Genomic DNA, 566,285 nt, shown 5'->3' with positions numbered 1-566,285 from the left:
GTATTTACATGTATGGAATGAGGTTAAATGTAGATCTTGTGACTTTTGATTTGGTACAGGGAATTTGCTTAACCGTATAGATTAAACAGTTGTCAATAAGAAACAAAGATCCATTGTTCAGAAAATGGTGATTAGTTGCTGACTTTTCAGAAATTTGCAAACTCTTATCAGTCTGAGGGAGTTTTCAGATAGGACAGGAGTGTCAAACTTATTTTAGTTCAGGGGCCACGTTCAGCTCAAGTTGATGTGTGAGCTGGACAGCATAACCTATAAATAATAACTCCACATTTTTCCTTTGTTTTTAGTGCAAAGAAAGTAAGTTCTGAAAATGTTCACATTTAAGGAATTATCTTTTTAAAAACATTATGAACAACCCGGAATTTCTTAAGAAAAATAAAGTGAATTTCAGCATTATGCCTCGGTTCAGTTACACATCACAACCTACAGGTCACAGGGTGTCTATAAAGTTACAAAACATTCAGTCACCCGTATCTGGAACTGAATAATGTAATATTTTACTTTATAATCAAAACAACAGAAAGCAGATTAGAGACAAAAGACTAAGACAAAATTACAAAAATGAGACGCAACACAACAAAGAAAATGGACAAGACAAAAAACGAATAAAGCAAAGCAAAATGATAAGACAAATGACAAATACGAGGCACAAAATGACAATAAGCAATCTAGTATTTTGTTTTATGATCAAAACAACTTGTCAAGATCTAAAAATTACTTAAAATTTGGAGTTTTACAAATTTACAGTTTGCAGTTAATATCTTCTTTGTCATTTTTACACGTTGCAAAGTCCCTCAGGCCGGATTGGAAGCTCTGGAGGGCCGGTTTTGGCCCGCGGGCTGCATGTTTGATACTCCTGAAATAGAAGATATAAATAGTCTGATTCCAGTTTCTTGAGGTGAACATTTTCTGTCTTCTTACTTCTTTGACAACAAACAAAACATCTTTGGGGTCTGAATCATTTTTCATCATTTTGTAGACTAAACTAATTTAACTGAGAAAATAGTACAGCTCTTTGACAACAGTTAGTTGCAGCTTTAGTATGTTCAAAATGAATGAAACTAGTCGGTATAGAGGTTTCTGTATCCATGAAAGCGAATACACTAGTTAAATAAGACATGATAAGAAGAAGAAGGAAAACCAAAATATGATAGAACAGCTGTTACAATTTAACAGTTGAAAACAAAAGTTGTCACAGAGGTTGGCTGTTCCTGTCAGGTGAGAACAAACCCGACAACATGGAAGTAAATCAAATCTGATGGAAATTCTAAGTTTTTATTTTCAGCGAATGGTCACATTTCCTTTTAAATAACAGGACATTTGCTGAACTACTTTGCAAAAATTAATTCCCAGCAGCTGCACTTTATAATAAACACTAAAGAACGGCTGAGTGATTTTTTTGGGCTTCACATGAAACAACATCCACCCTTCATATCCAAGGACTGCTAACATGCTGAGATATCGCTCTTGCTGAAAGTTAATGAAATCTGATAAGTCCCCCGTTGTGCGGCTAATTGCTTATTGTCTTGTGACTTGAGGCGACCAAACTTTAAATATTGAAGAGTGTCAACACAGACTGCAGCCAGGCAGGAGGGATTCGTGGACTTCTGTACACAGAGCGCAGCAGGGATTTATTACATTTATTCACTTACTTTTTATCATCCCATCTTTAAAGCAGAAGGTCAAGATAAACTCCTCGAGGAACAATTAGCTTCACAGCCAGCAGCAAATAGAGACGATGATCAGCAATTGGCACACAAAACAGCGCTACATCAAGTTCTTCAGGAGGACAATAGCAGCAGAGACAATTTAGTTTTTCTATTTACTGGTCCTTCATTTTGGCAGATTACATGTACAACCAGCTGTGGAGGAAAAATATTTAATAATATTTAAGCAAATGTACTAATACCACACTGTAAAATACTCTCACAATGAAAATATAAAGTCATGGAAAGACATTTTAAACCACCCTCATTTTCTTCAATTTCTTGTTAATTTCAATGTCTGATACAACTAAAGGTATATTACCTGAAGAATATAATGAACACACACAAAAAATGTGGCTTAATACATAATACCTTAAGTCCTATTTGACATGCGTGAGCTTCATTGTATTCCCAGGGTATATAAGAGGCCATTTCATGTCATAAACAACACTGTGCATGAGAGCATTGGAACCATGCCTTGGCCTGCTCAATCACCAGATCTAAATCTAACTGAAAATCTGTGGAAAATCATCAACCACAAAATGGAGAACCACGAGCTTAAAAACAAAGCAAATTAGTCTGAATCTGTGCAACAGGAATGGGCTGCTGTGAAAGCAGAACAATGTCAGAAGCTGGTGGAGAGCATGCCAAGACGCATGGCTGCAGTCATCAAAAACAATGGTTATACAATCAAATATTAACTCCTGTGTGGATCATGTGACTAAAACAGACAGAACAGAAAACATGGACTGACTAAAAGCTGTTTTTGTCAGAACAATAGTACATACCGTAGCTGTTGATGTAGGAACTGAAGTGATTTTGGTTATTCTAAAGAAAACCATGGAAAATGACTAGATATTAGCTCTAAAAATTTTATGAGCTATTTGTGTTGTTTTCAATATATTTGTCCAAACAAATGTACCTTTAGTTGTACCAGGCATTAAAATGAACAAGAAATTGAAGACAGTTTTTTTCCATGACTGTATACATTTAGCATTGTTGATCCCTCACCATGGAAATTCAAATGTAGCAGCAGCTGGATACAAAAGAAGCATAGTAACAAGAATGTTTGACGAGAAATACAAAATTACATGAAGATAAAAGTATGGATGTAAATGCAATCACAAAAATGTGCAAAAAGTATAAAAGCAGAAGAATGTCTCCTCTGACTGTTACATATCATTACATTATCACTCATGCATTAATGTCAAAGCTGGATTTTGCTGCTGCAGTTGGTTGAAATACAGCTTATTTTGATCTGTTCACTGCAACTAATGATAATTGTCATTATGGATTAATTTTGTTGATTATTTTCTCCATTAATGGATTCAGTGATTGATTTGTAGACAAGCTGAAAATAGTGAGAAACGCCTTCATGATTAACCAAAGAGGCCAAAGTGACAACTTCATTACTGTTGTTCTATCCAACAAACAGTGTAAACCTCAAAATTATTGAAAAAAAATCAAAGGAAAAGCAGCAAATCTTCACATTTACAAAAGTGGAACCATGAAATGTTTTGACTTCAATGATTAGCGAAAAATCTTATATTTCATTTTTAGTTAACTGATTCATCGACTAATTGATTTAGATTTATGTGATAAAATCCATTCAGTCATTTGAATATTGGAAACCATTTTGTCTGTGTCTTCATAGCTGTGGCGGTTATATTTCTGGAGATATTGAAACTTTTTTAAGTGTCAAAGTACAAAAAGTCCCGAACTGGAAAACATACAAAATTCTCAAAATTCTCCCTCAATATTTTACAGAAGTTCAGATTAGATGCCAAATAACTAATAAGTAAAATATAAAAAACGACTGAGATGGTGCAGCAACAAATTTCCCCATATTCTGTCTGATTTGTTACGGACTGACTGAAGGTTAGAACAAACTCAGTGAAACATTCTCAGACGTGTCAACATTAAAACTTATAATGAAAGTACAAGCACTGATGGGACTTTGTGCAAACTGCATCAGTATGTGGTTCAAAGGTCCACTTGGTGTCACTTATTGTCCCCACACACCTCTCATCTCAAGTGTGGCCTTAAATACCTGCAGGATGAATAGAGGGAAGGTTCTTCCTGAAATCATCTTTCATCTCTTTTGTTGGACGTGAAGCACTAGATGGCAGCAACACTTCATGATTCAAGGCCAAACACAGTGACAAGTATTGCATAACCTCTCTTTGTGCATTCAGATAATCTCATATCTCACCAGCCCTTCACCTCGTCTCATCAGGCAGCTACAGAAGCTTAATTTAAGGTCTTACTGGTCGCTTAGCGGGCAGTTAAAGTGAAGTTTGAGGCAGTTTAGAAAAGAGCTAGAAAGAGCGCTGAAAACATTCACATACGTGCTGCTACTTTGATTTTTAGAGCCTAATATGAACCGTTGGTTTTGATTCCCGCCTAGTACTTTGATGATTTATCAGCCAGAGGTTTGAGATTTTAATCAACTTAATCCGAGGCAACAAATAAACCGTGTTCGGCAAAGTCCTGTTCATCGTAAATAACACTTCTCTTTGTGCTCAGCGGGATAAAGATGAAACTTTAATGGTGCCGTTGGGGGAAAAAAAATGAAAGAACACGGCAAACTGAGGACCAATGCAAACATACAAACCTGCAATTTTAGCAGCAGAACGTGCTGTTTGGAAATAACAGGATGAACGAAGTGAAAAAGAAATGAAAATAAACACAAATGGAGCTGCTGCGATACTCTTTATTAGGAGCCTCTGGAAATCCAGTGGAGATGAAAATTGATGGAGTGTTGGAAGAAAAGAAATACTTACAGTGGAAAGAAGTGAAATATGTAACTGTATGAGATGCACCTTTATTATATATGATGTTAGGAGTGAAATATGGATCTATCAGAACCTTTGAATGAAGGCAGGTTGTATTCAGGGCAGCGTGCACGACTCAGATGTGGCGTTAGATGGTGGATGCTGATGCACTGTCTGTCAGATCAGTATGTGCTGTATGTGTTCTATAAGGAGCTACCAACTCATGCATTATAGGAGTGTGTGTGTGCAGGAACTGTCTTTGGATGTGAGGCTGGCAGAGGCTGGGCTGTTTGGACAGAAGGAGCTGAACACACAAGTGCTGCATGTTGCATCACTCCACTGTGGAGGCGGCTGGAAGGTGTTGTCTTTGATGTTCAGCTCTGTTGCATTTCTTTCTTTTTTCTTCTTCCACCGGTGCATTAATGCTCCTGTTACGTTTCCTCCTCAGTACACTGCCGCCGAGACAACCAGGCGATGGGACGCGTTGGAAAGTCTTTCATCTTCCTGAAGACTCTTTAAGCGTCGTCGTGTCTTTGTGTGGTCACAGTTTACAGCTGAAATGTAGTTTGAGAGGTGAAGACAACTCTGGAGTGTCCTAGGAGATCTGATCTGAGGAAAAAAATGTACAGAAGTAAATGGCAAGAGGCAAATAATCTCTCGATCCTGTTTGAACTGCTTGTCACAGTTGGTCGTAAACACAGAAAAGGCTGTTTATTAGATTTTTCTGTGGAGTTGCTCAGTGAGCTACATCTCTCTTTTCAGTGCCTATAAAAGTATACACCCCCTTGGAGGTTTTCCCCTTTTTGTGGCTTTTCAACAATAAATTGTCATCAATTTAATTTGGCTTTTTGGACAAGAATTTACGACAAAAGATTCTGTCACCTTTGTGACTCACCTAATTCAACACGAGCAGCCAACTGGTGCTGGAAGTCAAACAGTTAATGAAATAGAGATTATCCTATGTAGTGAGTGTGTCTCAGTGATTGTAATATAAGACACCGGTATCTGGAAGGTTCTGTCACTGGTGAGTCAGTAGTCTGGTTATAAGGACACAATGAAGACTAAAGAACACTCCAAGCAACTCAGTGAAAAGGTTACGGAAAAGCACAAGTCAGGGGATGATACAAGAACATTTCCAAGTCACTGAATATCCCTTGAAGTGGAGTAAAAAGCATCATTTAGAAATAAAATGAATATGTCAAAATTGTAAACCTGCCTAAAGTAAGTGAGAATGGCAAAGAAAAAGCATCTATTGGAAAAAGCTCGCACCAAATCTGAACTAGAGCTCACCAGAAGGCATGCGGGAGACTCTGAAGCCACCCGGAAGAAGGTTCCTTGGACTGACAAGACCAAAAATAAACATTTATGCCATCAGACTGTATGCTATGCAAAGTATAGAGGAAAACCTGATGCTGTCTGCAAGAGAACTGAGACTGGGGAGAGGATTTGTTTTGCAGCAAAGACAACGACTCAAAGCTTCAGAAATGTTTTATTCATGTATCTATGTATGTACGTACATATGTATGCATGTATGTATGTGTTGCTCTATCTTTCTCGATCTCAGACAGGGCATGATGGGAAACGCCCGACTCCCACATGACCGTAACAGCTGATTGGTTGATACGTCAACAATATGATGTTTGATAGAAAAACGTTATTGTAGTTGCCAGTAGGGGCAAGACCGATTTGTGGCACTGGCAGCTAGCAGTGACACTTTTTGTGGCACCGCCGCCGTGCCACGGTTAATGCCACTGTGCAGTGACACTTTTTGTGGCACCGCCGCCGTGCCACGGTTAATGCCACTGTGCAGTGACACTTTTTGTGGCACCGCCGCCGTGCCACGATTAATGCCACTGTTTGGGCGAGATGCCACTGCCGCAGCGGCATTTCCAGTGGCCTCTGGAGATGCCAGCAGAGGTGCCACGGTTAATGTCACTGTGAGGTGCCACAGTTAATGCCACGGTCTGGTAGAGATGCCACATTTTAAGCCAGTAGGCTACTTTTACCACTGTTTGGACGAGATGCTACGGTTAATGTCACTCTTTTGGGGAGATTCCACTACTACTACTACTATCTGGATGGGGTTATCTGATTCTGTGGTTTGTCCGGTGACCGTATTAACCTGAACGAACTAGTGGTCGTTGCCCCTAGGGGCGCTAAAGACACTAGTTATTTGAGGGAAGAAACTGCTGCCAAATGCTGGCAGACTGGAGTAATGTGAAACAAATTCATCTTCAGTTCTCTTCAAATAGGCTATTTTATTTCCATTTTCATTTAGTTGTTACACATATTGTGTGGATTGTCACCAGAAAATATGTTTACTAAAACTGTTTGAAATAACTTGTCTGTGTGCTTTCTTGATTATTACAGCCTTTACCAGGCGTGGGTTACAACTGCCACAAAGATGCCACAGCTGATGTTGCTTTTTGGGAAAGATGCCAGGGATGTAAACATGATACATGAATAAAAGCATATAAACAATTGTGCTACAATTTTGAGGAACAATTTTACAATTTGTATGTTCTACATATCTAAGTCTACTTCTATAGACTTTGACTTGGTCTGACTGTACCGTTACTGGACTGTCATGTCTTATGCTGTTTATCTTTCAGTTACATCTTTCAATCATGCATTTTGCCTCAGGTTTTGAAAGTAATATGTTGCCAAAATATATTTCTTGTAGAGATCCAGACATGTCATGCTCACAGTGTCAGTACATTAAACCAGTCAGCTTTGAAGCCAGCCTTCTGGTTCTTCTGGTATATTGCACAAAGAAGAAGGTATTTTAGGTGTTAATTAGCCTCGTCTTAACAGGTGATAGAGATCACAACATGCTTGAATTTTCAAACCAGGAAAAAGGATTATAAAATCCAGACTAATAAAACTGTTGCATCTTAAGAATAATACCAGGTCCACACGTTCAAACCAGGGGTGAAAGTAGTTTTAAATTCTTCCGGCTTACTTTCACACCATTCCGTCGATGCTAACCATTGTAAATCCTATTGAAAGTTTTTCAGCCAATCACAAGAACGTGTGGAATTTCACGTGTAATTTATTGCTCGTCCCAGTGCAATAAATCAAGCGCACCTATTTGCTATTGGCTGCGACTGGCCATAACAATCGCTGTGTTACGGAAGTAGACACGCATGCGCACTCACGTACTGCTGAGTGAACTCCGGTCGATATCTATGGATAGCAGGCAGGCCAGGCGGCGTACCGGCGTACCCATAGATACTGGTGGAAGAGCGGCGTACCGCCAGCAGATCTTTTCCTGGAACTGCGTTCCGCCACCAGATCTTTTGCCGGTACGCAGTTCCGGACCGTTCCGGCTTACTTTCACCCCTGGTGGCATCTCCCTCAGACAGCGGAATAAACCATGGCATCTCACCCAAACAGCGGTAAAAGTACTGGCATTAACCATGGCATGTTCCCTAAACAGTGGCATTAACCGTGGCATCTCTGCTGGCATCTCCAGAGGCCACTGGAAATGCCGCTGCGGCAGTGGCATCTCGCCCAAACAGTGGCATTAACCATGGCACGGCAGCGGTGCCACAAAAAGTGTCACTGAACAGTGGCATTAACCGTGGCACCGCAGTGGTGCCACAAAAAGTGTCACTGAACAGTGGCATTAACCGTGGCACCGCAGTGGTGCCACAAAAAGTGTCACTGCCAGTGCCACAAATCGGACCTGCTGTCTCTCGTAGTTGAACTGGAGAGATTTTATCTGTCTGATTTCTAAGGTCTATCCTGTGAACATAATACATGCTGTGAGGCTGAATAAGTTCTCCTGCTGCCTCGAAAATGTGAATTAACTGCACTTTGGTTGACTGATTATTTCAAAGTCATGCTATGGTTTGTGAAAATGTAAAACTAACTGATTTAAATTAACTCAACCTAAAAAGAATTAATTGAATTTAAGATATCAAGGTGAATCAATAAGTCACACAGACAACGGTTATATTTGCTTTACTTTTACATTTTCAAGTGCAGGGAGATTCTTTTCTATTCAACATGTTAAACTTAGAGTCTAGGCTGTTAGAGACATCTTCATCAGTGCAAACACAACCTATCAACACTCACACTGACATCAATTTTAAGTCTTCAGGAGAAGAAAATGAATTCACTACTGACATTTGTCATGGTTATAATTCTTCTAATCACTGTGAAAAGAATCAGAATTGATTTTAGCAAATACTGTATGAAAGGCAAACAGCAACAATTTTGATTTCTCAAATTAGAAAAACAACAAGAATCTCTAGGGACTTTTAACTTTGTTCTTCCTGGAAAGTTTTGCTTCTCATAAAATTAACTTAATGCCTCAAGCTGTGTGAACGTCATATTTAAAACTCTAATGTGGTAGGCAAATAAAAAAAAAAGAGAGACTTAAAGTTAAATTGCCCAGAAATGACCAAAACTCACATATTTGCACGAAGAAAACTAGAAAGGACAAGACGATTTGACAAACTTCCTTTATGGTATCACTATATAATTGAGGGATTTTTGAACTCCAAGGGGGTATATCTTGCATATATTTCTGTTAAAAATAATTTAAAAAAAATTTCATTGTGATCATGTCTTTACAAATTCCATAATTATTTATTATGGAAGCAATCCCTTTTTAATTTAAAAAATGACTGGATATCACTAAAATATCAACTAAACAACCATCCAAATGTAATAACAACCACCTTCTTTGGCAATATATCAAGTTTTAGATAGAAAATAACAAATTGCATCTGAGTCAATCACTTTCAGCTAAGTTACCCATTACAAAAACACCTCTCAAGGAAGTGTGTTAATTCCAGATCACATGACCTGCTCCACATGATGTCATTTCCTCCTGAAGAAAAGACTGACAAGACTCCAAGGCTTTCTGAGTTATTTAATATTGAGTAGTGTGTGAGTCAAGTGTGGATTTATGGCATGTCATGTTTACTGTAATATCTTTATACATACCTTTCAATTTCAATTTTACTCAGTTGCATATATAATATTTAGAAGAATGCCATGTGGTGTTTGTTTATAGGCGGCCATGTTGATTTTAGGCCTGAAAACAGCAAAAATATCAACTATGATACCTGTCAACTATGTTACAAAAAGTCCTGCAATTATATGTTGACCCTTATGATGTTTCACACTCTACAGAACACAGTTCTGACCTGTTGTATATTAATATTGGACTCATTTAGTTATTGAAATGCTTAGCAACACCATAACTTCTGTTAAGCTAAGTGATGTATAGATCCAGACAGAACAGTGTCATGGCCTGAGTTTATTTCCTGTTTTAAGCTGAAATTCCTTTCCTTATAAGTCACATGTGTCTTTACTTCCTCTCTTTGTCTGCTTTTTGATAGCCCTCATGAATTCCACCTGTGATTCCTGTGTCACCTGTGTCTTTTCCTTCCAATCAGCTCTTATTGTAGTCTTTGGTCAGTTTGTTCCATTTGCTTCCCTGCTTGTTGGCTGCTGGATTTGCTCCATGTGCTCACCAGGTGTGTGTACCTTTATGTATTTTGCTCTTCAAATATCACATTTACCAAATAATTAATGTTTTTCTGCATCTCTTGCCACACTTTGTTTGCTCTGCTGTTTAACCTTATTGCACCTTTTAAGTAAGATTATTTAGTAAAGTTCATTTTGTCCTGATACCATCACCTGTCTGCACTTGGACCTTGTTCATCAGTGTTTTCAATTGTGCATATAAACCAAACATGCACATACTTGCATACACAACACCTTTACTCATGCTAGCTACTAGAGTGTTCATAGTGATCATTTAGTTCAACGATTCTGCTGCAAATTGTGACAAACTTTAGTCATTGTCATTCCCAGGCCAGAAATCTGTACCTGGGACCTGACTGAGGCAGTGTGAAGATGAATCGAGGACTGCTGTCATGCAAAAATATGAGGTATGATGTGTTTTTTACCACTTGTTGAAGAAACTGAGGGATTTATAGAGCTGAAGTCTCGTTCTGTAAAGCAGCAACAGAAGGTGGAAGCTGCAGTCAGAGCTCTGGTTTGCAGATGGCTGTTAGTCTTTGTTGGCAGCGTGTTGGATGTCAGCGGCAGCGTGTTGATCAAAGCTCAGTTTATTGTCCGAGGTGAGTTCGAGGTATTTGAAGTGCTCCACTGTCCCAACACTTCCATTATTGATGCAGGGCGGACCAGGGCTGACTGTTTCTTTCGCAGTGTCATGGCCGCTCTTTGTCATTTTGCATATTGTTTGGTTGCCTAACGTCAGGAGTGTGGGTTTGATCTAATGCAGGCCTGTCAGAGGGCAGATGCCGGGAGAGAGAGGGTTGAAACAGGAGGCTGCAGTAAGAATCAGCAGATGAAACTGACTCGCATAGTGCCGCCAAAACCAGGCAAGACAGGAATTAATTTGGATGGAGTTGTCAGCATAAACTGCAGGAAGTAGCCTGGCTAGCGTGGTAACAAAAGCACCTCAAAAAAATGTATGTTTAGTATTTTGTAGCACAACAGCACAAACAGCATCTGCTCTTCTCTGCTGCTTGTACTGTTTTCACATGCAGTCGTCCAAAGGGATACACACAACAAGCGACTATTCCTTCTGCTTGACATTTTGCCTCCAGTTTAACCCTTTAAGCTTCAGTCAATTCCAGCCGTTTTCAGTACAAAAAATCGCTAATATTCTATTTTTAAATAAAAAAAATTACGAAAAATACAGGGAATATTGGACGCACATCGCGAGGTGCATTTCCTTGAAAATGACCGATTCGTGGATTTTATACCGACTTCAGGACATGTTTTGGATAAAATAGTTTACTGGCTTGTGTCATCTGGATGTAAAAGGTTGGATTATGGCCGTTTTTTGTGGAATCTTTTTTTCTGTGTGTAATAATGAACCCGGAAATGTGAGTCGCGCTGTGTGCGTTGAAGCCATGTATAGAGAACGGATGGATGAATATTTGTTTTTGTCGGACAAATGTGTTTTTCTCACCCGCTGTGGTAATCGCATCTGAAAGTGGTTTACCATCGGCGTATAGTGTTTGTATAATCGGGTTTGCAGCCGTCGGACATTCTTGAAATTCCTATGCAAATTAGTAGGTGTACCGCCGGCGGTACACCTACGACGCACTGAAGCGTAAAGGGTTAAGTGACAGGGGACAAAATGGTTCATGTTTTTAGCAGAAATTTGATCTAAACTTACCTGAAGTTAATACTAGGCTTTAGCTGGGTGATTAATTGGACACAATTTTAGGATATCTTTGTGTTGCTGTCCACCATGTAGATGAAAAGGCTGTCTGTGGAAACACAAACTGGGATGTTTTATTGCACGAGCTGTGAATTTTACCTCCTACCACTTACACTGGAAGCCCATTTAGAAAGATTTCTCCTAACTTTATAAAAAAATGGAATTTATGCTTTAAACTTTTAAGCCAAGTGAGTTCACAAAATGCTAATTAAGCCTCATCATGCCTTCAATCAATCAAGGATTGGAGGATGCACAAAGTAAGGTACAAGTTTATCTGTCTCCACTGCCAACGTGTAATCTGGTTCACTTGATGTTTGCCTCCAATTGACTGTGTAGTCATTATTTTTCCTTGCTTTCTGCTATCTGAATTGTACCCTTTCAGAATTCCCTTTATTTCTGACAACATCCTCTGAGCAGCAACCTTCACACTAAAAATGTCAAGTTTCAAAGAGGACTAGGATTGTTCATGCTTGCTCTGACAGTGAATGCTCGTAAAGACTTATAAAGAATGTTTACAACAATTGCAGTCTAACAGGGGCATTCTTCATTAAGTTTTACGTACCTGTTATGGAAAAGGATTAGTTTTCCAAGCTGGTTGACGACACCATTTTGCAGGGACACCATCATTGCATCCTGGGCTCAGCGCTGCCCAATTGATTGAGACTCAAACAATCCAGAGCATTTTTTTGCCCACAGTAGAATGATGAGGTGCAGCTACTCCATTCTCCAGAGCTGAGGATATAGATCTGGGTATAAGACGACCAACGATGCAAAACACTCAGGCTCTTGGTTGCGCCTTCAGGAAATGCATACATACGTGACTTCTCTGTACATGCATTAATATACAGTATGCTGTGCTCACCTGAACAATGTTCTTACTTTTACCTGGAGTAAGGTTTGCATGAGCCTAGCAAGGGGTATTTCATACAGAATTTGGGTGGCATTGTGTCTTCGGAGATGTTTTCCATCATGATTTAACCCATTTCACTTCACAGATGAAATCTTGTTTTTCCAGTTATTTTTACATTTAAAGGTAAAATGAGCTGTCCAAACATGGCACCAAACAATTTTATTGGGGATTCAACATACAGTTACCTTGATTAATTTTGCTAATCAGCTTCCTGAGTAGAACTTTTGCTCTCAAGCCATGTATATCTCTGTCACATGACTACTGCAACCAAGTCCTCGGTTTACGATGTCCTCGGCCTGCAGCGTTTTGTTATGTTGGAGCTGGTTATGGGCAGATCCTGAGTTTACAACATACGGTGTTTCATCGTTATGTCAGAACTGGTTAAGTGGAGCTAGTTGGTTAGCAGAGCGGATGAATACATCACGCTGCGCTAAAAGACGGATTTCTTTCGCCGGTTGTACGCCACCTTGGATTGTGCTACATTCGCTAACCTTTTGCCTTCGTTATGACTCCCAAGCAGTCAGACTCTTCTGATGGCAGTGATTCAAAGAAAAGGACAAACATCGCCATTGAAGTGAAATTGGCTATAATATCAAACACTCAAGTTGTAAAAACAGTGCAACATATTCCGTTATCTTCTTGTAAAATTACTCAAACATGCATGAAAGTCATTGAAAAGTCCTGACTTTTCTGAAGAATTAATCCATATTGTGGTGCACGTAACGGCTTTGTTTACATTTTTCCCAAAGTTCTGACTTGCAGCAAAAAGTGACTTGAGACTTCTGTAGGAACTCCGATGTAAGTTGAGGACCCCCTGTATATTGAAAACGTTCTCAGATTTTGCTTTTTGAACAGTGTGCTGAAAGTCGTAGTGACTCTGAAGGAGAGTTTTGTGTTGAAAAGGAGCAATATTTTCCAAGACATATTGCATTACAACATTTATGCGTCTTTCTAGAGTCAACCTGATCAATGTTGAATGGCTAAAATCTGGCCTAAAGGGTCAAAGGCCATGTAGCTATAAAAAATGTCCTTTTGAATTAAGAGTTATGATTGACCTTATGTATACATTCCCTTCAATAGGGATTGGTAGGCCATATATTTATGCACATTTTTTACATGCTACTAAATATTCTGATAATCAAAAGTGACGCACTGATCAATCCGCTATATCACTGCGTAAGTTGTTATAATTCTGCGAGGTTGGTAGTCTCGGGTCATCTCCAGGCTCTCGTGTGTCTCAGTGACGGCAGCCAATATTGCAAAAGAACCTGCTGATACTCTTCAAATTTACAAAAACAAAAGTTATTCAAACATTTGTTTAAAATGAAACTGGCATTGTTTATCTCTCTTGCAGAGATATTCGGCAGTAAGCGATTTCCCAGGTGAGTTGCTGTCTGCTTAATTTGTGTAAACAAAACCATAAACGAGGAAGAGATTTTATAAGACGTATAATTAAAAACGGAGTTGTCAAGGTTCCCAAAAAATGTATGCAATCGTTGAACATTTGTGGGTGTTGTAGTGACTGAAATTATATATTTGTTTTTTTTATTTCAAAATGAAAGCTAACTTGCAATCCAGTTAAAGAATATGCTTGAAATATTACTAACAACAACAAAAAACGGCATTTTGGGATAGCAGTCCACATTTCTAAGTTGACCAAAGATCCTGTATCGGTGATGCATATCTACCATTTGCAACAGACCAAAAATGTGGATAATTTAGCTAATTTTGATTAGACCTCCTGTCCTGATAGATTCAGGTTCTCTAGAGGACTACAGCGGCCATGTTGCCATGTCACCTGTCATGGACTTTGGATATGTTTGTAGTTCTTAAACTAGAAAGTTGCATTCTTGGTGCTCAAGTATTTTAATCCCTAGTTTTGTGTTTTTACCCTTATTTACTGTCATTTACCTTTTGCTTACTGGCTTCACCTGTGTCTTGTCAGTTAGCCCTTCTCTATAGAAATATATAATCTTGTCTCTCCCTGATTTAGTCGCAAGTTCGCCTTGTTGCTTATATCTTGTTTATCTGTCTGAGTTCTGCAAATGTTCTTTGTCTGCTCCTGGTTTGTGTTTTATATTGTTTTTTTGCTTCAGTTTATTCCCATGCTTTTTGTGTCCTACTGGATTTTTGGTTAAGCTTTTGCTGACAAACTCTTTTTATTTAAGTCATCTGAGGTTTGTACTCCAGGGAGGATTTGAGGTTATTTCAGGTTTAACTCTGAGTTTTCTGTGCTTCAATTGTGGTTCTTTTCTTGGCGTGTTACATGATAATGTGCTGGAGCAGATTGTATCCTTCAAAATTAGCGTCACTATTCATGGAACATCCACTGGAGTTTTGTGTGCAGATAGCAAGAGAGGAAAGTCAGAGTTTTATGGATGCAAGCAATTTCAAAGCTATTTCATTGTGCTATATGCCTTCGGAGAGCAATACTATCCTAAAACAGAAACTGAAGCACTAAAGCTTTATAGCCTAATTGTTGACCTTATAAGATGTGCAGTAAGTCTGCTTATTGCTTTGAAAGATGTTTTTATATTCTTTTATAGTTCTTTACCTACTTCACTTACTGCCAGGGCTGCAGCTGAAAGAATAAAATTGTCTTATATGCCATAAGAATGAGTTTGAATATGAGATTACTGAATTCATCCTCCACATCAACATGAAAACAGTTGAATTTGTGGCATCTCGCTTAGTCTCAGGCGATATATAGTCCAGTCCCCTTTCAACCATCTGCAGGATAAAGCAGGTATAGACTGATGAATGGTTTCATGCCCATCAGTAAATATGTGCACCATAATACCAAAACGGTGAACTAAACAAGGCTAAAATAAATCTGTAAAATCTACATATTACAACCACAGCTTATTGCAAGAAACTCACTTTTGTCCACATATTTGTGCTTCAAATACATGGACCTGACATGGCCATCAAACAGGCTTGGTGGATTTGCATCATGTAATTTCTATATCTGCATGGGATGGCAACAAACATTGATTTAGCATGTTGATCAAAAGGTAGGTGTAAAGCAGGAAGCTTTCTACAAAAAGGATGGGATTTGTGGTCTTGTTCTGGACTTTCTCGGTAGCCAGGGTGTCATTAATGCCACCATGCTTCTGACGCTTCATTGGGTTCTTCAATCATGTTTATCACACTCATCATGGTCTTCACGTCCAGAGCAGTAAAGACGGTGTAGTATTTAAAGCCACCTTCATCAACTACAATCTGATCTTGGGGCTATTACCCTTTGATGAACAACATGGGTCAAAAGTGACCCGTATTCAATGGAATATGGGTATCTTTTGACAAATGTTGTACACCAAATGGTCAAAAAATCCTCCTGATAAACCACACAACACTTGGATGCTTGTGAAAAGTCAATAAACCAGTAGCATATTCCAATAAACCCAGATGAACACCGTATATCTTTTGATTCACTACTAATGCAAACATATCGATTGGTGCAGTTGTACTATATTTAAGTGCAGATCTGTGTTCAGATTTGACTTTGTAGCTGCCGTTATTCATTCCTCCATTTACTGACATGATGAAGCCACTACATCTCAATCACTGTTGCTGTCAGGATGTAGCTGCCACTCTGACAGCAGGAGGTTTGGTGGGAGTCGAGGTACGACATGCACACTCCCATATTATCCCCTAAGTGACAAATGTGATGCAGTGGTGATGTACATGCTGGGAAAATCAATTGTTTGTGGCTCTCGGTGACTCACCTGTGTGTGCATGTCCAGCTGTACATGCATATAAATATATCATGGTGCCACATCTCGACACAGAGTCCCGAATAAAACACAAGTCCGAGCAAATCCGAAGGGAGCCGTTGTGTGATGGTTTGGGACCTCGAGTCTCAGTGCTGCTCTGACTGACTTCCAGCTACACTGCAGAGGTCTCCCATCCATCTCCCAGATTATAGGGGAAAATAAGTGAATTGAAAATGTTGCAGCTCACTGTTGGCATGGAAACATTCCTCTGGGTTTACCTGCTTTTTCAATTGTTAGACCAAGAGACACTTCTCTGCTGTAAGGTTCCTCCAAAGGGCTGCGGGCAAACACACCGCTCATTCATGTTCTGCCTCGGTTTCCACTGAGTGGGATCAGTGTTGACTGAGAAATGGCAAATATGAAAAAAGAAAAAGCGGCAGCCAGAGACGGAAACAGAAAACAGAAAGATTAATTGGAAAAAAAAAGAGCGCGCAAAGGCAGGAGCAGTTTCCTTTTCCCTGTGAAATTATGCAGTGACTAAGAGGCTATGGTGTAAGTAGCTCTAAGTATTGATAATTACCGGATGTTTTTTTCATGATACCCTCATTTTCTTCAGGCAACAGTAACTGGAGAGGTTAAGAAAATCCTCAATAATCCATTTATTCCTTTTTACTAGAAAACTGTGATATCTGTGACCACAAACATCACCAGACTGCTGTGTTTTCGAGGATATTTTCCTGTTTCAGTGTGTTCCCCTGACAGCAGAGCTGTGCACTGCAGTGAGCTTTATTACAGTCCAGTATGGAGCACCTGGCTGACTCAATTGCTCCAGTCAAACAGAGGCTAATTCTCCAGCCACCATGGAATAAGCAATCTCCTGCTGCAAAGCCTCAATTTAGGCTTTGGTGACTTTAGCAAACATTAATTTCTCCATAGATTTCAAGGGAGATTATGGAAAGTGAGAATTGCTTTAGGAATGCATAAAAATCAGACTTTATTTACTTAGAGCTGGACCTCTCTGCAGCCTTTAATGCTGTTTCCCACATAGCTTATCTGAATAGCTGGGCCTAACCGGTGCAGCTCTCTCCTGGTTTCAGTCACATGTCTCCAACTGGAAACAATTTGTCACCATCACTCACTCTGTAACCACCCCAGTCCTGGTCAACCAGGCCATGCCCCAACCCTCTGGGCTTCAACACATCCTTTTTACCATCTACATGCTTCACTGTGGACAGATCATCAGTCACTGCAGCCCCTCCCAGAGCTGTATCTCACCTCAATCGTCTTGGCTTAAACTACTGTACCTTATTTGAAGCCTGCACAATACCAGCTGCCACCTATAGTTGCACAACTGTACCTGTGGAAAACCAGATCTGTAGCTGATTTAAATTTGGCTGTCATTGCCAGAAGAGGTTTGTCTACCTTGAAAGGTGCTTGTACAGCTCCTCATACGTCCCGTTTTGTAACTATGTTAAGCATCATCTGTGATAGCAATGACTCTTGGAATTTCCCTTGAGTTTAATAAAGTATCCATCTATCCATCTAGGCCATATTCCCTCAGCGCTGCAGCCACCTTTTCTGGAACTTTCCTCCACCAGAGATCTTCAACGCCGCCTCTGTTGTGAGTCTTAAAAAACTTAAATCGACCGGCTCACTGTGGCCTTGGCTCTTAGATAATACCGTCTGCCCGAGAAGCATTGCCACTGTTATTTCCTGCTCTTATACAATTTCTTCTGTCTCTCTCCAAACATGTGAAGTGTCCTTGGAATCCCTTGAAAGCAGCAATCTAAATGCCAGCTGTTATTACTATTATTATTATTATTATTATTCCAGTCAACTGAGAGGTCAGTCTACAGAGAAGAGCAGACTGTAATGCTACATAAAGTGATAAAGTGCCATCAGTCAGTCATGAAAGACTCCTCATCAAAGGAAAAACATTTGCTTTGTTCATGGCTGACGTGTCACAGTGGGAAACATACAGGTGTAATTAATATCAGAAAAGATGACTGCTTTCCATTTGGGTGAGAGTTCCAGGATCTAGGTGTGTTTTGGCTGGTTTTTCCTGCTTTACTGGGACATTTAAATGAACAAAGCCACGGTTGGTGCCATCGGTTACACCTTTTCTGTTCCCCGCTATGACAAGTCAAAATGTTTGCTGTGAAAAAGCTCAGTTATTGTGTGTTTTCCAGCCCAGGGGAGGTTAAATTCACTTGGTGTTTACTCCAACTCTGCATGTGCACAGGATCCACATGACACCGTACTAAAAAAAAAAAGCTTTGAAATTGTAATTTTCACTTAGTTTTTTTTTGTTTGTTTTTCACTTTTTGAATTTGGACTAAACTCTTTCCTAATTAGCAGGTGAGCCCACACTCCCCACTGCATTCCTGCTGCCACGCTCACGGCTTAAGTGCAAGAGAACGGAGCAGCCGTTAATGTTATGAGCAACACCTGTGCTTTTACAATGACAACTCAAATGTGTGATGTTGAAAAGGCCTGTTGGCTCCTGCTGGCGGCCATTTGACAGGAATTTGTCAGACTGCAGGTTAAGAAACGAAGGAGGTGATGAGGTACAAATAACACGAAAAATATGGGAAATAATTTAAGCAGAAACGTGATTTTAAAAATCCAATTCTTTCCAAAATATCTGTGGAAAACTGTTTCCAAGCTGTACAATTGAACTTGACAAACAAATTTCCCCGTGATGATGGGAGGAAACTGTTGTGGTTCGGGCTGCACTATACTGGGAAAACCTGACATCGGGATTGTTTTTTTTTTTTTTTTCTGCATCTGTCTGTTGTGATAAAGACTTGATGCCTCTCAGCTTCAAGCAGTTTCTCTCATATCTGCTGAAATTTTCTCCTTTCAAGATCATTCAGAAAAATGCAGCTTGGAAATACCAACTTTTCAGCTCTTGGTCCTTATTCACAACTTGTGTAGGGTGGAGTTTGCTGTAGCTGTGTAATCGTGTTAACATATAATTGCGGTGCTTTTTCTATCATAGTTGACATTTTTGCTGTTTTCAGGCCTAAAATCAACATATATATAACCAAACACCACATGGCATTTTAGAGAAAGATTCTTCTAAATATTATATACAATTGAGTAAAATTGAAAGTTATTTATAAAGATATTGTAGTAAACCTATTGATATGCCATAAAATCACACTTGCACAACTTTTCTTTAGGAGTAAATGACATGTGAAGCAGGTCATATGTAATTTGGAATTAACACACTTCCTTGAGAGGTGCTTTTGTAACTTGGTTGAAAATTATTTATTTTCCATCGAAAATTTGACATATTGCCAAAAAATATCAGTCATGATTATCTCAACTTAATAAAAATAACACAATCCAAACAATTTAATAAGCTCATTTTATTATTGTATAGCTAATTGTTATTGTTATTAAATTCGCCAGTTATTTAGTTGACATTTTAGTGATATCCAATCATTTATTAATAAATGATTGTTTCCATTATAAATAATTATGGAAGCTGTAAAGACATGATCATAAAGAACATGAACTTTTTTTTTTTAACTTGTATGCAAGATGGATCCCATGGACTTCAAAAGTCCCTCAATGATATATTGACAGAATGAATCCAGTTGTGACATTTCTGTTTCAACTTGCGTTTTCATACAGCTCTCGGATGTCAAACCAGGTATATAATGATGCTTGTCAAGTCTTCTATAACAGTCTTTGGAAACTGTATGTCTTTGTCGAGATGAAAAATTATGGCATTCGTGACAACTCTCTGCCCTTTCGTAACTTTCTCATACAGTAGCATTTTCAAAGACATCCAAAATAGTTCTTTATTTGCTTTGGATGGCATTCAGAGCAGATTCTGCACTCCTCATACAGAACTTTGTTGTATTTCTGGGTCTTTATTTGCTTGTCACATTTTTTTAAACTTACTATGGGCTCAGTTTTCATTGCAAAATATTTTCTGGAAGTCTCTGGAAATGGCACAACCTTGGTTAGGAGAAAAAACTCAAATGTCTTCAGTGCAGTAGCACAGTAAAAATGAAGAGAATAAGGTGAAATTCTTGGATTACTTGTACTAAAAGAATAGAGGGGACAAAAACCAAAATGTGGAACCAACATGTACAAGAACTGCCCACAGATGTTACTGGAATTGGAAAAACATGTCTCCACATGCCAGAGCTCAATAATCATTTGCATTTGTAATTTGTTTCTGTGCTTCTTTCTGTTCTGCTTTGTGTACAAACAGTCTGCAGTTAAACCAAAGTATCTCAAAATTTTTGTCACGACTGTTGGTCACAGCTGGAATACTAATATCTTCCTAGCTTTAATCTGAAGTGCAGATTTTTTTTGTTTGTTTTTTACAGCGTCTGGTTACTGCCAAGGGGTTTATTTTGGGTCATTTTTTTTAAGTGAAACCTGTATAATACTGCGATTTTGTTGAAATACCACAATTTTAAGTATTTCAATGGAACAGTGCTGCACGTATGGTTAGTTCAGGGACCTCTGTTAAAGCAAATCCTCCTTTTCAGTGTTTTTTTTTGCTAATTTTGCTTTGCACATATGAACCCTGCATGTCAACAAACTATATTTTAAAGTAAAGGAAAAAAAAAACTAAGTTGGAATAACTGACATTTTACTGCAGATGAGTTGTGGGAAAACCAGGACCTTGCAAGTTTTCTTTTTGTGTCAAGCAGCAATTCATGTTGTAGCGTGATCTGTTTGAATTAATTTGCCTTCACATCGCACTGAAACGACGCATTATGCAGCCCTAGATCTGGCTTCTCAAAGGGGAAAAACAACAAGACGGGGAGTCAGTCCTGGCAAAAATAAATAAATGCAGCTAATTTATGCAGTTGTATTACAAGTTATAGAAAAGGTGAAATGAGAGGGGCTGTGCATCCCAGTTACCTCCCCCGTGTAGCGTGCACATCTTTAGAGTTAACAGAGCAGAGAGCAGCGTATCGACCCATGAAGCTCAGACGGCTGTATTGTATAAACATAAAACTGACACAGTGAATAATAATAGCCGGGACCTGTTGGATGAGAGTCTCGGCTCCTGTCTGCTAAAGTTGGCTGGTTGATCTGCACGTCTGAGTCGCTGTCATTTTCCAGCTGAAGGTACAGAGCCAGAAAAGAAGAATGTGAACTATGAAGAATCCAGAAAGTGGTCCGCAGAGTGCTTGTCGGTATTCAGACTGCACTTTATTGGTTGGCACAAAGCTAAATTTAGTGAATCGCAGTGTACAAGTGGTGAAATCCATCTAACATCAATGAACAGCTGGTCCACTATGAAAGCCTGAGGAGGACCTGCTCTTCTGAGACTCTGGATATAGAGATGGAAAATAATAAATTATGTCAAGTGCAATTTCAAAGCACTTGTATTTTAGTATTTCCATTTTCCTTTATTGTATACTCCCACTCCATTGTGTTTAGCAATGTTGTGATTTAGTTTCATAGGACTGACTATAACCAACAAATAAACTGTCAAGAATTTCACAAGCTGCCCACCAGATAAACTTCATAAACCTTTTTAATCCACCGATGGGTTTGAAAAGCAAGTTTTAATTGAAAAATTTTCCAAAATTACACCATTTATCAGCCAGAAACTGCAAAGAAAACAAAATGGAAACATTAAATTAACTTTTTACAGTTCTTGAACAAATTGTGTGATGTTCGTTCAGGAAAATTAAACAAATGTAAAATTAAGTTGTGATACTGAATCAAAATCTCTACCGCCAGATTTAATAATTTACCCCAAATAAACAGTTTATACCCGATCCTGTGAAAATTAAAGCATATAGTGGTGTGACAAACGTTCAGACAATACTGGGTTGAACTGCAGGCAGTGTTTGCACACAGCAGGGAGGCAACGAGAAGAGACACTAAGCTGACAATTAAACATACTGCATCAATAAAACAAATGCAGCGTAACTGTTAACTTTAGTTTTTCCATGTAGAATTGGAGTCTATGGAGCCAGAGCCTTTTGGAGCCAGCCCCTGGTGGACAGTGTGATATTGCAAGTCTTTGACATTTCCCTGTCGTCTTCATTTTTGGGTCCAGGCACCATGTCCATCTTTTTTATAGTCTATGGATTCTTTCCATGTGTGCCCTGGAAAGAAACCTCATTGAACATTTAATTTAATCAAAGTACAACAAAGTTCTATTTATTTTGAACGCACAAATGAAAAATCTGTGTTTTTCCTACCCACGTGCAGATATTTAATTGTACCATAGCTGTTATGTATATTTTTGCAAAATCCATGTCAAGATGTGGGGAAAAAATCTAAACGGTAATCTCTATTTTCTTTTTTTGACTTTCATCAATAATTAGAACTAATTAGTCAATTAGTTCATTGACTTTTGGTACTTTAGGTATATTCTAATGCTAATACTGAGTAGATTTACTTTAGGATTTTCTTCCACCTTTGACTAAACATGAATCTGTCTTTATGCAGCACTTGATCTCCAATTATTACAAAAATCGCCTCGGTCGAATCCATTGTTTTCTACAAACCAATGAGAATTAACACAGACATCAACAGTAATCCTCACGAGTCAAACTGTGCAGTCAATAAATCAGTGCCTGCTCTCCAGCATCCAGTGCAAAGCTGCTGCAGAGCTCAGATCCACCTGTGAGGGCAGTGTTGGTCCACAGCCGAGCCTGGAGGAGCTATGAGGAGAAGGAGGAAGGTGAGGTGACAGGAGGTGTAGTGCTACTCTCTGGGGAGGAGCTCTCCAGTCACAGTGGAGGGGGGGCAAAAAAAGAGAGGAATGTTTAGAAGCAACCTTGATCAGGCCGTCAGCTCAGGGTTTATCTAACTGAATCCGCCATGCCATTTGAAGTGGAGAGCACGGCTGGAGCCAGAAGACGAGCCGGAGTAGGGCAGGCTCAGCGGGGGAGCTGCCTTCACCAAACAACGAAAAGAAAGAAGACTAATCAAAGAGCGAACACATGCCATGTTCAGAGCGCTTTCATGCGTTCCCCCACTGACTTCATGTATGTGCTATTAGTGGCAGCGTAGCAATGCGAAGAGAGGCTGCAAATCTGCTGTTTGAGGAGGGTGAAGGAGAAAGAGTGAGTGTCCCTTTGTTGCTAAAGTCAACATTTTTTTTGAGCTTCATTTGCAACTTTGAGCGTTAAAACAACAGCGGAGGTCAGCGGCGCTGGACTGTCCCGCCACGTGGAGCTCAGCAGAGCTCAGGGGCAGCGGCAGAAAATATTACTCATAAATGGAAAAGATCAAATAGTGGCATTTAACAATGTGCAGAGAAATGGTGTCACAGAGGACCTCGTCTTTCAGCTCTCCTCGGGCTAAGAGGATGTGATGCTCTGTCACTATTGTAATTTATTTCTCACACAGGTCACAGCTGGGCAATCGCACCATATACTTTATTTTACTGGATGGTCTCTCGCTATAATCCCCCGTTACGGTCACGCACATATATATTCGCCAAGCCAGAGGTATGAATGTGAGGTGTATTGTGATGTTATGCCTCCAAGAGATGAGACATAACCATAACCCCTTTATGCAATATGGAAATATCCGCCTATAACCATGTCTGCCAATCTCCTTTGTACACTAGTTTCGATGCTAACCTTTGAATTCTCAATGCCTGGCCTGAATATGACCCGCGCTAACGTTTTTCATTACCCACATCTATGAATCCCTGCGACAGTCTACATGGAATTGAATATTTAACATGATTTGCATGATCATTACACTGAACGAAAGAAGCCGGATGTGTTCGGTGTGATGCAGTCTCAAGGGGAAGATGACTGGATCGATATGCGATTTCCATTTTTGCAAACATTTGTCACGCCGCAAAGCTGCTGCTTCCTCTGAATTACGGCAGATTCCTGAATTGTTTGATGTGATAAACAGATGTTGAGGATGATGAGTGAACAGCTGCCACCCGCTGATCTTATTAGTAGTCGCTAATTCTTTCCACTGTGCCTCTAGTTGTGAAACGTCTGTGTCTTTGCCATCCAATTGTCACACTCTGGCCTCCGCTCGCACATCAGCGCTAGCACTTCTAATCCAGGAGAGAAAATGAACTGTCATGCATGTTTGATTGTTAAAAGTGGCTGCTGGTTTCCGTGACAACACCTCCACCGGGCTGGGTTTGGAGTAATGGGCAAGCCAGACTTTTTCTTTTCTTTTTTTTGCCATCCAAACCTCTTTCTGTCTCTCTCTTTCTGCACATTTCAGATATTTGAAGGACATAATTCAGATGGAAGACGATTCACTGAGTGACAATGTGACAGATGCAGCTCTATTTTTCAAGATGAATGTAAGAATGACGTAGCCGAGAGGATCACATAGCGCTGCTATAAAAACCCAGCAGCTCGGATGGAGGCGCAGGGAGCAGAGTCACTCCGGTTCCAGCCATTGTTGCTTTTTTTTATTTTTTTATTAACCCCAGTCCTACCATAACCATTACGCCTCTGGCTATTACACACAAGATCTCTGCAGGCCGGCCAACATGTCAGAAAATGACTGGCATTAAATGTGACACACAGTGCTTCTGCCACCATCGCAGAGAGGGCCATTTTCCTCTTGAGTGAAATGGAGGACGGTGCAGAGCGGATATTTTTTGACAAACAGGCCTAATGCAGCGTTTGAGTCATGTAACTTTCACATACTCCCACCGGCACTGTTTCTCAGAAAAACCACAACAAACGGAAGGTTTTCCCAAGAAGCAGACACTCGAGAGGATGAGAGGATGACGCTCATCACCTTGGTCCTGTGGTGGGGCTTTTTTTTTTTTTTTTTTTTGATTGTTGCCTCTCAGAAATACACATCAGCAAATGTTCTGTAGCTGAAAGGGACAAAATGAACAGAACTTTTACGACATTGACAGGAAAGGTAGGGAGTGATGCTGGAAGATTGTCCCCATTGTTGCAACATTGACTCATGGTCATTATAATTTGGCCTTTTTGACATAAATAAAACAAACAAAAAACTTTCATGTCAAAATGACAGCAGGTTTCTATGAAATAATGCCAATTAATTGAAAAATATAAAACAGGAAATTGGTGAAAGCACAAGTATTAACTCTCGTAAAATCAATAATTAGTAGATGCTGCCACCACCATGCTTCATGTCTTGATGCTGCCACCGCCGTGCTTCACGTCATGATGATGCCACCGCCATGCTTCACGTCGTGATGATGCCACCGCCATGCTTCACGTCGTGATGATGCCACCGCCATGCTTCACGTCATGATGATGCCACCGCCATGCTTCACGTCGTGATGATGCTGCTGCCAAGCCTCATGTCTTGATGCTGCCACCGACGTGCTTCGTGTCATGATGATGCCACCGCCATGCTTCACGTCATGATGATGCTGCTGCCAAGCCTCATGTCTTGATGCTGCCACCGCCGTGCTTCATGTCATGATGATGCCACTGCCATGCTTCACGTCATGATGATGCTGCTGCCAAGCCTCATGTCTTGATGCTGCCACCGACGTGCTTCATGTCATGATGATGCCGTCACTGTGTGACTGCTAGTTGACCCCATTGGTAAAACTAGAAATGCCTCATTCCACCAAGTCTTCGTCCTGCTCGGACAGCTCCTTACAGCTGCTTGGATGTCTGACTTTGCTGAACACTGGTTGACATGAGTCTCCTTTTTTCTTTCCAGATCTCTAGGCTTCCATTGCCTCAGTTCAGACTGCAATATCCTTCATAATATCCTGTTCCAACCTTTTTAAGCCTCTCACCAGCACTCACAAACCTCGTAAACTCCCCAACACCTCCCAAAACTGAGCTGAAGCACGCTGCAATGAACTCTGAAGTGAAATGAACAAAAATGATAATTTCGACAAGATTTGGAAGTTGTTCCTAAATTGCTTTTGTTTTTCCAAGTCATGACGCTGAAATTAAATTAGTTTTTTTAAGTTTTTGATTTTGGATTCTTTTGATTTAACAGGCCTTTGTGTATGAGATGAGTTTGTTTGATTATGAATTGAATTGTACGTAGCTCGATTTAAACACTGGGTTTTTATTCTGTCTTGCGAGGAAGTTAAGCTGCAGTATCCAGGCTATTCCTCTACTTTGTTGTGGGATGTTGGCATACCTTGTGCTGCCTCTGCATGAAAAGCCAGTTTGACCTTTCAGAACTTTTTGCTGATGTTTTCTAAAAAGTGAAAGCCTCCTTTATGGATACCTGGACTTCCCAGCAGTCATCCTAATGCAATTTCAATACTAATGACATGTTCTTTTGGAGGGCAGTGCTTAAGATATTAACTTTATCGATGCATTTTTCCATACTTTATAGAGTGCTGCAGATTGTCCACAGCTCCTGTTATCTCAAGAGGCTTAAATCACTCAGTTACCGCTAAACGGCTTCCTTGTCCACAGCAGTGACAAGCGCAGGATGAAGAAGTGCCACAGAAAAGGACAGCATTGTTGTTCTGCGCTGTGTTGCTTCCCTCCCAGAGGATTCGCTGTCGACTCGCTTGCAGCAGCCAACTGTACCGGGATCCCCTCCGGATTTATCGATCCGGGGCCTGTCCGCCTACAACCACAGCATCCGATACCAGTTAACATGATGCAGCGTCCACATATTTAGAGCCCAGAGGCTATCAGCTGACCCGACTCCGATTTGAGTAATTGTGAGTGATAGGGATCAGTTAGAGCCTGGTTACAATTGATTAGATGTGTGTGTATAAACAGACGGAGCGATCGATGCGGACAGGTCAGTGGAAATTATAAGTATTTGACTGGGCGACAGCGAGCGACACCAAGAGTTAAGAGGTGTTATGGATTGATGCAGAGGACTTACTTTAGCACGTGAATAAACAAAGCAGCCCTTCTTCCAGTGAGCAAGAACTTCTGCACACTGCTGTTATTTCTGCCTTTTTAAGGGTAACGCAAAGAATAAGAAAAGTAGAGGACATGTCGACACTTGACAGGATTCTTAAGTTGTCAAATATGGCAGGTCTTTGCAGAGAATAATCCCCCTGATCTGTGAGATCCATTGTTGAAGCTGACTGTGGACTCATGACACCCCCATAACCGGCGGATAAGTCGGTAAAATATGATCCTGAAAAAAAACCAAAGATTTATACAAAGAAAGTTTAACTCAAATATAATTATGTCGCTGAACTTTGTGGTTTTACGCTACAGCTAATAATAAATGAATAGTTCGATAAATCATCATAACAAGGACAAGTGAGCTCATTTTTCATTAGAAATATATTTAATTGTTCCCTCGGGAAAATTACAGCATTAAAAGCACTGACAGTTGAAGTGAATTTATCATCTCATCACAAATCAATGCTCTGCTGCACTCTGAAGACATTCAAAGAATCTGTTCCCACCATTTAAGTAAATGCATAGTTGTAAGATAAATATTCAAACATTTTAAGTTGCAAACATAATTTTGAATAATTAAATCTGCATAGTAACACATACAGCAGAACAAATGTAATATTGTGTGTGAATTAAACTCACATGTCTGCATTAGTTGATTTAAAGCTTTATCAAACTTAGTAAAATTGGTTTGATTACATTTTTCTTCACCATGATGTCAGAGTTCTGTTGCCTCCGTTAAGGTGCGTTATCCCTCATCCTCCCCTCCTCAACAGCACATCTGCAGCTCATAAAACCCAACTGAACTGACCTCAAGTTTTTTCTTGGTTAAGGTTTTTCTTATCAGGATGCTAAACTAAAATTACTTTCTCCCTTGTCTGATTTAAAATTTTAAAGCTCTGACAGTTGAAGTAAATAATATTGATCATCTTGTTACAGATCAATGTCCTGCTGCACTCTGAGAAGTAATTCAAAGGACCTTCTCTCATTCCCACCATTTAGGTAAATTCATGATTGTAAGATAAAAATTCAAAATTGTTGAAGTTGCAGACCTTGTTTTGGTGGGTTGGGTTGATGTAGTAATGTTGCATCAGCTTCATATTTTGTGTTATTTCAACAATATTTTCCATATCAGTTGATTTGAAAGGATTTAAGTCGGGTTAGCTTGATCACAAATTTTTTTCTTCACATTGAGATCAAAATTTCTGTTCTACCTCCCTAACACTGGAGAAACTTTGTATATATGTATTTGCTTCCTACGTGTTTGGTTATTTATTTGCTACTTTAAACATGTTTCTAATCACTTCTAATGATTAAGTAAATACTACTTGGGACAGCTTTTTTTTTTTTTTTAAGTTTATGCTACCAGTCATAGGAAAGTGGTGATTAAGATGCATTTAACTGTGGATAAATTTGATCTTAAACTGCAAAATCAATTTTACATCAACTCCAGGTGTCACAATCGCAAACCAAAGTCTTGATCTGTTTTTATCAGCATGTTTATTTTCTTCGAACGTTGGCACTCTGAATGTGTTTTCTGTTATCTGATAACTCGCCAGAGAAAACTTCAAAAAGTGCATTTTGGGTGAACTTTCAAGGTTCATATTGTTGTGATAGGTGGAGGTGTTTAAAAGCTTGTTTTTCACCTGATAGTGCTTAATTGTTCTATCAGTTTTTCTTGCCCCTTTCTGTCCTGAGATTGTGGAAAAATGATGTCATCTTGGTATCAAACACTTGTCGTCTTTGCATTGCAGGAAAACGATCATGAAAGAATCGTGGTTATTGTAATTCTTTGAGCAAGTTCGAATTGAAGATTTTGCAAGTGTTAGAACCATGATGTTACTGCTCAGCGTAGGTTATAGGAAAAAGCATGCTGAAGGGGGGGAAAAAAGCTCCTGGCTTTAAATTATACCACTTGGAGTGGATGTAAAAATGGATTTGATTGCAACTTCTAGCACAATTCAAATGTAATTTTCAGCCTTGGAAATGTCACGTGGCCATCTGCTGCACTTATGAAGCTATAAGGGCTCAGAAATGATGAAAAAATCTGAATAATGAACCCTGAGTTTTCAGTCCACACTTATGTACTCTCCATGCCTGTATTTGGAAAAATATTCACAGTACGAAGGTGAAATTTTGCATGGACTTAATTAATATACTGAAGTTACTGCACAAAAAATCCCAGGCAATTCTGAAATGACTCTTTACTCTTCTCACTATTTCTAATATGAGTGCACAACTGTTTTATAACTAACTCTACCACCACTTCATCCTTTCATCAATGCCTCTATGCACTATTTCCCCTCCTTGCGCAGAGATCTTTTACAGTAACTAGCCTTTGGATGTGTTTTGATTATTCCAGCCCACACCAGAGATATCTTTATTAGCTAATTTACATCTAACTGGTGTAACGCTGGCATCTCATCACTCATCCTCTCCCTCTATGATAACCCGCTCTACATCATTACACTTGGATTTAGAGTGGTGCTCAATCAAGCCTCAGGATGCTAATAAAATCTGCTGGTTACCGAGATGAGATGAATAATCGGGGGAGTCGGGTTTATAATTTCCAGTCCCGGCGGGTCGAGGCCGCCTACGTCATGCTCTGGGTGGGTTAAGGCCGTGACGCCTGCCCATCAGGGCGGCCGCGATTGGTGGCGATACAGAAGGGGGGGAAGGCTTGGCACGATAAGGTTTCTGCACCGCTGTGGACAGCGCTAGGGGATTGTGGGAGAGTGCTTATCAGTCTGTGTCAGGGTCTATCAGCATCTGTCATGTTTACTCCTCAGGTGTGCTGGCTGCTGGCTCACCGCTCTGCCAAGGCTCCTTCATATCAGCCAGCTGAGAGCTAACCGGGAGCACAAACAGAAAAAAAAAATCCCACCCACCCACTTCTTCTTCTCTATATATAAACCTCTTTCTCAAAGTTTACTCGTTACATTTCCTGCCTCATCCCTGCATGGCTTTTCCTTTCACTCCGTAACCCCTCCACCACACTCTATTCACCTGTCTTGGAGTGGATATAGAGTGAATCATCCCTTAACAGGATATCAACAGACTTGACCAAAAAAGACCCCGGTATATGTTATTTTTTTATACAGTGTAGCAACAGAGCCGAGAGGGAGACTTTACAGTCTAAAAACGTGGCTTCCAAAAAGAGAGATAGAAGTGATAGACGAAGAAAAGGGTGTCATGAACTCAACTGAATGTACATTTTTGAGATTTTATTTAACCGTTACTTGCAGGATGTGTGTTGCAAGTGTAAAAAGAGGCGGATTTTAGGTAAATTTTCAGCATGTGTGATAGGTGGTTGGTCAGAACAAGTTATAGCTATTGAAATGTCTCATTTTTTTTTTTACTTACATTTGACACCAGGACCATCTGCTATACATGATTCATTCTGTGTTAAATGTATTTTCTAATACAGTCATATTTTAACACTCGCAAATGCAGCTTATGACGGTGAAATGGAGTAACATGTTTTGACTGCTTTTGCAGCATAGACGCAATAGAAACAGCAGAAGATGGGACTCAACTGAAAGTACATTTTTGAGATAACTGTAGCGTGCAGGATGTGTGTGTGTGCAAGTGCAAAAAAACGTAAAAAGATACATTTTAGTTAAACTTTCAAGGCTCATATTGGCATATGTGATAGGTGGTTGGTCAACAACAATGTTACAGCAAAGTTCTCATTTTTACCTACATTTTATACCAGGGTCATCAATTTTCATCATCAGTTTTATAATTTCAGTCATTTTCTGACATGTAAATGCAGCTTATGGCTTTGAAATGGAGAAACACCATACACCCCCGGTAAACAAATTGCATTTTGCGCAGTTGGATCTCGCTCCTATTTCTTCTTCTTGCATTTTGAAGCTCTACTGAGAACCTTCTAAAGATCCACCAGTGCAAAATGCAATTTCTTGCAATTTTCCAGCTGGTCTTAAGAATAGTTTTAACAGTCAGAAAATGGGAGAGATAGCAGAGATAGAAAGAGAAAAGGATGGCATGAATTCAGCTGATGGTTGCATGCAGGATGTAAGTCTGCAAGTGTAAAATGGCATTAAAAAAGTGCATTTTGGGTAAATTTTCAAGGCTCATATGGGCATTTGTGACTTGTGGTTGGTCTAAGGACATTATAGGATGTTAAAGTTCTTTTTTTTATACCTACATTTGATACCATTTCTTAACTGTTGCATGCAGGAGGAGTGTGTGCAGGTGTTGGGGGGGGGGGGGGGGAATAAAGTGACATAAGTGCAGAGAAAAGGTGAGAGACGAAGTTCAAGCTAGAGAGAGTGGGAGATTTGAGAGAGATTGTCAAAATGTCGCGGGTGGAAATGTCAGCGGCGAGGTGGAGAGGAGTCAAACTGAGCAGGAGCAGCAGGTCGAAGCATTAATTAGTGTGTGTGAGTCAGTGCAAGTGGCCCGGCGTCCTCTGAATACGATCACACGGGAGCAGCTCCTCCTGACCTCCGGCCTTTCCTCTGGAACATGCTGTTCTATGTGCTGTTTTACCGCTGCAGTCTCCAGACTCCTGTGTTGGCTGTAATGACCTCCTCTCTATTTCTAGGGTCACACTGCTGCCTGCTGTGACTCTGTGTCTTATCTGAGCCGGAGCATGAGCAGCTGCTGCATGACTGACGGTGGAATCAAACCGCTGTAGCAAATAGCGTCTGCCCAACCATCTTGCTGGCAAATCAATGTAACATTGGAGCAAATCAGAGCAACATATGAGAAGTGGCCTCTGCACATTCCTCTTTCTGTGAGGCAGACGAGCGTGGCCTGTTTCATGCTGTTTTCTCTTCACTGTGGTATCACAGGGAGACAGGCAGCCAACCACTGTGAAGGAGTGTGCTTGGGAATGACAAACACCCACTTGATCTCATGAACCTGCATAACAAATGGTTCTCAGAGCCATGGACATGGCCAGTGCCACGAGAGATAGAAAGGTTGAGGAATTCAGACACAAACAACACAGAGCTGAAGCCCACAAAAGTTGTTTTTTCTCCAGACTTCAGAGTTTTCAAAGACAAAGGGATCTGTCTTGGACATGAAAGGAATAAAAAAACAAAAAGAGGATAAAATCATTCAGTTGGAGTAATTAAAACTGTGTGCAGCACTTAATGGCATTCCAGTGTGGAAATTTTACACATGGTTCAGCTGCTATATATTAAATGTGCACACAGCAAAAGCAAATACATTTACAAAATTTCTGTAATTTTTTGAATGCTGTACAGATTGTTTTGTTAAACTAGTAAAATTACAAAAAAGTGTGCATTTACATGTTGACTGTAACTAGAATAGATCAAAACCATAAATATCCACGTCACAAATCTGTATTTTTGCAAATATTAATTTGCTCTTTAACAGTGTTCGACCATAAAGTTATACATAAATATATATCACCTTTTTTCTTTAAAAAACATTTTTTACTGTATTTAAATTGGCAAAATTGTAAAATGATTAACAGAAAATGTATGTATGAGAATTAAAAATGGCAAACAATTCTTTTAATTTTTTTTCCATGTTTTGTGAGATTGAGAGACAATTACATTTGAAAAAAAGCATGAATTTTCAAGGAAGCCCTAAAAACAGACCAACAATGTTTAAACATGAATTGCAGTTTTTACTGTATAGAAATCATGAAATAAAACCTTGTTTTACAAATATTTGCCATAATTTAAAAGAAAACAAATATGCAAAGGATTGAAAAATTCTAAATATCTTTAACTGTTATTTTACATATGCTCTTTAGTTAGATAACAGAGAAAAAGCAGTAAGATAATTTTTAAAACATAAAGTTACATGTTAGCTGTAAAAATTTACTGTAAAATGACACAATTTTTACGGTAATTAAATCTGCATAAAACACTGGATTCCTTTTTATTTATTTATTTTTTACAGCATCCTAACAAAAGTGTTGTTTTTATCTGAAGAATAAAGTTATGGGATATTTTGTTGACCCTCTAGCCCAGGGATGTCAAACTCATTCCACAAAGAAATCAACCGATGTCAGTCTCCAGACAGGTGATTGGTCAGACTGTGCGCTCTAGGCTACAGCATTTAGTTCCAACATATCTACAGCACACAGTCTGACCAATCACCTGTCTGGAGACTGAGATCGGTTGATTAAATGAGTCAGGTCTGGTGTGATGCTGCTTAGTTGGAACAAAAACCTGCAGCCACACCGGCCCTTTGTGGAATGAGTTTGACATCCCTGCTCTAGCCTGTAGCATGATGCAATGAAAGTGTAGTGGAATGGAAGCATAAAGCAAAACATAGAAATACTTCAGTACAATTTTGAGGTGCTTGCGCTTTGCTTAAGTACAGTACTTTGCATTACTGACTGAAATCCTTCATCACTGATGTCTTCTGGGGTCTTCAGGTCTTCCCCTATCAGCCATAGCTGACTTTGGTTTCTCATTCCGCTGCTTGTGTCCAGGTGGCCTCTACTTCTCTGGATTTCTTTCCTAATCCAGTCATCTTCTGGATCTTTCCGCTGCCTCTACAGCCTTCCTGATGGCTCTGCTTCGTACCGCTTCAGTGCCGCTGAAGGCTTTGCAGAGCGTGAATCCTCAGCATCCAGCCTGGATGGGCGTGCATCCTGCCTTCCAGCCCTGCTCCTGGCAGTCAATAAGCACTCTTTCATATTTGGCCGTGTTCCTGTCCTGCCCTTCCTCCATGTGATCCTCCCACGGCGCTGTCAGGATGATGTTCTTGGTGGCCTCTGAGAGCAGGAGGATGTCTGGCCTCGGGGTAAAACGCTGAGAGAACTTTAGGTGGTTCCTTGGCTCTGCAGATAACCGCCAGTAATCCGAACACGTAGAGAACATTTTGTTTATCCCATTAAATGTGTTATCTGAGGAAATGATGCTGCAGCTTGTAATGCTACAGTGACCTTTTTGTTGACATAGATTGCTTCCGACAGGATGCTGCTATAGATTTTTCCTTTCAATTGATTTGTGCATCACTTAGACCGAGGCAATATGTTTTGGTAAATCATTAATTTGAAACAAGCTGCACGCTAAAAACAGATCCAAGGAGCCTGTTGTCACTACTTAGTTAAACAAATGGCTACAAGAACAACCTCATTTACTGCTTTAGATTAACTATTAAAGCTGTAAACATTATTTTGATGAGTTGACTTGACATAATAATGGTGGTGATTGGATCAACTTAATATTTAATGTAATATAAACTCAAATTTCTGTTTTTCTCGATTGAAAACTAATTTTATGTTGAGGTAGCCTAATTAAATTGAATTGAAAGTGTAATTTTTCTTTACTTTGAGCTCAGGATTTCATGTCCCTTCTTTTAAGACACCCGGGTCATTTCAGGCGGTTAAGACTCGTTATTAACAATGTATTTGATTCTAGAGGTTCAGCAAACTCAATTTATTTAGTTGGCTGAATGTAACTTCATCAGAAATTGTCTTAAAATTAAATGATTGCTACAAATATTAGGGCAATTGGCCAAAACTGTAAAAAACATTCATATAAAATATATTTTTACTGTAAAATTAAACTATTTTACCGTATTGAAATTTGCAATACAAAGCATCATTTTAAAGATATTTACAGTTGTTTTAAGTTTGAATGTTACTCTATTCCATCATTTAAATAGAAAGGCGAATGCAAACTGTTGCATTTATTTATTTAGTTAGTTTTTTAGCCCAAATATTTTGTTATTTAGAGTATACTTCTTTCTTGAGGAGTCAGATTTTCCTCCTCATTTATATTTTGAAGAAAACAAAACTCAACATCTACATATTTTCAGTGGCTTTTAATGGTCCGAATATCATATTTATTTATATTTCATTCATTTTACAAGTTGTTTTCCTCTTTTGCCTGTTTTAGTTTTTATGCCATTTAATTTAGTTTCACTAATTGATTTTACAAGTTTTCTATTGTCTTGATGTTTTGCACATTTTCTTTTCTGCCTATCTGATAGCACATTTAGCACTTTCCTCATTGAAGTTGCTTTTAAATGTGCTATAAACATGAATTTCAACTGGTTTAGGAGGAATTCTGCATATAAATTTCCTCTGGATTTCTAAATAGCGACTGAAACTCAGAGTCCCTGACAACCTGTGAAGTCTGGCGGATTTGTAACAGGAAAGCAGATTAGACATGACGGGTTTTTGGTCCTACAGGGGTAATACAATTTCTAAATGAATTCTTTGGCACAGCAAACGAAATGGAAGAAAATCTGGTTTAAATATGGAGGTTTCATTCTGCCATTGTTTGGGACCCACCACACTGGGATCTGCTGATTGTGTTGGTAATGCAGCGTGTTAAACAGACGGGACAAAATGGAGGGAACAGCATGCCGCTTGTGTCTGACCTAGCGATGCATTTCAGCGAGAAAAAGGGGGAAAAAAAAAAGCAGTGAGGGAGCAAAACATACCGACCGGTGCTGAAAATAAGCACAGCTCTCCTGCCTGTCTGCTGTAATTCTCACAGTGTTCAGCCTCTCATGAAATTATTAAGTCTCAAAAATCCTGCAGGGACTCCTCCGCCTCGCCACCGGTCCTTCTCCTGATCAGCGTAGCACAACATGATGTATATAGATGGACTAGCAGCTCATCTGTCATTTAAAGAAGACACTGTCTGATTCCACCTGGCTGGGAAATGCTCACACTGCTGCGCATTCATCTAGTGGCAGCCCTGCCCTATACACACCCACATCAGCAGAAACAAACGGACAAAGCTCACTTTGTGCTTTAAATGAATGTTGCAGCGGAGCGCGGCTGTCACAGCAAATCATGGTAACACTCAGCATGCTTCTGTGGCTCTGCTGAAAGAACAGCAAGAGCTGCCTCCATTTATCCATGTGTACTCTCTGCAACTTGGTGAAATAAAGGGACATTTTTGACTGAATTCACAGTAGTGCGTTTCATTATGTATCTAGCACACGCCATTTAGCGGCCTCATTTGGAGCAGCTGATGTGAGGTTGCTGTGTGCATGCTAGTGTGTGTGTAATGAGACCATGTGTACCTGTGTGTGTTTTGTAAATGCGTGTGAATTAGATCCGCACAGAGGCTTAATGGGTGAATGCACAGTACACAAATGCGCTCTGGACAAACCTACGAATAGACAAGCTGACATTCTGCCGTCTTTTTATTAATTCATAAATGTCAGAAAGGATCACTGTGGGCCAATGACAAAAGGTTCGGGGAATTTCAAAGTCTTATTTAGAAAATGCTATTTAAAGGGAGGCGTCCCATGTAGGGCGCTCCTCTCCTCTGTACGGCTCTTTGATCGTGCCAGTTTGTCCTCGCCTCTTCAGCCTTTCCATATCAATCAATGGCTGATATACAATTCATCAAAGGTGCTTCAGGACAAAAAGCCTCTGCAGAGGCCCAGAGTTTGATTTCTGACATAGATCCAAACCAAAAGGGAGAGTCTTGTGTTCTGGCTTGAAACAATCGGCATTAATCCTCCTCCCTCAGGGAGATATAGCTGAGGTGAGGAGTTCTGTTCCGCTCGCTGACCAAATGCCATTGTATAAAGTGGAAGGCAGCCAGACGGAGGCTTGAAGATGGCAACAAATTAGTTTGGTAGTGAATGTTTAGTTTTATACTCCCAGCCAAGAATGTTGGGTTCATACTGTATTTATGTGACATTCTGCAGTGTAAGAAATGCTGTGTACTGAGTGCTGGAAAAGTGTGTTCATTTATCCATATTGTCCATATTCACTGTGTTTTTTTTATCACTCATATATATCTCTAAGTACGTGTGTGAACTACAAATTATGTACAGGGGGTCCTCGACTTACGTTGGAGTTTTGTTCCTAGTTATCTACATAAGTTGATTTTTGTCGTAAGTCAGAACTCCGACAAAATGTAAACAAAGCCGTTGCATGCATCACTACATCAATCAGCTCTTCAGAAAAGTCATGAATACCAATGACTTTCATGCATGTATGAATCATCTTACAAGCAGACAACACAATATTGTAATGTACTGATATTGTTGTTAATGTTGAGGTTTCAATGTTTATTGTTCAGTTCGAGCTTTATCTAATGTCGGTGAACATGGATGTTCAGTTAGCTCACCTCTGATTGGCTCAGGATCAGCAGTAGTGTGGGTGTGCTGCTAAGTGCCGATGTGTGTCTGGAGCAAGAGAGAGCTGGGAACGGTGGCTAATTCTTCAGCTAAATTATGCATTTTTGGCCCAGAGTAGCCAACGACCAGCGAACGAGATAGTCTCATTCATCAGTCACCACAAAATGTTACAGATTTTACAACTTGACTGATGTTCGTCGGTGTTTCGCCCTGTTCCGATTGTTTTATTATATCTAATTTCACTTCCATGGAGATGGCTTTCCTTTTCTTCGAAGCATTACCTTCTGAAGGGTCTGACTTGGGCTGTGGAGTCATGATGAAAACCAAAAAGTTAGGGAATCTAGCACAATCCAAGGTGGCGTACAAACAGCGAATGTAAACAAAGGCGTCTAATAGCTCGACAACGTATTTGTCACGCTCGCCAACTTGTTCTGCGTAACCAGCTCCGACATAACAAAACGCTGTAGGTCAATGATGTTGTAAACCGAGGACCCCCTGTATATGCAGTTTTTATACATAAACATTTGATATCTTTTCAGTCGACTAAAGTTTGCATTTTGTCTCGTGCACTCTGAGCTTCATGTTGTTGTAACATTTTTCAGAAATTCTGCTTCCACTTTTCTCCTCCTCAGTTTGTCCAAGTATTAAGAAAGAGATAAACTAGAACATCATGTTGTTATTACTGTTGGAAAGGCCAACACTTCCAGCACCAGAGGTTCAGATTTTGCCATGAGCAGTGTCTGAAAAAATGGAACCTGTATCCATCAGATTAACCAATACCCCATATCAGAAGCTTTAGACTAATTCTGATTGGTAAATAAAGACCCTGAAAGATGGTTTAACAATATTATATGAAGTCATATGTTATCAATGCCTTGAGTTTTCAGATTTGTTTTTTTGTGCAATAAGACATCTCACCTCTTGATGTTTTTTTTCTACCCCAGTTGTATTTCACAGACAAAAAAAAAGTAATTATAACTCTACTTCTGCTGTGATATGCTATCCCATAATGCCTTATTTAAAGTCTCCTTTTGTATATAGGTTCCATTATAATCTATACATGCGTGCTGCAGATTTTTCCTTTAGTATGGGTCATTTTTTTAAAAAAAGTTTATTTCTCATTTTGTTCCTCCTAGAATCATCTCAAACTGCTTTTTCTTACGCTGGACAGTATTTTATTTTTTAGTAATAGTATTACTTCACAGTGTAGTGTTTTTGTTATTGTACTTAGCCAATCAGCCACAACATTAAAAACACCTGCCCTTAAAACAGCTCTGAACTGTCGAGGCCTGAACAGGACCTCTGAGGGCTTCCTGTGCTGTCTGGTAACGGATCCTTTCAGTCTTGTGGATTGCAGGGTGGGTCTTTGGTATATCAGGCTTGCCCTGGTGTATCTCACACATATGATTGGATTGGGATCTGGGGAGTTTGGTGTTACTCCAACTGTTCCTCCAGGTTTGGAGGTGCAGCCTGGTGCATCGTCCTGCTGGGGGATGTTGCTGCCATGTGGGGGGTGTATATGGTCTGCAGCAGTTAGCTGTTTTTCACAAGAACCTGCAGGCTGTTTTACAGCGATCTGAACTTGGAAGCGTGTTCTGACTGCAGGAACATCCCTATGGAAAACCTCTCCCAGGGTTGTTTTCAGGGGAGAAAAAAAGTACCTACTCCAGGGTAGGTACTCCTGAGCAGGTAAAACGTGGTTAAACTTCTAGAAGACAAAAAGCTCTTTTTTTTCTGCTCTTGAGGCTTTCATTGAGCTACAGTCCTAAGCAACATAAAATTGACCATGGAGGCTCATAGAATTGGAGTTACATCCCATATGTAGAACTAAACCGCACAGCTGGACCTCTTTCTGTGATTAGTGAACACATCTCACCTCCTCTAAAAGGCTTCTTCAGTTCCAAATAGTGCGTTCAAAAACTGCCTGGGGAGGGATGACTCGACGTTATCTTGAGGCATCTCTCCCAGGCAGTTCCACGACTTTCACACCTTGAAACATGTTCAAGAAAAAGAACTTGCTTTTTACTGAAGCACAATTGATCATGAACTGATTGACTGAGAATCTTCTCAAACATGTAAAAAAAACATTAACACTCAGTGAATTACCTCTTAAGTTATCGCTACATAGCCAGCTTCCTCACCAGAAGGATGGTTCGGGCACTTTCTAGATTCTTCAGTGACTCATTTGAACAATAAATGTCAGAAAATGGTAAAGAAGTGTCAGTCCATGTTTCCCAAAGTCCATCCTCAAATAGTCACTTTCACATCTGTAATAGATCTGAAAGCAACTATTAGCAGGGAGTTTTTTGTGCAACTCTGTCAACTAAAAGCCTGCAAATGGTTTCTTTTGTGCTTTCCGTGATGTTTATCAAAGTGTGTTGGTGACTAAATGTGGGAAAAAAAACTCAAGACTTTGTCCTATGTGCAGAGAGTACCTGTTTAATGTATAGTTTTCATAAAAGTGGGACTTTGAGGCTTTCTATTGTTTGATTTGTTTAAGAATCTGTGCTCATCGACCTGCAGTTGCATCCAGTGCTGGTTGTTGTTTTGTTGCACTCTGAGGTAAAGTCATGGTCGAAGTTGTTGGATCAGAAAGACTGAAACCTGCCATGGAAGACTGCATAATGTTTATGGTGTTGCGTATCACACAGAGTGTTGTGTCAGTTCCTCCACTTTTGTTCAGTGAGCAGTAACTTTTCATTAAAGATCCTTTTATTTTGCCAAATGAAGCTGCCGCCAGTCCACAGTGCCATGTATGCCTTCTTCCTGCTACACCTTTGACTTAAAAGGAACACGGCTACAAATTAGTGCAAAAGAAAGAAGCCTACAAGTGAGAAATGCTTCGGGGCTTCCTTCCTTTGCACTTTTTTGTTTGGTATAAATGCAGGATGATAAAAGAAATTCCTCAGAGGGTCTAGACATGAATTCACTGAGACATTTTCGTGCTTGGAGACGTTTATTCGCATCAGACTTCTCATTGCTAAAAAAGAAATTAAACAAGAGTAAAATGCATATTTAAACCCAGTGTTTTTCCACATCATAAGGATGCAGCTAACTTGAAACTCCCACCAATTAACTAGGTAGGGTAAATATATGTTGTTTCTCATCTACAAAAATTCGGCGACCTTAAGGTTTCCCAGCAGACCACTGCATTGTAATGATGGATGTAATTCACTTAACCTGTCAGTGGTTTTAATGTTGTGGCTGTAATGAACCAACTTAATATACTCTCTATAATGTATTCTGCAAAATAAAAGCGATTACACTCCTCTTGTTGTTGTTCCAGGAGCAGAAATACTCTGAGCCTCTGCTAATGTTCGTCCCGCATCCCAGGAGCCGCTCTGCTAAATGTTTCATTTGGGGTAAGTGCTCACATTATACACACAAGGCAACATACAGTATCTTTAAATACCTCTTTTAGTTCATCATGAATAATTCAGCCGCTCTGGACCTGAGAGGGTTATTTATAATCAAGATTAGGGCGACAACATGGAGTTTATGATTTATGAGTGTTGGGGTCAGGGTCGCGCTGTCGTCGTATTTTGCTCCTCACCTCAGATGTAACGACTTAACTGTGCTTATGACACATGCTAAACACAAGCCGAGGACCCCGCAGCCAGCCTCAATCTTAGGAGAGGTCGCAACTTCATTACGCCGTCCAAGATCAGCGAAGGAGCCCCGCTCAAACAAGCTAGGACCAATTATTTAGATTAATTCGATGCACCCTTCCCAACCCCATTCTGCTCAGAGCATCTGCTTAGGCTCAAGGAAATGATGATGTACGAGGCGCAATTTAGCCTTGAGAGAAGGAAAAACGAGAGAGAAATCACCATCGCTGATTGTGGCCAAATGGAATTCAGATGAACCGGGCTTATTAGGAGGTAAAGGGGATGGAAATGTACAGGTAAGAGGTTTATCAGTGTTAATAAATGCTGCGGTCGTCTCACTCCATGAAGCTCCATCAGTGGGGAGCCGGCGGGGGGTCTCCAGCCGTCCAAATGAACTTCACATCATCTGTGCCTGTGTGAATGAGTTTAGATATTACATCTGCTCATTTCTGGGAGTTAGCGCTGCTTTTTTTTTTTCCTTTATGAGACTATTTCTCAGCTCTGGGTGGGGGAACATGTTGCACAGAGCGCTGGTGTTCTGCAGAATTTGCTTCTGAATAGTCGTCAACGAAGCATCCCTGTTGAGTTTTCCTGGCAAAATTGGGAAGAGGTACGAAACTGTAGCAATGGCACTTCAGATGTCATTATTACTTATGAATTACACCAAAGCTCATTTTAGAGGCTATGAAATCTTAAATGGGGTTATGGGAACATCATCACCACTGTGTATCGCTGAGCTTTATAAAGTAATGGATTTAAATGGAAACTCACTGCTAGCTTTAATGAAGCATGAAAAGCATTCCCAGTTTACACAGAGAAAGAGAGAGGAGGAGGAAAGGATGTCTATTTTCACAGGTTCGTGAAAGGAAGGTCTGTGTTTTTACGTTAACATACATCAGAGGGGTCATTAAGGTGAGAGTTGGTGAGCGGCACTGAGAATGTTGAGTTTGAAAGAGTTTTGTGAATTAGACCAGATTTTTAATTGTTTTTACCTCAATGGACAACAAACCACTCCATGTATTTTCATGCTTTTCACATCCTAAGAGTCCGTGCGTACTATAAATGCGGTTTTGTTCCACATACGCAGATTCTTTTTCTTTCTATTAGCATTTCTTTGGTTGCACGACAACTGCTTTATCTCTCCTCCCATAGAACAAATCCACACCCTCCGAAGAGTTTCACAGCAACTTTTAAGAAATCCTTCCAGGCCTTTTTCATGTTTAAATTAGAAGAGATTTCTACATCTTAGAGTTAAGTTAGATTGAGGTAGGTAAACATGCCGCTGAAGCTACTGACGTTAGAAATCAAGCGTCGGCCTCTGGGGATAATCACTGCTTTTAAAGCCTTTATTTAAATAGATGCACCGTGTTTGCGGCTGTGTTTCTCCTCGGCTATATCTGCGTGTGCTGGAGTCCACTCTGAGCTATAGATTCATGTCTTTGTGGGCGCCGGGATGCAGCCATGTTTTATGCTTGCTAATGAAGGCGAGCCATGAGAAGAAAGAAACCTTGTTTACTCAATGGAGATAACAGCTCAATCACCTGCCTGACCTGAATCCTTAATTGGGATCATTATTAAACTAGGGACAACTAAAAGAAGATAAATTTCCAATTTGCATAGCAGACCAGAGATAACTGACGCCGCGAGTCACCTGTAGACAAGGAGCTTCAATCACCGCCAGCATAGGCCGCGGTTATTGTTGCTTACTTCATAACAGCGAACAGAAGGCCTTTAATCAGATTAGTTTTCTGTAAATAATGGAGAAACACGTGCATAACTCAATGTAATAAAGCGTTTTGTTGCCATATGGTAATGGAACGGTGCATAATCCAGCAGCGAAGGACCATCTGGGAAACTTTGCTGTGCAGGTAAATCCTTGCTTAAAGCTGCCGTAGTGGACACCAGCTAATCTGAACTGATCCATTTATCAGAACGCAGCTGAATCCGTGATATTGCTTCCTGTGACAGGTGCCATCTGATATGTGTGCCTGCATTAGCCGGGCGGCGCGCCGATGAAGCTTAAGTGAAATGTCACTTTTTACAGTGTGCCTGATTGCATCCGCCGCTCTGAGTGACACCGACCCAGCTGGAACTCACTGGAGGCTTCTGCAGGTCCAGATATTAATTTCACTCACATGTGCCCACAGTGGTCCTGAGTGCATGAGTGGATGAATGCATGGCCACACACACACACACACACACACACACACACACACACACACACACACACACACACACACACACACACACACACACACACACACACACACACACACACACACACCTCTACCTCTCGGTTCGAGCCCCTTGCTCCAGATTTCATTATTGCCGTGACTTTATTGCCATTACTGCTCTGCTGGCTGCCAATTTGGGAATGAAATGTCACTTCCCTTATTTGCATGGCGATTACAACATGGGTGTGTCTGTATATCCTGAAAACGCACACAAACACAAAGAGCGGCTACATGCTTGGACCTGACTGCTCTTTGCAGGGGACTTGATGGGGAAAGTCAGGCGGTAGTTATAAAAGTGTGAAATGTGACAGGCAGCCAATTTTACACCCCACTCTGTGATCAGAACATATCCATTTTATGGCCAGTGTGTGTCTATGTGGAGATGACACTTTTCTGGCAGTAACTGTAAATGTGATTCATGAGAAAACCTGTTACCAATATTGTGTAATGTCCCTCAGAGTTTAGCAAACAATCCAACACTAATGGAGATGACTGGGGATAGAGGATCTCAGGAAATGGACAGAATGGTATGAGAAGGATACGAAAGAGTAGACAAAAGTATTTTCCTCATTATCAAACGATCAGTTTAGGGAAATACTCATATCTGTCCTGCTCAGAGGTAGATGAGACCACACATGTAATCTGTACAGTAAAGAGCTTCTCTGAACACATTAGTGAACTTTGGTGCAGTCAGTGGAGGCATTTTGCTTCTTCAGGACACAATGATGGTAGAGTTTTTACCTTGTTTCTAGTCTATATGCCAAACTAAACTAAGCAGATGCTGGCTGTAGCATCAAATAGTATTTCCCTACAGACATACAAATGATTCCTTCTCATCTAACTCTTTACAACAATGCAAACAATCGCAAATGAACCTTCAAAAGTGAACTAAATTGAGCAACCAAGGTATATATGCTATATTACCTGAGAGTTGTGGTGCTACTATCTTCCCTTCGTGTTTTTAATGCAACCTTAGCGAGAAAACTGCCACAGAAAACCCATATATTGATGCTATTTAGAATGTTTTTCAGTTTGTGTTATTAGTTACACTGAAGATCTATTTTCTGTTGTTAAAACAAGTTCAGTACATGTTTGTTTGCTGCTTTAAATGGCCACAGGTTGGTAGATAGTTGACCAGTTTCTTGAACTGGTCTGAACCGTGTCTCAATAAACTTATCGAACCGGAGATTTTCAGTAAAAGGAAATTGGACTTCTTCATTTTTGGTTCTTGAAGGCATTTTGCTTCTCATCGTAGATACTTCCTCAGTTTCTAACTCACTGATGGGGAATCCAGAAGCTTTCACAGCCATTCACACCTTGAATTAATTCAGTCGCTTATTTTCTTGATTTCTTTGAGCTGTTTATGTCAACGTCTGTGTTCCCCAAAGTCTGTCTTCAAATATTCCCTTTTACATCTGTAACAGATGCAAAGTAAATGAGCCAAAACTCAGAGAGAGTGTGCACCTCGCTAAACTCAAGGCATGCAAATTGTGTCTTTTGTGCTGTCTGTGATTATTATAGACCAAAAACCTGATGTTAAGACTTTGACCTGTGTGCAGAAAGTACCTGTTCAATGTATGTATTTCACATAAAAGGGTTGGAAAGCTGTCTGTTGTTCGATGGGAGATTTGTTTGGGCTGCCTAAGATAAGAGGCAAAGCCTGGAAGCAGGTGTCTACTGGCAAGACATTTTTACTAAATGAATCTGAAAACTGACCTCTTTTTTTGCAGTGACTTTAAGAGAATAAAGCTCCCTTTTCTTGCATCCTAAATACATAATGCTTTTCCATGTAATCATTACCTTGGATCCTCTACAGCTGGCGTTTTTATGCAAACCAAAACTCCACCAAAACATATACTGGGCGACTGGATGTTCAGATTTGTTCAGCTATGCTATCATGTTGAGGAATAGCCTACCCAAAAAATTAAAGAGGCCACCTCTGTTATATATACATATATATGTACACAGGGTATAGGCTTGCTTTTGTTGTATTTTCTAACAGTTTTTATCTTTAATGTCAAAGTTACGGATGTCCTAATCAAGTTTTTCTTTATCCCAATCTGATTTGAGGTTTTTGATATTGACGGTCTAAATCCATTATTATTTTCCTTGATAATACACATGTTCCATATTGTAAATTAGCTCTCGTACTTGGGTACATCTCTTACTATTTAATGCTATAACAACCAGAGGGGGTGGACAAATCTGTGTTGGCAAGCAGTGAAAATTGTGCTGGTTTAGTGAGGAAAGGGGCACCATGACAGAATCTCTTAATGACTCCTAATCAGAGCATTTGTTTAAAGTCAAGCTAGGACCAACTAAAATAGTGCTCTTAAATTCCAGTAACATATGCAAAATCTTCTTTTGCAGCCCACATAATGCTGATTATGGTTTAAAAACGGCAATATCAAGATAGGATCAATGTCCAGGGTGCATTTTTTAACATAAATTCAGCACTAATTAATCAATAGTGCTGCATTTATTAAGTTAGTTATTCATATTTATGTTGCTCTTGTGGCAGTGATGTAAACAAAAAGTCATACTTGGGTTGTGCTGATACCAATATTGTTGAAATTACTGATTGGCCTTTTAGTTGCATATGTTGCATGAACGTAGCTATACAAATAATGTATAAACGCTGTTGGCATAATATCAAAGCTATCGCTTCTTCTCATTCTGTTAAGCTTTGTTAATTCCTGAATATTTTATACTGACAAACTCACACATGTCTTTAAGGCTCTCATAAACATGACGTCTCTTGTCGCAATTAAGAAAACCTTAGTTTCTGCTGTGATCACAAACTGCACCATGAAATGACACTTTGTTTTCAAAACCTCGGGTGTAAACAACACGTATATTTTTATTTCTTCATTCATATGCAGGCACTCAAAGCGCCCACTCAGCAGTACCGACTGGAACCAGGGGAAGCCATATAATAGCCATAAATTGGCCCAGATGTGAGTGTCTTTGGAAACTTGGATTCATCGGTTGGGTAGGACAGGCAGGCTGAGGGGGCAGATCTTGGTATTCTTATTGATGTGCTCATTACTGTCAGTTCCAGCAGTCGTGGATGGTTCCAGCCGAACAGGCTCACTCCAGCAACTCCAAATTGGCATGTATGAAACAAGAAAATAGATTTTATCCATTACCTTGCCTCCGCATTTTGCATGTCATTACCTAGCTCCTATGTATCAGGCATCAGAAGCCATTACAGCAGGGAGTGGGAGGATAACTATACTCTCAAACTCTGTCTTTTCTATAGAGTAATTTGAAGCAAAGGTGTTTCAGTCAGTCCTCTGACAGTGGCCCGGAATATTGAAGAGTTTGTCATATTCTTAAGTGCCAAGTATTGTGTGTATATGTCTGTGCGTGTACGTCTACCGCCTGAATACAGATGGTCCATTATGGATATAGAGAGCACTGAATGACAGCACTTGCTATTCCCGCAGTTCAACAGCTATAGCAGGAATATTTACTGCCATACTGACTGAACCAAGATGTCTGGATGTGAACAACGGGCCTTTTCCAAGCAGTTTCCAAAGTATCTGGTGTATAGTTAGTTTAGGAAGGCTGGATTTCAGTGCTTAGCAAGGATAAAATTGATTGATCATTTCACCCAGAGCTCCTCTGCTTAAAGTCCTCGCATGATGACTAATTGGTTGGCGAGTGATCTGAATGCAAACAGTGACAGTTGCTATCGAGTCTGTTCACCAGGGTGCATAATTATTTAACAGCATTAACTTAAATACACTGCTGTTGTCTTCTTGGAAAAGGAAATACTTCAATCATGCCACAGACGCTCTTATTAGTGTTGACTGTGATTCATTGCAGTAAAAAGGATTGTAAACAAACTGTCTAACACACTGAATTCAGATGGTGTTGGGGTTGGAAGTTCTCAGGGTCTAAAGGGGGGAAAACGCGCTTGAAAATTCATAAAATGCTACTGAACGCATAAAGCTGCAAAATTCTATTTGGTAATTTATATATTTTAAGACAAAACAAAATCAGCAGAGATTATGGGATGATTAAAATATTAAGACTTGCATACTGTCCCCAGGAGCATTATTGGTGCCACTATTAAAGTTCCTGCTGAAACAGCAGTATTGGTGATTTATTAAGCACCAGTTAAATCTTATATAGATGTATAACACTCTGCACTGTGCAGGAATCAGGAATCTTTACCAGTATTTCTTTTTTTTTTTTTGCATAATTTTACCAGATTTGGAAATGCGTGCCATCAAACACAATGAATATTATGTACAGTCTTATATAGAGGGCTTATATGAGGAAAAACTAGTTATACCTCTGGAATTTCATTCCAGGCTGCGTTCCTTCAACAAATTTGTGTTTGTAAATGAGAGTCGTGCAGCAGCAGCAACGTCTGTGACACACAGATCATGGAGGCAATTAGGATTCATTAAAGGCTGCAATTTGTGTCAAAGTTTGAGCTCCGTATTGGAGGCAGGGCTCGAATCAAATGTGAACAGACAGACGTTTTTTAGATTCAGTGTAGCTTACACTGCCCGAGGTTATCATCATCTCCACTGGTCATCACCAATAAACGTCTGCAGATCCACATAGAAACCACAGACAGAAAGAGGCTCCTCATAACTCTGGAGTCGGTCTGAGTCATCGCGGTTCTCCCTCGAGGTCGAGCACGATGGTCATTGTTCCGTGATCTATTTATGGACTCCTGGGTGGCTTTTAAATCCAATCTTTGAAAGTTCTTCCACATCCAGGACAGGTAGCTCCAGATGGCAATTTTCTTCTAATTCTGTGCATCTGTTGGCTTCTAAAAAGTCGCTGTTTCTTCTTTATTGTTGGTTTGCCAGAATTTTCAGTCTTTGGCTTTGGTTCCCCAGCTGTTGATGTGAATGTTGGTTTTCTTTGTTTGGCTTTGAATCTCTTCTGTTGCCTGAGTATCATCTCATTTTTAAATTTTCTGCAGTATCAAAGCAATCAAGTGATGAAAGTCTGCGTACTAGTGGACAGGAATACCTGAGTCTACCTTTAGTTCATTTTGATGACTTAAATACAGTTTTTACTTGCAGTTGAGGGATTTTTTTAACAAATTTTTTTGACTAAGTTTAGGCACCAAATTTGCTTTGAGGAAAAGATCATGGTTTGGGTTAAAATTCAGCCTTTCACAACATTAACTGCATGTTTGAGGGCAAACTAAAACATTTTACTGTTTCATCAGTGTTGAAAGAAGCATTCTGGCCTTTTACTTACATAAAAATAGCAACACCACATTGCACAAATACTTGGATGCAAGCAAAAAAAAATCCTATGCTCTAAAGCTTACTCAAGTAAAAGCATGTAAATATTGTCAGGAAAATGTAATTGCAGTTTAAAATGTGCTCAGTGGTCCACTTCTGTATATTCTCCTATTACTGATGCAGTGCAACATGCAAGCAGCCTTTAAATAATTACATATTTTTCCAATTAAATTTTATTTATATAGCGCCAATTACAATTCAAATCGTTCTCAAGATGTTTTAAAGAACCCATATGCCTGAAACCCCAGAGCAAGCCCTAAGGCGACAGTCGCAAGAAAAAAACGCCCTTTGAACGAGAAGAAACCTTGAGTAAAACCTGATTCTTTTACATTGTAAGACCCATCTGCTGCTGGCTGGCAGGTTTAGAGGGACAGAAGAGGGAGAGGGATGGGAGAAGAGGAGGATGGGGGACAAGACAAGGAAACGTATAACACACATTGGGAGACATGCATGATCATAGTAACATGAATGATGCATACAAGTACAAACCAACATTGAAACTGATTCATCAGTTTACTGTTATAGTGCAAAGCTCTGGCATTAAATATACTGTACAAGTAGTTGGTAGTAAGATAGTGTGTAGATGAGCATATCAAGTATAGTAAGGACGATGCAGAGTAGATTGGTGGAAATGGGCAGCTGGAAGCAGTGGGCTGGAGGACGGTCAGCAGCAGCATCCCACAGTGGACATGATGGAGACTAGACCAGTTGGTGGAACAGCAACCACAGATCAGAAGCATCCAGCTCTGGGACCAGAGACACTCAGAGAAAGGACACAGGGAGAAACAGAGTGAATGCAATGCAATAACGGTATATATAGTAAATACATAGGTAATTAGAGAAGGACTCAGTGCATCCAGAGAGGTCCCCTGGCAGCCTAGGCGTATAGCAGCAGAACTATGGACAGAACTAAGGGACGGTGAAGAAGTAGTCAGTTGTGCCCTGTACACGTGGACTCCAGCTGACCCCCTCGGCATCACCAGAGTCAGCCCTAACTCTAAGCTTTGTCAAAAAGGAAGGCTTTAAGCCTGCTCTTAAAAATAGAGAAGGTGTCTGCCTCCCAAACCCAAACTGGGAGCTGGTTCCACAGAAGAGGTGCCTGATAACTGAAGGCTCTGCCTCCCATTTTACTTTTAGAAATTTCTGGAACTACAAATGAGTCTGCAGTCTGAGAGCGAAGAATTCTGCGAGGATGATGGTACTATAAGGTCTTTCAGATATGATGGAGATTGGTCATTAAGAGCTTTGTATGTCAGAAGGATTTTAAATTCTATTACTGGGGTCTGAGCACTAAAAGTGCAAAGATCCTAGTGAAACCTTAGGGTTTCTTAAGGTCTGAGCACTGAATGGTGTGAAGACCTTAGTGAAACCCATGGGTTTCTTTTTCTCCTCCTTTTTTTTAAAGCATTTTTTGAAACTCAAATTTGCTGCCTTAGACATACTTGAAAACGCTTGAAACTCTACACACACATCAGGACTGTCAAAAAATGTTATACTTTAGGGGATTTGCATAGGTGTGAGTCAAAATGGCTCCATAACGCTATTGGCTCTCAGTATGTTTCAGTCTCTATACACTGGCTTCAATATATTTTTGGCCTCCTTTTTAAACACCCATTTGAGCTTTAGTTATTTTTAAGACTTGTCTGTGCCAATGTTCTACGTTTGCACATCGGGGGCGGCGTGGCTCAGTGGGTAGAGTGGCTGTCTTGTAACTGGAAGGTTGCCGGTTCGATCCTTGGCCCGTTGAGCTCATGTCGAGGTGTCCCTGAGCAAGACACCTAACCCCTAATTGCTCCTGGTGGGTAGTGGTTAGCGCCTTGCATGGTAGCTTCCGCCATCAGAATAGGTGAATGTCACATACCATGTAAAGTGCTTTGGATAAAAGCGCTATATAAATACAACCATTTACCACATAATTTCCACAAGTTTTGTCATATAGTCCTTGAAATTAGTCAGCTACGTCTCGACACGTTCATTTTTGTCACAGTCTGACATACGCCACACCTCCACGTGCACCACGTCCCGATGTGCAAGGACTCGTTCAGTGCTGCTTGCAGCTTTAATTAATACTGTGTTCTCTCATTTGAATGAAACAAACTAGTGTAACTAACACTGTAGAAATAAGACCGCTGGATATTTAGAATCAAGACGAAATCATCTTAATTACTGAATATAAATATGTTTTTGTGTTGCTACCAGGGGCGGCGCTGCTCCCTCTGTCTCACATCATGTAGAGTCACAGCCCTTCCTTTAATAAAACGTTTTTAAAATTACATTTACATGTATATCCTATGTTTTTAACAAGCAAAATGGATAATAGAGCCTGTAGAGAGTTACTAAAATGTATAATTTGTAATAAAAAGTCAGATTAGAAACATCCAACGTTGTCTACAATTACTAATAGTGGACATATATCCGGGGCGCACGCATCTTTCCCCATTGACTCTCGTTATAACTTTGACATGCGCATTTCGTTCCCTTCAATACAAGAGATAGGAGACCGCAGGGCGCAGGCTGACCGCGCCCTGCGCTGAACTGTCGCTCATCTTCAGCAACACAGAGTTCAGGAGTTGCAATGGTGCTGTGGCTCTGTACCAGCTCTTCATGAGCAACAATCTTCAGGACACCTTCTCAGAGACTGTATCTCTCCTGAAGATCCTCATCATGACTCCAGTGACGACAGCTGAATCTGAGAGGTGCTTCTCAACACTAAAAAGAATCAAGACCTTCCTCAGGAACACGATGTCGCAGGATCGTCTTAATGCACTTTGGGCTCAAAGCCCAAGATAAGATTCGTCACATGCACAGTTATACATTGTATAATATCTAATGGTTTCAGTATTTTTTTTTCAGGCAAAGTGACATTTTTATTGCTTTGATCTTAAATATGCAGATTTGCTGTTTTCTCATTGTCATGTAAGGTTGTTAATGTAAAAGTTAGCTCACAGAAGCACTGTCTGCTTTAAGCCTTATAGTTAGGTTTTTTTTTTAAACAAAATGTCCAGTGTTTATTGGTTTCACAGGTATGGATTTGTTTTTGTTTATTTGAGTATGTAAATATAAATGTTGTTCCAAAGATTTCGCTGGACAGAAGAAGCACTTGGCACTCTTTGAAGCTGGAAAAATGAATTGTTTTTTTTTTTTTTTAACTTTTGAAGTAAAAAATAGATTTGCATATTTATACATTAATTTAATTATAGAAAAGGAGATTTTAGGGTTTGTGTACCAATTACACCTTATCTGGAGCAAATCATATCAAACACTGGGGAGATAAATTCACATTCACTAGCTGGTAACGTTCACGTACATTTAATTGTCTTTGACTCAGCAGTAGTGCTTAGGTGTATCCTCGTAGTGGTGCATAGTAATGGCACATCAAATGGCTGTGAACATAATTTACATCAATTCTTGTATTCCGGTGTTGCTGACTCTGCTATTTGGTTTGGTAAATTAAGTGCCCCCCCCCCCCCCCCCCAAGAGAAAAATTCACCAGCCGCCACTGGTTGCTATACCTGCATCCGCCAGGTGCAGTGTCCTCTTTCTGAGATGTCGATGTAATAATCGTGGTCAGTGTAATCTCATACAAAAGTATGAGAAGTGTACAGACTTTGAATCTGTGTGATCTGTGTGAGAAGTGTGACTCAACACTGCATAAATCACCCTACTCCAAAGAAAGCACTCCAATCCCTTTCTTTACCAGTGTTAAAAGCTCAGTAGTCTGTACCTAAAATCTACCTTCAAACGGATTGCTATGTGAGCTGCATGATTCTGATTTGCTCGTTCTTTAACACGTTCTAACCACAGTTCTTGTTTTGGTAAATTCCAACATGAATTCGTCAGTAATGGCAAATATTTTTTGTCATTGCAACAGCAGAGTTACTATAACAGACTGCAGTGAGTCAAGACAAGCTATTAGCATCCAAATCCTGTCATGCTGACAAACACATCGACAAGTTAGTTTTAATGTTCTCAGTAGAAGAAATCCACAGCAGACTGATATTGGCAGAATTTCAATTACATTTCATATGTAGTCCTTTGTTATTTCTCAGATTGTGGCCAATATCATCATCATCATGTCATCTTGTGATTAGCTGCACTCGAGGTGTTCGGATTATTGTTTAATAAATGATAATTACAAAAACAGTGGTGCCAAAGCAGCTGTATGAGCCCCTATTACTGTTCTTAGTGCACCTTAATCTGAATTTATGATTATTTGCAGTCCACAGCAATCTAAAACATCCCAGGTATTAATCCTATCAGTCAGTAATCTCTTTGCCATGGCTCTTTGCGCTAACATTTATCAGTTATTACCTTTCACTGGGTCATAGTGCATTCTGAATCATGCTTCAGCTCCTCCCCTCTGGACTATACAAATACAGACTGGTTTTCTGCACTGGTGCTGTACGAAGCAGTTTTCTATCGCCGTGATTTTTCCTGTGTGAAGAAACAATACAGACAGCAGTAAGTAGACCCTTTTCCACTCACACAGTGTGAAAGTAGATTATAATGAATGCAAAAGAAATGTCCAAGGCAACTTTGCAGCTTGGTTGGCTGAGAAGAGATTGTCAAAATGCAGCTGCAGTTTGTACATCACATTTGAACTTGATGTAGTACTTTTTTAGAAAAGTAGTAATACAGTACAAAAAGGCTTTAATGACTTAGTTTGTGGAGCAGCATAATCAATGCAAATTGTATTATTACACTAAAAATGGTGATGCGCAGTTTAAAAGACTAAAGCACTTTTATGTCAAAATAATTGGCTTTCAAGAAAAGCAGCATAACTATTATGGGAAAGGGGAAAAGAACAATTATGGATAATGAGGAAGGTATCATCGTTACCACGTTGTGTTAATTATATTTAAAAACAAACAAAACATTTAAAATAATCACGGTACAGTTACACTATGAATCGACTGTTTGTTTGTTTTTTTCAAAGTCGATACTGATGGCGATCATTTATAATCAACACTGTTGACCAATATTTGGAGTAGATATATCTTAAATGCTATTTATTAAAAGCATTTAATAGAAGGGAATCTGTGACTCATAATTTGGTTACGTCATTACTACTGATTGCTGTGACTGCATACGTACAATAGAAATAGCAGTGATGATGACAGAGCATCATGTGACGTTTAGACGCTCTTCTATTTTCTGTGATACTGACAGACAAAACAGTTTGTCTCCTGCAGTTATGTCTGCTGTTCATCTCTGTTTTGTTAATCATTCACTGTTCTATCACTTTTATTACCCACTTAAATCCAAATCTTATTGCATTGCTTGTTGCTGTTCTCTAACCACGGTTTCAGGGTCATCTGTGGCTGCATCCTAACTTAGCTGTTAGGATTAGCCGCTGTGAAAGTAGCCAGTTCCTTGACTTGTGGTGATGGTTGTGGTTCTTTCTCAGTTTTTGCGACTTGTCTTTGAGCTGTGTCTATCAGTCAGACAAGATTACAAAAGTTAAGCTTACTTTAGAAAGATGTTAAATGTTAGCTGATAGTGTTAGCTGCATGCTAAGAGGCACAGCAATCATCATAGTAATGATCTTAGCAGAGCACTGTTAGCAAAATAAGTTCCAGGTGCACTGACACAAACGAGCACATTGTTTTGGCATTGTTTTGGCATTTTCAGTGTAGCAAGGTAACTGGTTAAGTAGAAGATGTGATGTTTCAGCAACATCTGCTACTTCAGTCTGGAAACACAGCTCCACCACCTCACCAGAGCTGCTCTGCTCAAGATTCAGATTAGTTCCAAAGAACTAATCTGTCCCCCCCTCTCTGTAAACAGTAGCTTTCAGTGTTGATAGCTGTGACTTGTCACTAATAACACAGGGCTGTGGACAAACCTCAGGGTGACTACAGACGGAGAGAAGCAGCTGCATCAGAGTCACAGCAACACTTTTAATTTATTTTGTGACTATTCGATTAATAACAATTACGATACTAATAGTGGGGAAAAATGACAAATATTGGAATAGATAGTCGGCCAGGCTGATCTGTTGATCCCTGAGTTACAATGTGATAACATTTTGCAGTTATTCAACTGATTGCTAATTGTTGTTCTTCCAGATGAGGCTGATCTATTGCTGCAGTGCTTTGCTGCTGCTCATCCTTCTGCCCAGAACCTGTCAAGGTGGCAACATCTTGGTCCTTCCTGCTGAAGGCAGCCACTGGATAAACATGGATATCATTCTTCAAGCTCTGCACTCCAGAGGACACAATATAACTATTATTCGTTCCAGCAAAAGCTGGTACATCAAGGATAACTCCACTCATTACAGCACCTACACAGTTCCCGTAGAGAGGAGCTTAGACAAAGAGATGATCACAAAATTGGTTTCTTACGTTATAGATCTTGAACGGGGAGCCCTTCCCTTGACAAACTTTCTCTATTTTTCTGTTGGCATGCTTGGCACATTTTTTGCAGCACATGAAGCTGTGGTTGAATATGTATCTGCGATTATAGATGACAGACAGTTGATTAGAATGTTGAATGACACCAAGTTTGACCTGGTCCTCACTGACCCCTGCTGGGGAAGTGGCCCCATTTTGGCCAAATATCTGAACCTTCCTGTGGTTTACAATGTTCGCTGGCTCATTCCTGAAGAAGCTCACTTTGGTATTGCCCCTTCACCCATATCTTATATTCCTATAACACAATCTGGCTGCACTGATAAGATGTCCTTTATTCAGAGAGTTAAAAACATGATTTTCTATGTAGTATCCCAAATGCAAGTGCAACTGGTGTCAAAGGTAGTATATCAGAAAACATGTGATAAGTATCTGGGGCCTGACAGGGATTTTTACCAGTTAATGATTGATGCAGACATTTGGCTGATGAGACTGGACTTTGTGTTTGACTATCCACGCCCCACAATGCCTAATGTTGTGTACATGGGAGGGTTCCAGTGTAAACCTGCAAAACCTCTGCCTCAACACTTGGAGGAGTTTGTGCAGAGTTCTGGAGAGCATGGCGTCGTCATCATGTCTCTGGGGACTTTTGTGAGCGAACTACCTGCTGACATGGCAAATAAGATCGCTGCAGCTTTTGCTAAACTTCCTCAGAAAGTCATCTGGAGGTATAAAGGCAGCAGACCAGACACTCTGGGCAACAACACTTTGCTGGTGGACTGGATGCCTCAGAACGACCTTTTAGGACATCCTAAAGTAAAAGTGTTTGTGGCTCATGGAGGAACAAATGGAGTCCAAGAAGCTCTTTATCATGGTGTCCCAGTTGTGGGTCTCCCAGTGTTTTTTGACCAGTACGATAACCTACTCCGACTAGAATACAGAGGAGCAGCTAAGATTCTTAAATTATCTGCAGTGGACAAAGACAATGACTTCCTAAAAGCTATCCAGGAGGTCCTGAACGAACCCTCCTACAGGATGAACATACAGAGACTCTCTAGGCTGCACAGAGATCAGCCAATCGAACCGATGGATAATGCCCTCTTCTGGATCGAATTTGTCATGAGACACAAAGGTGCAGCTCACCTGAAACCAGCGTCGCTTAGAATGTCCTGGTTTTCCTACCACTCTGTAGACGTAGCTCTGTTCCTGGGTGGAGCTGTGCTGCTTGTGGTTCTGTCTACTTTCTTCTTGATTAGGTGTTTGTGTCATGCAATGTGTAAATCTAAAGTGAAACGTGAGTAATGATTGAAAAGATATATGGTACGTTTGGTACAAGACATTTATTTCAAAAATGAAATACCTATAGAAAAATGGATCAGCTTTTCCTGAGATGGCAAGATTTGAGAGCTGATGAAACATATTTACAGTCACTAAGCAATGTCATGATTTTTTTAGAAAAATATTTTACATTTTACCCTCCAGAAAGATCCCCAACCCAGGCTGGAACACAACCGGGGATCTTTGAACTATGGGGCAACGGTACTAACCACTGATTCACTGTGAAGCTCCAAAAACATTCAATATTCTAGTAAATTATTTGGATGAACTAAATGCATTCATTCTCCATCCTCACAACTAACACAACAGAAATAAAACAACTGGACTTAATGTTAGGAATTGCATATCCTGCTGTGGATATTTCAGTCCTGTGCAGTTCTGTGTGTTTGTATTTAGATCTGCATTAACCAGGTGCAGCATCCTCGTTTTGAGAAGCCAATGCAATATAGGAGATCATTTTAATCAGTTCTACGGAGGTCTGTGAAGTGTACCGTTTTTCACTCTGCTCCAGTTGCTTCTACGATTTAAAAATAAAAAAAATGTAGAAGTTGTCAGCTGTAAAAAAAAACTACAATAAATATGACTTGATTCTTTATCTACAGACTTGGCATTTATTGAAAGGAAGAGTCTTTAAAATCTCACAGCAGCAGCATCTTAGTGGAGAATTGCTCACATCAAAAACAAAATGAAACGATTCTAAGTTTGAGTCAAAGGTACGAAAATGAAAGCAGAGCAAATATTACAACAGCCTGGTGACCCATTGCCAGACAGAAATTCAAATAAGAGCATTAGTGAAAGTGTGACATGACTGGAGTCGCATCATGTAAATGACTGATGGATATTAATTTGCTAATTCTGCAACAAATTCTAATCACACTTCATTAGTCGGACAATTGCAAAATTTGTCAGTAATGGCAATTATTTTTTGCTGGAATACCAGACTGTAGTGAATGAAGACAAGAAATAGGCAATTAACATCCAAACAAGAGGCTGGGATTATTGTTGTATAAATGCAAATTATTATTGGTGTTGTATTTATATTATGAAATAAAAAAAGCTGAATTAGGCCAGATTGATTTTAGCCATTTTGTTTTGACTTAAGTCCTGTTTCACTTGCAGTTTAACTGGGTTTTCACTTGGCGCTTGATTAATTTTAGACCCCAAAACCGCTAAATTTTAGAAACCGATAATGGTTTTCAGTTAAAATATACTCTCTCACAACATTAACTGCACATTTTAAGGCAAACTAGAGCATTTGTTTCATCTAATAGTTATCCAAAAAGACATTCAGATCTTTTACTTAAGTAAAAATACAAATAATACATTGTATAAATTCAGTTGAAAGTAAATATCCTACACTCCAAATCTTACTCAAAAGTACGTACGTATTAAATGGACTTGCAGTTTAAAATGTGCTCTGTCAGTGTTCTACTTTTATACATTCTCCTATTACTGATGCATTGCAACATGCAGGCAGCCTTTAAATAATGAAGCTGGCTGAGGCTGGATTGATTTTACTAATTTTTTAAACTCTCAGATGGCTTAAGTTACTGTACCGTGCAGTTTGCTGTATTTTATATCATTCATTATATTCTTTTTCCCTCTGGAATGTAGTGGAATTGCATTAGAAAGTAGCATAACATTAAACGACCCAAGAATTGTATTTATGCACAGTCCTTGAGTAAATTTACCACTTGACCACTGGGTCTCATGATTTCTATTTCTGACATTCAGGGAGTTTTATAGATCTACATGCACTGAAAAATGATGCTAAGGGACACTCAGTGTGTCGAAACAGACCTATGTGACAATTTGGGAGGTGCAATGGTTGTTAAATTAGGTTTAGAATGTTTTACACTTTGGTGCCAACTTCTCTTCATGTATAAGCAGAGTTTCCTTTATTAGTTTTCTTCCACAAACTTGTTTTTGCACTTGAGCTTAACACTGATATTCATCTAAGTGTGCAGCAATTTTCACAGCAGTGCTACAAAATATGTCCTTTGCTGCGAGCGTGTCTCAAAGGACTCCACAGCAAAGTCTCTACCTGGTTTTCCTTGTCAGCATAAAGCAACATGAAGCGATTAGTATGCAGCAACATAAAACAAGAGTACAATAAGCAAAGCAAATTGCAAGATCAAATCCAGGCTGCCATAACCCAGCCCTTACACCGCCCTCCCAAAGGCAGGTTTTCATATCAGTTCTGACTAAATTAAATCCCAAAGTAGGCAGCCTGGAGTTGGTCATATTAGCAAAGTGAGAATGGATGTTTTTCTGATTCCAGACTTGAGGGTTTTGCACTGGAATGTAATTGTAACAGGATTTGGTGGAAGAGATGAGCAACTGGGGAGGAAAATGCTCTGCTGCTTGCAGTTTCTTTTCTTTTTCTTGATTCAGCAAGCTAACAGCACCCTGCAACCACAGGACATGACAGGGTGGATGAAGGATGAAGAGGCTGAGTGATAGAGAAAGGGGGGGGGGGGGGGGAAGAGGTCATTTCATGATTTACAATGCAGCGTGTGTCAACTGAAGCACTTCAAAAAAACAATCTGGCTTAAACTGGAGACAGAAAGGATGTCAAAACGGGTGTAATTTGGTCTGAATTTCTAATAATGGTCTAATTTGTGTGAGATGTCTGAGCAGAAACGGTTCTGAGATCAGCTGGAGAGTAAAGGGAGATGCACAATGAGAAAACAGGGCATTTCAGAAAAGAAACGGGCTTACAATTGTAGTAAAAAATATACTGCTGACTGGCAGCACAGTAAAATTCCTAAAGTTTAGAGTCAAATAATTAAAAAGTCCATTTACAACATTAGAAGAGAAAAATGGACTGAAGGCAATAAGTCAGATAATGCAACAGTGCAATAATTACAATAAAATAAATAACTAGGCTAGGCTACCCAAATGAGCCTCCAGAAGGAATTTAAAAACTTTTAGTCGAACTTTTTTTTGTTTGTTTATGGCCTCGTGGCCGGTTTGACCTTAAAGTGCTGCTGAATCACTGTTTGCTACCATTTCCTCACCAGACCAACTTTTAAAGAGCTAAAAGAAAAAGAGTATCCAAAAAAGAGTCTGAGATAAGGTGCTGCTGTAATGTGCAAAATGAGAAAAACAAATGTGTTTTTTGAATATTAAACAATATAAACGTACTCTAGTAGATCCCAAAAATAAAATATAAACTAGTAAATGGGCCAAATATGGGCTCTTCAAAGAATTTTCATAATGGAGAGTACAGTTTCTTAGAAGCTTGACGGGAGTGTTTTGAACAATCCGGATAAGCTATCGCTATATTGCACTACTGCCAGCGTACATAGGTTGATTTTATATGTTTTAATGTATTTTATTTATACTATATATTTCAATCCTTTTTTTAAAAAAAAAAATGTGTGGCACTAATACGAAGGTGAGAGAGAGAAATACTGTAGGTCAATTATGTCGTAAACCGAGGACCCCCTGTATAGAGAAATTGAAATCTTTTTCTTAATTGAATATTGAGGTGAAAATGGTGCTTTAAAATAGTTATAAAAGGAAAGATGTGAATGACTTTTTCAGTGACTTGAGGGAAAAGGAAGGATCCAATTTTTGCAGCATTTGAGTTACAGGAAATATGATTCTCATGTTTATAAAGTAAAATTTGAGCTTGATGCACACCGGAATTACATGGTAGGATAAAGAAACCAAAGATTTTTCAGTTGTTTTTAAGAATGGGAGATGGAGATATTTGGATGAGTACAGTCACAGCGAATCAACAGCCATGAATAGGATGAAAAGAAGTGCTTCAGGGTATGTGTCCACCAAAGCTTTTTCTGGAGCTGTATTTTGGTTTAGCGTAGTTATTTATTGCTAAGTAATATAATTAACAATGAAAGAAGGCAAAGCTGCAAAGGATAAACAGGGCCTCTGGGTGTTGCGAAATCAATGAAGCAAATACAATCAAAAGCGGGATAACAGTGCTCCATCTTAGTGAGGAAAATATAAAAGAGAAAGCATGAAACTGAAAGACAAAGGCAGCCACAGTTCTGCTTCTACTGTACCTAACAGAAAAAAAATCCTATCTCAGTGTGAACGTGATGGAAAATCTCGACTCCAGTCAAAGAAAAGGCCTCATCACACATATTTAGAAAACTACTAGTGTCCACTGGTCTGCAGCTAAAACTATGTTCTCCCAATGCAGTGCAAAAAATATAAATTAATAACTGTAAAAAAAAAATAAAATACAGATAAGAAATATAGGCTGAGAAAGCAGCACAGTGTAATTGGTATTAGGGAGCATGCTTGTCTAGCGACTGTATAGATTAGTCCGTTTCAGGTTACCATTTAAGATGCTAACATTAAATAGCAGCCACTATGACTGATATTTTAGGTGTACTACTGTTAAAACCAGATGCAGTGATTATTGCCGCTTGTTTGCCACCCAGTCTGCTCAAAATTACATTCCTTATACAACTAAACCAACAGGAAATGCATTTTCTGCCAGATTGTGTTTGCAACGTATACAAAATATGTTTCTAATCAGCGTGTCTTTGCCATTTATTTTACTGCCTCACTGCTACTCGCTCCTTTCAGTCCAAAATCATATCAGCCTAGGATTACAGCTTCAGACTTATTGTAAAACAGTCCTATTTTAACCCAAGCAAGTATATTTTCCTTTCAAGTAATTTTGGTAGTGAACCTAACTGTGATATCTTCCTGAACTCAACCACGTAGTTTTTTGTGCCAAAACTAAATCAGAAAGCGATTTAAACCAAAAGTAAACAGAAAACTAATTGAAATTCTGTAACTCTTGGTCTCTCACCCATCACAACAGAAACTCTGGTTATCTGATTGAAAATCTGGTTACGGGTTTCTGCCACCAACCACCGATCCTGGATTATGACTTGTTCTGTCTTTCAAACCGGCTGCCTTTCCCATCAAAAAATTAAATTGCCTTCAAAATGCATTTGAGCAATGCAGTTTGGTTGCACAGGGAACGTATGTTTGTGGTTGCTTGATTGGAGCAAGGGACTGGGCGGCAGTCAAATCAGTCACGAAGAAAAGCGGCTGTAGTAAAATGGAGGTTGGAGCTCCATGTCAGTCAGGATGATGGGCAGTACATGAAGAAAGCACGGGAACCAAGAAAACTCATTTACATACATGAGACGAGGTCAGGAAGGGTTCACTGCAGAGAGGAAGGAGCCACCAGAGGCTGTAACAAACATGCAAACAGAAAACAATGGCCAGTTGGTTGCTTTCGCCATATGTTTTAGGATCTATTCAATGAGGTCTGACGCATCTGAACAACATAATGCTCTTGTACAGCTCTGCATTCATCCTGCTGCTTCCTTAAACCGTGAAATGAATAATAATAATGTATGCCAATGTGCCATTTCATTGGCTTAAAGGCATTAGAGGAGATTTAATTTCCTACGACTTTGAACGTAGCATGCGCACATACAACCTCTCCCTCACCCCCCTCTAACCTTCCCCCTCTTAACATTTACAAAGAAATGTCCCCCCTCCAGAAACTTGCGTAGGACTCGTGAAGTTGCCTACAGCCGTAGTATAATACAATAATACATTTTACCTGTCCAGAAGGAATTTAGCAACCAAGGCATCTGTCTTTAGGTCCATTTGTTGCTTGAGCTGACGCCATCGCCCAAATGACTCGCCAATAATCACTTTTGTTTTTGCATTCTCGCGATCCAGTTGTCTTTTTATTTTCTCTGACCTCAAAAAATGACTTTCTTTTACGGCTGGGTCCCCCTGGATCTTTATCTGCCATTATGTCAAAAAAGATGAGCAAAACAAGTCGCCAGCTAACTACGAAGCTATACCAAAGCAACACATACACAAAACACGTAAGTCCAAGGTGTACGTAATCTACGTAAGTAGGCCTGAGCCGGAAGATTTTTGATTGACAGGAAAGGGAGCAAACCAAATGCCTCGGTCCGAGCGCATTGATTGGCTGATGTTTTTCAGGTCCTGCCATGTCCAATTATTATTATTTTATTCTTTTAGAAACCATACATACAAGTCCACTAAAGGTCAGTATATTCATTTTATGTGAATCAGACAAATTAAACAACAAAAACATCCTCCATAATGCCTTTAAGTCATAACAGAAGCAGCACATTGTTTGACAGATGAGTCGCTGTGCTTCGAGTCACAAGCTGCTCCATCCTCCCTGTTCCATCATTTTTAATAGAGGTCGATTTTGGCTTCAGAACTTTGTTCCACAACTCCAACCATGCCTTTTTTTGTAGGTGTTTAGCTAGTGGCAAAAAGGGAGCTTTCTGTTTTTGAAGCTCACTGAGGTTGTGGTCATGAAGTCTTCTCTTGATCCCTGATAATCAAAAATGCACACTTACATCCTGCACAAGCCTCCAAGTACTTTTAAAATATAAAGTGAAACTTGGCGCTAATATTTTAATTTGAAGGTGCAGAAGCATCCTCCAGCCTGCAGAACAAAAAAACTGCTCTGTGGTTAATGCTTGCTGTCTGGTTTTGTGAGGAGGCAGCCCATCGGGGCTCTCTCATAGGACTTTGTTAGTATCAAGAGTTGTTGAGCTTGTCTCCCAGCTGCTCAGGAGCCATCAATCCCTGAAGCTGAATCTTGGACCCACATAGTTAATCTCTCTACTATCGTGCTCTGTTAAGATAAGTAACAATACTAAGTCTTCATTTGCTTCCTCTTGCAGCTTGACTCCCTCATAAATAAGCAAATTAACTCCGTCTGGGCAGTGCTTGGTGTCAGTAAGAGGGAGTAAACTGGGATGTACACACCTCGACATGCACATATATATCCTGAAAACACTCATGTATTCCTGCCCACTCACTCTTCCTTTCCTTCCACACTGTCACGTCGTTCTGGAGGTCCAGATGAATACAAATCAGGCCTCTCCTGTCTGTCAGGGTTTAAGGGATTGCAGCTCGGTAAATAACCAGAAACAACGTGTGAGCAAATAGGAGAGATATCAGAGAGGGCCGACAGATACGGGGATGAACAGTTGGGCAGCTCTCTCATGACACCATTAGTCATCAGTGGGAAGATGATATGCAAGAAATCCTACTTGAACTAGGGAGGATGATTCTTTTTAAACATTTGTATTACTGTGTGTCCTCGCATGAATCCCTCAACTGCCAATCCATTAGGATCCTGAGAGCCCAGAGTTATTCTATTATTAAGGGAAAAAAATAAATAGAAGATGGAAATTCAGGCTCTGACTTTGCTTCAGGGATGTTAATGTCAGTCTGTTGGTCCGACACTTTGTTCCAGAAAAAGTTGTCATAAAATTTCACAGAGGCATTCATTATCCCCAGAGATAGAATCAAAAAGACTTTGATGATCCCTTAACTTTTGAAAGTGTTCACTAATCTACTGAACTACTTTGACATCTAATGATTGGCAAGATTTTGTGGAGAGATTCAGGTTTCCCAGAGGTTAAATCCCAGTGGTGGCTGACTTTACCTTCAGTTTTAACATGACGTTTATGGTTCAGGTGAAATGTTTCAACAACACACGTTAACACAGTTAATTGTGGCTCATTTCTGGGGCCAAATCCTGCATCCAACAAAACTGGAGGAACCCTCTACTTAGAATTACTGTTGTTTATACTTTGACACCATACTTACACTTTTTAATATTCTATTTGTTGTAAAAATCAGCAACTTTGCATCACATTTCTTGACCAGTATAATTTACTTCACTTATTTTTCTTCAATATAACATGTGAGCTACCTGATGCCTTGAGTTTTCCACAAGGGAATGGATAAAATGTGTTTTATTTAGTTTGTTTCTGAGGTTATTTAACCACTGTTCTTGTTCAACTAAAATGTGACCCTGTGATCACATGCTAAAATGATCATTTTTATTTACAAAAAGAGCAGCTTGATGCTCTCATTTAAAATATTAGGTCCATATTGTTCCAGAACCTTTTGATCAATCAAATGACTCTTATATTGCAGACTGCAAGCCGCTAATTAAGCTATTTTTGTAGATAAATTTGTTGCAACCAGACCTCAGAGACACACTGAAGGTCTTTCAGCTTTAATAGTGATGAATGAGGTCTACAGGCAGAAATAATTAGTCTGTTTGGTCATATTGTTAGGCTTTTAGCCATTTCCAAAATAGTTGAAAAGATTCTTTACTGCCTTGTCAACTTTGCTAGTTAATATAAAAAACAGGAAAAATTAATAAGAGCAACTGAAAGCTACCAGCAACTTTTATAGTTAATCTTTAATTTGACTTGACACAAAAACCCCTCAGGCTTTAAAGGATTTCTGAAATGATGTCCACTTTAGTGATGACTGGATCTTCTAACGCCTAAAACTTGTTGATGAATTGTAACTGATTCATAGTTCATTTCTTCATTCATTCATGGTCCTCAGATGATAAATTGTAATGACTGTCAACTCAGTTTTTCTTTTCCAGCATTATCAAAGACCACACTTTAAAGCGCCCTGTACTTTGGTTCATTAGCCAATTAGAGCAGTTGTGCACTGCGATCAAAAAAAAAAAAATGCTAACATGCTCAGCTAAGGTATCACAACCCAGTGTGAGTATACTACTACTGATGCCACTTAAATGTACAAACATCACACCAACAGGAGTCTTCTTTCCCACAGAAAACTCCTTACTTGCTATAAAAAGCTTCATTTGAATTCCAGGTTCTTCTCTGTTACATATCGACACCATCATGTAACACATTTGCATAATGCCTGACCAGCAGCTAGCTGATGAGCATCTGCCTCACACTCTTATTTTCTCACTAGAGCTATTTCTGGTAATACTAGGAACATTAAAGCATGTAAATATATTCTAATAGACCCCCCCCCCCCCCCCCCCCCCAAAATGGGCTTTGTGCACAATATGGGCTCTTTAATAAATAATTTAATGATACACTGGTTTCCGAAGCATCATTGATCAAACAATCGGAAAAAAAGAAATGAAATATTAGGAGGAAGAGGAACAGTTGCCAAAAAGTGACATTTTTTTTAGTTGATGTGTCAGAAAAATTTAAAAAATGAACTGCCAGTGAACTAAGCCATTAGTTACACATTCCTAATCCTTTATAAGGAATAATTTATTAGAAAATGGTACCAGATGTGTCATATTTTGAAATCCTCAGTTTGCTTGTCAGCTTTCTAGTGAACAACACTCTACCTGGTAATTAGCTCCTCTTTGCTGTTGCAGCAGTAAAAAGTCACTGATTGAGTCGACAATGTGGGGAGCAGATAATGACTGCAATACTGTATACTCCCCTCATGATACTGTTTTTTTTTCTTTCTTTTTTTTTTTTTAACCTCCTCAGCAAATCGCTTCTTCCATATCTACCAAAGCCTCCAAAACAAACCTCTCCTACTCCTCTGGGAAACAGATATAATACAAAAAGCCAATCTATTGCAGAAGCCCTGACAGAAATCTTATACATTACTTTTTGCGAGAGTGCAGAGGAAGAGTGAGAATGGAGGAAAAGGTAATCCATTTTAATAGAGCTGTCTCTGTATTATTGGCAACTTTCCCTCTGTGCACCTCTTTCCAGCTTCATATAAGACACTACATGCAGTAGGAGTGTGTGTGTCAGCACAATACTGTAAATAATAAAGAGCCACAGTGGTGATAGGAAACTGCAAGTCTTGAAATAGCTTTGAGGGGAGAGAATATTTATTCACTTTAATGATCAAGCCCTTTATTGACTTTTTGGAAAATCCAATATTCAGCCTGCAAGGCAGCGAGAATCTTTCTCCTCGCACTGCAGTTTCACGACGGGACAATAGGCATTTATAACCTTCAAATAGACATCACACACAGCCACATACCAACATCTCTGTGGACATATATGTGCAGATACATACATGCGTCTGCACACACTGCTTTTTAAATGTCAGTCTCCAGCAGTTATTTGTCACTTTTTGTCACTGCATTTCCAGGGCAACACCAGGTTCATGCAGCCAATACACAAATGCACATATGGCTGCACAAAGGCATATATATGAAAACCTCCAGTCACCTTTGTCTCTGGTCACACCTGGCTGTCTTTTTCTCTTTCCCAATGTCATTCTCTGTTGGCCGTCATCACACTGCAATAGCCAAGGATGAGACAAAACATGATTTTGTCTGGCAGCCAGTTTCTGGCACTGCACTGATACACAGTAATCCAGCTGTCAGCGGGGAGCCGAGGGAGAGAGAAGGCACAACAGACAGACACAAACAAAGACAGAAGGCTGGACAAAGTAAAACAAATAAGTTGAGTAACTGGCAGTGTGCATATTATACCGTAGGTGACTTAATGCTTCGCAAATATTACAGCAGCCAGAAACTTCAAGGAGTCCAGGGGAGAACTGCCTCTGCAAAAATGAGCTCTAAACAGCAGCTACTAAAAGAGAAGCACCTTAAAATGAATGCTGAAAGGAGGGTACATGGAAAGGAATCCAGCAACGCTATGGGCAAATTTGACCTCTTTGTCTGTGATGGTAACTACTGCTATTATTTACAAATAATAAATGGAGCTGTATTCAACCAATGAAAATCTTTCTTGGCTGAAATCGTACCTACTTATCCCGTCGACTGGTCACAGCGGTGAAAAATGATCGGCATGCTACCCTGTAGATACCTTATTAGAATAAACTCTAAATCATCATTAAAAGACATATGTATTTGCAGCATATTGCATAATTTAAGTCTGGTTATTTTATGCGGAAACGATAAGAACAGACTGGGAGCAGACCAGCTGCACATATTCATATGATTTCTGAAAGCTGACCTTTATCTTCCAATGATCCAGCACAAGAACTATCGAGGAATAAAACACAGACAAGTCAGCTGCTGTGTTTAGATGATCTACCGTGATGGTTGTTGATTTGTGATGCACAAACAAGATTTATACTCAACTTTTTCCACAAAAAACAAGCCACACTGACGGCTTCTTAGATATAGTGTCAGCTGATTTGGAGCCAGTGCTGAGTAAAAGTTCAGGTGGTCCAGTTCAAAGTTGTGAGTATTCGCAGGTAGTCGCTTCCTCCTGCAGCCAAAAATAATGAAATATTGTGCAAGAATGTTATGCAGCGCTTTTCTTGTTTGTCAAAGTAACACCGGGGACTGTCCAAGCAATCAAAATTTCGTTGAATGAAAGCGTATCTACCAAACAATTGGCCAGTCGTCCTGGAGATTGCATTTCTAATAACAGCAAAATTATGCATCCCTGTGGTTGTTTGGGATGTTTGGGTGTGTTCATAGAGAAAGCTAATTTAACCAATCAACCACCAGTATGAGTACGTTGTTGAAATATCAACTTGACGATTTGTCTTTAAAACCTGTCATTTGTCCATATCCTCTTTGATTTGAATGTTTTATTTTGACGTAATATTACCTATAACTTGTTTTTCAAAATGCGGTGTAATGTAGTGAGTCAGTGCTGTTTGAAAGCATACTATTGCTGATGCTGTTAATGATACTTATATACCAGTCTCTGAAGAAAGCTTTTAAAATCTCAAGATATTTTAGATGCTGATGTTGTTTCAGCAATTACAGACTGACACCAGAGTCCGCTAAAATGAGTTCTGCTCCAATAAATAAATAAAAACCTTCAGTAAATATGTGAGGGGAAAATTGCAGAAACATAGGCTGCAATGGTAGCATGGTTAACTCAAATAGTATGGTGTTCATCTAAGACTGCTGGCAAGGCTGCTGCACTGACACTGCAGATGGAATTATAGCAGCTTGAAAATCAATAGTAGTTATAGATTAAACTAGCCAAAGGCAGTTGTGTTTAGTTTAATACACAGACAACTCGCAGATGAACCAAAAAGGTCGCTCATCGGATGGTTGAGACCAAAAAACGGAGCTAAAATAAGATTAAATATTGGTCTAGCATTATCAGGTGGACAGAAATGTGACTCCAAATGGATGCTATTGTTGCTCCATAACTGAAAAAAGGCAACTAGTTCACTCCTAACTGGCCAACATTTGTATCAGATGTTTAAATAGCATGTTTATAAAACCAGCTTGCCATCCACATGCTTTTAATGAACGTCTCTGTCATCACTTGTTGCCCCTTACTAAAGTTTATGCACTAAAAAGCCATTTTCCTTCTTCATAGACACTTTGGCAGGACCTTGAACCCCAAACTCGATTATCAGCTGAGTTGGCAACACAAATTCATCAGCCTCCTCTGACCATCCGGAGCACCCAACGATTGCCAGAAACGCATCCTTGTGTAGATAAATATGATATTTCATTAATGTCAGCTGGACTATGTTCAACTCCTATGTTCGCCAACCCTCTTATGCCACATCAATCACACAGCGGCATATAAATGCATTAAATTATCCAGTTATGATAGTGAGAGAAGCCATCAGGAGACGGGCTGTCTGTATTGCTGAAATATGTCCAGTCCCAGCATTGACTTTGTATTGATTTTGCAGTTAGGCGTTGGGGTTGATTTGATGGCAAATGTCCAGTCAAAAATTTTTCAGTGAACATTTTTCTTTTTTCTTTTTCCCCCTTAAACTCACATCTCAAACGCTAAGGGCCATCATTTATTTAAAATCACCCCAAAAATGAACCCTGACAATTTTTCTTGTGCACCATTATTCTGTCCTTTAAAAATTCAGGTCTGTGCAGGTACGTCCTTCCTTCAGACTTGTTCCAGTGACAGTATAAAATGGGCAAAGTGCATGCTTGATAGTACTCTGTATTACCCTTCATGTGAATTGATGGTCGCTAGAGACTGAATTTGCGCATCCAGTATTATATTGCCACTTGGTTAATTAAGGCTCATATGTCATTGTTAAAGCCCCTAAACTTTCCCCATTGATCTTCACTTCTAACTTGATGAAATAATCTCAATTTATGACTTAATTGTTATGTATCCCCAAATCCTTATTAGACCCAAATTACTCATACTTTATAGACTCTCTCCAGGCATTGATTAAAGCCCTATAAACTCATCTCCATGTATCAAAATTATATGTTTAGAAGTTTTATCTGTGCAGATAAGTTGGAAATTGTTTGCTAAGGGGAAAACCTCAAAGATTTTTTTTATTTAAACTAATAAAATCACTATTGAGGTGACACAAAGGTGACTGAACCTATGGCCCACCAATGAAAGCATCCCAATGTTAATATAGTTACAGAATAACAAATGAGGTGCTTATTTAGCTTTATTGCATTACTGCTAATGCAAAACAAACATTTCCTCCAGGTCGCATTAAAAAAGACAGTGACAAGTGAGTTTAGTTTGGTTATGAAGTAATTACATGAGATTGAACGTGTTTGTTAGAGTTTTCAAAAAACACTGATGAAAAATGCATCTGCAAAACAACAACAGCCATCTTGCACATTTTGGACAGCGGATCAGTTTGAAGCATTGCAGTGAGTAATGGAACAAGAAGGAGCGGCCAGAGTGAGCTGGTAGGTGCAGAACTGCAGGCGACAGACCACACTCCTCCAACTTCTCAGCGAGGTAACCAACTTTCACCTTCACTTTCACTTTGTCCCGCTGTTAGCAGACTCCTGCCATGTGCAGTGTAAAGCCTGCTCACAGAGTGATGGATAAAGGACGTCTATGATAGTTTGTTTTTGTCGCCCTTAGAACTCTGTGATCTGTAGTATAAAACTGCATTTGCTGGTACGACCAGTAACTGCTGCCAAATTAACCGGGGTTGAAATATTTGAGATAACCACTTTAATGCAACCTAAAGAGCCCTGTATTCTGCTTTTTGGGGTTTTTACTTGTTCTTAAATGTGTTATGTAGCTGATTTTTGTGCATTTAAAAATCACGAAGTCCACACCAAAGGGCATTATTCTCTCCCACAGAAAACAGTTTCTTACCTGGATGAAACACTTTGTTTAAAGACTAGGTTTTCTTCTGTTGCCTAATTACATCACAATGTAACATATTTGCATAACGCCTGCCTAGTGGATACTTTGGCCTTTAACCAAAGAATGAGCTGCTTTGCTGTAGTTTTTTCTATTTCTTCACTAAAGTAACCTTTGTTCGGGCAAATAACCAACATTACTTGGCTTTATCCAGCCCCGCTAACCAATCAGAGCAGACTTAGATTTTTAGGCGGGCGGGACTTAAAGAGACAGGAGCCACAACAGAGTGTTTGAGACAAAGGGTAAGAAAAGATGCTGCAGCAATGTACAGCATGAGAAAAACTATTTGATTTTAGAACATTAAAGCATGTAAACATATTCTAGCAGACCTCAAAAAGTCACATTACAAACCTGGAAGTGTGCAGAGTATGGGCTCTTTAAGAGAAAGCTGGATTTGCAAGATTACAGTCTCAAGAGAATCCATCTTTCCAGGCATCAAACTTTGTGTTTGTGGCTGATCCATAATTAGTTGGACTAATCGGTGTCCTATGAGGAACTACTGGCAGCTATGAGCATGTTTTAGATGTTGGATGGACAGATGGTTCATCCAATGTCCTGCCAAGCCTTTTTTTTTTTTTTTAAATCAGAGATGAAAAATAAACACTTATTAGTGGAAGTTTGTAATGTTAGTAAACTATCCAATGCACTCTGATTTCAAATACAAAAATTCTTTATTAATACATGGAATAAGAAACAATCTTTTAGTGTTATGGCACCTTGCAGCTCAGATTCACCATAAATGATTCATATCACATTTGAGTCACATGATATTCTGATATATTTAAATATTATTGCAACATGAAGACAAATGTTATTCATGATTCATTCCGGTTATTGTGTTCAAACAACAAACGGACCAAAGTCATTCCCTCATGTTACTGTATTCATGAAAACCTTGGGTACATCAGTGGTACAGTTTGTTATTCATGTTATTCGAGGCTCTGAAGTTAAATCCTGTCAATGTATTGCAGATTGTAAGATGCCTTTTTTCACGCTGCGTTTGTCATGTTTACTCTAAGGATGAAACTCAGTCTGCATGACACGGCTGCACAGAATTGAAAGTTTTTCTGTTTACTCTGTTTTCTTGCTGTAGTGGCGGAGCACAGTTGGCATACACAAATATACTTAGCAGTACTTAACTCCCCATGGATACATATTGAGCAGCACCGAAACAAGCGCTGGTGGTGTTGGTGAATTTCTGAGGCGGCGGAGAGCAAACAAACAAAAAGGAGCTGCATCAGCAGCATGCTGAGCAGGGCTGCAGCTCTGTATGCTTTAATTAACACTGGTCAGTTCAAAGCAATAATGCCATGTAATATAAGGAGCCCTGTGCAGCGTCATGCATTGTAGAGCAGAAACAGTGTGTCAGGATTCACTGCTACCAGCGGTGTAGTGGAGCCCTGAGGATGGCACTGTGGAGACGTGGACAGAGAGGCTGGATTTAAAGGAGGATACAGTTCAGCAGCACAGTTAAATAGACTGAAGCTTTGTTCTAATGGGGGCCAAGGGATTGACTTATTATGCATATTGATAACTTCCTCTGGCTCCAGGGGGAAACCGAGATGAACACTGTACATGGGCAATAAATATGCACAAAGGACAAATATTATTTTTTACGGAGACAATGTTTGTGAAAATTATATGGATCGCCCACATACCAGTTTCTGCCACGCTCACTTGCTGTTTCCCTAATTATTTTTTAATTATAGCGGAGAAAGAGGAATTAGAGGTTATAAAGCATAGAGGAATGGCCACCTCATTTCAGCCGTTAAAAAACTCATTTAGTTTTCTTTTTTTGATGAAATTTCGTATGATGGAATTATCTAATAATAAAATGTGTGTGTGTGGAAGTGTGTGCGTACATATGGCTGTCTTTGAGACTAGTTTAAGTTTTAGACCTTAAGAGAGAGATTTCTGGAAAGTGAAGCATTTTGGGTTGTTCTGACTTTCTCTGAAATGGTTCAGACTTGGTTTTAGAGTTAATAAGGTTTAGGTTTGTTTTAGGCATTTAGCTGGTTAGATAAAGGGGCAAAATGTCAAAGAGTGCATGTGTGAATGAGTGACAGAATGTGATCGACTAGAAAATAAGTCAATACAGAGTGCAGAGTAGATCAATAGAGCAGGTACTAATTTCTAAAGGAGTTGTAATATACAAACTTAACGCTTTTTAAATGACTAATTCTCACATTTGGGCACATCTTGATGAATTCCAGAGGTGAAACTGTGAAAAAGCAATCACCAGCTTATCAAAGACAGATAATTGAATTCTCTCCATTGTAAGATCAGAGCTGTAATGCACAGCCACTCTGAAAACATAACTTTTCCTCTCAAATTTTTAAGTTGAACTGTACTGTATTCAGACTGTGTTTTATGTTCTGGTAATAATGTGCGTATTTCACACAGGCAGTGTGGATAAAACTACAGCAGAGATATTTTAAATGAGAGACTCGCCACTAAATAATACCAAATACAAATCAATGACAGAAAAAAACATGAAAAATGGTGGTTGGATGACATATGTGATGTCCTTTTCCTCAAATCAGTCATCTGCTTTATAAAACATCCAAACCAGAAAACATTGAGCCATTTGTGTTGTTATGCTCACATTAAACTGTGCACATGTGTACAAAAGACAAAGTTTTGGTTGTGTGAACAAACTAAAAGTGTGTGTTCTCACTGGATCATAAAAAACCTTATATTCCTTCAAAACAGAGCTCCTTTGTCCACCATCATTCCCTCTGTGGCTTCCATGCAGGTCCCCCCAGACATGCTAGTCAGTCGCTGCCTGAGCCTCTTATCACCTCTGGTAGGCATCAGTGGTTGCTCTTGCGGTCTAAAAACCCCTACAACCCCGTGTTCTCCCCACCACTTCCACCCAGGTCACGACATGCTCCCAGGGTGGACAGACTTGACGTTGATGGGTCTCAGTCCACTGAGACCTGGTCCTGGTTCACCTCTTTGAACCTGAACCTCATTGTCGTGCAGCTGCTTCAAACCGGTTGTCACATGTGCACCTTCAGGCCTTACTTGAACTCTTTATTTTATCTTGCGCTTCCTTTAGTTCTGTGTGTAAATGTATTTCTTTGTGTTGTTGTTCTAACATTGCTAGAAAGGCTAAAGTGGTTAAATTCATTCATCAAAATGAACCTTATCTGTAGCGGTCTTTATTAAAAACAGGACATCAAAAATGTTCAATATTTATCAGTATCATCTGAAATGAGACCTTTATCACCATCATTTCTCTGTGTCTCCCAGCCCTAGTCTGTATGTCTGCCTTTGTGTGTTTTGTATGATGGTAATAATAATTTGAGCATTTCTTATGACACTCAGGATGCTGACAGATTGGGTTTTCATTAGAAAGGAAGGGGAGCACTGTGTGTTAATAGGTGTGGAAAAAAGAAAACGGCGACAATCTGAGCACCAAGGCTGATGTGTTTGTGTGTGTGTTTGAAAGAGAGACAGATGCTGAATGGATGGACAACTAATCAATAGATGGAGTGCAGAGCAGATGAAGACAGCAGATACTCATTTCTGCAGTAAATAGCCCCGTGCTTATTGTGGCCAATTGAGTGTGTCATTGATTAATTATTAAGCATACTCAGAGGAGATTCTCGGCAATGAGAAAGAGCAACACCGAGACTATACTGTTAGTGTCCTTGGTCCGGAGGCAGTGTTTCTCACAGTGGTAGAAAATGAATATTTTCTATTGTATGAACCTATTTATATTCTGAAGCTGAAGCTCACAGTGGTTTAAGCCTCTGGTAACAGACGCTCTCCTTAAAAAGCCTTTCTTTGACTCACACAGGATTAAAAAAAAAAGTCTAGTTACCTGCTATAATGGTATATATGGTAAAAAGCTGCTCTATTCAACATTTTCATATTAACATGGGAGAGAAACTAAACTCTTTACTTTATAGAGAGTGTATATGCTGTAGGCAGAAGACTCAGAAGGTAACTTTGCAATAATTATTTAACCTAAATTCAGTTAGCTCACTTTTATTTAAAGCAGGAGGGGAAGTTACTGTAAAGAGCCCATACTCTGCACATGTACAAGTTCTTAATTGTATTTTTGGGATCTACTAGAATATGCTTACATGCTTTAAAATGCCTGAAGGCTATTTTCAAAGGCTAATTTCACTACCTTTACTTTAAAGCTCTTAGCCAGATGTGTTGTACATGCACAAAAAAAGCTAAAACACACAGAGGGAACACCTAAAAAGCATCATATTGGCTCTTTAAAATGGTCTACAGGGTTTAAATATAAAGTGTGTACCAAGCTCTTATATAAGCGCTTGAGGATCGATGGGGAACAGTGTGCAACATAAAAATATAATTTAAGTACAGCTAAAAGTCAAAGCAGCCAATTCAAAAAAGTGACCTAATGGATGTCCAGTCTTGGTACTGATGCCATTAAGTGCAGCGAATAAGATCTCTTTTCAATTACAAAGTGCACAAAAGAAAGGCTAAGTTCAGTCGTGCACAACACCGCAGCAAGTCCATCAGCAGAAATGCTTTTGAAGAACCACATTTTATAAATTTCACCCTGAAAGAGGAGCTCAGTCTGGTGTTTGACTTGACCCTGACGGATTTAAAATAGGTCAGTGTATACCTTCCCTGTCGTTTCTAAAGGCAACCTGCTTTTTTGAAAATCTTGGAACCTGAGGACATGAAAACAACTCATTAGAGGAGCAGATTCTTCACTGGATTCATGGTATCTTTCAGATTTGGTTTCTAATTAGACTTCTTTCTAGGGAACTACTGCAGGAATGAGTGCGATAAAGGCGGCGTTGCTGTCAAATGTTAAGGAATACTTTAGATGAAACAGATGGATGAATGTTTCCGAGACGGACCGAGGAAAGGATAATTTTGAACAAGAAACAATGACAGTCTGTGCTTCTGGCTTGACAGATAACGTCGCGGTCGGCCCCAGTGTTCAGCCTTAATGTTAGAACAAAATGAACAGTTCTTCTTTTGAACATTTGATCTGCTGAATCCTCAAAGGGACTCTGTCATTTTTCACTCAGATATGAATCCTGCATGATAACTAGATTATTCTTTCAGTGCTGCAGCTTATGACAATGTGGTGTTCACGCTGACGTAAAGAGGGAAAAAAAAACCGCAGAGATGTGAGAACAGATGATGCTCACACAGGTGCATGCGGCACACATGCACAGACCAGGTATTTTCGGGAGATGCCTTTGTTTTCCGATGTCAGCACGTAAACGCTGCCAAAATTGCCTGAGGATTTGGAATCAGAGCAGCGCCTACAATTGATTCTGATGTTTGTCCACTTGCTCTGCATCTAAATGAGGATGTGTAAACACTGACAGCGCAACTGAGATATTCTCAACACTGGTCCTTCTGGCTACTCGGTCTGAATTTATTATCAATGTACCACATATGCCCCCACATGGTAGCTATGGATCTGTTTAAGTGCCCATGCAAGTGTTGGTTTTGCAATGCAAATGAGTGGTTAAGCTGCAGGGACATGATCGGGGGTGTGGCGTTCCAGTCGCCTCTGACAGCTTTATTCAGTGACTGTGTTTATGTAAGCCCAATTATTATCTGGTTTTCAAGGTATCTTTTTAATTTGTTTGCTCTTTAAACATTCTTTCCAGATTTCAGACACTTGGATACGCTCTGTTACTGGTTTAGAGAAACCCGATTATGCAATTATAGCTTAGGAATTACTGTTGAATGTATACATCTTATCCAGGTACCTAAGTAACGTAATCAAAAGTGTAGTGTTCTACTGTAGAGCCATACAGACTCCTCCACCCTAAAGAGACTTGATTAATTGTAGCATGCTTCACTGCATTCCATTTCCAATGCAAAATCTCTCACTCACCACTGTATTCTTTATGGTTTGGTTGGCTCAGCATCACTAAGCATTCGTAGATAACAAAACTGGTAAATGTTCATCTATAAAGCTCTGCTGGGCAAACTCCCAGAATACCTCAGCACCCTTCTCACTTTCAGTGCTAGTAGTTACCATCTGCACACCTCCAAGTGGTTGCTTTTGAATGTTCCCGAACAGACAGCGTTCTCCTATCATGCACCATGGTCATGGAACAATCTTCAAAAAACTCTTAAACAAGAAACTTTCGCATTCATTGATGCGTTTAAGAATATCATGAAGAATACAGTGAAATAGGAATGTCTGTTTTTCATAAAAGGTCATTGTCCTTGAACAGCTGTCAATCAGTTTTATTGTTTATTCATTTGTGAAACATGTATCAGTTTTATATAACTTTTATATTTTGTATGACTGCTACCTTGGCAAGGTCTGTCTTGTAAAAGAGATCTCTAATTGTTAAATAAAGGTTAATAAATAAATAAAATAAATAGCGCTGCTGGAATGCACTGTTGCAGACATACGCTGACCCTTTTTTTTTCTGCAATGAGGCACAAGAATATTCATGGATGGCGTATTCTGGTTGAAATTCATATACAAGCATTTTAAGATCTGGGGCCTCATTTATAAAGCTTGCGTACGCACAAAACAGGGCTAGAAAGTGGCGTACGCCACTTTCTATGCAAAGGTTGTGATTTATAAAAACAAACTTGGCGTGAGAATGTGTGCACCGGCGGACCAACCTATATTCTTGATGCTTCTTTACGCACAAAACAGGGCGTAAATCACAAACTTTGCGTAGAAAGTGGCGTACGCTGTGTTTGTTGTGATTTCTAAAAAAAACTTGGCGTGAGAATGTGCGCACTGGTGCGCCAACTTTGATGCTTGCTTAAGCACATTTTGGAGACAGAGGGAACGGCAGTGCCGGAGGATGAAGTGGCGAACTGAAACCAGATTGATCTCAAACCTTTATTGTTATCACATATTAGACTTGTAGAGCCGGATAATCATAAACCCTTATTGTTGTAGATGTTCATATAGTGCGTCATTCGGCCAACGACTGTATTTGCAGAACTATGTTCATATATTAACAGGAGCGGATTGAACGTTATTTCATTCGGTCGTTTGACCGAAGGGCCGGTCCACATCTGGGGCCGGTGCGGTGATCTTTATTAAATAATTTTGTTTACTGATCACCCCGCGCCTGTATGGCTCATCCATTTGTAGGGATGGTCTCCGACGCAGTGGCTCGGCTTCGATTCCTGCCCGCGGCACTTTTATGCATGTCTTCCCCAGACTCTTCTCACTGTGGTCAAGCCAGCCGCCTCTCGTTTCTCCGTAGTCAAGCCAGCCGCTCCTACATTTTCAGTGCGCTCTTATCGTCAGCTTACGGTAAATGCACGACCGCGCATCAACTATTTCCGGTTTAAAAATAAAGCGCTGCATTCGCAGATGTATTATACAGGGATGTTTTAAGTAACTGACTCAGCTTAACTGTTAACTATCGAATTGTACGGTTAATATTTACACTAAATAAATAGCTTGAAGTATAAGAAGCTGAAAACTTGTTTATCTGTCTGTCTGTCTTAAAAATTGTGAATTCAAATAAAAAGTGATGTGTGTCATCCCAGTGATCTATTAGTGTGATAATAAAATAAACCTCAGTCGAAAAGTCACATGATCTGGACCGAAATGAGAAGACATGCTGATATTTACATTAAAAAATGTTTAATTTTTTGCTTTAAAATCTTTTAAGCCAAACTATTTCTTCTTCTTTGGCGTATGCTGACCAGGTAAGGTAGCATTGTGATTCTGCATTAGTTTGGGGTCAATACGTCACATGACCTGAGAGCTATTGAGCAAGGAGGGTAATATTTACTGTAAAAAAAAAAATGTTAAAAATCAATAAAGACCAGAAATCAAATATAAATTGGCGTATGTTTATCATCTTTAGTAGCACTATCATTCTGCATTAGTTTGGGGTCAATTAGTCACATGACCTGAGAGCTATTGAGCTAAAATGCTAATATTTACTGTAGAAAAAAAAGTTAAAAATCAATAAAGACCAGAAATCAAATATAAATTGCCGTATGGTGACCATCCTTAGTAGCACTATCATTCTGCACTGGTTTGGGGTCAATACGTCACATGACCTGAGAGCTATTGAGCTAAAATAAGATAAGATAAGATAGACTTTATTATTCTCACAAAGGAGAAATTTAACATTACAGGGCTCTTAGAAACAAAAACAAAAAACAGGAGTGCAAAAGTCACGAAAGTGCAAGAACAAGATAATAAATATTGCACATAATAACAACTACACAGTAGTGTTATACAGTCTGATGGCAGTGGGGATGAAGGACCTGCGGTAGCATTCCTTCCTGCACTGAGGGTGTCTGAGTCTCGTGCTAAAGGAGCTGCTCAGCTCCACTACAGTCCGGTGCAGTGGGTGGGAGCTGTTGTCCATGATGGATGAGAGCTTGGTCAACATCCTCCTCTCACCCACATCCATCACAGAGTCCAGTGGGCAGCCCAGGACAGAGCTGGCCCTCTTGGTCAGCTTGTTCAGTCTCTTCATGTCCCGCTCTGTGCTGCCCGGGGCCCAGCAGACGACAGCGTAGAGGAAAGCAGAGGCTACCACAGTGTCGTAGAAAGTCTTTAGTAGAGGTCTGCACACTCCAAAGGACCTCAGCCTCCTCAGAAGGTGGAGGCGACTCTGGCCCTTCTTGTACAGAGCATCGGTGTTGTGGGACCAGTCCAGTTTATTGTTGAGGTGAACACCCAGGTACTTGAAACTGTCCACTGTTTCAATGTCCTGCCCCTGGATGTTCACTGGTGGATGTGGGAGTGTCCTTCTCCTGAAGTCGACCACCATCTCCTTTGTCTTACTGGTGTTGAGGGTTAGGGTTAATACGTCACATGACCTGCGAGCTATTGAGCTAAAATGCTAATACTTACTGTAAAAAATTAATAATAAATTCATTAAGTATCCAAATGGTATAAAAAGTGCTGTGTCTTGATCATTCTGTTTCATACTATAATCCCAAATAGATTTGGAGTCTTTGGGTCACATGACTTGGTCGCTATTGAGCTAAAATGCCAATACTTACTGTAAAAAATTAATAATAAATTCATAAAGCATTCAAATGTAATAAAACCTGGTGTGTCTTGATCACCTTTTATAGCCCTGTCAATCCTTATTGATTTGGAGTCTCTAGGTCGCATGACCTGGGAGCTATTGAGCCAACATGCTAATATTTACAGTTAAATATCAATATAAAATATGCAAAGTATCCAGATGGAATAAAAAGTGCTGTGTCTTGATCACTCTGAGATGCTCTAATCCTGCATAGATTTGGTGTCTGTAGGTCACATGACTTGGGAGCTATTGAGCTAAAATACTAATATTTACATATTGAAATTAATTAAAAACTCACTAAAAAAATATTAATAGTCTCCAAAAGCAATAATAAAGTATGTGTAATAAACCAGGTCTAAATCTATTTAGCCAAAAGATCACATGACCTGGGACTTATAGAGCTGTAATGCTCATAATTACAGTATAAAATACATGAAAAATTCACAAAACATATTAATTGTGTCCAAATGTTCATTCAATGTTTCTAAGTGTGACAAAGAATCTATGAACTACAAATCCCTATATTTGAGTGCCGTAATGTATCATAACATAATGTAACATAACGTCACGTCAGGTCTTTGCTCTTCCTTTTTCTGCCTTTTTTCAAACGACCCATCGCACAACTCTGACTCCAAATGGTGTTCTGGATATTGAGCAGCACGTGTGTTACGGGCTCAGTCGATTGGATACTTATTTCACTGATAATTAACGGTTAACTTACGTGAGGCAGAAAAAGGAAGAGCAAAGACCTGACATGACGTTATGTTACTCAAATATAGGGATTTGTAGTTCAAAGAATGTTTCTCACTCACTCCTATACTCCCTATTTCACTCACTCACTCCTATACTCCCGATGCCTATCTCACTCACTCACACCTGGAATGGAACCCCGGCCTCCCGGGTGCCAGCCAGCCACTCTACCCACTGAGCTATACTCCATATGACTATCTCACTCACCCACTCCTATACTCCCTTTGCCTATCTCACTCACTCCTATACTCATCTCACTCACTCAAATACTCCCTGTGCCTATGTCACTCACTCACACCTGGAATCGAACCCCGGCCTCCAGGGTGCCAGCCAGCCACTCTACCCACTGAGCGATACTCCCTATATCACTCACTCACACCTGGAATCAAACACCGGCCTCCCGGGTGCAAGCCAGCCACTTTACCCACTGAGCTATCCTCCCTATGCCTATCTCACTGACTCCTATACTCCCTACGCCTATCTCACTCACTCACACCTGGAATCGAACCCCAGCCTTCCGGGTGCCAGCCAGCCACTCGACCCACTGAGCTATACTCCCTCTGCCTATCTCACTCACTCCTATACTCCCTATGCCTATCTCACTCACTCACACCTGGAATGGAACCCCTGCCTCCCGGGTGCCAGCCAGGTGTGAGTGAGTGAGTTAGATGAGAATAGGAGTGAGTGAGTGAGTTAAGTATAGAAGTGAGTGAGAAAGGCATAGGGAGTATAGCTCAGTGGGTAGAGTGGCTGACTGACACCTGGGAGGCCGGGGTTCGCTTCCAGGTGTGAGTGAGATAGGCATAGGGAGTATAGGAGTGAGTGAATGAGATAGGCAAAGGGAGTATAGGAGTGGGTGAGTGTGATAGACAGAGGGAGTACAGGAGTGAGTGAGATAGGCATAGGGAGTATAGCTCAGTGGGTAGAGTGGCTGGCTAGCACCGGAGAGACCGGGGTTCGATTCCAGGTGTGAGTGAGATAGGCATAGGGAGTATAGGAGTGAGTGAATGAGATAGGCATTGGGAGTATAGGAGTGAGTGAGATGAGTATAGAAGTGAGTGAGATAAGCATACAGAGTATAGCTCAGTGGGTAGAGTGGCTGGCTGGCTGGCTGGCTGGCTGGCTGGCTGGCACCTGAGAGGCCGGGGTTCAATTCAGTGAGTGAGTGAGGTGAGTATAGGAGTGAGGGAGATAGGCATAGGGACGAGAGCTCAGTGGGTAGAGTGGCTGGCTGGCACCCGGGAGGCCAGGGTTCGATTCCTGGTGTGAGCGAGATAGGCAAAGGGAGTATAGGAGTGGGTCAGTGAGAAAGGCACAGGGAGTATGTGAGTGAGATAGGCGTAGGGAGTATTTGAGTGAGTGAGATAGGCATAGGGAGTATAGCTCAGTGGGTAGAGTGGCTGGCTGGCACCCAGGAGGCCGGGGTTCGATTCCAGGTGTGAGTTAGTGGTATAGGAGTGAGTGAGTGAGTGAGATAGGCGTCGGGAGTATAGGAGTGAGTGAGATAGGCATAGGGACTATAGCTCAGTGGGTAGAGTGGCTGGCTGGCACCCGGGAGGCCGGGGTTCGATTCCTGGTGTGAGCGAGATAGGCAAAGGGAGTATAGGAGTGGGTCAGTGAGAAAGGCACAGGGAGTATAGGAGTGAGTGAGTGAGATAGGTGTAGGGAGTATTTGAGTGAGTGAGATAGGCATAGAGAGTATAGCTCAGTGGGTAGAGTGGCTGGCTGGCACCCAGGAGGCTGGGGCTCGATTCCAGGTGTGAGTGAGTGAGATAAGCATAGGGAGTATTGGAGTGAGTGAGAGAGATGAGTATAGGAGTAAGTGAGATAGGCATCGGGAGTATAGGTGTGGGTGAGTGAGATAGGCGTAGGGAGTATAGGAGTGAGTCAGATAGGCATCGGGAGTAGAGCTCAGTGGAAAGAGTGTCTGGCTGGCACCCGGGAGGCCGAGGTGTGATTCCAGGTGTGAGTGAGTGATATAGGCATAGGAAGTATAGGAGTGAGTGAGCTCGGCATAGGGAGTGTAGCTCAGTGGGTAGAGTGGCTCGCTGGCACCGGGGACGCCGGGGTTCGATTCCAGGTGTGAGTGAGTGAGATAGGCATAGGGACGATAGACGTGAGTGAATGAGATAGGCATTGGGAGTATAGAAGTGAGTGAGATAGGCATAGGGAGTATAGCTCAGTGGGTAGAGTGGCTGACTGGCACCTGGGAGGCCGGGGTTCGCTTCCAGGTGTGAGTGAGATAGGCAACCGGAGTACAGGAGTGAGTGAGCGAGATAGGCAAAGGGAGTATAGGAGTGGGTGAGTGTGATAGACACAGGGAGTACAGGAGTGAGTGAGATAGGCATAGGGAGTATAGCTCAGTGGGTAGAGTGGCTGGCTGGCACCTGGGAGGCCCGGGTTGGATTCCAGGTGTGAGTGAGATAGGCATCAGGAGTATAGGAGTGAGTGAGTGAGGTGAGTATCAGAGTCAGGGAGATAGGCATAGGGAGTATAGCTCAGTGGGGAGAGTGGCTGGCTGGCACCGGGGAGACCGGGGTTCGATTCCAGGTGTGAGTGAGATAGGCATAGGGAGTATAGGAGTGAGTGAATGAGATAGGCATTGGGAGTATAGGAGTGAGTGAGATGAGTATAGAAGTGAGTGAGGTAAGCATAGGGAGTATAGCTCAGTGGGTAGAGTGGCTGGCTGGCACCTGGGAGGCCCGGGTTGGATTCCAGGTGTGAGTGAAATAGGCATCAGGAGTATTGGAGTGAGTGAATGAGTGAGATAGGCATAGGGAGTACAGGAGTGGGTGAGTGTGATAGACATAGGGAGTACAGGAGTGAGTGAGATAGGCATAGGGAGTATAGCTCAGTGGCGAGAGTGGCTGGCTGGCACCGGGGAGACCGGGGTTTGATTCCAGGTGTGAGTGAGTGAGATAGGCATTGGGAGTATAGGAGTGAGTGAGATAGGCATAGGGAGTATAGCTCAGTGGGTAGAGTGGCTGGCTGGCACCCAGGAGACCAGGGTTCGATTCCAGGTGTGAGATAGTGAGATAGGCATAGGGAGTATAGGAGTGAGTGTGATGAGTATAGAAGTGAGTGAGATAGGCATAGGGAGTATAGCTCAGTGGCGAGAGTGGCTGGCTGGCACCCGGGAGGCTGGGGTTCGATTCCAGGTGTGAGTAAGTGAGTTCGTGAGATAGGCATAGGGAGTATAGGAGTGAGTGAGTGAGTGAGTGAGTGAGTGAGATAGGCATAGGGAGTATTGCTCGGTGGGTGAGTGAGATAGGCAGAGGGAGTATAGGAGTGAGTGAGCGAAATAGGCATAGGGAGTATAGCTCAGTGGGTGAGTGACAGAGGCAGAGGGAGTATAGGAGTGAGTGAGTGAGTGAGGTGAGTGGAGGAGTGAGGGAGATAGGCATAGGGAGTATAGCTCAGTGGGTAGAGTGGCTGACTGGCACCCGGGAGGCCAGGGTTCGATTCAGTGTGTGAGTGAGATATGCATCGGGAGTATACGAGTGAGTGAGTGAGGTGAGTATAGGAGTGAGGGAGATAGGCATAGGGAGTATAGCTCAGTGGGTAGAGTGGCTGACTGGCACCTGGGAGGCCGGGGTTCGCTTCCAGGTGTGAGTGAGATAGGCAACCGGAGTACAGGAGTGAGTGAGCGAGATAGGCAAAGGGAGTATAGGAGTGGGTGAGTGTGATAGACATAGGGAGTATAGAAGTGAATGAGATAGGCATAGGGAGTATAGCTCAGTGGGTTGAGTGGCTTCCTGGCACCTGGGAGGCCCGGGTTGGATTCCAGGTGTGAGTGAGATAGGCATCAGGACTATACGAGTGAGTGAGTGAGTGAGTGAGCGAGGTGAGTATGGGAATGAGGGAGATAGGCATAGGGACTATAGCTCAGTGGGTAGAGTGGCTGGCTCGCACCCGGGAGGCCGGGATTCGATTCCTGGTGTGAGCGAGATAGGCAAAGGGAGTATAGGAGTGGGTCAGTGAGAAAGGCACAGGGAGTATAGGAGTGAGTGAGATAGGCGTAGGGAGTATTTCAGTGAGCGAGATAGGCAAAGGGAGTATAGGAGTGGGTCAGTGAGAAAGGCACAGGGAGTATAGAAGTGAATGAGATAGGCATAGGGAGTATAGCTCAGTGGGGAGAGTGGCTGGCTGGCACCGGGGAGACCGGGGTTTGATTCCAGGTGTGAGTGAGTGAGACAGGCATAGGGAGTCCAGGTGTGAGTGAGTGATATAGGCATAGGAAGTATAGGAGTGAGTGAGCTCGGCATAGGGAGTGTAGCTCAGTGGGTAGAGTGGCCCGCTGGCACCGGGGACGCCGGGGTTCGATTCCAGGTGTGAGTGAGTGAGATAGGCATTGGGACGATAGAAGTGAGTGAATGAGATAGGCATAGGGAGTATAGAAGTGAGTGAGATAGGCATAGGGAGTATAGCTCAGTGGGTAGAGTGGCTGACTGGCACCTGGGAGGCCGGGGTTCGCTTCCAGGTGTGAGTGAGATAGGCAACCGGAGTACAGGAGTGAGTGAGCGAGATAGGCAAAGGGAGTATAGGAGTGGGTGAGTGTGATAGACATAGGGAGTACAGGAGTGAGTGAGATAGGCATAGGGAGTATAGCTCAGTGGGTAGAGTGGCTGGCTGGCACCTGGGAGGCCCGGGTTGGATTCCAGGTGTGAGTGAGATAGGCATCAGGAGTATAGGAGTGAGTGAGTGAGGTGAGTATCGGAGTCAGGGAGATAGGCATAGGGAGTATAGCTCAGTGGCTGGCTGGCACCGGGGAGACCGGGGAGACCGGGGTTCGATTCCAGGTGTGAGTGAGATAGGCATAGGGAGTATAGGAGTGAGTGAATGAGATAGGCATTGGGAGTATAGGAGTGGGTGAGATGAGTATAGAAGTGAGTGAGGTAAGCATAGGGAGTATAGCTCAGTGGGTAGAGTGGCTGGCTGGCACCTGGGAGGCCCGGGTTGGATTCCAGGTGTGAGTGAGATAGGCATCAGGAGTATTGGAGTGAGTGAGTGAGTGAGATAGGCATAGGGAGTACAGGAGTGGGTGAGTGTGATAGACATAGGGAGTACAGGAGTGAGTGAGATAGGCATAGGGACTATAGCTCAGTGGCTAGAGTGGCTGGCTGGCACCGGGGAGACCGGGGTTTGATTCCAGGTGTGAGTGAGTGAGATAGGCATTGGGAGTATAGGAGTGAGTGAGATAGGCATAGGGAGTATAGCTCAGTGGGTAGAGTGGCTGGCTGGCACCCAGGAGACCAGGGTTCGATTCCAGGTGTGAGATAGTGAGATAGGCATAGGGAGTATCGGAGTGAGTGTGATGATTATAGAAGTGAGTGAGATAGGCATAGGGAGTATAGCTCAGTGGCTCGAGTGGCTGGCTGGCACCGGGGAGACCGGGGTTTGATTCCAGGTGTGAGTGAGTGAGATAGGCATTGGGAGTATAGGAGTAAGTGAGATAGGCATAGGGAGTATAGCTCAGTGGGTAGAGTGGCTGGCTGGCACCCAGGAGACCAGGGTTCGATTCCAGGTGTGAGATAGTGAGATAGGCATAGGGAGTATAGGAGTGAGTGAGTGAGTGAGAGAGATAGGCATAGGGAGTATAGGAGTGAGTGAGTGAGTGAGAGAGATAGGCATAGGGAGTATAGCTCGGTGGGTGAGTGAGATAGGAAGAGGGAGTATTGGAGTGAGTGAGCGAAATAGGCATAGGGAGTATAGCTCAGTGGGTGAGTGACAGAGGGAGTATAGGAGTGACTGAGTGAGGTGAGTAGAGGAGTGAGGGAGATAGGCATAGGGAGTATAGCTCAGTGGCTGGAGTGGCTGGCTGGCACCGGGGAGACCGGGGTTCGATTCCAGGTGTGAGTTAGTGAGATAGGCATAGGGAGTATAGGAGTGAGTGAATGAGATCGGCATAGGGAGTATAGGAGTGAGTGTGATGAGTATAGAAGTGAGTGAGATAGGCATAGGGAGGATAGCTCAGTGGGTAGAGTGACTGGCTGGCACCCGGGAGTCCGGGGTTCGATTCCAGGTGTGAGTAAGATAAGCACAGGGATTATAGGAGTGATTGAGTGAGATAGGCATAGGGAGTATACGAGTGAGTGAGATGAGTATAGGAGTGAGTGAGCTCGGCATAGGGAGTGTAGCTCAGTGGGTAGAGTGGCTGGCTGGCACCGGGGAGGCCGGGGTTCGATTCCAGGTGTGAGTGAGTGAGATAGGCAAAGGGAGTATAGGAGTGAGTGAGATGAGTATAGGAGTGCGTGAGATAGGCATAGGGAGTATAGGAGTGGGTGAGTGTGATAGACATAGGGAGTATAGGAGTGAGTCAGATAGGCATCGGGAGTATAGCTCAGTGGCGAGAGTGGCTGGCTGGCACCCGGGAGGCTGGGGTTCGATTCCAGGTGTGAGTAAGTGAGTTCGTGAGATAGGCATAGGGAGTATAGGAGTGAGTGAGATAGGCAGAGGGAGTATAGGAGTGAGTGAGCGAAACAGGCATAGGGAGTATAGCTCAGTGGGTGAGTGAGAGAGGCAGAGGGAGTATAGGAGTGAGGGAGATAGGCATAGGGAGTATAGCTCAGTGGGTAGAATGGCTGACTGGCACCCGGGAGGCCGGGGTTCGATTCAGTGTGTGAGTGAGATATGCATAGGGAGTATACGAGTGAGTGAGTGAGGTGAGTATAGGAGTGAGGGAGATAGGCATAGGGAGTATAGCTCAGTGGGGAGAGTGGCTGGCTGGCTCCCGGGAGGCTGGGGTTCGATTCCAGGTGTGAGTTAGTGAGAAAGGCATAGGGAGTATAGGTATAGGAGTGAGTGAATGAGATAGGCATAGGGAGTATAGCTCGGTGGGTGAGTGAGATAGGCATAGGGAGTATAGGAGTGAGTGAGTGAGTGAGATAGGCAAAGGGAGTATAGGAGTGAGTGAGGTGAGTATAGGAGTGAGGGAGATAGGCATCGGGAGTATAGCTCAGTGGGGAGATTGGCTGACTGGCACCCGGGAGGCCGGGGTTCGATTCAGTGTGTGTGAGTGAGATATGCATAGGGAGTATACGAGTAAGTGAGTGAGGTGACTATAGGAGTGAGGGAGATAGGCATAGGGAGTATAACTCAGTGGGTAGAGTGGCTGGCTGGCACCCAGGAGACCAGGGTTCGATTCCAGGTGTGAGTTAGTGAGAAAGGCATAGGGAGTATAGGTATAGGAGTGAGTCAATGAGATAGGCATAGGGAGTATAGCTCGGTGGGTGAGTGAGATAGGCATAGGGAGTATAGGAGTGAGTGAGGGAGATAGGCATAGGGAGTATAGCTCAGTGTGTAGAGTGGCTGACTGGCACCCGGGAGGCCGGGGTTCAATTCAGTGTGTGAGTGAGATATGCATAGGGAGTATACGAGTGAGTGAGTGAGTGAGGTGACTATAGGAGTGAGGGAGATAGGCATAGGGAGTATAGCTCAGTGGGTAGAGTGGCTGGCTGGCACCCGGGAGGCTGGGGTTCGATTCCAGGTGTGAGTTAGTGAGATAGGCATAGGGAGTATAGGAGTGAGTGTGATGAGTATAGAAGTGAGTGAGATAGGCATAGGGAGTGTAGCTCAGTGGGGAGAGTGGCTGGCTGGCACCCAGGAGGCCGGGGTTCGATTCCAGGTGTGAGTGAGTGAGTGAGATGAGAATAGGAGTGAGTGAGTGAGATAAGTATAGGAGTGAGTGAGATAGGCACAGGGAGTATAGCTCAGTGGGTAGAGTGGCTGGCTGGCACCCGGGAGGCTGGGGTTCGATTCCAGGTGTCAGTTAGTGAGATAGGCATAGGGAGTATAGGAGTGAGTGAGTGAGATAGGCATAGGGAGTATAGCTCGGTGGGTGAGTGAGATAGGCAGAGGGAGTATAGGAGTGAGTGAGTGAGTGAGGTGAGTATCGGAGTCAGGGAGATAGGCATAGGGAGTATAGCTCAGTGGGGAGAGTGGCTGGCTGGCACCGGGGAGACCGGGGAGACCGGGGTTCGATTCCAGGTGTGAGTGAGATAGGCAGAGGGAGTATAGGAGTGAGTGAATGAGATAGGCATAGGCAGTATAGGAGTGAGTGAGATGAGTATAGAAGTGAGTGAGATAGGCATAGGGAGTATAGCTCAGTGGGTTGAGTGGCTTCCTGGCACCTGGGAGGCCCGGGTTGGATTCCAGGTGTGAGTGAGATAGGCATCAGGACTATACGAGTGAGTGAGTGAGTGAGGGAGGTGAGTATGGGAATGAGGGAGATAGGCATAGGGACTATAGCTCAGTGGGTAGAGTGGCTGGCTCGCACCCGGGAGGCCGGGGTTCGATTCCTGGTGTGAGCGAGATAGGCAAAGGGAGTATAGGAGTGGGTCAGTGAGAAAGGCACAGGGAGTATAGGAGTGAGTGAGATAGGCGTAGGGAGTATTTCAGTGAGTGAGATAGGCATGGGGAGTATAGGAGTGAGTGTGATGATTATAGAAGTGAGTGAGATTGGCATTGGGAGTATAGGAGTGAGTGAGATAGGTATAGGGAGTATAGCTCAGTGGTTAGAGTGGCTGGCTGGCACCCAGGAGACCAGGGTTCGATTCCAGGTGTGAGATAGTGAGATAGGCATAGGGAGTATAGGAGTGAGTGAATGAGATAGGCATAGGGAGCATAGGAGTGAGTGTGATGAGTATAGAAGTGAGTGAGATAGGCATAGGGAGTATCGCTCAGTGGCTAGAGTGGCTGGCTGGCACCCGGGAGGCTGGGGTTCGATTCCAGGTGTGAGATAGTGAGATAGGCATAGGGAGTATAGGAGTGAGTGAATGAGATAGGCATAGGGAGTATAGGAGTGAGTGAGGTTAGTATAGAAGTGAGGGAGATAGGCATATGGAGTATACCTCAGTGGGGAGAGTGGTTGGCTGGCACCCGGGAGGCTGGGGTTCGATTCCAGGTCTGAGTAAGTGAGTTAGTGAGATAGGCATAGGGAGTATAGGAGTGAGTGAGTGAGATAGGCATAGGGAGTATAGCTCGGTGGGTGAGTGAGATAGGCAGAAGGAGTATAGGAGTGAGTGAGTGAGATAGGCAGAGGGAGTATAGGAGTGAGTGAGCGAAATAGGCATAGGGAGTATAGCTCAGTGGGTGAGTGAGATAGGCAGAGGGAGTATAGGAGTGAGTGAGTGAGGTGAGTATAGGAGTGAGGGAGATAGGCATAGGGAGTATAGGAGTGAGTGTGATGAGTATAGAAGTGAGGGAGATAGGCATATGGAGTATACCTCAGTGGGGAGAGTGGTTGGCTGGCACCCAGGATGCTGGAGTTCGATTCCAGGTGTGAGTGAGTGAGTTAGATGAGAATAGGAGTGAGTGAGTGAGTTAAGGATAGGAATGAGTGAGATAGGCATAGGGAGTATAGCTCAGTGGGTAGAGTAGCTGGCTGGCACGCGGGAGGCTGGGGTTCGATTCCAGGTGTGAGTTAGTGAGATAGGCATAGGGAGTATAGGAGTGAGTGAGTGAGATAGGCATAGGGAGTATAGCTCGGTGGGTGAGTGAGATAGGCAGAGGGAGTATAGGAGTGAGTGAGCGAAATAGGCATAGGGAGTATAGCTCGGTGGGTGAGTGAGATAGGCAGAGGGAGTATAGGAGTGAGTGAGCGAAATAGGCATAGGGAGTATAGCTCAGTGGGTGAGTGAGATAGGCAGAGGGAGTATAGGAGTGAGTGAGGTGAGTATAGGAGTGAGGGAGATAGGCATCGGGAGTATAGCTCAGTGGGGAGAGTGGCTGACTGGCACCCGGGAGGCCGGGGTTCGATTCAGTGTGTGAGTGAGATATGCATAGGGAGTATACGAGTAAGTGAGTGAGGTGACTATAGGAGTGAGGGAGATAGGCATAGGGAGTATAGCTCAGTGGGGAGAGTGGCTGGCTGGCACCCAGGAGGCCGGGGTTCGATTCCAGGTGTGAGTTAGTGAGATAGGCATAGGGAGTATAGGAGTGAGTGAATGAGATAGGCATAGGGAGTATAGGAGTGAGTGTGATGAGTATAGAAGTGAGTGAGATAGGCATAGGGAGTATAGCTCAGTGGCGAGAGTGGCTGGCTGGCACCCGTGAGGCTGGGGTTCGATTCCAGGTGTGAGTAAGTGAGTTAGTGAGATAGGCATAGGGAGTATAGCTCGGTGGGTGAGTGAGATAGGCAGAGGGAGTATAGGAGTGAGTGAGCGAAATAGGCATAGGGAGTATAGCTCGGTGGGTGAGTGAGATCGGCAGAGGGAGTATAGGAGTGAGTGAGTGAGATAAGTATAGGAGTGAGTGAGATAGGCATAGGGAGTATAGCTCAGTAGGTAGAGTGGCTGGCTGGCACCGGGGAGGCCGGGGTTCGATTCCAGGTGTGAGTGAGATAGGCATAGGGAGTATAGGAGTGAGTGAGATGAGTATAGAAGTGAGTGAGATAAACATAGGGAGCATAGCTCAGTGGGTAGAGTGGCTGCCATGCACCTGGGATGCCCGGGTTGGATTCCAGGTGTGAGTGAGATAGGCATCAGGAGTGTACGAGTGAGTGAGTGAGTGACTGAGGTGAGTATGGGAGTGAGGGAGATAGGCATAGGGAGTATAGCTCAGTGGGTATAGTGGCTGGCTGGCACCCGGGAGGCCGGGGTTCGATTCCTGGTGTGAGCGAGATAGGCAAAGGGAGTATAGGAGTGGGTCAGTGAGAAAGGCACAGGGAGTATAGGAGTGAGTGAGATAGGCATAGGGAGTATAGCTCAGTGGGTAGAGTGGCTGGCTGGCACCGGGGAGACCGGGGTTCGATTCCAGGTGTGAGATAGTGAGTTAGGCATAGGGAGTATAGGAGTGAGTGAATGAGATAGGCATAGGGAGTATAGGAGTGAGTGTGATGAGTATAGAAGTGAGTGAGATAGGCATAGGGAGTATAGCTCAGTGGGTAGAGTGGCTGGCTGGCACCCAGGAGACCAGGGTTCGATTCCAGGTGTGAGATAGTGAGATAGGCATAGGGAGTATAGAAGTGAGTGAGATAGGCATAGGGAGTATACCTCAGTGGGGAGAGTGGTTGGCTGGCACCCAGGAGGCTGGGGTTCGATTCCAGGTGTGAGTGAGTGAGTTAGATGAGAATAGGAGTCAGTGAGTGAGTTAAGGATAGGAATGAGTGAGATAGGCATAGGGAGTATAGCTCAGTGGGTAGAGTAGCTGGCTGGCACGCGGGAGGCTGGGGTTCGATTCCAGGTGTGAGTTAGTGAGATAGGCATAGGGAGTATAGGAGTGAGTGAGTGAGATAGGCATAGGGAGTATAGCTCGGTGGGTGAGTGAGATAGGCAGAGGGAGTATAGGAGTGAGTGAGCGAAATAGGCATAGGGAGTATAGCTCAGTGGGTGAGTGAGATAGGCAGAGGGAGTATAGGAGTGAGTGAGGTGAGTATAGGAGTGAGGGAGATAGGCATCGGGAGTATAGCTCAGTGGGGAGAGTGGCTGACTGGCACCCGGGAGGCCGGGGTTCGATTCAGTGTGTGAGTGAGATATGCATAGGGAGTATACGAGTAAGTGAGTGAGGTGACTATAGGAGTGAGGGAGATAGGCATAGGGAGTATAGCTCAGTGGGGAGAGTGGCTGGCTGGCACCCAGGAGGCCGGGGTTCGATTCCAGGTGTGAGTTAGTGAGATAGGCATAGGGAGTATAGGAGTGAGTGAATGAGATAGGCATAGGGAGTATAGGAGTGAGTGTGATGAGTATAGAAGTGAGTGAGATAGGCATAGGGAGTATAGCTCAGTGGCGAGAGTGGCTGGCTGGCACCCGTGAGGCTGGGGTTCGATTCCAGGTGTGAGTAAGTGAGTTAGTGAGATAGGCATAGGGAGTATAGCTCGGTGGGTGAGTGAGATAGGCAGAGGGAGTATAGGAGTGAGTGAGCGAAATAGGCATAGGGAGTATAGCTCGGTGGGTGAGTGAGATCGGCAGAGGGAGTATAGGAGTGAGTGAGTGAGATAAGTATAGGAGTGAGTGAGATAGGCATAGGGAGTATAGCTCAGTGGGTAGAGTGGCTGGCTGGCACCGGGGAGGCCGGGGTTCAATTCCAGGTGTGAGTGAGATAGGCATAGGGAGTATAGGAGTGAGTGAGATGAGTATAGAAGTGAGTGAGATAAACATAGGGAGCATAGCTCAGTGGGTAGAGTGGCTGCCATGCACCTGGGATGCCCGGGTTGGATTCCAGGTGTGAGTGAGATAGGCATCAGGAGTGTACGAGTGAGTGAGTGACTGAGGTGAGTATGGGAGTGAGGGAGATAGGCATAGGGAGTATAGCTCAGTGGGTATAGTGGCTGGCTGGCACCCGGGAGGCCGGGGTTCGATTCCTGGTGTGAGCGAGATAGGCAAAGGGAGTATAGGAGTGGGTCAGTGAGAAAGGCACAGGGAGTATAGGAGTGAGTGAGATAGGCATAGGGAGTATAGCTCAGTGGGTAGAGTGGCTGGCTGGCACCGGGGAGACCGGGGTTCGATTCCAGGTGTGAGATAGTGAGTTAGGCATAGGGAGTATAGGAGTGAGTGAATGAGATAGGCATAGGGAGTATAGGAGTGAGTGTGATGAGTATAGAAGTGAGTGAGATAGGCATAGGGAGTATAGCTCAGTGGGTAGAGTGGCTGGCTGGCACCCAGGAGACCAGGGTTCGATTCCAGGTGTGAGATAGTGAGATAGGCATAGGGAGTATAGAAGTGAGTGAGATAGGCATAGGGAGTATACCTCAGTGGGGAGAGTGGTTGGCTGGCACCCAGGAGGCTGGGGTTCGATTCCAGGTGTGAGTTAGTGAGATAGGCATAGGGAGTATAGCTCGGTGGGTGAGTGAGAGAGGGAGTATAGGAGTGAGTGAGCGAAATAGGCATAGGGAGTATAGCGCAGTGGGTGAGTGAGATAGGCAGAGGGAGTATAGGAGTGAGTGAGTGAGTGAGTTAGATGAGAATAGGAGTGAGTGAGTGAGTTAAGGATAGGAATGAGTGAGATAGGCATAGGGAGTATAGCTCAGTGGGTAGAGTGGCTGGCTGGCACCCGGGAGGCGGGGGTTCGATTCCAGGTGTGAGTTAGTGAGATAGGCATAGGGAGTATAGCTCGGTGGGTGAGTGAGAGAGGGAGTATAGGAGTGAGTGAGCGAAATAGGCATAGGGAGTATAGCGCAGTGGGTGAGTGAGATAGGCAGAGGGAGTATAGGAGTGAGGGAGATAGGCATAGGGAGTATAGCTCAGTGGATAGAGTGGCTGGCTGGCACCCGGGAGGCTGGGGTTCGATTCAGTGTGTGAGTGAGATTTGCATAGGGAGTATACGAGTGAGTGTGATGAGTATAGAAGTGAGTGAGATAGGCATAGGGAGTATAGCTCAGTGGGGAGAGTGGCTGGCTGGCACCCGGGAGGCCGGGGTTCGATTCCTGGTGTGAGTGAGACAGGCAGAGGGAGTATCGGAGTGAGTGAGTGAGGTTAGTATAGGAGTGAGGGAGATAGGCATAGGGAGTATAGCTCAGTGGGTAGAGTGGCTGACTGGCACCCGGGAGGCTGGGGTTCGATTCAGTGTGTGAGTGAGATATGCATAGGGAGTATAAGAGTGAGTGAGGTGAGTATAGGAGTGAGGGAGATACGCATAGGGACTATAGCTCAGTGGGTAGAGTGGATGGCTGGCACCCGGGAGTCCGGGGTTCGATTCCTGGTGTGAGCGAGATAGGCAAAGGGAGTATAGGAGTGGGTCAGTGAGAAAGGCACAGGGAGTATCGGAGTGAGTGAGATAGGCGTCGGGAGTATTAGAGTGAGTGAGATAGGCATAGGGAGTATAGCTCAGTGGCGAGAGTGGCTGGCTGGCACCCGGGAGGCTGGGGTTCGATTCCAGGTGTGAGTAAGTGAGTTAGTGAGATAGGCATTGGGAGTATAGGAGTGAGTGAGTGAGATAGGCATAGGGAGTATCGCTCGGTGGGTGAGTGAGATAGGCATGGGGAGTATAGCTCAGTGGGGAGAGTTGCTGGCTGGCACCCGGGAGGTCGGGGTTCGATTCCTGGTGTGAGCGAGACAGGCAGAGGGAGTATAGGAGTGAGTGAGTGAGGTGAGTATAGGAGTGAGGGAGATAGGCATAGGGAGTATAGCTCAGTGGGTAGAGTGGACGGCTGGCACCCGGGAGTCCGGGGTTCGATTCCTGGTGTGAGCGAGATAGGCAAAGGGAGTATAGGAGTGGGTCAGTGAGAAAGGCACAGGGAGTATAGGAGTGAGTGAGATAGGCATAGGGAGTATAGCTCAGTGGGTAGAGTTGCTGGCTGGCACCCAGGAGGCCGGGGTTCGATTCCAGGTGTGAGATAGTGAGATAGGCATAGGGAGTATAGGAGTGAGTGAATGAGATAGGCATCGGGAGTATAGGAGTGAGTGAGATAGGCATAGGGAGTATTGCTCAGTGGCGAGAGTGGCTGGCTGGCACCCGGGAGGCTGGGGTTCGATTCCAGGTGTGAGTTAGTGAGATGGGCAGAGGGAGTATAGGAGTGAGTGAGCGAAATAGGCATAGGGAGTATAGCTCGGTGGGTGAGTGAGATAGGCAGAGGGAGTACAGGTGTGAGTGAGATCGGCAGAGGGAGTATAGGAGTGGGTCAGTGAGAAAGGCACAGGGAGTATAGGAGTGAGTGAGATAGGCTTAGGGAGTATTGGAGTGAGATAGGCATAGGGAGTATAGGAGTGAGTGAATGAGATAGGCATAGGGAGTATAGGAGTGAGTGTGATGAGTATAGAAGTGAGTGAGATAGGCATAGGGAGTATAGCTCAGTGGGTAGAGTGGCTGGCTGGCACCCAGGAGACCAGGGTTCGATTCCAGGTGTGAGTTAGTGAGATAGGCATAGTGAGTATAGGAGTGAGTGTGATGAGTATAGAAGTGAGTGAGATTGGCATTGGGAGTATAGGAGTGAGTGAGATAGGCATAGGGAGTATAGCTCAGTGGATAGAGTGGCTGGCTGGCATCCGGGAGGCCGGGGTTCGCTTCCAGGTGTGAGTGAGTGAGAAAGCCAACCGGAGTTCAGGAGTGAGTGAGCGAGATAGGCAAAGGGAGCATAGGAGTGGGTGAGTATGATAGACATAGGGAGTACAGGTGTGAGTGAGATCGGCAGAGGGAGTATAGGAGTGAGTGAGTGAGATAAGTATAGGAGTGAGTGAGATAGGCATCGGGAGTATAGCTCAGTGGGTAGAGTGGCTGGCTGGCACCGGGGAGACCGGGGTTCGATTCCAGGTGTGAGTGAGATAGGCATAGGGAGTATAGCAGTGAGTGAATGCGATAGGCATAGGAGTATAGGAGTGAGTGAGATGAGTATAGAAGTGAGTGAGATAAACATAGGGAGTATAGCTCAGTGGGTGGAGTGGCTGCCTGGCACCTGGGAGACCGGGGTTCGATTCCAGGTGTGAGTGAGTGAGATAGGCATTGGGAGTATTGGAGTGAGTGAGATAGGCATAGGGAGTATAGCTCAGTGGGTGGAGTGGCTGGCTGGCACCCGGGAGGCTGGGGTTCGATTCCAGGTGTGAGATAGTGAGATAGGCATAGGGAGTATAGGAGTGAGTGAATGAGATGGAGTATAGGAGTGAGTGTGATGAGTTCAGAAGTGAGTGAGATATGCATAGGGAGTATAGCTCAGTGGGTCGAGTGGCTGGCTGGCACCCAGGAGACCAGGGTTCGATTCCAGGTGTGAGTTAGTGAGATAGGCATAGGGAGTATAGGAGTGAGTGAGTGAGATGAGTATAGGAGTGAGTGAGATAGGCATAGGGAGTATGGCTCAGTGGAAAGAGTGTCTGGCTGGCACCCGGGAGGCCGGGGTTTGATTCCAGGTGTGAGTGAGTGATACAGGTATAGGAGTGAGTGAGATAGGCATAGGGAGTGTAGCTCAGTGGGTAGAGTGGCTGGCTGTTGCCGGGGTTCGATTCCAGGTGTGAGTGAAATAGGCACAGGGAGTATAGGAGTGAGTGAGATGAGTATTGGAGTGAGTGAGATAGGCATAGGGAGTATTGCTCAGTGGATAGCTGGCACCCGGGAGGCCGGGGTTCGATTCCAGGTGTGAGTGAGTGAGATAGGCAGAGGGAGTATAGCTCAATGGGTCGAGTAGCTGGTTGGCACCCGGGAGGCCGGGGTTCGATTCCAGGTGTGAGTGAGTGAGATAGGCATAGGGAGTATAGCTCAGTGGGTAGAGTGGCTGGCATACACCTGGGAGGCCGGGGTTCGATTCCAGGTGTGAGTGAGATAGGCATAGAGAGTATTGCTCAGTGGGTGAGTGAGATAGCCACAGGGACCCCCGGCCTCCCGGGTGCCAGCCAGCCACTCTACCCACTGAGCTATACTCCCTATGCCTATCTCACTCACTCCTGCAGAATGATAGTGCTACCATGGATGGTCAACATACGCCAATTGATATTTTATTTTAGGACATTATTGATTTTTAACAGTTTTTTGACAGTAAATATTAGCTTTTTTGCTCAATAGCTCTCAGGTCATGTGACGTATTGACCCCAAACCAGTGCAGAATGATAGTGCTACTAAGGATGGTCAACATAGGCCAATTTATATTTGATTTCTGGTCTTTATATATTTTTAACAGTTTTTTTTACAGTAAATATTAGCATTTTAGCTCAATAGCTCTCAGGTCATGTGACGTATTGACCCCAAACTAATGCAGAATGATAGTGCTACTAAGGATGGTCAACATACGCCAAATTATATTTGATTTCTGGTCTTTATCGATTTTTAACAGTTTTTTGACAGTAAATATTAGCTTTTTTGCTCAATAGCTCTCAGGTCATGTGACGTATTGACCCCAAACCAGTGCAGAATGATAGTGCTCCTAAGTATGGTCAACATACGCCAATTTATATTTGATTTCTGGTCTTTATTGATTTTTAACAGTTTTTTTACAGTAAATACTAACTTTTTGCTCAATAGCTCTCAGGTCATGCGTTGTATTGACCCCAAACTAATGCAGAATGATAGTGCTACTAAGGATGGTCAACATACGCCAATTGATATTTGATTTCTGGTCTTTATTGATTTTTAACAGTTTTTTACAGTAAATATTAGCTTTTTTGCTCAATAGCTCTCAGGTCATGTGACGTGTTGACCCCAAACTAATGCAGAATGATAGTGCTACTAAGGATGGTCAACATACGGCAAATTATATTTGATTTCTGGTCTTTATTGATTTTTAACAGTTTTTTTTACAGTAAATATTAGCATTTTAGCTCAATAGCTCTCAGGTCATGTGACGTATTGACCCCAAACCAGTGCAGAATGATAGTGCTACTAAAGATGGCCAACATACAGCAATTTATATTTGATTTTAGGACATTATTGATTTTTAACAGGTTTTTTACAGTAAATATTAGCTTTTTTGCTCAAAAGCTCTCAGGTCATGTGACGTATTGACCCCAAACCAGTGCAGAATGATAGTGCTACTAAGGATGGTCAACATACGCCAATTGATATTTGATTTCTGGTCTTTATTGATTTTTAACAGTTTTTTTACAGTAAATATTAGCATTTTAGCTCAATATCTCTCAGGTCATGTGACTTATTGACCCCAAACTAATGCAGAATGATAGTGCTACTAAAGATGGTCAACATACGGCAATTTATATTTGATTTTAGGACATTATTGATTTTTAACAGTTTTTTGACAGTAAATATTAGCTTTTTTGCTCAAAAGCTCTCAGGTCATGTGACGTATTGACCCCAAACTAATGCAGAATCACAATGCTACCTTACCTGGTCAGCATACGCCAAAGAAGAAGAAATAGTTTGGCTTAAAAGATTTTAAAGCAAAAAATTTAACTTTTTTTAATGTAAATATCAGCATGTCTTCTCATTTCGGTCCAGATCATGTGACTTTTCGACTGAGTTTTATTTTATTATCACACTAATAGATCACTGGGATGACACACATCACTTTTTATTTGAATTCACAATTTTTAAGACAGACAGACAGACAGATAGATAAACAAGTTTTCAGCTTCTTATACTTCAAGCTATTTATTTAGTGTAAATATTAGCCGTACAATTCGATAGTTAACAGTTAAGCTGAGTCAGTTACTTAAAACATCCCCGTATAATACATCTGCGAATGCAGCGCTTTATTTTTTAAACTGGAAATAGTTGATGCGCAGTCGTGCATTTACCGTAAGCTGACGATAAGAGCGCACTGAAAATGTAGGAGCGGCTGGCTTGACTACGGAGAAACGAGAGGCGGCTGGCTTGCCCGCAGTCTCTTCTCCCCATTTCCTGTCACTCTTCACTGCAACTATCACAGTAAAAAGGCAAAAAAAAAAGTAAAGAATTTTGTTTATTTATCCATATGCGGCCGAATGGGATGAGCGTCCAACCATTAATCAGCCCTGTACAGGCACGCATGCTTCACACCACAACTCCCGAGTGAAGATGAATTTCTCTATGTTAACCGAAAAAATGCACATTCAATCAGTGTGCAAATTATTTGTACATCGGACATGATCATAACAAATTTAGTGGCAGGGTGGCCTGGGTCACACATGATTCATTCATCCTGACGCACAGCAGTGAAAAGACTGCCGGCCGGCGCTGCGTGAAATGCCGTGGATCAGCAACTTATTTATATACAGATACATTCATGAGTTACTTTGCATTGACCATTCATGGTAAAATGTGGGTGTGTTGTGGGCGGAATGTGAGGTGGATCCACCTGTGCAATCTTCCAGCTGGTGTGTGATTTATCAAGAAATTGCATGCAGCTGTGCTTACGCAAAGTTTTATAAATCAGGGGCGAGGGGCATACACCCTTTTCGTATTTTTGGCGTATGCAAACTTTAGTATGGATCCTACGCAATGTTTTATAAATGAGGCCCCTGGTCATCATAAAATCATCTACCATATAAGTGACCCAAAAAATACAAAAACAAATGGAATAGCCAAAGTTGCATTGACACCTAATCTGTACTGCTTGTTTCAAATCATCAGGTTGTGCTTTGTGTAAATCCGGTGATGTACTTTGTATGTCAGAGTACATAAACATACATTTTTCCATCTCTCTAAATCCACCAGTGTCCATGCCATGACTATGCTACAATTGCAGTAGAGTGTATTTATGGAATACATCGATGCAACCTACTGCACTTGTATGCCCAGAAATCTTCCAAGGTAACTAGAAAAGCAGTACAACAACAACAACTACGGATCCATCCACGAGGACACACGATAAAAAGGAAGCAGAACATCCTCTCCTCCATCATTCACTCTTCGGAAGGTTTGAATTTTTGTGACACATTTGCAAAATAACAGCTCAGATCCAGCCTGTTGAACTGTTGAGCTCGAGCTGCGTCTACAATCAAGTAAATTGAAGCTTGCATAGCTATGTTTTCATAGCTTAATAGATGAGCTTCACCTCGGCCTGCACTGCCAGTTTCCCTCAGACTGGATGTTTTGAATGCAGCTTGAACATAACCTTCAAAATGAGCCACAACTTAACCCTGTGCATCCACGAATGTGCTTCTCTCCAGCACTTAAACCAATAACACTACTCCTGAATGCAGCACAAATTATCTAGATGGCTTCCTCTTTGCTTTCTTCACTTGGCATCTATGAACCCAAAACTGGTTAGCGACTAACTAATGTTTAGCGTAACTGCCCAGTTTAGTACAACTGGAACAGAACTGGTGCTTGTTCTGTTGTTTCGTCAGGGCTCTACTCATATGGAAACTTTCTCTACACTCAGGTGTCACTGAACTCCATCATGATAGTACTCTGTGTAGTTTTGTTCTCTCTTGTCCTACTTTGCTGCATTGACAGCCTGATGCTGGGCAAAGTGGTAAAATTGCTGGTAATAACTGGGTGGATAAGGCACATCTTCAGTGTGGTCTGAGCCAAAGTGGCCTCATTTTCAGTAGCAGAGTTAGACCTAAAATGATAGCAATATGTTCCAGCGATAAACGCGTCATCAATAGCAATAAAACAATCACTGTCACTTGAAGGTTTAAAATACAAACTATCATGAAAACACAAAATGAAAATGCAACATTCGGTTGCATGAACATGCTTCCCCTCTGGCCCATAACAGTCCTTTACATTCCTTGATAACTGAGTCCTTTTGGCTTCCATCGCTCTCTCCATGGCCTTCCTTCCACCTGCTCCTCTTGTTCTCTTTGTCTGTACTTGCAAATGTCTCCTGGGGGATCCTGCACTCAGAAGGGACCAGTAGTTACCTTTGTAAGATGAACTTTGTCAAACACGACTGACAGACTAGACGTTAGCGTTGGAAGCCACTTTGGGGTCTCTGTCTGGTTATACTGGATCCTGTCCCTTGTGATTATTAATCTCAGTGTAGTGTAGTGGCTTCATCCTAGTCCGTTTACCTCCAGGTTTTACATATTTTGATTAACCTGGACACTTATTTCCAGGTTAATCAGTTAGCATTATATGTTACCAAAACTATAAATGTCACCGTAGCTTTATATCAGTGAGGATAATTAACATGTTTCCGTAGTTTATTCAGCTTCCTTTTTGAAGCTATAGTTACTTCCTGCCTATTTTCTTTATATTATTATTACCTCCGCCAGGAGGTTATGTAATCACCGGAGTTTGTTTGTCTGTCCGTCTGTGTGTGTGTTTGTCTGTTAACAGCATAACTCAAAACGTCATGGACGGATTTTCACCAAATTTTTACAGGATGTACGGAAGAGCACGAGTAAGAATCAATTAGATTTTGGAGGTGATCCGAATCACCGTCTGGATCCAGGAATTTTTTGAAGGTCGAAGGACAATTGAGATATGGCCACCAGGCGGCCGCCGGCCATCTCTCAATTTTACAGACAGAGGTCGCTGCAACGATCCCGGGTGACGGCCGAATCCCCCGCGGCAGGTTCGGGCTTCCCGGGCGAGTCAGGACCGACGAAACGAAGCGGCGGCGACACGTGCGGTACCGTCACATGCACGTGCAACGGTACGTGCGTGCGGCGGCGCCGCGTGCAAAACACTGTGCTGTTACACTGTATATGCATGTTATGCTTTCTGCACAAACTGTTGAAACTCAATACAATCCGTCCATGACTTTTTGAGTTATGCTGTTAACAGACAGACGGACAGACAGATGGCCTGGCGGAGGTATGCGCTCTCCGAGTGCTTTTCTAGTTTTCTATGTGTTTGTTTACTATGAATTTTGTGAATCTGTTGTGCTTTATTTTTCTACATTAGTGCGATTTTTTTTTAAATCATGTATCTGTACCCAGCTGATGCATTTGCACATTTTTGATGATTCTGAAAATATTTTATTGTTTACAACAGACAAAAAATATGTAAATATATTTTTCTAATCCATATATTTCATACTTTACAGAAGAGAAATCTACATTAGCTTGATTTTTAATCATGTAACTGTACCTAGTTGATGTATTTGCACATTTTTGATGATTCAAGAAATATTTTATACTTAGACAAAATAAATATAGCAGCATATTTTTCTGATATTTTTATACTTTACAACAGACAAAAAAATATATTAACATTTTTCTTTTAAGTTCTTTATCTAATTTATTTTTATGTGTTAATCTAATCTTGTTTGTTTGTCAGTGTTGCATAAATGCTAACATTATTAGCTGTGACTGGCTAAAACGGTTAGCCAACTTTTTTGCTAGTCTTTATTATAAATATGTCATTAAAATGATCTATTATTATTTTCCCTTAGGGGATGAATAAAGTGATTCTATTCTATATTATTATGATCAGTATCCGCTTAAATTACACATTTTACTGGGACAAATTTTGCAGCCATATTGTGCAGCTCTAGCTACAGTCGAACTAATTTAACAAGAGTACAGGAATATCAGATTAAATTGTGGTTTTGTGTTGTAACTATCAAAGGCGGCTTGTCAAACAATACCTAGAATAGTAGTATTTATCATTTGTATGCAATATTTATCATCTGTGTCGATATGAATCAATGAACTTCTGTGTTTCATGTAAAGGCTCCATGCTGATGTGTACTGAAAGACAGTCCTTGGCTGTGTTCGTCCTACTGCTGGCTCATGCCTCCTACATGCAGGACACTCTGTCCACTGTGACAATGTGAAATAGAAATTCACCTCGCATGCCCCGTGAAATGAAAAACGACACTTTCTTGTTATCAGTGCATCTGCCAGTAAAGTAGTTCACAAAAAATGGGGAAAGAGGGCCAGAACTTGACAAAAGCCTTCCCTACAGGGAGTGTGAGCTCAAGATGTTGTTCTTTAAACAGTCTGTGAAAGCTTACAAACCCAGCCTGTACATGGGGGTGTGACATTTTGATTGACATCCCTCAGCAAGCTGTGCCGGGAGTTTGTTGCCAAAGTAATGTGTATTCAATGCTTTAGTTCATCTGTTTTGTGTTCTATCACTTTTCTCACCTTCCCCCGCTGAGTTTTCGTACTCGCCAGAAGAGATGTAGCACGTATGGATGGATACCCATACTGCTGCTGAGCCATTAAAGCGGGGGAAGAGGCATTGTTCTCAAAAAGAAGAAATACACAAAATGTCCCCAGTAGAAGTTTCCGAAAAAGCCACAAAATGATAACACTCCGGAGCTGCAGTTGGGTACATTTTCATTACAGCAGGGGAAAATTGCCACTGCCAACGGCCCTTTCATTTAAAGATAGAAACCATCGGGGATCTAACAAATGTCAAAATTTTGACAGCAAACTCTGAGCTTCTGTTGAACATCTCATCATCCGCAAAACAATAAGAAAGTACAGATTTGGCACAGCCCCACAGAGAATTTGCAGTTTTACATTTAACCAGCCACATTCCATGCCAGACATGATCTCCAAGTCCTATAATTAAGTTCCTGGTGGTGGGGGATCAGATGCACGGCATTGTCTGCACTGCTTTGAAGTCCCTTTACATGCATATTTATGCACGTCATGTTCTGATTAGGAGTGTTCAGTTTACATGTGCCTTGAACATTGTTACTTCTTCTTCACTAGTTTGTCAGCTAAAAATCATCACGATAGCACATAGTATGTATGAGTGAGATGAATATGACATGCTATAGAGTTACGGAGTGTTAAAGTTGTGGTAAGACCGCACAATTCATCAAAATTGCAATTTGAAAAAAATTTGGCAAATCAAAAAGGCTGCAATTTAGTAGTAATTATTTTACTCAGTTTTATATCATTCAAGCAAAGCTTCAGGGTTGTTTCTACCATTAACTGAACAATGTATACTACATGGTTTAGTCACGCAGACTGTAGTTCCACTGACGTAATCCCAGTCTCATTATTTAATAGTCACACCTCATTCATTTTGCAGCATGTCTGATCCAGAGCGTAAACTGTCTTGTGAATGGTTTTTCAAATGCCTGCAGTCCTCCTTGTGTGACTGCCACGAGGTTGAAGGCGTCTCATGCAGAAACTCATGTCACACCGAGGTTTGACTTCAGAAAATGTACATCAAATTGCAAGATCTGTCAAAAAAGTTACATTTAGAAAAGACAAAAGACCAAAACTAGAACACCAGAATTTGTAAATCCAGCCCTCCTCTCAGCAGACAAGCATGTTTCATTTATGCAAACATCAGCTTACTGTAAGAATGAACTTAAACATGCAATTGAAGTAATCCTAAATGGCAAGTTTTTCGCTGTAATTAGCAGAAAGCTAAGTTATTATCAATATTCAACACATACTGTCAGCTTGTTGGTAAATGAACCTGCACAAATAACCACTGCAGCACATTGTTGTTTAAGTTCAGATCAGGCTGCAAAATGCATCATTTCCTCACTGACACTACATGTGCACAATAGTCATAGCTTGCAGGAAATCCAATACATTTCCTCTGGAAAAAAAAAAAGTTTTTATGTTATTTGGAACAATTCTTTGGAACTAATACTTATGTATATGTGGTGTATTATTTAGTTTTATTATTTTTACACTACACTCATACAATGTTTGCTCTATCCTTTCTGCTGTAACATTGACAATTTCCCCACTGTGGGACTAGCAAAGGGTTATTTTATCTCTTATGTAAGCTACACATGTTCACAGCAAAACAAGTGAAAAACAGAACAGAAATGCTGAAAAGGGAGATTTAGTTATAAAAAAGAAACTTGTCAGTTGCATATCTGGCAACAGAAAGTGACCAAAAACAGGTATCTGTGTTGCCGTCGTATGAGGCAACATAATTTGTCTGATCATTTAAATCAGCACCACAAAGCTTTGTATCATCTGAATGGCAGCCAAGGCTAAAACCTATTTTGCATGTCTTTGTCTGTATTACACCATATGAGAAAGGGTGCAAACTGCTTTATTTCCTGCTGTTTTGTATGCAAATGCACACCTTTTTTTCAAAGTTATTGAAGCCATCCAGTCAAACTTTCCATATTGTTTCCTGTTACAATATATATCACAGAAAATCAAAATGTCACACTGTCAGATGTTTGCAATATCGTGCAGCCATTCTTTAGGATTCTGTTTGCTAAGTCTCTTTTTTTTCCTAGATTGCATTGCAGAGAAGGAAGTTGTTGAGAAAAAAAAGCTGGATTATGAACTTTTCCTGCAGGACTTTTCACTATTTGATCATCTGCATTTGTAGAAGAGACAATAGGAGCAAAGCCTTGTCTTTACAAACAATTTGGATTGAACATCATGTCATGAGCTTGATCAATATATAACTGAGGGACTTTTGAAGTCAATCATACATCTTACATACATTTTTATTAAAGGTAACATAAACTAATGTTTTATATGTTCTTTGTGATCATGTCTTTACAAATTCCATAATTATTTATTATGGAAACAATCGGTTATTAATAAAAAATGACTGGATACCACTAAAATGTCAACTAAATAACAGTCTAAATTTAACAACAACCACCTAATTAGCTAAACAATAATAAAATGGGCTTATTCAAAAATGGTTTTGATTGTGTTCTTTTCATTAAGTTGAAATAATCATGACAGATATTTCCATTTTTGGCGATATATCAAATTTTATATGAAAAAAAATAATAAATTGGATTACAAAAACACCTCAGGGAAGTGTGTTAATTCCAGATCACATGACCTGCTCCACATGATGTCATTTCCTCCTGAGGAAAAGACTGGAAAGACTCCAAGGCTTTCTGAGTTATTATAAAGTAGTGTGGGAATTTATCGCATATGAACAGGTTTACTGCAATATATTTATAAATCACTTTCAATTTCAATTTTACTCAATTATATATGTAATATTTAGAAGAATCTTTCTGTAAAAATGCCATGTGGTGTTTGGTTGTAGGCGACCATGTTGATTTAGGCCTGAAAACAGCAAAAATGTCAACTATATCTGTCAACTATGTTACAAAAGTCGAGCAATTATATTTTTCAGTCTCTAAAGCTTGTAAACCAGATCTAAAAGAAGGTACAGGAGTCTATTTTTCTCTCACATCACTTGGATTACAACATGCTTAAAGGTTATTGTGGAGTTTTTGATGCCAGAAAAAGACTGCCTACCCCGACTTGAACATATTTGTGCACATTTTGAATATTTACTCATGTACATCACGTTCAGTTCCAATGCTACAGAACACATTTGTGCCAAGTGATGTCTAAGCCAGACTGCTGGTGATTTCTGAGCCCACCTCCACCACACACCGTGCTGTTTCCGTTCTGCTGGTGATCCGAGCGACGGCATGATGCTGCTGTGCCCTCGGCTGATCTGTAATGACACCGCGGTCAACTGGCCGTGCAAGAGGCAGGAGGAGAGAGTGGGTCGCTGACATTTAAAAGGCTCACTTTTCTGAACATTCGACGGTGCTGCGGGTTGCTTGCAACATCAGAGCTGCTGTTGTTTTGGAGCTGAGTTGCTCTCCTCCGTCTCTGTTTCATTCATCTCCCAGATAGCGGCTGGGCTTTTTCACCGCTGTAATGACTCCCAAGCAATGGTAATCTCAACACTTTCTGTTGCTGCTTAACAGTAAAAGCCTTCCAGCAGTGCACTATACAGTTTGGCTCAGCACAGGAATCCACAAACAACCTCCTAATGCTGTCATTCTCTGCTGTTTTTAAAGTTATGTAGGTTAGCGCCTCTTAAATCTCACTGTGTTCGACTCCTCTTGTTGCTGCATTGCGATTCTTGATCCCATCTTCAGTAACTTTCTTTAATCACAGTTCTTCATTAATATGTGGTGTCAGGATTGTTGGTTGAGTATGTTTTATAATCTTCATTTGGCACATTATTAATATTAATTTTTCTTTGATGTGCTCCCATATTTGCTATGGTGCCAGCGACTCCTGTTTATTGCATCAAATCACGTCTGAAATAATAAGCGCGGATAGTCAAAGATGTCGAACATGGTGGTTCTATCTGACAAACACTATGAGTTTGAAATTTCAGGGGAATGTTGCAAGAGCGAACTCGAGATTAAAAATGTAAAGAAAGGGAACATAAACTTCAGTTGTAGATAATGCACTTCCTGCTATTTTGTATGTATTCCCAGACATTGTCTCCAAGATTTTTGTGGATATTTTTGTCAAACTTAAAGACACTCCTGTCAAATGTACTATTTGCATTGGATAGGTATTACCTGGGGATCTCTGGTAATTTGTGAATTATCCCCCCCCCCCCCCCCCCCCCCCCCCCCCCCACGTCTGTGTTTCTTGCAATGCATTCGCACGGGATAAGAAGTTAAGATTTTACTCAAATTTACTGACATCACAGCCCGGATATGACATCAGATCTGTACATGTCTGATGGATCATAGAATACGATGTGATGTCTGCTCTGTCCGACATGCTGAACCGACAGTGTCGCCAGGACAACATGATTTGTGCTTTCCGAAACCCTTACCTAACCACTTGGTTAGGTTTATGGAAAGCTTGTGGTTCAGGATAAAATGGTCACTTTTAACTTGGTATGAAGTCGTCATGGCAACAATAAAAATGTCAAAGCAGCAATGTGACTTGAGAACACTGGGCAGTGTTGTTGGGATAACGGCCGTTTGTATTAAACCTCTTCAAAGATAGGCCGAAAAAATGTTTCTTACCGCATGCTGCTACACATGTCATCCATCTCAACATCCTCTGAAATTTCCCTCTTCTTGTCGATCTGATTTTGCCGTTTCTGTGAATAGTCCACGGGCCTGTTGTGTATCGGCCTACTCCTGCATTTGCACCTAAAAATGCTGTCAATTTCCATTCGTAGCCTCCATAATTCACCCAGGAAAGAGGTAGAAAAACACCAACTAAAATACCCCCCAATCACTGAGATGCAGAGTCGCATGGCCCTCGTATTATCACAGGACGTTGGTGATTGGCAAAATATGGTAGGTAATTTGTGGTGGAATTTTTATTTTACAAATGACAGACATGGTGCTTTTGCATGGGGTTAAGATCATTGACATACTCCGCAATTATTACAAATCACTACTGGTCCTGAGGTAATACTAGTCCCATGCGAGTAAGGCTATAGTCAAGTTTTTGAAACCTTGCTGACATGTCCATTATAAGCTAGAATATGCATTGTTAGAGAAATAAGCAGTCAGCATCATGTAACCTGTAGTGTCCTGATGATAGTCGCTAAATCACAGATTCAGGTTTCAAGAGTTTCATATGTTAACAGACCTAAATAATCTATGGAACTTTCTGTTTCAACATTCCTCCACAGTGTCAGTGTCTAGTACCACGACTGTATGACTGACATATTCCAATATTACAACCTGTAATATTGTGTAGGGTACAGTAGTTTTACAGTGTTTGAGCAGAACCATAGGTAAGCTAGGCCATTTTAACACTAGACTCCAACAAATTTCTCAGCATTTTTTGCTTGTCTCATTTTTCCTCACTCTGAGCTAATTTTTCACTACAACATAAAATCCTGCACCACTATAGAAACAACAAAACCCTGGCTAGTGGTAGAAAAGAGTTAGACATGGCTTCTTTGCAGTTTATGATTCCATAAAAAAAGAGTTGAATTTCTTTGATTATTCATGTTCAAACAGTATTTCCAACATTGGCATACACTACAGTCCCTGGGAGAAATGATTCCAAATACTATGAATATTTTACTACAGACATCTTCAATGTGTTTTTATACCCGTCTCCTATCTCCTCTTTGTACACAGCCTGCAGTTCAGCCGAGCAGTCCTTGGATTTTTGTTGGTCACAGCTGAGTCAAATATGGCACCTTGGTTATGACGTGAATCACAAAATTTATTTATTTTTACAGAAAGTGGTTGACGTAAGTGCTATATTTCTGGCAAATTTTAAAAGAAACATACAGAATAAAGTGACTTTGATGAACATTCAGAATTTATGCTTAGATTTGGTTAAGTTTCACAATGGAACTGTGCGTCACATTATGAGTTCAAAGATCATCAAAAAGTTGGAAATCTGACTATTTGTTTTTACAGTTTCTGACTCTGAGAAATGGTGTCATTTTGGAGATTTAAAACATAACATGCTTTTCAAAAACTGGCATTAAATGCTTATTTTTATTAATAAAAAGACTAAATATGCCGTTTTAAGACAGAGATGACTTTGTGTTTTAATCTTGACTCAAGACGGACTTTAATGCCAGGCATCAATGCAAACATCTGTCCTCAAATACCTGTTCAGATCATTACTGCTCATCAGGCAGATTGTTGAGATCATACTGCAAAAAATGTCCTTCCATTTGCTCTGACGATAGAGATGTGGGAGGTTTAAGCCTATCCCGTCTGAAGGGACTCGCTCACAACAAAAACGTGTTTGTGTTGCCACAGAACAACTACCTGTTGCAAAATAATAATATCCGTACAATTGCTAATAACAATATTTCCATCTATTCAGAGCAATTTCTGCAGATTTGGGTGATTTTCCTAAAAGAGAGAACTATATTAAACACTGAGCAGTGTTTGTTTGCCAACACTAAGAAGTATTTGTGCGATGGCTTCACGTATTAGCTATTTTTTTGTTTGATTTGTTTTTTGGCTTTGACCTATTCACCGAATGGAAGCTCACAGCTACCTGTTTATTAAAATAACAGCGCTGAACCTGGAAACTGTTTTGCTGTTTGGTTTTAGTAATTGCCGTAATTAAACTAAAAGTCCTCCCATCCACTCAAACACTGGATGGATGTTTGGAGCAGCTTGTTAAGTGCAGTTTTCTCTCAGAAAACCAGTTAAGCCTGGACTCCCTCTTTGTTCAAGCCTGTTATTCTCCTGGAAAAATAGCGTCTTTGTCACAAAACACCCCCAGTATTGGAAGAAATGCAGCAGTGAAGCAAATTCAAGTTAAAGTCCTGCATGGAAAATTCACCATCTGTAAAATTACAAGCAGCAAAAAGTACTTAAAGAATTGCAGTAAATGTACTGCATTAATGACTGATAAAGTTTATTAATTCTGGAATAAGGACATTTTGATGGATCAAAGCATGTATATGATACTTATTTAATGAGATTCTAAACTTCCAGTTTGTAAAAGGGCATGCACTGAGAAAAATGAACAGTTTTGATTTAAAAAAAAAAAAATCTTGTTTGACAATTTAGTGTTATTTACAGATTTTTTCTGTTTTGTTAAATTGTATATAACCACTAAAATTACTGAAAAAAGTATTGATTTAAGTTTTGACTGCAAAAACAAACAATCATTTAAAAAAAACTGACTAAAATTGTAAATGTCTACATGAGAATTCTGTATTTTAGTTCTTTTACAACATTTGACAATAAGGGTGCACTATTTCTTTTACTCTATTTAAATTTTGATTTAATGTAGAATTTTATTTTACAGATATTTGACATTAATTGAAAATTGTATTCTTTAAACTGTCCTAGAAAAAAAACATTTTGAGTGTAAACAAAAACAAAAAAGTCTTAAATTGTACAGTGTGTACATAAAAAAATCTTTTTTTATATACAAATATTAGTGTTTCTACAATGCCTTACCATAATATTAAACTGTTGTACTATATTTAATTCACCTCAAAATATTATACTTTCCAGATATGTGCCATTATTTTAAACACCTTTACAGTTTTTAAAGATGGCAATTTTCCACCATTTTTTTAAACATATTTTCTCTATCATCTTAGATTTTTGCTCTTTTTTTGCTGTGCATTTGAGAGACTGTTAAAGTGATTCATTAGTGGTCAAAGCAGTGTCTCTTTCTGTCTGAATGGAAATCAAAACTTCATTCTGTAGTTTACGAGTAGTTTTATCTATAAAATATTCATCCGGAGCATAAGGTGGCATCTCAGGTGTCGTCCGCTTGTTTTACTGAACAATTAAAAAGAAATCCAGTTTCAGCACCATGTATTTTAGGGTAAAGCTTTATAACCACACGTTATATTTGACACGCTGAAACAGTGAATTCTGAAAGCAAGTAACCGAATGATAGATTTATTAACAAAATAGTTGCGAATCGGGATGCATGCTGATGATTTTTGCATCATTGCTGGTATTGGCTAATGAATTAAATATATCAGTTGAAAATGAATGATGACGAGCAGAAACGTTTGCAGTTTTTAAAAAAAAAATGACATGAAAATAAGTATGATGTGTTTCAAATGTAAGTTGGGGCAATTTTCTTTTGTTCTCTGGTGAGTGTGCACATTTATAAAGCATTATCTCAATTTTTAAAGGAGAGATGAGATGTTCTCTGTAGTTAGGTGGAAAAATACGTGATTAAAAATCTGCTTTAATGGCCAAGTATGTACACAACATAGAAGGAATTTGGTTACGGCTGTTGGTGTCACCCTAGGAATATGGAAGAGAATAATAAAAAATGAACTATAGAAAGAGGAACAGTGAAGAAAAGTAACAAACAAATTGAAATATAACACAATATATGCTGAAATTTACAGCTATGAAGGGATATATAAACACAGCAGAGCAAAAATGATTATTGTGCTTGCATTGATTGATTACAGTATTGTATCTACTAAATCAGTTTGGAAATATTGTATTGGATATCAACAAAAATCCAATGTCCTCAATCCTAAGTTCCCAGTAAATCACCATTCAGTGTTTCAGCTCCAGTTAAACATCATAATGGAGCAGCAGTACAAATCTTAAAAACCTTAAACCTCATTTTATTAGAGGATCCTTCTGGCTCAGCTCTCAGATTAATTTTCTCAGAAAAACACCATTGCTGAAATGGAAATTTACTTTCAAGGTTAATTTAACTTGCCTCTAAAACACCAACTGGACCCAGGCTGACCCTTGTGCTTCACAGGAGACAATGGAATGGAGAACAACCACTCTTTACCAATTTAAAATTTCCTTCCTTCACTGTGAAATGTTAAGAACCGCACAATAAAATTTGTTCAGTGATGAGACCTAAACCTCATGTTATTTCTCGCCTCTTGTCCTTGTGTCCTCCCACATGAAATCTAAAAAGAGACGTGAGGAGAGAGGTCAATGCATTACACAAAGCAAAACATCTTTGCTTTAGAGCGTTGCCAATTAAACACCATGTGAGGCTCAGCTGCAGCATCCGTCTATTGTCTGGTTTCAGTTTGTGTTTTATGATCCTTGTCAGATGAGCAGAACAGCGATCATGACAGCTTATAGATTCACTTTTAATTCAATTCAGGGATGTCATAATAGTCGCATTGGGAATCCTCTCTGCTGGAGGTGCGTTATAGGGATTGACTCGGCCTTCAAGATGCCGCTGAGACTGATTTCCGGGTCATGAGGAGGAGGGTGGAGGAAGCAACGAGGCTCGAAACAGAAGTGGAACAAACAACATGTGTTTTCATTAGTCCTGTCTGAGTCAGGATTTATGACCCGATCAGCTCGTGGTTTTGTCCAGTAATTACCTACCGACAGCGCAGGGATGTGTGGCTGCACAGCGTCGCCCAGTGAAGCGCATGTTATTGCTGATCACACAGTGGAGCGGTTCATGCACATTTGGCTAAACGTCCCGAGTTAACGAGACATGAAGATCAGTCATCCGGTGTTGTTTCTGTCGCGAACATCTGATCATTTAAAAAACTCTTATCAGCTGCTTTTATGACATCAATTGACATTTCTAATGTTCCATTAAATTAATTTGACTAACCCTTGTGACATTCTATATTCATTTATGAATGGAAATATAATTTAGTAGAGCATAAAAGTTCTGCTTATCTTCTAATTTGAGGGGCCACTACTGAGTTTAGTTAAGTTTCTTTTCTGTATCAGTCCAACATCCAGTCAGTACAATCATGTAAAGATAAGTTTAAGTAGTTTTTATATGTAGTCTTCTGTATGGGTCAATATGTAATTGAGGGACTCTTGAAGTCCATGGGATATATATTGTGTACAGTTTTATTAAAAGTAAAAAAAACAAACAAACAAAACTAATGTTTTACATGTTCATTACGATCATGTCTTTACAAATTCCATAATTATTTATTATGGAAACAAACACATAATTATAAAAAATTGACTGGATTTCACTAAAATGTCAACTAAATAACCTGACTTTAATAACAACCACCTTCTAATTAGCTAAACAAGAATAAAATGAGCTTATTCAAAAATTGTTTTGGTTGTGTTCTTTTCATAAAGTTGAGATAATCATGACAGATTTCTTTTTGGCAAATTTTATATGGAAGATAACAGATTGTATCTGTGTTAAAGAAAACACTTTCAACTAAGTTCCCCATTACAAAAACACCTCTCAAGGAAGTGTGTTAATTCCAGATCACATGACCTGCTCCACATGATGTCATTTCCTCCTGAAGAAAAGACTGGCAAGACTCCAAGGCTTTCTGAGTTATTTAATGTAAAGTAGTGTTGAGCCAAATGTGGATTTATATATAAATGACTTTCAATTAAAATTTTACTCAGTTGTACATATGTTTGAGGAGAATCTTTCTGTAAAAATGCCATGTGTTTGGTTATAGGCGGCCATGTTGATTTTAGACCTGAAAACATCAAAAATGTCAACAATGTTCCAAAAAGCCCCACCATTATATATTTACCCTGTTGGTCATAGATGTCTGCTGTTGCACCCACAACCCTGTCAGAACATAAACCATTCACAGCTGTTTAATTCCCTCTGAAGCAGCTTCTTCCACTTGCCTACTTCCAGTTCAACGCAACCTAATCCTTGCGCGCTTGTCAAGTCTCCACATTGTCATGCTGTATCTTCCGTTCGGAAAGCTGCCGCATTAATTCAGTCTCACCGTATTCGCTGAATGGGAAAGGCATTAAAAAGTCCCTCATCCCTTTGTGCCACTCTCCAACAGGCAATACCTAAAGTATGAATAGAAATGTTATTTCAGTCATTTACCGGAATCGCATTTAAAAAGAGGCTCCACTAAACACTCTGCTCTTCAAGAAATCCGCAAGAACAAGATGATTACATTCTCTCCTGTGTGCTCCGGCTGCTCTTATCAACTGATTAGATAGTTTAGTCAACAGCAGACTCATTTTATGAGGCACAAAAGGGTCATTTACATTTTGTTATTGCATCCAAGGGTCATAAATGTCACTTGGGCATGACTTACTTTTTCCTGATTGGCTATTTTTTAGGGGTTATAGTCAAAATAAGTGCAGTTTGGAAGTTTCTAAATGGGCATAAACCTTTTTAGCCTGGATTTAATTTCATTTCAGACATTTTCAAGATTAGCTGACAGTTACGTTTCCTTATTTTCTTGCCTCTATTACAAACTGTATCATAAATGCTGAGCCAGTCCCCCAATTTTAGCTGAAGGCATTTTTCCGACTCCACTAGATATTATTAATTTCCCGTCGATCTGTCTTTATTGAAACGATGTGCTCATGACGAGAACCAAATGGCTGAAGCTGATCAGTAGCAGAGTTGTTTTTTTTTGTCAGCAGTCTGATCACAGAGCCATGATCACGCCAGGTTCAGTCCCAATCTGGTCAGGTGTACTCGAGGCTGAGCGCTAAAGAGGAGGCAGACTGTAATTTTTGGACAGGCTAATGGGCTATTTCTTACCTCTGCAGAGCATAATTCTGCCATCTGCTGCAGGGAGTCTCTCTTAGCGTCTCATCCCTCTCTCTGGAACAGGAATCGGGCAAATGGCAACCTGAGAGCAGCTGAGTACAGGACTGGAAGCACATGGCCTCTTTGCTATTCTCCCTCATCTCATTCTGTTTCCTCCTCATCCTCCCTATTTATCTCTCATGCTCTAACTTTCCTCGTCCTTGAAATATAATGGCACAGACAGACATTCATTTGTGCATTTTGCAAACTTCCAAGCTCATGTTTGCAAAAAATAAAAGGTCATGAATCTACATACTTGCAGTACACTTCCATTTGACAGTAAGTAGGTGTTAATGGGTCTTTGTCAGTGGATCTCATTTGAGCATGCAAAACTATGAAACACGACAGCCATAACTCTCCAACGCGTTCCTCGCTTCAGCTTCCAGGTAATTTTCTCCGAACTGTTATAAACGTCTGAACAGTAGCTCGGTGCTAAAATAAGCTGGGAAAAGATCAGGCGTCTGCCTTTTGTGCCTCGGCCCACTCTGTTAAGTCTTCCGTGGTGAGCGCAGATAAGCGAACCTGGGAAAGATGCTATCAGACCTTTGTGTTAAAGAACCTGACAACTCCATCACCTCTAGTCAGATCAGGAGGGAATTGACATATAGAACAGTTTGAGATGAAGCCTTATGATTCCCTGTATGGCCATTATGCTGCACTGCGTGAAGCTTTGCAAAGATAAAACTGCGTCGGAGGACATAGAATTCACGCAGTGTTTGAATAAAGTGCTGCAGTTTGCTGTGGTTTCTGTATGTGCTGCAGTCACACATTTAAAGCATAATACTGTAGCGTTAAAGCATGTGATTACAGATCCTCAAGAGGATGACGTTAAAAGAAAAAAAACCTCATGCATTAAAACAAATCGGTTTTATTATGTGGTGTATTTCCCTTGATTGTGCTGACTGTGGCTCACACAAAACAGCTTGTGAACAGCGTTTAGCAGGGCAATTAGCATGAGCTTTCACGCATTCATGAGTTTTCAGTTTGAGCAAAGTTAAACACAGACATTAGCAGCCCGGAACGGACATTTTGCTAACTGCATTAGAAATCTCCATCTGGGGTAGCTTGTTTGGCTGATCAAATCAGTGACACCGGTTTGTTTTCATGTGCGAGTCTGACTTCCGCTGTGAGGATGGAGGCAGAAAGACAGCATAACATCCTGAAAGACGTCTTAAATTGGGAAACCGGTGGTGGCTGGCTGAAGAAAATTGTCGCTGCAAAAAGTGGGATGTGTTGAAGCGCTGCACTTCCACGAAAGCAAAACTGTTTGACAGACATTTCACTCAAACTCATTCAATGCAAACCAGCAAAACACATGATGTAAAAGCAAATTTTGTTTGCATGAACAAATCCTAAGCATTTTACCTTCCCGGCACATAACATCCATCCGTCCATCCATCCGTCCATCCGTCTGTCCATCCATCCATCCATTTTCTTCTGCTGGTCTAGAGTCTCTGTTCTATGATATCTAGTCAAGGCCACCCACTTGGAACCTTAACCTCAGTGCGTCCTCTGTGCACCTTTGGGTTTTACTTGTTTTATTTATCTAATATTGAATCAACTTGTCTAACTTGTATACCTTGACACATAAGCTAAAGTACAAAAATTCAAATTAAAGCTTTATTCTTCTGGTCTTTATCAATACTGACTGAAATTAAACATTTTATTATGACACATTTTTCAGCCATAGTGTCCAGGAGGAATGACAACTAATCAATCTGAAGCTTAATAAACATCCTATCCATATGTTCAGTAAAAGCTAGTTCAGCTAGCAAAAAATGTCCATTGCAGGCAGCAAACGTGTTTTTCCTTTCAGTCAAACGGAAAACAAATGCCTAAAATGATTGATGTAAAAACCAGCTTTCTCCGGAACGCTGCAGGACACTCGAGCTAATTGCTCCACTAAACTTGAATCTCTACAACGGAGGTGAATAGTGCAAAGTTAACCTGACACCCACAACTGCAAGAGAGACACATTAATGGGAAACACGACAGGTTGAAATATACCTGAATCCTCCTTTAAGGCGACATTTGCACCTGGATTAGACATATCAGCTTTTAGTACCTCTTTGACCCGAGGACAGTGACAAGGTGACATGTAGAAGGTTACAGTGTAGGCCAGTGTAGAAGCAAGAAAATTACAACAATTTACCAGAGTGACAAGCTGGGCCTCCAGGCACGGAGCCGTATCACTCATGTTCGCTCATGTTCGACAGCCGGGACGAACTGCCCTCTGCGCCGCCACAGGAATACAGTAATGACTGTGTGTGTATGTGTTAGCCTCCGAGCGCAAACTGTACATGCAGGCTGCGTTCATATGCGCACATACTGTACGCACAGCGCTGCTACAGCAACCCCTCAGCTTTGCAGAACAAGAGGAGTCATGTTTCCTCTGATGAGCAACACAGTCAGATGATTAGGCTTTGTTTTTGTAATATGGTGGCGTTCTGCCTCCAGTCTGCGAGCCGAGGCTGAACACAGAGGCATCTGTATCCACATCCCCATGAGTAGTCTGAACATGTACTTGGTATTCCTGATAGGACGGAGCGGGCTAACTGAGCTTTCCTGGCAGTCTGGCAGATCTGTAGAACGCAGCTCTGTTGTGGCACATTTGAAAGGCAGAACAAAAAAAACCCAAAAACACAACAGCAGCTATGCATAGGCTCCAAGTCAACTGAATGCACTGTGTGTTCATGACAGGAGGAGAATAACTGGTCCAATTTCTGCTGTGTGGATTTATGGCAAGCTGTCGCACATTTGGTATGGGCCGTTATGTTTTTCTTTTTTTTCCCTCTTCGGATTTGTCATTGATGTGTCTGGGTTGAAATAAATGGAAGCGCATAAACACGTGAGATGTTTTGAATTTTGGACTATTGCTGAAAGGGAAATGACAAAAAAAATGAACTAAAATCAGTGCTTGTGTGCAAACAGATAAATTGAAATCATCACAATATTTTTATGTTGCCATTAGACCCAGCAAAGAGAAAAACACAAATGAAAAGATGGAAATGGGATTTTTGGCCGTGCAGCTCTGCAGAAATGTCATCAGCATCACGGAACGTGTATTATATCAGCCAAGTCCAACTTTACTGCGCGATCCCGTCTCTTGCATCTGGATTGCTGCTGTCCTGCGAGGTCTGCGGCGCATAAGCCTCCGAGATCAATGGAGTGAACTTCATTGGAAGCAGGAGTGAGGCGCAAATCCTTGTTCTCCTGCAGACTTGTTATACTGATCACTATCAGCATCTAACAGTTGAGCTCTAAGCTGCAGAATTGAAATAATTATGTAAAGAATGTGTGCGTGCATGTGCATCAGAACTGAAATAGTTTAGAAATGTATGGATGCAGTCAGGATGAAAAGCTCTCGCCTGAATTATGACTAACAAGATGCTTTGAATGTAGGCATATGTGACAGTTTCTTGAAACGTGTGGTTTCTGTGCAGATTTGTTGCAGTGATTGAGATAGGCACAATCCAAGGCGACGCTTATATCTAAATTAGGGTTGTTCCTTTGAAAGTCAGTCAGTGCAACCCATCTGATCCTCTCAGGTTCAGTTTATTTTTTTGTACCTACCTTTAGAATATTTAATAAAGTCGTGCAAAATGTTATCTTAATATTATGGTTACTTTCAGAACATTTGGAGCATGTAGAGGTGGGTCGAAATCGTGCGCTTCCATAATTTGTGTTACTTTTTTAAACCCTTTCTGAGCCTCATGACTTCATCTGTACAAGAGGTGGATACATGGAATTTTCAGGGCTGAAAAACACATTTGAATTGCTGTTAAAACCACGTGGCTATCAGAATGTAGGCAACATAACTCATCTATGACTTGCTTTTATCAGTCTCCTATATAAGATCTTAATATGACCCTTGAAAGTTTGAGTTGTTTTAAATTTTTCTCTGGTAATTTATCAGAAAACCAACTCATCCAGGGGGCCAATGCTTATCTTTATTTATTTATGTCATACATACGACACAAGCCCTGTGGAAATTTCCATTGTTACAGCAGCTATAAAAAAAAATATATATATATACACAAGTTCTAGTTCACACTGTCCAAATTTCTCTAGATGAAAATATTTCACATGTCAAAGGCATAGCAAGATAAACATTAAACTGCTGCAGTTTTTCTGTTGAACAATAATATATTCCATAATACTGATTCTGGAAGTTGGGTCTAGAAAACTAAACAAAAAAGATATTTTACATTATTCCATTTAGACGTGGAAATAAAATCTATTTGGATCCAGTTTTTAACAAAACTTAAATGTGTTTTTCAGCTATGCCAAATTCATGTGCTTATCTGCTGTACCAGTGAAGTTATACGCTTAAAAACGCTGGAAAACATAACCTGGGTGCAAAATTGCAACCCAACCCAATTTACTCCTATTTATGTAACAATAATAAGAAGGTAAAATTTAGCATTGCTTCATTAAACTAAACTACTAAACTTTACATTGTAGATGTACATTAAAAAAAATACTGTGAGAGAGGAAGGCGGAAATGTTGTGAGATTTGGCAAATTTTAATATATGACATATTAAGGGTTCATTTTTCCTCCTAGTTTATATTACTCTATTATTCCATCCATTTTTTAATAATGGTAATAATACTGTTCCAGTTCAGTCATGAGCATCAGAGTTGGGGTCAGTTCAGAGGTGCTGGCATGGCCACATCTGAAAAATACTCCACTCCACACTAGATTCTGAACTAGTTAAGCATGAGAGAAACACTCAACATGTAAAACTACTGAACAGCAGCTGGAAGTTTACCCCTGGTGACTCTTAAAGGCTAAAACATTCTGTCGTTTTATCACAGTCCAAACCTTCCCACTGCAGCAGACCCACACTGTACTCTGTGATAAATCGCCATGTTTGTGTTTGCTTTTCTTCTGCACTTTTCTCCTGATAAAATATCGCCTTAACATGAAAGAAAATGCATCAGTTTTTGCATTACTTTTCCTGGAATGATTGGAACCCTCTGATGTTTCTCTCTCTCTCTTTTCTTTGCTTCCAATCCTCATTTGAGTAAAAAAAAAATGAAAAAAGAAAGAAACCTTTAATGCTAGAGTGGTTTGCTGGATTCTTTGAATTATGGATAAATTGAGCACATTTGCTGTGGCTGCTGTGATTGTATTGCTTCCCTTCTGGACACTCTTCTGGTGTCATTTATTTCCATTCTAAATTGGTTCACTTAAGCATACTTTTTGTTTACATATTATATTGACAATTACAAGATACATTTCTTTAAAAAAAATAGAGGTTGGTCGTAAGGTGAGATTATTTTCCTGGTTTATCCTACATCTTTGCTCTATCTGCAGTCAGTTTTTTTTTATTTGTACCTCATCTATTCCTTCAACCTCACCTTATCGATGGTTTTTAACTTACTTATCCCAATCAAAGGCTGGAGCTACCATCCAGAGCTGATGATACAGAGAAATATCCAATCATCTGCTTAATTAGCTCAGCAATTAGCATCTGATTGTTGATTGCAAAGTCACTCATGCTGCCAACTTACCTTTCTGCCTGAGTGAAACTCACCTCTCTGTTTCTTTTAACACAGAGAATCCTTTTACTTTCATTCTGATATGTTGCCTAAATGCCTTTTTCCATTCATTCGGCTTATGGTGCTCTGCAAAGCACTTAGTAGCTGCACCTAAACCTCTCTATGGTAGTGAAAACCCTGATAAAGCTGGTACGGGTTATAGTAATCTCAAAGAGTTTCGATATCGTCCACAGATACATTTTCTAAAGAGATGATTTAGTGGTACTCTGCCTAAAAGTGGGCACCCAGCTCAGCTCACTCTAAAATCAGAAGCACAGAATGTTCACTGAGGTAGAAACAAACTGAAGGCTTTAAGAAATCACAGAGCTGTTCATAAGTTTATTATGTGCAAATCATGCAACCTGGTTGAACGGTGCCCATGGCTGGACTCCACAGAGAAAGCCGCTGCTCTCCAAAAAACACCACTGTGCAGCTGAAGGTTGCCAAAGAGCACCTTGACACTCCAAAGAGCTGCTGGGAAACATGTTCTGGAAACTGATGCAACTAAGGTTGAATTGTTTGGGAAGAAAATGCAGCGCTGGCATAAAAAAATCACTGGATACCAACATGAAACATCATCCAAGTGTGGAGGAAGCATAACTAAGGAAGCATCAGGATCGACAGCCTGCCATCACCGAGGGGTGCATCAGGGTTTCTTGTAGGATAAAGTCGGGGTGGCTGTCTGCCAGCTGAAGATCAGAAGTTGGATTCTAAACATCAAGCAAATCTATTACAGAGAAAATCTGCCTCTGTTTGAGGTCAGGGATTAACCAAATACAGACACCGTGGGATGACTTCAAGAGAGCTGTTCAGACCGGACATCCTGAGGCTGAACTAAAGCAGTTCAGAATAGGAGGAGGACAGTCCAGAGTTCCAAATGCTGCAGGTCTGATGTGCAGCTACCAGAAAATTCAGTTCTATTCAGCTGTTTTCATCTCAAGGCACATAGTAAAGACTTTACACATTTATGGAGAGAAACCCAATAAATCCAAAGCTTCCCTTGGATTCCCTTTGAGCAAGCATTCAGGAACAATGCTGCTCAAACTAAAGGAACCAAAATCCAGAGATTACCACTTATTGTATCTACAAACATTGTGGATGTTTAATAGATAAGTTAAATAAAGGCACTTATAAAGACTTCATCCATTATAAGCTTGGATACGTTATTTTGGCATATGCTTGTGAACTGAACAAAAATCCGATTACCGTTCTGAGGATAACTTTTTGATTTTGTACATTAACTGCACAAATATACAGATACGGAAATAATGCCACAGCACATACCTAAAAGATTAGGAAAAGTAATGGAATAATAGAACATGGAAGTTGGCAGATCCTTGTTTGTTGGTAATATTAATTTAAAAAAACGAAAATAGAACGCAGTGGAAGATGTGAAAAGATGCCAGAAAACAAATGTGTTGTTTTACCACAGTGTGTTCAAATATTCTCATATCCATCTACAACTGGAGAACCTGAGATCGATACGATAAGCTTCTCTCCACCTTCCTTTCCACATGTCAAACTGCTTTTTAAAGTTTCAGTCTTGCCAGAGATCACTGCCGCAGAACTCAAGTGCATATTTTGAGATCCCACTTCAAATTTTTCTGCAGGGGTTCAGTAGATTATTTTAACTGCTGCTGCTTTTCTGCCGACTCATTTTTAGCATTTTGCTGGAAACCGAAACCAATGTAAAGTTGCGTTCACATACATAGCAGACATTAAACCTTACCCTTTCCACATTGGTCAGCTTGCTAAAGAGACAAAGGTTGGCCGTAAGAAATACTTTTAAACGTTGTCTAACTCTGATGGTTAAAAAAAAACCGGAAGTATTCTTTTCACAAATAAATCGAGTAAACTTAAATTTGGGTCAGCATGTCACATCTATAAACCTGTTACTCCAAGCTGGCATGCCTGTTGGAGAGTTGGCTTCTTTGTCTTTTACAGATGAGCTTTGTGGTGTCTTTGGGCTCGTTCTGATTGTCAGCCGTAAGCGAAATAATGCACTATTTTCCTTTGAGAGTGTTCTTTGTGGACAGTATATGAATGGTCTGCAAGTCCACTTGTATTTATGTATTTATTTCTTTATTTTATAGGGACAGTGCACAATAATGAACATATGCTGGATTATGCAACAATGCTAATTTGCATCTGCAGTTCCTAGCAGGGTAAAAAAAAAGAAAGGAAAACAAACAGGAAAAAAGACATAACAGTGACACACAGGACAATAAGTCACAATAAAAGCACATTGCAAAAAGTACACAAAGAAAATGTAACAGTGAAACATACAATAAAACATAGGACAACAGGTCACAATACAAGGACAATAGGTCAAAATAAAAATACAGTAGGTCACAATAAAAGGACATTACATAAAGTACACAAAGAAGTAAAGATTTTTTTATGTTTTATTGTTGCCAGGCTTCTTGTTTGGTCACAATAAGCTGCAATGTGCTCATGAGGGAAGAAAAAAGCTGTTTGCAAGCCTACTGGAATTAGGAAACTTACTAGAAATACAACTTCTATTAAAACGCTCTTGTTCTTTAAGTACCGCTAAAAATAAAATGGGAAGTAGTATCATTTCACAAATTAATTCCCTTTTTCCCTTCAGGAATTAAATATCTTTAAATATTGCATAAAATCCTTCCTATGCAAATGACAGGATTTAAAAAAAAAAAAAAAGCAGCTACCATCCTGCAGCATTTGCACATATGTGGCCATGCCTCAGTTTCACCTGACAAACACCTAACCATCCTATGACAGCTGCAATCATGAGGCGGTGCTGCGGGAGACGGCGCTGGGAGCTATTGATGACTGCTGAAGTGGAAATATGGAACTTTCCCTCTGTTCTCTGCAGCCTGTACAGGATAAATTGTAGGATTCATACTGAAATTCTCACCCTCGCCCACATCACTGAGGCCCGCTGCTGCTTCCTTTACAGAAGCTTCTCGCATCGATTGCTCTGATATCCCTCTGCGCCTGGCGCTCAGTTGAAACTGAGAGTTTTTTTCCCCCTCTCTCTCTTTTTTTCCACAGAAGATTAATAAGGGGCACAGCGGTGGGCTGCTGGAAACGGCACATGAAAAGAAACACGGTTCATAAAGAAGGTCGTTTGTAGACACCTTTAAAAGAGCATGTGATCGCTGCATCACACGGGGAAACAGCAGCGCCGGTCGGTCGCTATATTAATGCCTTTTTCTTTCACCTTCAAAGACACACAAACACACTCTTGATTGTTTTTGTTTGCTGTGAGTTGTTTTCTTTCCTCCTCCTCCCAGCGTGAAGCATGTTCTCCGCTTCCCCAGGTAACTCCACAGAGACGAGATTAATCCCAGACGTGGCGCTCTTGAGTTCTTGCCATCGTGCTACATCCTCCATTTCTCATGTCTGCCGGTGACCTTTCCTGTGCTGATTGCACAATTGTTATTTCAGTAATAACCAGGCATCATTCAAGGCCGCACTGTCCACCGAACAACACTGTTTTCCAACCGCCGGCATGGATTCCATCGCAGTTTTTTTTTTTTTTTTTTTTTGCTGATGTACAAAAATGAGGAGATTTAAAGTCTGCGAGGTTGTTCGAGGCAAGGCGCAGATGGATAAGGACTGTCTGTTGAGTGGCTCCAGGAAATTAAAACTGTCTTTATTACCTCTCATTCAGGATCCTCCGCCACCCACCCGTCCCCCCCCATCACGCACACAACATCCCACCATTACCGCCACAATGCAGCCGAAGCGTGGCGGCTCCCAGAGCTCAGAGAGAAGAGGAAATGTCAGGATTATATGAAAGCGTGAGCTGTAATGAGATGATAATGGCGTCTCCCATGCTGACGAGTTGACAGAAGGATGAACAGGCTTCTGGGATGTTGCTGTCAATAACCTGCCGGAGCAGATAAAATGACATTACAGTCAATTAGCTCTCGAGGCTTGCATGGATGCATCCTCAAGCACTGCGATTTTTAGCAACACAACACTTGAACCCCTGCAGATCGCGATGACACTCTGTGTTTTTGCTGTCATAAACATGTTTTACATTGTGTCAACACTGCTATATGAGATAATACAGTGTTTTAGGGGAGAAAACCAGTTTTAAAATGATTTAAATGACGAGCACAGGATGAAAAACTGCAGCTGCCAGCTTTGTAATTGTCCCAGATGTAGAAATGTTTTATTTTTATATGTCATTCAGAAACCTAATGAGCAGCAGACTGAAAATAACTCGACAGCGTAGGGGTAAAATATTTGATTATAACACCTCAGTGGATGCACAATATCTTGCCCTTGTTACGGCTAATTTTTTGTTTGCAAAGCTGTACAGAAATGGAAAAAAAAGTCACATATTTCTCGACTCTGAGATGTTAGTCTGTTTCATCTTCACTAAACTCACCTCCACTCCTCTCCGTTCCCCCGTTTCCTTCCTCGCTCCCTCCATGCGCTCAAATCACCATCTGGGGAAGCCTGATAAGCTCAGAGACAGACACCAGCATTTGGGCGTTGAGTTGAAGAGCTGCCTTGAGACAGCCGGTAGGTGAACCCAGGCAAACGCACAACTCTTCCGGAGCATGCGGGGTTAGGAAGTGGCACAAGGTTCATTCTCTGCCTGTTCGTTTCTCCGTGTATTCTTCATACATCTTTGTCTATATACATCTTCTCAGTTTCCCCACTAGCAAATTGTGTCTATGCGTCATCCTGCAGGTGTGAGAGATTATCCTCCTTCCTACAGCTTCCCAATCTAAAGAATTTTCCCTCTTGAAAGTCCGTAATTAAACAAAGCTCATATTTATTCATTTCAGTCCTTAAACCCAGACATGATTAACACCGGAGCTCACACCCTGGAGTACAGATGTCCAAACTATTAGTCACAACCCACTTTGTTGGAATCCTGCACGAGATGGATTTCGGTTGAAGGTCTTAGAAAAGCTGCGATGTCTGACACGCATAAATACACATGCAAATGAAACTTTACGAGACCTGTCACCAGCTCTTGTGTGCATTTAATTTGGTTGCGGTTTCCTTCACGAGGGTTGGATTAAAGCTTTGAGCCGGTATTTCTGTGCAGATCCTGACTAGAAAATACTCCCACTAAAAATCCCATTCACTCAAACACAGTCTTTTTCTTAATCGCCGCTGTTTTTGTCCATTTTGCTCTGACTCTCACACACATGTGCACACACAAAGAACACATTTGAGCTAATTAATGAAATTCTAGCTGTATTTGGATAAAGACTGAGACCCTCCTAGGAGTGGTTCACCTCAGAAGACTTGTGGTTTTGGTGTTTTTCTGCTCCTCTGACCTTGTGTTGCAGTTTTACCTCCAACTTGATTCGTTTTTATTCCATAATCTGTCAATGTGTCCCACATAAAATATATAACACTCATAAAAAAGGAAATGCCAAGCCTTGACATTTGATCATAGCATTACAGCTGACCCACACATCCTCCATCCACAAAAAGGACACAACTAGATCAAGTAGATGAGTAATTCCCGGGTTAACTGCTTGATCGATATGCTCTCATGGGACCAAATTCTCATTTAAGAGTCATGTTAAATGTTTAATTTAAGACAAAATAGAAGCAGTTAACTTGACAAACAATGAGGATGGCATTTACAGCTAATTCACACTTCTTTTCTGGCTTCTGATTGGTCAAACAAATATGTTGCTGCCTCCTTAAACCCACTTAGCACCATCAGAGAGACACGACCACCGGAAAGCACAGTGATCACTATTATTTAAACTGTAGTGTCCAGGTCAGCTGGTCAGTTGGTCGGTCAATACGCTCTAATCTGAGCAACTTCTCATTATTTAGGTAGCCTTTGGTGCTACTTTCATAAGCAGAAAAGCTCTGCATCAACAGCCTTCCAGGAATAATTCATGTTTTTTGGTGAACTACCAGTAAACATCCCTGTTTTCTCACACTCTTAAACCCTCTGGAGCTAATGGAGCTGTTTGATATGACTTATTAAACATTTACTCTGAGTTGGCTCCAAATTAAGTGACATCTTCACGAAGAAGTTGTCGATGTGGCTGCGATTTGTGGCCAGAATGTTGAGTGTAAACTTTGCAAGCAGCAGTTTGTGCATCACCGCTCGACAACCAACCGTGACAGATCTAAAAACACCAGTTGATAGAGTTTTGTTTTCATTTAATAAATGAATATGTGCACATGTACAGTGAATGTACACCTGAAACTGTAAATGCAGAAAGAATCATCAGATTTAACCAAAATGGCCAAAGCTTAAAATCATTATATTTCACAAAATTCACTAGTTTGTTTCACAAAAATTGGACTGTTTGTGGCAGTCTGTAATAATACCAAACATAATAACCTTCACATTGTTCTGCACTTTGGTGCAACCATGTGATCTACATGAGCAACATTAACATGACAAACTTAAAGTATTTGACTGAAATGCAAGTTGATCGAAAAGAATATACAAAAACAATGATAAATGTAAACTGTGATCATCAGTTTGTGTAGTTTCATTGTCAGAAATTAGCTGATCTGTTCCTAGTTTGTTGTCATTTCAGTAGAAAATAACCGGCTTTAAATGATTTAATATGTTGTAAATACTGTCTCCTTAGGTTGACTTCCTATTTATAATTTTTAGACACGACTAGTCAGTTTAATTTTTTGTACCATTTCAGAGGGTCAAGACTTTCTTCGGTTGAATGTGTCTCAAAAACCAAATCACACGGCCTTGTTTTCTGTATCAAATGGTAAAAACATATAAAACAGAATACAACACATGCCTTGAAACCATCTCAAATCCACATATTTGTTTAAATTATCTTCTTTTTCCCTAACAGGCACCTGTAGGCATCATTTTAATTTAAGTTTTGTTCAACTTTCTGCACACCAGAATTAGTGGGTCACTGAAAGGCAGGTTTACAGGTAAAAAAAAAAAAAACTGTCAAAATGGCAACTTTGTGTTATTTACGAGGCTTTAAATACACTAATATTGTATCAGAGGCAAGCATGACTTCATTGGTCAGCCATGCGTTTGAAGATGAAACTACATCTTACTCCATTCCAGGGAGATCTTTAGTTTCTTGTACTTAAAGTTAAAATATAGCACACAGTCAGAAATCCTCTCTCTGATCTGCTTCTTTAACCTTCACTGCACATTCCACATCTGCAGGAGGATGCTTCCAGTTTGTCCCTTCTTCGTGTTCTTTTCTCCGCCCTCCGGCATTTTGCTCCTGACTGCTCAGTAATGGCAGCTCTGAATGCACCGCGGCTCTTTACATGATTGCAGTTACATTATGTGTTTGTCAATATGTCTATGCGTAGCCGTTCTACCTCCCATTTAACGCGTTACCTGAATGTTCATATCAAGTGATCCATAACGTCACCGATTCAGGCTGTGACCTTAATTTAGAAGAATGGGGAATGTTGTGAGGCATCCTAATGTCAGTACTTGCAGATGCGTCTTTCCACCGCTGCCTTTCATGGATCTCTTTGAAACTGCTGCCTTTGTGGCACTGGCTGCATCAAAACATGTCAACGCATTCCCTCTGAGAACTATTGAGCCTTTTGAATATTGTATTTTATTTCATTTTCCCTTTATCGACACATTGAACCCCCCTTACCCACGCCGCAGTCTTTCCTCCCCTGGCAGCAGCCGGCGCAGTAAACACATTAGAAGCCATTTTGTTGTAACATTTAAAATCATCTTCCTTTTGCTGCGGCCCAGAAATTTAAGCACACCTCTTTTTATGGCTCCAGATGATGTGTTTGTGTCTTGGCATCTCTCTTGAACCATAGAAAAACTAATTAAATATGTAGTCAAATTTACATGAAGTCTTTTCATACAAACGCTGCAATGTGAATCCGAGCCTTTACCGAGCCTCCTTAAATGGACTGTGTTCCAAAAGGCAGGGCCAGGCATCCCAGAGGAAATCTAAAGAGATCTAGACAATCCTTCCTGGGCACTCACTTATTCATGTGGGGATGTGGAAGGAAGAGGGAAGGATGCACGGCAGCACAGTAAGCCCAAGGCTATATGGTCTAATGCAATGCAGGATGAGCGGTGAAAGGCTCGCAGGACAAATATCAGATAAGGTCAGGGAAAAGGGGATTTGCCATCCATTCCTGGGGATTTGAGAAGTCGACCATTGCCTGAATGTCCCCCCGTAACGCTGACACCCAGGGTTTAGTATATCAAAGGTTGGATGGGCAGCGAAAATGAGTCGGGTCGATTTTTCAGTGGGTGATAATGTGCGGATTGATGATTTGAAGATACTGCAGACCACTGACTCCACTGATGGGTTATTTAGAAGATTTGTTCTGAATTCAGTTACTGGAACAATAAGAGAGGAAAAAACACAATTCAAGCAAATGAAATGTCATTGTCATTGTGCAAATTACACAGGGTCAAGTGAGGACTGGATGAGATGCTGAGTGTCTTTAGCTGCGAGCTGCACGGGAAAATGAAGTGGAATAAATATGTGCGAGTTAGAGCTCCCAATAAAGACTATTTTTCTACAGATGAACCCTCAGAGGTTGACGGACTCACTCTGCATCCACATCCCTTCCTCTCGGCTGAATTGCTCTTGAAGTATTTGTCACAGCAAGTTGTCAAACATATCAAATGAAACCGTAAGATTTGACCTTTCCAGCAATGCTAGTTGCTTGTCAGTGCGACATGAAAATAATCTTGCATTTACATCAATCATAGTTGGAACCTGCATGCTTTGAATGACTCATGAGAGTCATCATTGCAGAGATATGTGAATATTTATGTAACCGTTGCATAGACATATTAACATTTTCCTGGTTTTCCTACTTCAGCAAATATGCTACTGTATGTGCACACTTCAGAGAATAATATAAAGATTTGTATTCTGTCAGGCACCAAGCACATGCATCATTTCATTTTTTTAAAGCATACAGTATCTCAGCATTATGTTTCTGATATTGACACATTTCACACAATCTTCCTTCACAAAAGTAATCTCTACTGCTAGCATTTATGGTGAGAAATATGGACTAACATAGCAATTGTATAATATTTTTCTCCTGATGTAAAGGCTTATACATACAGTCATGGAAAAATATGTAAGACCTTGACAAATATGACAACACAAATAGCTCAAAAAAAATTCAATTTCAGAGCTGATATCTAGACATTTTTCCATGGTTTTCTTGATAATAACCAGAATCACTTAAATTCTTCCATCAATAGCTATGGTATTGTTCTGCCAAAAACAGCTTTTAGGCATTCCATGTTTTCTGTTCTGTCTGTTTTAGTCACATGATACACACAGGAGTTAATACTTGCTTCTATAACCATTGTCTTTTATGACTGCAGGCATGCACCCTGGCATGCTCTCCACCAGCTTCTGATATTGTTCTGCTGTCACAGCAGTCCATTCCTGTTGAACTAATTCAAAAAAATTGCTTTGTTTTTGGGCTTGTAGTTCTCCATTTTACATTTGATGAGTTTACACAGGTTTTCAAGTGGCTTTAGATCTGATGATGGAGCAGGACAAGGTATGGTTTGAATGTTCTGGTTCTCCATCCAGGCTTTAACTGACCTTACTGTGTGGCAAGGGGCATTGTCTTGTTGAAAAATCCAGTCATTGGAGGCAGGAAAGAGTTCTCCAGCTGATGGAAGAAGACTGTTTTCAAGAGTAGTCTTGTACATGACCTGGTTCATTCGCCCTGTTCCACCCAGACTGAAACAACCCCAGATGGTCACTGATCCACCCCCATGTTTTACTGTAGGGGCAGAAAGTCTGCTTTGTAGCTTCTCCAGGATTCCTCCTAACCGGTAAATTGGTGGGAGTGGGCATCAACTGAAAATTGGATTCATGACCGAAGAGAACCTTAGCCCAATCATCAACAGTCCGATCCTTGTGATCGCCAGCAAAGAGTAACCGGGCTTTCTTTTTCCTTTCATTGATGAAGGGCTTCTTCCTGCCCTGTGTGACTTCAGACCAGCTTCAAGAAGTCGGTTTCCAACCGTCCTTGCCAAAGACGTCCTATTTCTCCACAGAGCCCACTCATTTTTAAGGTCCCTGGAGGTCTGACTATGATTCCTGACACAGGAATGGATGAGTGATGGTCATCTGCAGGGGTAGAAAGACGTTTCCTACCACAGCCAGCTAGCAATTTGGTTGTACCATGTTCACCTTGTTCTTTTTCTTGGCAGAATAAAGTCTTGGACATCTTCTTTTCTCTACCTGTCTCTCACTCATGCCAATTTCCAGCAGTGTCAAGATGGCTGTCTTAGTGGCTTCACATAATTGTTTAGTTTTAGTTATGTGAGTGGACAACTCCTGAGTTGTGCTGCTGCTTGAATGTCAGCAGGAAACCACTCTAGGTCTATGCATGTGCATTGCTGCTTATGACATGAAATGGCTTCTTATCTACTCTGGAAAAACAGTTAAGCTGAAGCATGTCAAATAGGACACAAAGTATTATGCAATCAGCTGCATTTTTTGTTGTGCTCATTGTATTCTTAAGGTAATGTACCTTTAGTTGTACCAGGCATTAAAATGAACAAGAAATTGAAGAAAATGAGGGCGGTGTAATAAGTTTTTCCATGACTGTGTGTGTGTGTGTATATATATATATATATATATATATATGTATATATGTATACACACACACACACACATAATGTGTGTGTGTGTGTGTATATAGAGTTTATTTTAAAAAATAGATAACTCCACTTTATAAACTTTCAGATAACATATTTTTTTGTTTACTTGAAATAATAATAATAATTTATTTTTTCTCTATTTTGTCATGTATTTTTCTACTGACTCAAATTCACTCAACTTCAGTTTAATATTTTCTGAAGTAAACAATAACAGAAAAAGTTTTCTGAAAATTTATGTATGTATATATATATATATATATATATATATATATATATAATGTAAAGTTTTATCACATCATGATGGGAGATTTGGATAGTCTCGACTCTTCTGAAAGAAAAAAAAACAAGATATAGCGTGTGTCTGGCCATCGTAATGACTAAGATAAGAGCCTAAAAGTAAAGCGAGTGCAATTACCCTGAAAATAGCCTCAGGCCCAGAGTAAACTGTCGACTGTTTTATTCATTATCTGAATCTAAACAATTTTTCCCCAAAAAATCTAATTGCCTATTTTATTTACGTTCATTTTATTTATTTTTTGTCTTCAAAACATTATGAGTGTAATTAGCAGCTTCAATGAAAGAATTAAAAAAAAAGTTCTTTCCATCAATGAAGGTTTCGTGTTTGCTGGTGTTGCATCTTCCAGAATCTCTCTCGTGCATTTTGTTTTTGAGTCTTTTCACATGTTTGCACAGAACCAAGTTCGACTCTCCTGCAGCTGAACAATGACTGGAGCCAAAACCAGTTCTAGTGATGCAGAAGAAAAACATATAGTACAAGGCATCTTTGGGAACTTTGGTGAAAGTGCTCTGCAATCTGTTCTTTCAGCATTTCTATTTCCATTGTGTTGTAAGATCTGAAGATGTTAAATCAGAGTGCTGAAAAATACAAGTTACTACCTCCAGTTCTATGAAAGTGCAGAAAATGGAACAATGGAGGCTTTTTTTGTTCGCCTGAATGGTGAATTTTCTGCTGTTCTTGGAGATATTAGAGGAAAAATTGTGTCTGATTTTAACCAATCAGCCGTTGTCTTCCTTCGGTTTAACTAATCAAATTATAGACTTTTTCAGTATAATTTAGTAGTACCTACCCTGCAGTAGTACTTTCTTTTCGGTTTTTGTGGTCACAACACTCTCAAATGTAATTTTAGTTTCCCCTTGGGGAACAATGAACTATTTCTGATTCTGAAAGGAATCAAATTGAAAATACCAACGTCAGTCCCTGCACCAATGATTGTGTCATCTGACTGCAGTAGCTCTAGCATGAGCCTTCAAAATTAAAACCTGAAAGGTACGATCAAAGGTATAATATTCTGCCGTTTTAATCTCATTTGAAGCCAACTTAACATGCACACTGGTGGCTCTTTCTGACGTCCTATAACCTCTGATGATAATTAGAACCCCCACACCATAAAGAGGACATTTATTCAAATTAGTCGTGTCATTATCCGCAAGATCACTCCACTAAATATTACTTACTGATGTCTAGTCGGTGACAAAACGCCCCACTCTGCACCGTCTGACCGTGTCACTGCAAACCCAGTGAAAATAAGCTGAATGCAAAACTGTGCAAGCAGGACTGAGATGAGATCAAGACCAAAATATTTGCAGACATTTCGCCAGATCTGCTGCACTTTGTTTGCATCTTCTCTGCAAAGCGGCCACTCGAGGACAAAAAGGAAATGATAGACTGCGATTTCTGCTTTCTCCTCCGTCCACAATATAGGCTGGGGAATCCACTACAATATGGATAATAGTAATGCTTAATGGCAGACATGCTGGAAGTACTGCAGCATCACTGTGCATGTGACTGGCACCACTGTAGGACTCCATAACCGGGGTTAGAGTGTGAATATAGAATAATGAACATAGACAAAAGGAAGATGGATCACATTAATCTGAGCAGCAGAATCCCCTCCCAAGCTCTGCTTTTTCTTTTTTCTTTTTTTTTAACCGTGAATACTGCAGTTGTGAAGCTGACACCGCAGCCTTCCCATTTGATGAGCAATTAGCATACCCTCGCCTGAGTTTGTATCGTGATGATCCATTCATTTCCGTGGTGTAATTATGTGTATAAGGCTGCTCATTTGGAAAACATTGAACTCATCAATCTTTTTGCACCCGTTTTTCTAATTCGGCCCATTGAGAGAACCCTGGGGGGACACCAAAACCGCACTTAATTGTCCTCATTCCAGACAGCTTCTAATTACACCCAATGCTTTAGATCTCGTTAGAAAAAGTTCAAGATCCTCTGTTGCCTTTTTTTTTTTTTTAAATCCACAGAACAGTGTGGAGGGAGAGAGTTGCAGCGAGAGAAAGAAATTCCCTCGTCACCTTGCCCTCTGGCAGCTGCGCCCTGGATAAACAAACACGCGTCGCTGCACATCAGTCAGACGGTTGGGAGCCGGGCCTTGATTAAAAAGCTCCCTCTGCTGTATCTCCATGGCCTTCCTCCTGCGAGTGCCCAGATAAATAAATTAATGAATAGCTCTTGTTGAACTAATGGAGGGACGGGATGGCTGTCTTAACAAACGGCTGCACTGTATTGTGTTGCGGCGGTGTGATTGAGCGGCGAGGGGAGCACGCCGAGCCTCACTGTAAATCAGACGAGTCCTGATTAGCTCCTAAGCAGATGATTAGCAGCAGGAGCACAGTTTGTCCTCACCTTTCTTTCGGCTGCCGGATCCAGCAGGAGGGCAAATATGTTGCACCGTTTGCCCCAAATTCACTGTCCACAGGCCTGTTTTGAGAACATGCGTGTGAGAAACTGGCACAGATGGTGGAGTTTAGTTAGTCTCTGATTTAGTTAGAAGCTAAAGGTGAAATGGAAGTTTTTTTTGTGTGTGTGGAGGACATTGGAGGGAAGCACTAATACTGGTTTGGTACCAAAAACTTGTACGTTAACTGGGTCAATATGTAATTGCGGGACCTTTTCTCTTGCCCAAAGTGTTATCAAAACATGTTACTACTTATATTTGTAGTAGCTTTCCATTATTCCTTCCTATCTGCTTGCATTTCAGATAAATTGTCCTCACGTTTTGTCACATAAATCTTGATCATGTAGGTCACATGCTTGCATCAGTGTGCAAAAGAATGCTTTTTAAAATTGCATTTCTTTTAACAGAGTCTGGTACAAACAGTCTATTTCAGGGATTTGAGAAGAGAGAAATATGAAGAGTATCACATTTTTAGCTTCCTGATAGAAATCGTGAGTTTATGGACCACAAACATTAAAAATGTGAGGATTCTTTCTGTCTTTCCAGTTTCAGATTTTTAAATCATCTGAGCCAGCTTGTGTTAAATTTTTGCGACAGACGGGGAGCTGACCAGCGTGCGCCTACACATATATTTGTATGATTTCTGACAACAGTACTTTATCATCTGGTAATCAGCACAAGAACTGCTGCAATGAGAGATGGCTGCAGTGATCAGCACACCTGTTCACTATTTCACCACCTGTCATTCAAACCCAGTTCTTTCGTTCACTCTCCACCAGACCATAGACAGCAATAGCTACTCATGGACCCAACTCTTTCTCCATCTTCCCACGGACTCGGCTCACCCAGCGGATTCCTGCCGGTCCCTGCATTGCCTCCAAACTGCCATAGCACCATTTGGACTTTATTCTCCCCTTGCTCTGTCTCCTGTCTGCCATTACCTGAGCCTTTCGTCTGTCAGTGAAACTCTCGCCGGTCTGTATCTGACTTGTCTGCTGCAAGCTCTGCTCCAGCTTTCACCGGATGGTTCCATACTCATGCGGCTGTATAAAAGCTACGGTGTTTCTCGATTTGTCAGTCACTTGTTCAGACTGTGCTCTGTTCATGTTGACTCCTTGCTGCAAGTAAAATTTAGCTTTGACTTGAAAGAACTCGGAGTATTAATTTGGAGAAGCCAAGACTCCACTGAAGAATTTTCCTGACAGTACACCGTTTGTTTCCTTGTTTTAGTTATCCTGCTTGGTTCTTTCTAGCATTCCTGTGTTGACCTTAGTTTTTTTGAAAGGTTTTTGTAGTTTGGCGTACGTTGTTTGAACCTTCTGTCTGCTTGCTTGATCTGTGTCTGCACTTGGGTTCTCAGACCTGACGGTGATACACAAACTCGATCTGAAACTTGATTAGAAAATGCAGGCACAACGATGATGACTTTGACATAGTGATGCTTAGTTTGGAGTTGATTTCATGTAAACATTCAGTAAATGAATAAGTTAGATCTTGCAGCCTCAATTAAGCTGGGAGATTTCAAAACTGTCTGCTCCTTCTGCTGTCCAAAGAATGGATTAATCGCATGTAGTGCTTTGGTTCATATGAAAGTAACACCAGAAATGATCAGATGAAAGCAGTAAATGTGAACTCTACATGCCTATTTGTTGTGTTTGTGTCCTTTTTGTAGATTCAGGATCTGCAGTTCAGCTGTGACGCGATCAAATGTCAATGCTTGACATTTCATTCATACGTGTTTGATGTTGTGTAGTTTTTATAAGTTATAGAGTATAAACTGAATCAAGTTGGAGGGTAAAGCAGCAACCGAGGGTCAGAGGAGCAGAAAAACACACCACAAGTCCTCCAAGGTGAAACACTCTGCTTTAGGGTTCCTCTCTGGGTTCTCCAGACGTTCTCCAGACGTTCATGGAAGCTGTCCGGTTTTATTTAGATGTAACCATAGTTTCTTTAATTGGTTGGTGAATGAGACAGAGCAAAATGGACAAAAACGGCAAAGAAAGAGTGCGTTTGAGTTAATGGGTTTTTAATAGGAGTAACGCCAAACAGGAAGCTAAAACCTGATATGATGTCAGTTAGTTTAGAGTTCAATAAGTTAGACCTCACAGTGCCCATCAGGTCTGAGCAGGTCACAGGTTCCTCCTGGATAAGAGCAAACTGTAACCTATTAAAAAAGTGTTGATTACTGTTTTATGGATTACAGCACTCTACAGTAAAATATTAGGCTTTCCTTTTATTACCGCAACCAGACTTTACAATAATATATCAAATTTATCTTGTGTTACCACACAAATCAATGTTAATTTTAGTTTTGTGTCTCCCTTTTTGTTTTGTAGTGCTTTGTCATTTTGTGTCTCATTTGTGGTGTTTTGTGTCTCCTTTTTTGTTGTTTTTGCATTGCTTTTGTGTTGTTTTGTGTCTTGTCATTTTTGCTTTGGTTTTGTCATTTTGCTTCTTGCTTTTGTCGTTGCATAGTTTGTATTTGTTGTTTTATTTAATTTTGTGTCTCATGTTGTTTTTCATGCCTGTCATTTTGTGTCGTAATTCATGTTTTGTGTCATTTTGTGTTTTTTGTCTCGTTCATGTCATCTTTGATTTGTCTTGCTAATTTTCCTTCTTGTTTGTCATTTTGTATCTCATATTTGTTTGTGTAATTTTGCTTTTTGTTTTTGTCATTTTGCTTTTTGTTTGTGTCGGTTTGTCCTGTAATTGTTGTGTCCAGTTTTGCATCACATTTTATGGTGTTTTGTGTCTGGTTTTCATCATTCTCTGTATCATTTTGTGTCTTGCATTTGTTGTTTTGTTATTTTGTGCCTCATTTGTGGGTTTTTTTTTGTTTTCTGTCTGTCATTTTGTGTCTTGTATTTGTTGTTTTGTGTCTTGTGTTCGTTATTTTGTGTTGCTTTTGTGTTGTTTTGTTTCGTTTGTCATTTTGCCTTATTTTGTGTCTTATTTGTGTCATTTTGTCTGATTTTTGTCATTTTTTCCTTGTTTGTGTCATTTTGTGTCACATATTTGTCGTGTTGTGTAATTTTGTGTCTTGATTGTGTTGTTTCGTGTCTCTCCTGGACAATTTTGTCTCGCTTTTGTTGATTTGTGCCTCATTTTTACCATCTTGCATCCCATTTTTCTTTTGAGGTGAGTTTTTTTGGTTCACACCTTAAGTTTACAGCAGTCTGCTGTTTAAAGTCATTCTCAGTTCTGGCTCCAAAACAACATAAGATTTAACAGTTTTCAGTTGTATTTTAGAAAAACAGAACACGAATGTTACGATGTGTATTTTTACAGTCATATTTTACAGTGCAACCATTCACAACAGCTGACCTGGAAACTAAAGCTCTAATTGGTTCACCCTCAAGCCTCGATCAAGCCTTAAAGCACACAATGATAAGACTAATTCCTCTGCTGAGAGATGGAGCAATTAACCAGAAGTCTCCATTGTTGTGGTTTAGCCTTCAGTGTATTCAACCTATAGCCTGTACAGTCTAAACAGTGCTGCCTTGTGACCCATTCAAAGTGTATTTGTTGCAGTGTAGCTCTGAGCATAAGGAAAAAACAGAAAAATAACATGCATTCTATGAGTTTCAAGGTTTTCTTCAGTGTGTGAGTGTGCACTGATGATAGAAATACTTCACATTATATCCCATAACAGGCTTTTGAAATGTCATAAACAGCGATTTAAATAGCAAAAGATCCTGTTTTTGTTCTCAGTAACATCTATGCTACTGTGAAAAAGACGTCAGATTAAGCAAATTCCAAAAACAAAATGTGAGAAAATTTCCAAACTAAATGAATGAGGAGTATTTTGGGGTGACTTTCAGTTGCTAGTGTTTACAAACTGCTCACTACTTCTGTCAGTGAGCTGAGGAGCTGCGAGTCGCTGCTATGGCAACAGTGCAGTGCTCTGATAGGCAGCGCAGTCAGTGATGAGCTTCTGGGTTTTAAGGTGGAACTGGACTAAATGAAGATTCACACAGGCGATAGGGAAGCCACTGTGACCTATATAGAACGTTCTCTGAACAGATTTGTTCTTTCCTTGCGATTGGTGCACAGAGTCGCACTTTGCACTGACTGTGCTTAATATGTACAGTCTCTCTCCACATGTGGAGTCTTTCCGCCTGCTAAGCATCAAGGTCAAACCTGTACTGCATGTACCTGAGCCAGATCACACAGCTGGACCACTGAGAAGCTCGTGACCTTGCGTAACTCCCTCTCTGTGCACACAGCAACATCATACAAACTTGGTGTATTAGAGAGCTACATACATTTAAACACACCTCAAACACTTTAATCAAATGGCTTATTTTGACGTGCAAGTGCAATTTAAACAAGCGATCATCCTGCTTCCAAAATTACATTTGCAGGGCAAATGCTGAGCTTTCTAACATGTGCAAGAAGCTGTGTGCACAAAAGCACTGGAGCAGACTTTGAGGTAGCGTACAGTGGCACTAAATAAAGTGTGAAATATGCTGTGGCAGCCCAAAGCCTCTGCTGAACTGGACGTGAACCATAGGCAAGCAACATTTACAGTATAGCGCCTGCATATTTATCCCCGATCAGAGGTTTTTATTTCCAGCAAGGTATTGTTTGTCATGCTGGAGATGCTGCAGAAACTTTGGGCAGCCAACCGAAACGTGCAGCCGAGGAGCGTCCGGTACAGCAGGATTTATGCCCAGCGGAGGAAGTGTCTCCACGGAGCAGACTAAGCAGCAGGGTGTGCCCAGGGGACAGGCCGCTTCATCATCGCATCGATTTGTACTAGAGCTTAACTGACTAGATCGCAGCACAGAGTTTCATGATTGATTATTGATATCGGAGTGTCATCAAGCTGAAGCATTAATGAAGCCTCTTTCTTCTGGCAGAGTCTCTGCACACATTTCCCATTTGAATTGGAAAAAAACAACAACAAAAAAACAAGTGCAGACCAAGGCCTGTCTGCATGGTAGATTGGGTTTGTGTGTGCGGCAGGAGCAGAGGCAGACGCACCTGAATCCTAATCACATTTGTTGTTGCAATTGAAAGCACACGGGCTGATTTCATAGAATATTTAACGACAAAACAACTGGCTGTAGAGAATAACTTTCCTGCAGATGGGGCAGAAAGAAAATAAAGCACAACAACTTGGCATAACATTCTCTTATCTTTTCCTCTCCTGTGATCTTAGGACAAGTGAAGGAATAGAGTCTGAAGGGTGAACTCTCCTCTGCCTTTCCAAACGTTCTAATCCTGCTCGAATTTGTGCCGTCAATTTGCCTTCGCCTGCTATGAAACCAATCATATAATGAAAGCCTGTGTGAGTGTGTTTGTGAGTCACGCCAGCATGTGCCTGCACATCTAAAGAGATTAGTTAGTCATCTCACACTTTGTGATTTTCAATCCTCAACATAATTTTCCTAATTTGTGTGATTATCAAGGAACACTCACCTGGGGGTTTCACAATGTAGCACTGCGGGATAATGCCGCTTCGCCGAGAACACGGATTTCAGGCAGATAGTACTTTGGAGAAAATGAGAATTGTCAAAAATCTTTACTGGGGTTCAGGCTGGAAAGATCAAACATGGGACCTTTTTTGTTATTTATTCACAGAAACAGTAAAGGCAGTTGGTGTGTATAGTATTTTTCCACCGGTGGTATGTTTATTCGTCTTTACATTTAGAATGGAGCTAAGTTTGTGCTACTTAAAGTTGGGTATCGCCTGCGTTTTAGCAATTCTTGATTCAACAGTAAATTCCTATTTTTACATGAACACACAAGTAACATTAATCTAATAATATATTGCATTATAATATAGTAATCAGAGGAGAAAATGTTCTGCATTGAATACTTTTGAAACCACAGTGCATTTCCCTCAGGACACTGACATACTGACACACTAAATAACATTTTTGATGCATGAAATTGACAGGTTGTTTTAAACTTTTAATTCTTCTATCTCTACCATCACTGTCTTTGAAGGTGAACGAACACTGCTCTGTTATGTGAATTAATATAGTTACTGTGGGATGTTGAAGCTCAGTGATGGACATGACTTAACTTGTCTACATTAATATAAGGAAACATTTCAACAGGACTACAGCATGTGAAAAGGTTAAAACTGAACATTTTCTCTTGCAGAGTTTGAGGAATATTCAAAGTTAAGCTCTAAGAATCAATGACTCTGTTGATGCTTGAGCTTCAAATGAAGAAAAAGTACAATTTTCCCCATAATTACAACTAATTATAATTATAACATATGTCCGAGAGTAGATCCAACACAAGCAAGGACTTAGTCAGTGACTTTAACCTCAGTGAGTTCCAACTTTCTTAAAGCAACAGTAATAGATGATTCCACATTGTTGCTCTTTACAGAATATTCCTACATCAAGATCAGTTAGGAGTCATTCCATGAACAATTATTCAGTACCTCCTACCTGAACCCCTTCAGAATCTTTTTTTTTTTATGTGGACTGACAGTTGTGAAATGATGAATGATTAACTAGTGAAATCATTTCTTTATATTAATATCCATGAACTCTCAGACAAAACACAAACCACACTTATTTACTGAACCAACGTATCTTGACTCCCACGGTTACTATGATTGTTAACCAGTTAGATAACACGGTTCCCGCCACACTTCACATCCTCTTTAAAGAAGGTGGTGATATAAACTCTGTGGGTTTATTGTGTTAAGTGAAGCAGCTGCATGATGCTGCAGTCACAGTAAAGCGTTGCTATCACAGCAGCAAATATTAGTGTTAATGTTATATTAGTCAGCTGTAACATGCCTCAGTGAGCAGAGTAGCTCCTGAAAGTGTATGTGAGGAAATTAAGAGTCTCCGTTCATGTCATGTTACTAAGGCGTGCTCCTGGATGCTTCACGTGTGAAACGCTGCTTACTGTGAAGTCAAAACAGCATAAATAAGGAAGTAATTTACTTTACTTTGAAGCTACAGGGTCCAGTTCCATCCATATAAAGCAGTTTGGAGCAGCATTTGTAATGAATACAAAGACAATCACACAGTTTGTGCCATCATTGTGAGATCTGTGTTTTCTTTAACAACGTGTTCTTTGAGTCTTGTGTTATTAGGCATGGGGTCCCGCAGGGGTCTGCACTGGGTCCACTGTTGCTGTCTGACACCTTTGGGTCAAATTTTGTGTTCTTTTGGGATCTCTTTTCATTGTTATGTAGATGATCTATAGTTATATATGCCATTGGTCCTTCAAAGCAGATCTGACTTTAGTAAACTTCAGGCCTGTCTCTTAGCTGTTAGGAGCTGGTTATCAACTAATTTCCTTCTTCTGAAATCTGCTAAGACAGATATGATGGTTATTGGACCTTCAAGACTTAATCCTCTGTTTGGCAATTTTACCGTCTTTGGTTAACAGTGTTATTCATTGTAAAGACAGTCAAGAATCTTGGTGTGCTTTTTGATCAAACTCTTTCATTCAAGTTCCATGTCAAAGAGGTGACCAGAGTGGCCTGTTTTCACCTCAGAAACATTGCCAAGATTAGGCCAATTCTGTCATTTCTAATGCTGAGGTCCTAATTCATGCTTTTGTTTTGTCAAGTTTAGATTACTGTAATGTCCTTTATCAGGTATTGTTTGTCATGCTGGACAGGTCTGCCAAAGAAAAGCCTTCATGGTCTGCAGATGGTCCAGAACACAGTAGCTCATGCCCTGACCAGAGTGAGTAGATATGAGCATATCACTTCCAGTGCTGGCCTTTTTTGCACTGGCTAGCTGTTCAGGTTAGTGCAGGCTTTTAGGTGCTGCTAGTGAATAAAATTGTAAATGGAATTGCCCCATCATACCTGTCGAATTTGGTGAATCCATATGTGTCCACCCATGCTTTGCGTTCCCAAGGGACTGGGCTTCTGAATGTCCCAAAAATCTGTAGAAAGACGGTTGGGGAACGGGCTTTTTCTTTCCGTGCACCGGCACTGTGAAACAATCTACCCGTTGAAATCAGGCAGGCATCTTCCAATGATGTTTTTAAAACAAAGCTGAAGACCCACTTGTTAGCTGTTACATATGGATCTTAAATAGTTTGTTTTATTGATGTCCCTTTAATTGTCTCAGTATGTTTGTGGATTTCTGACATTGTTATTGTTTCTATCTCTTTGTACAGCACTTTGACTGAACATGCTTTACAAATAAGTTTATTATTATTATCATCATTATTATTATTACTCACCTGCTAATCAAGCAACTCGGCAACAATTAACAGCATGAGTGAATCAATAAGCAGATCAAAATGTATATGTCTTAAAAGCAGATTCTTGGTGCCTGACTATATTTATGCATCTTGAAAAGTCGCAGATTTTCCTTTTTGTTGTGCAGTTATAAAAATACTGCAATATGCCTTATTGCCATAAATAATAAGACAAACATGCAGGGTCGCTGGTAAATTTAATATTGTGTAAAATGAGGAGAATCGTGGTTTTTCCAGATTCTCAAAGGAGAAAGAAAAATGTAACAGCTTTTAGTAATCACAAATATATTCTCAATGGATACCTATAAATGCTGGATCCAATCTTCCTTGGGATGAACAAGTATCTGCTTATGTGGACTTGAAGTTTTTTTTTTTCTCAGAATGTATTTCTTATAGCCTCATGCATCCTGCACACAAACACGCCAAGTTAATTTACATGAAATAGCTACCTTAGCAACAAGAATGCATAACCATAAAATAAACAAAAAGACAATGTATAAAAGGGAACAGAAGACTTTAGAGTTGATTTTGCTTTCACAGTGTTAACACATGAAATCAGATACAAGCACGTACTGCCGTTTGTTTTATTTCAGTCAAAGTAAAGGAGAACATCTTCTGAAAATCTTGTTTTTTTTTCTGCCTTTCTTGGATTTAACTGCTCCCTTTGCTGCATTGATTAAAATAAATGGGACACAGAGATGTGGAGTTACAGATGCAACAGAGCACATTTCTGACCATGTTGGGCGCCGTCAAAGGTGAAACTTGAAACCCGAAACTTTAAACCAGAGAGAGCTGGTAAGCTTCAGCCTGCTGTAATATTACTGTGTATCGTCGCAAACAACGAGAGAGAAAAATACAGATATGAAGACAAAGAACAAAACAAGAGGACACTGGCTAATTCCAAATGAAGTAGATAAAAGGGGTTATCACAAATTCAAATTTCATCTCAGAATACATTCCATTAAAAACAAACATTGTGATCCAGGACGACAGAAACAGAACATTTATTACATTTATTTTTCAAAATACTGAAAAAAACAACCTTCAAAAATGAAATTACGTTTTCTGGGTTTCACAAACAGAGTGATAAGCAAGTAAACACAGAAAACTGTAGGCACAAATTAAATCAATTGTTTCTCTGTCATTGCAAAGTCCTTAGAAAAAGTTTCTATTAAATCTCACCGGCTTCGTGGGGATGCTTAAGTTTTTGTTTACAGCACCATCAGAAAGCGGTGGGCAGAACCACAGCTGGCACACAGTGGAAAACATCCTTCAGGCTTAAATGTGCAGCCTGTTCTGCTCATAATTACAGAGAAAACGTCAAACCTTCTCCATGAATTCACAAAACGAATTTAAAGAAGTACTTTTGGTTACCACCAAATGTCATAATGGATACGCAATCAGTGCTCAGTGGAAATGTCAGAGGGTAGCTGGTGGAGAGGTTGTGGTGGTGAATTTAAAGTTGGAACAATTTGGACTCCGACTTAATTTGGCAGCACCAGAGCGCCATCCATTAACAGCCTGCAGACAAAAATCATTTCTGAAATTCTGTGTCCTTTGCAGCTCCCCTGAAAGTCTTTACTTGTCGTTGCACACAAAAAAAGTCACACTGCAACGTAAATCCCCCGACACAACAAATCTGTCAGTTCACCGTAATATACTGTTTTTGTAGAGGAGGAAATTCATCGTCCTCGATTTAGTTCAGAATGTATCCCAAAGTTTATCTAAGGACGATATTAACATTGGAACATATCCACTTCATTTGTCTGAATCAGACCTCACATTAGCTTCAGCTGAACTGTGAAATACAGTTCTGCAACAGACAATTTTGTCCTCCATCATTTACAATGAAAGTACATTAGACAGGGATCCCTTAATGGTCATTATAAGCAGGAGAAACGATTACAGTGAAGAAAATCTGGTGTGTTGCTCATATATTGTCTAACTTCCTGAATGTAGACTGTAGGAATAAGCCTGCCATAGGTGATTTATCTAAAGAAAATTATGATAAAATGTCTGATTTTAGCCAAAATTGAAAAGTATTGATAACATTAATTTTGCCTTTGTAATAAAGACCAGGAAAAAGGAAGTGGAATTCAACCACTTTAACCTATACACACAAAAGTAAGTCAAATTACATGCAACAATACAAATAAATAACGATAAAATAATGATCTTGTCTTGGTATGCACATATACCTACATAGCTGATGCACTGAGGAAAAGCTGTCACATTTTCTGCTGAATAATTTCCTATGATGTTCTAATTGGATCTCAGTTTATTGGGATTGAGGCCATTTTTCAACACACTGCTATTGGCATGAAGCTAATTCCGACCCTTTGTTTGCATCTGCTGTCACACAGGTGTCATTAAGGGACTAGGAATACAAATTCTGGACAGTTTTCAAAATAAATCGGCACAGATTATTGATAAGCACAGTGACAGTTTTTCCTGTGCTAATATTATTGTTCTAGTTTACAACACATGATTTGGGCCATGAAAGTAACTGTTTCATACTGTATCCTCCTGGGGTATAGAAATGCTATTCTAGTTGATCTCCCTGAAAGAGCACTAAGCTTCACAGGAGTCTTTGTCATGGTGCCCCTTTATGAGCAAACCCCCACGATGTCCTATACTTTTCAACACTAAAAAGGCCATCTCCTTGGGTTGCTACAGTGTTAAACAGTGACACAATACACTGAACACCTTTGCACTTGACAGCCTGCAAAAAGGAAAAAGAAGAAAATAATCATAATTCCCATTACCTCCCACACTGCCTGAAGGCACCAAGGCCCTATCACACTTGAACTTGTTGTATGGCATTTATCCAGGCTGTTTTCTCCTGACTAGATCCTTGCCTCTGTATTTACTTTCAGATGTACGTCACTTTTAATGAAAACATCTGCTAAATCAAACTGTAGAATTGTAGAATACAGGTTTTCACCATGTTTTGGAGGTCATGAAGCCATAGCACATCCTACCTTCTAACGCTACATTTTAGACTGTGTCTTACTAGAGCTTTACAACGAGGTTCACGGCCATCTACATATCATAAGGGCCAGCTTGGATGCAGAAATGCATTTTTTTTCTGACTGCATTGCAGAGTTATTCAATTGGCAAGCATGAACATTAGATTGATTTTAATAAATTTAATGTACTTTAAGAGTTCATTATAAAGAAAAATGGTATTGGATTGGGACTTGGCATCAGCGGACACTAAATAGCTCCAATCAAATTGAAGGCAAAATGATTTGATCAAGGCATCCCTGCAATTTTCTTGTTGCTATTAATGAAGTGTTTATTGCTAGTATATCACCTAGCCTGCCATTTCTGCTGCACATTCCACACAGCATTCTCCTCCCCTTACGCCATCTCCTTATTATGTTTTTAAAAATACCATTCACTGTGGGAAACAACAAGAAGAACCTCCGAGCAGCAAACTACAGGCTGAAAATGGCGATTTGAACTGTGGAGCAAAGCGAGCCATTTTAATGATGTGCTCGCCTCCCCACATGAAGATATTTCACAAAGCTAGTCATGTAGGCACACCTATCTCCACAGAGGTATGTTGGTGGTAGAGAATGGTCTGACTGCACCTCAATATTCTTCTGCAGTCAAGGAAACAAATTCAACTTAAAAGTGGTCAATCAAAGCAAAATTTGTCTGGTGGATGTTGTCAAATCAAAAAACAAAATAAAATCAAACACAGGCGAACAGAGTGTCTAATCTAGTTGAATACAAACAAAATGACAATACTTCATAGCCAAACCGAATCACAGTAGCAACACCCACCACAGACAATAGAAATTAATACAAACAGTGCACAGAATGAACTAAAACTGGTGCCTCAGAACACATACATTTACTACACAAAAGACTGATGTTAGGAATAGCTTCGTCTTCTTCTAACAGGAGCCACAGTCTCCTCTAAGACTGGAGGCTTCACACCGAATGACCGGCCACCAACAGAAGCTCTAAATGACTTTAGTTACCTGTCAGTGACTACAGAACCAATGGACCACACCAGAATTCAAACAAGTCACAAAGAGGCACCAGGGCAAACTGGTCACATGAAATCCCAGCCGCCTCTACTGAGAGTTTGGTTGGAGATTTATCCACTTCAGGTGTGGTTTGTGGGAGGAGGCGTTGTGGTGGCGGACCAGTCCGACTAGTTGGGAGAACCAAGGCTTAGCAGGTCTGGAGCTCCAGATGACTGTCTTCAGCCAGCTGTAATCAAAAAGGTCACCAAAAGCCATTCAGACATTCAGAGGCTGTACGAAGTCCATTACCAACCACAATAAGTAGCAGAGGACGCAACACTTTGGTGGTGCTAACCCCACAATGCAGTGACAAACTCTGCAAACAGTGATGAGGAACTGTTTTGGTGAATCATTTGGACTGTCACTAAAATGGATAATTCACTGAAATAAACCAAGCAGGCTTTCCACTGCATGATTCAAATCTATGGCAAAATTTGACATTTGTAGCGTGCAAATTGCTGCGTGGAGGTTGTTGTTGTTTCCTGTAGCAAAGAAGACTTTGACAGCAGTAACATATGAAATGCATGACTTATACCCAAAGCTCACGTCACTGAGTCAGACTACTTTTTAATATCCCCATTGCTAGGTGAAACAACAGCAACCTTCCTGCTGAAAACGGCAAGCTTTGGTGAAGATTTGGATCATAAAGTATACTTGGATCCTGCATGCAAAAGTTCCGCCAAAACAACTCCTCCGACACTGTTTTAGAGGGACGCCTTATTGTATCCTGTACAAGCACTGCTCCATATATGACTGTGATTGGTTTCTAGAAATACAAATGAGTGTATTTCCCTTTATAGCGGAAAATTAATGACTGCAGCCCAAACGGTGTGGCTATATAAGATTTAAAGGCACCTTATTGTTGCTTTAAATGAAAATGTATGTGTATATTTTCATTATTTTGCATCATGATAGCATGAAAAGGTCACTTTCTGCAGGGACTGACCAAAAACAATCCCTATACAATAACATACAATTCGGATCAATAAAGCTGCAAAACGGCACCACTGGTAAGATCTTTACAAGCTCTGATCTATGAGGCTGGTATATGTCATCCTCCACAAGATTTCTGTGCTTTGCTTGCTGAAGTTTGCTCTGTGGATGTTTTTTATACTGAGTTTCTCTCCTGCATGAAGTATCTCGGTAAAAGCAGCTTTTTAAATGTCGTCCTCAAACTAATGTTCTCATAATGGAGCTGTCACTCACTGTTTGCTCTCACATGGTTTGTTTTGCTTGATAACTGCTTGGGTTACCTGAGCTATGCTAATTTTTCAATAGCTTGATTAGCACTCTAAAGAAATTACTCAATTTTACATCTGTCTTTTTGAGTTATGACAACTTCTAATGAAACTATGTTCAAACCACGAACTAGGCACACTGAATTATGGAAATTAGCTTTTCCTCTACAAAATGAAGTTTTTCATTCATCTAAAATTGTCCTGGTATGTTAAGATAGTGGAGTGGACAGCTACAAATTAAGTTGTCAAGTCAGTTTCATTAAATTACCTCAACTTAAATGTAGTTTTAAAATAACTAATGCAGAAAATTGAGTTGAAATTAAACATAATATTAAGTCAATGCAACTATCAACAGTCGTACATCACCTCACCCCATCCGAATATTGTTTGCAACTTAAATAGGTTATTTAAATCACTGAATGGGATTGTTTTATTATGCAACCATGCGTTTAATTGCATTGTGAGAATAGGTGTTTTGAATTACATTACAGAGTGCATAATATAAATGTACATTTTTGTGCTTTACTGATTTGGTATTATTGATGGAGTGTATGTTTTTATTTCAGAAACGTTTATTAGAATGTATTTATTAATATTTAATCCTCACTGAAGAATATAAGTGACATTTTTGAGGGTGTTTATTCTCATGAGAACCGAGTAAAAACACATCTTTCAAAATTTTACTGAAATTCTACTCCTGAATTTTTGGAGCTAAAACAACTCCATTCGGAATCTGCTGAAATTTTTTTTTTTTTAAATTTACCTCATGTTTACTGTAGTCGACAACACAATGATTTTTCTGTGAAAAAAACAGCGACAGTATGAAATCAAAATAGCCTGACAAAAAAAAACAAAAAAAAAACCATGCCACTCCATTTTCTAAGGAAACTTTAAGGAACTAAATTAAACAACAATAGTGTAAAATTTAAGAGGCTGAATAAAACATAGTTGCAAACAACTATTTATTTATTACATTCATTACTTTGCATAGAAAATATATTCATTCTCATGTCCAAAACAGCTGACATTCATAAAAGGGCTATTATTTCTCCTGAACAAAAGTTTAACTGAACTCTGACCCCAATTTATAATTCCTGAAGAGTTCAGAAACAAGAAAATATGATTACCACAAGTACAACAACAATATCTTAATAATATTTGATTAACTTTTCTCTATCCTGGCAGGCGATTTTTACTGCTGTCTCCATTTTGTCTCAGCATGAAAACAAAATTTCCATTTTCCCACGAGATATCATTGGAAATGTCAGGATGTCCTCTATAAAACCCATCAGGATTTAGAAGGGTAGCTCAAATGAGTCAAAAGATATACAACAAAAACAAATGTCCAGTAAATAGGACACAAATGAATGGGCTGGGTCTCAGGAGGATATGACTTTTTGATCAACTTATTGCTCATTTTAATTAGCAGTTGTTGTTGTTGAGGCAAACCTTTAGTTGTCTCTGTTTTTGCTGATCAATGTCACACAATCGATTCCCCCCGAGGACACGGGCAGCCTATACACACTGAGCAATAATAGCTTCCTACTCTGACATACATTAATATGCCATCGTCATGAAGAAATTAGATTATTGTGTCATTTTTTTCATTTGATACACAATCACCATGGCGATTTAATAAAGAATTCTGTATCTCTGTGCTGACACTTTCTCTATTAATAAAATGTCAAAATCAGGTTATCTAATGCATATTAAAAGTCGGGAGGCTGCATCCTGGCTCACTGGCTCAAAGCTCATCTCAGGTGGTAATTTGCAGCCTATTTTCCATATAAAAGAGACACTATCCAGTTAATTCATCCACCCGAAAACCAGGAGTGTCTAGCTGTGATGTAGTAATTTGCCACTGTTGCCTGTACCTGAGCTAGTTTTGGGTTTGTGCTCCGGCTTGCTTCCTGTCGAATATCTCCATATCTCCATTTCAGCCTTAACCTCCCATCCACACAAACACTCACGCTCGCTTATTCTCATGTAGCCACTTCCCGAGAGACAGGAAGCGCTGCCAGAGAAAGTGTTGTATGTTTGTGTGTGCACTTTCCTGTCTGTGCAGTTGTGCACCTAAGATGCACCCTTTTACGTCTCTTGGGATTGAATCAGGCATCATTCACAACACGCCGAGCCTCAACCTTCTTCCTGTTTCCACACACACACACTGAGACACACACACACACACTGACACAAAGTTTGCAGTTGTATAAATGAAAAAGAGAGAGTCTGATGGAGTTTGAGTCTGTGGGAATATAGACTCCCGGGTCTCCGATTCATGACTGAGAGGTAGTGATGGGCAAAATTACAATAGCAGAAAATTTTATAGGATTACAATATTAGATAGACGAAGCATTAAATTAATGCTAGTGGACTGAAATGTTGAAGGAAGACAGTAGGGAGGAAGCAGGGAGCGGTGGGAGGCTGTCTCACATTTCTATTCAATCTCTATTACCAGACCACAAGAAATGATATGAATGTGGAATTATATTATCAGAATAAAAAGATACCGCTTGCCTGCAATGGTTTTTACACTCGAGAGACCGTCTGGTGCTCTGTGTGTAAAGCCACATTGGACTCAAGAATACAAATGTGTCTTTTGCGCACATCCCCGCTGTTAAACACACCAGAAGATTTGAATTTCATTTCTTCTAGCTCGTTATTACATCCATGCTAGTGGTTGATCATGATTGTGCCATTATTAATGATCCAAGACCACTGACATCTAGTGAGTGTCTCATGTCTTGCTGTTCTTTGCTGTCTCTGTTTGTTTAATGCCATGTAATGAAACCAACATTCGGCAAGGCAAGTCATGCTGCAAAGACTAAAATATACAAAGTAAGCTTAATAAACTGTTGGGCACAAAGAGACTCTCAGGCATGCAGAAGTTAAAGCAAGTAATTGTTCCTCTTTCACTCTGAAAGTACACAATCTCTACACAGTCTGCTCATTGTGTTACAGAATTTTTAACCCCTTATTCTGCACATAAACGCCTCAAACCAGAGAATCAGTTGCTGTGTAAAATCCACACTCAAGACATCAAACAATGGGGGAGCTTGCTTTTACCGTTTCAGCCCCAACAGTCTGGAACAACCTCCCCCTGACTGTCAGAACAGCTGAGTCAGTGTCTCGGTTTAAAAAGCTTTCAAAAACCTGTGCAGACAGGCTTTTCTATAATATTCAGTGTCTTTTCTAGTGTTGCCATTTTTAGCGTTTTATTGTCTTTACTAATGGTGCGTATCCACAGGATCTGTCACTTCAGTGCATCCTGTTCATTGTCCTATGTGAAACGCCCTGCAATGCATTATAGGAGCATTGCGTTACTTTTTAAGAGATGCGGTGCCATGTTGCTTTCTCCTCATCTGCATAAAGTTAAGGTCTCTGCTACTTGACGCAAATTAGGAGCGTCAAGTGTGGATCTGACGCCTCTCTAAACTTTTAAACCGGCATTAGTCTTAAACGGGGACAGATTTAGTAGCTGCATGACATGATTTCTCACCTCAGTTGTCTTCAGAAGCACGCTTTGTCAAACTGTTTTTGTAATAAAAGAGAAAGCAGCCATGTTGGTCCGATGTAAAATCCAGGAGCAGAGAGTCATCTTTGAGCAACCATAAGATGGCAAATTGAAACACATGGGTTTTCTCATTATTTTTTGCCCGGCAAAACAATCTCAAATTTGAAAGCCTAAAAATACTCAAAAACTCGTGAAAATTTATAAACACTTTAGGACACAGAAAAAAATGTGATATTTTGGGGGGTTTGCATAGGTGTGACACAAAATGCCTCAATAGTGGCCCCCCTGGAAAATTTCAAACAGGAGCTATGGCCTGCACGTGTCATCTACAACTATGAAATTTGGTAAGCACATATAACTCATCAAGACGCACAAAAATTTAATTGAAAACCATGCCCAAAACACCACAGGAAGTCGGTCATTTTGAATTATGTGTCATATTTTAGATGATTTTGTATAAATTTTTGCTCGTTTTCAAAAGGTATAAACTCAAACAGGGTAACCCCAACAGAGCTCAGATTTGGCCAAGATGTACACCCGACATGGGTGATCAAAAGTTATCAAAATGCTCTGCAAGGTATGAGGGTGTGGAAACGGGCAGGTGGCATAATTTCGACAATTCGCCATGACACAGGAAATGTTGTGTAACTGGTTTGTACATGCTCCAATCTGCCTTAAACTTTACATGTGTGATCAGAGTCCATCCCTCGTCACTTTCATAGGCCGAAATGCACTCTCAATCGCAGCGCCACCTAGTGGACATGTTAGGATTTGTTGACCAGCAAGGATGAGAGGACCCATTAAACGCTGCTTGCAGCTTTAAAGCTGCTGTCCGGAGTTTGAATCGCAGCGTCTCCCAAAACACTGGTGGTCCTACCCTCCGTCCCTCTGATTTTGCACCTTTATTTGTGCACGCGCGCAGTACATGAGAGGAGTGCCCGGAGTGCTGCAGTATCTTGCCTGTTTTGCTGTTTTCCCCTCTTCTGCATTTAGTACATTTAGTAAATAATAAAGGAAATACGTTAGACTTCTGTATTGAGTCTAACTTGTCCTAATACCAAAATAACATGAATCTGCTAGGACGAACAAGTAAAGTTTCAATATGTGATTACACTCGTGTATCCCTCTCGATGACGTTGTTTATCAAACTTAGTGCATTTACGCGTGTATATGTGTTACATTGTTTATTTATTTCTATCTAGAGTTCAGAATTGCATGACTCCTCTGACGAAGAGTATGTCCCAGACGCCCCAACATCTTCCTCCAGAGATCGGGCATCTAAACGAAGCCGTCAGCCGGGCTATGGAGGCCGTGGTCGGGGAGCGACACGAGCACCCCGAGCCAAAAAACGTCCTGCAGTCTCTTGGCCTGACAAGCCGTGGGATTGGTAACTTTTCTGGAAGTTGCTGAGCCCTGATGCTCTCTCCTCCACAAGCAAAACAAATGTGCGCGCGGTTGCGTAGTGCGTAGCTCGCCCTCCTCTGCATGGGCTTGCTTGCTGTGCGCGTAACCGTTGATTGACAGCATGACAAAGCTGAAGCTCGAACTTGATTGGTCGGCAGCGACCGGCGCTTTTTGGAATAACATGGGGGTCTATGAGAGGAAGGCTGAGCTCAGGAATAAATTTTCATATCGCGTTATACTAACTTTATATTATAGTATCGAACTAGACTAACACATTTAAGCTTTGTTAAAAAATGATACATAAATTGAAAACAAACGGAAACTCCGGACAGCAGCTTTAATTAAGTGTTGATTTCGGTTGAAGAGCATGGAGGATGCTGTCATTGTTTATTTTTTGTGAAGCACCTTGCAACTCCAGACTTGAAAGGTTCAGTATTAAAAGTAGGTAGTGTCTACGGATACGGGTCCGTATCCGTAGCCCACAGGCTACGGGTACAGCACTTTCCATTTGCCAGACAGATACGGACCCGTACGCGAGTCTCGCGAGTCAAGAAGCTGCTAACCACTGCAAACTGTTGAAAGGTAAGCAAAGGTTAAGGTTAGGGTTAGTGTTAGGGTCAGGTTTAGGGTCCGTACCTGTCGTACCGATGCTACGGGTCCGTACAGCTAGCGTCTACCGGGAGTCACGTGACCAGATCTCGCGTATCTGATTGGCAAATGGAAAGTGCCGTATCCGTAGTCCACAGGCTACGGGTACGGGTCCGTACCTCTACCAACAACCTTAAAAGTATGTGTTTATCAATTATTTTTGTTATCATGATGTAGCAGCATCCTGCGTACTGTTGGGGTCTTGTGACTGACTACAAATACTCACGTTCAACCTTAAACTTGTATGAAACATAAAGTGTCTGTTTGCACCATAATCTTCAAAACAAACTCATACTGAAGGGCTGCACAGTCCGTAGTGGTTAGCACTTTCGCCTTGCAGCAAGAAGATCCCCGGTTCAAATCCCGGCCTGTGTTCTTTCTGCGTGGAGTTTGCATGTTCTCCCTGTGCATGCGTGGGTTTTCCCCGGGTACTCCGGCTTCCTCCCACAGTCCAAAAATATGCTGAGGTGAATTGATTACTCTAAATTGCCTGTGAGTGTGAGTGTGATTGTTTGTCTGTATATGTAGCCCTGCGGCAGACTGGCGACCTGTCCAGGGTGTCACCTGCCTTCACCCAAGTCAGCTGAGATAGGCTCCAGCACCCCCCGCTACCCTAGTGAGGATAAAGCGGTGTATAGAGAATGGATGGATGGAAACTCATACTGACAGCTTTTTGCACATTCACTCAACTAGTATTCTAGCAGACTATTAGGTGGTTGCCTTTTCAGAGAACTGCTAGGTGGCATGCCATTTTGCACAACATGCTCTTGCAAATCTCCAGTACAAATGTCATGTTTGCAGTAGCCTTAGCATGACTTTATTAATCCCCAGAGGGAAATTCTGTCTGTTAGCAACAGTCTGTAGTTCTTACACATACTTCTGTGTTGCTACTTTTATGTTTTTTTTCACCACATTTGCTCACCTGAAACCACATAAACACAAGCCCATTAGCATAACATGGCCATGCTGCAGGCTGTGGAGGTCAACTGAAAGTTACATAAGGCTGCTTTGACTTGCAGGAACTTGCACGCTATTTAGTGTGTGTTTCAACCACAAGAGATGTCCCTGTAGAAACTCGACTGGAGCTATTTCCGAGGAAGAAAAAATGAGGTAGTTCTATGCGACCCTGAGACATTACTGTGAAGGTCTTAATGCTAATTCGTTAAACTTTGTGAGGACAGCTACACGTCTTAAAGCTCGAGCTGAGTCAGTTGTTTCCTTTCAAATATCACCGTCTTCATTGTAAAATTCACCTTATAGACTAATATAGCAAGTCTCCATAGTTCTACTTCCTTTGTGCTCATAGAACTGGACTTGCATCCAGTAAATGCTATTTCTTGTTGTGTGAGTCTGAGTTAACATCACAGTCACAGCTATGCAAACAAAAAGGCTAAAAGGACAGATCCAGGAGCCGCAAAACTGTAAAAATTCACACCACCTCGCGCCTGTTTCAAATTCCAGTCATGGAAAGTCACCTAGGGGGACTCCTAAGCTGGCCAAAGTGCCTGTGTGAGCTTTATTCATTTTAACCACAAATTAACCTACTAAAACAGTACAATTGCAAGTGCAAATGAGCACACTGTACTTTAGATTAAAAACAAGTTAATAATGAACTCAAACTATAAAGAAACACGTGGACTCTTTGGGTATCTGTCCATTCATATTTCCCACATTATTGTGGGTCTTACAAAACAACATTGCCACTGTGTGTGAGAAACAGTTGTTTATGTCCTCTGTGTAGATTCTTGTAGTTGTTTAGGTTGTTTTTAAGAATAAAAACAATAAAAACTTGGATTTCCATAGCTCCTTTCAAAGGAACCAAGGTCATTTCATATGTTTAGAGAGAGACAGAACAAATTACATAAGATCTGAAAATAATAGTGGCAGTTCTTGCAGCGGAGACAGCATTAGCTACACACGTGGACAAAATTGTTGGTACCCCTCAGTTAAAGAAGGAAAAACCCACAATTCTCACTGAAATCACTTGAAACTCACAAAAGTAACAATAAATAAAAATTTATTGAAAATTAAATAATCAAAATCAGCCATCACTTTTGAATTGTTGATTAACATAATTATTTTAAAAAACAAACTAATGAAATAGGGCTGGACAAAAATGATGGTACCCATAACTTAATATTTTGTTGCACAACCTTTTGAGGCAATCACTGCAATTAAACGATTTCTGTATTTGTCAGTGAGCGTTCTGCAGCTGTCAACAGGTATTTTGGCCCACTCCTCATGAGCAAACAGCTCCAGTTGTCTCAGGTTTGATGGGTGTCTTCTCCAAATGGCATGTTTCAGCTCCTTCCACATATGTTCAATGGGATTCAGATCTGGGCTCATAGAAGGCCACTTTAGAATAGTCCAACGCTTTTCTCTCAGCCATTCTTGGGTGTTTTTGGCTGTGTGTTTTGGATCGTTGTCCTGTTGGAAGACCCATGACCTGCGACTGAGACCAAGCTTTCTGACACTCGGCAGCACATTTCTCTCCAGAATGCCTTGATAGTCTTCAGATTTCATCGTACCTTGCACACTTTCAAGACACCCTGTGCCAGATGCAGCAAAGCAGCCCCAAAACATTACTGAGCCTCCTCCATGTTTCACCGTAGGGACAGTGTTCTTTTCTTCGTATGCTTGGTTTTTGAGTCTACGAACATAGAGTTGATGTGCCTTACCAAAAAGCTCCAGTTTGGTCTCATCTGTCCAAAGCACATTCTCCCAGAAGCTTTGTGGCTTGTCAACATGCATTTTTGCAAATTCCAGTCTGGCTTTTTTATGAGTTTTTTTCAGCAGTGGTGTCCTCCTTGGTCGTCTCCCATGAAGTCCACTTTGGCTCAAACAACGACGAATGGTGCGATCTGACACTGATGTACCTTGGCCTTGGAGTTCACCTTTAATTTCTTTGGAGGTTGCTCTGGGCTCTTTGGATACAATTCCAACGATCCGTCTCTTCAATTTGTCATCAATTTTCCTCTTGCGGCCACGTCCAGGGAGGTTGGCTACTGTCCTGTGGGTCTTGAACTTCTGAATAATATGAGCCACTGTTGTCACAGGAACTTCAAGCTGTTTAGAGATGGTCTTATAGCCTTTACCTTTAAGATGTTTGTCTATCATTTTTTTTCGGATGTCCTGGGACAATTCTCTCCTTCGCTTTCTGTTGTCCATGTCCAGTGTGGTACACACCTTTTCACCAAACAGCAGGGTGACTACTTGTCTCCCTTTAAATAGGCAGACTGACTGATTATGAGTTTGGAAACACCTGTGATGTCAATTAAATGACACACCTGAGTTAATCATGTCACTCTGGTCAAATAGTTTTCAATCTTTTATAGAGGTACCATCATTTTTGTCCAGGCCTGTTTCATTAGTTTGTTTTTTTAAATAATTATGTTAATCAACAATTCAAAAGTAATGGCTGTTTTTGATTATTTAATTTTCAATAAATTTTTATTTATTGTTACTTTTGTGAGTTTCAAGTGATTTCAGTGAGAATTGTGGGTTTTTCCTTCTTTAACTGAGGGGTACCAACAATTTTGTCCACGTGTGTAAGACCGCAGGCCTTGATGTAAAGCTAGTTTAAAGAAGTTTATTCAGAGTCACGATAGATGTGGCATTGCAAATCTATCTGGAGGATCTGTCAAAGTCTTTATAAGTAAGTCTCACCATCTTAGTATGCTTTGAAGCAGTGATTTCAGGCTTTTAACACCAGACTCCTACCTAAATTAATGCAGAGAAAGCTAAAACTGGAATTTTTTTTTACTCACTGAGGCATAAACATTGCATGTAAAGAATCGTCAGTCCTAAACCTGAACACAGTTTCACAGCACAACGCTTACATCAGTGCAACAAAACTCTTGGCTGGATGTTATGAAGCAGAAAACTGTTATTCTGAAGTGGGACATATGTCAAACAACTACTATCTTTGGTGTTGCTGAATTCTCCCACAGATTTCTTGTCAGTATTCTTTAGGTGGTGAGTGTCGCCTTTATAATGTCAACAGTTTCACCCAAAGGTCTGCTGGTTAATGTGGGGGATGGTGAGCAGACCCATGTCCAAGGATTCCAACTGAGTTCAACAACCTGAGCAGAACCCCATTGCACGAACCCAGACAGGAGATAATGGCCGTTTGGGTAAGAATCTTAATAAAGTGTGAGAATGAGGATCAGAGTCTGAAGATGTTTCTGAGGTGATAGAAAGAGAATCCAGTGCTCACATCAAGGAGGTCTACTGGTGATGATGCAGAAATGTGATGAAGTAAAAGAAAAACCAACCAACTAAGATGATGACACACCAATTGCTGGTGGAACGTCTTCATTCTACATCTGGGTTGATTCTCCAAGTCATAAAAACTCTACTGTCATAAATGGAACTCGAATCTTTTAAAAGATATTCCCTGATTTGGTGTTTTGATGGTGCCGGTGGTCGTTTAGCTGGGTTGAGATCTGGTGATTAAGACAATAACATAACTTTCGCATTGGGTTTATCGACCTTTCAGTGGCCCCTTGTGCTCGATCAAGATAGAAATGTTTCCTCATAGTACAAAGGTGATCTCTCAGAACAACTTTGTATTGATTTGCAGGGATGCTTCTCTCTAAGGAGACTTGTGAACTCAAACCATAGCAGCAAAATGCTCACTTCCATTAATATTTCACTTCTGTGTAGTGCAAACTTGCTAATTATGAAGAGCTGTAGTTGTCTTGTTTACATGCAGTGCAGTTCATCTCTACAGTTTTCTAAATGTCCATGACCCTTTGCCTTTGGGATTGCAGAAGCTGTAGCATTACAGGGGTCCAGTAGCCTCTCGGTTTGATCAAGTGTTTGGAGAACTTGGTGATGCGACTGCTGTCTTTTAGGTAAGCAATGTCGTGCGGGACGCTACTCAGTCGGTGAGTGGAGCAAACATGAGTTACTGCAGCATGAGGAAGATAAAGCACTGCAAATAGTTAAAGTAGGATTTAACTGCATTTGTGAAATACTGAAGAAGCTGTGAAGTTACCAGTTGACCCACAGCTAAGCAAAGAAACCACAAAAGTGTCACCAACTGGTGATAAACTCCTGTAATGTAATTTGCTGTTGAATTTTTAAAAGTGTTATTATTAGTGGTATTAGAATACTTACCTATTCAGGCTTCTTGGTCCATTTGCAACTTGATGTCATTTCAAGTGAGCAATGTTTTGCAAATGATAATCATCAGTGAACTGCGTGTGCAGGTGATTAGTGATGCGTCTTAACCACATCAAGAAGCAGATGCATTAAAAGAAACCTGCATCTTACATTTTGTGTTGAAAACAATCATTTACAAATGCAATGCATCATGTTGTAATTATTCACAGCCATTTTTCACAGTGAGCTTAGCAATTATTCCTTCGACTAATGAAGATGGTGCAAAAAATCTTTCAAGAGTCTCCCTATTGAATACACTTGGAAGAAAAAATAAACATCCATAGTTTAAATTATTGCCTAGAAACACTGGATTCACATGTAAAGGAATGTAAATTTACATGACAACAAACAAAACTGAGGCAAAAAAACAACACAAAGGTTGGGAGATGAAAACGGGTATTCCACATGGAGTTTCTTTAAAGCAGAGGTCTCATCTCTTATTATCGCTGAGAGCTGCTCATGTCTATTATTTTTAGTTATGTTGCTTCACAAAAACATAAAGCAGACATTTTCTTCCTTTGCTCTCTTGGCATCGGTGAAAGATTTCTGAGCATACGTACGTCTTCAAACGGAGCTTCCGCTGCTGCCTTGGCCTTCCTCTTTGGTTTGGGGAGTTTTAGACTGCTGGTATTTGTTTTTTAGGTCGCTCACCTTTATCATTCATGTCCTGCTACCTCCAGTAATACCTCAGTAGGTTTGTGCTGAAGTGGCACTCAAGGTTGCTTTTTCTTTATTTATTTTTGGCCAGCTGAACACTTGCAGCACAGACACTTGTGGAAAGAGGACCTTCTCAGTTTATTATTTGTTACATGATTATTTGTTTTTTGCAAAATGGTCTATGGTAAGGAGAAATTGTTGCATTTTTGCCAACATTTTTCGGAGGCCTGTGGAATGTACAGAAATTAGTTGTGCTCTATTTACGTTAAGGTTTTAATGCATTCTCAAAAATAGGCACCGTTTAGTGTCCGTGAAAGTTTGACCATCAAACACTTAATTTCCTGCATTCTAGTGAACTTTTATCCACCAGCTTGTGACTTTTCTCCATCAGTTTATAGTGGAAATGTCTTTATTTATGTAAAAGAAAACACTTACTTCAACATATTATAGAATATATATGGGTCTAATTATGTTTTCCACAATATATTGCATTATTTTGGGCTCATAAGTTGTTGTTTTTTTGTTTTTTTTTACATTTTTTTTTTTTACAGTAAATAAAGTCAAAGGACCAGAAAGACCTGCCAGTGACAGTTTCAAGTTGAATGGGAACAAAATCTGAAATTGCAAAGTTCAACCAAAAAACACACCTTTGCCAAATTTGTTGTTATATGTATTAACACTGCCAGAATTATTAAGCAAAAATCAAACATGAAAAGAAAGAAAATGTCCCTAAAGTTGCATGTTACAAAATGAAACAAGTGGAAAATAAAATTAATAAAAAGTATGAATAAAAAGACTCAACAATCTGAAACTGCACAAAAGAATCCTTCAAAATCAATGTCACTGCTAATCCCCGAGACATCCCAGACTGTGATAAAAAAACAAATCTACTTACCCACTTTTTATATGGAAAATAAGTTTTGTGTTTTTTGCATAAAACTGAACACAAACTAAAACATTAATACCTGGTAGTTATAATCAAAACCAATGTTAATTAAAAATCTAACTTTTTGACTAAAAGTGGGGCATGATAATAATTTGTAATGCTTTTATGTCCGTTTCTTTGATAAGGACATTTATGTCCTCAAAGATGTCTGGGTAACTTTCTTAAATTGATGCCTGGAGGGTTATGCGAAGCAAAATATAAAATCCAGGCACCAGGTGAGAATTCAAAATAAATTGGATATATATACGGATGTAATTACATTTTGCACAATAGATTCAGTGCTTGTATGAGCTCATAATTCATATTCATCGAGTAAAAAAGACCCAGTGCTGATGGAAAAAGACCTGCCTTTGTTTGAGACTCAGTTGTCTATTAGTAACATTCTAGCAAATTTAATGACATTTAATTTGTCTAGAAACTTGTGCACATAAAAAAGAGATACGTGTATCTGATATAATTGCAAAGAATAGTGGAAAATCTTACCTGTGAGGAAGCATCTCTGCTCCATATGCACAAATACATTCTGCAAGTATGAAACAAGCGTGAACCAAGTGTGAATTGGTTTTTGAATACTGTTTAACACTAAAAACTTTTTTGCTATTTTCTATCCAGTATGGTGAGCCATTGTAGGTCCCTGCAGCTGGTTAAAGGCAACTGCTTCAAAGTAAAGTGAAAAATTATAATTGAACATGCTTAATGCTTCCACTCCCCGACTATAACTTTAGAGGGAATTATTGTACATTCTACTCCACTGTGTTTATAAGATAACTTTAACTAGTGGTTGCTTTGCACATTCATATTAATAGTACAAAATCTGCATCCATCTGTTATCTATACTCCGCTTAGTCCTTAAGATTGCGGGGGAGCTGGAATCCATCCAAGCTGACTTAGGGTGAAGGCAGGAGACACCCTGGACAGATCACCTCTGTCATAGGGCTACACACAGAAACAATTTAAAATCACCACTTAGCCTCAACACGTCTTTGGACCGTGAAAACCCACACATGCACAGGGAGAACATGCAAACTCCACACAGAAGGATCTCAGGCCGGGACGCGAACCGATGATCATCTAGCTGTGAGTCAACAGTGATAACCACCAGTCCCCAGTGCTGCCCAGTCTAGCATAGAATTATCAAATGAATCCCATTGTTCTAACTAGGGATAAATACTACATCAGCTTTACCTTTACCCACATGAATGCATCAATAATTTTAATTCAGCCATATATTACCCATTATACTGAAATCCATTATTCTGGATAAGGAGTAATTTCACTTTGAATATTTTGATGCTGTTACATATTATGATACTTTTTACCAAGCAACTGGTTAGCCTGGAACTGATTGTATCCTGGGAAGACTGGACTGAAGAGGCCCACGAGCGTAACAGGGCTAAGTAGCTCAGCACAGAGTGCCAGAACAACGGCTGGAAAGCCTGCTGTGAGCCAGCCGAGGTTGGGTGCCGAGGCTTTACTGGCCATTCACTTCTGCGAACCCTCAAACTCTTTGGAGTAAAAGGACTGCAAGTGAAGAGGGCCATCAGGAATATCCTAGAGGCTGCAGAGAGGACCTCACAGTGGCTGTGGATTGTAGGGGGGATCCGTGGAGCTACTCACCACTTGGACGTAAACTGGGGACTGATCAACCCTGATTGTGTCGCCTGGGCAAAGGTGTGTGAAGATACAAACTATGACCCTGGGTTCTTCACTGATGACATGTCCGAGTAGCACCAGAAAGTGCATCCAAACTCTACTTTTGCCTAACTAAAAATCTGAATTTTTTTTTTTTAAGCATGTATTTCTACATAGCAGTAACCTTTTTTTTTTTACTTCAGGACAAGATTTGAGTGATTCTTTAACCAGTGTCAGAGGGTCAGAAAGAGGGTGGAGACTGTGGATGTTGAAAATGTTCTAAATTTTGAGGCATATGTTTCTGCTTCCTCCTCTCTGAAATCTACACCTATATTCACATGTGAAAATATAAACTTCTCCAGGTGAAAGGGAGCAGCGCTAAACTGGCACAAAGCCAGTACGGTGGCAATGTTATTAATGAGCTAAATTAGCTTGATGCGAACATTACTGCACGTGAAATAAACAAACTTGAACTCGTTTGATTGACAATCATTTGGTGTCAGAAATGGGGGCAAGATCTATTTTTGAATTGGATTACAGTCAGCGCAGGTTGAAGTGAAGTTGTGTTTCATGTTAGTGTCATGAATTATGGTTTGTGTTAGAGCTGCTGCCATTATTTGTCATAATCGGTGAAAATGCATTCAAATAAAAGTTTTAAACCAATGCATGGATTTTGAATATTTTTTCAAAATGCTTCAATTCATTATAGAATTTCTTTTGTACCACTCTGCAGCTGCTGCGTCATGACCTCGGTGGTTTTTTGCCTCTGGTCACTGCAGCAGCAGAGTCCGGCTCAGTTTCGGTGAAAAAGTTTTCAAAGAGCAAAGGCTTCCAAAGTCTGGGAATACTTCAAATGATCACAGAACAAAAAGGGGGTTTGTACACTGTGCAGAGTTTGGATGGCAGACCACAGCAGCACAGTGCACCTAAAGAGAAAACACAGGAGGTGTTCTAGAAGATGCACCGGTGGCAAAGACAAAATCACTATGTGTGGAGTCTGTTCATTAGAGGAGGGAGATTTTTAACATGTTTTGTCCTTATAGCTGCCAAATACACTCATAAAGCTACAAGTTTAATAATAACACCAACTCAAAAGTGGAAAAAATGAATGAATCATTCAGATTAATCGAAAGAAATGGAATGTTTTTCATGGAAGCTGTAGTTTGTACATAGTGTTTCCTCCAAAGCTTTAGATGAGCTCCTATAAAACAGGTGGGGAGCTACAGGTAGCATTAGAACGACGTGTTGGAGGCCCTCGATTTATCAAACTAATGTGACTCATTTGCACAAAGGCACATCATAAGTGGCAGTCTTTACCCTGATGATCTGACTCTTCGACTTCAAAGGGTGGCATGAAGAAAGATCCTATTATTCTGCTGCAGCAGAAATCATTAGACTCCAAATCTCTGATGTGGCTGTTGGGGAGGAAGTTACTGCTGCATTAATACTTGCCCTCTACTTATGTCTTTCTCAGAATATCTACAGTAGCTCCCACTTTTTATATATCTGCAGGAGCATCAACAGAGCAGGAAGGGAAATGGTGGAAATGGAAGGACGAGATGTTGCAGCACGCAAAAATTAGCCCGCACAATATGAAAGCTAATGCTTTTCCTGAAAAATGATATTTACCACTCAAGTCCAAAGTGCTTTTTGAAATAAACAGTCCACAGTTGTGTTCTGTTTGCAGACATTAGTGGAGTTTATTGTTGTTTTTCTCTTCCTGAACTCATCAGTGTGGGTTCACAACAAGTCTGTGTGTCCACAAACAGCCACAGTAAAGCGTCCTTTAGCTGGAAATCCCTACCTAATGGAAGAATGAGCAGCGTTTAACCTGTGACCTGACTGTGGATGGACCCACAGAATAAACTGCTTTTGTTGTTGGGTAATTGCAAATTAATGTGACTTCTAAATGACACCAATATGCAACCAGAGCAGTCATAACGGGCTTTAGCTGCTTCATCTACGAGAGCCACTGCAACAGTGTTTGTACCTGTTTTTGTTATTTTGGAGATTAGTGAGTTTCCATCAGGGAGGCAAGTTTATGCGACGTAAATAAATGAAAACACATCATGTTCAAAGGTAACACTGCGATGACTGAATCTCCTCTGGAGCACAGTGGGAGCTGTGAGTGGAGGAGGGAATTCACTGTCAGCTTCACAGACACTGTACTCCTGATAGATCTGTGAACACCACAGCAGCTCAAACCGTCCTTCATCCGGAGCTGCAGAGCCAAACAGCTGACTACTCATTTAACTACTCATTTAATACACTATTTTTTTTTGCAGTGACATAATCCTGATTAACGTTTCACTATTTGCCACGCATCTACATTTTAACAACCGCTAGCCTCCACTTCAAAGCACGACGGTAAAGCATCATATATGTCTGCTTCATACCCACAAGTGGAGAGCCGAGCATCAATATTTGATGGCAAAAATACATTAAGGATTGCAGAGATTGCACTTACATGTGACATCCTCATTAGGCTACTTCCGAAAACACCAGTGGCAGCAACCTGACAATTGTGCAGTAAGCATTAAGTCCACTGAAAACGCTGCATTTTCCAGATACGCCACCCAGCTGTTTGTGGGCTTAATGAATTCACGAATGGATGAATTTTCTTCATTTACACTGAGCTTTTTGCTTGTGCTTTCAGATGGCGACTAAAAGTTGTCAAGTCAGTTATTTATTTAGTAAAATTCACCAACAGGCATTAAGCAGAGGTGCTTTCCTGAAGATAAACAAGATTAACACGAACCTGAAAACATAAAATATTGTCGATGAGACACTGCAATGTTATGCATTATTCAAATTTATCTGACTAATTTAAATATTAGAAATAAACAACAACAAACAAAGTCACTGAATGAACATGGGGCAAAACACTCAGCGGATGTATTTCAACATTAGACACTTTTTGTTTGGCAATAAACTGTTTTTATATATTCACTCAGAAATTTGTGCCACAGATTTATATATTTTTTAGAAATTTTAAGCTTGAATTCCATAATTAGAACCTGAATTTCTCAACTTGAAAGATTTGTTAATAATAATAATAATTCTATTTTATTAGATCGAAACTGTGCTCCAATAGACCTAAAACTGAATGCGTGTTTTTAAAACTGAATTTAGTTTAGAAATTTTATTTGAGCCTTCCTTACTAAAATTTAAACTCCTTATGTTTTTTTTTTTTTTTTTTTTTTTGCAAAAGTGGAAAGTTCAAATTTGGTTTTGAAATTTAAATTTTACACTGATTCAAATTCATTTCCTAAAAATCAAGTTTGGATTCTGTCACACTGTTTCAAATATCCGGGCCACTAAGGAAGACCAGTCAGTGCAGATCTACCCAAAAGAGAAATCAAAATATTGTGGACTGTTTAATATTTACTTTTATAAAATCAGTTGGTCTTAACCCTTTAAAAAAAAGCTGAAGCAACTTTAACAAGTTAAGTTTACTCATCAGGTACATTAGGTTGGGCCAATTGAATGTACTTGAAAGAAAACATTAAGTTAATAATGTGCAATGTTGTTTATAGATGCATGAAAGGAGTGAAAATAATCTATAAAGTCTGAGTGCAAACATATGTAGACAACCATTTCGAGAGCTTAAGTAAATTTATCAGATTTAAAAAAGAGGTAAAACTATAAGAAAAGAGTAATTTTACAAAGAGCAAAGGAGAAAACTGAGTAAAATCAGACGAGTAAAAAGCAGCAGGCAGATGAAAAGAAATGTACAGTGGACATGACTAGAGCAGCTCCTGGAAGAAGTAAAAGAAATGAGACTTTAATCTTGATTTGAATTTCCCAAAGGTGAAGCAGGATTTAATGTAGAAGCAGAGAGAGTTCCCGAGTAACTGTGAGGATTCTCTAAGTTGGATTTATTTCGGAGATTCACCACTTTTTCAGTTGTTGAATTCACATGTTCGAGCAGCTGCAGACATGAAAACAGCAGGATGAGAAATTAGGATAGCACAATAGGATTAAAATTCACAAATATTCATATATTTTGTTATTTTAGTCCTATTTTTGGCACAAACTTGTTTCATAAATAACTTGATTTAACCCCAAACTGGATAACAGATGTAACAAAAACATGTTCCTCTCTGAAATAACTGTGTTCATTTCCCCTGCAAAAGTGCACATTTGTGTCTGAACAAGACGTAGACCATCATTCTTTCATGTCTCAATAAACCTCACAGTGAAGGTGTCAGTCAATAAAAAAAAGAATAACGTGCAATGATTCTTAATTACAAAAGAATAGGTGTAGTTTTAAATATTAATTGCTATTTACAGACTGTGAGATAAAACACACGGAGACTATTTTTCCTCTGCTGCAATTCCCTACGTGTTTACTATCAGGCTTGCAAGCTCATTAAAATATGCAATAATTAGAATCAGTTTGTATTATGGAATAGTGGGATTCGATTATGCAAGAGGAAACCAAATTTGAGTTTTTACAAGCCTTCGCCGGCTGCTGTTCCTCCACTGGTTTGGCTGCTCTGTGTCCTTGTGCAAAGTCCTGGTTCGGATCACCTTCTGGCCCATTTGTAAACAGGGTTTGTGGGACGGAAGAAAAACTAACTCCAAAAGTAAATACTTTGTAAGCTCTCTGTACATAAGATTCCAGTGCAAGAAGATGCTCCTACATTTGCAAAACATAATAATCCATCAGAGGTAAATGTGAGAATAAATGATGTTCAGAGGATCACTGGGACTTACATGAGGGTGATTCATGTGCTGCAGCGTGGCTTCAGCTTGTAACTAACAGTATAAGGTGTGTGATTTATTTATAGTTTGCACACTTATTGCTGCAGAGTTATGACTACAAATAATCTGAACATATACATCATCTATTATTCATCTCTTGTCAGTGATAAAACAATATTTTTCCATATTCGTGCATAAGGCATTCCGCTATTATTGCTCTTCTGTGTGTTTTCTTGTTATATACCTGCTACAGTATCTGTCAGCCTCTTCAGGAACATAGTTTAATTCTTTGTTTGGCAAATGCAATACTTTCATATATATTTATTGTGCTCATAATGCTGCTGCTTTCAGAGGATTACCAAAATGTTGTTTTGCATTCTATGAAATAAAATGTCTTGTGTGTTTCATAAACTGCAAGAAGGACAGAACATTTAAAAAAAAAGATTTGACAAAGTAAATGAATGCAATGTGACTTAAAGGATACACTTTCCTTTAAATTTGTACAAAATTACTCAGAATTTGTTCAAAGTGATTAAAAACTTGTAGAGAATGACTTGAAACTGTCCAAAAGTGGCTCAAAACCTGTACAAAATGACTGAGAATTTGTCCTGAGTGACAAATCTTGTACTAAAATGACTTCAAATTGGTCCAAAATAGCTTAAAGCTTGTTTAAAAAAAATGTTTAAAAAAGTAGTTAAAAGTAGTGAAAACTTGTATAAAATGACTCCCAATTTTTCTTAAATGACAAAGATGTGCACAAAGTTTACTTGAAACTTGCCAAAAGTGGCTCAAAATTTGTAAAAAAAAAAAAAAAAAATTTTCCAATGTGACAAAAACCAGTACAAAATGACTTGAAACTGGTCAAACGTGCCGTTACAAAATGACTCCGAATGTGTCCGAACTGACAAAAACTTTCATAAAATGACTTCAAGCTGTCCAAAAGTGACTCAGAACTTGTACAAAATGACTTGAAACTTGTCAAACGTGGCTCAAAACTTGTACAAAATCACTCAAAATATGTCCGAAGTGACAAAAACTTGCACAAAATGACTTGAAACTGTCCACAAGTGATTCAAATCTTGTAAAAAAAAAAAAAAAAAATGCAAGACCTAGAATGTGTCCCAACTGACAAAAACTTGTCCAAAAAGACTGGAAACATTTCCACGTCTCCTTTGATTGGTGGACGTCTGGACTCGACAGCCAAGATGTTCACAGGATGTCCTGTAAGTCCTTGAAGTTGTGAGGTTAGAGCCTCTACGGATTGGACTTGTATTTTGAGAACCTCCCACAGACTGATCTGAGGAATTTGAAGCCCGTTCAACACTGTGAACTACATACTATATCTGAAAGGTTTTTACAGTGTGGCAGGGTATTCTGCAGAGAGAAGCCATCAGGGTAAACAGCTGCCATGAAGGGACGTAGCTGGTCTGCAGCAGTATTTAGGTAGGCGTCTAAATCATCCATAACCATCCATATGAATGCAAGACCCAAGGTTTCCATGCAGAACACTGTTCAGAGCATCACACTGCCTCCACCAGCTCAAGCTATTCCCCTCCCACTTCCATCTTTTCTCCAGGTGAAAGACATACCCAACTGTCCACATGATGGCAAAGAAAACTATGATTCCATTGCTTCATGATCCATTGCTGATCCTCACGTGTCCACTATTGGAGCTCAGCATGGACTCTGAATCTGAATGCTCTGCAAGTGCACAGCTTCATACACAGCAAACTGAGATGCGGTGTGTGTTCTGACGCCTTTTTTATCAGAGTAAAATTTAGGTTTTCAGCAGTTTCACTCCCCACATGCATCAGTGAGCCTTGGCCACCTGTGATTCTGTCAGTGATTCACTGGTTCCACTTCTTTGGACCACTTCTGGAATCGACTAACCACTTTAAAACAGGAACACATCACAACTACTGCTGTTTTGGAGATGCCTTGACCCAGTTATCGAGCAATAATAGTTTGTCAAATTCCATTTTTCTGGCGTCAAGAACTTCCACAACTAATTCATCCCAGCCTCTGACAAGAACCTTTGTAAGGAGCAAATATAATCGGTGTATACAGCTGTGGTATTCTCTGTGCTGTCCTAAAGTATTACACCATAGTTCTGTTTAACAGCCAGGTCTTAAGTCCATCTGTATCTATTCTGGTGTCTTGGAATGCACTTTCATGTTGACAGATCAGTTTTAAATATTGCACAAGAAGATCGGTGAAGGAAAATGCAGCCATAAAAGAGGCGATTAGATGAAAAACTGCAGGTGCTTATTGCAGTTTGAGGGGACCGTAAACCTTGACTGGCCACATTTTTTTTTAAATTTAAGGACAACTTCTATCCGGAGCTGTGAGGATCAAAGTCATTTCACAGGAGTCAGATACTTTACTCTGCTTTACAGAAGAAGGCAAATTAGAAGCTGCAAAGTATTCTGCACCTTTAGCCCGGCGTGTATACATCCCATTTGTTTGCAAGCAGTCGGGACTTTGGCTTGGAAATAATTGCGCTGATTAACGACGGAGAACCAGCCACCCACTGATTAAAAGAGGCATTAGGAAACATACTGGAGCGCTCGGGTCAAATGGACTTGAACTCTTTTTTTTTATATATACTGACAAGTCATTTGCTAACAGAAGAGAAAAGCTGAACAGCTGCAGGAATGAAACAGTATGCTGAGAATCAAGGTGACAGCCAGCGACATGTACATTTATCATCCGTATTTCACCATATACTTCTAATTACTGACTAATCTTGGCATCCACAGCCAAACTGTTGCAGCATTTGGCAGCACAAGCAGGAATGAAAACACTGATGATAAATGTATACATATCAATAGTCAGGCAAGATTCTAATTAAGCAGCATGATGGTGGTAATAAGGAAATCAGGACCTGCACAAATATTCAATTCAGTACCTTGGTGGGGACAAGGAAGCATACAACACATATTGGGATGCATGCATGATCAGAGTAATATAAATGATACAAGTACAAGCCAACATTGCTGATTCATCAGTTTACTGTTATGGTGCAAGGCTCTGGCATTAAATATACTGCATTTATAGCTGGTAGTAAGATGCAAACAGTGTGTAGATGAGCATATCAAGTATAGTAAGGGCGATGCAGAGTAGATTGGTGGAAATGGGCAGCTGGAAGCAGTGGGCTGGAGGAAGTTCATCAGCAGCATCCCACAGTGGACATGATGGAGACTGGACCAGTTGGTGGAACAGCAACCACAGATCAGAAGCATCCAGCTCTGGGACCAGAGACACTCAGAGAAAGGACACAGGGAGAAACAGAGTGAATGCAATGCGATAACTGTATATATAGTAAATACAGGTAATGAGATAAGTCCCCAGCAGCCTATCTGACAGCAGCATAACTAAGGGACGTTGAAGAAGAAGTCAGTTGTGCCTCGTACATGCGGACTCCAACTGACCCCCTCGGCATCACCTGAGTCAGCCCTAACTATAAGCTTTGTCAAAAAGGAAGGTTTTAAACCCGATCTTAATAAAAATAAAAGGGGTGTCCACATCCCAAACCTAAATTAGGACAAGAGAGGCACCTGATAACTGAAGGCTCTGCCTCCCATTCTACATTTAGAAATTCTGGGAACCACAAGTAAACCTGCAGTCTGAGAGCTAGGAGTTCTGCTAGGATAATATGGTACTATCAGGTCTTTAAGATATGACTGAGATTGGGGAGAAGGATTTTAAATTCTATTCTGGATTTCACAGGACTCCAATGAAGAGAAGTCGGTGTAGGAGAAATATGATCTCTCTAGCTACTCTGGCTGCAGCGTTTTGGATGAACCGAAGGTTTTTCAGAGAGCTATTGGGACATCCTGGTGGTAAGGATTTGCAGTAGTCAAGCCTGGAAGTCACAAATGCATGGACTAGTTTTCAGCATCACTCTTAGTCAAGATGTTCCGGATTTGTACAGTATTTCTCAGGTGAAAGAAGGAAGTCCAACAGACTTGCTTAATAATACTGCAGCAGGAGTAGAAAGGGCAGCTTTCCACAATGAACAGAGGTTTTATTTGACTGCCCAGTTGTTGTTGTACAGCAAAATGTATAAACGGAGTTCAATGCACCGCATGAATAAGGATGCAATGATGCTTAATGCCTGAACACTTTGACAGACTTCATGTTTTTAATATTCAATAGACAACACTTGAGCGATAGCAATCATTTTGAAAGATAAGGTTACATGTTAGTGCGACTTGCATTCAAGCCCTTACTTGTTTTACCCTACAAGGAGCCCTTTTAGTTTCAATAACTCTGATTAGGGTGTTTTCATAAATATAATCACCAAAGCAGACAGGGGATAGCCTTCAATCTATAAAATCAAAAAATGTGTCTCCCCAAATATTTGTAATTCAGAGGATGAGAGATTTGCCCAAAACAGCTGAAGGAAAGCAGATTTTCAGATTTGTAATACAGTCTCCAAACGCCCTGGATTTGTCATCCACAGAAAACCTCTTTCACATGTCAACACAGCAGCCGTGACTGTGGTGCCAAAGCTTTGCATCCGTCCTGTAGGTCCTGGGGACTGCACTGGTTCCTCATCTCAAAAATTTAGAGCCGAGCCCCACATATTTTAAAGCAACAGAGTCAAATTTAATGTGGAGTTTTTGAGAGAGATGGACACTGGTGTTGCTCTTTACAAGATACTGTAAAGTAGCTGAAGTTACCTTTTACAGAAAGTGGAGCAGTTTCTAGTATTTCAGGTTTTGTTTAGCATATCTGCACATACGCTGGTCAAGAATTGAAATTCCAGAGAGCACAAAAATACTCAGCTTGGACATCTTTGGTCAGCAGTCAACAGTGCTTCTCTCTTGTATCTAATACATGACATATACATCACATATGCACTTATAAAGAAATGAACTAAATCTAAACCAACACCAAGCTTATCAACCTGAACTAAAACTTTAGTTTATTTATGATTTACCTAAATATTAAAAAGTCTGTCCAGGACAATCTAGTTACTACTAAATAATAAATCAAATATCACATTAGCCTTAATGGAGCTTTGAAATGTTCATATGGATCATGCTGCTGTTTGATGCTGCAGATGTTTAATCAACTCAGAGGAAAAAGTCCTACAAACAGCCAGAAACAACAAACTAAACCTCAGCCTCGACTTGTGGAAACCTGGGTTACATTCATTGTTGGCAAGTTTCAATAATCTGTCCCAAATGAAACATTATTTAAGGATAATACTAAATAATCAGTCAAGAATGTTTTTTTTTCGTTGTTGTTTTAAAAATGTTGAATTTAATGTGAATGAGGAAAGTGTTATGTGATTTTTGTGCTCTCTACGATGTTTTCAGACCAATATTTATGCGGACATGAGGAGAAATTTTTCCCCATATCTCTTTACCAAACTTGAACGAAATTGCTTTTGTGGGCAGATCTACTCATGTACATTGTGCCGTGTTGAAACAGACACAACAAAATCCAACTTCGTAAGATGCAGATGGGATTTTTGTGTAAAATTGAGCCTGTTGCTCATTCAGACATTTAGCTGACATGCAAGGTGACGCCAGATGAACAGAAAGAGGCTTAATAGAAATGTCTGTCAAAATACAGCTGTTAATGCGACTCAAGCAGATCTGAAACGTGTTAGATTAATGTCTAAATCTTACATTTAGACATTACATGCTTGAAATTATAATGTAAGTCAGGGGTCACTGGATCTTTCTTTGACTTTGACACCTGCAACATCACAACGGTAAGAAAAAATAAAGCACTAAGTTAAATTTCATTGTTTTAATTGCGCTGTGGAGGTGGAGCTGCAGACTAGAATGTTTCTTTCTTCCAAAACTTACATTTAAAGACTGCATTTCCTCTTTGTTTCTCCAATGCCTCCAACAGAATCTCGCCATTCAGAAACTTTTACATTTATACATTTATTCACAGCATTTACAGTCTGAAACGGTTGCGTCCACCTCCAGCTCTTCTTCACCACCAACATCTGACTGAAGATTTTGCCCTTGAGTATCCTCCTCTGCTACGCTCCTTCCTGCATCTGCAAAGCTGCTGTTGATATTCTCTCCAGGCAACAGCAAACCACCAAGCAACCCCCCCCCCCCCCCCCCCCCCAAAACCTTTGAAAAATGTATGACTGAAACATCATTCACTTCGATCCTCAATTCCTAGCCTACACTACATACCTCCTCTCTGGTAAGTGCACACATACATCATAAGACTGCATAAAACAGCCAAAGACCAATAAATCATGCAGCAAGACACTTTCTCAGTGCTGCAGTCTGTAAGCTTTTGTCCTCGGTATCCGCTGTACCTCTTGACTCATTTTTCACAGGCGCCACCTTAATGTATGTGCACAAATTTTAGCCGTATGATACAGCAATATACTGTTTCTAAATTTGTGGTCTCATGTATTTATTAAAGCGGGAATGGCTTCGGGTCACCATTTGGTTTTACGGTCGAGCGAGCATGAAGTGTGAGCAGAGTATATTTGCGGTATAATAGAGTGAGCCTCGGTGTTTGACTGTATCTTTCTTCGTTTTCTACAGATGCAGAAATTAAATTTGGCTGAATTTCCATTTTCCGAATCAATCAGCCTTTTTCTTTAAATCTTCTGCAAGTTGACTGGAAACCATCGCATTGTATCGGATTCATTAGCCGAATGAAGCAATTCCGCTGCAGTCTTTTTCAATAGCAAATTCATGAGCACGTATTGGCTGCCGACTTCTGAGAGATTGTTGGTAAATTGTTTTGCAGATGAAACGGGCAGGTGACAGGAAGCGAAAAGAGCATATCGCCGGCATACATCTCCCCTCTCAGAGCACCCCGGTATTGGACTCCTATCTGATAGCAGCGCTCTGCTTCCACTTCACTGACTGTCCCCACAAGAGGAGAGCTCTCAGCTCCAACTCCAACCACTTTCCCATTATGCAAATGATTTCCCCGCAGAAAAGCTCCACGCCTGGTGCCCATCAATTCAGTGAGGCCTCCAGTTTGAATACATGCGTTTTTCTCCCCACTCCCCTCTCCTCTACTCCCCCCACTTCCTCCCTCCATACTTCTGAAAAGAAGGTCTATTTCTGATGCATCGTGCTGGTGTTCACATTGCTGTGGTGGGGGAATAGAAAGAGCTCTTACCCAATCAATTTATACAACCCCCTTTGAAGAGTACGCTTTTTTTTTCTATGGTGAGGAGTGAAATTATACAAATGTATGGGGAATACCGGCTGTAAAAAGTAAGTTGCACTCATACAGCCATGGGTTGTTTAGATTGATGCCATTGCCATTCCAAATGCATACATCACACCAAGGCATATAAATAAACCTCCCCAGCACATTTGATTAAACTTCTCAGAGGCCCTGGAGGTATGTGGCCTTAAAACCTCGCCATCATTTAATCCTCTCTTCTGAGAAAGAAAGAAAATTCCTGAAGTAAGACCATCAAAATATCTCCATTCTCTGCATCGCCACTGGCGCCGAGTCCATCTGTACGCTGCATGCACAGCGAGAAGCATTAAAGTTATTTTTGTATTTTCCCTCTTACTAGTCTGATTATGCCTTTTTTGTTTGAACCAATAGATGACGGGGAGATATCGCATGTGACAGAATCTTGCAGTTGTTGCAAAAGGACATGAAAATGCAAATCAAAGGGTTCTTCCTTTGGTCGTGCTTCACCTCTCCACTGAGTGTCATGCCTTGGTGGTGAAGTAACAGTTGAGCTGATTGTTTTACAGGACCATCAAAACTCCATAATGTAGCGCTTTGCAGATTGTTAATGTCGAAGCAATTCTACTCTACCTGTAGGCAAGAAAGGTAACAGCAGCTGCTTAAAACGGCAGATGCAGAAATGTCAATATCCATCATCTGCAAGAACAAAATGACAGTTGTAATTTTAACTTTCGCTCTGCCTGCAGGCTTTGGATACAGTTTTGTTTGACCTCAGTGGAACAATAATGTGTCGCAGTAAATTTGGACGAATAAAAAATACAGATATGAAATGTGCTTGCAGTTTAGATTGTTAGAGGCAAAGACGGACCTCAGAAGGAAAAGTAAGTTGTGTTGTCGGTTAAAATGGTAAATGGCCTACACCTTAGTGGTACTCAAAGTGTTTTAAAGTGTTTTCTATTGACTCTTTTGCATGTCAGTGTGAAGAACAATGTCTTGGCCAACCATGCAGACATACTCACACAAAATTTGTTTAAGAAGTGCAGCTATAGTCGGGTCTGAAAAATGAATTAAAGAGCCCATATTAATCACATTTACAGGTTTATTATCTTATTTTTGAGATCTACTCCAACATTTTCATGTGATCTATTATCCAAAAAACTCATTGTTTTTCTCGTTGTATATTTCTGCAGCATCTCTTCTCAGCCTCTGTCTGAAAATGCTTCATTTTAGCTCCTGAAAAGCCCTGATTGGTCAGCTGGTCTGATAAAAGTGAGGCTACATTGGTTATGTAGTGTAATGCATAACCAACGTAGCTCTAACAGAAGCCGCTCTACTGAGGAATTCATGTGAGGAAGCTACTCATTGTTTGTTTGAGGGTCAAACTATAGCTGCTAGACAGATGTTACATGAACATATTACATGGTGACAAAGATATGCAATGGGAGAAAAACTGTGACTTCAAATGGAAAGCAGTGTTTTCTGTGGGAGAGAATAACTCCTTTTGCGGTGGACCTTCAGCTTTATAAGTTTCTTGACCTTTAATATGCTCTTTAATATGCTCAAAAAAAGCAGCTACATTAAACACTGACAGAAAAATCCCCAAAAGCCGAATATCTTTCATATAAAACAAGTTGCACCTTATTTGTATATCCAAATCAGCCCCTCTGTATATATAAACTCTAAATAGTTTTGTCTTTCCTTCTTTTAGTTGCCTGTTTGCCACCTTTGTTTGTTCTGCCTTTGTGACTTTCTTGGGTTCATTGTCCTTGAATTTGATTTCTTCTGTTACAGACTTTGCTTCACTTAATCCTTGGATCTCCGGCTGCTTTTTGTTTGCTGTCCTGCCAGCCTTTGTTACCCCATTTTAGTAACTTTTATTTGAGTTATTTTACTTTTTTCTCAGCCTTATGTGTCTGCTTTTCGGTCCTCTTTCCAGATGACCTCACAACACAAATATTCCTTCAGACAGTTCTGTTTTTTCCCCTTAAATAAAAGTCTTCAGGCCAACCAAAAATAATCTCCCCCTCTGGAGATTTGGTAAAGTCCAAAAAATGATCCATGAAAGTATTTAGGAGGCTCCAGTGGCCTAATAGTTCAGGTGCATATCACATTTCTGCAACCTTCTACTCCTTTGTTGCCAGGCCCCACTCTCTCCACACATTTACGGTCTATCTATTCCTCTATCAAATAAAGCCAAAAATGCAGAAATAAATCCAGGTGTTGAAACTCTGCCCAAATAAACTATCTTTTGTGGACAGTTTCAGCCAGACCAGCTCTGGATACTTCAAATGCAGACAGTTTTGGCAGTCACCTGGATCCTCAGACAGACTGCCTCTGTCTGGGTTACTGTGTGCTTTATAATGATTCAGATTCAGACAACTTTACTGATCCCATGAAGGGTATTTCATATGCAACTTATCTGGCATAACTTCAAGCCTAAAGACTTGATGGACAGCTGCAGACGTATATTTGGAGCTATTATTCTACTTTCAGGCCTTGGTTGGAGGACTCTTTCCATGCATGGACAGTACATCAACACTACTACCTTTGTAACACAGTCATCTGTTTATAACTGACGCTAATTTTTAATTTTAAAGTTCTTCTTCTTTAAACTGCTGAGTAGACTTGGCAGCTTCTGATTTTCAGATCTTTTGCTTAAGTGACAGTCTTTGTTCCACATGGCTGTTTTGCCTTGTTCTGACTGATTATACTGTTGTATATGACAGAATTGGGCCATAAACAATGAAGGGATCCGTGTTCCACCCAAACATGTTTAAAAAACGATTAGAAAAATGTAAATTAGATGCATTTTGTTAAAAAAAAAAAAAGAAAAAGATGCATTTTGTACCCAATCATGGAGTCAAAAGAAGAGGTCCAATCTGGCAAAGTAACTGAAAACACCTGTGTGCTGCATGTAAAGACCTTTAAAATGTAGTTTATATCGTGTTGGTGAACATGCAGCCATCATTCTGTTTGCAAGTTGTCATTTTATACTGAAGCATATCAGAGCAAACTCTCATTTTAATAACCCTCCCTTTGAACTTGTCACATCAGCTGGCATTTAATCAATACAACTTGACAGCTCTCTTCTTCCATGCTCAGACTGTACAGTCTCTCAGCCGTCAGAAAGTGGACAGAGCGCTAACTCGACCTGACTGCAGGTTAATTCACAGGACTAACAAATCCCCGGCAGACATAAGACACGGAACCGTTGATCCCTACACCAACATTAGCTCTGCCATGCATATGATCTCGCACAAGCTGTCATGTGCTCGGATTTACTTCTTTTTCAGAATGGCAGAGATTTTTAAAATATTTTTTTTATCCCATCACAGACACGGAGATTATCTCTGCAGGTTTATAAAACAAACAGAGCAGAGGAGAGGAGGCATGCCTCTTAATGAGTGAGTGGCCCATGCTATTTCCTTGTGATTCACCAGAGATTAGTGTGATTACAGTGTGACAGCTGTGTAATTATATGGGAAGCACCCAACAAGAGAGTAGGTGACACGTTTGAACAGCTGCAAACAGTGACATTGTCCCTTCTGTCACTTTGCTGCGTATCACTCCCCCAGTGTGCACACGAGTCTGCATTTATTGTGTTCTGGCCAACATTTAACAGGCAGGTGATGTGTTGGAAAACACCGCTGCCAGTGTTAGAAGCTCAGCGTGGGTAGCTGTGGTGATGATTGGGTGTGGAGTGATGATAGGCTGTGGCGTGTTCAAGTGGGTGACTCCCATTACAGATGGTTTGTTGAATCAGGTGCAGGATGATGAACAAATGGCAACAGTATGCAACATCAGTGATTCAAAAATGACTTCAATCTCTTCTTCTAGACTTCTAGCATTGGCTATGATTTCTTTTTAGTGATTTTGATGGTGATTCTGCTCATCATTTCCAGTTCTTTGTGAGTCTCAGTTGTGATTCTTTGATTTGCATACAAGAGAGGAAACTGTGGAAAGACAATGAAATTTTGTGAAATTTAGAAATGACACTGGTAATGCTAAATGGGCAGTATCAACTTCAATTAAACTCAACTTTGAAGCCAGTACCGATAAGAGCAAAGCATACCACTGATTTATGATGCCATCACTGAGTTCCCCAAACATAAGGAAATAATGTCCACGTGTTTGGTTTGTACCACTTTAACCATATTAAAATGGAAGAACAAACCTGAAATATACAACTCATCATATATCAGATTTTTGAAAAAAAACAACTGCACTAAATTAAATTAAATGTGGGTAAAATGCCACTGCTGAAATCTAGTCTGGCCAGTTTCACTCAGAAACATTTTGGGTGAGAAATATACAATAGCGTTACCTGACCCAGCAGCAAAGCCAGAGCCTGATTTGTTGGTGCGTATTTGCAAGGGAGTATAATCATAGGTTAAGGCCAGTGTTATACTTCATGCAACCATGAGCAGCCCAATATTGGTCAACACTACAAGGGTCAACATATAATTGTGGGACTTTCTGTAACATAGTTTACAGGTATCATAGTTGACATTTTTGCTGTTTTCAGACCTAAAATCAACACGGCCGCCTATAACCAAACACCATTTTACACAAAGACTCTTCTAAATATTATATATACTATTGAGTAAAACTGAAAGTTATTTATAAAGATATTGTAGTAAACCTGTTGACATTCAGATGGTTATTTAGTTGATATTTTAGTGATATCATTTTTTAAATAAATAAGTTATTGTAACATAATAAATAATTACAGAATTTATAAAGACATGATCATAATGAACATAAAAAACATGACTTTTTCTTAATTTTAATAAAAATATACACTGACCTACCAGTGCAGTAGCAAGAGTGGTCAACCATCATGTACATGTGGAATACATAGATCTGACCATCTGCACATGTATGCAACTCAGTCTTCCAAGTAGACTTGTCAGACTACAAAAGTACTGTAATATTAACAACTACATGTCTTTGGGTGTTTGCAGCTGTGTGCATGTTCACACTGAGTATAATGAAGGCTTAGGAAGAAGCAAAGTTCCTGTAATTAACCGTAACGCAGATGTGGGGACACATATAGCCGTTGCTGAAAGTCTGTGTTGTGTTCACTGTCACAAATAAGAAGTAAAGACTCCCTCTTCATGTCATCTTTCCTCAACTTCCTCCTGTGTTCTTCATAGAGTTGCGTGAAACATTACCATGGGCACATTTTACTAGAAGAAACACAAAATTAGGTAAAATAATCAGAACTGTAACAACTGTGCTGTCTTTCGTGATTTCTTTAACATTTTGGGGTTTACTTTGGCCACTTTACAGAAAAAAATAGTCCAGTCTTATTCTTCTAAAGCATTTTGTAGCAGTAGTTGTCAAATTAATTTGATTGCTATGAGGCAGTCTTACAGTTTATGCTGTTTATCTGCTTAATCAAACAATTCAGCAACGGATGTACAATCATACAGTCTTCATAGTGCAGTGCTGTGTAGAATGATCTGGCTGCACCTCAGTATAATCATGCCATGAGAAAACCAATCACACCATCTTGGGCACTGCTCAGCCCAGGATACAGCAATGGCGTCTCTGCAAAATTGTGATGAGGGGAATTGTTTTGCACGCAAGGAGACAAGCACTGTCATAAATATGAGTTCACTGAAAGAACAGAGCACTCCTGTCTTACAGCATGATCCAAATAGCGAAATATTCAGCAAAACCTGACATTTTCATTGTGTGAGATGCTGCTTAAAAGGTTAGTTTTGTAGTTTTCTGCAATAACGAGGATTTTGAAAACGGTAGCCCAAAGACAGCAGAAGAGGAAGAGAAAGCATCGTCTACATGCGGTGAGTCAGACTAAAACAAAAGCAGAAGGGTTGGTGTTTGCAGTGTAGCATTCATTTGAAACCAGTGAGAGTTGAGTTTCTGTGAGGAAACCTTAAGCAGACTCAAAATTAAACTTTAAATTAAAGCGAATTCTTTGGAATTGGATTTTTGGAACTAAGTTGTAACCAGTTATTGATGCCAAACCCCAGAGATTCCTGTGTTGCATTTAATATCACTATTTAGAACTGTATTAAATTACTTCGAACAGTCCTCTGAAATAGTAACAGTTTAGCAGCTGCTGTATTAACTTTATTTAGAAGGAGGAAGCACAAAATCAAAGAAAGAGGTGATGAAATGTGAAGCAATTTTAAGTGAAAGCAGACCTCTGTCACTTTTGTCGTTATGAATGCGACAGTTTCTGCTTTTGGTTATTTTTGTGATTACTTTCACACGAAACGAGGTGTCTAAATAAAAATGAATCGAAACGGAAAGCAATCTTGACTGCAATATGATATATTAATGATCCGCTGAATTTGTGATTGAGTATTGCTTCGGCTAAATTTCCCCAGTTTCTTTCCCATCCTCTGCCTCCTGCATGTCAAGCAGAAGCCGCTGACGGCAGCCCACCTCTGCGGGTGTATCACTCAGGTTTTAATTTAACACAGTCACGCTACAAGGACATCCCTTTGGATTTACAGCGCGGATGCACAATCCAACAAACAATTGCAATAAACAAGAAAACAAAAATATGTGACTTGGTTTTAGACATGGAAGTGAGATGTGTAAATGCAATATTCACCTCCCTGAACCCATTCTCAGCATTGCAGTGTGATACGTACTCCTCATTCCTGCATTGTATTAGCTGCAGAATCTCCAAGTGCAATTACCCTCACATTTATCGTTATTACATTTTTTCGTAATATAGTTGAAAGATGATCACAACCTCACGGTCAAAATAATTTATCGAGAGTTAATTAGTTGAGAAACAAAATTGGTTCCTTGTAGTGTGTTTAGGCTGGTAAGAATTAAGGTGCTACCTGAGGAAAGGCGGCTTAAACAGACCTGAGTTGCATTTAACCAATCTTCTGCCGCTTCTTAAATTTAAAGAGCGTCTTAGCCAAAAGATGAAAACGATGTTAATGCCTGCAACAACTAGCAGGAGGCTTTAGTGAGCGCATCTTGAGAAGCAGTGCTCATCATCAGCGACTTATTGAAGGTTTCTGTTAGTTTAATTTAGTCTTTCATTGGAACTCTCTGTGGCTGAGGGTTCTATTTTAGTCTGATAGATCGCTCAAGGCTCAGCTTTGCACTGCTGAAATGGTGTTTTTCCGGAGCAGCGAGTTTTCTCCGTGCTCGCGGCTGTTCTGGCATTTTTGTGACTCACTGTGTGCTGAAGTAGAGACGCAACACAACAGGGGGTGCATCATTTCGGAGTAAGCGTTGGCTGCATTTGTTGTGGTTTGTGCGTCTCCTCCAGGTCAACGGGTCATCATGTGTGCTGCTTCTGGGCTGTGTGCCACTTTTTCGCACTTTAATTGGAGGAAACATGCTCACACAAAACCCTCCAGAACAACACAAACCCTTTCTACTTATATTTAGCTTGTCAGTTCCAATTTCAATATACATTCATCAGCGGGTAGACACATATAAATGCACTGCAAAAATACAATTTTAGAGCAATTATGGCCATAATGCCAGCAAGGCAGAGTAAAGATTCTTGTCTATTCTTGTCAGTGTCTGTCATCTGCTTGCGTGTTCAGCTGATCACCTCCTTGCAGCCATCTCAAGTTGACAGGTATGTTTTCCATCCACAGTCTCTAATTTGAGTGACACACTTTGTCAAAGGGTAGTTATGCACGGCATCCGCTGTGGTGAAATTGATTAAATCATCCACAACAGTACCAGGCTGTTGCAGAACAAAGCTGCCAGCTTTGTCCTCTTGTGCACATCAAACTGGTCATTTATATCTACAGAGCCTGTCAGTTTATGTATGAAAAATCAGCACACTGGACGCTCTGCTCCATGAAATCCGAACAGCTGATGGTTCGCTAAATCCCTCTCTCCCAGTATTTGTCCAGCCATAATTTAGGAACCGTAACGAGGCATGGCAGGTCTGTCAAGCTTTGGATTCCTCCACATGTTGAAACTCTGTGCACAGGCCTGTAGTGAGAATAATACCCACTATATAAAGAGTTTGGACGGTCGTGCAACTGTTGTGATGGATGGTGAGTTTAGGGAACTGTTACTGCTTCTGGATGTCTTTTACTAGATCTGTAAAGTTAACCACACAATTCAAATGGTATTAGCCCCTAAAATGGTTGTTATCATCACAGATCATACACATGGGACCTCCTCCGACTTCTAGTAGGCTCATAGTGTTATCCATTCTGATCATGGATTAACAGAGAGTAACCTTGATAACATAGCTGACATCTTGTGCATGTAAATTTTCAACGAATTCATCACCCTGCAAATGTACAAAATGGAGGTTTGTAGCATTAAAATAGCAATCACATGTATTTTCATCCAATGCACGACCCTTTTCTTAACCTAACCAAGTAGTTTTGGTGTCTAAATTTAACCCAGCATGGAATGAACACCATAAGAAACAAAAGCCAACGCAGGACTTAAATGTGTCATTCCATATCATGTTACGTATTACTGTGACGTAATACGTATTACTATCACTAGTTAACATCTGTGTTATCATTATTTTTCATTATTTGTGCCTGAAGATGGGAGTTTTCATGACAATTTCCAATTCTTTAATATTTTAACTCACCCATGATCAGAAATGACAGATTTTTTTCTGGAGCAATCACCTGATAAGAGTAAAAATTTCGGGTTGTTCCTGATATTTTTCAACACCATTTTAATTGTCTGTAGTTTATGAAAAAAATATGTTGTGAGGAAATCAGAAATGGTCAAGCAGAACGCCCCTAATTTGGAATGATGATGGAATAAACCAAGTAGAAAAACTTAATAATGGTGATCTGAGAAGCAACTCAAATTCCAGTCTCTTTGGTAAAAGTCTTGTTAATGCCAACACTAAATCTTCCCAGTGTATAGTTTTTCTTAAGTATAAAATTATGGTTCCATGTGATTAAATAAGGTGATAACATTCTCTGGAACCTGCAAAAGGTAGGAAATGGTTCCTACTGGCCATCTGTCCCATATAAATGGTAAGTGATGATATTTCAGCTATTGAATGGTTTGATAACATGTGGAACAGGGCAGGTTGCACTCTAGTAGCCACTGTCAGTATTACCTGAAATACGACTTAAAGCAGTAAAAATTCAGCCAGAGACAGTATTTTCAACCAACTTATGGCAGTTCTATTAACTTAACTGGCTAGCTAAATCTGCTCATTGTCATTTTCGGCAACAATTTTTAAATCAGCAGCCTGATCAAGCACATCTCTGTAAATCAAGGAAATCAAAGGCCCAGGGTTTCAAACTAACACCATTCTCTGCTCTCCCCTCACCCTAACCAGTTGAGGTAGGTGTCTGCCCTCCCCCTAGCCTGGTTCTGCCGGGCGTTTCTTCATGCTGTTTTTCCATTCTGCTGCTACCAAGTGCTGCTTAAAATAAATCTTGGTATTTTTCTCTATAATATTGGAAGATTTTGACTTAGCTGTGTAAAGTACACTGAGACTGAAACAGTGCTATGTAATTAAGATAAATATTAATACATGAAATAAATTGAACTGACCCCAAGCAAGAGATTGGAATTTAGAAAATGTGTTTTTTGTGGAACGTTACAGAATTCGGATTACACAATGGAACATCAGCTGATTGCAGCCTTTAACAATGATGAAAATAAATGGACAAACTTTATTATTATTTTCACAGAAAAATTGCACTGTGGAGTTATCGGGGAACTCAGATTAAATTATTACGTCCGTTTAATTTCTCTGAACTGCAAATGAAATCATCTCCCCTTACTGGACTGTATGTACATCCCAAAAGCATATAAAAAAGGGCACTCATATGTCTCATCTAAGCAAGTGACTCACATCTTGGTTGTTTATTTGGCTCACATCAGAGTAGAAGCATTCTGTCAGACGGCATTCATTAAAGTGTGAAAACAGATTTCTATGCAGTGAAATGTGAATATTTTGTCCTCACTTATGTGGAAATTTTGAGATGCACCACCTTTTATAATGGACTAATGCCAGTTCGTCTGTCATATATTCCATGTAGCTTGTTGAGGTCATTCTACCAGCATCTCAGTAATTTTTGCATCTAAGCTAACATGAACCGCTGACTGGGCTTTTGTCAGTAGCTGCTACAAATCTCTGAAACTCTCTGTACTTAGATCAAACCATCAATTTCACTGCTAAATCTGAAAACGTATTTCTTCTCACTAGCTTTTCCGGTTTAGATCCTATTAACAGCTTGCGTCTTACTAATGACTGGGCCTGTAGTCAGTCATACAGTAACTTAGTTTTTCCTGGTTTTTATTGACTTCATTTGTCTGTAAGTTATGTGGTTTTAATTGTCCCATTTAGTGCAACACTTTGGTCAAAATTTAGTTGGATTTAATTTTGATATATAAATAAACTGACTAGACATGACTTTTTAATATTATGTTAGCAGATACTCATTACATTTTCAGTTCAACACTGCACAGAGGATCTCACTGTTGAATCTCGTTCTCCATTCCAGTCTGTGTACTTGGAACACCGTGTCTGAATGTCTGCCGCTGAATGTTCTCAGATTTCCGGCTGCTTCAGACTTTTTCTTCCAACAAACGGATGAGAGAGAATTTTTTTCTGCTGTTTGTTCAAACTTAACATTTTTCTCTCGCTGGTTTGAACCATCTGTCTTTATTTTTCACATGAATCGCGGCCGACTTCTCAGTCTGGATTTCGCATGTCGCAGACTGATCATTTTGTGTCCACAATCTGTTGTGACAAACCCGATGTCTAATGACTGCTGTCTGTTTGCTGCGCTGTGTATTTGTGGATGTGATGAATGCTAACACATTTGTTCTTATTGGCCACCCTAATGGAGAAGTATGGCTAGATATGAAAGTCTGTCAACACAACAACAGAAGCAGATCTCTCTTGTCTGCTGCTGCGAACTGTCTTTGCCAGCCCTCCTCTGCCACATCAGTGCTAAACTGTCTCCTGTGAACCCTTTCCTCACAGCCCACGACCTCGCTATCGCTCCTCTTTGGCAATCATTTCTTTCTTTAGAGCAGGAGATTGCCATGATGGACCTGTTGTTGTCATCTGCAGCAGAGGAGAAAGTGTTTGCTGGCTGTGGGGCTTTTCATAGATAAGCATCCTGTTGTCTTGGCTGTGTCTCAGGTCAAAGGAAGCAAACAAATTATCACTTCACGAATGTAAAACAGATGCAGATCAGAGCCTGCCGCCCCTGGTTCTGTCTTTGTTAGGCAAAAGTTTGGAAGGAGAAAATTATGTTCACTGGCAGTTTCTGAGATTTATGAAAGTTTCTTTTCAGCCAAATACACAACGATAATGTAGGTTGTTATCTTGGGAATACATGTGGCTGATGGTTGCTTTATTGAGCAAAATCCATTTTGAAAGCGGTGTATAAAGTACAAGGGAAACAGGGGGAGCTTAATAAAACAAAAGCTGATCGTAAAACTTTATTTTTTTTAAGTCTTGGAGGACATACACTACTATTCAAAAGTTTGGATAACCCTTCACATTTAATGGTTATTCTTTATTTTCTTGACTATTTACATTGCAAATTCTCGTTGAAGGTATCAAAACTATGAATGGACACAAATGGAATTCTGCAGTTTCCAGAGATGCCCAGCACTTGTTTTGCCTTCACTCTGTTGTCTGCCCCCCACCCCCCCCCCACCCCCCACCTGTTTTCATGCAGCTGGAACATGTCCAGAACTGACACGAGTTAATAAATACCAGCAGACTAGCAACCAACAATGTTAAAAACCTCAACCAACAGTTTGGTGGGAACGGTGTCGAAGGGGCAGCTTGCAGGTTTCATATGTTGCACCACTTTAGTGAGAGTTGATGGAGAAGCCAGTTTCAACCGTTCCAACAGAGCACAATGTTTCAGAGCAACAAGCTGCAAGTCAACATTCAAATATGCTGCGGTGAGCTGCCTCATAGTGGCAACTTTATCACAGAAAAAAATGAAGGAAATTGTTGCAAGTCTTGACTGAATCATCGACCACAACAGAGGTTAATTATGTTGAACAGAATTCTGAGGCAATGACTGTTGCTGGAGATGATGTTGGATAAACATTGCCATTTTGCCTCTTTCATAGCCCCAGTGGTAGTCAGCAAGACTGTTTTTTAGTATTTCCCAGGATACGTGAAGTTAGTCCTTCTTCCATTTCCATTCGACCTGACGGCAGTGTTGCCTAAAAGCACGAGTAGAGTCATTTACCCAGGGATCTGCTCTCAGTTTAGGCAATTTGCAGCAAAATGAGCAACAGAGTCCAGAACCTCAGAGCAAGTGGTGTAAAATGAGGGCAGGATGTTGTCTGGGCATAAAGGATGCATGTGACCACTAGGACTAAAAAGCTGTGTGTTCATAAAAGCAGCAGCAAATGTTCCAGCTCTTGAGGAGGTGAAGACAAGGCCAGAGGCTTATAGGACGCTGGAGAGGCTGCAAATTCAAAAATAATGGCAAGGTGATCTGAAATGACAGTTTCAGATATTTCCCTGATAGATAAAGATAGTCCACGGGAGATAATAAGATCCAGAGTGTGATCAAGATGGTGTGTGGGTCCATCAACTGATTGGGTTAAATCAAACCAAACCAAAAGTCATTTAAAGTCAGTAGACAACTGATTAGAAGGATAGCACACATGAATACTAAAATCTCACAAATCAAAAGCTGATCATACTGATTATCAGCTAATACCTGATGATCAGGATACAAATGACAGAGTAAATTCAGATAAAAACTCAGGAAAGTCTTGAATAAAATCCTTATTGTATGTAGGTGGGTGGTACACAACAGCACATAAAATCTCACATGTAAGATCAATCACAAGTAACTGTAGTTCAAAAGAGGTGTAGTTATTTGTGGAGAAGTTGGTATCTAAACTTCTCCTTGAACACAAAGCCATGACCCCCTCTACCAGATGCTCAAGGAGGGGTCAGGAAAGAGCAGCCAAGGGGGAGAAGCTCAGAAAATGTGCTGTCGTCACCTGGTTTACTCCACATTTCTGTAAAGAACTGAAAATACAGGAAGTGGGAAGTAAAGAAATCGTTTGGGATAAAAGTCTTTTTTGTGAGGGATCTGACATTAATGAGGACCTAGTGCATTAAACAGAGATGAGACACTGAGAGACACGACTGACTGAATGAAGATGATCCTGTACGCAGTCCTGACTGAAGATCCTTATGGGTTGGTGGAATGGAAGTAGGTGTCCGGCTTCAGGGATGACCGACTTGAGCCATTGGTAGCAATACTCCAGGAAAAGCTCCACGCCAAAGCTGCCAAACTCCCATAGATTCCGACAACCTCATCACTGTCAAAATCTCATCAGGTGGTCCTTGTGTCATTTCTGACCTTCACTTAAAATTTTCTCCAAATCTGTTATTCCATTTTTGAACAATGTTGCACACAGAAAGACAGATTAATAGACCGACAAACGTAGGCCAATGGTCACATAACTCGGCCGCGTTCCTTGGTGGAGCAATAATGAAGTTCAGACAATTTAATAGCCTGCTTCATATGCGAGCTTAAAATTTATTTAGGCAAATAAAGATAGCAGATATTGTACAAATTTTTGTCTTTTATTTTATGTTACTCTGTGTGTGTTTTAAAGAGTTGGTCTGATTTTAGTCAATCAAGATTTTCCTACTGATTTGAACTGAAGTATATAAGCACTTTTGCTTCCCTTTCATGTACATCTGCTGTAAATTGCTTTGGTCGAATATATTTGTCTTTCTCCGTGCATGAATAAAATATATCTGAATCTGAATGTATCTGAATCTGAAATGAATAGAAAACGGTCTTGATGCTAGGTGAGATGATGAAAGCACTGCTTATTCTTGTTGTTCATGTTCCTACTAATAGAGATAAGAGTAAATAAAAGCTAAATCAAGTGTTTTATAGATGTTGCATTTGTCATTTTGATCATGAAAAAGTGAAAAAAGTAAGCTCTCCTAAAAGCTATGGTTCATTTTAAATATGTCTCTCAAAAGCCACCACTTTGACAAAGAAATGTAAAAGAGGTAGCTTTTTGCTTGAAGGAAAAAGATTTCCCAGGCAGATGAAACATTGCGCCTTCCAAATGGTGTAAATACGTAGGAGGTACAGTAGGGGAGGCTGATTTATGATGCAACTCCTGTTCAATTCAGTGTTTCTGCTGAGGCAATGGATGGAACCAGAGCTGCGAGAGGTAGATGAGAAGTCATCACAAGCCACCAGAGCGGGGCAGAAAACGTGATAACACTGGTTTGCCCAACTGACAGGACACCATAGTTGCTCAGATGAGTTTTAAGCTCATACCAAAACAGTGTTTTTGCGTTGGTTGTCCTCTGTGGATCCTCTGCCTCTTTGAAAATGCCTCTTGATGTTTTTGTTTTTTCTTTTAAAAAAAACACGTAATTTCTGTTGTTGGGAATCTCTGTAACCGTCATGGCTCTCAGCACGAAACATTGATTGCGTTTGAAGTGTGCAGTGCGATGACGTACTGTATGCGCGCTCGGATACAAACAGGAACTTTCAACTGCCTGTTTGCTTGGGAGCACATGAGATTTTTGTGCTGGGGGAGTTCACTCGCTTACACAGAGGTGGGATGTTTGGTTTTTATAATGAATAGGGCAAGAGCTGCTCGCAACAGATGCTCACATGTTTGTGTGTGTGTAGGTTTAATTGTATGGGGGGATCCTCCGGTGTGTGCTTGTTTGCACTGATACTGTGCTTCAGCCGGCTGCTGCTGCAGAGAGCAGAGCAGGACCACTGGGCTGAAGCTGTGCTGCTACAGTAGTAATGAGCTGCCTGGTGCCTCAGCATTTCTGATGAAGTCCTCCCTGTGATCACTTCTCTATCTAATCCCTGTTGGCCAGGTTCCTTGCAGCCTGCCTCCCATTAGCACAGCATCTATCTAATGTGAGGAAACTCTCGCATTAACCCTGTCCTGGCCAGATTAATAAAACCTTGTGTCCCTCAGTGGGGGTTTTGCATGAATTTCCATGCTAACAAACCTCTTGTAAAACATGATGCACATTTCCAGCTACCTAATGAGGCCTAGATACAAGACAGAGTGCAAAAAAAAAAAGAGGTGTAAGGTAAATGTTTTCCTCCAGCCACGCAGCAGCTTCTCCGTGTTCCGATTTCATGGGTGTGTAAGGTCAGATCTTAAGGCGATGTGGATTAACTTATGCTCTCTCCTGCTGCATTATGTCTCTCAGGGCCTTTTCCGAGGGCCCATCCGTATGCCACTGTATCCGTGGAACCCTGTGTCCTTCTTGCCAGTTGAATTATTCATCCTCCGAAGCCGCTGCTCATATCTGTGGAGGCAGCAGCTTCCCTGCGTTATGAGGCTGCAGTAATGTGACTTTATAGGGACCAAAGCTGCCTTTACCCGACCAGCCAATCCCACATTCTTTACTCCCCCCCCCATACCTTTCTGTTCCATTTTTCAATCCCTTCCTCTGCTCATTCCTTTTCTTCTTTTTTTTCTCTGCCGCCTGTGTCCTTCTCCAACTCTCTGACTTTATAAGGACAGGCACTTTATACCTTTAGCTTACAGGTTTTCTTCTCTCCTCCTCTAATAATGCACTCCACACACTCCATCCTCTGGCAATCAAACAAAAACCCACTCCCACATATCTCTGAACACTTCTGGCTGCTGCAATCCTTTCAACACACTCCTTGTTGTCACTCCGCCTGTATGTCCTCACTTCTCCTTAAATGGTCACTTCTCCACCCTGAGAAGATGCTCCCTGTTATCTACAAACAGCATCATGTCCCAGATGCAAATCCAGCCGCTGACCTGCACTGCCTGCACAACGGTAGCATCCAAGGGCGTTTGTTATTATTGCTGTTGAACCATATAGATCAGTGCAAAGCCGTCTAAGATTTGCAGACAGAGTATATTATATTACTTGTCAGGTTCAGATTTATATGAAGAGATTTGGAGATCCCAATAACAAGTTACCAAACAGTGATTTAGTTTCTTTAGTTTTCATTCTTTATTTCATCCACATTTGTAGGTATATTCGATACACACCTTGAATATGCATTTTAAAGCTAGCAAGGTGAGATTTTAAGCATTTTTTTTTTACACTAGGATGTGTGTTCATTAGGGCTGCAACTAATGACTAAGAAAGTTTTCAGTTGATCTGCTGATTATTTGCATGATTAATTCATGAATTAATTCGTCTAAAATGATCACAAACTGGCAGTGAATGCCCGTTACATATTTTCCAGAACCCATAATAATCAGATGTCTCATTTCATGTTATCAAACCCCAAATATATTCCTTTCTATATCATGTTAATCTAAAAAAAAACAGGTTCATAATGAGGGAAATTCCATTCAGTGCTTATTTGAAAAGAGGCTTCCTTGTCTAGATACAGCTACTACTGAGTCCTTCAGTTTGGTCTGCGATTTCAGCATTACATAGAGGTCCTAATGTAGCCTTGAGCCTCTATTCTGAAGCAGAGATGTAAAGCAGGATGCAAAAGCTTGGTAGCTGTGCTTCTTTCTACCTCCACGACTTAGTTTTTTTTTCCTTTTCAAACAAGTAGTCCACAGCATTAACTGCAACAAGCTTGCTTCATTGATCAAATGTTGCACAAGTCGCTACAACAACTTTTCCGCACATGCTGTCGTGCACTTGGGTAATAAAACCACAGTGTTATGTACCCACATCATCAAAAGAAAAGGAAATTTGTTGAATAAAATGTTTGATTGTTTAACTTTATTGCATCAGAAGCAAACCGCCATGAAGAAGCGTAATGAAAATGCTAGTTTTGGTTCCATGAACAAACTCCCAGCGTGCTTCCTGCCTGGCTCATAAACAGTCCATCATATCCCGCGATAATGGAGCATGCTGTGAGTCACACTCCGGTTGTCAATAATTTAACAGCTCCATTGCCCCATCGACATGTGACAGCAGCAGAAACAGTTTGGAGTGAGAAAACGTGGCTGAGGGGTCTCTCACCTGGTCTGCTGTTGGTGCTGGGAGGCCGAGGTGTCGCTTGGTTGTTGGTTTATTCCCTTCCCTCTGGATCGAGAAGGTGACCTCGCTTCTTTACACACTGTTGCTCTCTTTGTGGCCTCCATGAGGGCCTCATGTCGGCTTTATACATGCCTGTAGACCTCCTCTGCTGGACGCAGTGGCAGAAACTGGCACAGGTTTCAGTCCTAACATAACCTCTCGTCTGGACTTAATCTCCAACCAGATGACCTTGTATCTTCCACCACCTCTGCCATAGAAAAACAATCTCCATGGCATAGGTCAAGACTTGATGACTTAGATATAGAGAGATTGCAGCATTTTTACCCTCTATCCACCCACAAAACACTTTTACAAACATTTTATTATTTGAGACCAAGAATTTCTTTAACCTTTGCATCCTAATTGCTTCGTATTGATGTTTCACAGCAGTTTACTTGAAAGTTTATTTCTTCATTTGACATGAATCGAGGTGAAATAATTCTGTTATTCTAATTATTTCTGTAAATTTCTGTATTTCTGTGTTTTTTGCAGTTTTACAGTTAATAGCTGTGTACTTTAAATATATTTATGAACCAGCTAAGTTGAAATAAAGATGTTCCCAATCAAAATAAGTGTTTTTTTTTCTAAAGGTCTATTTTAAATTAGAATATTGAAATGTATTAATAATTATCAATGTCAACTGAAATGAAACACCTATAGTAGTAAATGTAACACAGCATTTCTCCTTCTTACTACAAGCAGACTTTGATGTGAAAACACCACAGATTCCCTTTAAAAACTACAATCTATTCCAGGACTGTGCGTTTTTATTTTGTTATTAGCTGTACTTTTTGAAATGAAAACATAATTCCACTGAAAATTTTTCAGCATATTTCCTAATATCTTTCAGAACTATCATTTTACCTTTTTCGAGTTTGCGTGGTCTTCTTGAGTGAATTTGCTCCCTTGAAATACCTTTTTCTTTAAATACAGTGGCAGTACTTTCCTGACAGTCATCTCTCTGCTGCCAGACCATTATTGAGAGCTGTGCTTATTGCAGTTGCATAACTACACAACAAAATCCTAACTTTCCAACAAGATTGAGCCGGTAAAGTCTTCACTGTGTTGAATTATCGTTCTCAAGGTCTTTGGTAAAAACCTGCAGGATCCTGTGGCATGCTGTACAACACTAGTTTGTCTTTATTGGACCCACACATGTGAAGGTGACACATTTGCTACTGATTGACCCACTGAGATTGCAATTATTCTTCAGGAACAACATGTAACTGTTGCCATGGTATCTCTCCACTTCTCTCTATCTTTTTTTATTTTTTCAATTTAACAGCTCCACACATTTGCTACTGATTCAGGCCATTACCTTACCCCAAATGACATTTCAACAACTGTCATTTTCTGTATTCAACTTTACATCAACAGGGACACAGAGGCGCTTGCAGTGACCTCGAAAAGACCTGGAACATACGGCAAAAAGTCCGACTGAAAACGGCTCATGCGAGATGTCCACCGAAGCGTATTAAAAAATAAAAACACATCTATGAAATTAATAGGTCGACATAATAAAAATATGAAAGGAAATAAAAAGACAAAATGCTCTTTTATATCCGATTTTTATTAAGCCAATAAAACCAGTGGAGGGACTAGGGAGAGATAAAAATCTTGGATGATGTGTTCTAATGAAGACGTCTGTACTTGGGCGCCTTTCTGCTCCGGCTTGGTTTTTACTGTGGCTGTGTCATTGATTTTGATTTCTGTATATTAGCTCTGTGGGCATTCACGAGTCATAGAAATGTCTCCACTCCATTTCCTAAATTGTCACACACAGAGCGAGGGGGTCCTTCAGAAATAATTAGTTTGTTACATGCTGTCAGCACCAGAAATGCAAATCAAGGTCCAACATCTTGTTATGCGATAATTTATTGATCCAGTTGGAGAAGATAACATCTAATTTACTAATGGAGGCTGATTGAACAGTACACCTCAGAGGAGAGAGAAGACACATTGGAGCTCTACTCAGCCAGCTGGATGAGGGTTTTTCTTTATGCTATCTGAGCCGCTTGCTAATAGAAATTCTCTTTTCCCTCACATATTGGTGAGATATTCATCACGCTGCTTCCAGTAAGATGACACAGTAATGCATTTTAGACAGACCAATTTCCCTGCAAGCTTAGGAAGAATAATACTGTATGCGCTCTCTTTTTTTTTCCATCTAAGGTGTCTCTACTAACTCCTTGTCTTCTGGGGTCAAAGTGAAGGTGATGGAGATGTTCTGTTCTGACGCTTCACATGCTGAGATGTAACTTATTTGTAAATGTACCTGCCGAGTACCAGAGCCGAGCTTTAATCTCTGTCTCAGAGGTAGTTTCACCTGAAGATGATGTGTCTGCCGAAGTGTCAGACGCACTCATTCAGCTTTCTGTCTGTTTATTTGAAACTGCGAGATGATGCTTTTCTAGGGATATGTCTTAAGAAGCATTTTATTGCTTCTGAGACCAGCCGAGATCTGTGTTTTTGTCAGTAAAGTATTTTGTCCTTCTGGGAGCTTAAAAGACAGATCCTCTTCGCTGAACAATGTTGTGTTCTGTGGTTTTGTAACAGTACAGCTGATGTGCTAGTTTTATTGTACCTGTACAGCAAGTTCGTATTATTATTAAGGTCAGTTCTGCCTCAGTTTAGAGAAGCAAAGCGTTATTTTGATAGCGAAGAGCCAGTTTTTGCAGTTGGTTTGTTGAAAGCAGGAAAAATGGGAAGTGTAAGGATCTGAGAGACTTTTGCAAGGACCAAACTGTGTGGACTTGATCTGAACATCTCCAAAACAGTCTATATTGAAACAGGTCAGTGAAAAGTATAAATAATTGTCAACAATCTGCAGTGAATTTCCTGTGAACAGTATTGAACATTCAATACACGAGCAACAGCTCTGGTTGACATTCCTGCTGTCAGCATGCCAATTGCACGCTCCCTCAAATCTTGCCACATCTGTGGCATTGTGCTGTGTGATCAAACTGCACCTTTCAGAGTGGCCTTTTATTGTGGGCAGTCTAAGGCACACCTGTGCACTAATCATGGTGTCTAATCAGCATCTTGATATGGCACACCTGTGAGGTGGGATGGATTATCTCAGCAAAGGAGAAGTGCTCACCATCACAGATTTAGACAGATTTGTGAACAATATTTGAGAGAAGTGGTGATTTTGTGTATGTGGAAAAAGTTTTAGATCTTTGAGTTCGTCTCATAAAAAGTGGGAGCAAAAACAAAAGTGTTGCGTTTATATTTTTGATGAGTGTAATTCACTAAGTAGTAGTCATAGATAGGAAAAGAATGATTTCAGACACATTACACACACACATGTTGATATTATTGGGGAAGGTTGTTGTTGAATGTTTGTAGCTGAGAAAGATTTGTAATTCTGTATTCCACTGGTGCAGCTAACTCGATTTATAAAGACCGTGTTAATTGCCCATTGCCTCCCATGTGGACCGGAGAGAAGGGTGGGAGTTTTAAGGTTGCTTGATAAGAAAGGTGTTAACCAGAAGGGAGTTGCATGTTAGCCTTTAATGTAATTGGCTAATAGAGTGAACTGAGAAAATAGAAATGAAAAGAAGATGTGGCTTTAGCTTAGTAGAGCAAATGATTAAAGACGGAGGATGGTGAATGAGGTGATGTGATAGACCGTATGGTCTCTATAGTCAGTTTTATTGCTGAGATGTGTTCAAAATTATAATGTAAAGGTAATCCATTAGAAGGAGAATTCTTATATTCCAATTTTTCTGGAAGTAAAGGTACAGAAATACTACGTTATCAGAAGTAGCCACTGTGCCTCCTCCCCATGTCTTGAATACATTATGGAATTCTTCTTACTGATGCATAAACATAGATCCATTTTTATGTTGTAGCTGGTCAGGGTGAAGACAAGTTCAAGCACTTTATACTGTTATGGTAATTTTAACACTGTATATAATAATAAAGCAGATCCTCTTTTCTTGTGTGTAAAGTGTAAAGCTGTAAAGTAGCTGTAAGGACACACTGGAGTTTAAAACAGAACAAAATGGTACAAGTACCGCCACAAGTGAGTGCTTAAGTACAGTACTCAAGCAAATGTCTTTTCTTACTGTCCACCACTGTACAGATAACGATGCAAAAAGGGCAGCTTTCAGGGGTTTAACTGAGATTTGTAATATGGGAGGATTTTGTGTTTTTGGGTTGTTACAGCTGTACATCTGTGTGCATCAGCAACACTCAGAGGAAAACATATTTTTTCTGCTAACAAAAGCTGACATGGTAACAAAAAAATATATGTTTAGATGTGAAGGAATAGGCCTTGGCTTGACATCATTTGACAGACTGTAAATGAACTGTGCGGACAACCGTCCACTCTCCTGTGTATCACTGTCAAATATAGGAATGGTGGTGAGAAAATTAACATAAATGAATTAACGTGATTTAGACCGTGTTTATTTTTATAATCACAATAAGTGGGAGTTAATTGACATCCGATAGATTTACGCAGACATTAAGGATGTCATAGCTGCAAATGATCAATGTGCTGTCATGGAAGTTGCTCTGATATTCTGCTCAGCAGTTAAACTTGACCTTGTGAGCTATCTTATTACAACGGTTAGCTAAGTAAGTAACCTTTGACTTTTTAAATAGTATTTAGTAGAAACTGACACGTATGTTGTTTAGGCAGAACATTAGGCCAGTTTACATTCATGTATGAAGTGAAATCTGGTGTCTACAATGCTTCATTCCATGAAAAATCAATCAGTGCCTCTCTCCTCAGAATAATGTGTTGTTTTTTGTACAATAACTTGAGTATAATCAATGCACCCATTGAATTTTTTTTACCTAAATTCTATGAATATTTTAAATTTGTAGAAACTATTCAATGGTTATAGCAAAAATCATGCAGAACAGAAACTGTTTTTTCTTTAGACTGACACTTGCAGAGAATGTAATGTTGATTTTGGTTCAGTTTTAGCAGAACTCAAACGTGTTTGCAGCCCGAAATATTCCATGTGTCTGCCCAGAAGATAGGAGAGCTCAAAAATACTGGGGAAAAAAAATGGCATAAATTCAAATCACCAAATTTCAACACTTCTTTGTGCATTTAAATGACCTGTAACTCAGACAATATTCATAGTATGAAGGCAAAAAGAAAAATATTATGTCATTAAATATATCAAAGTTATTGTATGTTAAATAAATAAATAAAACCACCTGATTCTGAGCTTTTTTTCAGATTTGATTGATCTTATGTGGAGTTTTACCTACTTATATGGAAGGAACTCTTACCAGTAACCTCAGCACAAATGTCAGTGACTGAAGTATGCAAAGTAACATCTGGATAAGTCAGCAAAAAAGGGTCAAGATTAGTGGAAAAAAAAAAAAAAGTTTTTGTGGACACATAAAGTTCTCTCTGAAACATGTTTGCATAAAAGAAAAAGCTGCATTTGAAGCAAAATGTTTGCATGGGAGTTGAAATATTCTTTGGAGTTGTGTGGAGCCAGTGGCATGAGAAATATTACACAACTAGGACGAAGTATGGATTCTGCTAAATATCACCAAATTCAAGACAAAAATGCCCTGCAGTCAGTGGAGAATGTGGAACTGAAAAGAGCCTCACTACTGCAACAAGACAATGATATAAAGCAAAACAGAAAAACCACTATCGACTACTTCACGGACTGAAACTGCTGGAATGCTTTCAATCTCAGCAGGGAGGTGTTTACAGCAAAAAAGTTATGAAACCCCTACACTTTATCTGCCTAGTAAACAGATGAAGCTGGTGGACACAGTGGAGCATGAAATGGTGGAGACCAGACAAGAACAAGGAGGGCAGTGAGCAGCATTTATCATGGAAATTTATTTAAATGAATGCAAAAAATGTGCTAAAACGCCATTAGTGTCTAAAAATATTGTCATTATCAACTTTAGATATTGGATATTAGGTATTTTGTGAGTGTTGTCTACAGCTTGTTGTGATGCTCCATGAAGGCAAAAGCATTTGTTTTTCTCAAGCCAGTTTTTGGATAATTTGAACTAAATTACAGAAATAGTTTATAAAGGGGCAGATTACAAAAAAAGTCATACAATCATCAAATTTGGCATTACTTACAGGCTGACTGATTAGAAGAAAAAAAAATCAGCCCTGCAAAATTTTTTTAAATGGCAGCCATTTTTCAAAATGACAGGCATTGATGTCATATTTTTGGACTTTATTCCAGATATCTTTTTACTTGGTTATCAATTTTTACTGATGCCAACATTGTTTCATACTTTTTTGACTCTTTGGAATTAGATTCTGGTAACAGAAAGCATCTACTCATCTTCTAAATACATCCATCCATTCTCTATACACCGCTTTATCCTCACTAGGGTCGCGGGGGGTGCTGGAGCCTATCCCAGCTGACTCGGGCAAAGGCAGGGGACACCCTGGACAGGTCGCCAGTCTGTCTCAGGGCTACATATACAGATAAACAATCACACTCCCATTCACGGGCAATTTAGAGTACTCAGTTAACCTCAGCATATTTTTGGACTGTGGGAGGAAGCTGGAGTACCCGGAGAAAACCCACGCATGCGCAGGGAGAACATGCAAACTCCATGCAGAAAGGTCCCAGGCCAAACCCCGGGATTTGAACTGCGATCTTCTTGCTGCATGGCGAAAGTGCTAACCACTACGTCACTGTGCAGCCCCTTCTAAATACAGTAAAACTTTATTTAAAATCTTAATGTAATAACTTGCATTTCTGAATTTCAATTAACTGGAGGTATTTGAAGCTTATAGATAATGTCAGGACTGTAACAACACGTTAAATAAAATGGGCACTTTGAATTAAAAATTCGAGTTTGAATTAAGATTTCCATCTTGTTGGTAAAGTACATATTAACACTGACACATGCTTGTTTTCCAAATAATTTTATTCCAATAATGCCAACGGTAATTGTCAGACAAGAACAATTAGAACATGTAAGGGTCCCACATCTCCAAGACTGACTTCCTAATCCTAAAATAACATCAAGAAAGCTGAAGAAAAAAATGAAAGAAAAGCTTCATTGGCCCCTCCTGGAACATGGGTCAGGATGAGCCAGCTTTTAAAGTGTAAATTATGGTGTTGGAACATGCACGTTTGGGTTTTACATGCTAAACTCCGTATCTTTTGACACCAAAACCAAGCAAATTGCTGTGTCAATATACATGGGATGGCATATTGCAAATGGCGGCCATCTTGAAAAATGGCTGCCATTGCGAAAATTTGTCTTACTTAATAAAAATTGGGCTATAGTGGACACACAGGGCACTTTTGTATGACAACATGGATGATTTTTCTGATATTCGCATGTATCTGCTCCACTATTAAGATATAATCCTCCACAATAAATGTAGATTTATTAAAGAAATATACTTCTGATATCTATGTGTTATATCTGTAATGATGTGTGCATTGACTGACAGCTACGTCCCAAGCCTGCCAACTACTTCATGTAAATTTTAGCTGCTTTATGTGAACATTTTCCAAGCAAAGCCCCTCAGTGACACTCTTTTCCTTTCATGTTTGCAGAAGCTCTGGAGACAGCTTCATCCTCACTCTTTCCTCTTCCTTTTTTACTTCCTTACCACCATATCTAGAATGTTTTACGGAGGCTTGCAGTGGTGTCCCAGCTCTGTCCTGACATCTTGACCCTCCTTACAGCAAGTGTAGCACTGCTCAGCCTTTTGCCTTGTCTGCAAATGTCAGGAGCTGTTTGGTACCTTTGGGAGCATGCAGAGATCAAATGACCACGATCCAATGTTGTGAACCACACAAGAGGGAAAATGTCACCAGAGGTCTCCTCAGAGCTCATCCTGTGTGCCGGGAGGAAGAGTCTCGCTGATCACTGACTGATAGAGGTTTCAAGGAGACTTCTGGTGTTGATACAGTCCATCAAGCTGTCAGATAAGACAAGACTTGGTGGGAATAAGCTGTTGTGATTTAACAATCATAATGTCTGGGTTGCTCGGAAATAAAAGTTAAAAATGCACCAATTTTAATATTCAGACTCGTGGTTAATAGTGAATTTTATTTGATCAATAGGTCTATTCTGGAAAAGATATAAACAAGTGACAAAAGTAAAAAAAAAACAAGCTGTGTTTGAGATGCTAATGATTATTTTTAACTAAAATCACCATGTTCAATATTCAGAAAAATCATTATCAAAGCCTTTATTTGGCTTCACAGTTCTCATAGTTACTAACCAGCTTTCTTCATGGCTCCACTGGGGTGTTGTTCTTCTCTTTTTGTAAGTATCTCCAAGTCTTTGAGGTAGAAATATTCCTCTCATTCACTTTAATCTTCAGTTTCCTTCACAGATTCTCGATGGGATGGACGAGAAACTCCGATGGTGCCCGGGGATTTGGTGTCCACATTCAAGCAGACGTTGTGGCTGCTAATCAAGAATTACACAAAGGGGATTTCTTTAACATAGCAGATCACTGCACAAGCCAAGTCTCCTGCATCTACATGGAATGATGATACTCCTCACTTGTGGGTTTCTTTTCTTTGCTCTATTTTCTGTTACTATTCCATTCAAATCAAATGCTTAATGGGAAAGGCATGGCACTGCAACCTGGCTGCAGCTTTATCTAGCAAAATAAAAGGACATTAGATGAAAAAACAGCCAAAGATACCACTTTTTACATCAAAATGAAGAAACTGACTCTTACACTCCTTGACCAGTTTTTCTCTAGACGGCCCGATGTTTTCTTCCACAATCTTAATGTGCTCATCTTTTCCCATGATACAGTTTACTTTGATCAGATTGCCTGAAAAACGCCTCCAAAGCATCATATTCTCAACATGTTTAACCATTTGGATGCTGTTCTTGGGGTTGAATGTTTCTCCTTTCTCTCTGTCCCAACAATTACATTTTCATGCCATCAGCCTGCAGAACTAACGACCACAAGCTTTTCCTCCTCGTCCAGCTGAGCTTTTGTAACCTCAAACACATGCTTCTTACCAGCCCTTTGAGATTTTTCACAGTGTGGAGCTCCTTGTACTTTTTGATGATGCTTTGTGCTGTGGCTGCAGGCACTTATAAACACTTTGATATGACTTTATCACCTTTTTCTGTCTTGTGAGCAACTACATTGTGCAAATGAAAGTCCTTCAGGCCTCTTTGGTTTTAGCCATGAATAGCAACTGTCTAGACAAGAACTGCATCAGCTGTTCGCAATTTATAGTGCATTAGAATGTCACCAGGAAGCCGCCATTTGGAATTGGATTTCCTTAAAAATTATACAAGATTTTTCGTAAAAATGTAAAACAAAACAAAAAAAAACTAAACTTAGACTTAATCAGTAACATCTCTAACACAATGTCTTACTGTCTTTTATCACTTATGTCTTTTTCTAGCCAGAATAATCCTCTTAGTGAAAGAAAAATTCACTCTTAGGAGAAATTCCGTATGAATAATTTTGGGCTTCAGTGTACATGTGTAAACAGCTATCATAGCGTCACACAACACTATTATTTTTAGGGAAAAAGATCATGTACAGTGAGTCATCTTTTTTATGTGTAGTGTGCATGCATGAAGGATGTTGGTGAAGGAAGCTTTTTGCATTTAATTAGCCATGAATACGCATGAGCCAAAAAAGAACAAAGACGGGCCACATGAATTTTGGAATCCAGCCCCTGATGCTTTGCTTGCCTGTATGAAGCTGTGAAAATTCTCTGCTTGCATAATAACACTTAAAGCACCATGTTCGCAGTGATGAATATAACCTCTTGCTTCCAAATGATTTGCGTTGCCATGGGAATTAAAGCTTTTCTTTTTTCCTGCACTCGAGCAAGAATGATCACTTTGGTACCTTTGGGAGCGTACACAAGATACTCACTATTGTTGTTGCATAAGAAACATCAACACTTTGCAAGGCTAGCCCCTTTAAGGTGTTGATCCGCCACCGCCTGTGGATACATCAGTACGTGGGTGGTGTGCAAAGCCGACCCTGTGCAGCAGGAGCCGATCGAATCTGCACTGTCAGCGCGGAGGAGACTTCCTGGACAGGGCAGAGCAGCCTCTCTGATTGACTGTCAGTCAGCGTCAGTCACTCACAGCCCGACCATCAGTCATAGCGAACACACACATACAAAGAAATAAATTGGGCTTCGGAGGAACCAAATTATTTGCAAGTAAATTGCAAAACTTTCATTCAGAGAGAATTACCCCAGAGAATGGATTGGGAACGGTTGCCTGAGCTCACAACTGTTCCGCGGCTGCAGTTTACTTGTTGAAATGTGAGAGGCTCATTAGGCCCAGGCTTCCCTGATGAGACAGTTTAATTACATGCCATTGCGACTTGTGCAAGTGGTAGAGCTGCCATTACAACTTTTATTAGTACTGTGAACCAACAAAATGCAACATAACTTCTTTATAATGTCATTGTTTCCATTCTGTTTGCAAATGTGCAGCGTGGGTCACACATAAGGCCTTTATTTTGTGAAGATACTTTTGAAATCAGGACAGTAGAGAGCTGTGATGCAGGCCAGAGAGTAGGTGTCACTTCAGCTGAGGATTTGCTTGATTGTGGGCGTTCTGCATTGTGTGCGCATACATGGCCTTCAAGTGGAGTCAATGGCGATCGACAGAAACACCTGACAAGTGTTTGGAGGCTGATCTCAGGCACAACGGGGTTTCGACAAGCAACCACCCAGACTGCACTGTGTTGTTCCCATTTGTTACCTCTTAGCTTGTTCGCTCACATCCCTCATCAGTGCGGCCGCCTTCCTTGGATTGAACCATGAGCTGTATGTGAGTCGCTGCTCCCCACAGATCGGTTCACAGAGAAAATCGTTCCTATTTCCTACCTCTGTGGAACCTTTTGTTTCCCCGTGGCCCGGCGGTCTCTTTAGCATGCAGATGTGATTAGCTAATGTCACCCCGCAGCAGGGCTGATTCAGACCGTTCCTCTCTGCTGGAGTCGCTTAGACATTGCAATCCCGGGAAAATCAAATTATAGAGCCATTAATTTGTCTAGGTAATCCAGCCTGTCAGCTGCTGTGGAGAAGTAATCTCCCAGGACTGCGTTCATCAAGTGTGTGATGCCAGCAGAAGTGAAGCATTATCTAATTAACAGGAGAGGACAGAGTGGCTTGGAATTACATCTGGCCTGAATCACCTGCCTTCACACTAAAACTGTGGTGACATGCAGAAGAAGTTCGGAATATAAGGCTCTGAAGTATAATCAACATTATTTAACTGCTAAAGAAACATTCTCATTCCTTGTTTCTGAAATTCACACTTGTGAGCAATAATCTGTAGAGTGTGACTAAACATTTCCACTTATTGCTTCAATGCTCCTGACATTCAGCAGGTTTGCCTGTGTGGCCCTGGGATTCCTGCCCAGATAGATAAAATCACTTCAGTTGCAATTTGGGTAAATCTGACTAGAACACCTTATTTAACAGCTTCCTAGTTGATCGTTGGCCACATGCCAGGAGGAGCTGCTGGGCTGCTTTAACTGAGGAGACTAGAGGCTTCTCTGTACACAGCCAACCTAGTAACAGCTACCAATGCATATGAGGCATTTAGGGAACATCTGGAAATTGTAACTTCAGAAAACAGCCTGGGTTACCTGTCTAAGCTGCAGGAGTTTCCTTGTATGGACATCAGTCATGCTGCACCATCCAGCGCCACAAGCAAATACAGAAAAATTTATTAAAAAACTTGAAACCATGGGAAGGCTGTATAAATTTAAAATCTGAATGATCAAGTAGGTTTTGGTGTATAGGAGCAAACACTGACAATAAAACAAATTTAAAGGAGGATAAAAGTCAAATACATGACAAATCTAAGGAATTATAAAAAATAATAAAAAGTAATAAAAAGTAAAAATAAGTAGAAATGTTTACAGTGTGCTGGAATGTGCAAATTAATTTTCCAAGATTGCATAAATCTTGTGAATGATTTGAAATGGCAAATGATAAAAATAATAATCCTATTTAAAAATATGAAAAAGACAAATACACTGTGAAAAAATAAAAACTAACAATTATTAACCACAATTAAAAAAATAATTTACTGTTATTTTACAGATTTTCTGTTTTATTAAATTAAAGATAATAACTACTAAAACCACTACAGTCAGAAAAAGTATTGATTTACATGTTTACTATAAAATAATAATAAAAAATCTAAATAATGTCCCCCATCGAAAAGCTGTAAATTATTCTTTCACAACATCCAGAATGCAGATTTTTTAATAAATTTCAGTCAGTAGAAAAAGTTTTTTGTTTTTTTGGCAAATAGTTTCTGTTAAGCTAAAATTATGTATCATAAGGATTGAACAATGGTAAATAACTGAAAGCTGTTATCTTACAGGTGTTTTCAATTTTGTTAAATTACAGATATCTATTAAAATCACAGAAAAAAGTTTTGATTTACATGTTGACTCTAATAAAAAAAAGTAAATAATTTCAACATGAAAAGTCTGTATTTTTTTTTTTACAAATAGCAATTAGTTCTTTCACAGTTTCTTTGACCAATAAATTACACTGTATTAAGTATTGTATTTAAATCCACAAAAAGTATCATTATTTTATAGATTTTTTCAAAATTATTATTTTATGTATTTATTTTGTATCATATTTTTCCCTTGTAGGTGTGTGTGTGTGTGTGTGTGTGTGTGTGTGTGTGTGTGTGTGTGTGTGTGTGTACTGACTAAAAAAGTAAGTGCTCCTGTCTGCTCACCGTGACTGAATGTTACTGTTGCTGACTGCTGTTTCCACTTAAGGTCTTCACACTTGCAAACACTCCAATGCGTCTTCTACAAACACAATTTGTCAGTATCGTCGTGCTGGCAAGGCAGAAACACAAGTCTGAGTTCGTCTGCGAGAAGCCGATGTATATTCAACACTTGTAAATATTAAAAAGGATGCAAACTTCCACGTCAGCAAACCCTCACAAGGTGACCACCCAGTATTTGCCCATTTAGCTTATTTGTACTGTGGAAAGGCCACGGAGAGCTGCTACATGCATTTTGTTGTGCTGCTCATTAACAGGAGAGGACCTTTGGAGAGACTGAGCAGCAAAATTACATGGTGGTGAAGGTTGGCGTAGGAGAAATGAACACTCTAATCCTGCTGTTTAGAATAATGTTCATTATGGAGAAAAAATTGTGAAATTAAAACCACTTCAAAGGTAAGAGCAACGGTAATCAGGACAGAACCGTTTTTTATGCTGGCGAAGAATAAAGGAGCTTTGTGGATTCATGAGTCTCATTGTTCTTGATTTGGGTATTAATCCTGTATATTGTGGTGGAAACATTAGATTAAATGCAGAAATCTGACAGCAAAAAATAATATAGAGAAAATAATATGGAATGAAATGAAAAATTCACAGCTCATACCATTCGCAAACGTCCATCAGAATTTTGAATGTGACTTCCTGGTTTAACTTTGGCTGACAGTTCATCCTCAGTGATGTGTGAACACATTTTTTTTTAAATTATCGTCTCTTTGCTGCACCTTTGTTTTTGTTTCCAAATAAAGTGGTAAACAGAACCTTTGGCTTTTAATAATCTGTTTGATCTTAACTTTTTCTAAATTACTCTGAAACCATGTTTGGTTGATGTTATTTGACTCCAGTATCGTCATAACCGTTAGGACTGATAGACAACACTTTGAAAAATGAACCATATGTTATTAAACTACAATTTTCCTTTCAACTCGATTCTGACTACTCCAACAAAAATACGGCTTTACATCTCAGCTGAGCGGAATCTTGAAAGCTCAGATGCTTGAACCAGCATGTTCAGGTTAATGGTTCTACATCTACTCATCCTATAGATATGCTATTGTTCATCTCCATTTCTTTGAACCTCATGCACTCTGCCTAAGAGCTGGTGTCATTAAAGAGCCAACCAAAACCTTCATGTAGCTTCGAGAGCATTCAACTCAATTGTGAGCATTTGGTTTCTCAGTTTGTTATTGGTATGATGTTTGTGAACAAGCTCCCTTTAGGAAGATGTTCACTTCCATGCACAGATTAGTCTTTTTTTGTTGTTGTTGCGCTTATCTGGTTAGACATGTGACTTGAAAACTGCTTACTTATGAATGGTAAGAGCCAGAAATCCATGTCTGTGTAGATTCTCAGTCATCCAGGTCATGGTAATTGTAGGAGTTGCAGTAGAAACCAACTTCTCTGGACTTCTCTTGTAGGTTTCTGAAGACGTTTCATCTCTCATTCATCAGTTTGTTTTACTGAACTCAGAAGCTTTTTGGAAGAGGTGAAACGTCTGCAACCCACAAGAGAGGCCCAGCTGATTTCTTCTGAAGCTTCTATGATTGCCAGAAAACCATGTAAGCAGATTAGTCAGGACTGAAGTACTGAAGATGGTACTCTGTGGTCATAAATGGATGGGCATGATCAACGACAGTACTCAGGTCGGCTGTGGTGTTTCAATGATGCTCAGTAGGGACCCAAAGTGAGCCAATAAAATGCCCCCCACACCATTAGTCCACTGCCACCAACATGAACTACTGATACAAGGCAGGATGGATCCATGCTTTCATGTTGTTTCCACCCAGGGGTGAAAGTAATTTTAAATTCTTGCTGGAACTATTCGTAATAGTTCCGGACCGTTCCGGCTTACTTTCACCCCATCAGTCGATGCTAACCATTGTAAATCCTGTTGAAAGTTTTTCAGCCAATCACAAGAACATGTGGAATTTCAGGTGTAATTTATTGCTCGTCCCGTCCCGGCGCAAGCGGCGCTTATTGACGTCTATTCACTAGTTGTTGAAAATGTCCCAGTGCAATAAATCAAGTGCACCTATTTGCTATTGGCTGCTACTGGCCATAACAATTGCTGTGTTATGGAAGTAGACACGCATGCGCACTCACGTACTGCTGAGTGAACTCCGGTCGATCTATGGATAGCAGGCAGCCGGGCAGCGTACCGGCGTACCCATAGATACCGGTGGAAGAGCGGTGTACCGGCACCAGATCTTTTCCCGGAACTGTGTTCAGCCACCAGATCTTTTGCCGGTACGCAGTTCCGGACCGTTCCGGCTTACTTTCACCCCTGTTTCCACCAAATTCTGACCTAGAAACAGGAGATTTATTTCAAACCTTCTGTTGTCCAGTTTAGGTGAATTGTAACCTCAGTTTCCTGCACATATCTGACAAAAGTGGCACCTGGTGTGTTCATCTGCTGCTGCAGTTCATCTGCTTTAAGGTTCAATCTGTTGTGTGCTCAGAGAAGGTCTTCTGCATACCTTTATTAAAGTTGCTGTTGATTTTCTGTCATCTCGAAGCAGCCTGGCCATTCTGCTCATGTCAAAATTTGGTCCATCTTCCATATTTTTATACACATAAAAGCAGAACTGCTGAGTACATATTAAAGAGAAAAACTAAGTGTAATGATCTCATGCGAGCACTTAGATATATATAAAGTGACAAATAAGTACATAAATGTAGTGAGCTGCCTGCTGTGGTCAAAAGGAAGCGGCCAATGAAGTGATCCTGTGTAATGTAGAGAGAAGGCAAGAAGGGCATAATTAAAGAGTGCATCAGCCTGTCTAGTGTGTCTACGCCTCTCTCATTAGCAGACATGAATGGAGTTGAATATTGCGCAGAAAATACGATTTTGAAATATTAATTTTCTACTTGATTAGATTCGAAACTGATGAGAAAGTTAAAGCGTAATTAGGCATTGATAATGCAAGCCGAGATCACAGCCAGCGAGCGAACAGAGGGAGAGGTAAAGAAGCATGTCTTTCCTATGATCTCTTTCAATTTGCTGTGGTTTTAAAGCAAGGCATGATGTTCGAAAATCACGTCCCACTAAAGGGATGTTTGTTCTCACCCTGCTCTCATTTGTGTTGCCTTTGTCTTGCCGTGCCAAACATCATCCCACTTTTAAAAAAGCTTCTTCCTCTTCCTTCTTCGACATGCACATTGAGAGATACCGCTCTGAAATGACATTAGCAAATCACTTGCGACGGCTTTTTGACAACATGTTTAACCGCATTTTAAGGGGGAGTCTGGAAGCAGCGGCATCGCTGTGCCAAAATGAAGACATGCAGGATGCAAATAGAATGCACTTTTGTAATTGTGAATGCAATCATCGGCGGTGTTTGGTTTCATGCGGAGGAATGCGTTGGCACATTCACGAGTGAATAAATGATAACGAGACATCATTATCACCAATCTGCCTCCTTTTGTGTGAAACCTGGCCTCAATCCTGCGAGGGAGCACTTTTTTTTAATACACAAAGGAGATGCTGGTGTAGCTGAATAAAAGCGGCTCCTCGCACAGTGAGGACGTAACCCAAAACCTTTGCAAATGTCATCTTCCCTGTGACTAAGTTTACTGCTGCTATTTGTGTCACAACAAACAACCCCTGGGTGCGGATGATTGACAAGTTGTGAGTGATAATTTGTCACATTCTGTCATTATTCCTTTATACCAGCTCGCAGTTTATTCTGAAGCGAGCGGCAACACTGTCAGCCGTAACGACACCTGACAGCAACACATGAGAGGAAGGCGGCGTCCTTTGATACCAGCGAAAAGGTCTGAACTTTTAAATGTCTCTCACACAAGGAGGAAAATACATGTGTCTTCACCCCCTCGGGTCGACGCGGTTTCACCTCCTCCTATCAGCTTATGTCGCTTTAGATATCTTCATTACCACTAAGGCTGCTTTTAGTGCCTTTTGCCAAACAGCTGAAGATGATGCACGAAACCTCCTCTGAAACGCACAAACAACAGGCCGCATAAAGTGCCTCGCATCGACCTGCATCCGCCGCCGTCATCCCGGCAGTCAGCTCCAACGCGGGGCTGTTTAGCAACTCGCTCCATTGATCGCTTAAAGTGAGTATCTGCCACGATCGGCATCCTATCACGCGAAGGGGAGTGCAAGGGGTGCAATTAGCCGCTCCCAGGAGCACCGAGAGAGTGACAGACAATCAACATGGAGGAGGGAGAAGAGGGGAGGAAAGAGGAAGACATGCAATGGAGATGGAAAAGGGGGTGTGTGTGTGGGGGGGGAAAAAACATGGAGGAAAAGGAAGGGGGAAGATGGTCATTACCTAAATGAACCGTTATACCCCATCTATCCATCCCATGCTGCCATTCCCCCTCGCCCACGCCACAGGAGTTTTAATTGGCCCAGTACACAGTGTTTGCTCAAGCACTCTGCAAGTTTGGAGAAGGACTCTGTGGGGGAATGCGGTGAGCTCAGTCATGCTGGAAATATATATAAGATGGAAAAGAGTGGGTAGAAGAGTGAGGCGTGTGTGTGTGTGTGTGTGTGTGTGTGTGTGCGCACATGCATTCTGCAACTCATATCGACGTTGAGAATTTTATACGCGGCCACGTGGATAATGAGCAGCGAGAGTTTTGGTGATTTCCTGTGAGGGGCGCATAAAGAGGAATCAGCAATCTTCAGCACTCATTATATTGCTGCTGTCACTGCATTAAAAGTACTGGTCACTAAACCTAAACTCCCTGCCAACGCGGAGCCTCACTTATTGTTGAGCCGCCATGTGATTGGAATTTTCTACCAGGAGAAATATGTTTTCACCTGCCGACGCCGACGCCAACCGACCTGCGTGCTGATAGCTTCGTCTCATCATAAATCCCTGTTCAAATCCACATGCCTCGCACTGGCACGAAGCAATGTTAATTTAGATCCCTTCGCGAGAGCAGACTTGACGTGGAAGTTGAAAAGACTTTCTTGCCCCCAGCGTGGCAGAGAACTGAAAGTCCCGGTTAGAGCTAGTGTGATGGAAAGCAGAGTGCCTTTTTCAATCTGATGAATACCTTCGGTGGGATTATCGCACCTGGCAACGATGGAGTCCTTGGCTACAGGGGCAAGTCTTTGCTTGTGGTTGTGACACTATTAGAGTTACATTATGTGAGTTATACGAGCTCCTACTGTAGTTCTTGTGCAAGTAACAGTGAAATGTGAATCTTGGCAACTTCAACAAGATCAGAGCGTCTTTGAAAGTGTCCACAGTCTCTTCTAAAACCAGACATGGTGCAGTTACAGTCTCAGAAAGATTCAAAATATTCAGAAAGGATCAATGAGAAACACCCTGAAAGGTAATTCAAGGAACCTATTTGTGGGTTAATATATAATTGCAGGACTTTTTGCCACATAGTTGATAGGTATCAGAGTTGACATTTTTGCTGTTTTCAGGCCTAAAGTCAACATGGCCACCTATAACCAAACACCACATGGCATTTTTACAGAAAGATTCCTCTAAAACATTATACATACAGTTGAGTGAAATTGAAATTTATTTATAAAGATATTGTAGTAAACCCGTTGACGTGATAAATTCCCACTTGACTCACACTCTACTTCAAATCCCGGCCTGGGCCTGGGATCTTTCATGGAGTTTGCATGTTCTCCCTGTGCATGCATGGGTTTTCTCTGGGCACTCTGGCTTCCTCCCACAGTCCAAAAATATCCATCCATCCATTCTCTGAACACTGCTTTATCCTCACTAGGGTCGCTGGAGCCCATCCCAGCTGACTCAGGCGAAGGCAGGGGACACTGTGGACAGGTCGCCAGTCTGTCTCAGGGCTACATATACAGACAAACAATCCCATTCACATTCACACCTACGGGCAATTTAGAGTAATCAATTAACCTCAGCATATTTTGGACTGTGGGAGGAAGCCGGAGTACCCGGAGAAAACCCACACATGCACAGGGAGAACATGCAAACTCCATGCAGAAAGATCCCAGGTCCAGGCCAGGATTTGTACCAGGGATGTTGTTGGTGCAAGGCGAAAGTGCTAACCACTACACTACTGTGCAGCCCCAGTCCAAAAATATGCTGAGGTTAATTGGTTACTCTAAATTGCCCGTAGGTGTGAATGTGAATGGGATTGTTTGTCTGTATATGTAGCCCTGCGACAGACTGGCGACCTGTCCAGGGTGTCCCCTGCCTTCGCCTGAGTCAGCAGAGATGTCCTCCAGTGACCCTAGTGAGGATAAAGCAGTATTCAGAGAATGGATGGATGGATGGATGATCATGATGAACATAAAAAAAACATTACTTTTTAACTTTCAATAAATATAAATGCAAGACAAATCCCATAGACTTCAAAAATCCCTCATATTGACCCTCGTACTAGTTATTAAGTAAATGGGTGCAGGATTGAACATCTAATTTACTGATTTACATCCTCTATTTTTAATGAATGTTATTTCTGATGGTTTGACTTGACATAATAGTGTCAGTAATGCATCAGCTTAATATTGTGTGGGATTTAAACTCAAATGCATGGATTTAAAACAAATTTTAGGATACAGCAATTTAATAAAATGGATTGATACTTAATTTTTCACTTTGTGTTCAGTTTTCAAATCCTCTCCTTTGTCCGTTTTTGCCTGTAATTAAAAAAATAGGAGGCCTGTCGAGAAAAAGGTAATTCCCCAAAGTCAGTGTAGCTTGTTGGTTGAATACAATTTCATTAAAATTTGTCTTAACTCAAAGTATGCTACAAACTGTTTAGTACATGTACCATAGTTGGCCAGTTGTGGTCTCAGGCATTACCAGATTTTCAGATTTTCTTTTAAAATCTGTTTAACTGTCGGCTACTTTTCAAAGGAGGTGCAGTTTGCAGTAAATGCAGCTTGATCTGATGTAATAGCTCCTTTCAGATTTTAGATCAAAGAGGAGAAAACTTGGGTTGGTTTCGTGTTTTTAACAGAACCAATGATTTCTTTTTCAGTGTAACAAAAACCGACCTTTTGAGTAATAACTTGCGTCAAATTAATCAGTGAGTATTCTGCAGGTGTTTTCAAATGAGTCGAAGTGTAAGAACTAGGGATCATATCTTCAGTCTGTTCTGATTATCAATTTTGTTATTTTCTTTTAACCGATTCCCAGTAAAATGAATTATTTCTACAAATGAGCTCTGATACAGCTTCATCTGTCTTTCTTTAGTCGTCAGTCTGTGGCTCATAGCTGTATCTGACTTATTTACCGGGCTTTGCAAAAGTTCTGTTACACTTGTTGAGATATTCATGAAAATGAACACAAAGATTTTTTGGTGCAATAAGATAAAACTTTCGAGTGGCTACATTTCTGATTAATATTATCATTAACACATATATTGAAATATTTGGAAAATAAAAAATTATCTTATTGCACCAAAAAATCTGTGTTCATTTTCGTGAATGTCTCAAAAAGTGCAACAGAACTTTTGCAAAGCCCGGTACATCAAATTTATCAAAGTTTTAAGCAAAGACAACAAATTTATCACAATAAACTGATGAGACTAATGTGAATATTTTGACTTCTGGACTGATGGTCAGACAGAGCAATATGTGACAAGATGCCAGTTTTGGATATGGGAAACTGTGATGGACTTTTCTCACTATTTTCTGATGTTGATTCATGAATAAAATGAAAATAATGTGAATAAAAATGAAAAACCATTCAAATCATTTTATCCATCACTATATTTTACTGGAAGTAGTCGACATGACATCTAAATTAGGGATGACCTATCAACTAACTGACTTGAATCGATTTTCAAAAAAATCCACCTGTCCCAAAAGCCACTTTCATTAATGGTTCCGCTGTGGAGATTGGGCACCATCTTGGATGACAAACTGACTTTTGAGGCCAACACGGACTATATCTGCAAAAAAGTCAACCAGACTGTTCTTTTTAAGGAAGCTGAGGGATTTTAATGTTGACAGTTTGCTTTTAAGAATGCTTTATTCATCCCTTATTGAGTTAATCTTAACTTTTGCAGTGATTTGTTGGTACAGGAATCACTAATAAAAAATCGACTGGGGAGCATTGTCAAACTTTGCTAGAAAAAATCACTGGCTCTAGCCTGCAGCAGCTTGACAATGTTTAACAAACAAGAGCCATTCGGAGGGCAAAGGTCATCATAGCCAACACACATCACTCTGTGTATGCTGAGTTTTGACTTTTGCAGTCGAGAAAGAAGTATACCGTCCCAAAGAGGGCCAATTCAACCAAAAGCATCTGGCTGCAGACCTCCACTGTGAGGTCGCAGCCACATGCCTCTCAATTCAACCTCAGATCATTAGTTCCCTCAGCTGTAGGGTTTTTAAGTAAGCTTTAGGCTCATGACCTTGCACTGTAGGCTACATATATGGTCATGATAACTCACCTGATGACATTTATTATTTATATCAATGCTTCGATGTATTGTGCTATACTGTTTTTATGGTAAGAATTTTGCTATTGACTGCTGTTGCAAATCAAATTACCCAAATTCGGACAATAAAGATTTTCTAATCTAATCTAAACAGAAATGTAAATTCAACACATCTAAAACTATAGAAACATCCGGAAACATTAACAATTGAGCAAAATTTAACATTAAGGTCAAACAATGTCAGAGAAAAGCCATTCAAAACCATTTAAACAGTAATGCTCATGCTTTACGAACTAAATCAAGTCAGTTAACAGATCTACGGTAGAGCCTCTAAACATACAGCAGGGCAGCCAACTTGTGACCAGACCTTAGAGTGAGATTTGGTTTGTGCGGGATGCTGACAGGAGGTCTGGGGTTCCTCCCACTGAAAATTTTGAAAATTATTGATCCTATTTCCTGCATTCTGGTGTAATTTAAGAGCATTTTGCCCTTTTAAAATCTTATTATAGAGATAACATTAAGGGATAATAAAAAAACATTAAGCTTAAAAAAAGCAGAAAAAACAGAGCAAGGGCAGGCAGTATTGAAAATGGTTCTTCATGTAAAATATGGATGAAAGTTCTGTTGCTGGATGTGCACAACACATTTTAGTATTTTCCATAAATATATGCATGATTGAAATAACTCCAGCAACCACTTTGTAACATTTGTCTTCGAGGATTTTAATGCACGCAACAGCTTCAAGTTGACCACATCAGTCAACTAAACAATAAAAAGTGATGAAGCAAAAACAAACTCTTCAGCTTTACAAACTCTAAGACTAAACTCTCCACAAGGATCCAAAATAAGTTGGACTTCTACATAAGAGCTTTAGTTATTCATCTACTTCCTGAAAAGTTTGGTCAATAAAAAAGACAAAAACTAATATTTTCAGCTGAACTAAAGACAAACTTTTTGATTTTTCTGCTCACATGTGTTGTTGTAAACTTACTCGTTCAAATAAATAGCCACCTAACCCCCTGTTTCAATTTTAAACTAAATTTACTTCACTAAGCCAGCCCTCTGGACTTCCAGTAAGCTGTGTTCCTATTGGCTGTCCAGGTGGCTGCTTGGGGTTATCAGGAACACCTGAGCAGCTCAGTGTCTTCCTGCTTTATGTCTGCAGTCAAACATTTCCTCTGCTTCTCTTCACTGAACCGGGTTTGTCTCCGTTGCTTTAGTTTGTTCTTTAGGCGTTGACTTGCAGATTCCAGCAGTAAAATCCTCTTTAATGTGTTTCCTGGTGTGTTTTAGGGCTTTGTACTGGATAGTTGTCTTGGTTCTTTAGCTACAGTTATCACATGGTGCTAATGTGTGCAGTGATTAGTGGATTTGGTGCAGCTGAGTTGTGTCTTTAGAGGTTTTTGGTCAGACACATTCTGTGTTCTTGTTGGTGAACCAACGTTGGTTGTCCAGAAGGTAAGAGTTCCTGTCCTGATTCTCTGTTTAAAGAGCTTCTCTGGTAGGCTGCAACTCTAACAGATATTTATACTACTACTGCTGCTTGTACTTTTAGTATTACTACTACTGCTTGTACAGCTATACTACAGCTGCTATTAATCGTCTGGTATTTGGTTGTCAAGCTGCTAGCTCGCGTTAGTGTTTTGCTAGTGGCTAACTACTTAGCTCTCATAGACTGGAAGCTCTCAACAAAATTTAATAATGAAAACAGTCATTCCAAGTTTCCTCATCGCAATTGTATGACGTGGTGTGTAATTGTATGCGGCACAGTGAGACGGCATACTTGTTTCTGTTTTGACCCAGTCTACATCCACAGACTGCTCTGAAACTTTGCCCCCGCCCTAGCTTAGCTTTGCCCATCGTGGCCTGTCTACTGATTCCTATCTACTGATTCATATCTAAGGTCCTATCTACTAATTCATATCTACGCACACTAGTCTGGTCCGATGCAGTCTCGATGATGACATTTCAGGAGTACATGAGCACGCAAGTACGGACAGTTATGTACTGAGAAACGGCCACGGTCTTCTTACCTCAAAGGTACAAAGCTGCTCATCTTCTCGTCTGGATCAAGTCTGCAAAGCTTCTTAAAATCCAAACTAAATACAATCAAAAGATCAAACTAACGTCTTTGGTACATTCAGTTGCAGTCGGACAACAAAGTTGGGTTCAGCAGCGCCGGAAATCGGAGTATCAGTAATGTAAATTTCCAACGAAGTCGCAGACCAAAGTGATTTCCTCAGTAGAGATGCTTCTATTAGAGCTACAGCTCTCTGTCTCCACTCAGATCTCAGCTTATAATACATAACTGTTGGAGAAATTTCACTCTCAGTCCTTTAAAGTTTGCTGTCGTGGGGTGTTTATATGTATTCTGGCACACAGTGGGCTTACAGAGCATGAGTCTATGAAGGTAAGCCGAGCAAGAACATTTGCACAGGACACAATTTGTAGGGATGGTCAGAGGGCAGAGCGGGCCGTATGTAAATGCAAAGGTGAGTAGTGGTTAATTTGGTTGCTACTCAGTAACAGAGGGTAATACAACAAAGAACAAAAGGTGGTTGAATCAAGAAGTCTGGCAGAAGGATACAAATAGCAAAAGTGTGACAACAAAAGGTAAGCGGGGGTCTGACAGACGGTAGCAAATAACAAAAGGTAAAAGAATTATGGATAATCATGAGAAATTGAATAAAGGAGTGACACGTGACACTAGAAGGTATCTGTAGCAAAAGGTGTGTGCTATTTTCTTCATCATAACCAGTGTGATCTCACTTTTGTTTGGCCAACTGATCAGTCAAAGCAGACTGAGGTGGGCCAAGGTGCTGCAACAACGCACAATGTGAGACACATAATGTGATTTTTGAATGTTAAAACCTGTGAAAATATTCTAATGTACATACCAATGTGCATAATGTAGGTATTTTAATAAAACACCAAGGTTGTCTGCTTGAAGCAAAAATGGTTTTCAGTGTGCATATAATTAAAAGAAATCAGATTGGAAACCCACACTGAAAAACTCTGCATTAAAAATCTTCAAGTTTGTGCCCCACATTGAACTACAACTATGTTAAGATCAAACACTGAGATTAGAATCTTTAAAGATACAAGAGATATAAAAGAAGTCTACACATGAATCCGCGTCATGCTGGTAGATGAGCCTCAGAATTTAGCTTTACTGGTGAATGAGCTTTTTGATCATCTGTGAGTGTTTTCGGCTCTGTGTGTTCAGTCTCTGGTGCGTTAAAGAGAGTTTGAACTGCTGCAAAACCAGCAACACAGATGTCTGCTGCAGTGGAATGTAATACTGTAGCCCACTGTGCTGATCCACTGAGTCAGATGTTGTGAAAGAACTAACAAATGTAAGTTGTTTACATCCATAAATTACAATCAACTCTGTCTAATGAAGTCTTGCTCTTTGGCTTGGCTTGCTGGGGAAATAATTGTGCTCTGCATCTCGATAAGAAGGTTTTTCTGGCTCAGAATGGGCCTTTGAGGGGCGGCTACACTGTAAATTATTTTAAGTTCCTCTGTTGCAATAAAAACATGAGCTAACTGCACTTTGAAAGATTAGTTACTTCAAAGCCATCTTATGAGTTGTAAAAGAGTAAAAAATAGCTGAGTTAAATTATCTGAACTTGAGAATATAAGTTCAATAAACTTAAGATGATGGTTATAAACTGTTATTTTAAATGCCATTTAGAACTCACAGTTGCACCTACTGAAGCCATTTTGAAGAAATAAAGAAACAATTAAAACATTTGTTAAAGCAAATTAAGTTTCATTCACATGTTTACTTCAAAAAACAAGAATCTCAGGGGAAGTTTCTCACAATGCATCTTTGGAAGTCTGCCTATATGGGTTTTTCTTTCTTATGAACTTAATTTACTGACTTGAATGAACTCTCAGGTATTTTTTTAAATCATACATGCAGTGCCTATAAAAAGTATTCTCAATTCATTTTGAAGTTTTTCCCCTTTCATTGCTTTTAAACATTGAGTAATGCTCAATTTAATTAATCTTTTTTTTTTTTTTGGAGAATTTACAAAAAAAGCCTCTTTAATGTCAAAATGATAACAGATTTCTACAAAGTAAGGTCAGTTAATTTAAAAATATAAAACATAAAATTAGTGATTATGCCTCCTTCGAGGCAGTATTTCGTAGAAAAACCTTTGACCACAATTACAGCATTGAGCCTGTCTGAATAGCTCTGAATCAGCCTTGCAAATCTGGACACTGCATTTTTGCACCATCCTTTTTAAAAACTGATAAATCTTACGTGGGGATTGTGAGTGAACAGTCCTTTTAACGTTCAGTTGTCTTGAAAGCATTTCTCTCACAGTTCTCCAGTAGACTACATCAGTGTGTCCTCTTGGCTTTCCTTATACTAATTTTATTTGCTACCTTGTCAAATTTGTAGGACTTAATGTCAAGAAACATCCCTGTGTCATGATGATGCCACCACCATGTGTCACATCATGATTCTGTCACTGCCATACATGACATCGTTTCACTGTGAGGATGGCGTGTTTGTGATGATGTGCAGCGTCTGGTGTCCATTTTTAGTCTGATGGTAAATCAAGCAAACCTCAACTTTTGGCCTCATCAGACCAAAGAGCTTTCTTCCAGTTGAACTCAGAATCATTTGTACTGTATACACTGTCATTCAAGGAATAGGGTCATACTATATTTTATGATGTTTGTCTCTCATACACCTCCCAGGAGAGGGAAAGGTGGGAGTCCATCTCTAGGTTTTGGAAAACTGTTACATATAGAGCTTTGTTCACTAACAAGGCAGCCTGTCACTCCACAGAAGTATTTGTGGGCCAGTCTTCCTTTGATCCTCTCTCAAACTGGGCCCTCTGATTTAAAACCATGATCAAGACCAGATAAGACCTCCTGTGTTCTCCAAGGCTGCAGGGTCAAGCTGGTCTCCTTTGGACGAACAAGACTGGAGAAGAGACAAATGATAGAGAACACACAGTTAATATATGAGATACGGACAAGAATAACATGTTGTCAAGCGTCAGCAATAAAAAATAGAAAAAGCTGTAAAACATAGAATCCATCAACTCATATTTAATTTTGTCACAAGGAACCAAATCTGCAAGAGCGATTGGAAAGTACAACTGTTCCAAAAAGATACTACTGTAGTAATACCACTGTCTATAGTAGAACTCTGCCTGGATGGTCCGACCCTGTGGAATAAATCCAAAGTGCACAACCAGATACATGTGTCTTTATTCACATATTTCTATATTTCAGTCTATTTATTACTTCATCATTTATTATCCTCCTTTGTGTTACATTTCAACTGTATAAAAACTGTTGTATAGATAAACTCCATTTGATGATTTATTAATTAAGGCCACATTGACAGACCTGTGAGACTTATTATCGTCTTCTGTTTGTCTATAAAGTAGTCTCAGCTACGGATTTACGCTTTTATATCACATAGCACATTTGTATTCCTTCGAGAAGAATAATTCAGAACAGATAATAGGTGCATCAGTGATTTTTCTCTCTCTCTCTCTCTCTCTTCTCACAGGTTCATATTAAAATTCAGGTTTTCTGACGGATGCCTTGTCTGTTCCAGGTACGTCAAACAAAAACACCACACACACACTCGTACTGTATGTCCATAATTGATGCGCTTTGCTTATCCGGTTGGAGAAGAGGAATGGGATGGTGAATTAATCATGGTGGGATGTGTTTGAGCCCTTATGGAGAGAGAGATGCATGGATCAGCGCTGATGAGTGATGATGAAGGTGGAGACGGGCAGGACCGGAGCCATGGATGCAGTGAACAGGACGGCTTAAGCACAACATCATGTCCAACCACATGATACAATTCAGTCCGTGTGCTATAATGGCCAACCTCATAAATACAGCAATGAATCACTGCTGGAAAACTAAATACAATATTCATCACTCAAACAAGTCGGCTTCACTCTCTGCTCCATTGCTGTCTATTCGTCGGACATCAGACCAAACAAAATGCTGTCATTTGTTTTATTTATCTGGAGGCGATATTTTAACAGACTCCTTTTTCTCAGGCTGGATGGCTGTAGTTCTGTGAATTCTGTGAACGTGGATTCCTTTTAAACAGCTGGGTCTGTTCAGCAGTGGGACACGTTTTGTGTTTGATCCATGTGAGAAGGAATTCTGAGTAAAGTCAAAGTGCCTTTGCAAGCATGTTCAGGATGGAGCGTTGGACTTCTAACCTCTCTCAGCGAGTGGTGTGAAGCCTGGCCAAAAGATCATATGAGGCAGAATCATTAGATCTGAAACCCGATTCTCACCACAGACTTAGACAAACATAATGATCACATTATTAGTTGTGCACGTGGCAGACTGTCCATTCAACTCAAAGCTAAAAAGGCGATTCAAAAATCTCTGCACTAGTCAGTTTAGACTGGAAGAGATGATTCATATCTGTGCTACTTTAACATTTGTTGAGTTTCTATTTCATAAGACTACAGGAGCTCCTTGGTTAATGACGTCCTCGACTTACATTGTTTTGCCGGTACACCGGAACTGATTACAGGCCAGTCCTCGGTTTAATGTACAGCATTTCGTCAGTACAGTGGAACTAGTTGGTGAATGAATATGTTGTCACGTGGCGAGAGGAGCAGATGAATACTGTATGTCCAGTAGTCACGCAGTGGTATAAGATGGTTTTGTTTACATTTGTTGCCACATTGCATTATGTTACATTCATTACTTCATTATGGCTGCCAAGTGTAAGTCAGATGCTTCTGATGCATCAAAGAAAAGGAAAGCCATGTACATGGAAGTGAAACTGGATGTAATAAAATGATTGGAAAAGGGCAAAACACAGACGAACATCAGCCGATTGCTTGGACTAATTGATATGGTGATGCACATAACGACTTTGTTTACATTTTCACCAGAGTTCCCACTTAAGGCAAAAATTGATTTACGCCATGCTGTAGGAATGGAATTCACAGGGCTGCACAGTGGTGAATTGGTTAGCACTTCCGCCTTGCAGCAAGAAGATCCCTGGTTCAAATCCCAGCCTGTGCATGCGTGGGTTTTCTCCGGGCACTCCAGCTTCCTCCCACAGTCTAAAAATATGCTGAGGTTAATTGGTTTCTCTAAATTGTCCATAGGTGTGAATGTGAGTGTGATTGTTTGTCTGTATATGTAGCCCTGCGACAGACTGGTGACCTGTCCAGGGTGTCCTCTTCCTTCCCCCAAGTCAGCTGAGATAGGCTCCAGCACCCCCCATAACCCTAGTGAGGATAAAGCGGTGTATAGAGAATGGATGGATGGATGGATTAGACTTTGAACTGAAGTTCTGAACTGAAGAAGTCTCCTAGATGAAAGGTGAAGTCAGGTTTGTTGTGTTTTTTTTCTTACTAAAGTTCCTGAGTTTGCAAGAAACATATTTTCACATTGCAGTCTGCCCTTTACATGATTGGTGCATCTGTGAAAGGTTTTTTTTTTTTTTCAGTTTTAAGTGCTGACAAACTCAGATGCTTTCTGAAACACAGCAGGTGTTTCTGCAGGTGTCTAACAGCTGGAGATTCAATTTGTCAGTAAAGTGTGAAATCACTATGGGCTGAATCTCCACTTATTTTTCTTTAAATACATTTACGGAAACTGCATTTACTTAAGTGGCATTAGTGGCACAGTATTGATGTCTTTTCCTTCCTCTGCTACACTGTTGAATGAACTTAAATGAACTGCGTCAACTGGTAACATGCAGTTAAATTAAGTTTTTCCGAATTACCTTACCAAGTAGTGTTCATGCCAGTTGGTAAAGTTAGATGTACACGACCAGTCAAAACTTTGGACACACCTTCTAATTTAATGTTTTTTCTTTATTTTCATGACTATTTACATTGTAAATTCTCACTGAAGGCATCAAACCTATGAATGAACGCATAAAGAACTGTGCAGTCAATAAAAGTGTGAAATAAGTCAAAACATGTTTTATATTTTAGATCCTTCCAAATAGCCACTCTTTGCTTTGATTACTGCTTTACACACTCTTGGCATTCTCTCATTGAGCTTCATGAGGTAGTCACCTGAAATGGTTTTCCAACAATCTTGAAGGAGATCCCACAGATACTGAACACTTGTTGACCCTTTTGCCTTCATTCTGTGGTCCATCTCATCCCAAACCATTTGGGTTGGGTTTAGGTCGGGTGACTGTGGAGGCCAGGTCATCTGATGCAGCACTCCATCACTCTCCTTCTTGGTCAAATAGTCCTGACACAGCCTGTAGGTGTGTTTGCAGTCATTGTCCTGTTGAAAAACAAATGATGGTCCAACTAAACTGAGTAGGATGGCATATTGTGGTAGCCATGCTGGTTTAGTGTGTCTTCAGTTTTGTATAAATCCCCAACAGTGTCACCAGCAAAGCCTCCTAACACCATCACACCTCCTCCTCCATGCTTCACAGTGGGAGCCATGCATGTAGAGACCATCCGTTCACCTTTATCTGTGCCGCACAAAGATATGGCAGGTCGAAGCAAACATCTCACATTTGGACTCATCAGACCGAAGTTGCAAAATGTAAAGAAACTTGGTTGTCAGATGCATAGAGCTGAAAATAAACCTATTTTTTGAACTTTGACAGGAATTGGAAAGCAGTCTTAAAGGGACAAAGTGTAGCAAGCAATCACCAGATCAAAAAGAGGTTTATTCATATATTACTTTACTTTAACTGCTGCTCACATACATTTTTAACAGTGTATGAGCTCCTGGACTTGCATCTCATCCTGTCACTTTATTATTTTTGTTAAATTTAGTTTTCCTCTTTGAAGAATAATATTAAAACTGGACCAAAGCATTACAAAAGATTTTTTTTTCTACATTTGTATTTTCTGTGTTAGCTTAGTGTCCCACCGCTGTGTCGCTTCCAGATATAGTCTGGAGGTCACACTCGGTTCAGGAGCTGACTGCAAAATGATCTGCTGCCCTTGGAGATCAAGCTGAAGCTAAAAAAATACAGATTGTGGCTTCAAAAGATGAGTCAATCTCAAACAAACACGCGTTTGCATCATAGTTGGTGCTTTAGTAGCCGTGACCGTCCACATGGCACATCGATCAGAAAAGTGGACGCTCATTTTGTGCACTACATGTTCTGTGTTTGACCTCATTCTCGTGAAGCAGTTGCACACTCTGCCTTTTGAGAAGCTTTTTATATGTTGTTCAGACAAATGCAACACGAAAAAGGAGCTCTTCTTTCTGTTATCGAGTGGACGCCGTTGTCTTTTCATATTTAGTGCAAATAGATGGGATTTTTTTTACGTGGACTTAAAAATGATATCGATGTGATCATTTTACACCTTGACAGCTTACATTCAGGCTCAAAATATTCCATTTGTAAGTAGATCATGACTGCATGGCATCTTAAAAGCCACAGTTTACCAATACTGTGCATTCATAAAATATAGATAATTTCTTCAACCGATCGGCCTTCCTGGTGCTGACTAATGAGAGACACAACATTTATTCATCCCAAATTGTCTCTAGTAGCAAACTAGCAGGTGAGTTCTTAGATGTGGTGTTGAGTAAAGCAGCAAACAGCCTTATTGTTGTTGTTAATTTTACCATTGACGGTATAGAACCCAAAATATTTCCACACACAACTTTACTAGCACAGCTTTGCTTGGTTTTTATTTATGTCTTCACTTTATTTGTCGGTAAAAACAGAAAGTAATTGGTGTGGATGATTTTTACCAGTAAAGCAAAAAGCTTCAATCAGTCCACTGCAACAGTCAAAATATTACATCCTTCCCACATTTAGCAAAGGTTTGAATTTTGAATTTAAAAAAGCCATAATGCAACATTATAATAAGATTTTTTTTTTATTCTTCATAACTGAAAAATTGCCTGATTTGACACAATGGCAGGACTGCAGAGACAATAATAAAAACACAAACTGATTATCTTTTAAATTAGGAAGTGTTCATCTTGAGGTCCCTGGTCCAAACCCATATAATGTGGAAGTCAGAGTGTGTAAACTCATCTATCTGTACACCACATTGCCTTTGAACGCTATAAAATATCTGTCTGACAGTACATTCTCATCATGTGCGTGTGCAACTTAAATGGTCTATCCATTCTTTCAGTCCAGACAGCAAAAATACCATCAATTTCACTAATGTACCTTACAAGGGCAAAACGACATTGTGCTTCAGAAGAAGTCTGAAGTTAACTTATGTGAGTAGAATCTCCTCCTGGATGTGATGGGGGTCACCCTGCGTGGGAAGATGAACTTTCTGAGGTGCTGATTTAACAATAAAGCAAAAAAATTTGGAGCTGAACAGACATGGCTTTCTCTAAGAGACCCAAATAGCATCTAATAAGCGGTTCAGATGTACTGCAGAGGGAGCCGTGTGCTGGGTCGAAGCCTCATGTTTCACGGTCCAACTCATTCTCCCTCCTGTCTTCTCTCCTTGTCGCCGTCTCTCCCTGTCTCTCCCTAAATCTGTTCTGCTCCGGCGGAGTCTCTTCTTTAATCCTATCTGATTAGGACCCCAGTTGCTCCCCACCACCCTCCACCCACCCACTACCGCATGGAGAACTATATGCTAATGTGGCCCGACTGCAAAAATGGAAATTAGGCTCCTTGCCTTACACTCTCGCAGCAGCAGCAGCCTGAGACAATGCGGCCGTGAAAGATGCAGCGTTGCTTTACAACAAACAGGAAGATAAGGACTTGTCAAATTTGATCAGCAAATGAATTATGCATTGCCGGCCACTGAGTTTGTGCCGTTTGATGTATCGTCTTTATCTCTTCATCTGTTTTAGCAATCACACCCTGCTGTCGGAAACGCTGTCTTTATGTACATTTATATATGCACGCCTGCAGATCCAGTGGGTTTATTTCTCTGTGTGTCAGTCTGTAGGTAAAATACAGCCTCAAGAAGTGATAAAGACAAACCCTGCCTTCCAAAATTTATGTTCTAATGTGACTTCACTGCATTCTATTTTACATTTTGAAAGAAAGGTGTTTTCTCCCTGAAAGGTAAAACTATGGCATCTGAAAGAGCCACGAAGAATGGAGGTATAAATCAGCAACAGGACTTTCACCTACGAGACCAGGATGTGCGTGCCATGTGGGGCCATCATTCTTGTGGTACGTGTCCACAGGGGGGTTTTCAGGCACCAGAGGTTGCATCACTTCCCAGCATTGGATGGATGTACAAGGTAGATGAATGACAGGTGCTCTCCTACAGGAAACCAGTGCAGGCTACACCTTCCTATAACTGTGCAAAAACTATCTGCGCTGTATTGGCAACCTGCAATCTCCACAAAACTACATTCCTATATATATAAACTACATTCTCAATGATGTTGTTTGTAACACATCACAAATACCTAATCAAAGTATCTATTCAGTGTATCTTTGCCTTTTCATTTACTGTTTTACTATCACCCCTTTATAGCCAGACAATCATGTATCAGATGAGGTGAGATGTGTCACCCTGGTCACACAGAAAATGGAGGAGAGGCTTCAAACCTGGAGTAAAATGGTCTTATTTAAACCCATACCCTTATTTTTGGTGCCTAACATTAGCCAAGCTGCTAACATATTAAAAATGTCTACCAAAGTGGGATGTTTTCATTCACTTAACGATATATTTTTTGTGCCTGAGCCCAACCAATGAAAGCCAAAAGTAAATAACTGTAGAAAACAGGACACAAACTTCGGTATTCTGGCTGAAAATCCAGTTTTTGATTTACCTCTATCCTTCCTTCTAAACCCCTAAGCGTCTCCTTTAACTGGTTGCCTCTCCTTTCATTACACAGAGGACGAATTGCGTTCATTTCAAAGTGAAATCGCACTAATGCGGTTCAGTTGTATAAAAACACATTTTGTATAGATACGCTTGCTATTGGACGAACACGTTACCCATCCAAACAATGGTGTCCAACCATCGCAACATTGCTGCTCATTTGGAAACTTTCCCTAAAATCACAAACACAGCTGACCAAATGTGTTTCTGGAAATACCTGAGGTCAGAAAATAAGCCATGCAACATCTGAATCTGTCTTCATTTTAGATCCATTAGCTTCAAAGTTTTTTGTGGAGTTCATGCTGGACACCCCTGATTTGCATAAAATAGCTGAGACCTCACCGTTATGCAAATGAGCAGTGGTCACCATGAGACCCTGTGACCCAATCCCAATCTCTACACTCACAGGTTTTAAAGTGTGTCAGGGCTTTGATGCAGACTTTGAAAAACTATTACATCTGCAGACCTTCCAGATGGACCAGTCCAGAGTTCAGAACAAAACTGGTGAAGCATAAATGGTTGTCCTGCCCAGTGCAAACTGTCCACGAAGCAAGCGTGGATGATGCAGGGAAGAAATCAGCTCCAAAGTTCATGTTTCACCAATAGCATCCTGCTGCTTGCTGTGGTGGTTATTTATCTGCAAGTGTGTGGAGTTGTGTGTATCATTACTCAAGCAGGGTTTAGATGTTCGCAGCTTTGTTGACTTTTGCTGTTTTGTAGACTCTGTAATGTTAGTTTAAGAACTTAGTTTTAATGGTGATGCAATGTTTGCTGTCACAACAGTTTGTCCCAGTTGTCCTTTTTATACCATTTGGAGCTTTCAAAAACAAATATTTCACTCATTTTCTTTTGGTTTTCACTCACTGTTTGGCAAAATCTTGTAAGATCTTATGTTTTTATTGGCACTTGCACAACGATAACTACTTTAATTTTAGAAACTTCATTAAGTTTAGGCATAAAACTACTTGGCTAGGTTTAATAGAATATCATGGGTTCAAATTTGACCGTTTTGCATCATGATTCAAGCATGATTCTCCTCCATTTTCTGGGTGACCAAGATGATGAACCCCACCCCAATTAATATATGATTGGTTTTCTGAAAAGGAGCAACAGTGAAGCATTGCAAACAGGTGTAATCTAACAGAAAATACCTAAAAATATGACTGAGAATGCAGTTTAGTCATGCAGAAATTGTCTTTTTGGGAAGACAAGACGAAGATGACAAGTTATCTTTGCATTAGTGATCTTCAAACAAAGCAGCAAATTGTAAATTTAGATCGAGGCTGCTTGTAAACAACTCTTACACTGAAAAAAAAGCATTAGATGTAAGCAGATACAGACCCCTTTATCAGAGATAGCGCTCCATCAGGGCGAGTGGTCGGGGAGTGAGCTGCTAACAGGATTATGTCTTGCGTGTTCACCTTTACCAAGCAGGCAGAGGGCCCAGATCAATATGTGACTAATGTGATCAGGGAAGGCTATCACCCCTCATCTTCTGCTTTCAATGAAGCCCCATTAAAGCGTGAGACCGTGGCGCTCCAGCACTGAAGCCTGCGATTTTTTTCTTCCCTCCTCTGCAAAACCTCTTGTACTGTACTCTAAGAGCACAATATGTTCCCGAAATAGGATACGTCTGATATCATCCCATGTCTCTCAATTTGAGAATTTAAATCCATACTGGGGGAGATAGGGGAATCAGGCGCATTGCTAACAGATCAAGGTTCTTGTCAGTAACAATCCAGCATGCCATCCTGGTGCATTTTCATTTACCTACATCCCAGGACTGGAGGTGGCATGAGCCGAGCACATCTCATTAAAATAGAGGAGAATGGTTCTGCCGTGTCTATTGTGCTCAGTAATTCCTCGGTGATGTATTCCTCCCCCCTTCTCGGTAATGTAACAGCGTTTTCAGATCCCGAACCCACCTCACCCCCCCCCCCCCTTTTTTTTTTTGCCTCTCCATTTTCTTCCTCCTCTCTGAGAAAGAGTCTGATTTCCCCCAAGTTAATGAAATTGTCACAGCACCTTATGAAATCGCCACCGTGTAAGCAATAACATCTGGCAAATAGATGGCGCATGTAATGTCCGCTGAGCCTCACTACACAGAGTCCCTGATAATGAGCGGAGACAGACACTGAAAGACAGACAGACAGACAGACAGACAGCAGATTGGCTAACAGACACACAGACAGATTGAGCCGACAGGATGTGCGAACAAAAAAGATGAAAAACAGAAACAAAGAGTGAAAGGCATTAGTGGATTATGGTGTAATTAGTTAGAATTTGACAAAAGATAACCTTTAATCTTCAACAATGGATTTTAATCAGAAACGAGCTGTTGTGAGAATACCGCAAGCAAAGAAAGAAAGAAAGAAAGAAAAGCCCAGAGAATGAAGTTCCACAATAAAAAGTTTGTGCAACAAGGCCTTGCAATAATACATTTAAAGAAATGATTTGTGTGTTTATTTATGTGCAGCAGAGATACACAACAGGTCTGTGTTTGCAGTCAGTTGATTGCTTCGCTCCAGATTGAAATTTCTTGTCAGTTTATGAATTTCTCATGAAATGTTGCACAAACATTCACGTCAATCTGTTTTTCAAGTTAGGATGTGCTTTTAGATTGAAGGTGAGTCACAACAGGCAAAAACTAGGTTCATGGATTGTCAGTTCTCAGATTTTGGGCTGTTTTGCTTTCATAAATGCCTTCTTTTGAGACTAGTGAAAGCAAAATGTCCAAAGTACACATTCAGGTATTTCAAATGCATGAAAATTAATGCATATTTAATGGAATATTTCTACATTTTCATCAAATTTCTATTTAAATGTAGGTTGTGAACTAGGGCAGCTTCATGGTGATATCGTGAAGTTAAAATATCAATTTCTAAAAATATATATATATTGCTTTGCAATTTTTTCAAAAGAGTATGAACTTTTACAATATTTTTTAAAACTGTCTCAAAGTTTTCCTCCGACACTGAGTCAGAAATCTTCATTTCAGCGACGCTTAGATTCACTAACCTTTCAGGTTTCGTTGCATTATATTCTGAAGGTTGTTACGGAGGGGATTTGTTCATGTATCACTCACAGCCTGATTTATAGAGGTTTTTATTCATAACAACATGGTGAAAATGGATTTATGTCTGACTGTTGAGAGTGTTTTCTGGTTTATAAAGTGATAAAAAAGAGATGTTCAAAAACCCCTCTGGAGAAACCTTTGACTGCAACGAGTCAAACAAAATGAAACAACAGTTCTGAAGCGAACTTTATATATGTAGATGATGCCTCATTTGTTCATTAAAACAACAGATTCAAAAAAGTTGCTGTACAAAAAAAACAACAAAGTTTTAATGAAAGTAATCAGCTTAAGAAGTTTCATACTGATATTTATTAGTGAAAAATGTGTATATATAAACTATGACTTCCAGTTAAAAACAGGACATTTTAAAATTCAGATCCCTAAAGTTTTTTTCTTTAAAATTATAATCCAAAAATCTCCCCTTCAGCAGCATTTACATACATCAGACTTTCTTATTTTTCTTGTTTTGTTCTTATTTCTGTTTATATTCTGAAGGTTTTTACAGAGAGAATTGTTCAAATATTATTCACAGCCTGATTTAAAAAACATTGTATTCCTACAAACATGAAATAAAATAGATTCCCCCCCCCCCCCCCCCCCCCCCCCCCCCGGTGTTATTTTGGAGTTATCAACTGTGTACCTTTGACTCTAATATGAAAATAAATAGACAGATGAGTGAATGAATGAATCTATCTATCTAAATGTTTTTTAAAGCTGATTTTCTTCAAAAGTTTTGTTCTGAAAATGAATGTAAAAGTGTGCATATTTATGGCTATAATACCTCATTTGCATATTGAAACCCACAATTTCAGAAAACTTGTGATACATTAACTAATCCTCTTTACATAAGTAATCAATTGGTGAATTTTCATTCTGATATTTATTAGTTAAAATTGTACCCATAAACAGTGGCTTCCAATCAAAAGTGGCATGTTTTACTAAACAGATCCTTTAAAAATGTATTAAAGTGCTACTGAAGGGAAACTTGATGATTTAGAGTTTTATTTCTATGTATATTCTCAAGGTTTTCACAAAGGGATTTGATCATGTAAAATTCACAGCCTGATTTATGAAACATTTTATCCAAAAGACATGACAAAATTTGATTTTTTGTCTGGCTGTCGACAGTTCTTTCTGATTTATGGTCCTTATAGAGACATATGAAGCCCACTCTGTAAAACCTTTGACTCTAATATGTCAAAAAAAAAAAAGTAAAAAAGAAACTACATTTTTAACGTAGCTTTCAACAAAGCTCTGATTTCAGTTTTTGAAATTCATGTCAATTTGCGCATATTTATTAACATAATGCACATTTGCATGTGTGAACATACAACTGGAGAAAACTTGTAATACAAATAGATAATTGTCTGATTAAAGCAATCAACTCAATAGCTTTTTTGCTGTTGTTGTTTTCTGTTAGTTTACAACCTTTGTTCAACAGTTTCCAATTAAAAATAATTAAATTTTACAATGCATATTTTTCGACGGCCTCAAAATGAGCCTTTTCTCTCACTTTGAGCCAAAGATTTACATTTCAGCACCACTTACATGCATCAAACTGTCCACTTATATTCCTCAAAGTTTTACAGAAGGATGTGTTCATATATTATTCACTGCTGTACTATTGAAGCACTTTGTTCCAAAGCAAACATGGCAAAAAAGCATTTTCTTTTTCTGTCTGCTGATGTGCTTTTGGATTTATAAGCTGATAAAAAAAGTCCAAAATCCCCTCTGTAAAAACCTTTGACTTTATTCCGCCAACAAATCAGTTGAACAAGAATTTTGAAACTGGCTTTATTCATCTCTTTCTTTCACATTTTTCTCTTGTAGCTTCTTTTCTTTTACCTTTTGGTTGGTTTTGCTTTATGTCTTTGTGGTTTTCCAGTCTGAGATATCTCCGCCCCTTACTAGTTCCACCTGCACCTCATCTTCCAATCAGCTTCTGTCTATATATAGGCATCATTTCCTGTTTGAGTTGCCAGCTCCCTGTGTCTTTGGATCCCTATTTTTTGAGTTTATTTTCTTCTGTTTTAGGCTAAGTTCCTGCAACTCCTTACAGAAGTTATACAAGTAAGTTTTATCTCAGTTATTTTTGTTGATTTGTCCTACGTGTTTGCTTTGGAAATGTTCTCAAATCAGTGCAAATGAGTGCATATTTAATAAGATATTACCTTATTTGCATGTTTAAACGTGCACATTTTGAAAACTTGCAGTAACTAATCAGCAGGGGAAGTTTCATGGTCATATCTAGTAGAAAAATATTTGAGCCTTTAAGGTCAGAATTAGGATTAGTTATAAATTAGCATAAATTACTTTTAGCGTGTGCTTGGTTGTGGTTAGTTTTCTGAGGATGAAAGTTCTGTTTTTTTTGACAAAGCAAGGTTGTATCTGCCTGGATTGTGTGACACAATAGTATAATTTTTCTTTGCACTCCTTTATTCTCCCTCTTCCTTCAGAATTCAGCAGCACTGCTAGACACTGACCTTATTCATCACAGAAAGTTTGACTTGTCACAGTAGAGAAAGCACAAGGTGCATTAATGACTGATTGGTATTAAAACTGGAGTAGGAAGTGTTGTGTTAGTGTCCCTGAGTAAAAATCCAGATTCAGTAGATTGTATTTGAACTGGTCTGAGAGAAAACTAGACTTCTTCTCCACTTTCTGGCTCTTCTTTTGAGAGATTTTAGCCAATGATGGTAAAAAGAGCGACACGGTTCACTGTAAGAATGTGACTGATTGAGTGAAACAAAAAACTTCTAAATCCTTTGAGAAACAGACTGTGACTTTTGGCTTCATTATTTCTGCTTTGAAGCGCGACAGAAGGGATAGCTGCAAGAGACAGGCTGCATTTTGGAATTCTGGCTTTGTTGTTGTTGTTTCGTGGCCTTTTCCTGATTCCACCCTGCAGCTTTAGGCATCACAGTAACACAGGATGGTGACCTAGACTGTGTGAATCCTACATGTAATTAAAAGCTGGGTTCACAATGAAGTGGTCTGAGGCTGATTTACCCCCCTCTTGTTTCATTTACCCCAACAGTCGGGGGAGAAATCTAGTCTGGGTTCTTGGTGTGAGGTGAACTCTGGATTGTTAAAATGTTTACCACCCAGACGAGTGGACACAGATGCCATGCATTGCTAATTCCCTGTCTGAGATTAGATAGATAGAAGAGTATCTGAAGTTTATCCTTTCATACGCATAATGCAAGCTGGTTACTGTTCGGATTCTAAAAACTCCTGTAGTCTGAGCCAGACTTAAATGAAGTGCAGTCATCATTAAAACATTTCCACCTTGGGCAACAAACCTTCAGATTTAACTGACTTAACATCAGCCGTTCCATTAAAGAAACTGGCCAAATCTTAAAAAAATAATAATAAAAAATCTACCTAACCCCCTCAGAATCAGTTGATTTTGAACATGCTGATCCCTCAGAACTTCATAGCTACAGCACATAGACATGGAATTTTCCTAGCTGAAAAAAAACACCTTAACTGAGTTAAAAACAAGAACCAAATCAAATTTGCATCAACTCCAGATGTCACAATCTAAAGTTGTTCAGCACAGTTTCTCTTTAATCATCTTTGAGCATCCATATCATGGATGTGTCTTGTTTCCATAGAAAAACTGCAGCAGTTTAATGTCAGAGAGTCGTAAAAACAAGATTTGGAAGCCTGGATATGTTTCTATTTTCTGATAATTCACCTGATAGAACTTTTAAAATGTGCTTTGTGGGTAAACTTCCAATGCTGTTCTATCAGCATGCGTGATAGGTGGTCTGTAAAAACAAGTTATAGCAAATGAAAGGTTTCATTTTTACCAACGTATACATTTTTTCATAAAAAAAACTGACCTGGTAAGTGGTTGAGATCAAGAGGAAGGACTCATAAAGGTGTAAATAGGAATGACATGGGACATTTCATAGACGCCAAAACATGCCTCATACTATCGTGAGTTTGGGACACTTTTTTTTTTTTTTTTTAACATTTTTCTCCATGGCTACCTCATTTCAAGGAAAGCATGCTGGGTATTCATCATGATGGCACCAAGTACAAACACAACAACATACAGTTGTGGCTCTAAATCACCAGTGAGCTTTGTGTTGTGTTTGGTTGCACCTTCCATGTGTGTTTGGTCTCGTATGTTTTAACGTTTCCAGGCACAACACTCAACTGTTGGTGATTCCCTCAGGCAAAGGCTGCAGAAATGTAAAGTTTTAGAAGGTTTCCATGAGGATCTCAAAGACCTCCAGTCCCAGCGTCCACCCTCAGGCCTAAACACTGAACCCTCAGAGACAACTCGCATCACAGCTGCAATGTTTGAGTGTTTGTGAGTTCATGAGGCCTCGAAATAACATAAAAAGGAGGAAGAGAGCATGTTATTGTGACTGGACATGTTGCTTGGAGAGATTGCATGAATGCTGTTGTACAAAAGTGAATCTGGACAAAGAATTCAGGCGCAGTTCGATTGGCGGTGCAGTTGATTATCATTTGTAACATTACAATGTTTATACATTTTAGTGAACTAGCAAAAATCAAGGAAGCCATGTAAATTCATCCACTAATCCATCCTTGATTATTGATTGTTTTATGTTGTAGCAGGAAAAGTACATTTATTTTTTCTGATTTATGAAGTGAAAAAGAGATACCCCAAACCTCTCATTAAAACTTTTGACCCTGTCAAAAAGAAAAGAGAAAAAAAATTGAAGCAGGTTTTGTCTCATGTTCAGATTTCTGCTCTGGAAATTAATGCATTTTTATCTGTATAATACCTCATTTGCATATTTAAACATTAAAACTTGTAATTCAGAAAATTGGTTAACTGAGAAGTTTTGTTTGGTGATATCTGAGCTTAAATCTGGAATTCCATTTTTTTCCAAAACAAATTTATGAAAATTTCAAATGCATTTCTTTTGTCACCTCATAATGAGCTTTGCTGTCTACTCTGAGCCAGAAAACTCTACTTTAACAGCACTCATGTGACCAAAATACTAATTTTTCATAGAGTAATTGGTCAAGTTGTCCACTTATATTCTTGTCTCCTAAAAGTTTTCACTGAGGGATTTGTTCATGTTTTATTCAGTCTGACTTTTAAAAGGCTCTATTCCCAAAAAAAAAATGTCAAAAATAGTTTTTTCCCCCCTTTCTGTTTGTGGTGTTTTCTGGAAAATCGACACCTTAAAGAGTACTTCAGAGTTCTCGGCCTCACCAGAAAACATTACAGGAGAAAGTTGTTGTTTTTTTTTGCGATATTTTCCATTTTATTATGTTCAATCTTTTACTATCATTTGTGGAGGAAGATCACATCTTGAGCCTCCAAATTCTTAACAGCATGACTGACCTCATTATCACTCTGAAAATGGTGCAATTGGGATTTCAGTTTGGGAAACAGAAGTCAGACAGTGGTGGTCGGGTGAATGGAGCAACATTTCAAAGTCCCATTTGGCTGCTTCTGCCACCTGCGCTGCACACTGACCTGCAGCAAAGGCAGCCAGCCCAAAGATTTCCTCTCCTTGCAAAGAAATGATGACAAACATTTGAGTTTTTGTGGACAGTGATAGAATGCTTTGTTGTTATGCTCCAAAATGGAAGTTTTGCCCATTGTTTCTGGGTGAGGCCATAAACCTTCTTGAAGTCCCCTTGTCCCACCTTTAACACCTCTTTCAAAAAAGCTCAAGGATGAAAAAATATGTTTGGTTGTCCGAATACATAAACAATGTCCATATATACTATGCAAATCAGTCTTCAAACAGCATCACCTGCAAAGAAATGATGACAAACTTGAGTTTTTGTGGACAGTGACGTAAGATATGCCCAAAAATGGGACTTATGGTCCTCGTTTCCATGTGAGAGTGAGAACTTTTTCAAGTACCATCATTGTAATGTCAAAATGTCTCCATCAGAGCTCTGATACTTGTTGATGTTGGGGCAGTGTTGCCAACTTGGTGACTTTCTTGCTAAATCTGGTGGTTTTTTTTTTTTTTTTTTTTCCAAATTCTCCCTTTTTTGTCAAACGACGAGCAACAAATCTAGAGACTTTTTCTGGTGTTTCAGAGACTCTGACGTGAAAGCTCGTATCGTTCTGCAGTTACTGTCCTCAACGAGCAGTAGGTGGTGCTGTGAACTCCTCCCCTTACAGCCAGTCAGTCCAGGAACCCCACAGCAGTCCCACTGTCAGATTAGAGGAGATCCACACCACTCTGCATCCAGATGACAAATGAATTGTGGATGTACAAAGCTGCTGCAGATCCCGTCCTGGCTTACAGAACAGGATGTAAATGAAAATGTTTCTTCACTGTCATACTAAAATAAATCGCTGCAGTTGAAAAGCCTCTCATAAAGCATATTTTGGCTGTTTTATAATCATTTTTTGTCCTTCCCACAATATTATTCCTTTCTCCTGCAACTTTGATTCCAACTACATGCAAATTTAAAAAATATGCAAATTGGGTGATGATGTCATGTAGCAACTTTTAGGACAGCCAATAGCTACTTCCCTGAGGAGCTGGCAACACTGCACTGGGGGTGTCTGCTGTTTGAAAACAACAAAATAAAGGTCTGTGGCACTTTCACAAGTCAAAGTTTCCCGAAGTTGAGAATAGAACTGTTTGAAATCACTTTAATTTGCCTTAACGATTCTATATCTCTGGCTTGAGAGGGATGGAGCTACCTTAACTTTAAAGAACAGTGAATATAATAAAGCCAGTGAAGACTGTCATGTTTCATTGTGATACAAATCTGCTGTTTGTGTGTTTGTCTTCCCTGTTATTGCATCATGCTGAGCAGAAGAGAGTGCCCAGCTCCTCGGCAGTCCTGGCAGGCCTCTGACAATTCTCGCTGGCTCCCCTTCCAACGGGACGCCAGCTGGCCTGCTGCGGCCGCCGCCACCACTGCTCCACCACAGCCACCGTCATCACCGGGGACGCTGCCTGAGCGAATACAGGATGAAGCAGGAGAGCCAGTAGACGGGAGCTGCCAGCTCACACCATCCTCACCCGCTCACTGAGATGTTAAATCTGTTGTCGGCCTCTCCATCTCTCATCGCCGGCTTCCCAATTTGTATGCAGACGGTGAGTGTAATTTATTGCGCGCAGCATGCTTTACCCATTCTCTTATCCTGGGTTACATTCCCGAGCATCTACAGCACCACACTGTTTCTAGAATCATTTACGAAAACAACCGAACAATCAGCGAGGGCTTGCAGGAGCGAAACCCATTCAGGTGTCGATGCGGTCAGCTTCCTGCAGAGAGAGTAATGCTGCTTGCGCTCCTTAATGGACGCTGGCCTGAGCAGGCTTTAATCAGATAGAAGAGGGGGAGGGAAACTGATGTGATTATCTGTTTATTAAGCAGCCCTCCTTGCAGTTTCCCATGTTCTCTGGCACCTGCATGTCCCATTAGAAGTGTTCGGTCAGCAGTGCTGAGGGCAGCACATTAAACCCGCCTCACACCATAATTAGGGCCCTCACCACATATCAAAGTTCTGCTTGGCTCTGCTCTCCGGAGACAAACCCATCATGTCGGCACACAGACCCCAGACACCCAACCCTCTGACCCGCCTGACACAGTGCAGAAAAATACACTCTCACACTCTCAAACAAGCTCACATAGCTGCACAATGGAGACAGATCAGCCACAACATTAAAACCACCTGGCTGATGTTTAAAGGTCCTGTGGTGTCTGATACCAGGACATTGGCAGTGGATCTTTTGGGAACTGTAGATTACTCACAAGAAAATGGTGTTCCTATACAGTGGGTCCTCGATTTACATCAGTTTCATTCCTACAGATTGAAAGTCGATTTTCACCGTAAGTGAGAACTCAGGAAAAAATGTAAACAAAGCCCTTATGTGCATCACAATATTGATCAGTTCTTCATAAAAGACACAAATGCCAATGACTTTCATGCATGTGTGAGTCATTTTACAAGAAGATAAAATAATATTTTGCAGTTTTTACAACTTGATCTAATAATGCCGATGTTTGTCGGTGTTTTGCCCTGTCCTGAGCGTTATATATCTAATTTCATTTCCATGGTGTGTTGCCCTGAAGGCAGAATTATCGATTTACTTTTATTTTGAAAAGCCTTTGTTTTGAAATTGTCTGACAGTTATCACTTCCTGTCTGCTATTTTGATGTGTACCTTTACACAAATACATGCTTTTGTGGGCATCACAAAAACATCTATTTATGATGTTTTACTCTGTTTTTGTTGCAGTTTTCACTCTGTATCTGTCTGTCATGTGTATCAAGAGCCACGGTAGGGTAGTCAAGCTTGCTATGACTCGCGATTCATTTTGCAAGCATGAGTTTAACTAGTTGGATAGCTGCAGCTTGTTCCATCACCATTTTCTTTGCCATCAGAAGAGTCTGAGTCTTGGGAGCCATAATGAGGGGCAAAAGTAGCATGATCCAAGGTGGTGTACAACCGTAGAATGTAAACAGCTGTTTAATAGCACTGCGTGGTGACATATTCATCTGCTGGCCAACTAGTTCCACTTGCCGGTTTTCCCATAACAACTAAACGCCGTAGGTTGAGGACCTCCTGTACAACTGACAAAATGACATTTATTAGTGCAACATTTCTGTGCTTTACCTTCATCAGGAAAAATCGAGTAGGCTAGCATTAAAACATTGCATCAATGAATGTATCTGCCACATATATGGTGTGTGGGAGTCTCTTTAAACCTTTCTGATGCTCTCGTCCTTCTCCTGTGCACCTGTTTTGCGAAATAGATGCATCCTTTATGAAATTCCTAAATTGCATTCTCAAATATGTTTTTATGTTGTATATTTTCTGCTGGATTACAGTTGCTTGTGATGTATTACAGCATTCCTATTCAACATATATTTGCTGTTCATTTTATTGTGTCTCTGTGGCATCTTCTCAGCCAACTGAACATATATTAGAGGGAGACAAACCATAGTGTTCCTGATGAAAGTTTAATGTCTGGTTTATGTCTCCATCCTCCCGTCCAACCTACAGACACAGGCTTTGTAGCTCTTTCAAACTATTCGAGTGACGTTTATTTTAATGTGACATTGCATTCCCCTCGAGGACGGGACGTTTGTAGACACTGGGTTCAGTGCTCTGTCCATGGATCAGGCTTGTTCTGGTGCACCCTGCAGTTATTTGATCAGAGTTGGGTCAGTGCTTTGGGGTCTTTGTTGTGTTCTTTGAGCTGTTCCTGAGCAGTTTTTGTATTGTTCTCTGGAGGAAAGCTATTGGGGCCTGCTGTTGACGAAGGAAGGTGTGCTTGGTCAGAAGCAGGTGGTGTAACTTTATACCGCATATATACTAATATTTACAAGACTGGTCCTAAGCAACCCTTTCAGGCTTTTATGTTTCCACTCCGGTTCTGTGTCGGTAGGAAATGAACAATACAGGTTTTTTATGTTAGCCTACATGCTGAATTTTGCACCTAAGACTGAGCGTAGAAACCAATCAGTCGAGACCTATCAAGTAGGTACCTTCCTACCATTTACTAAAGTTTTTTCTGTGTTTATTTGATTTATTTCTAGAGAGAAAATAAAGACACAACCTAACCAAATCCAAAACCTATCTGAAAACAAGTAGCATGAAGTTTAAATTACTGACGTCTACCCACTACATATCTGTACATCTCATATCTTATTCTTTACTGTTTGTATCAATCCTTATACTTTTATACCTCTTTGGAAACTCCAGAATACATCTACTTTTCCATGTTATTATATTTTTCAAGTACAGATTTTTTTTGTAGTCCTTTAAAAATAGTTTTGTCCCGTATGTTTACCCAACATCTCTTCATGGTGGTAGGACCAAATGCCTTTTTCAAATGAAAGTGTCCTCTTATCTATAACTTGCTATTTTTCTTCTGAACAGCTGCTGCATGTTATCAAGGAATAAGTTGTTGCTTGCTTTGAATATTATTTGTGCTGTCCTAAATGTTTAGGTTGGTGTAACATGCCAAAGTGAACACTCCAAGTTAAGCTAGGCTCTTGAAGTTCATAGGGGCGAAAATGTTCCGCTTTTTAATTTGTGTTGCCTTTTTCCAGCATTTTTGCAGCCTCATAGCTTCAGAGGTACAGGAGATAACCACATGACATTTTCAGGAATAGAAAACACATTTGAACTCTGACAAAAAAAAAAAAAAAAGCAACCAAATCGATTTTACATCCACTCCATGTGTCAAAACCTAATTTTTTTTCAAAGCCATTTATTTTATAACCAACAGAATTCCGATTTTCCCAGCGGTACACTACACTCCAACAAGATTATTTTAATGGTTTCTATGTGGCTGATGGGTGTGTATACATCAAGAATAATGGGGGTGATTACATGTTCCACACGTGTTCTAAAGGCCATTCTGGACTGTAATCGTTCATCCATATTCATGGCTGCTGCACATCCATTTATATCTGGCTTCCAGTGAAGTAATTCCACACATCACTCATGTTAAAAGAAATCACAATCATCACTTCTTGAAGGGCTACACTTGATTATAGTTCAGGCTGTCAAGCTGTCAAATCCTATACTGTAACAACTTTTTGCATTTATATCCTTCTCCCGCAACCCGAGATGTCTGCTCTTATTTTACATCTATTAGTGACGTGTAAGTCTACAGTGTTGGAAGCCTGCCCAGCAATTAAATGACAGCTGGAAAATGTGATGAGTGCTGATATGAAATAAGTACATACTGGCAGAGAAAAGACAGGGATGACTCACATCTTCTACCCGCCTTTAATCCACCTATAATTCTAATTAATGTACTTAAAACATGTGTGTTGTGTGAAACATTTGCATACATCCGAGCAACATGCATCCAAATAAAGGAACATAAATAACGAGCATTATCTCGGTTGCAATTTGCATTAGCATCTAAGAAAAGATTAAATCTAATTTCATAATCGGCTCTGCAGGAAGATTTACTCCAGAAGAGCTCATAAAATCTGCAGGGAAGTGAGAATTCAGAGGAATCCATGAGACGAAACTGTCACTTGGATGCAGCAAGAGGAGCCAGAGAGTGCAAGAAGAATGAGCAGTGTTTGCTACTTAATTAAATATTACTTCCTGTGTGCTCAGAGCCCACCAATCACATCCCAGGTGTTGCTTTGGGTGAGGATTTAAATTTTCAGAGGGGGTCTAACAGATAACGCTGTGTGATGAGGTTTCAGCAGCCTCGGTAAACCTGTTCTCTGGTACTGCGCAGCTTACAACATCATGAATATTTGAAATGTTGGCAGAGCATGTCAAAGTCGGCTCACTTTGCTCACCCCCCAAAAGCACACTTAACTGAAGGTTGAGTCGAACAGTTCTTAGAAGACCAATAAACTCTGCCAGACATTCTGGTAGAACATAAAAAGAGGCCTGTAAGTGAGACTATCCTGTGTTATTTACACTCAACAAAAATATAAATGCAACACTTTTGTTTTTTCTCCCACTTTTTATGAGATGAACTCAAAGATCTAAAACTCTTTCCACAGACACAATATCACCATTTCTCTCAAATATTGTTCACAAATCTTGTCTGAATCTGTGATAGTGAGCACTTCTCCTTTGCTGAGATAATCCATCCCACCTCACAGGTGTGCCATATCAAGATGCTGATTAGACACCATGATTAGTGCACAGGTGTGCCTTAGACTGCCCACAATAAAAGGCCACTCTGAAGGGTGCAGTTTTATCACACAGCACAATGCCACAGATGTGGCAAGTTTTGAGGGAGCGTGCAATTGGCATACTGACAGCAGGAATGTCAACCAGAGCTGTTGCTCGTGTATTGAATGTTCATTTCTCTACCATAAGTCGTCTCCAAAGGCGTTTCAGAGAATTTGGCAGTACATCCAACCAGCCTCACAACCGCAGACCACGTGTAACCACACCAGCCCAGGACCTCCACATCCAGCATGTTCACCTCCAAGATGGTCTGAGACCAGCCACTCAGGCAGCTGCTGAAGCAATCGGTTTGCATAACCAAAGAATTTCTGCACAAACTGTCAGAAACCATCTCAGGGAAGCTCATCTGCATGCTCGTCGTCCTCATCAGGGTCTCCACCTGAAACCAGTTCGTCTTCGTAACCGACTTGAGTGGGCAGATGCTCACATTGGATGGCGTCTGGCAAATTGAAGAGGTGTTCTCTTCACGGATGAATCCCGGTTTACACTGTTCAGAGCAGATGGCAGACAGCGTGTGTGGCGTCGTGTGGGTGAGCGGTTTTCTGATGTCAATGTTGTGGATGGAGTGGCCCATGGTGGCGGTGGGGTTATGGTATGGGCAGGCGTCTATTATGGACGAAGAACACAGGTGCATTTTATTGATGGCATTTTGAATGCACAGAGATACCGTGACGAGATCCTGAGGCCCATTGTTGTGCCATACATCCAAGAACATCACCTCCTATTGCAGCAGGATAATGCACGGCCCCATGTTGCAAGGATCTGTACACAATTCTTGGAAGCTGAAAACGTCCCAGTTCTTGCATGGCCAGCATACTCACTGGACATGTCACCCATTGAGCATGTTTGGGATGCTCTGGATCAGCGTATACGACAGCATGTACCAGTTCCCGCCAATATCCAGCAACTTCGCACAGCCATTGAAGAGGAGTGGGAACCCCCCCCCAATAAAACAAAACTGCACCTTTCAGAGTGGCCTTTTATTGTGGGCAGTCTAAGGCACACCTGTGCACTAATCATGGTGTCTAATCAGCATCTTGATATGGCACACCTGTGAGGTGGGATGGATTATCTCAGCAAAGGAGAAGTGCTCACCATCACAGATTTAGACAGATTTGTGAACAATGTTTGAGAGAAATGGTGATACTGTGTATGTGGAAAAAGTTTTACATCTTGGAGTTCATCTCATAAAAAATCGGAGCAAAAGTGTTGCGTTTATATTTTTGAGTGTATTATTGATATATGAATCTTACCAAATACATGTGGTAGTAGTGTTTATATTTTATTATTAAGGATCTTTTCAAGTTACTCTGATTGAAAATGATACAACTTTGACCGTCAGCATCACTGAGCTTCGTGTGTGTTGCAAAATTCATGATGACAGCATAGAACAAAGGGTTTTCTTTTTCTCCAGAGTCTGATATATAGTCCACAGACTGCAAAGCTTGACATGTAACAAGACTCTGGTCAAATGCATATCCCATCACCTGCCACAAAGCCCAGTAAGCAGTAGCTCACTCTTAACATTTCATGACACATAGCAAAAGAAATTGTTCGCCCCAGGCTCACTGTTTCTGGATAAATTTTTGGCTGCTGCTGTCACGCTTTTCCTGCAGCAAAGTTTGACTGATGTGAAGTCCAGACAAGCGAGGAATTTTACTGTCTATTACTGACTATTGATCCCACAATGGATTTATTTGTTCAGAAAGGAATTTAGGAGCCTATATTCCTTTACTTTGTGTTTACTCTTGTGTATACCGATTTGCTGCAACATTAAAATCACTTGACTGATATTCCATAGTTCTCCCAAAACAGCTCTGACTTGCTGAGATCTGAACGCTACAGACCTCTGAAGGTGTCCTGTGGTTTCAGACCCTTTGAAGTCCTTGAAATTGTGAAACATGCATGATGTTTTTCCAGTACGTCCCACAGATGCTCGGTCAGATTGAGATCTGTGGAATCTGGAGGCTTGGTCAATGGCCTCACCATGTTCCTCATAAGTCCTGAACAATGTCTGCAGTGTGGCAGAGAGCATTATCCTGCTGAAAGAGGTAATCAGGGAGTAAATGAAGCCATGAAGAGTGTAAGTGGTCTGCAACCCTAGTTGGTGTTGTATGACTCACTGGATGCAGATTTCAGTTAAAAGCTTGCAATTTCCTTTACACGCCTAACAGGCTGTACAATATCAGGAAAAAACAACAACCTCCAAGCAATACCCTCAATGCCAGAAAAAGAAGCCCAGTTTTGATGAATATTATGATTGTGCAAGAAGCGCTGGCCTGCTTAATAGAACCTGCTTGCAAAGGTTCTGTTAAAACCGGTGCAGTGGCACCATTGCTGCATGCTGGGCTTAGCACTGCTCAAGATCAGCCTGTCCTCAAACCAAAAACGACCACATAGGTCGTCTGTACACGTCATTACTACGACCGAGTGTTACGTTTTGACTATGCGACCTCTGGCCGTTGAGTAAATATCGACACTCCGGTGTCGCAGGTGAAACGTCACCATGAACAAACTTTTGTCTTAACACTATCCCTATCCCTATCCCTTTCCCTCACCCTAACCCTAAACCAGTGGTAGGAAAGTGAGGAAAAAGCCATTTCGCGAAGGGAAAAGCCATTTCTCGAATTAAATCCCGTAATGCGTTCCTTTTCCCCGTAGGGGCGCTAACGTAAATACGCTCTCATGGGTCGTATTCCAGTGCACGTTGCATACGATTGATGCGGTCATATGAATTTGAGGACTTGTTGCTCAAGATGACTGATTGGTTTTATGCAAACAAGCCAAAGTGTTTTTGTAATCTACAGGGGAATGATAATGAAGTGTAATTCGACAAGTCACCACTGTTGTTGAGGTAGCCCTGCCTATGGGAGGGTTTTCCAGCAGAACATTTCCCAGAGCATTTCACTTCTTCTTCTGGAAATCTACCAGGGGCTATCTCGAGTAAAGTGTACCCGACTCGACCAAGAACTCTGGATGAGTTAAAACGGAGAATTCAGAATGAAATTCACAGTATCCCAAATGAGATGTTGCAGCAGTCAATGAGGAATCTCAACAGCAGATTTCAAGAATGCATTCGTACAGGAGCACGCCATCTACAGGAAGTAATTTAAAAAAAAAAAAGAAAATTCCATCACTGTTTCTTAAATGGCAAATTTTAAGGTTTCAATTACTATAAATAAAATATTTTTCTTCCATCACTCTTAGGTTTTATTGGATTGTTAAAAAGTTCCCGTTTTTTTTTGTGTCACCCTGTATATCATATTAATGCCGTGACTGGTCGGTATCTGTAATGTTAAGAGCGGATGGAAATCTCTGTGTAATGTGAAAAGGGAAGCATGCAACTGTATTTTTTTTTTTTATTTCACTTTTATCAGTGTCATTTCTTTATGCAGGAGGTAGCAGTTTTCAGCAAAAATAAATATTTTAAAAGCCAATTTCACTCATGCGGCAGCTGAACAAAGTTAGCAGCCAGCTGGTGAACATACTGTAGAGATCATTTTGCAGCTAAAAAGCCAGATATTTTTCTTAAGCCGGTGAAGACAACCAGAACTAAAAGCATACTGGGTATTGGACTTGCATTAAATGAGCTCTCCAGGTGGCTGCTTTTAAAGACTTCCACTGTTGGAAGCTCCTTGTTTTCAGGATTTGTAAATCGGCAACTGTTTGCTGCCAAATTCAACATATCAACTTTATGTATGTCAGAGTTCTGTTTTCAGTACGAGTCCAGTCAAGCGATTATTTCATGTGTAGAAATTCACAAATGAGTATTTCTGAAGTGTCAGCTGTCTTTAACAAAAAAAAAAAAAAAAAAAAAAAAAGCATGTTGAGAAAGACTGGAAGATGGGTTTTTAGAGATGGTACGATCACATACAGCTTACACACACAGTCAGCAGAAAGGCATGAGTGGGCGCTATTAGATGCAGATACTGCGGGTCGACTCATACTGAGGTGAAGGAGACTCTGTACAACTTTAAAATGTTTTCACTTGAGCAAGAAAAAAATGTGTATCTCAGGGCTTTATGAATATAAATATGAGAATAGAGGAAAAACTCTCGGGTAGGTGCATCCTTTACAAGATAGCTTGCAGCAAACAACACTACACTTTTTATATAGGCTGTTTGGGATGAACAAAAACTGCACAGATGACAAATGATACCAACAAAAGACTTCAGATATTTACCAAGTCTCGGACAGATAATTCTATGATCGTAAAGGAGCGTTGAAGACAGATTTCAATCTGTCTGTTCAAACCACCTCTGGATGGTAGATTCTAGCCAGATGTTTAAAAGATGCCTCTTTACTTTGTTTTACAGCTGCTAATATGCAATTATATCGGTTGGCAATGTGTGCAAATTACCATTCTGTTTGATTTTTTATTTTTTTTATTTTAGCACATCTGTGTCCTCTGTCTGTCTGATAATGGCAGTTAAAGTTGCACAAAAATACACTTAAATTAGGGATTGTTCTGTCTCTTAAATGAATAATGAGAAAACAGTCCAGCAATTTCTGCACGTACTACAAGAAAGCATTGATCTACACTACCGGTCCAAAGTTTTAGAGCAGCCCAATTTTTCTAGTTTTTATCGGAAATTTTGCCTGTTAATGTGTCTTTGTACTCTGAAATGAAAGCATAGAACAGATAAACCAAAGGAAGTTTAAAAAAAATCTACTTAAAAACCAAAATTCATTCTAAACTTTTGACTCATCAAATAGTCAGATTTGGTAGATATAACAGCTAAACACACTTGTGGAATTCTTTCCACAATGGAAATCAAATGTTCTTGAGAAAGTTCGAATATTTGGATACCAAAATTAATATCCACATACCACGTAGCGAACGAATATTCTGGATATTCGGGTCCAGCCCTAGTAGGATGAACCCCTGACCAACTAGGAACATACCAGAAGGTTCTGCAGAATGCTGTGGTAATCGTTTTGGTTCAGGGTTCCAACCCTGGATCCAGCAAAACAGCCCCAGACCATCATGCTTCCTCCTCCTCCCCCACACATTGACCAACCATCCTTTCTCCTACTTGACGGAGTACAAAAATCCTGCGTGATGAACCAAAGATTTCTAATTTTGATTCATCAGTCCAGAATACCTTCATCTTGTCTTCAGTAGTCTGTTGTCAGTGTTTCACGGTCCAGGCAAGCCTCTTTATCTTATTCTGACATCTTGGCAATGGCTTTCTTGCTACAACTCCACCTGTCAAACCTGCACCTCCAAGTCTTCTCCTCATAGTTGAAACTGAGACTTGCTTACTACGATCACTATTAGGCTGTGCTTGAAGCTGTTGTCCTGTGAACCGCCTATCACCAAGCTGTTGACTCTCAGAAACTTGTCTTCTGATTCTGTTGTGGCTTTGGATCTTCCAAACCTCTTCCTGTCAGACAGGCCCGGACTGGCAATCGGGAGAGGCGGGACTTTTCCCAGTGGCCTGCCTCCTTATTGGCCTGCCTGGACAGGCCAGCCACGGACTGGCAGGCCAATGAAAAATGTTGATCGGCTTTTTGGCAGACAGGCCAGAGACAGCAGCACTAGAAGCCTTACAGAGTACACGCCCACCCTCCTGTCACTCACACAAAGCACGTGCTCTGAGCTCTAAATCAGAAGGATAGGGATTGGTCAAAGTGACATTTTTTTAGAAGAAACGTGCCATGATTGGTTAGTTGCTTTATGGCCCGCCCCTTCATAGAACAGGGAAGCACGCACTGCAGAGCGGTGATATGAGGCGAGAGAGTGGAAGGAGCGAAGATTATGGAGCACCCTTAAGTTTACAAACGGTCGGTTCTTCTCACAAATGCATCATCACACTTCAAAGGCCAAAATATAATAAAAAATGTCTGGCCCAAATAAGCTCCACAGGTGTCAGGTGGGTTGCAGGAAGCCTGAAAACGTTTGAGACCCCCTCTTCAGGTAGGATAGGCAGTTGACTTACAATTTTCAGTTATAAAATGAACATTGGTGTTTGCATATACTATTAGCTATGACCAGCTGACATCTAAATGATTTGCTGACAAAATAATGTATATTTTTTTAATTCCACATGTTATATAAATAATAAGAAAAGGAAAACATTGGAAAAATTGGTGAGGGTAGTGAAGAGATTACAGAAGAGAAAAGTACTGGACTGTATGGAGCTGTCGTTCTGGTTGTGTTTAATAGACTTACTGTCTGTTTAGTAGTGTGTAATTGCTATAACATACTGTAAAAGACATTTTTGGAAGGAAAAAAAACAAAATTTTGGTGCATTATCCCACGTAACACAACCCTTGTGGTGGCGGAAGTGGCCTGACTGATTAGAAATCTCCCGGCCTGAATTTCTTTCCCAGTCCGGCCCTGCTGTCAGAGTTTCCCCCAGTTTCTGAGCCTTTTGATGGTGAAGAAAACTGTACTCACTGACACCTTGACTTTCTTTGCAATTTCTCTGTAGGAAAGGCCTACATTTTTAAGCATTATGATTGTCTGTTTCTTTCCCATTGTTCATTGCCTTTTCCTCTCCATTTTTAGAGCAACATACTACTTTCTGCAGTAGAAGACTGTTCAAATAATCTTCTCGATGGCATGGTGTGTTCCAACACTACTTTCATGCAGACAGAAGGGGTTGGAAGTAATCAAGAAAAGTTGGGACACCTGTAGGATTTGGTAGCACCAATTTTCAAGGCTTGATCAACCTCCATTGCTGAAGTTGTTAATCCATTTCTTGTTTCCTGAAAAAGGCATTTTTGTATAATTCTGAAATGTAAATTATTATTATTTTTTTTTTTAAACCTCTGGCAGTTCACCACCTACCTTTGTTGCATTGGACTTAAACTACCTGAATTTTAATAAACTGGAAAAATTCTAAAGCTTTTGTCCGATGCTGTATATGGGTCAGGAAGGAATGCTAGTGTGTTTTAGTTTATTAATTTATAGTTTATGGAAATGTCTTTCAGCAACACTAAACTCTAGCTAAGCTGCTCAAGTGCCAAAGTTATTCATCTTTTGGCAGTTATCAAACAGTATCTGGTGCCTCATTGTCCTCTGGAATAGAGGAGGTTTGGCCTTGATTTACATTGAACTCAAAGATGGATTGCACTTAAAGAGGTGATCAAAATTTTCTGAGACTGCCTATAAAAATGTAAAACCGCACTTGATTTAAATCTGGCTGCCAACCCTGTTGGAATAGTCTCCTTGAGGAGAGATCCAGCACCTCTGCAGCTTTTGTAATGCTCCCTAGAATTCCCTTTATGTAAATATGTCACGAGCCATCTGCGATAGGCGCTGATTCTCATAAACTGTGTCAAAGTGGTGACCCTTTTAATTGCATGAAGTAGCAGGGAGCCAAATCTGACAAATAGAGCAGGTGGGGAGCGATGACTGTGCTGTTGCAGCCAAAGCTCATGTTCAACATGCTGTGGATGGGTGTGCAACACATTGGAGTACTATACATGCCAACATGCCATGGTACTGATCATATATATCAGAAGTTCTCCTTCAAACACCCCAGGATGAAGAATTCTGCCTTGGGAGACAATTTCATAACCATGTAAAGATTAAAGAAAGTATATATTAAGAAAACCTTCATTAGTTTTTTTGGTTGTTTTTTTTAAAGCTGCTCTTCCACAGCTGTTTGGTCTCCTCATGATAGCCGCAGACCCCCTCTAGCACCAGTGATAATCCTCCACATCAGGGTTGGATCATCCAGCTGCTGACACTCACAGATTCAAAACTTTGCTTTTTTAAGCTTTGTGGAGAAGTTGCATGTGTGCCTGGCAGTGGTTATAAAAACATACCACAGTAATGAATTACAGTAAAAGTGCTGCTAAGTTCTAACAGTTGTGTATTGTCCTTTCCTAAATGTAGCAACAGAAATTTTGTGCAAGCACCAAGACAAGATGAAACTTAGTAAAACAAAATGAAATCGTATTTAAAAAAATAATCAAACAATAGTAATGATAAAAAATCAACGAAAAGCTGCAGCTGCCAGAATTTTATTGCAATTTTATCGGAAATTTTGTTAATGTGTTTGTCACATGATCTACTGAGGGGACATTACCACAGCATGCATTACTTTATATGGAAAGGAAATAACAGGCACATAAAGGAGCCAAACCAGAAACACTGGCATGCTGTGAAAGTGTGGCTTTGTGACTCATATGTTTGTATGTTTACACTCGCATAAGCATGAAATGATAATCGGTGGTTTGAACCTGCAGTCGCTGGCTGCAGCCTCTCTGCGCGGACTACACATGTTCCATGCGTTTGAGTGGGCTGACTCAGAGTGCAGTTTTGCTCCTACGGTCCGGAAACAGTGGGTTAGCTGAAGTGGAAACTCTAAATTGCCTGTAGTTGTGAATGTGATTGTTTGTCTATATGTGTTAGCACTGTGATAAGCAGGTGACCTACTCGAGGTGGATGCTGTCTTTTGTCAAATGCACATTGGGAAAGGCTGCTGCCCCCCACGACCCTGAACAGGTGCGGGAGCTGGAAGAAAAACCTCACTTCACTAGCAACGTATAGAGAGACAAGTCCAGGATGAGGATAATGGAATATATTTACATCCAGAAGAACATTCTGTGCTGGCTTGTTTGTTTTGGTGCTTTGTATTGAAGTATTTTTTTTTGTTTTCAAAAGGCTTGAATCACAGTAACTACTTCTAAAGGTTAAAACAGGTGAAATCCGCTTCGGAAACTCAAGTGTTTACTCATATTTTCAAAATTATCTTATGTGCTGGTACTCGTGGAGCCAGAGTGAATGTGTGCCAGACATAAACAGCAGTGTGCACTCTGAATTCATGTTTTTGTTCTAAGCCAATAGCAAAACAAGACAATTTAAAGGACAACCGGGTGAGCAGATGGCAGAGCCATTATTACCCCACATCTGAACCATGGTGCAAAATAGAAAAGCCAATGGTTACACAGCGGCTGTTTCAAGCTTTGTTTGACCACTCGATTACTTTTTAAAGTGGGCACATCAGAAGGCAATGTTGGGTGAAAATAAGGCACACAACATGATGCGATGCTGGAGGAGAAACATTGTCTATCGGCCATGGATGATAGAAACGTAAACATAACTGAGCTCTCAAGGTAAAAAAACGTTTTTTCACTGTCCCAAGGAGGCGCAGTGTTTGTGCTGCATGTCATGAAAATGAAATGCAAATAATTTTACATGGATATCTTCATAAAAAATATATACGTATCGCTTTTTATGGTTTTCTGCCACAAAAATCTACTGCATATTGGCTGTTTTTGTCCTGACGTGGAAAAGTGATTAGAATTCAGCTTCCACGGAACTGAATATCCAGCCGTGTAAATCAAATCTGCCGGCTTATGAAGGAGAGGCAGCAACAATTTTGAGAGCAATATGCAATATTCATTGTTCATAAATAATTAATTTGTTTGCTCGCAACTCAGCCTAAAGTGATTGTGGCCCTTTTTCATTTGGGTGCATATCTATGGCAAACTCTGTCCTGCTGAATGGAGTGGCATTTGTATTTCATTCACACACACTGCTTTACCCATACTTCATTGCTTTCTGCTCTTGCCGTCGGCTCTACTATGGTTTCAGAGAGCGCTTGGATTCACAATGAGGCTTTTGCACAGAATCGGGCGCAGGATCTGCTGTAGATAAAGAAAATAATTACACTGTAATGGTATCTATCTTATGAAACACCCAATTATCTGCGTCTGTTTGTACACTGGCGCAGGTGCAAACAGTGATTACTAATGGCCTTTGGAGTGGTAAAGGTTGGACGTGTGTGTAATTTAGTGTTGATTTGAGGCCCAAGAAATGCAAACCAAGAGCAGAAGTTTACTTTTGAATGAGCATTTCCTTTCTCTCACTTCTTACCTGCAGTTTTAAGTGGAGTTCGTAATGTAATTTACTGTCTGTCCAGTGCAATGTGTAGTGTAATGAATGTACCCAGAATGAGATGTGTTCTGAAGATTTATGCTTCTGGCCCGGTGCAGCCAAGGACACGAAGGCTAACATGGGCTTCACTTTACCTTCTTTACAGAGAGATAATTACATTCTCAGACACTGAGCCAAGTAGCGCTGCATACTAAAGGGGAGATCGCATTTACTATGCAGTCGAGGGGTTTTATATTTGGAACCTGATTGTACTTGCTTAGGTCATGGTATTTGTGATTAGCACAGCAGTGGAAATGAAAGCGTATTACGACCTCCGAGAGAAACACAAAGCAGCCTCTAAGAGTAACAGGAGACTTATGATCTGTTTTAAAGTCTTTGTGTTATCTCAAATATATACTTTAATGCTGCTATCAAATAAGAGTTTGTGCCTTTTTCTAAACACTGTCCGTAGAACTAGAAATGACACTTAATCCTCATATACTCAACCATAATTGACCATAACTAACTGCATAGCTGCAAATTACACTCACTGGCCACTTTATTAGTTACACCTTGCTGGTAAAAGGTCAGACTCCCTTTTGCCTTCAGAAGTGCCTTAATTGTTCGCGGCATACTTTCAGCAAGTTGTTGGAAACATTCCCCAGAGATTTTGGTCCATATTGACATGATGGCATCACACAGTTTCTGCACATTTGTTGGTGACTGTGGAGGCCATTGGAGTGCAGTGAACTCATTGTCATATGTCATGGTGCTCATGCTGCTTTGTCCTTTTGGAAGTAGTCATCAGAAGATGGGTACACTGTGGACATAAAGGGATGGACATGGTTAGCAATAGTACTCAGGTAGGCTGTGGCATTTAAATTTTGGTACTAAGGAGCCCAAAATGTGCCAGGAAAATATTCCCCACAACATTACACCACCAGCAGCAGCTTGGACCATTGATACACTGAAGGATGGATCCATGCTTTCATGTTGTTTACACCAAATTTTGACCCTACCGTCTGAATGTCCCAGCAAAAATCGAGACTCATCAGGCCAGGCGATGTTTTTCCTATCTTGTACTGTCCAGTTTTGGTGAGCCTGTATGAATTGCAGCCTCAGTTTGTTGTTCTTAGCTGGCAGGAGTCTCACCCAGTGCTGGTGTAGCCCATCTCCTTTAAAGTTGGATGTGTTGTGCGTTCAGAGATGGTATTTTGCTTTTTTTGTTGTTGTTGAAATGAGTGGTTATTTGAACTACTGTTGCCTTTCTATCATCTATAACGAATCTGCCAATTCTCCTCTGACCTCTGCAATCAACAAGTCATTTTGGTCATACTTTAGTAACCATGTGAGACTGAAGTGGCCACTACCCAGCCTGGTATCATATAAAGGCCTTGTTTGTATTAGCCAAATTATTTTGCATGTTAGCAAAACTCACTTTTTTGCATTTGCTATTTCAATGCGTTTTGTGAAGTTGCTGCGAGTGATGTGTTACTTGCACGCGGTTCCATGATATCAATTTACCACTCTCTCACAGGATGATTGTTGAAAACCACCTTCGTGACATGCAGTGTTATCTACATTTGCATTAGCATTTGCTGGCTCAGTACCATTTATTACTTTCCACTGACAGTAGTAAGTGGCTACTGTACTGTTATTATGCTACTTAGAATTTTATCAGTCAAACTTGACTTCTTCAATCACGTCGTTTCACTTCTTTTGTTTTTATTTACACATGTAGACTAATAGATAAAGCTAAACAAGAATAAATCAAAAAAATTACATTGTGGTAAAAATATTCAAAATCCAATGAAACTTCTGCGTTTATTAAAACAAGATGTTGTTTGCTTATTGTATTCCTAACTCAAAATGCTCCACAAGGCTTCATTTATGCTTCAAAATCAATAAAACCGCCGGAGGCAGTATGATGCTCTGGGAAATACTCTCCTGGGAAACCTTGGATCCTACATTCATCTGGATGATACTCTGACACCTAAACATTGCTTCAGACCTTGTACACTCTTTTATGGGAGCAGTTTTCCCTGATTTCTTCTTTGAGCAAGATCACACTCCCTGACACACTGCAAACAATGTAGGAATAGTGTGAGGAGCATGACATGGAGATCAAGGTGTTGACCTCACCTCCAAATTCCCCAGATTTCAACTTAGTTGAGCATGTGTGGGATGTGCTAGAAAAACAAGTCAGATCTGTGGAGGCCCCACCATGTAGCTTCCGGACATTAAAGAATCTGTTGCTAATGTCTTTGTGAAGGAAACTCAAATAAAACCTTCAGAGGTCAATGAAGTCCAGGCCTTGATGAGTCAGAGCAATTTTTGGTTGCACAATGGGAAGTACACAGTGTTAGACAGGAGGTTTTAATGTTGTGGCTCTTTTGAATTTGTTTTCATGTGTAATGGTATCAGTGATTTAAGCTATGCTATACTTTGTTAAAAATCTTTCATTAACTGATTAGACATAAATGCTTCTTTGGCAAACACCCAAATCTGCTTACAGCTACATTGTGGTCTTTTTTTTTTTTTTAATCACCATTTATCTTTAATTTATATACTCCCTATAATTGCTGCACTGTGTGGGTAGTGTGGGAGGAGGGGTCACTAAAAGAGCTTTCTTCAAAACAAAAAAATAATAAATATTCTTAGCATTTGAGCGGAATGCAATGAAGTGTGTTTTTTCTCCTCCTGTTCTATCCTTTGCAATGTCATGCTGGAATTATTCTTTAATTTGAAGCGCTGGTTTTTAGCCTTCAAACAAATCTCACTTGTCTGTGTATGCTACCAGGTAGCAGCCCATTTAATTACTGAAGTAGGTTCATACAGCTTAATTAGCATGCCATGTTAACTCTGTGCTGTCTCACCAAAACAGCCGTGACAGAATCAATGTGATGAGTTGGGACGAATCACTTGGGAGCGCAGCTCATCAATAGGCCAATAGGAAGTTCTGTTGTGTTTAAATGGAAACCTTTACTATAACTGAATTAAGGCAGACATAAAAGCTTTTCTTATTCACAGAACAGACGGATGAATGAATGAAATTGTGGAGGTTCTGATCACGTAACATACATAAAATGTTTTTCTGCGAGCAAAGCAAATCAGTGGATTTTTTTTGTATACATGTTTGGGCTACAGTTATGAGCTCCACGTGTTTCATGCAGTGTTGGCAAGTTTTTTACAAAGCTTAAGATGCGCAGGTAAATTTACTTCACTTCAATTGACAAGCCAACCTCTGTGGAGACCTCCCCCGCTATCTCACCAGGGACCTTCACAAAGCGGCTGCGGTTTCTGGATTCTGACGGCATCTTGATACCAGCTGCCATGAACCGCTGCACCTCATTGTGAAATCTACCTCTTTTCACCCCAGTTATGTGTGTAAATAGCGCTGACAGGCTTCCTGCTGCCGTGAATACCGAGTGTGTCAGAGTGCCACTACCCAGGGAAAACGGGGGTGTCTGAGGAACATTTGTAGAATAGAAACACACGTCATGCCTGTCAGAACTGCCTTTTAGTTTTATAGTTAGGCTAAGACCTGACTCTCAGCATGAGATAATATGCTAGTCCATGTTTAAAGCCTGCGCTGAGGATGACGGGCTTCTCAACCCATGTGGTATAGATCCTTTTAGCTTAACAGAACTTGTTTGTCGCCTTCTTAGAGCAGTAGTTCCTAAACTTTAATGGATGACAGCAGCCCTTTAAAGGAGGTGTTTTATCATAGCACTCAACCAAACAAGCCTCCACAATAGCTACACCGATCAGCCACAACATTAAAACCACTGACAGGTGAATAATATTGATCATATGGTTATATGTTCAGGCATATATATTGATGCTGCTTTGACACGTGATTTAAGAAAAAGAGGCTCTTTAACGAGACAGGCTTGCAGAGGTGTGGTGAACATATAAAGAGGTTTTAAACAGAGTGTCTCATGTGTAAAAACACATGTATTTGCAATGTTTCAGAGCCACATCTGACAAATGATAAACACAAAAGAGCAAAACTTGACTGCAAAAAATTGCAGGAGTTTTAACCTTCCAAACACTAAGTAGTTTGTTGCCATTTTTTGTTTCCTCTTGTCACATTTTTTCCTCACTGTGGGTTCATTTTTCACTGCAAGTCCTGCACCTCTATTGAAACAGAGCAACCATGACTAGAAGTACAGAAAACCCAGAAATGTTTGTGTACTATTGTGCAATTTGTACTGTATAGTTAAAATACCATTAAAAAAATTTGAATTTCTTTGATTATCGATTTTACAAAATTGAAAAAAAATTGGACTGAACAAATACAATGTTGTTCCTGCATTTACCGCAAAAAAACCAACTCTACATGTGGTAGATATTTTACTGCTTGCTTCCCTCTGCTCTTCATAAACACAGCCTGCAGTTCAGCTGAAGAATCCCTACTTTTTTTCACTTGACTGCTGACCACAGTTGAGTCACTAATTCTTATTATTCGGTGTGTGAAGGAGCGTTACCGCAGGTCCTTCCTTCCTGCTGGTATCAAACTCTACAATAAGCCCTGCTCCCAACAGACCATGAACACTCACTTATGACGGTTAGCAAACTGTTGTGTAATACAACAAAAGTAAAGTGTGTGTGTGTGTGTGTGTGTGTGTGTGTGTGTGTGTGTGTGTGTGTGTGTGTGTGTGTGTGTGTGTGTGTGTGTGTGTGTGTGTGTGTGTGTGTGTGTGTGTGTGTGTGTGTGTGTGTGTGTGTGTGTGTGTGTGTGTGTGTGTGTGTGTGTGTGTGTGTGTGTGTGTGTGTGTGTGTGTGTGTGTGTGTGTGTGTGTGTGTGTGTGTGTGTGTGTGTGTGTGTGTGTGTGTGTGTGTGTGTGTGTGTGTGTGTGTGTGTGTGTGTGTGTGTGTGTGTGTGTGTGTGTGTGTGTGTGTGTGTGTGTGTGTGTGTGTGTGTGTGTGTGTGTGTGTGTTCTTACATTTTGTGTTAGTATCCTTGTGTGTATTTTTTCTTATTTAGATCATGTACCCATAGTGTATATATCCTATGTCTTTAGAGATGTGTTCTCTTGATTTTTCTTACTCTCACTTTGCTGCTGTGTTACAAATTTCCCAAATTTGTGGGACTAAGGAGGGCTATTCTATTCTGTTAATGGCTTGCACAGTTGCACCAAGAAACACAGAATTTATGTTTTGTTTTTTTTGTACAAGATCTAGTTCATGTAAGCAGTTTATTTTTGGAGAATAAAGTGAATTTGAGGAAATATCACAACTTCCGGATTTCAGAATTTGGTCAAGGTTTTTTTTCCTGATGGAACACCACAGATAATTTGTTGAAGGACAATTAGATACTTGAGAAACCTACTTTTTTTTCTGTTTGTGCAGTTTCTGGCTGATAAATGGTATCATGTAGGTGGAAAAACATCATGTATTTGAAACCCAGCAGCTGGTTTTGAGGTTCTGATTGTTAATGGGATACTGTCGACTAGCTTTTGTTCGCTGTGTGATGTGGAGACTGAAAGCAGAAGCTGCAGGTCTGCCTCCACTGTCGGCTGCTTTCTGGGCTTGTTTTCATGCACACCAGGGATGACAGAGCCACATCTCACCGGTTCTCTCATCCAAGATGTTGGAAAATGTGCAACACCACAGACAGTGATGGATATCTATCTCCCACAAGCAGCCAGAGTCTGTCCATGCAGCTGGAACTGTTCGCTCTGATTATAGCTTTGTTAGGGAACTCGCATCCAGACTGTGTTGCAGGCTGACTGCGTGTTTGAGCTCTGTTTACTGTGTCAAATCTTTCCATTACTTGCTCTGACCATCACTATTTTTCCGCCGGCTGAGCTCTTTAAAAACTCCAGAGACAGAAAGTGTGTTGCGTTACTATGACAACCGTGAGTTGACGCATCATTTGCTGCAGCATAACTGCAGTTTACACCATGTTTTTAATGTCGTATCTGTCTTTACATATATATTTTCATCTTTTTTTTTTCAGCATGCTTGTCCTTAGGGCACCCTATTCAGGAGCAACTGCTGTAGAGGATCAACACAACTCTGCAATAACTGCTGTAATCAATACTTAGATTTACACTTGAATAAGATTGCACTTGGCTTTTGCATCTTTTTAAAATGCACTCTGGAAAAAAGTAATTAGTACTCTTGTTGAGTGTAATTGCTGCCGCTCTCACTTTAGCTTCAGGATGCATGTAAGGCGCTGACACACTGCGTACGGAGCATGACACAGAAGCCAAATCATCTGGAAACTTTTAAATTGCATCTCTTCTATAAATCTTCCCCCCCAGATTGGGATGAAAGTTAAATGTTCATTAGCAGTGGGGATGTACTGCTTGATCCTGTGATCCCGTGTGCTGTAGTTTTAAACGCATGCAGCTTGACGGGGACATGTGCCAAGAATGTATATCCCACACCCCAACAGGTGCTCATGTCGTGGATGTTGCAGATTTCAACAGCATGCTTAATGACACTGTGGGTAGTTCAGATGAGACGGTAATCGGTGGTAATTCGACCATTAAATCTCTTTCGAAGCCAAACGAGCAGGCCGATGTTATTTGTGCCAAACGACGTCTCCCTTGTTCATAAATTTAAAGTAATGATTCACTTCGGATGTCACTTTCCGGCAGCGGTGACTTAAATGAAGCAACCGGATGATAAGATGGGGGTGAAAAAGTGAGCGGACAGCAGTCAGTTATAGTTCGTCTACAGGTGGCTGGTTGCTATATGACTTTTAAGGCAGTGAGACGGAAAAACACGTGTTGTTCCATTTGAGGTTTGCTCATGTGTGATGCCAACCAGAGCAGAATATTGTCCGAATACCAAACCCTCTGATGTTCTTTCACATGCATTTGCATGCACACACACACGCTTCTGTCTGGCCGAGCTGGGCTTTTCATTTTTCTGTAACGTCACAAGGCCCACAGAGGCTTTCCCAAAATGTCAAATTGTCTTGTTTCGTACCGCATCCGACACCTCACACACTGTACGACCGAGTACATTTAGTAAAATGTCATACGGATACAACTACAAGAGTAGTGACTACATATTGTATTCATAAACCTCTTTATGATGCTACATGGAGACGCTGCGCTCACAATAGACTCCATAATAGCATTTTCCCTTCCAGCATCGGTGCACTGGAGTAGCATCAGATGTATTTGATATAAAGGCTGCATTATATTTCACAGGGGAAGGCAAAAAGAGGTGGCAAAGCCGAGCGCAGACTCATCCACAATAGACAGATGGGGAGTTAAAGTCTAAACCTCCCCAGTGGTCGCCCACACTGGTCCATATTGGATGGGTGATGCAAAGGTACAGTCATAAACAGAATGATTAGCAGCAAGCAGATGGAGGATAAGCGACAAAACACACACACATACACACACACCACCATATGACACAACACATCAATTTTTATACTTGTCAGGACATTCGGCTGACTTGCCACCACGTCCAGGCTGCTTTAGCTGTCGTTGAGCAGCTCTGGTGACCAAATATCTCATAGAATTTTGAGCTTTTTATCATAAAAATATGAGAGGCTGTAGGTCTAATGTCGAATCATTTCAAGAACTTTCCCCAAAAAGTGAGAATTATGATAAATTAGTCCACTCCACTTGCTTCAAGCTGTTTCAGAAAACCGAGGATTAAGTGGACACTCGGTATTAATAGTTTAACGTGTGCAGCTGGTGATTAAAAGACGACTTTTTCTGCTCTTGCAAAGTTAGACGGACTTTTGCAGATGGAGAGGAGGATGAAGGAGGAACGCCGTGATAAATTACTGTACAAATGCAGCCAGTTGTGTTCCGTCTGTTTTTCCACAAAACGGTCAAAAGCTGTAAAATCTGATGCTTTTTTGGAGCCAAAAGCAAGAATGACTGTAAACAGCAGGCTACTGTAACAACTGACAATGTGAATTTAACAAAACATTTTCACAGAAAGTGTTGTTTAAACTGGTGACTGATTTATCCAAATAAAAATATTACTGATAATTTTATCCCCTGAGATTTGACAATTTTCTTTTTTTTTTCTGATTTATGCTAATTTAAATGATTTTTCCTTGTTTTCTAAAATATATTTAATAGACTACAATTTGTCAGACTTTGCTGTCTGCTTATAAATGTTCACGATTTACGAAAATACAACTTGTCTTATTGTGTAAACGTCATTGTTTTAGGTGTTTCAGTGCAATTTGACCGATTTTTTTTTTTTTTAAATCAAAAACATTAAAGACAGTTATTTATGGTATATATAGCTATAATTTACAGTAGTATTTATGCATTTTGAAGAAGAAAATGTTGTCATTTACAGGTAACTACAGTTGAAGTTAATATTTCTACAGCAGCATCCAGACTGCATAAATACATTTTATTACTGCAGTCTAGTTACTGTATTAAACAGTGAATTTCATATTCCACTATAATGTTCTGTTAATCACTTATATAGTACTTAAGGCGATTAAAAATTGCACTTCTATCACTCAAAGTATTGGTAAACACAGTTTCCACCAGGTTACTGTAATTTTACATTTTAAAATGTGTTCTAGAGCAGATAAAATAAAAACAATCGAGCTCTCACATCTACACACTTTCAAATAAACCAAAGCAGATCACTGGCAGAAACTCCAGTGTGAATCATGACTGTGGCAATCCAGGGCGTCACACTGACGACACTGTAAAATGGATAGATGAGATTAATCATTCAGATTCTAGAGTTTAATTTAGCCTATATCCAGTATTAACCCCAATGAATCCCTTTTTACTGTGAGCTCCTCGTCCAAGGATCAGATACCGATGGCTGAGCAGAGTATCAGCGACAGGAATCTCATGAGGTAATGAAAACGGTCGTGATGTCATGTTAATTCCCATTTTAAACTCTGAGCAATCAAAGTTATGGCCTGGTCCCAAACTGGGTATAATCCCAGAAGGCTGCCTGGTCATGAATGTGTTGGATGGAGTCCTGTAGAGGGCGCCAAACCCCCCACTGCTGCTCCAGCAGTCACTTCCACAGCTGTCTGTCCACATGAGGCCCTCTGTGGACAATCTGCTTCAATTCTACTGTCACAACAAGTAGAAATCTTAGATTGGTACTGTGTTCTTTGAGAGAAACCTTTAGTGTTTCACTCAGTGCAAGATAAATTTACAGTTTTGATGATGATCAAATGTTGGATTCTGTCATGGCTGCTGTGGTTCTCTGCTGTGCTTTTTATTGGATTTTTTTTAGTGTTGTTCTGAAAATGTATGTACAAAGTTGTGCTAGTAATATAAAGTTGACTCTTGAATACTGAAATTAGACTTACTGTCTGATCTTTTCCTGTATTTATTGAGTAGCCTTGTAATCAACATTAACTGTAGCTGCATTTGCCTTTAAATGGCCATTTTTTCCTTCTTTGAAAATGTGCAAACATGGTGATTTCTAGACTTAAGCCACCCCCCCCAAAAAAACAAAATGTTTTGACTCAACAAAAATGAGTTATGACAATTCCTAGTTCAACCAATAAGCTGTACTGTTTTAGAGATATCAATCTTTCTTCTACAATCAGTGGCATTTAAATGACCACCCACTTGATGGTTAATAATAAAGGATTTGGAATCTTGAACTCAAGTTGAGGAAAAAATTAATCATCAATCCAATAGAGTTAATTTCCAATTAATTAATCCAGAAATTTCAGTTTAAGCTGCACACAAAATTAATTTGATCTAATTACCAACATTATTAAATCAGTACAACTCATCAAAACAGTGTTGGCACCTTGAAAGTTTTATCTAAATCCAATAAATTACTTGTTAGAATGCATAAAGAGCAGTGTATCTTTAATATTTTGATGCTTACAACTCCACTTTACTTCAATTTGAGTAACACAAAATGCGTATGTAGTTCCGCTTACAGATATTCCACATTGAATCCTTCAACGATGATCATTAAAGAGTCACAGAGAAGCTTAATTGGGTTTTGATTTAAAGCCACGTGTCTTTATTGGATGTTTGATCAGGGATCAAACTGTTGGGTTTCTGCCATTCATCCCCAATTTATACGAAAACTATACCGTCGTCTCCTTCATTGGGGGAAAATATGATCCTAATTAAAACCATTTAATTGAAATTGCGTTGCTAGGAAACAAGCTACAGTCCAAGCTTTTAGACTCCGCCGGCTCTTAACACTTAAAAAGGATAAACAATAAAGTGGACCCATTTGGAGTTTAATGTTCCTGTCACTTTGAAATCGTCTCTATGACCACTGACAGCCATGAGAGTGAAACCCATGGTCAGGATTTTTTATTTTATTTTATTTTTTAATTTTTTTTCTGCACCATTCTCTCGCAGCAGTGAAATGGAATATAATTAAATGGATGTTCTGGTTGTGAAGGAGCCTCCTGGAGCTGCCTGCAGGACCCCTGAGGGCTCTCTGGGACTCCATTTGGGAACCACTTAGCCGCACCTCTTCAGAACTCTAGAAGTTAGATGTGTTGGTGGATATAAAATAAAAAAAAAAAGTTGCCATAAATATGTAGGCCTGTGGCTGCAGCATGGAGGAGGAGAAGGAGGAGAAGCTGGTTAGACTAACACAGACATCTCACTACTTCAAGCCAAATGAATCAGATGGAGCAGATGAATGCTACATGACAGACAGCATCTCATCCTCCCTGTCTGATAAAGGAGGCCTGCTGAAACATGAGCAGACAGGAGTGGAGTCTTGCGTGTTTGCTGGTGATTGCAAAGGTCTGTCAAAGCTCGATCTCCTGAATTCCAATGGTTCCACCCCCCACCCCCCCCACATCTTCTCTCTCTCTCTCTCTCTTCCCCTCTCTCTCTCTAGCAGCTGCGCCTCTCATGCCTTTCCTGACGCTGAGCGAAGCCTCCCATACAGATGAGCGCTGGAAAGCCACGCACCTCTTGACGTAGCCACAGACCGGTTGCGGTTGCCACTCGGTCTCCGTAGCACGTATTGCGCAACGTGACTGATGCTCAACTGGCACCACGGCCGGCGCATCCGGCTCGCAGCGTCGCGTGAATCCGTCGGTAAAGTGGTCCGGAGGCAGCAGCAGCAGGGGGGAGGCATCACCGAGGAGAGGAGGAAGAAGAAGAGGGGGGAACCGACCTCCTCCGCCGCCGCCGCTGCGCTCCTCTCCGCAGCCGGACTGGACCCTCCCCTTGTCATTGCCACAGGGAGAGATGCGTCGGGGGTGCAGTCGTGATGTGACTGTGTGAGCGCCAGAGCCCGTCCACTGTACCAGCAGCAGCTTTTTTTTCTCTTCTTCTTCTTTCCCCCCCTTTTTTGACGACTTCATCGCAGCAGAAGGTGAAAACTGACACTGAGAGGAGATGACGGCTTCGTTTGGCAGCGCGCAAGCAACGCGGCAGCAGCGGCGGCAGCAGCAGCAGCAACATCCACGGAGCGAGCCGTGACCACAGCTGGAGCCGAGGAGCTGGATGTTTGTGAGTCCGAGCCGAGCCGAGCTGCTTTAGTCTGAGCCGTCTTCGCTCTAAGTCCAGTCTGCTTCACCGGAGCGCACCTGCCTGGAGGAACTGATCAGGAGAGGTTGCATTTTTTGTTTTCTCTTCCTTTGCGCTCTGAGGCCGGGCTTTCTGCAGCCCACTCCCCTGCCTGCTTCCCCTACATCCTCCGCGGCGTCTCTCCAGCAGCTCCGCATTTTTACCCCCACCTCCACTCCACATCCAACCCACCTGAGTGTCCCTCTCCTGCGCTCCTCCGGTACAGATCTGTGCAAAAAATAAAATAAAATAATCAATCGGAGCGGGCGCCGCGTCTATGCACCTTCAGCCACGCCGCCCCAGAAAGGACTTTCTTGCTATTGAGAGCTGCTTGGATATGCAGAGATTAACGTGAGAGGATGGATCTAATTATCTGTGTTTTGGGGCTGCTGGCGCTGATCGTGGAAGGCATCCGTTGCCAAGGAGTGTATGGTGAGTCTGTGCAATTTTTTTATTTACTCCAAAATGTGATCATGACCTTGTCAATAATAATAAAAAAAATCCCCTAAAACCCTCTAAATCAACACTTAGAATTAATTTCAGATGACACATTTCAACAAATCTTGCAACGTCAACTCGTGCAGAGGTTGACAAAGCAGGTCTGAATGTCACGTTTTGAGTGAGAGGCTCCAAATGTTCCTGCAACCCCGAGGTTATACAGCAAATCGCGTGTGTAGCCAATCATGCACAGCCCCCTTTTCTCATCCAATCCATCACTCACAATGGTCGCTGCTAAATTTAGTATTCATGGGTTATTACATTGGAACCTGGTAGATAGATGTGTCTTGAAGCCTCTCACACTTGCCTGCAATTCATTTATTAATAAAAAAGGAAAGGTGTCAAATGTGTGTTTGAATGTTACCATGAGGAGGATGTGTGGAACCCTTCAGTATGCACAGTCATGGATGCTTTTTAGTGATCTATCTGCCCACCTCTTCCCTTGTGTCTGTCTGTCTGTCTGAGTCTCTCTCTCTCCTAACAATGAGCACACATTTCTGTCTGTGTTTGTGCAACCAGTGGCACAGATGATGTCTCATATGAGGCGTCATCCTCGCAGCAGCAGCAGCAGCTCTGTGAGGGCACATTGATTCCTGAACACTGGGACATGCAGGGAAACCTTGAGGTGCATAGATGTAACGGTGCCTCTGACCAAAGCGAAAGGCTGAGCTGGGAGGTCAAGCAGAGATTGTGTGTATCCGAGGCCTTTGCCAAACACTACAGAGAGCTTCAGAGTGTGTGTGTGTGTGTGTGTGTGTGTGTGTGTGTGTGTGTGTGTGCGATGATGATGTAGCAGGAAAGGTTAGTGTGACAGGAACAGTCATGGTGCTGCGTCTGACCAATGAGGGTTTAATCCATCCCTTCCCTCCAGAGGAAGGAGGTGAGGGAGATCATAAATCACAGCGCACGCCGGGGCAGCTGTGGCATGACTGCTCAGATATGTGCACAGTTATTCCAATTACCGCCCTCCTCTTAGCACCTGTTGCAGACGTATTTCGCAGCATCTCCAAATCGATTTTTACCTCATCGGCCCAAACCTCTAAGCACTCATTAAGGCAGTGCGGGGTTTGTATGTAGGCGTTGTTGTTTGCCGAATCCCTCCAAGCCCAAGGGCAAAATCTTCCGATCAAACACTGACGTCCTAAGAAATCATTGCCTTTACTTGATTCAATATCCCCGTCTGCTAAATCGGTCTCTGCATGGGATATACATGTATTCAGGGCAGACGGGCATGACGCTAACCGTCAGAACCCATCGCATGAATGTCTGATCAAAGCTATGGATTCTCGGTGTGAGCAAGCTGTGCATGCTCATTAAGAGGAATCCTATCCTATAATGTTCGACGTGGTGTTGCTACATGTGGACTTGAAGCAGCAGCAGAAGGGACAGATGGAACTGTTTGGGCTTTTAACGGTCTGTGTTTGGATGTAAAGCCTAAAAATTCCCCCGAGCACAGTCCCCAGCTCTTTATCCCGTCACCTCCTCTACAGCAGAGCTACAGCGATTAATCAATTCATCGAGGAGTTGTGAAGTTTTCAAAGAATCTGGGGCTATTTTGCTAATTGACTTAGTTGTTTTTAAGGGAGAGAAGCCTAGATTCTCAGATTCCTTCCTCATAAAACAAGATTTTTGTGATCTTGGACTTTTGGAAACAGTTCTCTGATACTTTATGGATCAAACAACTAATCAGTTAATCAAGAAAGTTCCTAAGAATAAAAATATTTAGTTACTTGCAGCCATATTCTTTAGTAAGTGTTTGTATAAATCTTGGTTATGCTGTACATTCAGGCACTTTAATAGCTAGACGAGTACTCAAATATCACAATAACTTAAAGTTTCTCTCTCTGGTTGTCGATCAAACTACTAAAGACTCACCTTTGTGTATCAAAGTTACATATTTAGAAGTTTTATTATCATGAAAATCATCTCTTCCTTCTTTAAAATTTTTTGGGGAATGTCTAGAATGTGTGGATCTATGTCTACATGCACCTTTCTTCAACTTAATGCAGCTCGAGCACGCCAGCTCACCTGCTATTCTGCTCAGACAGCAGAACTCCTCTGTGCTACAACATGGGAAGTTGGAAAACTGGAATAATTCAATTTTTAACCAGAATAATGACATAGAAAGCTCCATTCTGTGGCCTTATGTAAATGGTTATTTGGGTTTGTCGTCAATGAAACTCTAAAAACTCTGAGACTGTTTTTGATAAGCTGCAGTTTCGACTGGAAATGTTTGACCATTGCTGCTTCTTTCGCTTATGATATGTCTTCTAGCATATAAAAAACACCATATGGACATTTTAGCAAGGTAATAACTTGATTTCCAGTAAAGGGCGTCTTTAGTAACTCTTATTTTTACTTGTCAGAGGTGTTAATTTCTAGATGTGTCCTAATATTTGGCAAAAATAGATGTATCACTATATCCAGTTAGTGTTAAATACTTCATTTACTCCAGGTTTTTTCTCGATTTGTGTGTTACGTCTCGCATTAACTTGTCATACGCTGTGTAAAAGGAGCTGCAGGAAAAGACATATCTGTGCCTCATGTTTAAAGCATGCTGCACCTCTCCAGGGAGGTGGTCTAAATGCAGATTTATTGGCAAGGTTCAAAAGTCAGCATTTGTTATTGATAGTGGCATAAACATTTGCATGCGTGTTGTCTCCTCCCTGTGTTTTCACTGAAGGTTTTGAGATATGGAGGCCATGAGAACTGGTGTGTGTGTGTGTGTGTGTGTGTGTGTGTGTGTGTGTGTGTGTGTGTGTGTGTGTGTGTGTGTGTGTGTGTGTGTGTGTGTGTGTGTGTGTGTGTGTGTGTGTGTGTGTGTGTGTGTGTGTGTGTGTGTGTGTGTGTGTGTGTGTGTGTGTGTGTGTGTGTGTGTGTGTGTGTGTGTGTGTGTGTGTGTGTGTGTGTGTGTGTGTGTGTGTGTGTGTGTGTGTGTGTGTGTGTGTGTGTGTGTGTGTGTGTGTGTGTGTGTGTGTGTGTGTGTGTGTGTGTGTGTGTGTGTGTGTGTGTGTGTGTGTGTGTGTGTGTGTGTGAAATGCAGAGAGGATGACATGTAGCAGCACCAGTTACCAGGAGTTTTTGAAAGGAGGCAAACGTTGGCACTGGTCATATCTCTGACAATCACAGTATCATAGAAGCGCTGGAGATCCTGCAAATTGCATTTTCAATATTCATAACACTAGATTTCATCATCTCCCTTTTTGTTGCATCTCCTATCTTTTCCATTCCCTGATTGCTAAATTGACCCGAGAGCAGACGAATGGGACGTTTTGCGAAAATGAGACTTTCAGCGATTATTTTTATCCCCGAGCATCGCCATACGTCATGGCTGCGGACTAAATGGCGGAATCATGATGTAGTAATGAAGAAATCACATACTAGTGTGTTAAGTGGTGCTGCCAGAGTCATTAAAGAGGATTGATGAAGGCTAGTCATCCCTCCATGACTCCAGGCCACAGAGGGAGAAAGAGAGACACCACTGAAGTACAACATCTGCTCCTCTCTCCCACCTCTCCTCTATCTTTTACTATTCTTTTCTTCAAGTGCCTCTTTTTTCATCACTTTCTCACACACACACACAATCCAGGAGATTGCTCTATTATGTCGACCTCTGCTCATCTCTCTCACACAGATCCAATAGGCCAAATGTTGCTCCTCCATCGCGGCAAACATCCCAACCCATGAGCCTGCCAGATATTCTCAAATGACATTTATGTGTAACGCTGCTCACAAGCAAACTGTGCTAAATAACATTATCAAAAGGCAACAACGGAACACGACTCGTATGATAGCGCGGATATGTTGTTTTGTGCTTTATCTGGAGATGTACCGCCTTCAGTATGTTCCCTTTGCATCAAAGTCAGTCGGCGACAACCTCCATGGGATGTGCAGATGTTCCTGATCTCGTTTTGTGTTTTGCCACAGAGGAGGAAAAAGTTCCTACTGCTTTTTCTGCCATCCCACTTCTTTCCCCGTCTCTCTCTCGCTCTTTCTCTGTCTCTCGCTCCCTCTCGTTTGCATTGAAGTCCAAGCAATTGCTGGGGTTTCTTTTCATGAGCCCCGGTTCAGACGCTTTGGCTTCTAAGCTATGCAAATGCATTCTGCCAGTGAAACTAAAGCCGTCTTTGTTGGTTCTCAGAGGCCTCCTCCACAGAGTCCTTCATCATTCCCTTGGATCGGGACCCTCACATTTCCCACCGTAATGAGACCACGGATAACTCTATCTTTTACTCCTCCCTCCCACTCTCAGTCCCTATTTCCCTCCCTGTCTCACTCCATCCTGTCTCTCCCTCCGACTCCCCCCGGGGGAGTGGCGGATGGACGTCTACAGTATATGCGCTTCAGTCACAGGCAAATGAGGATATACAGCTGGATAAGGCACAAAACAAGCAATTTGTTGCAGTGGAACACTTTGCTGTGCACATTGGGGATTACTATGTACCCCTGGGTGGGGCTTCAGAGAGCACCAACTTAATCATACCGAATGTCAGTTCTCTTTAGACCCAGTCCTCGGAGACTGGCGCTGAGTATACAGTGCCGAGACAATGTTTGAACTTGAAGTTGAAGCACTCCTGCTGTGTTCCATATTGACTGGATAATCTTTGACAGTTTTGCTTAAACACTCTAACACAATGCAATTAGATTGAAACAGCTGTTTTTCTGTGTGATGATTTGTGGAAAGCAGGCTTCATAATCGCTCCATGTTCACATTAAATGGGTGCTCTGCCAATTTAGTGTTGCATGGTCATAAAACTGGGGAACCAATGAGTGAATTTTTTTCCAAAATGGTCAATATTGCTGCAGCAAGGACAGAAATGTTTGGATTTGTACTGTTGCCGAGCACCATTTCCATTTTGAAACCATCATTTCATTCAAACCTCCAGAATAGTAAGTGTCGACATCTTTCAAACTCCATACTAGGTCTAAACAATTGATTAAGATATTATCAAAATCTACATCTAATCACACAGGCTGCAATTTTTTTTTGTAGTGTGTCACACACCATTATGAATGAATCATTGTGGTGCTGTAGAATGGCTTTGGCCTACAAATCATATTCTCCAGATGTTAGGGAATATGTTTTTTTGGTTTAGACTGCGGCAGAAATCACTATATTTTTGACAAAAAAACAAATGCAAATAAGACAATTTGCAATAAAATAATTTTTTATTATGCAGTATCTGTCAAAGTAATCAACATAGTTCTTTTTTTACATATCATTCAACCCTACTCCATGCTGCTTTTAACATCATCTCGTTGTTTCCAAGTCCGACCTGAGATGAGCCCACAACCTGATCATGACAATCAATTTTTAGACTTCAGAAAGCTCCTCTGGAACCACAGAAGATATGAAGCTTTTACACTAATCTGCTGCAACATTATAACCACCTGCCTAATGTTGTGCAAGTCTCCTGTGTGCAGTCATTAGCATTAACAATGCTGATTTTGAACGATTGTTCGTAGCTGATGATCGGCAGCCAAATTTATCAATAGTTGACGACTTAATAAGACAAAATTAAATCTGCAGACAACTTTTTGTGTTGTGATGTCACTGTTTAAAATGCAATGATGTGTGACATCAGTTTGCCTACAAAACTAAAGCTCTGGCGTAATGGTGTTAAGCACCACAGGAGACTTTGTCATGGTCTACCTTTATTAGCTAAACTCCCACAATCCTCCCTGCTTGCCAACATGGAACTGCTGGTCATCTAAGTGACCACCTGATTTTGTCACTACAGCTTTAAACAGTAAAAGGCGCCACCTAGTGGCACAACCAGGTACTATGGCTAATCTACAACGCGTTTTCTGATGCGGCATGTCTCTCTGCTTTATCGGTTTATATATACAGTATATACCCAAGGTTTCCCAGCAGAACATTGGATTGCACTGAGAAGATCAATGTTAGTCACTCCACCAGTAGTTTTAATGTTGTGGTTGATCAGTTTACATGAAACCGTTTCTGTGGTTTGCCCTTTTAGTTTTCATTCTGTGACTTGCTGCTTTGCAGTGCAGCCAAGAGGTCATGTTGCCTGTGGTTATGGGTGTTGTGTGTCTGTGTGGTGGTGTTGGTGGTGTGACTGAAAGGATGCCACTCTCAGATTTGGCCTCTCTCTGCCCTTTTTAGCTATTTTCAAAGATGCAGCTGCGCATAGTTTGGCAGTAAGCAAAATGAAAAATAGAGCTGTAAGCTTCAGGGCTGTACAGTAGCGGAGACTTAAACAGCATTGTCAACTACCACAATGTCCTCCGCACGGAAAATAAGCAATTCACTTCACTTTTTCCGCTGTATAGTTGAAAGCAGAGATAGTCGTGCACAGAGGCGAAGAATGGAATACATTTTCAGTAAGGATGTTTACCGAGTGTAATATGTCTCTTGGTGATTTGCGATCAGAACTGCAAAAAAGAAAGCAGGATGCAGCTTTGCCTGCTTTGTACACATCATGAACAGCTGTAATACTTTCCTCTTTTCTACTGTGAGGATTTGGATGAGTTCAGGAACACAATTTACCTCAGGATCATTCAAGGCCAAATCCCTACCATGGCCCAAAGAAGCTTATTGTAACCTGGCCGGCTGCGTGAACTGCTAAGCCCACATCCCCAAACCCTGAGCTACTTGTCCTCCTCCACACTGTGCTGAGGACAGAAAGCTACTACTAATGATCTTGTAGTCATTCATTCATTAAGTCCCGTTCTGGTGCATGAGTAGCCCAGCCTTGTGTCCTGGTTTATTTAGTAATTCTGCACTTTTAATGAAGTCTTGCACGGCCTCTAACCTGCAGAAAAGGCTTGCACCGAACCAGAACTGATATTTCCCCCTTTGTCTCCTGACATTCTAACGAACTGGCCATTTATCATCTGGATCATTAAAAACAAGATTTAAATCTTAAATGTCAACCTCGGTCGTGCTAATATTACCTTGTACAGCAGCATGGCTTTTATCTGTAGTGATTCCATTTCTCGTAATGGTGTTAATTTCCTCATGTTGACGGACACGTGGTTAATCTCTAATGAATTAAAGCAGCAGTATCTTGCTTTAAGAAGGCAGACTGGCCTTTAGGTTTGCTGTAGTCGTAGTGTGACATATGACAGATACAGATATCTGGGATAAAATGCCCTTTGGCTTTGCAGGGTATTTGCTTCTACCTCCAGTTTCAGTCTCTGTTGCTGTTTTCATGAAAAAAACTGGAACATTTGTGTGGAAACATTACAGTTTTAATCACACAAATGCAAGTAATTAACATTGAGTATTGACCATAAGTGTTGTAAGCCTTGAATTGTGTCATGTTATCTTTGTCCTTTATGCGATTACATGGCTGAAAGACTCACAGTTGGGACAAGGACTATAATGTTATATTGTTGTTGTTGGTTCATATTTGCATCTTTTGTATTGATATTAGCCAGCATCAGTAGCCTCACTTTTCTGGGAATGATAGTTCTGTATGTTGAACTGCATAACTTTGACTGCCACGCAGCTAATGTTATGTATTATGGTAGGATCAGTCTGCATTGCCCCACCATCTTTTTACTTTCATTTTAGACCGAAAACTAAGTTCTGACCAGTTTTTGTGCTCCTGCTAACTAGTCAAAAACTGAAACTTTGGCTTGCCAAACTTCCAAATATCAAATTCTACTGACGTCAGAGGCTTTAATAGTTGGTGAAATGTCAACCAAAGACTGTATTTTGAATAGAAACAGGAACTTTCTGGGGCCACAATTCCAGCTTCTTTAAAAAAAAACAAACTGTGACCTTTTTTCTTTTTCTTTTTTTTTTTATGACATTCTCGAGGGAAACTAATTAGAAATTTGGCCTCTGCTGGAACCATTTAATCTTTGAAATCTGCAAGAAAAAATATCATGGGGGTAGTACTTATATTTCCAGAGATACTGAAGCCTTCAAATGGCTTCACAGGTTTTTTTTTTTGGTTTTTTTTTGAAGGTGAAAATATATAAAATATGAAACTTTCAAAATCCAGCCCCAACATTTTACAAGACTTAGTTTCTGGGTCCAGATGAGATGTAGGTCAACTCTGAACAAAATCTAAGCTGGAGCAGCAACATATTTTCCTGCATTCTGTCTGATTTGATATGGAAGATTCATGGTTGCCCATATAAAACAATATCAGCAACCTTTGCTGCGTATAAAAACATAAATGCATTTACCCAATATTCAACAAGTGGAGATTTTCCATTTTAGACTGTGGTATCGGGACACTATATACCGATACTGATTTTTCTTTTCTGTCTACCATTTGGTTTAAAAAAAAGCCGTTTTCTTAAGAACAGGTGAGAGGTTGCTGCTGTTCCATGACCCAATCCCAACCTCCACACTTGCAGATTTTATGGCTGGTTCGTGCTTGCAGGCTCAGAGATGTCCGAGTGGTAAAGTGTCAAATGAATCAGTCAGATTTTGTGAGTCTGCATATCTGGAGGTTTTCCTGAGTGACTTGCCCAAAGCATGGATGGTTGCAGAGAAAGGATCTGTTTGGGAGTTTATCTCTAAGTTGATTGCTTTTTTTAAAATATTTTTTGCATTTTCAATCAAACGTCTGCAAGGAATTCACAGATGTTCGTGATTTTCCTGACGTTTGGTTTCTATGTTTGGTTTCCGTATGTCACGAACAGCGAATGATCAACTGAGCAGCTGATCAAACTGGAAATGCAACGCAAATCCATTTTTTTTCCATTTAATTACATTTTTCAGGCAACATTCACTGTCATGCTAGTGTTCCCCATTCCTCTTTTTAATACCTTCTCAGCCTTGATGAACTCACACGCTCCAAAACTTCAGCTGTGACGTCAGTTAAGTCTGGGAAGGTTTAGTGATTAGGCCTGAGGGTGGAGATTGGGACTGAGCCCATGTTCTCAAAGCCCCAGCAACGAACGCAGCCCTCTTGCTTTCCCTAATGAGACCTCAGTTTGCTTGTCTCAGGAGTTTGATTGACGTCTCCCTCACCGGTTCCTTTTAATAGCTTGTCATGACTTTTATTAGTGCATAGATTTTGGTCAACCAAAGTGTCTGACAAGAGGAATAATAAGGCAGTTAATGAAAACAGCTGTCAGTGTGCAAAGAGTTTAATTTGGTTGTAGTGGAGTAAAATGGACAACGCTTGATTCTACAATGTGCACTTGGGAAATGAATATAATGAAAATATTCATGTGAAGTACCTCAAAACAGAACTGAAGTGCAGTACTGAAGCGATGTGCTTGGATGTCACTGATTAAAGTCAAAAACTGATTTAAAATCTTAAATGTTAGGAGAGAATTCTGGCAGAAAATTTGGTAAACATAGATCCTTAATTCTGAACAGTGAATCCCAGCATTGTTGCGCCACTAGAAGCCTGATAAGTATAAATTTTGCTGCATGAATATTATAAAACCATAATTTTTGTGGTTTCTCGAAGCCTCAAAGGTGAAGACTTTGGTTAAAAAGGCAATGATCATCTTATGAGGTAAAGCTTCTGCTCAGTGTTTCAGTTTTACATTTACATTTCCACTTTTATATTTTCTGCACAACATATAGTAGAGTTATATTCGGAATGTACCAATAAATGTTCATATATGCCATGTGTTATAGCAGAAATCCCACTCGCGGGTTTATCACACTCCCCCATGAGTCCAACTTACTGTATGTTCATGCTTTTATCGCGCTGTCTTGCCTCTTATGTACGTTACAGTTTGGCCAGCTTGTGAATACTGTATGCTGTGTGTGAATGGATAAAGACCAGATGCAGAGCGCGAGGGCTGCAGCTGTACGTGCTGCATGCTGATAAGAGGAGATCAAAATCCCTTCAGCTAGGTTTATAATTTGTGCATAAAGAGAAGAAACAGGTGCATTTATGCCTTTAGAGGGGCAGAGACCAAGTGAGTCCTTTTGTTTGCTGTAGAGCTAATGACTTTCTAATTATTTGATAATTGTAAATGTACGATTGAACTGTAAAAATACATGATGTAAACTGATAATTCATAACATGACCATCTGTTAATAGCATTCTACTGTTCCTATCAAGATTATTATTATGATGAGTTAGTCTAAAAGATAAAATATACTTTTGCGCTCGTTTCAAGTGTTGCTGAGTCTTCCTAATGAACAGGAGACTTGGCAGCTAAGATATATCCGCTTTACTGTGTTTGATGTGTTTTAGTATCTTGAGTTATCATTTCCATGATTGGCATCACTTCAAATCACAGGGAATTATACATGCTAGCCAGCTTCAAAGTGACGCAGACGATGAAAGGCTTCCCGTTGAATATGAATGTCTCCTCCTGTCTTTCTTTACGCATTTCATTCAATTGAATTGTCTTTGTTAAGCCAAACTGGCAGGACCCGCATTTACACACATGAAGTACAAATCACTCAGCAGTCCCAATAGAAGGTAGCTGCTGACAGGAGCAACAGGGCGCCTTTTAGCAGCGCTGTGGAGGAAATAAGGCAACAAAAAAAATGAGAAAAGAAGCAAGCCAGTAGAGGATTGGTGCGTTGTGGCACCCACAAGAGGCTAATGCCAACCTTCAACTATGTCACTTCAGCCCACACAGGCATCCTAAGTGCTGCTCCTGTGAAGTGATGTCTGTTGTCATGGTGACAGTATGTGAGCCTGGCATTGCACGTCCTCTGACTTCCCCGATGCCTCCCTCCCTCGCTGCCTACCCACTCGCTCATTCTCTTCTTCCCCTCACATGCCAGCAAATCAATCGCTGAAACAAATGTGAAGTGATTGCAGATGTGAAAGCTCCTCGCAGCGGCCTTTACAATTGTGCACGAGAGCAGATGAGATGGCTGTGAAAGGAGGGAACCGACGACGACGAGGATGGGAGGAGGCACAAGGAGAACGTTTGGAGGGAGGAGAAAGAGGCTGAATCCGTCTCTTCCAAAATCACCACCATTTCGTCGCTGTGAGGCAACGGCAGGAAATAATGCTAAAGTGTCTCTGACAAGCTGGAACGGTGGCGAAGTAAACGTGTCGACAATGACGCTGTCGGTCCTCTCCGAGATTCAGAAACCAAACTGGACAGCAGGGGGGAACCGTCACATGGAGAACCCCTAGAACCACCATCATACTAACACCTCTGTACCCAACCAAACACAGCTACACAACACAACACTCGTATCTAAGCTACAGTGGGGAAAAATAAAGGTGCTAACTGGACTCAAAGATGGATCCTTCACAGTGATGCCGTAGAAGAACCATGTCTGGTTCCGAAAAGAACTTTTTAGCGAACAATTTTTTAAAGAATTCTCAAAGGCGCCTCAACAAATGATCAACTATGGTTACTTTTAGCACCATAAATGACCCTCCAACAACATTCAGCAAATTAGGTCAACAGTAAGATTTTGCACAATTTTTTCCATTAGAACATATTCAATGTTTAAGGTTCTGGACTGTTGGTCAGACAGAACAACATACTACAAGACATAAGATTTGGGAACCTGTGATGAACATTTCTTGCCGTTTGTTGCTGCTTTATAGATAAATTAATTCATCGATGCAAATCTAGTAAGTTGAATAAAAATTAAGAACCTTCAGTAACCACATAAAGTATACAAAGAATTATCCTTGAAATACAAAGGCCCGTCAGTTGATGATGGTGCTTAGAAGAACCAGAGAGCCTTCTACAGAACCTACTGAAAGCCATGATTTTGCTGAGAGTCATCCAATAAATGGAACTAAAGATGGCTCTTCATGGAAGAACCATTTTTAGTTCCACAAAAAACCTTTTGCAAGAGCATCTTTAAAGGATCAGTTAAGTGCCTCAAACAACCATAAAAAATGGAACTACAGCAAAAATAGGTTCTTTAAAGAAGAGTTTTCAAGGTAGTTCTTTGTGGACTCGTGTGGCTGTATTTTAATTGCAGGTATGCAGAATTTTTTTGGGAAAAATAGTCAAGTGTCAGAATTTTGGGTTTCTTCCATCAGAACACATTTAATATTCTGGGGTCTGGACTGTTAATTAGAACAACTTCTTACAATACAGCTGTTTGGGACTTGAGTTTGTTTTATGATGCTTTGTAGATCCAAATAATCAAAATAAACAATAATTTAGAAAATAGCCTGCAGAATAATCAATGAAAACATTGATTAGTTACACATTTCTTGCTATAACTTGCCACCAAACAAGGTAACATTGTTTTCTGAAGCTTTATAGACCAAATGAATAGTGGAACTAATAATTAGTGGTTCCTCCAGGCACCATACATAGAATCATTTTTAAGATTATGGTTAAATTTCGATGACAGTACTTGATGATCATTTTAAGCCCGAAAATTCAAAGTAAGAATTTGCCAATGAGGGTTCCTTCCATTCAAACACATTTAATATTTTTGTTGATTTCTGTTGGCGAGACAGAACAACATGTTCCAAGATGCCAGCTCGATTTGGGAAACTGTTTTCTGATGTTTTATAGAACAAGTGATCCATCAGTAATGAAAATAATGGTGAGTTGCAGTTCTAGTGTTATACTCTTACCTGCAACCAAACAAAGAACAATCAGTACTCTAAAGAATCACATAATGCACGTGAGGATCAATCTCTTAAAAAAACAGGTTCTTCAATTGGTGGAGGTGCTTTAAAGAACTAGAGGGCCTTCAGAAGAGGCATTATTCTTCTGAGAGTACATGTTTTTTTCCCCTTCAAATCCAGTCTTTCCCCTACTGGCAGAGAGTTTCGCCACGGCTCTGCAGAGGCACTGTGAAATTTCAACACAGATGAACATGCAGTTTGTGTGAGTGTGGGAGGATGTGTACTCATTTTCTGTGTGCGTGTGTTCTTTTTCATCTATCTAGGGCAACACTTTGCTGAGATATTAATTTAGCAATGTGATTTATGACCACATTCACACATCAGCCCATCTGAGCAAGACTCATCATGGATGGTGCCTCAAAGTGCCTGTGAACGTGTGATGCAGTCATCCTGAGCGCTTTCTGCACTTGGATTTACACTTACCCCTGATTACACTTACTACACCTCCTACCCTCTGTACAGGGATATCCAACTGTCTGCTAAGCCCTTTTTTGTATTATTTAGCTCTCTGTGTATCCCTCAATAGTCTGTAAAAACCTCATTCTTCTAACAGGAATTCACATTGTAATAACTAATCTCTTTAGCGTCATGCTCTCTTCATCTCTTCACCAGACACAGTATATCCCAGAGGCTGTTACACCCATGGGGATAACCTCAAGCCGTGTGCTGTCAGTTAATGGCTTCCTATGGCAAAGCAAGCACAGTTATCTTGGAGTCTGCAAAGCACTGAGCTAAATCTCAATGGAGAAAGAAATCTCAGAATGAGATTTAATGCAGATCTCGCCCAGTTCTGATTGTCTGCCATCTTCCCCTTCGTCTTCATTCAGGCTGCTGCTGCTGCTGCTGCAAAAAAAAAAGAAAAGAAAAAGGCTTTGCAGTTCATAGCCATTTTACCTGGAGATATATTTGTACACTGTGGGTGTCGGAGCCTCGCATCAGTTGCCGAGAACAATACACAGATAATAGTCAAATAAGTCCAGAATCCGGGGAAAAACAATTTAACTCCTGCTGCGTTGCCTGAGTCTCCGCACAGTCTGGTGCATCCACTTAGAAATTCAAGCTTTGGCCTTCAGTTATTAGCTGTCCAATTTGGCTCTTGACCCAGTCTATATGTGTCTGCACAGCGCGATGTGCGCTTCCTTTTTCGAGAGCTTCTCCCTCGCCACGAACGGCAGAAGAATCAGCCCACGCTTTTTGCCTTCAGTGAAATTCTCACTTGATTTGGTTCATTCTCCCCTGGCCTCAACAAAAGGCTTGCATCACGTATTCATGGCACAGATTTTCTTTCTCTCTGAGTCAGTCGCTTTCATTCTCTCTCTCTCTTTTTTTGTATCCAGATGTTTTTGTTTGATAGGCAAATCAAATCATTACAATGACATACTTAGACTAACACGAGCTTTGCTAAATTAATGCTTTGCATAAAAAATACAAATCAAATTACTGATTAATTCAGGATTGCTGTGACGTGAGAGAAATTACATTATATGCAGGATGTGTTCTAGTTGGAAATGTGGCGCCTTTCTGAAATGAATTTTTGCACTCCTCATATCTGGCGACGCTCAGGGTTAATACATATGTTCTGTATCAATTAGCAAAGTGTGATTATAAAACAACGAAATCTAGTTAATTTCATTGGTTCTGGCTTTGAAAACTGCAAAACTCACATGTCCATACATGTGCAGGCAGAGAAACATGTCCTAATTCGTCTTTCATGTCAGATTCATGTGTTTCCTGACCGAAGCCTGAAGGGAGCCTCCTCAAATGTCATATTCACAGCTCGAGATGACCTCCTGCCCTTTTTCGTTATTTCTGCTTCTCCTAATTTCTCTCCGTTTCATTTCCCTGTGCCCTGACGTCGCCTTTTTCACTTGCAAGCAATACTATCGTTCCTTTTGTTTTTAAGTTGGGCCTTTTCCTGACATCTAAGGAATCTCCATTGACTGACCATCCATCCATCCATCCATCCATCCATCCATCCATCCATCCATCCATCCATCCATCCATCCATCCATCCATCCATCCATCCATCCATCCATCCATCCATCCATCCATCCATCCATCCATCCATCCATCCATCCATCGGCTTCCCATCAAAGGTCTCTATACTGAGCAGAAAAGCTTCCCTCAACAGCAACTTTTCCTCCTACCTCAATTGGGGGTCAGCTGATTGTGTGAAATTGTATGTCAGTACTGGATTTATAGTTGATTGTTTGGAGGCTGCTGAGCTCTAGAGACCTGCAGAAGAACACCAACATATGAATGCATATGTTTCTCCCATATTCAATCAAAAAATTCATACATACATAGTTTCCCAAGTGATTTAAACATTGCAACTTCTGAGGATTTACCAGCAAACATATTTTCTCCACTCTAAGAAGTAATGTGTTTGTTCAATCTTTGTGACTCATGACGACTTCTAATGAAATTATGTTCAGCCAACTAACTGCGCTGATTCACAGGGATTAGCTTTTCATTTTCAATCAAAGGTATTGTTAATTATCATTGACTTAATGACTGGTAGCATGGGTTGATTACTTATAATAATTAGGTTGTTCCAAGTAGTTTTTCACACATTTAAAATGAACTTTTGTCTTACCAGCATAAGTTTTTTTAGGCTGTGTTTTTTTTGTTTTGTTTTTTTAAATTAACGTGATTCAATTTGATTTTTGAAAGTAGTTTTTGCTTTTTGCTGTTTTTTTTTTCATGTAGCAGATTTTAGGAAACTCATTCATCAACAAACCTGCTAGCGATTAGCTTTTTTTTTTTTTTTTTTTTAAATTGAACATCAGTGTGGCATCTCAACACGTGATCTTTAACTCTTGAAAGCAAAACCTACACAAATTTAAATTCCCCCACAAATTATATGAGCGAAAAGTCCCAAAGATGAGCAAAGTTGTCAAATTAAGCTTTTACCATTGTTTTCTGCTAGCTGAATATGACTAGCACTAGATATAAGCAGTAGCATAGCATTTTCCATCAACTATATTCGCAAGTGTATCCTAAACTCTGCACGTAGGACCACTATTGATCATATTACAATTAAAAATATTTGTAAATTAGTTGCTTAGTGGAATTTATTTGCCAGTTAGTCTACAAATCCTCTCACAAACAGTCTTAACGGCCTGTAGTTGTCCAGGCAGAATTAGTAGACAGAGACCTTGAAATCCTAAACTCAAAGCAGCAAAAATTGAAGCTATCAAGGCAATTTTATTTAGTTACAACAACGTGACTTTAGTATTAAATCAGCTAATATGGAAATTTCAGTTGAAATTACACACAGTGTTAAGTTGCTGCAATTACCAACATTATTATGTCAACTCAACTCATTAAAAACATTTCCAACTTAAATGGTTTATCTGAATTAATGTATTGGAGTTTTTATATTGCAATTATAGATTTAATTAAACACCGGGAATAAGTTCTTTTTAATTAAGTGTAACACTGAAAGTTTAGCAAAAGTTTTGACTAATTTGAATTTAAATACGCACCTCTAGGTTTGAGTTGTTGTAGGTGTATTTACTAAATGTAATTTTCCCCTGTAGTGACCCAGGTGATTTAACTCTACACAGATATCTGAGATTTATCAGCTTCAGTAAAGAGAATTGCTGCTCCAGGCTGTTTCATCACGTTATTAAAAGAAATGACGAATCTTGTATAATTAAAAATGTAGCACAAAATCGATTTCTTACCAACGTGTGGTGAAGTACGATTTCCCTCTGGCTTTTGGTGCCCCTGTTTTTAGGAAAGAGGAAGTATTCAAATTCTTAACCTGTGCAGGTAGAAGTTTAAGGAAAAAAAAAGTTAATACATTAATTCCGGGATGTTTTAAATGAGTTGGTTTTTGCTGCGCTACGTGTTTGGGCTGCTGATTTGGGACCATGTAGTTATTAAAGTTTGTTGGTGTGGATATTAAACGGCTTGAAAATCCCAGCTTTTGCCACAAGAACAGAAGATTTCAAAACAGCTTTGAAATGCACCAATAAACCTTCCCATATTAGTGGATCCGCAGGTCCCCTTGGCTCATCAGAAGAGCCCATGCAAATCCGGTAATAGCTTCTCTGAATGCATTAGTAATGCTCTCCATAGAGGTGGAACCTGGGTGGTGTTTCCATATTGCTATCCATATTTATATCATAAGCCACATAACAACACATGCTGATAATATTCATGAATTCTGCAGCACTAGATCCAGCAGAAGCAGAATAGTCAAATTTGGCTGCAGCCTGCTCTGTGGTCGGAGAAGTGGGTGTCTTACATGTCGATGTATGCGTGGGAGCGCGCACGTGTGTGGAAGAAAGTGTGCGTCTGTTTGTGTGTGTGTATTCCCCCATGGATTTCTGTGATGCTACCGAGGTAATTGGATGTGTGACGCCCACCAAAAATCCCCTTTAGCCCTGGGCAAGCGCTCTTTCAATCCCAGCATGCCTCTGTGGAAAGCACAACCCAAAGGAAGGCTTATTCTTTCAACTGGCAAACATCAAATGGTTCCCTGTTCTCTCCATCACAGCCACAGTCTCTCTGCTCCGCCGTAGCATCAGAGGAAAGCCCATTAACATGTAATGACATGACCCTACACATGCGTGGTGGCCGTGGAGGAGCCCAGGATGCACGCCCCTGCTCGCTGCTGCAATTTGCACAGTTAATAAGTGTTGATTTTGTTCTTTTTTTTTTTATTTGCAGTGACAGTTATTTGGGGATTAGATTTTTCTGTCGTAGTGCAGATACAGCTCTGGGGCAGCAGCACAAAGAGTATCAGGAGTGTTAAATTACCCCAGATGGGTGGAGATGTACCTCAGCCCTGGCAGAGAGTCAGGATTTAATTACAGCGGTTTGGCTACTGTTGCCTTTTTTCCAAAAACTTTCATGATGTAGAAAATGGTTGCGAGCGAACACATCAATATTAGCATGTAAACAAGCAGGAAAATGAGCAATTAGCTGATTTGTATAGTATCGCATTATCATACTAAACAGTCATGAGGAGATGAGCCGCTGTGTTTGTGATTGTAGATGGATCAGACGTGGCTTATGGAGTTCACACAGCTGCTGTATTTTAGGGCTGCAGCTACAATTATTTTCATTATCTATGAATCTGTGGAGTGTTTTTTTTTTTTTGGTTTAATGAAATGTTACAAAATAAGGAAAAATGCAAGTGCAAAGGCATGTTTGATGTCTTCGAAACAGTTTCTTTTGTTTTACAAGACCCCAAAGTGAAGCTTTATCAACTGATCTTCCACAAACTGAAAAATGCTCAAACAATTTCCCAGAGTCCAAAATGTCGCCAATTAAATTGCTTCTTCCGTCCAACCAGCAGCCGAACACCTCACAGATGTTCTATTTCAGGGCTATGACGAATAGTTGGTTCAATGATCTTTTTTACTATGGATGATGAGTCACATCCTCCAACACCGAAGAATCCTTTTCCGTCTTCTTTTCAACCAGGATTTAGACTTCATATTGTGAAGCTCATTCAGTCAGGTTTACTTCTTGTACATACCTTCTATCTTTTCCCATTTGGACTGTTGTTATTCCTTTTATTCATTCATTACTCAGTCCTCTGTCTTCAGTTGCTCAAAAATTCCAGCACTGAGACTGTAAACCAAAACTATTAAATTTTTTACCAACTTTCTTTGACTTCCGGTAAAGCAGAAGTAACTGAATTAACACTAAAATTTCATAAACGAAGTCTGATCCGGTCATCTGATGAAGGCCTTTTACCCATTTTAACTGCTGGAGTTGGTAATTTTATGCTAGTTTCATGTAAAATTTGGATTGGTGCTCACGATTTTATCAGATCTCTAGATTCTTTCTGTTGTTTTAAGCATTAGAAAAGTGAAAACTAATGTGTGTCGGTTCTTGTAAACACTCTGTCTTTTGTTTTGTTTATTTGGTTCATGCGTTTTAAGTTCTGATGCTCTGCTAATATATGAAGCACTTTGTAGCTGAGTGTTTGATCAGCATGCATTTTGGAGGCACATCGGCTCATTATACAGCACTTATTGAAGCTTTATTCTGCATGACGGTGTTCTACAGTCACTAGACCATTAACCCTCTGAACCCATTAACCCGCTGCCTGGTGTGAAAAGCATGTTGTCTGTTTAAAAAATTGCCAAAATTGCTCTATTTATCAGGGCCAGACCCTGTGAAAATGGAAAGAATCATCGGATTTGCAACTTTCAGATGAGCTACTCTTCGACATGCTGTTCCATTAGAAAACAAAACCAAATCTAAGATTAAAATCCAGATATTTCATCAAAATCCCTTCATTGTACATGTTTCATTTAAAAAATTTTGCAAAAATACGCTGTTTGCACCAGCTTGTGTACAAAAGCAAAACATTCTGTGGTTGGCACAAGTGAAAAACCAATGAGGGTTTAATGAACTACCAGCAGTCACAAGCCAAAACTTTGGAGGCTTCTCAGTTGAAGTGCAGGCTGTGTTTACAGATCACATGCAAAAGAACAAAGTCAGTGCAACTAAAAAAACTCTTGGTAGTTGCAGGATATAATCATACAGAATTGGGCATGGATGAGTGCTTTATAATGACTAATAAATAGCTAATATGTTTCTTATATGCATGCTAATGAGTGGTAGTAGTTTATAGTGAATATGTGCACCTTTGTATAACATCATAGTTATTCTTTTTGTTAATATGACTACTGATAGTGCATTAGTTATTTCAGAACTGATCATGGTATAATCATGAAAAATGTTTAAAATCTGATTCTCATTTTGGAAGCTGGTTCTCATATTAGCATTCTGATGTTAGCATTTAGCTCAAATCACTGCTGTACCTGCACAAATATGTAGCTGTGTGGGTACAATACAGGAAAATCAACTAAAAGAGCAAAATTCTGTTTCAGGAGTAGTTTGTCTACAGCCATGGCCATAAGTTTGGACACAGCATGACTTACTATGTCTGTTTTGATGTCTATTACAGAACATAACTAATATTTTTTGACAGCACCAGTTTAATTAGTCAACAAATCAACAAGGGATATAATATTATCAATAAATTCCAACAATTGGAACAACTTTGTTCCCAAAACATAATATTAGAAGAAAATAACAAAAAAATGCAGTACTTTCACAACCGAATTTGGTAAGAATAACAAAATGACACCAAACTCTTTTGATGTTTTTTTTAAAATATGAAACTTAACATAGTTCTCAGGAGTTGTGTACTGTATTGTAAGTGACAATTTTGTGGTATTTTCTAAGATTCACAAGCCTCATAGTACTTGTGTCCAAACTTATGGCCATGGCTATACATGTAAAGTTAATTTAACACATAATATTACACTGACGATGTAGAGTGCTGGATTTATTATGTTTTAATTGGAGTTTATCTTTTCTGTCAAACACATGTGAGAGTGGTAATTGAGAAATTGAAACCCTTGCTATGTTAACATAGCGGTATTCTTTTTTTTGTGTGTCTAAAAAACGACTTTAATGTGCAATAAATTTAAAAAAAATAGTTTTCAATTAATTCTCTTACCTAATTGAGAATTCTGATATCCAAAGCAGCTCACGGTATCCCTCTGCTTGCTGCCTTTTCAAGTTACTCATCTTTTCCTCCTGTGGTGGTTACTGTTAATCCCCTGTGTAATGGAGAATGTGTGACGTTTCCTCAGCGCACCAGGAACGCTTTTTTAAACTGGAAGCCTTATTAATAATGCATCGCAAAGAGGGGTCAGAATAAGGTTTCTTACTCAAGAGGATTCCTTGTTTGGCAAATTTGATCTTAACTGCAGGTGTGCACTAGTACTCACAGTGATACACCTCACAGCAGGCAGCCCCAACACACACGCACACACAAACACAAGGATGTAATGGAGTACGTTCTGTTGAAACTATCATGATCTCTGCAGCTGCCAGTGTCTGACATGTATATGTGTGAATGTTGTGTGTGTGTGTGCGTGTTAAATGTGTGTCTGTGAGGCATTTGTATGCGCTGCAGGCTCCTTCATTGCCTGACCTCCTGCTGAATCACACACTGCAATGGCCACTGGCAGAAAGAAGGAGGAGGAGGATCTTTCCTTTCCCCCTTTTTTTTGTTTTTTTTTTGTTTGATTCATCTCTGGATATTTCCGCGACCTTGTTTCTGTTTTGTGAAGAAGTTGCGTAATGCTCGGCTGGAGGTTGGGGTGCAGGGCAAAGGGGTGCGGAGGCAGCGGCGGCTGCAGGCAGGACACTGATCTAAACTGTGATGACAGCTGAGGCTTTCTCCCTCTCACCTCCTCCACGCTCTGGAGGGGAGGTGAGAGTGTGGTGACAGAAGGAAAACCTTTGAGACAGAGGGGTGGAATTTCGTCACTGCCACGAACACGGTTTACCGGTAGAGATGCGAGTGAATAAAAGAGCACCCTGTGAACCGTGCAGTTCATTCACACATACACAGAAACAGGATCACACTTGCATGGCTTTGCTTTGTTTTACTCCCTCTGCTATCTCTCCCTCTCTCTCTCTCTCACATGCAGGGAAAACAAGAGGGAGAAGGCCTCTGACTCATTTATTTCACCATTAAGTGGCTTGTTGTACATGTTATGAGGTTATTTGCTGCAGTAGAAGTGGGAGTGAGCCGCGATGATAACGTCATTAGAACGCCGAGAGGGGAACAGCTGTGGGAATTGCTCATTGCCTTGTCTGATGACATAATATGCTAAAACTCAATAACTTAACGGCATAAGGTCACACACACACAGTCCCAATGCAACAGAGATTGCTGCAGCTCTTTCTGTGTTTTTTTTTTTTTTTTTTTTTTGAGGAAGCTCAAATGGGTTTCGATTGTTAAATGAAACGATGAAATTAGGAGCGAGCGATATTGATAGAAACCTCCATCACAGTACATATAATTAATTCAAAATGAGTTTGTTTTAATCCAGTGAAGTAATATCAGACGAATCGTGAAACTTCATCTCAGCGATGCACAAATCGTATCAAAATCCAATATTGCCATGAAGTAAAATGATCCTCACTGATTGGCTAAATTGCCCTCAGTGGCTTAACATGCAAAGAGGAATAGTTATGCATGGAATAAACTTTTCTGTTCCTGTTTTTTTGGTTGTTTTTTTTATATATATTGCACACAAATTGTACTTTTTGTGTGCAACACATTCCGGAAGATGACAAAAAAACATCACGTCTCTAAAATAGCACAATTTAAATGGTCCTGAAGTGGATTATTTTGTTGTGAAGCCTTTAATTTTTCTTGGCAGTTACTGTCAAGTTGGATATAGTGTTGATTGTTAGACTGCATGACTGTATAATAAGGTTCTTGTTGTTGTTTGGCCTCTATGCAGAGTAAATGATGCATAGACAGTCCAAATTATAACTATTCTGACAGTTATACACTGCACCTTAGGCCATGTGCTGTAGTACATTTAATTTGATATTAAATGACAGATGTGAGGTTAAAGTACAACAGTCTCTGCTTTAATTGAAGGTGGGCTTCATCTACACAGACATTTCTATAATCTCATATGCTGCACAGTTATCCAGAAAAGCCGCCTCTGTGTATCAACACAGCACATTTAGAATTTTTTTCCTCATGAAAATTATCTCTTCCTCATCTAAAATGGATTCAGATGTGACTCTACACCATTATTCCTTTAGAATTTGCAAATCCATCAAGTCCCTGCCTCTGTCTGCACCACTTACTGCAGCTGGAACACATCAGCTCACTTACAGCTCTGACATTACGCAATTGCAGGTTGTAATGTTGTATTTATTCATCCATACATGCTTGTTACTGATTCACAGAAGAAGCAAACAGATCATCAGCATCACAGGGCTACATATAGAAAAACTTACATTCACACCTACAGACAATTTAGAAGCACAAATTAACCTCGGCATGTTTTTGGACTGTGGGAAGAAGCTGGAGTAGCCGGAGAAAACCCACACCTGCACAGAGAGGACATACAAACTCCACACAGAAAGATCCCAGGCCGAGGCAGGGACACAAATCGGGGATCTTCTAGCTGTGAGGAGACGGTGCTAACCGTCGATCCACTGTGCAGCCCATACGTATACACAGGGAAATAAAATATGATTCACACATGGCAAATATAAAAGTTCAAACTGTAATTAAATTAAACCGCATGTCTAGGGTTTCTGTCCCAGAGGCCGTGAACACAATAAGGAGGAAATCCTATAAATGTATACCCGTTAAAAAGGATTACTTAAGTCTCATAATCCACTCCACGTAGTATGGAGAGGGTTAAACTGGAGTTGTTTGCACTTTGTAGCTCAGATAGCATGGCTCGAGGTGATTTTTTTATTTTTTGACTCTGGTTGGACTGGTTTGTCTACCTTTTATATTAAGGTGCACCCAAATTTTTCCTATTTTTAAATTGGTTCTCCTATGGAACAAGAACACGGGGACGAGAGAAGATTTTAATCTTTTCCGTGAGGATGATCTACAGTGTAAAGCTAATCAAAGGTAGTTTTTTCCTCCTATATACTGTATGTATGCAGTGTGATTTTTGTTTGTTTTTCTTGCTTTCTTTCACTGCTTTGGTTTCGCCGGCATTGTGTTCATTCCAATTCTAAAAGGTGATGCTCAGACAGCAGGAGCACTGTTTGCAGCCATGCTTTGTCTTAGTGCATGAAGCTGGTTATTTTGTTATATCTCAGCGCTTCTCACGGTTTGAGAATTTACTGGAGGTGGTGGGTGGTGCAGCGTGACAGATGAGCATGCACAGACTCCCGCAGTGTTGAGGGGAGAGTGTGACCCAGATTGTTTGCTGTAGCTGTAATTTACTACCTCGCATGAATCACTCGGCGGTTGTGTGCAGAGATGCTTCTAGTCTCCGCTTAGTTGCTGCAGCAGTAGTAGACAGGTGACCAAAAGGAGCTTTTTTTGGCTATTATCATGCTAATTCCTGTGTAAAGCTGCCAACCAAACAGACCTGTTCCTTGTGCATCCCTGTTTGGACTGTGCATTTCTAATACATGGTGTCAAAAACTGAATCTACAGCCATGCTTTTCCTGATCCTGTCCTACCCTGCAGTGACACCTCTGGCTGATGAAGGGCATGAGATGAGATCCACACACTCCATTAGGCAGCTCTCTCTCACAGAGGGTTAAGCTAAATCAGATTTACTACAGTATATTATTTTTTCAGGCCTCATTGAATATATGTAGCTTACCGCCTCTGTTCATGATAATAGCAGAGGCTGCGTGTAAGTCTTTGTCTAATATTTGCTTTTTGGCCTTGTAATCCCAGCTGCTACAATGCAGTGCGGATGCCTTTGCCAGAAATCCCTCACATATCTGTTTGGTGCCTTGCATTTATTTTAAGTGCTGCTCTCCTCGGATATGTCGCCTGGCAGATATATTGGCACCCCGAATAAAAGCTAAATGGTGTAAAAAGATAAAAGAAGAGAGTACGGACATCTTGATGGAAGCCGTAATTGCTGACATTCAGTAGAATAAAGGAACACTCGCTGCACTGCGAAGCTTTTTAAACTTAAGTCAAACCAACACCTGTCAAGATCAAGAGATCAAGCTTCTGTACATCTTTGGAGCATTTGAATAGATTTAGCTCAGATTTGCATTTACTTGACATTGATTTGGCTTTTCATCTGGATGAATACTCCCTAAATGGACTATTATTCTTTTCTTAGCTTTACAAGTCGAAAATGTAATGTCCTAATGCACTTGCATCATCCGCTGTCACTGGCGTACAGTTAGTGGCAGTATATCATGTGGCTGCTGTGAATGTTTTACTGCTATACAAGGACTGTGTTTGTGAATCTATTTACATAATGGAAGGTCTTTTTCTGGCTAGTTTCATTGGCTTCCCTTGAACAGAGGTTAAAACCCTTTGCGCTTCAGTGCGCTTCAGTGTCCCGCCCGTGGTACACTTTGAGATGCGCGAAAGTATTTCGCTTAATTGACCGACGCTGCAAACTCGATGATAGAAACATTATACGCCGATGGAAAGCTTAGATTCTCATGAATCCGCCGGTATAAACCACTTTCAGATGTGATTACCACAGCGGGTAATATAAACACATTTGTCCGACAAACAACGAATATCCATCCATCCGTTCTCTATACACGGCGGTTTGTTACACAGCGTGACTCGCATTTCCGGGTTCATTATTACACACAGATGAAAATATTCCACAAAAAACAGCCATAATCCAACCTTGGACATCCAGACGAAACAAGGCAGTAAACTATTTTGTCCAAAACATGTCTTGAAGTCGGTATATAATCCACGAATGGGTCGTTTTCAAGGAAATGCATCTTGCGATGCGCGTCCAAAAGTCCCTGTATTTCTCGTAATATTTTTATTTACAAATAGAATATTAGCAATCTTTTTGTACTGAAAATGGCTGGAATTGACTGCAGCTTAAAGGGTTAAAACAACATGACAATAAAACGTAAGGACGTTTTAGGGTATTACATATCAACTTTGACTTTACATGCAAACATTAGATTGTTTAGAGTTATTTATCAAAAGTGAAGGTTTCCTATTTAACTAAACTACAATCCTCACTTAAATTTTGAAAGAATTTTTCTCCATTTATGTCCAGTTTGGGATCATTTTTCTTTGACTTGAGGTTAATTTTTCACTCTCTAGTTTTTGGAAAATGTCCCGTTTTGGTTGATGCTTACATGATTTTAACCACATTAGAAGGTCAATTTAGTTTTGGCACTAAAACGTGACAATTAGATTCATGAAAATAGGACCGTTTAGGTTAAAATATGACCCTTTCACCACAGTTTTTAATCTCCTCCTCCATTACTAGGGTTAACAGGATGACATGTCCCACCCCTTCTAATATCTAATTGGTTGTCTGAAAAGAAGCCACAAGTAAGTAATGAAATAAATGGCAACGACACGATGAAACAGAAACATATTTGTGACAAACAAATGTAATCCTACAGAAAATGTTTCCCAGGGACTCTGTTGCTACCGCTTAATTAAATGCTCATTTGCGAGACACCAAAATTCTAATTTATTGACTTAGATCAACCTTTAAAGTTGGAAACACTGGCATAGAACATTATTTATTTGACTTCTTAAGTTCAGTTTTTACTCACTTGCGTTAGGAAAGCTCCTGTTTTGGTTGAAGCTTTTAAGGTTTTACCTACATTAAAAGGTTGGTTTCATTCTGGCATAAAAATGTTTAGTTGGATTTTAGAAAGTTATGATTTGGGTTAAAACACAACCTTCTCTCCATATTTCTGAAGTGTATCCTCCGTTTTTTGTTGTGCCCCATCCAATATCTGATTGATTGGCTGAAAAGTAGCAACAGTGAAGCAATGAAATTAATGGCAAAGACCCAATGAATAAGAAGTGTAATGCTTCAGAAAATATCTTTCCCAGGGGACTGTGTTACTATCACTTTATTTAATGCATGGTTGCAAGACACCAAACATCCAATTTGTTGTTTAGATCAACATCTGAAGTTGCAAATATTGTCTTGATGAGTTGTGTTGACATGGTGATCTTGGCAATTACACCAATTTAATGTCTGTAATTTCAGCTAAAGTTTCTACATTATCTGATTTCAAACAAATAAGATATAGTAAATGAATCAAGTTGTGGTTGTCGTTAGGCTTAAAAATAATATATACATACATACATACATACATATATATATATATATATATATATATATATATATATATATATATATATATATATATATTTAACCTCTCATTTATGAAGTTTTTGGTGATTTAAAATGTCATTGATTGTAGAGGACCAAATTGTAGTTCACTGGTTGAAAATAATTTCAGTAGAACTCATCATAACTCCAAAAAACCAATGCAAATTATTATTCTTTTGCTGAGCCTAAACTTTTGTTTTTAGTGTGCAAAACCTAATTAAGAATTTACCTTAGTTGTATATGATCGTAGTTTTTGTCAGATTCAATGTGAGGTGAACTCAGCGGGTTTTGATACGCTGTGCAGCCACTGAAAACCCCTGCTTCTTCTGTGCTCTCCATGCTGTCCCATATAAACAAGCCCAGGATCCAACAATGGTCTCCTCATTTGTTGGCTGCACTGCGGGGCACAAGCTCTTTAAAGAGAATAAAATCTTTCTGTGAGATAAGGGGCACATGGCGCTCATTTTAGAGCACCCTGCCTTGTTCTTCTGGTTGTTTGCAGGCTTACAGTGAATGAATGATGACGGAAGAAAACACAGGACTGCAGGATGGGAATTTTGACGAGAGGGAATTTTCACTGGCTGCACGTGATTCTCAGTGTCGGACAGCTAATCTGAAGAATTCCCTCAGCAGCGGCATACGACCACTCAATTTACATACGTAAAGGAGAGGAAGAGTTTCTCCATCATCTCTGTGTTTATCTTCCTCCGCACTGTTCAGAATCTGGGGCTTATTTACTCCTCCTGCTTGGCTTTACTCCCTCTATCGCTTAGTGTTTCTTCTTTTTATTATCCTAAAGCCAAGGTGCACAATATAAGCGATAGCTCCTTTGACTGCGATTCTGAGGGAAAGTATTAGCAAGCATGAAGAGGAGAGGAGGCTCAGCAGGGAGAAGATTAAATTATCTCCTTTGAAGGTGTGCTGGCGCTTTCATGAGACAGAGGCCATTATTAATATGCAGTGACACATGCATACATCCAAAATGATCCCGGACGCTTCGTCATGGATCATAAAACTCCCCAAGGTGCCTTTCGCTCATTGCTTACTCAGAGTCACCACCGCGGCTCTTATGAATCATAGCAGTTCCGCCAGGATATATGGAAGCAGGACAGAAAAGAGGCAGAATGGTTCTTGCGTTTTATTAGATTGTCCAGACAAAATTCTATTAGTTGTGAGCAGTTTGATTCGATGGCAGGCCACTGTGGCACTGCATCCACGGGTGACATGAAGGCCAGTGAACAGATTGTGGGGTTTGCATGGCTTTGCAAGAAGGTTAAATGGGTCATGCAAGCTGCTGTCAGTCTGGGGCATGGTGATCTCATCTTGTGATTTGTTGCTGGCATTTGAAGTTGAGCTGTTGCCTCATGTACTGAAAATGGACTGTCCACACTTTACTGCTTTAGACCGCTGATCAGCTAGCTACAGTCATCAAAAAGTGTACATGTATATGATGGCAGTCTTGAGTTTCCAATGACTGCTATAACTCTTCATTTTCTATCGTGGAATGATGGAAACACATGCGTTTTTGTCGCAGAAACCATTCATACACTTGGATTCTTTCATAGATTTATTTTGTCTTCTGGAAATATGACAATATCTGCTTTGTCAAAAATATACTGTACATACAGCAATTCTAATATTTGATTAAATGTCCTTTGGCCATATTCACCATAATCATCCGCAAGATTCTGGTTGTATGTTTGACCGCTCCTCTTGACAGAATTGGTGCAGTTCAACTTCATTTGTTGTCTTTCTGACTCACTTGTTTCTTCATCTCAGTCCACAGGTACTTAAAGTCAGGACTTTAGGAAGATCAAAGCTTTATAACCTTCATTCTAGCCTGATTTAACCATTTCTTTACCACTTTTGATATGCTTGGGGTCGTTGTCTTGTGAGAACACCAACTCCGTCCAAGACTTGACCTTCTGGTTGATGATTTCAGGTTTTACTGCAGAATGTGGAGGTAATCCTCCTCCTTCATTTTTCCGTTTAGTACCAGTTCCACTGGCAGCAAAACAGCTACAGAACATATTACTGCCACCAACATGCTTAACTGTAGGTTTGGTGTTCTTCGGGTTAAAGACCTTTCCAAGCATATTTCAGCTCATTGTGGCCAAATAGCTACACTTTTGTTCCATCTGACCACAGAACTTTCTCCAGAAGACTTTTTCTTTGTCCATGTGATCAGCAGCAATCTTCAGTTGAGCCTTAAGGTGCTGCTTCTAGAGGAAGAACTTCCAACTTGCATGTCAGCCTCTGAACCCATGGTGATAAAAAAAAAAAAAAAAAGACTGTGGACACTGACAGCTCTGTTCCAGCAGCTTCTAATTCATTGCAGACCCACTTTTTGCTGATTCTTGGTTCACTCTTAACCATCCTGACCAATTGTCTCTCAGCAGCAGGTGGTAGTTTGTGTTTTCTTCCTGGTTGTGGGAATGAAACAGTTGTATCATGCACTTTATACTTCAAAACAAATGTTTGCACAATTGATTTTGGCATCAGTAGCTGCTTTGAAATGGTTCCAAATGACTGTCTAGAGTCACCAGCTGTAGTCAATCATAATCATTTATGAGAGGTTAAGAGACAATGCCACCAAGAAAATCTGATTAACACAGCTTTCTACATCACCAAAACTGAGCAGCAGACCAGCAAATTTTGTTATATTTTTAGAAGGCAGTGTAACGAATCTTTTAAAGAATCAAAATGCATGATTGTGGGTTGTTTTTTTGTGTGACAAAGGCTCATGTGTCTCAACGATTCTGTCATGGACAATTCAGAGTTATAGGAGTCACTGGAAACTCAAGCCTGCCATGATATAGATGGTCTTCACAAGTGTATGGAAATTTTTGTCACCCACTCTATACGGGATAATTGGCCTTTCATAGCATGATGGCGAAATATTACCTGTCTCTGATTTCATCATCATTTTCGTGATTGCACCTGGATCTCCTCTTGATTCCTCTGACTTTTAACTCCATTGAATAAGTTACGCCCACAGTGCGCTCATTACACAACTACATGAGGGTATCAACAGCGTCAGCCAGAGGTTACTTATATCCATGCAGCAAATGGGCATCGCCTGTGTAATTGGAATTTCTAGCCCTTTTATTCCCTTACGCTGCCTTTGCCTGCTAGACAGACCAAATGAGCTGTCATCCATGATTGATTTTCACATTTCAGGGGTGCCTACTTTCACTAAGCACTGACTATTAGAAAAGCTCTGTCATGCCTGTGGCATGGAGCGGGCCGTTCAGTACAGTTTGGCTTGGGCGCTCTCAAGCTTAACGTGTAATGTACATGCAAATAGGCACACATTTATATCTGTATGTAGTGATGAACTGTAATGCATGAAGCAATAAAAGCCTTTATGAGCTGAAGCTGGCAGTGAAAGTCTCCAGTGTTAAGGTGGTGGTTTTGGATGGTTCAGACTTGAGGCTTTGTTTGAAGAATCTGTATAGAGTTGCTCTTGATAGCTTTTTGTGTCACAGCATGTTGCTGGATGCGAGGCCATTGTAAGAAACAATTTGCAATTTCAATCAATGTGCAATTAACACCTTCACATTCATCCTTTTTTTCTTTTTAACTAAAGAAGCATTCAAGCTTGGAAACTTTTTGATTAATGCGCTCTTATGGTGAAAATGGTGTGCAGCACTTTCAACAGGTGTATGGCCTTATAGGCAACAGAACAGGTAAGAAAGTGTCTTGCTGTGTACAGGCTCTCATTACAAATAAGGAACTATTGCTGCTGCCATTGTTCTTTTGCTAATAGGTTGACAGAACAACAAGCTTGAGCTGTAACACAATCAAGGATGGTGGATAACAGGAAGTCGAACCTTGACAGCAGCAGCTCAAAATCTTTGAAACGGCTTCCTGTCTCAAATGTTCCTACTGCACTGACAATTTTAAGAAACATCTGAAGATGTACTGACATTTGTTTGCTGTAATGATGTTACATTGTAGCACTTTTTTAAAAATCTTTTTTATTTTAATTTAGTCTCTTTACAAATTTGATCTTGCAACTGATCTTTCACACATATTTTTCGTGCTGCCTGCCTGATAACTCTATAGCATTTTGATTAACTCAGTGATGTTTATAATGTGCTATTTAAAGAATAGTTGATTTGATTTGATTCATTGTCATCATTAGAATTAAATTACATAAGGTGAATATAAGTGACTCAACTTTAATACATTACTCTGTAAGTGAACATGATTTCGGCCTGAGTCATAGATTTTGAAGCGTGATCCCATGCTTCTTCACAACATCATCAGACTTCATCTTTGTTAATGTTTTGACTGAGAGCAGCAGAAATTACGAACACTGTCTTTAAGGTCAAATTAGTGTAGCTTGAAGATGTCCGTTTTTGAAAGTTGTGAGAACTTTTCACAGAAAATTGGTTAGCAGCTGAATCAATACTGAAACTGAATATTAGATTTAGCCTTCCCTCTCCAGAATGTCTCTCCAGTTATTGATTAAACCCTTAAAACTCATCTCTGTGTATCCAAGTAACATATTTCAAAGTAGGTTTTTTGTCCATGGAATTATCCTTGAACTGAGATGTTACACGGCTGCTTCCTCTAGAAAATGCAGCTCAGCACACCAGCTGATCTACAACACTGTAAAACCACACTACACCGTTTCACACTGTAATAATGGAGTAATTCCACACATGTTCAAACCAGGAACCAAAGCTAACAAAGAATAATGATTCAGAAAGTCCCACCCTGTACGTTTACATGATTTGTTCTTTAGGTTTGTTAGACATGAAACACTGTAAGTCTCACTATGCTGCAATTGGCTGCTTTTTTTTTTTTTTTTTTTTTTGCTTATGATGCCATCTTGCATAAAAAAACAAAGTATGGGTCAGTTAACAAGGTAGAAAAAAGTGATTTTTACCATAAGGGGCCTTTAGCTATGGCTGTACAATGAATCAGTTTTAAATCACAATTAGAAATAAGCAATTAGAAATGATGCAATTAGCAAATTACCAAGGCTGTAATTTAGGAAATATGCCATGCAGTGTGTCTGACCCAGAATATATGTTATTATAACTTTGTTTCACTTGATCACAAAGTGTGCAAGACCTAAATACTGCTCCTGAGCTATGAATAGCACATGATTATTACTTATGTATTCAACTTAACACAGTCCCAGGCTTTGTGGTGACTGTGGTGTCTCATCCTTGTATTAGAATGTAGAGTATTCTGACAGTTGTTCATGTGGTAATGATCCATCACATGTTGTCAATTTTTTGGGAGATAGTTTGCAGTTAAATATTTATTTCAGCCCTATCTTTAGCACCTTAACAGTTGCCATTTTAATTGAAGGAAACTAAAATTTTGGATGCCTTTTGATAGTGTCACAGAAGAAGTAAGAAAATGCTGTTTTGCAGTCTCATATTACAAAAATAAGGAAGTACTGCTGCTGTGCTCTGGTGTTAGTATCTTAAACTGGCTTCCACTGTTTATATCAGGACTCCAGAGGGCATCTAAACAGAAGCAGAGTTTTCACTTGGCTTGTATACAGGTTGGGAAGTGTTAAGAATTTCTTTGCTTCAGTGCTAAAGCTGTTTTTAAGTTTGTCCATTTGAAGGTCTCGTTAATCTGGTTGAACTTCGCTTCAGTTTCACAAAGATTTCACCTGCATCCAGGAGCTATGAGTAATTCTCCTCATTTGGTCCTTCAATCTGAAAAACCTTCAGAACTCTGCAGCACATACTGTATTTACTGTAATTGATGAGGTGGATTTTTCCCTTGCAGGGGTTGTGGCGGGGTTTCTTCTGATGGATTAGTTGGCAGGTCAACCGGTTGTGAGCCCGGCATCACTAATACAAAATTATTCTTGTCTGTCGTGTGAAGCTGGTTGGTGGATGAAATATCTGAGATTTGGGATTGATGAACCAGTCTTGGTCACATTTCCAAGGCTGCTTTTTCTTCATGCCAGACATCCTGAGTGCTTATCCCAAATGAATCCGAGCTGGCCAGTTCGGTCAAGCTGGTTTGAGCTAATTGACAATTATGTGTTTATTTATTGATAAATTATTTAATTTTTGGGCATTTTTCTCTCTGTAGACCAATTCCAATGGCCAGGCTTGATGGATTGTGACAGATAATATCTCATTCGGATGGCTCAAATATGGTTGGGGGGTGTCCAAGCACTTGACTGGACCAATCTGATAATTTAATTCAGGGAAATCTGCAGGGAAAGCCATTTTGTTAATATTACATACTGTCACTTCCTCATATGCCCCATCCATCCACAAACTGGAAACCATTTTGAAGGCATATCAGTAAAACTATACTGCCTTTCTCTAGCAGTTAATGCTCAGTCGTGCCTGAAAATTATGTACTTTTATACTGTGTAACCTTCCTTTTGGACCTGTAGGCTTTATGGCTGGACATTGATTTACTCCCTCTGTGTTTCTGGATGGATGATCAGGGCAAATGCACTTATCTCTCTTGCGATGTGAAATGGAGTGTGTCCAAAAATATGATTCCGTATGGCAGAGAGGCTCGAGCCTACATGTTGCGATGTGCCCACACATGCTCAGGTATATGTGCAGACACAGGGTGACATGGAACAGTATCTGGCTCAGTTTACTGTGCAGGAAAAAAACAAAACGGACACATGCTCCTCCTCTGCAGTGGTGCTTTATAGTTTGCTTTAGGCTGAGATGTAATGACCCTACATTTGCTGCATAGGAGAGGTTTGTTCTTCTGTTTGTGAGACCACAGTTTTTGGGTTATGGGTGTTTTCCAACATGAAATACCTAAATCTCAAAGTATTGGTTGCTATTAACTTAGTCTTTGAAGATGGGACTTATCGTTCATCTTCATCCGAAAAGATTTGTTGTTGTTTTGGCTGCATGTGATGCTCACCCTATACTGCTTATAGTTTTTACATCCCAACCTGTGGATCATATCAGTAAATACATTTCAAGGATGGACCGACATGTTTTTTCAGGCCCAACACAATTCATTCGTAATAAAGCAGACCAATAACCAACACCAGTCTGCAGCAAAAATAAAAACCTCGGTGTCAGAAGTTAGAATAGAATCAACTCTAACACCAAGCTTCACTAACATGCCTCAGGTTTTACATATATTTGAATAAAAGAAACATTTATCTCTTAGTGGTGACTGGCTATTACTGGTGACGAGCAGCTTATCTGATAGTGCTGTGGACTGGACATTACGTAGCACATTTTTGATTATAGCACTTATTATTTTATCCAGAATTGGTTGAAATAAAAAAGATGAGTTGAATAATTCTGCATATCAGATCTGATAGTTTCCCAGTGTTGAAAATTAGTCAATCTCGAATAGGGAAATAGAGGAAATACATACAGTATTTTCTCTATTTTGTCAAATTTTCCTGATCTTTTTAATATAAATTGCTGGGTAACTCTTGATCCTCAGGACATATTAAGTATTCAAATAAAAAAAGGAATTATTTTATTGAATTGCAGGGGGACCGCTATGTTCTAATTCTTAAAAAAATAGTCACCCATGACTGATGTTAGCAAACCAGCAATAAACCTGCATCGTCAAAATACATGTGACAAAAACAGCTTTAGAATTAGTGTCATGTTCCTCCTTTTTTGCGAGAAGCTCACCACCTCCTCCCATCTCTAACAGCAAGACAGTGAATGTACAGCAACCAAACTGACATTTTTGCAGCACCTAACTCCTGCTAAGACAGTGAACAAAACAACCCCAATATATCGATGTCGCAGAGTATTGGTAGGATTTGTAACCGGAAAAGCTGAAAATATGTAAGTGTGTTGTTGTTCAGCACTGGAAATGAAAAGTATAAATCATGAAGAGAGTGTTCACAAATTACAGGACACAAGTTTCTCAGAGAGCGCAGTACACCGCCAAGGCTGCTCAGTCGCAGTATAATTTCCAAAGGCTAAGTCCCGGTAAGTCCACGGTGGTGGATTTGTAGTATGATCGCAATCATGTGATTGTCGGGCAGGCAGCTGATGTAGTGTTCACTTGTCATGGTTACAGTGATGCCGTGCTGGTATCTCGCAATAATACGGAAATCCTAAACAAATCCATGGATCCAGACTATAAGCTGCATCCCTGCCAAAATCTAATCAGGTGGTCCTTGTGTCATTTCTGACCTGAAAATGAAAACCCTGAAAATTTCATCCACATCTGTTTGTCCATTTTTAAGTAATGTTGCGCACAGAAAGATACGCGTACACTGATCGTCACATAACTCTGCCGCATTCCTTGGTGGAATAATTAAATGAACATGATCAACTGCATTATTGATGTTTCCAATGAGTGCTCTGATCTTAGGAAACTTGGCACTAAAACTCTGACAGTAGAGCACCTTAATTCACACATTTCAAACAAATATTTGGCCATGCCTCTGTCTGAGCTGCTGCACTGAAGTCACTGAAGACTAGAGGCTTCTCTGTGCAAAGCAAACTAGTGTTGTCTGCATGTGAGGTATTTACTATACACTGTAAATTCTAGTGTCTATGGATGAGAAGAAGTTCGTATAAAGTTATTTTGGGTGCATTTTTAGCAATATTTAGCCTCAAGGAGATGATCTGAGGTCTTATTTTCATGTAGTGGTTTGGACAGTCATTGTATTTTTTGCCACATGCTCCTGTTGTGGTTGTCACTTTGGCCACCATGTACTACTTCAAACGTGTATGTATGTATATGCTTTCAGGCATTCACTGTAAAACCCACAGTTCATGTCTTTTTAAAGCACGTATATAAGTCTGTGGACATGTTGTTCTGGCCTGTTAATGTGACCTTTAACCCACGGAGATGTAAAATATTCACATCTTTTCCTGCTGCGGGCTACTTGCTTCCTGAAGCCCCGTAGGTGCCTGCCATGCCCCGCAGGGCACAGCCCTGCATTATAAATGCCAGAGTAGAGGTCACCGACAACGAAGCAGACTACAGTTTTGCCAGCAGGGACCCTGAGGGTCTGCTTTAATGATAACTCAGTCATAGTTGGAGGCCACGAGACAAAATCAGGTCCTGTTTATAAGCAGAGGGGAGCAGATCGTGGATGGTGCCGAGATCACGAGTGCTTTTAAAAATTTCACAAAGAAATGATTGAGTTTGGACAGTTCGGATTGTAGTTGACTGTAACAGCACAAATGAAAACATCAGATGGATTATTAATGATTAGAAGCTCATTTACAACACAGCTTGCTCAAACGTTTTCTTTTTTTAATTTTTTTTTTCTGGGGTGGTATGTTGCTGCTCAACAAAAGCTGAAAATCACACATTAGCGTTTCCTTTCATGAATCAAAGGCTGTAATTTGGCACTTAAGTAATTCTGAGTCACCTCCTTGTTCTTATTTCAGTGATTTAGATGGTCCATAAGGTGTGTGCCAAAAATAAAATGTAATTGCTGAAGGACATGAATCATTTCAGGGGTGTGATCCTGCGTCCCTGTGAGGCCTGCTGTCATTTGTAATAAAAAAGTTGCAGACTTGCCAAGTGTAATAAGGGTACTATTTTACACTTACCTCATTTTTCATCTACACTATCCTTCCATGTCTTTGTGCATCTCCCCCTGGCATTTAGATTAATGTGAAGAACACAAAGAACAATTTGATCAGAGTGACTCAAGTGCACACGAGTGAAAGAGAGAAATGTTGTGAGAAATATTTAAGTGCGCTAACACCTAAGAAAACTCATTATGTAAAAATGCATAATGTAACAATGAGTTGCAGAGTCTGGATAACAAATATTGATTTCCCTTCTGTTGTGTTTACACCCAATCAGCGTTTAAACGGTTTCACCTGCTGTAATCCATCTTTGACACGACTCACCGGTGAACACCTTACACTTTCTGTCGGAAATAAAACAGCTGGATGAGTGATTGCCGCGCTTTCTCTCTCTCTCTCTTTCCTTTTGTTCTTGGACTGATGGGGCTGCTTACAGCTCTGCTCGGTGTTTGGCGGCCCCTCAGTTGAAGAAGCGGCCGGTGAGGAGACATTACAGGTTGCTCGACTCTGACAGGTATCTATAGATGCCATTGACTTTAAATTAAAGCGGGGTGTGAGGTGATCAATCATAAAGAGTGCACTCCGGACACAGCCACACTGTGATGCATGGGCTCCCTTTGCCAGGCTTCACGACAGTGCACTGCGATCAGACCTAAATTACCCCAGCGACCTGCGCTCCCTCTCCTCTCCCCTGCTGTCCTCCCTCTCTGCACACTGCCAAACCCTCCCATTTTACACTCCATGGAGCATCTCTGTGTTTTTTTTTTTTTTTTACATTTTATTGCCTTTCTGCACCTCTCAAACAACCACTTCTGAAATGTTTTTTACTCTGGAGTATGTTAGAAGTGCACTATATGTCGGGGTGGAACTTTATTACTCCGCTCAGGTCAGGTACAACCCACACATCGGCATGCTAACATTCTAGTTTGTGTTTGAGTTGAAAAGGCTGTCATGGTTTGTTGGAGGCTCATTTAAGCCTTGGGTACGGCTGCAATGTTTTTGCATGTGGACTTTAGCTGAGGAGTGATGAATCTCTCTGTCTGAAGGCTGCTAATGAGTGTGATTGAAGGGTCATGTCATGGGATAATTACCACTTCAGATCACATGTACTCTACATTATTTCTAACCACTTTACTTAAATACTGTTATTTTTAAAGCATGTGTTTGGATGGCCTCTGTGCTTCAACTGCTTTGAATAATCTCCTTGTTTATGTGTTCAAATACTTAATTTCTTTTATTCAAGAAGCTGCTAAAATTCTCATTATCTTTCTCGCTGTATTTATTCTCGTGTTGAAATTTCGTTTGATACTGGCATGCTTTATCTGTGAGCGTAAAGGTGGATTTATGCTTCAGCGTTGCTCACAATGGACAGAGAGTCAAGGATTATGGGAATTGTACCAATGCTAAGGCTATGAAGATGTGTTTGCATGCAGTAACCTCAGCAGAGGTGCTAAAAAAGTGGAACTCCTTAAATGGCCACTTGGGGCAACCTCCAAAAGTGAGTCAATCTCCATAGACCTTCATGTTAAAATATGCAACTTTATAACAAAAATAAACCTGTTTAAAGAGTGGTACAAAAAGAGTGGTCTCTACAGGTTCATAACATTTGTACAGGGGAAGAATTTTTATATTACTCGCCTGTTTGAATTTTATTCAGGCTTGAAATTGTGGATAATTAAGGTTGTAGTTTCTTTGAGTGACTTCTAGGTTTCGCCACAGGACTGGTCACACATTTTTTAAATTAACCAGAAGTTACAAGTAGTTGCTCAATGTCAAGATGGTAACAACCGAAGTCATGACACTGAGCTTCAGAACCGCAGGAAACTTATTTACAAAACATCACAAATGGTTCATTGAAATTTATATACAGTCAGTGGTAATAAACAAGATTTCATCAGTTCAACCAGTAAATGATTTCTGTTTCACTGAACTAAAGACTTTGTGGCTTAAAGGAGGATAAACCACTAATTCACAATAAAAAACTTCTGAAAATTAGGCAAAAATAAACCTAGTTTTGTGTAACAAAAATAACTTTCTGTGCTTCCCTGTTCTTTCAACCGTCTTGCAATCACTTAAATGCACAATTTGCAAAGCAAAAACTACCAAGGAATGCAGTGTATTCTTCACATGGATTCAAAACGGCAACAAATTTCATCTGTGAAGAGGAAGAAACATAAGATCAATCTAGTAACCGATATGTTGTATTCGTTCAAAGGTGGCAGCTCTTTGGTGATGAAGCTCTGTGTAAGTCAAACACCGACTAGTTGAAAGGTTGGATTGAACCAGAAAGGGTAGAAGGTCATGTCAGTATTATGAACAATGGGTTTAGAAGCACTGTTTGTAACCTTTGCCTTTTTGGCACCAGAGGCAAAGGCAAAAGAACCAACAGTACAAACACGAACAAGAAGCCTGCATTTAAAATAGTTTTGCATATTTTTGACCACAAAAATAAGCAGGTAGATAAAGCCTTACAGTAGCATAATTTGACCTTAAAACATTTCTTCTTTTTCAAGATGGGGTAAATATTTTACACTGTAGTGTTATTACTTTAATTACATACTATAAAGGTGTGGACTTCTTCCATCATTCTTTGATCCAATGGTCTGCGCTCACACACTCTGATTGATGAGCGAGCACTGACGTCTTATGTAACTGACTGATGATGACCTTTTAGAGAAAGAAAGTGAATAATCGCTGCAAAAGGTAAAAATGGTGCGAAGCAGCTGCAACTATATAGACGCTGCTGTATGTAGGAGCCGTTGTAAAATTATTCATGTTCCTCAGAGATGACATGAGGTGATGTTCATGCACCGACAGATGAAGAAAAGCAATCAGTTTTTCTGTAGTAGTACAGCTCTCTGTTTCCTCATTTCTCTCCTTGGAAATTTTATACAAGACCTGGTAACATTGCTCAATTTCATGGTCTAATAAGCCTCTCGTCACATGAGGTATCACACTGGCATACAACATGTCAACTAGTTGCGGGAAAGAAGGGGGAAAAGAACTTTATTTCAATTAGTTTCTTGTGCTAACTGGTGTGGAAGACTGCCCTCGCCAAACAACTACCTGCAGAGAGAGGCTAAAGCTAGTCAGGAAATTATGCTTTTTGTTCTTTAAACTGAGACAGAAACTGAATCTCTAGCTGATATGTTCAAGAGTTTAAGATGACATGAACATTTTTTAGCAAGATGTATGAGAGCGTTTCTTCACGGTTAACAATCCCTGTGTTTTTTGCACAGGACTTGCCGTTTAAAAATCTTTCAATGCAAGAAAAAAAGAAACACTGTGGAACATCTACCTTGTTTCCTCACTTTGTGTTTCTATTCTCACATGTGCACATGTAGCCTAACTCTCACTGCCAGCAAAAATGCACGGCAACCAAATGATGAAAGGATTCATAATCAGAACTGGTGAACTGAGGAGAAGGCTAATGAATATGCAGTTGTAATACAGCCGCACCATCTATTTTTCACCACATGCTCCAGTGAAAAATGATCTGTTGTATCCCTGCGTTATGTGCAAATGAAGCCAACGTGATTGCATCTGGAGGACAGCACTGATGCAGCAACTTGAATCCTTGACGTCAGGGGTTGCTGGAAGAACTATGGCCTACCTTTGTTCCCTCCTTTTCCAGTTTGTGTCAGATGTAATAAACCGAGAGCACAGCGGCGGAGACAAGATGCAACATTGGATCTATCAGTGTTTTCTGAACAAATCGTGTGCATTATTGCCAACCAATGGAAAACCTCCTAGTGGAGCACAAATAGATTTTTCCTCTATATAAATGTGATGCTTTGATATATGCAGAAGTACAATGAGGACCGTGGAAGAGGCCAGGCATTCTCATGGTTCTGGCTTGTGCCCTGTCAGATTAAGTAGAGCACAAACATACATAGAGAGTATAAGCATATAGAGCTGAGATGTAATTATGTGTTTCTGCAGGTTGCAACATCTGCCTATTATTTAAAAACCACCTACAGTAAAAATCCACTTTTTTCACCTTGTTAATATGTCCATATGGTGTTCTTTTATATGCTAGATGACACGTTATTAGCAAAATAGGTAGTCGACATTATTGCGGAACATTTATGTCTGGCGTTGCAGTGATGACAGTGATGAGAATTGCAGCTTCAAACTTCTGGAGCTTCATATGAAACTAATTAAAACGAACCAATCCTGTCATCCTGCAGGTTTGACAACAGTGCTGAGTAACATCTAAGTCATTTTGTAGTAAGAAGGTATTATTTCCATGGAATGCACTTCTAAATATATAACCGGAGAGGTGCTTTAATCATATTTAATCATAATTTAATCATAATAGACCTAAGCCTCAGAGGCCCAGACAGTGGTTGCTGTAGAATAATGGGGGTTTCCCTGTATAGAGGAATTTCTATAACCTAACAATAGGTTTTAGCCAACAACAAAGAAAAAAATTCCCCAGTCTCAAAATGATAAGAATTGAGACTATCAACAGTATTTATAATTTTTTACTAGTTTTGTTAATTGGGGTTTTATTTACTCAAGTATAATAGCCCTTTTCTTCATCAAGTGGTCAGAAATAACAGTAAAATAAATCAATATTCCATTGCCTTTACTGCACACGGACCGATTATGCTTACTGTCATGTGTAGTCGCCCCCCAAAGGCCCATTCTAAACCTTGGAAAATCCTTTATGGTGGAAAAAAGGATGACCTATGTCTTTTCCTAAACACTTCACCTCATCGAAAAACCTCATGAGGTCAAAAAAAGATGTGAAAGGGAATCCGTGAAGACATGGACAAGGACAATAGCGGTGTCAGGGGAATTCGACTGCACACAGAAGGCAACACAATAATGCGAAGGTGGATGTTTTTGATGTGGGACTGCTGTGGACGATGCATCAATGTTGCTGCTGTAAGGAGTTGTGGGACGGCATGATCTCCTGTCCATTTGTGAGGGATGGAACTGTGTATCAAGTGGTAAAGGAGATGGGAAAGGAAGCACTTCAGCACCTTTACTTAATCGGTAAATTGCCGATAATAGTTCACCTGCTTAAAAATATGAGCCAATGAAGCAGAAGATGAAGGAAATGTATGTCAGAGAATGTACTTTGCATTAGCTGTAGTACCTTGCTGCTTTTATAGTGTAGTGAGATGGACAACTACAGATTGTTAGTGTTTATAAGTGTAGCAATCTTAGCTTAGAAGGTTGGCACTCAATTTCAGAGTGCATTGTGGGGATTTACCTGGCAAAGGGCAACCATGACAAGGTCTTATGTGCTGCTTAACGACTACCAACCAAAGGTTACAATATCAAAATACGCTGACGTGTGCTAGCTTCTATTATGCACCCACAACTTTCACCACATTAGAAACAATATTTGCCGCAATTAATTAGTGTAATTGATTGATCAAATATGGATTAATAATGTTTCCGATTATCAGTGAAGACAATTAAAAAAATGCATGCATAATTGAGAAAATTCGACCTTATTGTGGCTGCAATTGAGACACTTCTGTTCTCACTCAGTTTTTAACATACCTAAGCCAAAAATACTATTCAACCACAGTCAGTTTTTAATGCCATAATGCATGTTATAATGTCTACTTACCACACAAGCATTTTTAGTTAATTTAGTATATGAAATCTCATTTATTAATCATCTAAAACTTCTAAAAAATATCCCACCTTAATACCTACTGCACCTGTCGTGAGTTCATACGAGCAAATGAAGTACAAGGAGATTCCAGCTGGTTTTATTGATGGAGAAAACCACACTGTACCCTCTTAGCTGGACACAGACGGGTAGATAAACTGCAGAACAGTGGCCGTTTGCTGCAGACGAGCCACTGGATAAGCCTCAGCTGTTTTGGTGCCTCCTTTGTCCATTAGTTTTTTTCCTTGTAAACAGTATTTCTGCACACTTCACTTGGGAATTCTTAATTGCCCTGACCATAAGCTCAAATAAATTATTCACCCTTTTCAAATCGATGTCTGTTTTGAAGAGTTCTTCCACCACCTGTCGGGTAAGCCCCTCTTACAGGCATAGCGCAGGTTTTCCCCTGAATGGAGACTTATACTTGAAAGTGGAGGCACAGTGTAATTGAGGTTCTCCTTCAATGGCTGCAGCCATGTGTGCAGCTCGATCTAAAACAGGGCCGGCGCTGTTCACATAAAAGGAAAAAACCTTATTTCCCCAGTCTGTGAAAATGTTATTGCTTCAATTGCCTATAGTTCCCCAAAGCAGTGACTGGACAAAGAAACTGACAAGATGTTCCTATAAAGGCCTCCCTCTGTACTACACACTGTTTGACCTTTCTGCTGATTTAGCATGTCCTTGTGGACAGCGCGGTTTGCTCCAGGACAGAGACATACATCGCCCGAGTGGACGTTCATGTGCTCTCCAACCTATTCATTCAACGAGAAGAAATTACATTTTCCAATTGTCTGCAGCGAGATGATGGAAGTACATTGGGGGCAAAAGGATGTGCGGAGGGCCAAAATCAGCAAAGAGCAGAGCCCACCAACGTGCCATCAAAGTGAATTTCACAGAAATAACGTTTTCAGAGCACAATCACAGACTTTTGACCTCTGTTTTTCCGGCTGATTTTGCGAGGGGCTTGAGCCCGGCTGTTTGTTTGTCATATGTGTTGAGATTCACATTTTCCCTGGAAGCACAACGCAGCTGCATTAATTACAGCTTTAATTGGGCAATATACAAGTATACTAAGTTAAAAATATCTTAAATGTGCAACAAATCTCTGCAGGGACAATATGTCCTCCTAGGAACATTATGTTGTAAACAAAGAAAAAAGAAGCATTTAGATTTTAAAAAAAGAGAACATATTTCACACTTATTGGCTATATCTGGGAGCGCTAGGATTCTGAAAGTCTTACAAGAGGTAAAAGTCGAACCTTTGGGGATCTGCCTCTGTGCTGCTGGGAGTTGCTTCATCATGCTGTCATCTCATCATTTGCCCATTTTTTTGATTTCTCATCTACGCCACAACTGCGCTATGATTAAAGCACAGTCTGAATGCAGATGACGATCCCATTCGACGGCTTTCGCAGTGATTTGAAACACATTGCCAAACACTTGTTTAAGCATGTTCCTATGGAAAAAAAATATCTGCCAACGTATAATCAGGAACAGCTGTCAGGCGATCACAATCCACCTGGGTTTATTGGCAAGTCCGCCAAGGACAAAGAGCCACGATAATTAGCTGAAACAGTAAATCGAGATGCCCTGCTAATGAAAGCAAGCGAGCTTCCATGAATATAACATGGAGTAAATGGCCTTGGAAGACTTCATGGGGATCGGAAGCTGTCATCCACTCCACTGCTCACCAAGTCCGACTCGTACAACCTGTGTAATTGCCACATATAATTGCCACATTTCAAGGTTGTAATTATATTTCTATTGCAGTAATTATACAATGCCACCTTTAGTATGCACGTCTCAATGCACCAACTGCCTGGCAGCTACTTTTTAAGATGCGTCCTCCTTTCATTTCAGCGTTATAGCTTTACATCTGCTATAAGGGACGATTGTGCATAAGTGCTAATTTAATCCAAACTTAATGAACCAAATGTTGACCAGGACACCTGGACAAGATTTGCAGATTGGGAATCATCTGCAGCAGTTCCTGCTGTCTGCCGTAGTGAAGTGATTTTTCTTTCTGGTCTGCTGTGTGAGTGCATTTACAGTTTTGCAGTTGCAGATTGAATATTGTTGAGCTGTGTGGAATACGCTTCACATTCGGTATTTGTTTCTTGCCTTCCTCTTGCATAACTTAAAGATTTGCAGTGAAGTTTTAGCTGCAGCTGGGTGATGCAATGCCCTTTTTTTTGTCGTTGGTTTCGGAATATTCAGCTGATGATCAGGCCAAAATATGCAGCAGTATGGCAGCAAATATAGGAATGAAGAAGACTAATATTAAAAAAAAATGGAATTACTTTAAAATCAGAATTTACTGATGTTTTGCGAGTAATGAAGTGCGTTTAACACACCTGTAAGAGTAGAAGAATGTGTTAAATAGATTTTGGTGACCAAACTAAACCAAAGCAAGTGAGCTTCCATGAAACTAGACCAAACTAGTTTCATCTTTAAGTCGTTTTGACTTGGGATTAATAAAGTACCCGTTTATCCATCCATCCTGGTGTTGGTACAAAGCAGCTTGTACTCTTTATTTTGTGCGTTGGACCAATTAACTACATCATATTGTATAGATAACAGCTGTCACTTACCAGAGATTTCCCTAGCTGACCAGTAGTTGCTATTTCAAGTCATTTTTGATGTTAATTAAATCATCTAAAGACAGATTTTTTCCACAAGGGGCATCAAAAAATGTGAGTTCCAGGCCTGAAAGAAAATTACACAAGTAGGCTGACCATTGTTAACACTACAGTGTGGTACATTACATCGTAATACAAAACCACAGCTAATAATGAGCTTTTGGATTCTTATCTGAATGCTTCAGAGAAAGCCACAGAAAGACGGACCATTTTGTCAATAAGTATATGCAGTGAAAGCAATCATCTGCCAAACCCGGCTGCTGTTGATGGGATCATGTGGCTTATATCACCCAGTTTATATCCGTCTCCAGCTGCTTTTATCCTGGTCTAACAGTCATAACCTGCAAATAGAAAGACCCTGATGTCTGCAGTGTGTTTAAAGTTATGCCTCTGTGAAACTTGGACTGCATTTTTTGTGGCCACAGAAGTGTTTGCAGTTTATGGCATGATCAGGCCTGACATTTACATTGTAGGAACACCTGTACTGTTGTTAATGTTTAAGCTTTATGCGTTTAGTATGTTTAGTGTCCATGTTTATATTTGGAAACTAGACTGTAATTAACATGACTCACAGTTTGTATGCAAAATTCAAAAACTGTGTCTTTTTTCAGTTATCCTATGGTCTATAATGTTTAAAATATAACTTGTCAGGAGTGAGTTCAAGTCTTTTTGATGCATTAATTACATTTTATTCACGATGAAGGAACTGCAGTCCCTTTTTGACAACTAGAAAAATGGACAACTGGAAAAATGAGTTCAATTGGTTCTTTGAAGTTGGATGGATTATAATATTGGGGATAGAGCTGTAACATCAGCATTATAATTGCAAAAGAGGTCATTTCTTTATGACTGTTTGATTAAGATAAAAGCCACTGTAGACATATATAAAATTGGGAGATAGAGCTTGAATAAGCAGCGCACAGTTCTGGACGGTACCTCGTCCTTGGTCAGTTATCACCGAAGCTGTATTAGAAACTATAGAATCAGAAAAAGAAAGTCTTTAGTATGAATGTAAGCTCTGCATGCAATGAAATTTAGTGTGCTGCTCTTCTTGGGGGATAGAAAATGCAAATAGTAAAACGCAAAACCACGTGACGTTCAATCATCAAACAAAAAGTAGAAAGAAATGATGCTATAAACACTAAACATAAAGCTGAGTGCAGAGATGATGCACTGTGAGTAACATCAATGGGACTGCACAGGTTTGACTGTAATATTGCACTACAGTGCTGTCTATAAAAGGTAGCAGCATGAAATGTAGTATTGAGCAGTAGTAAATAACATTACTTTAGGTAATTGCAAACAAAATTACATAAAAATGCACTAATCCAGAGAACAAAGAACCACTGTATTGAAAACATGATGAATATGATGATTTATGGGATATACAGGAGCATAATGTTGCATGCTGTGTCTTTTTTTCAGTGAAAAATCTAGAATAGGAATAAAGTTTTATCTTATCTTACCCTCCCTTTAGGCTGTTGCTTCCCCCTGTTGGAAAAAGACCTGTGATTTTTGCATTTGGTGGCCTGATGAACCATCAAAACACTCATGAGACCATGACTAGCCCATTGTCTGTCTCTTTCTGCCTTTTTTTGTTTTTCATGCATGCGAGTCCACAAACCCGTTCGAACCTGAGCTCAACAAGATCTGTGGTGGAAACTCTGAGTTTGCATGTCACCTTCTTGGGGCCATATTTCACCCTCTGAAACTCCAAAATGATCCCAAATTTAGGATATTTGGGCAACATTTATATTTACTATCCATTACTCACAGGGAGCAGCCATGAAAATGATCATTTCTGTCCATTTTTCACAGAGTTATAGAATGTTTTCACTCCCTGCAACCAGCTAAGACAAGACTTGGTCGACATGAACAACTAAAATTTGGTCAGCCCATTCTCTACAAAATGACGTTCTAATATAACTGCAATTACATTTTTAGGGGAATGTAATCAATGTAATTTGCCACCTATGATGAGCCAGTTTGAAAAAGCAGGTTTTGGAAAATATCACACTTTGTTCGACACTTTACATATTGGCTAAAGTTAGGCACCAAAATATCGAGGTTTGGGGTAAAATAGGACTCTTTCTTTGCATGTGTGAAGTTTCTTTTACCATTTTCTGGGTTACCAGTTTGGCAAGTCCCATCTCATCTAATATATGATTGGTTTGCTGAAAAAGAGCAACAGTAAACGAAATGGCAAAACATGTCAATGACACTTTACAAACAAATGTAATCCGGCAATAGATATGCTTCCCTTAAAACATAATTGAGAATGTAGTTTAGTGTGTATAGGAGTGTAGTTTTGGGGAGACGGGGTTGGTTTGGTTAATTGTAAATCTAGGATTGAGGTTCCAATTTGATTCGGTTGCCTGGTTCTTCTAAATGCAGCAAACCCCATTATTAAACTTCACACGTGGAAAACTACGACGCATAATTTTGGATCACAGTGACATGTTTTGACTAACATGGCAGAGAGGAAAAGTTTTGTCCAATTAGCTCCTAAAACTGGGCGAGAGACTGCATTGTTTTGCTGTATTCCACGAAGCTGTAGCAGATGGTGTGGACATCCTGTTAGCACGCTGCTTTTTAATTCATATTCTAGTGTCAACCGCTTAGCAGTTAGCCCGGCATACAGTACGGCTCCTGTGGTGAGCGTCTAAAAGCTAACCAGCTGTTCTCCACTGTATGTCAGCTCTGTTGATCGGGAAGCTTCATCTTCAACGTCGGGCTGCTTTTTAATCAAGAAATCAATCAGGCTGCTTATTAATTGTGGCTTTATATTGTCTGCCGTAGCGAGACATCCAGCCTGCTGCGCTCACGTCTCGCACGGTAAAAGAGCCCCGGCTGCAGTTGCAGCATGTCTTTGTCTTTATCCCGCTCTGCACACAGTTTAGCTCAGAGGTGCAGCATGAGAGATCAGTAACTCCCTGTGAATAAACCTGCCAATCTTTCAGGGCACAAGCTACTGGGTGTCTTTCTCTGTCTCTAACTCTCTCTGGTCACCTCACTAGCTTCCATCAGTTTGATTTGTGTGTCTCGGTGTTCCTCTGATTACTGTCCCAGTCACTTCACAGTCTCATTGTCCCCTCTCTCTGTCTCCCCTTATCTCCCCCATCCTTTCTCCTTTCCCTTAACCGTTCCCCCTTCTTCTTCTTCTTTCTCATTTCCCTTCCTCTGCTCCATCTTTATCTTAACCCCTTCATCTCCTCCTCTTCCTCCTCCTCCTGCCTGGGTCTCATCAACACAGACTGGGAGAATGGTGCTCAAACACCATCCCTCACATCTCCAATGAGTACCTTGTTATCATCTTGTCCCCGCAGCGGCTTTTCTGTCTGGCTCCGTCTCAGCTCGGATTCCGTCACTAATGGGACCGCATCATTTTCGACAGCTGCAATTCCTCAGCGTTGACAAACAGAGATGCGGCGCCTGCTCGGCGAACGCAGCTCAAAGGGATTGTAGACTAATGCCTCGGTCTGATTTACACATTCACAAAGGCTTTTTTAGAACATCTGTCCTCTTTGACACAAGCTGCTGCCGCCATGTGACCTGAACAGACACTATACATGTGTAAGGTTTTCTATCTCTAGACCGCAATTAATACAACTTCTGGATGAATTTTGCATATAAAACACAGAAAGTGAGTCATTTGCAATAATCCCATGGGCTATAATTTTTAAAATACAACCCTCACAAGTGAATTTAAATCTTTTTGATGCATTAATCACACTGTCATCACCTTTGGACAGGTGAGAACCTGCATTATATGACTTGACTTGGTTCTTCGAAACTATTTCAACCTGTTGAAAGAGCTGGAAAGGTTCTTATGCAAAGGACAGAGCAGGTGTTTAAGGTAGACATACATAAAACTGGGCGATGCAGCTTAAATTTCTCCTCCTTAAATGTCTCATCTCTTTCCTCTACAATCAAAGAGATCTTTAACTATGACTTATTTAGAGATTAGTAGCATAAACAAATTGGTTTCTGATGAAAGAAAATCTATATTTTTGCAATATTTAAAGCATTTTTGGAAGTGTTATGTACTTAATTACCATAATTATGGAGACAAGTTTTTAAATTAAAATTTCTTCAGTAGTTTTAATCCTTTTTGTGTGTTTTTGTTCATGTAGTAGGTCTGTCTGGATATTAACTTGTTTTTAACTGCAATTGTACATTTGAGCAGTTGATATTGAAATACTGAATCTAATTCTTTTTCTACATTAATGACATTTCAGTCACAATTTCGAAACTGCATTCACCTTTGTACAGATGGAAAACTGCCTTTTCTGAGTTAAATTAGTTGTTTAAAGCTATTTTCCCAGATAAAAAGAACTAGGTAGGTTACAATGTGAAGGACAGAGCAGGCAAAATCTGCAGGATAGTTGCAAAAGAGGTCATTTATAGGGCCTGACCGTTACGGATTTTTTGAGGCTGATTCCGATATTTGGCAAGAAAAAAAATCCAAGAACCGATCAATCATTTGAACTTTTCGAGCCTGCGCTGAATAAACTCCTTCCCATCTGCGTTCACATCGCTCCTCCTTAAATGCGTCTCGACACACAGCAGACGGAGTGATGAACGCTCGTTCTGTACTCTCAAATACTTTGTACTCTTACGTTCTTTCTGCTAGGTCGGCATAACCACAGCGAAGTTATTGCTAACATGAACGCATTCTGACCCTTAACAGCATTTACTGCTTTATGAGAAATTAAGAATATTTCTGTGTTTAATCAGTAAAACTCTGGCCGATGATGATTATTTTGAAAAGGGCTATAATAAATTGTTCGATAAATTGGTTGGGCCCCAGTCATTTTTGACTAAGATAAAAGCAGTTGTAGACATATACAAAACTGGGCGATACGGCTTATATCAGTACAATTACAGGTAGTACACATGTGTAGAGCTCACTTACATGTGTATTTTTCAGAATCTGCTCAAATCTTCTCATTTTACTGTCTTCTGAAATGTCCTTTTTCTTTTTTAAGGGGATGTCAGGCACAATCTCAGTGTCAGAGAAACACAATGCATGAAATATTTATGAGATTTGTGGATGTAGTGACAACAGACAGCGACTCGTCAGCACGCTATTCTCGGTTCAGACGTCTTAGAAGTTTGTATATGACTCCTCAGATCTGCACAATAGAAGCTAAGTGAAACTTCATGAAAGCTTCGACGACGGCACATGTTAGAGTTTTTCTGCCTTCGATCTCTCAGCCTGCTAATCGTTTCCTCAGGGTCCTGCAGGGCAACAACAAAGACTCCTTGAATTTGTATGCCAATCTGTTATTCTCTTTTGATTGCGTCCTTAACTAAATTTACTTGTTTTTCTGAGCGCTGCTTTCATCTTATTAAAAAAAAGGGCGCCGAGCAGCTGACTTGCTCGTGACCTGGGTCGTTGAAGGCAGACGTACAACACAGATTGTACAATCAAACGAACGGCGCACACAACTGTCTCTTTGTTTATTCTTTAATTTTCTGTTCTTTATTGGCGTATTTAATTATGTTCAAGAAGGAGCTACTGTATGTTATTTATTCAGCTTAACGAACAATCTGCTAAAGTCTCTCATACAACAATACTAAGTACAATATAACAGTTCCTAGACACTGCAGCCGCTTTTTACCATCTAAAGAGAATCCCTTGTAGCAGGATTTTAGACTTCTGTTCACATATGTTCAGCCAAAGAGTCTGCAGAGTCAAACCAATCTCACAATTATTTTGCAAAATTGCACTCTTTTTTTTTTTTTTTTTGAGCTTTTTTGTTCTCCCAGACAGTCAGGAGCTGCTGCTTTGGAGGGACAGTAACCAGCCATGCCAGTAATTTCCAGAATAAACTGGACAAAAAGTCATTAATTTGCACATGAACTGTACTAGACATGATTTAGTTTTTATAAAACAGATTCATGCATTTTAAAATGGAGTTTTTTTTTGTCTTTGTCTAAAAGCTTCTAGTAGAAGGCAGTTAGAGGAAGAGGGCATTAGAGTGAATCATACTGAGATGACATTTCAGACTTTAATTGTACAATATTTGATTTCTCAGTCATATAATGCTTTGTCTTACTTCTGTTTTGGGTTTGCTCTATTTTGATTTTATGAATCAAGTTCTGAAACTGCCATTACATTAATAATTAAGTGAATGTAACCTTTTTTTGTCAGTGTTTTTGACCAAATTGGCAACATGTAATGAGTATGCCACATTAGTTATTGTTTGTCCCCGCACAGAATTTTAGATTTAAAAATCATGTTTGCATCAATCTTTTTGAGTTAAATTATTTTCAACCAACAAACTAAACTACTTTGCAGAATTAGCTTTCCTCTACAATCGAATGTATCATGATACAAATTCTTTAATAATTAGCAGTATGAACACAAGTTTTTAAGTTGATTACTCTTAAAAATGAACTTGTTCTAACTAGTATCTCCATGATGTTTAACACAGCTCTTTAAGTGTTACCTGCTTAATTATCGTAATTATGTACAAAAGGTTTTAAGCTGAAGAGACTTAAAAAATATTGTTATTCCAATTGGATTTTCCTTAGTAGTTTTTGGCTTTTTTATGTATACAAAAGCTACAAATTTGACTTTAAAATGCTCACAGTTTTAAGTTGACGCAATTACCAATGTTGTTATGGCAAACCAACTCATCTAAATAATGCTTACATCCTAAAAGTTTTATCTTAATCAAAAAAATATGGTTATGCACTAAGCAAATGGTGACAATAGATCTTTTAAATTACTCTTTAGAGGGTATGTTGAGACATTTCTATCCTGATGGGACAACAAGATGCTCTTCAGTCACCAGGTCCCAAACCAGATAAGATAAAACTTCATTTTTTAAAAAGTTGAACAGCGCTCTGCATTGCCCTCTTCCAAATTAGGGACTATATTTTGTGAAAATGGTGTTTATGACTCTAATAGACTTCCAGAGAAATCACTGCTGAAGCATGTTGAAGCTGTTCCGACGACACTGGTTGGTTTTTCCTTTAATTTGTCCCCTGGTTTGACTCACACAAACCTGAACCTGTCCTTTTAAAGTGAACAGCTACCAATGTGAAATATAAGAAATACTTTTTATTCTTTCTTTAAAAAGATTTTTTCTTCTCCGGGAAGGTCAAAAGCGCATTGCGTTGAGGAAAAATGTCTAAAACAGCCTTCAAGGTTGGACCAGCGAGCACGGCAGCAGTCAGCAGCGAGCATTTTAATTTCCTATTGGCGAGCATTAGGCAGCTCACGCGGCGAAATGAGGAGAGCTGTGTGCTGAAGCTTATCGTGTTTGAAGAGAGGCAGGTACACAGATCTGTGTTAATAAGAGGCGCTCGGCCAGCCGGCGGTTTGGGCTCTGCCAGCGCATTACCAGTGACATCACAGATCAGACTGCATTTGGCTCGGCTCGGCCTGAACTCATTAGATCTGACGTCCGACGGGAGACCCTGCTGGTCACATACACACTGGCCTTTAAAGTCCGGTCAAAGAGCATCTGTAAGAGCTTCGCAGACAATTCATTAAAGCTGTTATCAAATAACAGTCAGTAGCAGTAAATGTTAAGTAATGTAGATCAGCCGTCCGTTTCAAAAAAAAAACCAAGAGTGTGTGAACAATCAAAGGAAAGATAAAATATTCCATTCAGTATGCTTCGATTTATGTCAGCCTCACAGTTCAGAGGGATCACTCTCACTAGATCTCACAGAGGGATTTTTTTTAGCCACAGTCAGCTGCAGCAGTGGCCTGTTCACTCACACCATCTCATCTACAATCTTATTTTCAATCAAGCTTCTGCAGAAAAATTTTAATTTATAGCTGGCCAAAAAATAAAAAGTAACTCTCGGAGCTTCTTGGAGCACGAACAGAGCTGGCGCGTTAAATATTTCAATAAACAAGTAGATTTTGAATATTTCATGCGCAGAACGATTGATATGAACTGAAACTACTTTATGAAACATTAAAGGAGCTGTGTCCATCTGAACTCTTTGGATTTGTTGACTTTTCTCAGAGCAGCGCTGGTGCCATGGCCTCTTTAGCTGCATTTAAGCCCAGAACGCCGGAGAAATACATGCAAACACTGTCAAGACTGTTGGTGCATTCATACATCATGGGAGGAGGGAAATTTGCTTAATAGGAATCTGTTCACTCTCCCAGGCATTCTCCTCCCTTATCTCACCCTGAAACTCCCCCTGCTACTCCTTTTTTCCGCTCTCGCCCAACACTGCTCTCGTTCATGGGGGTAAATACAAAAGAATAACACTGTATGGGATTTCAAAGGGTGGGGGGAAAAAAAGAACATATCCAAGAGCGTGGGATGTGACCAAGTGGAAAAAAAAAAAAATCCCTGATTTCTCTGCAGGGTGACGAAGTACAAGGAGAGGGGTTTATCTCATGTCCTACCACATCTTTGCCGTTCCGCAGAGACTCAGCCCTGCAAAGTTTGGCTGGCTGAGTATACTGCAGTACTGATTCACTGATAAAAGCATGGTACTCCCCACAAGTGTGCAAATCCCAGACTTAATTACTATGAACCGAAATGGAAATGAACTCAATTATGAAGATATTGCCATATATTTGCCCCTCAGTCAATTTTTCTGTGTCTAATTAAATTCATTGGCCTTTTTTGCAAATATTTCCCAACTTTATTTTTTGCTGATTTTCCTTCTGAAACTTGAAACAGAGAAGAAAATGCTTTCATGACAGAATTTAATTGACTACATACAAAGAAATGATGCAACGATTATATTCTGTAACATTTGTAGAGCACGTTGAGCCTGAGAATGTCAGTTTTGGACAGACCCTCCCTCTGGCCGATGGGGACAGACTCGTCAGGGATGGGAGTTATAGTTTCTGCTCCGTACAGTCCAAAGGCAGTTCTGTGGATGCGGACAATAAATCATTCACAAGTTTATTTCCAGAGCAGAATTAGATTTTTTGAATTGAGTGGAGTGATTTTTCTTTACCTTCCATAGTGCATCACAGAGCTGTAGTCGTACGGAATGTTGAGATTTTCTGTGTCCTGCTTGTTGAAGTTCTTCTTAAAATCTGATGACAAAAAAGACCAACAAATAACAGATTAAAAAGTAAATCAATTTGAATGAATTATAAACGACGGTGTGAGGTTCTTACAGTCTGGGACGTTTTCCCAGTTGATTCTGACGTAGTGGTCGCGGTCGCTCCGAGTGTGTTCGTGGTAGAAACCTAAAGCATGCATCAGCTCGTGCTGGATGATACTGTGATCAATGCAGCCGAACCTCTGCAGCGACACCATCTGTCTGTCTCCAATGCGACCCAGCAGAGAGGAGCAACTACGAGCGACAGAGACAAAAGTAATTAACATGCAACCTGCAGCTTGACATTTGATTAATAAATGAATGTAATTTACATTGTCGGCCCGTGTGTACATGCTCAAATAATGAGCTTTCTGATAGTGTTTGGGGAGGGTTTTTGTCGCTGTTAGCAAACCTGTGAGCTGAGATGTGGCTATCAGCTACAAGTGCATCATTCTACCAACAAGCGGCAACGGCTAAACTTCGCTGTTCTTTTGTTTTGCTCTTGGTCTGAGCTTATATATGAACCAATCAGCGATAAAGAGGTCGAAAAGGAGAGGGCCGACAAATCCTGGAGAGCGATTTGACCAAATAAAGGGAAGAGGGTTAGATTTAAAATGGAAGATGCATGTTGCAGCAGTTTGCATGTAAAGGTTATTAGATAATGAGCCTTTGGGCACAGTTATGTAAAAAAAGGCCACCTCTCCTACGTAAAAACAAGAACCCTAAATGGATATAGATGAAAAGTGATTCAAAACAACATGTAAATTCTGCACAAGTGTTTTTTTTCCCAAGTTTTGCATCTCTGTGTGGATATTTTATGTCCATTTGTGGTTGTTTTGCGTCTCTTTTCTGTCCAACAATACTCACACAATTATTCTACTTACAACAGCAGACTACAAAAGATATAAGAAACCAGAACATTTGTGTTGTCCAAAAGATTTAAATAACTCCACTAATGGTACTAAATTTGAATGTAACGTTGCTTTAGCTGCTGTAGGTTAAGTAACAAACCAACACATTGGATTTGGTTTGTTATTTGAGGTTTAATACTCGATCTGAATTTTAAGTCGAAAAAGTCTTATGATGTCTGGGCTGAGTCATAGAATAAAATAACATTCATAAAAAGCTCCAAGGGCAGCCCGGTATCCTAGAATCACATTTATTTGTAACTAATATCCAGCAGCAACAAGGTCAGTCTGTGTGACTTCAGGATTTTTTTTTTCCACTGAGTTTACATATTTGTTTTTTATCAACCAAATCGAATTTCTGCATAATATTGTGGGTGAATGTGAAGTATCTCGTATGTTTCAGACCCGGATGTTTTAGTATTTTGAAGCACGTGTGAGAACATTCGGTCTCGCAAAAAAAAACGCTCACATGTTGGTCAGTTTTTACAAGCAAACAACATGGAAACAACGTGCAAGTCTACATATATGACAATATATAGATTTCTATGCACACACGTTTCTGTGCTCCTACACATGAATCCACATCACCGTTTTGGCACAACAAAAGCCATTGCAATACTTGCCACACATTGCATTCTATTGGTGTTAGAGGCCTCAAAAGTTGGTGAAATTCTGACCAAAGACTGTCTTTTTAGTAAAAAAAAATATAGATACTATCCTATATATAGACTGAGAGGAACTTTCTGGGGCCTCATTACCTCTGTCGTTTAATTTTTTTGTGCTTTATTCCATTTTCAAGGGCCATTACTTAAAAATCTGGCCTCTGCTTGAGCTATTCAATCATCTTGACCTGCTGGCAACAATTCTGTCTGTGTCCTCACCAACTGTCATGGCTGAAGGAGTTATATTCCTGGAGATATTGAACACTTAAAAATGGCTTCCAAGTTTTTTTTTTAACGGGGAAAATACAACAATCCCCAAATGGATATATATGAAATATTCTTTTTCGTTTTGGGTCCCAAATAACAAATAATGAAATCTGAGCTGGTGCAGGAACATGTGTTCTTTTGGTGGTGTTACCTGCAAAAGAAAAGTATTTCTGGAATGCAATTTCACTTTTAAAGGGCCAGCAGTTTCAACAGGGGGGACTTACGTGCACTAACATGCACTAATGTGGCTAAACTGGTTACTAAAACACAGAAAAGAGAAACTCGGATTCCAACACAAACAGACGAACTCCGACTTCATTCTCTGCCATTGTCTCTACACAAGTATATTCATGTAACAGTCTTGTACATAATGTCGAACCTTGAATTAGATTTTTATTGCAGACTTTTGTTTCTACAAATGCAGTTATCTTAAGTGCCCCTTCACGTTTATATACTCTGAACTATGTGCACGGTCTCTCTTCAAATCCAGGAGTGCTTTAGTTATTGACTTACCCAAATCTTGATTGAATGCTGAGGTACGCTCTCTCAAATCTACGTGGAACGAAGCGAATACAGGTCTGCCTTTCAAAATCCTTCATTGCTTGTATTATCGCACTCCTCTCACTGTTATCTGTGGATAAAAGTTCAGCAGGTGGAAGATGTCAACATGCACTAATCAAAGTTCCACTGTATTATGTTAAAATAATATCCAACTCACCATATTTGTGACTAATAATGTAAGGGACTTCCACATTTCCGTTCGCAGACTTTGGCCACAGACAGGAATACACTTTATTTCTGCACTTCATAGCCGTCCTAGTTTTTTGAATTACCAAGTCTCCTTCGAGCAGGAAGTCTCTGGATCCTATAAAAGCAGACGATTTTTTTATGCGTCAAAGTGTAAAAAAAAATAATAATCAGTTTTTCATTTCATTTTCATTTCTAATTTTATTTGAATATAGAAACTCTAAGCACTAATAATGTGAGAAAATATTGTTCCCTGGCCATTCTTGTAAAAATCATGATTGAATACTCGCCATTGTTCATTCTGAGGATAACGGTGCTAATGTCCTCTTTGGCAGACTGGACCGCCGAGATCTCTGATGAATGGAAGAAAAGAGGAAGTCACAAAACTCTGTTTTCACCACAACAAACAGTGTAGATAGATGTGGTGTGCTGGACGATGCTGCAAGTAGATGAAGCGAGGTTTGGGCACTTACCATCGTCTGCACTGAGATCCTGTGAAGACAAAATGGGAAAAACATGAGTGTGTAGCTGTTCAGTGCAATGCTCTTCATGAAGATAATACAGGGTTTGTGAGCTGTCCTACTCCGCTATCAGTGAGTTTTTTCTTACATTGCCTTGGTGAGCATTACAGATGCCCAGAAGCAGCAGCAGCAGAAGAGCAGAAATGGTTGCTGTAAGGTCCATTTTTTTCTTTGCTTGAAGGTGTTGATGCTCAAGACGTCACTTTGGAGACTTTCCTCATCCCACCGAGGGCTACTGCTGTAGTCCAGTCAGGGGCGAAGCTTTATATGAAAGCTGTCAAGGTGTGTCTGTGTGCAGAGATTAATGGTGGGTTCAGGAGGCTCAGTCTTAGACACACAGCTGATGGGAGTGCCCTCCCCACCCCGGCCTACTGTTTCCACACAGAGATAATCTTATTCTGCTAGGATTACAGTGACCACAGGCAGGCTGCTGTCGGCTCGCTTAGGATCAGATTTCAGATGGCATTTTTATAAGCAGCAGGGGGTTTGGCTCACGAGCTTCGGGCCTGTCCCAAAGTCTTCTCCCAAAAATAACAGATAGAGCATTTGAAGCGTATAATGCCATGACACTGACTTAAAGTAGCAAGCCCTCTTTTAACCCAACTACTGATCTGATCTGGGTGTGATGTTCAGCGTTTTCCTGAAGATTGGTATCTGATAATTTAATGACAATTTAATTTTGATGCAGTCGGGTCTCTCATCTGTAGTCACCATTCTGTAGTTTTAAACAATATCTTGTTCACAGCACAATCTAACAAGCCTATCAACAGTAAAGGATACAAGTTCTTCTTTTTGATCAAACATAAGATGTTTTTTTTTTAATCAAAATTGTCTTTTAGTTTGCATTATTATAAGACCGGACTCCAGGATTTTCATTTCTACTGCAAATGCGACCAAAAAATGTCCAAATGTCTGTTCCCTTGATTTCCAATAATCAGTCAGCATAGATATAGGAAAGAAAAACAACGTTTTGGTTAACCTTTAGATGAAAAAGTGTGACATTTTTGATAATCCATGAATTATTTCAGTAATTCTTTGAGGAAAAGTGTAAATTCTTTTGTTGTTTTAGACCCCAACCTGCTCAGATTTTTGAAGCCGATGATTTTTTTCGTGATTAAAAATTGTAATATTGACATATTGCTTGAATTTCTCAACTTTCCATCAGTGTATTTTCCAAAGTTAGCGATGAGCATAAAGACACGGTTTGACTCCGCACCACCATCTGCTCTGCTACATGTGCTGCAGGCAGTGTTGAGACGGTTGGACGAACTTTACAATGACACAATTTCTAAAGTTCTCAATTTGTCTTCATTATGTTTTGAAAAAAAAATCTATTCGCTACATATCAGATGCAATATAAACTGATACTGATATACCTTTTGTACGCCAGTATCAGAGAATTGTCATATCGATTGATCTGTCAGTTTTCGGGTCTCAAGCAGAAGGATACGCTACTTCTCTTTGCCACATGTGAGATTGCACAGGATGTTTTTGGGCGAACAGATTATTTAAGACAAAAATCTGCAAATTAACAGATAATGCTACTGATTAATAGCTGTATCCTTGTTTTGAATGCATGTTTTGAGAAGAAGTACAGTGATTACAATGAAAGGGAAGCTTTGCTGGACTAAAATGTGAACTGAACCTTATTCTTATGACCCACTACTGTTGAAAATTTGAGATGTATAGGAATAGTGGTTAACTTCGTCTGTAGTTGCTCTGTAAAAACATATTTATTTGCTGGTTCTTCGACCTCCTAGAGATGTTGTTCATATTATATTCAACATCCACACTTCTTAGATTAATTGCGTGAAGCTTCAAAAAGCAGAATAAGAAGATTTGAAGTAAAAGTCAAGCTTATTTTGTGCTTTCTCTTTGCTCAGGGAGCTCCTCCAGCACTCTGAACATCTCTTTGCTTCAGAGCTGCTGTGGTCTGTAACTCTTCACATCGCTGTGTTTTCAGCTTCCAGCAAGAAAAACTTTATTTTATGATGCCACAGAGCATCTTATTTCACTGCTGCTATCTGAACAAACTTGCTTTTTGATCACTTAAGAGTATGACCGCTCCGGTTGCATGCTATCAGTGCATCTCTTAGCAAAACACACAGTTCCTATTAAACTAAACACCCGCTGTGGCCTTTATGAGCCTTTAGAGCTTTTTAGCTTTGCACCGGGTGTGAGCTACGGTCGCGTTAAAATGTGTTGTCTCAAATCATAATAACGGCTCAATTAGCAGCCGGCTGTAAATTCCTGCTTTCATTATTGAAGCTCTGCTGCCGCGATGATCTCAGCGGTAAAGGCCGGGTCTCGGCCGCCAGACGGTGATGAAGGAATAAAAACAGACAAAATCCAGAAATGGATTGTTTTAGAATGATGAGTATTCAGATTTATTGGATGCATCGCTAATAAATCATCAGGTTCCAGTGGATTGTTTACAGGAGCAGAGGGCCGCCGTCTGGCTTCACAGCGCCATAAACAGTTTTAGGATCTGATTTCACATGTCAAGGCCGGCGGCTCCGAAGAGAGATTCCATCACGGCAACCTTTATGTGACGTGGTCTTCCGCTGTACATCACAATAATGTGGCATTTATTATCAGGGAACAAAAATTGCACTGTGCGAGTGTGTGTGTGCTGGAGTGAGATAGACTGCAGGTGCTGTAAACTCCCTTTTACTGCAACTTCAATAAGACTCTGTGTGTTTGCAGGTTTTACAATGTTTGCATGAGGCATTTAGAACACGTATGTACCTTTCTTTGTGTGTTTTTTTTCCCTGTGTGTTTGTCCAATTCGCGGGGATCCGCATGGGTGCACAGGTAATCCAATTTGTGTTGTAGAGTCACAGCACAGCACGGCTAATGCTCAATGATGTATGACCCATCCATTCGGTTGAGCTTTATTCCTAATGCCTTTTCTCAACTGCAAGGAGAAGTAGATCTTATTCAACTGGATGCCAGTCTAGTGCTGCACAGATGCGCTAAAAAAAGACTTTATTTCCCTCTACACATCTGCCCTTTGTTAAGTGGAGGAGAAACTTGAGAAAAGCATCAGCTGTCAGAATAAAATTATAGTGCAAGACTTTCTCTGTATCACATTTAGCTTTATTTTTCACTCTTTTCCCTCCTATACACTTCCCTTAATGATGCGTTTAGTGGACTTAAAGCTGCAATCTCTACATTGTGGGAGTCTAGTGGCACACTGACGTAGGTTTTGGTACAGCAATAGGATTAGAATAGAAGTGAAATGATTTAACGTTTGAGCCATTTTGCAACATGTTCTCTTATTTCAGCATCTTCAGTGTGAGGATTTGCTGTTTTTTTCTGTTTTAGATCATTGTACAAAAAGAAAATGTTTTGGTTTTAGGCTGTTGGTTGAAATCTTCGGTCCTCTGTGAGATTGTAATGATGAAATTTTCACTGTTTTTGTGCATTTTTGCCGACAAAGACGGTAATCCAGAGATGCAGCAATACAAAATGAGTATACACGGATGAGCCAGGCCTAATGCAGTACTGTAAAGGTCGGCCTCGGGGCGTCAGGACGTGGACGTAGGACTGTTGACCATGTCCAGTGGTGTCTGGCACCATGATGCTGGCAGTGAAAGCTTTGTGTTCTGTCCGTTGCAGTGTGGTGCATCCTGTGGGCTCGATCAGTTTGGAATTCAGGGCAACATGTTGGGCTTTTTGTTCTGATTAAAGGATTTTTATGTTGGAACTGACTGAGCAACGTACATACCACTATTAATGTATCTGTCATAAGTTCATATCAGTCTGTACTGGTGCTTTATCAGGCAAGTTCTAGTTTCAGCGTCTCAAATGTGAGGATTCCCTACTTGTCTTTGCCTTTTGTCTTTTAAATAAAGCAAAGAGTAGATCCAACTGAGAACTAGATACAACACACCTACGCCCCCTGTCAAAAGTTTTGAGACACTTTCTCATTCAAATAAATTAGAACCCGTCTCAAAACTTTTGACAGGGAGTGTACACCTAGGCCATGTTCCAATCACAAAGGTGTCATGTTCTAAAACACACCCTGCTTTACCGCCTGTGTTCCTCTAAATGGGATCATAACTTAGTAAATATACATCATCTTGTATTGAAGGAGACTTGAAACTGGCAATTGACACTTTAAACTCATGAGGTAAATTTTTACTAAGAAAACAAATCAAGTGAGAAATTGGATAGTTTTCTTTTAGACTTGCATATAAAGGGTCATTCCAGAAATGGAGGACATTTTACATCCCATTCATCAAATTTCAATAATCCATGTACAACATACTAAAGCATGCAGTTGTTGTTTAAATTTACATGTCCTGAGACCAAATCTAAAAACAACTAGTAGGAGTTCCTTTTCAAATGCCATTTTTCTGACCAAATCTCCTTTTTGTCGTATAGTTTTTTGTCTTTGTAATTGTGGAGGCACCAGTCGCCCCCGCTGGAAGTTTGAAAGAGTGCAGCTTTAAATCACTTATTCGCTTTTCAGACCCCCCCCCCCCCCCCCCCCCCCCCCCCCGCCCCCCAATTTAAAAAAAATACAGTCTGAATCCAAAGTTTTCCTCCACAACATATGGGACAAGATGTGACATGTTGATGGTTTTAATGTTCTGGCCGCCTTTTGTATTTCTGATTTCGTGACTTTGCCAGTAGCTGTTGGATTCGTGTTGTAGGAAGCAGCAGATGGAAAGTTCTGGCACCTTGTTCCTGCACACCAAACACCAGTGACGATGTTCCCTATTAGCCCTCCGCTGCTTTGTCTCTGTCTTTTTCTCTGACACTGTGTGGGCAGCCAAGGACAACAGTCAATGAGCAATATCAATTTACGTAATGGACTATTAAACAATGTGCTTAACATTTAGAACGGCCACGCTGGCGTTCAGTGGGAGTCTGTGCCAGCAAGTCCTCTGCCACGATAACCGCCCCATCAAATGACTTACACCTTCTCCTCATACAGTCTGACCTGACCCAGACGCCCTGTTTACTCTTCCTTCATTCGCCTTTCGCTCTGCATGCATTTACTACATTTACATCAAGCATCCCGACAAATCACGTGCTGCCACATACAAGTTTTCAATTTAGTCTGATGCTTCTTCTGTTTCTTTGTCTTCTCACTTTCTTGTTTGCACAGCATTCCAAACTCAGAGTAATGGATTTATTTGTACTTCCCACCACACAGACTGTTTAAAAGTCTGCCTTGTTTCCTCTTTGTTTCCTGTACTGGAAGTCAATCTGTGAAGATAAACATCGTGTTCAGGCTAATTGACATTCAGACAAACAGCAGCAAATACACTGAATATGAACACTGTCTTAATTGGTGTGAATTACCAGACTTGTAGGAGCCGCGCGAATGGTAAATTAAATCAGGTGAGTTATTGTAGTAATGTAATTGATTAAGCCACAGTCCAGTTGCGCGGACCATTCGAGGAATAATTGCGCTTGATGGATGAGGTGTCAGGAGCTTTATGAGGCACATTTGAAATTTATACTCGAAGAGGTCTTGGAGCAGCGAGGTGAAAGGAAGACGGTTGGGTCCACTGTAAAATAACACTCACAAAAAAGTGGTCAACTGTGGGGTTTTTTTCTTTATCTTAATGGGATTTTGATTAAAAAGTCACTCTCTCACATCGGCGTCTGCGTTGCTACCAGTTCCAGTGCAGTGCCTGCCTTGCTCAGGGGCACATCAGAAGTGATTATGAGCGAGGGAAGAGTGTGACTCATTCACTGTGCCCACCCACGTTTTCCCGGTTCGCCTAGAACTGATGATGTTAGAGAAGCAGTTTCAGCCCGTTTCCTTCCCCCAGGACACAGCCGCTGCTTTAAAGCCTGACTCTTAGCACTTCGCTGTAGATAATACGATCAGTTCAAACTTTTAGAGCGTTTGCAAAATCATCTAAAATTCCAAATATGTACTCATCTGCATCTCAAACAGACAGACTTAGTTTTCAGTCATTACTATGTGACATAAATATCAGCAGTGGAAATATAGTGTTACAATGTATCACAATCAGTTACTTTATGTGTAATATATTAAAAATGCTTTTTGCTTCAGCATTTAGAATTCTGACAGTCTTGTCTTTTGTATGTTGATACTTTTTTAGAATCCACTTAATTGACCTATTCCACAAATTCTCTATTTTTGTCTTTCTTTTGCATTAATAGTATTCATGGATTTTTTTACTCCATAGATTGTCCATCCATTTTCTCCTCATAGTTTTTGGAAATGCTGTGTATCAATAACAACTAATACAAGAAAAAAAAATACTACCGTTTAGAAACGTATATGCAAAGAAAGAGATTAAAGAATTCAGGTTAAAGTAAAAACAGCTTGCTTACAGGGCAAAAATCTTACTTATTCGAATTGATTTATCAGTTTTAATTGTGCTAATATCCGGTATCCGTTTCACCCAATTTGACTTAAATCAGTTCACACATTTACAGAAATCCATGACATAGATGTACCTCATAATTTCAATAAATCAGTATTTATTATTATTGTTTCTGCAAAAATGGAAACCTTTTAATGTAAATAATTCACAGAAAGATCTATGTCAGTCAAGAAATGTTATATTTAATTTTACTGAATATATCAATAAATATGTGAAAATTTATTGAATTCGTCATAGCTTTCATTCTTCATGTGAGGTTTGTTGAGAGTTTCTTATATGTAGTTTATTTACACAGCATAGTCAGTCCATAGAATATTTAGGCCCGTCTCTTGTGCCTCGAAGCTTTTGAGCCTGTTGAACTCGGCACGGTGCTCAAAGGAAATGAAATGTTTTGTTTGTGATTGATTCTAACTTTTGTCTGTTTTCAAAGCCGTCCTGCCCTTTAAAACAGAGGAATAAAAATCTGAATAACTTATAGAAATGTGAATTAAAAAGTATAAAAATTTCAAAAAACTGTTATTTATGATATTTTCCTGTTATATTTTTCATTTTTTTGCTTTCAGAAAAGATTGTTGTTATTTTATTGTAATATCGTAATCTGACACAATAAGTATTATTATAACACCAAGGCAGTTTAGCCTAGATATTGGGGCAGAAAAAAAGTGACATTATTCGTGGATATTTCTTTTTAATTGTATTTGTTTATGTATTTATTTACAGTTAGATTTGAAAAAATTGAATTATATTATAATATGTAATAGAAGAAGACATTTTATTTATGTAGTGCTTTTTAGAACAATCAAAGACACATATAAAATCAAACAATAAGAAGTAAGGAACATCATAAAACAATTATATTATATTATATAACATTTTTATTTTATATGATTGGCATTGTGGGACATCTCTGTAGCACCATAGTGGTTATTTTTTGAGACACATTTTACCTTTTTAACCAATATTGCAGTGCTTGATTTTTTATTTTTTTTTAAATTCACCAATATTAATTTAAAAAGACCATGGGATTTTATTGACTTTGACTGGTTTCTATGATCGGATTCAAACATGGGAAGCTGAAATCGTGATGGTGATTAATATTCAATTCATTGTGCATTCTTTTCTGTGTGGAGATTTCATGTTCTCCCTGTGTGAGTTTTCTCCTCCCACAGTCCAACAACATGCCTGGCTGGTTAATTGGTGACTCTGAATTGGCTGTAGGCGTGTGTGTGAGCATGCACTTGCGTGTGTCTCTTTGGGTTACCGCTGCCATGACCTGGCAACCTGCCGGCCCACCCCTCACCTAATGTCAGCTGGGATGAGCTCCAACCCTCCAACCCTCTGCAGGAGGAAGTGGGAATAGCTAATAGATGTATGGATGGAGGCGTCTAATATCTGAAGCCTTATTCTTCTGGTTTTCTTAAGCGGTGCTTGGAGTTTAGGCACATATGAAGCATTTACACAGAAACAGCATGAAAAACATTCTTAAAATAACATCCTGTCTCTACAAAGTGTTGTCTTTGTAGTATTTTCTCCCACGATGCACTCGAGTGTCTTAATGAAGCTGCTCCTCCACTTGTGAGTCATTGTTTCTTCAAGTGAAATTACACCAGTTTTCCCGCAGCACATAAAGCAGGACTGCTATTATTATTATTTTCTTGATTATTCATTTAGTTGTTTGGTGAATAGAATTTTGTTAAATGGTGGACAATGCCAGTTAATGTTTCCCAAAGTCTCAGATGGCGTCAAAAAGATATCCAATTCACTGTCACACAGCAGGGGGGGGGGAATGAAGATATTCATATTTAAGATAAGATAATCCTTTATTGCTCCCCATGTCAGGGGAAATTTCCAATGTTAAAGCAGCAACATCTTTCAAAGCAGCACTAACCATATGCACAGTAAGAATAGAAATTATAATAGCTGTAATATGTGCAATATATAAAAGAATGAAAAATGAATAAATACAATCTTACTATATTATAAATGACATCAGCATAAAGAAGCTTGTGGGGTAAATGTAACTTTGAAAGTGCAAAATGCCAGCAATGCAAGGAATTCAATTCCCGCTCACAGCTCTTTGCTGCAGGTCTTCCCCTCCATTCTTCTCCCCACTTTTCTGTCTGCTTCTCTGCCAACCAGTCATATAAAGCCAAAAAAAATAACTTTAATTTAAACAATAATCAGTGAGTAATTTGATAGCAACCAAGTGATTAATCATTACAGCTTTAATGTGAAATCTGTTTGTATTTATCCCAGTAACTTTAGTATTTTGTTGTGGGGTTTGTTTCTTTTTTTGGTCTGTGACAAAACACAAGGCAGGTAAATTTCTTTTTTTTCAGATTGTATAGATCAGCAAACACACATTTTTTCTTTTCTTTTTAGTCACCATCTCTTATTTCTTCCTCTGCTGTCTCTTAATCTTCCTCCTCCTCCTTTAAATGCCCCAGTCAGTGCATATGAGCTCGCTTAAGTTTTTCACCCAAATGCAGAAAATCCCCTAATGAGGCTTTAGGCGCTGCTATTTTTCATCCTAATCATTTGCCCAAGCTGTATTTAACATCACATGGAATGAGCACCCTTCAGTTAACAAGACTCGGTGGAAAAATTCTAATTCATTAAAACTCAAAAACTCTCAGAAACCAAATTAATTTGCACGAGACCGTAGCAGTTTGTGTTTGGTGATACATGCCTGCTCAGCGTTGCGGCGCAGCTAACTCGAACAGCTAAAGAGGCATTTCCCTCTGCTGCTGATATTGGAAGACCTGTAGCCCACATTTCCAAGAGCACAGCTCAGTGAGAGATCTCTAAAACCCATTTCCTGCCTGGCTTAGAATAATGAGGTGTTAGAGCCTGCTGGCAGGGCTTAGCTGCACACCTCCCCGATGGAAAAGTTATGGATGGTATACAGTCACACACACAAACGCGCACACAAACGCGCACACACACACACACACACACACACACACACACACACACACACACACACACACACACACACACACACACACACACACACACACACACACACACACACACACACACACACACACACACACAAACACTCAAAGACATGGACGTATGCCCCCTGGAGGTGTTATGGATAGCTGCATATTACAAAGCCAGCCAGCAGGCAGCACAGTGAGCCGGCCGGCGCTGTGGGCATTGATAGGACAATCAGTTCACTCTGGAGGCGCCGCAGCCAATCATCAGACAGTTTCTTGGCGGGCAGCACCCAATCTTCAGAGGGTTGCCAGATACTCTATCCTCGGTGAGCCGTTTGCTGGCTCGCCGCTAGCCAACCATAAAGAAAGCTGCCGCCCTGCGTCAGCCAATCGTGTGAGTGTTGGCCAGAGTCGGGCCTATCAACAGATAACTGCTGCGTGGTTACAGCCAATCTGGGCTTTATCCTTCCCTACAGATGTCCGATTAGTGTTGTTTAGGGAAATCAAACGGCCACAACAGGCCCCACTCTGCCAATGTGGCAGCGTGAATGGAGAGAATAGTTGAATGGGATAGTAAAAAACCCCACAAAGGCTTACTTAACTGTAATACTGTGTCACTGACTGTGTAGCACTGTTGCTCGGCTAAATGTACTTTTTCACCACCTCAGTTTTTGTTGGTGTTTCTCGCTAATGGCACGAGCTAAGCGGACGCTGTTTAACCGTCGAGGTCTTTCTTTAATGAGATTCTAAATTTACCAGCGTGTTCTCGTCAGGGGCTGTAAGTTTCTTCCCCATAAAGCTATTCTTGCTTACACGAGCCAAGGACGTGCTCAGTGAACTCTGCTCATGTCCAGTTTAATGGCCCTGTAACACCAGGCTGCGTTTGAGGTTGACGGAGGCTTTAGATCAGACGACGCTACAGAGCTTTTTAGTGCTGCTTGAGCTTCCTGTTTTCACACATTTGCTTGTACCAGTCAACACATCTAAGCTTGCTTCAAACCATTCAACCCTTGTTCAGCATTTTCAGTAGCAGAAAGAAAGTTTCCATTAATGAGGCTTTATATTTTGTCTCCTGTTTCTGCTTTTATAACACAGATTTCTCCAGGCATTGATTTAACTCCTAAAAATTCCTGTGTGCCAAAACTTTTTCTCCTTGAAAATAGTTCTTTTATACCTTAAAATGGCCTAAATATAACGTGCGCTGTAGCTCAGCAACTCTGCTCAAACACTGTAAAAGTTAATTTATTTATTCATTTTCAAGCCAGAAACTGAATTTGAAGAAGAATAATGACACAGTAAAGCTCAATCCTGCAATCTGACTCTTAAATTTTGCCATGTGTGAAACCCCAGAAGTCTGAATGTTACTTTTTGAGATCGTCACCAGCTTACTGCAGTTTCAAGGTGGATATTTTGCTCATGGTGTGTCTTCCAGCTCATAAAAAACACCATATAGACACGTTAACAATGTTAAAACAATGGAATGTCCCTAGAGAGGGTCTTCAAAATCACAGGACACCTGACTATGAGGTGCTACTTGCACAACTCGGGTAAAAACTAAACTTGATTTTCATCTGAGGAGGTCTTTAAGAATTACTAAGCAGATGCTTAGTGCCTAAAAAGCCTGAGGGTGTCTTAAATTAAACTGTTAATTCATCATATGTTGATGGAAATCCCCCACAAAAAATGCTGAGGCTTAAGTAATAGCAGTAACAACTCCATTGAATTCAGTGCAGCTGCTTTCAGGGTGTTGTGCATGCAGGATAACTGGGACACTCAGGGTAGATCCAGATAAGGATATTTTTTACATACCATGGAATAACTGACTGTTTTCTCAATGTAAAAAAAAACCCCAAAACAAGTCAAACATAGAGATGCACTTTGAGTTTATCTGATATGCCAATATTTTCCAACTCATTTTGGCTGATTGTGTATATATGCACATATTTATTCCACCTGACTGCAGACAACATCAGGTCTCTGCTGTAGAGGGGTTTACATATCATTATGCAAACTCTTCATCGTGGTGCAGCTGCAGACTGACACACACAGTGATTTACAAATGTACACATTCACGGACCGAAATATAAATCTACTCCAGCTTCAACATATGATGTATTATTTTTTTGTGTAACAGTTTCAAACAAAACTGTGATCAGTGTTCATTTTAGCTCACCAGCAATATGCATTGGGATGCATATTGCTGGTATTTACACATGCTTTTTTTGGATTCCCACCAAAACATGATATATTAACAGTTTGATACAAAGCGCTTCCAGGTTTTTCTGAGGACAAAATATGTTTTCAGTTTTTCTTGAAGAGGTGAAAATCAGGTTTCAACACTGTTAAATGTGCATATATTTATGTTGCATGCTGGAGGACATGTCTTTAGTAAAATTAAGTCAACATGATCAGCCGACACTAAAGATGCCCCGGTGTCATCCTGAATCAGAAACATTTCTTTCTTTTTGTTTTGATAGAGGTTGAACCAAAGAAGTTTGCGTAAAATCTTTAGTTTGTTTCATTGTACTATAAGAGGAAGTGTGTTACAAGCTACTGTATTTCCTGCAATACAGAAAATTTCTACTCCAACGTCCGGTCATCTTAGAGTGCTAATGAAAGCTGTGCAAACATGATAGTAAGGTTTCATTACAGATTGTGCCTTTAAGCTTATATTTACCATGTTTAATGCAGTTAACATTTATTTTCATCAGGAAATAATCTGGTGATTATTTCTTTTATCAATCAAATTGTTGTTTTGCCTTTAAAATAGCACAAAGATGACTACGTCCCTGTTTTGCCGCTTCAAACATTTCAAAGCATTTGCTATCATAGCAGACCTTCAATGTTTGTTGGTAGAACAGAGATTCAGATGCAGAGAAACACTCAGAAAAGTCAAAAGGGCAACGTCTTCACCGGCAGTGCAGGTGGTCAAACACAGGCTGACAGTCCAAAACAAGCAAAGAAATCCAGGTAGAGCGCCGAGAAAAATCAAAAACCAAAGAACAGAGCAGAGCTGGAAACCACTGAAACTTACACATGAAAACTGCAGAGAAATCAGGCAAAGAGAAAAGAGAAAGTAGAGAGTGTATACGATATATGAGGTTGGCTGGGATCACAACCGCTGGGTTGGCAGGAGGTGGGACCAGAGGAAGGTGAGCAGGTGACAAATGAGGACAGGAAGTGAAACGACAAGACAGGTGATGATTTATGGGACGTTATAGGACCTACCCTGCAGAACAGTTGCAGTTGTGAGGAAATGAAGAAGCCTCTTGGATGAGAGGTGAAAAGTGCAGTTGAGACTAAGCATTTCACATGAAACGTCATCAAAAGCAACATTCACACACACAAGCAGGACGCCATGAGTTTGGGTCAAACATGTTGCACAACTTATATGATCAATTGCAGCCTTTGCAATTTGCTATTTAAATTCAGATTTTGATTTGAAATCCAGCAATTCTTCAGCTTTACTTTGGATACCATATTACAGTCCAGTTGCTTAGAATGCAGATCAGAATGGGAATTAAATTTTCTGTTGCTGCTGCTACGTTTATCCAGGCTCTGGAACAGTGAATTGAAGATGGTGGATTTTTATGAGATGTATGCATGATTTAAATAAAACATTGCATTGCGTTACATTAGGTAACCTTTCCTCACTCGGTTGCAAGCAGCAGCTGAGTTTTGTTTTTTGTTTTTTTTTCCCACGGTCGACTCTCACTGCAGAGCTCCTGTGAGTTTCAGCACCATGGACAGAGGAAGTGGACAGCTCCAGTGTTTGCTTTGGAGTAAAACACCGAGTATCTCGTGCTAATCAAGTTCCAACGTAATACATCAGAAGATACCGGGCCCGTTTGTGTCGCTTCCTCAAGATGGCTCATCTGACATAAAGCTTGCATGAACATAATGGATGCAGCTGTATGCAGTCAAGCTCCATAAGCCCTGCTGTGGAGTGTCATAATATGGGAGCCAAGATGAATCTGTCCTCTAAATCTCCCTACCTTCACACTCCATAGTCATCTCTCTCTCTTTTTCCCCCTCTCTCCTTCCATCTCAGCAGGGCTTTGGCAGGTTCACATTGGCCTAATTTTAGAGTGTGTTGCATGTGTTTGAATAATCGTGCATGTGTTTATGGGTGTATATGTCTGCAGCTATAAATAGCAACTCGCAGGGCCACAGCTGTTTGTTTTATGCTCTTTTTGAGACCCGTTGAATGCACCGGCAAGTGGACCCCTCTGCTGCGTTAATGAGCTATTTCATCTCAAGCATCCACAAAAAAAAAGCAAAAAACAAACCCCACTTAACTGATATCTCTTGATTAGAACCACGTCTGTCTTCTTGTGTCTGCTGAGCTGGACAAACATGGAGTGTTTTCTTTGGAACGTATGAGACCACGCCGTGTGATAGATGATCTGTGCTGATAGTGCGAAGCAGGATCTATACGGAGTCTCATTTACAATAACAGTGCAGGACTGAGGACTGCATGCGAGTGCATTACAGTGTGTAATCAATACGCTCTGACAAGCCCTGATGTAATAATATGCATGTGCTGCTGGCAAACCATTTCAAGGCCTTACACACATGGATGACCCCACAGATGAGTTGCTTCTCAGCTATACAGCAGGAAGGCCTGGGTGCAGTGTGAACTCACACTTTCTAAAGGCACAAGGAGAAGCACTGAGAATAATAGAATTCAATGTGTGGCGCCTTTGGCAGTGGAGCATGTTTACTGAATCTCAAAGGTAAAATCCACTGAGCTCACAGTGATATAACCAATGGCAATGCTGTGCATCACCTGAGAGGATTTGAACACGACTCAAACCTAATATTGATGTGCTGAATGATTCAATATCACCTCTACAGGTTTGGGAAACTCTGCCCGTATAATTACTGTTGTACGGCCGATGTGTTATTAATATCGGAGAATTCTGTTCGTCATTAATTATGCTGTCAATCGTAGAGCTGCTCTGAGCAATATGTTGATAACAATGAATCCAGAGGTGGAAGAAGTATTCCGGTCATTTAGTTGAGTAGAAGTACCAAAACAGCAAGTGTACATGCCCCATTACAAGTGAAAGTCGTGCTTTGGAAATCCAACTTAACAGCAAAATGTGGTTTGAAAAATTGCAGTAAAAGAACTGGTTTGGTGCCGATTAGATCATTAAAAATAGTGAAACATCAGTGTGCCAGCAGCGCGTTACTGCTTTATATCCAGCTTTATATATAAGTACAGAAGATAAATGTTTGATTTTTGGTGAGATATTGTATCACTGCAACATTTATTGAAATCAAACCATGTGTGATGTTTTGACAGTCGTTTGCTCCTTTACTTAACTGAGGATGACAGCAGCTCCAACCAGCAGAAAGAAACCAAATCCAGGTATTGGCAGAGCTCTGCCTGCCTCTGACTAATCACATTTAAACAGGTATCCTTACAATGCTGAGAGACACAGCTTTGCCCTGATCCAGTATATAAATGCACCAAAATCCACCATTATGTTTACAGTATGTGACTTATGCTCTCAGAAAAGCATAGCAGTATTTGCTCTGTCACTCAGACTGCTTTATCCAGCGTTTTTATCAGGAAAAAACATATTTTAAAATGCAAAGCCACTTGGCAAATGCAAAAAAAAAATGCATTCAGGTAACATGTCAAGTTGGATTTATGCATTTGACATTTTATTGCACGCCATTTTTTATTTGAAATATTTTGATTCCATGTGCAGTATTTCTCTTTCATATGCAACTCTGTCGATGTAATGTGCAGTGTTTCATCTCATTTTCAGGTGCAACATTACATTATCATGTGTGATATTACTTATTACCTCAGTATAATCACCAGCACTACTTTCTACTTCTCTGTTTTGGCCTTATTTTAGTTTACTTGTTCTATTTCAGAAACATATCACACTCATACCTTATTGCTTTTCTACCTTTTATGTAGTGCATTTCTTATGTTATGTCATTTATTTTTTTCCTGAGCGATATCTGGCACAAGAATTACCTTAACTGTCTCTATTTCAACACCATAAAATGACTCAAAAAGCAGAAAAAAAAAAAAGTCAAATGGCTGGTGAAATGTGCCGGAAGTGATGTCCCATTTGTGCACAGTGCCATAATGTCGTGTAGACTTTATCCGACCTAAAACAACCAAACAAAAAATAAACAGACACCAACTCCTTCCCCGTGCTCTTTCTTTCCCAAGTCCATTCGATTTGCCCCAGTGAGGCTGATTGAAACTACCACCAACCTCCATCACGATGCTGATCCCAGGAAATTACCTCATAAAAGATCAGACACAAGAAGAAAACACTGCGGACATCTCAGAAAATAAATCCAACTATTGCATCAGTCAGCTGAATAGCATCCACCTTTAGCAGGTCAACACATTCAACAAAGCAGTGAGCCATGTTGTTCAGTGTGTCAGATCAATCCATCTACACAAAAAATAAATAAATCAAAGCTATCTCATGGGATTCTTTGAATTTGTTGGGTTTTCATGTATATTGTTTTAAAGGTCATGACTCCAGTTCAAAATTAGTGGCCATAATCTCCATAATTATTAGTGCTGTAATAAAATGTCTGAGCCTGAATACTTAAATTAGTTAGGTTACGCTCCCTGATTAATAATCCAGAAGGTTCTTAGCTATATTATTAAATTACTTTGGTTATTCTCCATAATTAATAACACTGTGGGATCTCAGCTTTAATATGAAGTATATTCAAATAAAGTAGCATTTCATATAACTAAATAGTTAAATGATAAATAATAATTAAATAGTTACATTTATGAATATTTCAGACTTGTGTGTTACACTTATTCATGCATGATCAATAGTTTATGTCGGCTCATGTTAGCAAACATTGCTTTGCTGTGTCACTACTGTAGTATTTCAGAGTCAATTTTACAACTTTATGACCTTTTTGTACTTTTATCTTTAAAATATGTAGTAGTAACAGGATGTTGCTGGCAAATTATGGTAATTTTTCACTATTGAACCACATAATCTGCTCAGTTCTTGCGCTATTTGAGTCTTCTTGTACTTCACATCATTCCATAAGCCACTTTTTCCATCCTACACTCCTGAACATATTGTGATTGTTATTATGATTAGCATTATATTGTTTATTGTTGCTCTACTGTATGATGTATGCTGCTGTAACATGGGAAATTTCCCCGGACATGGGGAGTAATAAAGGATTATCTTATCTTATCTTTAAAAGGTAAAATAGGAGATCAAGAAATGATCAGCATATAGTTATTTTAGCATATAACATGCTAATTGATAGAACAAATAATCAGTCTGTTATTTAGTAATGACGAACTGATGTTATTTTTAGCAGACATGTTTCACCCAGTGCAGGAGGTTCGTGTCTTATGTGAACATTAATGATTTAGGAGAAACATCTGGTTGCAAAGAGTCCATATTCTGCACATTTAGAGGTTTGAAATGTTATTTTTGAAGTCGGCAAGAATCTGTTTTCATGCTTTACTGTAAAAACAACAATTTTATTCAGCTTGTATTGAGTTGAACAGAAGAGTAAGACCTATTTCCTACATAACCTCTTTTCAGTAGCATGCCTGATAATACAACATGCTAAAACACTGAACTACAGCATTAAATAGCTCTTCTTCTGTTCATTTAAAGGCTTTGATATTTGTTTTTGGGCTCTAATAGAATACATTTAATGCTTCAATGCTCAAAACTTGCCCCCCATACTGACATTAGTGCTCACATTATGTCTGAAATGCTCCGTTTTAACTCCTGTCTCTTTAAGAACCGCCTCCTGTAAACGCTCAGTCAGCTCTGAGATGATCATTTATTTATATGTTCATCAGTTGGTAATCATCTGTGCATAATTACGTGTGGAATGAAGCTCCAGGTCCTTTTAGGTCGATGCCTTCACATCTTTGGACAGCTGTGGAAACCTGAACAGGAAGAAGAGTTTTGTGGTCGCTGGTTTGTTTTTGTTTTTTTTCTGGGAGACGCAGACACATGCTCGGTAGATTTCTGCTTTTTCCCCACTCTAATGGAAGAAATGTAGCAAAAACACAGCGAAGTGTTTGTTTTAAATATTACTGAATATAGTACCAGTCATGGCAGTATTTCCAAAGCAGGAGCAATATTTTCTGTAGGAGAAGATCGCTAAGTTTGGCATGGATTTGTGACTTCGTAGACCTTTCAAATGCACAAAAGCAGCTTTTTTTTAAACACACTGATGAAAATGAGGAACCAAACAGCAGAATATGAGCTCTTTAACAGTCCAAGCATTAAAACATGTATACCAACTTATATGAATCTTGTAGTACTTTTTAAGTAAAGACACCTATAAAGCAGATTATTTGCTATTGTGTAGTTGAAGCGGGTGCTAAATGCACATTCATTAGCATCATAAAATACCAGAATTATACTTGAAAACCCATCATTTTTGGCAGTTTTGATAACTGTGACCTTTGACGTTTTTCTTCAGAATGCCAACTCCAGTACCAAGGAGACTGACAACTGATGTAACAGATGCACATTTGCCGTAAAAAGGAAGATCTTGTTTCTAAAATTGAAGTAGCACATTCTTAAACAAGAAAAGCACTCAGAGAGTGCAGTAGTCTGCCAAGGCTGCTCAGTCGTTGTATGATTTCACTTGGATAAGTCCCGATAAGTCTGCAGCGGTGGATTTGTAGTAGGATCACAATCATGTGATCGTCAGGAGGCAGCTGATGTAGTGTTCACTTGTTGTCATAATTGCAGTGACGCTGTGCTGCTATCTCGCATTGATACAGAAATTGGTAACAAATCCGTGGATCCAGTCGATAAAAGTACATTTCCGCTATATCTAGCAATTTCTCGCATCCCATTCATTGTCTATGTGTTGTGTGTTGAATGCTGGTCCGGTTGTGGTGTGTTTCGAGTTGCGATCTGATGTCTCTTCAGAGCTCATTTGCATAAAATAGACTTGACTTCTACTTTATGCAAATTTGATGTGGCCTGCGAAGGCCCGATGCATTGTGAAACATTTGTCAAACGTCTAAACGAGCTGTCGGTGAACTAAAACGCGGACAGATTTAGCTACTGCACAGGTTGTTTCTTGCCTCAAATGCTCTCAGAAATCCTTTTCACTGAACTAATAATAAAATTAAATCACAAAAGAGAAAGTTTGCAACCGAGCCGCCAAGCGGGCAATTTTCAGGTATGGCGTGTTTACATGTAGGAAAAACGCATCTAGTGGGCACATCGCATAAGCCGCATCGCTGCCAGAATCTAATGAGGTGACCCTTGTGTCATTTCTGACCTTCCCTGAAAATTTTATCCAAATCCGTTGGTCTGTTATTGAGTAATGTTGTGCACAGACAAATTCACAGATTAACAGAAGAATAAATGTCCACCAACCGTCACATTACTGCACCGCATTGCTTGGTAGAATAATGAACTTATTTTAGCAGAAATTTATTGAAAAAGAACAAAGCTGATTGCTAAAATGCTTACTTTTTTTAATCAAAAAGGCTTAAAAACCTGAATATTGGCTCTTTAATGAGTCTCTACATTCATGTTATTAAAGGCATGATGGAGGATGTTTTTTTTTGTTTGTTTAATTTGTCTGATTCACATAAAATGAATATACTGACCTTTAGTGGACTTGTATGTATGGTTTCTAAAAAATTTTTAAAAAATAACTGTGGACATGGCAGGACCTGAAAAACATCAGCCAATCAACGCGCTCGGACCGAGGCGTTTGGTTTGCTCCCTTTCCTGTCAATCAAAAATCTTCCGTCTCAGACCTGGTGACGTAGATTGCCTTGGACTTACGTGTTTTCTGTATGTGTTGCTTTGGTATAGCTTCGTAGTTAGCTGGCGACTTGTTTTGCTCATCTTTTTTTACATGATGGCAGATAAAGATCCAGGGGGACCCAGCCATAAAAGAAAGCTTCAGGAGTCCTACGCAAGTTTCTGGAGGGGGGCGTTTCTTCGTAAATGTTAAGAGTGGGGAGGTTAGAGGGGGGTGAGGGAAAGGTTGTATGTGCGCATGCGCATGCTACATTCAAAGTCGTAGGAAATTAAATCTCCTCTAATGCCTTTAAATACAGGAAACATACTTTAAACTTAAGTTTTTAATGTCAAAATCCATCATTTTTGTGACAAACCTGAACTTGTCGGTGTTATCACTGAGCTTTTCATGTTGGCATCGTGCAGCGTTATCACACAGCTGGAATTGACTTGTTTCCCCGCCGTCCTGCTTTTATGACCAACTGAAGTTTATTTCGCTTCGTCCTGGAACACCATAATGACTTTGTGTGATAACAAAAACAATCAGTTTTGTAAAATTGTTGCCGTATGCATGCTGCATATGTTTTCCTGCCTCTGTTTCCTCGCTCTCGCCCTGTTTTTCTCCATTTGCCGCCACCGTTCTGAGAAGGTGATTACGGAGCCAGAGAACTAGCAGGATACGGTTAGTGGTCCTCGGGGGTTGGTCTGAGGACATTAAGCCCGCAGCGACAACGAGCCCCAGCTGTTGGGAGTTTTTCCTCGCTTTCTTTTTTCCCTCCACATTCATTTGTTTGTCAAATTTAGAGTCTCTGCTGTTTGCCAAGAACCCCCTCTGCCATTCAGGCACTCCAGAGCTGTGGTGACAAGGCTGCTTTTAGCCAAATCCAATTTAATCTCCATCGTTGTTAGTGGATAAACCTGTCTCCATCTCCTCCAACTGAAGCCAAGGACTCGGCATTCTGCTGGGAGCTGCTCGTTCACCACACAAGGACATAATGCACACTTAACTCACACGCATGCATGTAGGATGAAGAGGAAGCGCTAAACTAATAGCCTAACATGCACAAATTATGTGTACAGGTGATTTCGGCTTCTCCTCCCTTCTTCCGCTTTCCTTTTCCCTGTTGTGTGTTTCTGCAGAGGAGGGAAAATGATGTCACTGCTATGGAAATGAGATAATGAAATGAAAAAGGAGATGCACATCTGAGACTCCTGTTTCTAGCCTGCAGGTCCTCCGCTGCCTTTTCTGGTTCCTTTTTTTTTTTCTTTCTTTTTAAGGTATCAGGAAGCTGTGTGTGGAGACGGTTGGGGTGTGTGCGCCTGCAGATGACTGGGTGGAAGTGAGAGGAAGTGACACTACAGGCTGAAATGCACATTTATGCAAATGTAAAATTGTAACCCACAGGTTCATGACATTTGCTTAACATTTGCGACAACACTGTTTAATCACAAGTGGAGCAAATAAACAAGCGATTCCAGAATAACTCTGCATCAGTAAAGATCCGCTCAATGTTTAGCATGGATTTTTTTTAACTCCCTCTTCCACTGTTTTGCAGTCACATCAGTGTGAGTGGCAGATGTGCTTCTTAAGCCAATGCCAATTCCCCATCTGTGGGGAAAAAAAACACACACACAAGATCAGAAAAAAAAACATCTAATTAACATCCAAATCTGCCACCAGCAGAAGAGTTTTTTTCAGCTCATTGCTCCTGAATGACCTCTGCTCTCCTGCTCAACATACATGATCGCTCACTCATTTAACAGCTTGTAATTTGGCTCTGGAGGGATGTAACCTTGTAATGACAGAGGAGAAAAGGGAGCTTCAGCAAAGTTGAATATTGGTTAATTGTCCTTAACCACGCTCCTATAACTTTTTACTACAACTGCTGATGCTATTAGCGCTTGACTGACTCCAATATTCAGTAATCAGACTGATAGCCAGGTCAATATATTATTGAGGGATGTTTGAAGTCCATGGGATTTATCTTTCAGGCATTTTTATTAAAAGTAAAAAAAAAAAAAAAAACTAGTGTTTTTTTATGTACATTATGATCATGTGTTCACAAATTCCATAATTATTATGGAAACAATCACCTATTAACAAAAAATGACTGAATATCACTAAAATGTGAACTAAATAACCATCCAAATTTAATAACAACCACCTTCTAATTAGTTAAAGAATAATAAAATGAGATTATTTAAAAATGTCTTCTTTTTATGAAATTGAGATAATCATGACAGATGTTTCTTATTTGACAAAATATCAAATTTTATATGGAAAATAACAAATAAATCGCTTTCAACTAAGTTCCCCATTACAAAAACACTTCTCGAGGAAGTGTGTTAATTCCAGATCACATGACCTGCTCCACATGATGTCATTTCCTCCTGAAGAAAAGACTGGCCAGACTCCAAGGCTTTCTGACTTATTTAATATAAAGTAGTGTGAGTCAAGTTTGGATTTACGGCATGTCAACAGGTTTACTACAATACCTTTTATAAATAGCTTTCAATTTCAATTTTACTCAATTGTATATATAATACATCGATAAGCATTTATATTACATTTTAGTGAAGAATAATGAAAAGTTCTGAAATCCTGTTTGCATATTAAGACATGACTATTAATAATAATCCAGCATGGAAGAGTGCAGCACATCTTCATGCGTTTAATTTGACTTAGATTAATCCTGTTTTTATATAAGCAACATCCACATCTCTGCTACAAATAACGACTTAAACTTTGTTTGTAGGACCTGAGGTTTTTCTATAATTACACTAAAAGTGGAGGAAGTGAAATGCTCCAGCTCACCCTCTGGGCTCAGGGTTAATGTGACAAACAGATGGTTTAATGTAAAACTGGCTAAAAAATGAACACAGTTATTCTTACACTAGAGGTGGATGCTGCTTGTGGATGTGGTAGCTAGAAATATTCACATGTACCCCTCCTCTATCGACACATATTTATCTGTCTCTCAATCCAGCTCTTTTCATCCATGATGGATAGATTAATAGGTATATGTGGGCGTTTATCTGTCCACATATCCAGGTCTATCAGTAATGGATTTTTAAGTCAATACTTGTAGATATTTCCTGAGGTCAGTAGATTCCACATCCATATGTAACTGTGTCGTGATAAATAGGCACTGACAATTGGGATTTTTACCTTTTTGAGTGCATACTATACAACAAACTGTAATAATCACACATATTTCATACAATCTGCATTCACGTCTCAATTAGCAGCCCACTGGTCTGGGTTAAGCAGTAGAATAAACTAATTTATAAGACTTTTCCAGCCTGTTGCATTTAAATTAAAGGGCCCTATTAGAGGGCAATAGTTATTATTCTCCATTTTCAAAAACTGCAAGAAGTCAGAGGAGACAGTACAGATAAAAGACAGCATTTCAAGTGTGTGAGATGTAACTCTATCCACATAATGAACGTGTACGGGATGTAGTTAAGATGTTCAGGGATATAAGCAGCTGTTTCTGGCCTGCTGTGATGTGTTCAAAGCTTTGTCTATCACCCGGATCCCCTCAGCCTGGACATCTTTTTATCTCCGAACCGTCAGCGCGCTGACATTTCTCTTTACGCAGCCTAAATCCCACTGCATTAATGTCTCATTGTCCGTTCTTAGATATCGTCTCTGAATATTTTATGGGTAGTTACTGTCAGTGGAATGAAAGCTAAACAAACAGGAAAAATATGCAGTAATGATTGTAGCTCCTGCTTTAGGCCAAGCGATTTGAAAAAGAGCAGTTCGTCGCTGTATATGCATGAACATTACTGTGCTCGTTAAGTTTGCTCCAGAGAGGCTTGTTTGTGGCTGTAAGCTCAGTGCATAAAGAACAATAATGTGTTAATGTGTCGTTGCAGTAAATGCAGTTGAAGAATATTAATTATGGGTGTTTCGTTCCTTCCCTTCAGGACTGATGGCAATGCTGCACAGATACTGGAGTAAATGGCATTAGGACTTTGCTCGGCGGGTGCCCTGGGGTCTTGTTTCAAAGCCTTTTTTTGTTTTAAGTGGTAGCCTTGCGCGAAGCTGAGCCTATTCCTCAAGCCCTGATTCCTCCCCTATGGAATTCATCACCGGTGCAAAGGGAGAGATGACGAAGGGCAGCGGCTTTATGAGTAGCCAGTTAGTATCCAAATCCATCAATCTGCATTGAGAAGGGCAGGACATTAGGTTAACAAGCTGAATGAGACAAACAGCTATGGCTGCTATCAGCGGTTAGCGCACGGCTAAGGATGCACTCCGACTCAGACTCCCAGAGCAGCGTCGGAGAAGAGTGTCGCTGCGCTCATTAGCATCGCTGCCTGGACGCAGCTAGCAGTGAGTCTGCTGCTGCCGGGGCCCACACAGGAAGCGGCTCCTCCAACATGAAAGCTGAGCCACAGTCTGATTTCTGCTGGATTTTTCCTCTTTTTTTTCGTTCCTCACCATTTTGTACTCCTCCTCCTAATCATATCCGCTCTCTAAATCATCTCATCCCCAAACCTCTTCACTAATCATGTAAGTTGGAGAGGAATAAATGCTTAACAGATGCTTGTATTGTCAGGGGTCGCTTACATGCAACTGAGTTTCTTTCTCTTTTTTTGTTTCACAGCTCAGTGGAAGGGATCTTTTTTGGGTGTTTTGCCTGAGATGACGCCTTCCTTTCTTTGCTTTAACCCCAAACACTTGTGTCCCTCTCTGGGTTGGATTAAATCCTTCTTATTGTCCCACAAGGGTCAACTAAGTGCTGGAGTTTTACTAGTTTTACTGCAGTGTTCCGTTCCTGTGATCCAAAATATTCCCACATCACTGTTTATGGCATTTTTATACCCCTGATGTAATAACATTAGGAAGCAATGCAGTCAAAAAATGCTCTAAAATAAGATATGCACCAGTTTAAATACACCCACATGGACTAATAGCAGTTTCAGATTAAACTGGTAGTTGCTAGAAGGGTCAATATGTAATTGCGGGACTTTTTGTAGCATAGTTGACATTTTTGCTGTTTTCAGGCCGAAAATCAACATGGCCGCCTATAACCAAACACCACATGGCATTTTTACACAAAATTCTTCTAAATATTATATATACAATTGAGTTAAACTGAAAATGAAAGTTATTTATAAAGATATTGCAGTAAAACAGTTAACATGCCATAAATCCACACTTGACTCACACACAACTTTATATTAAATAACTCAGAAAGCCTTGGAGTCTTTCCAGTCTTTTCTTCAGGAGGAAATGACATCATGTGGAGCAGGTCATGTGATCTGGAATTAACACACTTCCTTGAGAGGTGTTTTTGTAACGGGGAACTTAATTGAAAGTGATTTCTCAGACACAGATCCAATTTATTTTCCATATGAAATTTGATATATTGGCAAAAAAAGAAAAATCTGTCATGATTATCTCAGCATATAAAAAACACCATACGGACATGTTAACAAGGTAAAAAACATGCTTTTCCCTGGAGGGGGTCTTTGAAGATCACAGGTCATAGCAGTACCAGGTGATATCAAAGTGCTGCAGAGGAACACTGAAAGGCAGCGATTCATTTTCTGAAAGCAACTTCCCTTAACTTGTATTGGAGAGATTTGCAGCTTTTAAACAAAGCTATACCAAAGGGAACGCTATAAAAGTAAAATATGTGTCGATTCTTTCTCCTACAAATACCTCTGGTTACTCGTGTGCTCCATCGGGTGCAGCATGAATGTGTGCTCAAAGCTTGTTGTAAGCGAGAAAATCTTTTTAATCAATACACCATCTAACTGTGCTAAACCTACCCATTCCTTCAGAAATCACCAGAATGCTAACGCAGGTTTTCTTTATTTCCTCTGCAGCGCCTCCAACGGTTCGCATTATACACTCAGGGCATGCCTGCAACGTGGAGGAGGAGAGGCACACCGAGAGAGTCTACACCATCCGAGAAGGAGAAACCCTGGAGCTCACCTGTCTGGTGACGGGGCATCCTCGACCTCAGGTAGGGAAATTAACGCCTTTTCATCTCCCCTTTTACTGGCATACGCGGCTAAAGATGCTAATTTCTGCGGGCCGCCACACATACTTCTGCACTAAACCAGCTTAAAAGTTTAATCCTTTAATTATTGATGGTTTAGGTTGCACTGTGCACCTGCATGTTGATAATGAAAGCCTCTGAGTCTAATGAGGATGCAGAAACAAAACAGCAGAAACATCTGCCAAAACAAAATGTAATGAGTAAGAAACAGGCCAGAGTGAAAAAAAAGAAGAGGAAGAAAACACTCGGGGTCACGCATCTGAGAAGCATCTCTCACTCTGTTATTTACTGTTGTGATTTGAACTAATTAGAAAAAAAACCTTCCACCCTTTTCTTCTGAAGAAAATAAACTTTGGCTGTGATTCATTATCATTTAAATCTCTGAAAAATATATAGAAATAAGAAAAAAGGCAATCGTTCTCTGAGACAAAAGGACTGACTTGAGTGTCACATTCTGTATTAACCTGCAGGATTTGCGCTCGCTAACCTTTCAAACGTTTATCTCCTGTTGTTTCCAATTATGCTCGATAACACAAATTACACAGAATTCAAGCCCCTATCTCTAGAACGGACTGAGCTCATTTGCATTAATTAATATAATTCCCTCTTTTGATCGATGGACAGAGCCTCTGTTAGTTTGTACTCCTGCCCTCTGGATGCCGCTGCGTGGAAAAGGAGGATATTGATTTTTATATTTCAATTGAAAAGGTGAGGCCTCCTAAATTAGCCAGCTTCCGTTCATCTCCTTCCTTCATCATCGTCGCCGTCTTTCCTCTTAATTAGGATTTTTTTTTTTTTTTGAAAAGCAGAGCCGAGCGAAAGGGAGAGGAGGCGGAGGGAGAGTGTTGGGAGATCAAACGCTCTGCATAGCGGTGGCAGGAGAGGCCTTTGAAACCGAGTCATTATGAGGCTCACACAGAGCCCCTCGGCACCGCGGGTCTCGGCTGAATCTCTCTGGACTTTGGGATGTGTCAGCTTCTTCCCCCCCTCCGGTTGGTGCCATGGGACCTGGAGGGCAGAGCAGACTTGTTTAGGAAGCCGAGGAGGTTATCTGAGGTGGCAGCAGACCCACGGCTGCTTTTGTGATGCTTGGTGGGGAAAAAAAAAACACCACAAAGGGTGTGTGACCTCATCGGACTCGGTGCAGCAATAACAGCTCATCTTTTCATTAGAATGAAATATTAATCCTTGCAACGTGTTCTGAGTCTTTCTCTCTCTGCCTCAGAGTTCCACATTTTAATTGACTTGAGGTTTTTCCATCTTTAAGGAGCATATGTGGGGAAAAAGTCACTGAAAAGGTTGCGGTGCTTTTTCATGATCTGTATTATTGGCGCATGTGGAGGGTTGATTTTTGTTTGCTGGACAGCCAATACAGACAGTTTTCTGTGTTTTTATACACTCATGCCAATTCAAAAGCTTTCCATAAGCTCTGGCTGCTCGCCAAACAGCCGGCTACTCGTTTAGGTCCAGCTGGCTACTTTATTGTATTAACCCTCTGAACTCTGAGCTGCTTTTAGCTTCTGTCACATTTTCACTCACTATAAACTGTAATATAAAGTCTCGATGGAAACAGCACAACCATGGCGAAAAGTAGAGGAAAACTCAGGAATTTGTAGTGTGACAGTTATGATTTCATAAATCAGAGACAAAAACAAAACAATACGAATTGAATTAAAGCTGCAAACAGTGTTGGTCGGGTATCCAAGCGGTTTCATGCAGATTGGAGCATGTACAGACCACTTACACAGCATTTCCTGTGTCATGGCAAAATGTCAAAATTCTGCCAGTCACCATTTCCACACCCTCAGACTTTTGCGGAGCATTTTGGTCGTTTTTGATCACCCATGCCTTAAGTACGTCCTGGCCAAATTTCAGCTCTGTCGGGGTTACGCTATTTAAGTTTATAGCTTTTGAAAATGTGCAAAAATTGGTCCAAAATATGACCCATAATTTAAAATGGCTGACTTCCGGGTTGTGTTTTAGGTATGGTTGTCAGTTACACTGCCGTTCATCTTGATGAGTTCCTTATGCCTATCAGATTTCATAGCTGTAGGTGATACGTAGTGGCCCTAGTTCCTGTTTGAAACACATGCAGTTTCCCTAAAATATCCACTGGTGTTACCAATACTGCCTTAAAAAAAAACCGGAGGCTTCTCAAACTCCTCTCTGTTTTGTGTAAACACTGCCTGCAGTTCAGCCGAAAAAGTCCAAGATTTTTTGTCACGTGAAGTTTGTTCACAGGAAAGTCGATCATAGCTGTGTAAATTGTCACAAAATGTATGTAGTACGCACTTCATGTACCGATTATGTTGCTCTGTGGGATTTGTAAGAGTTGTCTCTACAGTATAGATACTACTGTAGTTTTCTTGAAATCAAATATCTCAAAAATCACTGAACATTTACTTTGGGGATACATTTGTTGCATTTTTTTTAGCTTCACAGTTGCACTGAAGAGTTTTTTCGTGATTTGCTTAAAACACTTTATTTTTGGAGATTTTTATTAAATGACACAAGTAGAGTAAGATAATTTTTGATTAAATATCTGCATTCTAAGCTTAGATTTGGTTCATATTTCTGCTCTAATTAGGCAACACTGCATAGCAAAGACTGTCTGGAAGTTTAAAAATCTGATGATTCAGTTTTTACAGTTTCTGACTGATAAATGATATAGTTTAGGTAATTTTTAAAAGATAGCATGCCTTTCAAACTTCAGAAGGTCAACTGTGGATTCTAATTCGCTGTGTGGGTATATTTTACAACCACTAGCCTTCCTTTCAAAACACTGCAAGCATGATGATGGACAAACGTGCCTCTTTACTGGATCAGTGCTGCACACATGCTCCTTATGAATGAGTGCAGTCAGCTGTGAGAGTCAAATATAATCAAAGTAACCAAAGAGAAGACACATTAAGAGCTGCAGTGATTGCACAGACAGGGGAATCCTCAGTGGAAAGTCTACTGAACCCTGCAGACGTTCTGCGTGCAGTCCTAACAAATGAACACATGGATGAATTCTTTTTATTTACATTGTTCATTTTACAGCAGCAAAATGACGAAAAGCTGAGTTGATTCATTTAATGTAAATGGTTGTATTTATATTACTTTTATCCAAAGCGCTTTATATGATACGTCACATTCACCCATTCACACACTGATGGCAGAAGCTGCCATGCAAGGCGCTAACCACGACCCACCAGGAGCAATTAGGGTTAGATGTCTTGCTCAGGGACACCTTGACATGAGCATGACGGGCTGAGGATCAAACCGGCAACCTTCCAGTTACAAGACTGCCGCTCTACCCACTGAGCCATGCCGCCCCATAGATGTAGTAGATAAGATATTGAATAAAAACTAAACTTTGGACTTTTAAGACAAAACATTTTCTCCCCCTTAGCTTTGCTAAATAGCTGGTTACTCCAAACATAATGAACAGCTCTGATTCTCTCAATGGATACAGACAGTCCTCAATCTACGACGTCATCAATGTATGGCATTTCATCGTTAGGTCAGAACTGGTAACGGGTGGGTCCTCTGTTTATGACGTACAGCATTTCGTCATGATGTCGGAACTGGTTGTGTGGAACTAGTTGTTAAGCAGAGCAGACTATTACACTGTCACACTATAAGACAGATTTGTTTACATTTGCTGGTTGTACGTCACCTCAGATTGTGCTACATTCACTAACTTTTTGTTGTGCAAATCAGACTCTTTCCGAGTATTTGGATCTCAAAATTAATATTCAGATACCACCACAACGACGAATATTCGGATATTCGGGTCCAGTCCCAGTATTTACATGCATATTTAACCGCGTAGCTCCTCCAAATTGAGGATTTGCATCATACAAATGTGTGATCTATATTTTTCTTAGATTTTTTTCTTTTTCAGTTAGTGTAAATCTAATGTGTAATTGTGACAGTCATTTCTTCTTAACACACCTACGTTTCACCTGCATGTGTACATATGTCACCTATGATATAAAAGAAACAAAAATGTTATAAAATGATGCGTGATACCTCAAAAACAATGCTACATGTGCACATGAATGACCAATCACAAAATAATTCATTATCTGCTTGTGAAAACCACAAAAACTACACCAGGAAGAACCGAGAAAGGAAGGAGATCACAGAAATGGCATGAACAATAATGACGAAGAGAATTACGAGGAGGAAGAAAAGGTAGAGGAGGATACAGCTGATCGAGGCAAGGGCACCAATTGGAGGGCAGAAATGCAGAACTGGCGTGATCATTGACCAATTGCAGTGCCTTTTTTGGCTGCTTGAAGAGCCAGTCTTTCTTTCTCTTGATTCTCAAAGGAACAAAACCAGCCATCCATTCAGGATTCCAGTTAGAAAAATTTCGATATCATGCTTGGAAGTTGGTGATGCTATTCCAAACACTATGGGGTTGGAATAGATCAGCTTACACTGTGGAAAAGGACACAAGTTGTGGGGCACAAAGGGGATATATTTTGTATATTTTTACTTTTTTTTCTGAACAATCCTTATCAGGAATGTTTCCTTCAGAGTGAACATAAACATTAATGCTACACAATTTAGAAAGGCAATAATTCTCTGCTAATCTGGGATTATGAGATGTTCTTATTAGCTGAGCTGTAGCTGACAGCTGCTGCCTTTGGCTTTTTGACCCACAGAAATAAAGCTGGTCTGAGCCAGTAACAGGTCATTCCATATAAAATCAAACAAATTTGAAAAAAAGTTTCCATCTAACCCCCTCAGAATCGGTTTGTATTTTATATACACTAACTTTGGTATATTTACTGAAGCCATGTAAAGTTTCAGTCTGGAAAAAGTGACAGGAATAAAACAGTGAGATATTCTGACCCACCTTTCTGCCTTTAAGTCTAAAATATTCAAAGTTTGAGGTAAAATTTTTACGTGGCTTCATTAAATATACAAAAGCTACTGTACATAAAAAATAAGGAAGACAAAAATCCTCAATTTTTCCTGACTTCAAAGGCCGACTGCTGTGTTTCTGTATCAAAGTTTTCTGACGCTTTCACAGCAAACCTTTGGGCTTTTCTTTCCGGCGAGTTCTCCTTCATGCATGCAAACTCAAACTCATTCACAAGCTTTAATCTGACTGTCATTTTCAATGTTTTTGCTCCAAAATGTGGAGGATTGGAGGAAGCTAACCTCTAATGTTTCACTTACTGAACTAGAAATACCAAACACTTCATGTGACACTGTTCAGTTCCAGTTATCTCTGCAGCTGGAGTTCATCCTCCAGGTTTTTCAATCACCAAACATCCATTATATTTCTTCCATGTTTCATGACAGGAGGTCACCTAAAAAAGACCAACAAAAACCCCCAAAAAACGAACAGACCCAGCATGTGTCACTAAAATGAAAAATATGTTGTTTGTTCAAAGATATATTGATAGCAACACTTCTCTGTAGCATATTGGCATTATTTGTTCATTTGTGAAAATAAAACCTATAATTCAGGAGTGTCAAACTCCGTTCCTGGAGGTCCACTATCCTGCATGTTTTAGATGTTTCCCTCTTCCAACACACCTGATTCAAATGATCAGGCTCGTTATCAGGCTTCTGCTGAGCTTAATGATAAGCTGATCATTTGAATCAGGTGTGTTGGAAGAGGGAAACATCTAAAACATGCAGGATAGTGGACCTCCAGGAACGGAGTTTGACACCCCTGCTATAATTTAACTTAATTTTTTCAAGATTTTTTAATTATTTTTGTAATTTTGAAATACATAAAATTACAAAAACATTTGCATGTCATGTACAATGAATATTAAATGTGTAGCTTTAAACCATAAAATATATGTATTTTTTTAAAGATAGATAAAGCATTTTTCTTTCCATCTGATGGCTGTTAAAAGATATGTGCAACCATATCATGATTTCATAAATATTTCCTTTTTTTATAAATAGATAAAATTGTTACATCCAATTAAACAACACCATAAAAAGGTTTGTAAAATTTAGTACAATTAGTATTGATTAAGAGAATAACAGTTCTGTAATTTTGTGACATCTTGTGCAATTACAGAAATTTTCACATGCAAAATATTATTATTATTGTTATTAAGAATAACATCTACGATTGGAAATCTTTCTGAATACAGTTTGTATCAAGTAATTTATCATTATATTTATGTGTAACTATACCTTATTCCTCTAATTGTTATTATTATATACTACAGGTAATTTTGTTATTTTTACATAATATCCTTCAATAAATATTTAAGGGGAAAAAGTGCAAAACATGCAATTTCTAGTCTTAATTTTAATGAGCTGTTTTTTTGTTGCGCACAGCTGACAGATTTTTATTTATTTTTCTAAAATAAACATTTTGCATTTTTACATACATTTTACAGTATCCTGTCCAAACTTGTGCCAAGAATTTATATAAAGTGTCTTCCATCTGTGGGATCGTTTCCAGTTTTATTTCCTGGAACAGCCTCCATACAGTAACTTAAACCAGGCTCACCATCTGGACCGCCGTATCACAGGGGGCCAAGTCACACTGCTCGATCACTGTAAATGTCCTTAATTAGTTCTGCATTAGTAAATCACAAAATGGCCTTTTTTTTTTCCATCATTACTGTCCAGATTTCCATCTCTTTCTCCCTGACTGTGAGCGCTTTCAGCTCATGGGATCATATAGAGTGAGGGGTGTTGTTCCTCGGCGTCGCAACGCTTCAGCCGCAGAGCAAACAGAACCGCGGTTGGCAATTTCGCTGCAGCTTAATTCCTCACTTGTCTATCAATATGCACACTTCTTAAATTACACAGACGCGCCCTCAGGCCTTCCCAGCGATGGGAGTCTCTGGATTGGGTCCAACCAGGCAGCAGTGGGCCTCCGTCAGCCTCGTGCCCGTCCACCCACCATCCTCCAAGGAGAAAACTGAAGCTTTCTAATAATAAAAGCGAGCGTTCGTCCAACCTCACACGCAGCAGCAACACTTCTCTGCCTTCCCATTTAATTGTCAAATAAATATATGTTCCCGTCAGTCAAACGCACACCGTATAATATGTGCTTTTCTGCCACCGCCACCCCATGGCGTTGGCATTTCAAGGTGTTACTGTGGGCTGGACAAGGAAACTGGGACTTGTTGGCACCTGGTCGGCTCAGGGGGAAATTAAGTCAAATTTCTCGTTGATGTGCAGTGCAGAGGTCACTGGAAGGATGTGTTCAGCTAACTGAAGATGATGATAAGACATCTCAGCACTTTACAGCACTAACCTGTCGCTTCCCACTGTGTGTTTCTGCAACAGCAGTCCATCAATAGAGACTCAATTTACAACGATTCCCCAGAGAAGGTGGCCAGTTGTTGAGGCTGCAGGGGTGGGGGGGACTGCAAAAAATGGGCAACATCATAGAGGCACCAAAAATACTGTCTTAAAAATACTAGAGAGTAATTTTCAGGAATTCTTGGTACAGATTTAGGTATGGATAGGACATACACACAGAAAAAGTCAATAAAAGTAAAATTACTGCATTTTGAACCTAAAAACATGATTAAAATGTTTCCAAGGATGTTTAAATCCAGAGAATTATAACATCAGCTCCAGTAGATGCACAGACAGTTGACTCATCTAATGATATGCTGGGAATAAATATCTAAGTCAACATTACTTGCAGCTCTTTTATTAGACTGAAATGATACTATGTGAATATACGTGACTATATCTGAACACTATTCCTGTCTGACTCCCGTCAGATAGACTTTTATCAGCAAATTACAGGTTGTGGTTTTAATGCCAAGTAAATACATCAGTGCTGCTTTAAAGATGTGATCATTTTCTTACCATTTGGTAGATTAATTTTTTGGAGGAAACTTAGTGAGCTGAATCTTCAATACTGAATCAGATATTGGTCCATCACCAATTATTGATTAAACCTCTAAAAACCCATCTCTGTGTATCAAAGTCACATTTAGAGAGTCTTTCCATGCCTTAAAATGGCTCAGAGGTAATGGTACGTGTACAGTGGAGCCGTTGCTTGAGTCATTGTCTTGGTAAGCAGCCATGCAATGCATTCTGGTAGCGTCGGCATTCAGATTGTGAGTCAGAATATCACGTGGCCCGCTCTTCATTTGCATTAGGTTAAGGTCTACTCTACCTTACAGTGCCTTTTAAAAATGTTTTCTCCCTTTTATTGCTTTCAAACACTAAATTATGGTAGATTTAATTTGACGAGAATTCCAAAAAGACTCATTAATGTCAAAGTGAGAACAGATTTCGACAGAGTGATGCCAATTAATCAAAAGTAAATTACATCAGTATTGATCCACTCAAATGTGGGCGGAAACACATTCTGGTGACGTTTTGTTTCTAAATGAGCTGACATGTTGGTTTGCTTTTAAATCATTGAGCCCAGATGTTCATGTAATGAGGTGCCTCCAATCACCTATGGTGACCCTTTCTGCTTGTACGCCATCATGCATCCAGTGTTGGGAAAATGGTGTGACTCTTTTCATCCAAAAACCTGCGGACACCCACCATATCTCAAAAACTGTAAAGCTACTTGAAATTACACAATGAAAATTTGAAAAGTCACCAGAAAAGCTGTTGCACTTCCTTTGCTGCAATATCGGCACATCCAAGCAGTGATTTATTAATATTTTGTACATTTTAAAACTCTGAGATATCAATTCTTCTACATATACAAGAATCTGTGAAATATTAATATTCTTCCACTTGCAGTAAAATCTGTGCAGTATAGATCAAATCTGTGCAATATTAATACTTCTCTATCAGTATTTCTACTCAAAAAAAACCTCTGAAATACAAGTGATATGTGCAATACAGGGGATCCTCGACTTGCGTCAAAGTTCTGTTCCTACAGATTGATGCAAGTCGATTTTAATCATAAGTCAGAACTCTGGCGAAATGTTAACAATGCCATGATGTTCATCACAATATCGATACGTTATTTGGAAAAGTCATGAATACCAATGACTTTCATGTGTGAGTCATTTCACAAGAGGATAACAGAATATTGTAACGGACTGATATTGTTGTTAATATTGAGGTTTCAATGTTTATTGTTCAGTTCGAGATTTACCTCACGTCAGTGAACGTGTCATGTTTAGTTAGCTTCCCTCTGATTAGCTGAGAGTCTGCAGTAGTGTGTGTGTGTGTGTGTGTGTGTGTGTGTGTGTTGCTCTGTGCTGGTGTGTGTGTGTGTTGCTCTGTGCTGGTGTGTGTGTGTTGCTCTGTGCTGGTGTGTGTGTGAGCTAAGCAAGAGAGAGCTGGGAATGGCAGCTAATTGTGGAGCTAAGTTATCGGGCTTTCGTAGTTATTTGGCTATGACCTGCAGTAGCCTGTGTGAAGGTTCAATAAATGATCAAGATAAAGTCTCACTCATTCATCACAGAGGGTCGCGACAATATGTTGCACTATTTTTGCAGCTTGGCCGATGTTTGTCGATGTTTCCCCCTGTTCCAAGTGTTTTGTTATATCTAATTTCATTTTCATGGACATGGCTCTCCTTCTCTTCAAAGTGCTGCCATCAGAAGAGTCTGACTTACATTTGAGAGCCATAATGAAGGGCAAAAAGTTAGTGAATGTGGCACAATCCAAGGTGGCGTACAACTGAAGAATGTAATGTCTTATAGCGCCACATGATGGCATATTTACCCTCTCCACTCTCCAACTTGTTCCATGTAACCAGTTCCGATGTAATGACAAAGCGCCATAAGTTGATAACATCGTGAACCGAGGACCCCGTGTATTGTTATGTTTGTTTCTGTGGGGTTGTTGTGCATGACATCATGATGCTGACTATTTTTTTCCACTCACTATGTGTCTTCAAGCATCTAAAACCAGGCGTGAACTAACCGTGACGTCACTTGTTGGTTTCAACGCCGAGAAAATGAAGCCCGGATTTTGATACTTCCTGGTCGCCATTTTGGATTTTTGGAGCCAGTGACGTAAAAAGCGTCATCAAAAAAGCTGGACCGGAGAGCAACTCGAGCAGGACCAGTCTATGGGACTGTCAATCAAGTATAGCCACGCCCCCTGGCTCCTCCAACTTTAACGATTTATTTAAAATTCATTATTGATTTATTTTAAGATCGGCCACCTGATCTCTCATTTTGACCATGAAAACTAACGGGAAAAAAGTCCTGAGCTGTAGAACATCAGTCTATCAAATTTTATTTTTTCCAAAAATGAATTGGGCTCTATGGAGCAAAAGCTTTTTGGAGCCAACCCTAGCAGACGGCGTGATATTGCAAGTTTTTGACACTTCCAGGTTGGCTTCAATTCTGGAGCCAGATGCTACGTCCACTTTATATACAGTCTATGTCTAAAACACACCATATGACCACGTTAACAAGATAAAAAACTTGATTTTAATCAAAGGAGGTCTTTTAAATATAGGGACTCTTAAAGCTCTTTCCTTTGTCTTTAGCCTTGTCGTACCCGCTTTGACTTTGTAGCAGAGCTCCACATATATCCAGCTTCATCTGTTCATACTTTCATGGTCACTGTTCTCCAGACTCATTCATTGTCTTTGAGGCTATGAACAGACATCAAAGAGTCGCCGATGATGAAGCCATCTGCCCCCGTCTCCTCTGCCCTGGCCTCCATCCATTATGTCCACACTACTTTGTTTGAGTACCAGGCTCCAACAGCCAGCAACACCACATTGCAAACACCTTTTTTCTTTTTTTTTTGTTTCAATTATTGGCTGGCCAGATTCAACTTGCAGCACCACGGGTCAGCGAGTACAAATAAGCTGACCTCAGTCCCTGGGACATTTCGCTTTATACAGACCAATTGGAGTATGTGATCTGTTTTGGATGCTCCCATGACAGTTAGCCTGCAGTGCTGGTGTCTTTTGCAGATGGAGCTTTTTTTCTCTCCACGCTGTTTGCTATACAAACCGCAAGATCAGAAGGGGCACCAATGTCAAAGTTTTCCCTTAAACTATACCCCATCCACTGCACTCACAGTCATTTACACTCTTAAAAGTGGATTTAGCAGCAGCAGTCAAACACGCTGTGTGTAGTTCAGCACCAACAAGCAAACAAAAGCTGCTGTATTTTTAGCTCTATGTATGTCAGTGTGCGTTTCCTCTTTGATTCCGACATTAAAACCTTGGCGTCTTTCATGTGATCATCCAATTTTTATGAGGATCTCTATTTTCTAATATAGACCTGTGGAGTGAGTGCACTCACAATTTGTGGCCTGGACCCCCTGTTGCGTTGTGTGATCACTTGTTTGTCATGCTCAGCCACACTTGTCTGCACCACTGAGCAGCACAGACTGCCATCAGTGCCTAAAAGAAATGATGGCAAGCAATTAGAAACCAGTCTGTAGTTGGGGAGCGGGAAACGTCACAGCAGGCATTATGGGAGATTCACCGAAGACGCGTGCTCCAGCATACGATCCCTGCATAACAACAGACACCGGGCGCATTTTAATTAGCTCTTGACGTGACATCGCAGCATGTGCGGTCTCAGACGCTGCTGGGATTTTCAGTTGGATACTAATCTAGGCGAGCTTCTGCTTTCCATGTGAGCAAATGTTGATCTTTTTATCGGGATGTCTGATTTAAGGAAGAATGGCGTTATTATTGTATTGACTCTGCTTTTCCCTGTGAAACTAAGTGGTGTCGTGTTTTTGATGTGTTTTTCTTAATAAAGCAGATTATTCTGATTGTGAGGATACATATCTGTTTCTTAACAGTGTGTGGTAAAAGATGGAAACCAGACTCCAATCATGTTTAATGGTTATAATGTATGCACGCAATCACAAGGCACAGGCAGGAATAATATATTTCTGCTATAAAACAGATGCTGGATGGTTCAGTATACAGCAGAAGTGAGTATATTCCACTGTATTCTCACTTCAATATTGAATGATTCAAAATTGTGCTACCTCTCAATAATTGCATTATTTTTAGGCTAGCAAGAATTTAAAATCAAACACTTTAGCACAAATATATTGAAAATACAGACCTCAAAAGTAGACACAGGACAACAAAAGTGAGTATCTGTGATAACTGGAATGCATTTGAGTACACCTGTGATTCCCAAGTAATCTGTTGGCAAAAACATGGTTCTGAAATGAGCTGTGAACACCAGAACCTCCTTAGTTTTTAGCATATCAGCTGTGTCTATTTCCATGTCTGCATCTTGGCTCCACAAAGAAAAGAGTTTCCAGATAAACTCAAAAATCAGATTGTAAGACTTCACCAAGATGGAAAAGAATACAGAGGAAGACCACTAGCCAACTAAAAACCACAGTTGCAGCCATAATAAATAAAGACGGATCCATAGTACCACTAATCAGAGCTGCAGTAGTTGTCTTTTCTAGTGCGTTACTTTTCCAGTCTAAGTCTAAAAAATAAACTGTAGCTGCTCCAGACTTGGCACAAGAGTTACCAGCAGAAATCTGAATTTCTGTAACAGTTGTAAGAGACATTTCAAAGGACAGTGCATAACATCCAACTTTATGAACGGCATCCATTCAGAGAATCTTTGCTCGCTTTTTGTCACAAAACAACAAAATGAAACTTTTCCACAGAGCGTTAAAAGAAGCCTGATGAATACTAGAAGCGAACTCTTTGAGAAGGAGACCAACATGCATTTTTTTGGGCTCAGATGTTGTCCAGAATATTTGATGTGAACTTGACCAGGACTACCACAGTGAATGCATGGTCCTGGGAGTGTGATGATATGGAGCTGCATGAGTGCAAAAGTGAGAAGGTATTTATAGATGAGCCATGTTTTCCTCTGGATGTACCAAAAATCCTGGCTGACAAGATGACTCTCAGTCTGCAGAAGCTTAGCACAAATGGAATTTTCCAGCAGGATCATGATCCAAAGCACACGACCAAAATCACTCGAAAGTTTCCAAAAGATTGAAAAGTCTGTCCAAGTGTGTTGCCTGACTTGAATCCAATCGAACGCCTTTGGGGTTTTTTTTAAAGAGAAAGGCAGAGAAACACAACCCCTCAAGCAAAGAACAGCTGAAAAAAAAATTGTCTTTGAAGAAGGGCAGAACATCTCCAGAAATTTGTGCAGCATTTCCATGCCGAGGAGGACTGAGTCTGTCATCAGAAATAACGGTGGACATACGAAGCATTGAAGAAATGAAAAATTTGGATCTTAGTCCATTGACTTCCTGTTGGGATGACTGTATTTTCATCATAGTGAACTGTTAGTTTATAACTTAACAGAAGAGCAACTTTAGTGTTGAGTTTTGAAGTGATGGAATTACTGTAAAGTAGCACAGTGTTGACATTAAAGTGCTATTGCACAGGTGTGTACTCACTTTTGTTGTGTATGGTACATTGTTGGTATTTTAGCTAACTCCCCAGTTTATACTTGCAGGTACCTTTATGAATTTTGTAAGTAAATGGAGCAGCAAAAATTGCCCCAAAAAAAGCCCAACCAGATCATCAGTGGGCGACGAGGACCAATTATCATATTGCTCAAATCCGCCAGCTCCTCTCAGATCAAGAGTATTTGCATTGCGCTAAGGAGAGTGAAGAGGGTCAAACTGTTCTCGCCAGGCATACTTCAGGACTCCCCCTGTGGGCAGAGGTGCTCAGATGTAAAAAAGTCAGTGGAGTGTAGGAATGAAAATAGCCTGAGGGTGCAGGGGGGAGTTGAAAGCTCACCAATAATGTGCTATGCTGCCCCTGTGAACAAACAGGGGCGCTTTCCTTTTGAAAATATAAAGAGTTATTTGAATACCCACTTCTTAGTGTCACTCGAACAATGCACTTATTGATACTGCGTTTCCCTAAAACTCAAAGCTCTTTACACAAAAGGCAAAGGAAATGACTGGGGGTATAAGCTTGGAGAATATTGAATTCTGCTGAGGTCGCCACAAGCCAGCTTGCTTTGTATTTGCATGAGGAGAATCCAGAGCACTGTAGGAGAGTGACACAGAATTCAAAAACTTTGCTCAATCTAATTTATGCCTCATAACTTATTTAACTTTAGGGCTTGTTTTGCTGAACTCATGATGTCCCTAACTTTAGGAATAGGGCATCAGATTTTCCAACAGTGGGGCTTTAGCATCAATCAGTTGCTGAGTTTGGGCTTTTATACGGAGTCTTTCTTTCAGCGTCTCTTGATGCATCTGAAACATCCAAGTGATGCCTTTTCAATACACTGTGTTGATTCAGGGGCATGTATTTTTAATGGTAATATATCCACTTAAAGACTGTACAGTGTAAAGGAAGAGGACAGAAATACACTCTGACTACAGGCTTTGTCTTTTTTCAGAGAAAGAGGTCGATGAAAGAGAGAACACTCACACAGTCTTTGAATTTCAGGGTAGCTAATTTATTTCTACCACTCTAATAACACCCCAAGCAAAACAGAGAATCTGAAACCACTCTGATAAACTTTCGCTGCGTGTGAATTCTTCTTCTTGTCATGATGTACCCGCAAGCTCCAAAAAACAAACAAAAAAAACAACAAGAAATAAAAAGCCTCTGGAACAGGATGCCATTATCGGGTTTCAGCCCACCCACCCTTTCATTCCACCTTCCCGTTTGCTGGGAAAATGACCAAACTTCACAGTGTCATAACCTGGACCTGGAGCCGTCATGGTTAAAGCCCCACAGCCAGAGCAGCAGACGCAATCTCTGTGATAGCACCCAATCCCCCGTCCCTGCATGCACTGATATCCCTGTTTCATCTGATGCTATCTCTGCAAAATGGGATGTTATCAGTATCCAAGATGATGCTATCACCATACAGTGTGGAGATATTGGATTCTAATTCATAGCTTCCCCTGCCTACACAGAGATATGTGAGGCTCTGCAGGCAAAGCCAGTCCATCTGTGGCTTACTTAGGATGAGGGATTGAATGGAACTTTATGCTTCGCGGTTCTGGTTGTGTGGCCCCCAGGCCAGAGTTGTCACAGTACCTGTTCATGCTGTATGCTTTAATGAGGACAGGAGAGGGAGATGATGGAGAGTCAATTATAACCTCATGTTGGAGAGTAACACTATTTCACCTTTCATTACACCTCAATGCCATGGGCTAACTGGGTCTCATCAGTTAGTGAAAGGTACTCATGCTGAGCAGCCCACGCTGAGGTCAGTCTTGTGTGGAACCGAGCAAAGAGGGAAGATACGGGAAGACTTTTCGCCATCAAATCAACACTTCAGGCTGACGCGTTGCAAGAAAGAACATCACAGCCGTTTTATTTTTAATCCCTCAATTGACTGTGCATTGCTGTAAATGCAGGATCTTGCCAAAAACAAGAGACGGCATAGAAAACATACAAGAAATAAGCTAATTTTCATCTACCGGTGTTGGATTTATCTTATTTGCAGAGGGAAGATGGCCATTTTTCAAAACAGTCTTGTACTAGATGGACCATTATTTCTTTTTTTTTGCTCTGTATTATAGTTATATTTAGTAATATGCTTTTGTATTAAAGGAATAATGCGTTTGTATTAAAGGAAAAGATTGTTGATTTGGGAAATAATCTGTCTTTTGCAGAATTAGATTTAAAGAAATAAAGATCAACACTAGCCATGTCTGTTCACTAAATTCAAGCTTATATATCTACAGACAGCACAAAAATTAGAAAAAAAAATACCACTGGCGCTTCTCAGTGGCGATAAAATGTGCTCACACTGCTTAATACAATGCATCTTGCTTGTGTAATCTGTGCATTAGCCAGAGTGTAATGTCACGTTATGATTATCCATCCATCCATCTGTACTGTCTATACACAGCTTGATCCTGATTACGCGAACAGGGGATCTTCTAGGTGCAAGGCGAACGTGCTAACCACCAATCCACTGTGCAGCCCCCTTATGGTTATGTCACATGTCACAGAAAAAATAATCACATTTCATTGTTGGCCTGGCAATCTCACATGGCAACCAGACTCCAGGAAGTCCTTTTGCTTGATAATGGTTGCTGGTGTTGTTAGCTGTAAGTGCAAACCCAGCACTACCTTCACTCCGATGTGTTATCTTCATAAAATGAGTCACTTCTTTCTTTCTGCTCCTGGCAGTGAATCTCTCGCAGAGATGTTTCACCGCAGAAGCGTTCCTCTGGCTCAGAGTAGGGCAGTATGATCGTGGCCAGAAGAGTTATCCTGATTGGTTCTTACTCTCCGGACAGAACAATTTGTGCTGTATTCCTTGTAATGTACACATCTGTATCCAAAAAAAACTTGAACTACGGTTATTTTTTTACCTGAATTCAGTGCAGCGTGTGAAGAAAATTGCACCCAAAATGCTTCGCTTTACACATGATAGCAGAAGTCAGCTGGGTGGCTGTGCAAAGAGAAGCCTCAGTCATCTAATGTCAGATTTAAGTTGAAATCAAGTCATTTCATGTACATGGGGTGTTTGCTTTAAGTGTTTCATGAAAATTTTACATTCAGTACCACAAATCATTCATTTAATTGTGGTCAGTATCATGGAAAATCGCATTGTAGCTGGACATTCGATGAACTGTGTTGCAGTAGCTCAAAGGGTAGATTCCGGCTGTGATTGTTTCTTTAATAGTAGATCCATCCACAATCTGAGCTACTGGAGTAAAAGTAACTCCAATTAACTCATTGGCTTTATCTTTTCTGTATCAGCAACTGGCCTTTTTGTACATGTTGGCCAAATAAAGACTTCTATTTGAGAATTTTCTCAAATGGTAGTGCATTTCAATTTCTGTCCAGTTATTCATGGTAATTTAGGAGCAAAATTTATTAATGTGATTAATATTCAGTTAATTGTGTTGCGTAGTTCAAATGGCAGACTTTTGTTATGATGTGTTGGGTGTTTCTTTAATAGTTGGTATAGAAATTTTGGAAAAAATGCAAATCAAAACAATATTTCTGTTGAAATTGGGGCAGAATTTTCCATCTGAGCTTTTTCAGTAAAAGAAACTGCAACCACTTCAGTGCTTTTATCTGGTCTGTATCAGCAACAGGCCGTTTTTTGCTCATGGGGGCCATATCTGTTTTTAAAAAATGAAGACTTTTACTTGAGAATTTTCTCGAGTGGTACTGCATTTTAAGTTCTTTCTAGTCATTCATGTTAATTGAAGAGGAAAAACTATTATTGCGTCCAATATTTGATTAATTATGCTGCAGTAGCTCATACTGTATGCTTTTGTTATGAAGTGTTGAGTGTTATGTTAATAGATTTACAGGATGAAGAAAACTGACGAAGCTTTAAATAAAAATAAATCATTCTGTTGAAGTTGGGGCAACTCTTGTTGAATTACCATTTGAGCATTCTGAGTAATTACAATCCTTTCAGTGTTTCTACCTGGTCCTTATAACCAACTGTCCTTTTTTTCCTTTTTTCATGCTTCCAAAATTCGTGGCAATTATGAAAAAGAAAAAAAAATAGAAGACATACTTAAATTTGAGAATTTTCTGAAGTGATCCTGCCTTTTATTCTCTTACCCAAAGCTGTGTTTGTCTCCTCAGTCGGCTGTGTGCACAAATTATAACAAGAGCTGGAAGTCTAATCATCTCTCCTTTTTCTTTCTTCCCAGATCCGATGGACAAAGACAGCTGGCAGCGTGTCAGATCGCTTCCAGGACTCCAGCGTGTTCAACGAGACGTTGCACATCGCGAAGATCCTGAGGACTCAGGGCGGTCGTTACTACTGCAAGGCTGAAAATGGACTCGGCTCTCCGGCCATCAAGTCCATCAGGGTGGACGTCTACTGTAAGTCCAATACATGGAAACATCATGGGTATTGTTCTTTTGTCTCTTAAATTGAAACATTAGAGGTTAACTAAAGATTTTACCCAACATTTACTACATTTACTAGACTGCAGCTGTTTGGTCCTTTTTCTTTTCCTTCTGTTATTTTTTTTTTTTCAGGTTTACAAAGACACCCAAATGACTGAAAAGGGTAAATTGCCCAGAGGTGTGACTATCAGAGTCTGTATCTGTGTTACCCTGTTAAGGACCGGCCACGATGTCACTTTGTCTTCTGCCTAATTCTCTTTTAGGCCAGTTTCCAGACAGCCATGACCCTGCAAAGCTTCCCATTCACAGTTGAGATTATGCAACAAAGTCAGCCTCCTAGTAGTGCACCAGAACTCATCCTGCCAGCGCAGTTAGCTTATAAAATGTAACCTTTGCATTTAGTCGATTTTAAATCCTAGCTGCGAAATTGTAATACAAAATGAAACAGGTGCCGTAAGATTAATTTCTAAATTTGTCAGTGTTTTTTTTTTTTTAAATTAAGAAAAACCAAAGTGTGAACCCAGACAGATGGAGCACAGATGTAACAACATGAAACTTGCAGTCCAAAAATAGCAGTGCTCTGGGTTTCTACTGCAATTGAAAAGTAGTTGTTTGGAGGTAGTGCATCCAACGAGACTTTGTCGTTCTCCTGAGAATGTTAATTAAACTAAAACACTTTTATAATCCTGACACAGTCATCGACTGTAAGAGCAGCCTCTCTATTTTTAAAGTATCGGCACGACGGACGGGGAAGGTTCATTAGCATTCGTCAGAGGAAATGGTGATTTATTGTTATTGTTTTTATTGATTGGGCATTGATTGTCCTATTTCACCTCCTGAGTGATTGAAGAGTTGCAAGACATGAGCGTAGACGCCCTGTTTCAGAAACCTACCTCTTTATGGGTGCTTGTGTAGCCAAAGTCTGAGTTTATATGTGATAAAAACATATGTATGTGTTTTATAATCAGCTGTGTTAAAGGCCTCGGGGTCTTACAGTTTCAGCTTCAAGAAAATCTCGTGAGATGCATTTACTATTGCATGCTCAGTGCCTGTAAAGAAGTTTCTACACCATCTCCTTAATTTTTCACTACTGCTTCAGTCTTCTCAGTAGCCCTCACTCCCTGATTCCTCTTTCATGCCAAGCTACCAGGAAAAAATTGCTGTATCTTTGAAAATTGACGACCCCTCTCTGCCCTTAATTTGTTGCCAAACATCGTTTTCAGTCACAGAGGAAAGAAAGAGGTAGTGGAGCAGAACATTTTGCACTAAACACAATGCACTTGATCCTTTTCCAGTAAAAGCTACAATCATTGGATGCATTTTTAAGTGGTACAACACTGTTTACTCTGTATATTATTTGTGAACTGTGATTTATACGCCAACAGTTTCCTCGAGGGATTGAGACCAATGTTTGGAGGCGATGTACTTGTATTTGCAGTACATTTTATGTGCGTGTCAAAATCTTTTATGAGTGTTTGTTTTAACTTGTGTTAGCAGTGTGGCAGAATATTTCTACTTTTTGGGTTGTGTACAGAATATTCCTGTTCTGGTCTGTCTCATCCACTGTGTGGATAGATGCCAAACTCTCCTTTAGAAAGAGTGGTGGCTGTGCACTGATAGTAACGTATATATTGTCAGGCCGACCAGTTAGTCTTCAGGCTTTTCTCCTGTAAAATCGAGAACTAATGTTTGAAAAGCTCGGTGCTCCACAGTGAGTTGAAAAACACACAACCCAAAAACATTGACTTGGCACTAAATTATATTTGCACAGTGATAACACCACAATATTTAAACCACTGGAAGATTGCATGAATAATACTGATCTTCTTGTGGCAAAACAATGTTTGGGGTGGCTGTGGCTCAGGTGGTAGAGTGGGTCGTCCAATGATTGAAGGGTCGACGGTTCGATTCCCACTCTTTTCTAGAGAGCGGGAATCGTGCTGTTGTGTCCTTGGGCAAGACACTTTACCCGCCTTGCCTCCAGTGCTGCTCTCACACTGGTGTGTGAATGTTGGTGGTGGTCGGAGGGGCCGTAGGTGTGGATTGGCAGCCACGCTTCTGTCAGTCTGCCCCAGGGCAGCTGTGGCTACAAATGTAGTTTACCACCACCAGAGTGAGAATGTGTGAGTGAATGAATAATGGATCCATTGTGAAGTGCTTTGAGTGGCCAAAAAAGTGCTATATATCATTATTAATGTTCTGCTGGAAAGTATTTTGGTTGTCATTGAATTGTGGAAATTTGTCATTGAATTTGGAAAACAAGAAGCACTTTGAAGCACAAGAAGCACTTTGCTGGGTATTTGGCAGATTTAATATTGTGTACAATATGAGGAATAACAGATTTCGTCCAGATTCTCAAATGCAATAGCTCCATCCAGCACAACAGCATCCATCCATCCATTGTCTATAATGATAGATGACTCACGGTGAAGGCAGGGGACACCCTGGACAGGCTGGCAGTCTATCACAGATCTACACAGAGACTCAGACAAACATACTCGCATTCACCCCTACAGACAGTTTAGAATCATCAGTTAACCTCAGCATGTTTTTGGAGTGTGGGAGGAAGCTGGAGAACCTGGTGAAAACCCACGCATGCACAGGGAGAACATGCAAACTCCACACAGAAACATCTCAGGCCCAGGCTAGGACGCGAACTGGGGATCTTCTGGCTGTGGGGCGACAGTGGTAACAACCAAGCCACTGTGCAGCCCTTGTAATGAACACAGAGTGAGAAATTCCTTTTCATTGGTCAGTATACATGGATGTAAATGTAACCCTTTGTCCATACTCGTTCTCATGTAATACATTTCAGTTTCCATACCATTGCAGAACTGTCGAGTCCCTCTTAAACCCAAAAAAACCTTTCAGGAGTGTAAACACATTTTCTCTGGGTGACCTCAGACCTTTAAACCCTCAGGATCTTCTTCAGCAATCATGCTGAGCTACCAGGTCACACTTTATCAACAAAAATAGTTCTACAGCAGCAAGGACACCGGTACATAAAAAATACCACAAAGATAATAAATGATAACTTCATATAGATGTTAATTTGACACCTAAAATTCACTCAAACAGTGTCATAGACAAAGTACAGGCCCTCAGGCATAAATAAAGCGTTTTCTGATTCTGAATTTGATTCAGTGGCAAGGGTACAGTTTCCCTGCCATCCCAAAAACCTGCCCAGAAACACGTCAGTAACCGTGGCAACAAACCCAAGGTGTTGACTCGGCCTCCAAACTCCTCACATCTCAATCCAACCGAGCATTCGAAGGATTCAATGGAACAAGTCCATTCCAAAGAGACCCCAACCTACAACCCACAGCACCCAAAGGATCTGCAGCCAGAGCCCCAGTGCCAAACATCACGGGACACTACAGGCATGACAGGTCCGTGTTCCAACTGGTCAGAACTGTTTTGGCGGAACATGGACGGCTTAAACAATATTTTAATGTTGTAGTTGATCCTTGTTTTCCAAAGGAAATACTTTATGGATGAATCCTGAAGCTGGGATTAGTCTCCCTCAGGGACACGAACAGCTGCAGAAACTGCAGACGTGTGGTTGTTGTTATCGTACTACTTTCTAATCCACTCGGGGGGATTCATTCAATACAACAAATTGGACGGTACATGATCATCCAGTCAGAGGCTCTCATACACACTCTGATGATAAAATAAAAGTCTGACAGACCCTTACAGATGCCTAACTGGTTGATCTGACATGTATGTCGAATCAGTTACCCCACCTCTGTTAACCCTCTGAACCGTTAGCAGTTTCTGAGCATTTTTCTTTGCTTTTGTCACATTTTTCCTCACTGTGGGCTCATTTTTCACTGCAGTATGAAGTCCTGCACTTCTATGGAAACACCACAACCAAGGCTAGAAGTAGAGAGAATTCAAAAATGTCTTATGTGCTGTGTGACGCTGTTAAAATGCCATGAATCATAAAGCAAGGAAAAAGCAAAAGTTAAATTTTGTTTATTTATTTTTTTTATTTTACAAAAACGGAAAAGCCTGTATTCAGTATGGTCGACATTTTCCCAAGTGTCCACAGGCGTTACCTTTTTAAATGTTCTTTCATACCTACATCTTCTATCTGCTATGTGTGAAAACAACCTGCAGTTCAACCCAGTTTAGTCAAACAGTTCTTGATTTATTGTAAAGCGACTGTTGGTGACAGCTGAGTCAATCTTTCAATCTTGACCTCGAAATGTTGCAGAGAAATGCAGAATTTTTCATTTTATACAGAATATATTTAATATAAATGTTATTTTTTTGATAGTTTTTTGTAGCTGTAGAAAGAGGGGATTTTGACGAAATATTACTTTAAAATAAGATTTGATTAATTTTCCTGATAGAACCAAATATTGCACACGATTAGTTTCATTAATGATCATTTACAATTTACAACTTCAATTAAAGTTAAACTCCAATTTAGTTTAGCAGACACTTTTTTATCCAGAGTGGCATACATCAAAGAGTAGATGAATATCCAGCTGTTCTTTCCGATTGTCTCTCTAAAAAATTGTGTCATTTTTGTGATTTTGATGAAGATAATACGCCTTCCAAATGCGGCAGCGGGTTTTGGGGATTAATATGGTTGAAGACCAGTGCGCAGCCAATTCCCTCAGCTTTTCTGTGGGAGAGCCTGGGATCAGATACTGATCCATGCAGTGAATGAGACAATCCCAAATGGCTAAATGTTGCTCGATGCTGCATTCATATCATTTTCAATAGCCTCCCCAAAAATCAAACTGGAGCTCATCATCACCGAAACACAGAAGAATGGATGAGAGATTTTCATTTCAACGTTTGCATTGCCTGAAAAATGTGCCTCAGTGATGCTCTCCACTGGCTCGACTGAGAAAGACACCACTGCACATGCTCCAGGGCTCCAAAAGTGCAATGAGCACAGCCCATATGCATGACTGAACAACTTTCATTTGAATGAATGAGGCACCATCTTGTAATTCAGTATCCAGCCCTGCTTCATACACACACACACACACACACCCGTGCCCTGTCTCTTTTTCCTCTCTTGGCATTTCTCTTTCCCATGTCTCTCCCACGAACACCGAAAACACAGCTAACCGGCTCTCCTCTCCCCTTTTCTTTCATGTCTCTGTCTTATTTTCTCTCGGTGTGTGAGCCACATTCTTGTACCTGTTTATTTGGACTGACACCGGCGGGGGCTGTGGAATTGAAACTTGTTTAGAAAAGCTTGTGGAAGGCCTTAGTGGTGCAGGAGGTCGGGGCTGAATGCATCTCAGCAGCTGACAGTCAGAACCTTGTTCCCTGTGTGCACCATTTCACCTTGGCTGCACTAAAGAGCTGGAGGAGCAGACGTGGAAATGAAGCCAGATAACACGCTGGAAACAGAAGCTGAAAGCACGGCCTCTCGGCGAGCTTCATCATCTGGCGCTCTGTGGTCAGAGTTTTCATGCTGTTAAAGGCAAACTAATGACTGTGTGTTTGGTGAATCATAAAGCTCTAATTGTGCTATAAGCTGTGTAATCCTCCATCCACTCACTGTGTTTATTGTGCTCGCAGTATGTTTAATATATAAACACCCTGCGCAAGCAATGCAGTCATTTTATATATTGTGTAATAGTAGTGGAAATGATAAAAATGCAGTATATCAGTATGTAGTATCATATTGCATGTATATTTTCTCAACATTAGTATTTCAAATGACTATCTTTGTGGCGTCCTTGCATCCGGCCTTGTAGCACAGTATGTGTGTGCTTCACAAGTGCTGTGTTGTGCCTCACATCCAGCCAAACCGTATTATTCCTACAGAGCAACGTTATAGCTGTCCCCTGGGGGTGAATTTAATTGATGGGCCTCTGCAGTGCTGCATGCTATTTTTAGTGGTTTGCAGCTACAATTTTTAATTAGTATTAAAATCGGTGTTTTGGTGCTGGACCTCCCAACAACAAAACCTTGAATTATGCTCTCTTTCAAATGCACCTCGCATCACGTCCCATCTTAAAAAAATAAGGCGAGCAGATGTAATGTTTTTTTATTGTTTCTGCTGTAGAGGGAAGACATTCTCAGGAACGAGATTCGGGTTTAAGAGGCTTTCTATAGTTGTTTTCTTTAACTGGTTTCTTGTGTGTTTGCTTCCTGGAATAAAGCTTCTTGTTTTCAATTTTCAAAACAAGCACTAAAGATTCTTTTCATATGTTGGCCTTTATTAGATCAGTAAGTGTGCTCGTTCTTCATAAGGCAGCCTCAGCCTGTTCAATACAACTGAATGAAAAATTAAGGAAACATTAGATGTAGCTAGATGTAGCTAGGTAAATCCATATAAATACAGACAGATAACCAGACAGGCAGGCAGACAGAGTAAAAGTTTTCTTTCGAGTTGTCTGTGAGCAGCAGACAAAATCAGGACGGGATAATTAATGGTAATAACTGACCTCTGCGGCCCGGAGGAGCTGATATTAGCTATAGCCGGCTCAAAGCTAACGTATTTACAAAGCTCAGAAGTCCATCTAAGCACATTTTATACCTGCTGACACCTCAGTTGTGTGTGTCCGCCGTTAGGTCTGTGGGGAAGGTCCTCTGCAAAGTTAATAAAGAACCTTGCCAAACTCCTACCCTGATCGATTTTAAGCTTAAGATGCTCACTTCTTCTTCCTACAGGGGAGACTTTTCAGTGTTCTCATTTAATTTCGGCTGCATTAATTTTGCTGCACAATCTAATGTTTCATTGAGTGACTGATCGAGCAGGGCTTAGGAGTTCTGCAGGGGCAGCTCATTGCAGCCTCTGAGAGTTCATTGACCAATTGCCGGCACAATATATCTAAGAGATTTGGCCTGGAGGCGAGCTGTCCGCTGAAGTGACCAACCAAAAAAAAGAAAACAAACAAATTGTTAGGAGGAAGTTTTGGAGCTCTGTGTGTTCACTGGGATGGTCAATAAATGTATGCTGTTTTCTTCCAGTGACTCATGGCCGCGATTTTGAGTTTTCAAAACAGGTCCCGATGGTGTGATTATGTGCTGACAATATTAGCTGATGAATAGATTCAACAGAATGCTAATAAGCAACGATTCTGACAATCAAGTAAATTTTGAAGCAAGAAACACGGTCAAGTATTTACTGGGTCAGTCTCGGCTAATATGCAGTTCTTCTGTTCTTTACTTGATTTCAGACTCTCGGTCAGACAGCTAAATTGTTAGTCGCAGTTGTACTGATAAACAATACAACTCAATTAAGCCTTCTCACAACCCCCTCTCAAAGAAATTACCTTGCTATACAACTAAACTACTTTCTCATTTGTATTTTGAAAGAAACGCATTTTGTCCCTGGTAGTGAAGACGATGCTATCGTACAGGGGTATTCAACTACAATTCAAAGAGGTCCAGTCAGATAAAATATATTAAAGCAAAGGTTTGGAACATCATAATGTCTTACTTGAATTAGTGTGATATATGTTGATGTAACCTGGTAGTTTTATTAGAGTCTGCCTGTAATCAATAACTAACCGTCAAATTAAATACATTTAGTACGGCTCAAAAGTTTTTTGACAACATTTATTAATAAATAACTTTTAAATTAGGCTGTACATCTTAAAATAAAGTGCAGAACTTGGAAAAATAATGACTGAACAACCTGAACCAGCTTATATACATCTTTAACAGTACCTAAATCTCAAAAAATGTAAACACTTTTGCATTTTTTCCTCTCTTGTATCACTCATCTTATATCCCCTGCTGCTTAATGGAAGAACTGAGCTACAGCTTAATGCCAGGATTTTAATTGTGGCCTGAATGGTGTCAGGGCCGTTCTCAAACACATCTGGAGCTCATTGGTGAGTCTGGAACGATATTTAGTTTTGATTATGTTCACAGTTGAGAAAGCATCTTCCTATCGTCTTCCTCTCTGTGTCGTTTTCCTTATTTTTTTTTTTGTCTGTCCCTCAGCTCTCATCTTTTTTCTGAAAGCAGAGCTGCGATGTTTAGCGCCTGCAATGCAGAGACTTCATTGGCCGAGTAGCGTCACGTGGGATGACTGAACTCGTATGTAATTAACGTAAAAGCTGCGCCGGTAAAATAGAAGCGACTCGTCAAATTTAAAATCCCGTTACTATTTACTGATTACAGGTCCTGGTCCATATGAGACAGCATCTGGGTCTGGATCTGGATCGTGACCACCAGTTACTGACCCCAGGGGTATTCAACCCCTATACTATGAAAAACTTCCTGTTTGAAGGAGGCACAAACTTTATGTTAGGAAGCTGGGAAGGAAAGGTGGAGTCTACAATAGGACCTTCACCTAAAAGCATGGAGTTTGTATCTTGTGCGGGACCATTAATGCTGGTTTTAAATTTCATTTCAGTAGCTGTTTCGAAATGCCACGGTTTGGGTTAAAATGTGACCCTTTCACAATGTAGTTTAAGTTTCTCGATGTTCTGCGTTGCCAGGGTTAACAACTCCTGCCTGGAAAGGTAACAGTTAGGCAACAAAATAAATGGTGAAGATATGGTGATTAGAAATGATCCGTCTCAAACATTATCTGGGAGAAAACATGATAATGAAGATTTCAGTTTTATAGTAGTGTAACTTTTAGTAAGAAAACCTGCAAAGTGTGATAGCATCTTTCTGCATTGTGACGATGATGTGAGTTGTGATAAATAAATTGCTAGTGTGCATATAACCTATACAAGTTGCTGTGCCTTTGTCTGTTCCATGGGTTTGCTACAAGTACAGTCACCAAACCCTGAATAGACTTTACCCACTGAATGAAGACATAAAATCAATTGTTTTGAATATGATTCTACTGAGTAAATGGCACAGGACTCTGGTTCCCCCGTTGCAAGCATGGTGTTTGCTGATTCTTTGGGGTATTTGAATCATGGTTCGTTTAGTCTCTTTGCTAAAAGACTAATTGGTCCTGGGGGTGGGCCACTCCACTGTACAAAGGTGGTGAATTTTTGGTTTGGTTGGACACCCCATAATTTGTTGACGAGATTACGTATCTCATCTGGCCTTGGAATACCACTGAAGAAACTAGAAAATGTTGCTGGAGAGAAAATGGTCCTGCTTCGCCTCAGCGACCTGACTCTGGATAAGCATAAAAAATGAAATCAGAAATTAAAGTTGAATTTCCTGCGCTGCTCGCTTTGAAGTATTCTCTTCTAAACCCGACAAAAACAACTCTGCATATTTATTCTCTTCAGCAAACCTCACAGTCGCCACCACACGGACATCAGTTAATCTGATAGCTGACGGAGTTCATCTCATCAGCCAAATGGTGTAAATCCAAACCTCATGCATCCACATCTCCATCTGATTGGTCAAATGCTTACCTGCTGCCTGTGAGGCATGTGTAAATGAAATAATTTTTCTTCTTCATTTCCTGCAGTCTTTTGCAATGTGTTTGTCACCGATTTTCATATTGCAGTAATGATTAAAACACGATTTATCGCTCAGCACAAGTCATTTACTGCTGCCCAAATATACAGGTTGTCAAATAAAGTCAGAGGGAGTGAAAGCAAAGAATCTCAGCTGATGGCGAAATGGAAAACAAATTGCTGTGCCTTAAACCTGCTCAGTCCAGGTCAGCATTTACTGAACAGGCTTTGATAAAGGACCACTTTAAAACTCTCTTTGAGAGACTCTGAACGAGCTCTTCAACTGTGAATAAATTGAAAAGATGCAGTGCAGGGAAGAAGAAAACAGACATGCATTTGATTGTATGTTTTTACAGATTGAACAGGAGAGAAGAGAGCCACTGTACTGTTTGTCCATATGCTAATGTTGTGCAGATGATATTGATGTTGTCTGCCTAGTCAGCCACTGCCCGTTTGACAGTAGCTGTGAAATTGTAAGAATCGGGTGCTGTGGATTTTGTGAAAAACAACCCACTGGGCTGTAGATATCATTTCACTGAAGCCGACACACACACACATCTTCCCTCTTTCCTGATATTTCTCACTACATTCCTTCAAAAGGATTAGAATAAGACAATAGCCTGCTTTCTCTGTGTTATCTGTGGAGGGACTTACGCAGCCCTTACTCCACACTGCTGCCGCAGAAGCCAGAGAATTTTAATGAGGATACTGGGTGTGTGGATTTTGTGTGTGTTTGTCGACACACGGGGCTCAAGTCTGAGCTTGAATAATTTTTTGGCAACAACGGCGTTCATCTAGATTCGAGACGTGTGAATGTGTGTGTCCATTTCTTTGTGTGCTCATGCATGTGAGAAGAAACAAAAATAGCGGCTGCCCATTGGGTTCAAGCACATGCTTATGCATGAACACACTCTCCACCAGTAAGGTCCTGACTCACACAAACATGTCAAAGGCTTAACTTGTCTTGGCATACGCCTCCTCAGCTGTGCAACACTGTGCATCAGCATGTGGGGCGAGGTCGGCTTGGGGAAGTGTCTGCTTTTTTGTTTGCCTTCCCTCGATGGAGTTCATGAAGGAGCTCGGAGACCAAACGGCGGCTGATGGTGTTTGTTCTGCGGACGTGCTGGCTTTGCTTTATCCAGTCGGTCAGTGAAAGTGGCGCTTCCTATCTCATCAGGTGTCTAATTCGTGCTGCTCCGCTGCAAGGTGCCTGAGTGAATGTGAGCAGAAGAAGCATTCTGCAGGAAAAAGTTGGCTCACAGACGGATACGATATGCTGATAAAAAAAAGTGAGCTTTGACTGAGGCTTTTGCAGGTTCTATTAACTCCTAGATCCCTTCAATACTGCTGTTTGCACTCAGTGCTTGCATCCTATACCTTTGAGAGGCCTCTCTAAAGTGATTAGGTAATATATTTGGGTGTATGCAGAGGGAAGTGTGTGGGATGGAGATCTCAGGGGAGCCTATTGATTAGTGGATTCATTTGGAAGTAGCAGGTGCTGGAGGCAGGTTCAATAGGTTGAGTTATGACTCAGATTGGAGGAAGATACAATTGCTAACGAGTAGACCGTCTTGTCATAATATATTTAAGTATTTATTTCTCCTCTATTTTATCTGCTATGCTTTGTAAACCCTGGATAGTACTGTGTAGCTGCTTGAAAGTGTCTCTGGTTGGCTTTTTAATGTTTCTAGCTGGTCATCTGCGGGCAAAAATCAACATTATCTGTCGTTTTGTGTTGCACTTCTTTATCCTTTGCATTGTTGGAAATGGAATAATGTGAGGTCAGACTGTTAATTTTTGTTTTGCATTTGTCACAGATTATGTTCCTACGTTGTTGTTGCATCATGAGAACAATCTTTTAGGTAACCCCTCGCTTGATTATATTTGAATGGTATACACTCAAGAAATGGTCATTATTAACTATTTCAATGCCAATAGGTATTGGCAGCAGGCGTCCTTGTGCACATATCAATTGGTCAGAAGGTGTTTTATTGTCCATCTTGATCACTGAAAAGCAGAAAGTAACCCAGATTAAATGGGCAACCTCTTGTGTTCAAATGAGTAATTGCATGCAACTTTTCTGCTGGAGTAGTCTCCCTGGAAACCTACAAAATGAAACTTAGTAACATGTGTCGGATGTGTTTTCACCCAGATCATGACCTTTTCTTGAAACTAATTAAGTATTTTCTGTGGCTAAACCCAACACAGACTGAAAAGGCAAGTAAACTGTGAACAACCTAAAAAATAATGATCTGGAACAGAACTCATGCTCTAGTCTGCTTGATGAAAATCTGCTTTTCTTATGCCATTATCACCCTCCAACCTAAAAATATGGACTTTTTTCCTTTTTGTGAGGAAAACTTTTGTTGTACTCCCACTATTATTTGCGGTGGTAAGAGGCGCATTGTGGCAACAACTCAAGATGCTATTTAATGGACTGGTAACAAAAGAAATGGATGCGCCTGTAACCTGACAAAATAATAAGCCCCTTGGAAATAATGCTTAGCTGCTGCTGGTAGCAGGCTAGTTAGCTGAGTTAACATTCATAGCATCTGTTGGAGCAGACAAACACATTGTAATTGATTCCATGCACATTTTTGTCAACATGTAGAATTCTTCCAATAAAAACATTTTGTCAACAACACAAACAGCATATATGGGATGATGTATGTTAATTATTTGGGTTATTATTGTATTGTAGGACCTTTCCCCTCCTCAAATATACAGTGGCCTCTCCCCTCCCAGGCGATTTAAAGGGTCAGTTCACCCAAATTACTTTTAAAATGAGCTTTTTCTCAATAGACTCTTGTGGCATCCAGGCTAGTTAGTGTTTTTTGGTCTTGGGTTTGTTTGTAGGGGAAATTGAATCTCATTTGTGATGTTTGCATTTAGTTGAAACATTGAAAATTCAACATTACATAGCAGGAATGTGAAGATCAACATAATTGGACACATGGACACACAAATGTTACTCAAACTAGGAGTTGAAAGTTGGCTTGTCTTCGTTTGTAGCAGTTGCGATCAAAATGGAGAGAACCTTGTTAAAACTGAAAAATGAGCCACTGTTCCTGCATATAACGGTAATAATAAAAAACACAGAGACATCTCTTCCTCAGGTGAGAAATCAAGTAAAATAACACACACATAATCCAAGACAACACTAACTTGGTGCGGATATTTTGAGCTTTCTGATTAGACTGGACTTCGTATTGTCAGCACAGAGAGTAGAGATTGTTCCCAGTACAACACTAATGCAGATTTCCACTGACCTCATTCCTATAGACTGCTTCTGCAGCAGAAAACATTCCCAGGAAACCTATAGATGCTACAGGTAATGAGATTTCTGGACTTCATATGCAGGAGACTGACTCAGAAGCACAGCTTTTATTATAAACATTGGAGGACAGGCTGCTGCAGTGAGCTGGCGTGGGGATCCAGGGAAGCGTGGCGAGAGGCCGGACAGGTGGCTGAATGACATTCTGGAGACTGTAGAGGCTGCACGTGGCGACTGACATCGAGTTTGGTTGTGGCAGTAGGTTGGCGAGGAGATAACTGGAGATGACGGGAAAGTCAGACACAAGGTTCCAGCTCGAGTTCCAATGAAAGCAAAACACCGGGAAGCAACCTGCAAGCAGAGTTTTGGCCGATGATGTTACCACCGGTGCTGGCAGAACAATCTGGCAAGGACTGGAATACTGGGACAGGGTTTAAATACTGCAGCTGGATGACTAGAAGATGATTCTCAGGTGTTTCAGGTGATTTGCCACATTTGGAAGACTGTTAATCTCCGGAGGGAAATTCACTTGTTGTGGAGGTCAAATAAGATAAAAATACAGAAAATATAGAAAAAAATCAAGAGAATATGCATGGGTGACACAGAAATGTGAAAAATGAACAGAATGTGCAAATTACATAAGTAGGTGCACATGAGTTTCAAAATAAACTGCCTGGCCAAAAAAAGTCACACACATATGTTGTTGGACCGCCTTTAGCTTTGAGTATAGCACTCATTCACTATGGCATCGTTTTGACAAGCTTCTGCAATGTCACAGCATTTATTTCTGTCCAAAGATGCATTCATTTTTCACCAAGATCTTATACTGAAGATTGGAGAGTCGGACTGCTGTGCAGTCTTCTCCGGCACATCCCAAAGATTCTCAATGGGGCTGAGGTCTAGACTCTGTGGAGGCCAATCTAGGTGTGAAAATTATGTCTCATGCTCCCTGGTCCACTCATTCACAATTTGTACCCCATGAATCCTGGCATCGTCATCTTGGAACACGCCCATGCCATCAAAGAAGAGAAACTCCATTGATGTAAAGACCTGGTCATTCAGTATATTCAGGCAGTCAGCTGACCTCATTCTTTGGGAACATAATGTTGCTGAACCTGACCAACCCCAGATCATAAACCTAACCCCCACAGGCTGGTAGGCACTAGCCATGATGAGGGCATCACTTCTTCCACCTCTCTTCTTACCCTGATGCCCCCATCACTTTAGAACAGGATAAATCTGGACTCATCAGACCACATTTGTTCCTCGGAAATGATGGTTCAGCACTGACCTTTCAGGTTTTAGTAAAGCGTTGGAAGGTTCTTGACTTGATTTTAGTAGTTTCAGAAATCTCTGTAGATGTTTTCTTTGCTTGATGCAGGCCAATAATTTGACCCTTCTGAGACAGATTAACATCCTTTCCATTACAACAGAGTATATCTTCCAACATGGATGTTTAAGAAATGAGAAGCTACTCACTGCATCAGCTAGGGTTAAATACGTTGTTGCAGCTGAAGAGTATTCATCACTGCAGTAATTATCCAGTCGAAGGCTCTTACTTATTTGGTTCGTTAAATCCAAGTGGCAACTTTGTTTTGGCCAAGTAGTGACATTTAGAATGCAAAGTGTTCAGGTTGTGAAGTGGTTTCATCAGTAGCCCAAGTGTTAGAGTCCTTTTGTGATCTGGTAGATGTAGACCTATTTGAAAAGTCTTATTGTTGTGGGGAGGAATGACCTCCTGTACTGTTGGACAACACCTCCCACCCCATGATGACAAGCAGTTTGGTCAGCATCCTCTGCTCCGCCACCTTCTGCAGGGTGACCAACTGACAACCAACAACAGACAGGACTTTCCTAATGAACTTATTCAGTCTTTTGGCATCCTTTGCCTTGATGCCTGCACCCCAGCACACCACAGCAAAGACGATGTCGCTCACCACCACAGACTGATAGAACATCAGGAGCATGCGGTTGTATACAGTGAAGAACCTGAACCTCCTGAGGAAGTAGAGCCAGCTCATGCCCTTCTTGCAGACAGCCTCAGTGTTTGTAGACCACTCCAGCTTGTTGTCCAGGCTCACTCCTGTGTACTTGTAAGTAAGAACCACATAGCCACACCCATACAAAGGGTGCATTTGATACCAATTCAAAAATACAGCCAGAAAATGACTTTGTATGCCCCAAAACACTATATGTCACATGCAGTAGGTCAGAAATACCAAGATGTCCAGACACATCCAACTACAATATGCAGTATGCAAACCAGCATGCCTTTCTGACCCACAATCCTCTACACAGTTACGTCATGCTGTCTCGAGCCAGTCTAAGCAATCTTTTGCCCCGAGGGGACACACACCGATGACTCATTGCTCATTTCGTACAACAGACTGTGATGGATATATGAGCAAGACGGTCAAAGTTTAAGCTGCAAATTTATGATGACGTAGAATGTCCTAATTTTATGCATGCAGCAGCTGCAGGACAATCAGAAAGGAAATAAAATTGCAATTTGAAATGCAGCCAAAGATGCAAATACACACAGACAAAAGAGACAAGGGGAAACCTTTTAAACACAATGCACAAGATTAATTCCACTGTGACAGCAGACACATAATTTTGAGTGTTATCCATTCGTCTCCACTGTATCAGGAACTGGTTCTGGAAAGAGATGTGGAATTTGAAAGGCTTTTTTTTATTGCTTTAAAGACCCCCTCTGGTGAAAATCAAGATTTCTGCCTTGTTAATATGTCCATATGGTGTTTTTGTTGAAAACTTGTGAGCGAAAAAAAGCAGTCAACATCATTCCTGGTTGCAGAACCAGATTTAATGCCCAATAAATGTGTCTGTTCACATGAATAGTTGGGTTTATGACATTTCAGTGGTAGCTGCTTTAAAAGTCCCTTTTTGGTCATTGACTAAAGCCCCCTTAAGGTGGTGATCTTTTTTTTCTTCTTTTTTACCTTGTTAACATGTCTGTGTGGTGTGTTTTATGTGCTAGAGGACACATGAGAGGAATAAGCACCAAGGCTGAGTATTTTCACCTTGAAACTGCAGCTTACGGATGATAGTCTCAACAACAGATTCAGACTTTCAGGGTTTTACATGTAACAAACCTAAAGAATCAATCTTGCTGTGTTATTCTTCTTCTTCAGAATCACTGTCTGGTTCACTTGCCATTGTGCAGCTTAGAGTAGTTTTACAGTGTTTGAGAAGAGTTGTAGGTGAGCTGGTGTGTTTAACAATGTTAAACTTAAATTTACATCATTTCAAGAAAGGAAGAGATTATTTTCATGAAAAACTCTTTTAAATGTGTATTTTTGATACACAGAAATGTATTTTTAGGGGTTCAATAACCAGAGAGAGATTCTAGGTATCACCACTGGAATTGAGTTTATCCACAAAGCTACAAAGATTAGACAAAAACCGTGGCTTCTACTATTGCTTTCTCAAGTGCTATGTTAGCACTGCTTCCACTTCTTTTATGTTACAGGAATCATATGGCATGACCTTGCTGTTGCATTTTTTATTTTTTTTTTGGAAAAAAATTGGGAAATGGCAAATTAAAAAGCCCAAATTTGAAAATACAAAAATGCAGCTCAGGTCCTGCAGCTCTCCTCTCTGTGTCCTCAGCTTCAAGCATGCAATCCAAAAGTCCATTGTAATTTTTTTTGCTTCAAACACCACTCAAATTCCACTTTCCTGAGCAAAAGTCCACTTTTTCACCTTTTCAGTCATCACATCCTCTACCCATTCTAGACCTTTCTCCTCCTCACCTGATACAGGTGAAAAGACGTGGTCTTCTGAAAAGCCTGAAAAGAGAGCCGTAAGGATGAATCTAAATTGCTCTCAGACCACTTGATTTACAATATCCTGAAAGGTTCTATTGGAATCTTCACCAAATGGCGCCATAAAAATACAGCCTACTTCAGCTTTAAGATAGCCAGACATACGGAGAATTTAAACCATTATGCTAAAGGGCTGTAAAATATTCAACCCTTTGCTGGATTCATGCATTGCACAAGCCCACATAGCATCTGCACAAAACCTCACATGACATCTTTGTCATCAATTGTGGACTGAAAACGGATCCAGAAATGGCTGACAGCCTCCATCTCAGTATCTCCGTATGATGTAATCTGCAAATCTGTGATACAAAGTGATGTATTATACAATTTTCTGAAAAGATACCATAATGTATGTAGACAAAGATATATGTGCGGAGCCTGTTAAGTGCTTTTGGATGTAAATGACCTGGGGTGATGAATGGTGTGATCCAGCGACGGTGAGTTATCTGAGGCTTGTTTGAATCAGGACAGAATGAATCAGCACATTATGTGTACATTATGTAAATGTTTGCTGGTGTGGTTAATGGAGGTAACGCCAGTTCACGACTGCCCATTACTCTTTCAAGGACTTGCTCTGGGGAGGGGCCCTTAATCAGAGCAGTGGAGTCAACCTCGTCTCTCGCTTTTGTTTTTCTCACCATCAGGAGCTTAAAACATTCTACAGTGTGTTTGTGTTGTGTATGCTTATGTGATTATCTCTTGTAGAATTCCATTCGGATGTGCTTTTTGTTTTTTAACAGCCGGCGAGAAAAGGCGGCGATGACAGCTAGCTATTATTTAGACTGTGTTTTCGGATATGGACAAGAAAACCCCAATTATAATCCCTAAATCTCCAGTATAAATCAAAATAAATAATGATGATATTGATCTGGAGTTCCGCTTGCTGTAAAACAGTGAATTCTTGAGTGAAACTGTATTTAATGACTATCTGTGAAGGAATCTCTGGAGGACAGAAGTCCTGAGGCAAAAACCAGCAGAAGACCGATGTTAAACAAATACATGCAGAGCTTTGGTTTGTGTGTTGCTACCAAAGAAGACCAAGGAGAAATTAAATTCAGCAGCCTAAACTGTTGACTCTTCAGACGTTATCAGCCAGTTAAATGGCCCGTTATTCTTGCAACTCCATAGATATGGGTCTTAGGGACCTCCTTCACTTTCTAGCAGGCTGGTGGGCATTTTATCTGAAGCTAATCGAGTAGTTTTGATCCCTAAACTTAACCGAACAGTGAAAGAAAATGCAAGAAAACACAGAGTGAAAAGCTGTGTGCATTAACAAAGGGTAATATGAAAGCTAAGTCAAACAATAATACAATAAGGAAACTAGAAAAGCACTCGGAGAGCGCATACCTCCGCCATGCCGTTTGTCTGTCCGTCTGTGTGTGTGTGTGTCCGTGTGTGTGTCTGTTTGTCTGTTAACAGCATAACTCAAAAAGTCATGGACGGATTTTCACCAAATTTTTACAGGATGTCCGGAAGAGCAAGAGTAAGAATTGATTAGATTTTGGAGGTGATCCGAATCACCGTCTGGATCCAGGAATTTTTTGAAGTTCGAAGGACAGTTGAGAGATGGCCGCCAGACCTTCAAAAAATTCCTGGATCCAGACGGTGATTCGGATCACCTCCAAAATCTAATCGATTCTTACTCTTGCTCTTCCGGACATCCTGTAAAAATTTGGTGAAAATCCGTCCATGACTTTTTGAGTTATGCTGTTAACAGACAAACAGACACACACACGGACACACACACACAGACGGACAGACAAACAAACTCCGGTGATTACATATCCTCCTGGCGGAGGTAATAAGAAGTAACTGCAACTGATCTTAAGTGAAAGTGACTAATGGCACCATTAAGACCTCCAACATTCAAATGTTGACTTTTGTTCCACAAGCTGAGAGTACCATGAGATTATGTTTTATCTTGATATAAAAACAAAAAAATGTTCTCATTATTTCCAATTTTTATGTACCCATGAAAAAATTTAAAAATAAATTTCTGCTGGACCCGAATATCTGAATATTCGGTTGTTGTGGTGGTGTCCGAATATTCATTTTGAGATCCGAATACTGGGATTTCACTTCACTTCTCTCACGTTCATAAACGGAAGACAAAAGCCGAAGATGGAGATATCCATGCTGATGCTGATGCTAATGCTCATGCTGCTGGACTCCAATGTTGAACACCCTTAGAAGTAAGATCAAAGTTCTCGAAAATGGGCTTCAAAACCCAATAATACAGCATGCATTTTTACATCAGACATCACATCTAGCATCAAACAGCATGAGGCCGACCTGCTGTTTGGAACACAGCAGTTCATTAAAGAAAGAAATCTATTTTTTTATTTGATGCAGTATTGCAACACATTTTAGTCAGTACCTGTTCACTAATTCTCCCCCCCCCCCCCCCCCCAACTACACACCTTCAACATCCAATACATTCATTTAAACTTAATGAAAGATTTAAAAAGAAAAAAACTCTCTTCATATAAATATGTTCTTAGATGTGGTTTTAATTGAAAAATGAACCTGTGACATTAGCAGAGGCGTGGATGCTCTACTTTGTTATTTAACGAAACTGCCTTCAGGTCATCACTGAGCAATGTTCTCCCATCCTGAGGTGATCTTTGGCCAGACCAAACGAAACAGAAGGTCATTAGGCTGCATCCAGAGAAGAACTCCATCATGTCAGCGGTGCTTTGCCTCCAACTCTAATGGTGGGTTTCTAGGTGTTGTTGTTTAGATCGCTGCTCTGTGGCCTGCCTGTTTTCTAGGGAGATGAATTAGAGAGGCGATGGGCTGAGGCAGACGCCACTGTCTGAGGGAGAGGATGAAGAGGAGATTCATTACTCCTCACCCCAGTAACACGCAAACACAAACACACACTAAGGCAACAAAAAACACAAACACACACACAAGGAGCAGAACTGGCCCTCATTATTTCCCCATTTCCATCACCAGGAGGAAGTGAGGGGTTGCAGCCCTTTTCAGAGAGGCTGCTGACGTCTGCCCCTCCATTTATCACACACAATGTCCACGGCCAAACACACAATGGGCTTTTAGACACACCTACAGACAGGCAGCGCTCGTCCAGAGACAACACAAATCGAAAACCAACTAAGGAGGATGGAGGTGTTGCTGAGATTCCAGAGTAACAGTTCATCATCTGTGAGCTTAAATTTAATCTCGTTTCCCAATGTTTGACTTCAAGGGGTAAGGAGCAATCAAGAGTTTATATTTAGGCTCCTGGAGATTTAAAAAGCAAAAAAAAGTTTCATTTTTCACATTAGCAGTCAGTACCTCATAGAGACAAGCCCAATTTACTCCACATTAGTTTCTTCTTCGAATTCTAACAAGACCGCTGTCCTCTATTTCCATTTCTGCTACTGTATGGCTCACCGCTGCTCCATTGACTCTGTTTTGCATCACTACTTTAATTGGCAGTAATTACATTTAACCAGGTCTGATGACTGCGGCCTGAGAGACGCAGTTAGTTCCCATCGCCTTTCTGCATATCCGACGATGGCTCAAGAGAGAAAGGAAAAAAGAGATTTTTATAGAGAAAGAGAGGGAGGAAAGCGGCTTTCTCCTCCCGCCTCCAGTAGAAATTCAACTTCAAGTAAACTCAGGAATGTGGAAATACTTAATGAAGAATGCAGCGCTTGTTAGGCAGAGCGGCAGAGGCATGCCAAACAGCCGCCACGGCAGGAGGTGGCATGTTGCCATTTACAAGCTTTAACCCAACTTGTCCAGTTGGGTTAAGGTTGCCAGTGGAGACTGAAGAGGAGTCTTCATAAAACCCCGAAACTCAACCGCGTGCCCTTTTATAGTTTGTTAAAGTGCTTGTTTTGGCCTCTGGTAGCTGACCCACTGATTACATTTCAGTTCAGAACTTCACATATTAAACTGTGAATCTGCAGTGCTTTATTAGAAAGGAGATATTTTTCTTTTTTTTCCCCCTCCTGATGCAACCAGAACAAAGGCAGCGATTCATTCACTGGTGTTTGTTTTTTAAAATAAAAACAGTAAATGCCAGTGACATTCAGTTCAGTGCAGAAGTAGCTAATTAGACGTGTTTTCAAAAGCGTGTTTGTTGTCTGCCTTTCAGTGCTTTTTCACTTTTTATCAGGCTTATTCAAAACCTGGAATGAGCCGCCGCTGTAGGTCAGAGTGCATAACCTGCATTTCAATTAAATTTAAAAAAAAAAAAGAACATATTCAGCAATACACTTGTGCATAATCTTTGAAATTAATGTTTATCCAGAATTTAAAAGGCTTGAATGGCTGTCATTATTATATCAGCACGACAAACAATCAAAACATTATCATAATATTCTATTAAAATGATGATTCACAGCTTCCACAAAGTATACATCAAGAGTAATAATGAAATTTTGAAAATAAAATTTTGAATAATATGCATAAATGTGTGAGATTTACTTAAAATATTAGATATATTATATATACCACTATAAATATTTCATTTAGTCAGGTAAAACTACATTTAAAAAAATGCGTCTTAACCTTAAAATGTCAGCCAGTAAATTTATACAATGTAATATTGTAGAGTTTTATCCTTAATATGAAAACTTATCAGGCAAATTTGCAAGGACAGTCTTATTGTTCTTTATTCCTCTACTGTTAATATTCAGCTTAATCTGGTAAATTTGCGTTTCATGTGTAATATAGTCGCATTTTAACCTTAAAATGAACATTATTCCAGTATATTTACACAACATTAAATATTTTAGGAGTTTTAACCTTATTATTTAAGCTTTTTTAAGGTAGATTTTAAATGACTGTTGTATTTCTCTTTTTTGGAAAGAACCTTGACCCAACATCTGCATCATATAAAGAACAGCTGACAATCTAGTGTCTTTTTAATGCATTTAAAAGCCTTCTCGCTGATAATTCAATGTGAAGTTGAATACGACTTCTATGTCTGTAAAGTGCACATGAATCTGACGTTACAGCTAGTATCCCTTTAGACTAGCTTAACACAGAGATTTACATTTAAATTCATAATATATGCAGAGCATTGAGAGATGGCAAACATCCTCTGCAAATGTGAATAATAAACCAGTCTATCACTTTTATTTTCTACACCCTGGTGGGTGCATGGCCTCTTTACACGGAAATGAGCATAAAGTTCCTGTATTTTTTAATCAGACTACTTTTATATAGCAAGTGAGAACTTTATCAAACAAGGCTTGATCACATTTTTTTGCAAACATGAGCTGTCGGCTGCTTGGGAACTTCATCCCTTACGTCCTCTACTTCAGTCTGTTGATGTTAAGTTTAGCATATTGCACAAACTCTGAAAAATTATGAAGTTTCATAGTACTGCACTTGGTCTAAAAAATGCACACATAAGAATCCCAAAATTAAAGCTCGATGTCTTGTTTTGCCATAGAGTTCTGGTCATGGGTTCTTACATCAGAAGTAATTTTTAAGAGACTCTTGAATAAACAAAACAGCAGCAACAGCATTAAACAAGAACAACATGACATGCTGAATGTCATTTGTTTAGTCTCAAAACAAAGAAGATGTAAAAATGGCACGTTGTGTGATTTGATCTGTTAGCTGGGACCTGATGTCACTGCGAGGTTCCAGGAAAACAGCAGATACTTCTAAGTCATGGCTCTGAGAAGAAATAGTCCCTCAGTGGCTTTTTTTTTTTAAATTTAGATTTTTTTTCATTTACTGTTACTTGCTTTCAAGAAAGCCAGCAACCATATTTCTCAGAATGTCTAAACATCTCATTAACCCTCTTAACTCCTCAGAACTGTTTATGGAGACGACATAACTATGACTAGAAGTAGAGAAAACTCAGTAATGTCTTCTGTGGAGTATGATACAGTTATAATATCATTACCTCCGCCAGGAGGTCATGTAATCACCGGAGTTTGTTTGTCTGTTTGTTTGTTTGTTTGTCTTTTAACAGCATAACTTAAAAAGTCATGGATGAATTTTCACCAAATTTTTTACAGGATGTCCGGAAGAGCAGAAGTAACAAACGATTAGATTTTGGAGGTGATCCGGATCACCGTCTGGATCCAGGATTGTTTTGAAGGAGTCTGTACAATTGCAATTGCAATTCAATTGTACAGACAGAGGTCGCCGGATCGATCCCAGGCGACGGCCGAGCTAGTCGGGACCGAGTGCTTTTCTAGTGAATTATAACTACTTTTTTCATTCTACATCAGCTGTGGAAGAAAGTTTCACCAGGATAGATGTGTGTTCTCTAACAACTTGCTGACAATTGGCTCCTCTGTTTACGGTTTTTGAGCCGTGCCGCTTTTATTTTAATGATCAAGACTGTATAATTTTCCTTTTAAACTCCTAATTTATTACCATACCCGTCTCCTCTCTGCCCCGTGTAAACACTTCCTGCAGTTCAGCCAAAGAGAAAGATATTTTGTCATGCGACTGTTGGTAACCGCTGAGTCATGGCTTCTCAGTTGCAACAAGAAGCATAAAACTTTTAGTTTTTTACAGGATCTCATGCAACTTGTTTATGTGAAATAAAAATGGAATAATTCTTTCTGGTTGTACAGTTTCATTGGTTGTGATAAAAGATTTCATTTGGAATTTCTTCTTTTTTTGTAGATACCATGTTTTTAAACCCACTGGTGGATTTAAGGTTCAGAGGGTTAAGGTGTAATATGGATTCAGCTTATCAGGGCATTTATCTAATGATTAATTCATACAATGTGTTAAGTCTTTTAGCAGTATAGTTTTCTTATCTATTTTTAACGATGTATTATTCTTGTATTGCTTTAAGGTTGCTGCAAAAGAACAAATGTCACCACAGTTTTGTTACAGGAAGTAAAATGGCAATAAAACTACAAAAAATTCCCTCATAGCTTGCTAATTGTATAAGAATGAGTAGCTTGAGCCTTTTTGCAGATGCAGAGGCGCTACTAGCAGCAAAAATCATGTCTTTAGCATTTTGAAATTAGGACTTTGATCTTGTTTTGCAAACATACAACATGCACACATCTGTTCTACATGTTTTAAGAAGACAATTATACCTTTTTTTTTTTTTTTTAGCAGGAACTGTCTGTATTCTCAGCTTATGAGGCCTAAAAATTCATAATAGTCCTAAAATATCCATCATTGCTTCATCACTATAAATGTGTGGATTATCATTTAAAGAACCGGTGAGATACATTCTTATTGTCCACCGTCTCCGGTCACTTTTCACATCCCTCAATACAGAAATGTGCCACAGTCAGACGTCACACAATGAGTGAACGAGCTCCTCCCTGGTTTCCCTCCCCTCCACCGCTTTCATCCCGCCGACAGCACTGCAGCACACCAAGCTGCTCATATCTCACGTCTCGCAGTTTAGCGAGATATCTCAGCTACACAGGCGCCGCCGTCAGAGTGGACTTATTGCAGAAATAGATGCCCTCACCCACCCTTCCGAACACATCCATCCGCCGCCACAATCACACTTTAGTATGAAGCAACAGCTGACACCAAATAGATACAGCAGGCAGGAGGTAGTTATTGTGGAGTGTATAGCCATGAGATAGAGGTCACTGTTCCCAAGTGGTTGAGAGATGGAGGGAAAGGAAATGTTCTGACGGTAAATTACATGTTGGACTCACATCTTCCATCAGAGGCCTGTGCAGGAGATGGATGTTATATATCACTGATATGACTCATTAACCTTTTGACCGGCATAAATGAAATGCATTAAAGTGCACCGTTAAGCAGCCCGGAATTACACACCATCGATATCATGTTTTATTTGCGCTGCCTTATTTGATGTGCTGTGTTTACACTTAGCACAGGGATGTTGCATATTGTCTGCAGTTTTCAGGTCGTCTTAAAGTACATTGATCCTGTGTGTAATGCATCATCCTGGAAATAATTCACACATAAATCCCGTCCTGAAACCTCACCACCCATCATCTCCATTTTCTTTTTATTCGTCCGAGGCTTTTATTTAAAGACCTCCTTCGGTATGAAGCAAGTTTTATTTACCTTGTTAACATGTCCATATGGTGTTTTATATATGGCAGAAGACACATTGTGAGAGAAATAAGCAGTCAACACCATGGATGAGCATTTACACCTTCGAACTGCAGCGTACCGATCGCATTTTCAAAAACATGAAATCAGATTTCCAGGGGTTTTTTTATGCAACGAACGTAAAAAAAATCAATCCTGTCAGCTTGCAGGGTGGAACTTTCTGCATGTCTTCAGAATCTATTTCTGGTTCTAACACATATAATTGAATTACACCAATATTTCTACTGAAAAATGTGTAGCGCAGAGTAGTTTTACAGTATTTGAGCTGTATCGTATGTGAGCTGGTGTGCTCATGCTGCAGTGTAGAGTTACGTCTATATCATTTTAAAACAGGAAAATATTGTTTGTATGAAAATAGAACTTCTAATTTGATGCTCAGAAATGCATTGCAGGGCATTTTACGGTGGTTGAGCAGAAGTGAATGTGAGCTGGTGTGCTCAAGCTGCCGTTAGGACCTCATAGATCTGTTCCATTGAAGATATTTTAAATCAGGAAGGGATTATTTTCTTGGAGAGAAGACGAAAGCTTTACCATTATGCCTTGTTTCTCTGTATGTTAATTAATCCATATATGTTTGTACGTCCACTGGTATTCAATGCAAGGAAATTACAAATGGATGGAATCTTCACCACAGCACAGAGAGACGGCTAGTAAGAGGCTAATCAGTTTTTACCATCTGCTTTTATGGAGTATGTGCATAACACATTACTGCCACTAAAACAAGATAAATAATACATGAAGAGAAATGAATGAGGAAATTATTCTGCAATATGTGGAGCCAGTTTGGTGAAGTATTTAGTTGCAGGATGTATGAACCATGACAGTATATGTGTGTTTCATGTATGTTACACAACTAGCATGTGGCTAAGCTAGCTTCTTTGGTAGTTATTCTGATAGTCAAATCAATCATGAGCTCTGAGGTTATCATTTATGATCTATTTGTTCATCTATTGTACATAGTTGGAACTTTTATTATTGAAGAGTTGCTTAAGGGTCAAAAGGTGTGAGGAATACTTCAGAAGGTATGTTTACATCCCTAAAACGTTTATGGGATACAACATTTCTTTTATGATACCGAAAGTGAAACTGATCTATGTAAACTGACCAATGAAAGGAAATTTCTGACGACATATCTCACGATAAAATTATGAAAAAAAAGCGTGTTCTGACGGTTAGCATAGTCAAACAACAGAATAACCAGTAAGCTAATTAATTTTTCCAACTTCCCCCGAATGCACACAGTCCAGTGTCTCCCTAATGTACTGCAAAAGAAAAAGTTTTAAAGAACCTTCAGACAAGTTCCCAACCAGGAAAACATGAAAAGAGGAGTTTCACAAAACACATCATGTTAGGCTGTGATAGGAATGAATACAGTTCTGGTCGATTTGTGTACGAACACAGTTATGTGGAAATGAGACCTCAGAACCCGACAGGCACATTTTGTGTCCAAGTACACTCCCTGTCTTTTTGATGCAGCGTGAATCAGCAACCTTTGTTTGACTTTCCTATCAATGCTGGTTGCTTGACAGATACTTACATCTGTACTTCTGTTCTCTTTATCCTTGTACCTTTTGGTGGTTTTATCTCTGACATCATGTTCCCGCTCTGATATGAAAGAATTGATCCATTTCTCATGCTTCCTCTGGTTTGTCACCTCTGAAGGACGTTTCTTCTGATATATTTTTGTGTATTTTTTTTTACCCATATCTCTGCTATTGAAGGGCTTATTTTCCCTTGTGTCTGACATGGTGGTGAAGGTCCGGCACTTGGACACTGATTGTCGCAACTCCCACCTTTGGATTTGCCATTCAGAAGAGTTCAAATCCTGATTCAACTCATTATCCAGTACTGTACACATGGCTGAGGTTAAATACATATATTTCCCTCATATTTTTGTCCATTTTAACTCTAATTAGGACGGAGTAGTGTTGAAACATTAGTCTCCAGTGTGCTCCAGTCCCCCGTCTTGTGAAAAACTTCCAATTGCTTGTCTGTGGAACAAAGTGAATTTTGAATTCACGCCCGATTTCATGATACTTACAATTTGTATACAGCTGTGCATCCATCTCCACACCCATTACTCTTGTTCGACTCACTCAAGAACTCATCACTGTATGAATATGTCAAAGTCTATGCAATGCAATCATTGTATTAGAGCTGCTATGATTAACCCCTTAAGCTTCAGTGTACCGCCGGCGGTACACCTACTAATTTGCATAGGAATTTCAAGAATGTCCGACGGCTGCAAACACGATTATACAAACACTATATGCCGATGGAAAGCTTAGATTCTCATGAATCCGCCGGTATAAACCACTTTCAGATGCGATTACCGCAGCGGGTGAGAAAAACACATTTGTCCGACAAAAACGAATATTCATCCATCCGTTCTCTATACACGGCTTCAACAAAAGATTCCACAAAAAACGGCCATAATCCAACCTTTTACATCAGATGACACAAGCCAGTAAACTATTTTATCCAAAACATGTCCTGAAGTCGGTATAAAATCCCCGAATCGGTCATTTTCAAGGAAATGCACCTCGCGATGCCCGTCCAATATTCCCTGTATTTTTTGTAATTTTTTTTATTTAAAAATAGAATATTAGCGATTTTTTTGTACTGAAAACGGCTGGAATTGACTGAAGCTTAAAGGGTTAATCAGTTAGTTGTCAACTATTTTGACAATCGACTGTCTGACAAATTTTGTAGGGAACAAAGGCAAAATTCTTCAATGTGAATATTTTCCTGTTTCTTTCCTGCTCTGTGACAGGAAATTGGATATACATTCGAATTGTGAACACAACAAGACATTTTAGAAAGATTTCCTGGGCTTTGGGAAACACTGATGAGCATTTTTCACCATTTTCTGCCTTTTTATAGACCAAACAACTAATCAGTTAAACAAGAAAATAATTGACAGATTAGTCAACAATGAAAATATCCTCTAGTGACAGGCCTACTTCACATAAATATTAACATATCTCTGAGTTGATATCATGATAGAAAGCAGAGTTGGAACTTGCATTTACTTGTTACATATCTTACCGAAGTTCAAACCTTATAAAGACAGATCAGTCTTGTTCAAACTTATATTTTTAATATATTCTTCAACCGTTTTCTCACTCCTGCTTCTCTAGTGAAGAAGTCACAAAGTCACTGTTTCATAAGACGTATCACATATCAAAGAAAAACAGCAGAACTTACCCTTTCCAACTCTGTATGCCAAAGAGCAATCTGGTTTCCAAATGACTGCAAATTTCTGCATTTTTATCAATGTAGAGTTGACATTATGTCCCTCTATGTATTAAAAATAAACTAAAAAATAATGGATTTACTTTCATTGCAGTGATTCAAAAGATGGGATCAGGGCACCTGTATGCAAGTAGGTGGTGGTGATCCTCGACTCTGTGGAGGTTTGTCACCTCTGCAACTGTATGTTAACACTTTAGTCAATAAAAATACTCATATTTTTTCCTGTTAGGCAATAAGCACGTATTTTTGTCCAATTTCTAAGTCTCACAGTATCCTGACAGATTCCAGACAATCTCCCCTTCATATTATCTCATGTACACACATCACCATTTTAGAATATTTTTTCTGTGATGTGAAATGAAACTATAAAAAGTATCTGCAAGTATCATATCAAATTATGGAGGATCTGTGTAGCCTCGAGTGTTCTTGTAAACACAAGATACAGCATGCATAGTTAGACTTTATAATGACACAGATAAGAGCTTTAAAAGTAAAGTGAAACTAGCCTGAAAGCAGCAGCAGCAAAGAACCAGAAACACACTTTGAAAGCAGTTCTCAGTGATATTTTAGGAAAAGAAAATCTCACAAACTCAACTATTCACATGAACAGAAAACTCTGATGGACATATAATCTGGCCAGAGACACATTTTCAGCAACAATCCTAACGTCTAAAGAGCCGGAATATAAATTCACCCTTATTGTTTCTTATTAATATGGAGATGACTCTCCTCTTTTTTTTTAGAATCTGCTTTCATACAGCAGCTTCAAAAAGAGGGGCTCGAAGGTGAGGTTCTTCACAGGGCAGGCTGCCAAGTAATAACTTCTCTAATCACTTATGCCACATGCTCACATTTCTATGCAAAAAAAAAAAATCTACAAAGGGAGAGAAAGTCGTCCTTATTTCAGTGCAGGAAACAGCTGCTCTACAGTATCATCACCTCATTAACCCTGCATCTGAGGAACAGCAATTTTAGAAGTTTCTACAAGCTCTCAACCTTCTTTTTCTTTTTTCCCCAGTTTATTTCTGACCATGACCCCCCTCCATCTCTCTCTCGCTGTCTCTGGGCACGAAATAAAAGCAAATAGCTTGTCGGTGACACAACAGGGCTGTTTTTACTCATGAAAGACATTACACAAATGTCATTCAGGTCAGCGGCTCCCGCTGGTAATCACGCCGGGACAGTGATTAGGTGAAATTAATCGCGGGCCTCCGTCGCTCATGGCTGACAGCCTGGGAGCCTGATAGCGCCTCTCTTCCCAGGTGACTTGGGCAAATCAGGTGGAGAGGGTGAAAGACATCAAAGAGGAGAAAAAATAGACAAACTCGTGTTAGATTAACACCCGGGAGACGGGAAGGTGTGTGGGTGGCTGGGTGTGGGGAGGTGGAGAGGGCTAATGTGTGTGTTTTTACTGCAGGTGGATGCCTCTTTTTTTTTTTTTTTTGGGGGGGGGGGACATGAAAGGAAGGAGCTAAGGTTTGATGTGATAATGAAGCACCTACTTTAGTCTTCATCTCCTCTTTTATCCAAACCATCAACTTGCACCTATTTGTCCAACAAATGTTTTGGTAGGCCGGTAAAGTAGCGACCTGCGTTCCGCTACTCAAGCGGGAATAGCAACATCTTGTTGTTTGAGGTTTTTGACACTCTAGAGAACAAAAACACTGGTGGTAAAGTGAAACATTTTCTTTCTTTTAACGCTTGTCTTATGCAACTCATGCATCTTCCCTAGCTTCTTTATTTTTTTTTAAATATATTTTCCTGTTTCTTTCCTCCTCTATGTCTTTGTGTTGTAAACATAAAAAGATATTTATGGACGTCAGCTTGGCCTTTGGGGAAACACTGTTCAATGTTTTTCACCATTTTCTGACATCTTGTAGGCCAAACCGCTAATGAATTAATCAAGAAAATAATAGAGAAACAAGTCAACAATAAAAATGCATTGCAAAGATATTAACACAGCTAATGAAATGAGATCACATCACAGGAGAAAATGGAGCCTTTTTAAATATGCCTGTTACATATTTGTATGAAGAACTTCATGAAGACTGATCAAACGTCTTAAACCATTGTGACAAATTTGTTCATGTGTTTTCTCACTACTGCTTCTCAGTTGAATATGTCACAACGTCGCTATTTCGTAAAACATGTTAAGAAACGGCAGAACTTCCCCTTTCCACCTCACTTGCACCTGTTTGTCCAAGAAATGTCTTGGTAGCTCTTTAAAGTAGAAGCCTGCATTCTGCTATTCAATCGGGAATATCAGCATGGGCTTGTTTGAGATTTTCTAGCTTTAGAGAATAAAACCATTGGTGGTAACCTAGAAATTATAGCTTTTTTTTAATTTTAACACTTGTCTTGTGCAGCATCTGACACAAGCAGCTTCTGTAATTTGAGTATTTTCAAATATTTTGGATGTCTGCTTGGGTTTTGGTAAAACACTGCTCAGTGTTTTTCACCATTTTCTGACATCTTGTAGACCAAAAAACTCATCAGTTAATAATGAAAGAGAAGTCAACAGTGAAATCAGTGATAAGTTGCAGACCTGCATTGGGTAGATATTAACATACCTGGGTGATTCTGTCTCAATTCACCGAACGCCCCATGTCTGATCTAATTATCTGAAGCACTGTGAGTTGGAAAATCATTATTTTTCTTTTAGCCCAGTACCAATATTGTGCAAGTTGGGACATTTTTGGAGTGGTTTCAGCTACCATGCCTGCTTAATGTTCAAATATTGGTCATAAATGTAAAAAACATTGGGCCTCATTCATGAACGCGTTCGTAGAAAAGCGTTCGTAAGAACGGCTTTAAGAACTCCCAAGAGAAAAGTACGTTGGATTCACGAAGCGTTCTTGACAAGCCAAATCTGTTCTTAGGAGGGAGATGCGCCGGATTCAAGAACAGTCTCTACGAACACCCTCCCCTCTCATTAACATGACATTTACATTGTATTGACTTGTAAATGTAAAAGGTACACCCTCTAAACTTCCTTATAAGGCAGCAGCAAGAGCGTGTTTGAGACACGTGAGCACTGGAGTGCAGATGAAACTCCGCCCACCAGAGTGATGGTCATTTCTGCAGATGACAGAGCTTCAAACAGCCAATAAAGTCTGACCTGAGACAGCTAAACTTTTATACTCAGAAAGGGTGTGTGTCGTAATAAAACACCCTCTGCCTCTGCTGCAGTGACAGGTAAAACTGCCCAGGCCATGTCCGCCTTGTCTCCCCGGTCAGCGCGTGCACACCGGGGCGCGTGCACGTGGCGGCGGTCATCGCGCGTGCACGTCGTAGTGGTCATTGCGCTTGTACCTCCCACAGACCTCCAAACACGTTAATGTGACCAAGTGCAGCTTCAGATCTAAAATCTGATTTTGAGTTTAACTGGCACTGAACTATAAAACCATTGATCACTAAAATTCACTTGAATAAATCTAGTTTTAAATTAAATAATTTGTGGTAATATTTGAATCATTTTAAGAAAGAAATTCAAATTTTTGGATCAGTTTTGACTGTAACAAAATTCTAAAAGAGCAGATTTTTTGTGTGTAAGAGTCCTCCTGAGTGTTCTTAGAATTTGTTCTTACTTTTAAGAACAGGTCAGTTAAGAACATGTTCGTGAATGCCAAAAATCTTCTTAAAAAGGCTCTAAGAACAGATTTGTTCTTAAGAATGCTTCATGAATGAGGCCCATTGTTTCATTTTTCTTTTCTTTTTTTATGAAGTATGCCTCAGACTGAGACCAAAGTTGGACCAAGCTTTCAGCTTCTTAGGGTAAAAAATAAAGCTTTTTAAACTGATGGTGTATTGGGACAGAAACAAACATGAGATTTTTTTTTTAACCAAGTTTGTACCATCGTACAACTGGTTGTGTTGTTCTATCAAAGCAGCACCACTGAAGAATATGTACATATCGGTGAGCCTGCAAAATTTCAGGACTCATGGTACTTCAAATACTGCTTCACAGATTGGTGGGAGAAAAAATGTGCAGAAAAATGTGCAAAAATAAACATGACCCCAACTTTTTAACTCAAAAATGAATGTTACCCATGAGCCCAGCTTCCACACATTTTACCAAATATCATACATAGACGGGAAAAAAAAGTCTGACACATGAGATGGTCAGGTGTGAACTTTTTGTTAAACTAGGTGAACTGAGGTGGAGTGATCCTCTTGTTTTACAGTCAGATGTGTCACAAAGTCCCTATAAGACATGATAAAAGAAACAGCGGAATTTACCCTTTCCAAGTGTAATCTGTAATCTTCTTTTTTGTCCAAACCTACACCTATTTGTCCAAGAAATATCTCGGTGGGAGTGTAAAGCAGAAGCCTCCATTCTGCTTTTCAAACAGGAATATCAGCACGTTTTTGTTTGAGGTTTTCTCGCTTTAGAGAACAAAAACATTGGTTCTCTAAAGCAAATGTTGGACCTTTTTCTTGTCATGTGCGACCTCACACAGGCACCGCTGCATTTTGTCTCTGAATTTGCAGCTTCTTTTATTTGAATATTTTCCTGTTTCTTTCCTCCTATATGGCAGCAAATGGATTGTCTTTGTGCTGTGAACATAACAAAACATTTACTGAAATCACCGGCATCTTTTTGTTTGAGGTTTTCTCGCGTTAGAGAACAAAAAGATTGGTGGTGAACTGAATGTCATGTCTCGTCTTGTTCAACCTCACGCAGGCGTCTCTTGGTGTCATGCCTCCCTACCCTCCTCCCCCGTCCCCTCGCGTCTTAATATCAGAGAAACCCAGAGTTTTAAGACTTGTCATGGTTGGTAGAGGTGAGCAGGAGTGATGCCACGGTTAGTGCGCTGGAGCGTTTAGCTGTACATGGGCAGATTTACCGGCCTGTGAACCCATAAACCTGCAATTACAAACCCTAACAACTCTGGCGCAGGCGGCCTGTACACCACAGTTTTCCTCTGGGCTCGGGGATTTAAGCTTCACAATCAGTCAAGCATGACTTCAGAAGCTAATTGCACAAGAGTGATGCACAGACACACACACACACACTCTCAAACACACACAAATGCAGCATCCTTACGGGAGAAAGAGTGATGGCGGAGGTGGAATTTTGTTTGAAATTCATCAAATTTTAATCCAGTGCGTACATTTCCATATTTCCATATTTATCTCCTCGCGCTCGCAGCATCCACGTCCTCTCTGCATATCATTGCGGCCCTATTAATAGCTCAGAACCACTCCTTACCTAATACACAAACATACAGAAACACAGTCTTGTCATCGCAAGAGTGGAAAAAAAGGGAAAAAAGGAAAAGACAGCCTCCTATCAGGTCCAGTGCTCAGAGACACGTGCATCCCAAAGTAGACAGGGCTGTCAGTGAATCACTCCATTTCTGCCACAGTTGGTAAATTGACTGTTTGAAGCAGAAAACAGATGAAGCCGGGCAGAGTCGGCGATAAGATGCAGGATTCATCCTCTCCTCCTCCTCTCTATCATGAATCAGTGTATTTACTTAGATCTGCTGCTCTAAAATGCTCCTGCAATTGCTCTGTCTTCTCCCGGTGCGTTGTCACCCACCCACCCCCATTTCTCCCCCTTCTCCAAAGGTAATTGCTGCTACCTGAGACACTGTAATGGATCCTGGATGAAGTATTGACCGCTGCTAGATTTTGATTAAGGGGCTGTAGGGCAGAACACGTCTTTAATGAAAGTGAGGAATCAGCATTCTCTGGTCGGTGCGTTTGAGGCTGGATGCGGCGCTCGGTGGCCCACAGGCACCTTGATTAGGCCTCAGCAAATCCAAGGGTGGGCCACGTCCACCGAATTAGAAGCAATGAATTCATCCATTAATAATACCTGGTTTTTCTCTGGAGTTCTCTGGAGGCTTATAATTGTTAAAGATTTGGGTATTCATTTACTGTAAGTTGTTTTGCACGCACATGTGCACCGAGCAGCTCAATCAAACCACCTTGTTGCTCTCTCGCTGACACACTAACGCGCTCATTAATGCACTCAATCACTTTCCCCTTCATATGCAAAAGGTCAGCCTCTATCAATTTGAATTTTAGCGTGAGGGATAGCTTGCATTAGCTTCTCTCATCCGCTCCCTTAAATTGCCTTTTTGCTCGTGTTAAAAACTGATTGCATCTCGGATGGAGATGAAAGAGAAACAGCTAGCTCGCCATGTTCTTTGAGCGTGCAAATGGACATAATCTAAAAGGCGAGTATTAGCATGCTAAAAGACACCACAGCTATGATGAACGCCATTTGCCAAGGCTTAATGCGATAGCTGGGTAAGATGATTAACTTTGAATCCATTTAATCAACCACAGGCGCTTTTCTCAAATAACCAACTGTCTAGTGTTGGGGGTAAAACTTCCCTTAGATCTGCTGGGAAATGGGAAGAGTTACAGATGTGTCAAATCACAGAGTGCTTAAATCAGAGTGGGGGCCAGCCAAACACTATTCTTTTTGATGTGACGGACATCAAGCATCATTTTGTGCACAGCATTTGTCATCCGTTCTCATGTTTGAAGCTCACAATGGAGTGCGACTTGGAACACACAGCGGCTCAATTTGACTGGGAAGTCAATATGCCCTTGGGCTGCATCCTATTGACTTAAGTAGTTCAAGTAGCGGGCTTCTCACCTCCTTTCTCTCATCGACCCCAGATTGCATGCCGATAACTTGCTCTCCTAATGCAATGAGGATTCTGACCCTCTCGGTCGAACCTTTAACCACAATCAAGATGTGCAGGACTATGAGGGATTGTATTCGTGTTTGCTGATACTATAAAGATTTCATACCTGATTTCTTCATTGTTGCAGGGTAAATGCATTTTCATTTGTGAATTGTGGTCGGTGGGATTGACTCATCCGAGAAAGCGTCGACTCGCTGGTCTCTGAAAGGTGTTTATTGATGGTTTCCTCCTCCCACAGACCTGGATGACCCGGTGGTGACTGTGCACCAGAGTATAGGAGAGGCTAAGGAGCAGTTCTACTATGAGAGGACGGTGTTCCTGCGCTGTGTGGCCAATTCCAACCCGCCCGTCCGCTACAGCTGGCATCGCGGCAGGGAGGTCCTGACGCAGGGCTCGGACAAAGGCGTGGAGATCTACGAGCCTTTTTTCACACAGGTAAGACAGAGTCAGCCTGATCAGAAAGAATGCAAAGGTCAATGTATGGTTTCATTCAGAAAGTTAAGTAAAGACCTGTTACTCCCACCAAGTCTGTTATGTTTTGAGGAAAACACATTTTCTCACATTTATTGTTTCAAATCAACATATATGAGCCATTTTTTGCATTGTTTTCTACTGCTGCTTCTTCTTAGTCAAACAATCATATATTAGATTAGATTTTCCTTTACTGTTTCAACTGAAATGAAGGAAAAGCGTCCAACATGTAAATCCATTTCCCTTAAACTTTACCAGACATCAAGTTCAAACTGAACTCAAGTCTTCCTATTTGTTAGTCCAACATACGACTTTCATATGTTAAAAGATGGGAGTTTGTATCATGGATATTTTGCAAAACAAACATTTCCTTGAATACTTTTTTACCCTCTAAATTGTAGATTTTTTCTAAACTTCACTTTTTGTGACTCACTGTGAATAATAAAAGTAGTGATTTGGGGACGTAATGATGCCACTCCTCATTGCTAAACCTCTTCACCTGCACACGAAACGTCTGCTTCATCCATGCATATTATTCATCCATCTAGTATTACCTGGTGACCTCTAGTGATTTTGCATTATTCCTCTATGATTATAAGCCCATTAGAATCTGCCATGTCTAGAACTGCAAATTACCTACAATATTTCTCCAAACATGAAGGTCCCGTGATAATTTTAGTCCCATGTGAGTCAGCATCTCTGTGATTTGAAGTCTTTTATGTACTTAACTGCACCTCACTTCTGTTTGTCTCCCACTTGGAGGCTGTGCTGGCAATTCTAAATTAAACTGCGGAACATTTTGGGTGCACATTCAGGAGGCTCATGTCGCTACAGAGCATGGAGACCCATCCGCCGAAAGCTTAAATCCATCAGGACTCTAAAGTCTCGGAGGACAATGAAATGGATGACATGCATGGCAGCCTGCAATCAGGAGCACTTTGCTGTCTTTCAACACCTTTAACAGTTATTATGTGGCAGCCTATTAATATCATATTTGGGGATAATGTCAATAAATTTCAGTAAAATATAGACTTCAGTCATCTTGTGTGAAATTAAATATACTTTTGCGTTCTTGTGTGCACAGAGATGTTTAGTGAAATTATGGTTGCGTGAACAAAGGTTCTTTTAAAAATACAAAGGAAAGATATTGTCAAGCAAAATATCCACATTAAGTTCTATTTAAATGGGACTAGCATTACCTGAGGGCCTCAGCAAAGAAATATTACCCCTTTGTGTCTGTGTTTCGTGCAGCACATTCGTAGTTTAGACGTTAAACTGTCGATACTGTGGACCAGGCAATATTTTACACAGTAGAAGCTTAAGCATGCAAGTGAAGTGGCTTACAAATAAAGAGTGGCATCTTCGTTTCCTAAATTGTCTATTTTTAATGTTTTAAATGGAGTTTTTTTTAGAAATCTACACTTTCAAAGGTATTAGTAAGGGGGGAAAAATCATTTTTAATCACCTTAAACAGCATTTACATGTGAATGAAAGGCCAAAGTGTAGAGTAAAATCTTAATTTTGCAAAATGTCCATATCAATGTGGACAAAGACTGAATGTAATGATCCTAAATGAGACATAAACCCCTGTCTTTCAACATATAAAAGTCAAACTTTAGACTTGTGCCACCACACATCCATCCTCCTTTAACATGGACTTTGTGGTTCTTTGAAAAAGGAAACATTTCTGACAACATCAAACTCATAAACTGTGTATTAAAAAAAAGGACATAGTAAAGAAGATGTCTCCCACCAGTTAGCTGAAAGCTGATTTGAAGCCTTCGGTTTTGAATTTGACTATCATGATGTTGGTCTTCTGAAACCACACAAGTAAATCGCAATTAAGTTTACTTTTATTTATATGGCGCCAGCTGAGAACATATGTCATGTCAAGGCACATAGCAAAGGAAAAAAACTTACGAAATTACACTGAGAAGCATACCAAATCCAAAATTTCCAGTGGATTACCTTCAGCAGCACTTGCCACCAGTAACAGTAATCTCCAGACTTTTCCAAGACATATTCAAGAAATTGATGCTATGTAAAAAGCCCTACTGCTCTGGAAGTTGCCAAGCGAGAAAAGCAGCTAAAACAGGGTGAGAAAAGAGCCCGACAGAGTGTTTTTTTCCAGTCTCCTAATCTAACGCACACTTCGACGCCAACCAACGCGAAGGCTGGGCAGCAACCAGTTGGGGTAAGAGAAAAAGATAGCATATAGACAGAACAAACTAAACAGACAAACTATAAAAAGACAAACAATGTGTAAGACATTCTAGAAAGAGCAGTACCAGCAATCACAATTCCTGCCCAAATCATGCCTTCCATTATTGCCATTTTTCTGTTAAAGGGGACCATAACTTACAAAAACAACACTGTATTGTATTAAAGGAGTCTTAAATGTAGAAATTAAGACCATCAACCTATTTGGAAAATATTTAAATAGGTAACAAATAAAGGGAGGAGTTGGTTTACTTTCCCATAAACTTTTATCAATTTGACTTCTTTTGGCAAACAAAGGAGTTGCCCCCTGCTGGTTCTTAGAAAGAATGCAGATTTAAATCACTTCCTACAGCGACAGTCTACTGTCATATTGTTATAGTACAAAAAGGGAAAATAATACTGTAAAACATAAATGCAGCTGAGTTGTGTAGATATTTGTTTCTTGGAAGACAAGGCAGCACTTAAATATGAATTTTGGCAATCCTGAGTCTTTTAATGGAGTTTCATGTTAGCTGTCACAAAGACACACACCTCCTGCCCTCCCCCTGGAGACGACACAGAAAGAACAAATAGACTGATAGAGAACAAAGGATTTGAAACAAACATAATAAACTTCTGAAGGCAGAACACACGATCTGTTCATCAGGTGCTAAATTTGCTGAAACTCTTTCACACAGCGTGCTCTCATATTAAGAGATCCCCTCATTACCAGAATTAAGTTGGAGCTGAGGCACCCTCCTGTGTGTAACCAAAAGAAGAGGAAAAAAAAGAAACACTAAGCAGTTTCATTACAGCTAAAGCAGTTTTTGCAAAATTGGAAGTTATCACTTTTATCACAGTGTTCTTTCGCTCCCAGAGGGTGTTTGTATTTCACTGTGTGTTTGTTGCTGTGATTGCTAATTTATGTGTGTAAGGAATATTTTCCCAGCTAATGTTTTTCCTCAGTCGCAGTTCTTAGATTGAGCAGAGCATTTTCTGTGAACAGATGTGAAACAAAAGACTGTGTTTATAGCAAGTTCATGAATTATCTGATGATCCTGATTACTGGAATAATTTGCATCTCAAAAAATGAAACCATGAACCCTGCACACAAAGTAAACCAATTTCCATAGCAACGATGTTATTGTTAATAAAGTCCTAACGCAGTCTGATACACTATATTTAAGCATCATGTATTACATAATTCTGTAATTCCCTCTGAACTCCACAATCTGCCGGTGGGTTGGAAAGACAAGTTATCTTTAACAAACTCCCAAAATCACATCATTTATCAGGACCAGAATCTGTAGAAGCAAAATGAATCATTGGAGTTTCATCTATGAACTAATCATAAGTGACAAATATCCAACAATTTATCCTCAAAATCATTTTATTTTACATGTCGCATTCAATCAATTTAAAAAATGTAACCATTAACTCTAATCACATTCTGTAAAAAAAACAAAAAAATTCTGCACAGCTCAGTGCAACTTTGAAGTTCTTAGTGACTTAGATGTGACCAACAGTCATGGAACAAAAATACAGGGATTTTATTGGCAGAACTGGGTTGAACTGCAGGCAGTGTTTACAAAGAGCAGGGAGGAGAAAAGTATAGAAACAAATTAGAAATGTAAACAGTAAAACATCTGTAGTATGTGAAGTCACATTTTTTTCTCCAGTATTTGTAACATCTGTGAGTATTTTGGAAAAAAAAGTTGCACATTCTGATTCCAGAAATTCCAAGATAACAAGGAAATTAAATGTTTGCTTTTTCATCTTTTCTATATATAATTTGTCACATTGTATCTGTGTCATTCTGCACAAAAGACACATCTGAGTTCTCTCTACTTCTATCAGTGCTTGTGCTGTTTTCATAGAGGTTCAGGACTTTAAGCTGCAATGAAAAATGAACCCACAGGAAGTGAAAATGTGACAAAAAAGAGCCAAAAACAGACACTACTAATATGTAAATGATGATCTTTATCAACCTTCCTTGACAAGGAGGAAAAAGCACAACAACATGCTGTGACAACACAAACACACTCTTTCTGCATTTTCACGGCAGAGATGAGTAAGCCACGGTTGCTAATTAATGAATCAACACAGCAGAGGTGTTGTTACAAAGGTGACATATTGCAATGTGAATTGCTGTAATTATGCCGCCACTATTTCCTTTATCTTCACTGGAAATTTGATTACTCTACTTCTCCTCCTTCTCCAACAGTGAGAGTAAAACTTGTAGTCATTAACTGTAGTTTCACTAACCCAGTTTCACGAGTTACACGCATATTGAGGAATTGCAGACGCAGAAAGACTGGATTTTCTTCGCAATCTGCTCTTTCAGTCGAGCAAGTGGATTTTCTTTACAATCTCAAAATTGAGAAGCTTTGTTCCAAATAAAGGATTTTGCGCAGTCAACAAAGAACTGATTGAGATTGTTCAGTCACTTGTAAGGGGAATTGTAGTTTCTGAATTGAGCAGAGTTGAATGTGATTTGGAACTGGGCATCAGAGGGAATGCAAATCTACGAGGAGGAGAGAAAAAGACACGCGAGGGGAAAAGAGGCTTAAGAAATAGAGAGAGGGAGTGAAAAACCAAGTGAAATTGATGTTTGGCCAAATGGAGAAAGATGGCTGGGAACTAATGGAGTGGGTGAAGGAGTCTGAAGAAGCTGCACAACCGGCCTCAAAGACACTTTTCCTTTTTACATGTGGCTCTCCGTATTTGCCTTTGCTCCTGCCCTCTATTAGAGCTTTAATTGGGTCTGAAAACTTGAACGCAACCCAAAACCCAGAGATTAGCATTGCGTGACTCCAACCCCAAATAAATCCTGACTAAACTCCCACTAATTTGCCCGTATAAATGGATAATAACATTATTTTTCAACAATATGTCTGAACTTGCCGGAAACGGCCACCAACTCATTTCGTAAATGACCCAAATCAAAGCAACAGGGTCGAGTTGAGCCCACTTTTTGTCCGCTGTTCCATTTCACCACTTCCATTCATCTTTATACCCTCCTTCATCCATTATTCTTCATTCCAGCTTTGCTTCAGCACCTTTTTTAGCCTCGAGAAGGTTTTATATTCCCTGTGATACTGTCGAAATGCAGAGATGGCATTTCAAACTCTGAACGGAGAGCTGCTTCATAATTAAGTGAGGCCCAGAGCTGTGGTTTTATTGTAGAAAGCTCGTCCTTTCTGCTGTCTGTTACTTTCTCCCCCTCCTACTCGCGTCGTAATTTTCCCCCACAAAGTGCCAAGTAATAGCACAATTATCAAACGTATAATTCAACCATTTCTCATCTTTTGTTGGGTCCTCGGCTTTTAAAGTGGTTGATATCTTTTGGTGTTTATGATGGATTCGATGTTTTCTTGTGGTGTGATGTTCTGTTTGAGCTTGTTGTCTGGATCTCTACTTAAAGGCCAGTTAGTGTCGATTATGATGCTTTTTCTGTACCAATTCCTGACAAGGCACATTTTATGTGAGGTTTATGATGTAATGTAGTGATTCATAACTCCAAGGTACAGTTTTGGAGTTACCAGGTTGTGCAAAATCCCTCTCCTGCTTTACACATTGTTTGTTTTTTACCTTTTTGTTCATCACGGAGACCCATCCAATTGACTGTTTGTGCAGGCAGCATCTGGAAAATTGTCATAGGACATCTGGACCAAAATCTGTTCATTGACTTTTTGTGAGGATTTAAAACTGTGGCTTTTAGACTAACGTTTTACATTGGATGCATCACTGCATTTAGCTTTTTCATTTAGGTGCGCCAGCATATGATCTAGGTACACCCAAAACTAACTAATCTCTGTTTATATAATAAAAACAGTGAAACAAATGAAAAGTCAACATGAAAAAAGTAAGACTGAGCATCAGCAAAGCTAGCAATGTAGGACATTCAAGGTGTGGATATTAAATTACGCTAATGCTACAATTTATTCTTTTTAATTTGAACAGATTGAAATTTTCAGTGGGTGTTTATGCTGCTCATTAAAAAAAAAAAAAAAAAGTATTTTACATATTAAGCCTGCAAGAGGAATTAAGTATAATTGATGATTGTTGTCAGATTGTGAAAAAAAATCCTTTTGCTGCTTGACTTTTGGTCATCAGGGAAACCCCTCTAATGGACTGTTTGCCCAGTTAGCCTCTAGCAAAATGTTGTAGTAGGACATTTGGACATGAATCTCTTTATTGACTTATTAACATTTACCAACTATAGCAAATGATAAAGAAAAATCCCCACGCAAAAAGGCTAGAACAGGTAATTTCGAGTTAAAATCACAACTTTAAAGCAAGGCTTGCAGTGTAGGACATACAAGATGTGGATTATTTGGTACTAAGACTAGTGCTATAATTTCCAGGGGGTGGTTATGGTGCCAATCGATGCCTTTTGTTTTACTTTATTAATCCAGCAAAGGGGAATTAATTGTCTTTTTGCCTAGCCTGGTTTATGAGGAAGCTGTGCATGGTTCATACAGCCCCGCCATATGTTGCAGCACGTTTAACGCGGAGTTTAACTGTTGAGTCGGTGGTTTTACAAATTCATGCCGCCTCCTTGTGTGAAAGTCTCGCTTTTGATGGTGTCTCAAGGGACGAAGCTCCATCAAATGTTCTAAATCTCTTACACAGTGAATACTGAAGTGAAGCTTGACTTTACAAAACATACATGTCATGAATCAAATTGCAATATTTGCCAAGAAAAATTGCTATTAGATATTTTCCCCAAATGATTCAGCCATTGTGAGAAGCTGCCTGCTCCCAGTGGAGAACAATGCGAAAAGAGCTGAGAATGTGCTGGATGATGGGTGTGAATCAGCAGCAGAGGTGGTTTATTACCAACTGGTCAACAGTGCATTACAGTTACAGGAGATAACTAGCCTCTCTACTGACCTCTTCCCACACCAAAAGAAACCAGACGACCCATACAACTTAATTTATTTCAGGATACAGTAATTAAAAGTATCTACAGCTGGTATATCAAATGAGATTTTGCAACAGGAATCAGCCAGACCTCCACTGCAAATTAGCAAATAAACCCTTACCAGAATGTATTAACACCAATAAAGTGAATTAAGGACATTATGACATTCAAAAGTCAGAGTTTAGAACTCACTATTGCCTGTAATAGGTGACATAGAAAGACAAAAATAATCACTTTGCAGTGATGTGAAGAAACATCATGTTATTTTAATGAAACATTGTTAAGCTAAAACAAAACACCAAACTGCAGTGACTGCATCTCATGGCCAACCCCAAACTATGCACATTAGTGAGACTTTTATCTCACAACTGCAATCCATTATCTTCATACCTTTATTGTACATCCAAATTTAGACTTTTTTATCAGGATTTTTGACTTTTATCTTGTATTTCGGACTTGTTTGTCTTATCATTTTGACTTTTATCTCTGGAATGTTAACATCTATCTATTTTTGACCCTTTGTTTTTGCAGTTTTGTTTCATTTCCTATTTTCTAACTCCGAATGTACTATTTCATAATTAAGGCTTTTTTCTCTATTGTGACCTTCCTGTACTTCTGTTCCATGTTTGCAGCAGACCCAGCATAAAACTAAAATCTCAGTGTTCCTCAATGCAGTGAGAATTACGTAAACTAGGATGAAATTTTGACTTTCAATCGTAAATGTGACTTTGTTTCACAATTCACATTTTTGATTACTGAATTGCTCCAGTATCACAACTTTCCATTGGGTGGCATGGGGCAGTTTATACGGATTCAAGCAGAGTTGCAGATGAGCAAACAAGCCCAAGTTGCAGTAAGTAGAACAGATGTTAGTGTATAGAGAGGTGGGGATCAGTCTGCTTATCCAAGCCATGAAGGAGTTATTTTCATGAATAAAACGTATGAATATGTAATTGTGATGAACAGGGATGAGTTTTTACAATGCTAAGAGAGTAACTTAAATAGAAGATCTCTTGTTTCTTGATTTCTAATGAGCTCCATTAGCACAAGTTAGCAATTCTTCCTGCAATGATACCATCAAATCAGCAATGATTTATGATAATAAGGAGTGTATAAATGGATTCTGGATTCTGGTCCAGATGTCCAGCCCTTTAGCTGGACAGTCAAACTGAGTATTGGTGGGTTCCCTAATGAGCTGAAGAGCCATTAAGGTAAGCAATGCATCATGCTGGAAGAGGATTTTCCAGAACCTGGCAACCAATCGATTAAATCTATTATTTAAAGCTCATAAACCTTTTACAACATGTGCTTTGTCAGAATGTGGTTCCTGGAATTGATGTTGGTAGCACCAAAATTTAATCTTTCCGACCAAACATTTCAGTTTAATTCAGCTGGTTTTGAATTTTTGGCTCCCAACGGTGAAACAAAAGCACGAAAACGAAGCTGGACATCCAACGTTTCCCCGCTGACAGAGACACTGCCCTCCTCTGTAATTTCTTTGCCCTTTACTGTTAGCCATTACGTCTCCCTCCTGAAGCTCTTGTGTACTTTAGTGTTCAATTTTTCCATCAATATGGCCATCAATCCCCAGTCCAGGTTGGCGTAATGGATTTGTCCTTTCCATTCCTTTTTCTGCTCCTTGCCTTTTCTGAGCAGATGTCCCAATTGGTCCCATTGGAAGGAGTAAAGCTTGCACTCTGAATCCCACCATCTCCTTTTGATATCTGCTTCAAAGCAGAGGAGGTGATGGAGAAAAGGAAGGAGGTGGAATGAGGGGTCCGTGGATAATCTAATACAATTACGTTGTCCCAGAGCCTCATTAGATATGAAAGGGTTTGAAAAGACATAAATGATTGCCATGTTGTGTGGACTGTCGCAGCATGTGGCACATTTTAATCTGCCTGCCTTCCATTCCTCATCCCTGCACTCGCTCACTGCAGCCAGCCAGATCAAAGGTTTACATCCTCATCATAACCTTTTAGGCGGGGCTCACGGTTGACAGGCCCAGCTGGAATCAGCCACACATTCTCAATGAGATATCTATTTGGTTTGGAGAGATCCCCCGCTGAGCACATCCATATTTCTGCAGCCCTTTGGTGAAAATGCTGCACTGGTGAATAATCCACATGCTGTATTTGGCAGGCTGTCTTTTTCATTTCCTTGAAAAACACCATTTTTATTTAGATTTTCCACTAATATTCTGCATTTTCTTTTCAGCAGTCTTGTTAAAACCGCATACATATTCATCTCTTCGACCTTTTTTGGAGTTGTTTGGCTTTTGTCATCTCTTTGCTCGGTTTTCTAGCATTTCTTATTACATTATTTACTGTATGTTGATATTTTTTGCACACATTTGCATACCAGTGTTGGTTTGGTCTGAGCTGCAGGGGGAAACAAAGATTCTGAAGCTGAAGAACCTGCGTCCTCAGGACTACGCCAACTACAGCTGCATCGCCTCTGTGAGGAATGTGTGTGGGATTCCTGACCGCAGTGTCATTTTCAGACTCACCAATAAGACAGGTAATCTATGGGATGACTGCTGCATAATAAGATCCAGCTTTAGCTAATATTTCAAGCAGATCTGAACAAAACAAAATCTTAATAGACACAGAATAGACATGGAACCCGACTGACAGCTGAATTTCACTATAATTGACATAACTGCCAAAGTTGTCCATCTACTGCCAGTCTATCTCTGACACCACTCTTTTTTTTCCTACAGCCTCCCCGTCCATCAAGCTACTGGTGGAGGATCCTATCGTGGTGAATCCAGGACAGACTGTATCCTTGGTGTGCATCACCACAGGAGGGGAGCCGCCTCCTCTTCTCACCTGGGTCAGCAGCAACGACAGCCTCCCCCAGAGGAGCGTGGTGAAGGGGGGAACGCTCACCCTGCCGGCCATCACCTCGGACGAGGCGGGGGTCTACAGCTGCGTGGCCAGCAACAACGTGGGCAACCCGGCCAAGAAGTCGACCACCATCGTGGTGCGAGGTGAGATGGAATAACTGCATGTGCAGAGATACAAAGTCTGAAAATGGTTTTGTATCATTAATATTAGGAATATCCCAATCAAGTATTTTTGTATTAATTATTTAGTGTTTGCTGATAAATATAGATGAAACAAACATTCTTATTGTTTAAGTTCATAAAAATGTCTGTTCATTGATTCAGTCATCAACTAAAATATATTTGAATGGAAAAACTTTGCTTATTGTGTCAAATATTGCTATTTGGCAAAAAAAAAAAAAGTGATTAATCACGATTAATTAATCACAACCTCTAATTAATTAGATATAAACATTAATCACGTCCTACTACTAATAATTCTAAATGACTAAATACATTTAATCAGCTGCAGGTTAATCATTTGCAGCCATCCATACTCCTGAGCTTCCACAACTGTCAGGACATATTTTTTTCTGCTTTTGGTAAAGTAGTAGTTAGATTATCATCACACACTGACAGAACATAGAGTGTTTATGAAATCATAAATAAACTAGGCTATTAGTTATTTGGACAGTTTAATAAACTCTAATTAGTTCAGATTTAGTCTTCCGTTTATTTGTTGAATCATCATGTATAATAGATGACTGGATGTTCTATCTTATCCCAGTTCCCAAATGAAAGCAGAGTTCATCGTAATGTTTTAATTTCATTACTTTATTTCTGTGTTTTATTTGGAGAAAATGTAAAGCTGGGGAAACTTTACCTCGAGAGGTCAACACTAAAGGGAGCCCAGCTAGTGCTGAATGCAGATGTAAAATGTACACATAATTAATTATTGATGGAATGATAACCTTTATTTGATCAGGGTAAAAACCCAATGAGAGCAAGGATATTATTCACAATGGTGCAGTAGAACAAAAAGAAAAGAATTCTACAGCCATGGCCATAAGTTTGGACACAAGTACCATGACGCTTGTGAATCTTAGAAAATACCACAAAATTGTCAATTACGTACAATATAAATACCAGTCATAGCCATCAACCAAAATGAAATGCAGATATTTCCAGTGCATTAATTTGATGTTTGACAGCAAATATTGACATTGGAATATTAACTGCAAATTGTTGCACCAATTTGGTCATTGACTGACGAAAGTTTTTCATATAAGAACACCATTAGCATTTGTTTTCTTGGGGTGTGCTTAATTCTGAGGGCTGAACAGACAATTGACTGCAGCAAAATGGCCAAGACCAGGAATTACGTAAGTGACAATTTTGTGGTATTTTCTAAGATTCACAAGCGTCATGGTACTTGTGTCCAAACTTATGGCCATGGCTGTACAAGTATCAATTACACAAGTAGACACATTGAGAAAAAGAGTACACTGATAAATTAATTAAGAAATCTAAATATTACGACATGACCTTTAATTCTTTGTAAATGCCCCCCATGCTGGTAGTAAAGACTTTTTTGCACATTCTGTAAGACTGCACATATTTCAATTTATGTCATAATTATGCTTTAATTTATTATCTCTATTTAACCGGTGTCTCTGGATGTCCTTAAGATTTGAAGTGTGCTCTCACAGTTTCGACCTCAGAGCATCAGATCTTTATTACAACTGCGGTTACTTAAAGACGTGCAAGGGCAACGCTGGAGGCAAAGCGAGTGTGAAGCCTCTAATTAAAATACACTGATTCAAAGAGTGGTTAACAACAATTTAAGAGGAGCAGCAGTACGAGGGCTGTGGCTGTCTGTTTGGTCATTGTCAGGAAAATATTATTTTCCAAACTGCTCTTCATCTGAGTGGCACAAGAGACAGAGGAGCCTCTGATCTTGCTGTAGCTTGTTAGAGACGTACCTGTTATCTGAGTGCCGCTTTTTGGGTACTTGTACTTTGCAATCAAAGTGGGGACATTTAGGTAAAAATCTCATACGTAATATGTATTGTAAAATGCTACAAACATTTTAAGAGGCTAATACCTAAGACAGGTAATTTTTGCATGTGTAAAGAAAAGCTGTTTCACCATAAGACCTGCACAGATGCAGCATAATGCACGGGGAGATTGACTTTCATATTTTTAAATCGATTGCTGTTACCAAGCTTAAGGATTAAGACTGGTATGTGACCAGGCTTTCATGTGTGACATAACTGAGGATCCCCATGCCCTGAATGTGAAATTACAGGAACCTCCTGCAGGTAAATAAAAAGATGCATTAACAGGTGGAAGCCCCACATACAAAACAGCACTCGTATAATGATAAAAATGCAAAAAGCATATTCTGCAGTTCGTTTTAACTTTCCCAAGAGCATCCTGCACGCACAAACGGAGCACATTTGAATCAGAGTTAAGCAGACTGGCTCATAAATATAACTTTCTCCCTTTTTTTTTCTCCTTTCATATCAGAGATTATGCCACAGCTCCATCATCAGGTCGCCTCTGTGCTCAGTCGGTTTAGAAGTATTTATTTATGCAGCTCTATACTCCCTAGGATGAAAATCAAATCATCAACAAATCATTTCTGATGGTCCCCCTGACAGATAAAGCCCTTCTCTGTATTGTGAAATTGCCCATACAGTTGAGGACTTAAGAACCGAGAGGCTTACATCAAAGAGAAGATGTCAGGTGTCCCATGGGAGCCAATAAGTCAGAGCACACTCACTGAAGGCAGTCTCTGCAATATCACACTCTCATTGATGTGTCACACATCTGGAGCTGACAGTCGCTCTAATATGGGATCCTGGTTAAAAAAATCCACTGCTTTTTAAAAATCTATATTTATGCTGTTTTAATGTAGGGCTGCACAGTGGATTGGTGGTTTGCACTTTCGCCTTGCAGCAAGAAGATCCCCAGTTCTCGTCCTCGCCCTTCCGGGATCTTTCTGCATGGAGTTTTCATGTTCTCCCCATGCGTGTGAGGGTTTTCTCCGGGTACTCCGGTTTACTCCCACAGTTCAGAAACATGCTGAGGTTAATTGGTAACTCTAAATTGTCCATAGGTGTGGACCTGAGTGTGATTGTTTGTCTGCATATCTAGCCCTGCGATGGACTGTCGACCTGTCCAGGGTGTCCCCTGCTTTCACCCTAAGTCAGCTGGGACAGGCTCCAGCCCCCTACAACCCTAATGAGGATTAAATGGCGTATAGATAATGGATAGGTAGATGGATTTTTGAATATACATCATTTAGCCTTATGAAACTGCCCACAACAGGTCTGGACATTTAAACAGGTCCATGAACACATGACAAATGGTTTATAGTGTCATGACGTTAGCGATGGATCGTTTGGGTCCTTCATGGATCAGACATGTTCTGACCTATCCCATAAATGCTCACACATATTGAGATCTCAGGAGTTTTGGACGCCACATAAACACCTTGAACTCTTTGTCGTGTTCCTTCAGCTGACCAGTTTTTGTTGCCTCTGCAGGTTGGAAGCACCATGAGGGGATGTGTATGTTAAAGTTAAGGTTTGGCAGTGAAACATCGCTTCATAAGAAGATCAGCGTTAGTCACCTGCTAATGTTGATGTTATGACTGATTGGTGTACCCTTACTGATGCACCAAATTGTACTAACGGTGTGCACTTAAGTAGTCAGACAGGTTGAATATGCGTCACTGTGCCTGACTAAATGTCATATGTCAGGATGTATAGACACTGATTTGTTATGCAGCTCTTCATGGGAAAACAAGGATTCCATTTATGCAGGCTGCTACCATTTAACTTCATCAGATGAGATACAAAAGCCTAATACGGCTCCATAACTTTGCTTTAATTATGTAATCACTTGCTGTAAAGAAAAAGCCCAGGTTCATTAGGACCTTCATACACAAGATAGACACTGGTGCACCTGCTGTGGATGCAGATCATTGACAGTTAGCTTTGCAGATTCTCCTAAAGCCTAAAAAACATTATTGACATGATTTAGACTGTCATTTATAATGCATTTGAGGCTGATAAACAGTCAGATAGGGGAGGCAAGTAATAGAATTTATAATATGGTCAGTGATTCCAGTTCAACACAACTGATGTTCATACACAGCCCAGGCAGCAGTGTTTATGGGAAAAGTGACTCAGATCGACCCAAAACACTATTCTGGCAAGATTTGTGCACAGGACAGGAGGAAGGAAAGGTGGCGGAATGAAGGAGGCAGTGGGAGCGAGAGGGACAAAAAAATCTAGCTTATGCTAAGCAGCTAAATATGCCAGCTAGCAAAATAACAATAGCGTTCCTTCAGAGTCACAAACTCCACCTTTAGAGGTCTGAAAGATTTTTGAGCCATTCCTGAGGTAACCAATAGACTTCTTGAACAACAGTTTTGAATCTCAGTGTTGTGGTTTGACCAACAGCAGCTTGATGGTGCCTGATTTCTTCTAACTCCCTGCAAAAATAAGCAATGAAGTGGAGCATAAATGGAACTGAGGTGGGCCATGCAAACATCTTTGGGTCAGGGGCTGTCACTGGCCACCAAAGCATCCGTATTCCGCACCCAAAAGCAAAACCACTATTTTGACCACATTGTATACATGTGTAGTCCTGCTGTAAAGTTGGATATTTAACATAGGGGTGTATAAGGATTGACTCACTTTTTGAGGCAGCCTGTAGTGGTCTTTTGGTTAAATTTGTAGCCCTTCAGATTTTAGCTTGGTTTAAAGTTGAATGAAGTGTATTCATTCTACACTGGCTTGTTAGCTGCTAACTTTGACTGTCCAGACAAGCTCTGCAGTGGTGAGAGAAAGACGACTGTAAAGTTGCATGAACATGGACTTAAGTTCCTTTCTTTGGGTGCAGCAAACATGTTACACAGCGGTGTTGTGTATACAGCTGTTACATCTAAACTGAACCTGATCTATGTACATTATAGCTTATTACGGTAATTTAATCACACATGTTTGCATGCACCAAACAGTGACTGTGAGTATGTGCTGGCAGCACTATTTCGTTCACTCTAGAGTTGCTCACTTTACACAACACTCGACATATATCTAACGCAGGTTACCCACAAGGCTACGTTCCTTAAAAGTAAAGGCTCAGCTGGTAACAACGATATGATTCCACCTCAGGTTTCAGCTTCTTTCATCAGGTAGCCGTGAGCACAGGGTACGTCATCAGGTGGATAAACTCAACTCAAAGAATCTAAGTCAGATTTTTCACTTATCTTTTCAGACTTTCAGATGGCATCCCTCAAGAAATTGCGTCTTAAACATTTCAAATCACATCTCTTACAGTGCATTGAAAAGGAAACAAAATAAATAAAGGAAAGAGATGCTTAAATGACACAACTAATCAATATGTGACAAAGCAAATTAAGGATCAATAAAAAAAGAAAGGAAATCTGGAACATTCTTGTCAGATTGATGAATAGCCACTCTTGTCAGTGCAGTTGTGAGATCAATAACTACAGTCAGTCGCTTAACAATAGAATGACTACGCATAAATGACGTCTCATCTACACAGAAAAACTTCACTCGGTGACAAACTGTCACTGAGAGCGCAGTTTGGATCAACATGCTGGAATGACATCTCAGTTTCCCTCTGACACTAGGAGAGATTAGCAAAGCAATGTCCATTAGGCAAACTTGGATGACATCAGTCTGAAAGGAGACAACTCCATGAAACCATCACTGATGTCAAAGTAAATTCAGACTGAGCTCTGTGGATGACATAAAGGCTATAAAAGCAAACTATTTTCTTTTTATTTATGTGACAGGCGAATAAACTATGAGAAACAGCCGGCTGGAAATCGGCGGGGGTCTATTTGTCATCGCTAATTAACAGGAGGTGGGTTTAGCATGTTATCACACGTCTCAGCATCGCTCTCCCGAGCCTCATGAGCTGTCGATGACGCAAATGCAGCTATGGTTGTTATAGCAGAACAATGGTACAAAATTATCCATATTCATAGGTTTAATACATCCTTTGTGCCAGTATGGATTGGACCGTGAACCTTAAAGTGCAGCACAAACGTTAGCACGGCCATTTCAATCAGCATTAAGTTCATCACCACACCCTCCATGATGATGGAGGACGGGTATCATGAGGTGCTAAAAATGTAGCTTTTACAGTCTCAGCGCTAGCAGCCTACAGATAATTACGTTGTGCGTGGTGACTAGCTTTTTAAAACCACAGTCTTTTGTAGAACAATTCCTACATTGTTTGCTCGCGCTTTTGCAGCATGTCACTGGCACTTTGTCAGACTCGTTCCTCCTGTTAGTGAGTGTCACGCTGCATGACAAACAAGCTCACAGCATCTTTCCACATTAACGGGGCCGCTGAGTGGGCCGGGATCAGGATGAGCTAAATTTCCATCTTTAGTAAGAGACTTTGATTGTGGCAGTTACTGCTAGATGGTTAAATTAAAAAAACAAAGTGATGGGTTTTTCTATATATTTAGTCTAAAGACAGTGTGAAGATGGTAAATGGTTATGATCAAAACCAATATTTGAAAATGCGTAAAAGAGATTTTAATTTCCATGTCCAGCAAAGCACTGAACACAAACATTTTAAAAGGACTTTTTAGAGTTGTTGTGTAAAAAATACTGGCCACCAATGTACAGTTAATGAATTAAGAGCCTATATTCTGCACATTTACAGTTTCATAATGAAGAATTAATGACAGACTGCAACGAACTTTCCAAACTACACAGATTTTATGCAAATGTGTTAGATGGTGATGTAGATAGGTAACAGAAGAAAAGCCTTGATCTCAAATGAGGCATTTTGGACAACTAAGGAGTAGAGTTTTCTACGTGTGTAAACCAAGCAAACAAAAAAAAGTTATAGTACACAAAAAATTGAATTATTCAAAAAATATAATTTGGGATCTTTAAATTGTCTTTAAAAGCAATTTTGGTTCCTAACAAACTTTGCTCTCCTGGGTAGATGGTTCTGTTGTAAAGTGATGCCTCCATCCTTCCCTCCTTTCTTCTAGCATGGACTTGGTGGCTTTCTCTATGTTTTTTAATAATATAAATGACAATGCAATGATGTAGGAATTTTTTTTTTTAGTTTTTTGACAGACACTTCATGCTAGTCTCAATGGTAAATCTCAATTAAGTCTGAATTTCATGTGAGCTCTTTAATGAATTAACTTACAGAAGCATGCCGTAGCTGATTTACTTTTGAACACATGCAAAGCAGGCGGTATATGTTAAATGGTCAGTGTCTCCCACACAGTTTTACCAATACTGACACAGAAATATTCAAATTTACGGTAAGAATTGTGGTATCCAAGTCCTTTGTTATCTAAATTTCATGCAACCTAAAGAGCAAAAACATTCAAAATTAATCTGGACTGTATTTTGGCATTTCTTCACTGAAACATATACAGCCATACACAACCTATATGAGCTGATTGTTTTTGGCCCAGGTGATTAGTGGACTTGTGCAGACTCTCTGTGGTAGCATTTTATAGTCTATTCCACACAAAGTGTAGCCTTTAATATTGCAGCCAGTTCATGTGAAGTACAAGTTAAAGAACGTCTGCCAAATACAGATGGCACTGCAATATGTACAGTATATTATGCATATTATATAATGTGCATATAAATTTATTATGTGCGTATTGTGTATAATGTGCATATAATTTAGTCACATTTCATTGTAACTGAATTATAATCGAACTACGTAGGAATTCAATGAAGCAGTTCTGCTTTGTTCTGCCGTGAATCTCACATGTTGCTTCTTCTCTTTCTATCTCGGATGAAAATTAATGTCACACTCACACATGAAAAAAATGTGTCTTGTCTTAATTATGTTTGATGGATTGTGCCGCAAAGTTTCTCCACTGGCAACTTTTTATTTTTATTCTTGACATGACACTTTGAAGTAAGCAGAAAGGGAAAATGGAAAGAGAATAAGCCAGGCTTGAGGCTCGAGTGTAGGCAGACCTTTAGTGGGTCTTTGTTTGATGTACGTGTGTGTCTTCGTGTGTGTGTTTGTGCACTCGTCCATCTATCTCTGTGAGAGCCAGCTAGAGGTTTAGACCATCGTTGTGGGGACATTTTGTCGGATCCACATGTTCCTGGTCCCATGAAAGGTCTGTCTGAAGGTTAAGACTTTGTTTTCAGGTTAAGCGCTTCACTGTGATGCCTAAGGTTAAGGTTAAGGGCAGGATATCACTGAATGTTTGTGAAAAAGAGACACACACAGAGAGAGTGTGGCTTTCTCACTTGAGAATGCAGCAGTGCTCTGCCAGTAGATATATGTGTAGTGTGTAGGTGTTTGAAATGTTTGGAATAGTAAGCACTTGGGAAGAAATGCAGGTCACCTCTCCCTGAGCATATCTGCAGATGCATTGATATTCATGTACATATACTCCCTGCGTACAAAAAATACCAAATGATCTGCTTCTGCTCCACTGAGTTCATTCTGCATGTTTCGCAGGGTCACCTCGTGGCCTCATCTTTGCCTATCTCAGCTTGTTCGCCCTCCTCTCCAGTCCTTGAGAGGCCTGAACAAACTGCTGTTGCCAAGGGGGGCTGTGCATGTGAAAACACACATCTCGCCCCAGCAGATGGTAGTTTCGCTGGCCATACTGTCCCACCAGCCAGACTGCCTTCCAGGGCTTGGCCATCTCCACAGTCAGCGCAGCAGGCTACTGGCAGCACATCACCCTGCTGACAAGATCCTTTTTATGGATTAAGGGTCCGCAACACGTCTTCAAATGCAGGTCAATACCCTGCTTTACTCTGCCACTCGAGACCATTCTATCCCCGGCGTGGACACCAGTTCATGAAATATCCGCTGCGACAATGCAAAGACACTCTGCGCTGGTTGCTTGAATGTGTGTTGCGTATCAAATGTGAGTAGGCAGCTCTCAAATGGAGAATTGGTGAATTGAGACAGAACTGTCTGTGGAGGGTGTTGAAACGGGCAGCTGGCCTGGCATTTTGTTTTCATGTCTCCCTGCACACACAGCCGACTCCGTGCATGTGTTTCCCATCTTTTTGAAAAAAAAAAAAAGCTTTTTTTTCCCCCTCTGTGTGATGCAGAGAAATGAACATTCCTGTAGCTATCAAAGATTCAGAATCAAACGCCGTCGCGTTGTCATCGGATTTTCCCCTACAATTCCTGCAGGAGTTCCTGAGAAATGCAGGTACGAGGCTTTTACAAGCCAAGGCATCCATCAAGCCGACATACTAACATAGACGCAACTAATTACACACACCCACACACACATTTGAGAATAAACACATACAAAGTCAAACAGCTACAATTTGTAGCTCTGATTGGAGGCTTGCTGTTATTTATAGAGAAGCAGAAATGCAATCTTTTTCACTGTGGGCTCCACACCGATTATATTTAGACTGTTTGGTGGGGAGAAAACAATCATGACATGAACGCCTTGTAAAACCCTCTCTGTCAGCACGCAAATCAACATGTATGAGTGACCCTTATCAAATTTGCTTTGGAAAACATTTCCGGTCCAAATTTGAATATATTTCCATTCATGAATGCCAGATTCAATGGATGGATGGGCAGAACTGGCGCCGGCCGGCCTGTTTCTTGCCCTGCTGCCCTACGGACTGTCTGTGTGTGTATTTGTATGTGACTGTAGATGCATACATGCTTGTTTTGTTGGTTCTTGCGGCGCCTGTGTCTGCACGTTTTCAGCACAAATTAAAGCCGGAGGTCAGACTGAAGGTTGAGCGTAGCATTTCGGTCCACTAAAGAACAGTCGTGTGTGGCTGTAATGCTGTGAAGCTGCTGATGCATGGGGAATGTGTGGGTGCTAATGCGAAGACACGCCAAGTTGAAGCGAGGACAGCGAAAGGTGCTCGGGAAGATGTGTGCACGAATTGCCTCGTGTTTTTCGTTGTCCTTTTTTTTCTTCTGTGTTTAACCTTGAGCCGAGGAGAGTGGCAGTTTCTAGAGACATCCATCTGGCTCCGAAAGATGAGTTCGGCTTCACATGCTGATATTCTCCACAACAGTGAATGGAGAGCACAGTGTGATGCCTGCTGAGAGACGGACAGGCAGGACTGACTGAAAAATGAGATGGACTGATGGGTAGACGGGAGGATAATGATTCAGGCTGAGAGTGAAGAGAGAGACGCCTCTTTCTTCTCCAGCAGACAAAGGCAGAGCGAAAGCAAAAGAGGGAGTGACAAGAAAAACACATTCAGACCTCTCCTTTTTTTCAGTTTTGCTGAATATATGTTTGCATATTGAGTCTTTTCCATTGCATAGTATGTGCTTGTCATAGCTAATATGTCAGGCCTGTGTGCATGTGCTACTAAGAAGCTCCCCAGAGGTGGTATTGTAATCCTGCAGTGTGACACGAGCTCTCTGTAGAAGAAGAAGACCTCAACCAGGGCTTTTCTCTTTGTGTGATTATCTACGCTTTTCATGTACAGGCCACCTATTATTCCCACAGGCTATTAAAGCTATGGAGAATCAAAAAGGCTCACTACAGGCAAAAGCCCTTCAGTTTGCAGCAAAAAAAGAAAAAGGGAGCACAGGAAGAGTGTAATGCGTATGCTAATGATCCAAAAGAATACCTTCAATATCCGCCACATCACAATTGAACTGCATGCAGCCTCTCTGGCAAAATGGCACGTAAGCAAATGTAAGAACAAACGGAACCCCGGTTTGGTGTCTCTCCCTGTGTTACCTTGAAGAAAGTAGCTGCTGCAGTACGCTGAGTGTGTTTTGCTTCCTGGCGTTTTGCCACAGTCAAGGTTCAATGACAGGAAACTCTGATGATGATAAAAGGGGACCGGCTTCCAAAATTCATCAATAATGCATGCGCGCATATGTTGACTTGTGTTTTATGCTCTAAAATCTGTGATGCAGACATTGCCTTTTAAAATATCTGTGAGTTTCCTATACCGGCGCTTGATATTTGTAGTAGATGCCACACAAATGCAGCTGAAACACTGTGGCATGCTGTAAATTACTCTCCCTTCTGAGCAGTTAATATTTAGTATGTGGCTCAGACACTAAACATGAGCTTTATAAAGCCTTTTAATGGTACATATTTGCTGCCTCACACAGCTTTAATATAACTTTGTTCTTTAATTTTAGTGACAGTAGTTTGAGGTATTGTTCTTTTAAAATCCCCGTGGAGTTAAGGGGATCTCATGGGATTGTGTATAAATAGCACGCCACTTTAAAGACGTTTGCATGCAATGTGTCTGCGCATTTTAAGCTTTTGTATGTCAGTTAACACCGTTTAATTCCAGTAGGATTCTATTATGAAGAAGTGGTGTCATTTTACATATGGTTTATTAAGAACACAGCCTATTGTGTAGGATGAAGGCTCTGGGTAGTATAGAGGTGAGACAGTTGGGTGATTGCAATGATAATAAACAGGGCAAGGTTAAACCCAGATAGCAAACTATGGTTGAATCAATGTTAAATCTATGTTGAGACCTAACGTAGAAATTATACAGAAAGCGCAAGGTTGATAAAATGTTGAGTCAACGTTTGCTTACATAGATTACATGTTTGCAAACATAGATTCAACATTAATTCAACATTGACCTGTCAAACATTTTAATTAAACCAAAATACAATGTAAATTCAATGGTATCTTTTAAACACAAACTTCAATGTTGACAAAATGTTGTTGAATCAACGTTGATCCAACCATCAATCTTCAACCGTAACCACAATTCAACCTTCTTAACCCTAATTCAACATTGATTTAACATCTTTTGTTATCTGGGTAAAGTGTGATTTATGGTTGAAAAGCAAACGTTGACTCTACATTTTATCAACCTTGCGCTTTCTGTATAATTTCTACGTTAGGTCTCAACATAGATTCAACATTGATTCAACCATAGTTTGCTATCTGGGAAGTTACTGTGTCGCTAATTAGTACTGCATGAAAATGAGACAAGAAAAGCAAAAAAAAAATCTGCAGTGATAACACACAAAATGACTTAAAGTCCACTTAAAGCCATGAAAAATATGCTCTGAGTTTGTCACAAGCCCTGTGTTATTAACCACCAAGCTAAACCTGAGTGAAAACATGTATCCATGTGCGTAAAATAAGCAGTATTTTCTGCTCTGAAAACATCGGGGGTGCAGATTGACAGCTTTCTTTTGATTGACAGCTGTTTTGATTAAAGATGACAGATTTTTTTCATGGTTTTCATGAAGCATGTTTTTCCACTGTTCGTAAAAACCAGGAGAAAAATCCATCATTGTTTTCATGAAACCATTCTCAAATTAACCACATTACCCATGAAAATAGATTGAAATTCATAGATAGTTAGATTTGAAATGACAAACTTTGCAGCTGTGGTTTAAGTTTCCTACGATAATAAACAAAGCACACAAGGCAAGTCAGTAGTTAGCATGTACTGTTAACAATGGTACTAGATATCCGCAGGACATTAGGAAGAAGGTTGGGGATGACGTTAGTAACAGCAGATTATCTGAGAGTTCCAAAGATGAAAGATTGCAGAACTACTCAGGGGAAAAAGGTCACTACAGAGGCAGGTGTTGGTGATGAACTTCAGCTCTACATCAATGTGGCTCTTCACAGAATCAACCCACTTCTTCTTCATGTCATCATTCACAGGAAATTTAAATATGGAGAATGAGCTGTTCTGCACATTTTGGCATCCAGTGATGATGCATTTGCACAGCTCGCTACCAAACTGTTGGCTGTAGGAGGTGCAGTAACTTGGATTTGAGCAGGAGAACCACTGATGCTAATGTGTTTTGGTTTTTATAATGTTAAAGTGAGTAGTCATGGCTCCAGTGCATCATCGAGCCATGATTTCTGGTCTGCCCTCAAAAGTTCTGAAGACAAAAAGGATGAAAAACTGCGTAACGGTCCACAATTTAGTGCGACAGAATTCTCAGTAGTAGATGTGTAGAATGAATTCAGAATCAAATCACTGGGTATCTTTTACATGTACGTTCCACAGGTGCTTCGTGTACCATCTCATAATACAGCTGAATAATAAGTCTCTAAAATATTTTTTAAAAACTAAATAAGCCTCATAAAGGTAGGTGTTAAAGCTCATTCTTGGCCTTGGAAGCAGTTCTGTGACAAAAACACTCACTTTTTACAGAGTTTTCAAACATATCACTTGGTCAACATCAGTCCATAAAGTTGTAGAATGCTACCCAGGTAGTCTACTACCTGTTCAGCCCTTATGTTATTGTAGGAAAATCAGGTTGCCTGACTGAATATCTAATCAAGATCGTAGTCATAAACTTAAGCCTTCTAAGTCAAAGGAGATTCGTGCAGCTGCTGACTGCCTGAAATGATTCCTAACTATCTTTTTTACTTGCAGTCAAAGTCAAGAGGCCAATTCTAAGAATACCTAATGAAAACACTGTAGTTCAAGACAGCTCCCTTTTGTTATGTAACTGTTGCTATGGTTGCTGCAAATACACTTTTGCTGGTAGAGAAATGTTAAATTTGAGACGAGAATACTAGTCTAGAGTCCAGAAAACCCATCAAAAGCCTTCATCAGCCAAACCTATCAATAATTGGCAGAAAGAGCCTGCGTGGAAAGGTTGCCAATAATATAAGAACTTAAGTGTGCATTAGGAATTCAGTTATTTTTCTCTGCAGAGATGAGTAACTCAGATCTTTTGTCAATAAAGATGTGAATAATGTCAGTGTGAAAACATGTCCAATCTGATACATACCAAGTGTCAAAATTCTGTATGTGAGAAAACTTATATGTGAGCCAGTCTTTCAGCTACACTGATACACAAGAATCGACTAAACCCACCCAACTTCTGTATAAATCTTGGAAATTCTGTCTGTTCAAGCTCTTCTGTTCCTGTAGGCTTTGTGTCTCCTGCTAGCTTGCTTCATTCCCCGATCACATCCTCTGCTTCAAGCCATCCACAACATTTCCACACTGAAAGAATTGTCAGGTTACCGTTGTACGCTGCTGTCGGAAAGCTTAACACGGCATTTGCAGGCTTCAAACCGTACCGGTTGTATCGCAAAATCTCCACAATCCTCGCTGCACATGTAAGAAGGTGACTGGAGCTTCGACAACAAAGCCTGGGTGACATTTCTGATGGCTCTGGAAAAAAAAAAAGCTGGACCACGAGTTGAGATATTTTTCTCAAACTTTGCAAATGTTCCGTACCAGTAGGCTGCAGTATTGGATTGCTAACTAGCTGTTTACTCACAATCTCATACTGTATACGCACATTAGGGCTCTCGTAAGATATTAATGATGTTGTGAAAATTGTGTAACAGCAGTCGGAGACACAGTTTACCTCCTTCAAATGGGAAAGTTCTGTTTCCAGGCAGAGCCTTCATTAAAGATTCATGCGACTTTTGCCACGACTTGGTTATCAGGGATGAGGAGGGAAGAGCGACAATGCAGCGTCGCCCGATAAAGTCTCCCAACTCTGCACTTCTCACCTCACAGGCTCTTCACAGTCGCTTTTTAAAATACCTCCACTGTTAGATTCTCTGCCATGCATAAAGGAGCAGGCATGACTTGAGTCAGCTGCTGTCCAGCAAAAAATTTACTACAACCAGGGGAAGTAATGCCCACTTATCTCTGTTGTACACAAATGTAGTCGATTTGCAGGAATGCCGACTCACTATTCAATATTTATGACCAGGTAAAATGGCAGGAAAGGATTTTTTGAATGGCGGAGACAAGGAGGGAACCGAATCTGAAATATGCATGAGTGCACATATGCAGCTATTTTGATGTGCAGCTGCAGTGCCGTGCAGGAAATGAGGGAAGGCTGAGTCACCACGAGGCAAAATCTGGGGAAAGTAGGCAACGAAAGAGTGGCCATAAAGATTTAATCAGACTCCCAGTTTAGCGGAAAGTTAATCTGTGTGTAAGCAATAAGAGACAATGGATTTCCAAATCAATATGCATTTATCATCCCTGCAACTGACTCAGTTTTCTGCATTGACCTTCCCATCACAGAAATCAGATTTTTCACAGCATTAAATCCAGAGTTAGTCTTAGTGAGCTGTGTTATTTTATGAAAATAAACTAGATTAACATGTTCTGATATTGGTGTGATAACACAGCAAGCCTTCCTGTTTTGTTGGTATTATCATATATATTAAAAAGTGGAGCTTGGCCACACAGGTCAGCGTGGTCTACAGTGTAATCAGGACTTTGCTCGTGTCACAAATCAGTGCAGAATTGCTTAATTAAAAATATGCAAGTAGATGGGAAACGCTATATATATGATAATTGACTGGCTGCAGAGCAGAGACTGCAAAAAAAAAAACTACAAATGTTCTGTCGAAATTTTAGCTTTTTTGAGCATCAAATGTGAACTGTATCTTTCTTAGGGATGAACGATGTGTAATTTAAAAAACTTCATATTGCGATTATTTTGGCAAATAATGTGATATAAGTCATGATTTTTGTGAAATTCTTTTCATTTATCCCCCTGAAATTGGTTGGCCTTTAAATATTCTCTTTTGTGGTTTAGTTCTGTCTTAATGTAGACATCAGTGAACAGCGGAAATATTTAAGTAACACTGCATAATGCTTTTAAAAGGTATTTTACATCAGTTAAAACTTGCAGCTAGTTAAGTTTCACATTTACTTACCTATTTACATTATCAGAAATGTGATCATTCTTGTGCAATTTTGATAGTTTGTAATGCATGGTTCTTCAGTAATGTGAGCAGTGAAAGCTTTTCCAAGATTATGATATAGCTGAGTGTCCGTTTAGCTTTTTTCTTTGCCTGCTTGTTTGTTTCATAGTTTGTCTTTTGTTAATTTTCCTTTTTTGAGTGTTTCGAGGTAAAACAATAGTCACTGTCACTACTTTTCAGTCAGCCAATCATATGAGTTCTAGCAGTGTTTCCAGTGGGATTTTTTTTTCCTTTTCGTTCCTACAATTTTCTTCTTGTAGGATAAAGTTCCCTAAAGACATTCCAAATTATGCCCTGACAGTCTTGATATGTTTTCCAAACGTGCATTAATATTCTTTGTTACCCTGTAACATTGTGGGAACGTTCTCCAGTGTGTTAAATCAATATCATCCCTGAAATATCTTATAAACATCTCCGACAAAATCTTCTACCTTTGTTCATCACATTACAGGAATGTTTCCTAAGAAACACTCTGTCAGCTGAGAACAAATATTTTTTTGAATGTTGTTTTGAGAATTGTTTTTTCATGATAGGCAAAAAAACAAAAAACGTTAACAACATTGACCGATACTACATTTTTATTCCAGTATCGGGCCGATAATATCAATGGGCTGATATTATCGGACATCCCTAATGGACACATAACCTAAAAGAGCAAGGCAAGTTTAATTGTTGAGCACATTTCACACACAAAAGCTTTGCATATTGCATTACAATTTCAAAAACAAAGAGAAATAGCCTCAAAACATTCAAATTTTACTAAAAAGAAAAGCAAAGATGATACAAATTATGACATAAATGAAAGTAAACACAGCTTTAGGTAAATTACAGACAAGTTGAAACCAGAATTTACAATGTGACACATAAAAAGAACATTGAAAGCCTGTTTTAAACACCGCATTTTATCGTGGAATCAATATCTGTAGGTGATCAGGTGAACTTAAGGGTTACGAAGTGGATACCGGATCGTACCAAAGAGATTTAAAAGGAAAAGATTAAAATATTATTAATGCGCAGCTCCTCATCGCCTCGGCTGCTACATCTAGAAGCGTAATATTATACACTGAGTGGTGATACGACCGTAGGGCCACTTTAAAGTTTGATTCATGACATCCTGTGGTCACTTAAGTGTATCTACACAGCACCAGCATTTTAATATATCTTCCCCCAAAAGGTCCAGTTTTGAAAAAAAATAAAAAATAAGATTGAGCTGCTCAACTTTGTGCTTCCTGCTGATAACACTTCTGTGATGTTACATAAAAACTGCAGGTAACATTTGCTTTTGAAGCTAATGTAAAATTCAGGCATATCTGGAGTACTGACCTGCAATGAGTGAATGCATCTTTAATGCTACGTTCTGGCAGGAGCGTAGTGGAGGAGTCAGCTGGGATTGATCCGTCAGGCCGAGTCGGTATCTGATGAAGGGGCTCTACGCATAACTTGTTTTGACAGTAAACAGGGAGAGAAAAGTCAACGCAGAATCCAAATGATAGCGAAGGTGTTTTGTGATTTTTGGCAGCAAACTGTGAAACTCTGCTCTGCCTGTGATGTTCTGAGACAAATATCGGAGTAGAAATGTGGAAAAATCCCTCCCCGAATCGCTTCACACAACTCGAAGAGCGTCGCTCGTGGATAATGCGGCGGCGTGCAGCTCAGACTTGTTGAAAGTGAAATCTTCACATGAAAGTTAGCACTCAGACGCGAACATCCAAATGCCAGATTAACAGGAATGAGTGCATGGATGCGAGAGGGGTTTGACCGACATCTTCACGAACAAAGATTGAATCTGACCTCGCAGTGAAGCAGCACTGGTCGTTAGATTCCCGCTTGTGTTACAGTTCCTTAAGCTGCTAGAAGAATATATGTACTCGAGCTGGAGGAATGTAAAAAGAGGTTTGCAGTTAATCCAAATGTTGATCCGCTGTCACCTGTGACAGCGCAGTGACTCACTCAGATGTGTGTGTGTGTGCGTGTGTGTGTGGATAAGATAATACTTTCTTAAGAAGCGGCTACCAACTCTGCTTAGGATGTCAGCGAGACACAAAAGCCTTTCCAACCTGTCAAGATTTAACTACAAGTCTGTCTCGGGAGGTTTCCGCTGCCTGACATGTATGATGGCAGGAAAATCTGACTTTTCCTCACAGATATTTTCAAGGCTTCCACTGTGGACTTTATGTTCTCTCATTAACCTTATTCTGTGTATGTTGACTTGTAAGGAAATTGAATCTCAGCATTTGTGTAGTAGATGTACACTGTGATGTGCAGAGAACGTGGGCTGCTGGTAATGGCTTGTATTTTCTTTCCACAAAGGTCACAGATGTATGCCGCACACCATATTATGACGATTGTCACAGTTTCCATGCCAGTGTTATTGAATTATATACCACGCAGCTGATTGGCAGTGCCTGGGAGAAGAAAAAACAGACTATATGGATACAAGAATGAATGCAAATGCACAGCGGTGTTTGGAGAGTGTTGACATGACTGTAATGTTTGTATCTGACACGCGTCAGAAATAGGATTCTCTGCCTGCCGACGCTGATTTCAAACGTGAGGAGGAAGATCGTGTCAAGGAGGCGTGTGTCACTCGTCTCCCCTTCAATGTGCAGCTTGGCAGGCATCACAATGTTTTGCACATTCAATTTCCTGTGTTTAAATCTGACACGCAGGTTTTGTTTTCGTTTTCCCTTTACCAAACTGAATATGATAATGTCACTTGGGAATTGCTAGATGAAAAGATTTCCATGGTGCCGTCAGCTTTTTTTTCGCCGAGGAGATGAATTGAACAGTAGACGCAGGGTTTGGAACCAATACAGCATGCATTATAATGAAATCATCTTCTTTTTTTTCCCGTTCAGAGAAGCTCGGCTTTGAAAATGGAGTTTGCAAACCAAATTGGATTAGAAATGGTGGATATTTTGTTAGGTATCTCTCCAATTTCACAGCGTGTGTGTTTGCGTGTGGGTTCGTGTGTGAACCTGCTTCAGAAGCGTCGAATTCTTCGCTCTGCAGCTTTCAATATTAATGCTGCTTCAAAGCTTTAGCCTTTAAAACAGACACATGATTCTGCTTCATCTGTTCTCTGTTTGACCCCACGGCTGCATCAAAAGCTGAAGTTTCAATTGTACCAGAGCAGTTCCAGTTGTCCCGTCATTGTCTGCTCTTCCAAACCACTTTGATGATTTCACCTGTGAAGTGACACATCCAGACGAGCAAAACTCATCTTTCCGCTCAGATCAGTTATTTCAGGCACAGCGCCGACTCTGTGTGAGCAGGTAACACATTCATTCACTGGAGATGCATAACGGAGAATTACAGCTCAAGTGTGGACATTGGGCAAAGTAAAAATGCTCCAAAAATCCATAAAAGCCTGTCTTTGGGATTACATCTTCAAAAACCCACATCGATATGACAAGCAGAGCTGTAACCTGCACTGAATGTCTCAGCGTTTGTTCCAGCAGCAAATCCAAATCTTATTAAAATTCATTTTTCCTTCGCAGCTTTGAAAAAGGGACGGTTCTGGATCACTCCTGACCCCTACCACAATGATGACAACATCCAGATCGGACGAGAAGTCAAGATTTCCTGCCAGGTAGAGTCACACGAAAGCAGATTTAAGGTTAAACTGAGTTGCTTTTCAGTGCTACATGATGAGTTTTGTGTCTCAGGTGGAGGCGACGCCTCCAGAGGAGCTGACGTTCAGCTGGCTGAAGAATGGCCGTTCCCTGCGGAGCTCCGAGCGGATGGTCATCACTCAGACGGACCCGGACATCTCACCCGGAACCACCAACCTGGACATCATCGACCTCAAGTTCACCGACTTCGGCACCTACACCTGCGTGGCGGCGCTGAAGGGCGGCGGCATCCCTGAGATCAGCATCGACGTCAACATCTCCTCCACAACTGGTGAGCCTCACACCCCGTTGTGTCAGTGACTCATCTACACACCTCCCCAACACATGCGACACCCACTTCTCACAGCGACGTCACACGCAGACATCAGACTTCAACTTTGTAAAGAAACTTTGTGAACAGTCTTAGATTTGTAGGTTTTGCTATCAGTTCTGTCGCATTTATTATCATTTAACTAGAATCACGTTCAGTCTGATTATCTAAACCTGTTCTTAGGTAGTAAAAAACTGAGCATAGTGCACTGTAAATGCTATATATTTGGTGGTGTAACTGCACCTGTATTCATCCCCAACTATTTCAGTGTTCGATTTGGTTCGGCTTCTTTATTTTTGCTACTTCCTGTGAACTAAACATCTGGGTCAATGTGTAATTGCAGGACTTTTTTGTAACAGCCAAAAAACAGCCAGAATCTGCGACTTCTCTGCTGTACAGTTCAATCAACCAGCCAACATATGGAGCTGACATTTAATTTCAGCACCCAGCTCACTTTTGTCCAGTGATGTTTTTCAAAGAAGTTTGCTGTGTCTTTAATGCCGACAAAAAGACAGACAAGAAGCACTTCTGTGACAATTTTAGAGCTAAAAATGCAGTGCAGGCTTTTGTTTTTCATTCAAGCTGACAAGGAATATGATTCAGTGGTGGAAAGTAACTAAGTACATTTACCTAAGTATAATTTTGAGGTACTTTCCTGAAGTATTTCTTTTCTGTTCTGTCTTGTACTTTCATTCCAATACAGTTCGGAAGCAACTCGTGTAGTTTTTATGCTCCACTGCATTTATTTAATAACTTAAGTTATTTTGCATATTCAGTTTAGCAATACAAAATATAATTAACTAATAAATTATAATGTAATATAATAGATTAACAAAGAAGTTTATTGATCCCTGAGGGGGGATTTGCAAGTAGCAGATATAAAGCAGTTTAATCACCTTTACCAGCTTCAGTTTCTTTAATTACATTTTGATGCTAATACTTTTTTACTTTTACTGGAGTAAACATTTACATGCCTTTTACCAGTACTTGTAGCGGAGTATTTGTAGTGTAGACGAATACTTTTTATTTATGTATGTCACATTTGACTGTGAACAAGTCAGTGTTTTGTACTGACTGTATGTAGAATTTGAGTGTCTTAACAGTTGCACTGAGAAATCTGAACATTTCCCTTCTTTGAGAAGTTAAAAAAACAATAAAAACCTAAATAAAACATGTTTTTGTATTACTGCTACAAAAACTATCTGCTCTGCTGATAACCCAAACCAAGGACCATACCGAGCCCTAAATACCGTGTGCCGTTACACCCTTAAGTATAATCATTGTGACCTGTAAACTCCACGTGCATGTTAAGTCCTGTAGGTCAAAGCTGAACATGAAAATTACTGCAGAGCTGCCATTTCCCCAGATTTCAGTTGCTAACTTGTAATTTCAGTTGCTCTGTAATGGACAGAAATGATAGCAATCCTACAAAATAAGACCACTTTAGAGGATATGTGACTTTTCCATTAAAGGATTCATTCACCCAAATTCTAAAAGCCATACTTTAGTTGTACAATACTTTTCGTGGTTTTCAGGGCCACGGATAGTTTTGGTTTTATCTCCTGAGGTTATCCAGAATTCTGCACCTCAGCACAATGGAGGCAAATGGAGTGTTGTCTTTGGAAGTTTTCACCATAATTCATTTTGTCATGTCAGAGAATAATTCGCCAGATGATATTCAGTTTTGTGGATCCTGATATTGTTTTGCTTTCACGTTATTATTCATGTTTTAACACTCTGAAAAAAATTGACAGGTTTGAAAGGCATGTTATCTTTTAAAAATTGCCAAAATTGCACCATTTATCAGAGCCAAAAGCTGTAAAAACAGAAATAATTGTCAGATTTTCAACTTTCAGACAGTCTGTGATCTACTCGTCTGTGATATTTTGTTGGAAAACCTAGCCAGAACAAGATCAAAATTTAAAATTTAGATTTTAATCACTTCAATCACTTTATCCTTCATGTCTCCTTCAAAAATAAACAGTTTGAACATGATATTAGTGACTCCTCTGCAATCAACAGACTCATGACAAAAATTCAGGAACTTTTGGGCTGAACTGCAGGCAGTGTTTACAGCATTTACACAAATTTAACATGTAAGTAATAAAATATCTGTATTTTGAGTGGGCTGCACAGTAGAGTAGTGGTTAGCACTTTGGCCTTGCAGCAAGAAGAGCCCTGGTTCAAATCATGGGGTGGGCCTGGGATCTTTCTGCATGGAGTTTGCATGTTCTCCCTGTGCATGCGTGGGTTTTCTCCGGGTACTCCAGCTTCCTCCCACAGTCCAAAAACATGCTGAGGCTAATTGGTCACTCTAAATTGCCCCCGTGACCCTAGTGAGGATAAAGCGGTGTATAGAGGATGGATGGATGTATTTTGAGTGCAGCATTTTTTCTGATAATGGTAACACCTGCCTGTAGCCACTTGGAAAAATGTGACCCATTGAGGTGTAGGACTTCATATTGCAGTGAAAAAATGAGCTAGCAGTGACTAAAAATGTGTCAGGAGTTACAAAGGCCCAGAAACTGATTGGAGTAGGAGGGTTAAAGATGTTATTTTTCATTGTCCTGCCAGTAAATTTTACAACCTACATTGTCCTTGGGTTGTTGTAGAAGTCTTTAAACCTCATGAGATGAAACCAAATCTTCAGAAATCTGCAGATATTGTGTGTGATTTGGGTGAAGAGAATCTTTAGCGACAATATTTTTTCTCTGTCTTTTATATATGCAGGAGATTCCGGTAATCTGTCCCAAAAAGGAGTCATGAAATACTGTCTACTGTGTTTTTGTTCCTGCGCACACCATTATATTACAACACTTTATTCCAATGACTGTTCAATTGGACTCCTGTGAACCAAAACCGACTCCATTAGTCCGACTAATCCGACACTAAACATCCATCGTCCTTCCATCTAATTGGCTGCTTCCACCACTAACGTCTGTACATGGCATGTTAATAACACAACATACCAGTCCACCCTGTCTACCGAGCCGCTTCATTGTAGTCTCAATCATGGCATGTTGAGCCGTAATCTCAAAGAAAGCAGAGAAGTGCTACGGCAGCCTCTCAGATTCTCCGCTGCTCTATTGTACATGGGGTTGCTTCAAAAAAAAAGAAGACGTAGGTGCTTAAAAAACAGAGCCAGCGTTCCATCAAAGCACAAAATCTACTGTCAAACATCTATTCTTTCCATCTATTGTTTTAGATTTTAACATCAGTCAACACCCTCCCTGTCAGATGTTACAAGAAAAGAAGCCTAGAAGTACATCACAGGCAACACAAAAGGGAGCCTGCTGTTAGAGAACATTGCTATGTGGCACGTTTAGCGAGTATGCTTTTGTGCTTACTCACTTTCTGAAGGCTCGACAGTGATGCTGAGATGCAGTGGTTAAGACATGTAAGGGCTGCAGGAGGTTCATCTGTGATCTCCGGTGCAATCAATGAGCAGAAAATGCACGGTAACACTGTGACCGCGCCCAAAAACACACAGATTCTCCTGATTCACGCCTCGCTCATCCCAGATTCCCAGATTTTCCCATCTGGGGGATTCCTGGTGCTGCTGCTGGAGTCGATATCTGTTTTCGCTTTGAATTTCCTGGCATGTGTTGGGTGCTGATAAGTGACTTTCTGGGCTGTGTGATGTTTTGCAACTTGCTGGGTTCATAGCGAGCTCGAGTTCCCCCCCTATTTTCTGCACATCGATAGACACGTTTGCACACCCTTACCTATTTTCCTGCCTTGTTTTTGCTATCACACACACACCTTGCTGCCACTCACAGCACGAACATGAAAGCAGTGTGTCGACCTTGGGTGCATAATTATTGTTAGATAATCCTTTGATAATCCCCACGCTATAAAACAGTGGGATCAATCGAATCTGCCAAGATTGTTTCCTCATTATCTTTTAAGTAGTGCAGTCTTTTCTTTTGGAGTGCCTGGGCGATGCCAATCCATTAACACAGATCCTTTAATGTGCACAAAAAAAACCCGAAAGAAAATGCTGCTGTCTGACTGAGGAAATAACCGAGGAAATGACTGACTCCATTGTGATCATATGAAATGAAAGTTTTCCTTAAGGCTTAGATTTGATTGCTTCTTAAGCTTTCATTGTTCCACTCGGATGTGTGAGTACGAAATGGTATGAAAGAGTTGCGTTGTCACAGAGCTGTTCCTGTCATAGGAAATAATACGGCGAATTTTGTTTCTGCCGCTTACAATTCCTGCTACTTTACCTGGATGTGACGGGAGGCTGTTTGCCGGAGAACGCCTGTTGTGTGCAGCTTTTCTTTCAGTCAGATTGATGCCGTGAATCAGAGGAGCGTCTGCTGCTGTGTACTAAAGCGCCTTGTGCCTCTGCCCTGCTATACGCCTGCAGCCTGTTATGGGGTGAATAAGCCCCGTTTTTGTTCCTCTGCCTGTTCTCCTGAAGGGGAGGAAGCCCGAGCTGCAATTAGAAGTCCTAATAAAAGTGTTTAGAGGAGATTATGCTGCAGGTCTGCCAGGGTTTCATGCTGGGGAAGTGGTTGGAAAGCATTTGAGCATGAAGTGTTCGAACATGGCTGTTCCAAGTTCCAGATTCCAAAAACCAGGACTTAGCCTCAGCCCAAGTTCGCCTCGACCCGGCTTTGTAAAAGGGAATATTTATTGTCTTCCATTCTTTTGAACACAGATTTCATGATTTCTCCCTTTTTTGCAAAACAGCACTAATATTTACTGTTGTGACACACTCATTAAATAAGCTGCTTCTTATCTCGTCGGGACTCCCACAGACTCCAAGGCTGATGCTTATTTATGAGCGTGGGTCTAAAAAACGAGGACACGGACCTCCCCTTTGGAAACTGTCTAGATTAGGAATCATGCAACACAGGGACAGCTGAAAGGAGCATTAGTGTAAAACATCCCATAAACTTCTAACGGGAACTCGCAAATTAATCCTTTCATTAGCTCGTGTGTGATGAATGTGTGTTTTGTGGGTGTGTCTCGCCGGATTATTGTTAGATGATGTGATTATTGTCATGCTGCGGCTGTGAAATGTTATTTGAATTCAGTTTGGAACCACCATTGGGACGTTTTAGAGATAAAATTTTAATAGCATGTCGAGTTATTACGGATGGATTCTTGACATTTAAAGCCAGTTTTCAGCACTTGCTGATAGCTGATAAGCTGATACCCGCTTATTGCACTCGCTGTATCATAATTACTGTAACTGCATCACAGTTGTGGCGAGTGTGTTGATGCATTTTAGATTCACCGAATGACCCAAGTTCATCCTCAGTCTGATTGATGATCACAAAGTAAGTATTAAGATTGAAAGTCACCTCTGTGGTGTCGGGGATAAATCCTTCCTTGATGAGTCCCTCAATTAGCATCCCGCTCACACCTGAAATTCTGGCACCACCCAGTGTTTCTGTCAATCTTATGAATCGCTGCAGTTAATGAATTAAGCAAATCAATTAAGTGCTCAGTTGATTAAAAAATGAGCTGGTTTAATAAACACAACTCTTTTTTTTTTATCCTGAAACAAAGACTCATCAGGGGCGTCACAAGCCGATTGTCTTTCATTGTATCCTCCTTTCAAGCGTCCTGTTGTCCGTTTGAGTCTGATTCGTCATGAGCTGCCATCATCGGAGTGACCGAGCCGCATGTGACTCTAATAGGGGCAGCATGACCGCCGGCTGTCGACCGGTGCTGATGTGCTTGTTTCAGCAGTAAATTCACTGACCCTGATAAAGAGAAACTGGGTCTGAACCCTGACTCACCTAAAGCGTGCAAAGGTTCAACTGATGTCTGGTCGCTGTGAATGCAAACAAGTTGGTGGCTCCTTTTGCTTTTCTGTCATGTCAAGAGATGCAGATGTTTCATTTGATGTGTTTCTTTGTTGTTGCTGTTGGTCACATTTAGATTCTCAGTCATTTTGCATCACTTTTAAGTGATTTTCATTCAAAATATGTGCTGTTAGATTGTTGAAACCATTTTGTTTTGTAAAAAATACCGTTCTTTACTCCTAGAAATAAGCTGAAATGTACAAGCGGAGTGTCGTAATGGTGTTTGGAGAAGGCAGCCAAAGTGTTTACCACTGGGAGCAAACTTGATGTTGTGCAACTGAATGCAAACTCCTACGCCGAGCTGCTGCTACGTCTGGATGTCACAGCCAGCAAAACCGCAAAACAGCACAACAGCGTGGCCGCAGTCGCCTTGTCAGACGCAAACTAAAGAAAATACAGCATTTACATACATTACCGTTCAAAAGTTTGGGGTCACCCAGACAATTTAATGTTTTATATGAAAACTCACACTTTTATTCATGTGCTACCATAACTGTACAAGGGTTTTCTAATCATCAATGAGACTTTCAACACCATTAGCTAACACAATGTAGCATTAGAACACAGGAGTGATGGTTGATGGAAATGTTCCTCTGTACCCCTATGGAGATATTCCATTAAAATCAGCCATTTACAGCTAGAGTAGTCATTTACCACATTAACAATGTCTAGACTGGATTTGTATTGAATTTAGTGTTATCTTCATTTAAAACCGCTTTTCTTTCAAAAATAAGAACATTTCTAAGTGACCCCAAACTTCTGAATGGTAGTGTGCACATATCAAATCACAGATAACCAAATAGAAAGCTTGCTTTATCATTTTTGAGCTATGTAGTCTTCATAGTTTTCTGTATAAGGAAACCTCTATGGCTGCATTCAGCTTGTTTCAACACATTTTCAGTTCTTCTTTTAAATAAGATAGGAGATCAGTAATAGAATATAATTTATTCAATATGCTAAGGTAAAATAATATGAGTGTAGGTAGCCGTGGTTTTCTTTGTGCAGAGATGATGTTGGTGTTTTGAATACCGTGATGAGCACTGAGCTTGTCTGGGTTCAGTGTTAATTAATTTGTCTGAGCTACAGTACCTAAAGCTATAATTACCTGACAGCATAGTATCAGACATAGTCACAGTGAAAAGCAGTCTACGTATTTACATAATAAACGTCCTCCTGTTTGTTGTACTCAGATGTCAAACACGGTCTGAAAAATCTACCGAGAAGTCAGGAAATTGTAAATGGAAGATGTGTTGGAACCCTGACATGACTTGTTTTTGAAAAGAACAGTCAGTGTTTAACATGCATCATATGGTTCCTACCATGATATCATGCTAGCAGACATCCTCGCTAGCTGATGAAAGCAGGAGAGTGTTCTTGTGCATCAACTAAGCTGGAGTTGTTGAAATTTAAACTTCCCCAGATTTCATAAAGGGCTGCAATGCCTTGAATGCTAATAACATCCTGGATAGGCTTGCAGGCAGTGGATAAATACTGCACAGTAGTCAGGGGCTGAACAGGGCTTCTTTTAACACAACAAACTACTACACATAAGTAACTAAGGTTATTTAGGTGTACCACAGCCTTGGAAGTGTAGGTAATCTAGGTAGCTTTACTACCAGAACATAGAACCCAGGATTGTTCAGGTGGTCGAGTTGCTGCAATTAATCAACTAAGTGATTAACTTCATTTAATGCATTTGACCAGATTTTGAAAGGGGTAAAAGTCTAAATTTAGCTTCTTAAAAGTGAATACTCTCAGGAGGTTTCTTTCCTCCTCTGTGACAGTAATGTGAATAGGTTTGGGTTTTGGACAAAAGAAGAGAGAGAGAGAGAGAGAGCGAGCGAGAGAGAGAAGAACTAAGGCGCAAATTGTTGATATTTGTAATAAAGGTGAACAAATTACCAATACTTACAATAAAAAGGAATATTCAAAAGGATATGGACCAAAAATTCTATATTCAAGAAAGTAAATGGTGAAAAATAATCTGTAATTGCAGCCGTATCAGGAGAGGAGTTGAGTGAACGTTGTATCAGCCAGCCTCTGTGGTGTCACACCTTAAACCTGAAATAAAAATATCTCCACGTTTTAAAATTCATGTATCTATTCCACACACACACAAACACAAAGCAGATCCCAGCTCTGTACTAACAAACCCAATGAGCTGTGAACTGGGATGAAGGGTCCTAACAGCTGTCCCACAGCTGGGCTGCTGTCCTGAGACATCGACCATATGACAACAGTAGATGCCACAATCGTGCCACTTCCAGACTGATATATACCGTCGCCTGGCAGCATATGTCAGCACAACACCTGTGATGTTTCGGAGGCAGACTGTGGCTGCTGAAATTGTCAGCGTAAAGAAAAACTGCAGCCTGTAAACACAAACATGCAGATTGGTGGAGGTTTGGGAGGGAATCAGAGGGTAGCAGCAGAGGTTGTACGTGCACTGTGAGTCAGATTTCACTTTGTGCTTACACCGTAAAAGATGTTAATAAGACAAGATAACTCAGAAGGCTGCGCCTAGTGTACCTGCCTGTAGCCTCAACTGCACCACCTGCAGTCATACTTTATGGAGGTGGCCATCTGGGAAACCACCTCCCCGTCCAGCTGGAAGCGTCTGGGAGGGAAACATGAAGAAGAAACATTCTCCCTCTCTCATTAACTACTGTCAGGGCCCTTTGAGCGATGTACATAAACTCTGGCCCTTCCATGGGAGCTGCTCAGTGCTTAGCAAAAAGTGGAACTGGAGGTGTGTATTTATGTGTTTTTAAACTGGGTATATCTTTTACTCTGCCTGGCTGGTTGGAAAAAAACAAAAGGGCAACATTGCAGAGGACAGTGTGGCTATGAATCAAGCTGAGAGTATTGCTACTGAAAGCATGCTGTTCTACAATCTGAGTCACATGGATTCATGAGGGGTTTGTGAGACTGATTGTAAGATAAGTTATAGCATCTCAGGGGAACTCCACGGAGCTCCAAAACACACGCACAGTAGTAAGTTAGCGTGATCGGCGGTGTGTCGCTGCAGTCTATCAGCACACTAAGCCAATTTTAACACATCTCTGGACAGTTATTACACCTCAGCGATCCCCTCCACACAACACACATATTTTCACAAACATGTCCACAGCGGATCTCAGGGACTCCACAGTCTGTCCCCAGAGGTCCAGGACTCAGAGGAACAGAGAGTCCTGTCACAGTGCGACCAACTCATTGGCCTCAAGCTGTCAGAACACACAGTCTCACACATACACTCGGCAGGACTTGCAGTAGTAGAGAGCACTATGTTGCCATGGTGATGGGGAGTGATGTCATAGCACTTCTCTCTCTCTCTCTCTCTCTCTCTCTCTCTCTCTCTCTCTCTCTCTCTCTCTCCCCCCCCCACCCCCACACCCCCCACCCCCCCCCACCCCCCCCCAAAAAAAAAACGGGGGGCAGTGGGAATGTTTATTCTCAAAGACATTTGTATGCACTGCATTGGGTCCCAGTGCCATAAGGAAATGCTAAAGTGCCGGATATTTCTGTATTTTGTAGCTTGGAGTCATTGCAGCACGTCCGCTCCACCTATCGCTCTCCACACTTCCAGCTGTGAGATGTGTGGCTGCACAAATTTGGAGGTCCAGTTTCGATTTAAGCCAACGAACACACACGCATGCACGGTGTTTTCAGTCGGCAGCATCCCATTGAGGAACTGAGGCGGGATCACAGCAGGGTGTCACCCGTGGGCGAAAAGAGGAACACTCAGCTGCACACACATGCGCACGCGGAGACATAAAACTCGCGTAGACGCACGCACAAGCATACGCACACAGCGGGCATGCCCTGCAGGCATCACTGGCATTTGGATGGCTTTGGCACAATGAGAGCACAGTGAAGACCAGCAGCAGGCTCTCTGCCACACTGAGCGTCTCAGTGGTCAGTCTCACACACAAAGGCAGGGTGTTCACTTGGAAAGAGAGAAAATAAAATACAGAGCGAGTGTCTTTGTGCATGTATGTCCGTTTGCTTTTCCATGATGGTGCAGGAGAGGTGGGGGGGACAATGGCAGCTGATAGCCAGTATTCGTGCTGCCAAACCCAATAGGCAGACAACTGTAATTGCCTGCCTAATCTGGGCAGTGGAGAGGCCAGGTGTAATGATGGCAACTCAGTGAATACACCTCTCCTCCACGCGCTAATGGATGCTTGCTGCTCACCTCCTGTCCTGTTGCTGTCAGCTCACCACTTCACTGTTTGGCCCCTAGGAAATGTTCAGGAAAAGTGGAGAAAATATGCGGTGGAAAGAAATATGTCAGCACTTGACACCTGGCTGCCTCGGTCGAGACGGTGTGCGAATAAAAATCTGCAAATGTGTGAGGATGAAATGAGCATCATTGTCTTTGTGGAGATTGTTGTTGCTGTTCTTCTGATGCCAGCACTTATCTGTGGATGACCCGTCTTCATTATTCTCTGCTAATGACACCAACATGTTAATGCATTAATTACTAGCTGATTATTTCTTTTCATCTGTCGTAGTACGATGGTTAAAGCAGAGCTTAATGTGTTTTTACAATGACAGCAGAACAAACGACTAAGACATAACAACCGGGAATTATCGTCCATATCTCCCTGGAATTTTCAGACAACATCACCGACAAGTTCGAGTTAATGTTCTAATCCCTTGTTTAACTCTACTACATAGAATATTTTAAGGATATTTATTGTTTCAAGTAATGTTCCTATAAGGTCAAAAGTTTACCATGATGTAACATTTTTACTGGAGGATGTTTGAAGGAAATGCAGAACATTCTCGAAGTAACATTCAAAAAGTGATCTGAGACTGCTAGCCTTGCAAAGCCTCAGTTGACAGTTTCTCATAAAATTTTCCTGTAATGAGTTATATTAACAGAGGCGGAACATTTTATCTGCAGTGTTCTGAAGATTTTTTGGTGAATGTTGTTGAGACAAGACTTTATTCAATATTTTTCTCTAAAACATTCCCAATCACTGCAATATTCACAAAACATTTTAATAATGTCATGGAATATCAGTGCAACGATGTAGTTTATTGTAATAGAGAAAGTTATTGTATCTTTAGGAATAATATTCAGGGAAAACTTTACTACAAGCTGGCAGATCTTCATCTTTCCCTGCAGAATAATTGAGCTGGGATTCAGCTTACTGTAACATTTGTTTGGCCTGGAACTTTAACAGAGCTCTAAATGAATGCTACTGTTGCTCTGTACTGCTTTGATGTGTGAAATCTTGTTGGTTAACACATTTGCAATAATAAATAAGACAGTCTTGGTTAGTGTTGTGCTTGTGGCTGCCTTCTACTGGCTTCAACTGCATAAAAAAATGTTTTTGCTGCTTTGTTCTTTTTGTAACAGTGTTCCTCTTAAAAACGGCTTCCATGGATAAGATTAGTTATTTTCTCAACGCTGCAGTGGTGGCTCAAGTGCTGGAGCTGCGTGAGTGATATTTTCAGTTAGGTTAATTCTGAGCATGTTCAAACTCCAGCAACTGCAGCAGCTTTCAGCAAACCCACTGCAATTTCTCCACTGATAGCACATTCTAGTTAATAGGGCTCACAGCTGCAAGGTTTTGAGTCCAAATGTGCTGGTTAACCTTTTGGTGCAGAGTTTGCATTTTGACCCCATTGTCTGCATTGGTTTTGCAGCTGCTCTGTACCACTTTGATGTATGAAATCTTGTTGGCTAACACATTTGCAATATTAACTAAGAAGGTCTTGCTAGTGTTGAGGGGGAGTTGCTTCCCCAAGCGAAGGAGTTCAAGTATCTCGAGATCTTGTTCAAGAGTGATGGGAAAATGGAACATGAGATGGACAGGCAGCTTGGTGCAGTGGCAGCAGTAATGTGGATGTTGTACCTAACTGTTGTGGTAAAGAGGGAACTGAACTGCAAGGCGAAGCTCTCGAGTTACCAGTCCATCTACGTTCCAACCGTCACCTATGGTCATGAGCTCTAGGTAGTGACCGAAAGAATGTGATCGTGGGTGGAAGCAGCGGAAATGAGCTTCCTGTGTAGGGTGGCTGGGCTCAGCTTTCGAGATAAGGTGAGAAGTTCGGACATCCAGCGGGAGCTCGGATTAGAGCTGTCGTTCCTTTGCGTCGAAAGGAGCCATTTGAGGTGGTTTAGACATCTAATTCGGTTGCCTCAGGGGAGATTTCCTTTGGAGGTTTTCTGAACTTGTCCGTGTGGGAGAAGATCCCGGGGTAGACCCAGAACTCACTGGAGGGATTATATATCTTGTCTGGCCTGGAACAGCCTGCTTCGCCTGCTGCCTCGTGACCCAGCCCCACATAAGCAGAAGAAGATGGATGGATGGATGGATGGATGGATGGTCTTGCTAGGTGTGGTGTTTATTATTGCAGCTTTGCTCTTATTGCATTAATGATATTGTATAAAACTGTTTCAGGGATAAGATTTTAAGAGTGTCTGACATTGTTCTTGTGCAATTTTTAGACCTCGCTGTTAAAAAATTATTTTCTCAATGCTAAACCTGCTGGCTGGTAAAGCAGCATGTTTGCTTACTGCATGGCAGCAGGTTTATTGTCAGGTTAGTGTTGAGGATGTGCAAGCTGCTGCAGCTTTCGGAAATCATGCTGCAGTTTTTTGAGGAAATTGTACATTCTTGTTAAAAGGGCTTGCAGCTGCGAGGTTTTGAGTCCAGCTCTGCCAGTTGGCCTTTTTGTGTGGAGTTCGCCTGCATTGGTTTTGCAGTTGCTCTGTACCACTTTGATGTGTTAGCCCACTTTGTTGGCTAACACATTTGTCATATTAATTAAGAAGGTCGTTGCTAGGTGTGGTGTTTAGAGCTGGTTTTGACTGCCTTCAAGTGGATAAAATTTGTGTTATGTGTTACAGCAGCGGTCCTCTTAAAACCTGCTTCCATGGATAAGACTTTAGATTTTTTTCAACCTCACTCTTCAATATTATTATATGTCAGGTTAGCTTTAAGTGTGTGCAGGCTGCAGCAAATGCAATCAAGCTGCAGCAGTTTTCTGCAATCACACTGCAATTTTTCCAAGAATTGCAGATGCTAGTTCTTTGGGCTTACAATTGCAAAGTTCTGCATTGGCTTCTCTGTGTGGAGTTTGTATGCGCCACTTGGTTTTCTCTAGCGTCCTGCTACTGTCCAAAAATTCTAAATTTCCTGTCAGTGAATGTGTCGGTGAACATGTATGTTCGTCTGTGTCTGCATTAGCCCCAAGTCAGCTTGCCCCAGCACCCCATTAGCCTTTACATGATAAAGCATGTATACCTACAGGGTGGCTTAATTTTATTTGTGCTACACAGGTTATTATTATTGTTTGATATATGAGTATGTGACAAAGCACAAACTTAGGATAAGTATTGCTTGGTGAGTTTACCTTTTTTCTGCCTCTATGATTTATCTATGATTCAGGGGAAAAAAGGACAAAAGTAATAACTGACAGTTGGATCATTGAAATAGCTGCAGGATTGTTCTTATTCCTCTCCCAGACAGAAACCGGGTCAAAAGAAATATAGCTGGACTCTGTTTCGTTTTTGCGAGATTGCCTGTGATTTCATCACTATGAAACTTCAATGTGGCTTGACTCCATTCCAGCTGCAGCATTGTTTGGGAAGAATGACAGTGATTCCAAAATCATCAGGGAAGCACGACACGGTTTCATCATTGCTGAGGAGATTTTCACTCCTCAAATTGCTGGCTGTAAACTATTTTTGAGAGCTCTGCTACAAAATAGTCTTGGAGTCTGCTGATGGTTTTGGACTCGCACACAAAAACACATGAGCACACAAATACACATTCAGTGCACTCTAGGAGCCGGTGCAATTTGCCAGGTTTACTAATTAAACAAATTTACTTGGCCAGCATGCTTGATGAGGAACCAGACTGGCGGATCCAACCTGCTAGATTTCCTGCTTTCCAAACTTAGAACAGACAAATGCAAACACACAGACACACTCAGTTTAACACGATGCAACTTCTCCTTCCTCCTCGTATTATTATTGGTATGATCATTATTATTATTATTATTCATTCCTCACACTCAGCCAGGCTTTTAAAATGTCCATTAGATAAAGGCCAGCGTGTATTTATTGGGTCATATTTCCTTACATGGCCAGCAATAATGCTGTATCACTTTTGGGAGGGTTCTGTTGTAAATGCTCTGAATTAGATGGTGCTGGAGGAGAATGAGGAGCTGCATGACGAGGAGGGGGGCAGGAAGGAAAAAGCTGTGCAGAATGATGATCATGATGCAAGACTGAATGTTGAAATGGCGTTAGCGGTGAAATCCATCTTTGTGATGAGTGTGTGATGTGATGACGATAATTATGATGTAAATGTGTCAATGTAAGCAACAACACTGATTTGATGTTGATTGTAATGACAATGCTGCTGCTGTTGGTTTATTTGAAGGTTAAATGACGATGTGAAGTGATTTTTTTTTAAAAAGTATCTTCTCTGGGCTTTGTGCTTTCTGTTGACCTGCAAACAATCAAGCTGGTGTTTGCATCTCAGAGAATTGCAGCGTAACTACATATGTCCAGCTTAATTACACTGGAAACAATCACCATGCAAGCATACATGCAAAGATACTGATGGCAAAAAATAAAGTTCCATTGTTTGCTGGTAAACCAATCTAAAAGGATAAAGTAAGATGGCTTTTACACACGTGGACAAAATTGTTGGTACCCCTCAGTTAAAGAAGGAAAAACCCACAATTCTCACTGAAATCACTTGAAACTCACAAAAGTAACAATAAATAAAAATGTATTGAAAATTAAATAATCAAAATCAGCCATCACTTTTGAATTGTTGATTAACATAATTATTTAAAAAAACAAACTAATGAAATAGGGCTGGACAAAAATGATGGTACCCATAACTTAATATTTTGTTGCACAACCTTTTGAGGCAATCACTGCAATTAAACGATTTCTGTATTTGTCAGTGAGCGTTCTGCAGCTGTCAACAGGTATTTTGGCCCACTCCTCATGAGCAAACAGCTCCAGTTGTCTCAGGTTTGATGGGTGTCTTCTCCAAATGGCATGTTTCAGCTCCTTCCACATATGTTCAATGGGATTCAGATCTGGGCTCATAGAAGGCCACTTTAGAATAGTCCAACGCTTTTCTCTCAGCCATTCTTGGGTGTTTTTGGCTGTGTGTTTTGGATCGTTGTCCTGTTGGAAGACCCATGACCTGCGACTGAGACCAAGCTTTCTGACACTAGGCAGCACATTTCTCTCCAGAATGCCTTGATAGTCTTCAGATTTCATCGTACCTTGCACACTTTCAAGACACCCTGTGCCAGATGCAGCAAAGCAGCCCCAAAACATTACTGAGCCTCCTCCATGTTTCACCGTAGGGACAGTGTTCTTTTCTTCGTACGCTTGGTTTTTGAGTCTATGAACATAGAGTTGATGTGCCTTACCAAAAAGCTCCAGTTTGGTCTCATCTGTCCAAAGGACATTCTCCCAGAAGCTTTGTGGCTTGTCAACATGCATTTTTGCAAATTCCAGTCTCGCTTTTTTATGAGTTTTTTTCAGCAGTGGTGTCCTCCTTGGTCGTCTCCCATGAAGTCCACTTTGGCTCAAACAACGACGAATGGTGCGATCTGACACTGATGTACCTTGGCCTTGGAGTTCACCTTTAATTTCTTTGGAGGTTGCTCTGGGCTCTTTGGATACAATTCGAACGATCCATCTCTTCAATTTGTCATCAATTTTCCTCTTGCGGCCACGTCCAGGGAGGTTGGCTACTGTCCCGTGGGTCTTGAACTTCTGAATAATATGAGCCACTGTTGTCACAGGAACTTCAAGCTGTTTAGAGATGGTCTTATAGCCTTTACCTTTAAGATGTTTGTCTATAATTTTTTTTCGGATGTCCTGGGACAATTCTCTCCTTCGCTTTCTGTTGTCCATGTTCAGTGTGGTACACACCTTTTCACCAAACAGCAGGGTGACTACTTGTCTCCCTTTAAATAGGCAGACTGACTGATTATGAGTTTGGAAACACCTGTGATGTCAATTAAATGACACACCTGAGTTAATCATGTCACTCTGGTCAAATAGTTTTCAATCTTTTATAGAGGTACCATCATTTTTGTCCAGGCCTGTTTCATTAGTTTGTTTTTTTAAATAATTATGTTAATCAACAATTCAAAAGTAATGGCTGATTTTGATTATTTAATTTTCAATAAATTTTTATTTATTGTTACTTTTGTGAGTTTCAAGTGATTTCAGTGAGAATTGTGGGTTTTTCCTTCTTTAACTGAGGGGTACCAACAATTTTGTCCACGTGTGTATGTCTATGTAGAGTCGCCACATTGCGCTATTCCTAAGTAGTTCAGTAAAAAGCAATGGGACCTTTTTAAAAACTAATCAGTAAGTCTGCATCTAAAAGATAACAGACACTGATTTAAGGACAAAAATGTTCGAATTCTAGGCGCAGAAAACAAATGCCATCCATGTTAAACAGAAGCTAACATCTTTAAGCAGAGTTGCAGGTTTATGTCACTATTTATCAGATAAGCCTCATTCAGTCCTGAGGTCCCTCCCAGTACAGTTTCACAGCTATTAACATATTGATTCAGCTTGTTGCAAGTCTGACTATTCCCTTTATACTAAGCTAAACTTAAGCTACATCCACGAGAACACGTTATTGTAAAAAGGCGATTTTGAACAAAACAATTTGAGTCCAGATGAGTGTTTAACACAGTTACACCAATCATCTTTGTGCACACTAAAACACATGACCATTAAGGTATACTGAACACGTGTGTGCCGTAAATATAATGCAAAATTGTGCATTTAGTTGTAGACAATAGCACAGTGGAAGAACAGCAATGGACAAAAGTAAAATCAAAGTTTTTCCTTAAGAGCATCAAAGTTGCGAGCAGAGACAACAAGGTTGGCTACACCTGTTTTTCAGTATCTATGTAGAATTAACCACTGATGGTCTTCGTTTTTTGTTTTTTTTTCCCAGAAGACACTCATGTGATAGGAGCATCACGAATAAGGGAACAACGCAAACTTTTAAATAAGACTCAATTCCAAAACAGAAATTGGTATCTTGAGTCATCGCTTCCAAAAGTCTCTGCCCAGAATAGAATGCAACTCTGGAGTTTTTAAAGTGAATTAAGCCAGCAGTGCTTCCAAATGTGTCTTTTTAGGAGTTGTGTGGACACTTGGCCTAAACATGGTAGAAGCTATTTATCATAAAATGAAGTTGAATCAGTCAAGATGTAGTTTCAGTCTCTCCTGGCTGCAGCTTCATAATAAATGTATAAACCTGAGTATGGTATCAGTCCTCATTTAGTTCTTGACAACAAAAAGAACATGTGTGAGAACTGGGGGCTTGTCCAAGATCAAATCAAACCATTTTGGAAGGCAATCCTCTGTGATAATTTAGTCTGGTTTGGCTAGTGTTGCTGCTACTCCTGTGACAACAGATGTTTGTTGAATAGAAACTGAACAGTTTGTGATTTGATGTGTTTGCAAAATTGCAATTTGCCTGTTTTTTAAACTTCAAATTTAGGGAGTACCATACATGTGTTGCGTGTTTTTCATTTTGAGGTGGATAGAAATATTTTCATGATTTTGTCTGTTTTGTTTCTGTTTTATGTTGAAGTTCTTTGGCAGTGTGCATTTTGGGTCAAGATTTCTATGTAGTTAATGGATTTTGTTCCATTATGTTTGGTGACAGATTCTTAAAGTGAGCTTTTTGCAGCTCAGTCCTTAAGTGACACTATAAAGATGATCACATCTGTGGGTGTCTGGGTGAATCTGCTTAGCAAAGACTTTTTGCACTCACAGTATCTCAGAGAAGTGGCAAACTCTTTCTTTGTTTCGCTAATTATCTTTTATTTTTGTCGCTGAAGCAACTAACCACAGAGAGCAGATCTTTGTTACTTTGGAGTGACACTTTGGAGACCTGTGCATGTTTTCTTTCGCATCTGTTTATTAAATCCACTCGAACATCAGTTAAGCAGAGTTGTGTAAAGTGCACTGACTGTGTTGATAACTTGTTTGTGAAGACTGTGTCTCAGACTCGGCTGGACTAATCCCTTGTTGGACTAATTTGCCTAATCTTCATGGTTCTTGAGTCTTCATGGGAATGCAAACAGGGATGTGACTTTTAATTTGGAGTTTAGTGCATGTGTTAGATTCCATTGATTCTTCAGTACCTGAGCTTGTTTGCTTGAAATAAAGGACTGCTATTGATTATTTTACGTGCATTTGTTTGTCAGCTCTTCATTGCATTGTTCGTCGTTTGCCATTGCTTGATGACATTCTTCACTGCTGCCCTCCATGATGGTTTTCGTTCAGAGTGTCTAGTCCCAGCTGTTAGCCATTGCTGCTGCTAATATCTGCATGGTCCTTCCATACAAGCTGTGTATGTTGCTGCGACTCATTGCATTCGCTTCCCCCCTCGCTCCATATACCTTATTCGCCACTATTTCCCCCTCCTCCGAGTCGACCATTACCTCTTACCCCGCCTGCTGACTTTCTAGAGCCCCATATCAGTCCCTCCTTTGTTTTTCTCTTTCTTAGTTCCCCCCAACCTGACAGTCCCACGGGGCAAGTCGCCCCTGGTGGCCCGCGAGGGTGACACAGTGGAGCTGGAGTGCCTTGTTTCAGGGAAGCCTAAGCCCATCATCCTGTGGTCGCGGGCGGACAAGGAGGCGCCGATGCCGGACGGCAGCATGCAGATGGAGAGCTACGACGGTGTGCTGCGTATTGTTAACGTGTCCAGGGAGATGACGGGCTCGTACCGCTGCCAGACCAGCCAGTACAACGGGTTCAACGTGAAGCCCAGGGAGGCCGTGGTGGAGCTGATCGTGCAATGTGAGTAGAAAGACTGTGTAGCGGCGATGTAATGCAGATTTCTACTGCAGTGTGTTTTCTTTGCATGCAATGTGATTAATCTTCATGGGTTTTTATTCCAGTGTGGCTGAAATGTAACATTCATCCATTTCTTTCCATTCACGCCCATCCAATTTCCCAAAGTCAGGTCTGAGAGGAAACGGCTCCGACTCCTCCGCTAAGGGGAAGACTTTATCTGCTGAGTGTGAACCGAGCAGAACTAATATGAAGAGAGGCACAAAGCTCTAGATTCTCGTGTCCACAGTTGTCAGGGTTTGTCTTAGTGTGTGCGTGCATGTCAGAGAAGACCCAAAGACCGGCTGCCATATCCCCAGGCAGGCCTCAGACCCCCCACCTCCGACACTCATTGAGAAACCCCCTTTTTTCCCCCTCTTTTAAGATGTGACATTCAAAGATAGCTTAACGGCTAATTAGTTAGTGGCTAATTTATTCTCACTGGTATTCATTTTTGTGTTCATTTATGAACGTCTGAATGGGAATATTTCGAAATGTGCGCCAGGGATTCAAAGCGGTGTCACTCACTGAAGGAGCCGGGGATGTTTTTCACCCTCCGTCGAAACAACAAAAAAGGAACGGAAGATGGATAGGAAGGAAATGGAAAGCCATCCGTGTAGAGTTCTTACCATTCTCTGGCAAGTGATTATAGGAAATAGAAAAACTGAGTCTCGCCATTGTTTTCCTCGTGGCCTACTTAGTTAATCCATACATTCTTCCATTTCAACTTCATCTAAACAGAACCTGTGCAGCAGAGCATTAAAGAACTGTGAAATATATGGAAATACTCTGTGCTGACTGCCATGTTTCTGGTGTCTTCATCATTAGACTTGTCAAAGTTAGGCTGCAGAAAAATCTAAAGTAAGAACAGTGGAACTGAATTACAGCTCAACCAGTGTTTCTATCTATAAGACGAACCTTCACTAGTTTGATTAAAGCGGAGCAAACCGTTCTGTTTTCACCAATTGGGATTAATTCTATCATGATTATTCCACTTTTGTTGTTGTCTTTGCCATGATGTTCACGTTTCTGTGTGTTAAGAGAATTAATGAAGTTCTGATGTGTTCTGAAGAAGACTATGCGGAATTTTTGCCTGAATTGATTATGATTATGCAGCGATGACAGCCCATATCAAAGGTTAGTGGCTTTGCTACGCACCAATGCTAACACCACAAAGTAAACAAAGGATTTAGACTCTAAGATGCCCTTCATTAATTAGCAGCTCTTGGTGGATCTGCTGCCTCAGAATGCAAAATTGAAAGAGAACAAAAATCGGTATTCTTTTTTATTTTTTTTTAAAGTAGAGCCAAAAGCAGATATGTTCACACTTCATCTTCATGTTTCATACTCAAACACCACCACATTAAAGTATCTTTCTTTTTAAAAAACAGTTGAAGAATAAATGAATGGTTCTGCTCCCTCTCACCAGAGTTTGGTTTAGTGCCACGAGCAGCAGGAGGTCACAGTGACCTGCCTCCATCTGAAGGGCAGCCCGGCCGCGAACTGTATTCTGTCCACCGTTTGTCTCATGGCAGCACAATTACAGCTGCACATAAGCTCTGCTCACAAGCTCTTTAGTCAACAGCAATAACTATAAAGAGTTTCTTTTTTATTTTATTTTTTGCTTTTGCTGCAGCAACTCATGTTACAGATGAGAATCAGTCACAAACAAAAACAAAAATGATAGATGGCATGTTTTAGTAGTGTCAACTTAACAAACAAAAAGACGTTTTAACTGAATTTAAACAAAACCGCAATATGCAAGTCTTGGTAAAAGACGATGAATAAAGAAGCACAACCAAACTGTCCGCTGGATGCATCTGTGTCACATTCTGCACCATCATGGCTCCTAGAGATCCTCAGTGGTGAAAAATAACTGAGTACATTTACTCAAGCATTGCACTTTAATGCATTTTTGAAATTCTTTACGTTTTCTGGAATATTTCCTTTTTCTGCTACTTTTTCCTTCCACTCTGCTATACTTCAGAAGGAAATTGGTGCTTTCTACTCCACTATATTTATGCAACAGTATGGTTACTTGTAATGGAGTGTTTTTACATTACTGTACTGGCACTTTTACTTAAATTCATAAACTGAATACCTTTCTGACCACTAGAGAAAGTGCGATACTGTCTACATTTCACTATCATACGTATTGTCGTTCAGTATAGCCTTCTTTAACCCTTGCCTCAGGTTAAATCAGGACCAGCTCTCCGTTTAAAGGGTTAGATTCTATCTGCCTATTAGTATTCCACCTAACAGGTTTCAGCAGAATAATTAAGCTGGTGTCGAGGAATACTCGCCTAGGTCCTAACTGTCTTCTTCCAAACGTCTTACCCCTCTTACTCCAATAAATACTCTCTTACTAAGCAGCCCACCTAAGTAGTAGAATTGATTTATTGAACACGTTTGTTAACGACAGCTTTCCTCTTAAAACTGTGGCACTTGTTGATATTCCTAGGTTCGTTTTAGAGGTTTGGATAACTAACCTCAGGGGTAATGTTTAAATAACTAGTTGGATTAAAGTAACCTTTAAGAACCATTAGATTTAATGCACACAATCAACTTAACTTTTTACCACTATGCAGAATAGGTGAATCATAATCATTTCATTAGACTTCTCTTTAAATGCAATATAGCGTTTTATTAAGCAATTATTAGCAGGGGCACAGCATTAATTCATGATTAAACAATTTAATTATTTCTGATTATTTCTAACTTAACTAAATTAAACTAAGCTGAGCGTACCTAAGAATCTTCTCTAATTAGTAAATTTAGGAGAGAGAGCGGACAGCCAGGCCTTAGCTGCCACGCCCGGTCTTCACCTGCATCTAGTTGAACTCCTCCGTGGACCAGCAGACTCGGTACGAAGTCTTCTTTGTGGGCAGAGGGTGTTCTTCATAGGCAGGGGGAGTGGAGAGGTCCCGATAGCCAATCGTTGGTCTGGCAGTTATCTTTAGTAGCAGCTGGAACACAAGTGCGGGCGTCTCAGCTGTCTTCTCAGTCGGATGGTGGTGGTGGAAAGCCCCCGTCTCATCAGGCTGTGGTGGGTCACTGGGTCCTCCAGCCCCTGGAGTGGAGCAGCCCTCTGCTGCTGCCTCCTGCGCCTCTCTGGATGCCATGGGTGCTTGCCTCTCTTCATCTCTTTGGACAACTGCAGACCTCTCAGGACTCTCTGTCTGGCAGAGTGTGGTCCTCGCTTGTTGAACAAAGTCAGAAAAAGACTTTGCCTCCAACGATGTTCTCAGCGAACTCTGGAGCCTAAGTCCCGCGTTGTCTTCACGTCTCTTGGGCAAAAGGGTCCGGTGAAGATTCTTCAGAACTCTGGCGATGCTCCCCGGCAGCTCCGGCGAGCAGCATCTCTCCCCTCCGGGGGAGAACTCCGAATTCAGTGTCTGTGTCTCTGGGTTTTATACCCTAGCTCGGCTTCAGCTCAGCACATACACATTTTCACACACAATTCTAACTAATAGGTACGCCCAGGTAATTAATTCATAGGTTTAAGACACAACCTTCTTCCTATCACGCATACATCATTCTTTCCATCTTTTCTGTTAACACATCCACTTGTTACACACACTTCAGTTGTCATGACAATGTAGGCCTGAGCCCATCCTGTCATCCTGTGGAAACTCCAAGTTCCTCATTTCTGAGGAGACTTCTGCTTTTCCCATCCTGTCCGCACACAGCTCAGAACAGCACAGATTACTTCCATTCAAAACTCACTTAGTTACACTGAATCACTTCTTTAAATCATTTTTCTTAGCATGATCAAATAACTTATTTTAAATCATTCTTCTATAGCAATCATCATTTCAGAATATATATCAGCCTATTAAAATCATTCTTGCATCAAGCATAAGCATAATCATGTGGTTAACTTATATAGTTTCTCATTTTAACTTTTCATTGGTTTGCTTAAAGCTTTTATTTAGGTGGTGGTTGCTCCTGGGATCTCAAATAACTAGGCCCCACTTGACACCCTCTCCTTGAGATCACAGGTAGCTAACACCAGGTCATTTTAAAAGATACTCATCATCCTCTGGAGCAGACAGGTTAACCACATCACCCAGCTGCGTCCATGCATCGTCTTCAGTGGTGACGGTCACTTCCCCCACGATCTGCAACAGTTCAGATGTGTCCTCACAGCCGCCGATGACTTGCATCTCTTCATCATCTGACAGGATTCTGTTTTCAGCATCATCCAGTTTCTTCAGGGCTCTGCCTGCCCAGAGCCTCGTTGTATTTCTCTGCATAGTAACCACCCCTTTAACGTTGGCTACTCCGACGAAGGGTGGTAAGCCTTGTGTGCTCGTAGCCATGGTTTCTGGTTCCTGGTTTTCTTTAATCTGGAACTGGCTCTAGCTGCTCCACTTCTTGGATTCCTCTTCTTTCAAGCAAAACTGTATTGCTATCTAAAACTTCCTTTATTATGTCAGGCTTCTCGTATTTAGCTCTTCTTAGCATGCCAACCACACTGTAGCTGTTAGCTTTCTTCACCGGTTTAGTAACCATATGGAATGACATAGAGTCCACCAGCACTAAAAGGTATTTCTCACCTCTTCTCCCTGCAACCCCCATTGGGCCTGCTACGTCCATGCAGATAGAACCCCAGGGAATAGTGCTTCCGGATGGTGAGCCCATCTACTCTTCGCCCTCGGCATCCTGCGTTGTATCGACCACATACTTCACAGGCCCTCGGCACTTGTCGTATACGGCACTCTGGAATCAAGAGTTGCAGCTTCTCCAGCTCCCTACGGGTAGGTAGTGTGCTCCACATGGCCAAGCGCTTCATGTACGACCCGCACCACTTCTTCCACGTACTTCTCTGGGACAATTTTTCTTTTAGGGGTTTGGTCCCATTCCTCGATCCCGACAGCAATTCTTCTCTTCTGGACGAAACGATCTACCTCGTTGTTTCCCAATCAGTGAGCCCCCCAATCTCGTCTGGGCTCTCTGGTGCTTCAATTACTCATTTCCTTAGTGACAGCTGCCATCCTCTACAGCCGCTTCTCTGCCTCTGCAGCCGAGGTGCCTGCAGCTGATGTGGCCAACTCTATTTTTGGCCTTACTTCCTCATCTGCGTCTGAGCTCTCGCCCTGCGATGCAGCATGTCCTGTAACTCTCATTTCCTCATCTGTGTCTCTTGCAGACAGTTGCTCCATCCCTCTCCTACCAGTACAATCTGGATCTGGTACACCGGAGTGGAACCTGGGTGAAGCTCTGCGAAGCGGACTCTTACCACTTCACTGATCGTTGTTTCCCCGGGCACTGGGGTTTTGGAAGATGAATCTTCTTCCTCTGATTCATCGGAGCCTCCGACTTTCGCGTCTTCTTGAACTGGCTCTTTTTCTTTGGCAGGGACGAGTACATCTTTCTCTGGCTGGCTCTCAGCCATCGTCTTTGTCGTCTCGAGTTATCTGCTTCCTCAAAACCTCTCGTAGGACCGTTGAGCAGGGATGAGTGCAGACTCTGTCTGGCTGCTCCGCGGTGCCTTTTTTCTGGGATGCGCTGGCCCAAGGTCACTGCGGCTTCTTCTAGCCTGCGGTTCTCACTGTACCTCCCGTCAGGCGTGATGATCCCGAGTCTCTCTGTCGGCTGATCACCCGTGCTGTGGATCCTTGGTCAGAAGGTCTCGTCCTTCTCCTTCCCCAATCTCCGCAGCTGTGGACCCTCGGTCAGAAGAGATTCGCCCTCTCTTCCCCGGTTTCCACTGGAAGGCTCTGACGGTTGATTCTAGGTGTCGGTCTGGACCCTCAGAATCTTCTTTTGGGCGCTTCTCTCTTAGTCGTAGTCGAGCCAGGGACGCCATGTCGGTCACTATCATCTGACAGGAGTCCCTTTTTAGCGTCTGTCTTAGTTGAGCCCTGCCCACCCAGGGACGCCATGTCGTTCAGTATAGCCTTCTTTAACCCTTGCCTCAGGTTAAATCAGGACCAGCTCTCCGTTTAAAGGGTTAGATTCTATCTGCCTATTAGTATTCCACCTAACAGGTTTCAGCAGAATAATTAAGCTGGTGTCGAGGAATACTCGCCTAGGTCCTAACTGTCTTCTTCCAAACGTCTTACCCCTCTTACTCCAATAAATACTCTCTTACTAAGCAGCCCACCTAAGTAGTAGAATTGATTTATTGAACACGTTTGTTAACGACAGCTTTCCTCTTAAAACTGTGGCACTTGTTGATATTCCTAGGTTCGTTTTAGAGGTTTGGATAACTAACCTCAGGGGTAATGTTTAAATAACTAGTTGGATTAAAGTAACCTTTAAGAACCATTAGATTTAATGCACACAATCAACTTAACTTTTTACCACTATGCAGAATAGGTGAATCATAATCATTTCATTAGACTTCTCTTTAAATGCAATATAGCGTTTTATTAAGCAATTATTAGCAGGGGCACAGCATTAATTCATGATTAAACAATTTAATTATTTCTGATTATTTCTAACTTAACTAAATTAAACTAAGCTGAGCGTACCTAAGAATCTTCTCTAATTAGTAAATTTAGGAGAGAGAGCGGACAGCCAGGCCTTAGCTGCCACGCCCGGTCTTCACCTGCATCTAGTTGAACTCCTCCGTGGACCAGCAGACTCGGTACGAAGTCTTCTTTGTGGGCAGAGGGTGTTCTTCATAGGCAGGGGGAGTGGAGAGGTCCCGATAGCCAATCGTTGGTCTGGCAGTTATCTTTAGTAGCAGCTGGAACACAAGTGCGGGCGTCTCAGCTGTCTTCTCAGTCGGATGGTGGTGGTGGAAAGCCCCCGTCTCATCAGGCTGTGGTGGGTCACTGGGTCCTCCAGCCCCTGGAGTGGAGCAGCCCTCTGCTGCTGCCTCCTGCGCCTCTCTGGATGCCATGGGTGCTTGCCTCTCTTCATCTCTTTGGACAACTGCAGACCTCTCAGGACTCTCTGTCTGGCAGAGTGTGGTCCTCGCTTGTTGAACAAAGTCAGAAAAAGACTTTGCCTCCAACGATGTTCTCAGCGAACTCTGGAGCCTAAGTCCCGCGTTGTCTTCACGTCTCTTGGGCAAAAGGGTCCGGTGAAGATTCTTCAGAACTCTGGCGATGCTCCCCGGCAGCTCCGGCGAGCAGCATCTCTCCCCTCCGGGGGAGAACTCCGAATTCAGTGTCTGTGTCTCTGGGTTTTATACCCTAGCTCGGCTTCAGCTCAGCACATACACATTTTCACACACAATTCTAACTAATAGGTACGCCCAGGTAATTAATTCATAGGTTTAAGACACAACCTTCTTCCTATCACGCATACATCATTCTTTCCATCTTTTCTGTTAACACATCCACTTGTTACACACACTTCAGTTGTCATGACAATGTAGGCCTGAGCCCATCCTGTCATCCTGTGGAAACTCCAAGTTCCTCATTTCTGAGGAGACTTCTGCTTTTCCCATCCTGTCCGCACACAGCTCAGAACAGCACAGATTACTTCCATTCAAAACTCACTTAGTTACACTGAATCACTTCTTTAAATCATTTTTCTTAGCATGATCAAATAACTTATTTTAAATCATTCTTCTATAGCAATCATCATTTCAGAATATATATCAGCCTATTAAAATCATTCTTGCATCAAGCATAAGCATAATCATGTGGTTAACTTATATAGTTTCTCATTTTAACTTTTCATTGGTTTGCTTAAAGCTTTTATTTAGGTGGTGGTTGCTCCTGGGATCTCAAATAACTAGGCCCCACTTGACAGTATTTATTATCAGTCAGTTGATACGACAATAAGAAAGACTAGTTTTGCTTCTCCAAAGTCTGTGATGAAGGAGTAGTGGTGTAAAGTAACTATGTAAATTTACTCAAGTGATGTACTAATGTACACATTGGAGGTAATTTTGCTTTCATGATATTATTTTGAAGCTATGAGAAGTTTCATTCATTGTAGTTTAAAAATACTCAGGGACAGTGGAACACTTGATGTGACTGAAATAGTGCTGTGGAAATGTAGACTGGGCTTAATTTATTGAAATTTCATGTAAAAAAAAAAAGAGACAATTTGACTTTGTATTTACTGGGGAAACAAAGACATCACTAAGGTGAATAAATGCACAAGTTGTAACATTTAACTATAAATACTGATGAACAAAAGTTTGTAAACAGCAGTTTAGTGCATTTGTAGCTAGTTTGTGGAAAGTAAATTTACTCATAACTCCACTTGAGTATCTGTATTTTATGCTACTGTCTCCTTCCACTCTACTGCATTTCATATTAAAATATTGTACTTTTTACTTCAGTGCATTTGTCTAACAGTGATCGCTACTTTACAGCAGATTCAAACTGTAAAATCTTTGAGAATAATAATATATATAAAACACAATTTATTGTGATAAAGTGAAAAATAGGTCACCTGTCAGGATATAAAACTGGTAAAATCAGCTCTATGTCAGTCAACTAAAATATTGAAATTCTGCTTGCATGTTGGTTGCATCACTACAACCAATATTATAACTTATGAAAAATTTACACCAGCAGAGCTCATTGTGCTGTCTAATAAATCATTCTGTTTTATATACATTAAGTACATTTTGCCGACAATTCTTACACAATTCTGCTTCAGTACAGTTTGAAATATAGGATGTATTTTTCAGTTGTGGTATTGCTACTTCTACTTAAGTCAAAGATTCCTTCTTTCCACCACTGAGGAAGAAGGATGGCTTCACTGCTGCTAATCTACATACACTATTCATCAAACACATAGCATCCCATAACATAAGAAAATGAAGATAAAATGTCAGCTGTAGCGCAGAAATTAAAATCAGTAATGTGTGCGTGTCGCCACATAGATCATAAATGAGCGCAAGTGTTAGTTCAGCGCTTGTAAAGACAAAACCGCATTAAGATGATGCGACTGCTTCTTGTGTTAAAGAACAAGTTTTAAAAAGAAGACAGACGAAGCTAAACCTCAGTCTGGAAAAAAGCGTCAGATCTAATAAAGAGTTTTCATAAAGATGTGAAGGCAGCTAAGAAGGAACCAATAAGCCTAAGAAGAGCAGATAAAAGAAATGTAAATGTGCAGTATATTGAATCAGCAACTGGCCTGCTGTCTGGTGTGACGGATGATCTCGAAGGCAGCGAGACTCGCGGACAATAAATCTCTGCGACCTAAACTAGCCACAGAAAGTATGAAGTCTCCAAAGTCCAAGGTTTTATATTCGACATGCACAACACACTTTCCTGCTCCAGTTAAATCCAGAATGATGCAGCAAAAGCGAAGAAAAAAACAAAAAAAAACAAGCCTCTAGGAGTGTTTTAAGGAAGGAAACGATTCTCAGGAAGGTCTGCAACCTTTGAATGACCCCATCTTAGAGCGGAGGTCACTTTCAAGCAAGAATATCACTCCTCTGACATCCATGCGTGGAAGGTCAGCTCTTATCACACACTGCTGCTGCTTCACACAACATATCAGTACGCAGTGGCTGTCGGAGACACCCAGACAGAGAAGACAAGCGTCAAAAAGCAAAACGGAGGTGACCACGACTCTGAGACCTCAACCAAAAGACTCTCATGCTGTTAAATCTACTCTTCTTCTCCCATAGATTCGCCTTGGCTCGCAGTTGCATCTGGGGTTGGCACAGTCAGCACAAGACTTGCGGTGAAGCGCATCAGTTCACTCCAGATAAATCTGTCAGTTCCTTTCAACACAATTTATTCAGCGAATGCAATTATTTCTCATTATGTGGTATTATTTTTAATAAACCACCTCTCTCGCGCTACAGTTCTTGATGTCGTACAGCACTTTCATCTGTTCTCCATCTTCAAAGCAGAACACATAATGAAGAGACTTATTAGGGCTTTGGTATTGATAAATCAATCATTCTGCCATGTTCCTGCTTCAGAGCCAGTTCTGTTTGTCAGACTCTTGTTACTTATTAATAGTTGGCATCAAAGCTCAAGTTTAAAAAGCACAAACAATCCACACTTGAGTTGTTAGATTGCCTTGACACACTTGTGTCCTCCATGTGTGAGCACCAGCGCTCGCTGTTTACTACATTTGCCAAGTACAAAGACCTTTGTTCACCTTTCTCAGCTAGAGAATTTACTTTATTAATCTGGCCGTGCTTTTGTTGTTTGCTCCGTACGCCTGTCGGTATGCCCCCTCCCTTCTTTCTCTTGGCCTGTCTCATGGTGTGTAAGCACAAGCCAATCCCTCTGAGATGCTTTTCTCGCCTGCATTTCCAGGTCCCAGCGTGAGCCGCCCGCCTTTGGTGGTGAGCCATGTGCAAAGCCGCGTTTAGTAACTTGATCAAGGGACCGAGGTACAGTCCTCTGAAGCAAAGAGCATTAGAGGCGTGAAGGAACGACTCTGGCAAGTCAACAGCTTTGATATGTAAAAACCTGCATCTGTTGGCTGGAAGAGGCGACGCCAGCAGGAGAGGTAGAGGGAATGGAAGACGTCTGCCTTTAGAGGCGTCGCTCTAATAGAATTGCAAACGCCAAATCCCTAGCTGTGACACCCTAATGTTCTTAGTCAAACTGACTTGGCATGGTCCAGGGGCTCGAGAGAAGAAGCAGAGAGAAATGGAAAGAGGTGGTCTTCTGTCCTAGATACCACTGTCTGTCAGAGTTATCAAGTTCTACTTCAGCCCAGATGCACAGGAATCTTTTATCCAGGCTTCCCTTCTGTTCCTGCTCACATCGGCCACGACATCTGCCTGATGCAACCGCGCACTCGTCCCCTCGAGCGAGCACCTTGCTATCTGACATACATCAAAAAGACACACCGGCGTAAGGAGCTCCTGTCTGTGCAGAAGTAATGAGCAGAATTACATGATTATTGTTTTTAATTAATTTTCCTTTCTGCATCAGGAAGGCCAGCAATGCCGGCCCCCGAGGCCCCGCTTCTAATGTGAAACATTCCAGAGCGATTCGCATTAGCCTAACGCCAACCCAACACCAGCAGATTAATCTCCCGCATTAGAGCAGGGCTCACACTCCGCATTTGGGGATGAAATTTTAATAACCTTGTTTTTTGTGGAACAATGTTGAATTGATCAGCTGCAACAAATCCACACCATAAAAGGTCAGTGAGTGTGTAGGCTGTAAACAGAAGCTCAGACAGAATAATTCATAACTTGGTCAATGCCAGAGCTAAAGCTATTAGCGGATCACCAGGCCACTCCTCGCAACCAGGAATCTACATTGATTATCATTAATTTTATATTTAAGTTCATAAATTATCCCTGCATTTTAATAACAATATGGTAATGCAGATGGTGCTTAAGTTCATTGTTTGATTGCAGCGGCTGTATTGTGAGGGAAGGAGGGCGTACTGATGCGGAGCAGCGTTTCTCTACATTATTCAACACAGAGACTCATTATAAATCAGATGAATCAGGGGTATCATTTCATATTCTGTGTATATTTGTTTGACTTCCTAATGAATGTTTTTTTCCTCTATCAAGACTTGATATCGAGGCCTGTTATGCTGCAAAGGTTATTCTCCCACAAGATTGCTTCGATCCAAATCCAAGGCCTTTGTGTTTCTTTTTCAACACTCCCATGTACAGCTGCCGAAGTTGTTTAAAAAATTTGGTACAAAAAATGTTGACATTGTTTTGAATAGAGTTCTGATTTGTCACATTAAGGATGAATAAATGGGTGCACCGCTGAGGACACCTCATAGGTCCTGAGTACAGTTTTGCATTACATGTATTTTATATGAGTATTTCCGTTTTGTTCTTCACAGTTCAGTGTAAATAATGTATTTTTTACTCCACAAATGTGATTTAATGTATGATTCACTGTAAAATATCAAGCTATCTGCAGTTATCAACCTTTTTTGGCTTGTGACTGCTTATATAAAGCGAGATTTTAGATCAGAGTTGTTAACAGTTTGCTTCTTAAGCTCACTGTCTTAGGCTCAAGTACGTAAAATTGTCTGGTATTGTATAGAAAAGCAAAGATTTAATACAAATTCCAAAAACCGATTCAATGTGTGCATCATCAAGCCACTTTTCTTTTTTCTATTACCCCCATTAGTCATGTAATGACCCTTTAGATTTAGCTTTATCTCATGTAAAACATCTAAGTAGTTTCTTTAAAGCTTTCCTTCACTGTCACATTACTGTATTGGTGATTTTACTCAAGATGCGAATAGTTTTTCTCATATTCAGATCCTTTATGTGAGTGAAAGTACCAATACAGCAATGTAATAGTGTAAGACAGTAGTGGAAGAAGTACTGAGATGCTTAAATAAGATAAAGTACTAATAGAATTACATTACAAGTAAAATTCCTGCATCCTTCAAGATCCTACAAAAGAAGTACCCTCCCCCTGACTGATACATTGTTGTGTGTTACATCATTAGATTGTTAATAGTGAAGCATCAGTATGTCAGCAGCATGTTCCCGTTGGAGCTGCTGAAGTTTAAACTACTTTATATCCAGTTTAATTCCGATAAATCCGAGGCTCCAAACATGATTAATGGGAGAGGAAAGAAGAAAAAACAAAGTTCTTATCCACAATTCTAGCTCATTGGAACATTTATTGACATGAAACTAAAGTTTGGAGGGAAAAATCACTATTTGGTGGAGCTGTTAACAGCTCTGAAATGTGAGCCGACTACACACTGATTTTTGAAAGAGGTTGCAAAGGTTGGAAACCGCAGGTTTAATTTTTACCGCGTTTGAAAGCCTGTTATATTATCTACAGGGTAAAATCTTCATTTTAAGAGTAACTAAAGCTATCAGATAAATGTAGTAGAGTGGAAAGTGCAATATTTTCCTCTGAAATGTAGTGGAATAGAAGGAGAAAGTAGCAGAAAACAGACACACACAAGTAAAGTACAAGTACCTGAAGTATATTACTTTGAGTAAATGTACTTAGTTACTTGACACCACTGAAAATTGACTCCAAATAAACCGACTACAACAGCAAACTGCTATTTACAAGTTTTTGCATCAGTGTTAACAATTAACTGCTATAATTTGTGTTTATTCACCTCAGTTAATGCAAACTCAGAATTTCTGTTTTTAACAGATGTTTTATTAAATTAATTTTCCCTGAATGTTTTTCAGGTCCATCCATCCATGATACACACCGCTTAATCCTCATTAGGGTCGCAGGGGGCTGGAACCTATCCCAGCTGACTCAGAGTGAAGGCAGGGGACACCCTCACACTCACATTCACACCTGCAGACAATTTAGGATTATCAATTAACCTCAGCTTGTTTTTGAATTGTGGAAGGAAGCCGGAGAAACCCACACATGCACAGGGAGAACATGCACACTCCATGCAGAAAGATCCTGGGAAGGCTGGGACACAAACTGGGGATCTTCTAGTTGCAAGAAAAAGTGCTAACCACCAATCCACTGTGCAGTCCACAGTAGTTCCTCCTTTCAATATTAAAAAACATATTTATTTTTGTATTGGTAGCTCTGAAAAATGAGCTTCATTACTTAGAACATGAGAACAGTCATCATTTCTGTTTAAAAGAGGGAAACACAGGAAGTAACCAAGAAAAGATCGCATTTGTAAATACAGATAATGGAAAATGTGTGTTCATGCAGATGTAAATGCATCCAGAATGAAGTAGAATCTGCTAGATCACTTTTGGAAATGAAACTTAATGTGACTGGATCTTTAGAGCTTTTTTTATATACTGTTTTTGAAGCTGAAAGACACTCATAGCTGAGCATTTCAACCTTAAAGCTGCCGTGTACTGATGACAGATACAAAACAAGCCTAAAGAACCAAATTTGTGGAGCTTTCTGCATCATTATTCTTTCATTTTCCAGTTTGAACATGTATGAATTTCTCTAATATTACAACTTGTGTGGTAGATTTACAGTGTTTGAGCAGAGTCAGAGGTGAGCTGGTGTGCTGAGCTGCAGTAAATGGGACGAAGTTTGTGGAAAAAGAGAGACGGACTTCATAGATTGACACACTGTAGACAAACTAAAGATTTAGAGTTACAGCTAAGCCATTTCAAGGCAGGAAGGATTATTTTCTTGACAAAAAAAACCCTTCTAGATAAATATGCAACTTTTTTTTTTTTTTTTTTTTAGCATTTTAATAGGTTTCGCCAATGACCAAAGAGGAACTTTAAGAAAAAAGTCCACCCAGAAATTTGAAACGTTGCCTCTGATTCAGCTACAAAAGAATAGAACCCATTCAGGAGTGTCACTTTTAAACTGAGACATGCCGTGATTGCTGACAAGTCATTCAGTCCCACTTTGCATGTTGAAATCAGATCAAACTGCAGGTGCAATCAAGAAGACGAGAGCGTATTTTATGACCACGTGCAGTCACAGATACCTGTGATTCAGATCCCAGCATCCAGATACAGATCGCATGATAACAGCGTTACTCTGCTGCCGTCTGGAGTGAATTAGTGCTGCAGAACTTCACATTATCCTGATTCAGGCAAGCTGTTATATTAGACTGCAGGCAATTTCATTCCCAGCCTGTATTAGCAACCTCCTATTTGTTTGTTTTGCCCATGTATTATTTGTCACTTTGGTGAATACAGCTTTTATATGTGAATTTAGAGCAATAACATGCCAGGGGCCACTGGGGCCATGTTAAGGCCACTTAGCGTGCTTCACAAAGTGCTTTTAAGTACATTTTGCTGATAATGGCACATGTTGCTTTAATTAAATTGGATTCCAAATGCAAGACTTTTGCTTGAAGTGGAGTTTTTTTGGATTCTTCCACTGGTGCTTTAACTTTTGGTCAAAACTGTCTGAGGGCTTCTTCTACCCCTGTCATCCACTGAGCCCTGAGGGGGAAACTTTCAGACAAGAAAAGGATGAAAGAGAAAGACCAAATGAACGTTTCACTCTCCTCCAGCTGTGAAGAAAGCACCCACACACGCTCTTCATGTTCACATTCACACACTCTATCTGCTCTTGCAGGCTCGCCCAGGGGAGCTCCATGTCCTCCTCATCGAAGAAAACCCATTTCTAGTGAAGTTTACTGTAAGCCGGTCGAGCTGTTTTCCAGAAATGCTTCACCGGAGCTTGCTACATATGCAAAACACAAATGCGTGTCCTTTTTTTCCTCAGGCCTCCTCCCGGCAGGCTTCGGTCGTCCTCGTGCACCTTTGGGAAAAGGCCTCGGTGCACCTAAATGTTGTTTTTCTCCACATTACTGTCAAGGTATCCGCTGGTGACTGATGATGGATTGCGTCTCGGCCAGGACTCGGGGTTTTCCCTCAGCCTGTGACTTGCAGCAGCTCTGAGCTCCGGCTGCCCTTCGCTGCTGCACTAACCACGGCGAGCGCTGCTCTGGGAATATCAGCCAGGACCTTTCCGCTCTTTTCTCCTCGTGTTCGCCGGGCAGCTGTTTCATAGGAAATGCACAGGGAGGGGAGATGAGGCATATGCCCTTGTTTTTAGGATGTTTTGGTTATATAAGACATTTTTTCTACTTTTTTTCTTTTTCATTTGCTGCAGACCCAAACCCTGTCTTCATTTGTCTTTCTATGTGAATGGAACTGCACTTACTGCAATTTGGTCTAGTGCCACTCAGCTCGCTGTGATTCAGTGCTCCACACAAACCTACAATTTTAATGTGATAAGTAGAGTCTCAGACCATTCTTCTGAAGTCAGAGATAAACCTTTGGGTTTGGGTGAAAGCCCAGGCAGGGCTCACTTTGAGGGAGGAACTGATTACAGTTTCATTTCGATGAAAACCACTTCACTCTGCACATCTTGAACAAGCATCAGGTGAATTTTTTTTTCCTTTTAACCTCTTGGAAGATCTGTGTTTACGTCCTCTGTCCTCTCGTGTGTTATTATTTATTATTTTTCTACATTTCAGCCTGTCATTATCTGATCTAATGGTGTATCATTAATCACAGAAGCTGCAGAGCGTATTCCAGGATGCGGTGTGTGCTGAGTGGTAATTAGCATTGAGGGCAAGGATGTAGAATCCCACTTTGGGCTGTTATATGTTGCTGTATCATTTTGCATTCCATATGCTTCACAGCCCACGTTTCCCCTTGCACCTCTCTGGCCTCGAGGACCTGCCCTGCTCTCCAGCCCGGGGTGAGGCGAACTCAATTACATGCAGTGGAGAAACAAAACTTAAAGTTATGGAAAAACACAACCTCGAAAAGTTTACCGCATCTTTAAAATATCGTCTGATTACAGCTGCAGATAATGACATTAATAGTGTTATCAAATGATATGCTGCAAATTTTAATGCACTGTTCATTTAATTGCATATCCTATCAAGTTTGGAAGGCTCAGTAATTAGATTATATTACTGAGTGTGAATAATGTAGAAGATTATGTTGCAGATTACAGTTTCAATCAGGTAATCAGTGATCTGTAACAGATTACATTTTGAAAAATAGCATCCCCAGCTCTGGCTATGGCTACCGCCTCCCCTTTACTCTGTCAAGAATTATGCAAATTTCAAGCAATTAAGGGGCTCCATGTCATTCTATCTATTCCCCACAGCATTCACTGCTGTTTTTCAAGTCCCGTCGTGACTTTTGTCGAGCATCTGTGCGAGCATGTCAAGAGCGAAGATGCTTAAAATGGGGAAATTATTCATAACCGCGTCGATGCTCGTGCAGCCGAGCACTTTCCACACATTTTGTCCTCGTCTGTACACTGGCAAACATTTAGCATGTGTTAATAAAAACATCCCACATGTTAAACTCGGCGGAAGCGCGAGTCAGGGTTTGCTCCGAGGTCACTCAGCCCCCTGATTTCGCTGCCAGACTAAATAAATAATTCACAGCGAGGTTGTCTGTGTGGGAAGAGGTGAAGTCTGTCAGAAGCTCAAATAAGTTATTAATTTTCCATTTTTGAAAGCTCGAGGTGCACTTCATCATCCCGTTACCAATTTTCTGTGAAGCGTGACTGATTTTTGTTGCAGTTTTCTCTGCAAAATTGATCTTCCTGCAGCCATTGCCGGTCTCCACACAATTGTTTTCATTTTTCATCTGTATCGACTTTCCGGTGCTGATTGTTTAAAGTTTACCTACGATCTGCATAAATGTCATGTTTTGTCTCTGCGCCTGTTCGTAAACCCTATTCTATAATGCCTCTCTCCCTTTAAATATGTTCTACATACCGCTTTCTTTCCGGTAAGGTCCTTCTGAGGTCAAGTCTGTTGCTTGCAGTCACTTTCCTTTATAAAACGTCCTTGTTTAGTTTTTAAATGTATTTATACAGATGCAGCTTATCTGCACTTAGTATTCTGACCAGCTTTTCTGTCTTCCAGATGTTTTTTTCTCTGTACATGCCTTTGGAGGTCATAGACTACCTAGTTTCACCAGGGGGGCCTTCACCTGAATAGCATCTGTCTTGTATTGATGTCAGTCCACCTCCCTCGCACTCACTCGCTTCTCTCTTTCTTTTGTGTTTTTTCTATATTTCAGCGCCTCGGCATCCTTGACACACATTTGTGTCCCCTTTCTCATGTCAAGTGAACTTGTCTAAGCCTCTCTGTCTTGCTCTCAGACCCTCCGACGGTGGAGCCGGCGTACATGGAGATGCGTCAGGGCCTGGGGAGGCCGGTGGTGATGACCTGCAGGGTCCTTCGAGCCCACCCATCCCGAGTGCTGCGATTCGAGTGGCTCCTGTCCAACCGGCTGCTCCACGCTGGAGCCTTTGACGCCCAGAGAGACGAGACGGAATACACAATCCGCAACCTGAACCGGGATGGCTGGGGCGAGTACACCTGCAACGTCATCAACGAGGCTGGAGCAGGAAAATGCACCTTCCAGGTTACAGGTACAGATTTCATTTTTTCTGCTCCAGAGCCTGTAAACTCTTCTAGGTTCGCACAAAACATGACATTTACAACGATTCATCACTCAAACATGGTCCTTCATTCCAGATAGAGGTAGAACTGTCATTTCTATTCAGAAAAATGACAACTGTTGCCAGCAGATTCCTCATTAGGGTCGCCGGGGGGCTTGAGTCGGGCGAAGGCAGGGGACACCCTGGACAGGTCGCCAGTCTGTCACAGGGCTACATATACAGACACACAATCACACTCACATTCACACCTACGGGCAATTTAGAATAATCATTTAACCTCAGCATATTTTTGGACAGTGGGAGGAAGCCGGAGTGCCCGGAGAAAACCCACGCATGCACAGGGAGAACATGCAAACTCCATGCAGAAAGATCCCAGGAAGGCCGGGAAGCGAACTGGGGATCTTCTAGCTGCAAGGCGAAAGCCCTATAAATCGTGCTAATTAAGAAAATATCATTTATATAACGCTTTTCTTTCCAGTGTTACAAAGGGCATCACAAAATAATTTAATTAACAGTGATAAAGCAACAAAATTAGAAATAGGAAATTGATTAAAATTTACACAATCGTTACACCTTTTGTAAAATATAGGACGGTCATCAACCAGAGAATCTCTTGGTGACCTGTAATCGCGCCTACTCTTTAACCAACGGATTGCTTGGTTGGAAATAAAAATCTGCAGAGGAACCGAATGTTCCACTGAGTGCTCTCTACCTGCACCCTTATCAGCCTAAACTAAAACCACTGTGTCAGGTAATATTTGCAGCATACTGAGTCATTTGAACCTGCTTGTTTCATACAGGATGAATTTATTCTTTACGGCTGTTGCTGTGGCGCTTTTCTCCTCATGAGCACCGCAGATTGCCAAAACAATGAAAAGAAGGAAAGAATGAAAAAACTGTGCTAGAATTAGAAAATCTAATCTCGGGTAAATCATTTGGGGGCCTTGACTGTAAAATATTCAGTATTCAAACCTGTGCATTGTGCTAATGTTAAACTGTTCTGACAGCAGTGCAGGACAACCTTCCTCACAGTGAAGAAACACTCTGCAAAAAAATCTAATATCAAAAAATGATGTTGTGTAAAATGCTGCTTATCCTTGGAAGTACAACTGGTTAGCTATAGCTTTGGAAATCATTATTAGACCACCGTTATCACTGTTTTCTGCCTCTTTTTTGTGGTTCTTGGTGGAGCTTTATTGCATTTTCTGACTGTCTTATGGTTATTTTGCAGTTCTTATCTTTTAGGCATTGTTGATTGATAATTTAGCTTGATGGAGCTTTAGCTTGTGCACAACATAACATTGACTCAAACTATTTTCAGCTATCTCGCGTGGATTTTGACGTTTTTGCAGATTCAACACATCGCATTTTCAAGCATAGCTTATTACTTGTGTCTACTTTTTCTTTTTTTTTTAGAAGATGCAAAAACAAGATTAGCAATGTTAAGTACCTGTTGTGTCGACTTTGTTAAAGAAAACAACAGGTGGTCTAATATTTACTTCTAATTTTTCGCTCTATGGTGTAAATTAGCTCGCCAGACTCACAATGAAACGCTACAACGTTTCATTAATTTCTTTATTTCTCATATTTTCAGTTTTGGAAAGGCTAAAAAGATTATTTCTGTACTGTAAATACATATAAATCTGTCTTGCTGCAGCTCCACAGTTCAACATGTACCGAAGCTGAAAGCCTCCTGTACTCATTCAAAGATGAGAGGTTCACAAAACGGTCAATTATTTTAAGTCCCACAAATGCACCGATTTTCACCCTCAGACACACATTAGTGGTATTAGTGCAATAAGACGGACTGTAAGTGTGCTGCATCCACCTTGCTGTGCTTAATGGCAGCCATTCAGCCTTCATCCTTTCACATCTGCATGTCTATAGCAGGTCCTCCAGCTGCTAATTAGTTTCTTGAACAGCTCTTCAAACAGGCCTTTTCTCACTCTGTTTCAGGAGGCGTGTCGGTCTTTGTGAGTGATAGACAATCCGTTTAAAAGGAAAACACATCACAGATTGTTAATCTGAGTGGGACGTGTCCATCATGTCAGCTCCTTCTTTTACTGTCTTTCTGCTGCTGTTTTTTTTTTTCTTGAGATTGCTTCAGTTGTGTTTTCTTTCATCCCCAAACGTCCATCCCCTCGCTGGTTGTTATGACAGGACCAAATTAGTTTGGCCACACCGAGTGACCGCAGGAACTTTGGCCAAGGTTTCAATCTCCCAGACCTCCCATTAGAGACAGGAGCTGCAGGGTCACAGGAGGAGTATTTGTCACTTTGATCCTTTGCCACTCTCCTCTTTGATACTGTCTATTTCTCTCCATATCTCGCTGCTTTCTAACTGTATCTCCTCTGGTTTTTCCATCTTTTCTCCATCTGTTTTCCCTTCTCCGCATTCTTCATCATTTTTAACTCTCGTCCTCCAGCTTGCCGGTAGAGAAGGAAGTGGACAATCCCCCCACAGTGTGTCATGAATCAGTCCATGTAGCAGAGAGAAGCAGCTCGGCCCCTCCAGCCATTTGTTTTCCTCAGTAGGGTTTTTGCCTGCTATCGCTCGCGCTCCCTCCCTCTTCCACTTCCACTCCCTATCCTTCCCTTTCATCCCCCATCCCTCCTTCCCACTCTTCCCCCTTACTGCTCCGTTCCTCCCGCCCAGTGCTCCAGATTCCCACCATCTGGACTCAGTGGTTGCCAAAGGTATGGAGGCTCTTTTAGTAACCCCCAGAGTGCAGGAGCACGGTGCAGAAAATCCACTTTGGTTCCTCCCATCATCTATGAAATCTGCCGTGCCACAACCCCCAAACTCAGGCTCTTATTTCTGTAAGATTTTTTAATTTTATCCTGCACTGCTCAGCAGTGTGGCTGAAATAATCTACTAAGAACAAAATCCTGTGAAAATTTGGCAGTAAGGAGCTAGAAAAAAAAACATTAAAAATTGGTAGAACACTGTAACATCCAAAGACTGCATAAACTGGTGAAAATAATGGTAAATATCTGTAACATAAAGATATTTTGTACATGATGCTGTATATACTGTATGTAATGCACTTTACTGCTGCTTTTGCCCTTGTGGTTAAATGCTAAACAGCATTTCGTCGTTTTAGCACGCTGTGCAATCACAGTAAGGATGAATCTAATCAAATGTAATATTTTTAGTAGGTTCAAATACAGTAACAATAGTGCAGTTTTACAGTTAAACACTGTAAAGAATGAATTACCATTTGCAAAAATGCTGGTGGAAGTTGAGACAGTTGTTTCTCATTTTTAAACCCTTGATATACATACATTTTCTTTTTGCTGACATAATTACAGTTTTAAAAAGTGTAAATTACACTTAAATGTAAAAAAAAATGAGATAGAATAGAGGGGCTGGAGGTTGAGAAAGTTAAAAAACATTTCAATTTTTCAGTTCTTCATATGCACAATTTTTTATTCAAATAAATATCTGCAAATATCTGTAAAATAATATTTTTTTGCTGATTTAAATACAACAAAAAAGTGCAATTTTACAGTAACAGTGTAAAAAAATTATTTGTTAATATACACATTTTTTCTTTCAAATATTGACAAATATTTGTACAATATTTATATTTGTAGTAGATTTAAACAAGGGCGTCAGTTTGTTTTAAAAAGTGGGGGGGATGGAGACCACAGCACTTTGAGAAAATGTCGAAGAACGACGGCAAAATGCCACAAGCTGGACTCAAACTCACAACCATCACACCACAGGCAGAAGCTTAAGCTATTTGAGCTATCCGTACATACAGGTAGAGGGGTCTGTGGGCTGCCATAGTACTAATTCTCCCGGGCCGAAATTTTGCCCCTGCATGCCTCTGGTCGGAGGTTCCACTTGGCACAGGTGTAAATTTAGCATCTGCGCGTTTTTTTTTGTTTTGTTTTTTTTTAACCTCACGAAGGTGTGCTGCATGTCTGTGCAACTCTCAACCGAGTGCGGATGGTGCGTTCAGGAGCGTCGGAATTTTCTCTACTACTGAAAATAACTGGGTTTACAACGGCTTACATGTGAAGAATTTGAATGTGTTGGAGACAAAATGACCCCTGACAAAAAGTGGGGGGGACACGTCCCCACCGTTCCCCCCCTAAACTGACGCCTATGGATTTAAATATGGTTAAAGTAGTATAATTTTATGGTGTAAGATATTAAATGAATTGCTACAGGTTTATACAGTTATTTGAGCCATTTTTGAGTTCTTAATATACATAATTTTTCTTTCAAAAAACTTGCAAATATCTGTAAAATAATTACATTTTTTTCCTGTTTTAAGACTGTAAAAATCGTGTAACTTCACGCCCACATGTTGTAAAAGAGCAATGCCATTTAATTTAATTCATAAAGATACAGATTTTTTTTTTATGTGGATACTATTTACAGTTTTGGCCTGTTTTTTGTTTGTTTATTTTAATATAGTTTGAGTGCAATTTTGTGATTTTAGCTGTTAATATCTGTTACAGGAAAAAAATGTAAAATAACTGTAAAAGCACGTTCACAGTGTAGGAAGAAAGCCTTTCAGCTCGTCTCTGTGGCGTGTGAAACCACTCTGGGATGAAACTCATTAAATATTTGTTGGGTTCATGCAGTTTGACTGTATCTTGATTTTTTCACACTGAGGTGGGAGCATCAGTGAAAATTTTCTCCCTCACAACTGTGTCGATACGAGACAAACATATTAGTCATGAAACTCGCTCATCAGGCCAACGTGTCATGCACAACATACGTGTTGCCATGCCGACAGACACATGCAAACATGCAGAGCTTGGCAGTGAGCTATCCCTGGGTCTATGTAAACGCCGTCATCTAGAAAAGTGGATTGCGCCAAGGGACAGTGTGCATGTGCATGGATGCTCATGTGGCGAGCCGTTGGGACATCTGTGGAAACAGTGAGTTGGCTGTAATGACCATGTTGGCCATTAAATTGTGCCAGGGGAGGGACCCCTCACAGGGATGTAATGTGTACCGCCGAGCTTTGGCTCCGGCTGTCTGCCACAGGAACCGTAAGTTCATAGAAGAGATCGAAACTGGGAGAGGAAGAAATACCTCGTCACGCTGTTTTTATTCCCTGATTTACTTCCAGTCTCTTGGCCGCAGGCTGCAAATGTGCGCTGATGAAGCAGAGTGAAACGCAGGTCATGGAACACACTGGCCGGAAATTTAAAGGGATACTCCAGCACTTTATTTTTGCACATTTGTAAGATTGAGTAGCCTTAAAGCGACAGAAATATGGTTAAAACTGAAGCAGCAGAACAGCCATTTTGGGAAATTTAGCACACAGTGTGAGTCACAACCCCAAACTCCAGTGGATGTTTAAGATTCAAGAGGTTTGTTGTCATGTGTACAGAAACTAGGCAGTTACACACAATGAAATTCTTATTTTGCTGATCCGTTTTAACCAAAAGACACAGTGTATAAAATTGTATAAAAAGCTATAGCAATTACTAAATAAATAAGCCTAAACTGACAGCAGCAGTGGTCATAAAGTGCACGATGCATTTGTAAACTTGGTTTGCAGTGATAAAGTGATTAATATAAAGTATTAGTCATCCAGGTCAGCTCAGTTCAGAACTGAGGAAGCCTCTTGGAAGACAGCTAAAACAACTTCAAGAAACTTAAAAAAAATGAAAGCCCATTGGCTTATTTACTGAAGCCCCTAGAATATTTCATCACGCAACTCTGTGTATCTTTCAGGCCCATTGGGTACAGGTCCTTTTTTTTTTTTTTTTACCTTGTTAACATGTCCATCTGGTGTTTTTTTTATCCTGGAAGAGATATTGTGAAAGAAAGAAGCAGTCAGCACCATTGCTGAGTATTAATGACACTGCTTCAGACTTCCAGGTTTTCATCCATCCAAACCTGTCAGCTTGCAGAGTGGGACTTTCAGTGGTAGTATTCAGAATCAGTTTCCTGTTCCAGTAATTTTACACTGTTTGAGCAGAGTTCTAGGTGAGCTGGTGTGCTTCAGCTCCAGCAAATGGGTCATAGAAAGAGGTATGAATGTCATAGATCTGCACATTAAACTACAAGAGTAGATGTAGAGTTACATCTAAGACACTTGCAGACATGGAAAAATGTTTCGTTTGGATGCCCAAAGGTGAGATTTTAGAAGTTTAGTCAATGACACGAGAGGGACTTTGAAAAGCTGCCCTTAGAACCACAGAATAGAACTATTTTTTGTACAGACTGGACTTGAAAAACCAGGAAATGTAGAACAGGAGGAGGGCATCCCAGTCCAACAGAAAATGTGCCATAGCTATAATGCCACATAGCACAAGAAGGGTGGGTAATTGCTGTTCTTTAGGAGGACTTGTCATTCTAGCAGATGTAGAAAACATCCTTACTTGTGTGTTTAGTATTGCAAGGATGTTATCTGGCCCAAATCATAATCTTTTCCTGAACCTAACAAAGAGATGCTGATGCCTAAATTTTGCAAAGCAGTTTCGAGAGCAAAAAAAAATGCAACCAAACACTCCAGTCCCAAACACAGCAGTCCAACACATGACTCAAAAGTCTCCTGGGTAAAAGTCCTGCAGTTGGTATCGCCGTCGCAACCCCGCCCTCTTTGTAGGGACTTGGGTGCTCTTTTAAGACATAAAGTGACAGAATCAGCTGCAGGCTGCATTAAGACTGGATTATGCTTTCCGCACGAATGTGACGTAGAGATAAAATGCTTGAAAATCCGCACGAGAGAACTTGTGTGGCTTTGAACTTCATGCGGCGTCTGCTCCCAAACTACAGCGGGCAGTGTATTGTAAACACACATCTACCGCAGTACTAGTGTAGAAGACATTTGCCATTGTTTACACCACTAACAACATGGCATTTTACCGAACAGTTGCATTTCAGCTGTTAGTTTTAATTTCACGCCATGAATTGTTCATAACCCGGTTATCATGGTGATCTCTGTGTGATGAATTGTATAAATGCCTGTATTTCTAAACTTCTGCTGCTAGGAGCTCCTGTTCTTCCACCAGTTTTCCACATGTCTCCGTCCCCGTTGATGGAAAAATTTGGAGGTACACGACACCAGAATTATCTGCTTGAGAAGGGCTGTCTGAGGGGGCATGACTGTCGCAATGATGAAATTCGTCCACACGGAGCCACACGGACACGTCAAGCATAAAACAAGCTTTAGAGGGATGTAGGCCCATGAAAGAGAATGTGCCAAAAAAGAAAGCGTAGCCATGTCCTGATTTTGCAGCTTTTATTGTGAAACTAATACATTTGGCGCTGTTGACCAACACAGCTTTACCACAAGAATTTTATTTGTGCAGCAACTGCAAAAACAACCATTTCTTCAAGTCTGTCTCACAAAAATTACAGTCCTGTACAGCTCACTTATATTTTCAATGCCATTCTTAAGAAATTACTTTTTCTTGTGACATATCACAAAAACATTTCAAATCAACATGTCATTGCCTTTTATTTTATTGCTTTACTGTCACTCCTTTTGAGCAAACCGATCGGATAAAAGACGATTGTTATCTCTCTGGTGGTGACCGATAAAATGGAGGAGAAGCTTTAGACGTCCTGAGAAGGGTCGTGATTTAACGAGAACTGTGATATTTTTCTAAACCTAACCAAGTAGTTTTAGCACCTCGTACCAAACGAAGAGTGAAGGCTGAAAAACGGTGAGTAAAGACGAAATCTGCCTCCATCCTTCCCTCCTTTTCATACATAGACTTTTTGGCTCCTTCAAAATAAAAGCCTTTCCTGCTACATTCAGGTCTGTTTCTATTCAAACTAAGATTACTCATTTCCCCCAACATAACTGAGACCGCAGCTTAGTTGCACAAGAACATAATTGTTAGGAGAAAGTGTTGTTACCCTCCGTGTACCAAACATTTCATACTGTAAAACTTTTTGCTTTTCTTTTTTTTTGCTGGAATTTAGAAATGTACAAAGTAAGGGCAAACAGTGTTCCTCATTTCTCTCCCACTCTCCTGCTTAAGTCCTCTCTCTGGCAGCCTGCTGTAAATTAGAGGAGAAGAACAAGTAAATTCTCAGGGACAATGTTCAGATATTCATTGTCTGCATTTTGTGAGTTTGCTCATGAAATGAATTCCGATTCCACATAATGATGTGCTTGTATGGCTCCAGTGTCTCTTTCTTGTTGCAGTCATTGTTCCTAATGATGTCGAAATCGCAGCGCAGTGGTGTCCAAACTTAGCTGCAGCGAGAATATCTGCATATGCTCCAGGAAGAAAATGTTCTTCCTTTTAATGTGACACATTCTTGCTTTTTTTCCCCCTGCTTTTGGATGCATTCAGTCTGTTTTAATATTTATTTTTTCATCCATCATCTGTTTTCTTTTATGTCATCTTGATTTATTCCTTCTTTTGTTGTTTTTGTTTGGCTGTTTGAGGTGCGACAAACTGGTTTCTGCGTGATATTTTTGTCTTTTCTATCACATCTTTAAATAAAATGAGTTTACCGCCAGTCCTCTGACTCAGGGATTTATAAATCTTATCAGTCTCCAGAGGTTTGTCCTTTGGCATCGGTGGGTTTAAATAGCTTGTCTATCTGCCTTTAAAGTTGGTGCCCAGTTTCACCCGAGCTGAACTTCACCCTCAGCACTCGAAGAGTGACGCTGAATAGTTTATGCAGCTCCAAAACACGCTGACATCAGTGGATCCTGATGGTCGTAATGCAGAACATTATACGGTCTGAGTAGGAAAGACAGAATGCGAATAATGTGTCTGTGATCAGGCGGAAAGGCTGTCAGGCTTGAAGGACAAACACAGTCTATTCTGGTGATTATGTCCTTTTTTTCCTTCCTTTTAAATTTTAAATTCCTTTTTTTATCACGACAATATCCGAGAGATTCATTTCTCCAGAGCAGATTCCCCGTTACACTAACTAAGAGGAATAAAATCTCACATCACGGTGGCAGTTGAGTCAATATATAATTGTGGGACTTTTTGAAACATAGTTGACTGGTATCATAGTTGACATTTTTGCTGTTTTCAGGCCTAAAATCAACAAGGCCACCTATAACCAAACAACAAATGGCATTTTTACAGAAAGATTCTTCTAAATATTGCATATATAACTGGGTAAAAATGAAATTGAAGTTATTTATAAAGATATTGTAGTAAACCTGTTGACATGCCATAAATCCACACTTGACTCACACACTACTTTATATTAAATAAGTCAGAAAGCCTTGGAGTCTGGCCAGTCTTTTCATCAGGAGGAAATGACATCATGTGGAGCAGGTCATGTGATCTGGAATTAGCACACTTCCTTAAGAGGTGTTTTTGTAATGTGGAACTCAGTTGAAAATGATTTCTTTGACAAAGATACAATTTGTTGTCTTCCATATGGAATTTGATATGTTGCCAAAAAAGAAATATCTGTCATGATTATCTCAACTGGGGCTGCACAGTGGAGTAAGTGGTTAGCAATTTTGCCTTGCAGCAAGAAGATCCCGGCCTGAGCCTGGGATCTTTCTGCATGGAGTTTGCATGTTCTCCCTGTGCATGCGTGGGTTTTCTCCGGGTACTCCAGCTTCCTCCCACAGTCCAAAAATATGCTGAGGTTAATTGATTATTCTAAATTGTCCGTAGGTGTGAATGTGAGTGTGATTGTCTGTCTGTGTATGTAGCCCTATGACAGACTGACGACCTGTCCAGGGTGTCCCCTGCCTTCGCCCGAGTCAGCTGGGATAGGCTCCAGCACCCCCCGCGACCCTAGTGAGGATAAAGCGGTGTATAGAGAATGGATGGATGATCATACTGAGCATGAACATCATTATTTTTTCACTTGATAAAAATGTATGCAAGATAAATCCCATAGACTTCAAAAGTCCCTCAATTATATATTGACCCAGTTAATAACGACTAGAAATCTGATTTTAACTACATAGTTGACAAGGTTGAACATTGAGGATTAATTTGCTGAACTGTTTCATGCAGTTCCTCCATAAAACGCCCAATGTTTGCTTTTTGGGTTACCTTTAGGCCTTTTTTCACACTACTACCAATATTTTGCAACACTTTTCTCTGCATTTGTGCCTCTCATTTCATCACAAATGGCTTCTTGTCAGTCAAACTGAGTTTTTTCAAGATACAATAAACTTTTTCGTCCCTCAGAGTGGAAATTTACATGTTCTGGCACCTTGATACAGATGACTTGTGGAAGAAGCAGAACAAGAACTGCAGATGTACAAAAATAAAGATATAATGAAGACTATGTACAAGTTAGGATGAATAGATGTTTGGATCAGGTATGGCAAAGGGGATAACGTAATCTCTGTTTCTGTTTTTTCAACGAAAACTTTATTGTAAGAAAAGGTTAGTGTTAACATGGTGTTATATGCAGGTTTTGTAAAACTACAATTGACATAGATCTATGTGGATAATCAGGACAAAGAGTTTGGGAAGCTGCGACAGCACCTCAATTTGCCCAATGCCAGTTTGCCTTTTGTAAAAAAGCTGGATGTGCACCAGTTTCTTCAAGCAGCTACAAGTTTATAGTTTAGATTTGCAAGTCTCACAGTCTTCTGTGTCTTATCTCACTTGGTCCGCAGTATCTGTGGTTTGTGTAGCGAGCACAGTTTGCTCAACCGCAGCCATTTTTGTAGTCGGTGACACCAGAACATGAAAGCATAAGCTAGACACAAACATAAATTTATTATAATGTAATGGGTAATCGTTTCAGGTCTACAGTGTTCTCAAAATAAACTCCAACACATTTGATTCTGTGCATAACTTGACAAAATCGGACTGTTTTCTTTGCTCTTTAAAAGCTGCAGAAATGATGAAATCTCAGAATGTTCTTGTCTAGTGTGCATATATTATTAATAGTGATGTTTGTTAAAATGTTTGGCATTCTGTGAGGACAGACTGATATTTTATAAAACAATGGTCGTGTGTGGGCAGAATTTTTTCTAAAAGGTGGATATGTGTCTATAAAAATATCCATATCAATGAGGACAAAGCCTAAGTGTGTCATATAGCTGCTTTTTTGTGCATGTAAAAGAACACCAAAAGAAGTTTTTTTTTCTCCCACAGAAAACCCTGCTTCCTACCTGAAATTCATTATCTTTTCAGATATTTCTTCTGCTCCTTATCTGTGTCACCATGTAACACATTTACATAGCATATTACCAGCTAGTTTGGGCCTCACACAAACAGCGATTTGCTGTTCCATAATCAACCATTATTTCATCATTCAAGCCACGTATCTCTCCAGGTTTATGTGCAAACCAGCATTACCTGGCATTGATCGAACCAGCTGACCAATCAGAGCAGAGTGGACTTTTCAGGAGGTGGGCCTTAAGAGACAGGGGTTAAACCAGGTGTTTTAAACCCTAACAGGTGCTGCAGTATGAGAAAAAAAAATATTTTTGAACATTAAAGCATGTGAACCTATTCTGGTAGACCTCAAATACTATTAGAATTCAAAATTTGAATGTGCATGATATGAGCTGTTTAATGGACAAAAAAAAATACAACCCAAAAGGGACCAACCAGGCATTTAGCACCAAGTCTCCTAATGCGGTCTCCCAATACTCAGTTAGCTATTCATGCTTTGGTGTTGTGGGTTTGTGTTTGCCAGCTGTGCATCCATATGCAAGTGTCATTTCTGCCGCACAAGCCTACATCTCACATCAGCTCTTGCACCGTATAGCAACTGCTTAGCATATGGCGGGACAAAGTGTTTTCCTGAAGACGGAAATGCGCTCGTAAACCCTTAAAAATTTAAAGCAAGTCTGCAAACAAGGTCAGCGTCTTGCCTGAAGGGTTTTCCTGAGCTGTTATGAATCATTGCATTGGTTATGCTGTTATAAACAGGATTTAAAAAATCAATTAGGTCCTCTGTACTTTGTGTTTGATGTCTCCCACCCAGGGTTATCGGTTTGGAGCGGTGGAAGTGGGTTAGGTTATGTGCTTCACCGTACAGAACGTATCATTATTAGCGCTTCATTGCATTGTGTATTTGAATAAAAAACAACAATTTACCAGCGCGTTTATGACGATGCTTGCTTATACTGGAGTATAAATTTGAATAAATGCAGTATTTTTTAGAATATTCAAAATAAACACAGTATGTATACAGTTTTCTCTGTCTGTGTGGGAATCTTTAGGCAACTCATTTATACATACAATGATATGAGTCATTTTAATTAACCTTTCCTGCCATTGCTCTGCTGCAAATTACAGCCTCTTCCTTCCCTCATCAGCTTTCCCATACAGTCTAAACTGCATGAACAGATCTGACGCTTTCTGCCAGGCGCCTTATGTAACGTTTGCTGTACAGTAAACACAGCTGCCTCTATACAGCCAAACAGTGCCAAGTGAAGTTGAGACGGTAATTATCCCTGCATCTTTTACATTTTATTTCTTTTTTTCGTTTCTGGTTGCGTGAGCGTCTCCCTGAGACACAGAGTCAGCTTGTGTGATGTATGATGCCGTCATCGGCTCCAACAGGAACTTGCTGTAGAGCTGATTAACTTTTCAGACGCATATCTCACCTCAGCACGAAAAGACGAAACATTCAAAAATAAATCACACTCTTTAATTATTAACACTGTTCCTCTCGCCTGTGCTTGTTTTTATTCTTTCAGAATGATTGTATCAGGCTGATGAATGAGTGTTCTTTTCCTCCAGATCAGAATATTGTATTTTAAATAGCTTTATCCATGTAAAGGCCAAGTGATTTGCAGCAGGCTGCCCAAAGCATCATTAACCTGATTTATTATCCAAAATACAAAACAAAACACGCTGTTTGTGCAATGTTGATTTTGACTTATTATCATGGGCGATTATAGGAATTGATCAGTCCAGTCGGAGGCTGAATGGAGCCTGTAATCTTATTTTTTTTCCCCGACTTCTGTTTTGTTCTTGTTTAAAGTATTAAATCTGAAATGTTTTTAGCTTAACTTGGGCACAATGCAACTAAACAGGTTATAAAATTCAGTTGATCTCATAGATTATGTTCACTCCTGTTCACTTAACTGTTTTGCCTCATATCGTTTGCCTTGTTACAGTAGATCTACCTGCAATTCAAGTCATATACTGTGACTTTTTACTTCCAGTATCTACTGCAGCTGCCCTTATAAAGTACACACTGTTGCATGCAGTATGCACACGTACTACTTTGTCATATTTTCGCGCCTTAAGCTTTGACCGTCTGCAGTTTGTAGTGTGAAATGAGCTGTCATCTCTCTCAGCAGCTCTAGCTGGTTTATGCTCATGTGAAACACTAACGTATCTTCGGCTGTGCAGAGGATTGAGGAACAGCAAAGCATGCTGGGTTGCAAAGTGCAAGTAGATGTAGTAAATTGGTGTTTTTGATATTCTGCATGCTACATACTCTGTATTGGGACACATAAAATGTATTTCTGATCTACTATTTTGCAGGGAAGTATGGTTATTTGCTTGCAGCTACTTTGGTGGTTTCACATCGTTTACAATTATTGCTGCATAAAATACAGTTGAGTTTCTCATAGCACTTTTTCTACGTACAAGTTCCTCACCTTAAAACGGTTGTGAAGAGAGTCATTTTAGCATCATTTGGCAACAATTTCAGAATAACATTTCGGGGCATTTTATTTCAAGCGATCCAAGAAGAAACTACACTTCTGTGTCTTTTTCTGGCTCAGTTTTCTAGTTTTTAGAAAAATCTAGCCTGTGCTGTGAGATTTCAGCCAATCACAGAGATTTTTACTCAGATCAGGCGAGAGTTGCATGTTTGAAGCATTTCCTTGTGTGCTGGAAGGCTTTGTTTACAAAATGTGGCATGTTTTAATTTTTTTTTTTTCATGTCTTGTCCAACTTTCTGCCCTAAAATCACCATATTATACAAAGTTCTGTGTCTAATCTGTCTGGTGACCCACAAAATATGAGAAAATACCATGACTTCCTTTCTTTGTCTTCTCTGTACATCAGAAAATGTTTCTCTGAATTGGCCATTTTTATTTGTGACCTGTTGTGATGTCACAACAGGATAAGCTCCGCCCCCCTAGTTGTCTTTTACCCTAATAGAATAATAATCTTTTCTGTATTATTTAGCTGAATCTGGACTTTCTTATACCAAAAGCTTGCTAAAAATGAGTATAATATGGGGCCTTGGAACGAAAAAGACTGGCACTACTTCTACATTTGTCTTATTGTCAAAAGAATCCCATAAATACTTTACTTTTCCATCCTTTCTGTGTCACTCAGTTCCTCACCTGCTGGTTACAGCTCAAGACATATGCTTAATTTTTAAAGACTGCTCAAAAATATGTTTTTAACTTCTCAAAAAGAGTAGATCCTGCACACCAAGGTATTATGCAAGTGTCACACAAATGGGACGAAGTAATGCATTTGTTGGGGCTCATTTCCAGCTGTGCTTAGAACATGTTTGGTACTAGAGTTAGCATTTACAGCAGCAGTATGGTGAATATAGATTTGACAACAGTACGGCTCAGGTTTTTTTTTTTAATAGATTTCAGACAATGAAAACCTGATTTACATCTCAAAGGAATGTTAATTTCTTAAGAGCTGGTAGCCCGCTATTTACACAGACACACAAAATGAACCAGATTTACTCTTTGAACCTGTGACCTTCTTAAAGCTCCAGATCCCTCGGTTTATTTCCTCCTCCAAGTGTCACACTAACTATGAAATCAAAAGAAATCAAGAATCTGTTCACGCCAAGCAGCCCGCTGGGATTGGCCCAGGAGACCTCTAAAACTGTTTAGGAAAATAATGTTAATATAATTCATCAGTGACATAAACTAAGTTGACAGGTTTATCCAATTGGCTGACATACATAAACCACTTGCTGAATCTCCACACGGGTGCATCAAATCCCAGCTCTGCTATTGTCTGAGCTAACAATGGCAGCTCCACTGTCTTTTCCACAGCTATTAAAAATCATCTGCCTTGGGTATTGTCAGCCCTCAATAAACAAGCCCAAGTAGCGGAGGGACAAACACAACAACGTGTCATTGAGGTGAATTACGATTCGTCGCCTGGAAGGTCATCCTGTAAGCTTGTTTCTGGATCTTGATTAAAATGCAGTGTTCTGCCAGCTCCTTCTTCAGCTGTCACAACTGTGACTGGAAAGCTGAAAACTTGAAAGATTTAGTTGCTTCGTGCCACAATTGTGTAGAAACTAAATCCTCGCGGATTCCGACAAAGCAGACTATGTTAATGAAAGAGAAGGTTGGCGAAGATCTGACTGTAGTCCACATCCAGATGCATGAAATTGTTTCTCCTGGCAGACAGTCTGAATGTAATGGACACTTATAGTATATATATGGACGATACTACAATCTGGTGTGCTTTGATTCAATGTCATGAAATTAATCTGTGTCATGTAACATAACATGAAACTTTAATGATCCACAAGGGAAAATTTGGGTCACAGCAGCACCAACAAGGAATATGATATAGAGAAAATATAAATAAAAGAAACACAAGATAAGAGATACTGTACATCTTTGTCATGCTAATGCAGCACTCTTTGCCTTTAAAAGATCCACACTATGTAACACAATGAAATATTTACGAGTTTACATTTACACACTCTTAGATTTAGCACTCAAGTCTCACAGTGTGCCTGCATTGTGTTCAAAATAAAACACTGCAGCAGAAGGCAGAGCTGGAATTCAACACATTCAAACACAGAACAAGAAAAAGAACTCATTGAGAAACGCAACACTCTGAAACTAAAGTGGTAAATTCACATCTGTTTTAATATATAATAACAATAATAATAATTAATAATACAGCTCTAATTACGCTGAACTTTTAAAACTACCACACATTTACACCGACTCACTATAAAAGCAAAGAAAATGACACACATAATTGAGTTATTTATTACGCTGGATACTTACATTTTTTAAAATTTTTCTTGTACAGTGTACATTTTTACCTTTTATGCATCTACTTCTCTACTTTTGTTAATATTTTTAAGACATGTTTGTCTTGAAATTTTCCTTCTGCTTGAATTTCTACGACTTTAAATGAGAGCAACTGTAACATAAGCATTCTGCCCTCAGGAATCCATAAAGTATTTCTAATTCATATTGTGATTTTGACATTACAGTTCTTATAATGAATTATGCACATAAAGAAGTGCTTTAGCATGAAACGTTGCTGTTGTGGGGTTTAAACTCGTTAGCTTTTAATGCCTCTTTATGTATTTTTTACAGTTTGTTTTGTGCTTTATTGATAGGGGAGATACAGGCAGACAGAGTAGGGGAATAACATGCAGCAAATGGTGCAACTGCAGCCAAACCTGACCAGGATTCTTTGACCAAGTTGGCTAGCAGCTCATCATCATCATTATATACAAGTTTCAAACCAGTTGTAAAATGACATCCTATTAATTCTACACATAAGGTTCAGTTAACTCATCATGGTTAATGCCTTCAAAAGCAGTTACGATATTATAAAATTGCTCTGATGGAAAAATCTCAGTTCATTTGGAGATTTTTTGTATTTTTTACAGAAACAAAGCTACAGCATGGTGACGTAAAGTTTGCAAGATATTGCTATCCTAGAACTGAATTTCACTAAAGAAGATCTTCAACCAAGAGATTGATTGAAAAAGAATCTGTTATCGCTTGATGAACTAAATTGGCTACAGTTAACTCTACCTGGTAGCATTATTAGCATAAATACATGATAAATCAACATGAAAAGATAGCATTTGCAACATATTAAACCGTTTGAACGTTTTCTATTGAAGTAATGACAACAGAGTCAGAACAGACATGCACATATTCACATTATTTCTGAAAACTATATGAACTGGTGATCTCAGCACAAAAACTGAGGAATATAGTGCAATAAAAGTTAGCTGCTGTTTACATCCATAAGATTTATCCTGAAAAGCTGTTGATACAGGGCTTTTGTTGTTTTGAAAGTAGCACCAGCAACTGTCCAGACAATGAGCATTTTATTACACCAGAGCACATCGACCAATCAATCAACCTGGTCACTACATCCGTAGGTCGTTTGTGAGGCATGGAGGTGGCAGCATCATATCTCTACCTTTATTTTTTTTGACTACTTTATTACTGACCTATACATTTGTAGCAGGTGTGACTTGCAGGCACCCTTGAACGTGGGGGTTGTACGCTTTTTTTGGCCACTGCATTGGTAAGCCATTTGCCAGGCATGGAGGTGGCAGCATCATGTCTGCCTTTGTCTTTGCTACTTTAGAACAAACCTAGAAGTTTATAGAAGGCATGACTTTCAGTACCTTTAAATATATGGGCTGTACACTTATTTGGACACTACATCAATAGGCCATTTGCCAGGCATTGGGGTGGCAGCATGGCCTTCCACTGTTAAAAAAAAAATATGAAGATTAAGTGTCAATAAAATATTGTTATTGATGTGTTGTGTCTCTCTTTAGGTAAAGCCTACCCTCCGGAGTTCTACTATGATACCTACAGCCCTCTGTGGCAGAACCGACCCAGAGTCTACGGCTTCAAGCTCCAGTGGACCCAGATGAACCCGAACGCCGTGGACCGAATCGTCGCCTACAGACTCGGCATCAGACAGGTAGGACTGCTCCAAGTTGACTGTGCCTGCTTTCTACTTGCTTGTTCTTTGCCTGTGAATACATTTCAGTCTCTTCTATTTCCAGAGAGCTTTTGTCACAGCGTGAACATGAGTTTTTAAAGTTTGAGATGTACCTTTTTGGTACAGCAATCACTGAGCCTTTGGTACTGGTCAGCCTCTTTTCAAGCCTCCATAGATGAATTAGAGCCACTTTGTGCCAGCAGGCAGTAAAAACCTTTCTTATTGCCAAATTAAGCATGAGATGGAAGCGTTTGCACTGCTTGCCTGCCTTCCTGCTTGTTGGATTCCACTGACAGAGCTACATCTTACGCTTCAATTCTTTGTCTGTCTTATTGTGCCGTTTTTTGAGGATGTGAACGAGGAAGGCAGAATCACCGAGAACCTTTCAGGGGCAGTCAGTCAAACGTGTTCTGCAGTTTCCACGAATCGCTTCTGTTTTTTGCTCTCCATCAGAGGAGTGGAAGGAGACCCCGCAGTGAGAAAATAGCAAGCATAGCTCCTGTTTTCCCTGCTTCTCAACTAAACTCCACAGATGACAGGCAGGCGGCATTGATGGATGGCATGGTTACATTTTCTCTTCTGGCAATCAGTGTGTATTCTCCCTCTCTCTCCACATAGCAGATTTTTTTCCTCCTCATAGTTTCTTACTTATACCAGTAAATGTGGCACCACCTTCAGATGGAGTTCCAAATGGTGAAATTACCCCATTAGCACTATACAATCTCAGGTTGCATTGAGCTGCCATTTGAGAGCAAGTTTAGAAACAAACATTAAAAAAAAAAGCGTACATCAAGAAAGATGAAGCATTGCCCCAACGCCGAATCCATTTCTTTCCTCCTCAGAATTAGTGAGTGTAGCCTGACAGTTGTGTTTGTAATGAATAATATAATTTCATGTTTGTTTCACACTCTACCCCTCGAGGAACCGATGCTTGAAAACACGTTCTAAACCCACTATGTTTGTGTAGCGCAATGATTTTTCTGTCAACTATCTCAGTTGGTCTGTTTGGTTATAAATTATGTTGTGCTCGCAGAACCCGTGTTTGCGTTTGCCAGGCGTTTGTCTGAAAACTTGCCAGGAATGTACATTTGCTTTTCCTATTTTCAGCGGCACTTTAAAAAAAAAAAAAGATTATATCGTCTGTGGTTGAGTGGACCAACTGAAACCATATTTGTTTATTAAAAATGGAGCATTGCAGTCGATTCCAGCAGAGAGTCGGTGTTTGGGTAAATTAATTTCTTTCCACCTTCTTGCCTTGGTATCTCAGGAGGGTACACTGTGTGACCATTATTTCCTTCCTCCAAGGCATAACAACCAATCTTCCATTGTCCTAGATGAAAGAGAGCCTTAGCTGTAGGGAAAATTCACTTCTTCCTTTTTTTTCTTTTGCAGCATTTACAGTACAGTTTACCCTCTGTGATTGATTGAGTCTCAGCTTTTACTATTGGTTTGAACGAAAAAATGGGATTTTTTTGGTTACATTTCTTATGGTGAGGAGGAGTTGGAAGCCAAAAGGCAATGAGCAGGAGGAGATGAGAAAGGCAAAGAGGAAATGAGTAGGAGGAGATGCTCCTATTGTAAATAAAATAAATGCAGAGACCGACTGTGAACGAGTGGTGCAGTAAAAGAAAGCTCTGGCACGTGGACTATACAACGCTCCCATCTATTTATAGATCGACTAACAGCTCCCCTCTCGCCGTTCCTGGTGAATTATTACCATTTTCCTCACACTATTTTTTGAATTAGCTGGTGGACTTTGTGCCTCCGTAATGGATTGTGCTGTGTTACCGTCCATTGCCCTCGTGAGAGACAGTCTGACTGAAGATGGAAATGGGAATGAGGCTGAAAGTAAAAAGCGTGCACCGGCCAGAATCACAAAACACAAATCACCGAACCTGTCAAGGATGCGGTGGATGGCTGTGACATCTGCCCTTGTTTTGATACTGTAGCCGGCTGCTTCAAACCCTCCTCTCCTGTCCACAGGCTTGATTTGCTGTCTCTAAGCTCGAGCAGATAACTTTCTCAGCCTACGTGTTACCATGCTGAAAGAGCTCCTTCTTCCTCCTCCTTCTTTCTCGTCTCTTTCAATTGATCTGACAAGTCAGAGTGTGCAGGCAGATCAATAGAAGCCATACTAATTACATGCAGGCAATCTACAGTAGATCAGCTCTTGTCTAACATTACACCGTCAGTTTGATTAAACCCGCCTTTCTTTCGGCTCCTGCTATAGCTTTGATCAATCCTGCAGCTTTTTTTGTTTTTTTTTGAAGTTGCCATAAAATCCCCATGAACCACTGCTGCAATCAAATGAAATTAAATCAATACGGCACTCTGCCTTTGTGGGGAAAACATGGGGAATGAAAGGTAATGGGATGTAAACAGAAACCTTAATTGAGCGAACACTTGGGGATTGGGCGAGCATTAATGGGAATCAAAACAAAGGTGCAAAATCCATAAGTAGGATTCAAAATCTCTGTAAAAGTTCCGTGGTTTTCTCCAGATTCGATTTGATTTGCACATTTAAGCACAATTCCTTTTTGATATGGGAAAAAATTATTTGCTTTCATTTGTTCTTGTGGAGTTTGAAGCAGCTTTTTCCAAGACTCACATTTAAGGCCTCCATCTGTCTGGAGCTTTGGGACGAACACACAAACCGGTCCCAGTCCCACATTAGACTCTCTTTTCCCAATTAAATGTTTTTATATGTGACACGGGCATCTAGAACTGATTTACATCACACACCTAGTGGATACACAGTATATTCTTTCATCTATCCACACAGTATTACACAAACACCTGAACAAAGAAAAGCAGCGTGCCGTGGGACTTTAGGAACAATAATGAGATGAGATACAAACTCTAGCTAAACTAAAGCTCTCATTACAATCTGCCAAAACCATTTTAATTCAAGTATTACTTTCACTCTGATGTACTGCTTACTGTCAGACTGTAAAATAATTTTATTATTGTTAGAAAGCGATAACACTCAAATGAATAAATGTACACCTTGTCTTACACTTTAAAAAAAAACTGCAAAAAAAAATGTTGAAAGTTACGGCACATGTCTGTAAAACTGTGTAAATTTGTGGACACTTTAAAAGAGCAAATTACTATTAGCAAAAACAGAGATTTTTGATGTGGGCATTATGTACAATCATGGTGTGCTTTTTTTTAAAAAAAACACTACTTTATAGTCAACTTATAAAATACTCTTTTTTTGTCCATATTTTAGTAGATATTTTATAGAACTTAAAAAAAATAATTATTTACCATTTTTCAAACCCCAACATATTTTTTTCTTTCAAAACATTCCTAAAATATATTTATATTTTCCTGATTTAAATAGAGCAAACTTAGTCAAATTGTACTATGAAATGCTATTAAAAAACACTAAAAATCAGACTAAAATGACCATTTGTAAAAATATAAATTTTCGATGCAGACATTTCCAGTTTTTCTCAGTTTTGTTTTTCTGTTTTATTGTTAACATGTTGACAATACATCCCTTTTTTCTGTCGTTTAACTAGATATTATCAGTAATTTAACAAAACATGGATAATCTGCAAAGTCACAGTAAAATATTTTTAAAAAAATTCAGTTAAAAATTATTTTTTAAAAACATTAGCTTGTACTTAGTGCTTGTTTTGTCACAGCTTAACTGGACCGCTGATACATATTTGACACCAAACATCAAATATTCATTCTCTAGCTACGGGTTTTCATTCAACCAGACTTTATTTATACACCACTTTTCATACACGTAGAATGAAACAAAGCATTTGACACAAACATCTGCAGGTTTTTCAAATACAAACTGATGAAATAGTCACTTTCAGCTGCAGGCATGTCAAATAAATGACCTAATATTAAAAAATGCCATAGAGAATGTGAAGTTGACACAACCTTTTGTTTTATTTTGCTAAAATGTTGGTAACCAAACTGATGAAGATGTAAAAACAGACAGACGGTATACTGAGAGAAACTGACGCCAAACAACAGAATTTGGACAAATTAAGCACGAAAAACAGCAAAGATCCAAATGAGTTAGCAGCTCTAGACTGGATTACAAACCCAGATGCACCATCACCAGCTGTCACATACCAGAGCAGATTCATTTTTTTCTGAGTTTAGAAGTTACAAATCTCTGCCATTGCAACTCAGTTTCCTCCTATAGGGTCCTTTTCATGCCTATTTCTTCATCTCCAACTCTCCAGCAAGTCAAATTATAGACTAGTAACCATCATAGCAGGCACACAAAATAAAAACAAAACATTATTTTGAACAAGTTACTCTTATTTTAGAGATTTTTCTTGTTTTGTGATAGATAACCAGTAAATTTACAGAAAATGTATCATTTTTCAAATAGAAACAGGCCAAAACTGAAAATCATGTCCACAACTAAAGTCTAAATTTCTATCAATTGTAAAAATTATTTTATATATTATATAATATAGTATTATAATTTATTCTTTTGGCAGTGAAATTACAGTTTTTACTGTATTTAAATCAACAAGAAACTATTCTTATTTTACAGATATTTACCCACATTTGAAAGAAAAAACATCTATTTTAAGATGCCAAATAATGTTTTAACTGTTATTTGACATTACTTTACAAGCATTAGATCCTACACAAATGATGTATGTGCTGTTAGCCTGGACAGGACATCAAATGAAGGATTGGGGATTTTTTGCAATAAAATGAGCATAAATCTGATTTTTAGACTTTATTTCAAGAGGTTATTTAAAAAACTGAGGCTGAGGACTGAAGCAGCAACAACTGCAGGAGGAACGGCCTTGAGTTTGCATATTTTATCACAGTTATGAAAGAGAATTTGTCTCATCCAAACTTTCAGATCCAAGATAATTTTGAGCAGGAACAGCTGTTTTACCAGTTTTATTGGGAAAAAAAACTCTAAATCATGTTTTTCAAATTCTGTTTCATTTTTAATCCAGTATATATATTTTTTAAAACTGTGATTTTTCTGCGTGTCTTCTGATATGTAAGCTGCTGCTACATCACTGCAATTTCCCTTTGGGCATTAATAAAGTAGTAGTCTGTGTAAAAACATCATCTGGATTTACATTTTATCCCAGCTAGAAGTGCAGAAATTATTTAGTTTGTAGTTCTTCTTTGATTATATGATGAAGTTGAAAAGGTTAAAATCATAAAACACAAGCTTTAATGGAAGTTTGAGTTCAGAACACAAGGTCAGTCAGTGCAGCACACAAAATGCTATTTACAGTCATGGAAAAAAAATATTAGATCACCCTTGTTTTCTTCAATTTCTTGTTCATTTTAATGCCTGGTACCACTAAAGGTATATTACGTGAAGAATTCAAGGAACACAACATAAAATGCAGCTGATTCCATAATACTTTATGTCCCATTTCACATGCTTCAGCTTCATTGTATTTCCAGGCTGTATAAGAGGCCATTTCATGTCATAAACAGCACTGCACATGTAAAGGCTTAGAGTGGTTTCCTGCTGACATTCAAGTTGCAGCACAACTCAAAAGTGTTCCACTCTCACACAATGCCAAAAACAAAAGAATTATGTGAAGCCACAAAGGCAGCTATCTTGGTACTGCTGGAAACTGGCATGAAGGCAAAGGACTCAGGTCATGTTTGGGGATACTCTTGAAAACAGTCTTCTCCCATCAGCTGGAAAACTCTTTCCTGTCTCCAATAACTGGATTTTTCAGCAAGACAATGCCCCTTGCCACACGGTAAAGTCAGTTAAAGCCTGGATGGAAAACCAGAACATTGGAACCATGCCTTGGCTGCTCAATCACCAGATCTAAATCCAGCTGAAAACTTGTAGAAAATCACAAATGCAAAATGGAGAACCACAAGCCCAAAAACAAAGCAAATTTATTTGAATTTATGCAACAGGAGTGGGCTGCTATGACAGCAGAACAATGTCATGCCAAGACGCAAGACGTCAAAAACAACAAGTCCAGGGTCCTTCATCCATTATGAAATTTGTCATTTTGGAGATGGGACTGTGATGATTTGCACAGTTAAATCTGCTTCTCCTTTCGTGTTACCTCTCCTTAGAGCACATTAATCAGGCCGGTTGCATTAAAATGTATCGCACATTTGCTCACTTGTTTCCATGTGAAAAACGCCTCAAGGGCACAGGTTGATAGATTAGAATCAGCTGTTTTCTTGGTCACCTCTGAGTCTGCATCGTCGCCGAAGTTTTAAGGTGTTCTTTGTACTTTGTCACGAGTGCAAATTAAAGTGTTAACCACAGACACAGAAACTAAGAACTTCTTTTTGGCATCTGTAAACCTCTTGTCACCAAATATAGACTCAGAGCAAAGCACATATATCACGATAATACATTTGTGTGTCTGCTCCGGGGAAAACAGATGTTGTTTTCACTGTCGGTGAAAAATAGCAAATATCCTGAAAATGATATATCCGCTTCTTAGATTGTTCACACACACACACACATAGAGAGGAAGAGACACTTACAGGCCAGCACTGTGTAATTTATGGCAATTAACTGCCATGGCTTTTTGTACTTCAGAGGAAAGCTAAAATTTTCAGACGATGGGTAGGGACAAGTGTGCCGTCTGCAATTACCAGTGACAGACAAAACACTCTATTTACCTGCAAACTAATGGTGATGAAAACTTGCACCCCATAATTGCGGATCATCCAGGCTCTAAGTAATTACTTAATTGGTATTGTTCTCACACATGCACACTGACTCGGCTTCGCTGCTATCACACCTTCATTCACTCCATCTCTGTCTCTCTCGGCGAGTAACGCACTCCCTCTTTTCCTTGGGCAGAGAAGGGCATGTATCGTCGCTAATTGTGATGCAGAAGGTGTAACTTGCCTTTGTGCAGCGTTTCCCCTTAAACTGATACTCAAGGATAAGACGTACCCGGCTTCTCTTTCTTTTTGCCCCCCAGCAAACGCAGCAACAAACCCCTCATTTTGTTTCTTTGAATTTTCGGAGGGCCTGTATTGTATCACAAGACATGAAAAGCGGTTAATTTTTTGTGTGATACCTGAGCTTAGTTGACTACAGACAGGTTTGCTTGTGCGCTGTGCACAGACGAGATGTACAATTCCTGCCAATTCAAGGTCCCTGCACAAAGACGGAACAAAACATTGCTGAATATCATTTCAGAAAATCTTTACAGGAATATATTAGACGTGATCGGAACACAACTGCGATCGTACAACGCTTGTGTAACCCAGACAGGTATATGTTTAACGGGGAAAAGGAATCAGGATTTTTCTGTCTGCTGCTCGCTAATAGCAGCCTTTGAATTTTGAAGCTGGGCTCTGCTTTGAAAGTAAATACGGCTAATGAGCATCAAGCTGTCAACAGCGTACACGGGGAAATTTGTTTTTGTTGTGTAGCATTTAAAGATGGTGAATCATCCAAATGCCTATAGATTCTGTAGTAGCACTATAATTGGCAGAGGAAATGCAGCGTTTTACACTGATTGCGAAGGGAATACATATTTGTTTTGGTCATTTATGTAAAATGTTCTCAGGAGGAAACCCTTCAGCAGAATATCGATTGTACTGTGCATGTTCTTCTGTAAACAACCGGAAAACCAAAAATATTAAATACGCTCATTGTCAATAGAATCAGACCAAGTCCAGCTCCCAAAAATACATTTGCCAAAGAATCCTCACAAAAAATACACAATATTTCCAGATATGATATGAATAAAATGCCACATAATAACTGTAAAGCGTGTTGAAGCACTGCAAAATGTTCCTTTATGCATGCAGCCATGCATCTCTGCATCCTTTAAGATTATGCTCACCTGATAGATTTGAGCTTTCGGAGCATGAGTAGTGACATGAAATCCCTGAATCTGGATTCAAAATGCTCTGAACTTGCCATCTTGTCATTGCCAACGAAGCCTCATTCATTCTCAAATGGAAAGAATCGGAAAAAAGGTAGAGAGAAAACAAGAACTTTGCAAAATAAAAGAAATCACAGAGATGCAGATTAGATATTATCACAGGACTTCTGTATTTGATGAAATACGGTAGCACTTAGAAAGTACAAAGAGACTATATATTTTTATTCCTTTTAATTTTATTCTTATTTTATAGTATTTGCACTACTGTCTTGCACTGTTTTGCACCCCAGTGAAGTGTGTTAAGCTGTTTATTTTGTGTGCTTATTTTATGTAATACTTTGCCAATGCGAATGTGTGTTTGTCATGCCAATAAAGCCTCTTTGAATTGAATTGAATTGAATTGAATTGAATTGAATTGAATTGAATTGAATTGAATTGAATTGGCGGTGGAATTTTCACTTTATAGGTTCACAAGGGACCTCAGTATATATTGCAAATTGCTAGAGTTTCTTTGAAGCAGTTTTTGGTCATTTGGGAGCCCCGAAAATTTACACACAACAGTGATATATTGCCATTTGATTTAATGAGATTCTAGTCCAGTACACTTTATGTGAGATCCAGTGAATCTCTCTTTGTGGTCTGCTAGCTGATCGTTGTTTGAGTCCTGAAAATGAATCTAGTGTTCAGACTCAGCTCTGGTTCTGTAAATGGGAAACATACAAAGTGCAAAGAACGGGGAGATAAATAGGGAGTAAAGAGGGCAGAAGGAGCGGGAAGGACAGTAAATCTAGCACATGCTAACTGTCTGAATATGCTAACTAGCTAAATATCAACAATTCTCCAGAATCACAATTATTTTGCAGGAAGACGTGTTAGAAAATAACATTGGGAGAAGATTATTAGTGCGTTCATCACAACCGGTGATCTCGTTTGCATAACAGTATTGATCGCAGCTGCTTTCAAAATGGAAAGGAACAGCGTGAGCAAGTTGGTGCTCCGGTGAGCAAACATGACATCAAAACCACCAGCGTAGCAGCCAATAAATATTTTCTGCATCCTTGTGTGTGGGCAAGCAAGCCAACTGTGGACACAACTCTGTTCATACTTCGGTGCATAACACGCTGACCTGCTGCACGGCCTGTTGCATTTGACTTCATATCAAACTCAGAAAAACACGCAAAGAAACAACAGCTGCTTACTGATAGAGCTTTAGCACTGAATCAATAATTATTCTTGAGGTATGCCAAGCACCGTGTGTGAACATGGTCCAGGATATATTGAGAAATTAGAACTTCCTACTATGTTAGGCCTCCGTCAATGGAAATCATGTACAAATCAAAGTTCCTTCAAAGTCTACAGTGACTACCTCAATTACAACTCTGTTAATGATGAATTTTAAGGTGTAGATGGCCAAGATTCTCCTCTTACTTTCTCTTCTATTAGCAAATATTAGCTTTAAGCACTACTTGTTTGCATACTTAAGCTTAATATTGTCTGAGTTCTTCTTGAGCTGCCAAAACACCTCTGACTTGTCAGGGCATCGACATGACTCTTCAGGCACCTTGTGGTGTTTTCAGTGGATGTTTCGGTTCCTGTTGGTTGTGGAGTTGGTTCTCTATGGATTGAGTTTGTTGCTGTGGTGCACCCAGATCTGGTGAAGTTTCAAGGCTGACTCAGCACACCGGGCTCTAGGTTGGTTTCCTCCAGTCCTTCCTGAGCGTTTTTTTTTTTTTTTTTTCCATTGTGGCTACTCTGTCTACAATGTTGTTTGTTTGGGTGGTATGGGTCAAAGTAACATCCACATGAATATCAGGACTCAAGGATTTCCCTGCAGAGTATTGCATTATAACTAGACAATCAACAAATTTTCACTTTACCCATCAGTGGTGTTAATTTTTTGCCTGGTCATTAAGTTAGATTGCCACAATAATGTGCTTTGAGATAATCAGGAATTCTAGAACGTTATGTTCCTCTGACTTGTCCAGCTCCGTCCTTCAAGTGTGGCCTTCCAAGCTGTGGAAATTTTTTATTTGGCAACATTTAGTTGGATCCCAGCACAGCCTTGCCTAATTTGTACTGAACTCAAAGTGTTTTTGCCAGACGTTAAACCAATTCACTCAATACACAACAATTTGCCAACGATTTTAAACTTCTTTCAATTAAATTTACCTCTCTGGTCAAAAGCTTGTTGTCCCTCCAACAGAAGGTTTGCCCAAAAAAAAACGATCTAAGCAGCAGTGAACAGGCTTTCTGAGCTAGAGTTTGATCCAAATAAGAGTCAACGACTTGTCTCCTACAACTTAGGTTAAGATCATAACCAACCTGTCACCAAAAATTGCCTTTATGTGAATCCAATAAGCCGCTCACACATAATAGAAACAGCAGAGGGAGACTACACATGATGGGCTGACTGTCTGAATGGGATAAATATGAATCACACCATTTCCGGGCTGCTGGATACAACCCCAGCGTCTGCGGTTTCTTAAGCAGCAAATTGTAGCAGTTTCAGGTGGTTTTTGAAGGTCAGTGATGTATAATATGTCTTTGTGTGTGTAGCTACATGCAAAGGTTTTCATCCTTGCTCTGAATGGGCCTTTGGGAGATGATTACACATGACAGTAGGCATGATCAGTCCCCATTTTGAAGGCAATGTCTGTCTGTCTGTGTGTGTGTGTGTGTGTGTTACTACATTTTCCTGAACATTTTTGAACAAAAATGCCAATTACACAGGAGTAAACGAAACAGCAGCTAACAAAGCCGGTTTGATCCTCAGTTCTTCCCCATCTAATGCTGGTAATTTTCAGCAATGAGTGAAAGCTGCTGCAAACAGAACTTGAGATTTTTCTATTAATCCAAACTTGCTGTGGTTCTTCTTCCATCCAGATGGGGCTGCAGCGCTGGTGGGAGCAGGAGATCCCTGTGGATCAAACCATCAGCAAAGGAGAGCTCATGACGCATAACCTGACTGAGCTGATAAAACCTGAATCTTACGAGGTGCGTCTCACCCCCATCACACGCTTCGGAGAGGGCGACTCCACCATCCGGATTGTCACCTACAGCGGTGAGTGCTTCATGTTCTTTCTTATTTTGGAGGACGCTGCAATTTTGGGAAAATACACTAATATATGGTGTTTAATTGGTCTCAAAACCTGTGTGTACAAAAACCAAAAGTGTGCGTGTGATGATATGAGCGCAGAGAGAGTAAGCTGTGAGTGAAAAACTTTTTTGCGAGGGAGCGTTTCTGCTCTGCATGCACAAATGTGGTGCTGTAGGCACTCATCACTTCACTTTTCAAGCAGATTTTTTTTATTTTGAAAGTAGGGACAGTGCCTCTCAAAACACTGATGTAGAAGATTTAAAGCCCTTGTCACAGCGCAGGTGGATGCACCCAAAGTGAGAGCACACAAAGCAGACTGAGACAGATTTAAATGAACAGACTTTATTACAGAATAACAATGAAACTATACAAACACAACCAGGGTACGTAATCTAACCAAAATCTATTCTCAAAACTCAAGATTAAAACTATCAGCTCAAACAAGACGAAAACTAACTAGAAGACAAAACTAAGACCAGGGCTACTGAAGGGTAAGCAATTAAACTAACTAACGATTGTATTTACTAATGAGGAAGGAGAGGGGCAGGTAGGTTCAGAGGCACTGCAGGACATGTGGCAGGGGGCAGCGACGGTGACCAGAGCCGGGGGGGAGCCGAGTCCTCTTCAGCGGGGGCCAAGTTTCAGGGGACCAGATTCTCTTCAGGGGAGTGTCCATGTGACCCCGTAAAGGTGGTTCAGGTGGAACACTGAGGTCCAAGTCCTCTTCAGACTGCTGGGTAAAGGCTGCAGTGGTGGCTTGGTGGAGCAGAGCAGAACTGGACAGGGCGCTCGGCAGAACTGCGGGCAGGGCAAACAGGTATTAGTGCAGAATCAAAATGGAGTTGCAAAACGTGCAACATGACCTGACCGACTGACAGCTGATGCTACGATCTGGCAGGAAGTGGAGCGATGAGTGTTTACGGAGTGGTTGATGAGCCAGGTATGGGTTAGGTTTAGGATTAGTCCACAGCTGTCTTGCATTCCTGAAGATTTATTATTAAATTGTTAACAGCCGCAGGAGAGCAGCGCAGAAAGGAGAGTGAGAGCAGAGGGTGAGGGAGGACAGGAAGAGGGAGGTTAAAGGAGGTCAGGTGGGGCAGATGCAGAGACCGGGGAATGGGCTCTGACAGCCCTGTGATGTGTTTAAACTTTGAATGAAGTTTCTAAAATAAGCCAGAACTACAGGGTTCCAAAGATGGCTGGGTTTTGGCAGTTGTCCAGCCGTCTTCCCGTTCATTTGATAGGGGATTTTTAAATTTTAGTTTTTTTAGTTTAGTTTTTTTAAGAATTTTTGTTAAAAACATATCACAAATCTCTACTAAAACTCGTAGCACACTATTCCCAATCGAGCTGCATATTTTGAGGACAAATTAAGTGCCAAAGATCGTGTTGGAAGAATCCGGTCACAAAATTAATTGTACTTATGTTTGAGGTTATCTTTCGCATTTGCAAACCTGTCGCTGTTTGAATCCTTTGAGAAAGTCAGCATTTCTGTCAGAAAGATACTTTGATAAGCTGTAAGTGTTGACTTTCTCGGACTGCATCTGTGAAACATCTTTTGCAGACATGTTTTTGGTATCTGTGACTGTTGAGTCCATGCAAAGTAGGGATGCGCTTGCACTGTAAAGCCCAAATCCTCTCTGGCATCGATAGTTTTCCACTTGCAGACATTTGGCCTGTGAGCGCGTATCATGTTCCTTGTTCTCGTGTGCACAGGTTGTGAGTCTAATTTTTTTTTTTAATGTTAGCGGAGACACAAGAGAGTCTGAAAAGTCACTTTGTGGTTGCACAGGTGGAAGAATCACAGCCACAGTTGGTGTTTAATCCATCAGCTAACTCAGAAATACTCCTAAATTACCTCCAGCTCCGGTTTGTGCTGCTGGATTATGACACATGTTCATCAACACTGATGGATATGAAAAGTTCACTGTGGTATCAGCAGTCATTCCAGTGATCCTGATGATGATGTATAATGTATGATATGTATGAGCAAAGACCATTAAATGATAAACTCATTAAAGTAATTTGAATTGCGTCTAACACGTTCAGTCATCAGAGGACAGTTTGAAATCAGCTTGCTTCACTCCTTTTGCACTTTGAGCCAAATGAATGCTGATCTATTCCTGGTGACCTTTATTACTTGAGTCAGGTCTCTCCTGGACTGGAGCAAAGGCTGACTTGTTTGTTTCTGTGCTTGAGAGATCATCATGACATCGAATCATCTGATGACTCAAATATGTGCTTTGGATCACAAGAAACAAACAGAGCTGGTCAGAGATGACTCATGTTGTGCTTTGCTCAGTTTCCCCCAGAACAATGTGTGTTTTTGTTTGTGAGTCCTTCTTTTCTCGCTGTTTTTATTTGCTAGAAGATGTAATTTGTCACCTGGAATGTTTTTGTATATATATAACAAGGAACATTTTCAATTTCGTGTTGTAAACATTTTGAGAGGTTCGTGCCCTCGCAGAGCCTCACATGACCCTCTCAAAGTGTTCAATCTGTCTGCGCTTTAGCCCAGAAGGAGAGGCCAGACAGAACAGTAATAGTGTTTACTGGTGTCGTGTTGTTTAACTTGTTTGAATCAGGACCACAGTAATGAAATATTAATACTTGTATTTATACCGCCGTTTTCAAAAATAAATTGCAAAGTGTTTTTTTTAAAAAGGGTGAGAAAAGAGAGGAAAGATGAACGCTTCCAAGTCCACACATATGGCTGCTTTCCCAGCTAGAGTTTTCAAAGTTCTACAGAGTTGTATTAATGTTTATTTGCTTTTTTTATTATTTATTTCACGGAATGTTCTTCTTAAAGGTTGGATAAAGGTCTCCAAACTTTTGATAATAGCAGTGCATGATGTACTAACATTCCTAAAACATTTTCAACAATGTTGCCGTCAAAACACCCTCACTTTGTTATCCTTGGCATTGTGGAATGTTCCACAGATGTACATCAAACAATGTGATGCTTCAACAACATCCTTAGACATTCTCTGAATATTGCAAACAAGATCTTCTATTTTTTTTAATATGTACACCCCCTGTCAAAAGTTTTAGGACACTTTCTCATTCAAATAAAGTAGAACCTGTCCTACAACTCCCTAAAATTCTTTGAAAATTAAACTCTTTTAAACAATTTTAACACTTGTAGCCAATGTTGTGGGAGCGTTTCCTGCTAATTGGGTTGTCAGAGATCTTCACGTCACGTTTGAACATATTATGTACACTTTATTGTCATTTTTTAATGCACAGGGCCGTAAGATAAACCTTTCAACTTCCATAAATGTCAGCAACAGTCACCATAAGTTTGAAGTTAAGTTCATCTGCTGTTGTTGTCAATGTTTGCTAGTTTTCAGGCAATGACATATTTGCCTTGTAACATGTGGTTAATGTGCTGAAAGGTCGAATTTGAAACAAAACCATTAAACTTAACAAAGAAGTTACAGAGCTTGAGCTAAAGCCCTTAAAGGCAAGTCTCACCATTTCATGAGCTCAGCCATCTTGGTTGCACTCATGGGCAATTATTTCCCAATTATTCCCCATTATTGTTTAGTTATTTGGTCAAAGAGCCATAGCTGCAATACTGACTGGGAGATTTTTTTTAAAAAAAGAAAAAAAAGAAAAGAAAAAAGCTGCATGTACAGAATTACTAGATAAATCTGATTTCAAAAAATGCTTAAAAATTGGTGAGTTTGCCCCAATATAAGGTTCAAAAAGTATTTTGGCCACAGGTTGTACTTCTAGTGTTCTGGTTTCCCAGATGGATGTTTTCCAGTTCAGTTATTATAAAGCAGATGTTTTGCTTTGTCGGGTGAAAGGTGAAACGTGTATTGTACTACTGATGACATTTTTGGCATAATAAAATTTAATCATTATCTAATTAGGATTCTTTAATCAAACAGCACATAAGAAACTAGACTTATATCACAAATTGAAGCAAAACTGAGTGAAAAAATAATGGTGAAACCCCAAGCAAAAGAATCCACAGGCTTCCTCCAACCTTATAATGTAGGTCTAACAAACAGGAAGAATCTTTATAAGTCTATCGGCATTGAATATTGATGCAGATGGCATCAACACCAAAGAAAAACTTAAAAGCTACGTATCTCTGAGACATCAGCAGCTTTGATAAAACCGCAGTATTTGATGCCCTGGTAATGAGACTGGGTTGGGTTATTTCCTTGCATCCTGAAGGACCTACTGTGCTATGATGTAGTTAGTCAGTTCGTAATGCACTGTAAAATCACAGAAAATCATTTTTGTCTCCGTTCTGTTGAGCTGTGATGGCTGCTCATTGGATTTTTAAGCTTGGAACTTTGCTAAGATGGCTGTGTCATCTGTGTTTGCAGTCTTTTCATGTGGTATCATGGAATTGAGTATAAATAGTATGCAGCTTCTGACACGTTTTGTCATTTCTATACATTTCACGCCTTCCATGCGTCACTCAACGGTGTTTACACGCAAGACAGTTAAGGTTTGAGTGAATTAGGGCCTGAATACAACATGCTTTTGTGTGATACCAGCCTGCAGTCTTTAAGCAAAGACAAACTAATTAGTTTTAGTTCAATTTAAACAAAACTTTCAACTGGAAAAACTCAGAGACGTCTGTCAGCATCAAGTATTGACACGGGTGGCCTAAACAACAAATGAAAGCTTGTGCGTGTCTCTGGGATATCAGTAGCTTTGACAAAAGTTTTTGATGCTCTGGGAATGAGAATGGGTCAGATGAGCGTAACAGAAAAAGATACCTGCAGAGAGAGACTGGACAAGAGAGGACAGAGAGGACAGACAGAGAGGACAGAACACAAACTATGTGAGAGCCAAGACATACATAAATAAAAGCATTACAGAGATAACAAGTGAGGTTAAACTCCGATAAAGTCAGGATTGGTTCTCCTAAAAAAAAAAAAAAAGTACAGCCAGAAGCAGCCAGAAATAGAAATCAGAAGAACACGGTGAAGATTTGTTTGTTCTGTGAGGCACATGAGCCCAGCTGGACAGGAAGGGCACATCAGAACAAACTGTATTTCTCTACAGAATGGAAAATAGCAGCGCACAAATGGAGGCAGATTCTTCAGCCTGTGGGATCAAACACACAGGCTTCTGTAGAATCCACAGCAGTCCCAGCAGCACCAGTGAACAGATGCACAGGTGCTTGAGATGTGCTTTTTCATGAACTAACCGGCTGACTGTTTTCTATCACTGACTGCTGGGTTCTTCCTGAGTGGAGCTGCTGCAGTTGTGAATAATTCAGTTCCACTGCAGCTCATCATGGCTGCTGAAAAGAGAATTGTGAAAGAGGCAAGAGGGAGAGAGAGGGAGAGAGAGGGAGAGAGAGGGAGAGAGAGGGAGAGAGAGAGAGAGAGAGAGAGAGAGAGAGAGAGAGAGAGAGAGAGAGAGACAGAGAGAGAGAGAGAGAGAGGGAGAGAGAGAGAGAGAGAGAGAGAGAGAGAGGAGGCAGATAAACTTTTTCTGCTGTTCTTTTTGTATCAAGTTTGTGATACGGCGCGCTCTCTTTCCCTGCTAGACCTTGAATTGAATTCAGCGGAATTGAGTCAAATTGAATCCGGTCAAAGTGAATTGAGGCTAATTAAGACAAAGAGAGGCACAGGAGGGAGAGATGGAGGCAGCCAAGTTGGGACCGAGGAGAAAAGGGAGATACAGAGGAACAAAGTCGAAGAGAGCCAATGCTGATGTGCAAATCGCCTGCCCAACGAGAGACTGGACTAATTATCACTCTAGGGCTGCTCTGTTCTCCCACGCACAGAATAGCGTCACTGTAGCAGACTAATGTGGGTCTGAGTTGAATCCACTCTGCTCTGAGAATGTGTCCCGTAAGACGCCCTGACTGACGTGTGAAATACAGTCCAGAAACCATCTCCATTATCACTTCAATTTCACATTCGCTGGGGAGCAAAGACCTGCGGGAGCGTCTTTATTCAGATTGTTGCACGATGTTTGACCCGTTTATGGTGAGCTGAAATGACTGTGTGATTACAGTAAATGTAAATAAGTACGTTTGCATCTGCGTCCCGTCCTACCTGCTGCGTACATACACCAATCAGCCACACCATTAAAACCGCTGACAGGAGACATAATTAACGTTGATTATGTCGTTACGATGGCACCTGTCAGTGGGTGGGAGATATCAGTCAGCAAGTGAGCAGTCAGTTCTTGAAGTTGATGTGTCTGAAGCAGGAAAAACAGGCAGCATATGGATCTGTGGTGGTTAGAAGACTGGGTCAGAGCATCTCCTAAACAACAGGTGTTCCCGGTGTGCAGCGATTAGCAAAAATGATCCAAGAAAGGACAACAAGGCAAGGGTTGATCAATTATCAGCCTGACCAATTATCATGGCCGATATTTTTAAGATTGAGACTGAATAGACTGAACAAGAAGCACATCCGTTGCCACAAACCAGGAAATTAGCTACTTTCACAGTGTCTAAGGCTATGCTAATGGACATCAACTTGGTTTGAAGGCAGCCATAGATTACCCTGAAACAGAATCCGGAAAACAATAATTAATAATGATGTAAGTCGTGGACCTTAGTGGCCAATAAAAAACAGTGAAAGATGAAGAAAATAGACAAGAATAGCAGGCGTAACTGTCGTAGACAAACTGATCAATCTGTCGATCCACCATAAACAGAGGAAAGCATCTTAAATTAATTTTCTATTTTACATATTCAGCTGTAGTCACCTTTATTAATGAAGAAGCCTATTTATGAATGACAGGTTCCCACTATCACATGCTGTTAAAATATTACATTTAATGTAATATTAGTTCGAAATATCGGCTTATCTTGATCACCAGTAATCGGCATCGACCCTGAAAAACCCATATCGGTCGATCACTACAACAGGGTCACAGATGCTCGAGTATCACTGATGCATGAGAGTCAGTGATGGTTGACGCTACTGTAGTACAAAGTGCTAAAACCCTTACTGCTGCCATGAGAGAAAGGTGTCAGGACACACAGTGCATCACAGCTTTCTCTGAGGCTGCGTAGCTGAAATAAAACCCATTCTCGAGTTCAATCTGCTGCAAAACTGTGAGGAAAAATCAACAACCTTGGGCTCTGTGGATAAACACACTGAGGAGAATTTTGAGATACAGTAAGTCTTTGTTAGTTTGCTTCTCGTGACCGTTATCTCCAGGGGAGAGTGAGATGTCTTAAAAACTCTAGGAAAAGTACACCTTTTTACTGCCTATTTAAACAGTAAATTAGAGATTACATAACAACCCTTATTAACACTCCAACAATGGACATTCCTTCACACATATCTAAATGTTGCTCTTCTAGGAGCTTCAGTCGAAAGCAAATGGACTTCTAGGTTCTTGAAGACATTTCACCTCTCATTCAAGATACTCTTGAAGGCTTTTTTACATTAGCTTTCTAGATGTGTTTGGGAAAATATTTAGTTAGTGCATTGTCAGTCTGGTTTTGTTTATGTGACTAAACGGTGGGCATGGTTGCTTAAAAGTAAGTAGAAAGCAATTGGACTTTTCTTTCAGAAGTTTCAGGAGATTAAATTTCTTTTTCAGGTTCTTTAAGATGCTTCTAGAGGTGAAACTTCTTCAAGAACCTAAAACAGAAGTCCTTATTTATTCTACTGAAGCTCCCAGTATTACCATCACCTGAATGACTGAGAATCTACACAGTTTTCTGGAGACCACGTCCACCCGTTCATGTTGCCTTTCAGCAGGAAAATGCTCCCTGATACACTGCAAACATTGTTCAGAAAGGGTTTGTGGAACAAAGTCCCCAGGTCTCAATCAGATTGAGCATGTTTGGGATGTTCTGGTGAAACAAGTCTGATCTATGAAGGTTTCACCTCGCAACTTCCAGACTTTAAAGGATCTGCTGCTGACATCTTGGTGTTTCGGAGAATTCGAAGAGTTACTTCGAAAGAATCTGTGTAATTTCTAACAGTCATGTCCCCTATATTTCTTTCAAGCTCTGTTTTTTCCATCTTGTTAATCTTGTGATATGACTATCTTCAAGCAGGGACTTTAAAAATTAACTACATTTTTAGGCTCAGTTGCATTAGTTGTAAGTTTTCGTGCTGCTGCCTTTGCCTGTGCCTGAAACCATAGGACATTTACAGAGATATGTCCAGTCCAGACTTCCACAGAAAGATGTGGGATAAAAAGAAATTCTGGACAAGAATACATAGCACCTTCTAAGCTTAACGTCCAAGATGTAACGATGACATTGTTTAGTGGAGCTCTCACAGAATCCAAGCAGCAACTGTCTCCTAACTATCAGTTCTATTTGGATTTGCACTGCTGCTTTGCAATAAGAAGGCTGTGAGCTTCAGTCCTGCCTCTTGTGTGGTTTGCACATTTTCCCTGTGTTTGCTTTGGATTTCCCCAGCAATCCAAAGCACATACAGGTTAGAAGTCCCCCCATGACCCCAAGGTGTGATAGTGAGTGTACATTCTGTCTCCGAGTGTTTGTCCATCCGTGTCTGTTTGTGTATTTACCATCCAATCACAGCAAACATCCAGCATTGTAGGTTAGTCTCCGAGAGCAGTGACAGAGACAAACCAACCAAAGATCTGTTTGATAGCGTTTAGGTTAAACACTGAGTTCCTTCAGTCAAACTTTAACAGAAGGCTTCCAACGAAAGAGTGAGTTTTCTCCTCATTGCCCAACAGGCCAAGCGATCATTGTGATGCGCATGAAGCCGACGGTAGCAGCTTCTCTGTGACTTGGCAAGCAAACGCAAAAGCGGTTATAGTGTCCCCAGCTGTAGGATGAAGAATGGTCATGTCACCAAGCTCTGAAGATGCTCTTTTAAATTTTGCTGCAGTGACAATTTCAGCATCTGTTTGGTGTTCTTCATAACACTCCCTCTCTTTCTGTGGTTCCCTCCAAGATGCAGGATTTACTGTTTAAGCCTCCTGTCAGCCCTCACAGCGGCTCCATAAAACACTGCTGCTGTCTGCTAATATTCCATTCTTATGCAGCTTATAGTGACATATACAGTAAGACGCCTCTCCTAAAGGAAAACCCCACAACATCTGACACTAAATTGGATGATTTTAGCAACTCATTGGTTGTTTGGTCAATACAATGTCAAAAATGATGAAAAAATGTCAGGCACTGTTTTCCAAAGTGCAAGATAACATCCTTTAAATATCTTATTTTGTCCATAACCCAAAACAGTTCAGTTTATTTTCATGAAGGAGAAAAGAGACACATTTTTTAGATGCTTGAATCAGAGGCTGAAGAATGGAATCAGACTTTTTTTTATCATGTTATTATTGTTGTGTGTTTTGAAAAACTAACTGCCTCCATTTTGCAAAATGAAGTTTCTGAGTTTGACAACAATTTCCTTAAGCCCTGGGCTAGTTTTTGAAAACTGTAAAAGAATCACCAAATTCATTTAGCTACTGCTGCAAAACTAGGATGCCAGAATAAACGACTTTGGTCTCTGTGGATGAGAGACACTAGAAGAGAATTTGTGAATTTGCGCCTCCTTATCTTTAAAAACTCCTGCAAATATTGACATTTTTACTTCAACCTGTCAAAGCTGTAAATTAGAGTGTAAATAACAGCCTCATAGCAATAAACTGAACTCTGTCATTGAACCTGTATTTAAAATTCTCAGCTGCAAATCAACCTTGTATCCCAAAAACTACATCCCCGTACATCTAACCTGCATTCTCAATTACATTTTGATGGATAAGTCTTTTCTCCTCTATGACATTCTAGCAAATGGTTGAAGTTTGAAAGAAACAAAAAATCTTAAAGTTTTGGATTTGGAGAGGTATAACACTGGAGACCGGGATCTGAGTCCAGTGTAGGATCATTATTCCTAAATTTAATTTTCAGATGATACTTGATTCAGCTTAGGCACCAATTTTTACATCATTTTTCTCCATTCGCTGTGTTACCAGGGTGACGAGTCCCGCCTCATCTAATATATGATTGGTTGTCTGAAAAGGAGAACTAGTAAAGCAGTAAAATAATAATAATAATAAGAAGAAGAAGAAGAAGAAGAAGAAGAACTTTATTTGCTGACACTTTTCAAAAGCTCAAAGTTACAAAGTGGTTTACAATAAAACAAATGTCATTTAAGACAAATAATGAAAGCAAATCCAAACAAACAAATAAGATCCCAAACATGCAATATAACAAGAAGAGTCAAGCCAAGATTTTATAAAGCACATTTATATATATATATATATATAAAAAAAAACATATTGCATCAAAGCACGTTCCAGTAAAAATAAATAAACGAATTCCCATGACAAAAATAACCTAACAAGTTTCAGTATTGGGTTTGAGACCCTGCAGTAATATAAATTATAGAATTTGATAAATATAAATATCCAAGCTACACTCTACAGCAAAGAAAAATAGGCAAAATATGATGTAACAAAGAAAGAAATGTTAAAAATACAAGCATTATCTGTTATATACGGTGTCATTTTTACCTGATTAATCTGTATTTTAGGAATTAAAATCCAACAACTATTATATAAAATACTTCTTACTTGTCCATTAATATAGTACAACTCCCTGCAGTGATAACAGTTTTAGAAAATTAGACACTCAGAACTGACAATTTTATAAATTACACATCTTACAGCATAAATAAATATACAAAATAAATGACAAAGAGAGACATGTCAACAGAAGGAATGTTGTCTGGTAGAAGATTCCCTGAAAACGTCATTAAGGATCCTGTTTGTTGCATAGGAATGTAAGTTTTAGAAGGTGTTGCTCACCACAAAAACAAAAGTGAAGCACAGCAAATATTACATCCGTAGTAGTCGCAATAATACCTGGCAGGCAGGTGGAAGGAGTCAAAAACATGCTGTTATTACAGGTTATTTCTGCTGTGACTGAGTTCACAATGATATGTTAAAATACTGTACGATACTCTGAAACTGTAGCAAAGAGAAGAAAAAAACACTTTTCAAAGCTCAGTCTTGTACAAAGGAGAGTTTGGTGTAGCTGCTGTCTTGTACATCTTCAGGAGTTCTGTCTTCATAACACACTTTCATGTAAAGGAATACATTTATTCGGCTTCCAGTGGAGGTGAGATGTGAAGATCAATACTTCTTTCACGTGTGTCCATGAAATGTAGGTTGCAGGTGAATCTGTCCACCTGTGAAGGAAACCAGTCGACTGCCATTATGGCTTCTGTTGAAGTAATTGAAATGGCAAAAAGCTGCATGGTTCAACGTTTTCTTTATCAGACACCAAATTTTATTTTTTATAAGTTTTTTTTTTTTACTTCCTTGCAACGCTTCTCAGTTGTCTTTAATGCAAGCTTTTACCAACATGTTGGAATAATTGAATCGTGTTGCAGATGCAGCTGTTTTTACCAACTTTGGGAAGTCTAGTTTTACTTTCTGTGCATCTGGAAAAACCTGCAGAACAATTTACAGCTTGACTCATTTAACCCTTCTAGAGTAATTGAAGTTTTTAATTTTCTTATTTCACTGACTCTTGCTTTGTTTTTCTTCTTGTGCTAATTGCTCTTCTTATACTGTATGGTTTCATTCTTCGACTAATTTGCCTTTTTTGTTTTTATTGCTAATCTGATTGCAGTTTTCCCTGATTTCTACACCTATATCTTCAGTTTAATCGTGTCTTTGCTAGACAGGTTGACTAGTAGCCAGCAGGCGGTGAGTTTATCTGGAAACACAACCGCACAGCGAGCCGGGGGGGCGGGGACTCTCCAGAGTTTCCTGCTTCGAAGCGCTTCTGAGCTATCATCCATCCATTCTCTATACACCGCTTTATCCTCACTAGGGTCGCTGGAGTCTATCCCAGCTGACTCGGGCGAAGGCAGGGGACACCCTGGACAGGTCGCCAGTCTGTCACAGAGCTACATATACAGACAAACAATCACACTCGCATTCACACCTACGGGCAATTTAGAGTAACCAATTAACCTCAGCATATTTTTGGACTGTGGGAGGAAGCCGGAGTACCCGGAGAAAACCCACGCATGCACAGGGAGAACATGCAAACTCCATGCAGAAAGATCCCAGGCCCACCCCGGGATTCGAACCAGGGATCTTCTTGCTGCAAGGCAAAGTGCTAACCACTTACTCCACTGTGCAGCCCCCTGAGCTATCATTGTTTTTGCATTTAGTTTTCTCTATGAATAAAAGGAGATCGAATATTTTAATTAGTGAGCTTTGGAGCTTTGGATTTCTTTACCTCCCGACACATTCAAGTCAGCTGATTTCCCTGTTTCTAGTCTTTGTGCTACACTGTATTTCCCAGCTGTGCTACTCTGCGCCAGAGTAGACGAAGAACTGGGCACATATTTTGCATTATTATTTATTATTATTGTTATAGCTACATAATTTTCCAAATATTAAATTTATCAGGTGGTTAGGACTTTCACCTTGCAGCTAGAAGATGTCTGGTTCGTGTCCCAGCCTTCTGGGAGTCTTTCTGTGTGGAGTTTGCATGTTCTCCCTGTGCAGCGTGGGTTTTCTGCACTTTCTCCGGCTTCCTCCCACAGTCCAAAAACATGCTGACGTTTATTGGTGATTTTAAATTGTCTGTAGGTGTGAATATGAGTGTGATTATTTATCTCTTTGTGTAGTCCTGTGATAGATGATGATGATAGATTATAGATGATTTGTCCGGAGTGTCCCCTGCCTTCACCCTAAATCAGCTGGGATAGACTCCAGCGACCCTAATGAGGATTAAGTTGTGTGTAGATGATGGATGGATGGATGGTGTTTTGTCAATTCTCTGAACAAGCAACATTTATGTCTTTGTTACACAAGAACATTCGGTTTGTTTTGGGGATGTAATGTTCTTGTATAACTCCACAAAATTTAGCAAAAGTGAAATATTATGGGGAAGTTAATTCTAACAGAAGGTTGGTTGTAAACCTTAAGAGAAAAGTCAGTTTGATTGTAAATATTCAACACATTTCTATCTGTTTTTTTTTTATTTCTACATGGTCCTTCCTCCCCTCATCTAACCATCAATCAACCATCAATCTATCTACCAATAATGGACAGATCAATACATAGATGTATTGATACATGTAGACATTATCTGTCTGTATATCTCCTACCATCCATGATAGATGATGGATAACAAGGTATGTGTGGATGTTTTCTGTTTTCCCATCTTTATCACGGATGGACTGACTGGTATCCATACAGACCTATTTATGTATCATCTGTTAGTGTCTTATTGATAATGAATGTAGACAGATGGAGTATATTTACAGTAGAATTAAAAACACAATTACGATACAGGAATTTATTTACATTTCACCAAAACTGTCTTTGCCGCAGACTTCCAAGAGAACAACTCCAAACTCTCTAAAAAAAAAAAAAAAAGATTGGTGAGAGTCCAGGAACACAGTAGGTGCAGCTTTGGTTATTGATCAGAAGGTTGTGAGTTCAAGCCCCACTGCTGCCAAGTGCTGGGCTCCTGAGAAAAGCTTCTTCATGGCTGACCCTCCGTTCTGACCCAAAGTTCCTAACAAGCTGCACTTACAAAAATGAACTGTTTTTAAATGTTTATTTGCGTTTTACAGATCATGACTAGTAAAATCAGAGAGAAAAGGCGTTAATTTACATGCTGATACAAAAGAAAAGAAAAAATCAGGAAAAAAACTGTTCACAACAAAAATCTGTATTGGTACAAATGGTAGTTCTTCATTTTACATTTGAGTTTAAAATGACATTATTTTTTACAGTATTTAAATCTGAAAAATCGATTGACGTTCTACAGATGTTTATCTTTGTTTGAAAGAAATGTAATTGTATTAAAGATTGAAAAGTTGCCCACATTTTAACAGTTATTTTAATGGTTTGTGTTTTGTCAAATTGCAGATCAAATCTAGACTTTTATTTTTATATTTTGACTGCAGCTTATGTCCACATCAGAAATCTGTGTTCTTACAAATGGTTTTTCATTATTTTATGTTTATCCTTAAAAATGTTTTTTAATGTTTGTTTAAATCAGGAAAAACAATATGTATTAAATTGAATTACATTTCAGAATTTTTGCAGATTTTTTTTCTTTTGACAGTTTGAGATATGCTAGAAAAAGAAAATGTTGCTGTGCAATAATGTATTTTTGACCAAAAAAGCTTTCTTTTCTTCTTCTTTAAACTGACCAGAAGCACATTTAACAACTTGTTCTTGGGCACACAAATCCATGTAGCCTCAAAGTCAGAGGTCAGCGCTACACTGAACCTTGCCTGGGGACCAGACAGCCTTTATATTGTGTATTACAAATACACATAAAGTCGGTCTGGAACTGCTCCATTGAACAAAATCTAGCCCAGAGGCGGGACTACCAATCACAGCTTGAATTGGAGAGAGCCAATCAGCGTAACACATGTGTGACGCAATCACTAAGCGACCTAACAACTGCCTTTCCGCCATGATGTTTTGTAGTTTTAACAGCTTCCTTCGCCGTACAGGGGTCCTGAGGAAAATCTAAGCTCTCCCTTTCAACAGTGGAGGGCAGCATTACGCATTCTATCGTACAGCCTGCCGGAATTAAAAATACATCCTTTTTAAAAAGAAAAGCTTTAAGAGCTGCTTCTTGTTGAGGTTTTAAGGAAAACAGAGGAAAGCGCACGAGAGAAACCTCGCTCTGTTGCGGTCGCATCGTTAACTCCCGCCTCTGGTGCTCTGATTGGTTTGGTCTGATCTGCTCGGAGCTTGAAAACCTGTCAAAATGTGTCAGTGGAGGAGGGCTAGACCGTATTCCCGTATATCCCTTATAACGGGAATACAGTCTAGCTAAGCTAGGCTACACTGAACCTGCTTTGGTTTGTCTGTTTGATTTGTTTAAACCTTGTGTCAGCTGCTCTCATGTGATTCATGGATTCTCTTCTGCTCAGCTGGATGCTTCACATCCCCTTGAAATCCTGTTTCTGATGAAGGAGCAGACAGCGGCATTACTTCTGACTCACGCTGCTGTAAAAACAACACACAGGATGCTGCCGTACCTGGGCAGGCTGTGTTCGGGTGTGTCCGTGGGAGTGTGTGTGGCTGAAGGACACAATAGTGTGATGCTGCTCTTGTTATTTCGGTCACGGACACATGAGGGAAAGCTTGCTGAATTACATTTACCCATGCTGTTATTCTTTCAACTGATGGTCGGAGCTGTGAAGCCGTCACAGGGCTTTCTCCGAACGTCGTGGCTCCAGCCCAGACCCCTTAAACATGATGGATGGGAATCTTGGAGAGTGTGGATTATATGAGGTCAGGGGGAAAAAGAAAAAAGAAGAAGGTGGTGAAGCAACAGCAGCCAGGCCACTGTTGTCTATGAGGACACTTGGCTGCAGCTGTAGAATTGTCTGCTGTTTTGTGAAACAGCCACGAGCCAGTGGGCAGAGATTCCTGCCAAGATGAAGTCAGTGCTCGTATCCGGAACAGCCTCCACGGCCCGACGTCCTTCGGCGGTCAATGAGCTCACTTTGTGTTTCAATCAAAATTAGGCGATCTGGATGGAAGGCACTCATGCATCAAGCGCCAGTTTGTTTTGTCCTCTTCCTCGGAAAAAGCAGACAGGAGGAGTCAGACAGACGTGCAGCTAATGTGCGGTTTGGTGGTTTTCAAGAAAAGATCCTTCACTGCACTCCATGATCACTGGGAGTGTTTATCTTGACAACTATCAAAATTACATTTCATCCTCGATCATTATTTGAGGCTTTTTTAGCTGGAGGGGAGAGCGGTGCGCTAAGACAGAAATCCAAGATAGTTCTTTTTAAAAGCATTTCGCTCAAGGGGCTCTTCACACCTTTTACTTTAGCAACATTTCAGCAAAAGAAATCGAGGTCCAGTCTCGTCTTGCAGAAGCCGAATTTAAAGCCAAGGCCGCTTTATTTGAGAAGGTTGAGTCAACAATAAAACTCGATTTACTTTATTCCGTAGTTTGTTTCCCCACATCCAGCACAGTCATCCATATAGGAAGCTAAATTATCTTTTAGTGCATGTGGGTTGTAGTAGTAAAGTAGCCCTGGGCCTGCTCTGTGCCCTGCTTGATTTCCTCAGTGGGGGCAGAAGCCATCGCTCGAGCAGACACATTCATCTGGACTAAGGCTCAGTGAGTCAGCCTCCGGAAACTGCAGGTAAAAGAAAAAAAAAAAAAAAAGTACCGACAACGAAACATATTTTCATAACCACAAAGAAAGGAGGAGGCAGGAAGGAGAATGAAGGCTGCAGGAAGGAGCCGGCGAGCAGGAGGGGGGCTGAAAGAATAGAGTTTTGTCAGAAAACTCAGCATCCGTTTCATAGGCCCGAGGCTGTAAGTTGTCATTTAAAACATTTTCTCTGCAACAGCCTGGATGATTTCTTCCTCCCTCTGCAATCTGCGCTGGTCTGCTCAGTCCACAGTAGCTTCAGTACTAAGCTCAGATGCAGGTTGGGTTTTTTTTTCCACACAGCGTTTACGACGACGACGACGCTGGAAATGCAGTTTTGGTCGCGAGGTATTTCCCCACAAGTGAACATACCACTCTTCAGTACATGCGTTCCTTTGTTCGAATGATTTGTTATTGCTCACTTTAATTGGCTGGATTAAAATCAATTCCCCCCGTGAGCGGCGAGGTTTCATAAATCACGCGGCAACGTGGTTTTGTAGTAAAGCTGATGTATCGCGTCTGCTCACTTCGGTCAGCAATCGATCATGAAAATGCCCATGAATCTTCCTGACAGGTTAAATGGTATTTACTCCGCAAAAAGTGAACTGCTGACTAACTGGCTCGTTGCAACTCTGCGTGATACCCTTGACCTTTCTGTGTTTGCTGCGGCGGCGGTAGCCTCTTAAATTATCAATGAGGGGCGCATTGAACCGCAGTTGGGTGGACAGAATGCAAAAGAAGCTCTCGCGTGTGTTTCGACCGGACGGTGCGTTTGATCTAAAAAGTTTCCCCAAATGACGGTTTTTGAAAACCACGGAAAGAAAAGATGTTTCAGTGGAAGCGATTAGCAGACGCACTTATGATTATTACTCATTTCTGTGATTTATTGGCTTCTAAATGGAAGTGCAAAATAGGCTTAGCGCTCTAAATGGAAGTCACCTTGGACAAGAACATCAGCAATGCCGGTAAATGGCAGTAATGATAAGCAGTTGCGCTATAAGCTTATTAATGTGGTCAGGCTGCTCATCCTAATCCCTCTGTCTTTTACATTAGATAACAGACCGAGAATGACTGCTGTCACCTTTTCCACTTCAAACCCCAGACATCTCTGTCTTTGTGTCTCCTCAGGAACCATTGCATCGTTGTACTGATGTTTGTACACTGAAAGACGGAACATGCACTCACGTTTAGTTTTCCTTTGATAAATAGCCAGGAAATGGCATACAAGTGACTATAGACAGCAAGACATTGTGTTAAACATGTTAATGATGGCTTTTTCTGAAATTTTGCTAAATTGCTGCTTTTTTTTCAGAAATACAGCTTCTATAACCGTTAAAATGGCCCTAGTGTTTTATACTATGTTCTAACAAACCGAAAACTGAAGACTGAAGTTCTCACTTGTCAACTGGAAGTCATGGCTAAAACCAAAGAGCTAAATGAGTCTCTATTAGGGTCCATTACTGAGAGAGAGTTGCTGCCTCTTTGTGTCTCCTCAGAAATCATTGAACCATTGTACTGCTGTTTGCACACTTCTACAACTAAAAGATGGAGCCTGCACACACATACAGTCAATCCTTATGTGAATAATAGAGTTCTTCTGGCTGGAAATCGCATTTAAAGTGACAAAAGACTGTAAGACATTGTGTTAGAGATGTTTTCACTTAAAATGCCATGTCGACAGTCATTCATACTCCCTGAAATGGCAACACATTTTTAAGAGAAAAGACAGCTTTTACAACCGTCCAAATGGTCCTGGTGATTTCTACCTTGTTCTAATATGCTATGAACTGATGCAGAAGTTCTCACTAGTGAACTGGAAGCCACGGCTAAAAACAAAGAGCTAAATGAGCTGCTATTACGGTCCATTACTGAGAGAGAGCTGCTGCTTCTCACAAGATGAGAAAAGGCGATAAAGTCATATCCGAGTGTTTTCAAGGTCCAGTGCACACAGTGCAAAGAATCCTCACAAAGTACAAGGAGTTCCACCCTGAAGAATCTCAAAGTGGATGGGAGGAAGACAAAAAATTGCGAGAATCCGAGGATCAGCAGCAAGAGCATCTTTGTGAATCTGGAAATTCTGGTGGCAACATCTCAGTCAGACACAGACCAAAGAAGTCTTCTGGTCATCAGTTCTGTGGCCAGATGAGATGAAATTTTAATTTTTTGAACACAAAAAGAAAGTATAAGCATTGAGAATGAGAGTGGTATGAATGGTGATGCTTTGGGGAAGTTTCAGCAAAGTACATGGCATCATGAGAAACTCGGGCGACGTTAGGATTGTGGAGGAAAACATCAGGCAGTTTGCAGAGAAAACTTGTCCTTGGGCAGCATTGGAGCTTCCAACCAGACAATGATCTGAAACAAAGTGCCAAGGCTGTGATGAAATGGTAAACAGAGAACAACATGAACACGTTGGAGTCCAGACTTGAAACTTATCCAGAATCTGTGGAGGAGCTGAAGACCAGAGTGACGAAGATGAAGCCTTCCAGCCTCAAAGACCTGGAGATCGGCACAAAGAGGAGCAAAATCCCAGTGTAGAGCTGGGATTTTGGGATGTTGTGGCAAAGAGAAAGAAGATTTTGACAATGACATTGCAATTTTTATAAAAATGTCAAATTTGCATCTCCAACACAATGTCTTACTGTCTTTTGTCACTTATTCATGTATTTTCCAACAAAAAGGGGCCTATTAATCCAACAAAAATCTTCCTAAATCAAAATTGGCATGAGTATAAATAATTTGGGGCTTAACTATGAAGGCTCCCAGTGTTTTAATACGACAGGAAGATATTTTCAGACATCTCTAAGCGCAGTTTCATACATGCTGGCTTTTATTAGCTCCACAATTTAAGATGACAGCAGGACGAAAGGTTAATCGCATCTGCTACCATGTATAAGCTTGTTGTACTCTTCTGTGTAACCTGCCGAGCACACACACACATGGACGAGCTCTCAACAGGTTGTGTGTGTCCTTTTTAAGAAGTGCTTTTACATAATGACAGACAGCGAGGATGTTCTGTACTAATGGTTGTCTCTGGCCTTTCTCTTTCACAGCTCCCATCAACCCTCACCTGCGTAAGTAATCTGGACCTCACACAAACACAAACACACCGGATGTTATGTGGAGACCTCAGCATGTTACACAGCACTGGAAGGGCTTTTTAGGTAGGGCTGAACCATATGCAAGAAAACAGTCACATGAGGATTATTGTGACAGACATGAGTCATGACTTTAATCCGATTAAATCAATGTTATCGCTGTACATCATTTCAATATGTATGAGACAGAAGGAACCTCCTCCATTTTCTAGAAGGACATTATTGTCTATTCTGATCACAGATAAATAGATATCAATGTCTCAGCCTCTTGCCACAATGTGAATAAGTGCATGTAGAATGTCTTTTGTGACCTAAAGTGGTGTATTTTAACCCAAATTATGAATTTTCATGCCTAAATTTAGCCAAGCATGAACAGAAAACACAACTAAACACCAAGTGAATAAAAGCAAAAGTCAAAATTTAACTTATATGAACAAATCCACTGGACTTCTAGACCAAGATGGGATTCAGTTTTAATTCTCCTGGGCCCCTTTTGTCTCATTGCTTTTCTTCTAACTAAACTGCATTCTCATTTATGCTTTGAAAGAAACTATTTTATTGTGCTAGTAAAGCAGAAGCATTGGATTCCCATGTGGGACCATTGTTAGACTGAAGTTTCCCTTTTGCTTGTTGTTTAATTTCATTTTTAACCAGTTTGGCTGAAATGTCACACTTTGAACTCATTCACAATGGAAAGCACCTCTAAGAAGATTTAAGTTTAGGCACTAAAATTACTTGGTTCAGTTTATGAAAATGTCATAATTTGAGCGAAATGCGTCCATTTTTTGGGTCACATGAGTGCTAATCTATCTAATGTATGATCGACTGATTGAAATGAAGCAACAGTAAAATAATGTAAGTAACCTGCAAAAATATGGCAGTTTTGAAACAGGCAGGACATTTACCCCTAAAATGTACCCACAAAAGCAGTTTAGTTGTAAATAAATGTAATTTTGTGGAGACATGGTTGCCTGAGTGAAAGTCTGCTGACTTATGTTCCCTTCAACTTCCAAATGTGAACTTTTGCTTCTATTTGTGAGTGGAAAATTGCAATTCTGTTACTAGTAAATGAGGTGATAATGTGTCTAATGCACTGCTAGAAGGTGGAGGAGATACTTACAGGCTGTTTAATGAGCTGAGAGCACTAAAAACAGGTGTAGTTTAAGTGGAAAAGGTCATGTTTGCCCTTCTTTTCTGCTGGCATAAAAATCTAAACGCCATCAGATTTTAGCTGCATCTTCCTTTTCATCTGCAGAATATGATTTATCAGCTGCTTCATCTCAGTAGAAACACATTTATAATTATGTATTGTGACAGATTTCACCTTGATCATAAAATTGTAGCTGCAGCTTCAATGCAATTTTAATAATATTTCAGTGAATCGTGTTTTTAAATGGAGCTCAATGAAGTATGAAATGCAGCACTTCCCTGCAGGAATCCTGAGTAAACCTGCATCAGGCTGTTTGACATGTTGGGAGCTTTAAATCTCTGCACTTTGGATGGTGTATTTGCATGAGACTGGTTGTTGGTTTTGTGTGTGTGTGTGTGTGTGTGTGTGTGTGTGTGTGTGTGTGTGTGTGTGTGTGTGTGTGTGTGTGTGTGTGTGTGTGTGTGTGTGTGTGTGTGTGTGTGTGTGTGTTGCAACGCTTTGTGCTTTGTGAGCATTACTTATGCATGGATCTGTGCCGTATGTGTTTATATTCTTTTAATGCTTAGTCTCATTTATGACGCATTTCATTGTCGAAACTTTACAAATTCGCATTATTCACGCCTTGAGAATCCACACTTAATCATTGTTTGCCGTGCTGCTCTGCTCCGTTGTTCTGCTTTTATTTATTTATATAGATGTGTATTTTTGGTGGGTGTTCACACAAACATCGCCAACATAATAACAAACATCCTAATCACCAACATCATTATCCAAATCCCCGAAGGAAACTGTCTTACCTGCAACAACGCCTCCTCTTCCTCCTCTCCTTCCTCCAAATCCTCCTATCTCTCCCGGGGCGCGGGAGGCGAAAACATTTAGTTTAGCTTCGTCGTGGATGGGGGCGTTAATGTCTTAGCGCCGGGAGCCAGACTTCCATTTAAATCTGCATGCTTTGTGAGGGGGAAGAGTCAAGAGTGCCTCCAACCCGGCCCCCTTTTTTTCCTCCACTTCTCCCACTCGGCCTCCACCTCCTCCTCGTCTGCCTCACAGCATCACTGCCCTCCTCCATCCCTCGGTCCATCCACCCACACTCCACCTCTGTCTCTGTTACCTCCATTACCTGAGTTAAAAAAAAAAAAAAAGAAAGCTGCAAATTCCTGCTCCTCTCAAGGTCACCACTCCAAACTGCTCCCAGCTACGTTTTAATAAATCAATGAATATTTATCAGAGCACATGCCTGCATCCTGAATCTAAATGCTTCCCCTTTTACTATCTCTTTGAGGACTCGGGCAGCGGCGTGTCCTCTGGTTAGGTGTTTGGCTTTGTTTGTTACATGCATTAAATCGAGCTTTTGACACTGTTGATCCTGCAGCTACCCCTTCATTAAAGTGAGTGTGCCGGCTCCCTCATCCACCCTCCACATGTGTGCCATTTCCAGCTACTCATTAGTATATTCGCTGTTCGACATTCCCCCTACATGCAAGCCGTCATAACCTCGTGCAGGAGTAGCAATTACTCTTTGTGTTTCTTAAAGGGTGACAAAACCCACACTTTCATTCCCGCTCGGCACACTCGGCTAGTTTAAAAATTGCAGCCAAAGGGGCGTGGAGAGCCGCGGAGAAGAGGGGGGAGCGCTCAATCTCACACCCACTAACACAGAAGATGGAGAAGGAGGGAGGTGGTGTCAACTTTAAAAACTGATTACACAGAGTTCTGCTGCTGAGACGCTGCAACACATCCAAGGACAACTGCCTCATTTTTACTTGCAATCCTGTAAAAGAAGAATCACAAGGAGTTGAACTGATTCTGTAAATCAGTAACCGTAATCGAAATTTTTGCAAAGTTTTTCCTTTTTATTTTTCTGATTTGTTTCCATCTGTACAAAACACACAAATTATCTATAAAACTGGGAAAACAGAGTTTGAATTTGCTTGTCTAATATAAACTGGCTTTAAAAACTTTAACTCTCTTAAACAAATTCTTAAAGAAAATTGTAATGGCAAAAAAAATTCACATATGTATCACAATTTCAGAAGTACTTGCTGTTGAATTCAAGTTAAATACTATAATTATTTTGTAGAGTGACAAATTAAAGGGAAAAGAAGTTTTACTTTTTATTTTACAGATTTTTTTTTCTGTGTACAAACAAAAATATCAATAAAAATGTACTTGTCCAAATCAAAAAACACTAAACACCTGAAACTGTAAATGACTATAATCTAAGATTTGAAAAGATATTTCTCATTTTTTGACATAGAAAGTCATAATAATGCTTTATTAGAAGTGTGATAAACAATCTCATATTTATAGCAATTTCAGAAGTACTTTTTTATTGTTGTTAGGAGATGAAGCTGTTAAATTTACGTTAAATATTTTAATTATATTTGTAGAATTAGATACCATTACGGACAATTAAAAGGAAAAGAAGCTTTGGTTTGATCATTTTAGTTTGACTAGTTTGTTAAATTAAGGTAAAATGACATAAAATAAGATAAGATAAATTTTATTCTAAATTGTTGTGCCAGATATTGCTCAGAGAAAAAACTGACATAAGAAATGCAGTACCTTAAAAAGTAGAAAAGCAATGAGATATGAGGACAATACATTACTAAAATACACTCAACAAAAATATAAATGCAACACTTTTGTTTTTGCTCCCACTTTTTATGAGATGAACTCAAAGATCTAAAACTTTTTCCACATACACAATATCACCATTTCTCTCAAACATTGTTCACAAATCTGTCTAAATCTGTGATAGTGAGCACTTCTCCTTTGCTGAGATAATCCACCTCACAGGTGTGCCATATCAAGATGCTGATTAGACACCATGATTAGTGCACAGGTGTGCCTTAGACAGGCAAAAACAGGCAAAAAAATCTGTTCAACACTGACCAATATGTTACTGGGTCAAACAACACAGATAAAATCATTACTCCCTTGAAAATAATGAGATTTACACATGACATTTAGTTTAATTTTTGTTCACCAAGGCTGTGAATGTGTTTATTGAATGTTATCCATCATGCTTCAGTAGTGGGACGTTAATGTGTTTTGTTCGCTCCATCCTCAACCAAACTGCATGTTGCTGTCAGGACAAATCCTGAAGCACTCCAGTGACGCCCCCAACTGCAGTCAGCGAGAGGTCACGTCTTAATTTAGAAGTTGTGTTCTGCAGATTGCATGGTGTAATTAGGATTTAGGCTCTTGTATACCCCCTCCCCACAGACACACACACACACACACTGGAGGAAATCTCATAAATATACAGTAGGTGGCACAGTGCTGTAGCTTCTGGGCACCGTGTCGCCTCTCACTCTTTTGTAATGATGTGAATGCTGGAGCCTGGCTCTGCTCTGTGGCTCTGCAGGAGAGTTCCACTGCAGCTTTGAGGAGGAGCCCATCTGCATGTTCACCCAGGACAAGAACGATGATTTTGATTGGACAAGGCACAGCGCTGCCACCCGCGACACCAAGTACACGCCCAACACCGGTCCCAGCGGCGACCGCAGTGGCTCCAAACAAGGTGAGCACATCTCAAAGTCTAATTTACACCCGTTTGCTGTAAACCCCTCCCCCAAATATCGACTGTCCAATCAGAGCGCAGGTGTAGCTCTTCTTGTTTCTCAGTTTCCTCAACTGCTCCAGTTTTGTCTCCGTCCCTCCCATATGAGATGTGAGCGGAGGAGGAAACACAGCGGGAGAGGAGTCGTGATTTTAACACAATTAAATATGACGTGTGCAACAGCTGCATCGTCTATCTGTTGTTTTGTTACAGTCGACTGCTGTGTTTTATGATGTCTGTCAGATGAGCACAACAGTCTTCGTGACAGCTTTTATATTTGCTTTTAATTCAGAATGTACTGATTAAGATCTAGAAATGTTTGCATAAAAAGTGCTATTCAGATACCATCACAAGGGTAAAGCGTTTGATCACGCATCTGATTTTCTTTAAAATAATTTAAGAATAGTTTACAATAGGACTCTCTAATTTGTTGTTCCCCAAATACTTGAATCCTGAATATAAATTCCAACTGACACAACCCTTTTATATGTCTCACATGCGGAAACGCACAATTTTATGGCAATATCCACCCACTGAATGGCATTTTTGCACATCATTCTCATACATGTGTGCCAGTAGAGACTACCTTCGCTTTTTAGTCGCTCAACAGGCAAAGTATCAGCCATTCCAATCAAAATTAACCCAAATAATGTTGGTGTTTCGTATGAACAAGTGCTGTAAAATCTCTTATGTACTCCTCACCTTGGAAACTGCAAATATCTTTATAATGTCGCCAAAATAGTAACAGTGTGTATTTTATTGCAGTAATTAATACTTTCTGGTGCTAAAAAGTGAGTGTGAAAGTGAACATCAGACAAAACATAGATCAAACTACACCATAAAAACAATTTTACTAAAATATTCCTTATAATTTTTCCAAACATATGAAATTAGCAATAAAAAATGTAAAATGGACAGTGGATTTACATGTATAATGTAAAATAGCATTAAAAACGGCAAAGTGAATATGATATATATTTATCTGTTCTAATGTAAAAGAACAAAATCCAACGTAAACTTACTACCTGCAGTAGTACTGTGTGGCATCAACACAAGGCTAATTAAGGTTACATAAGAAAAGGTCGTGTTCACAGATCAAAATTAATAGATTGAAAAATTACATTAAAATTTACAATACTTAATTTTTTCGATACTTTATGAGGGGTTAATTACACTTTTAATTGAGTTGATGCTTCAGAATTAGGTTTTCAACCAAAAGCAATATAAAAAAAAATGCTCCATTTACGCACTATAAAGTGGATGGTGAAAACTTTCAGACTCTTTTCATTTAGCACTAAACTGACCATCGGATATCCACTTTGTAATATTTTCACACAGTGTGGAAGTCGCACTGATAAAATCTGCCTGTGACAGTTTTCATTTTAGCCGATAAAATCCTCTGTCATTTGCTGGAAATGAGAAATCTGCCTCTGTTCCATCTGCCTGAAACCAAAAATCCATTGTTTCAAAATTTAATATGAATTTTGAGCAGTAAATTCGCCTCTGTCATCACTGTAAACTGCATATGTGCGTGTGTACATATCTCAGCTGGGGGTTTATCTGTGTGGCTGAACAGTGATATTGCAAAAGTATGCACCAATAAGAAATAAAACACAGCTGGTCTCAGTGATTAGTTCTGCCAGCTGTCAGCTCTGAGAACAGTGAACCTGCTTGTTGGATTGGAAATAAGTTAATCGAATGCACACATCTGAACGGACACCATTCTATTAGTTCTTATGTAATCCATGCATGAGTACATGAGCTCCCACAGCGCTCAGGGAAACAGTGCAACTATCACGTTATTGGCAAATGATGTGGCAAGATATCAAATTAGCGACGTAGCATTTTGATTATGTTGAAGCGTTATTTTCAAACATGCGGTTACAAGTGCCACTTTTTGAATCACTGGAATAAGTTGGAGCGATTCAAGTGTTCCCAACTGCATAATAGATGATTTCAGCTGTGCTCATTGTGTCACCAATTGCTTGATGCGCCACAATCTCACAATGAGCTGCTTTGATCATTTATTTTCAAGATGATCTTGTAAATGAGCCTCTGTTGCCGTTTCCATGGCGCCTGAACCCGCCACACAGTGGATTTAGTATTCACCATGTCACATGCATGTACAGGTATTCATTATTCAGTAATTTAATAAATAAAGAATTAACCAAATTGGACATGTTGGAATCCATTAGAGGATTCCATGTATCCTCTGATAGAAGTTGTCTGTGGTGGAATATAAGTGCCCATTATGGCGCAGTGGCACCAGCAGCAGCAGCAGCTGAAGCAGTAAATAATGCATTGGCTTTAATCACCTAATGGTTTCGAAATGTCCAGCATTTCATTACCAGCCCCATTCCTCTTTGCGTATAATTATCTGATATGAGATTCAACTGAGGGAGATATTCCATTTGATTTTGGCCGGAGGGGCGTGGAGCCACTAACACGTTAGCTTCCCTTCTGCCTGTGGCTCGGCTTCAGATTATTTCACTCAGACACCATCAGAGGAGAGTCTGACTCACAGGCATTGCTGCTGCTGCTGCCGTCCACGACTGTCAGGTGGAGGGAGAATGTGTAACCTCATTGTTAGAATTTCCATTAGCCCTGGGTTATTAGGAAGAGGAGAACTTCATAGAAAGTCCTGCTACTGATCTGTGATGTGGAAGGTTTCAGTTCCATCGTGCTTTGACAGTGTCTACAGGGACAGATCATTTGTTGGTGCATTAAAGATCTTATCCACTGTGAATTCACCAGTCAGACACAGTCACTTTGTTCTATATCCTGACATAACCACAGGGCATGATTAGATGCTGAACTGTAATTGTTAGGGATGACCCAATCCAGTCTCAAAGATCAATGCTAGAGCAAATAAAGTCATGAACATGAGCTTAATCCTTTTTTTTACATTACATAGATGCCCTAAAGAGAGAGAGCCATTTGCCAGGACACTAGGACTGCAAATTTTGAAAAATTTCCTTAATAATCTGCAGCATTATCAATCAATAACAGGTGAATTGATCACACAAACTGAGCCCTAATACAGCAACAACAGCACAGGGAAAACATACATAGGTACATTTTCCCTGTGCTGATGTTGCTATATTAGTCAATAGAGAGACTATTTGGGGTCCAAAGGTGAATTTGTTAGATGTACTGTCCTAGTTGATCCCAGTTTGTCTTCAACACATGAGCTCTTGTTGGAGGTCATTAAGCTTCACAGAAGTCTTTGTGCCCGTTGCTAGTTTAATCTCCACAATGTTGTCTGCTTGCAAACACGGTACTGCCTGTAGCCCTCATGGTCACCTGCTGGGGTTACTAAAGTATCGAACAGTAGCTCCACCTGTTGGTGCAACAAAGTACTACCACTGTTCTACAGTACTTGGAAAATGAACTCTATCAGCAGGTACTTAAATATTACATGACTGGAATGTAATCAGGGGCAAAAAGCATAATTGCGACATCCTTAGTCTATGCATGCATACAGTTATAGTTACATCTTGTATTTCCACTACATTCACTCATCCTGCCTCAAAAAATTGTGTTCATATACAATTTAACTTAATTTTCATGTACATTTTGAAGGAATTCCTCCCAAACAGATAAGACTGAAGCAGTGGGAAGTGTTTATAGTTAAAATTTGAGTCTACAACCCATAAAAGACCATCATCCTTATGAACGTCCACAATGATAATCAGAATTAATGCTGCAGAAGTCTTGAAAAGGCCCAAATACCTTCAACCTGATGAACACAGACATATGTACATGATTCAAAATAGTCAAGCTAAAAGTCAATGTTCCCAAGTGGCTTCTCTGAGGTTTCACTTTCCTGAAGGAGTATCCTCCCACGTATCAACTCCCATAGCCAGCTCTGTCGCTCCTTATACTGTCTTACCTGATCTGGATGAAAGGTCTGTTGGTATCTGTCTCTAACTGTGGGCTACATTTCCTAAAAAACCTAAAAACAGAGCCAGGAGGAGGTGGAGAAATCTAGTTTTCTCTCAGACTACTTATAGTGTAAAAAATTCTGAAAGACTGTAACGAAATTGTCGCCCAATGACGGCAAAATATATATATATATTGTACCTACCATAACAAAAGTGCTTGGTTTGGTTTTAAAAAAAAAAAGATCCTGGTGTGGGTTAAAATATGACAATTTCACAACAAGCTTCTGCTCCATTTTCTGGATGACAGGTTCCTCTTACTTAATATACATATAATGTTGTAAATATGTCAATGTAATTTAGCAGAAATCCATATGTAAAACTGTTCCTGCTCCATAGCTCTGATAGCATCTACAGAACTACAGTACGGAGGCTGAGTTTGCAGGGTTGACCGTAGCAGATTGAACAGACAGTCAGCAGCGACAACTTGTTTTCCTCTACAATCACACAGTAATGAACCACTGACTGCTTTCAGCATTGCTATTGGCAGAAATTGACTTCGTTTGTTGTTTATTGATGTGGCATTTAACCCAATGAATTGCCTGAAGCCACAGACATACAAAGAGCAGCACAATGACCCCCTGTTGTTTCCTCGTGTGCGATAACTGCATTTTAAATGCCGCCACCGCTTTTTTGAAATCCATCATCAGTCTAATTTTCCTCATTCCACAGATGCAGACAACAAATCTCCGGTTTTACAGTTGCAGCACTTAAGCGAAAATGCAGAAAAGTTAATCATCGTAAAGCTAAATTCTACTTGTTGTATCATGGATCTTTGCATTGTAATCGTTGTCAATCCTTTCTATCTGTTTAAATAACATTGTCCACACCAGGTTAAATATTTCAATCTGGCAATTTGGTGATGGAGCAAGAAATAAACATTATCTTGTATTTCTATAGCACTTTTGCAACAACAGAATGTGACCTATAGTGCTTTCCATTTGGGGAAAAAAGGATTGCCAAATATTAATTACTAAAAGAAGAAAAGAGTTTAAATTATTATCAGGAGTATATAAAACTTCAGTCGTAATAACCATAAAACATTGATAATAAGGTAAAAGGTGCCAGATAAATAAGAGAGTATGAGGAAACGCATAAGACAACCAATTAATGTGATGTTTTATGTTAGATTTCCTTGAAGAAGCTGGATTATTGAAGGATTTTCTTTTATTTTTTGGTTTAACCTTTTATAGTTCCAGTTGGCATGTTTGCCATTGACAAACAATTTGGTTGTTTTTGATCCAAACAGATGACTGAGGGAGTTTAAGGGTCTTTACCATGTGGAGGAGTTTCCTGAAGCAGCTGCAGTCAAGGCCTTGATTGCACTAGTGCTAACTGAGAAAGTGAAATCTTAAGATACCTCAAGAGTTTTTAACAGGCCTCGTGTCAGACTGGCCTATTTGGAAAAATGCAAAGACAAATGGAAAACTATCACCAAAACTACCCTTTTACCCTACTGTTAAACAGCTTTAATGTTACATGATGGTGACTTGCTACTAATGTAGCTCCAAATAAAGCTCTTTGGAGGAACAAATTGAGCTGTTTACTTGTATAAATGATGTAAACTAAAACAAAACAAGCTGTGATAAATCAGAATTATCCTTTAAATGATACACAGTGCAGCTTCACGTTTAGGCAATGAATGCATATAGTATATTAACAGACTCCTGCACCCTATCCAACCTGCAAAACTACATTTGTTCAAGGTGTTCCAGGTGCTCGACCTTCATCAGGCAAATGATTTGTGATAAAGAGCTGCCATCGTAATTAAGAAGTGGCTGTAGGTCTACAATCAGTCACATTCCCAACGTCCTGTAGGAGGGAATCGATCAGCAAACATCCTTTTCCTGCTTCACGACGTCCAGTAACACAGAGAAAGTCACAGAAGTAAATTTGCTTCATATTTTCCGACAGAAGCATGTTGTAGAGTTAGCAGATTGGAATTTTATGAGACCTTGTTGTATTTGTTATGAAGACTTCTGTTTATTCATCGCTGCTCTTTACTCACATACCATGTAAATGCAAATCTATCCCTGCAGGCTCATCAGCATATTTTTTATGAATGCAGTTTGGCCCTTTTGGGTTTTAAGGATTCACTTCATAGTAATTTAATCGTATCTGCAGTCAATTTAGAGGTACATTAATGATTGCTACTATATATACAGTGTTTTAATTTTCCAATTTTCTGTGTGTTATTGGATTAAACATTTGACTGTTGAAGGTCTTCCACGGATATGCTTCAAATAGATGTTTTTTTTCAATCTAGACAGTCTACAGAAGACTTTTTTGATGGGTCATAAGTGCAGTATACTAATGTTGATTTTCCTCCTAATCAGTCTTGCTCTTGTTATCCTCCATGATCTACACATATGTGGTTCTGCAAAGTTTGTATTAATGTACGTTTGTGTTTTAAGGTTTCTACATGTACATTGAGACGTCCAGACCACGGAAGGAAGGAGACCAGGCTCGGCTCATAAGTCCGTTCTTCAACGTAGCACCTAAAAACCCGTACGGAATCACCAACCCACCCGCCTACTGTTTCGGCTTCTTCTACCACATGTATGGAAAACACATAGGTAAGACTTCACTGTTTCTCGCATTTTCTTTCTTTCCATGTCTCCACTGCAGGAAAGATCATCTTAATTTATAGCCAATGCTTGATCGGTCATCATGAAAAGAGATGAAAAAAGAGTAATTACTGTGATTCTTTAAAGAAACTGCCACTGTTCTGCGCTTTCGGTTGCTTAAGCAGTGAAAGCAACTTCAAGTGGAGCTCAAATTGCTTCGGCAATTCTCTGCTAAATGAAGGGGATGCATTCTTAGTTGTGCGGAACTAAACGCAGTCAATTAGGAAACACCACAACAAATTTTATTTACAAAAAGAGACGTACATCATCGAGCATCCATGCGGCATCACGCTGACTGTGAAACATAAACAGAGAAATGAGATTCTTGAAATTGCTGTCCGCCACCTATGTGCTTCACAGTTGGGTTTTCTCTTTTTCCTGTTCTTCTCTTGTTCCTTCTTGTTTATGAGAAAGGAAACAATATTGAGGCTGAAGACGAAAGAAACACTGGCAGCACTTTTTCTTTCGTCTAAGCAACAGAATTTCAGTCATTTCCAGAGAGTTTGTCCCCACAGCGGGAGCGCTGAGCGGTTTTGGGCTTTCATGCTAACATTTTTGTAAGCGCAGGTGTCAGATGTTTCGAGCAAAAGATATCTCATTTTTGCAACAAACCCCTTCAAAGGTGTGCACACAGAATCTGGGCATTAGCTCTTCCATTCATCTCTGAATGTAGATAACAACCTTGTATGGCCTATTTGAAGATGGCAGAGCGACTGAAGGAGCACTCTGCGGCGAAACGTCTGACTCTCTTCACCGGGGAGCCAATCAGCCGACCACAAGCGCTCCGGCTCCGAGTGCATGCTGTTTGTAGTGTTTGTGCATTTGGGAGTGGTGAGCGTGGCACAAAAACAGCAGCTTATGCATTGTTGAAGGCCTCGAGTGGTGGATTCTGTGTCTCAGTTTCAGTGCTCATCATTAGCTGCTGCACTATTTCATAAGACAGGTGATGGAAGCAGCTGCAGGGTCATCCAGGTGTCATGAAATCACTGTAGAAATCATTTCCACTAAGAAAAATGAAGTTCCACATGCTGTTGTGTTCTAGGGCTGCACAGTTGCTTAAACAGTAATCATGATTTTGCCTTCCCACAATAAATGAACATGACGTGACTGTTATACTGATGTTTGAATGGCACGAATTCTTTCAAAATCACCAAAATGACTAATTTATCAAAACCAGAAACTGGAGAAACAGAAAGAATCTTTGGATTTTCAACATTCTGATAGTACTTGAAATACTCAAATCTTAATGTAACCAAATCAACCAAAAGTTTGAAAAGCTGCTAATTCATAAAAATGACTTCATTCTGTATAAGTTATTTAAAGAACTGCCAAATATAAAGCATTTGGAGAAGGGCTATGAAGAACATCACGGAGGAAGCAGAGAAAGCCTCAAGACAGCTCTGGATTACTAGAGAAGATCCATGAGGGGTAGCAAATGATCATGATCAACCATGGCTGGGTCGCCTGGGCAAGCGTGTCTCATGTTCAAAGACCCGAAACACCCGAGGACCCCGGGTTACATCACTGATGATGTGTTCAGGAGCATCCAAGAGATGTATTCTATCAATATTATATTTTATACACTCATTTGTCAGTCCTGCTCCTGACTTGTTTTGTAGATTCTGACTTTGCCCCTTTCAGACACAGCGAGGATCCACCTGTGCATCATCTCTCATAGCTCCTTCAGCAAACCTCTTCTGTGCTGCAGATGCATTTTAGGAACTGAGACGTGTTTTTTTTTAATATGGCAGAGATCAATTTCTGGGTCACAGGCAGGAGGATGAAAGATAGATGAGTCAAAGTGACTCAGAATGAAAGAAATTGAAAGAACCTTAGAGGCCTCTCTGTACAGAGCTGCATTAATAGCGCCTACATTTAGGAAACATCAGTCCATAGTAGTGTCTGTTGATAGACAGATGTTCAGTAAGTGAGGCGTTTTGGGTGCAGTTTAATTCATATTATTCCCTGGAGTAGATTCATTCAAGTCTTATTTTGTACACTACCAGGACATGGAAGTGAAGGCAGAACTGTGAGCGATCGTACGAAACGAGGAAGCGAAGGTTTATTGCAGAAACATGAGGATGCTAGAAAGTGTTTTGTCAGTTGGACTCCAATCAGATACGACGTCTTAGAGCAGACTCCCAGATGAAAGTACGAGATGAAGACAGGACCCCTGGTGTTCAGACGCTGGTGGTGGTGGAGCTGAGTCGGCAGACGGCTGATGGAGACCGGCTGAGACGCCCTGGACACTCGGATGAGTTGGAGACGAGGAGCCGCAGGGATGCACGAACAGGAGAAAACTGCAATTCATTTCAAGAACAGGGTCTAGGGGCTGATTGGCTAAAAGAACGCTGGCTGAGCGATGATTGGACGAGTGCAGTGATGCTGAGACTGAGGTGATTTTGACAGCAGAAGAGAATGGAGCCGCATAATTAGTTCATAATCATGGAAACAGCATGCAAATAAACTGATTTGCCAAGGGTCATATGAATGTAAAAGTAATAAAATATAAAGATGTTCTCAGATGGAAATTAGCTTGAAGCTAAATCTGGTGCAACCATCTTTTTAATGTAACTGCACGCTGTCCTTTTACAAATAAACTTGAAAGAAAGAAAAGAAAGAATTGTGATAAATTAATGAGATCTCAATATTGATGAGAATAATTGGGATTATCATTTTGGCCATGATAGTGCTGTTCAACCTTGTAGGCATTTCAGGTGACCCAGAAGTTCAGGAACTCCAGTTTGTTCTGGCACAAACGCATTTGTCTACAGATAATGTACGCCTGAATGCTTTGTAAACCTCTGCAACTCCCACATAGCTTTCTATAATAAATGATGCATCCCATGTTGTTGCAGTTGGACTCAGAAAACCTTTTCTCACTCCAGAGCCAGACTGCTGCTACAAACTGTAAAAACAGAAAAGATCACTGGATTTTCATCTTTCCAAATGATGCTTGAACTACTCAAATCTAAACAAATCTAAGCTTATATACAATTTTAATATGAACTTATAGTTATATTTCAAACGAATTTTATTTTACATTACAAGCATTTGCTCAAACCAAATTCTATTACATTTTTCTTGAAAAAGAATTCTTCACTCCTCGTTGTAACTGAAAAGCTATGGCTGACTTTGGTGCGACTGTCAGTCACATGACAAAAATTTAGGGGCTTTCTGAACTGAAGGCAGCATTTACATTGCTTTGACAGGAGACAGCATGGAAATTAATTTTAAAAATCTAAGTACCGGTAGTAAAATATCTATATAACATTTTTCCCAGTATTGGTAACAAATGTTGAGGTTTTTTTGCAATTTTGGTGAAGTAAATACTCAAAAAAATCAACTTTCACTCCTTTTGTAAGGATTTTTGGAATTATAACCGCATTAAATGACATTTCTGAGTTCCCTTCTAGCTACAGCTGTGCTGTTTCCATTGAGCTGCAGAAATTTATGAAAAATGAGGCCACAGTGAGGAAAATATGTGCCAGCAGCATAAGAAATGCCAAGGGGGAAAAAAGTATCCACAAGAAAACCAGCACCACTGTGTCTTAGCTCCCTGCACCATTTGGGGGGGAGGGCAGCCATCTGCCTGGACCAGTTGGGGCGAGGTTAAAGGAGAGTGTGAGTTCAAGCATGTAAAGAAAGCATTTAATAACTCTGGAATCAATGAAAGGAGCAAATATGCTAATCCAAATTCGCTTGTGTGATCTAACTTTGGCACATTATTTTTTGTAGGACCCCATCGCTCTCTTTTTAGGGCCTTTAAAAGGGAAATGACAGCTACATCCAACAAAGGACGCGCACCTCAAAAGTAAAATAAAAATAGTACCTCACTAAAATATATTTTAGTTCACAAAATAATATTAGTACGGTAGATAGCAAAGTTGAGGCAGAAAAAGAGGACAGTAATGGTGAGTAAACTCACAAAAGGGGAGTTGTTGTAGGTTTGTGCTCATAAAACTTGAACTTAACGCCGGCAGCTGAGCTCCTCTCTGCTACGATAAGACATTTGCAGTGAGCATTTGGCTGCATTTACTCCAGTATTCTTGTGAGACCTCGGTGGTATCATCGCCATTTCCACCCTCCACCTGCTCTGCAGCTCTGAGCTTCTGCTGGACCTGCTGCTCCAAACCTCCAAGCGTTCTCTCGCACTTTGCCGCCTTATATAAATCAGATTTTCTTTTGTGCATCTTATGTCTTTTCTCCAACTTTTCTAACTCACTTTGAAGTTAGTTTAATGACTCTTATTAGCCTTGATAATACAAACAGGCTTGCAGATTGTTTTCTCCAAACTGGCACTTAAAAAATTGGTAATTACTGAGCATTTTTATACAACTTTAATATTTTACTTTAAAAAATAAAGATCTGGGAAGACTTGTCTGATATAATATAGTAAATACACTCCATCTTCAGGTGAAATAATAATTTATTCTCTAGGCATTAACAAACAAGCAGACCAGCACATTATTCCTCCAGGTCTTCATCAGAGTCTGACAAATACATATCAGTGTTTCAGACTTCAAAACCAGCACTGCTCTCTGTAGAACACATACAGAAAAATGCAGCATCAATGCATTCAGACCTGTGCATTTTCATTTTTTCTTCATGTAAAAGACTCTGCATAGTATAATTTTTCTGCCTGTACAACAGTTTGCACAATGTCAGTATGTCTGCATCCAATAATACTGTGCAATATTGTTATTTTCCACATTCATTGGAATTTGTGTGAATGCTACATTTCATAAGGGCTGCTACCTCTCACGCTTTGTCCGTGAAACACATGCAACTCAGTCCCTTCACACGCTCTCATGCCACACTCCAAATATCACATGGGTAAAGAAAAAAAAGTTCCACTTTGCTGTGATGAGAATATGTAATCTTTGGGGAAATCCAGTTCATGTTTTTACTCCTGAGAACGCCAGGTTTGTGAAAATCCGGTCTGCATTTTCCATCCTACTCACTCCCCAGTCATTGTGCAGCTGTCAGGCTGGCTGTCTCTGAGTGACCACCTGTGTTTAAAAGCCTGTGTAGCGCTGCCTGGGCAGTGGCCGATCTTCTGTGGGGCCACTGCTCCCCCGTGATCTGAAAAATTATATATTATTAATTTCCAAAACTTTCATTGGAAATTTACATTACTGATACTCCGATTTCTGGCGCTCCTGAACGCAACTTTGTTGTCCGACTGCACCTGGATGCACCAATGATGTTAGTTTGATCTTTTCATTGTATTTCATTTGAATTTGAAGAAGCTTTGAAGATGTTTCTTGATGCCAGAGGAGAAGACGAGCAGCTTTGTACCTTTGAGGTAAGAAGACCGTGGCTGTTTCTCAGTACCTAACTGTCTGTACTTGCGTTCTCATGTACTCGTGAAACGTCATCATGGAGACTGCATCAGACCAGACTAGTGTGCACAGATATGAATCAGTAGATGGGACCATAGATATGAATCAGTAGATGGGATGGGATTTTGGTGACACTACAGTGTGTCAGAGTGAAGTTATTGAATATTTGTGTCTGTCTTCAGTGTTGCAGCGGTTTTGTAATTTGCAGACAGTCCCCGTGCACTCTATAGACACCAATGATAGACCATAAACCATAGATTATTATGTGGTTCAAAAAGCGCATAATGATAGGAGGTTGCCTAAAATTGTCATGTATGATATGTGGTTCAAAAAATGTCATAGTGTAGTATATTGTCAAAAGAGTATGTCATTCAAAAAAACATCAGAGTGTAATATGTCGTCTAAAAAATACCATAGAATAATAGTTCATTGCACAAGTATAGTAATTTTTAAAGCTGTTCAAATTCTTATATGTTGCTAAAAGACAACAAAAAACTAAAAAAAAAATGTCAGAATAATATGTCAATTAAAAAAGCCTATAGTATAGCATGTCACTCTAAAAACGTCAGAGTATGTTTAATTAATTAATTAAATATTTTGCCTGTTTAAAATTTATTTGTATTTAATGTTTGATTTTCTTTTTAAGTTTATTGTATTAATTACTTTTTTTATGTAGTTTATTTCTTTAGTCTTTTTTCTGTCAAGAACCTTAAAAATGAAACAAACCCTTAAATCACAATAAAATATTTGTGTTGTCACAATCTTGAGTTAGTCAATTATTCAGTTTATCAATTCAACTTTATTTGTTTAGCATCTTTCACAGATGACAAAACTAAACAAGCAAAGAGAAAAAAAAACTGTTAAAACTAATTAAAACTCAAAAACATATTTTAAAAAAAATTAAAGTAAAATATGTTGTGTCCAGAGGATGGAGGGAGTTTATTGAAGTCTGCTTGGGCTCACACGGTAAATCATTTAATATATGAACTTGATATTCAGTCTAATGAAACTGCAGAGCGACAGAAGAACCAACAATATCTCCTGTTTTCTCCTTTAACAAGTCGACTCTTTTGGTGCTTTCACACCAAAGAACTACAGACTCTTCACAACCTGCTCAAACTCTTGGTACAGGACCTCACCACACGGGTCAAGAAGGTTTCCTTCTCATTTCTGCTCTGAAGCTCACCTTCTGCTGCTCAAACTACTGACAAATATTTCTGCTGCTCTAAAGTCTGATCTCCAGAACTTCCTTCAAAGTCTCTTCTGCTGTAGGTTGCTTTGTAGAACTGTTACAGAAAACAGTAACCCACATGGAGGGGCCTCAAGAAAACTGTACAAAAACCAAACTTGCACAACCCAAATGCTAAAGTCTCCTGCAGCCTACCAGAGAAGCTCTTTAAACAGAGAATCAGGACAGGAACTCTTACCTTCTGGACAACCAACGTTGATTCACAAACAAGAATACAGAATGTGTCTGACCAAAAACCTCTAAAGACTCACTACAGCCAAGATAAAGACACAAACCAGCTGCACCAAATCCACTGATCATTGCACACATTAGCACCATGTGCTAACTGTGGCTAAACAACCACATTTACCAAGACAACTATTCAGTACAAAGCCCTAAAACACACCAAGAAACACATTAAAGAGGATTTTACTTCTGGAAGCTGCAAGCCAACGCCTAAAGAACAAACTAAGGCAACGGAGCAAAACCCGGTTCAGTGAAGAGAAGCAGAGGAAATGTTTGACTGCAGACATAAAGCAGGAAGACACTGAGCTTTCTTTCTTTCTTTCTTTCTTTCTTTCTTTCTTTCTTTCTTTCTTTCTTTTTATTGGCTGTTGGCAACCAACTTTTAGGTGCATTTACCGCCACCTACTGTACTGGAGTGTGAGTCAAGAGATGGTCAGAAAAGAAAGAAAAAAAAAAAAAAAAGAAAAAAAAACTATCCTATTTCCTAACCCCGTTGCCCTCAAATAATTCATTAAAACACCTAATCCTTCCTGTAACGCACTCCCTAAAAGACAACCTAAAGTTAACTCCTGTTAGACAGTGAGCTGCTCAGGTGTTCCTGATAATACCAAGCAGCCACCTGGACAGCCAATAGGAACACAGCTTACTGGAAGTCCAGAGGGCTGGCTTAGTGAAAGAAATTTAGTAAAAATTTGAAGCAGAAAATTAACAAAGAAAGTTGAAAACCACCTTCTGATACCTGAAATCTGAGTTTTCACACAAAGAACGCCTGAACATGATGAATAAAATTCATGCTTGCTTCGATGAATAAAATAATATTTATTATATCTGTTAAGTACTAATTTCCCTTTTTCTGTGTCATACCAACATCATGCGATCTCCATGCCATCTTCCCTACACAATTATTGCAGTATTTTATGTAAACAACATATTTCTTCGAGATCAAGGTTAATGTAAAAAAAAAATCTGAAAGTATTATTATATGAAATGATTGAACATTTGGATAGTCACAAATTAAATGTATGCATAGAGTTTATAATGACCAAGATAAGAGCTTAAAAGTAAAAGCAAATTGAAATTAAGCTGAAATTAGCCTCGGGCTCATTGGGTTAAAGTTCTCAGAGTAGCTTCCAGCTATTGGAGATAGTATTAGCAAGTAGAAAAACAAAGGAGCACCTGTCAGAACAGCTATCAGAGCTATACAGTGTTTCCTTCAACTTACAGCATTATGTTTGTTTTAATAATGTGATCACTGACCTCTGCAATCAGCTCTCCTAGATTTTATCCAATGTAATACACAATCGGGGGATATTTCCTATAAATTATTTTGAGTAAGCTGGAAGGGCTTTAATTTTATTTTTCAAGTCCTATTTGACTGTTTTACTTCATGTGACTCCCATTAAACTACTTTTATGTGCAGTGTACATGCAGTATTTTTTTACATAAGTGTGTCTATTCTGTTAGTCTATTTCTGTCTTGGTTTTTGTCTTGACCATTTGTGAAGGCATATAGATTCTGTAAAGCATCTTGAGACAATCTGAATTGTAATTGGTACTATATAAATAAAGTTTAAATCCTCTGGAATAAAATTATGTGAAAGCAAAATTCAAGTATTGCAACAGGAAACTTAGATAAATTAAAGAAAGATTAAATACTGTCTAAAACAGAGCGTTGCTTTTATAAAATGCAAATTCTAAAGAATATGGACTAATGTCTTCATCTAAAACTATGAAAACTGACCCAAGTTGACAGTGACACTGCAGAGGGTCTGAAATTTGGCCAGTTCATTTCTGAGGCATCCTCGGTGGAGAGGCCAAGCGGAAGAGTCCAGGCAGGGGGACTGGACCAAACATCTGGAGAGGTGGAGGTGAGGGAGGTGGAGAGAATATAAGGATAGAGGTGTTGGAGGGCGACTCAGCAGGGAGATGAGAGCTCCTCCGGCTCCCTGCCGAGGTTGAGTAGGCCGTGACATTTCCAATTTGCTCAAATTGATCGCCAGCCAGACCCTCTCTTCCCTGCCCTCCCCGTCTGTGGTGAAGCCCTGGCCCAGACTGTGGCGTGTTATGATGAATGGGCTAAATGTCAAGGACTTGAAACCCAGCTCAGATCCTCCATAGCTACGCTCCATTTAGTATTCTGCCTCTCCAGCCATGGGAGAAATTCACCACTGAGTTCAGGAATGTTGGTTTGTGATATTTCCCAGCCAGAGAAGTGAACGCTTATGACAAATTTGTCCAAATACAGTACCTTCACATGTATTTTCTTGGAGAATTTTGTCATTTTATGCACGTGGCAGACTTTTTTTTGCATCTGGAACTGTCACTGACTCACAAAACCATGTAAAGTGGCACAGCTCCGTCTTGAAATTCTAGGAGTTTGATGCTCTTTGGGACTGTGCTGTTGAGGTGAGTCACAGTCAAGCTGTGGCACGGCAGCGCTGAAGGCCAGAATCAGTCGATAAGGAGTGTCGCCTACACACTGATGAGAACAGTGGCACAGGCTCAAAGAAACTCCTCCGTACTTAGCTAGCGGGGGGATACCTGAGACAAGGTCACACTTAATTACTGAAGCACACATCAAAGTTTGCCTTTGGAGCCCGTGTCGCATTTGTTTATAGGATTAAGTCTCCAGCAAAGCACACCAAGCAAGTCTGTTTTAAGCCTGACCTTCTGAGAAGCAATGGAGTCGTCTTTTTCATTAGCGAGAAGGGTGGTGCTGCACCTCCGTCTCCCTCCACTCCTCTCTTGTCCTCACTACATAATTGAAAATTTCCAGGAGCTATTTCTCACTTTTCACCAGACTCACATCTTTCTCCTCTCAGATCTCTTTAAATTTCACAAGTGTATGCCAAAGGTATTCCTTAAAGAAAAAAGGAAAACAGGTACTCCAAAGAATATACAGCATATGCCTTTGCTCAGGATGTGATGACACTGACATAACCACCTACATCGCAATTCAAAGAGAGTTCAAAGAAAAAGTAAGCCAGCCAGCTCAGCAAGAATCCTCCTACATCCTAAACACTTCAACAGGAGATGAAACCGCAGGTCATGTTCTGTACAAGAGCTCATCTCTCACTGGAGATTGTGCTGTCATGGGGGAAGGTGTATACTGCGCTGATGAGAGAATATGAAGAGGGACATACAGTGTAGCCTTCCCTCGTTTCCTCATGTTTTTTGAAAGGAGCTGAAAAGTAATGAGGCACCTTGCTGAGGCGAAGATGCATCAAACGCCAGGTTGCCGCCCGAACCGACGCCGTTTCCGTTCGCCCTGTTGCATCGACACAAAGGTTGCTGCTTTCCATACTTGTGAAATTCGCTTGACTTCAGAGCAGCGGTCCTCCTGAGCTCTGCTGTGGTGTCAGTACTAACCTGATTAGGGTCTTTGGATGCTGCTCCTGCTGGCCTAATGCAAAAAAAAGGCTCTTCTCTTACATACAAAGTCTTCCTTCATCGCAAATAAAAAAAAACTCACACAATCAGTGTGTTTGGAGAGGAGGTTGCGCTCGGTGTCGTCATCTGACAGTTCTATATCAAAGCCTAAGGCCAGACAAGAGGTCTCACTGAGGGGAGTCTTCAGTTCAGACCTGCTATATAGCCTATTCTGTCCCAATAAGAACCAACATTTCTGTGTTATTTTAGAGGTTTTATGGGAATTGAGCTGTCACATTGCTTTCTCAAATCCAGAGTTGGCTTCGGCAATGAAATTCTCCTTTGTAGCTTTAGTGGAAATCCAGCTGAGAGGAAAAGGAACCTGTACTGGGCAGAAATAGTTTCAAAGAAATAATAAATTATGAAGACCTGAAGACCTTCCACAGGGACAGTATTCACCAAAAAATTCTCATCACACATCATCCATTAGTGATAATTAATTTGGACTATCATGAGCTGGAGAATAATTTATCCTCATTCACAGAACCTCAACTTAATAAATGTATCAATTCACATGACCTGAGTTTAACCTTTGCTACTGCTTGGCTCTGCTTGGCTTGCAGAAGAATACATAAATTTGAAATGCGGGAAAGGGAGGTGAACATTAACCTTTAAAGTTCGACTTCACTTGCGATTAAACTGGAATCCACAGTGGAGGTCTGCTATGTGTGTGGTATATAATGCATAGCAGAGATAGATACTTTGGTTTGATTCTTCTTGAGTTTTGAGACTCAGGAATCAAATCATATCTCTCATATTTACCTGCTTCCATCTTTCCCTCAGTTCTTCCCATAGCATGATGCTGCCACCACCATGCTTCCTTTAAGGACTGCATAAGCAGATAATGAGCAGTACCTGCTTTTCACTATAGTGTTGTTAGTTGTGCCCAAAGAGTTCACCTTTGGCTTCAAAAGAACAGAGAATCTTCTTCCTTCTACTCCCAGAGTCCTTTAAATTCCCCTTGACAAACTGTCAAATGGCGTTTGGCATTTTAACACATCTGCTGTCATGTTTCTTTTAGTCAGAGTGCCCTCTGTCAAGCCCCTCGAACATGAAGGCTTGACTGATGGAGTGCTGCTGAGATGGTCGTCTTTCTGGCAGCTTCTCTTAATAGGACATCTGAAGCTCTGTTAGAAAGACAGTCGATTTTTATGTCTCCTTTACAAAGACCCTTTTTCCATGATTATTAAAATCTAAAAAGACTTTTGGTGGTTCCAAACTTATCCCCCCATTCAAATAAGTCCTTTTCAGACATGAGTTACAAAAACATTGTTGCATTGTTTCATCAATCTGTAAAGTGATTTTTCAATTTTTTATGATTAGAAATTATTCTTGTTGTTCTACAAGCATAAATGCACATACTACTCTTTTTTTGGAGATGCTCATATGGATCCTGTTGCTGCAAATATTTAATAGATGCAAAGGAATGAATCCTACAAAAGCAACTAAGTAGTCTTCAGTCACTGTTCATGTTCCCATTAATCTGACATGTTGAAGTTTTATTTTTATGGACGTTTCAGTCTGTAGTAGATGTGAAACTGTAGAGCAAAGGGACTGTGAAAGCTATTTTTTGATTTTGGAACCTTGTCTCCTCTCTCTGATGTTTTTGGGCCAGTACTGGAGCTAAAATGTGGAAAAGTCTTCACATAATTCAAAGTGTGTTGCTCGTGCATATCTATTTAGTAATAGGCTAAACTCGTGCCATGTTGAAAGTGATACTGAAATATTGTTTACTTCATAAGAATGTCATTGGGACTTTTGCGAAAAAGTTCTCATTTAAATTCTGACATATTCAGATGGTGTCAGAGAAACAGAAACAAGTGTATGTTTTAAAGGGGCTTTATTATTTTAGAAAATTGTTGTATATGCTTTTATGTTCTTTTATGCCTCATCACAGTTTTATCACAGATATCTACAGAGAGTTCCTTGGTGTGATTTTTGTCCTGGCACGCAATTTGAATCGTGGGGTCTTAAATGCACAATTTGGAACCTTTCTAAACTATATTCTGTGCTGTTTTCCACAGGTGGACTCCTGTCAAGTCCTAATCACATTTCAACGATAATTAAATGATAATTCGGGAAGCTGCTTCAAGCGGTCTGAATACTTCACTGCAAGTTTTTGGTGTTGAATAAATTTGCAGGAATGTATAAAAACATGTTTTCAGTTTATCACTGTGGAGTATTGAGTGTAGAGTGATGGCAAAAAGGCCAATTTTGTCCTTTTGAAATGGAATCTACAGTAGAGTAAAGTGTGCAGAAACCAAAGAGACCTGAATACCTTTTAAAGTGCAAAATAAATGTAACCACACAGCATAGAAGTAAATGTACTTAATTATTTGGTATAAATGGAAGAGGAAACATTTAAAAATCTTAGGAGTAGGAAAATAGTAAATATTTGTAGTGTTTTGCGGAATCTAAACCACTTTCTCTCACATACAGAGGCGCACTCATATGACCCACATTTTCCCAGATTCCTTTCCCTTCTTGCAGTCTCAGATAGCACCGTCACACAGAGCACTTTATGCATTGAGGTGCTTACGATGGACTGGTTACCTGGTTACTGATGACCTACTTAAGTTTAACAGCAATGCGTTGTCATTGCAGGTGGGGGAAGTTCAGTAAAGTTGGACAATGCAGGACAGACCGACTGGAGTTAAAGATAATTACTGCAAAATAGCCTATGGTGCCCCATAGAATTGCAGTATATTACTGTTATTATTAAGCCATTATTCTGAGTCGTGGAACTTTTCCTGCTGAGCTGCAAGGCTTTAGAAAATGTTCAGTACCTGTCTGGAGGAGTAGAGTTGAGAACTACTGAGTTATATGGAGGTCTGCAGTAGATTCACAGCACAAAACTTCTGTTTCCGTGCAGAGTTTGCATTTGGGATCAACCGATTCGGGTTTCTTCGTGGCCGAGGCCAATTATTAGTAATCAAGAAAGACTGATGACTAATATTTGCAGCTGATGTACATTAAATGTTCTATATTGTCAGCATGTCATAGTAGGGAAAAAACCTATGCATGACTAGGCTTCTTCATTAATGAAGATTACTGTAACTGAATATGTACAATGGAAGTAAGAGTAATTAAATCAAACTGTCAATTTCAGTTGGTGTCCTGCAGTTTTGTGTATTCTTGTCTGTTTTGTTTATCTTTCTCTGTTCTATCACTGTTATTGCCAACCAAGGCCCATATCTTAACTCTTTATTGTTTTCCAGACTCCGTTGCAAGCTTAACAGGCCCTATAGTTGCTAGTTATTAGCATAGCCTTAGCGACTGTGAAAATAGCTACTTTCCTGATTTGTGGTGAGGGCTTGTGTTTCTTGTCCAGTTTTTGGTGGTAGCATCTCTGCTCGAGAGACATTTCTGACCCCAGAGAGTTACTACAGACAGTGAGAAGTGGTTGCATCAGACTTGAAGTAGTGCATTTAATTTCTTGATAATTGGTCAAAAAATAGAGACACCCATAACCCAACCAGGCCGCTAATGGGTGTGTCCATAGTTTACATGTTCTCCTTGGGTTTCCACATGTCCAAAGACACACATGATAGGTTATTAGATGATTCTAAATTGGCTTTACGTGTGATTTGTTTCATTGGGTTAGTGACTTGTCCGGGATGTACCTCGCCTTTCACCCAATGTCACCTGGGAGAGGCTCCGGCCCCCCATGAGCTTTGACAGGACAAACTGGGTACAACTAATGGATTGATGGATCCGTGTGTGCACTAACTTCTCTGTGTAACTGTCTTCTTCCTTCATGCAGGAACACTAAACGCCTTCCTGAAGCAGAAGGGCCAAACGACCTCGGAGGGCCCCGTGTGGTCTCTAAGCGGTAACCAAGGTGAACGCTGGAAACAGGCCAAAGTAAGCATCCATCCAACGGCGTCCTTCCAGGTGAGACCAAGAAACTTAATCACTCCAGCATGCACCATTCCCCTTGCTGCCCTCTATTTTCTTCTCTGGCTGTGTTTGTATGGTATTAGTTTCCTTGGGGGGATGCATATTGATGTAGCACTTCACAAGCTGTGATATTAAGCAGAGAAGTGGACGGCATCCATAGACACTGTTTTGGAATTATGAAAGCAATATCACTCACACTTTGCCATCAGGAAGCCTAAAGTTTGTGAATATAGAACTGCAGCGTTCTCCATCATTTTTATGGCCTCAGTTGTGGAAAGTAATTATAGTTTCGGCTGTGCTTCTGTGTGCTTTTTGTTGTTTTTTTGTTCTTACTCTGACAGCTAGCTGTTGTTAAGCCACGGGCAGTCTTAGTTTTACATTTTGTGACAGTAAAAGTTAAAACAAACACTTGCCACCTGCTGTAATATTTTATAAGGGGCAATTTGGCTTAATGACGCTGTGCACTGACTGAGGTTGTATCTTTTTTTATTTTGCTTTTGTTGTCTATTGAGGCAGAATATAAAGAGAAGTGATGAATTAAAGGAAAAATCTAAAGCCCTGACCCCTGCAGTGAGGGGATTTGGTGGCTCTGTTATGCTGCGGGGGGCATGTTGATGGCATAGTTTGAGTCTGCATGTTCCATTAGAGACAAGGGCTACTGCAAATCAGTACAGAATTGTTATTTGGTTTACCTTTAGTCAATGACTAAATCTTTTTATCATGATGGGAGTGATCTCTTCTAGGATGCATCCATTCAAAGGCTACATATGATAATTGAATGGTTTGATAAAAAGTTACTTGAATCCTTCACAGTCATCAAGTATAAGTCCAAATGAACCCAATTAGGAGATTTTGCACATACAAGCTAGACTCAACTACAGTTGCCTATTGGTCCAATTCTCTTTGTATTAAGCACGGACAGGATCTCAAGGTGCAATCGGGGTAATGAGGATCTCTGGTTTAGGAACCTCAAAGTGAACTCTGCTTTTTGAAAATCAAGCAATGCTGTTGGCTTTATCAGACTTCGACTTTAAGGGCGTTTGCAACCAAGTGTGAAGTGACGAGAATGAGCTCCTCCAAATCTGAAGCTGTGGTTCTCTGCCGGAAATTGGTGGATTTCTCCTTCAGAGTAGGGGTATCTCGCGATCTAGATCACATATGACCGTAAACTGGATCTTGAGATGGATCGGATGGATTGATGCAGTGACAACAGTAATGCAGGTGTTGTAGTGGACTGACGCTCTCAATTTACCAATCAATCTACAGTGCCGTGAAAAAGCAGTTATTAAGTTTAGGGGGCAATTAACTTTTCACACAGGGCTAGGTGGCTTTGAATTTTTTTCCCTTAATAAATGTAATCTTCATTTAAAAACTGCATTTTGTGTTTACTCCACATTAAAGTGGGGAAAATATGCAAAAAGAAAAAAAAGAATTTGAGAAGGAGGCAAATACTTTTTCACAGCACTGTATGTTCCAGCAAACACCCTTGGTTGTGACCAAAAGAATGAGATTGCGGATTAGGACAACTGAAATGAGTTTCTTCTATTGGGTGGCTGGGCTCAGGTTTAGAGATAGGATGAGGAGCTTGAACATCCAGAGGGAACTCAAAGAAGAGCTGTTGTGAAAAAAGCCAGCAAAGGTGGTTCAAGCATGATTAGGATGCCTCCTACAGGTGTTCCAGGAAGGTTCAACTGGGCAGAGACTCCAGGGTCGACTCAAAACTCACTAGAAGTATCATGTATCTTCTCTGGACTGAGAACACCTTGGGATCTTCCCGGAAGAACTGCAAAATGTTGCTTGGAAGAGGAACGCCTGCTGCCAACGCAGTTCAGTTCTAGACAAGTGGGAGTAAATGACCTAGATCTTGGAGAGCATTCTATATCGCCATTAGCGAAACACCAAATGAGAGAATATCTTTTGGAAGAATGGTGCTCCATCCCTCCAGTACAGCTCTAGAGACTTGGAGAATTGACGCTGAGGAGCATTGAAGCTGTTCGTGTTAGCTATATGCTGAGAAGTCATGATGGATTTGTATCAAATTTGTCCCCCCGAGTCTGTATACTAACTCGTTCTACTCTCTGTAGGTCGTACTGGAAGGTATCCGGGGACCAGGCATCGAGGGAGACATCGCCATTGATGATATCACGCTGGAGGAAGGGGAGTGTCGAGACCCACCGCCCAGTAAGTAGCACCCCCAGCCGCCTCCTTCACCGCCTCATCTGCCCCTCTTATCTGGGCTCCAGGTTCTCACTCTACCTCACCGGACAGGGCTGAGATTTACGAGAGGGGATCTAATCTTAGACAGTTGGCAGCACTGAACTACCATCTCGTGGGGGAAAACATGGTTGCCATAGCAACAGGGTTGTAATCACATGAATGATAGCCACGCCGGCTGAGTGGAGCACTGTAATTGCGCTGCAGGAACAAACAGAAGGTAAAAACAGAAAACAGGACACAGAAAATGGCCTGCAATTGACAAGGTGATGTCAGTGGGCAGACTAACACAGTTATTTAATGCCTGTATTTATGCCTGGAGGAGCGTTCTTTCCAGAAGATTCTCAAACTTCGACATTTATTTAACATACCATAGATGAATCAGGGTGATCTGTTTTCATTTGGCATGCCAGTGGTGGAAAACAACAACAGAGTGATGCTGATCTGTAAGATGTATTCTTGTTATTACCGCAAGATTATCATTATAGAAGATATTTTTCAATTTGGACTTGTTAGGATTCAAGGCGACAATGATAATTCATTTGGAGTTTAAGGAGTGGTTGCCCAGGCCGGGGACAGAGTAGCATTATGAATTATGCAATTCAATCTCACATGATGAATCTTACATGACTTTATGTGATGTAAGAGGGAAAAAATTGAGAAATATCTCCTGAGGACTGATCGGAGGTGACTTCTGACTGATGATGTGACTCAAGAAGGACGGTTCAGAGCAACCGCTTTAGGATCTGCTCACACGGGTTAGTTGTACATCGAGGGAATAGTTTGACATTTATGTGCTTTCATGCTTTCATGAGTTAGATGAGAAGATCAATTCCACTTTTATGTCTGTACATCTGAGCGACAGATCTTCAAACTGAAGTGACCAAATTGAACTGCCTTGGTCACTGAGCAACTCATTAGCTTTATAGCTTGATAATTACTAGTTAAAGCAGAGATCTAGTATGGAAACTTATCAAGTGCAAACAAAAACATTAAAATTGATTTAAATTTGACATTAGAACACCTTAAATTACTGTTTTTTAAACAAATATATGGTCACATTGCTTTCTTAATTACTGCATTACAATAACTGAATAAAGACTAGAGGCTTCTCTGTGCATGTGAGGCATTTAAGGAACATCAGTTAATTGTAATTTGGAAAAACAACCCTCTAAACTGCTCAAGTCTCTGCATGAAAATAGTTTAATATCAATTCCACTGTTATGTCTGACCATCTAAGTGACAGATCTTTAAAGTGAAGTCAACAAACTGAACCACTTTGGTCACCGAGCAACTCATGTTTACAATATTTGCACACAACATTTACGAGTTAAAGCAACGGCCCAGCATGGAAATGGGTCAAGCGCAACCAAAAACATTAATACTGATTTAAATCTGGCATTAGAATGACTTGCATCAATGTTTTTAAACTAATTTATGGTCACACTTCTTTCTGATATGCTGCATTACAGTTAGTGAGTGGACTAGATGCTTGTCTGTGCATGGGGGGCATTTAGGGAACACCTGTAAATTGTAGTTTCAAGAAACTAGGTGTATTTCCCTCTCCCCTTCGAAGCAGCTTGAGTCTCTGCATGCACATAGGTCAAATGAATTCTGTTCTCAGCCAAAACAGTCAACATTCTATATTTATTGCAAACACTGCAGGCAAAGCTTGGCCAGAACAAAGTTTCTGCTGTCTGAGTATCGACATCCTGAACTGAAAAAGCACAATGTCTCTAAGAAATTTGTCCTGCACTGTGACAGGTGTGTGGTCAGCAGAGCAGCCGACCTCCCTGCAGCATTTCAGCACCAGGCAGCAGCAAAACTAGTAAGAAATTATACGAAAGTAGCTTTTGATACAGCCAAGAAAGAGCCATCTTTAACTGACTTTAAGCTCCAGATCATTGTCAAATATTTAACTGGATCTTTTTTTTTTTCAAAAAACTGTTTAAAAAAGCAGCAAAAGCCACAGAAACAGTGATGATGTTGTACTCTGTCATAAATAATTGGCTGCTGAACTAGTAATGCTTTTGTATGTGGTTGAGTATAACAGCTTTTGACTTGATACGCTACAGAAATGAAAACATTGTGAAACAGCAAACACATAAAAGCCCTACTTATAGCTTCATATTTAATGGACAGACAAGAAATTGAATTGTAGGAATTGAAAAAGCGTGTTTCGAAGTATTCCCTCCAGCAATTCTTATCACATGTCCTTTTGTTCTGTCTTTCTGTTGGGATACACGCTTGTTTCTCTGTTCAGGAGTATTTAAACGGGGTTTAGAAGGAGCCCTTGGGGAGTGACTGCACATGACAGTAAGCTTACAGTAAAGGCAACAAGGCTGTGTTATCTTATTTGACAGAAATCGGTGCGTTTTCCTGTTATTTTAATCCATTTCATAAACAAAAATGTCTGATATGCTTCAGTAAAATAAACTCCAATTGACACAATTGGTTAAAACTGCAATTGCTATTTTTATTCTCAATTCTTATCGTTTTGGCACTCTTTGGTGCTGACTAAACCTTCAAAATAAGACGCCAAAAATCCCTCTATGCAGAAAAAAAAATGATAAACCTGACATCTCTTGCTGTTTTGTTTCTTTTCTTTCTTTTCTCATTCAGATCTCAGCGCCAAGGCTCTGTCCACATCCTCCCATATATGGCTGCTATGTGTCACCTTGGTGCTGACCCTGCTGGAAGGTCAGAGGTGACCCTATTCTCCGTTATCTCAGAGGCGAATATTCAGACCCACCGTCTGTGAGCTACACCCTCGGCATCCAATCACCAAAGATTCATGCATCCTGAAAGCAGCGGGGTCCCCCTCATGGACCACAGACCCACAGAGGGACCAACGGAAGAGAGAGAAAAAATAGCGATTAAAAAGTTACACAAAAAGTAATAAAGAAGATGCGCAAATTTTTTTTTAAAAAGAGACCTCTTTTACAGTAAAACACTCCTCGGCGCGGGACGTCTTTACGAGCACAAAGACGGATGAGCGACGGATGAGCCTGGACTTTGGCAGAGAGAGTTCACAAGCGTCGAGGGGAGGACAGTTTGTAAAGCACAAGTACAATTTTATGAAGCTACGGAAATAATCTTTGGAAGGCGGCGAAAAATACAGACACTGCTGACTTTTTGAATATGAAGTAACATTTTCCCTGCTTACAAATACATGGAATCAGACCTTTCTCTGTGTATCTTTATCTTCATTTTTCTTGCACCAAATGCCAATCACCGACACTTGTTTTTCACTGGAAGCCCCGGCCTCACGTCACATCTTGGCATTTTCTTTATCTGCTTGGTGCTGTACTGTAGAGAAAAACAAGGACTCTGGCAACGTTTCGTTCTGTCTGCTTACTCCCACCGCCCCCCCTCCTGTAGCTGCCTATGTATCTTTTAACACTGTGCTCACGAGTCCAAGTGGCCAACCGACGGTATGGTGGCAGAACAATAACAGCAGCAGAGGAGTAGACAGCAGGAGTGGAGGGCAGAGAGGAGGTGAGGTTGAAGGGAGGAGGAGTGGAGGGAAGAGGATTAACAGGCAGAGAGTAGAGAGAGAGAGAGAGAGAGAGGAGCTCGATTAGCGAGGCCTGACTCGAATATTCAGTCGGCGGTCTACCTGTGGAACAGAAGCCACTTTACTTTCTGCCATGAAACAAAGTGCCTTCAGATTACAAAACCGAATCGTGAGCCTGGGTGTTAATCAACATCGAACAAATCTCTGTTGATGTTTCCTCTGATGGGCTATTTTCTACATGTTTCTTTTGCCCCACAAGTGCTGACGGGAGGCCACGTGTGTTCAGAGGGAGTACGAGGGTCATGCTACGCCCAGATCTTGCTCCTGATGGGACAGTTGCCTGTGTGTGTGTGTGAGTGTGTGAGTGTGTGTGTGTGTGTTGCGTGTTTGTGTGCGTGCATGCACCTAAGCCTACGCATAGTTCAACGTGAGGGCGGCCAACCAGGCAGTGCCGGCAGCGCGGCTTTTGGAAACAATTTGGATTAAAAAAAGAACAAAAAAACAAAGCGGCAACAATGAAAGTGAGGCTCTGGATCTTTCTGTTGTTTTTTTTTTTTCTTTTCTTTTTGTGCAGAAAGACAGTTTAAGATCATACAGGAGGATAAAAACACTTCGTCGAATGAATACCCCACTCTCTCTTCCCATAATTCTCCTTCCCTGCGGGCGAGCATTTTTTTAACAAAAGAAAAAGAACAACTGCTGAATAAAACATTGTACAGGGAGGCGAGTAGGAACTCTGGGACTGCAGGCTCTTCATTAGGGTGAAAGGCCTCACCCCTATCCTCCACCATTTATATGGAACAATATGAGAATAAAAAGATAATAATGACCATAATAATAGTCATGATATTTTATTACTCTAGCGAGAATGTTTCTCTGCTTTTACACAAACTGTGAAGATTGACTGTGGAAGATCTACCTGAGACCATAACCTTAACCAGCGGGGTTTTTAAAAAATGTATTGTAAAAAAGAGAAAATAAGAAAATGAAAAATTCCGTTCATTGTTGGTTATGACAAATGTTTTGAGGACTTGTGTCTTGTTTCTTATTTTTTCTGTTGAAGATGACTTACCTTCCTTTTTCTTCTTGTTGTCTCCCTTTGCATTGCTGAAATATCAAAGCTGATGGAAGCATAAGAAGTAAACCAATTTGGTAAATGTATAACTTGTAAATGTTAAAGAAGCTCTATTCAAAGGTTTATGATAAATGTTTTATGTTGGAGTACAGGAAGCACAACATACAGTTTAAGGTCTCAACATATAAAATCCATTTTATACTTCTCTGCACATGCGTGACCTGCTCCCACAAATTCAGGCTTTCCGTCGCAAACAAGTCCACATTTAACAGCAAACCGGTCATTTTCTACTCGCACTCTTCATATTTATCGCGCAAACATGACACCGAGGAAGACAAAGGGTCGAGCCGGGAGTGTAAAAATGAAATCTGCACGATTGCAGATGGCATGAAGGTTGGGATTGGTGTTGTGGTTCAGCATATGTAGCCTCTTCAGTGGAAGCCTGGGTTCGTCTGAGTGGGTTGTGCACATGTGTAAAGCATAAAGCTGTGTACAATAGGTGTGACAAGAAACTGATATATGTAAAGAAGATAAATATGCTAAGCAAAACAGAGCAGAATGATGAACATTTCAGGGCATCCTTACTATATGGTCTGTATGGTGATACTGCAGAGACATAGTCATCACAGATATTATCTGCTATCATTTATTTTTTTACATAAGTTCATACATTTTCATTTCAAGTTTAGGATCACACTGAATGTAAAAATGGAGTTCTTGGGAGTTCTTTAATCTTGCAGTCTTACTAGATGTAATGTTTTACTAAAACATATGTTTTTGTGTGCTTTTGATGATGAGAACTTTCAGACTTTTATAGGTTGTTTTGGACACATCGAGAACATGAAGTTCGTCCGACTTTGACACAGACTTTGACACGATTTCCAAAAACGCATATAAGCTCAGATAAAATACCCATTAGCTAGTTGCTATATCCTCCTGTGGTGTATAGCAGGTAATGAAAAGTGCCAAAGTGCCCCGAACAGTCGTCACTCTTACTGACTACGGATATGAGTTTAAGATATTTTGGCAACTGTTCCTTTTACATCCCTGAGCAGCTGGTCAGTTTGTGGTGGGAAGCAAAGGTCAGAATTTAATGTAACTGCACCTCTGAGTACATGAGGACATCACAGGCAGGTTTAAATAAGCGAACACATTTGATAATGCTGGTATAAGATGGTTGTCCACTGCAGGAACTCGAGGCAGGTTGCACTAACATTTCTAGAAGCAGCCTCCTTTCAGGCTTTCTGTTTCCACTGCAGTGTAGGATCTGTCAGGACTTACCATGACATTAACTCAAAGTGCACTAAAACCACTTGAAATAGTAACTACTGGATGTAACACATTAGAACAATGAAGACTGGTGCTGTGTTTGTCTATGTGGTGAATTTTATGCTGAAGATGGCAATGTTATGTCTCCTTCGAAGGGAACCAATCAGCATTTGTCTTCTTTGAGCCCTGCACCACAGTTTTCAGGTCCACCTGGATATAGGTAATCTGGAGGAGATCTTTTTTTCTAGGCTAAAAATGGCGCTAAAGGTGGTTTTTCAGGGGCGGTTCTTGCAGTCAAAACGTGCACTAATGTTCAGGCCCACAGGTTCCTGCAGTGAAAAATGCCTAAAAGGAATAGTTTGGCATTTTGGGAAGCATGCAGAGGTTTGTTTGGTTTAGCTTAGCATAAAACTGGTAATATGGGGAGAACTGTGAGGCTTACTCTGTCCAAAGGCAGTAAAATGTTGTCATGAAGCACTTCTAAAGCTCACTAAATTACAGGTTCTATCTTCTTTTAACAAAATAAATAAGTTTAATATATTTTTCGAGCAGTGAGGTAGATATCCCTTTCCTATAGCCTCAGCACAACCCAGCAAGACATGGTGGCGAGGGAAGAGTTTACCTCTTAAAAGAAGTGGAAAACATTTTCCAACTGGAGGAAGTTACATTTAAGCGAAGCATGAATCTGTCAGACCGATCAAAGTTTATTGTGTTGTTAATAATTGAAGAGACAACAGCGCCTCAGAGAGCAAATGATATCGGCTGACTGTTTAGCTGTATATTAAGTACATTTATAGTATTCACCAGCCTATTCATCGGTTTAACATTGTGTTGTTGCTGGGCATCGAGGCTAACCGTGATGTGTTTGTTTACAGCATATAGTTTCAGAGTTACAAATACAGTTTAGAATTCATTCAAGGGACCTGTTCACTGATTTAGATAAACTATTTAAGTTGCAAACATTATTTTGATGCATTGCTTTGGCATTATAATGTAGCTTCAGCTTAATATTGTGTGTAATTTAAACTCTGATATTTGCGTTAATTGATTTAAAACCACATTCAAGTTGAGGTAACTTAATGAAAGTGACGTGATAACTTCATTTCCCTTCATCTTCAAGTTAGGATTTCCAGTCCTCTCGTCTATCTTAACGTGCCTGCACACTGTCAGACAGTTAAAATTGGTAATTAAAAGTAACTCTGATTGAAACAAAAAAGCAAATTCCCCAGAGTCAGTGTTGTTCCTTGAAGTTTTCATTCCTCAAAAAGATTGATGCAAACTGTTGCTGTATTGTTTTTGTGTGTCTAGTCCAGACACCCACAAACACTTCTTTTCCAACTGGTTTCCGAGCAGAGTAAACAAAAGAGATTTAACGTATTGATCTGTTAGCTGCAGAGGTGCTGGCATTTGGGTTTTGTAACCTTTGGACAGAGCCAGACTCATTGTTTTCCTCCATGTCCAGTTGTTACTAAACTAATCTGACTGACTAGTGGTAGTTTCCTGTTAAATGAGCATGAAATGAACAGGTGTCATCAGTCTCCATGTCTAAGTCCGTACAAGAAAACAAACAGTAGGTTTTTTTGTCCCTCGAAAATGTCAAACCATCGCCTCAACATGAGAGCTTCAGTTCAAAAATATGCTCCCTCTGTTTGTGTACTTTGTGTTTCCTGTATTTACATCACTATTAGGTTTTCAAACACTGCAGCAGACCTCCTTTTTGCTTCAGTTTGTACATTATTAAACATATTGGGTGCTTTCATGCAAATTGAAAATCTTTGTTCGAGTTTCCAAATGTTGTCAGATTTTTGCCAGACAAAAAAAAATACAGGAATCATTGTTTACTTCCACGGTGTTGCAGCTCTCACCACGTCCTTGATTTCCATTTCTGTGCAATTCACACACTAAATGTCAGCCTCTGCCCTTTGTGCATACGAGGTGCTGTGAGCCTGGCGAGCAGTTTACACACTCAGCTCTGCTCCATTTCTTGATGAAAGTCCTCTAAGCTACTTCAAAGTACAATTGGAGGGGATTAACAGTTTTTGAATATGTAAACAGTGTTGTGCGACTGTTCGCGCTCTCACGCTGTTTACTGACATTATTTTGATGGTGAGAGCTATCTGTAGTTGAAGGGGAAAAAGTGTGAAGTGTTCAGAAAGCAAGAGGAGGGAAATGAGTTATTTCTAGATTAGTTTGGGCGCTGGAGCTTAATGTGACCACATGTGCCAAGTGTTTTGTTTTTCCATCTCAGCGCCTGGGCCCTGGATATTTAGTGGCTGTTGTGTTTTTTGTTTTTGTTTTTTTGCACTAGTTGTCGCGATTGTGCCATACTTTTTAATTACAAAAATGAAACAGCATTGCCTTTTTTCTTTCTCCTCCTGGTTCAGGAATCTGTTCAGCTCAGTTCTTCCACTTTCTCCACAACGTAAAGTGTTCAGTGCAGGTACTGTGATCTAATGCAACAATGCAGTATTAAGAACTACATTCCTCAGATAGAACATAGCACAGAGCTCTGTTTTATCTCAGATGACTGGCTCAGTCATGTTTCTGCAGGTGCACAGGTCAGCCTTTATATCTTTCCACTATCGCTCTGCAGACAGGCTTTGTGCTGCAGCAGCTCCTTCATCAATCAACGCTTAATTGCTAATTTAAAAAGTTCAAAGGTTAATGCACAGTTAGTCGTCTAACTGCATCAAATTCTTCTTTAAGTGGTCACTTTCTTGACATATTTGTTGTTGAACTCTTCGGACCCCTTTGAAGCTCCAGTTGCTGTTATACTGGATGTTTTTGATCTTCTATAAATTAGATGCAAATGAAGTCGGCAGAGTTTTAAGGCGGCTTTCAAGATGGAAATGCAGCCTCAGAATATACCACAGAAGTTGGCACTAAAACAAACACAAATAAGGTGTTTGGGTCAGTCTTGTTGCTTCACATTACATCATAGTGGCCACAGCAGAGACCAGAAATTGCCTTTTTCTCATCTGACACTGCTGAAAACAAGTGGCTCAAGTCAATCTTCATTGTGCGGAAAAGGCAATAAACATCCACTCGGTGGGATCAGAGACACATACTGTGTTTTCCTTTTAGACTTCACCTTCCCCCCTTCTAAAATAATTAGTTTGATTTGCCACCTTTGTGTAACATTAATAGTACCTACTGGTGTTAATTCAACTGGAAATTACCGCATCACAGTGGAGTGCTGCAGTAGCAAGGAGGCAAACAATGACTTGTTTTCGATGCTGTTTCATCTTATTCTTGTTTAAGAAATCAGTCGTTTCATTCGTGCATTGATGAATAATGCAGTTGTGCTTGAATGTACCCAGTGCTTACATTAAATTAACTGTAGCATTAAAGTATGCGGTCTGTCGGAGTTTGTGCAGGCCACAGATTGAACATAATTGCTGCAACGTGCAATATGTTAAAACAATTTCCCACTTCTTTGGCAAATTTGATTAAAATTATCCATGTGAGTAGAAGCATGACTACCGTAGTTGCTATGTGAAAAAAATGTAATTTATAACAAAGGATTGCCTTAATTCCTAGAGGGTGTGTAGCTTGTGATATTATAAACAACACAAGGAAAAGATCCCACTTAAGGAGCTGAAATTCTACTGTGATTTTTGTCTTTTGCCCACTTACTTACCGCTGTAATTACCTGCAGATTTATTATTCTTACCTCGTAGCTAATGCCAGCGCTTCAAGGGTTTCTAAAAGGAACAGTCCCAACATTTCTTTTCTGAGTGGAAATGTTCTCATTTTCTCTTCAACCTAAGAAGGGCTTTGTCACATTGTGCCATTCATCGCGCTATTTTAGCTCCGCGAAACACCATTCGGTTCCACTAGCGTGATGAAATTACAGCTGGTGGCCCCAATTATCACTGCACACAACACCCTGCTTCCTTGGTATTGATTCAGCAAAGAGAATTGGTGCCAAGAGGGGGAGCATTGTGGTAAAGCGCGACCAGCACCGGCGATAAAAATTGGCAGCGAATTTGGCAGTATTCATTTGGAAACAAGAACAAAATGTCTGCCGTATTAAACATTAAAACTGCAGCGAGGTTTTTTGGGTTTTTTTAGAGAGTAAAATTGCCACCTTAATGCTGTGAGTTTCTTCCACTTGCACACACTGGCTAGGCAGCAGTGAGCGACTTCCCGACAGGAGGCTGACTGCAGTCGCACTAAATAACTGGAAGAGGTAGACACATTTCAAAGATCTCATTTTACTCTGTCAGGGAAGAAGCGGCGTGTCGCTACTTGATGGCATGGCTGCTCGGTGTGACAACTTCACCGGTGGGAAAACTGCCGCCTCCTGGTACAGAGTCTCTCCGGTGTCAGAGCGAATCCTGCTGCTTCTTGATGGCTTTTCCTTTCCTCTTTCTGTTTCACCTGCTCTGATCGAGAGCCACATTAGCAACATGTGCTAGTTGTTTACTAGTAGCAACAAGAGGATGTTTGCCAATGTAGCCACTTCAAGTGACCCCTGGAAAAAAAATTTATTTGATGCTTGTAAGATGAAGGTTGTTGAGAAAGAAAGCTGTGTTCCAGTGATGTTATTTATCTTGTTCTGTGCCGACACCCTGTAATGATGACCTGTCACTCTTCTCTGTTTTGTGCTCTATATTTATATATGATCAGGCTTCTTTTTCACTGTATTTCTTTGGATTTATCACCCATTTTTTGTGCCATACCTGCAACTAATGAAAAAATAAAGAAAAGGAATATTTTATGTGCCACGTCAAATAAATTTAACCATACGAGACTACAGTGAAGTAGAACAGAATAGGACGGAGTGTAATATAATGTCGACTATTATATGCTCGGTGCTGAAACAAAAGCCCTCTTGTTTCTGTGGCTTGCCTGTACTTGACACCTTTGTCCCTGTAGCTTTTCAAAGACAAAGCCAAGTTATTCCCACAGTGACCACCTGTCTCCTACTCAAAGGGCTGGAAACAAAAGCTTTTGTGTTGTGCAAATTGTTCCTTTGACAGTACTTCCCAGTTTGCGGTTCTTCTGAGGAGCCACCTTGCTTGTTTTCCTCTCAGAGTTGAGAGCATGTGAGTTGATTGTGGCGAGAAAAAGGACATCTGCGTCAAAGACAAAGGAATAACAATGCTGTGTGCAGGGACTTGAAAGTCATCCAAAGGTTAGTCAGCAGGGGCCTCCTGAGTGAGAAAAGCTTATGGAGTGGCGACCTGAGAAGAAGCTACTGTACACTGAAATGACTTCTCTTTATATGCTAATCACATGAGGAAAAACTGCTTTTTCTTTGATAAACACACAATGGTAAATAGTAAATGAAGTGGAACTTAAATGCTCCTTGTGGAGTTTTCTGAAAAGTGAAGTGAGTGTGGAAAAACATTTGGCCTGCTTTCTTTCTAACAGCCAGCAGGTGGTGACTCCCCTGCTTGCAAAAACAAGTTTGATTGTATAAAAGTCAACGACAAAATGACCTTACATGATTTGTTAGCTCAGTGCACAGTTTCCTGATGAGTTTTAAGTCTCCTTCAATGCAGCATAGTGTTCATGTTGTAAATGATGGTCCCATGTTCCAGGCTACCATATGAGTGTGCATTGTGTCTTTGAGTTATTCGTCATGTCTGGTTTCAAAAACCAAAGTGGCAATTGCAAAGTTATAAACTTCAACCTCTCCACCTGTCTTTATTTGGGATGTACATTAGTGTGTTTGTGGGCATAGCATCCCATTGTTCCTCTTGAGTCTCATTCTCCAATCAACCTCTTGCTGTTTATAAACCCCAGCCCGGCTCTTTCTATTCAGCCACATAATTCTGCTGGTATATGTGCTAGCATTCCCTCAGCTAACCTTTGCTCTGAGTATATGTTTCCTAGTTTTTTGTTGTAAATGAAGTCTAACCTTAGTGATTCCTGTGCCTCAGGTTCAAGCCTCTTAATGTCCTGTTCTCCAGATCTCTGCCTCAGCCATACTGCCCCAGACCTCCAAGCTCAGTTCCCCAATCTACAATCCCTGTCAAACCATGGCCTCCATCATCCAGCCTCGGCTACTTAATTCACCATCCGTTCTGGATTCCCTCCCAAGCCAAACCTTTTAATGACCTAGCCTGGCGCTGTAAACACCCCCCAGGGATTCCCCTCCAGGCCTCTAGCTGTGTTGTGTGTGCTGCATTCAGGTTCACGTTCTAAACTCATAGCCTATAACTGAAGGCTGCTTTCAAAATCGTACATACTGCAGCTGCCCCTAGAGAGCACGGGACACTAATTGGGCCACACTACTTGGTCATAATATCGTGCCTTAAGCTTAGACCGTCTTGCTCATATCCATTGCAGGCTGTGGTCTGAGAAGCGCTGTCATCTGTCTGTGTGCTCTCAGCTCCTCAGGCGTACTTTTTAGTCACATGAGACATGAATGATGACGTATGTGATGTATTCGACACTGTGCAAAGGATTGTGGGTAGAAAAAAAAAGAGAATCCAGCTGACTTGAACAATGCAAAATCAGACCAGATGTATGAGGACTTCCTAGTGCAGTGTGGTAGTATGGGTACTGGAATTCACTTGAGGCTTTAAAATGGCAATGGGTGGCTTCACTGTGGCTATGTCCATCTTTTATCTACAGTTCACGTTGCTGACACTGTGGAGCAGCTGGGGTATTACTTGTTGCAGCCAAGGGTTTCATTTTGTTCCACTAATCAAAAGGTGGCAGTAGCATGTCAAGGAAAACACCGATGCAGCAACAAGGGCCGTGAAGAAGAACACAACAAACTTTACAAATGTTACATGAGAAAGGAAGTGCACACAAACTGAATGAGTGAGTTAAACTGACTGTTGAAGAACCGTTTTATGCTAAATAAGGTAATGCAGCTTTATTGAAAAGGAGTGGGCCAACATTTTACAGTTATTATTGAGATTTTTTGGCTGTAGCTTGACATTTTCACCACAAAAAATGAAGGATAATATCAATCCTCTTTGCTAGCTCTCAGAGAGATAGTAAACCATTTAAGTATTGGAGCAGGCAGCATCGCAAGCTCGTCTGGTTCTTTCCGAGTTCATAAATATGGCATTTGTCTCGCGTGTTCACTCGCAGTAACAACATAACAGCAGCTTTGGTTTTTCGGAGGGCCTACATGCTTTGACTGTTCCCTGACATCGACTCAACAGAACAGACTGCAGAACTGTTTGTTCCTCAGCCTGTCAAACTGTGAAATTGGAGTTTGGCTTCTAAAGAGGCCTCACTGTTCCTGTGTGGACTCGGCTCCGAAGGGAGTGATTAAACTGATGAAGCCACTTATTGGTGAAGTCTGCTTTAATATATGCTGTAGTTATGTTTTGTTGTGTGGTTTGGATTTTTGCTATTTTTGTGGAAATGTGACACATTTTGGAGAAACATTCTCTTAATGAAGTGAAATCAAATCAAATAACAGCATCGGATGTAAAGAATGTCAATTCCTCTGAAACTATAAATTGCCCTTTTTTTAATCTATTTTTGTACGGATTAGGCAAGCAAGAGGCATTGGCAGATATACTGACAAGCTTTTTTCCTCCCCTTTCATCCTGGCTCTTAATGCAGCAACATGAGACTTGAGACATGAGACATGAGAGTTTTTTATGTAACAAGAAGACAAATAAGTATTTTAGTGGTGGCAGGATGGGATGGTGATACAGTTGCAGGCAGAAAGAAGATTCTGGGCTTGAACCTGCTGGTCGGCTGAGGTCTTTCTGTGTTTAGTTTGCATGTGCCTGAAAAGACATGAGTGTTCGTCAACTCGTGTTTCTAAATTGCCCGAAGATGTGACCAATCATCTGTCCAGGGTTTACCTCACCTCTTACCTAAGGTCAGTTTGGTGAAGGTCCAGTCCAAAAGTTTCAGACATTAACTTGCAAAAAATATATGTTTTGCATTGTTTTAGTGCGAGGCTTTAGTCAGGTAAATTATTTAGTACAAGAGGACACATAGATAACAATCTACCAAATCTATAAACTAGTGAAGCCTCAAACCTGATTCTAAGATTGGGTTTGGAGCTGATCAAGGCAATTTTTACCTAATCAATATCAGCAAGATATCAGCAATAACCTGATCTTTTGTTTACATCTGCTGTCACACATATGTTAAATTTTTGAATAATTTACTAAGTATGTGCAGCAATATCAATCAGTAATTAATTGACAACATCAATTCAGCACACTTTTTTATTAGTCTTTGATTAGTAAAGGCAACAAAAGCAACCTTCACAAATGCCACTGATGTATGTAGTAAATGTCCTGATTGATTCTGACTTGAGTTAATGTATTTCCACTGACTGGAAGTCAATAAGCTTCACATGAGACTTTGTCATGGTGCCCCTTTACTCAGGAAACTCCCATAATGCTTTCTACTTCTCAGTACAGACGTGTCCACCTCCTCTAGCAGCTACAGTATTAAACAGTAGAAACTCCACCTGGTGGTGCAACCAGGTACATCTAATCTACAATACTTACAGTGCGTAGTCTTCAGGAAAATTATATCACCCGATACTAAACAATAAATGCCTTGGATTGAATCAAGGGCAAAAACACCTTGACTGGAACATTTGCAGTTGATGGAAATACGAACAAACCAAAGTGTTTTTTCCCCTTATAGTACAATAATAGTAAAGTGTAGCCAGAAAAATGTATAATACAGAATAAGGTGGCTGAGGTAGACTAATGTAAAACTGAAAAAGTCTGTAATGCATGTCAGGATGATCTGTTTACACTGCTGTGGCTTCTTCAACACAACAAGACCTTGCAAGAAGTGCAGCCATCGCTGTACATTATACTGCACTCAGCTTTCCCCTCAGGGTCAAGCTGTGTCCATACACCTAAAAGGCATGTTTTTTTCTTTTCCAGGAGTGGAGGAGTCTGTCTGTTGTATATTTTGTCAGCCTCCAGCCCTGGGGGAACAGCGGGTGAGTGTTTTTGTATTTCATGAGATGCAGATTTTGTCATCAGTCTCCCTGTAGCCTGCGGCTGCCCACCGATTTGGAGAATGCTATGGCTGCGTGTGATTGTGTAGGATATATGGGCTCACGTATGTGTGTGCAGCATTCTCACGTGACAACACATTGAATTGTCGCAGCAACATTTGTGTCTTTTCCCCATGGTGCTGTTGTGGGTATTTGTAGCTCTATGATGGACAGTCACAAACACATGATGTCAGATTCTGCTGCCCTGAATTGCAAAACAAGTGGTGTTTTAAGTTTCCTTACTGATATCCGAGCAGTGATCTCTTTTAGTGAATGCAGATTCATGAAAAAAATAAAAAGGCCACTTTACAGTTTGTTCCATTACACAGACAATTACCGTGGAAAGAACGGCTGCTGGTAAGTGGGGCACATTTATTCAAAAGGATGCTGGGGACACAATCTAAACATTGTCCCTGCAAACAAGGTGCTAAAAGTAATCTTACAGTGTTTTAAAGGCACTCTAAAGTTTGCTTGTGGCCTTTATGATCTTGTTTCTATTCCGCGTACCCTCGGTGAAGCGTGACAAACCTCCTTTTTGTCCGGATAATAAGTTACACCCATAAAAAATTCAGATTGTTTCTGCTGCTGATAACCCCTGGTAGCATTTGGCCTTTAAAATCCCAAGCACTTTCAATTACCCTGCTGCATGTCCCATTCGTCCACTCCCTTATCGCCTCCCTCTTCTGTTTCAGCCAGCCAGAGGTTGCCCTGTAGATCCGCATTAGAATGCGCACCTGGTATCTCAGACGCTGAACAATGCCATTTTACATTACATTCTATTCCCTTTTCTCCTTGCCATGCACCGCAAAAGCACTTTGTTTACAGGGCCACCACTGCTTTCTGGACGGATGGGAAAATGTCATGGAATGCTAATGGTCTGCTAATTCTCCTCTGACAGGGCTCCCCATGTCACTCAAACAACATCCATTCAGTTATGCCAGCTTTGTCAATGTCATTCAGGCAAACACGGGAGATGAACACGTCTGCAGCGGCTGCAGTGTGGACACGTTATCAATAAAAAACACACACCTCATTTATTCGCCACCTATATGTGCGTCAACAATACTAAACCTAGAAGAGCCACACTACTGGGGTTTTACATCATTTGTTATTCTGGAATGCTCTTTGTTGCCTTGGTGCATCTTTCTTTTATGCACAAGTTATTGATTTCCAAATAAGAGTTAAATAATTTGAACCCAGTGCATCCAGCCGTAGGAGTTGAAACAGATCAAACACTCCACGGGGCCTTGCTTTGTTGTTTTCATCACCTGCATCTCCAACACAAATACATCACAGTCTACAGTAACTTAGCAATTAGCAGTTCTTCCATTATGAGCAGTGATTTGCCTCTCCACAGACATATGAGCACCTCTCACTCAGCTCACGGCTCTGAGACATCTCCTTGTCCTCTTGTGGATGTTGCATAAATTAATCCCTCTCATGTGCTGCCATCTGAGCCGTGCTGATGCAAAACTTCAGGCTGAATAATTTATCTGTCTGCCCTTCGGAAGCCAGCGCTCGCACCGGGTGCCACCGCGCATAACTAGGAGTTCTCATCACAGACCTGGGCCCGCTGGCATCCACTCAGACATCTGCGTCGTGTGATAAGAGCGCACATCATGGGAGGAAGACATCAGACCTTGTTTGAATTGTGGCCACCGGATAGAAATACAAAGGGGAACCAAACGCAGGCCTTAACGGCACAGTGGTCACCTTTACCACGTGTGCGCTGCTGCTGGTGCGCTGCTTCATTGCGTGGACGATTCCTGCAGCACTTATGCCAGTGGTAGAAGGTGACCTATGAGAGCACTTCAAAAAGTTCCTCACCTTTGAAACATGGGGGCTACCTCCCGTTTTGGGACAAAACTATACACTGTAAAGCCTCATGTCACTGTCTACAAACTCAAATGTTTGCTTAGAGCTGGCTGCTGTTGCTGGAGGATCATGCATCCACTGTCACACATTTATTGTAAAATTGAATAACTTACTTAATATGTGGAATCAATCAGTAACTGATAACTTAATTGATAATCAGAACACTTTTTATTGGTCACACAGTGATGCTGCTGCAGACAAATGATACGGGCCTCGAAAGCAGCCTTAACACGTGCCACTCACACAATCCTGACTTGTTTTAACGTCTGTGCACTTTCTGGAGGTCATTAATCTTTACAGAAGACTTTGTCACGGTGCTAGCTTGGATAATGGGTCGGTCCACACAGCATGAGATAACAGACGCACTCACACATGACTTTAAACTGCTCCATGAACTTTACTCCACTGACCTGCACCTTCCGACTTCTGTTTCTCAAACTGAAATCCCACTCACACCATATACAGAGTGACGATAAGGTCATACATGCTGTAAAAGAGAATCTGGAGGTTCTAGATTAGACCTTCTTCTGCAAAGGGATAGTGAGGCTTGAACATCGGTGGATCAAGTGCACTGAAGTTAAAAGAGACTATGTTAAAAAATAATGCAAGATTTCCTGGTGAGGCAGAGAACTTTTTGAAGTATCTCCATCGCACATTAACTCGTGTTCTGCCTTTTTTCATTACAATTTTTTGACGTACTTATATTTTTCTGCTACTTTATATTCTACTGTGCTAGATTTCAGAGAGAAAGATTGTACTTTCTACTTTGCTACTTTGCTTTTACACAATTGGTAGTAAAACAAGTTTTCAAAATCCAACATAGTTTTAGATTAAACAACTTGGTTTTGTCAAAAGCATAGAAATGACATCATAAATGTGCCCGTTTTTGCTGTTTATGTGCAGTTTCATGATATAGATACAGCACATAGTACAAAAAAAAGTGACTCACAAAGCTGCCTCATTGTTTCATATTCCAGGTGATTAAACAATAGATGGAGAGATTCTGAACCTCGGGTGAATCTTACCTGATTTTCTCTCTAAGTCAATTAGGATGACAGTGAGTGACTCCCTGCATCACTCCTCGTAAATTTTCATATTCTAATACTGTCTCATATATAAGATAGATTACTTCCTGTGATGGTTTTACATGCAGTTCCCTCATGGGTACATCATGACCCGTTTATCCAGTAGAAAAACTTTCTCAGAGTTGCTGAGCACTTTTTTTTTTTCGACATGAAAAATTTGTAAACTCATTTTCATTTTTATGTTGTTGATTCTGCTGAGTCAAATTGAATGAGACATCTTATTCTTCCTGTCAGTGTAAATATTCCCTCCGACGTTTGTTAGCAGAGCATTCTCTCTGTCAGCTTCTTGGCTATCGATGTTTAGTTTCCTGAATTTAGTCATAGGAGAGCATAAGAATAAAGACAATGCCAGTCTTCATTTTCCACATCACGTCCATCGTGTTCGCAAAAATTTTTTTCAACATCACTTCTCAAAGAGCTAATTGACAAAAAGTGATTTCATAAGCTTTGTTTACTGGTAGGCTATGAGTATAATGCTTATGAGCTAGCTCGATAATGATTACTGCGTCTGTGCATATCAACTAGGTGATTCATTTGCTCAGTATGAATTTGTGTTTATCCAAGCAGCGCCTCGGGTGTGAGGGCTCAGGCTTTTCATTACTGTTGAAGATGCTGATACAGATCAAAAGAGCGTAAATCTACTCCTGTATGTCAGCGAGGAAATAACTGCGAGCTAAACTCACAGGATTCCGCTCAACTCCGCTGCCATCTGAGTCGCCGATCATGAGTAAGGTTGCCGGCAAGGTTGTTCATCATGCGAGCGAGCGAGCCCCACCCAGGCCTCCATCCGCCCACCAGATGAGCTGTTCACTTGTTCTCTGATGGAGTGCACAGTGTGGAGGGCAGTCATCAGATCTGTTTTGCATCACCCTACAGGACAGAATGGGCGTGATGACACGTGTGACCTTTGAATCATCCATCAGCGCCGACGTCCTTCTCATAGAATAAAAAATGTTGCATTAGCACAAATGACCTTTTCTCATTGCCACGTCCTGATTACACAATGCCACGACGATCCACCCCCACTGCTCCTTTATCTCAGCGCTCTTATGAGCAGTCACGCCATTAAATATGAGCTCGAGAATTGTAATTTACAGCGACTCGAAATGGCCAGTTTGGAGAGCCGCATCAAGTGGTTTCAAATTTGATTTGGCAAAAAAAAAAACGAGGCTTCTCTTCTTTTTTTTTCTTTCCTTTAATTGTGCTTTATGTTTGAAAGTGGCCTGAACATATGCTCCTGAAGGTGTAGAGGAGTGACTCACTTTGCACCAGGACTTTGCCATTTAAATGAAAGTAGGTCACGCGACATGAAACGGAGGCGGGAAGCAATTTTCAATTTACTCTTCTTGAGTCAGCATGAAGACAAGTGATGCTATCTGCCAAACAGCCAATTTGCTTTGATAAAAGTGGCAATTATTATTACTGTATAGTGATGTAATTGTACACCAAATTATGTTTCCAGCTTCATTTCAGGATAAAAAAATGAACATATCTATTGGGTTGTTTGTTTTATTTGTGTAATTATTGTGTTGTGTCACTACAATGTGTGGGGAATTGCAGAGCTGAGTGATGAATCTCAGTGGGCTTCACATTAAACATACTCATTCAATCAGTTGTACTAATTAGAGCAGCTTTAAAGAATAAGATAATTGCGCCATCAAAACAGAAAAATCTCAACATCAGCAGCACTGCAAATGTATTCTGATTTCAAGCACAATCTGAATATTTCTGCAGGGGCAATAAAATTAAATATGTTTGTTCTGTTTTGTTTGAACTCTGTGTCAAACAAGCCTGTTTAAATTACAATCTAAAAATATAAGTTGTGAAATTGAAACAACTCCATCTCCTTGTTTCATCTCTACGCTCACCATTTTGGCTTTTGATGTGACACGAGCGTCCTTTGAAGGACGGAACACAGTCATAGAGTAGCTCTCAGCATGAAGATGACAAGTTAGACCAAGTAATTATCTCCTTCTGTTTTTGCATCCACCAGAACAGACCGACAGAAAGACAGACAGACAGACAGGCAGACAGGCAGATGATGAATCCTTGTGAAAATCATCCATCTATCACAGACAAGATAACTTTCCGGCTCTCGTCTCCACAGGCCGGAAATCATTTGAAAAATGCACCGTTACCGAGTCTTTGACAAGTTCTGCAGATTCCCGGTTCCGCTTAACACGCTGTGGTTCTTTGATTCCTCGACAAAATTCACCCCAAACCATAGTAAACCTAGAACCTGAGGCTGACAGCTCTGGAATTCAATTGGTCTTATTCTTTTTGTTATTTGTTTTGGAGGGGGGTTTTGCCATGGTTTTCCACAAAGCTGCGCTCAGCAGGTTTGCATGAAATGATATTTATCAAGCTGGTCAAATGGATTTTTAAATGTGCTTTTAAGTCTGCGGATTATGTCACGTTGCATGACACAGCATTCGTTTGTCTTTTGTTTTTCGCCAGAAAGGCACAACTTAGTACTCAGCTGCAGCGGTTTGCCATGTCTTGTGGAGAACAAAGCTGCCATCCTGTGCCAGCTTTTCTCCCAGAGGACTGAAGCCTTCTGCTGGGTCAAGAAAAACAAATAGGAAAAAACGTGTCCTACAATTCCAAGCTGTAGACATCCCCCTGCCTGTGTCGTGTGTTTGGTACCAACATAAAGCAGAAGTTTACATGGACCTTTTTTTCTCTCACTGTCTGGCATTAAATCAGACTAAATTTTTCCTTTTGTAGGTCAGTTAGGATTACCAAAATTATTTCTGTTTGGTAAATGCCAGAATAATGAGAGAGACATTTTTTTTTATTACTTTCTTCAAAGTCAGAAGTTCACATACATTAACTTAGTAGTCTGTAGTATTGCCTTTAAACTGTATGACTTGGGTCAAATGTTTTGGGTGTCCTTCCACCAGCTTCTCACAATAGTTTGCTGGAGTTTTGGCCTATTCCTCCTGACAGAACTGGTGTAACTGAGTCAGACCGCCTTGCTTGCTCACTTTTGAGCACCTTAGTAACTAGTTTGGCCGTATGCTTAGGTTCATTGTCCATTTGGAAGACACATTTGCACCTGAGCTTTAACTTCCTTGCTGATGTCTTGAGATGTCGCTTTAGTATTTCCACACATTGTTCTGGCCTCATGATGCCATCTATTTTGTGAAGTGCATCAGTCCCTCCTGCAGCAAAATGCCCCCACAACAATATGTTGCCACCCCCGTACTTCACAGTTGGGATGGTGTACTCAGGCTTGTAAGCCTCCTCCTTTTTCCTTCAAATATGATTGTCATTATGGGAAAACAGTTCAGTTTTAGTTTTATCAGACCACACATTATGTTTCAGAAATGAAGGTCTTTGTCTCTGTGTGCATTTGCAAACTGTAATCTGGCTTTTTTATGTTGTTTTTGGAGTTAATGGCTTCTTCCTCGCTGAGTAGCCTTTCAGACCATGTTGGTACAGGACTCGTTTCACTGCAGATAATGACATTCTTACCAGCTTCAGTGAGCATCTGCACAAGGTCTTTTGCTTTTGTTCTATCGCAAAACACGTTCATCTCTGGAACACAGAACCTGCCTCCTTCCTGAGTGGTATGATTGCTTGACATTCCCATGGTGTTTGTAGCTGCGTTACCTGTTTGAACAGATGAATGTGGAACCTTCAGGTATTTGGAAGTTGTACCCAAGGATGAACCAGACTTGTAGAGGTCCACAACTGTCTTCCTGATATCTTGGCTGATTTCTTTAGATCTTTCCTTGCCGTCACACAAGGACGCAGTGGGTTTGAGGTGTGCCTTAAAGTACATCCACAGGCGTGTCTCAAATGTTGTCAGTTAATCTCATTTAAAGCTTTCAAAGCCATGACATCATCATCTGGACCTTCCCAAATAGTTTGAAGGCATAGAAATCTTAGTATACGCATGCTTCTGATTTGGAAGGAAATAATAAAAAATTGTCTCTCTCATTATTCTGGCATTTAGCAAATGCAAATTATTTTGATAATCCTAGCTGACCTAAAACAGGAGAAGTTTGGTCTGATTTAATGTCACACAGCGAGGAAAAAGTTATGTGCCTTTTTATACAGCAAATGTAAACTTCTGGTTTCAGATTTTTGCCTTGTTTCTCTCTGGAGCTGACAGCATCTGTCTGAAAAAGCATGAGTGGAATGGATTTTGTGCATTTGGCATTTTATTACTACATCCACATAGTTGTGACACCCCTGACCTTTACTCCAACTTTAATCGTTCCATGAATTAGTTTAACTCATATAATGACACAGAAGTGTCTTAGCAGCAACTATTTGTACGCAATCCCTTGACATTGCAACAGTTGGTTGGTCAGTCCATTGTTTTAAGTGGATTAAGGTAAAATTTTATTCATCCACGGTCCCCAAAGGATGACCAGATGACTTCAGTTGGTGAAATGCCTTCATAACTATTGTGTGGACTACTAATTAGTTCTATTGATGTTACCCAGAGGGTGAGTCCTTAATGATTTCATGACGATTGTCTGATTTTTCCTGCAGCTCTACCAGTTACTGTATCTGGTACATCATCCTAAATGATCAGATATTCTGTCTTTTTCTTTCTTCTGGGGTTGACAGCCTCTGTCTGAAAAGGTAGGTTTTTAATTCACTAGGTTATGTGGAGTGTTACAGGAATTGATTTAGTGCATTTGGTGTTTCTTTGCACGCCGTGTAGTTGTGACAAATGATGGCCCTGACCTTTACGCAAACCTTAAGCATATCATGTATTGTTTCAGCGCCATAAAATGACACATAAAAAGCAAAAACATTCCTGGACATGGTACACAAAATGACCTAAAAGTGGCTATTTATACGTAACTCCTTATTGTTGCATTAGCTGGTCAAACAGTCCTCTACTATTGGCCCCCACAGAGTGAATGTCTAAAATTATTTTGATGAAATGCCTCAACAACTATTGTGTGAGTTTTCATCAAATTTCACTCATGGTACCCAAAGGATGAATTCTTAATGATTTAATCATTATGTTCTGGCGTTTCCTTGTAGCATCACCACTTACTGTACCTGGAACATCGTCGTAAATGATGAGACATTCAACAGAATAAGTAATACAGTGAACCCTCGCTATAACGCGGTTCACCTTTCACGGCTTCGCTGTTTCACGGATTTTTTTTGTACAGTTTTTTTATGCTTTTTTTGTGTTCTGCATCCTGATTGGCTAAGGGACTGACCAACATGAACAGTCTCCTCGCCTCGTCTCCTCTGCCATACAGGCCAGCGCTGCCTGCTGTGGAGCGCTGGATCATTTCTCTCCTTGGTCTCCATGTAGTGAGACACCCTGAAAGACGGAGCCGACAGAGCAGCCTTATTCTTTTCCCCCGCCATCAACCGGACAGTGGACGTGGTCCCCAGCCGTCTCTGGCCACCGCAGCCACGTTCCCCAGGAGAAGAGGGCCGGCGCGAGCCTTCCCCACCCCCGACTGCTCCAATTGATTCATCCGGCCCACTCACTGAGGCAAGAGTACCGCCGCGGCGTGCACCTGGCTGCAGCTGCAGCGCTCCCCCAAGTGCAGTATTGTATAATAACTGTAAAAAATAAAGCAGACTACTTCACGGATTTCGCCTATCACGGGTTTTTTTTTGGAACGTAACCCCCGCGATAAACGAGGGTTCACTGTAACTGACTGGCTGATACTGAATAGACAGTTGCTTATCTGCACAATGTAGAATGCAATTCATTTAGCTGATTTTCTCACCAAGCAGTGAACATACATTATTTTACTGTGAAGCATTAATAAAGAAATGCATACTAGTTGGTAATAGAATAAAACCTGCAGCTATTGTAGGCCAGTAAGTTCACAGTGTTCCTTTGTTCCTCAATATTCTGTTGTCTAAAATGTGCAGAAAAAAGTGCTTTATCTTTGCAAAGAGCTACTTCGACCCAAAAGAATGAAACAACTTTGTGACATCAACCCAGAGGAGGCAGATTTGTGCCTGTCACTGAACTCCAGTTCTTCTCTGTCCTTGTCAGTCACAGCTGAGGAATTCGTGCAATTGTCAGACTTGCCTTGCTTTGCTTTTATATTGTATAGGAAAAAAACGCTCTAATCTTCTTTTCAACTTCATTTGTTGACTCCATTCTTTGCACTAAATCCCAGGATCCTCCAGTTAAAACTGCCCACTCCTGCCGTACCCATATGATCCAGATCTCCATGCTGTGCTCTAATTTAAGGCTCCAAAAAATGAGTCTAACTGCCATTAAACTTTTAATCGAGCACATTTATCGTAATCATCCTTCTAAAATAAGTGGTGATCAGGCATTTTACAGTGCAGAAAATGGACATATGCAGCGTAGTTAGCAAACAAATTTAGAGTTTTGCCAAAAAAGACTTCAGGCATTGTGTCTGAGCAGATCATTGCAAACTATCTGTAGGACATGACTGACTATTCCACCATTCCACCCACCTACAGCTGCCTATATGCCAGCTTATTCAGGACTTCTGTAACATATATTGATTTTTGCCCTTTTAAATTGCTTAAGGACCTACATGTAAAAAAAAAAAAAAAAAAAAAAAGTTCCATCTACAGACTTCAGCAGACTACAGTGGGTACGGAAAGTATTCAGACCCCTTGAAATTTTTCACTCTCTGTGTCATTGCAGCCATTTGCCAAAATCAAAAAAGTTCATTTTATTTCTCATTAATGTACACTCAGCACCCAATCTTGACAGAAAAAACAGAAATGTGGAAATTTTTGAAAATGGATTAAAAAAGAAAAACTGAAATATCACATGGTCAGAAGTATTCAGACCCTTTGCAGCAACATTCATATTTAACTCACATGCTGTCCATTTCTTCTGATCCTCCTCGAGATGGTTCTGCTTCTTTATTGGAGTCCAGCTGTGTTTAATTAAACTGATTGGACTTGATTAGGAAAGGCACACACCTGTCTATATAAGACCTTACAGCTCACAGTGCATGTCAGAGCAAATGAGAATCATGAGGTCCAAGGAACTGCCCAAGGAGCTCAGAGACAGAATTGTGGCAAGGCACAGATCTGGCCAAGGTTACAAAAGAATTTCTGCAGCACTCAAGGTTCCTAAGAGCACAGTGGCCTCCATAATCCTCAAATGGAAGAAGTTTGGGACGACCACAACTCTTCCTAGACCTGGCCGTCCAGCCAAACTGAGCAATGGTGGGAGAAGAGCCTTGGTGAGAGAGGTAAAGAAGAACCCAAAGATCACTGTGGCTGAGCTCCAGAGATGCAGTCGGGAGATAGGAGAAAGTTCCACAAAGTCAACTATCACTGCAGCCCTCCACCAGTCGGGGCTTTATGGCAGAGTGGCCCGACAGAAGCCTCTCCTCAGTGCAAGACACATAGTTTGCCAAAAAACACATGAAGGACTCCCAGACTATGAGAAATAAGGTTCTCTGGTCTGATGAGACCAAGATTGAACTTTTTGGTGTTAATTCTAAGCGGAATGTGTGGAGAAAAGCAGGCACTGCTCATCACCTGCCCAATACAATCCCTACAGTGAAACATGGTGGTGGGAGCATCATGTTGTGGGGGTGTTTTTCAGCTGCAGGGACAGGACGACTGGTTGCAATTGAAGGAAGGATGAATGTGGCCAAGAGTGCTCAGGACCTCAGAATGGGCCGAAGGTTCACCTTTCAACAGGACAATGACCTAAGCACACAGCTAAAATAACAAAGGAGTGGCTTCAGAACAACTCTGTGACCGTTCTTGACTGGCCCAGCCAGAGCCCTGACCTAAACCCGATTGAGCATCGCTGGAGAGACCTCAAAATGGCTGTCCACCAACGTTCACCATCCAGCCTGACAGAACTGGAGAGGATCTGCAAGGAAGAATGGCAGAGGATCCCCAAATCCAGGTGTGAAGAACTTGTCATTCCCAAGAAGACTCATGGCTGTACTAGCTGAAAAGGGTGCTTCTACTCAATACTGAGCACAGGGTCTGAATACTTATGACCATGTGATATTTCAGTTTTTCTTTTTTAATACATTTGCAAAAATTTCTACATTTCTGTTTTTTTGTGTCAAGATGGGGTGCTGAGTGTACATTAATGAGAAATAAAATGAACTTTTTTGATTTTGGCAAATGGCTGCAATGACACAGAGTGAAAAATTTCAAGGGGTCTGAATACTTTCCGTACCCACTGTCGTCTGCTGAAGTCTGTAGATGGAACTTATTTTTTTTTACATGTAGGTCCCACTGTATGTTTTGTTATACAGTTGCACAGCAGAACTTTAGCCCTTACTACATTTGTGAAGGCGTCAACCTTGGGTTGAGCAAACATCATCATGTGTGTCTGATTTTCCCTCTGATGTTATTTGAGGTTGCAGTTTCAATTTAGAATGTTCCCTTGCATCATACAGTCCGGATGCTGCCACCTTGGTATCTCACAGAGTTACATAGGTAGATATTCTTGGTCTTGTGCCACAGTTGAACATCACTTCTTGTGTTTTTTTTTAAATAACGTGTTCACTTTTTGACATTTGTAGGTCATATGTATTATCCATGGAACTCATAGATTGTTTTATTAGGTGATGAAGATGGTCATCCAAAGAGGATGCCATGTATACAGGTGGTGACACTGCATCAAGATATTTTACAGTGAGTCAACAAAGGAAAGAGCAATTGTAAGCAAAAACAGATGTAATCTTGCATTGCCAAACGTATCTCCTCAGCAGTGGAGAATGGTCTGACTTCACCTCATTGTTTCTCTGCTTTACACCAGTCACAGTCATCTTGGATATTGCTTAGCCCAGGATACCCTGCAAAATATTGTTTGTTTTAGAGAAAGTTTTGCATGAAGGGAGATGAGCACTGTCATCATAATGGCTAATTTACTGAAAGTACCTTGCAGGACTGACTTACTGCATGATCCAAATGCTTCATCTAACTTCCTATATTCTATTTTTTCTGAATTATTCTAATTATGTCTTGTTCTTATTGCATGGCCTTGTCCAACAGACACTTTGCATTTCACTACAAGCTTGTGAGAAATAAAATCTCTTGAACCTTGAACTGGGTGTGTATGTTGCTGCTCAGAGGTTGTTGCTGCTGTTTCCTTTTTGAGGATTTTGAAAACAGTAACTCACAGATAGCAGAAGGGTAGAAGAATGTGGCATAAAATATGTGGCAGAAACGACAGACTTCTACTACAGTCTGAATCTGGTGAGTCAGACTAAAACAGATGTCAACAATACACATTTTAAAATGTATTTTGGTGAGAATATAAACAAGAAAACTCCACAGAGCACCTTCAGTTGCAGCCTCACATAGTCCTGACTGAACACCTGTCTACCTCCTATCAGTTCCTTTTGCAAGTTGTTAGTCCCCTTTAACTTTATGTTTACTTTAAACTTATTCATTTGCCTAATATTGACCCTCTGTGAGATGCAATCAAGTGTGAAATTTTAATTGTGTGCATGGAGCCCTCTCCAGCTCCCTGGGGTACGAGGTGGTGATGTAGATGTGCTTCAGTGAGGTTTTCACTGCCTGGAGCGTCTATCGATCGGCATAAAACTGTAAATAATGGGACATGTGGGCAACCCCTTTTGCTCTGTTTCTTCTATCACACACTGCCTCAGTTGTTGGAAGACAAAGTCTTCCTCCGACGGTGCCTGGATAAAGTTTGATTATTGAAAATCACGGTCCATCAAGGGGGAAAACTAGGGATCAAAACTCAAGAATGGAGAGAGGAGGACAACGGGTGAAAAAAAACTGAGTGGGCGGGAGGCAGTGTACCATAGCAGGCTCTCTCGCTTAAGAACAACCTATTCCTCCTCCAAAGGAATTAATCCTCGTATTGTACTGGAAATTCCTCCTGAATGAGACACGCTAAACCAAAATCAGGGCAAGTAGTCTGGTGTGAGAGATTTGTGTCGACATTAGCGCGCTCGAGAATTTACAAAGACACCGAAAAGCACTTGAAATTCCATTTTGCTTTCAGGAACTTAGGACGGATTTGTATTTCAGTGCTGCAGGAGGGGCTGGGCAATCAGACGAGAGTAATGAAACAGCCCAACAAAGGGTAACTATGATACTCGGGCTGCACTGCTCCCACTCCTCCGAGCTCTGGTGTAAACACGAAGAGCTATTTTCGGTGCTCCTTGGGTGCAGGTGTCCAATTATATTTCACATTCTTGTGAAGGTGCAGCGAGGGGCTGCCGAGGGGGGGGGGGGGGGGGGGGGGGGGTTTGGAGTGGCTCTAGCTCACTTTGCTGCCCCTCAGTGGAGCCTGGAAGACAAATAAGAGGGATTTTAGAGTGCAAAAAAAAAGCAAAAGGAGAAAAACCTGACAACCTTTATCACCATTTTCCGGTTTCAGGATAAGATGATTCTCCTTCTCGCGGCCTCATCTTGCACGAATTCCACAGGAGCTGATGTGAACTCAGCATCTCTGACATTCAGCAGAAAGAGCCTCTCCACCAGGCCGTGACCTTTAACCTGCGAGGTCCGACCCCGACGCTCTTTGTTTGGCTGGTGGACACCTGAGTTTTTCCTCACAGATCAAAAGGCCGTAGCTGAGACACTTTGCTGTCTCCTGGACAACAGGGAAAGTGTCTGCGAGTGCTGCAGAGTTGGGCGATGAGGGGGTCGGCAATGCTGGGTCAGTGCCAGGTCAGCCCTGCAGTGTGAGGTGAATTTTTCGAGCTCGCCGAGGCTATTTGTTTACAGCTTGTGCACATTTTCCAGTCCAGATGGTTTGACATCCTTTGGGCTTTATTTCAGTGGAGCTTGTTTAGTTGTCTCTCTCTTTTTTTCTGTCTTGCTGAGAAGGAAGAAGCTGGTGGGCGGAGGGAGGAGGATTTTCAGAGGGTTTTTGTTCCTGTAGGTGCTTTAAACGTGCTCTACATTCTGCAGGAAGTTTTCTCAAAATCAATACGCACATCTGCTCTGGTATGGCTTCTCCTTGTTGCAGTGATACGCTTTTGTTTATTTCTCTGCAGAACACATTAGCACAGAAAAGAAAATGGAGACATAGTTTTGTTTGTTCACACAGCTGAATTGTTGGGATGTCCTGAGGAGCCTAATATAATCTGAAGGGGCCAGTCCTCAAGAAAAAATTGGCACATGTGGAGCAACACTGGGAGTACATCACCAAAATAAATGCTTCTCCAGCACCGGCACAGTGACAGGTCCAATCCCAACGATGCTCCGAGGCTCCAGCAAAAGGTGACAGGACTGGCAATCAAATACACCTACACCTCCCAGAATTCAAACAAGATTGTCCCTTTTCTAGACACCTAGTGGGAAGCTTTTATCCACCATGAAAAATATACAAGCTGTGCAAGAGACAGGGGATTTTCATGTTATTGAAAGGAAAGCCACAGAGTTCCTTGAATGTAAATGGAGACTTTAGCTACTTGCTTGTGCAGCTGGTGGAAGTGCGAACCTGCCACAGAGATAAATAATAAATGCTGTGAATTCATTTTCTAGACTTCAGCCGCTTTGTGTTTGTCACCTTACAAGCCAGCTAGATCCCTTAGCTGGAGTTTCACATGGAGGAAGAGCAAAATCCATCCCAGAGATGGACCCAGCAGAGAGGACACTGGTTACAGTTAACAGAATAAAAGATGGCGAGTAAGAAAGAGGTCAGTAGACAGAAGCTTTGATTTTTCAACTGGTTCATATGAAAACACTGAAGCAGGGATGGAGGTGTGTACTGCATGATATATGTGACTGACTGATTATCCAATAAACACATTCCTGAAATCAGCAACAGGCCAATCACAGCCTTAAGCTAGATTTGTAGACAAAAAGGATTGACAGGAGTCCCATTTTGTCCATTTATAGTTTTAATGATTTTTTTCAAATTAAATATCATTTTAAATAAATAAAAACAATAGCTCCATACTGTATATATACTCACATGGTTGTGCTTACTTGCTTTAATTACAAAAAATAAATCACTAAGCTGAACATTACTGGAACCTTGCAAAGGATCCTATTCAAACCTGTGTCACAAAAAGCTCTGCTAGCTAAGGATGCTACTGTAGTGTAGTTAATGATGCCCCTTGCCATCACCTGCAATTATTTGCTTTCTTTATAATGTCTTATTATTTTTCTACTAAGTTGATTGGTAATAAGCTGGCAAAAATTCTAGCTATTGAAGGTCTTATGCTACGGCCAAACACAGGAGGTCCTCAGTTTATGACGTCCTCGACTTGTGACGTTTCACCGTTATGTCGGAGCTGATAAAGGGCCGGTCCTCGGTTTAATGTACGCCATTACGTCGGAACTGATTCAGTGGAACTAGTTGGCGAGCGGCACTGTAAGATGATTTTGTTTACAGTTGCCACCACATTGGATTATGCTACATTCGCTAACTTCATTATAGCTCTTAAGTGTAAGTCAGACTTACAGTTTACATTTTCGCCTGCATTTTTCTACCAAGTTGTATATCAGTCTGAGCTAATGACTGTTTGTCCTTACTGTAGTTGTATAAGTAAACTGATTGATATGGTGATGCACGTAACGGCTTTGTTTACATTTTCAACAGAGAGCTCTGACTTACGGCAAAAATCAACTTACGTCACACCATAATTAAAATTTTTATCCTACAAAGTCATACGACAATAGTCCTATGTCAGTCTGCTACACGAATGGTTGCACTGTCCCTCATATTGAACACTGAAAAACACAGCAGACTCTTGTGGATGTTTCTGAAAGCCTGCCTGTGATTTTGCATGCTTTACAGAACACAGCAGGTGGTTACAAATTTGCTTGCAGCATCAGGACAGCGATTATTCCTGAGCTGTCTCGAGCACAGTGGGCAGAGATACTGTAGCACGGGATTTCTGGAGAATTTAGAGCTTGCCACCGGCGATGGGAAAGCAGCTACAAATCAAAGCACCAGGAACAACAACTTCAAATACGACGCAATTAATGATGAATTATAAAGGTGAAGATGACCAAGAATGTCCCTGTACAGTCTGTCCTCATAACAAGCATTTGTTTTATGCACCATTTGTTTTCCTGGTGCATTTTTCAGTGCAGTCAGTTGGTTAGTCACAAATCTTAGACTGTAGATTCAGAGGGTTCCAATGCAGACACTCGTGGACTTGGGTGAATACTGAAATTTCCCTCATCTTTATCCTTGTGGACATGCAGACGAAGAAAGCATGAATTTTTCTCAGTTTATATCGGCCATGCTTAGCAGTAGTGTGCATGCATGGAATACGTAGTTACGACCAACTGTGCATGTATGGAGTAGAGTCTTGCGGACTCTAGGAGATAACAAAACTAGTATAATAGCAACAACGTGTCTGTGTTGTCTGCAGATAGCCAGCCGGACCAGAGTATAATCAAGGCTTTAGAGATGTGAGCGGAGGCGGCGAGAAGAGAGGAGTTGAGGCATTTAACAAAAAGAGACAGCCTCGCTTCTGCGTTTTATAGCGATGTCAATCCATGTGACATGTTTCACAACTGCATCATCTGTGCTTTATTTTGTTACGGCCTACTTTCTTGATCTTTGCCTGATGAAAAGAACTTCTTTCATGACATTTTACTGTATGCATTTGCTTTAATGTAATTCACAATGTAGCAGAATGTGCCAAAAATGTACCGATGTCATGCATTCTTATGTGTTTTTTTTATTGAACACATGTACCCTGAAGTACAACAGAGGCAGGGCACATGAAAGAGCACTTTCCAAATAAAGACTGGCTTGTATATATTATATTTGCCAATCTTGCTCCTGTCATGGTTTGTACATCTAGCTGTGTATCAGACCTCTTTCACACTGTGCAGATAAAACTTTGCAAAGCATACAGGGAGGATATACTTGTGCATCCTCACTCATAGCTCCTTTTCATTCATTTTAGGAGCTCAGACATTCTTAGGGCTAGTGCGCTATAATCAATTACAGGAAGAGATGAGGAGCCTCGAAATAGAGAAAAGATTTCAAAACAGTTTTAAAAAATCTGAACTGCTTTAAGTTAATCGTTCTGTTTATTGTCTGTGCTGTTTTTATCGGAGCTGCTGGTCCTCTTTGTCTAATTTCATTGAAAAGTTGAAAATTAGCTTAATGTCATACACTCTAAATGCAATACATCGGATGTTTTCTATGTTAACTGCATGGTCCCTGATCAAATAAACAAATAAATAAATAAGGAGAGCTTTTCTGTTATAGGTGCATCAAGATGCCAGAGAAGGAGGCAGCCAAAACCACTGAATAGTCAAAAGACTTGGACAACCTGACTGAACAGTAAAAAAACCAAACATTAGTGCTAATTTCATAGGGGTGCATTCAGGTCCAGTCAAAGCACTTCAGTTCAATTAAATAATCCAGCATCAGCCTCATGAAAAACATAGCAGGGAGGTCAAAGACATCATATTTAAGGTTATGCCCTTTGGTGAGATCAATTTTTATCCTTAATTTTCATCATTTTGCCGCTGATAATTTTCCTTTGATGCTTTAGGCAGAATCCAAAATTCATGTGCGGAAAAAGCCCTGAAATTCTGCAACTGCATACATCTTGTTGTTTGCTCTTTACCGCCTGAAAGAGGCTTGTTAGCATGTATGGCACTTTGCAAAAAAAATATATGTATAAAAAATGCAGGGACAGCGTTGACCGTTAGCTTGTCCTGGGGCTAAAATCACACATTCATGCAGAGGTGCAAATTTCAATAATCATCACTGTCACTTTCATTAAGTCCAGAAAATGACATTTAAAGAGTGCTAAAAGCAAGTATGGGGCTTTTTTTAAAAACCTGATATTCTGCATCACGCACGCTACATGGTCGCTTCTGGAAAAAAAACATGGGCCAGAGGTAGATATCTGAATATACAGTCATGGAAAAAATGACTGTTTTCAAAAGTAGCCTTGTACATGACCTGGTTCATTCATCATTCACACAATTGCATTTGCCCTGTTCCACCCAAACTGAAACAACCCCAGACCGTCACTGATCCGCTCCCATGTTTTACTGTAGGGGCAAGCATGTGTCCTCACCACACCCCATTCAAGCAAGCTTTAGCATACCTCACCCTTTTAAATGGCAAAATTTCCTCCTGACAATCTACTGTTGCAGTTAAAGTCAGTTCAGTAACATTAAGTGGCCGTAAATGGATAAAAACCTGTACTTACTGAAATGCCAGCAGCCTCAAATGGCAGCATAATTTCTCCTGTACTTTAATAATTGTAATACCCAATAATCATTAAGCATGACGTTAGTAAAGATACAGTAGATTCACATTATTATGTATTTTTAGTCATTGTTCCTCATTTTCTGCTTTGCAATATTTCACTCCTGAGTTCTGATTTATTATTTTCTCTACATTTAAAGTTACTTTGTACATTTACTGAAGCCCTTCAATATATTATAATACAAAGGTACTTGCTTGCATTTGGACTTTATGCAATTGTACGATCTTTTGTGCTGC

At 40.3% G+C, this 566,285-nt stretch overlaps 3 protein-coding genes and 1 long non-coding RNA gene across 7 annotated transcripts; 3 read left to right on the top strand and 1 right to left on the bottom strand.

Annotated features, from left to right (window-relative positions):
- Positions 1-52,686: 52,686 nt before the first annotated feature.
- LOC110955504 (UDP-glucuronosyltransferase 2B31-like) lies at positions 52,687-56,617 on the top strand. Its single transcript, XM_051960694.1, has 2 exons — positions 52,687-52,795; positions 54,403-56,617. The coding sequence occupies exon 2, from the start codon at positions 54,403-54,405 to the stop codon at positions 55,984-55,986; it is 1,584 nt and encodes a 527-aa protein (XP_051816654.1). The 5' UTR covers positions 52,687-52,795; the 3' UTR covers positions 55,987-56,617.
- Positions 56,618-82,213: 25,596 nt separating this feature from the next.
- On the top strand, positions 82,214-94,860 carry LOC127537699 (uncharacterized). Its single transcript, XR_007947497.1, has 3 exons — positions 82,214-82,267; positions 93,812-93,883; positions 94,805-94,860. It is a non-coding gene; the product is annotated as an uncharacterized LOC127537699 (long non-coding RNA).
- Positions 94,861-256,206: 161,346 nt separating this feature from the next.
- LOC110959551 (MAM domain-containing glycosylphosphatidylinositol anchor protein 2-like) lies at positions 256,207-543,716 on the top strand. Of its 4 annotated transcripts, none has more exons than XM_051960688.1 (18): positions 256,207-257,973; positions 339,010-339,149; positions 356,673-356,847; positions 391,554-391,750; positions 401,297-401,432; positions 401,635-401,904; positions 420,931-421,022; positions 421,099-421,336; positions 439,715-440,035; positions 457,504-457,776; positions 475,183-475,331; positions 486,080-486,257; positions 505,444-505,464; positions 510,009-510,164; positions 516,559-516,720; positions 530,782-530,912; positions 533,003-533,099; positions 535,755-543,716. In XM_051960688.1, the coding sequence occupies exons 1-18, from the start codon at positions 257,901-257,903 to the stop codon at positions 535,841-535,843; spliced, it is 2,898 nt and encodes a 965-aa protein (XP_051816648.1). In that variant the 5' UTR covers positions 256,207-257,900; the 3' UTR covers positions 535,844-543,716. The 4 variants fall into 4 exon arrangements, with proteins under 4 accessions (XP_051816648.1, XP_051816649.1, XP_051816651.1 ...); XM_051960689.1 differs by having other exon boundaries at positions 256,208-257,973; positions 401,300-401,432; XM_051960691.1 differs by having other exon boundaries at positions 256,209-257,973; positions 401,300-401,432; positions 439,742-440,035.
- Positions 310,443-314,583, bottom strand: LOC110962802 (low choriolytic enzyme-like). The gene is made up of 8 exons (XM_022210834.2): positions 314,180-314,583; positions 314,044-314,062; positions 313,861-313,923; positions 313,542-313,688; positions 313,337-313,454; positions 311,063-311,241; positions 310,897-310,978; positions 310,443-310,809 (listed from the first exon to the last, which is right to left on the bottom strand). Exons 1-8 carry the CDS (start codon positions 314,252-314,254, stop codon positions 310,674-310,676), a joined length of 819 nt encoding a protein of 272 aa, XP_022066526.1. The 5' UTR covers positions 314,255-314,583; the 3' UTR covers positions 310,443-310,673.
- Positions 543,717-566,285: the final 22,569 nt, after the last annotated feature.

This window comes from Acanthochromis polyacanthus, chromosome 16, assembly GCF_021347895.1.
Source record: "Acanthochromis polyacanthus isolate Apoly-LR-REF ecotype Palm Island chromosome 16, KAUST_Apoly_ChrSc, whole genome shotgun sequence".
NCBI lineage: Eukaryota > Metazoa > Chordata > Actinopteri > Pomacentridae > Acanthochromis > Acanthochromis polyacanthus.
The sequence above is the reverse complement of the archived record's forward strand: the minus strand, read 5'-3'. Positions and strand labels throughout refer to the sequence as shown.

Coding starts and splice junctions, on each gene's coding strand:
- LOC110955504 (XM_051960694.1), top strand. CDS start 54,403: ATGAGGCTGATCTATTGCTGCAGTGCTTTGCTGCTGCTCATCCTTCTG.
- LOC110959551 (XM_051960688.1), top strand. CDS start 257,901: ATGGATCTAATTATCTGTGTTTTGGGGCTGCTGGCGCTGATCGTGGAA. Junction 457,777..475,182: donor ATGCACCTTCCAGGTTACAG/GTACAGATTTCA, acceptor GTCTCTCTTTAG/GTAAAGCCTACCCTCCGGAG. Junction 475,332..486,079: donor ACAGACTCGGCATCAGACAG/GTAGGACTGCTC, acceptor TCTTCCATCCAG/ATGGGGCTGCAGCGCTGGTG.
- LOC110962802 (XM_022210834.2), bottom strand. CDS start 314,254: ATGGACCTTACAGCAACCATTTCTGCTCTTCTGCTGCTGCTGCTTCTG. Junction 311,242..313,336: donor AGCATTCAATCAAGATTTGG/GTAAGTCAATAA, acceptor TGTCGCTCGTAG/TTGCTCCTCTCTGCTGGGTC. Junction 310,810..310,896: donor TCTGTGATGCACTATGGAAG/GTAAAGAAAAAT, acceptor CCGCATCCACAG/AACTGCCTTTGGACTGTACG.